Source organism: Lycorma delicatula, chromosome 5, assembly GCF_047948215.1.
Source record: "Lycorma delicatula isolate Av1 chromosome 5, ASM4794821v1, whole genome shotgun sequence".
NCBI classification, from domain to species: Eukaryota; Metazoa; Arthropoda; class Insecta; order Hemiptera; family Fulgoridae; genus Lycorma; species Lycorma delicatula.
The window spans coordinates 126,931,986-127,469,264 of record NC_134459.1 but is presented as its reverse complement, the minus strand read 5'-3'; the positions used below and the strand labels follow the sequence as shown (position 1 = coordinate 127,469,264).

The following is a 537,279-nucleotide window of genomic DNA, read 5'->3' as shown; positions in this document are numbered from 1 at the left end:
TCACTTTTGTCATGATGTATATGATGACAAAATAAATAAAAAACAAATAAACCATTTTACTTTTAGATTGTAATTTTTTATTTTCCCAGCAAAAACACTTATTTCATATTTATGTATTATTTATTAATTTTTATTTACTAATAATTAATATCATATGTGTATTATTTCCTTTTAACAGTAAATTACCTTATCATAAAACAACCATTTGTAATTCATCTATAATTTTATTGTGTGTGCCCTTCATCATAATAATACACAAAACTTATAATGACTTTATTATTATTTTATTGACATTTTAATGACTTTATTAATGATTATTCATTAATTCTAATTTAATTATTCTTAATTAATTTAAAGTCTTTTCAATAGTTTTATCATTCATATTCCATTATATTTTTATGTATAATTTATTAAAATCTTTTTTCATTATAATTTTTGATACGTCCTAGTATTTTCTGAACCCTGACAGCTTGTGCCATCTGACAGAATATACAAAGAAAAATGAAAGTTTCAATTTTTCTTGATAAGAAAAGAGTAAAACTTGTTATTGTAGCATGCACTATTTGACTAGCCCTCATAAACAAATGCATTATTCTTATAGATATAATATATAAACAAAAAAAATATTTTTTTTTTTTTCTTTAAAGGCTTGCTGTCATATGAATAAAAATGACGGATTCATTTTGCGTTATGAGAAATACTAAAAACATGTAAAACGTGCCAATTAGTGAAAATAGCTTTTATATAAAGAAAAATGCATAACAAAACAGTATTACCATGTTAGTGTATGTTTTTTTAGTGAAAAATAAGTTTCTACTTTCATTAGAAGCTGTACCGTTAACTGTGATTAACACTTGTTTGGCATTTTCTTTAGTTTTTCACTGTAGGTTTTTTTATGGAGATTCACTCTACTCCCAAACAACAGTCTTGTTACCGTGCTGTACATTCCGTAGAAAGACTGCTTTTAGTAATGCTTAACTTTTGTGATATGCTGAAACTGGTTTCTCAAGCCATATTGTTAAATTTATTTCATATATATTTATTTTCAAGATTCTCTTTCCTTAATTTACAGAGTTACTAAGAGACCTGTCAGTTTGTTAAGAGTTAGTATTTCTTAGGACCTGCAGTAGTTAATGTGCAACATTTACTTTAAAATAGAATTGATATTTTCATTTTAAAGCAATCTTACATTATGGTAAAATTGAATTTAAGCATTTGAATATTGTAAATATAAGAACTGTTGTTTTACATGTAAAAACACAAACTCCTAATTTTGTTGCTAGAAATGTTTTAATGATTCTTTTTCTGTTTTCCGATCTAAAATTGTCATTACAATGTTACATATTTAATTATGAAGATGTTTTGTTATCTATTCCATATTTATTTAACATTATTATTCGAATTGTAATTAATTGTAAACTCAAAATTTAATATTTTTCATCGTGTAAATTGTTATTCATTTTTCTTATAATTCACTGGTCTAATTATATTAAACTTTTCATTGATATATACAACAGCTTGTTCTGTTCCCTTTTGACTACTAATCTTTTTTATAACAGAATCTAATAATAACAATTTTATTTATGTATAAATATATAAAATTCAACCTTACCAACAATTCGTACGCATTCTCTTTTCTAGCACTTTCGGTCATTTGACCATCCTCAGGAAAACTTATTCTTCAATTTCAGATCATTAAAATTAAATTATGTAAAATGTAAATTTAAAAAAGTTAAAATGACAACAACTGGTCGTCATAGTATAAAGTTAGTCTCATCTGTTATGTAAGAAGGTTGCAGTTGTTATGAATATTAGTGGTCGAAGGGAGATAGTTTATGTATAATGATAATTACTAATTATTTGTTTGAATAAAACATCATCCTCGAATCTGGTCTGTTCATTGATTAATTTATTGTTATAATAGAAAAAACATTGAATTTTTCGAGGATACTGGTTTTATAAAAGCGTTCAAAATATCTAATATTTTAATAAAATTATCGAGATTGTAGTTGTGTTTATTTTGTAATATGTGTCTAGCACAATTTGATTTAGCCAAGTAGCCTATCGTTATATTGTTAATATGCTCTTTGACCCTAATAGAAAAAGAACAGTTGGTCATACCCATATATTCTAAATGGCAGTCTTCATCACATTTCAGACTATAGACACCTTGTTTATCTAAGATATTTATATTTTTGTAGTTTGCTATTTTAGTATGATCGTTATTGTTTATAAAATGTATGTTGGTGGTGTATGTTGTCTTTAGATTATAGGCTTTATATATTTTATCAAAATATTTATAAAATGGGTTAAATTCTATTTTTATATAAGATTTTTCTCAGTCATTATGTGAGAATTTTATGTTGTCTTTTATGTATATTTTATTTTTAATTTTTAAGTATAACTTATTGATCAGTTTTTCATTGTAACCGTTTAATACTGCTATATTCTTTATAATGTTTATTTCGGAATTTGGTTTTAAATTGTTGTGTCTGAGATATTTAATAGCTCTATAGATTAAATAATTAAAAACTGCAATTTTTTGGCTCCGTTGATGAGATGAATTAGCTTGTATTATAGTGTTATGTTGTGTTGGTTTTCTATATATATATATATATATATATCAATTTCTAAAGTATAATTATTAATTTCATGATTTATTGTGAAATTGATATTGTGATTTATTATATTAATTTTACTAATAAAAATTATATTTGTCATTTTCTGTATTTTGATTAAAAATAATTAAAATATCGGATTTGGTGATTTTTAAAAATGTTAGATAAAAATGTATGTTCAAAGATATCCATGTAAAAATTTGCCATGATGGCAAACATTCAGGATGTAAGAATAGACACGGTAATTATAATAATTTTAATATTTATAAAAATATAAAAACTAAATTAAAAAGTAACAATTCCTTCATAAAAAAATCTGAAAACAAATTCTTCTGTCATAATTCACAATAAGGTATATATTGAAAAAACAAATCAGTTCATAAATGATAATAATTTTAAAGAAATAAATACCCCATAAATTAAAAAAAGACATATCTAAAATTAGTATATGCAAATACATTTTTAGAGATACCCAAAATAAATCAAGATTTAACTTAATCAATACTCACCCCCCCCCCCTAATATTCAAAGCCTTACCCAAAATACATAAGGAAGGTTTCCCAATACGTTCACTCATAAATTTCATCAATATGCCCACATATCAACTGAGCAAATTTCTAGCTAAAACATTGAAGGAAAGCATTAATTTAAATAATAAATACAACCTAAAAAATAGTCATGAATTAATAAATATCATCAGTAAAATTAAAATAAACAGATATACTAGACTCATTACCCTGGACATAAAAGATATGTACACTAATATTAATACAAAAGAAACTATAAACATTATATATAACCGATTATCTAAATCAGATTTACATATTGAATGAAATAACTGATTTACTTAAACTATGTTCTAATTGTAACTATTTTAGATTCAACAATAAATACTACCAGCAAGAAAAAGGACTTATTATGGATCACCCCTTTCAGCCATCATGTCAGTTATTTACATGGATGATTTTGCAAATACATTTTTACCTTAAATTTTTAGAAATCACCAAATCCTTTTATATAAAAGATACATTGATGATATTTTAATTATTTTTAATCAAAATACAAATAATGACATAAATTATAACTTTTTATAAATTTACATTCTACATAATTTAATTTTAATGATCTGAAATTGAAGAATAAGTTTTCCTGAGGATGGTCAAATGCCTGAAAATGCTATAAAAGAGAACGCACACGAATTGTTGGTAAGGTTGAACTTCATATATTTACATATAAATAATATTATTTACCAACTGTGCCATGCTTAAAAAAACTAACTTAGAATAAAAAATTTACTGTATTTTTAATGACAGTACTGGTCAATGTTAGATAGAATCCATTGGAAAATATTACATCATTGATGTAATTTAAATTTATATAATGGATTTATGAGGAACTAATTAACAATTTTGCAAGTATTACTTAAAAATTAGTGCTTTTAATTATTAAAGTCTTTGTAAGTTTTCCCATGCTTTTTTTACTTGAAAAGGTATTTCCCTTTATAAATGGATTTTTTCATGCACCCATTATTGACTTCCTTATGTACGTCCAAGTTATTTAAATTTGATTAAAGAATTATTATTTTATAGAAACTTTAATAGTTTTTTTTTTCAAATAATTAGTCACATTTATACAAGTGTTTACATTTATATATTTAAGTACAAGTGTTCATAGTACATATATAACGTTTGTTTGGTCTATATGTGTGAATTATATTTTATACTATTTATTTTAATAATTGATCAAGTTTAGTTGTATTATTTGTAAAACAGAAATGGACATAGTTTTTAAATATTAGAGCTTTTAGCTGTTAAGAAAAAGGTACATCATCATGAGAATTACAATTTTTAATTGAAAATAATGAAATTACAAGGTCTGAAAAGTTCAGAATCATTTTTTAATATGGGAAAACCCATTGTGGTACTGGTTGTGAGACGGTAGTACTATCTTTTTTTGTTTAAAAGAAATGTGTAAAAAAAGAATAAATCTTTCTGTTCAGCTCGTGTAGGATCTGAAAAAAGCTTAAATTGTTTTTTTCATTTGGTACTGTTAGTGAAAATAAAATTGCAATATTGCAGGTTTTAGACAAAACAATGAAGCTGAGGAATATTATGAAAATGGAACTTGCATAAGATTCCACATTATCAGTCAATTAAACGTAGTACAAATACTCAGAGAAGTTGTTCAGTCAGCAGAAGACAGTAACAGAATGGATTTCCATTCATGGTCAAGTTTTATAATGATGTCAACATCAATGGAGCTGAGTATTTATGCTCTGATGGAAAAGGGTTATTTAACATCCAGATGTTTACTGAGTAGTTGAAGCTCAGCAAGACTGTCAACTTTCATAGTTGAAATTTTTCACGCCTTACTTCACCAAGACCCTTCCAGAGTCTTGTGTGAAGTGAGAAGATGGGAAATAAGTTGAAAATTAAAATGAAAATTTAGTTAAATCCAAAAACTTTCAGGAGCTTCCAGACAAATTATATAACTACAAAAGGTAATTGAGGAAAATTTTGTTATAAATGTGTGTCCAAATTTGAGCTTAAATTTTATCACTTATAATGTGAACTAGAACATTTTTAAATTTAAATATTAGATTATACAGTTGAATTATGTGTAATTCCAGTTATGACGTTTCAAGAACTTTTTCACAACTCAGTTGTTTGGAAATGGATGACAATGGAAAATATGAATTAACTTTTAATATTACAACATAGCAATAATAATTTTCTTTAAATATCAGTTTTTAACATTTCTTTATTGTAAATCAATCATTCCTTTCTAGTATTTTGACAAAAATCCTTTCTAGAATGTAGTGAGAATTTATTTTATTATATTTTAAGTGCATAGATTTTCCATATTAATATAATAACTAGTCTTTAGATCTAGTCAGTACAATTTTCGTACATTTATATTTTGTTACTGTAATCTGTATTTATCAAAACAATTTTGAGGTCAGAAAATTGACGCCAAAATGTTTAATTATTTAATTCTTCATAGGTTTCAATATTATTCTTTGTAATTATTATGTTAATTTTAGAGTTACTGTTTATCAACGTTTGTAAATTGTTTTTTGGCGTTTTGATGATTAAAGAGAAACTTTTTATATAAGTTGCTTACATCAGGTTCATTGCAGTAGACTAGCTAACTAGTTTGACCCATCCTATAAATAGAATCATTAAGCTTTCCTGAGTTATACTTATATTACCATATGTCTTCTAAACCAGTAGTATTATTAATTTTAATTAAATATTTTTTTAACAATGAATGCTGTATGAAATATGATTCCTTGTTTAACTCAAAAATAGCAGTAGGTATGTATGTACAATGCTATTAAAAGAATTGTTCAGGTTATACAGAAAATTTATGATATTAATTTTTAAACTTTGTAATTTAAAATGCCCTACGCAGTCAGGAAAAAACGAATATTGAGAACCACATACCCAACTGGATTCACAAAATTTGAGTAACTGGCTAATTATTAAAACAAGATAGTCACTTTTCAATTATGATACTCCTTTGAACTTTAATAGAATTTTGTAGCTCATTTCTCAGGATTTTAATAATACTATTTTTTAGTAGTAAATAATAATTACATGAGATATTTTATTAAACAGTTTGTTCTTTCACTTTTATATTTTTAACAAATATTACAGTACTTATAATTTATGTACTAATCTGGAAAAGTGAGGACAATTTAATTTAACCTTAGCAAATAAATAAAGATATTTTAATTTATTTTAGTTTAACTCAACTTAAACAATAGAATTTATTGTAATTGACTCAATATTACTTAAAATAATTCTGTTACATTTTAATGTGTGGTATGAAGTAGTGGAAAATTGGAGGTTTCCACTACTATGGGTTCTATTGCACAAAGATGCCTAGATATTAGTGCAAATTATCAAACCAAAAACGACAGGACTGACACTTTCAGGCAGCAGACTCAAGTTAATGATTAACATTTTACTGAATTATGGAAGAGAACAGATTCATAGTAATTGCTAGACCTGTAAACTGAATGAAATAGAATTCAATAGTGATAGAATATATTGATTTTATTTATATTTTGTAGTCATATTTTTGTGCATGCTGTAGATCATTTATCAGAGAAGGCAGAGGTTTTGAGAAATATGATTGATTTTTGATTATATTGTTAATGTTTGTGATCATATTAAGCTTATAGCAACACTAGTTCTTATAATTTAATGAAATTGCTGCTTATTTATTTCTGTTAAATAGTTTTAAATTTCAGATATTATACCATACATTAAATTTCTATATTATTTTAACATTTTTCATTATATTTTTAACAGAATAATAGTAATAATTACAATACAGTGACCAATCTTGTTCGTGTATAACCAATTTAGAGTTAATATATAATAAATTAAGAGTAGGTGTTTGAATCCCAATTAATGACATCAAAATTATTTTCTTCATTTGCCTGTTATTTGTAAGTGAACTAGCTGGTGAATTGTACAGTAGGTTTGTTATATTGGCTTGTATTTTTTCAGGAAAAAGTATAAAATTTGTTTGGGGGCCTTTATCTAATATTAAAAAATTAAATATCATGGCTTGATTATTTTTTTAATAAAAGAAATGTTAGTATTTGTTTATTGTACAAGTTACTGAAAAAATTTGTATATTTCATTGAAAAATAAGTTAGTTTTTATTTTCATAATACTGTAATTATTTTAACTGTATTATGTGTAAAAATTTATGGTAAACTGATTTATTCTTGTCTAGGAGAGGAATGATTGTTATAAATTATAGTTCAGGTTCATTCTGTTAATATTTTTAGTCATTATTTTACATAACCTTTCTTCTTGATCATTTTCTTTAAGGAAGAGGATGCTCAGGTTTTTTTTATTACAATTCTAATTGTTTAATAAAAACATTAGCCATATATACATATAATGCACAATTTTCATCTTTCTTTATAAAAAACTTAATAAATCCCAATTTATCATATTTCAGATAGATAGATGATTTTTTTTTATTATACACCATTTAAAAATATTTAGTTACTATTTTGTCAGTTAACAAGTAGCAGACAAGGAATTTGGAGAATATACTCCTCAGATTCCTTTTATGCATGGTATAATGTTTGTGTCACTACACCCAATGATCTGAAAACACTACATTCTGTAAGGACACAGAAAACAGTTTTAAAGTTTTGTTCCTTTTTTATAATCTTGGCAGTAAAATTTACTGCTGCATTTTGGAAAACAGGACATTTTAAATTTCAGGATAATGACCTCTTATTAGTACATTTAAGATAATTGTAAAATATGTCATACTATTTATGCAAACTTCATTTTGTATTGCTTCTTAAAAAAAAGCAAAGCAGTCAACCTTTCTTTATTATCTCAACGCATAATCATTTCATTTGACTGACTAATAATGCATAGGACTAATTATGGAGTTTGAGCACTGCAAATTGTTTGCTCTCTTTCTGGGTGAATCTCTTTCTGGGTGAATTTTTATTGTATTTTAATACCCTTTTTATTTATTTACATATATTTGATGGGGTAGTTTCAGTGGTTTCTATTTATTTTTTACCCAAGTTTTTACTATTCATTCAGTTAATCAGAGTTCAGAATGGAAAATATATGTGTTAAAATATCATTTATGTGGAAAGATTGACATAGTAGATAATGCATTGAACCATCATAAGTAACAGAATGTTTGCAACTGACACCACTGGGTCTCAGCCATGAAAAGAAACAATTTTCTGAACGTCTTTTCTTTTTTTGCTGCATTCTCATATCATGTGTATGGGGCGTGATTGCCATGCATAAAGAGACCTTACTATTGTGTTTATTAATGTCAAGGTTACAATTTAAATAAAATCTTTATTCAACATTTTCTGTGAATTTATGTTTACTATATAATATGAATTTTATAGTAATTCAAATGAAATATAGGATTTTGAATCACCATAAAATTTTTAATTTGAGATTTAGGTAGAGTCAGAGGGAGATTTTTTTTTATATTTACTAAATTGTGGTTTACTAACTGTAGTATTAATTCTAAAATGTCATTTAATGATGTTTTTCCAAAATGTTTAGTATGAAATTCTGAAAAAAGTTTCTAATTAAAAAAGATTCATAACAGTTCTCTAAAGTGATACTAATAAATAAGTACTACCATCACTGTAGTATTTTTTTACTTATTTTTAATAATTCAGTTTAAAAATATGTCTTTTTTGTAAACTACATATTTCACTCACCCTTATTTCTGGAATTTTATCAATTAAAACATTTTTTTTCTCTATTGTTACGATATGTAACTACCATGTAAGATGTAAGTAATTTTTTTATAGATATAATGTAAACTTCCCCCTTAAACTTTCTATAATTAGTTGTTAAATGTTATTTTGCTGTCAGTTCTCATATAACTCGGTAGTTAACAATACTTGAAAACTACAAAGTTATTAAATGTGTTACATAAAATTAGTAGAAAGTAATTAAGGTTAGTAACTATTAAATTAATAACTTGTCTAATTACTATTAAACAGTAATTAAGGTTAAAGACAACTTATGAACATGCATCATACTTTTATACAAATTTTGGTTAATTCTTCTATGTAGCCTCAATGAAATTTATTTTGTAAATCAAATTACTTTAGCAACTTTACAGTATCAATAAGATATAAAACATATATGTCTGATTCTTTATTTTATTTTAGTACTATTTTTGACATGTGTTACTTAGTAGTCATGATTTTATTTCTAATAATAAAGAGTAAATATAGTAAAACATTTTTAAAATGTAAAATGATTAATCTAAAGTATTATTTCTGATCATCTAGATAATTATGCTTAATATATTTAGCCTATTCTGGGATTAAGAACTCTTTCTAAGGATGTTCATATCAAATATAGAAGTTTTGAAACTGATTTCAGAAATACATTCCAAATATTTTTTATTGTATCAGATTTTGATTCCAAGAACTTAATTGTGTTATAAGAGAACTGACCTACATATACAAGGTATTAAAAGTGTTGTATCTACACCAAATAAGTTTGTATTTAATTTTTTTTTTATTATTGATAAGAAACTTAGTTAAAAAAAACAGGTAAAAGTCAAGAAGAATACCTTTTCTGTATTGAAATTGTTCAAAAGAGTTTGGTTAAAATAATTATATTGATGGTTCTCCGTCCTGTGAGTTATTTGAATGAATTGTCATGTTAAAATAATAAAATTTAGTTAAAAACTGTGAATTATGATGTAAAACTTTAATATATTTTTTTATGCACCTTCAGTTGCTAACCGTTATGAAAAAAGTGTTTGCTTAATACTTGAGGGATTTTTTATTTAAAATTTAATTTATTTTATTGTTTAATATTTTGTGAAAGTATGCATATATATATATATATATATATATATATATATATATATATATATATATATATACAGATGTTTCATGTATATATATATAATGTGAACTTACTACTTCTGTTACTGTTTAATGTGCAGTTTTTAATGTAGATATAAACATTGTTCCTTAAACTGATAATTATTTAAATAATGTAAATTATTGTATACTAAATATTAATTGTTTTTTTTTTGTTTTTGTAAATATTGTAATCACGTGAATAAAATAAAGTTTTAAAATTGTATAAACTTGTTTTTGTTATCCATAATGATATTAAGTAATAAATTTGGGAATAAATTATTGAGATTTATTTTCTAGAGAACTTTTTGAATTATTATACTGTTCCTACAACAGGCTCGGTTCTGCTGATCTGTACTTTTCCTGGTTCTATGTCCTGTACATGCTGAGCACTGCATTTTGTTAACAGGCAATGATATAATAAAAACATGTAATCAGCCTACATGACCATTCAAGAGCTGGGGAAGGTATTATCGTAATAAAAAAGCTTACAATATAACAACATGATTTGTACGTACTCTTTGAATAGAACAAAAATTGGTTGAAGATATTAACTTTTATTTAAACATAAGTTTTGTCTTTTCTTTTTCTTTTTTTTTTTTGAGAAAATAAGCAGTAACATTTTTTAAAGGAAAATACCTTTAGTAATTATTCAAAATTAAAGTTTTCATCCAATTAGCAATGCTAACAAAAATGTAATCTAAGAGTTGAATAGAAGAAAAGCTACCCTTTGAATGAATAGTTTGTCCAATTAAAAATATGTAAATTATTAAAAATTACCATCCACAGCAATGTAAATAAACTTGAATTAGTATAAAGCAAAAAAAAAAATTATTTTATTATTGCATTCTCATTCTATACAATATTAGTTTGTGTGTCATGTAAGGGTTAAACAGTAAATCTTGTTGACGATACCATATTCTTATACTAGTAAAAAAACAATTGTTGATGGTGATAAGATGTAATGCTACTTACAACCAGAAGAAGGACTGATTAGCATTTGTCAAGTCTGGCTGATTACCAAGGAAAAGTTCTTAAATCTTGAAAAAATTAAAAATTAATCTAGATAATTTATTTTACCAACTGTTTTTATTTATGTAATTATTTTTTTTTTTTAGTTAGCAAACATTGGTTGTGATTGTTACTTAATATTTAATCAAATTTTTTATTTTAAAATAAGTTTTTTGTAATAGTTTTAAGGTAATTATTTTTTGTATAAATGGTATTGAAGTTCCATTCTGTAAATGATTTTTTCCATTTATGATTTATTTCTTTAGTAATAATTAAAATAATTGTATTATTTCTATTTATCGTTTTACTGTAATGTAATTATGCATATTTTCTTTTTTACACGTCAAAAAATTCAGAGTAATTAATTATAATTTTAGTAATTATGTTAATTTTTTTTTTTATTATGCATAATTCTCATAAAACTTAAAAATATATGAAATGTTAACATTTTTAATTTATGTTTTATTTCATTTAACCTCTTATTATATATATACTTTTTTTTTTTTTAAGTAGAATGTTTGAAATATTTCAAACTTGTTATGAACATTAAAAAATTAACACCACTGTATATATTCAAGTTATTCATCAAATAAATACATTTTACAGAAATACACTAACATTTAGTACTAGCAGTTATATGGGCACCAATTCAAATTCTTTTGTTTTGAAAAATGTACTAGTATTTAACCCATCAAAAAAAAAATGTGATTACAGCCATTGCTAATCACTAGTTTTGTGATGGTGCAAGACTCAGATTTAAATTTACACACAAATATACTATTTACCACTTTTTATTATCGGCTAAACTGTGTTATCAAATGTTCTTTAGTTATAGTTAGTGATTCAAACCAGGACTGAGTTATTAAGTCTTTAGAAAGTAAAAATTCTTAAATACATCACATTTTCATCCCAGTAAATAATATCTATTATTTTAGGGCTTAACATTGAAACAAAAACTGTAACTTAAGTAGTCATAATTTTCTTACCTTAACAGCATTGTTTAGGTAATATAACCAAAACAGATATCAGGAAAACTGAATGACAATGGTAAACAAGTAAATGGATAGAAAATGAAAAGTATGTTAACAAACTTCACTTATTTCATTTGTAATTTTACAAACTTTCAAATAATTCAGTAAAGTGTTAATTTTGTTTAAATTTACTTGTTTTTAGAGTTAAGACTTAGTATACAATGATAGTTTTTACTATTGCAACCTTGACATATTTTTCATATATTTTAATGAAAGATGAAATCATAGGTGTAAAGAACGCCAGTTTCTTGCTGGGAATCAAGCTTAAAACTGTTTGATCTATAAGCCAGTCATTAAACCAATTAACTGGCCCAAGCAGCACTTTAATTGGAGTAATTTTAAAGGTGATTAAAGTGATCACAGTTCATGTAAATAAGATATATAATGTCCATATATTACACTGCATATTATTTTTATGATTTTCTTATTTTATTTGGTATGTTCAAACCGACATCATTTAAACTAATACCTTTAGCTATTTGCTGCTTAATGCCTTTATTTGATGCTGAGTGCAACTTATTAATGTATCAAGAATTTTTATCCCTTCGCTTTAAGTTGTTATAAGATAACAAAGACAAGACAAAAAAGTAATTTTGTGTAGATGATCAACATTTGGTAAAACTCACCCGCAAAAATAGAAGAAAAACAAGTAACCAACTGCTTACAAAAGCATTGAATACAATGAATTGTAGGATAGCTTGTAAACATGTATGTATAACCATAATAGTTGTAGGTAATGTGACATGAGGATTAAGTCACTCCTGAAAGTTATTTACCAATTTTTCAAGATTAACAAGCAACAATGCTTATTACAAAAAGTGAATCCAGTAGAATGCTTTGTCATTGTTTCTTCACAGAGCCAAATGTACAATTACATATGAATGAGAGCTCAGTGAAATGTAGGAGATATTTAGCCTTACAGGTAATACAGTCTGTTCATCACATAATCTGGTGTATTGAATATCATTACTCTCAAAGAAAGCAGCTCTTGACTAATGCCTCTTGTATTTTAATGCTTTATATGTTGCAAAACAACACATTTATCCTGCTTGAACTCAGCAGAGGAAAGTTATTTATTTTATTCAGAACTATTGAAAATGCACTTAGTTACTTTGTTTCACATTTCATTGTTACTATTCTGTCAATTAACAAGAATAAATAGGTGCATAAAAGCCTCAAACACCACAGTAATCATCAATATAATTATCTTGTTATGCAAGACTGGATACTTACTGTAGTTTTGTGTGTTTAATCATAAATTATTATGCATTATTTTTATTATACTTTGGAAATGTTAAAATATTCTATAGGTACTCCAGAGTTATTTATTTAGTAGTAAAATTAGTTAGGCATGATAACTAATAAACAGCTGCTCTATGGAAACAAAGCATATAAAATAGAAAAGAACTTTGTATTACAAGTAGGGTGGAAAGGTAAGCAAAGTAGGAAACTAAGTCACTAGGTTTGGGTTTAATGAATTAATTTAAAAAATTATGAAACAAAGAAAAATAATTATTATAGATTAGTGTTAAGAAAAGAATTAAGATAAGAATTTTTTCTGAATTTGAAGAGGTGTCCATATAATATTCAAAAATCTATTAGTATTCAAATTTCTATTAAATTTATTAGAAAAAAATTTTTCTTATTAAAACTTCTTAGACTATTTATTTGGAATTTTCTATTTTTTATTTTATTTAGTATATCAGTGTACCTGAATAAATAAATATTAATATTGCTTATAATCTCATTGTTTACAGAATGATACTGTAAGCTGCTGGTATATAAACACCAATCTGAAGTGGTATAAAATTTATTATAGATATATTGTTAGCTAATTCTACGAAAACGAATACATTTTTAGCTTTTTTTTTGTTTACACTGTCAGGTTTAGAAAAAGTGAAATATATAACAATTTAAAAAAAACTGTGATTTAATAGTAAGTTCTTTTAAAGCACAATATATACACACTTGAGAATTCAGTTGTAGTTCCATTCCAATACTGGTCACAAATTGTAAAATTAATTGAATTGTACACTACAGCTTATTTAATGCTTTTAGTTTGAAAGCATGTAAAAGAAGATTCTTCAATTTGGACTCTAAAAAATAAAGCAATGTAGTTTACCACTACAATTTCTTAATCACCACTGATAACTTGTCCCCAACTTTTTAAATCTTGATATTTAAAACTTATTTAAATAGTATTTACTTATTCCAACTTATTTAAATATTAATGTATTTACTTAAATTCTTTACAAAAATTGTAAAATTTAAAAAGCTTATCAACAGATCACACAGTCAAAATGGCTAGCTATGCAGTCTTAGCAGAAACCCAATTTTTTCCTGTACGAAAAATATCAGCACTAGTAGAATGTTTCAGGAGATGTTTAACAATATTTTATTCTACACAAACCATTTGACATATATCATCATAGTTAACTTTTTAGGTCTACTAGGTACAGAATTCAAAATTCTTAAAAAAAAACAGATAATTTAATGTTTTAGTATTTTACCCAGTATCAAATTAAAATAAAACAATATATTTTAGGAAATTAAATTTCAGGTTTAACATAAGTTAGAGAAGAGTAACCGCTTATTAACAAAAACCTAAAATTAGATTGTTCAAAATAATTTAGTAAAAAATTTGGGTCTATTTTTACTTTAGGTCTGAAATAAGTTCAATCCTAAGAATTCAAACTAAGAAAAGGAATTTCTGTAATTCCAGTTTTATAGAAAATTTATTATAATTGCATGAGAGGATAAATTTTCCAAAAACAATTCATTAAACATTTATATTTAGGAAAAATATTTTGGTTGTAGCATTTATTCAGTTTCTGTTCAAGTGCTCATTTCTGCTTATTTACTAGTTTAATTTCAGGGGAACTTATAAAAAGAGTTCTTTAATTAATTTTAACAGTTCTGTAATTAAATGATTGTTCTCACTGCTTTGAATATGATGTCTGTTTCTGCAAGTTTTATTGAAAACATTTTAGTGGAGGTTTTATATGAATACAGTTAACTTATTTAAGATCATTTTTAGTAGGTTGGCTGATGATAATTTTTAGAAATCTCTTTTCTATAGCTTTATTCATTAAATCAATAAAATGCATCATAGAGTAGCATTCTGTTAGATGAAAACACTTCTTAAATGCCTCTGTTTTATTATGTCATTAAATATGCTGTGTTCATATCTCTGAGGGTAATAAATTATGAACCCAATATATAATCTGAGGAATTAAAAGTAGAGGAGGCTTTTTCATTGCACAATTCCTCCCTTATCCTTAGATTACTGTACTTTGTTTTTTAGCTGCAGTTTTTAATTTTTTTAATTTCATTTTCTTGAAATCATTACATACTTGAAGATATTAATCAAATTTCATAAGACACTGCCTGCATTTTTTTCAACAGTAAAAGTTTTTATAAATTTACTATAAATATTATTAGAAACTGAATATAAAAGTAGAGAATTTAAGAAAAGAATGACAGCCCATAATTGCCTATCAAATCAGTAATTGTCGGATGGTGTGTTTCATTAAAATTTAATTTTACAAATATGTACATAATGTGATTGAATGATTATGATTGTACATGTCATAAAATATGGTGTCTATATCTGTATGTAATGAAACTATAAGATGATATCTAAATATTATCAATTAATTACTACCATATACAGATTATTGTAATTTATAACTACTTATTTTAAATTTTGTTGGTAATATTAATACACAGTCATAAACAAAAACTAAATGATTCATTTGCATATTTTATGGCTACTAATAGTAGTAATTAATCTGCTTCTTAGTTTTTAATGAATTAAAATTGTAGTATGTCATAAAATTCACGAAGTTAAATTATTTTAGAATTAGAGAAGTAGGATAGTCCAGTATATATAAGCAATAAGACAAGAATCTCTAGTTTTTGCTAATAATAAATAAAATTTCCCAAAAAAGATGATGAGAGTACAAGTAATTTCTTCAACTTAGCAGAAATTAAATTTAATTTGATATTACATATTTTCAGTATTAAAAGAAACACACTTAAGAAATATGATTTCTAGAACAAAATAACTTCCTTTTTAGAATTTAAAAAATTCTAAATTTTTCAATAAAATCATACTGTAACTTATTTATTCAGTTTCACATACATGTTTTATTCAAATAATCTTCTAAGTATTTTATTTCATTCATTCAAACGTTTCATTAGAGAAAGAACACTCTTTATAGTAAGTACAAAATAATAAAACAATTTAAAGTTCATTTATTACTAACAAATTAATTCTTTTTGTATACTAACAAATTTATCTATAAATGTTGTACAACAAACTTTGTTGGCAACATTAAACTGGCATTAGTTGTGGCAGTTAATAAAACAAATGATTCAATAGAATTGTAATATAACACAGAGTTACAACACACTGATTTAATTATTAATAGCATGTACTACTAATTAAACAGAGGATGCAGTCTAAAACTTTATTCACTTGTTTATGGGTGTGATATACTATTACAAAGATTTAATACAATTGTACTGAACAGTGCCTGCCTGAAGTTACTCAGCCAGGATATTACAGGCAGTTTATAAACATACCATAAAATTAAGTTGTATAAAAATAAAACTCCATTTTATTTGATCAGCATAGTTTTAGCCATACCAATCCCTCATAAACCAATTGCTCAAAAAAGTGTTAAATTACTTTCATCATCAATATATGTCTCTTATAAGGGGAAAAAAATTAAAGTATAAAATTTAAATTCATTTAATTAATAAATTATTTATGAGATTCTAGCTTAATGTTTATGTATCTGTAGTGATGGGCAATTAAAAAAATAAAAACCTATATTTATGTATGTATTAATAAACTTTCCTATCTATGTGCTTTTGAATTTAGATGTACAAGGTTGTGGGCTAACATGTAGCAATTTAGATAACAAAAATTACATAACATATTTATAGATACTTAGTTCAGATTTGCATTATCTCACTACAGCAATACTGCGTACAGTTTTTTCATGAATTTAAGGCACACTGTCTTCCAAAACCACTATATTGAAATTACAATAAATTTTAATTCCAGTAATATAATAATAATTAAATGTACAATTAGGTATTTCATCATTATTGTATTGTGTTAACAAATTTAGATTTTAATATTATAGTGTGCAGTGATTTATATTTTTATAAAAAAATTACTGGTTTGAAATATTAATGCTGTTAATTTGTTTTTCTTATGATTTACTTTAAATTTTGAGTGACCAGTTGTGCAATTATATCTAGGTGTAATTAGTTTATTAAGAATACCAATATTATGTTATTTTCTAGTACTCAAACACTGTAAAATCTGCTCGTAGTAGTTGAAGCATTTTTGTTTCTAATATGTAATATTTTATTTGTACAAATATTAAAAAATATTGATGCTTTTATTATTACAATTCTTTATTAACTAATGCTCTTTCATAACTTAAACTTATTTTAAATACTATTCAATCTTATTTCAAACAAAACACAATCTGGACTATTGCCTGAAATGATTTATTATAGTACAAGTTTAACAGATAGATTATTTGATGAGTTACAATGTAAAATTTATTTATACTTATACTCTTGTCTTTAAAAAAAAAGTATCAAACTTCAGTAACAAATGTTATTGACCTTTATTTTCTTATCAAATTTCAAATCAACACTAATAATAAAATAGTAAATTAAAAAAAAAATTGTTATTGAAAATAAAATTAGAGCATTTCTGGGCAGACTATCTATAATTCAGACAGAGCAGTCTCTAACTATTGCTACTCTATTTAACCTACTGGCCATAACAATTTTTTTTCTTTCTTGGAACATATTTTCTCATAGTAATGTTAAGCCGTGCAAAACTGGTTATAATACATCTTTCACCCAATTCAATTATATATCTGAAATTTAATGCCATAAGGCAGAAAGAATACAAATGAATATAGTAGGGATATCAATAGATTTTCTGATTGGTATCTGGAAATGTAGATTCAAAACAACAATTCCAGTTTACATTATATCCTCTAAAACCTTTTACTTAAATAAACTGCAAGAATTATGTTATAAATGCATTATTTTCAATTATGTACTGAAAGATAAAAATCCATCACTTCAACATTTGATTAATGGTCAAACCAAATTTTGAATGTTTTCATACTACAGTATATTGTTTCAAGACCTTTGCTTAACTCCAATGGTGCATTCAAATGAAACTTTCTTCACTTGTGGTAAACCAAAATTGCATAGCAGGCATGCATGTAGGTGAGCTCTTATCACCTACATAATATTCAAAAATATGGATTTAAAGTAATACAGAAAATACATCCATCCTAATGGTTAAGATCAGAAATTCTTTTACATATATTCATCTCAATAAATAAATCATCTCATTACAAAAATATTTTTATAGAACAAAAAATTTCTAAATAAATGGAGACCTATCAGATTTTTTGTTTGAAGTTAATGTGCTACATACATAGAAATTTTAACCGATAACACTGTACCAAAGTCCAATAAAAGTAGTGAGAAATAAGTTCAACAGCTATTAAATTATACCACAATAAAATAAATTGAAACTATCAAAAATTATGTAAATCAAATTTAGAATATAATTAACTTAGCCCACGATAAAAGGGACACAAATGGTTAAATGTTGAAAATTAGAATCTCATTTAACTGAAAGATTCAGTGAATATTTATTAATATAATTGGGGGCAGAAAAAAAATATAGGGCAACTAAACAAACTGGATAATGGATTATTATGGAAAACTGTGCCTACAGTATTAAAATTATATTGAGTCCATTTTTTAAGTAAATGATTTACACACAACCAACTTATGTTTAATTTTTTTAGATTAATGTTTATAATAGCTAGCCTTCATTAAGGTGTTCAAAAATTTTGTTAGACTTAAAATGATACAATACATACAGCCATCATAATGGTTATCAGAGATTCATTTATATAAATTCATCTCAATAGAAAAAATATTTTTATAGAAAAAAAATTCCTAAATAAATGGAAATGTATCAGAATTTCTTTTTTTTTTAAGTTATTGTGTTCTTTAATTGGTAATGTTGCTGTTCTTTACACTGGCCATTTTCTGATTAACATACCCTTTAGTATATTGTCAAATAGTACATATTTGATGTGTTGTATTTTATTCATTTAATATATTTTATTAGATTTAACAAAACAAAAAAATGATATTAAATGAACAAACACAATATAAATCTACTTTTATTTTAGATTATACTAAAAAGAATAGACCAGCAAGAAAGATGTTATATTTCAAAAATGCATATTTCCATATTAAAAGACAAGTTATTTCATATATATATATATATATATATATATATATATATACATTTTTTAATAATAAAAAATGAGCACTTATACCTTGTTTAAGTAAACCCTTTAACTGTTATTTTTCAGTGGATCCACCTGCTTTGAAACATATAAGATTATTATTATTCATACCATAATATAGAAAATAAATTTCAGAATAAGGAAATAAGAACAAAGTAGGCAGGCTCTATGAATAGAATAAATTTTATACCTGTACAATGAATTAAATTTCATTTTAAGTTATTCTTCTTCTAGGCACAATTTCTGTTATGAAAGTTGCCAATATCTACAGTCAATATATAAATCATAATAGCTACTTCTACTTTTGACACTGCCAATCTAAATTAACTGGAAATGGATAAAAGCCACTTCCTTTAGTTTCTCAACCAAGATATTCTTCTTCTCCCGACACTTCCCTAAAAATGAGTTGTCATACACAGTAATTCTCACAATATTTGGCCTAAATATTGTAGCTTTCATGCTTTTACCTCATTTATTATGTTTTTCCTATCATTTTCGAGCGTCTATTTGTGATTCTGTTTACCTGCAATATTCTCAGAAACCTTCAGTATATTCATAATTCAGTTTGTTTTTAGTGGCTTGACTCAAGTCAGGTTTCTTCACTGTACTAACACATTGAAAACATAACTTTTTCAAGCTATAAAGACATATAAGGCATATAGGCTATATAATTCAGCTTTTATTCTCTCTGAAACAAGTTTATGCCCAATTACAGTAAAATTACTTACTTGTTAATAGACAAATTTTACAGTGTATTAAAAATGCCAAGCCTGACCAAGATTCATACCCAGAATCTTCCAGATGAAACACAGAAATCCTACCAAATACTCATGAAGGTTAACTGTGTAGAATAAAATTAAATAACACATTTGAGAAAAATCACGGTTGTTGGAAAACGCAATCAAATAATGAATTGTTGGAATTATGAATCACAGATATAGGTTTATTACAAAATTGAATTGGTTACTGAAAATTGCAATAATTCAAACAAACTTGGTCCAATTTCAAATTTATTAAGTTAAGTTACATTTAAATTGAACAGATTAATTTAAAGATGACATCTTCATAAAGACTTGAATGTAAATGTCAAATAGTTTTACCGTAAAAAGTGGGATATTTATTTATTTTTAATTATTAGAAAACAAGTTATGCCTTGTTTTACATAAATTAGCTATTTAAATATTTACACAAATGAATAAAAAAAACCTCCATTACTTTTTTTTGTTTATTTTGATTGAAACTGAAAGAAGCATGCAATAAATAAGCTATAGCACTTCGACCATTTGGGCTTTGTTTCAGCAGAATTTTGTAGTCAAGCAAATGCACAGTTATTATTTTTTACATCCAGAATTTAAAAAAAAATTAGGGTGGAAGGCCCCTGAGAGATGAATTTTAATATTAGCCAATAAAACCTTTCGATTATTTTACTTTTTTAATACACAGTATCTACCAATTAGTAGTTATTGGAGTAACATTAGCTAATTATGTCTAATTTTATTTTCAAATTATTAACAGTTTGTTGAATTTAAGTAGAGGGTGACAATTTTTTTAATAAATAAAAATGAAGGCTAGTTTTATATAAGTAAAATAAAAAGTTTCAAATTTTAATATTCATGATGTACCTTGCTTTAAAAATACTCTTTTTTTTAATTAAGTTTATTTTAAGATAAAAATATAAAAACTTGAATGTGTTGGTGATAGCTTTTGCTCTTCAATAAGCTTTTTCAGACTCAAGTCTGAAAATAAGAGTAGCACCTTAAGTTAAAGTATACTGTAATCAATTTTTTTTAACTTATCAAAAAAGTAAAATATAAATTAGTGGAAATTTTTTTAAAGATGAGCATATATTTGTTAATTTAAGAAATAGTTTATTTGTTTATACTGACATCATTCTCATAGACATTGTAAAAAAATTTCAACATTTTTATCAATAATCTCATTCATGATTTTCTATTATATTTATTTTTATGTAACTTTTAATTAGCTAAGTCAATTACAGTTAATTGTAAATAATTTTTATATTTATTTTCTAAAAAAAAAGTATTATATTATTATACTTGAGTATTAAATCTTTTTGTAATTTAATACTATAATTACTGTTACTATTATTATCCACTACTTATGTAATGCTAATTTTTTTTTATGTAAACTGGTTTTAAATGTTTATTAAATTAATATATGGATAAAATATGAAAATAAGCACTATAAAATATTTTAAATTCATTACTAATATATTATTACTTTTTCTTATAAATAACATCTGTAGTAAGTTACACGTAATTGAAATGGTTCTATTAAAAAGATTTGTTGATGACAATAAAGAATGTAGGAATAGGTTTGAGGAATGCCAAAGCTTTAAATTCTGTTCAAGTTTTTAAATAATTATTACATATGTAAATAGATAATTATATACTAGAAGACTGTTTTTTTTTATATATATATATATATATATATATATTTTAAATGGGATTATAAATAATATATATATGAAAGCTATATAAGTTTTATAAAATTATTATTCTCATGATTATTACAGTTAAGTGCATGTTTTCAGTTAAATGCCAGCATGCACTTAACTACAAATAACAAAAGTATATATATATCATTTATTTATATATAAAGAAAATGGGGGAAAAATTGAAATAAAAAACACAAATACGTTATTGCATTTTTAATATAATAAATTATTTGTGTAACAAAACAAAAAAAGATATATATATTAAATGGATGTGTGTATATAATGAAATATTTTCTATGTTAGACTAGATAGTGCGTTATACCAATAAATTGAATTACTGAATAAATGTCAATACACACCGACACATTACTGATTAAAAAGTTTTAATCATTTATTTTTTCTTTTTTTAATTAAATATATTTCCCTGTGACCCAGTTATAGCTTTATTTTTAAAAACTAAATTTGTAAAACTTATTGTATTGTTTATCAAGAAGAATCTTTTTACAAGTATTTTATTGCTGCTTCATTATATAGTTAACTAGATAAGTTTATCATCTCTGCAGAAAGATGGTAATTATTTTATTTTGTAACAGACAGCAGAAATATTCATATTACATAATCATTCCCACAAAATGACTGACTTATCTTGCTGTGCTGTCAGGTGAGTAATAATACTTATTTTTCACTCTTTTAAATTTTAAGTCTAAATAAATGTATATTATTCAGTTTTTAATATAATCTGTAATGCCCTTCAATAACATTAACAGTTTTTTACCAGAGATTCATACAATGAACATTTTTCCCTGTTAAAATTTGATTCATATAGTTTTACTGTACAACAGCATGTTTAAAATTGACCCAAGGATTCCGCTATGCTCAATATGACAGCTGTATAATTTAGCATATAAGTGCTACAACTGATAATTTAACTATGTTTAAACATCTTTCAATCTTTTAAGTTAACGACTGAAATAATTTTGTTACCTGGTTTAATAATCTTTTATTCACAATCTTATTTTACCACTAATCTGTGTCACTATTTTACAACTGCTCTTTGTTTCTATACTTCTCAATTAATAAAAAAAATTCTATTCTATTTAAAGTAATGAGAGGCTAGTCTTTATTAATGAATTTTTCAATTTTTTTTTAACAGTGTATTGGAAATGGCATCCTCCTGCTAAGATTCATAATTCTAGATGCCATCCCCTACTAAGAAAAACATTCCTGAATTTTCCCTGTGACGTGTAACTTTTAGATGGGCTGTTTTTGTAGAACTTTGGTTTCAAGTGAACTCCAAAGTTAAAAATCTAGAATGATGGGGCCACAAATCTTTACTAATGGTTTTCTTGTATGTAAAAACATTATGTACATAGAGTTTGACCAGATATGTTGTAAAAAAAAATATGACAGATATGTTAATAAAAATGACATAATTCACCAATGCAGTACAGTATAATGCAATGATAATATAAATATAATTTCATATAGAGTGAGCAATTTAAATCTGAGCTGAGCTAGCTCAACTGCAGTAATTTGAGTGTAAAGTTTAATACTACCATCACTGCTGCTACTATTGGTTGTATATGTCAGCAACTCATCTAATGTTGTCAGTTGTAAACTATTCATGCTTCAGGGGAGAGTAAAATTTCATTCTTTGCAGTTGTTTTTTTTCTAAATGTCTTTGATCAAGGAAGCTTATGTAATATTCTGAATCCTTTCAAGAAACGCATCAAATATTGGTGGAAAAATTTCCAAATGCCTGTTCCCAAGTAAAAAGTAGCATTTGCAATTTCTGTAAATCTGTTTCTTGATTTTTAAGTAAATAGAGGACTTCGAGTAAATTGAATTGCAGGACAAAACTGTTGTTGCAATCAACAGTTTTGTTGGTATGAGAATAATGTTTCTGGTATTTAAAGACTTAAGTAATGATCTGAGTGCATAGTTTAACTAAAGTTGGGCATGGGAAGTTTTAATGTGAAACCTTTGGTGTTAGAGGAAGGCGCAGGTATCGCAGTTCCATGAATCAATTAATTTGATAGCTGATAGTTGTAAGTTACAGTAGGTGGTCGCGGATGAAAGAGGCCATATGAAGGTGATAATAAGTTGTGTAAATGCAGTGATGAAAGCGTCTGCTGAGGTACCTGCATCAGTGGCATCCTGACAATAGGCCAGATGACTGTGATATGTTATCAGGTTTAAAGGGTCTAATAAAAGATAACCTCCAGTAAAGCCCATCAGGGCTAGGAATGTTACCAGGTTTGATACAAGACAGTGTCAGGATGATACACAATTTAAAAAAATGGCATACTACTAAGTTGATTTTAACAAAATGAAGTAGGTAACCTTCCATTAGGGCTCAAGAGGTCAACCCACCAGGTTGGTCTAGTGATGAATGTGTCTTCCCAAATCAGCTGATTTGGAAGTCGAGAGTTCCAGAATTCAAGTCCTAGTAAAGGTAGTTACTTTTATGCAGATTTGAATACTAGATCGTGGATACTGGTGTTCTTTGGTGGTTGGGGTTCAATTAACCACACATATCAGGAATGGTTGAATTGAGATTGTACGAAACTACACATCATTTACACTCATACATATCATCCTCTGAAATAGTACCTGAACGGTAATTCCCAGAGGCTAAACAGGAAAAAGAAAGAAAGAAAGGGTTCAAGAGGTCATAGCCAATATTCAAAGAATTTTTGCAGAAAAAATCTATATGAAAGTTATCACAACAAAATGGTGTAAAATACATATCTTGCCCCATAAGATTCTTCACAATTTAAAATTGAAACCATATCAAGTAATAGATGTGCAACAACTTAAGATTGCAGACAAACTGAACTGTCTCATTGGGACTGGTTTCTCAAATACATTGTTGATGGGCAGATACACAAAATGTAGTATTTCATATCAGATAAAGCACGTTTTAATTTATCTGGACATTCTAATTAACTCAACATTAGAAATGGATGAATAAAATTCCTCACCATGTCTGAGTGTCCACTTCATAATGAGAAAATCTGTGTATGGTTTGTTGTTTCTGGTAATCATGTATATAATGGGCCAATATTTTTTGGCTGAACTATCAAAAAAAATTTTGACTACTACCGTCAGTTAACAGATTGTGAAAAAGAGTAAAGTTTCTTCCAAAAAACCAATCATGTGTCGCATATCAAATGATTCATTACCATGCCTTCATGTAGCTTTTACAATAAGAATTATCAGCAAAGGGCGGTGGCCTCTACATGCCCCAGATTTGTCAAATGTAATTTTTTCTTTTGGGGCTATTTGAAGAAAATAGTTTATGATTATAAATCACACATTATATATAATTTCACACTATCGATGAATTGAAGGTGAATATTATTTCCTCCAAGATTATAATAAATATATAAATTTATTTAATTTAGTCCAGTTACTAGAATTTTTGTTAAGCATTTATTAAATATAATATAAACAAAAAATCAACAGCATTGACAACAATGTGATTTGCGTCAGGTGGCTATCACAAAAGTGCATCACTGCTCAATACACTCGCTTTGAGCATGTTGTGTAAAAGTAGGGGAAATATTTAAACTTTTACAACTGAAAATACAGAATTTAATTTATGATTTCATTTATTCATAAAATGTTACATGTTGCAACTGTGTTTAATCTATAGTGGTCATTTGGTTTAATGTTGCTCACCTAATACAAGGTAAATTACCAAGATTGTTTTTAATTGATTATAGTAAGCTAAATTAAATAGCCACTAATCTTATGCAAACTTTAAATCTGTTCAAAAGTCCTTTAGTCAGTCACACTGAGTATTAAAGCTTTTGATTTAATTTTTTCAACTCTACCAAGAATGAATGTAATATATGACAGTCAAAGTGCCAAAGACTGGATACCTATGGTGATAAAGAAATTCTATTAAAAAGCTTATTTAGTAAATAAAAAAATGTATGAAACATTACAAAAAATTGGTTAATATATATTAACCAGTATGCAATAACACAAAGTTAACAGAGAAATTGTGTCCTTACTATAATTGTTTCACAGCAATTTTGCTATTAGTGAACACAATTTTTTTCAAAAATTATATATATATATTAATTTATCTAACTCCATTCAAAATAAGAATTTGTAACTATTAAACATTTCTAATAAATAAATTTATTTAATTTAGTCCAGTTACTAGAATTTTTTTTAAGCATTTATTAAATATAATATAAATATTAAATGCAGTGGTACTTTTCTGTAGTTAAGGTCTTAATTTATAATTCTTGTTAATTTATATAAATCAAATAGATATGATAAATTTTACTTGGGATCTACAAAAAAAAACAAATCTTGAGCTTGAATAACTACCCTGAATAAGCCAAAAAGTCATTCAGAATGCTACTTGTATTTTGAATTACATGTATCTAAAACACTATTTCTATTTTCACTTATTTAAATGAAATGTGCTTATTTTTCAACAAAATCCCTTCCTACTTCTTTGTGCTTAGTTAAACTTTTACAAGGTTTGAATTTCTTCCTGGAAGAAACATCTTGGTCTGGTGTATAGCCAGTTTTGCAATGCTTCCATGATCTCTTTATCAGAACATAAATTATTCTCTCACATCTCTTTTTGCAACAGACTAAAAAGATTAAACTCACTTAGTCAGGTTGAAACTGTATGGTGGATGGCCCAGCAGCTAAAACTGAGATTTGAAAGTTTTGTTTTGTTGGTAGATTATATGAGGTCGAGCATTACCCCGAATCAAAATCACATCTTTAGGAATTGACTTTTGCCTTAAGCGGCAAAATTCACTGTTTTACCTTTACGTGTAGTATATAAAAATACCAGACTTCCCACATCCCAGAATATTGTCATCATCTGTCTTTCCTACAATGTATTTTGATTTTTTTTGTCATACAAGATGAAGGATGTTTCCAGACTAAAATTTGCCAATTACTCTTGGATTGAAAATGGTGGACCTGGTCTCAACAACAGTTACTATCCACTTCAGAAATCCTACATATTTGTAACTTCAAAAACTTTTGGTAAATTTTTAAATTACTTTTTATTAATGACTATCAGTTGACAAGGAAACTAGTGAACACACTTTCTGAGTTAAAGAATCATGGATAATTGAAAATGTTGAGCTGCAGCTTTTATTCAATTCACTTGAATTTTATCAACTTTTAATTAGTTGAGTATTGTGGATAATTTATTTAAATTATTTTAATATAATTATTCTTTGAAGTGAAGGCCCTACATATTATACATCTTGCTTCCACTCAAACAACTCTCTTTGCACTGGCACTTCATTCTATGTATCACTGTTTCCATTTCTTCCTTGATGCAAACAAAGAATCCATTTTAAATAACCATGAACAGCTAACAATGAAAAAATACTTCATGATATGAGGTTATGATTTACAGCAGAAGTCATTGTTGTGAGACATATAATTGGGAAGGTAATAAAAATTTCCATTTATTTTTATCTTTCCCTCATACAAGAGTAGAACAACTAAATTCTTCAAGTTACATAACAAAGTTAAAAAGCACAATCTAATAGATATTATTTGTATCTCTTGTTATGAAAGAGAGATAGATATAATGGAGAAGTATCAATATATTCAAAAATTAAAATAGTATTTCTTTTTAATTAGGTGATAAGTAGCTAACATTTGATAATGAAATATGCAAGGTGGTAGAATTAATTTGATTTAAATAATAATACAGAGCATTCGGAGTCTTCCGAATTATGTAGTGCATTCTGTTCTTTTTGTGTTGGATTGGTTGCCCTGTGGGTTCATTGGGCATTGCTCATAATAAACCAAGATGTCAGTTGTTGAGTGTGATTGAATGTGCTTAATCTTGTTTTGTGTTGTTTAGTTTATTGGAATCAATAGTTGAGAGAAACGTAATGGTTCTTTTGTTAGAGGAACACATTTTTCTCTTTGAACATGTCTTTCATGAAGGTGATAAGTATACTGATTTAGTGAAGCACAAGTTTTCTGAAGTTTCCAAATACTCCTGTTTCTCACCACAATGAGTTTGAACTATTATTGAAAAGGTTTTGGGCAACAGGCTCTGTTGAAGACTCTGCTCGAAGTGGAAGCACCTAAACTAAACGAACAGAAGCTGCTTTATATTTCAGATGCTATGGCTGAAAATCCATCAAAGTCAATGCGTAAGTTAGCACAGCAACAAGATCTTGAACTTGCTACTGCATATAAAGCTGTAAGAAAATAACTGAAACTTTTACTCTATAAAGTAATGTGTGTTCAAGAACTGAAACCTACAGATCATAAGACTAAATTAATATCAAAGGTTTAAACGTTTTATTGATCAAAACGAAGTGTGGTTTCATCTGGAAGGATATATTAATTCACAAAAAAAATGACTATGGTCAACAACTAACCCACATTAATTACACGGAAAATCTTTACACAAACCGAAGATTGTAGTAAGGGTTGGTGTGAATAGAATGCGGATTGTGGGTCTAATTTTTTCTGAAAATACAGTAAATAGTGATCATTATTGTATGTTTTAACAAACTTCATTAGTTAGTTAACAGAAGTGGAAATCAGTCACGGCTGGTTCCAACACACTGGTGCTACAGTGCACACAGCTTTGACTTTTTATGAAATCTCTTTGGTGAATGAATCATTTCTAGGGGTTTGTGGCCTGCATGATTGCCGGATCTGACTCCCCCAGATTACTCTCTACGGGAACGGCAAAACAAGCAGTGTATCACAACAGCTCAAACATGATTGATGAACTAAAAACAGCAATAATGGCATATATACAAGACATTCCAGAACTTCAGCTGGTTAAAATATTTAAAACAAACTGAAATGTGTACAGTGTTATATTGATGTTAGAGGAGGTCATTTTCAACAGCTTTTGTAAATTATTGCAGTTAATATCAGGTTCTATAAAATAATAAAATAAAAATACAAAGTAATAATTAAGAAAATTTCCTGATTATAGTTCCATAATTCCAGTGCATAGCAACTTTCTGAACATACTGTATGTGAGTTGCAACAGATTTATTCAATACCTGTTCTGATGACAAGGAACAAGGTTAAATTTGACAACACAAAAAATTACACTTCATTAACTATTTGCTGATTTTTATTTGGCTAATGATGCAAATGAGGACTGACAAAGTATTTTAATACACTAAATGTTTTCAGAAATTATTTAACTATAAGAAATATAGTGAATTGAACTGTTTTTTGAAATTAATGTATGTATGGTTGTGAAACAATTTATGGCTGTTACATAGCAGAGAGAAGGAAAGATTTGAAAACAAACCATACTTAATAAAAAAAAATTATTTATTTGCAAAGTTAAAAAAGAAAATGTAAATTACTACTTTAAGTATATTACAAGAATATAATACTAAAAAGTCATTAAATTTAGCAAAATAGACAACTCAGTGTATTCTATAAAGAACTTTACGTTGTCTGCGGTGTTGCAATTCTCCCCTGCGTATCATCGTCAGTATCACTTTATAAATAGCTCGTTCTGGATATTTCTAAAATAAAAAAAAATCATAAAAGCATAAAATAAATCTTCCAACAGATCTTTACATTAAATAAGAAACATGCATAAATATTTCATATATGCAAACTTTAAATACAAATAATATGTTTTATTCATAAAAATAGTAAAAAATAAGATCTAAAGAATTGCACTCTACACTGCTCAATTTCAACGAACTACATTTTAAGTAGTTCGCTATAAGGCTAATGTTAAGTGGTGGCTATGTCAGGATTTAAATGTATTCTTATTCTATATGTTTCTAAAATGTCCTAAATAATCTTACTTCATGTACTGATAAAAATGCCAATGCTAACATATTTAATAAATTGGCTCTTACAGATCATTAAATTTAATAAACAATCAATACAATTTATCTTTTAAGAACTGCATGTAGTTGATATTTTAACGGCTCATGAATATATAAAAATTCATTCTACAATATAAAAAGAAATTTATCGTCTTAAAAGGGTTATAATATTCTAAAATGTAAACCAATGTCAGGAGTGACTTTATTGTCAGGTTGCCTACAACCTTTATGATTATGGCATGTAAATAAAACCCAATATAAAATGTATAATAACTCATTGCATATGATAAAACTAATTTTCTTTTATTTCTATGGTAAGAGTGCTAATCAAATTAGGTGATGCATCAACGATGGGATGATACAGTTTGAAACCTAACATTGTCAATTGTTTGTTGAAAATGATTTTGAATGTGTTTATCAAACACCTCTGATTCTTCAGAAGTCAAAAAGATAGCTACTGAAAATTATTTTTTTAATTATTCAATCTGGTATGCAGCTGGTGCTCAATTACAACTAACTTCACTTTATTAAGATGAGGGCAAAATTTTCTTGCTTGTGAAAAATATCAAGCCGACGTTCTAACCCAGAGCTTTCTGGATAAAAGGCAAAATAACATGCATTCCTCCACAGGGGTCATAATGTTAACCAATTTGACAGTTACAAGTAAAAAAAATGTTTATATCAATCTACAAATTTAAATGTGTTACTGTAATAATATTAAAGATGACACACCTGTCGTAAAAAGTCTTGAACGATATTGTGCTCAGCAACTTGTGACCCAATTGCAAATCTACGTTTTAGCTGTTTCTCAATCTGCATTAACATTTCATGATCTTCTTCAGAAGTAAAACCTTCTGCACCTATCATGAGAAAAAGAAATACTTTAATAATTTCATAATAAAAAGTCAACAACTTATCAAAAAAAGTAAACTCAAATATGCTATTAATTAATGTATCAGGCAATTGTAGAATTAAATTACACAAAAAAATATTAAATATTATTTATTAAGTAAATGTTATAAATACAAAATAGGTGATTAAAAAAAAGAAGTTTTAATTTCAGTTACTTTATAAGTGATGTTTATGTAGTTTTCATCTGAATTAAATGATTTTTTGTGTTAGATAAGTAAGGTTTTACAAAATATCATTTAGACTCTTACAGATTTTTAAAAATAAAGTTAATAATAACCTGACAATGTGCCAGATGTTGCTGCATCAAGAGTAGACACCTGAAACAGCCTTAAGGCCTCGTCTACATGCGATTCATTAGCAAATGGTAACAGCTGCATTTTTGCAAGAGATTCTGCAATTCGAATAATAGCCTCCAGTTGCCTGCAAATCATAACAATAATTAAAATACTTTCAACTAAATTTTACAAGAGAACTTTCAAATTATTTACTACTGTTTTACACATTCATAGCAGTGTTGAATTTTACTGCTGGTAAGTTTTCTTATAATACATATCAATAAAATATAACAATTAAAAATGGTTCTGGGTAAAAATTCCTGAAGAATTAGCATTTTCATACACTGCAAAATTCATCTCATCCCAAAAAACACAGGGCAGCTGCAATTGAGCATCAGTGTGTGTAAATTATGCAATCATGAATAAACAACACAATAATCTCAAAATGTAAAAATTACATATATGAAGTTAATTCTAGAAAAGTTGCAGAATAATGCAGTTTCTATAAATTAAAGGTTTATGATGAAATCTAAGAATTGGAAGACCTTTACAAATTGACAGCTGAATAAATTTGATTGTCTGAAGATTTCAATAATAATCTTTTATAATTAATAGCATATAATTTTACACTGTGTTAATCAACTACAAGTGTATATTAAGTGTGTCTGGCAGGGTAATTAAAAGACTTAATGCCTATATATAGAATGAAGATTTAATCTTTTCCCAAATTTAAGAAAGAAGCCATGCCTCATTCCCTACTATCAATAGGGAATGAAAATTTACAAAAAAAGTTAAGATATTTAAAACCTATTTGGAATGATATAACAATTAAAAATTATGCGAAATTACCTAATATTATTAAAAATTACCTAATATTATTAAAAATTACAACTAATAAACATTTCTAGAAATCTAGTAAAATAAAATATAACCCAGCAATTTACCTAACAGTAATTGGGATTGTCATTCTTTTTTCAGACTCAACTTCATGACTGTGAGCACCACTCCGCATCAGAACATACCTATTCTTTAGTTTCTCACCAGCTGTTTCTGATAGTCTTGGCCCACAGTTGCTATAAAATAAAGTGAAAAAAAAATCATTACAATAATGCCAACAAAAATACCTGTTTTATTCTATAGGTAAAGTAGTTCATACATTCTGTTTTGGCAAAATAAAACAGAAAATTTTGACTGGTCCATAAACAATATATTGTTCTAATAAAAAATGGGTATCACAAATCAATGATGATGAAATGTCCATTCAAATTAGTGTTTTATTACTTTTGGAGAAAGAAACTGACAACAATATTGAATACAAAGAGAAAATCAAAAAGGCAATACATTAAACAATTACAAAAGAGAAAAATGAGATTGTTTTTTGCCTAATTAAATAATTTTATATGCATGAACAAGACATTTCATACAAGCAAATTTATCCAATGACTAATATGACAATATGAGGAAGCAAAATACTAATAGAATGGAAAGCATCAAATAAATAGAAAGGGATTATACTGTCTTTCTAGCTCTACTATTGTAGTCGCTTTGCTTTATAAGTTTAACATGCAGAGCTAATGAAATTTGAGCACTGAGAAGTCAGCTGTCTTACTTGAATATAATTTACTAAGTATGACAACCTTTACCTGCAGGACCTGACTGTTCCTCTGTCATCTGAAAGAAGTCTACAACAAAGGCAAAGGCTGAGTCAAAACTCACTGATGTAAATGTCATATTAAGGAGGAGGCTATAATACTGAAAAAGGGTACGAGACAACATATGACAAAATAAGAAACAATCTGTTTCATATACTAGTGGCCTTTTTCTCTATAAATTTAAATCACAACATATTAAATTAAGGTTGCATAATTCAAAGACTGTAATTAATGAACTTACGTTCGACAGTAATTAATGAACTTTTTCATCAACTGTAATGAAAGTTCTCCATCAGCATTTTCAACTATAGGTTGATTAGCAGTCATATGAACATTCATTATATGTTTTGCTAGTGTCTAGAAAAAATAAAAGAAAAACATTATGAAGTTAAAAAATTCTTTTGATTTTTTAAGTTACAAAAAAAAAAAATATATATATATATATATATATAAACTGCAATATGTAATATAGCCCCCTTTCTGAAGAAATATTATAAGGTAGCCTCATCAATTTACTTGTCAATTTCTTGACAGAATTATTATTTTTTTTATGAGAATGAAATCAGAAAGATTTACCTTCTTTTTTTTTTAATTAAGCTAGTGGTAAATGCTTATAAAAATTTTATATATTGTAATAATCAGAATTATAATCATTTATTGCATAAATAAAATTGAGAAAATCTAAGAAAATTAAATGTTTTAAATTTTACTATTAAATTATTAAAAAAAAATAACGTAATAAAAATTTAAGAAAAAATATTTTTAGAAAACAATTTACAAAAATATATTTACCAAATTAGATGACATACAGTAAAAATTAGAAACATGATATCTTACACATAATGTTAACCACAATCAGGGCAGAAGTAATGTATTTTCCACTGTACCTTCTTTCCTCCTAATATTTTTTACAATTACAAATGTTACATGTATGTGTTGGATAAGTCTTTCCCTTGTTTGTGATAGAATGTCTGGGAAATGTTGATTCTTATAGGCTGAGAAAAGTATATTTTTCTTTCAATTTTTGACGATACCTATTTGAAATTCTAAGATATTTATTTACCTTTATTCATATATAACAGTTCTTGTCAAAAGGTTACGAATTCCCTTATATGCTGACCTTCCCCCCCCCCAAAAAAAATTGTTTCTATGATAGCTTCTTTCTCAAATACTGCTGTTCAGGCTTATTTTTTTTTAGTATCCCTGCAGAATAATCAAGCCAGGAAAAGTAACAATCTGCTGCTGAGTGGCTTATTGGTTTTCTTTCATCACTTATCCAAAAAAATATCATTAAAAATCTGATGTGGACACTATATAACTTCCTTGTACGCCTATTAAATTACATATACATTACAAGTACATAAAATTTTATTTCATTAATGATTTCTGATTTTAATTTTTTTTTATTGTTATTAAGTTATTATTTATTGTAATTTTTTTTTTACAATCACAAGTAATAATTATTAATAAATCAATATATTTAAATTTTAAAAAAAGTTAAAAAAAAAAAAGGAGAAGTCAGATTCGAACCAATGTGCCAAACCTTTGTAAGATCCAAATATTTCATTAATTAAAATTTTATTTGGCTATAACTTTGGAACCAACTTTGGAAAAGCTCTCAATGAGGGCTTATTACTGCAGTTAAGAAAATATCCAAAATCCAAGTTTTTTTTAGATTTTGGGCTTTTCTGGACATTTTGGTCCAATCAATTGCAATCAAAAGGAGAGGTGGAGAACTAGATGTTACAGCCAATCCTAAATCCAAAATTTCAACATCCTAATGTTATTAATGTTAATGTTGTACTGCTAAATGTTTTTGTTATGCGAGATACAAACGTATGTATGTACCTACAGACATCACACCTAATCTAGTCAAAATGGATTCAGGAAGGGTCAAGTCAAAATGAATATTTTCGTTGAAATTTGAAACAAAATTTTTCGGGATCAAAATACTCACTTCGTATAAAAAAGTAAAAATCAAATTAAAAAAAAAATAATAAATAAATATAATAAAACGTCCTCACTGTCCACAATTATTACAAAATTAATTTTTTGTTCACCTGTTAATAATAATCAGAAAAGTAAAGGTCACTGTAACTTCCACCAATTTCTCTCTGTATTTGTTTCAACTAGCACAGATTGCCAACATCCACAACAAATCACTTCCTCATGTTTACTAATAAACGTCTTCAATCTTCATCACTTCCTTATTAATAAAAGTTACTGCTACTAATACTAATGCCATCACTTATTGAAAAAAAACAAAATTTTATATAAAGTTTTTAGAACAAAGTTTAAGTATTGAACAGGAGGTTGAAGAAGTTTACGGTAATTTCTATGAAAATTCATATCAATAATTTATTCTCATACCAGAAATAATTATTTGTTTTTAGGGGATTTTAATTTAAGTGTAACTAGTTCTGAAGGTTTGAACAAAGGTTCAGTTAGTTTTCAGGTAAATAGTAAGTTAGTAATTATCAATAATTTTGTGATTGTTGAATTTGAAAATCACATAATAATATTATGAACAAGAACAGAAGTTTTAGAAGTTGAAGAGGAATTAAACCCTTTTGTTACAGTTGACTTCCACTATACAGATTACACTTAATGTCACACCCCTTTTAAAACATTCAATTATTACTACAAAAAAAAAATAAATAACTGCTCAACAATGATAAATACTGCGGTTTTAATAAAGGTAATATATAGTTGTTAAAATTTGATGTTAAATTTTGATTGGTATAAATTTCATAATAATGTTGAAATAATTACTTATTTTATGAGGATTTTATGATTATTAATTGTCAGGAAATGCAAACTAGCGAAAGAAGAGTGGATTAAAAAGTGTTCAGAAGTGGAAAGAGAAATGATCATTGGTAAAATAGACAGAGCATACAGGAAAGTTAAGGAAAATTTTGGGGTACTTAAATTAAAATTTAATTATGTGTTAAACAAAGATGGTACGCCATTTTAAAATATGAAAGGCAAAGTCGATAGATGGGTGGAATATATTGAAGTTATATGAAGACGGAATACCTGTAGAATTACTGCGCAATGCAGGTGAGGAAGAGATTGACTATACAAACTGGTGTGTAATATTTACGAAAAAGAGGAAGTTCTGTCAGATTTCAAAAAGTGTTATCATGATACCAAAAAAAGCAGGAACAGATAAATGTGAAGAATACAGAACCAATTAGCTTAACTAGCCATGCATAAAAAATAACTAGAATTCTGTAGAAAAGAATTGAGGAGAGTTGAAAAAGTGTTAGGAGAAGACCAAATTTGGTTTGAGGAAAAGTTTAGGGACAAGGGAAGCAATTTTAGGGCTCAGATTAATAGTAGAAGGAAGATTAAAGAAAACAACCCAACATACTTGGCATTTATAGACCTACAAAAGGCGTTCGTAGTCATATAAAATATAGACATATAAAAGGCATAATGTAGACTTGAATAAAATGTTCAGCATTTTAAAAAAATTACGGTTCAAATACAGAGATAGAAGAACCATTGCTAACGTTTACAGGAACTAAATAGCAACAGTAATAATTGAAGAACATAAGAAAAAAATTGTAATAAGAAAGGGAGTCTGACAAAGATGTTCCCTATCTCGATTACTTTTTAATCTTTACATAGAACTAGCAGTTAATGATGTTAAAGAACAATTTAGATCCAGAGTAATAGTACAAGGAGAAAAGATAAACATGCTAAGATTTGCTGATGATATAGTAATTCTAACCGAGTAAAAAAAATTTAGAAGGAACAATGAATGACATGGATGAAGTCCTACGCAAGAACTACCGCATGAAAATAAACAAGAACTAAACAAAAGTAATGAAATTTAGTAGAAATAACGAAGATGGATCACTGAATGTAAAAATAGGAAGACAAGATTATGGAGGTAGAAGAATTTTGTTATTTGGGAAGTAGAATTACTAAAAATGGACGAAGCAGGAGCAATATAAAATGTCGAATAGCACAGGCGAAACAAGCCTTCAGCAAGAAATATAATTTGTTTACATCAAAAATTAATTTAAACATCAGGAAAAGATTTTTGAAAGTATATGTTTGGAGTGTAGCTTTATGAGAATGTTAAAAATCAGATGGTAGGATAAAGTGACAAATGAAGAGATGTTGTGGCAAATTGATGAAGAAGCATTTAGAAAAATATAGTTAAAAGAAGAGACAGACTTATAGGCCACATATTAAGGCATCCTGGAATAGTTGCTTTAATATTTGAGTGAAAGGAAAAAATTGTGCTGACAGGCAACGTTTGGAATATGTAAAACAAATTGTTAGGGATGTAGGATGTAGGGGGTATACCTAAATGAAATGACTAGCACTAGATAGGGAAGCTTGGAGAACTGCATCAAACCAGTCAAATAACTGACAAAAAATAATAAAACAATAAAAGAGATTTTTGCTTGCTTTTTGACATATTCCTGTTAAACAATTAAAACATGAGGAAAAGTTTCATATATGGCTTACAAATAATATAAATAATGTAAAAGAAAAAAATAGGTCGGCTAGGAATAGGAAGAACATCTTTTTTGAATTCTATTTTTAGAGATTGGGCAGAACTTTGATACTGCAAAAATTGATGCAGCAGTGATATTCAGCATACACTGCTAACATAAATCGATGGTACCAATGAATGTAACATTTATTTTGTCTTATGCAGAATGTTTTAAATGTAGGGTTTTTAAATGAAATTTATTATCATAATGTTAAGTATGAGGGGAATGGTATTCCAGAAACCATTTGTTAATTTTTTTAAAGTAAAAAATAACCAAATGTTCATAAAGATGAAAATATAGAGTAGTAAATGTAGTGAAATGTTGTGCGCATTGTAACTTTAAGGGTCTAAATTAAGGTCAATGGTCTCAATGGTCAAAATTAGGATTGATTTTTAAAGGATTTAATTTTTAAAGTTTTATTAATGGTTAAAATTGGTATTAAATGTAAAAAAAAGTGAAGTAATAATAATTTCAAGGAACAAAAAGAAATTTTTTTATACAAAATTGTAGAGATTTAATTAAGAATATTGAGAAAGTAAGTTTTAACAAAATGACATTTTCAGAACACATAAGTGAAAATGTTAATCTATAATTTAAGGAAGTAGGATCGACCAAGTACTTTAGTTATACTGATTTTATAAAGACTTTATTTTATTATCAGTGGAGAAAGGCTTGAATACTGCTGGTGTCCATTGTGGTATCCTTATGCTAAAAATATGGTTTTTAGTATAAAATTATTTTTTTACATTTTACTTTAAAAAATGAAAATGATAAGCTATGTTAGGAATTTTCTGTAAGTTTATTGAGGTATTCACTTCAGAAGGATAATATGGATTTGAGAGGAAAGCTATTTATATGTTGTTTCCTATTTAAAAAGTACAATAATTTAGTTGATTGTCCTGTCTTATTAGAAAACTGTTTATATTGTTGTACTTCAATTTCATTGAGAGTTAATAAATTATTTTAGAAGTAGAAACTTAATATCTCCAGTTTTAAGAACTTTTCATTACTTGTAACATTACAAATATTTAGTAATAAAGCTTTCACATACTCGATATACGAGGTGTAATAAAAAAATACGGTGAATGAATTTTTATAGCGGCAACTGCCGACGCTACATCCATATGCTGTAATTTGTCCAACAGCGTGATCAACTGAGACAGGCAGGGACAAGTTGTAACACATTCGAGCTTGCCAATTAGCTGCCAGAGCCGCTAGAGTGAGGTTGTGTTTATTGTGTCTGTCGCGCAACATGGATTTTGAAAATTGTGTGTCAATTTGCACGGAGTTGAAGGGTCGTCTTCATGCAGATCCGGACTTCATGGCCAAAATTGTAACTGGATCTGAAAGTTGGGTCTATGGCTATGACCCTGAGACCAAAATGCAGAGTTCCCAATGGAAAACCAGTTCATCTCTTCGCCCTAAAAAGGCATGTCAGTCAAAATCCAACATCAAGGTCATGCTCGTTGTTTTTTCGATAGTGAGGGCATAGTGCGATCAGAGTTCGTTCCAAGGGGAACAACTGTAAACTCTGAATTTTATAAGGGTGTACTGCAACATTTGCGAAAAGACGTACAAAGAAAGCGACCAGAAAAATGGACCAATGGCTTCCTTCTTCACCACGACAATGCGCCATGTCACACCTCGCTTCTCATTCACGAGTTTTTGGCTGAAAAAAGTGTTCCTGTCTGTCCACATCCACCATACTCACCAGATTTACCACCATGCGACTTTTGGCTCTTCCCAAAAATTAAAACTCTGCTTAAAGGAAAACGTTTTGACACCATTGCTGATATTGAGAGGGCCACGACCGAGCAGCTGAAAGCCCTTCCGAAAGACGCCTTCCAGAAATGCCTCCAGTCATGGAGTCAACGTTGGGATAAGTGCATTGCTAGCCAAGGGCAGTACTTTGAAGGAGATTAAATCGAATTCTATGTAACCTTATTACGTTTTTTAATAAAAAATTATTCACCGTATTTTTTATCACACCTCGTATATGATGGTACCTTATAGTCTTATAGACTTTTTTTTTTTTCTTCAGTCATTTGACTGGTTTGATGCAGCTCTCCAAGATTCCCTATCTAGTGCTAGTCGTTTCATTTCAGTATACCCTCTACATCCTACATCCCCAACAATTTGTTTTACATACTCCAAACGTGGCCTGCCTACACAATTTTTCCCTTCTACCTGTCCTTCCAATATTAAAGCGACTATTCCAGGATGCCTTAGTATGTGGCCTATAAGTCTGTTTCTTCTTTTAACTATATTTTTCCAAATGCTACTTTCTTCATCTATTTGCCGCAATACCTCTTCATTTGACACTTTATCCACCCATCTGATTTTTAACATTCTCCTATAGCACCAAATTTCAAAAGCTTCTAATCTTTTCTTCTGAGATACTCCGATTGTCCAAGTTTCACTTCCATATAAAGCGACACTCCAAACATACACTTTCAAAAATCTTTTCCTGACATTTAAATTCATTTTTGATGTAAACAAATTATATTTCTTACTGAAGGCTCGTTTAGCTTGTGCTATTCGGCATTTTATATCGCTCCTGCTTCGTCCATCTTTAGTAATTTTACTTCCCAAATAACAAAATTCTTCTACCTCCATAATCTTTTCTCCTCCTATTTTCACATTCAGTGGTCCATCTTTGTTATTTCTACTACATTTCATTACTTTTGTTTTGTTCTTGTTTATTTTCATGCGATAGTTTTTGGGTAGGACTTCATCTATGCCGTTCATTGTTTCTTCTAAATCCTTTTTACTCTCGGCTAGAATTACTATATCATCAGCAAATCGTAGCATCTTTATCTTTTCACTTTGTACTGTTACTCCGAATCTAAATTGTTCTTTAACATCATTAACTGCTAGTTCCATGTAAAGATTAAAAAGTAACGGCGATAGGGAACATCCTTGTCGGACTCCCTTTCTTATTAGAGCTTCTTTCTTATGTTCTTCAATTGTTATTGTTGCTGTTTGGTTCCTGTACATGTTAGCAATTGTTCTTCTATCTCTGTATTTGAACCCTAATTTTTTTAAAATGCTGAACATTTTATTCCAGTCTACGTTATCGAAAGCCTTTTCTAGGTCTATAAACGCCAAGTATGTTGGTTTGTTTTTCTTTAATCTTCCTTCTACTATTAATCTGAGGCCTAAAATTGCTTCCCTTGTCCCTATACTTTTCCTGAAACCAAATTGGTCTTCTCCTAACACTTCTTCCACTCTCCTCTCAATTCTTCTGTATAAAATTCTAGTTAAGATTTTTGATGCATGACTAAGTAAACTAATTGTTCTGTATTCTTCACATTTATCTGCCCCTGCTTTCTTTGGTATCATAACTATAACACTTTTTTTGAAGTCTGATGGAAATTCCCCATTTTCATAAATATTACACACCAGTTTGTATAATCTATCAATCGCTTCCTCACCTGCACTGCGCAGTAATTCTACACGTATTCCGTCTATTCCAGGAGCCTTTCTGCCATTTAAATCTTTTAATGCTCTCTTAAATTCAGATCTCAGTATTGTTTCTCCCATTTCGTCCTCCTCAACTTCCTCTTCTTCCTCTATAACACCATTTTCTAATTCATTTCCTCCGTATAACTCTTCAATATATTCCACCCATCTATCGACTTTACCTTTCGTATTATATATTGGTGTACCATCTTTGTTTAACACATTATTACATTTTAATTTATGTACCCCAAAATTTTCCTTAACTTTCCTGTATGCTCCGTCTATTTTACCAATGTTCATTTCTCTTTCCACTTCTGAACACTTTTTTTTAATCTACTCTTCTTTAACCAGTTTGCACTTCCTGTTTATAGCATTTCTTAATTGCCGATAGTTCCTTTTACTTTCTTCATCACTAGCATTCTTATATTTTCTACGTTCATCCATCAGCTGCAATATATCGTCTGAAACCCAAGGTTTTCTACCAGTTCTCTTTATTCCGCCTAAGTTTGCTTCTGCTGATTTAAGAATTTCCTTTTTAACATTCTCCCATTCTTCTTCTACATTTTCTACCTTATCTTTTTTACTCAGACCTCTTGCGATGTCCTCCTCAAAAATCTTCTTTACCTCCTCTTCCTCAAGCTTCTCTAAATTCCACCGATTCATCTGACACCTTTTCTTCAGGTTTTTAAACCCCAATCTACATTTCATTATCACCAAATTATGGTCGCTATCAATGTCTGCTCCAGGGTAAGTTTTGCAGTCAACGAGTTGATTTCTAAATCTTTGCTTAACCATGATATAATCTATCTGATACCTTGCAGTATCGCCTGGCTTTTTCCAAGTGTATATTCTTCTATTATGATTTTTAAATTGGATGTTGGCAATTACTAAATTATACTTCGTGCAAAACTCTATAAGTCGGTCCCCTCTTTCATTCCTTTTGCCCAGCCCGTATTCACCCACTATATTTCCTTCCTTGCCTTTTCCAATGCTTGCATTCCAATCTCCAACTATTATTAAATTTTCATCTCCTTTTACGTGTTTAATTGCTTCATCAATCTCTTCGTATACACACTCTACCTCATCATCATCATGGGCGCTTGTAGGCATATAAACGTTAACAATCGTTGTCGGTTTAGGTTTAGGTTTAGGTTTATAGACTGTAAGAATGTATAAAAAATTAAAATCAAATATTTCAGTTATTAGTTGTTTGTATTTAATCTGAATTTTCTACCTATCTACTAGAACTGTTTCGATACAATTAGTTATGAAAGTTGTGAGATTTTTCTGTGGTTTTATTTAGTCAAAATGGTAGTATGTACAAAGGGGGCATTAGGAAAGTTTTACAATACAACTTATTTTTAATAATTTTTCAAAATAATCTCCACTACACATTATACACTTCATCATCTGATACCAGTCTTCAATGAAACCTTGCCATGTTTTGTCAGAGATCTAAGCACAGTCATTGTCCAAATTCCTTTGGAGGTCATCACCGTTTGTAAAATGCCTCCTTTTCAGTCTGTTCTTCACCAGGACTGTAAGAATGGTGTTCCAAAAGTTTTATTCCAGCGCTGGCCAAATACTCGGAGCAGTGTGATGGAGCATTATTGTAATGAAGAAACTATTGGTCATCCTTAAGTTTGGGAGCAGATTCTTGAGAGCTTCAACAACTTGATGCATACATTTTTCACTATATCACTTTCTGTAACAGTCTTTTTGAGTTACGAACACAATTTGTACTAATACTCCTCTACAATAAAATATACGGCCACCATTCTCGTCTTCAGTGATCTGAATTTTGAAACAGCCAAGCTTGTCTCCTCATCTTTGAACAACCACACTGTTCTGAGCCTTGGTCGGAACATCATAATAGTACAGCTAAGTTTGTTCACCTGTCACAATACTTTCACAAAGAGAATTTACTATTTGTAAACTCTTTCAGCATTTCATGGCACCATGAAACACGATGTGCCATCTGATCGTTGGTAAAATTAAGCAGCACCCAAAGCTTTCTAACTTGAAGGTGATCTCCCAGAATAGCATGAATTGCTGGCGCATTAATGCCCAAGGGTGCCTCTATTTGTTGGTAGATCACACGCCTGTCTGTTTCAAGCATTTTTCATAATGCAGCAATTTTTCCCTTAATCAAAGATGAAGACGGTCATCGATCTGACCTTGGAGCATGCTTAAGGGCAAAATTTTCTCTTTCAAACTCTTGGTACCGCCTAAATATTGTTGAACAACGAGGATAATCCTCTCCTAGCACAGTGTCATTTTCTCTAAACACTGATCAACATGTAACTCATGTGCGAAATAGCACAGTATTCAGTTTCCAGCCATGATAACATCCTACCTCTTTTCACTAACTCCGCTAAACAGCAAATGACAATGAGAGAGACAAGAGTGGCTGCAGTGCAGTTTGGGACCTGCCTAAACATGTGCTAACTTGTAACTGCATGTGATGGTCTATTCCGTTGTAATGCAAAACTTTCCTAGGCCGATTACACATATGATAGTAAGATATGCATTGTAAACATTAGTTGTCTATTAAAAAGTTAAAATGAATACTTTTAGAAAGTGCAATTGTGTAATACTGTAAAGCACATGCTTACTAAGAAACTTTTAACTACAGATAAAAAGAACTAGTGGATTGATAACTGAATGGAGACGGTGTCATTCAGCAAGAGGTTGGGTAAAGTGTTGCAACTAACACAGATAAAATAATTCTGTGTTCCTTTATTAAAAGGAAATTAAAAGTCTTGTCCTGGGCTTGGCAGCATGAATTAGCAGTATTATCTTTGACAAACTGAGTGTATCTGAGTAAATTCAGGATTACCAGTCAACGAGGCTCTGTAACATACAAATAACTGTAAGTTGAATTGATACTATTACTTTCAAGAACCATAATATAGAACTAGCTTATTTCTTTTCAAACTGTTTTGTCAAAATAATAATGCAATGAAATTTTTAATTTTTTAAATTACAGAATATTGGTCAACTGATTGGTATTTACTGTTATCAAACAATGATTCTGAATTACAGAGCCACAATATGTATTTAGGCAGAAATATACAGGTATGATAAATATTGAATACCTCTATATTTAATATAATACATAATTCTGAAACAACAGATTGTATAAATAGAATTATTATTATTTTTTTATTAGTTGCGTCAGTAGTTATATTTAAATATTGAAAATTAAAACTTACAGTATCTCGTGCTTCATCATGTTCATCTTTAACAATGAATATCATATCAAAACGAGACAAAATTGTAGGCATAAAATCTATATTTTCTTCTCCTTTAGTTTCATCCCAACGCCCAAATACAGAATTTGCAGCAGCAAGAACTGAACATCTTGAATTTAATGTAGTAGTGATTCCAGCCTGTAACATTAATTCAGATTTTTTTTATGGAAAAACATGTTAAGAGATTTAATTAATAAAAAAAAATCTATTTCTAATATAAATATCCACATATAAAAGATATAAAAGAAACAAAAACACCTCATATCAGTTTTTATATTAAAAAAATTATTTAATTAATAGCAGCAGTTTTACCTTGGCAATTGAGATTGTTTGCTGCTCCATTGCTTCATGAATAGCCACTCTATCATCTTCTCTCATTTTATCAAATTCATCAATACAGACAACACCTCCATCAGCCAAAACCATTGCTCCACCTTCCATTACATAGTTTCTCTGTTTAGAAAGAGATATCCATCTATTTAAACTCTCTCAAATAACCAAAAAAAAATGTAAATTTACAATAATCTAAACAGTAACACAACTAGTATGATGTACCCATAAAAATTATTGCTAGCTAAATTAATTAAACAATTTTTTCCCACAACTAAACACAAGCCATAATATTTTCAACACAATTTTTTCCAATTTTATATTAGAAATCATTCACAATTAAATACATAACTCAAAAATACAAGTTTTTCTATTTATAAAATATTTTGCTATTTTAAATTATTGTGGGATATAAAACTAAATACTGAATACAAAATAGATTAATAAAAAAAATTCAGTCATGGAGAGTTTGTTTGACAAATATCAAATATTATGAATCAAAAGTGATACAAGGTAGATAAGTAATCAAAACACATGAGGAATCAAAAGCTAACAAATAATTATTTAAGTACTCAATAAAAGAAAATAACATGCTGAAGATTACAAAAATAAAGAAAATTTCTATTTCCTTTCTAAATCACAATGAAATTTTTCATAATGTATCGTGAAGTATGGATATTATAAAAAGACTAGATGAGTTAAAAACGGTTTGGAAAGTCGAAAGTAGAAAGAATTAGAAAGAGAAAGGAGCAGACAGATTAACAGACACAATTTTGTGCCTGTTCTGCTATTAATAATGATGATGGTGGTGGCAGCGGCAGCGTCGACGACGACAACAACAATAATAATAGCAGAAATCATTAATTAATAATAATAATAGAAATCATTAATTCAATTAGTGAAGGAATAGACAAAAACAATCAGCAGGCTATATAATTTTTATGATCCACTTTTAAGTAGACTTCATAAGAAAGCTACCTATTGTAATGGGTACCATGATTCGACTACCAGAAAATTTCAACATATCTTCATGTTTCACATCCTCCAGACCCCAAAACCAGCTCTAAAGTTCATATATATATATATATATATATGAACTTATATATATATTTCACTTTCTTGTGGACACAATAACTGCTGTAATTTTGCGCCAATCATTTCCAAATTGTTCCTTAAAAATAACTCATCCCAAAATATCAGTCGAGTTTGTTAATAACCAAAATTGGACCATGGGGGTGGAAATGGGAGGGCTTTTTTGAAAAAAAACAAAATATTATAACTTCCTTAAGTAAAATATTGAAATCATTTAAAGTTCCTACTATTCAATGGATAAGGCCCTAAAAATTATCTAAGTAGATTTTTTTATATCACCAACCATTGGCCCAGGGGGTTGAAAAAATGGAGACAAAAAAAATCATAGCTCCCTTAACAGACACAGTATCAATTTGAAAGTGATCGTTAGTCCTCTAAACATTACCTCAAACTTTTGTCTGAAACAATTTTTGATATGACCAACTCTTACAGAAAGGGATGAATAAGATGTTGCTGGTTATAAGATAGAGCTTGTCACATGCAACCATTGTTGTATTGAGTAAATCTGAAGTTTTTCTTAACTTTAAGGTGGAAATTTTATTTGATAAAACAAATATTTATAGAGCTATTGACGATTAAAAAATTTAGATGGCTGCCATCATAATATTTTCAAAAAATAAAATTTTTAAACTTGTTTTGTGGATGTTGTTGGGTATATGTACATCAAATTTCATTAAAATATTTCAATCTGTTCTTAAGATAAAAATTTTTTATTGAAAAAAAAAAACTAAATAGCAAACTGAGGTTAAATGAAGCAAGATACTATTTGTCTTCATGAATTTGTCCTGAGTAAGATGCCCTTAAGTTTGTACAACCCCTCCCAGGACACCCTATGCATACGTGCACGCACATACATACACACATGTATATATACATACATACACACACATATTTATATATCGGACAAAAGTATAAAAACCGTTTACCATCAAAAGTACAAAAATTCTATGCTTCTTACCTTATGCTTATTTTTTTCTGATACCACTTTTGAGGTTTTCCCTCATCATCAGTTAAACTTTTTCTTCCATATCACACATTAAATTTAAATCATTAAAATTATAACATATAAAAATATGTAATCATAAAAAAATATAAAATTAAAAAAGTTTGAATAAAATTTCCGATTTTAGTATATTTTTTTTGGACTAGAGTTCTGATAAAATCAATAAATACAAATACCCAGGACGATTTTTTTATTTTACAGATAGCAATACTTTCATTATTAATGAAATACTATACAATACTTTCAGAAAAAAAATAACAGACACCACTTTCAAAATAGTAATAAAAACTTACAGTAACAGGATCCCGGTTAACAGCAGCTGTAAGACCAGCAGCAGAAGAACCTTTACCAGAAGTATACACTCCAACAGGTGAAACTTTTTCAACAAATTTTAGTAACTGAGATTTGGCTGTTCCAGGATCACCAAGGAGTAATGCATTAATATCACCACGTCTTGTCAAGCCATCAGGTAAACGTTTTCTAGAACCTGCATCAAAATATATAACTGAACTTGAAGTTTTATCATGATGTATTTTTAAAAACTAACAGTATATATGCAAACTTCCAAACAGAAATCACAATTACATGAATTCTAAAGTCAAACTATTTTTATAAATATTTTAGTAATAATGGTTTACATCTAAACAAGTGATAAAATTAAACATTTTTTGGATTAGTAAAACTAATCTAAAAACCTGCTCTGGAGTGATATCTACATGTAATGAAAAAAACACATCAAAATCGGCCAAGCTGTTTTAGAGAAACACAGCTACTGCAGTGCCACCCCCCCTCGCCACAATGGTGACCTATAACTGTACATGTCTAAGAACCTGCTCTGAAGCAATACCTATGTAATGTATAAAAACTGCACAGAAATCAGTCCAATAGTCTTTGAGGAAAATGGTAACACACACACACACACACAACCTCTAACCCCAAATGCACGCACATACCATTTTCGTTCCACACACACAACCTCTAACCCCAGACACGTAAATAATCTGTTCCATTGTGGGTAATAATACTGTTGCTCAATGAAAAACCATTATGTAGCTAATAAAAAATGTAGTACTAAAAGCTCAACTAACATACATTATAGGAAAATGTTTCAGTAAAAAACAACCATGAGTTAATGGATTTTCCCAGATAACAGAATTTATACCAACACCTCTTTCTAAAAAGTTTTAACAGAACTTTAAATTTAAAATGAAACACTTTAATAGTATTAAATAAGGAAAATGTTATTTTTATTGCATAATCCATATTTTCTTTTCAACTGACCACACAAGAGAGTGCAATGAAACATACTAGCTTCTAATCCAAAAGTTGCATTTTTTAAAGAGGTTAAGCTCGGCTAATATTTATAATTTAATGAATATTTCCCAGCCATTCTAAAAATACTGAGTACCTTCATGACCAAGAAAACTGCACTAGCCTTGAATACTTTGTTTAATAAAAATATTTTTCATCAATATCATCCCCTCAAATCTTAAAAAAAAGAAATCTTATATATTTCTCAATTACAACAAACAAAATATTGTAATATCTGCATCAATCTTTTATGTTAACTGTAATTTACACAAGTAGATAAAATATCAAATAAAAAAACACTCAAATTTATCTAATGTTAAGAAAAAGAAGTCATTGCTTCAAGCCATTTAAAAGTTATAAAATATGTATATACCAGTTTAAAGCAGTTTTAATGTCAATTTATGAAATTAATGGGCGAAATGTGATAAGGCAAGTTATGATTTCAATAATTAAAGCCTACTGCTGTATGTAAGCACTTCCTGCCAACATTTATTTGACTCATCAACTGATGTTCTGCCTGGTGGCAAGTCCCTTATCCCATAATACTTATACCAAGCCTTCTCTTTCATTCCCTTGTAGTTTCCAACTTTCACCATATCTATTAACTTAATCCATCTTCTTTCTCACTTCCTTTCTCCTTCTACTAACTCTTCCAAAAGCAGTTGTCAAGATTTCATTTCTTCAAAACACATGTCCTAACTAGTTTTCTTTTCTTTTGCATACTTCTCGCATAAATGCTTTCTTCGTTATTCCTATCGGTTACTTTCTTATTGCTCACTTTATCTATTCATCTTATTTTCTCCATGTCCCATCTCAAAAACCTCAATCCAGTCCCTCTCTCTCTCTTCCTCATCATCCATGTTTTCTCTCCCATACATAGCACTTGCTTAACTTCTTCCGTAACAATAAGTCCAGACTTTTACTACATAGTAATTCCCTCTTCTCAGTGCAAGACTTTCTCTGCTATCCTTCCTTTTATTCCCATTGCACTCTTCCAGTCCTCTGTCATCAAAGTACCCAAACATCTATAATTTGATTTTTTCTTCATTTGTCTTTAACTCTAAATCCTCTTGGTAATTTACATACTTACTTTAGTTTTTCATATATTTATTTTCATTGTTCCTCTAAGGTTGTTAACAATCTTTGAAATATACATGTAACAATAAAATTGAACAGAAAATATCTTGCTACTTCTTTACACATGCAATGTACACCTTCAGCATAAATGCCAAGCCATAAATATATATTCAGGTATTACTGGAACAAATGTGTAATGTTTCATACACTCATAAAAGCACAATTTGAAGCATAATTTTCCTTTTCATTATAAAAAAAAATTAAACATATTTTTTGAGACGAGATATACTAAATAAATGTTTTCATCAAACCATGGGTTAAAATGACAGTGTATGTAACAAAAAGTTGCATAACATCATTACATAACAATGAGGCATTATAGTTACTGTGCGAATTGACACCTCAAAAGAAATATGAGCCTATCATGCTGAATTTTGAAACTGCACACTACACTACAACATAGACTGTGAAGTGGTTGCTGAAGAAGTTCTCTTGGGTTATAGCCATCCCAGAAACCTAATGGTAATTCTGTTGATTAACACATCCAGAGAGGTGAAAATGTGCCATATCACTTGAAAGAAAAATGATGACATGATAGGCATTTTAGGGGTAGGAGTGAAACAGAAGGTCATCACAGAGAATTCTTATACTTCTACCAGAAACGCCTAGAGCAGCAGCATGTTTTGCTGCTGAATATCATGAGACTGCATTACAGCTAACCTACAGTATCAATTTTTTGATACTTTTTATTTTCTAGGTTAACAATTAGTGTAATTTTTACTGTTCATTTAAACCTACAAATAGCAGAGAATTTTCATTGTCTTGAAATTTTATCTTTTGTAGTAATACTGGAAGGAAACAAGGCAGTTAATTTTACAAATTTACTGAAAAATACTAAAATCACAAGTTATCAAATTAATAACTACCTCCAAAAAGCAGGCACGCAATTGCCTTTTTTATATCAACAGATCCATAAATACTAGGTGCAATAGACTTTGCTACTTTTTCATAAATATTTGGCGAAGCTGCAAGACGTCTAAATAAATCTTCATCAGTTGCAGTAATAAGCGATGATCCAGAATTTATACCACCAGCTTCAACTTTAACACCAACAACTCTAAGGTATGGTGCTCTAACACCAATAATTGATCTTTCTTTTCCTCTTCCTGAACTCTAAATAGAACAAATACAAATAATAAGAATACTGAAACCAATTCAGTTTAAAAAAAAGTAATAATAAAATATTAACATTATAATTAATAACTGTTAATTTAATATTTAGAAATATTGAAATATAGTAAAAAATTTAGTAGTGACTTAAATATTAAGAAAGTAGAACATAATATTCAAGTTGAAAAATTTTACTATTTAGGTATTAAGATTACAAAGAAAGGACAATGATCAAAATCATAATGTAGCACAAATCCAAGCTTTCATAAAAACATGCTCTAGTTATCACAAACAGTTTTAGGAATTAAACTAGTATCACCTATACATTGAAGCATAAGCATGCAGTTAATCTGGTATGAGGAAATAGTACACAAAAACTTATAAGGAAATACAAAGATTAGAATAGATGAAGCAGATAATTGAGGTTAACTGAACAAACCAATCAAGAACTGACTAATGATAAAAAAAATCTTACCTTTGACTTAGTAACCTTCTTTATACAATAAATTCCTATTATGATAACTCTATTTCCAGGAACAATACGATCACATAAATACCTAAAAATGAAATAATAATAATAATAATAATGAATAACAAAAAAATATGAACTAGCTGTACCAAATGAAAAATTTTGGCATTTTGAAGTCATCTTCTATCAACTATAAGGAAAATTTCTTACTAGAAGTATTTTAACATTAGAAGATAAATTCTTGACAAAATTTTTCATGAAAGAAAAAAATATTCATATAATTGTATTTATATATCAGATATTAAAATTTCAGTGAAAGTTCTAAACATCAGGCAGAATGTAGTTCTGGACAAATTTTAAGACAAATAAGGGTAATGGATTTGGCCCTATATTTTATCATAATCTTGTTCGTTTTCTGTTTTTTCTTCATAAATTTAATTTACCTTGAAATAGTCATTAATTCTTCAACATAATTTCAATTTGCATGTTCTTTATCAAATGTTAGTAGCTTATTATTAAAATGAGTTTTAATACTATATTCCCCTTTCTTTCTTTCTTTGTTTAGCCTCCGGTAATTAATTACCTTTCAGATAATACTTCAGAAGATGAATGAGGATATGTAGGAGTGTAAATGAAGTGTAGTCTTGTACAGTCTCAGTTCGACCATTCTTGAGATGTGTGGCTAATTGAAACCCAACCACCAAAGAACACCGGTATCCAAGATCTAGTATTCAAATCCGTGTAAAAATAACTGACTTTACTAGGACTTGAACGCTGGAACTCTCGACTTCCAAATCAGCTGAATTGGGAAGACACGTTCACCACTAGACCAAGCCGGTGGGTTAATACTATATTCCCCAGGAAGATCAAACCATACCATGATTAATCAAATCTACTATTCAAACTGTATAAAATGAACTCTGGAGTTAGATAACAAAATTTGTTTGTGCATAAGAGTACATTACACTTTAAATACATTTTGAAAAATGTTTTAACAAGCATTGTGAAATTGTTTAAATTAATCCTAGCAATGAATATTTGTTTTGTTCCTGCTAAAGTTAGCTACTCGAACTTTCTCTTAAAATATTAAACAAAACAAAACTATCTTTTATATGGAAAAAATTAGTCTAAAAAAAAAACATATCAGATTGGTACATAATTGAACACATGACGTTAGGAGAATGTCTATTGCTTCACAAAATGGGTGTGTCAAAAATTATTTATATATATGTGAAGCTACACTTTTGCCTGTGTGCTTGGATGAGTTAAATATAATACAAAACAACTTGATTTGAAATAGAAACTTTCTGAAAATTTAACTCCTTCCAACATTGATTCAAAAGTTAATTTCCAAACATTCAATGATTTATATTCTATTCAATGTTAATTATTACCATTACTAATAAACAAGGAGTAACTATCATTATCATATAATTTTACACAATTTATCCATAGTTTCATTTCCGTTCCACTATCCTCCTCCTTTTATAAACCTTTATACCTTCCTTGGATAAATATCACAGTAATTAAATAAGCTGCTTTCCTGCCTCTGTTTGTACACCTTCTAGAAGCACAGCAACATGTTTATTAGTGCACTGAAATCGTCTTGTTTTCAAATTGTAGTGTCTTGTTTTCCATCTCAGGTGTCATACAAACCAGTGATCAAGATGCTTATCAGGTAAAGTTAAGCCTCTGCAAACTTTCCAAAATCCAAATCTATTCACAGTTTGCCCCTTGTATTATTTTAAATATATATATATACACACACACATACAATTTTTTAGTGACTGATAATAATGTAACAAACTAAGTTATTTTAATATTCCTGTATCTAATGCTTACATTAAAACTGTAAACAATCTTTCAACAAAAGCTTTAAATTTAACATACTGATATTAAGAAAATAATTTTTACAAAAAATAAAATTTGCTTCAGAACTACATTTGTAATTGAAGAAAATATAGCTACAGTAAACTATACTTGTCATTTATGGCTTCCAAGGAAGACTTTTTAATTTTATTCAGCTTTATAGAGGCATAATTATCATTCTCAGATGCAGTTATTTACCGATCTATCATAGGCAAATTAATGTAGACCCACACAATCAGTTTTATAAACAAAACTATCTTACCGATCCATATAAAGTTGAACATGTCTAGGCATCTCCCCTTGAGGTACAGAATCTGTGAGTTCTTGTAGCTTTAAAAGTTGAAAATCAACACAGGAACATTTATCAGGTACTATGAAGTATGGATCCAAAGGACATTTTGGTCGACCAGCTTGCTCCCTAACGAAAATAAATATATTTATATATTTTTTAACATTTTATTGTACACACATATATATATATATATATATATACTAATTAAGTTATTTAAATTAAATTTTTTGTAGTCCATATCTCCTCTTTACGTAAAATCTAGTTAACTATATAATATAAAATTTATTCAGCTACTCCACAAAGTAAATTATTAAAGAACATTTTTACCTTACTTTTTTTTCACATTAAAGCGCTATCGGGCATAAGCCCACGTCTTCAGTAATGGGCTTTTTTTTAAATTAAAATTTTACTTTTTTACATTTACATATTAAATAACATAACATAAAATTTATAGAACAAATTTGTTCAGTCAATAAAAAAACAGTGTACAGTACTATATTAACATTTTGACCGCGTGTTAAAGAAGGTATAGTATTGTATTAATAGACAGCATGTTAAAGGAAATTTTATTATATAACGTTTTAAATTAAAAAAAAAAAAAAAATTTAATGACTGAACAAATTTGTTCTATAAATTTTAATGTATCATGTTATCTAATGTGTAAAATTTTAATAAAAAATAATAATAAACATTACTGAAGACGGGCTTATGCTGGAAAGCGCTTTAATGTGAAAAAAATGAAGGTAAGAATGCTCTTTAATTCTGTACTTTGTGGAGGCTGAATAAGTTTTGTATTATATTTTTTTTTTTTTTTTTTGTCTTCAGTCATTTGACTGGTTTGATGCAGCTCTCCAAGATCCCCTATCTAGTGCTAGTCGTTTCATTTCAGTATACTCTCTACATCCTACATCCCCAACAATTTGTTTTACATACTCCAAACGTGGCCTGCCTACACAATTTTTCCCTTCTACCTGTCCTTCCAATATTAAAGCGACTATTCCAGGATGCCTTAGTATGTGGCCTATAAGTCTGTCTCTTCTTTTAACTATATTTTTCCAAATGCTTCTTTCTTCATCTATTTGCCGCAATACCTCTTCATTTGTCACTTTATCCACCCATCTGATTTTTAACATTCTCCTATAGCACCACATTTCAAAAGCTTCTAATCTTTTCTTCTGAGATACTCCGATTGTCCAAGTTTCACTTCCATATAAAGCGACACTCCAAACATACACTTTCAAAAATCTTTTCCTGACATTTAAATTCATTTTTGATGTAAACAAATTATATTTCTTACTGAAGGCTCGTTTAGCTTGTGCTATTCGGCATTTTATATCGCTCCTGCTTCGTCCATCTTTAGTAATTTTACTTCCCAAATAACAAAATTCTTCTACCTCCATAATCTTTTCTCCTCCTATTTTCACATTCAGTGGTCCATCTTTGTTATTTCTACTACATTTCATTACTTTTGTTTTGTTCTTGTTTATTTTCATGCGATAGTTTTTGCGTAGGACTTCATCTATGCCGTTCATTGTTTCTTCTAAATCCTTTTTACTCTCGGCTAGAATTACTATATCATCAGCAAATCGTAGCATCTTTATCTTTTCACCTTGTACTGTTACTCCGAATCTAAATTGTTCTTTAACATCATTAACTGCTAGTTCCATGTAAAGATTAAAAAGTAACGGCGATAGGGAACATCCTTGTCGGACTCCCTTTCTTATTAGGGCTTCTTTCTTATGTTCTTCAATTGTTATTGTTGCTGTTTGGTTCCTGTACATGTTAGCAATTGTTCTTCTATCTCTGTATTTGAACCCTAATTTTTTTTAAATGCTGAACATTTTATTCCAGTCTACGTTATCGAAAGCCTTTTCTAGGTCTATAAACGCCAAGTATGTTGGTTTGTTTTTCTTTAATCTTCCTTCTACTATTAATCTGAGGCATAAAATTGCTTCCCTTGTCCCTATACTTTTCCTGAAACCAAATTGGTCTTCTCCTAACACTTCTTCCACTCTCCTCTCAATTCTTCTGTATAAAATTCTAGTTAAGATTTTTGATGCATGACTAGTTAAACTAATTGTTCTGTATTCTTCACATTTATCTGCCCCTGCTTTCTTTGGTATCATAACTATAACACTTTTTTTGAAGTCTGATGGAAATTCCCCATTTTCATAAATATTACACACCAGTTTGTATAATCTATCAATCGCTTCCTCACCTGCACTGCGCAGTAATTCTACAGGTATTCCGTCTATTCCAGGAGCCTTTCTGCCATTTAAATCTTTTAATGCTCTCTTAAATTCAGATCTCAGTATTGTTTCTCCCATTTCATCCTCCTCAACTTCCTCTTCTTCCTCTATAACACCATTTTCTAATTCATTTCCTCCGTATAACTCTTCAATATATTCCACCCATCTATCGACTTTACCTTTCGTATTATATATTGGTGTACCATCTTTGTTTAACACATTATTACATTTTAATTTATGTACCCCAAAATTTTCCTTAACTTTCCTGTATGCTCCGTCTATTTTACCAATGTTCATTTCTCTTTCCACTTCTGAACACTTTTCTTTAATCCACTCTTCTTTCGCCAGTTTGCACTTCCTGTTTATAGCATTTCTTAATTGCCGATAGTTCCTTTTACTTTCTTCATCACTAGCATTCTTATATTTTCTACGTTCATCCATCAGCTGCAATATATCGTCTGAAACCCAAGGTTTTCTACCAGTTCTCTTTATTCCGCCTAAGTTTGCTTCTGCTGATTTAAGAATTTCCTTTTTAACATTCTCCCATTCTTCTTCTACATTTTCTACCTTATCTTTTTTACTCAGACCTCTTGCGATGTCCTCCTCAAAAATCTTCTTTACCTCCTCTTCCTCAAGCTTCTCTAAATTCCACCGATTCATCTGACACCTTTTCTTCAGGTTTTTAAACCCCAATCTACATTTCATTATCACCAAATTATGGTAGCTATCAATGTCTGCTCCAGGGTAAGTTTTGCAGTCAACGAGTTGATTTCTAAATCTTTGCTTAACCATGATATAATCTATCTGATACCTTGCAGTATCGCCTGGCTTTTTCCAAGTGTATATTCTTCTATTATGATTTTTAAATTGGGTGTTGGCAATTACTAAATTATACTTCGTGCAAAACTCTATAAGTCGGTCCCCTCTTTCATTCCTTTTGCCCAGCCCGTATTCACCCACCATATTTCCTTCCTTGCCTTCTCCAATGCTTGCATTCCAATCTCCAACTATTATTAAATTTTCATCTCCTTTTACGTGTTTAATTGCATCATCAATCTCTTCGTATACACACTCTACCTCATCATCATCATGGGCGCTTGTAGGCATATAACAATCGTTGTCGGTTTAGGTTTTGATTTTATCCTTATTACAATGATTCTATCGCTATGCGTTTTGAAATACTCCACTCTCCTCCCTATCTTCTTGTTCATCACGAAACCTACTCCTGCCTGCCCATTATTTGACGCTGAGTTAATTACTCTAAAATCACCTGACCAAAAGTATTATATAATTAACTATAAATTAATATGAATACAAAATTATTCAGAATTACAATTATATAATCAAGTTGCTATTTTTAAAAAATCCACATCATGGAATCAAATATAATTTTTTTACAAATATAAAAACTTACGTGTTACATTTTCTTGGAAGAATGTAACCATCAAGTCCAGGTCGTACTGCAAGATCAGGAATTACTGTCCTACACGAACGACACTGAATTGCTATTTTTGTTGCTTTGGCTCTTACACCAGTTGCCGAAACTACAATGCCAGGTATTTTTATCAGGTGAGAAACTGTATCTGACTAAAAAAAAAAAAGGAATAACATGATTAGATATCTTCAAATCATAGTGTACCACATTTAGGCAATTGGAAGTTATGCCTTATTTACAGTAATATGTTTATAGATCAGTGGACATTAATAAATGAACAAATAATATTTGAAAAATGGTGGTTGATAAAAGAAAAAAATACATGAAATATGACTTAATATATGATAATTATACACAGATTTAACTTGGGACTGAAGAAAGAATTTCATCATTATCTCTCTACATTTAAGAAAAAAAAAAATCAATTAAACATGCATCTTCTCACCTAATTTTGCTACATACCACTGTGAAAATACTTAAAAAAAAGGGAGAAAAAATTATTTAAAATATTTTATTAATAATTAATCTATATATTCTTACTGCTTTACTTACTGTATTAATTACTATATCTGCTTCAATGCATTTAATTTTTTATTTTGTTTCAATTAATTATTTACAAGGGGCGTAAAAAGTTAGTAGTGTTTTTGTCCAGATTTTTTATTTTAAGAGGTATTTTGATGAATGTTACCATATTTCATCAGTTGTAATAATGCTTTACACATGGTACCAATGGTTAATTCCATTAGGTGTAAACATGTTTCATCAGTGCCAAGTAACATACAAATCAGAAGTCTACACAACTCATTTTCTATGGGCAAAATGCAACTATATTGAAATTCATTACCAGTTGAAAGATTAGTCACTATCTACAAATAAAGTGATTAATCCTAAATAACAGAAAAATAGATAAAAAAGATCAAGTTAAAAAAGATCTTAAAATTTTGACTATCTTAAACTAATTTTACATTTTTCAGGAGCATAGAAACATCCATAAAAACTCAGCGAAGAATTTTTATTTAAAGAGAAAACTACTAAATCATCCTAATAACAAGGGATACAGAAAAATGTTTGGTCATGCTGTTTGTATTTAATTGAACTAACTATATTGGGTAATGTTTATATTGTTGCCACATGGACATGCCAAGCTTGATATTGGCAAGTGCGATACTAGTCATTCAGATGTCAGTGGGAAAACAGTATACCAACATGCGCCTGCACAAGCATCATTACCCACCAAGCCAGCTAACCACACAACTCTCCAACCATTTGCAGGTGCCTATAAAGAGCCAAACGACACAGCAAGGATTATTTGTTCACAGCAACCATCATGTGGAGAAGTTAATAAAAGAATGAAGAAGTTCCCTAGCTGGCCCAACATGGGACCTCCTGGCAAATAACATCATTACAGCTGGAGCAGCAAGCCTGACCAACTCACAGAGGAAGCTGCTGGGCACAGACGCTACCTTCCCATCCCCCAGCTTCCCGGGCTTCAATACAATATATAAGCATGCATGCACACACAACTTGGTATACATATAAATAAATTTTACAACTTTCATCTATGATCAAGCAGATTTACAAGCTAGACTATATAATCTAACAGATTATACAATTAAATTTGTTCCACATACTAACATAAAAAGTACAAGTTACCAAGCTGCAACAAACATAAATGGTCAAATGGAGAATTCTTCCTCTGCAATTCAATTATAAAAATCTGATAATTAACTACAACTATCAACTGCATAACTGATATCTCAGTTTTAGTATAAAAAAAGTTTAGTGGCCCTACTGCTATTAATTTTTAAAAACATAAAGTAGATGAATAAACTACAAAATAAGGTAACTTATCAAACTACTTATGTGATGGTAATAAAATGAAAAGCTGGATTAGGAAAACATTTATTACCAAATAGTGGAGTAATGTCAGGATGTGTGCATACGCTACATTCCTCCCTTTAAAATATACTCTTAAATTTGAATGTAATTTATAAATTAATTCTCAATGTACAAAATAAATAAAATATCATATCACACATAAATTACATTAAAGGTCAAAATCTACTTAACATTCAGTAATTAGGCAACAGAATACACTGAATGCTGACTAAATACTGATTTACTATGATGTAATGATTTCAGTGCGCATGTGTGAGTGGCAAGCAGCTAGCTGATGCTATCTGCTGTTTAATTGTATGCTTGTCAAATCAGTTTATTTTTCTTTTTTTTGCCACAATAACCAGTTTCAGGCTGCATTTGTGAAGAGAAGAGCATCACTTTTCAGATTTTACTCAGGTACTATTATTATTTTTATAATTAATTAAAAATGCTTGCTTTTGCAGTAACAAATGACTGCAATATAACCCGAAAAAATTACCATATGAGATTTGCGTAATTTTTCATGAAGTTTCACAATGTAAAATTAAGTTGCTATTAAAAAAGTTATGCAATTTCAAAATTCACTTTAAAAAGAATCCTTTACAAGATATGTAAAGGTAATAATTAACAGAAGAGTTCATATGAAGGTTAATGCACTGGAACCAGTGTTCCTATTTTTAGGAATATTACATCACTGCTACTAAAGTAAATTCATAGAAAATTTATTTAAAAGTTACTCTAGCAGATTTATTTTAAAACTACTTGAGTCTGCGACAATTCAATCACATTACTTTTTCTTTTTCACTGAATCTATTTTTCAATGTAATTTTACAGAATCCATAATTTTTTTTCTGTCCTGAGCAGCATCCCCCCTTCATTTTTTTTGTTTGTAAGCATCCAGATCCTTCTACTTACTCTCAATTTTACCAACAAGATACTTTAGAGAGAACAATTTCTACATAGGGTAATTTCCCAACCAAAATGTTGGTTGGGAAAAATGATCATTTTATATAATTTATTCATAAAATTACAAAATTATTTTGTTCCTTCTTAATACTTATTTAATAAGTATAAAACACATGAAATTCTGTAGTAAAACACCTCATAGTACAATAGCCAAAATAGACAGTTACTACACACAATGAAGCAATAACAGTACGAAGTAGATGAGAACAAATGATGCAAACACAAAATATCAACACTTAATATGTTGTAAATGAATTAGTTTTAATTGATTATAATTAGAATAAATTATAGCACAGTTGTAGTTGTAAAAAGAAACTTAATCAGTATGCTTGACTGGATTATAATGACAATATAGTTTAACAGAAGACTGTCAGGAGATCTACTGAAAAATTATGACTGCACTACACATAAGAGAAGCAAACAAAATATTTTATCACTACAAATTAACATGTTATCACAGTTTAGTTAAAAATAATTACTGGAAGAACAAATGTAAAAAAAAAGTAATAACATGAAATACTGGATTGGAATAATAACACCACATATAATTGTGGATGTTTGATTGAACCTTAACACCCACAAGCTTTTTTGCATTCACTTTAATCTCCTACTAGAATAAACTACTCTCCTAAAGAATATACTGCAATAAACTTATTTTCTATTATAAGATATTTTAGTGCATAAAGATTGCTCCCTACTAGAACATACTAACTGAAAAATCTGTTAGATAAGTTAAAAGGAAAAAAATATCATGTTGAATACTTGTTATAAAAAAAAAATCACCATTAAAGTTACCTTCAAATCTCTTAGATTTGATGAAAATGAATCAGACGATAGTAACACTTGAATATCTTCAACATGATCCTCTCCCTCAGGTCTTGGTGCAGTCACTTCATCCGCTACATCTCTTGCTGCTTCCTCAAACTGCAATATTGTCAGATTATCAAGAATGCAAATAAATTTTTCAACAGATTCAGATTAAATGGTAAATTTTGGCTATTAAGGAGGGTAACATCAATTGCAATTTGAAGTAATAAATTAAATCAAAATATTTTTAGCAAGAAATTTATGATGTAAATAAACTATTATAATGTAAGAAGTTTATATCACTTGTATGCCGTACTGTAATTGAAATAGTAAAATCAATTACCTTATGTACCTACCATGGAACATGGTACACATAATAAAGGTCTTATTGTACTAAGGTAATTATGAACCTAATAAAATGTTTGGGCACAAACACTTTTTTTTAATTACTAAAAATTAGCAATCTGCTTTCGTATTACAAACTGGTCTTCCAGGGGCCTTTCAGAACTAATTATATAACTCCTTCACAGTGCATTTATTGGCACACAGTTGCTGAGGACAAATGATGTCAACTTTAATTTCCGTGTAATTTAAAAATGAATTTGTATTCGTTTATTACATTTTTGAGAATGAATATTATTACATTTTGACAAGTAGTTCAGCATAATGTTTTACTTTAAAACAACAGAATTCCTCGATAACTAAATTCTTTTAAGAAATAGTCAATTAGTCAATTTCTATTTTTTTGTATCTGTTAAAATTTCAAATAATAATAGCTAAGAGATTTTACAAGTAAAAGTAATATTTGTAAGGAAATCTTTTAATTATATAATAAATTTTCAAATAGAATACTGAAGAATACTAAGCAATAGAATTAAATGATAAAAGAATGTAATAATTACACTTACAACAGGAAGATGCTCAGAAGGCTGCTTATACAATTTGTCTGCTAATGTTTCATCAAAACTTGCTAAATCTTCAATACTGATCTGAATCCAATACTGTCCTAGATTATACTGACGCTTTAGCATATCCCTTAAAAAATAAATAAATAAAAAGCATGCCAATACATTACAGACTTTTGAAGTTATTATTGTATTTTTAATGAAATCATTTAAGTCCTAGATTAATAAGTTTTTAACAAATTCACAAATGTTTTGCACTTTATATCCACTACAACACTGAAACGATTTTCAAACAGATACCAAAAAATAAGAAAAAATGATATAATATCAATAAAATCCCTGAACTTTTTAAATAAAAAATGTTATTTAACAATAAAAAATCAACCACAGCTAAGAGCAGAAAAAATCTTGTTTGCTACAAAATTAACTAGAGCTAAGCTATTAACTAAAAACAAATGTATGGTTAAAAATTAATTTTAGTCCACTTCGACTGCACTATAGCTGGATTGATTTATGTTGTAAATGTACATGGCAAAAAAAGAAGATTTTATTGATCATGCCGAAAATTTAAACTGTAGGGTATAGTCCTGCCATAGTTCTTGATTTTGCTTGGACCATCCAGATTTTGAGGCACTGAGAAATGCTTCAAAATTTGTTTGAGGTAATTTGATTTTTCAGAGTTCAGAAATGTCCATGTGTTGTAAAAATTAAGTAAAAAAAACACAGATATTAATGAAAAATAATGTCTGGCCAGCTTACAAGTGTTGTTTGCAGTGACAACAAAACTACGTTTACTAATAACAGCTCTTTCAAAACGTGTTTTGCTGCCTCAACATTCATTTGGAGTGGAGAGGGGTTTGCAGTGGAAGCAAGTTTTAAGTGAGGGGGCATGGTGTTGTAACAACTTGCTGGCTTCCTGTGTTATCTCAATAAGTTGTTTAGTTTGTGAATTGCTGATGGAGAGGATTGTGTACTGTTATTCATTTGTTACAATTACTGCTGAAAGTGGATAATATTTGGTAAGAGAAATGTATAAATACCATAAACAATTTTAACACATAAGTAAGCTTAACATATTAATTTTACCATTAATGCCAACTGTGAATAATATTTAACTTGCTAAACTGAAAGTGCACATTTTCTGAGAAATTACAGACTGAATTCCCCTTCTTAAAGAGATTGCATTTCAAAATTCTGAGTGATCCTTGAAATTTACAATACACCTTTTTCTGAGAAAAATAAAGGCCATGGAGATGTGGAAGCCCATATTAAAACAGAAAAGAATAAAACCTGTGCATTTACCAAACAAACATCTACCACAGCAACGATTTTTTAGGAAACAGAGCCTGATTGTTCTGATTTGCAATGTGCAGCCAAGGAAGCCATGTTTTTCTTTCATTCTGTAATGCACGATTTGAGCTTTAATTTGACTGCTTGCCTAAATTAATTAAAAAGTTTACAAATTCTAAATTTCAAGTAAGATGCCTTAAAATGGAGGCAGTTACTGTTCACGTCATTGGACCCTTTGTTTTTAATCTGTATTGAAACAGCTGGGCAAAACCAATTTTGTGGCCATTATTTTTGTCGCATTTAATAGGAAAAACTTAAAATTAGTGCTCAGTTTTGCTCAATACTATGTAACAGCCCAAGGTATAAAACAAAAATGATTCACTTTTAAGAGGTTCCTGGTGAACATCGGAAATTATTAAAGAAATAACAGATTTGTTAAAAATGTGCCTGTCTGCAGACAATACGCACACAAATTTTGAGGGAGTTGAGAAATATGAGAAAAATAATGTGATTAGAAAAATTGGGGCAGAGCTAAATTGATAAGCCCACCGGGCTGGGTTAGTGGTTAACTTGACACCACAAATCAACTGATTTTGAAGTTGAGTGTTCTAAGATTCTAGATTCCTAGTAAAGGCAGTTACTTTTATATGGATTTGAATACTAGAACGTGGATACCGGTGTTGTGTTTCAATTAACCACATATCTCGGGAATGATCGGCTTGAAACTGTAAAACATTATACTTAATTTGCGTTCATACATATCATCCTCTTAGGTATTACCTTACGGTGGTTCTAGAGGCTAAACAGAAAAAAGAGAGAGACCTAAATTGATCACTCATTAGTATTGGATGTAATGCACATATCATGCACAATTCTGTACATCATTCCACTGACATATGCTGATTGATGCTGAGGCTGTGACTAAAAATTAAAAAAATATATATATATACACGGTTTGAAACACTAAGTTGAAAAATTTTTGTGAATGTCGATACAAAAAACTTATGCTACAAGGAAAAACTCGTTTTCCAAGCTTAGAACCCACCGTTCAGCAGATATTAGATATTTTCAAGAAGTTGCATCTATTCTTTAATAAGCAACCAAAATGTCCTGCAATAATACAAGATTTTTTTGATAACTCTTTGTTCAAAGTGTATTTGCTGTTTGTTCATGGTACTTTTAACAATATTTCAAGATGCTATACTTAAAATTAAATCCAATAAAAAGAGTGCCACTGAAGTAGCTATAATCTATGTGGGCATTACAACAAAACTAAAAAACGGACAATCCATGTTTTTACAATTTTTAAGCAAACAGGTACTACTAAAAGGGGGGGCTTAAAAATTGATGATACTGTAAATTAATTTTGACAAAAGTCTCAAGTTTTCACTTGATGGCATTACAATAATGTAACAAAATAACAATTGATTCTATCAAATTTAAATGGTTCCTCATCAACAACCAAATCACGTGATACAAATTAAAAGAGAGCCTTCTCATATACACAATTTTGCTATTGGAGCTGTAAATGTACACACTATATTTGATGAAATGGCATTAATTAATCAAATCAAATGATTAACGGTGTAAAATCAGGAGATTGGGATGAATGGGTCAAGATGCAAACGGACGAGAAATGGGTTCACATGTATGAAATATGCCAAAAAAACTGGTGTAAAAGTAGAAAATTTAATAAGTTGTCGAATTTGTAACATCCTAGGTCTTCAACAGTCATGGAATGGATGTTTTCTACAATGAAACATATGTGGAGACCTGAACATGATCTGAGAGTCCCTGTTGCTTAAACATAAAATTTAAATAAAAAAATATAAAGTTAAATATAAAAATTGGTACTTTTCAAGAAGATGCCCGCATTTAGTCAGACGACGATCTGCATTTAGTCAGTTAGTTGCTGTAGTTAGTCAGTTATTTTTTGGATGGCACCACTGAAAGGAGAAAATAAATAAATTAAAATTATAATCTAACTTTATATAATAAATTTATGAAGTAACTAAATATATATGTATATAAAAAGATTTATATTTAAATTAATTCTTTTGTTATTGTATTTGTCCATTTTCCCGTCAGTACTATTTATGTCAAACACAAAAGTATAAAACAGTTCACCACCAAGAATACAGAATTCAATAATGCTTCTTACCTTATGCTTATTGTTATTTCATAAAAGCGCTTTCGAGGGTTCCCTCATTATCAGTTAATAAAACTTTTTCTTTTTAAATAATCACACATTAAACTTAAAAACATTAAAGTTGTAAACATATAAAAATATGTAGTTGTAAAAATTAAAATAAGCTAGCCACAGTAATGTATGTGTGGCAAGTCACATAAAAACTTTTCTTAATTTTTATGACTACATATTTTTATATGTTTACAATTTTAACATTTTAAGTTTAATGTGTGACTTTTTTTTAAAAAGAAAACGTTTTCAACTGATGAGAGAAACCCTTAAAAGCACTTTTATGAAATAACAATAAGCTTAAGGTAAGAAGGATTACTAAATTCTGTACTCTTGGTGGTAAACTGTTTTATGCTTTTGTCTTCGATATATAGACTTATATAATAAATAAATCTAAAAGCATAAATATAATCTAACCAAACTTAACCTACACTTGCTAGTCAAGTTTAGCGAGCGAAGCAAGTGTAGATTAAGTTTGGTTAGATTATATTTATTTTTATATAAAGTTAGATTATAATTTTAATTTATTTTCTCCTTTCAGTGGCACCATCTATCTACTAACTACAAATCACCTTTCTTCTGCGGGCATCTTCTTGAAATGCACCTAAAAATTAACTTTGAATCCAATAGTAACTTTTTACGAAAACAAAAAAAAAATAACAAGCAATTTCTCACAAATGTTTTGTCGCCAGAAAGTATGAATGGTTTCAATGTATTAAAGAGAAGATCAAAGATGAAAGAAGAAGAAATCACTTAGATAAGTAGAGTAAAGATAATCATATTTTTTGATGTTAAAAAATATACGTAAACAGTATAATAAATGAAAATTAGTAACCACTAATAAACATAGTCTCAAAAATCACTTTTTTACCTTCATTTCCCCCTCTTGTCGTAAGGCATCCAAGTTTGGGGTAAAACTATGGCAAGCCTAGATATAGTACTAATAATACAATGCTAAAGTGTACAGAAATATTTCATTATTATGAGTGTTGTTGCAAACTTTAACTATGAGAATATATATTTAATTGTAATAGAAACAAAAAAAACCTATTTCACCAGAAATTTTTAATGCATTCATATCCATCTGCTTAAAACTAAATTTGGGTTTGATAAAACCACAAATCATGAAATATAAACATAAGATTTAAATTATATATACATTCACTTAATATATAAATGTTGTGAATTCTGCAATTTTCACGTTGGGATGAGTCTTTTATGGGAATGTGAAGAACACAAAGGTTGTAGTTAATACTGCTGGCATATTTGTGATTTGTTTCTACTTTATAATTGGCAAATGTTGACTAACAATGAACAAGTTACATACCACAACGTTACAATGATGTACTTACTACTAGTTCACTGTAAGTTAGACTGTATACCCAGTTTGTTCAAAACAGAAATTTGCATTTATTTTTTACTGTACTTCTTGACAAAAAGTTGGTTTAGTCACTACTCTATTGTCTGTATTATACGGAAAAAAAAATACCATTACTATAGAACAAATTTGGTTTGGTTAACCACAACAGATTAAGTTTTATATAATTTGGCAAGCATTGACAGCAATTAGATTGCTGGTCACCATCTTTTTTTTATAGATTTCAGATTTCACAATACATTTTCTCCACACATGGATAGTGAGATTAAAAAGAAAATATTGCGTTCAATGAACTGGTTTGCCAAGACAGTAGGACAGACCAGCAGCTTACTACGTGTACTGAATCAGTAAGTTTTTCCATTAAAAAATGTATTAACCCAAGTAAAAAATGATACAGACAATGCTTCAGTTTAGCAACTCAAAAAATTCATTATAAATAAAATTCTACTGTTTTATAATGAAGCAACTCTAGTCTATCTTTTTAACAATTATAAAATTTAAATGCCCTGAATAAAGTATACATTATTCTAAATCGAATCAGTAACCACTGTTATTACTTCCATAACGTTTCTTGGGAAATTCTATTGTTACAAATTGTCAAGAAATTAAAAATGATACAACACTAATTAATCACTCTTAACTTGTGTTTTAAATATTTAATTACTGCTAAACGTAATAAAGTGCACACAGATTACCTATACTTGTAATTGAAATTTCCTTCGTGAAATTGCCTGAGAAAATCTTTGAATTTCTTTTTTACACTCTGCAAATTAATATGTACATCGCTCTGACCATCATCTCCTCCGAAATTATCAGAAAAAAATATACCAGGATCATCAAAACCTTCCATAATTGAAATCTTCTTCGGCTAGAAGTGAAAGAATAGATCACAAAACACCAGTTATCAGCTTTTGGAGGGAAATAATTCCAGTGCCTCTGAGATGAGGTTGGTGTTAGCTAACTGCATATTTACTTTTTTGAATACGAAATATAGAATGAAATCACGTATTATATTGTAATGAAATTACTCTCATTTTCCTTTAGGAGGAAAATGTTCTGTTCGTAAATGTGATTATATGTAATCAAGAAAAATTCAATTATGGGAGAGACAATTTTTTCGTAAAAAAATACCATAGAAGTTTGTAGAAAAATTATTTTTCCAGTCATGAATAAACAAAAACAAAATAATAATTTTTATTTAAAACGGAATTTTTGAAATATTAGGAATTGTGCTTCCAAAATATCTTTTTAGGTTATCGTCAGTGGAAGTTAAAGGTCATTACTTTCAATGGCGTTCATTTTGATGTGTGGATTTGTTTGTCTTGTACTCTACTTGTATGCTATATTTGCGTTATGTTAGTTCTAACTTTTATTATATAAAGGTATAAGTATCTATAAAAAATGTCCTGATGATTTAAAAAATAAAGGAATAACTGTAGAAAAAACTTAGAACTTATATAAAAAAATAAATTAAAATACTACAAAGTAATTTGTGATTATTAATGTTTGGTTATCTGTAATTTTAAGTAGTTACTTAGTAAATAAATGTAATTAATTACTTTTTCTTTAAACATTTCTTTATCATATTTGTAGAGCAGTAACTACAGATGCTATCAGTGGTTTTCAATATTTTTTCTTTTTAGAAATACACAAAAATTGTAGCTGTAGGACTTAATTCATAAAAAAAAAAATCAACGTAGAGGTGAGTTTTTTTAGGTAATAAGGTTTTTGTTGGTTTCTATATTCCAACATTTATATTTCTTTGAATAAAAATAGACCAATGTCAGCTTAAAAAAAAATAACTTTGAATGTTTAATTAATGACATGGTTGGAGAATTAAACAACATTAATTTACAATATCCAATAGTTCAGCAGTCAACATTTTAGTTGAATTTTACTTACCCAGAGGTCTCTTTACATAATGATAATTCTATCACCACCACTTTAGCAAGCATGATGTAAAAGGCTGGTAGCCTTTTACATGCTTGTGGTTACATGCTACCACACAAGAATGCAACTTACGTAAAAATGTTAACAAATTTATTATAATTTTAAACTGATTATTTGTGCTGCCATTCCTAGAAATTTCATTTGCAGTACAATATAAAATTACATTAAAAATTGTATTTTATTGCATTTTGGTAATAAAAAATATATTTAGATTTGGAAAAAAGTCCAGAAAATATGTTTTATCTCAGCTTCTAGTTGATGTAGTACTATTACAGATACTCAGAGCCTAGGTGAAAAGCTTTCCAGCCCTAAAGCTATACTCAGTGTGCTGAAAATGCATTAAAAGTACAGTGTTAGAAAATTAATAAAATATCATTTTTTTACTTTAAATGTCAGCATTTTTGTAATTTCAAGCAGTCATTTTATTACAATAATATTTTCTATTTTAATTACAAACTAACTTTTGAAATTTAAGCTGGATTTTTTGAATTCATGATGTTATTGTACAGATTTGTTACATCATGAAACTCATTTGACCAAAATTTATATATATATATATATATATATATATATATATATAATGGGCTCCAACCCTGTATATGCTAAATAATTTTTATTTAATCCATTAAATAAAAAAAGTTTTGTTTTTTAAATATACTATTTATTAAATCCATTAGCAATTAAGTAAGCCAACTGTTGTATTATATTGTTGAAAAACAATAGGGATTTTTAATCAAACTGGTAGTACTTGTGGTAGAATTATCAAGTATTTTTTTACTGAAATATTGATTTATTTTAGGAAATTAATTTTTTTAAATGTTAGACATGACAGAATAAAAAAGGATAAATATAACAAATTGTGGGTAAGAGATCTACTGACTTATATAAAAAAAATTCCATTTAATGGAACTAACAAATGACATTTTATACTAAATAAAAATGTAAAAGGCAGAAGATAAAATTCAAATGAAATTAATATTTATTAAAAGAGGCCTCATTATAAAATTCCACTGTATCAATAATTCAAAATTTAAGATTTCTTTAAATATGGAAAAATGCTTTTTATTCCAATAATTAATAAAATGTTATTAATTAATTTCTTCAGCTCTCAAGTAGTGCTTATTTAAAACGTAAAATATATTCTCCATTTGGATCTAAAAGTTATATTCCAATAAAGCTTAACAAGAAGTAATTAAAGTAATAAATGGGTAAAGATCTGATAAATAAATGAAATATAATTATCCTATTGACCAATAATGTTACTGATAATGAATGGAAAAGAGTCTGTTTAAGAAATTTGATTCATTCTCTTTTCAATGCATCAGTTTCTGCTACTGATTTCATCTGCTACCAATCAAAAAATCTTGATTATGTCTTAACGAATAAAACAAGTATGAAAAATATTAAATTAAAAATGAACAGGAGGAAGTATGATTAGAAAGGAATGTGTAATTCCAAAGCTAATATGTTTTTGTTTGATGAAACAAAAGTAAGATTTAAAAACGTCTACATTAATAAGGCCATGAACACTTATATATGTTTTTTAATGAAGTGTTTACCATGTTGTTCTTTAATATTAGTGACACATTATTATTATCATTCATTATTACATTTAATGTGTTGGGTCACATTTGTTAGTCTGATCAAAGAAGAAAAGCAGATGTGTAGAAATTTGGAAAAAATATAAAAATTTGCAAAAGCGAAAATATTTCTTCCATTCTTCTAATGATTAATAATTATTATTCTTTAATTAAATTAACAAAAATTCACTCCAATTTAGTAAAAAAATTTAAGCAAGAGTGATAAAGAAAAACAATAAAAGATATAATACACTAATAACAAAAACAACCTAAAAATCTGCTGTAAATGACAGGATAAACCTACAATGGTTTAAGCAGTAAAACCTACACAGGCAGTGTAGGTATCTTTACCACTCACAGAGTTGATAAGAAAACTAGTAGGCGATGCTCAGTGGGGTGTGTGTCTTGGTAAATGTGTTAACTATTTTGTGTACTGCAGAACAACTGAATGTTGTGTCTACTTTATTATCAATTCCTTAATCGCTTCGGTCAAAACAACTGCATGTGTCAGTGGTCTAAAATTGAAGTATTAGTCTGAATTGAAATGTAAAAAACTGAAATAAAAATTTTAAAAGATTAAAAAATGTCCTTTAAAATCTTGTAATGTACAGAATTCTTTTAGAAATTTTTGTCTATAAGAAAAAGTGGATACAAGAGTGTAAGTATACATTACAGGTTTAATTCTGCTGCTAGGTTGCAATTTGTGATAAACTATTTATGAATATACATAAACATAAACAAGTTGAATTTTTGGTACATTTCAATTACCATTTAGTAGCAGTAATGTACTGGGTGGACCATATAAAACCAGTCTCAGCTGTCTGACACAGTATTAACAAGACACTGTTTGTCACATGCGTATTAGTTGAACATCATTGACTCACTCATAAGCTTTCAGTCTTCCCCTCCTGTTCAGTAAGTCTGTAGTGTTAGTGCATCATGATGTATTCAATAGAGCAATGCACTTTCATTGTGGAGGAATATGTTCACACACGTCAATAAGTTTGGTTCGTGAAAGGTTTCAAGGGATATATCCTAGAATTAATGTTCCGGCAAAATCAACAATTCAAGATTTAGTGAAAAAGTGGCAAACAACTGGCTCTGAACCAATACAAAGAGAGTGAAACAACCAACTGTTCAAACTCCGGTTTTCGCTGATATCATACTGGAAGGAGTCCTTACAAGTCAACACAACGATTAGCCCAACAAACAGGAGTTTCTCGAAACTCATGTTGGTGTGTACTTCAGGTTTACAAATGAAAGCCTACTGTGCGAGTGTTGTGCACGAATTAAAACAACATAAGGGTAAATGAGTAAATTATTATTAGTGGCCCTTACAGAATATTAGAGATGGATTGCTTGATCCTTTTCTCTTCATTTCAAGTGTGGTTCCATAAATCAGGCTATGTTAATTCTCAGAATCCACGGTACTGGGCTACACAAAACCCAAGTGAAATTCGTCAGAAACCACTCCATGATTTAAAAATTTGTGTTTATGGTGCAATTTCTGGAAGCCAAATCATCAGACCCATATTCTTTGAGGAGACTGTTAGTATCGATGTCTTTTTACAACTGTACGAAGAATTTACGCATAACTTGACTCCAGAAGAACTTTTTTCTTGATACTTCCAACAAGATGAAGCGACTTGCCACACTTCTGATCAGTGTATCACTTGAATCCACCAAGATTTCATGAAGGATAGAACAAACAGTCAGTAAGGAATTGTGGCCACTTGAATCTCTAGACTTATTCCTTTATTACAATTTTTATCTCAGGTTCTATCTGAAAGGGAAAGTCTACGAGAACAACCCACAGATGTTGGAAGAGTTAAATGTTTATTTCCTGGGGGCAGTTTTATTTGGCCCACTGTGTGTATTATGTAGAAAAGAATTCTTATTCAAAATTCCAAAACACATTTTAAATGAACACAAATTTATATTACCCTAATTCATGTTCCTAAATTTTTTTTCTGAAATTTATCTCAGGTGAGTAAATAAAATCTTCCCACAAAGTGGAGAAAAGTAATATCCAGTTTGAAATTTCAAAAACATTTCTATAAACATAATTTAAAATTTTCTTTTCTTTTTATTGATTAATTGTAATTTTTTTTTTTTGGTTAAATAAATTCTCAGTTAATAAATTGTTTTGTCTAAAAAAAGGTTAATTTCTATTGTTTTGTCTAAAAAAGACTTGAATTAAGAAATGCAAAACTGATTTAACTTTTTTTTAACTCTGCCTTAAAACTCATTACAATTTTTTACACAGCTTTACTAAATTAATGTTAAAATTATAATTAATATTATTAAAATATTAATATTTATTAAATATTCATAAAGTTAATAATATAATATTTATTAGTAAGTTAGTAATATATAATATTATTATATATTGGTGATAATTTTAATTTTCACTAAAATTATTATTGGAGTTGATGAAAATAGTGTTAAAGTTAGGTATGTCAAAAGGGTGAAAATTTCAAATATTGTAACAGTCAATTTTTTATTATTAATAAAACCAGCTTAGAAGAAATTTTATATGCTTTAAAAAAGATACCTTATTTAATTTGATCAAATTCTTATCCTTATACTTATGAAGATGTATAGAAAAATGCATTTCTTTTTCTTCTCCTCTAAAATTATTTGCTTATTCTAAAATAATTTGATTAAAAATTAAAGGGGATAAGATGGAACCTTGTCTAGTACATTTTTTTATCTTAAATCAGTCAGTGTCACCATATGGCATGCATTAAAGTTATAATATTGGTATCGTTTCATAATGAAGAAATAAAAAAAATGTGAAGTTCACTTGTTGAATTGATGCCAAATTGTATACATGAAGTGATTAAGAATAAACGAGGACATATTAATTATTAGATATTTACAAATTGCAAATATATGATTTTTTTCTAAATGAAGCTGCTTATTATTAAATAACAACTGCATTCTGATTAATTTGCAAACTGCTGTATAAGTTCAAATGAAAAACAAAACCAACCCTCCTAGTTGCCTAATATAGAATTAAATGTGCTGATAAGTTCAGGTTTTAATTGAATAGGCTGTTGTTCCTGCAGTGGTATTAAAACACACTTGACCTCAGGTGTATAGTCCATCTCACAGAATGGTGTCACAACCAGCTGTGGTGTATTTGCTGTATTAACATGTTAAACAGAAGTATCATCCTTAATGAGATTCATTAATCATGTGTCATCACATTGCATGGAAATTTATCATTGATATCTATCTACTACTTTTAAGTAGTTTTGTTTTTCTATAAATATACATACTTTGAAGTATACTTCAAATACTACTTGAAGTATAGTTTTTTTTAATAGTTGAAGCACAGATGATTAAACATTAGAAGACTTTAGACAGAATATGGAATGAAAATGATTGTGAAGAAAACAAAAGTACTAAGGTTAGGGGTCACAAGCCAATGAATTTATGAATGAATGGAGGAATAGTCAACTCAAAAATATTTAATGGAAAGGGTAGGACTAACTTATCATTATAAAGGACATTGAAACAAAAAACTTTGACAAAAATGGATACATTTTTGTGGCAACCCTAATTAAAATGGTCTGTGGCCATTTAATTTTTTACATGGATAATTTCAAAAGTAGTCCACAATATTTCTTAAATAACTGTTCAACAATGAAACAGTATAAAAATAAAAGTTAAGAAGTGCTTCTACCTCAAAACGATCTATTTTTTTGGTTACAAAACCATTACTTGGAGTATAATAATGACCACTTTTGACAATAGCTATGAAAAATATTAAATGATTGCTATTCTGGTTAGCCATAGCTAACCAGAATAGTAATCATGGTTTGTTAAAAAATTTTATTTTTCATTGCCTTTTCAAATAATTTGTTTTGAAAAGTTTTTTCTTGATAATATCTCAAGAAGTATTTTAATCAAAAAATTACATGGCTATGAAACTATCTATAAACATTTTGAATTATCATTTATAAAGTTATCATTACTTTTTTTTAGACTATTACAACTTGTAGCTTGAGTTTATGTTGATATTTAAACATTTTTCCCGTACAGTAGCGTGCAGATTAACCAAACACAGATGTTATATAATAAAGGGTAACTTTATTTAGAAAAAAATCATACCTGTGGAATTTGTGAATATCTAGTAATTAATATGTCCTCCTTTACTCTAAATCAATTCATGTACACAATTTGGTGTATTACAAATTTCTTTGATTTCTTCATCATGAAACCATACTGATATTATTGTTTTAATGAGGTCAATTTCTGTGATATAATTCATTTTTGACTAATGCCCAAAGAGTTTCAATTGAGTTTAAGTCTGGGGAGTTCAGTCCTGGCCACAGGAGCACATTAATGTTTCGTTTTTCAAACAATTTTTCTACTTTTTTTACCATATGGAGCACAGTCAAATCTTGTTGGAATACTCTGTTGCCTCGTGGGAATTTGTTTTGAAGTTGTGTCACAACCCTTTCCTTCAGAATCTTGATATATCTATCACTTTTCAACATATCATCTAAATGAAGTAATGAACAAAGGCCCTCAAATGTGAAACAACCACAAAACATTTTTTTCTGAAGTTGTTTAACTGATTGTTGGATATGAGTCTGATGTATTTTCATCTGATGCTTTTATAATGTATGGAATCCTTTGCCCCTGAACATAAAAATGTGACTCATCAGAAAATATAAAATTTTTCCTGTTTTCTTTGGTCCAGTTAACATGTGTGTTGGCCCTCAAGATTCTTTTTTTGCACATTCCTCATGTTAAAAGCTGCTTTTTAGCTGGCTGTCGAGCTTTTTGTCCAGCTGCAAGAAGTCAACATCTAACAATTGTCACAAGTAAATTCAGTATTTACAATATTTAATTAATCTAAACTATTCTGAATAACATCTAAATTGAGAAAAGAAACATTTCTCAGATTATGAATTTTTGTTAAGAAATAGCATTATACTTGTTAAAATAAAATGTAGAAATCGAGGTACAGTAATGAACACACATTAACTTTATAATTCTTTATTTATAAATTTTCCCCACAAACATTGTTTTAAATATTTTTATTATTATTAGTAGTAGTAGTAGTAGTAATTTTCTGTTAGAAATATTACATTTTATGTATTACTATTTCTTAATTCTGCATATTGAAATGTTTAGTTTTCATTAATATATGAAATATAAATTAATATATAATAAATCTTGGCAATAAATTAAGAATATACATTGGAATACTCAAATACATTCATCATTATCAGAATTCCCATAATATAAATGACTATACAAAAGATCTCTAAGACTAAAAAAATTAAGTTATATTATCTAAGCAAATAATATAAATTTAATTATTTAATTTTTTTGTGATTTAACAAAATTGAATTGCTCTTCATTGCCATACAGTATTTTAATTACGACAATCAATTTTCTCTCTCTTTAGAATTAGCTAACACTGAACAAGTATATTCTTCTGTAATTAATATTTTATGAACTGTTTACATTCATGATTACAATTTCTCATTTTTATTTATAACTTATTTTTTTAATTAACTAACAAAATGTTTTATTTTTAAAATAATGTTTGTTTATTGTATTTCATAAAATATTCCTAAAACTTTTAAGATAATTAGTGAAATTATTAAAAAAAATAAATAGTTTTTTACATAAGTGAAATATATGTGAAACAAATTTTCATATAATTTTACAATATTATTTTTTATAATAAACTTTATTTTCAGTATAAAAAATTAAAATGGATTGAAGTAACAGATACATAAGTAATGCATAAACTCCAAATCTATCATACTTTAATTAATCATTATGTTTATAATAATAATGTATAATTTAAAAAAGAAATTTAATAGTATTTTTTATTTATTTTTTACAAATAAAAGACAAATTTTACAAATAATATAAAGTATCTTTATATTATACAAAATATAATATTTGGAGATTATATTAATATTATTACATAAAAATCTAAACCAGAAAAATTATTTCCTGTCTGAAAAAAAAAACATTATTGATCCTATTTGTGCTCTTCAGGGCCTTATTTCTCATCTAACAGATGGAAGTTATTTGCAGTAACTGCAAAAATCATATCTGGTAGTGAGTATGTGTTATGTCATACACAACATACTCATTCTTCAAGTAAACTTTATTACGTTTAATATTTTATTTATCAGTTCAACCAGTAGCCTTATGGTGTACCTTTACAGGATTTAGCACAATGCTTTTGATGTTAACTTCATCATATGTTGGTGGATTTATTATGTTACTTGTACAGGTTACTGTAATAGAATCATATGATGGTGGAAGATCTTGTGATAGCAGATGACGACTTGAATTCACTGAATAAAAATCTCTTCTTTCATCCTGCATTAAATCAAAACAAAGGTTTTTTAAAGTACAAATTATCATTTTAAAAATAACATCATAACTTTTATGACTGTATAGTACATCTGAGAAGTCTCCCAATATCTCTCCCTGCAATTAAAATGTTACTGTTTTGATAATTGCATGATATTCAGTTCCTAAGAAATAACTAATTTACTGCGGCTAGTATTATGCTCTCAAGGTCACAGGAAACTCACTCTCCCTCTTGTTTTAATTACAAAGCCATAGCTAATGTGAGCAGAAGTAGTTACATTGTTGAGGTTGGTAATATGTGTTTGGGTTCATGAATGATGACAAAAACTGGGCAAACAAAGACACTAGGATGCATTTTGTAAATCCTTTAACAGGAATCCACCTTGTTAAGAAATAATGCTTGTTTGGAATAAACTTCGATTTGCAGTGTTAAAGACAGGTATTAATAAATGAAAGAATATAAGAATGCAAACATGTGAAGTCATTACTGTTCTGACTGAACAATCGCCAATTAAATCTATTCATAAACAAGTGGTCAAACCAAATAAGCCGCAGTCAACAATGTATAATCTTATTAAAAAAAGATTTAAATGTGTAACCATTTGAATAACTTTTGTGAATGCATTGTCAGATGGAGTCATGGAACAGCATGTTGGAGCCTGCCGTGCTTTATTAGTGCAATTTCCAAATGCAGAGTTCCTCACAAGAAAATTGCTTTCTGTGTAAAATAAAGTTCTACTTACCAACAATTTTAAAAATATATATCCGAGTACTTTGCGCACATCGGCTCTGAACTTGTTCTTCTCGGCTGCTGAATATTGTGTGCCAGTGTGGCTTAACATCCCTTATGTTCATAGAATTGATGCTCAACTTAATAATACTATGAGAATGATTGCTGGGGTTATCAGGTCTACTCCCGTGGAATGGTTCCTGGTATTGAGCCACATACTACCCCCAAAGCTGCACCATATGAACGCTCTTGTAAGAGAGTACAAGAACATTATGGACAATCGAAACCTGCGAATACATGAGGATATTGAGGACGCCAATTATGGTCGCCTTCGATCTAGAAAGCCACCTATCAAAACAGCAATTGCTGCCACAGAGGACGGATTTAACCTAACTGACGCCTGGCGTCAAGAATGGGTCACAAAACAGAATAACCAAATCCCATGTATTACTCAAAGGCCGCCAGGTTTTGACTTGCCACGTAAGACATGGTCAGCGCTAAACAGAATACAGGCTCAGCATGGTAGGTGCGCCTATTTCCTGTATAAATGGGGTAAAACACCTATGCCCCTTTGTGAATGTGGTGAAAATCAAACTATCAGACACATCACAGAAGTATGCCCTAGGACAGCTTACGAAGGGAATCCTGAAGATTTCCTAATGGCAACTCCAGAATCAGTAGCATATATTAGTTTGTTAAATCGTTGTTTGTAATTTTGACTGTAATTGGCGTTGTGTTTTGGTGCTATACGCTGAATAAATAAATAAAATATAAATTTATAAACACACCAATATGACAAAGTCATTTTCTGTGAACAAACTTAATGCAATTGAAGTATACTGCTATGCAACCATATTCTAAAGAGGTTTCTTAACAATTTTATAGTGGATGTAATTAACATCATCACTTAAGAAGGAATTAAATATTAACTAAAAAAAGATCTTGTAAAAGTAATATTCCACAAAGTTAAAAAATCATTTTTAATTTATTTTTAAAAAAAATTCCTTAAGTACTTATTAACATATCTATTTTTTTGAATGAGTTTACTGGCTTTTTTCTGAATGTCAAATTCACTCTTTAGTGCTCAGTTTTAATAAAATAATAATAATAATAAAAATATTAATAAGTACAAAGTAAATTATTTAAATCAGTTTTAAAATAATAAAATTACATTGATAAAAACTATACAGATATGAATTATATTGCCATCATACTTGCCAACTAGCTAATTTAACAAGAGTAACCTTTAATCTTTTACAGGTTTGATAACGTAATAAATGACCCAGCAAACAACTATTCATATAAATTGATATAAATAGTTTTAATTGAAGTATTTAATCAAAGGACATCATTTATTTGATAATTTGAGAGTGTAATGGAATTTTATCTTCTTTACAGTTCCAACTAAATTTGATCAAATATTTCAATAATTTAATGAATTGTTTGTTCTTAAGATTTAAATTCATTGGTTAAACTTGTTCTGGTGATTTTTTTTTGCAATATATTCAAGTGGTGAAAAAAAATTAGTTTAAATAAGATAAAGATTCTGAATCTTTCATTGTTTTATAATTTACTTACTTTCATGCAAAATAAGATCTTTTGAATTAAAAGATTAAAATGAGTTGCACTTTAATGTATATACTTAAAATCATTTTAGTTTTCTTCATATTTTATAACTTGAATTTTCAGTTAATCCAAAGGAATATTGTTAAAACAATCTCAACCAATTATTATTAAGATTGAAGGACTAGAAATTATCTTCTAATTTCCGAGTGACAGAATGATAGCATCTCAACTTTTTATCTGTAAGGTCCTGGGTTTAAATCCTGATAAAGCATGGCATTTTTCATACAATGAAAATTAAATATTAACTTAATTAATATAAAAAAATTAATATAAATATGTGAAATTTCCATTTCACATATCCCGACTCATAAGCTTCAAACATATTTGGTGATCATAAAACAAAGAAGAAAGTGAATCAAAACAATCTTACAGTAAGATTGTAAGTTATTTGGAATAATTTGAATGCAATTTGTTAAACTGTTTATTAACATGGTCTTAATTATACTGAATAGAATTAAACCATATTACACCATCAAGGTCCAACAAGGCTCTGAAATCTGTGGGTGAAGTGCAAGAAATAAAAAAACAATGCATAACAATAAAAATTCCTGCTGTACAACATGATACCTCATTTTGAGGCCTATTGAAGCATAAAACGTAAATCTGCATCTCATTTACTTAAAAAATTATAGATTTATAAACAGACCAATATGACAAAATAATTTTTAATGAACAAACACAATTAAGTATGCAGTGCAAAAGAAGTTTCTTAAACTTTTTAAGATTAGTATAACTAACAACCACACCACATCACTTAAGAAGGAACTAAATATTAGCTCAAAAAAATATTCTAAAAGCAATATTCCACAAGGTTAAAAAAGTCATTTTTAATTTATTAAAAAAAGATTCCTTACATACTTAACAACTTATAAATTTTTTGTAATAAAAATCCCTTATTATTTTTTTCAGTGCTGCTTTATTGAAAGTAAAAAAAGTTGTGGAATAATCCTACATTGCTTTTACCTGAAGTTCTCAAAAATGTTGCTACAAGTCTAAAGAAACAGATTTTGAAAAAAGATTGCACATAAATTTATTTATATGGCAGAAAATTCAGACGTATTTAATTTATATTTACAAGTAAGAAAAATCATAACCTTTATAAACTTACAAATAGAGTATCAAATTGATTGTTTGATCAGGTTGGTAGAATTGAGCTGATAAATAAGTTTATGATGGAAAGACATTCCTGCATAAATATCATTGTGAATTGAATTTTAATTTTAATTGATGAATAATGTACATGCAGCTGTTTTTAAAATTAATGTAGTATGTTGTTTCTGATTTTGTAATGAATTACAGATGTAGGAAAACCACAAAATCATTTCAAAACCTTTTGATAAAGACAGAAATTGTTCACAAAGATAGGAAAGTTATTCTCAAGACAGTTAGTTATCTTAAAGTAAAAAAATCTTAAAATTCAATAAATTATATTTTTTTAATGAATACTTGAACTAGTGAGTTCATTATCTTTTCATTTGATTCTTTTAGCTGTGCACATTATTAAGGCTATGACCTAGTGGAATAATCCATGTTACAGAAAGTTATCTAATTATTTATTGTTTGCAAACAATACAGGAATAATTCAAACATTCCATCATTATGATAAATAGTATTTCTTTAGATAAATTTATTATTTATGTGTTTTCAACTGCATAACATGAGAGAGTTCAGATTTCTTTACTAGAAAAAATTGTTTGTTTTTTATGTATACTGATTAATTTACAATCTGTTTATCATATTAATAAATGCTCACAATTCCAACACTTGTATGTTGTTTACTGAGAAATACATTTAATTAACTTAGCATTGTTTTATTTTATTTTTAGCATTATTATTATTTATTTTCTTAAGTATATTGACAACACACAGTTAGCTCTTTGGATCAACAGTACACTGTGAATCTGTACCAAATTTATCTAAGTGAATAACAGGAGCCAATTTACTTAACTTTTCTGAAGCCACTAATTTACCCAACAAAAACCTGAATACTACTACTTTTCATTTTTTCTATTTTTTTTTGTTACATTTTTATTACTATCTCTTCTTTTAAAATATAAATCTTTTTTTTTTTACTTAAAACATAATACTCACTGTTGAAAAATAATTTAGCAAAATTCATTCTAACATTATAATACAATGGTTTATTACCTATATACAGTACTTAGACAGAGATCTCTGCTTGATCAAAACTTTTTTTATTAAATAAAATTTAATTAAAATCATAATTTTAATTATTAAATTTATAGAAATGTATGTTTATAATCTCGATCATTGATATAAAATGCAGTATTATTTAAATATAGATTGTACCAATGAGACAATAAAAGTTTATCTACAGAGTTTTAATAGATTAAATTATGTTTATCTTTTTCAATTAAACTTTATAAAGTACATTCTGACAAAGCAGAAATATAAGAAAAAGTACTAAATATTGATGATAAACAAATGAAGTAAGTGAAAAAAAAAAAAAAAAAATAATGAATAATAAACAGAATATAATAAAAGTTTATTTAAAAAAAGTGGTAAGCCAACTTACCTCATAAACTTGCGGCCTGCAGATACGAACTCCTAATTTTTTACTCATATAACAACATAATAAGATATTGAAGAAGAAAACAACCATAGCAAATATTAATACTCGTGTTCTTGTTTCTGGGTCAGATGCCCAGTTTTCATCCATATTTATATAAAGTATAATGACAAGCACTATCATCATAACACAAGCACCTGAAAGCAATATTACCTCTGATATTGCACATGAATTATTATCTTCTGACATCTGAAAAAATATTTTCAACCACATTAATGTTTTTCATATTAAATGTCACAATACAAATTGTATTTTAAAAAAGTGGGGTTAAAATAATGTAGTGAAGAATAAATTACTAATCTGGACTACTAACATGGAAATAATAACAGACTAAGGAAATGAACATTATTAACTGTTGCAAGTGAAATAACAAGAAAATTAAAAAAAAAATGCCTTTTTTTTAAAAAAATACTACTGTAGTCAAAAAAAGATTATTGCTACTTTAAACTATGACGTGAATACATTTTACATATACTTAGATGCACATTAAAATTACTCTTTAAATACAGATTTCATCTGGTAGTAAAAAAATTTCTTAAATTATATACACTTTAATGCTTTTGATTTTATAGTAAATTTGTGAAATTCAGAGAATAAATACTGGCATAAGTAACATATAAGAAACTGAATGTGTGAACATACTATATTTTTAGGGGCTTGGCATATATATATATATAATAAGAATATCTTTGGTCCAGTGAAGAAGAAGCAAGAAACCACTTTCCTGCTCTCTTAATAAGTCTGGGATGGGATTTTTATATATTGCGAACACTCATACCAATTTTGGAAGTGACTTTTAATTCAAATCCTATTGCTTGCATCATCTTGGTTATGGCATATAATACACTACTCTAAATTAAAAAATATCAGAATGAATATTAATAGGGAGGGTATTAAGTATGATTATTACAATGATAATTATAATTAAATACAAAATGGATAAGATGGTCAAAAATTTGGAGGATATTTTTACAATGACGAGTTGTATTTTAGTGGTTCATTTATTATTTGTAATCATGAAAATAGCATGGATTCTAATTTTGTGCTGTTTCAAAAAATATTAAGTACTTATATTGTGTGTCACAGTAGTATATTTTTGTTTATCACAGTTCTTCATTAAAGATAAGATTTGAATAGAGTTAAAATGTTGATCAAGATAAAAAAGGGCGATGTTAAACAAAGTTAATTAAACTGATAAGTAAATAGTAAATATTAAGTGAATGAATATCATATTAAATGAATTTAACTTGTACACGCAATGAAATTGACATTATTAATAATTCATCGTAATTTTGAAGGAAATATGTTGGCATGAAAATAAGCATCTTCCTATTTAGAAAAATATGGAAAAATACTACCTGAATGTTGGATGTGTAGTAATATTACAGGATATATATCATTAATAAAATTAATGAAGATAATTTACTAAACAAGAGAACAACATATATATAACATAATATTTATGATTAATTAATTGTACAGTTGTTTTTGTAACAATTTATAAACTGTAACATAATAGACAGACAAATGTTATAAACAAGAGGTTTTGCTGCCAGATATCCATTTTTTTTTCAAGTCAGGAATAAATTTAATACAGTTTTATTCATTTTTAACTGCTAATAAGTTTAAGTGATAATAAAAATATTACTTTCTTTACAATACTGAAAAATAAAATTTTAAATTAAAAGAATGGTTTTGAATGGAATTGAAATTTTATATTTTGGAAAATAATAATGACAATTTGTGTCTAGTATTAATATTACTGTACTCTAAGAAATCTTAATCTGTAAAATAATGTTAATGAAAGAGATCAAGTTTCTTTAATGAAAATGAATTATACTCTCAGCTAAATGAAGTGAAAAATTAATGTAAATGAAATCCTTGAGGTAAAAATAGAAAATAAAGAGGTAGGTTTTTAATTACAGAAAAATTTGTACTCTGTCAAATGTATTTATAATTTTAGAGGATGTATTTGTTTATTCATGATACAAACGCACATAGGTTTGCTAATCAATATCAAAATCATTTTTATTCTTTTTTATTGAGAAGTACAACAGTAGATTGAATTATTTATTAATTGATATTATCTAAATTTATCAGCATTTAATACATTGCATTGTGTTTCCTCAGGAAATTTTTATACTAAATTTGCTTAATTTTTTAATCTATTGAACATGTTATCCGATTAAAAATATGTATAATACATACCTATAAAAAAAATTAACAAATTATCAGCTGCTGTAAAATTTTATATTTTTTATTCCTAAAATCTCTCATTCATAACTAAATTATAGTTTCATGAAAAAAAAACAAGTCATGAGCAAGTTTTAAGTAAATTATAAATAAATAAAAAAAAAATAAAGTATAAAATGATCATACAGTCATGTACTGGTTCCAGTGTGCAAGCTCAGTTACATTTTCCGCTTCTAATCAGTATTTTCATCTAATTTTTATTCCACTTCAAATGCTGAAGCCCGAAGACTTCTTTTACTTATCATCCACCATTTCTCCTCATTTTCTTCTTTATGATTCAGTCCAGTCCAGGATTTTGTTTTATAACCAAATAGAGAAGAGCTAAAGTAAAACCCAGAATTAGATTTACTAAATTTTATTCCCTCGATTATATTATTTATTTCTTTTAAATCTCATTGTTCAAGAATATGAATTGATATGACTTTTTTAAATTATATCTAACTATATTTATTTTCACTAATTGATGTTAATTTCATTTATTTAATCATGGAGGTGACTGATGATAGTATAAGAAGAAGTAGAGTGAAAAATCAAACTAAGTTATTTGTAGAGATCTTAAAAGAAATGGTTTGATTTCTATTTAAAAGAACAAGGAGTTCTGGCTTCTATGTAATTCTACAAACTGGAAATGTAAACCACTAATGCAGTATATCAACATCAATAATAAAATAATTTATCCAAAAAAAAGCTAGTCTCTTAATCTTTCCATTATAACTCAAACATGTGATGCCCTGTTAAAAAAAGCAGCAGTCTTATTGAAGATTGAAAACTCAGTACTGCTCAATAGTGATGGGAAGTTGAATTAACAAGCTGATAAATGCTTGGATGACTGTTTTTGATAAAACAATCACAGTTTTTTCACAACCTGATAGCATCTGATTATGTAATACGTCTCAGGAAGTTACAGCAATGAAAGGGTCATAAAGGATGAGTGAGAGAGAACATGGATAGAGTGGTTTATATGCTTTAAAAATATTTGTCCTATTAATTAACTAGGGTGCTATAGGTTAAGTCCTTGTAAACCTTAGATTAAAATAATTAAATGCAAACAAAATTAAAAGAGAGCAGGGCAGAATTTTTTCTGGCAAAGACACTAAACCATATAATTTAGAACTTGAAGGAAGGAAACAGACAGTTTGAATCAACGATGTGAAGCAAACAGTTTAAGGAACAGAAGAAGATTTTGATAAGTCAAAGTAAGGGTTTTGGGTTTTGACATAGAACAATGAGAATCCTTTGTTCAACCTCAACATCAGTGAAGTTAAGACATCAGATTTGGTAAGTTAACATCATCTGTATATAAGACTTCAAAAAGGATAAGAAGTTTGGGCACAAATTCATACTGAGTATATGCCCCAAAAAATGGACATCACTAAGCAACTCTGAAATTACTGAATTATGAATTGAAAATTGAGGAAGAACAATGATGAAATTATTAAAACAATATAGAAGGTGAGACTCCTGATGTCTGAAATTGAAATGTCATTATGGAGTAGGGAAAATGTTTCAGAACTGAATTTAGAGAATGGAACACTAGGACTGGACTAGGTGGAAGCAACTAATGATCTACAGATAGACCAATCCCAATTTCAGGACTGATTAAAGACTAAGCTTATGTTCAATATTATCATGTTTGTAAAAATGATTATCTTATAAGTAAGCTAACAATGAGAGATCAAGACAGCTTATACCTTGCCCAGGACAAACATAATAATTACTCAGTGTAATTCTTTGTTATTTAAAGCACCAACTGGTTTGCTGTAGTTTAAGAAATAAGCAAATTGCAAGAAATATTAGTATTACTTTTAATATTTAATAAATACAATATATTGATACAACTAATAAATTCCCTTTATTTTAGTCCTTAAACAGAATTAAACTTCTAACCACTGTTATAGAAGTTAGATGTGGCTTTAGCCATTGTTTTAATCAATTCAATCCAAATACTTTTAGAGATTAATAATAAAACATTTGGACTAATTAGACCAGTTGTTTTGTTTTTGTTCTTTAAATTACATTTTATTAAGGTTTTATTTAGTAAGTACGATTCACACTAAAAACCAGTACAAAATAAATCTTTTCATAGATATTAACACCTTCTCATGCATGTGTGCACACATACACACACACACACACACACACACACACACACACACACACACACACACACACACACACCACACACACACACACTCAAACAATCACATTTTTTCATATAAATGCAAATAAAACAAAAACATTCTACAAATAAAAAAAATATGTATATGTAAATTAATAAAGCAGCTTAAAGATTATATATATTTTACAAAAAAAAAAATTGTAAGGATGCCGTTTCTATCTACAGCAATTTTTGTTATATAACACCTGAGAAAGTAAGATTTTTTTATTAGTAACACTATTAACATATATTAGTAATAAAATATTTTGCTTATTTTTATATATAATGATTGATTTGGAAAGGAAACACAACAAAGTAGTTTTGGCACTAAAGTATGGTGAAAAAAATACAAATTTACATTATGACATTAAGTTATGGTCAGTTATAGTATTATTATTTGTTTAATAAATTAACCCAGTTTTATAAAATAGTAATAGGTACAATTAAGATTTTATATAAATTAATAGAGAATTGTAGTTCTTATACAATAATAACATAGCCTACTGCAGTATTTTTAATTATTTTATTAACGTGAATAGTCTTGAATTACTTAATTCATTCTGCTTTTCAATAACCACAAAATTACATGTAATTAAATTTTACATTACCTCTTATTTTATTTATGTTTCCAAAGTAGAAAAAGAAAACAGGAAGATTTTATTTAACACTGTAAAATGAAATCATTGTAACTTAAAGTAAAAATTGTTTAATGAAGTGTAGTCAATATTGATCAATTTGAGACTGATTGTTGTTTCTTAGTAATTCAGTTGATTTGAGTTATTTGACTGATTGTGTGTATTTTGAATTTATTTAATTGATAATATTGCATTTATAATTTTAGTAATTAGTGATAATGAAATTTGGTTGATTTATAAAATGACTTATTAAATTTTCTTCATATCTACTGAAGAAAAATATTAATAATGCTGTGATAAAAATTATTTAATAACTATTTTGCAATTATTCTGTTAAGATTTAACATAAAGTGTAATCTGTTTTCACTGATTGTCCTGAATTGGAATATCTACACCATAAAAATTATGAGAGTAACTCCCTCAGTTCTCAATCAACAATAAAGAAGGAAATCTTGCATCTTAAAATTTACTTGCTCTTAATTCCCATCAAATAAAGATGAGATATTTACCCTTTCGAACAAGATGAAATAGCTTATGGATTCAACTCTTTTTCAATTGAATTTGAACATTCTAAGTTATGAAGTCAGAGCCAGTTCAGCTGAATTTGAACAATCAGCTTTTAAGTCAGACAACCAGTGTTGACCACTGAGCTAATCTTAAACTCCAGATATTTCCTGTTAATAAACACATTGTTATTAGTAACAACAGTGCTGAGCTCTCCTGACAATACTCATAATTATTTTTTATTTGTAATGTGCAAATTTCTATAAATGTACATGAGTATAGAAAAATATTTTGCACTTTTCAAAATAGTTAATGGGTGAGGTGAGGAACAGAATTAGGATAAGACATAAAAAAGTACCATTCAAAAAGCAATGGTGTCCTCTATCCTCATCCATGTGAAAGGTTCACATCAATGTTTTGTTATTAATATCTATTACAAAATCTTTTAAATCTATTCTGTTATATTAGACATTCTAATAACCACAGAAAATAAAATAGATTGTAAAATTAATTTAAAAGCAAAATTACTCAACAAAAAATTCAAGTATTTTTTCCTAAAAATAAATTTATGAAGCTTACTATGAATAATTTAGTAAAAAACTTTCACTACACTATTTATGCTTCCTAAATATAATAGTTATTTATTGTGATAATAGTTATTTTATATTTCATATTATCAAGCACATTTTAAAATCCATTACATTAAAAAATCCTTACATTTTAAAATCCTAGTAAGAGTAAAAATTTAAGATTCTGAGGATTCCCTGACCTATCTTGTTTGACAGATAATCCTTTCTTATGACCCCTTTTTCCTTATCCTTGATCCCTTTTCCCTATTATTAGTTTTGTAGTTGAAGATCTGATCACATAATGTTTTCTAGGCTGAGAATGTCAAGACTGGAAGACCTAGTTGGATCCTTGGTACCTGGTAATGGTTCCTGCTTGAGAACCAACTCATAAGTCTCCTTTTTCTATTCAGTGGCTAAACAATAAGCCTAATGGCTGAAATTCCTTGCCTATCAGGTAAAGACAAGATTGATAGGCCAGGCATAACCTCAGTCTGATGATATCTTTATCATCAAGAAAGTAACTACTCCAGTAGTGATATAGCTGTACTAATTTAGCTTTAGTTACATAATGAATTTTCTCATTCAATAAACTGGTTAAAAATTAATTTGTTCTAGAAATCTTGTGTTTAGATTTCTTTTGTAATGTACCTCTACTATTCAGTTTGCTTATAGTATTTGTGTGTTATAAATGGAAAAACTTCAGAATTTCATTTTAAAATAATTCAAGAAAAGGTTGCAGAGTAAAGCCCAGAAAGAGCATGTTAATCAATTTTTAACATGAAGCAAAAAACAAAGTTTGGACATTTTTTTACACTTGTGCTGTAGAATTATTCTTACAGAATTCAAATTAACTGGAAAGCTGTAAACCTAATTTAATTAAAATATTGTTAAATTTATATTACTTTTACAAAAATAAACCGATAAAATTCAATAAAAAAACTATTAAAAAATAAAATTCATTCATTCAAATAGTTAAACAGTAGAATAAATGTACATAAATATTTTTTTGAATCTCAAATTTCAGATCACATTTTTAGAAAATGCTTGACTACCATCCAAGTAAATTTCAGATTACGTTATTTGTTTTCTATGTTTTTTTTAAAGATACTACTAAGTTTAATAACTGATCTGCAGAGTGGGAAAATCTTACTAAATATCTATTCAACCTCTGTTTGAACATTAGTGGTACTAACATCAGCTAACTGAAATATATTGTTGGTAAGAATTGAGTACTGGGTCAAATTATGGGATATGGACCAGTTCCTTTCTTACTATACAATTGACTAATTAGAGAAAGGTTTACATCATTTTTTTTAGTATATTTAAAATGTACAAAAACCTTTGCTTAATATCAAAAAAATATTACAAATACAATGATTCAATCCTGTAAAAGAATAATGAAATACTTAAAAAAATTCTTATTTCAACTACACTATTTCGTTTTTTTTCACAATTGTATGTTTTTCTGTATAGTTATTTAACAACAAATTTAAAACATCTTAACTGATTCTAATTAGACATCGCTAAATCTTTTTTTAAAGAAAGAAGAGGGTAATTTTGTTATGGAAACACTGGTCAGGATTTTGGCTAACCTATTGAAAAAATGGCAGCAATTCACTGATTTCAATGTTTTTATTTCTTAATTTCTTTATTACTAATTTTTCAATAAAAAAATTCATGAATATTGCAGATAACTAGATTCATTACAAAAATAATTATTTTTTTATGGCTGATAATAATCACCAAAAATGAATTGTTAAAAACTACTTTTACTATCACTGTTCATAGTCACTAAGTATAAAAATTATATATATTTTACAGTTTGCTTTGAATTATTCGTCTTCGTATCCAATATGTAAAAAAAACATAAATTTTTTTCAGATCTATATAACTGTAATGAAAATAGTTTTTAAGGAACAAATATAAAAAAATTCTTTAGACAATTAACACAAATAATACTAAAACAATTTGTAGTATTTTTTAAGAATATTTTAGTATTTTTAGTAAAGTACTTAGGAAATTAAAAATAGTTTACAAAAATATGTTTGTTAATTATTTTTAATAGTTTAGCATGTGCATTCATTAATTTTATGATAACTAATATAGATACGTTGATAATAAGACTGATAAATTAAAAGAAAAAATTGTACATTTTAAAAATATTTCTGTCTGAAAGAGGTAATCAGAACTTGAAATTTGAAACTTTTAATCAGAACTGAAATCCAGATCAGATTTTTTTCCAAGTTGTTAAAAAAATCAGATACATAATTTTCCTAAAATACTTCAGGAGCACATTTTACACAGAGCTTTATGTAGATAAATTTTGCCGATTCTTAGTTCTAAGGGTATAGTTTAGTTCCTAAAGATCTAAAAAATACCGTTAGAAAACATCTATCAAAATTTAAGAGAAAGTGAATAATTTTTGTTGGCAGTTACAAAAGCGCTATCGTCGTACTCTACGAACTGCGCCAAAAAGAACTAGTTTGATATTCATACGGATTCATCAGTTTGTACCTATCTGCCTACTCTACTTGTTTGATATATGACACTTTTTGAATGTTATGTTATTAAAAACATTTTCACGATCAGAATTAACTTTAAAACCATGTTTTTATTATTAAGATGTTTAACTCCGCAGTTTGTTATTAAGCTTTAAATTTTTATCAGTTTGTTTATTTATAATATTTTTTATTATTACGAGGTAACTAATTTATTTTGATGATAGTCCGTTCGTTTAATTCATTAGAACCTCAATAATTAAGATTACTGTTTTGTAGCAAAAGGAACGTCATGTTCTGGTTGTAACGTAATATCTGACATAAGTCATGGAATTTTACAAACCACGTGGACCAAGTAGATGTCCTCTCTCTTTTTTAACTGGCCAAAGCCGCTTGTAACTAATTCTTCAACATAATATGAACATAATGGTTCTATTTAAACGTCTGCATCCTTTGTTTGCAATAACGAGTTTTTATAGTTTATTTTAATGTATCGGTTATAATAAATTATAAATAAGAAATTTCTTGGCCAAATTGAAACTGTTTTTAAAAAAAGCGTGAATGTAATGTAACTGTTATGTGCCCCTTACTGTTAATTTTAAACGTAAGATAAATAATTACTTCTTAATATATTATTTGTAGCGATGAGGTTCATTGTGTTACACAGATATATTAAAAATTATTTTGGTTTAATTCCCGAGATTTATTGAGCTTTATTTATTAAACTACAGTAAGTGCTACTAATAGTTCTTAAAGTAGTTTTGTTTTGCAAAAATTAATTAGGAAAAGATAAATTGATCTTTGAACAGTTATTTGTTTTTAAAAATCAACTTTTTAAATTATTTCCGTAGCGGAGTACTTCCGTCTTGACCTCTCATCTCAAACGCCCCGGGTTCGAATCCCGGTCAGGCATGGCAAGATAGTTTCAGAAAATTGTTACTGGGCGTCAACCCGTTGTTGTTGTATTAATAAATAAGTTTATTTAAGGCCATAAAAATTGTTACTGTAATAATCATAAAATTTTTACAATTGTATTGAAAACAATCTAATTAAAGGCGCACTAAGTAGTGTTGGTACGTAATACAAAAACAAAAAAAAACTTTTATCTTAAGTTCGGGTAGACGAATCACATTATTATTTGGTAAGCGTCTTGGTATGAAGTTTTAAAATTAGAAAAAAATCAGAACTTAAATACCTTCTCAAATTACAAAATGGCGGCCATGTTTATTTTTCAATCCGTTATATCTTCATAAGTATAAGTTTTATAAAAATTTATGTATTTACTAAAACATTAAGCATTTTTATTTTTGAAAATCGGTTATTAAATAGTCGAGTTATGGCAGAAAATTGATATTGTAATTACGTGTCTGTTTTCATGTTCTCCACTTTAGGTTCAATTCGATGAAATATTAATTGTTTTTATTTACTGTTAATTCTAGTATTGTAAACTAGTATCAAATTAAGTAATAATTTTCTCACAAAAATAGACCTAACAATGACACTAAATAACAACATCAATTTTCTATCATATCTCGGCTACTTGTTAACCGATTTAAAAAAATAAAGTGGAATTTTTTTTCAAAATAAAGGCTTAATATTTTAGCAAATAACATACATTTTGATAAAAATAATACTTATGAAGATATAACGGATTGAAAAATAAACATGGCCGCCATTTTGTAATTTGTGAAGGTATTTAAGTCCGGAGATGAATTTAAGCGGAGATGTTCCCGTTGTCACGGCTGGACGCTGACTGAGGTGCCGGAATGGAATGGAATGCAAAGTTGGCAGGAGTTTATTAGATTCTCCCTACGGATCGCAGAACCTGGAAAGTGCCCTTGCTGCTGGATGATTCTATCGGGCGTGTTTTTAAAAGTTTATTTTAAGTGACGGGTATAATTTTTCAATTTTTGTCTTATTTAATATTTTGTATTTTTAAGGACGGATTTAATTGCATTCCAATCCGTTGTTAAACCAGCGTTATCAAACCCATTTTATGGGCCGACCGCGGAAGGCTAGGCGTATGAAACCTGTCCTCCCGACGTAATTCCCCTTCAGACCGTCCACTGAAGTCCTTAGAGGTGCCGAGCACGAGCACACCAAAATATACGCGATTGGCGTGCGCCTGGCGGCGTCAGGTGGAAACGTTCCTTACTTTCTGAATAGCCCTCGTGTATATATATATATATATATATATATATATATATAAAAGAAGAAAGTCTATTTGTGTATTTGTCTGTTTGTTTTGTAAATATCACGACATCGGCGCCACCATCGGGTATAGTTTTTGCAAAAATATTTCTTTTCACGTAACTAATATATATTCTGAATCAGCCAAATCGGACCGTAACTAGAATTTTTCGAAATATCTCGATCCCAGCGCCACCTAGCGGGTCCAAACTAATTCAGAAACCTTCGCGGGCGTGCGCACAACTCACCAAAGTTTCATTGCAATCGGATGAATGGTGTAGGAACGCATACGGGACAAACAAACAAACAAACAAAAATTCATTTTTATGTATATATATAAAGGATCCGCCACGGGAAACGGACGGTTTTTAAGTTGGTATTACACATCCGGTAGGAGTTGGAGAGGGGAGCCAAGGCCGGCGCGTCACTCGTCTGACCTTGCAGTTTATGCTTGTTCATTGTTTAGTTGCTATCATTCCTCTTTGGAATGTAGAGCACCGCGTTTTCGTGTATGACAGTTTTGTGCGGAGCGGCGAATCAGTTACGGAAGTTCAACGTCTCTTTCGTCGAAGACGAAAGAGACGTTCCTCGACATGGAGATATACCGAGCCGGAACACCATTTTGAGATGGGTTAATGCCCTTCATAGTGGAGGTAGTCTAATGAAAAAGCAGCCACCGGGACCACGTCGCACAGTTCGAACTCCGGAGAACGTGGAACGTGTAAGACAGGCTGTTTTAACTAGTACAAGACGTTCAGTTTGTAGGCATTCCGCAGCACTACGAATATCCAATAGTTCAGTGCGGCGAATTATACACCGAGATTTAGGTTTTCACCCTTATAAAATGTCAGTTGTGTACAAGTTAACAGAGGGCGACTACCCATAACGTGCAGCTTTTGCTGAAGCGATGCTCCAAATTTTGGAAGATGAACCCAATGCGATTTTGATAATGAGCGACGAGGCTCATTTTCATCTCAATGGTGTTGTGAATCGTCAAAACTTCCGATACTGGGCCTGTGAAAATCCACGCACTTTACATGAATTACCATTACACAGTCCCAAAGTTACGGTGTGGTGCGGCGTCGGGAAATTTGGTATCGTGGGGCCCTACTTTTTGAGAAAAACGGGAACACTGTAACCGTAACAGCTGATCGTTACGTAAATATGGTAAAAAAAATTCTTGAAAACTGAGCTGAGACGACGACGAATCAATCTGCCAGATGTTTATTTTCAACAGGATGGAGCTACGGCCCATACTGCCCGAGTGTCGATGGCTGCTGTTAGACAAATATTCCCTAATCGCGTTATCTCCAGATTCGGTGATCTGCATTGGCTCCCTCGCTCACCAGACCTTTCGATGTGTGATTTTTTCTTGTGGGGGTATTTAAAGTCTTTGGTGTATGAAACCAAACCTCGTACATTGGCTGAACTGCGACAAGCGATAGAGCAGAACATCGCTCAGATCGATCGTCAACTATTGGAGTGAGTGGACGCTAACTTCAGAGAGCGTCTCCACATTTGTCAGCGTGAAAATGGACACCATCTTAACGATATTATTTTTTGTACATAGGTAAGTCAAACTGCATATTCTCAGAAACTTATTTCTGGCAATAAATTATTTTTTAACCTTAAAATAGTGGAGTGTCGTTAATTTGTAAAACGTCGTTTTAATTTGTAAAAGGGTCCGCCACGGGAAACGTGGCGGACCCTTTATAAGATTACACTAAATTAGATGTAAAATAATTATTGAACAATTTTTTTTTGAACATTATTTGAATTTTTTTATTATTTAGAATTTCAAACCTTTTTTTGTATGATTGTTTTCATTGATTGTTCTACTATTATTATTAACACTTGTAATTTGCAAAAGTGGCAAATATGAACTAGGCAAATATGCCTAGTTCCTGTGCAAGTTCATCTTCTCTGTCTTCATCGGACAGTCACTTTCACGCCCACTGTCTAGATGTATGATAAATTTATTTGTCATTTCGTCGATTAGCGGTTCCATCTTCTTATACTCAAGTTTCATTTTTTTCATTTTCTCAGTATGGTTTCCAATCAATCTTATTATTTCATTAATTTTTCCTCAGTTAATTTTTTTTATATGTGACGTTAAAAATGTTGTATTATTAATACGTTTCTTTTGAGAACCGATATACCATTTCGATCGGATTTAAATCGGAATGTAAGGTTTGAAGTCGCCATTTTAATGGCAAAAAACATAGGCATCAGGTTGAACCTGATGTCTGCGCTTTTTTAATAATTCATTAAAATGATTCCTTTATTTTTTAATCAATTATTCATGCTACTTTTCCTTTCATCTGAATTCAGAAGTTTCTTTAGAAGTGAATTGTGGTATTGCGCATTATCGATAACAACCACTGGCTGGGGGAAAGACCAGGAATTAATTTTTCTGATGTCCACTTCATGAAATTTTTATTGCTGACGCTGTCGTGATAGTCACAGCTTTTTGAATTCGTTTTCCAAGTTAATATCGCGTTCGGAATGAACCCCATTTCTCGTTCAGCGTGGATTATGATTAACCGATCACCTTTATTCCTGCACCACTGTCATCCGACCACGATTTTGTCGTCGAATGGGACGTTAAAACATACGATTCAACCAAATAAACAATCGAAAAATTTTCTTTCCGGCAATTGGTCATTTTTCTTAAATATTCTATCCTCTTCCACCGGATATCTTCTTTCTCAATCAAGTTTTCTATTATCAGTGTACACCCCTTAAACCTTAACTTTAATTTAATGTAGGTAACTCCTTATGTTTTGCTTGAAACTCATTAACTGTTCGACTTTCAACGCCTTGATCGAAATTGTCTAATCCACTAACTGGTTTTGATTGTTGTTGATCCTTTTTTGGTGTGCTGAATAAGTTCGACAGCGATTTAGACTTAAGAAGATCCTGCCTTTCTTTGGAGAGTTTTTGAACTTGTGACCATAAAATCCCACAAGCTTCAGCCGGAGCGGTTTTTCTTCACATTTTTGAATGCGTTTTAACTGTTTGTCATCTTCAGGTTTTCCTAACTTTATAGCTTCTTTCTTCATAAAATCGAATATATTATTAACTATTTCACGAGCTTTGACTACGGAGTTTTTTATTCTCTTTATAAACAACGCGTACAATAAATGTTATCTTAAATTTGTTCAGGGCTTCCAACCACCATCCACCCAAAAAAAATACCACTTACTCTCCGCTAAATATTCCACTCATCCCAGCCCGCCATCCAAAAAATATACGAGTTCATTAATACACACAAAATATCAACTAACACGCCACACATTGCAGAAGGAAACAACTATACCATTCACATCAAGAATTGAACCAAGAATTGATTTGGGACACGCCAAGAACTGAACCAAATTAGTTTATTAAAAATGAAAAGTAAACATTAGTTGAAGCGAAATAAAATTACTTAGCTATTCTATGAATACGTATAAAATGGCTAAATCTCTCTATAAAATGGCTCCAATCTCTAGACTCACTCGATGGCAGCTCATTCAACAACGTCTACAGTCGTTCTGGAAGGCCTGGTCATCTAGCTATCTTCAGCAGCAGCAGTCCATCTCCAAGTGGCACCACCCCACTCACGATATCTCAGTTGGCTCCTTGGTTCTGCTCACAGATGAGCGGTTTCCCCTTCAAAATGGCCGCTTGCTCGTGTTCTTGCTCTTCACTCTGGGAAGGATGGGCTCACTCGAGTGGTTACACTTAAAAACCGCTATCTCTACTCTTACAAGACCTATCTCAAAGCTTGCTCTTCTGCCCATTTGCCCTCAACCCTGATAACACTAATAAGAATTCTATGTGCCGACCGAAAATCGTCAACAACTCCATTGCCGACTGTCGGAGGAGAATGTTCAGTTTTTGGTCTAGGTCGCAGACACAACGTTGTTAGAGAAACCACAGTTTTGCTGATTTCGCAATAACGGGCTAGGGTTTGTCAACAAATCAGTGAATGGTGTTATAAATAACATAACCCAAGGTTGTTTATTATTACAATTCTGACCTGTATGCGAATGACAATGTCAGCTGTTTTGTCGGTCAGTTCGACCGACAAAACAGGTGCCTTGGGTGTGTTATCTTCGGTGCTGTGTACATTGTTTTTTTGTTATTAAATTGTCGGGTCAAGCTCTTTACAAGATTTAAGTTATCTAAAGACTTTATTTAATTTTTACTTACTGCTCGCAGCTGTTTCTGTATTGTCGGATATAATATGTAAATACTAAAATTAGATTATTTTTTAAGTAAAATGTTGTGCTCGGTAAGACTGGTCGTGCTGTAAGTTAATTATGCGTTTGAATTACTGTTCTTTTTTTATTTTGTGAATGTAATGTTTATTCAATATTCTCAGTTGTCTTCTGTTCTTGTAGCATAAATGTTATTTACCGTATTGTTTTCCTTTATAATAGTTGATGCATAAACTCTTCTTGCGTTTCTGGTATAATTATAAATTTAACAAACTTTAAATAATGTTGATGTGCTATTTTATTTTTTTTCTCTCTTTCGTAATCACTACCCAATCCAGACCATCAAATCCTCTCAGAACAACTAGTAATTCAATTTCGTTGTAGTTACTAAATTTATTAAATCAGTATAACATGAGAAATATCTTCTTCATAGAATTTTTTTTCTTTTTTCCATCCTACCCCTTGGGCCGGATTCACAACAAAGAAAAGCACAGCCCAAGGGGTTGTCTACTCAAACGGGTCTCCCCATCCGCCGGCCATAAGTCTAGTCCGACAGGTCAGCTCGCCGGCTAGATCTTTTCATTGCCTGCCTCTAACCCTTAGTTTTCGAGGGGGGGGGGTATTCCAGCCCGACTTTGTCGTTCCTGGCCCCCACTCCAGAAGCCGATTAGTAATTCTTCGTAGAATTACTAATTATATAATACTAATCCTAAATACTTTGCAGACAAGGTCAGACAGGTCTCTTTTGTCACTTATCTTAGATCTCTCTTGTCATTTTTTTTTTTCATAATTTTAGACACATTTCCATGATACAGGCGAATATATATTTTATACTCTATATACCTTTTTATATTTTTTTTTATTTTCAAAAATTATTTTTCATAAACATAAGATTATTATGCTGAATTTTCTTTTATAAATACGAAAGTTTCGCGTTTACAAACGAAGAATTATCGATCTTTATTAATTCAATTTAAAATGTTCTTTGTTCATTAGACATGCGTGAAACACTTCTATGAGGTAGGAATAATGGATTTTAATATTGTATTTAGTTATTATAAATAATATTTCTAAAAATACATAATAAAATTATTTTATTTGTTTATGTTGATACTAGTAGTAAATAATAAGGAAATGAATATAATTTATAGAAGAAAGAATTAAAAAGTTCCCTGGGAAATTTATCAGTGACTGAACTATATGAAAATGTAACAACTTGTGTTAATATCCCGATAATAGAATCATGTAGAAACTGTTTAATTTACAATAAGTCTGTAATTCTTACGTATTTTCTGACGAATTCCATTCAACAAATATTATTATTTATATAAATTTTATTATTTTAAATTTTATTATTATTTATTATTTATATAAATATAATTAATAAAAAGTTTATGAGGCGAGATCATCAAGCAAAAAAATAAAAAATAAAAATAAGTATATTTGTTTTATTATCTATTTTTATTATTTCATTCTACGTAATTGTTTCTACATAATAAAATATCAGTATATTAAAAAAATGTATATATATATATATATATATATATATATATATATATATATATATATATATATATATATATATATATATATAGTGATTTATGTAAATATGTAATCTATCACTTCTAATCTAAACTTTTATAATTCAGTAAATATTATTTTAAATCTAAAACAATATATAATCTTTACGATTAACTTTAAAAGAAACTTACGTAAATGAAATGTGTAGTGAGAAATACAAATAAAATAAAATTGTTATCAGTTTTATTTTTTACCTTCTAGAAAAATACCCACTGTTTTTAAAAGATGGACTTTGAACAATTAAAGAGCACGACATAACCTATTTTATAAATAAGACTAAGATTTTAGTCTTTGTTTCCGTTGATTAAATATGTGTTCAGTATAGAGTAATGTACAAATAATTTGGTAACAACTCAATTTTAAGAAAGATTAAAAATCTGATGTAGACACTACGTGACTTCCTTGAACGCATATTAAATTACATATACACAATTTTGATGCGCTTCATTTAAACTTATTTCATTTGAAAGTGAGATACGATCCTCCCAATTCTTTAATAAAGTGGACAATTACACAACTGAATTGTGGTGGACACCACATTGCATCACATTTTTGTGGTGTCCGTATCAGCATTTTATATTAGTTTATGTATAAATTTTGTTACACGTCGCTGAAGTAATTATGTGGTGTAAGTGAGATACGGATCTATTACCATGGACGACACATCGATTCGAATCCGACTTCGTATACATTTTTTTTAACTTTTTTTTCTAATTTAAGTATGCTGATTTATTAATAATTATTAACCTCTGTAAAAATTTTTGAATTAAAATGAAAAGTACATCAAATTTTATTTCACTAATAACGTCTGATTTTTTTTTTATTTTTTATTGCTATTGAATTATTATTTATTGTACTTTTTTTACAATCAGAGGTTAATAATTATTAATAAATCAATATATTTAAATTTTAAAAAAATAAAAATAAAAAATATATCTGTATATGAATTCGGATTCGAACCGATGTGCCCTTTAAATATTTGTTAGGTCTAAAGATTTCATTAATTAAAATTTTATTTGGCTATAACTCTGGAACCAATGAAAATAAGTACTACTTATGATATATCGTTAAAAACCCTCAATGAGGGCTTATTAATGCAATTATAGAAAAATCGATGCTTGGTTTTAAAAATGAAATTTGTAAAATGATGATGAAAATAATTGTTTTTCTCAATAATTTTACGTATATGTATTTCTAATTTCCTTTAAATTTATTTATAATTTAATGTCAAGGATATAGAGTAGCATAATATTCATTTTTTGTATAGTTACGTATCTAGACAATATAATCGATTATCAACTTGTTATCTTTAATTAGAAGGGAAGGAACTGGTATTTCCATAAATCTTGGTCTGAAATAGTTCCCTAAGAAAAAGCCCAAATTCCAAATGTTTTGGATTTTACAACAGTCCTAAATCCAAAATTCAACATTCTACGGCTAACCGTTTTTGAGTTACGCGAGAGATACATACGTACGTACAGACGTCACGCCGAAACTAGTCAAAATGGATGCAGGGATGGTCAAAATGGATATTTCCGTTAAAATCTTAAAACCGACATTTTCGCGATCGCAATACTTCCTTTACTTCGTACAAAGAAGTAAAACTTACACTAATCGTACTCGTATTTTATAAAACATTAGAATTTATTCTCATATGTGAATGTTTAATAAAATTATTTTTATTCAAATGAGATAAATGAATTTTTCGCATAATGGTGCATTTTTTAATTATTTTTAGGGCGTAATTTCGTTACCTTTAATAAAATTACAATAATATTTAATTACACAATAGAAAATATCACAATATTAGACAAACAAATTTTTTAGCCACAAATCATGAAGTATCAATCTGTGTCATAAGTCATATTTTAATGGGAAAAATGTTATTAAATTTTAGTAGATATATATATAATTTGGTCATATACGATAAAGAAGTGATATCCATAAATAAATAATGGAGCTGCTAGCAGCTAAGGAGAAATATTTGAATTAATGGTTAAACATATAATAACCCCTATTTGAATTTTATTTTTTTTAATACTGTTTACTTCTCTGCAATTAAGGATGATGATGATTTTTATTGTAATTTCTTTTTCTTTTATATCTGTTATGAAAAATAGGTTTGTTATAATTATATGATTGTAAATAGTCATTGATTTATTCACCCAAGTTAATTTTTTTTCACACAATAATTAAATGGCTAAAATCTGTTCCCTCAGAATAATAAATTGTGTTGAATGTCTATAATTGACTTGAAGGAGAGAAATAGAAATTAACTCCTCTATATTCAGTTATATTCTATCTGGCAAGCTGTAACAACTGCCGAAGGATGATAATGAAATTGGTTTTTTCTAGTGTGTGAAAAAATGCCATGATGACCAGGACTCGAACCCAGAATCTCTGTAGGAAAGGCTAGAGTAACCATTTTATCACGGAGATCGGCAAGTTAATAATACATAAATCATTTTACTATTATTTAAATTATATTATTTTAAATAATTAGAGGAAAATCCCGAGTAGTTCTTACAGATTAAATCTAATATTAACCAAATTTAAAACTGTTCACTTTGGTCTCTTTGTACTTTATTTTTATTACTTTTCCTATTTCTATTTGTAATTTGTATCTCAGATTAGTCCAAATATTTGGGTTTTTTTTATAATACGTGATTAACGATGTGGATATTTTTTTTTACGTGTGAAAAATGATAAGCCTCAACGGGATTCAAACTTGTAATTATATTAGAATGGGATGTTACCATTTAGGTTACAACGAAAGACCCCAGAAGAGGACCTTCCGAATGAAAGGCCCAGTAGTTGGCTGAAACCATTTTAATATTTCAAAAATAAATAAATATTTGTAACCTTCTGTGAAATTGGTGTTAAAAAATAGCCGCTCTGTACATTTTACCGTTTTATTAGAACTCATGATCAAAAATAATAGAAGCTTCTAGAAAAATCGATGCTTGGTTTTAAAAATTAAATTTGTAAAATGATGATGAAAATAATTGTTTTTCTCAATTACGTATACGTATTTCTAATTTCCTTTAAATTTACTTATAATTTAATGTTAAGGATATACAGTAGCATAATACTCATTTTTGTACAGTTACGTATCTAGAAAATATAATCGATTATCAACTTGTTATCATTAATTAAAAGGGAAGGAACTGGTAATTTTCATAAATCTTGGTCTGAAAAAGTTCCCTAAGGCTCTTCATTGAATGACAGCCGATAGATAGTACTTGAGTTTACACAAGATTTTTGGTGGTAAATACATATTTTTTTATCCACGACGGAACGTAGACGGTATGTGCGTTTGGAGGTAAGAGGTTTTGTGTGTGCGCGCGCGAGTTAAATTTTTCTCAAAAACTACTAGACCGATTTCGATCCGGGTTTTTTGCATTACATAGGTATCAGGAGCAGGTTTTTAGACATTTTTTACGGTATAGACCACAAGGGGCGCTGCATAGATATGTTTCTTCAAAACGTTTTCGTGGATTTTTTAAATTTTATCACTTGTTTTTAAAACATCTCTTTTTAAAACGTGAAGGATAATATTATTAAATTTTAATAATATTTGCTAGTTATTAATGTAATTAATAATTAATAATAATTAATTAATAATTAATTTTAATATGTAAAGGCTTAAACTTTTACTCGGTGATGAATACGTGCGCGTGCTCACATAAACATGCATTTTATTTCTACTTTTACACAAATAAATATATACACATGTACAGAATGAGGTCAGGAATTGATTTCAATATATACTGTTAACTGTTGAAATATCTAATTAATTAATTTGAAATTTGGAATAAATTAACAATAAATGAAAAGATGAGGGAAAATCAAAATAATGCGTAAATTTAGAGATAGCTTAATAACCTAATTATATTTATTCTCTGTCAACCAACCAACCATTCACAGTTATCACATGACTTTATGTTACAAAAAATTGTGCCCAAGTACTCGTACATGATTTGGTATATAAAACTAAAGTTCATGTTATAATAGTCTATATACCACTGTTATTTTTAAATAACTCATGGAGACGGTCGACTAGATGATAAATTAGTGGTTTATACTGCAGGCGAGGCACAATACTAATATTATACGTGTTTCGTATACATTCATAATAGATACATTTTATTCAGGGAAAAGAGAATATATCCTTTTACCAATACTGTAGGAACACCGAAAAGATTTGTTGGTAAACTTACGACCATATTCAAATAATTTTCATTTACAAAGAAGATTTTTTAAGTTGAAAATTACACTATCCTTTTTATTTCATAGTACACTGAATATTTTTGAATTACTTTCCCTGTCGATAAAACTTAGTTAACTTACTACATTCAATGATTATTAAAAACTTTCGGATTGTTCCCTTCATTTTTTCTTCAAATATTGCGACGAATTAATAAAATTGTTACTCATATATATATATATATATATATATATATATATATATGAGCATATATATATATACAAGCATATATAAAGATACATAAAATTTGAAGCTATTCACAATTATTTGTAAGTAAAATATTTTTTGTCTGCTTTAAAAAGAATCATATAGTTTAATTTTATCTCTTCTTTTTTAAATCTCCAGCTAATTTATTTATTTATTTTTTCAATCCACTGGGTTGATCTAGTGGTAAATTCGTCGTCGTAAATCAGCTGATTTCAAAGTCGAAGTTCTCAGGTTCAAATCCTAACAAAGGTAATTACTTTTATTCGGATTTGAATACTAGATCGTGAATACCAATGTTCTTTGGTGATTGGGTTTCAACTACACATCTCAGGAGTCAGCGGCGGATCCAAGGGGGGGGGGGTGGCGACGGGGACGATCGCCCCCCTCTCAAACAACCCAACCATGATCTATTTTAAAATAAATTTTTAGATCCTTTTAAACCCTATAGTTTTGAAATTAGAAGAATAATATGGTTGAATATACCATTGATTCTTCAGAAAAGAAGCTTTGAGGGTATTGAAAATCTTTGAGACGCATAAAATCGTGGTTGAGGCAACTATGACCGAAGATCGATTAGTTGGTTTGGCTCTTATGAATATTCATCATAATGTAAAAATTAGCGTGGAATATGTAATTGACCGTTTCTCGAAAACTGGAAATCGACGCTTAGAATTTGAGTTGCAATTTTCTCTGTACTAAATATTTGTACGTATGCTGTATTTCTTTATATTCATTTAAAATTATATTTATACAATAATTATAATAATTTTATGTACTGTATTTATGAATAAATAGATTAGTTAACTTTATTAAAAATTGTTGTGTTCCTTGATATTAGACCATGTGTTTTTTTTAGTTTTAAATATAATCGCCCCCCCCCCCTTATGAAGCTTCTGGATCTGCCGCTGTTAGGAGTAGTTGACCTGAGTTTGTTCAAGAATAAAAATTTATCGGTACAGTTACATTCACTGATAAGTCATTAATGACTATATATATATATATATATATATATATATATATATATATATATTTTTTTTTTTTTTAAATCATAAAATTAACATTTTCTGGATAAAATTATAAAATATGACTTTCTTAATGTAACAAATTACAAAAAAAAATTTAGATGAATTAAAAGTACAAATAATTTTATGCATTGAAAAGTGCCAGAAGTTTTTATCATCTTATTACATTTTTATAATTAGAAACCTATGTATCATTTTTTTTAGACTGTTGTAATTTTTAAAGAAATAAATGCTACTTAAATCGTTTAAAAGTAGATTTTATTCTTAATAAGTTGTCACTAATTAAGAGTCCTCAGCTTATTTAAGGAAATTTTAACCGTAATTGGGTAAAACGTTACGTAACTATCATTCAATGATAAAATTTCAAGAAAATAGGAGATATAAAATTAAAAATTAATCTTACCGAAAAATTACTGTTGTTATATAATTAAATTAATTATTTAGTAATGATAATAAAATAATAATTACCGTTTGAATTGTTTCTTCATCGATAATCAATAAAGATTTAGATTTATTTTTATTGACCTTTTTCTCTAACATTTTTTTTTCCATGTAATGTTTCTAGTAAAAATGTAATATATTGCTTTAACGTATTATGATTGCGCTCACTAAGAACTCTAAGAACAGTCTTAACCAAGTTTCGCGTGTAACTGAGTACAGTAACCAATAATATGTATACACTGATTAAAAGTTGTACATCAAATAAATGATACGTAGATTAAATTCATATAATCGTGCGGTATACGGCGTCGCAGAGTCGTATTGTAATACGTCATTATATTGGTTCAGTGATACAACAGAACAACACTCCGCGGATGGTTACATTTGACCTCTAAGGAATAAAGCTGATCTTTAAAAAATAACAATAAAAATAATTTATAATTAATAGTTAAAAAATTAAATAAATTTTGTTTCGTGCGCAGTTTATAATTTAAGGAAAAAATTAAATAAAACTTTGTTTTATATTAAACACCGTAACACAGCATCCATTAGTTGTTATAGCCATTCATTTTACAGTCTAGACTTAATATATTTGAAATTGCATTTAACCAAAAAGTTATAGTACAGAAATAATCAACTTTTTCTTAAAATGTAACCACTTTTTTATTAAAAAAAAAAACCAAGAACGTTAACCTATCCAAACGTAAAATGACTTATGCTGCACACGGTCTTTAATAAAACCTATGTGAAAAAAGGCAGGAAAAATTGTGAATTTGTTAAGTAAAAAAATAATTTAAAACTGAAACTGGGACATGTATTTCAGAGATTCTTACAAAAGACCTGGAAAGCAACAATCATAGTATATTCGTAAATGGCTACGTGCTTAAAAAGAAAATTAAATTTATTTCTGTTTTCAATAAATAAAGAATAAGCCTAAGTTTCAGTTAATCTGTGTGATCTCACTAAGTAAATTTACTAGTTAAAAATTGTAATAATCTTAATATTGTAAACTATTTAATGTATTACTAGGGCGTTCTAATTTTTACATTGAAGAACCGTTTACATGGATAAACATACTAAATGAAAGTTTTGAAGTCATAATAATACTCAAGAAAACATCTCTGAGAGTATTGACCTGGCAGAACAGATCTTAATTTGATTGTATATTTCCACTGCCTACTAGTTCGAGGGTAGGCAAAGTTTTGCCTCAGATCCATCTACCTGTTGGAACGTGTACGTGTGACTGTTTGATTTAGGGAGGAAAATTAATAATTATTGCAGCTGGTATTTAAGCTTATCAGTGCAAAATCATGAAACAAAAATGTGTTTCCATATGGAAATAAATGATCCAACCCACTGCATTGTTGGGGTGGGTGACGGGTGCTATAGAGTTATGGAGGACCTTGAGTTTTATCTTGGTGGGGTAATTTTTCTATTCTGCAGTTTCGCTAAGATAGATCATAATTTCTCATCAATCATTCCTTTTCCTTAACCTTCATCCCTTCTTCCCTATTTTTGGTACTGTGAAGTCTAATTCTTCAATGATCAAGCTGAGGTTGCCGGTATTTGTAGTCAGTGCATCCTTGTGCGAACCGTTGAGGGGGCTGGTTGAAACCGTTGCATGGACTCCTATACGCTGACTAGAAAAATAAGCCTAATAGTTGAAGTGCCTGTTGGCCGAAGCCCAGCCTCCTAGTCTCTGCTACAAAGTATTCCAGGAATATAGGACAAAACTGATTGTTTATATTATTAATTCCAAATTTCATTACATCCTTGTGATTTCATTAATATATTTTTTACATTTTTCATTCTTTTTTTTAGAAATAAGAAGACCAAGAGGTAAAAAATAAAAAAAACTTTTGTAAAAAACCAGTATAAGATTAAATATTTAATAGTCCCAGATTTATTTTTCCTGGTCGCACGATGAGGTGTCGTTATCAGCGCCCGGACAGAAAATTACTATAGTATATGATTAAGGATTAACAATTAAAATTTATCTTAAAAAATAAAAGAATGTAAAAAGCCTATGTGGTATGCTAAGTTTGAAATAAAACCTTATTAAAAATCTAACATAAAACAACAAAATTGTCATACGTCAAAAGGCAAACATATTACAATTTTAATGAAATATTTGAATCCAGATTCACGGCTTTAAGAAATCGTAAGACATTAGATAACATCGATATATTTTTGCCTAAGATATTTTCGATGTTACCTCCTAGTTTAAACTTTTGACATTTAATAGACAGTCTACATAACAGACACAGTCCACAAGGATGTGGCGTACCGTTAGTTAACAGTCGCAGCGAACCCCAAAATCCAACGAGGTCCATGTAATATGTACCGATAACTAACAAATACCTCCAGAAAATTTTACTTAATAGGGGAAAACATCACTCTAAATTCCTTACCCGTCATCCCAACCATTCTGTCATTCATCCCAGTCATTCCGCCCATTCTGGGCGGAAAGGGTGAATGTCACGGAAGATAAACTCATTCGCGCATTGTACCGACGGATCTCTACTGTTAAAAACCTCCATTGGATCGGAACGCAGTCCAAATTTCACAAATGAATCAACGCCACTTTCTATTTATAACCCGTCAGCTCATTAGAATCATCCAGCAGCAAAGGACGCAAGTCCGTATACTGTGAGCACAGACGGGTGCATCGGTCTGATTCATGAAGTGTCCATGAGTAAGTTTAGTGTGCCCTATTCAGAAACGACAAATAATAAGCTCCTCTCGACGGTTATTCCCGCATGCAGACCTCCACAGTGACAAAGTGTTCTTAACTGGACGAAGTTTATTGTTGATGGTAGCATTCCATTCACTTTGCCACTCATCATGAACCATCCTCTTCAGAAAGCAGAAGAGATCGTTCGAAACAACGCGATTAGTGAAAGGAGGCTGCAACAAGCCTCTTTTGCCCCACGATCAATGCGCTCATTGCCTGAAACTCCAGTATGACTAGACATCCAGCTGAAGCTCACGGTTGTGTTACGCTGAATCATTTCAGAAATAACAAACTGTATATCACAGACAACAGGGTGTCTGGAGTACATGTCTCTAATCGCCTGCAAAGCACTCATGGAATCTGAACAGACAAATACGTGTCGGAATGTTGGGCTAGGTATATTAAAGCTTTGTTAATAACATACCGCTCCGCGGCGAAAATACTGACGATGCTGCGAAGGCCAAACGTGTATGCTTTATTGCCAACCGTAAAAGCACAATCAACAGAATTATCGTACCTAGACCTGTCTGTGTAAACTATGGCATCAGGATTCACGCTATTTACAATATTATAAATTTTCTCGTTAGATAACCGAATTCGTGTCCTTTTTTTATATCGACTAACGCAATAATTCACGAGAGAAGGCGGCCGCCAAGAAAGGTAATACCGATGAGTAAGAGAAACTAATGAAGGTAATTGAATGTAGAGATAAGAAAAACCGATGAGTTCTGGATAGTAGATTGAAACTAGATCTTGGCCGTTCCTCATATCGAATAATGCTGATTGGAGAACACCGCATCAAAGGTAGGATGGTTTGGTTGCGTTTTAATGGGAGCTGCACAGTAACAGATCATTTAGTTTCGTTTATACCAAAAGAGATGGCTCACCACTGTGAGTCACCACCGGGCTTGAACGAAACGCACCCGTAGCAAGATGGATAAATGAATGATGGACTACATCGAGCATCCTAAGAGCGGTGGCCGTTGCGGAAAAGTAAGCCACGGACCAACAAGCGTGAACGGACCAGAGCTCGGTACTCGAATAAGCGCAACACACATACTTGATCAGCTCCCCAGTTAGTATTAAATAGTACTCTTAACATATCCAACATTTTACCTTCAGCTCCTTAAAAAATGTTACCAAAGTTGTTGGTAAAACCACAATCCCAAAAATCTAACCTGCGTGCATAGTTCAACCTGGTTCAACTGGTTCACTATGTAAAAACAGTTGGTGGTCAACATGATCCTTCAAACGGGAAAAGCAACTGCATTTCGTTTTCTCCATTAAAGACATGAATCAACTCGTTTTACTCCACAATTCCAAACGGGTTATTGTGTTTTAGAGCAACCTCTCGCCAGCAGCCAAAGTTCAAGAAGCAACATAAATTAAAAAATCTTCTACGAATAACGAACACGTAATTTCCGCACGCAGTCTGTTATACTGTTTATGGTTTCAGCAAACAAGATAACCCTTAGGACACTTCCCTAGGTTATTCCGTTTTATAGTGTAACATTTTCCGATACCGTCGTTCCAACTCGAACTCGAAAGGACAGACTACTTAGGAAATCTCCTGATAAAGGCAAGGAAATTTCCTTGTATACCCCACTCATGTAGTGTATTTAATATTCCTCTCCTCCAAGCCGTGTCGTATACCTTTAGCATATCGAAAAATACAGAATTAAGACGTTGGCGAAGTAGGAAGGAGTTTTGAATGACAGACTCCAAGGGAACTACGTGATCGATAGACGGAACCGCATTGTTCGGAGGCAATTAGGGCGTTTCTCTCGAGGTACCAACTTATACGATGGTTTACCATTCGTTCTATCACCTTGCACAGAGTACTGATCAAGGATATAGGACGGTAACTTGAAGGGGTATGATTAATCTTTACCAGGATTCAGTATGTGGATTACTAATAGTAGTAGGAAAATAGAGCTCGTGAGTCAGAAGCCAGAATTTTTCACGTAACTTAATACCCGTTCCCCTGGCCCCACCACCAGGCCACGCCTGCAACCACGCCCCGAGCGGCGGCCATTTTGTGTCAGCCATCTTGTAGCGCAAAAATATTCCTGGGGAAAATCCAGGAAAGACATAATCGAAAAATTTCAAGGTCATCAAAAATGTTCCAAGAAAATAACGTTATCGGAAACGATTCAAGGTCATCCCAAAAAAATCCAGGAAAATGACATCTACGAAAAAAAATAAGGTCATTAAAAACAATTCACGAAAATGACGTCACTCAAAAAAAAATTCCCGTCCGCAAAAAAAAACACTTTATGCTAGTATTACCTCAACGGTTAAGTCAACCGACTAATATAAAAAGGCAACAAATTTTCCCCAGATTTCATACCATCATCTCGTTGAATATTCTACCAACGTAATTTCCGATTTATTATCTTGATTTACAATTAGTAGCCTGCCCACGCAAGTTTTTATCTGCTATATTAAATTCATTCAGGTGAGTTAAATTATATTTAAATAAAATTAATTTAATTTTTTTTTCGAAATTAAATTATTAATGAATGTTGTGGAATGTGATAAAAATGGTATGATGGTAAAAATGAAATAAAAAATATGGTCACCAAAATATTGTTTTTTGTATGATGAAAAATTCCGTCATCGATCATTAGATTGCATGAGTTCTTGTTTATTTGAAAGCTATTTTAATCATAAGGTCAATTTTCGTATAAAAATAGTCATATTGGTTACTTACACTTCATTAAACTGTACCAATTTATACCGATCAGAACGTTATTATTCAGGTGAGTGAATAACTATTTAATAATTGCAAATTTTTAATAATTAAATATTAAATGTAAATATAAATAATTATACACTCTAAATAATGTTGATATATTTTCTTATATTCTAGTTAAACTTTGATTGTGTCAGTTCTTGTTTATTTATAAACAAGAACTTGTTGATTGTATATAAATAACCGTTTAATAAATTCAAATTTTAAATAATTAAATATTAAATGTAAAAAAATTATACATTCTAAACAATATTGAAATATTTTCATGTTACAGTTACAATAAATATGTCATCATCACATGTTGCACGTGCAATCAACAATAATATCGTTCTCCTTAGATGGAAACTGGAGGACTTGGAATATCTTGTTGTATTAGCAGTCCTTCACCAATACGTCATCTGTGTTGAACTACCTAACTACCTGAATACGGAAGCTATGCGCTTTGATTGCAACGTTAAATGGTGGGTACATAAATATTATCAATTAAAATTTCTTTTTTTCAGCTATTAAAAAAGTATTAAAACGTATGTATTAATATAACCTTTGTTTTCGCAGCTATGTGTTGGTCAATGTGGAAGTGACGAAGACAGTGAGAACTGAAGAAGGGTTAGAGATCATGTCCTACAACAAATCTTATGGGAAAACAAAAATGGTGATTAATGTAAATACCAACAATGACCTAATTGATGACCAATGGTGGAAGTCTGTCGAAAAAATCAATGAGACTCTCACCCGCTTTATTTCGAACTTTATAAGCGTTACCTCTTTGATAATGTGATCACAACCAGTGACGCAAACTGCATAAGAAGCGACCATTATAAAATATCTACAGTTCATTTATTTAAAACTTTACCCTCACCTTATGATGACAAACGATTCATTCAAGAAAAAAACACAGATACACTACTATTTGGTCATTATAGTGTGAAACGAACAGAGGACGATTATGATGAAAATTCGATACTGAATATGAAACCGAAACTTGAATGGCTACCACACGAACATTATTATTTTATTGTTTTTTTTTTTAGGTTTTCAGGGGCATCGGCTACTTTGGTCATTAGCTCCTTCCCACATCAAAAGAAAAAAATAAGCATAAACGTGACATTTCACACAAAAATAATCTCTGTCACTTAAAACCTAATTTACACGGACAAAATAAAGAAAACGTTTACGAAAAAACTTGATTCTTTAACATACTGATTGATGTTATTTAGTTAATCTCCTAGGCTTTCCTTTCGGCCATTCTTTTTTGAGTTTTTTCTCCATTCTCCTTACAGCTTCTACTTCAGATGATAATGTGTCTGAAGCATCGGATATGGCATCATCCTCCCTTTCAGATATTCTACGGCTGACATCTGGTGATGACAATTTAGACGGAGCGGTCAGCATGGATTTACCGATTCCAAACTCGACTCTATCTCTAGTGACATACTTTACTTTATTATGAGTGCTGAACTCGTAATGTCCTTTGATGCCATCTGGGCTTATCGAGGTTCCGTAGGTGCCTGTTCAATAACTTCTACGTCTGGTACTCTCTCCATTGTTACCTGCACCTCCATCGGACTCCTTTCACGCTTTTTCTGTGCCCTTGCCACACCCTCCCTCGCCCTATGGCTGGTAGAAGGAGTGATGAATTTGGCTTTTTCTGATGTTACTTTATCCTTTTGCACATCAGTTGGTGGTCCCATGTCCACGGGTTTTGTTATTTCATTCGGTGGAGGGCGTTCCATCCCAACGTCCATCTGCGAATGTGTTTTCGAAGGTGTAATTATTTCCTTCCGCTGCCTAGATTCAATCTTTGTTTCAATGATTGTTTCTATCATGGTCGCAAGATTTAGTGCAAGCGTGGAAAACAACTGCTCCACGTTAACCTTGGATGACGGAGGGGCAGCAGCTACTTCTGCATATGTTGTTGTTGGTCGAGGAGTTCTACTACTAACGATTTTCCTCGCTTCAGGATAGCTTATTTTCTGCAGCGTCTTGACTTCCTGAATTTCCGTCTCCAATTTATATAAAGGGCAGTTTCTTTAACGACTGCCCTTTGCAGTTAATTCAAACAGGAGGATCTTTACACGGATCGCCGGAGTTTCAACTCCGCACACAAATATTTCTTGTCTTACACATCTGACTGCAGTGTGTCCGAAACGCTCACATTTGAAATATGGCGTAGGCTGTGAGATGATCTTTCTCGTAGACCTCTAACCGACACGGATTTATGGAAGTTTGCGTTAAATTTAGGTATCGTTAATTTAGAGATGTGTTTATGAGAGATGCGTTACCGGAAAAGATAAACTTAATAGAGCCATATGTTTTTAACTTAGACCCAAATTTAATTCTGGGACGCATTGGTTGTGTTACCGAAAAAACCGTAATAAAATCGAGTACTTTGACGGTATCGGAAACTTGAGACCGCCGTTGGGGCTGATCAAATATTTTAAGACTTCAAACAAAACACCTTTAAGTATCTTGTATAACTATGAATGCAAACAGAAATTAGATTCATTTAACTGCAGTCACTTGTGCTTAAAGTTTCTCTCAGAAAAATAATGTTTCATGTATCAGGAAAGACGTTGTCTTTAGCACCGACTTTTTTCCTCCCATCAAACTCAAAGATGGAGAATAGGAAATAGCATTGATCGATTCATTACGTACAGTAATATACGTAATGTTGAGAAAAACAAAAACAAAGTTTTATTAGAGCACCAAAAAAAGTATCAAATTACCTGAAGAATGTATGAGATTGAAGATATACAAGTGACACTGAAACATGAAATGATGTCAAATTTGTTTTGAAAAAGATGTGGATAATTCAGACACAAATAAAGTATTCATTCCTGAAGTGACAAAACTAAAAAATAAAAGAAGGCAGAAATCTGCTTCTAATGGAACAAATAAAATCTGTTCAGATCCGCCTATATTGAACATCCTGTACAATAAAAAAACTATGAGATGTACATTGTACTGTTCATTAAAAGTTGATTTTACTCCACTAAACAGAATCTGTATGATATTAAGCTTCAATTTGGTTGTTTTAGAATCAAATAAGTGTCACATGTCCACCAAATTGATTTGCATTAGTGCAATGAACTCCATATGTGTAAATTGTAACATGGTTAGAGGTTCATATACAGACAGTGAAGAAAGGCATGTGTTGCATTAATTTTTTCCTAATGTTGAACAAGGTTTTAAAATTATAGAAACTCCACACAACATAATTTACTTTCCCCTCAAAACCAAACGTATACACATCACTATTCACTATATGAGTTGAGGATCAGAACAGAGTAAGTTTAGTCAGTCTTAAAGGAAAAATAATTACTACTTGTCTTCATCTGAGAAAGGAAAATAAATTTTTAAAATAGGTTTCATTTTTATAGAGTAAGAAGGAGTGAGACAACAGTATAAGAAGGGGTGATAGTAACATTGAGTAGCAGTAGAGAAATAACTAAGGTGATTAACACCAGAAAACAAATATTTCTTCAGTTGTTGAGATTTAATGTTAGTATAAATAAAAACCTGAAAAAGTTTATTTTTAAAATACAGTACACGTCATGGATATAAAAAATGCCAGAGTTAAATAAATCTGGATTAAACATTTTTCAATATTATTCTATTTTAAATAAAGTATCATAAAATTAATGAGAAAAGGATGTTTCTAGTTTATTAGAACATAATTCTTTACATAATTTTTTCTAATTGTATTGTTTCCACTGCATCTAATCTTTGCTGGTCACTAAGGAAATAGATGATAAGCATATTTACTGTTAATTCTAAATGCTGATGGTCATAGGATAAAGAGTTATGTAATTAGTACTATAACAGTTATCTCTGCTGAAGTTATAAATAAATGTAAGGTCTTGACATTTAACGTAGTTCACTTTTAATAAACAAATAACCTTATTATATACATTTATAATAAGGCTATAAATAATATTTATAAACATTGGGCCTGATATTTTACTTGTATTTCCTTTGGAATTTTCTAGCACATCAATCTTGAAAAACATCAATAAAAACAAAGTGTATGAGAAAATAGTATACTTTGCACATTATACTTTCCACATAATAATAGAATTATATGGAAAAACAATGTAATCAATTTAGTTTACAAATTGACACCATCCTCTACATATATATATATACATGGGTACCTCTATCTATGATATGGGTATCATGTCTATGATGCATATTGGCATCATACCCATAATTAGGGGATATAATAAAAAATGGTATGGTGTAAATGGTATGGATAAATATGGATATCTGCTAGAAACAGGTGCACTATCATAACACTTTTTTCTACTTTTATTTTATTTACTGACAAAAAAAAAGTTAATGTTTTAGAATACTGTACTTTAAAAATCAATCTTGAAGAAATAGATTAAAAGAAGAATTCAGTATCATGTATTACATGATATTCCACATAACTGGTACTGGGATTATTTTGCAAATAACATTTTGTATATAATACTGGCTTAATGAACAAGATTTTGTTTTGTTTGTTTGTTTGCAATCTTTATTCTAAATAGATATTTATTTTAATTAAATCATCCATCATCAAATTAAGTTAAATTAATAGTTGAAAATTATTATAGACACAACTTAGTAAAATACCTAGTTCATGTTGATGTAATTTACCCTCACTTACAGATGTCTTACATGAAATGTAGAAAGAAATTAAAAAATATACAAGCTTTTCATATTTTAAATTTAATGCAAAATAACTTGAATAGAGTAGGTAATCTTTAATTGCTATTGGCCAAAAAGAACGTATTTACTTTATCATATTTTAAACTCCAAGAATTTTTTTCTGTGTTCAGAAAACACTGAGAAAAATAATAATAAACTAAAGACAAAAAAATAAAGCAGTCATCTATTTATAAAAAAAAGGTATTTAATAAGAAAATCTTAAGATATACAGAATTTACTATAACACAAATATTAATTTAAAGAATAATTATCATCTATTAAATGAAATACCTTTGTTGTTATAAACTTATTTTTTATGATTTGCATGTACGGATGTAAAACTCTAAAAATTGAGAAATAAAAGTGAGAGACAATTTCAGTTTTTACCTTTCTGGCAGATTGGTAGCATCTTAGTCTTTCATTTGGAAGGTCCGAAACCGTTCGGACCTTCCGGTTCGGTTTGAATCTTGGTCACACAAAATTTCTCATATACTATAAAATCTTCCATTCTATATTCCCATGAAAAAAGCTTTGAGCTTTTTGCATGCATGTGGTAAACACAGTCCTAGTCTTTGGCTGCCAATTGGCCGCATTTAACATGCCAATGTCGTGCAATTCGCATGTAGTGCCTGTGCCATGGACATCTCCATGTTTATCTCTACTGAGATCAACTGAGATATTGAAATGGTTTCCTGAAAGTAAAAACTGTTATAAACTCTAAAATAAAATTTGGAATGTTTCTGAAACATTACAGAATTAAACAATAATTCTGCCATCACTGGGTAATGATGAAACTCATCATGGCCATGTCAGAAAGTAGCTGAAAGTATGTTATTTTATTTGTACAGAATGATTCATGAAGGATGTAATAAAATTTCAGGATATGTCCTACTAGTGCAAATAAAGAAGAATTCATATAAACAAAAGTTCAGAAACACTTGATTAAGGAGTGTTGGCTGGTGAAAGATTTCGCTTTGATTTTTGTGCCTTCGGTAAAATTAAACTTGACTGTAATTCTTGGGACCCAAACTAAGCGATAAATTTTGCAGTTTCATATGAAATATGGCTTGAAAAATTGACCAAAATAGGTCACAGAACTGTATTTTTAGTAGTGAAATTTGAGGTAAAAAACAAAAGAGTGGGGTTGAAAAACGCACTGTTTAAGTTTGATGTAAAATAACTTTGTTAAAGGGGTAATAAACACATAAAAGTTTTAAACAAACCTTGTAGAGAATTTGATTCTGAGTAAAATAATATCAATAGAGGAGCCCTCAGAAACTAAATACAAACATAAGAACTTCAAGTTTATTAAAAACAAAACATACCAAAATGTGGCAGATTTAACAAGGTATTAAATGAAACAAAATTTACAATATTAAAAAACAATAGAATTAAATATTTAAAAAAAGTAACAAATACAAACAATAAAGTCACAACAATTAAATAAAATGCTGAAAATGACCTTGAAACTTCTCAAAATATGATTCTCCATTTTCACTGACTATTCATAATTTTTATACAAATTATATATTGAGCTTTTTGCATGCATGTGGTAAACACAGTCCTAGTCTTTGGCTGCCAATTGGCCGCATTTAACATGCCAATGTCGTGCAATTCGCATGTAGTGCCTGTGCCATGGACATCTCCATGTTGATCTCTACTGAGATCAACTGAGATATTGAACATTTAACTGACATATACCTCATTTAAGTTTATGTTTCCAAGAACTTCAAATAATTTTTTGTCATAGGGATATTAACAGGCCTTCTCTGAATTAATAAAAATTATGTGCACTGCCAAGTTCTTCTCTCTTCTTTTCTCAATCATCTGTCTCAAAGTAAAGATGTAACCCAGACATGAACCCCCTGCTCTAAAACTATTCTGCTCCTCCATTTCAACAATACTGTTTTCAATTCACTCTTTTAATATTCAGTCATACAACCTTGCCAAAGAATTAGTGACATTAATGCCTCTATAGTTATTACAGACATTCTGTTTCCTTTCTTGTATTCTGAACTAAAATAACCAACATTCCATTGTTTTGGTAAGTCATCCCCTTCTATTAAATACTTATTAAACATTTTACAAATTCATTATAATAATTCAGTAGTTCCATGATTCACCAATTCAATAGCAATGCCTCCCTGCCCAGGCGCCTTCCCATTTGGTACCCTTTGCAATTATTTCACCAGTTTATCCTTAGTAATCACATTTACACCTGGTATTACTTCTCCAAAATTAACTAGGTTATCCTCCTTTTCAATTTGGAAGGTAGAAGAAAGGTTTACTTTCTTCTATTTTCATTTAATAAAGCCTTGTAGTTCTCCCATTCCTTCAAACAGATTACACTCACTCACTTCTTACATTTTTCTGATCTATCTTTCCTCAAACCTTTAATAAGCTTTCAAGCCCCTGCTACCTTCCCGCCACCTGCATACTCCTTTCCATCTCTTTACATTTCTTCTCCCATGCCTACTCTTTAGCCCTTACAATTTTTTTCTTAACCTCTCTATTTATCCTTAAATAAGCATTTCTATCTTCAGTATCCCTTGACTGCATCCATTTCAAGTACAAATCCTTAAGCTTATCCTTGGTCTCTATATCCTTATTCCATCACCCAGGTTGAGATGTCCTCCGTTGTAAATCACCCAAAGCTTCCCTTGCAGGTTACAGTATTCTTTGTTTAATCTGTTGATAAATACATTCTGTACTTCCTTCTTTCACCTTCTTTACCTCTTTAGTTAGTCTGAGTTTGTACAAGAATTCCACTGACTCACCCTTCAAACTATCCAGATTGAATCTAACAACAGGTAACTTCTCATTCTTCAGATTACTCAGCCTCTGACTCCTCTGCTTTTTGTTATTAAACAACACTTTTACACCCAGAAAAAAGTGAACTGAACCACATTGCATCCTTATACCCTAATATTCATTACCTTTAAAGTGGAATTTTGATGCTGAATAACATAATCTATAATTGACCTAAGTTTGTTGGTCGAATTAATGTGAACTTTTGTATTTCCTAATGGGGGTAAAACCATTTAAAATTGTATTATCCTTTTGCTGATTTCCTCCTAGATTTTAACATATTTCTTTAATCTCTGATGAACACCCGTAGACACCCCTCTCTTTGCTCTTTCATCCCTGCTAACCCCACTGTAAAAACCCATCAAGTTGGTCTAGTGTTGAACTCGTCACTGCAAATCAGTTGATTTCAGGAATGGTTGAGCTGAGACTGTACTAGACTACACTTCATTTTCATTCATACATATCATCTTCACTCATCCTCTGAATTAATACCTTATGAGGCTACCTCATAATACGTAATACCTTAGAAGGCTAAAAAGAAAAAAAAACCCATTGTAAAAGTTAATATAGTTTCTAATTATTTCTTTCCCTTTCCCTTCTTCTTTGTCACCATGAGAACACAGACATCCACCAACATTATATCCAACTCCTGAAACACTTCTATTATTACTAATTCCTACTAATAAACACTAATATTTATTACTAATTCCTTGAACATTCTATGTTGCCATAAAAAGTGTATGTTTCCATTTTAGTTTATCTAATTTTTCCCTGTCTGTATTCCGAGGCTTCTGATTAAGACCTTTAATGGTAAAGAATATTTTCCAAATGTTGGGTTTCTGGCCCGATGCTTCAACCCCCAACCTGAAGGACCAGGTATTTTATTTACAAGTTTTCTTTCCCTAGCCTTTGAAGAGCCAATTCCAAAACTGCAAGTCAGCAATGCTAGTTTTGGTCCATCCTGTGTATTTTATTTCCTTAGTACTCTCCAACCATGGTTGGCAACCATATCCTATCTGATATGGGCAACACAACACACTGATGACTGAACTTTTAATTTTATAGATAAATCCTTCATTCTCTTTATGAAGTTCAAAGTGAAACATAATGACAGTTGATCAGCATAAATTTTTGTTTTATTCAAAAATAAATTCACTTTCTAAATAAATCTACCTTCTTTTATGAGCTGTTATATGCCTCCTTCACTCTTTAATAAAATAAATGAATTTAGAAATTAAATAACTATCTTATTTCTGTGTATTGTATATTATCATGAGTTTATTTTTCTGTAATAAAATGATGATGATTTTTTATTTTGGCTATTTACTATACTCAAACTGTTAACTGTACTTATGTTAACTGTTAACTTTCTCTGAATGATATTTGTCCTACAACTCTGAATAAATAGTTTTTTAATGTCATTCAGTAATTACAAGTAGAATTATCATATTAAGGTAAATAATATTATAGTATAACCAGCTCTGTTACAATATGATTTTTTTTAGGGACGCCATGTTAGCCATGATGTAAGCCTATAACCTACAAAGTGATTTTAGAGGAAAGGGAAAAGATTTGGGAACTGATTCTAGAGCTTAAAGTAAAGAAAAAAGTTCATATGAACATATGACCCAAAAAGGCTTTGTTATTGAGTATTGGGTAGAAAAAAAAATTTCATCTGGATTTCAGTTCACCTGGTGAAATGAGATCATAGTGAAATTTTTAACACATTATATATAAGGAGTAAACTTGATAGTTTCTGATGCCTTTTGAACTGAATAATTAAATAAAACAGGTCCCAGAAATGCATCTTTTACAGTTTTCATGATATCCTACTTAAAACAGAAAGATTTGGAAACGAATTACACATTTTTTTTTTGTTTTTTTTTTAGGTTTCAAGTATAATAACTTTGCTATACAGCAAATTAATGCATAGATTTTATTATCAGAATGTGCACAGAATTTAATTGTGAAGAAATTGATGTTATAAAGTTTATAAAAAAATAAAAAACAAATCACTTTTTATTATTAAAAACAAAACTTACTTATTCTTTTTTTTATTTCTAATGTCTATGTTGCAATTTGTCCAACTAGTGAACAATATAAGCGACCCCCCCCCCCACCCATGTTTCAATAATATGAGGATGATATGTATGACATGTAAATGAGGTGTAGTCTTCTAGAGATTCAGGCCCACCTTTTTCTGACATGTGTGGTTAGTTGAACCCCAGCCATCAAAGTACACTGGTGTCCACTGTCTAGCATTCAAATCTGTTTAAAAGCAACCAACTTTTCCCAAGATTTAAACCTCAGAACTTTTGACAAAGAAAATTAGCTGTTAAGTAACTGATTTGTAATTATATGTTTAACCCTAGATCAGCCCAGTGGGCTAACAAAACCTAGAAAAATGTTATAAGATTTAAAGAATACCGACGTAGTGTAGTTCTAAACTGTAATCATATGGTACATACCCAAACTGTTCGTAACCAAACCATACCATACTATTAGACGAGTACTTCCAAACCGTAAAACTTTAGATTCTAACCAGGAATTGAATCTTACTTTTATAGTAAATGGTACGTTTGTTTAAATAAACATAATAGTAATTAATAAGATACTATTCTATTTGATCCATTTTCTAAACTGCTTCCACAATACTAAGAATTTTCAAAAATTTATGTCAAGGGCTCATACAATGAACTAACAAAGGGATCCTTGTCTCCACCTTTAAACAACAACTTTACAATCTCCTTCTTCCAGCATACATCCCAACCCCGTAGGTGGAAGACATCCACCTTGTGACATTACTGGTCATCACACCACCCCCTCCGTTTCAAGCCCTGAGGGGCTTTACTGGAGGTCGTCTTCCGACCCTCTAACTGATTACATCGCACAGTCATCAGCCAGGCCCTGGTCGAGATGTCACTGATGTAAATACCTGCTGAGGCATTTACATCAGTAAAATACAAATCAAATTTCCCCTTGAAACGACATCTTCACATCCAACCTAACATGATTCCCTCAAACTAACTGAAACCTCGGAAACTGAAACCTCGCGCCTAGTACAGATTTGACAACATTGTTCGTGACTGTTAATGCCTCAGAAAACGAACGAGTTTAAAGTTAAATCAGTGCTACTCTCATACCAATCAAAATTATGTCTTATGCAATATAGAAATTCAGACCTACACCCAAATAAGTCGACCAATTTAGGTCACCCACCAAGGGGATCTTAATCTCATTCCGGTCCGCGCAGGAGCCGGGAACAAACCCCGCACCACCACCCGGTCTCATCGTGGTGTCTCGCGTGTCATTACCAAGTCGTGATCAGGACTGCCACCGGCGGAGGGAAGCCACGCTGCCGATCGCATGGGTTACCATACCCCGGCGGCGCGACCACCCCCACCAGCGGGAGCCCTAAAGCGAATCATAAACAATACCAATATAACCGTGGCACGATGCCAATGCGCCTTTCTCCAACCAAACCAATGCCTAAGCCGGAACCCTAGACCCGGGATCCTACCACGATCGAGTATCTCGATTAAACGCCCTCTGCAGACCTACACACCGCAAGGGTGCGAGCAAATCAGCCGCTATAGACCACTCCTCACGGATCATCCAGTTAATACGGAGATCCAGAAAGGAATGTATTCTCTGAAGTTCCCTAACAGCTCGTGAACCTTCGACCTCGTATCGGGGACAGACGTAGAGGACGTGGTTTACTGTATCATCAGTCCCACAATCCGGGCATTGACTCGAATCTACCAATGAAACCTAGCCAAACTCGCCCGAAAGGCACCATGCCTTCTGACGTCAATAGGTTATTTACCTCGGAAATGTAGCGTTCCAGATTCGTCGAGAAGCAGCCAATCGGCCCGTAAGCAATCTTCCAACATACAGAGAAGTATCCTCCAAACAACAATTTATTGAAAACTCGTGTGACCACTCTGACACTCACCCCAAACAAGCGAACAAAAATCTCCGCCCATTATTTCATCACAGCCTGAGGCCTTACCCCTACCTAAACTTCCTTTTTCCTGTTTAGCCTCCGGTAATTACCGTTCACGTAATACTTCAGAGAATGAATAAGGATTATATGTATGAGTGTAAATGAAGTGTAGTCTTGTATAGTCTCAGTTCGACCAATCCTGAAATGTGTGGTTAAATGAAACCCAACCACCAAAGAACACCGGTATCCACGATCTAGTATTCAAATCCGTGTAAAAATAACTGACTTTACTTGGACTTAAACGCTGGAACTCTCGACTTCCAAATCAGCGGATTTGGGAAGACGCGTTTACCACTAGACCAATCCGGTGGGTTAAAACTCGAAGCCTGGCCGAAAGGAAGTCAACAAATTTTCTCCAGTCCACATACCTGTACAGGAAACGACCTTGCTGAACCGGAATGTTACATCGGTAGTGCTCATTCAAGCCACCAACAAATTCATAGACATTCGATTGTCACTTGAGCAATCTTCAACCACTTTCCAGTTACAAACACTGGCAGGAATAATCCTACCAATAGTAACGTCGATGTTCGTTCCACCAAACACCCGACGCCCATCTACCATACCTAGGTAGGTGGGCAACTCACCAGGTACATTATATTCCTGTAGACCATATTGGGCTAAAAAGCCCAATATGGTCTACCGCCCAATATAGTGGTTTAACCGCCATCATCGGTGAAACCACTACGTCACAATAGTGACTTAGTGTTCACATCCGCACCAATAAGGATTGGTTTGAACTAATGCTAGAGAATTGCAGGATTTTATCCCACACTTCAAGATGACGATTAGTAGGATCTCTGTACTGAAAATATGAACTTGTAACATATAGATGCAAGTTCTGAACATCTAAACAGACCATAGTATGATAATTATCTGAGAGCTGCCGAATGAAGAGACAATCAAGTTCCCTTCTGCACACAACAGCGGACATACTGTCAGAGCCACAATAAAATCTCTTCCAACAAGAAAAACCTGGCAGTTCACCAGACACAACATATGGATGCTGCAAAAAAACAACATCCAACCCTTTGTGTAAAACAATTTCATCAAGCTCAATCTGAATAATATAAGCACCCTGTGCATTTAATTGCCCAATTTTAACAATCTAACAATGATGAAAATGATGAATGATGATTGTAATACATCTCAACAGCTCTCAAATCACAATCAGCAACAATCTTTACTATTCACAGAGTACTTGTGAGCCTGACATTTAAATAACAACCGACATTCAGCCTTAAAGGCCGCTTCTGTCATTTGAATATTTTGCTCTTTAATCACAGTTAGTAACTCCTCCTCTGACATAAACGTCAGATATCAAAAACTATGACATGTAACTCGTATGTCATAAACCATAACCCTGGTATGCCTTCTCATCTTACGGACAACTTTCAGTCTCTTTGTCTCAGTTTTTCCATTGATAACAAATAATCCCTTTTTCGTCTCCCTTATATAACGAATTTTCAGGTTCGTCCTCTTCTGACGTAAGATGACCTGGAATTTGTCTTTCATTTCTTTGCTTGTTTTCTCTGTTATTCTTTCCTTAAGATTTACAAAAACAATCTCCGGCTATTTTTGGGACAAACTGGCCTCCCGTTTGTCCTTCATTATTTAAGTAAACTATTTGTCTTTGCTATTACTCTATAGTATGGTGCCTTTTAGTACAGAAATAATTACGTTAATTTATGGGAATGCAGTGTATCCTCTCGATAGTTATTTGTGTGACACCGAGATCTTAGAAACAATACTTACGGCACTTGTAATATAATTATATTATTTTTGGCTCTGGCAAACCTCCCACAATCAATTAATATCAACAAATCCATTTTTTAAAATTTTATTAATTAAATTTCGTTGTACAGCTGAATTCATTAATTGAATACATAATAAGCGTGGGCTACATTTCTCAGAAATATTAGTGATTTTGAAATAATGATATAACATGGAAGTATGCTGAAACTATTGAATGAAGTTGGTGTGAATTACTAGTCATTAAAGTGACATCATTCAGGAATTTCTTCAAACCCAAAGAAACTGTGAAAAAAAATAATAAAGGTAAGACCATTTTCTAAAATAGGAAAGGCTTCTTACTCGTTGATTTCGTGTCAAGTTGGAGAATAATAAATACACAGGCTTGCTGTGAAGCAGGTTTGTATTGCACAACATAAAACAAACGACAAGGTTTTTTTTTAACAAAATGACATAATTTTGTTTCATAATATGTTAGCTCGCTTTCAGGTTAAAAAATTCGGTTCGAAAGTATTCAAGCACTCACCAAATGGCAGAGGGCTGATCTGCCCCCTGTTGATTTTCATTTACTTCCAAAATATAATTTTTCAACGATAGTGTTTTCTAGCTGAAGATGGTATCAAAATAATTGTCATTTGGTATCTGGCAAGATCAGCAGCAGTTATCTACACTGATGGAATTTTAATCTAACGAAACTATATGATAATTGTTTAAATTTAAACGGCAACCTCGAAAAAAGTAATTTCTTATTGTAAAGTCTTCATACTCGTAAGGATCTTCACGGATCAGCTTGATGAAATTATGATACATTTGTTCCAAAACAATGGAAATATTTTACAATCATATATTTAGTTATTTGCACTCATTAAAGCATATCCATGAGATCCTTTTTAGAATATGATCCATTTTTTTTAATATTATATTGATAACTGTAGGGATTAATAACGGATAAGTCTTTTTCATTTGCTGTGAAAATTGTTGTTCTATCAAACTTAAACGATTCATTATAGACCTTACAAATCTGAGCATTACGGTACAAGCTGTAAGTGGCAGTTGAGTTTTCTCAAAAAGTATTGTGACATTGTTTTAACAGTTTTAATAAACTGATTATTTAGCCATTTCTACTGCGTAAAACCAATCCAGCGACAGTGTGATAACCTGATCGGAGTGTAAAATTGATACTCTATTTTTAGCGTATTCCTTTTTCTTTAAAATATCTGTAGTGTACATACTGCGAAAGACTTTGACTGTGTTCATATGGAATATTTTAGATAAGGCATGATTTACTTGCTAGATTCTATTTATTTGGTAATTAGCGATTTTAGTTTATGTAAATATGTTAATAGTTTTGGTGTATTTTCTATTGTTACGGTAGTAATGATAAGTTCGTTTAGTTCTGTTTAGATGTGCCAAAATTGTATTTCTGTATTTATCTAGCAGTTGAAGTATTTCCTGTTAGATGAAAATATTATGTTTTATGACAAGTTTTTGGTTTGTTTTAAAGGTCATTTTTTTGAAAGTTTACTTTTGTCATCATCAATCCTGTTTCCTTGATGTTTGTATTTTTTAGTAGTGGACTGAAAGCTTATTGATTCTGTCTTATATTACAGTCTGCTAATACTTTATATAAGATAAGGTTGAACCCACACCACCAGGTAGATATAACTACCCTGGTTAATGAAAATCAAATATTTTCTAAAATGACATTGTCTGAAATAGAATTTATCCCTAAAATAAATGTTCATTCATGGTTGGCAGTATTTCAAATAAAATAATTAAATTATTAAAGGCTTATCTCTATCATGCTCGCCTACATTTTCAAACTATCAATTAGATTGGAAATTGTTATTTTTTATTTCTAAGGAGAATCCAGAATTGTTTAATTTTTAAAGAATCCACCGTTAAGAATGGTAGGTTTATGAACACAAATTTTTTTAACTTAATTCTTTTTCAAAAGTTATTGACTATTACCTAAAAATAAGGTTAATAATCCTTTAGGAATACATAAAATAATTGCAAAGAATCAATTTTGTTTCCAGAACTAGTAACCCTTTACTTAAGATATAATTATTATAGGTTTTGGATGAGACGCATTTCTGTTGACAAATTTCTTTGCATTAGGAAAGCTTGAGATTTTGTAAATGAATTTTAATCAATAAACTTGAAATATATGGTATCTGAGGTCTCTTTTTGAATCTGATTAGTCTTATTAGTCTAACAAGACACAGGCAATTGGAGTGAATGGTGTTAAGAGCACCTCAATGAGGATTCAATGTGATATTGTTCTTTGATACACGAACATAGTGTATCAAGAGGAAATTATGTTTTTAAAATTCATTATAAAATTTATGTCACTATTAGAAAGCTAAATTTGTGATTAGCATGATTCGAGCATCAGATGTTCTATGATGTTCATTGTAACATTTTATAATAACATGGTGTAAACAACTTCAGTTATCAAATATTGGAGAAGCTGGCTGTGAGAAAGGAGTTTCTCAAAGAGTTTGTAACTGATATAAAAAAATGACAACACAAGGCTCTGTCAAAACTGCTGCATCACATGTTATTGCCTTATCGTTTCTTATCAGTTCAAAATGCCAAAAGTAAAAACTCAGGAACATTTTGTGAAAAATGGAAATTATGATGATGCACATTTAGACTATTAAAAATTATCATCATTAATTATTAAGAAATTAATAATATATTTCATATGTTTAATGGAAAGCACTGGTTTTCTAAACTAGTTATTCAAATACAGTCTTGTAGCAATGCAGCTAGAGTAATCCTTTTAACATAGCTATGGTACTGGTTATTTATATCCTATATGAACGATTAAGGAGAAGGAGCATCTTCTTCGCTCCTCAATTTCCCTATAGGTGCAGTGTAGGTGTTAGTTGATAAAAAAAGTAAAATTTGTCGTCATTTTGGTGTGATATTGGACCTATAGTATTAATCTGTTGTAGCCTAAATAAAATAGACATTTGAACAGTTCATAACAAGAAAGTAATACAAATAGTTCTAACAATGACTAACTGATAAGTTCAGAATAGGTGAAAGCTTAAAAGATACAGTTGTCCTGTAATGTACTAATGGAAGTACAAAAACTGGACAATGGAGACTTGTAACACACAAAAAATGCATTTAAAAAATAGGACAAGCATCATTTTAAATAATTAATTTTTTTTAAGTATATTTTACCAAAAGTTTTTTTTTGTTGATAATTGACAATATAAAGAACATTGAACCTATATGTGGATAAACCTATGTTAACTTTACTGCATTCATTATAAAAATCGATTCTTATTACCATACATTTAAAGCTATGTATCATTCCATACATGTAAATTAATGTGTGAATTATACATATGAATCTTCATTATGTAATTTGTAAACATTTTTGTATATGGTTTTCAATCAGCAAAGAATGTTTACAGCTTTGTTAATGTATTACAATCTAAATAATACACTTTTTTGAAAATCAATGTTAGTAAACTTGGAAGTAATTTTCGTATTTAAAAAAAAATTTCTTAAAAAAAACAGTTATTATTTTTGCTTAGAATTTACTTAAACTAGTACTGTTGTTACTATAATGGTCTCATAATAAAAATGTAATAAATTGTATTGTGCTATTAGCAGTGTGTATGTTCAGTATTGCATGCCTTATGTTAATATAGTCTTTTTTATATTCCATGGAATTACTGAAAATTGTGGATCCAGTGGGGCGTGTGGTTCACTTAGTTACAATTGTGCATGCTCAGATCAGCTCTCTTAGCAGTTCACCCGTATACGTATAAAGTTACAAAACTGAAGAATAAAGTTAAAGAAATAGAAATTAACACAATTAAAAGGAAAATGATTCCAATTTTAACAGCCACTTCTCTAGAGTGAATAATAATGGATTAACAAGAAAATATTTTAATAATTAGCAATTAAAGAGTGGAACTAAAATGATTTTCAGAAACTTCTAAGATTTAAAAGAAAAACAAATAGCTGTAGAAAGTATTAAAAATGGGGAAAAATTTAGGAAAATGATCAAAACCATGAAGGGATTCCAGAACATATCCCCTTCAAAAAACAGGAGCAGCAAAATGGACACAAGAAAGAAGAGAAAAACACACAGAAATAATGAAAAAATTGGAGAAAAAAGAAAGCTAAATGACAGTTGCAGTGCAGTTCTTTTGATGGGCAATATAAATAAAAAAAACTAATTACCAAAACACCAACACTTATGAATCACTGACTAAAAACATTTTTTTATTTATAAAATAAAAAAAAAATAAATATATAAAAAAAATGTATTCAACTGAGCTGTGGACAGTGGACAGCCTAAGGTGAAAGAAAAAGGTTAGCAATAATATATACTGTATCACTCAACTCTCCATTGACAGATTTTTGTTTTTTTATCATTTATTCTATTGTTATTTATGGAGATACTAAATATGTATTAATTATAGTTGTCAAATGAAGTAAAATAGTTGTATTAAATAATATTTTCATATTTTTGTTCAACACTCATCTTACTACTTTTAATTTTTTTAATTTTTCCTTAGGCAGGAAATATTTGTTTTCTTTTAGTTATGTAGTAAAACTATTACCTACTGCTAGTATTGCAGCTACAGTGATGGTTAGAACTAATAATTTGGTAATACTTTTAAATATGATTTAAAATTAAATTTACAGTTTCTCTTATTCATTTATCACATGAAGTATGAAAAAAGTGATCTGACCTTTTGCTCATAAAAACAAAAATACTTAACCTGTTTAGTTTAATGACCTATCCTCTTCAAAGTAGGCCCCTTCTGATGTAACATAATTATCCCAGCAATGTTTCCATTGTTAGAAGCATTTTTCAAAGTCATTGTTAGTGACTACCATTAAGTCCTCTTGTCACATTTATTTTGATCTCTTCTGCCTTCAAATCTCTTTCCTTTACGCAGAATTTTAAACATAGGAAACAGCCAAAGATCACAGGAAGCCATGTCATGAGTATCGACCTCCTTAAATTGTTTGATCCTGTGTTTTGTCAAGAATCTCTAAATAAGTTGTGAAGCATGGGTTGGAGCATTGTCTGATGAATTTTCCAAGCATAAAATTCTTCTTAATTAAGTATTTTTGTTTTTATGAGCCAAGATCAGATACTTTTTGACCATACCTTGTATTTAATTGTTCATTTATCATATTTTTATTAATATTATTAATTTTTAATATCTGTAATTTTTCAAGAGTATGACATTTAAATTATTATTTACATCTAATTTTGTTATACCCTCCATTTTGGAAACACTGTGTTTATATTTTTTAATATGAAATACATAATTTAATTTTCCATACTTTTATGCTTCTAATAACATATTTTATAAACTTACTTTCATTAAGATACTTCTTCTATTTAACCTCTTAATTATTGTTACATCAGTTTCATAATTTGTTTTTCTTTTTTTCTAGTATCTGGATGAACATTAAGAATGGTAGATATCAAACAGGAATCAGAGTTGGACATTAAACAGGTTATAGTCTTAACTGATATTGTAATAAATCTGTTATATGTGATCTGTATTGATTTACCTCTTCAAATATGTTGATGTAATTTGTTTTAACGTGTTCTTTTTGTTATTGTTATATTTTTCATTTTACATTTATACATGAAAGGGAAATGTATTCTAAGATAAACAAATGTAAATATCAACTCACTTTCTAAATATCATTAAATATTCTGAACTGTGTGGAGTTATGTAGATTTTCAATTGATATGGTTAAAATGTGGTATTGTTGATGATACCTCTTTTGAAGTTGTCAAGATTAGGTCATCATCTTTTATGTAAGTAGCTTTGTAAATATCTTCTACAAGCAGATTTTGTAATGTATAAGACATGTTTTTTAAGTAGGAACCGTTTTGATATAAAAACAGAAATGAGTGATTTAGAAAAAATTATTGCATTAAAATAAATATATGTATTATTTTCCATATAATTCCTATTTACTCCAGCACATTTTCCATAATGTTTGATAGCTTTATTATTCAGCCTATGAATAATTTTCCTACCAGTGATTTAAATAAATACTTCATCTATAAGTCCCTCATCATTTTCAAACCTCTACAATGCAAGCAATTTCTTAAATGAAAAAATAAGTTAGTAGTCACTAAATTCTTGGTCATGGCTGTATGGTGGGTATTTGAAGAATTCCCAGCAGAATTGCTATAATAATTGAACTATTTTTGTTTCAGTGTGTGGTCAAGCATTTTCCTCCAGAAAAAATTCCCATGCAGAGCTAGCTTCCTATGTCTTTTATTCTGAATAGCATGTCAAAGTTTTTTTAACAGTTTTTCACCATACTTAATGACGTTTATGTCATTTCTTCATCATGAAGGAATGAAGTAAGCAATTTTCACAATGAAGAAACTCAGCAAGCAATTTGTGAACCTTTTCATTCACTTTTCCCCACAAATCTTTTGATTGCAGATGGGTGACCACTTAATTCTTCATAGTGAATATTTATCCTGCCTTCTAAAAATAAACACCATTTTCAAACTGTATCTTCACATGTAATGTTTAACAAATTTCTTTGTGGATTTTCAGCAGCAGACTTTTTTTGCCATTAAGAAGTGAATTACTGCTTCAGCCTCACACTTGGTGGGAATATTTAATTAATTATTCATTTCCATATGCATGCCAAAAAATATAAATACGACACCTAATTTGTCAAGAGATGACTGCAAGTAAAAATAAGTGTGCTGCACAAGCACTATGAGTTTCCAAATTATAAATCAGTAGCAAAGTTGATATAGACCTTTAAAAAATATGCTTTATAGTTAGGAAATTAATAGTTTTTTTTTATAGTTTTAACCTTATTTCATCTTACTGATCGATGAAATTGCCTCCTTCAAAAAAATATTTTAATCTTGTTAAAGAAAACATTAAAATACATTTTTTTTTTAATTTTGTAAAAAATTTTTGTTTTATCTTTTGGAATTTTTATTCCTTACTTTATGCAGCAAGTAATTCAAAATTAAATTTGAAGTCAGAATTAATTACCTTTTGTCAACCACTTTATAGAAATAAATCACACTTTCTTCAATGTTACTGAAAACCTGGATAATTTACATACACACACACATACACAGAAATATCTCTTCTGAACACACATTTAACATTATAAAATGTGCAAGTACAGAAACATTAAAAACTGATATATTTGATGTACATACTATACTTAATGATTAACACATTTTATGCTAATATCAAAATGCACATCTTTTGCTGTTTTAGAAAAAAAAATGCAATAAATTTCCCATAATTACTGTGCATAATAATTGCAGTGTCACTAATGACTGCTGTAAAATTAGTTGAAAATGTTTTAACATAGCAAAAAAAAAACCATCATTAAGTTTAAATTTTATAGGCGTTTCATTAAAAATTATATTTTTTGTAATTTTCACATTTAATAAAAATTAACCTTTGAGAATAAAAATAAAATGCTGCATTTTATTTTTAAGCAAAAATTAAAATTTAGTAAAATTACTTATTGATTGTGACAACTCTGTATATGACCATCTTTCTACAGATCTGTTGAACCTGACATTCCTCTTTTTCTAGCATTCAATTGCCTTTTGATTTTCTCTGTCATTCATATTATTTATTTATGAATCTAGAAAAATAGTTTGCTTTTTAGTAATCTATGACTGTACATGTTACTGCAGTTTCATTAGTTTGTTAAACATTTCAAAATTTATTAAGGAGGAGGCATTTACTGTCAGGATTCCCTTATATATGGTTGTTTGCTTTCAGAAGACCTTTTTGGGGCTGTTGTGCAGTTCCTTCATCAGAGCAGTAATTATTAGGTCTAATAAATAAATTAAAGATTTACTTATTTTTTATACTTTAAAAGAAGTAAGGTTAACAGAAAATTGTATTTACAGTTCCTTTCAGTTGTATTATTAAATCATAATAGTACTTTTCAATATTCATCTTTTGTATGGTTTGTTACCTTATTACAATTTATGGCATTACCATAGCAGCAATCAGCTGTGATGAAAACATAAGTAATGAAATTATTTAAAAGTAGGTTTTTTATGGATGATACCTAAGAATGATAAAAATTTCACTTTGTATCTGTATAATAAATACATAAATTTTTAATAATAAATAGCATAATGGAGCCCACATTGGGTTTAAGGTTAATTTCTTCAGTATATCAATTAATCACCAACATACCTTGTGGTTTGACCAATGATTGAACTGGTTAACATATTTAAAGGAGCTAAAGGTAGTATGTCTAAAAATACTAGACATGCTGAAAGTTCTAAAACCCATTGAGGAGCTGTTTAAGTATGCATTTTGTGCTTCTACCAAGCTCTGGTCCATTACAGCTTTGACTATGGCTTATTCGTCCATACGAGCCACTGTTCTTAGGATGCTCAATGTAATCTGTCACACATTTGTCCGTCTTGCTACAGGTGTGTTTCATTCAAGCCCTGTGGTAAGTCTAGTGGTGGACAGTGGTGAGCCATCTCTTTGGTATAAACGAAACCAAACAATTTAGGTTAAATTTTCATAACATGGCACCATTGGTATTTTATATATAAAATGTAAATAATGAGAGTTCAGCTTACAAGCAATTATAAAATGTTTAAATCTATTCAAGCACTTTCAGACCTTCGTCCATCTTCAGGAATATCCACATGGTTAATTATAAAAACGTTATATAACTATTCATTTAAAATGAGATAAACTAAAATTATATATCCATTATAATTGATTGTCATATTATTAAAAGTATAGTAATTTTAGTACTAAAAGTATGGTAACAGTCATATGTAAAAGTAAAAACATGTCGTGTCAGCAAAAGAATTTCAATCATTATCAATTGAGATTCTTATCTCAATTGACAACGATACATCTATGCTTTACTTTACATCTATGCTGTACTGTATGAGGAATATATTTCATTATTATATTACATGTAATGATACCAAAGAAATCAGGGGCAGATAAATGTGAAGAATACAGAACAATTAGTTTAACTAGTCATGCATCAAAAATCTTAACTAGAATTCTATACAGAAGAATTGAGAGGAGAGTGGAGGAAGTGTTAGGAGAAGACCAATTTGGTTTCAGGAAAAGTATAGGGACACGGGAAGCAATTTTAGGCCTCAGATTAATAGTAGAAGGAAGATTAAAGAAAAACAAACCAACATACTTGGCGTTTATAGACCTAGAAAAGGCATTCGATAACGTAGACTGGAATAAAATGTTCAGCATTTTAAAAAAATTAGGGTTCAAATACAGAGATAGAAGAACAATTGCTAACATGTACAGGAACCAAACAGCAACAGTAGCAATTGAAGAACATAAGAAAGAAGCCATAATAAGAAAGGGAGTCCGACAAGGATGTTCTCTATCTCCGTTACTTTTTAATCTTTACATGGAACTAGCAGTTAATGATGTTAAAGAACAATTTAGATTCGGAGTAACAGTACAAGGTGAAAAGATAAAGATGCTACGATTTGCTGATGATATAGTAATTCTAGCCGAGAATAAAAAGGATTTAGAAGAAACAATGAACGGCATAGATGAAGTCCTACGCAAGAACTATCGCATGAAAATAAACAAGAACAAAACAAAAGTAATGAAATGTAGTAGAAATAACAAAGATGGACCACTGAATGTGAAAATAGGAGGAGAAAAGATTATGGAGGTAGAAGAATTTTGTTATTTGGGAAGTAGAATTACTAAAGATGGACGAAGCAGGAGCGATATAAAATGCCGAATAGCACAAGCTAAACGAGCCTTCAGTAAGAAATATAAGTTGTTTACATCAAAAATTAATTTAAATGTCAGGAAAAGATTTTTGAAAGTGTATGTTTGGAGTGTCGCTTTATATGGAAGTGAAACTTGGACAATCGGAGTATCTGAGAAGAAAAGGTTAGAAGCTTTTGAAATGTGGTGCTATAGGAGAATGTTAAAAATCAGATGGGTGGATAAAGTGACAAATGAGGAGGTATTGCGCCAAATAGATGAAGAAAGAAGCATTTGGAAAAATATAGTTAAAAGAAGAGACAGACTTATAGGCCACATACTAAGGCATCCTGGAATAGTCGCTTTAATTTTGGAAGGGCAGGTAGAAGGGAAAAATTGTGTAGGCAGGCCACGTTTGGAATATGTAAAACAAATTGTTGGGGATGTAGGATGTAGAGGGTATACTGAAATTAAACGACTAGCACTAGATAGGGAATCTTGGAGAGCTGCATCAAACCAGTCAAGTGACTGAAGACAAAAAAAAAAATATTACATGTTTTAATTGTTGATTTTATTTGTTTCACATGAGTATTAGTTAATTTTTAGGTTTAGTGTTGTGTCTATGATAAATTGTGTCTAAGCGTGATAACACTTCGTTGTGCACCCAGGAAAAACAAAGAAGCTATTTACATCAAAATCTAATCTCTAATTTCTTATTAAAATTTATTTCATTGATGTACAAAATAAAATATGATATTTTTGGTAATTGCTTACTTTGAAAGCAAGTCATTTAAAATATATAATAAAGTTAATTATATCTAACTTTACTTCAGTTATTCAAGCTCCAATATTACCTTTTTTTTAATATAAAAAAATTTTCATGCTTTTTAAAATGTTTAACAGATTTTTATATAGATTATTAAAAACTTGCAAAAGATTCACTTCATATTTATAGAAGTTTTCTTCTAGGAGACCTTAGAAGGCTAATTTATGCAATTGCATTTTTCATGGAGTTTATCACAAACTATTTTTAATTGTACTCATCTTAAAAGTGTTATGAAACCCTTTAATGTGAAGCAAGTAATGTACTTTATTGGTTGTGTTTGTAAGTTTTACATTGTTCAAGTGTGTTGAGACTTGGGATTGTACGTACTGTTTTTAAAATTTACATGTTTTGGTTAATTCTTAGTGTGGTTCTTAGTGTGTGTGTGTATGTATATAAATATATATATATGTGTGTGTGTATGTGTGTTTACACACATTAATGGGGGATTAGTAGATTCTATTTTATTAGTTTGTTTCTATTTTGTGTGTAGGATAAATATGTGCCTAGTTTGTCTGATGATTTAGTATAATCATTGCAGTTTAACTGGTGTAATATATGTAATCAGGCAGGAGGAATGAACATTCATTCACAGATACAAAGAAAGCTTACTTGTATTATATACAAGAAAAAATCAACTTTTACATATCACTTTATAGAAGCAAGACACATACAGACATTAACTACTACAAGCAAATTTTATACACAGGATATAAATTCAAACACTTGAATTGTATGAAATTTATACAAACACACTAAATTTAAAAAAAAAATTAAATGAATAAGCACAACATAGATTGAATGTATTATTAAACCACATAATAAAATAATTTTCTACATTTTTTAATTTATGCCCTACAAAAAAGTCACTGTTAACTTGCCTGAAGAGAAACTGGATAATTACTGTGAGAAACAATTTTTATTTAATTTGGAAGTGACTAATCTAGAAGTTAGGTTTTAATAAAATGTAACTTTAAGATGGTTTGTTGTGTAATTTAATGAACTCGATAAAAAATGTTGAGATATTTTGTGCAACTTTTGAAACTTGGGTTTCTTTTGGAAAGGCAAACCATTTTAATTTGTAAAGTACAGTTATACAGTACATTAGTTATTATAATTAACATTAGTAGAACTAGTTGTGTATTATATATTGAAACATTAAAATTAATTTTGAATCTACTGTAATTTTTTATTTATTTTAGGAATTAAGCTGTTTTGAGGATAGTTCCAAAGAATGTCATACAGATACTCGCCAAACTGATTCAGATTCCAACATACTTAGAAATTATCTCATGAAGTATAACTCCGTAAGGAATATTCATATTTATTTTATGTTTAGCTGGTTGTAAGTTTTCCCTGATTTAAAGTATTTGAGAAAAAGATAATTTATATTTTTTAAAATCACTTTATAAAAAAGAATAGGTAAAATTCAGTTTTCTAAGATGTTCCAATCTAATCTATATAGTAAAAATTTTTCCAGTTTTAGTAGATTTTTTTTTGTAAGACAACATGGAAAATTCCTTTTTCTTCTCCCACCTCTGGACTTTATGCTGAATTGAAAAAGTTAAGACATATGTATTGAGAGTGATCTGTTGCTTGATAATGTTCAAGACCAGATCAGATTTGAAAAACTTATTGTATTTTATATCCTTATGGTGATGTAAAAGTTAAATCATTTGGATCAACATGGATTTTGTTGTTTTTTTGTTGTATAGTTTTGTAGTTTTGGAAATATTCTACTGTGGTGCTTAAACAGACTAAAATGGTGAGATCAGAATCAATAGTTTCCTTTTAGATAATACTTGTGGTAACCTAATAAAAATGATTAGGCATCATTTCATTTATTTTTCTTATTAATATTCTTAATAACTGGTCTGCATGGGCCTAAAATGTCAAACATCTGTGTTTCTGCGCAGGAACTACCTTTTTTTTAACCTCCAGGACCACTGTTAGGTATTGCTTCAGAGGATGAGATATGAATGATTTGTAGCATGTGAAAATGCAATGCCTGACCAGGATTTTAACTCAGGACTTCGGATGAAAGGCCAAGACGCTACCACTGATGTCACAGAGGCCGGCATACTTTTAAAAAGTTCACTAATCATGCAAAATAGATTGATTTATTTTGTTATACTAGTAGGAGTACTTCGCCAGTAAGATTAAAAAACTAATCAGATTTTTATTTTTTGTGGAAATGAGTTTTATCGGTATTTTGTGCAAATTAATTTCTGCTTGTTTGTAAACAACTTGGGACACAAATATGTATGGTTACTCAGATGTTTTCATGAAAATGATTGAAGTGAATAATTTAGTTATTAAGAAAAGTGTAAACCATTAAAAATAACTAACATAACAAAAAAAGTCTTTAATTAAAAACTGTCAACAAAAGTAACATAACTGTTAATTATATTCATAGGTACAATATATTCTGATCCAGTAAGTAAAAAACCCTTATAAATATTGATATGCACTTGTTTAAAATTAAACAGAAAGCTTCAGTATTGTTAAAAAACATACATTAAACAAAAATCTGTACATTAATTTAACTAAGTAATTTTTTTATTTGCATTTGCAACTTTTTTCCAGGCATATGGAAGAAATAATGGAAATAATTCAAATAATGGAAGTATATTAAACAAAATTACAAATGATGAAAGTAGTTCTGTTACCAATGATATAAGTTGCAGTGCAAACAAGGTTGAAGCGGTTTGTATGTTAACATTGTTTTTATAAAAAATATTGAACATAAGTATGAACTGAAAAAAACAAAGTTTTGATATCTAGTCAACGATTCATTGCTCTAGCTTCATAAGATCAGTATGGTTAGACAGTCAAATTGCAAAGTTATAATTGTAAAATAGAATTGATCCCTGTAACTTCTCAGCAGTTTTTTTTCTTTTACTAATGATTAAATATATGATGAGCATTCCTAAGAAGTCCAAATCAATTCTTTTTTTTTAATAAATTTATGACAAAAAATAGAAGAATTATTAGAGTTACAAACAAGTGCTTTGCAGCAGATATTCATGCTTTCAACAAAGAAACTTTTAAGTTCAGGATTGTTAAAAAGCAAATTGGTCATTAAACAACATTTCTAATTAATATAAAATTTTAAAAATCTTGGTCCTCCTTCATTCATTTTTATCTCTTGCCAAGATCTTTGTAGAATGGATTAGATAGGATTTCTTTGTCTCTCCAATAGCCCATCAGTTTCTCATTGTCATTGTTGTGTATGCTTATCTTGAATCATTTATTTGTTTTTTTAGATGTGTGTTTTAAATTTGTGATAAAAAACTTATTGAATTTTGAATTATGTAAATGATATTTTGCTGCTGTCTTGATTTTTAATGAGTTTTAGAAAAGTTATGATTAGTGCTTATATAAGAAGAATTTTTGGTATTTTTCTATTAAAGAGGGGTTTCCTGAATCCTTTTACTACAAATTGAAGTAATCTGTTTAATTTTATATCATAGTTATTTATTAAAGTTGAGTAGAATTGTTATTTGTATTTTTCTTTGTTATGTGAAGATAGGTTTTTCTGCTAAGTACTGTAGTGTTAAGTTTTTATAATTCCTGTGAAACATTATATCGTAAATGTTGATTACTGTAATTCTGTTTATTTGTTTATTTCTCTTGTTGCATCTGATAGTATTTCATAGCACAACTGTTTTTTAAGAAAATTAAATTGTGGGAGTTGCTATCTTCAGAGAAGCTGCTTTCTGGCTACATTACAGTATTCTCCTGTTTGATAGAATTTATCAGAACTAGCACAAGATGAAATTATATTCTGGTGAACACGAACAGTGAAGCTATAGCCGTGCTGCTTATAGAATAAAAATACATATACGAGTCGGGACTGTGCTCATAACTGCCTTTCAATTTGTATACTGTTGGAGTGAGAAATGACATTGGTTTTATGATTCCATCGCCAGTTCAATTCAGTCTGGAACAGTATTTGATTACAATACCTGTACACTTAAGGTTTTTGTCTTTAAGTTGACCGACTGCCCCTCTAAAAACATAGATTTCTGATGGCTTTATAGAAGAGTTGGATGAAAGTATGTTTATACAATGGAAAAACCATGAGGGGTAAATATCACCTCAAAAATGAATTTTCAGTGAATTTATGTTGTGAATCCCTCTATAAATCATGAGACCTTGCCATTGGTGAGGGGCTTGAGAGCTCAGTGATACAGAGTAGCTGAACCGAAGGTGCAACCATATCGGAGAGGTATCTGTTGAGAGCCAGACTAAGGAATGATTCCTGAAAGAGGGCAGCAGCTCTTTCAGTAGTTGTTAAGGGCGTAGATCAGGACACGACTTAAACGGCCATATCAACATCACTCAGTCCTCTGAGTACTGCTCACCTGAAAACAATGAAAAACTACAGCTGCTTTTTTTTTTCCAAGAAAATATAGCTGTCTGCATTTTCATATAGCAATGATGGAGAGGCGCCTCCTTGGTAAAATATTCTGGAGGTAAACTAGTCCCCCGTTCGGATCTCCGGGTGGGGACTACTAAGGAAGGGTTCACCAGAAAATTAAAAAATAGCATTCTACAAGTCAGAGTGTGGAATGTTAGAAGTTTAAAAAAGGTTGGTCGGTTAGAAAATTTAAAGAGGGAAATGGATAGGATAAATGTAGATGTAGTAGGAATTAGTGAGGTTCGGTGAGAAGAGGAAAACGACTTTTGGTCAGGTGATTTTAGAATAATTAACTCAGCCTTAAATAATGGGCAGGCAGGAATAGGTTTCATAATGAACAAGAAGATAGGGAAGAGAGTAGAGTATTTCAAAATACATAGCCATAGAATCATTGTAATAAGGATAGAATCAAAACCTAAACCGACAATGATTGTTAACGTCTATATGCTGACAAGCGGCCACGATGATGATGAGGTAGAGTGCGTATACGAAGAAATTGACGAAGCAATTAAATACATAAAAGGAGATGAAAATTTAATAATAGTTGGAGATTAGAAAAGGCAAGGAAGGAAATATAGTGGGTGAATATGGGCTGGGCAAAAGAAATGAAAGAGGGGGGGACCAACTTATAGAGTTTTGCACGAAGTATTATTTAGTAATTGCCAACATCCAGTTTAAAAATTATAATAGAAGAATATACACATGGAAAAGGCCAGGCAATACTGACATAATCAGATAGATTATATCATGGTTAAGCAAAGATTTAGAAATCAACTTGTTGACTGTAAAACTTACCCTGGAGCAGACATTGATAGCGACCATAATTTAGTGATAATGAAATGTAGATTGGGGTGTAAAAGCCTGAAGTAAAGGTGTCAGATGAATCGGTGGAATTTAGAGAAGCTTGAGGAAGAGGAGATGAAGAAGATTTTTGAGAAGAGCATCGCAAGAGGTCTGAGTAAAAAAGATAAGTAGAAAATGTAGAAGAAGAATGGGAAAATGTTCAAAAAGGAAATTCTTAAATCAGCAGAAGCGAACTTAGGCGGAACAAAGAGAACCAGTAAAAAACCTTGGATTTCAGACGATATATTGCAGCCGATGGATGAACATAGAAAATATAAGAATGCTAGTGATGAAGAAAGTAAAAGGAACAATCGACAATTAAGAAATACTATAAACAGGAAGTGCTAACTAGCGAAAGAAGAGTAGATTAAAGAAAATTGTTCAAAAGTGGAAAGACAAATGAACATTGGTAAAATAGACAGAGCATACAGGAAAGTTAAGGAAAATTTTGGGGTACATAAATTAAAATCCAATAATGTGTTAAACAAAGATGGTACACCGATTTATAATACGAAAGGTAAAGTCGATAGGGGGGTATAATACATTGAAGAGTTATATGGAGGAAATGAATTAGAAAATGGTCTTATAGAGGAAGAAGAGGGTGAAATGGGAGAAGGGAGAAACAATACTGAGATCTGAATTTAAGAGAGCATTAAAAGATTTGAATGGCAGAAAGGCTCCTGGAATAGGCGGAATACTTGTAGAATTACTGCAAAGTGTAGGTGAGAAAGCGATTGATAGATTATACACACTTGTGTGTAATATTTATGCAAAAGGGAAAGTTCCATCAGACTTCAAAAAAAGTGTTATAGTCATGATACCAAAGAAAGCAGGAGCAGATAAAGTGAAGAATACAGAACAATTAGCTTAACTCGTCATGCATCAAAAATCTTAACTAGAATTCTGTACAGAAGAATTGAGACGAGAGTGGAAGAAGTGTTAGGAGAAGACCAATTTGGTTTCAGGAAAAGTATAGGGACAAGGGAAGCAATTTTAGGCCTCAGATTAATAGTAGAAAGAAGATTAAGGAAAAACAAACCAACATACTTGGCATTTATAGACCTAGAAAAGGCATTCGATAACGTAGACTGGATTAAAATGTTCAGCATTTAAAAAAAATTAGGGTTCAAATACAGAGGTAGAAGAACAATTACTAACATTTACAGGAACCAAACAGCAACAGTAATAATTGAAGAACATAAGAAAGAAGCCGTAATAAGAAAGGGAGTCCGACAAGGATGTTCCCTATCCCGTTACTTTTTAATCTGTACATAGAACTAGCAGTTAATGATGTTAAAGAACAATTTAGATTCGGAGTAACAGTACAAGGTGAAAAGATAAAGAAGCTACAATTTGCTTATGATATAGTAATTCTAGCTGAGAGTAAAAAGGATTTAGAAGAAACAATGAATGGCATGGATGAAGTCCTACCGCATGAAAATAAACAAGAACAAAACGAAAGTAATGAAATGTAGTAGAAATAACAAAGATGGACCACTGAATGTGAAAATAGGAGGAGAAAAGTTTATGGAGGTAGAAGAATTTTGTTATTTGGGAAGTAGAATTACTAAAGATGGACGAAGCAGAAGGGACATAAAATGCCAAATATACAGGCGAAACGAGCCTTCAGTCAGAAATATAATTTGTTTACATCAAAAATTAATTTAAATGTCAGGAAAAGATTTTTGAAAGTATATGTTTGGAGTGTCGCTTTATATGGAAGTGAAACTTGGAAGATCGTAATATCTGAGAAGAAAAGATTAGAAGCTTTTGAAATGTGGTGCTGTAGGAGAATGTTAAAAATCAAATGGGTGGATAAAGTGACAAATGAAGAGGTGTTGCAGCAAATAGATGAAGAAAGAAGCATTTGAAAAAATATAGCTAAAAGAAGAGGCAGACTTATAGGCCACATATTAAGGCATCCTGGAATAGTCGCTTTAATATTGGAGGGACAGGTAGAAGGAAAAAATTGTGTAGGCAGGCAACGTTTGGAATATGTAAAACAAATTGTTAGGGATGTAGGATGTAGGGAGTATACCAAAATGAAATGACTAGCACTAGATAGGGAATCTTGTAGAGCTGCATCAAACCAGTCAAATGACTGAAGACAAAAAAAAAATGTTGTGAATCAAAACAAGTTTCTGCATGTAGTGCCAGATCGATCTATGCCAATGATCATGCCATTAGCAATATTAAGAATAGATTCCTGGCAGATGTTTCAGTGATGTCTGGGCACCGGTGCTTTAAATAATATTACCACTTTAATTTTGTGGATTCTAAAACCAGTGTACAAACACAAACAGTTGAATGGTAGTGTGGATGCACAAAATGGAGAAAGAAAATGGGTAGATGCATTGAACAAGATCACATCGAGTCCTTACTACAACTGGAATTGCTAAGTTCCAGAATAATCCCACTGGGATTGCTCTTTTTCTCACATTTTGCATATTAAGAATTTCTGACCTCCAAAAATTTGTCAGTAATGTAACTAGATTTTATTAAACACATATAATAATAAATAAATAAATATTTGTAAGAGAGAGGATACCCCTTCCTGTTAATAGAAAAATACCAAATTTTTTAATTATTTGTGATGAGTGATGTATTGCAGATCATTCAGAAATAGATATACACTTAGGATGTATTGTAAATTCATTGCACATGTAAAAGATAATACAACATTTCTGAAGAAAAAGAACTTATAGCATTCAGTAATTTAATTATTTTTCACTCTGTGAACCTAGAAAAATTTTTTTTTTTGTTACAGTAATGGTAAGTTATCAGGTTTATGTTGACAGTGTGACTCCAATTCAGTCTACTTTATATCCATTTAGCATTTTGTTAGTTTAATGGCAGCATGGCATCTGTTAAGAAAAAGCACAATGTGTCTTAAGGTCACCAAGTATAAATTAGTTAATGCCCAAGGTAAATTTAGACAAATGAACAGTAGAAGTGTACAGTAGCCATGATATGTCAGTTAAACTACATGGTTTCAAAAGTTTAAAAAAGTGGATAGTAAAGATATGGATGGCCATACTAGTGTAAGAGGTGTAAGAGATGTCAAATGTATTTAGCAGTTTTGATTAAAAACTTGAAGACCTCAGTCACATAGTTTGAAGCTTGAGTACTCCTAAATTCCTTGTACACAGTGTAATAGAATTACAAGACTACAAAGAAATTACAATTAGCAGCATACTTCAACTAAGTCACACAATCAAAGTAGATGATCACGTCACATTTTCAAATGTTATGCTAAGCAAGAAAATGGAAATTTGTTTAAATGTATTATCTTTACAGATAAGGAAACTTTCTATCTTAAGGGTTGTGAAACTAAGTGTTGAATTTGAGGATAGATCCAGGCAAATGATATGTATCTTAGTATTTGTCCAAGATTCTTCTACAAATTGATATTGATTCAGTGACATAATTACTATAGAGCTGTTATTCTTTACTAAAAAAAGGTGTTATGGCTTTCAATTGTGTAAACATGCTTTTGCTGTTTGCTTATTATTGAAGGATATAATTAGGTTGTATATTGAAATGTTAAAGCGCCGCCACATTTGGTGTTAAGAGACTAGAAATATACACAAAAGTTTCTTAATTGATTGATTTATAAAAGGGATCACAATTATCAAAGGATTCATAATCACTACCACAAAATCCAAATTTCATACAATTGAATTATTTTCTGGGGCTAAATTAAGAACATTGTTTATTCTGTGAAAGGTTATATGTAAACATTATTGTAAAAGAATAGCAGCAGCTGTTGTGTAGTCATATCAGAAGTGATCATGAATTTATAGGAAATAAACAATGTTTGATGCCTGTTGCACTATAAATGATGCCTATAAAAAACTTATTAACACAGGTGGTAAATTAATACATTTCATGAATATATTTTTAAAATAAATAAAAAAAGTATATTCTTAGTTTCATCAGATATGAAACTTTCATGTTGTGATATTTTATCATATGTTGATGTATAATCTTATATAAATCTTATAAGATATAATATAATTTATATAATCTTATATAAATGAATGTTTGTTTGTTTGTCTGTCCCATATGCGCTCCTATATATACCACTCATCCGATTGCGATGAAACTTTGTTGAGTTGTGCGCATGCCCATGAAGGTTTCTGAATTAGTTAGGATCCACTAGGTGGTTCTTGGGTCAAGATATTTTGAAAAATTGTATTTATGGTCTGATTTGGCTCATATTCAAAATATATTTTAGTTACGTGAAAAGATATATTTTTGCAAAAAATGGACCAGCTAGATAATACTAGAGTCTAATTTAGAAAAATTGTATTTATAATTCGATTTGGCTCATGTTCAGAATATTAGTTACTTATATAGAAAAAAATCCTCTGCAAAAAATGGATCTGCTAGATAGGGCTGGGGTTGAGATGTTTGGAAAAATCACCTTATAGTCTGATTTGGCTCATATTCAGAATATATATTAGTTACATGAAAAAAAAATTTTTGCAAAAACTATACCCACTAGGTGGCACCGGTTTGAGATCTTTACAAAACAAACAAATAAAAAAACAGACTTTCTTCTTCTATATATATAAAAGGCAATGTTCGTATGTTGTCCACTTTATACTAACAAACTAGTGGGCCAATTTACGTGCAGGGAAAAATGTAAAAGTATAAAAGGGAAAGGGGAAAAAGGGGCATGGGAAAAGGAAAAAGGTGAATAAGAGAAAAGGGTGACAGGGAAGGGGGAAATAGGGTAAAAGTGGAAGGTTACATTTTGTGAAGTTCTGTAATGTTCAGTTTTATCAAACTTTCAATTGTGTTAATTTATATAAATTTACTAGCTTGACCTGGCAATGCTTCACTATTGCTAGATTTGAAATCTAACAATAGCAAAGCATTGCCTGATCAGCTAGTATATTTATATAAATTCTACATAAACTATTATTTTAAAAGTAATTATGTTTATTGTATTATTATTATTATTATATTTACTTCTTTTTCAGACAAACGATTTTCCTAAAATTTTATTATATAAATTTACTAGCTTGACCTGGCAATGCTTCACTATTGCTAGATTTGAAATCTAACAATAGCAAAGCATTGCCTGATCAGCTAGTATATTTATATAAATTCTACATAAACTATTATTTTAAAAGTAATTATGTTTATTGTATTATTATTATTATTATATTTACTTCTTTTTCAGACAAACGATTTTCCTAAAATTTTATTGAATAACAAGTGTAGTTCTGTGATTACTGATTTGGTAGACGTTCCAAAAGAGTGCATATCACATGATGAAAAAGAAACTAATAACAATAACTTAAAATCACAAAATAGTACTGAAGATAAACCACAGCAGTTTCTTTGTAAATATTGTAATAAGTCATTTAATAATAAAAAAAAATTTAATATGCATTTATCAAAACACAGTAAACAAAAGGAGTTTTATTGTAATATATGCATGAAATCTTTTAAAAAAAAGGCAAGTCTTAAATATCATGAACAAATTCATTTTGATAAAAGAAAATATATATGTAATGTTTGTAATCAAGGGTTCACACAAAAAAGTAATTATATAATACATTTTAATCATCATACAAATGAGAGAAATTTTATTTGTCATTATTGTAATAAAGGTTTTTATGTTAAAAGTGGTTTAGCTCAACATATTAAAGTACACACAGGCCAAAGAGATTTTTTCTGTGAATATTGTAAGAAATCTTTTACTTCCAAATCAAGTCTTGTGTGGCATTTAAAAATTCATAATAATGAAAAAGATTTTGTGTGTACCATTTGCAATAAAGCTTTTGTTAAAAAGAGTAACCTTAATGTACATTTTAAATTACATTCTGATAAAAGAGACTTTGTTTGTTATTTATGTGGTAAGGGATTTGTTTTAAAAAGGACACTTGATAAACACTTAAAAATTCATGAATTCTAATTTCTGTTAAAAAAGAAGTGGTTAATGCCTTTGAAAAAGTTATTTGAATGTTAAATAAAATATTTTTTTAAATAAAATGTAGAGTATAAATTTATAAACCTCAACAAGAAGTAGCATAACTGAAATTCATTTAATGTTTGGTGAATGAACATAAAATTTTTGTTAATTTGAACATGCTGAATTGAAATACAGATGGAGCAGAAACAATTAGATGATTTAAAACTTGAAAATGAACACTTTAATTACAAATGAAATACTAACTAGGTACACCATTGTAAAAAGTTCAAGGATGCATTTTTCAACTCACATCAGCAAGTGACCACTATTAATGGTAAGGTACATCTCTGCACATTGTTTGATCTCATCCATGATTTTCCTCAGCTAATCCTGTAGAACTGCATGAATTTTGCTCAAATGAAATCTTTCAATTACTGTTTAGTGTGGAGTCAGTTGGCCCTATAGCTATTTCAAATGGCTCCATAGGAAAGAATTGCTTGCCTTTAAATTAAGTGAGCAGGGAGGTCATGTAAAATCTTGAAACAAGAGATGACATGGGGAAACACTTGCTGGATGACTGCCATTAAATTTCGTGCTGTAGAGCAAAATTTCATGCCATGGAATTTCAACAGGTAGCGCCATCCTGTTGGAATCACACCAGGTATGTATCTACATAATGCCGATTAGTTAATTACATAAGTTCATTATGGAGAAATGATGTTTGCAAGAACACCACATATCAATCTGATGTTACCATAATAGACTGACCATTAGCATTCTAAAAATGTACTGTCCAATCACTCCAAATGCACTAACAGCACACCAAACTTTACTTTTTTATTGTGCAGTGGCTTCTCATACAACAAGCATGGGTTATCTGTGGTCCAATATGTGAAGTTCTACTTCACATATGTTTAGATGAAAATGTGTTTCATCAGACATTAGGAGGTGATCCATCAATTGTGGAGTTTCTTCGATTAGTTGCAGCAATTGCTTACAGAAGCCACTCTGATGATTCAAATCACATGAATGGAGTTGTTCCATTGTATTTTGTAGGAATGGAACATTAAATCTTCATGTGAGGTGTGTCCAGTGGTTCTAGAGGTTAAGTGTAAGGCAGTAGAATGGCAATGAAGGGAATGTTAAGAATTAGGTTGAAATGTTTCAGCCACTCCATACATTTTCCAAAGTGACTAGGCAACTTCTTGTTGACAATGGATGCATTAGACCTAAATTGTCTGACAATTCAATAGTGTTTTTGATGTTTGGGAACCTATCCATTCTTTCCAATATCAAAATATCATTGAAAAGTTCACGTTACAGTAGCAGAACTGTTGTATTAGCAGAGTATTTCCACTGTAAAAGTGTGATGTTCTTCCGACCAACACTGCATCATGACTGAAGGCTTTTAATTGTTTTACTTAGCTATATGTTTGCCCAACCACCTATGCAGATGACACTGTGCAACTTTTATATCATTTAATTTTTTCTGCTCCACCCAGTACAAACTTTCACAACAGGAAATGATTTAACATAACTAGCATAATGCAAGTACAAAATACTAACTCCCTAACCCAACGTTCTTGTTGAGTTATAATGTAACTCAATGTATGCTTAAAATATTTAGATTCTTGTTTCTCTTCCTGCTGCATGGTAATCATTGTGATGTGATAGAAAAAGGGATAAATCAATTTTCTTGATTTTTTCCAAAATTATTCTTAAATGAGAAATATTATATAAGTATGTTCTTTTCTTACATAAAATTATTACAAATTTTAACCCTGTTTTTCAGTAGACAAGGTCAAGATCTTAATTAATAATAGCGGGAAATTATTTTATTTAATACACTCTCACACATTCTAGTTTAATCTTCCATCCATTCATCCCTTCCAGGCCTCCCATTTACTACACACTCAAAACTCGCTCTTTCTTAACCATTCCTTACATAAACCTACTTCACATCCACATTCTTTTCCTTCAAAATATGCTGAATGTTAACACAACATATCTAATACCTTAATATGTAACTGATGTATAAATGAAAAACAAATAAGAGGCAATCAATGTTAAGTTCTAAGTAAATAATATAATTAGAGGGAGAGATTCTTGTTAAAGATAACTTTTTACAAAAAGTTTCTATTCAGTTTCTTTTTCAACTACTTACATCACTACAGTGTCTGGGGTATTGCATATCAGTTCTCCACTCCTCTACTCCTTGCCAATCACTTCATCTTACTTAGATTATTTCCTCTTCTACACCCCAGTTCCTATCATTAATAGTTTTTATACTCTGATGTCCAAATTTCATTAACATGTTACTTTTTTAAAGTCCCCTTCCAACTCTTCCCAACAAAATCTACGAAAATAATTTTTCTATTGCATTTATAAAAGATATGCCTCTGTAATTTTTCATCTGCAACATATCCCTTTTAAAAAATAAGAAATATAACAGCATCTTTGAAATTCTGATACGGTCACATTTTGTAAGATTTTATTGAAGAGTTATATTTTAGTGATGTGACAGATTTTCTTCCACAATTGGAATTTTATTTTAAATGAAATCAGCTCAATTGGATGAGTTCAGGGTGATATGGTGGCAAACTAAATACTTTTTGACCAAAATACTTCAATATTTTATGGAAATTTTACTCTTCAAAGTGTAGTTAATGTATAGGTTAGTTTTTTAACATATCTGCAGAGCACAGAATATTTCTTTTTTGTTGCCTTCTGTCAAGGAGTAAGGAATAATAATATTTATATAAAATGCTCTTATATTTGTTTTATGTATTATTTATAATTTCTGTTTTTGCAAGATCCTATTTAATTTCATAGTCATTGATGTAACTGATAGTGTGTGATATTGTGAACGAGGCATATATATTTAGTTGTGAAGATTTTTTTTTGTGTGATCACAATAAACAGTTTTTTGTAACCGATCTCAGATTATTTTAGTGAGTTTCATCTGATACTTAACAGTTCTACAAAATATGAATTCGGTGCCTTGTGTAATTGTATATTAAGTGAGAACATTTTCAATTACCAAACTGAAAGAGATGTAAGGTTTTTGTTTCCAGCCATTTTTCATGGTACTTATCTGTTTGCGTGCGCGTTTCATTATGCCCCTTCCTTACATGTGATCAGATTTTAAAAAGTATCTGAAATTTTTCTGCAGTAATGCTTGCATGCTCATATAGCAACTTTGATATTCTGGATGTGGGATTTTGTATACATTAATATAAAGAATGATTCCAAATTGTACTGCAATTTCTCGGTAGATTATTCAATAACTAAAAACACGAAAAAAGAACAAACATAAGTCAGAAAACTGTTCGTTAGCGACTTTCGGCTCGCAAACATTTAACCCTACGTTCTGCTACCTCTGTGAAATTAAACCTTACCAAAATTCTTTGGGTACAAATCAAGGGGTAAATTTGGTGCTTACTAATTATTTTTTATATAAGAAATTGAATAAAAATGGTCCCAGATCTCTATATGACTTAGCTTTTTAAAAAACTGGGAAAACACGAAAAGGTTTTGTCGGAAAATGCACTTTTTTAATTTGGAATAAAATAACTTTGTTAATTTACAAATAAAAATCTGTAGTTAACTTTGTAGGCAATTTATTTCTGTGAAAATTTAGGTAAATAGCTTCTATTAAAATTAAATACAAATTTGAGAAGTTCAACTTTAATTAAAAACGAAATATACCAACTGGATCGGAAAAGTGACAAGATTTTAAACAGAACAATGTACAAACAAATGCTAAAAATTAAAAAAAAATAAATTTGAAAGACGATCTTTCTAAAACATATTAAAAATAAATTATTTTTTCATAGGTTGGCAATAATAGCTGATCAATTAGGTTTGTTATTGTTCGGTCAGTCATTCAAAATGGTATCGCCACAAATTTGCTTTCATTCGGAGACCTGACGGACACGTTAATTTATGGTATAGAATATAAAAATGTATTTTCTTCTTTTTTTTTTTTGTTTGTGGGCGAAAAACGCCTGGGCGTTATCATCGCCCGGTAGTTATTAGTAAAAGGGTAAAATAACTCCGAAATAATAAACTATACAAGGTGTAAACGTAATATCAAACGTGTAATAAAAATTAACTAAAACAAGCCAAGAAGGCAAAATAAAACTCAAAACTAATACCACAGACAAAGTTGATAAAATATAAAAGTTAAAATAATAGATCATAGAAAGTATATAAAACTTACCTAACTCCGATGGGTTGTGCAAAAACCCCTCCCCGGATAGTAAAATTAAATACATAGAACCAAAAAATAAAATTGAAAATAAAGGTTAAAATTATTAATAAAAACTGTCCTTACAGAAAAACATATATGAGTATATTAAATCCTTTGCAGTAACCCGGTACTATGCAAAAAGAGAAACATCCGTTCCAAAATCCCGCTATCGTCGCACAAGATATCACGGATATTTGCGGGTATATTAAACTGACGACGCAAAGCCGCATAACATATGTAGTCCACGAGAATTTGGTGCACAGTCATGCGGCAGTTGCATCGTGTGCACAGGGGTGGGTCTTCTCCTGACAGTAGGTATTGTGTGTGATCCTCGTATGTCCCAACCGTAACCGGCAGAGGACCACTTCCTCATGGCGAGAGTTTCTGCAAGAGGAGCCCCCATGGCAACACTGAATCCTTAATCCGTCGTAGTTTATTATCGACGGTAACCGTCCAGTCACGTTGCCACCTTGCTCGCAGTGATTGATAAAATCAAAGGTACTACTAACTCGGGTGGTGAAAGGAGGCTGAATACACGCTTCCTTGGCAGCAGAATCTTCTCTTTCGTTACCTAGAATTCCAACATGGCTAGGGATCCAGCAAAGACCTACCTCCCTGTTGCGTTTATCTAACTCAGCGATTTTATCATAAATGTCAATGACGACAGGATGTTTGGATTAAAGGTTTTCCAACGCCTGGAGAGCACTGTACGAGTCACTGCAAATAAGAATGCTCCTATATTTAGGGCCAACGATACTTAGAGCCCTATCCACAGCGAGTAGTTCCGCGGTGAACATACTCGTAACACCGGGTAGGCCAAACATATAGGTCTGTTCATTGATAACAAAAGTACAACCAACTTTACCGTCATGCTTCGACCCATCAGTATATATCACCACGCCTGGGTTCGACTTGGCGAGGAGAAACTGAAACATCTGCCGGAAAACATTACGTGGCGTGGAACGTTTGTCGTACGTTGTAAGATAAAACGTAAAATTTACATGGTTTATTCTCCACGGGGGGTTCGAGCACGGACATGATGGGAAGAACAAGGGAGAATCAACACTCATATGCTGCAGCAGACGTCGTGTACGGACACCCACAGGCAAAGTACAACGTGAACGGTCCTCATACTTCCTCAAATTAGGATTCTTAAGAACTGGGTCAAAAGCTGGGTGATTCGGCTGTCCGCTGAGACGGGCAAAATACAACAAAAGCTGGTCTCATCTATCCCAAAGTGATGGCTCGCCACTGTCTACAAGTAGACAGGGGTCTTGCGATAGGGCTCGATCTAAACGCACCTGTTGCAAGCCGAAGAAAAGCATGATGCACACCGTCCAGCATTTTAAGTACGGTTTGACTAGCTGAAGAATAGGCGACACAACCATAATCTAAACGGGAGCGAACAAAGGAATAGTAAAAACGTATCATACATGACCTATCGGCTCCCCAGTTGGTGTTAGTAAGGACTCGCATCATATCTAGAAGTTTGGAACATTTTGTTTTTAATTCTTTTATATGTTTGACCCAAGTAAGACGACTATCAAAAAATAAACCTAAAAACTTGACGTAAGTAGAGATAGTAATAATCTCCCGTTCAGAAAAACTTGCGGAATAGAAGGGTTCCGTAGCCGAGAAAAGACTACACATTTCGTCTTGTCGGGTGAAAATGTGAAACCAGTAGTTCAGTAGTTCTTGACCAAGCCTCAAGGCGAAATATAGTGTTCTGTACCAGTCTCTCCGCAGTGGGTGCAGAGCGGCTCGCAACGTAAATTACAAAATCATCAACGAAAAGAGAACAAGAGACAGAAGCCTGTACACAATTGGTAATGCTTTTATGGCTACAGAAAACAAGGTGGCACTTAATACACTACCTTGAGGTACACCATTTTCCGGGACGACACTGTCTGAAAGTGAATCGTCTACACGAACACGAAACGTTCGGTGATTTAAGAACCCCCGGATAAAAGCAAGCATATTGCCATTGATTCCACACCTCCTGAGGGTGTCAAGAATGCCACGTCGCCAGGCCGTGTCGTAGGCCTTTTTTTATATCGAAGAAGATAGAAGAAACAAGGTGTTGGCGGTTCAGGAAGGCGTTTTGTATGGCTGTCTCCATTGACACCAAATGGTCAAATCTCCCTCATCGGAAACCACATTGTTCCGAAGAAAGAAAGCCATGTTTCTCCAAGTACCATGCAAGCCTGCGGTTTACCATTCTCTCCATTACTTTACACAACACGCTTGTTAAAGAAATAGGGCGGTAGTTTGAGGGATCGGTTTTGTCTTTACCAGGCTTTAGTACTGGTATAACAAACGCTTCTGACCAGCCGAGCGGAAAGACTTGTTCGGAGAATAAACCATTGTAAATACTCAAAAGATGTTGCAGTGCTGAGTTAGGAAGGTGTGAAAGCATACAAAGGCGAACGTTGTCTGGTCCAGGGGAAGTGTCACGTGAGTTCTTAAGTGCGTGCAACAATTCTTTAAGTAAGAATTGGCTGCTGTTCGTGGATACCAGAAAAATTATATCCAGATCGAAGATTACCGGTTCGTATAACATTTGACGATTTGGAGAGCCGAGTTCGAGAAGGAGGTATGCTTAAACCACAACGATTCGATGCTGGTCGTGAATTTTTTATGAAAAATGCCAACGTTGAGGAAGCCATATGGAATGCTGTACAATTATCTGCTACTTCAAGCACCGCTTTCCACTACTTCACCGCTTTCATGTTTCCCAGTCAAGCTTGTTGCGGACGTACGGGGGCAACACATATCCATTCCATACATACAACACGTGTATAAAAGAGTTATTACTACCTAATTTTGATAAACGGATGAAATTCTGTCGACGGTTAATTAGCAAAAGAGAATATAATCCCGATTTCCTAAGTAACATTAAAATTACTGATGCATCTGTTTTACAAGAAATGGCATTGTAAATTATTGAAACACTCCCACTTGGGTAAAAGAAAATCCCCATAAGACTACTACATATCAATTCCAACCCACACTTTCATTTAACGTGTGCTGTAGTCGTCTTGGTAAGGCTTATAATCTCATAAGCCTTTTTTCTTACCGCCAAAGCTCAATGGAGAGCGGTACTTACATTTTTTGCAAACAAATCTAATGGAACTCTTGGAAAATATTACATTTGCAGAGAGTGTATGATAGTTTTTCAATAATGGCGCACCTGTAAAATGACCAGCGGACTTTTTCCTTTGGGGGCGGACGAAGTCGTTAGTTTATTCCAATCGTAATGGCATACAAGAAGAATTGAGACATCGTAAAATAGAAGCTGGAGCTACTATTAGGAGTAATAATGATGCTATTAGACTCATTTATTGGTAAATTAACAGTTATTTTATTCCAAACCTAAAAAAAAATATTTTTCAACAAAACCTTTTCGTTTTTACTCAGTTTTTCTTTAAACCAAGACAGAGTTATTGGACCAGTATTATTCAGTTTCTTAGATCAAAAACAATAAGTAAGCACCAGATTTACACCTCGATGTGTACCCAAAGAATTTTACTACAGTTTTATTTCACAGAGGGACCAGAAAGGAGGGTTAAATGTTTTGCGAGCGAAAGTCGCCAACGAACCATTTACTGACCTATGTTTATATGTACTTTTTCCTTTTTTGTCTGCAGAATCATCTCCCGAGTGATTTCCGTCCAATTTTTAATCACCTACATTCATCAATGTAATGTTTTTTTACGTGAATCGAGTGAATACGATGAGTGAATTATATGACTCGTAATAAAAAAAATTGGTTTAACTTCCCTTCTGAAAGTTTTTAATTGGTTTAAAAAGTTTATTTAATTGAAGCGTATATAGTGTTTTTCTGCGAATGATTCTTCCTAATATTTTCAGTTTTCTTCCATCTTAAAATCATGTGCCTCAAAATGTTTTGTAGTTTCATGCGTGCAATTTATCTACAGATCCCGGTATACTGTTTTAAAACTTATAAATTCTTTAATGCCATATGTGAAAACTGTCTATAAATCTTAACGCATATTTCTGAATACTATCAGTATTAACCTTCTCGTAATAAATTCTTTTCCAAGCGTACTGAAATTTTTATTTTTTTCCAGTTTTTTCGATTATGTTATAACTCCGCGCACTAAATCGGCCGTCATGCCGCCAAGATCACTGTGAGTTTGAATTTCTGAACGTAATAAATTTCTCTTCTGTTATTTTGTTGTAAAAACATTCATTATTATACACTTTCTTTGACTTTTTAAAGCCACTTTCTGGTGATAAGTAGAAAAAAATTATAGTCTATAGAATGTGTAAACGACGAGCGCAAAATTAACAACACGAGTACAACGAAGAAGTGACTTCTTGCTATCCACTATGTCCTGTTGCAGTATCTTGTTATGTCATAGTGCCATGTGCCATCATTACTACAGAATCCCAGTTATAATTATACCCATCTATTTTTTTACACTTTCCAAAGTTTGGTAATTAATACTTGTTACTATTAATGAAGGTTGTTTTAAGTAGTAATATAATTTTTCTTTCGAAATATTAGTTAAGCTGTCACAAACTTCGTCAATTGTTTTGAATTTTCTTCTTTTTTGCTGAATGAGTATGTTATTTATTTTTTAACTGTACATGTTATTTATAAAACTTGACAATTTTCACAATATGTTTCACAACATACATTTTTTTTAGTTTTTAAAACATGAAAATTATTATTAAAATAATAAAAATGGATCATCTAAATTGTATCGTCTATCATCGATTGTCGATGATAATGTAATATCGATTTTTAGCTCAATGTGTTTAGAAGTTGTTTGGGGTTATGTCATTTATGGATACACGTGTTGTAATCTATTATTTCGCGTAAATAAACTTGTGTTCATGTAAGATGACTATTTTTTTTTATTTCGCGTGATTAAAATTGTGTTCATTTAATATAAATATATTTTTTCAAGTGAATAGTTGTTAAAAAAATTGATAAAGATGGCCTGTGAAGATCCGAAGAACTTAGAATTTCATGAAATGGAACTGGATGATAGGATTCTTAAAGTAAGTTCTTATGCGTGTATTGAGCTTAAGTATGTCTTAACCTCTTGGGAATAAAATGTTTTAGGTGGCATTATATCTTTGAAACCATTTTTAAGCAACATAATGCACTTTTTGCTGATCTATAGGCACTAGTGCACTTAAGGTTGAATTTATTATGAAAGAAGATAAGTTGTAAAAATTTGATAAACTGTTTAATTCTGCTACGTTGAATATCATTCTGAATTTTATATTAATGTAGATGCATTTAAATGGTACTTTTTAAAAAAGTGATCCATGATTATTTTATGAAAATAAATATGGAAATAAAAAAATTTAACCATTTCAGTTAGGTGGTCATGCATATCTCATAATAGTTTTTGCAGAAAAAAAAATTATTTCTCATCCTATCAGCCCATCAAGTTCTTTCTTTTTAACTTTTAAAATGTTGGTGTAAAGAACAAAAATGTATTTAATCAATTACAGTAACAAAAGTAATAAATTAGTTTATAGATATTATGAAAACAGCCATTGAAGCATGTAATATTCATCTAGATTAAACCATACAGTCAGCTTTTAATTTTGCTTCCAAGTTAAAGATAGATCTTAGCAAAAAGAATAAACTAAACAAAATTTATAGTTTAATGTATTCACAATAGATAGCTAATTATTAAGACTGCTAAGTAAATAAATTAATCCTACATGCTCCATGAATGACTAGTTTAAAAATAATTATATAAATAATTTCTTCTTGTGAGTCGATCTAGTACAAACATACAACCCCTAGTGGTCTAATGGTAAGCTTTTCATTGCAAATCAGTTGATTTTGAAGTCTAGAATTCTAAGGTTCAAATCCTAGTAAAGGCAGTTACTTTTATACGGATTTTAACACTACATCGTGTATACCAGCATTCTTTGGTAGTTGGATTTCATATAACCACACATCTCAGGAGTGATTCAACCTGAGACTGTACAAGACTACGCTCCGTTTACATTCATATATAAACTCTGAAGTAATACCTTATGCTGGTTCCAGAGACTAACAGAAAAAAGAGAGTATAAACATACAGAGGAATGGCACTAAAGGTAAAAACTATAGTTTTATTGGTACTTGGTACTGCATATTAACGCCACCGCAGCTACAGCTTTGTTTAAAAACAAAGTAGTCAATCGGATTTCGGTGGAAAATGAACAGTCTCTTTATTAATTTTAATAAATGGTTATTTATATTTATTTATTTTATAAATATAATTTAACCAAACTTAACCTAAATAAATTCAGTAATTATTGCAATTATTTATTATTTAAATAATCAAAACATTCCTGTTGATTAGTCAAGGTTAGAGAGCGAAGCGAGCGTAGGTTAAGTTTCGTTAAATTAAATAAATATAAATAACCATTTATTAAAATTAATAAAGAGAGTGTTTTGAATGTTAAACTCTATATCGGCCCATTTTCCACCGAAATCCGATTGACTACTTTGTTTTTAAATAAAGCTGTAGCTGCAGTGGCGTTAATACATAAGTACCGTTTTATTTATTACCTTGCATTATCAGAGAGACAAGTTGCTAGATTCTTGTGCTAAATGAATAAGTCACTGTATTTGTAACATTTTGATGCCATATAAATTTGGCTGAGTACACATATAATGTGAAGTTCCGCTTTGTGTTTTATTATTTCACCTTGTTGAGCCTCCGCATTCATTCCATATGTTGCTAATGGGAAAAACTATTTATATTGAAATATAAATGTTGATTTATCTTTGCGTGATGAAAAACTTACGGCAGTTGAAATTTGTGTTCTTAGCATTCTGAAACACTTGTTAAACTGGGCTGTATTCTTTTTTTAATAAGCTGCATTAAATTCCTTGAAGATGATCCAAATACCTTGCACAAGACTCCATATAGTGCCTGCGTAATCCTGTAACTATCCAATGCAAGACAATTAACTCTGTTAGCATTGATTTTTTCATCTGTTAAATGTGATTTAGTTTATTGAACAATGTATTCCACACTAACAGTTTTACATCTTGATTGATTGAAGCAAAACCTCAATTCTTGTGCATATAATTGTTCAGTTAACAATTGCTTTAAATTCATTTCCAGTTGATGGTCACACCATCAACTGGAAATAAATGATGGATTCACACATCAGGATTTACGTATATTAAGATATATAAAAAAAGTTCAATATTAGGTACTTTTCAAGAAGATTTCCACAACCGATGTATAGTTAGTCAGTTGTAGTTGTTAGATGGCACCATGAGAAAGGGGAAAATAAATAAGTTAAATTTATAATCCTACTTTATATAATAAACTATTCTAACCAAACTTAACCTAGGCTTGCTTCACTCGCTAACCTTGACTAGCAAGTGAACTAAGCGTAGGTTAAGAGTTTGGTTCGATTATATTTATACTTTTAGATTTATTTATTATATAAATTTATATATATATATATATTTATACAAATTTATTATACAGTGCACCTTCTATTTATGCGGTAGTTACATTCCTGAAAATTTTTATGTATAATGAAATCGTGTGAATTGAGACTTGTATTATATGTAGAAATATAGGTTACGTTTTTGTTAAGTTATACAGTAAATTACTGTACTCAAAAAATACTGTACTTTATTTTACTATTTTATTATTACAGTATCATTGTTTATTTTAATGATATTACAGTACAATGTATGTATTTAAAAAGAAAAAAAATATGGACTATTTGTTTATTTTCTCTTTTCAGTAGCGCCTTCTTCAACTAACTACAGATCGGCTGCAGGCATCTTCTTGAAACATACCTAGTATTAATTGAAGCAAACAGCTGTCATAAGTAAAATCCTAAAACCTTCCTGCAGATTATGTAAACCCAGGGCAAATGCCCTTAACATTTCCAAAATTAGTTTTTATCAAAATACAATTTCATTTTATGGCTGTTAAAGCATTTACATGGTGTCTATAATGTTATGTGTTTGAAAGAATTATATGGCAGCATGTTTAGCAAGCAAATCCCAAATCTCAATTTTGAAAATTAGAATTTATGCACAAGTTGAATACATGCAGTAATGTAAACATTGGTATAAAAAGTAATAATACTTCTAATTATAAGTAACTAAAGCTAATTAGCCTGTACTTTTGTTTTCTGTCATTTTTACATGAATTAAACTATTCACGAACAAACTAGAGAATGTAAGCCAAACAGTAACCTGTTTTACCATTCAGCTAATACTTTTAACTTTAAAATCACTGAATTTTATGAAAATACTTATTCACCTGTAGTTAAAAGGAAAGTATTTGGAAGTAAGTCTGTGTATCATTGTTTTGACAACCATTAATCTAAATGCTTTTTTTAAAAATGAAAGCTTGTTTATAAATCATCATTTCAAAAGATTATAAATTTAATGTATGAATTGTTAATTTTAAATATCTTTTTAAGAAAAATTGTAAACTAAGGATCTTCCAGCAAATTATTTCAGTTAAATGGAGAAGTAAATAATAATTTTGTAAATTAATTTTTTAGGCAATTGCAAACTTAGGATGGTCACATCCAACATTAATTCAGGAACGTGCAATACCCTTACTTCTTGAGGGTAAGGATGTTTTAATGAGAGCTCGTACTGGAACTGGGAAGACAGGAGCATTTGCTATACCAGTCATACAGAAGATACTGTATAAGAAGCAGGTTTGTTTTATCTACAAAAAAACAATTTAAATTGAGTTTTTCATTATTGTAAATTTAGTAGTTTTGTTACATCAATTTATTTATTTACAGTGAAAAAGATTTTCTACTTTTACTGAGAGTTAATTAAGAAGTCTCTATAAAATTGCTGCCATTTCAAAACCAAACAGGTGACAAAAAACAACTTAAACATCAGGTAAAACTTTCTGTACCTAATTATATTTAAAGATAAACTTTTCTATCTCAACATAGGGTCATTGGAATATTACAGGTCATTGGAATTGCACTACTAGGATTAAACTGGGGTGATTCATTTTCTGTTTACTTAAATACATTACAACTCTGAAGTTCATAAAATATAATTCAGTTCAAATAAAATTCCTCAGTAAAATCTTTATTCATATAATACAATGTAATTTTAACTGTATTTTGCTTCACATCTGTTATTACTTCAACTGTCGCGCCATTTCTAACTCTTAGTTTAATTTTCCTCTGTTACTGCTATTGTAAAAATAAGTTATGCCAAAGCCTGGCTATACTGCTCTGGAACATGACTTGTTATAAACAGAATCTATTGTTTGTAGACTCTCTGTTTAATTCTTTACATTGCTATAGACTAATATAAATTTCAGGAAATTTTAATGTGTATTCATATTAAATGTTGGCAAAAGTATGTATTCCCTTTTATGAGTTTATTTTTGAGAATGTAATTTCATTTGAGTTTTGTGTTAAAATATTACACATACAGCAGTTCAGTTTAGAACTCTAAAGATACAGTTTTATTAAAATCTTGTCTGAAAGAAAACGTCACCTTTCTGTTATTTACTTCATTCATATAGGTTTTTTTTGAAAAGCTTGAAATAATTTCACGAAATTAAAAAAAAGTTACAAGATGTGTAAGTGTGAGGTTTGATAAAAAAATAAATGAAATTTTAGTTTTTTCTAAAATCTTTATTTATTATTCATCAATATTGATTTTGTCACCTTCTAAGTTCTCTTTCAGATGTAATACATTTATGCCAGTGATTTTTCCAATCTTTGAAGCACCTCTGGAACACAATTTTCAGTATGGCATTTAGCTCCTTCAGTGATTCTGTCTTTATCTCTTCAATGTTGGCAGAACGTCCTTTCATGGTTCTTTTCATTTTGGGGAATAGGAAGAACTCACAGGGGGCCATGTCCAGTGAATGTAATGGCTGAGGCATTATAATGGTATTGTTTTTGGCTAAAAATTTATGAACAAGCAGTGAAGTGTGAGTAGGTGCATTATTGTGGTGCAATTACCATCAATTGTGTCACCACAAATTCAGGTGTTTTCTTTGGATTTCAATGACATAGAACTTCCAGGTAATATTCCCTATTGACTGTATGACCTATTGGCTAGAACTTATAGTACATTAAGCTGTTGAAGTTGAAGAATACAGTGATCATAACCTTCACATTTGATCGAACTTGAGCTTTTTTCAGTCTTGGTCCTTCAGGAAGGTTTCATTGGATGATTGGGCCTTAGTTTTGACATCGTACCAATAACACACGTTTCATCACCAATTATGACATGTTTGAGCAGTTCTGGATCATTGTTCACTTCATTCAGCAACTCGTGAGCAATGTTTATTTGACATTGTTTATTAGAAATTCAACAGTCTTGGAACAAATTTTGCTGCCACATGTTTCATGTCCAAAACATCCAAAAAAATTGCTTGGCATAAGCCAAATGTTATGCCAACATTATCAGCAAGCAACTTCTCTGATAGTGATTTGGTGATTATCCATAAACATTTTCTTCACTTTTTTGTCATTGGTTGTTGATGTGCTGGGACATCCAGGGTGCTCATCATTTTCAGTGTCTTCACAGCCCTCTTGGACACATTTGTACCACTTTTAAACACTTATTTTATCTATAGAAGGATCACCAAAAGCAACATTCAACATCTCACTGCACTTTATTTCATTCATAAATTCTTGGTTCCACTTTCAAAAAAGTGGAACCTCTTTTTTGAAAGTTAAACAAGTTAAAAATCACTGACCATAAGAAAACACATGTATCCTTTTCGAAAGCCAACAATGAAGTAAGTATCCAATATGGCTACCGATATAAATATACATTAGGGACAAGTGTACCAACACAACAAAAAAAATTTAGCATGGAAAATTTAGGAACAAAATTTTCAGTATGGAAAATTAAAAAAATTGTGTATTTTTTATTACATCTCGTATTTATCAATTATTTTCTTTGGTTTTTAAAAATGGATTGACTTTATTAATTAGCAGTTAGTTGGATAGTTAGCAAAGAGGTGGGACATTCTGCCCTTTCTAATGTTCTGGAGATTAGCAGGATAACAACTGCAACATCTAATAATGATCTGTCATACATATACTATAAAAGGAAATAAAAAATAATTATTATCATTGTAATTTTTTAGAGAGGAGTAGAAACATTCTGTTTATCTGAATTTTCTAGTAAATATCTTTTTTAACAGACATTATCACACATTGTATTAAAAGGTCTATCTGTTAGTTTTGTATTATACATGAGTGCATATGTTTATGTGGATACGCATCCTTTATCCTGTTTCATTTTAACATTTATGAAACCATAATTTCCTACACACAATCAACTTATTGTTTTGTTTTTTTTTTAATTTTGAATGCAGTTTTTTCTTTTTTTCAAAGAATGATGAAGTTAATCACTGATTTGCTGGGTAAAATTGAGAACTAAACCTAATGATTTTTCAGCCATGTTTTTCAAAGCTGTTATTGTTTTGCAGTATTTAATTAAAGTAAAAGATGTATGAAGACTTTGATGAAGTTCATGTATGAAATTCATTCATGGGTATAGTTAGGAAGAATGGATATATACATATAATTTACCCTGAAATTATTCATTAAGTAAGATAACTAACAACATTACATTTTTGATTAAGTAAATTAATCAGCTTTTTCACAAAATTTGATAACTTTTCCATCATCCAGTCTGGTGTAGCAATGTTTTTTGGGTTAGAAGTCTGGTTTTTTACCCTTTAAAAAAGAATTCTGGAAAAGTTTTGAAGCTGCCTTATATTTATAAAATTTGTTTGTTTGAAGTTATGATTACAAATCAGTTGTATATTAATCTGTTAGTAACATACTTACTTTATATTATTAATGTCTAAATTTTTTTCTTTATTTTGTTTCAGTTTGCTCGAGAGCAAGAAGTTAAAGCATTAATATTAGCACCTAGTAAAGAACTTTGTTTCCAGATTCATAAAAATTTTTTACAACTTACATCAAAATGTTCTCGAGATGTTAGATGTGTAGATATATCACCTCAGGTAAAATAATATAATATAATATATTATTATAATAATATAATTCACCAGGTTGTTCTAGTGGTCAACTTGTCATCGTAAATCAGCTGATTTCAAAATCGAGAGTTCTAAGGTTGAAATCTTAGTAAAGGCAGTTCTTTTATACGGATTTGAATACTAGATCATGGATACCAGTGTTCTTTGGTGTTTGATTTCAATTAACCACACATCTCAGGAATGGTCAACCTGAGACTGTTCAAGACTACACTTCATTTACATTCATACATATCATCCTCATTTATCCTCTGAAGTAATACCTTACAGTTGTTCTGGAGGCAAAACAAAAAAAAAAGAAAGAGATAAAATAATATAATGTTAACTCTGTCGATTTTTTTGAAAATGTAATTTTTAAGTTCTGTTTATAATTAATTAATATTATCCTAACATCATTTTAAATAAATTGAAAAAAAAATAATGTAGAGAGATAAATATATCCTTATATTATTTGAGAAAAAGTTAATTTTGAATAACTTTAATTATTAAAAGTATAAATAATACATTATTTAACCTCGGTGATCTATTGAAACTTGTTTGTTAAACCTGGATTTTACTTTCACTGATTTTCCAGTAAGTCAATCTACAAGTCATTCCTGGCATTGGGATGCTTTCAGGTTGAAAGAGATGCAGTTATTGTTTTAATCTTGTCTTGGGCAAGGTGTTGTAGATGTTAACATTAATTAATTTTTTTTTGTATTAAGCTTTATAAAGTGATTATAATTTAAATCAGTTTATAATTTTTGTTTAAAAATTAGAACTTTAAGTATTACTTTAAATAAAAGAAATCCTCAAATTAAAAAAATAATTAAACAAAACTAATTTTTTGCTCTAGGCAAGCAGATAACCTACATCTTTTACAAGTTGATTATTCCACAACATGTGAAATGTTTCAGGAAGTAGGATCCTAGAAATTGAAGGGTGGGAATTAATGGTAAGTAGTTACTGTCTGAAGCCATCTTTAATTCACTGCTTCTACAGACTGCTGAAATTATTCAAAAATATAGGCACAGTTTCTTTCTATTGGGATTTATTAAGGTTAACAGAGTTTGTATTCTGTGCCATTTAAAATCTATAGATAAATAAAATCATGAAAATTTAGTTTATTAAACAGTAGATTTTTTTCTTTTTAGTAATTCTTGTGATTTAATTAATTAATTTTTTCTCATTTTCAGGTTGATTTATCTGTACAAAAAGCTGTTTTAGTTGAGCGACCAGATGTGGTTATATCAACTCCGGCTAGAGCATTAGCTCATCTTAAAGCTAATTCTTTAACTTTAAAAGATTCATTAGAAATACTGGTAATTGATGAGGCTGATCTTGTGTTTTCTTTTGGTTATGAAGATGATGTTAAAGAAGTGTTAAAGTGAGAACTCTTTTAATAGTAAAATAATACATTATTGTTACTTTATAATGTTAATTTTGTAGATTTTGTTGAAAATGTAATTTTTAAGTTCTGTTTATAATTAATTAATATGAGGGTTATTTTTTTTTCAAGGTCTGATCGGTCACGAAATTAAAACCACTGTGAAAATAAAAAACTTTTTATTTGTAACAAGCACTTATATAGTTACGCTATTTCTCTACATAGTCGCCGCTCTGATTTAGACTTTTGTCATAGCGTGGTACCAACTTTCCAATACCCTCGTCATAGAAAAGAGCCACCTGTGTTTTCAGCCATGTTTCTACACTGGTCTGCAACTCGATGTCTGTGCCAAAATGTTGTCCTCCTAGCCAGCGTTTCATGAGATCAAAGAGGTGAAAATCGGATGGAGCCAAGTCCGGGCTGTATGGTGGGTGATCAAATAGTTCCCAACGAAAACGCTGCAGGAGCTTCTTTGTTACAGCTGCAGTGTAGAAACATGGCTGAAAACACAGGCGGCTCTGTTCTATGACAAGTGTATTAGAAAGTTGGTACCACGCTACGACAAATGTCTAAATCTGAGTAGCGACTATGTAGAGAAATAGCGTAACTATGTAAGTACTTGTTACAAATAAAAATTTTTTTATTTTCACTGTGGTTTTAATTTTGTGACCGATCGGACATTGAAAAAAAAATAACCCTTGTATTATCCTATCTTCGTTTTAACTAAAAATTGAAAAAAAAAAGGATGTAGGGAGATATTTTATTTGAGAAAAAAATTAATTTTGAATAACTTTAATTATTGATGAAGTATAAATAATACATTATTTAACCTCAGTGATCTATGGGTTTGTAACTGATTCTATATGTACAATTTCCTCCCCTCTTCACTAATAAATAAGCACTGCCCTACCAGCTATTCTAAGGTACCAGCATGATGACACAGGTTGAACTACGGCAGCCAATTCCCATGATAATCATTCAAAAAAAAGGAGTAAAAGGTAAGGGAAGGGGAGGGATGAGATGGGATGATCAATTCCCAAAGGAGTTTCTTCTATAGGGGCAATTTAATGTCTTTACCAAGACCTTGTAGTAGGTTTCAAATATTTATTGTAAATTCTTGACATTTTGGCAGTTACAGTAGAGACTCTCTTAACAGTTGATGGGAGTTCCCTTGGTATAGGGGTAATTGATTCTGATATCAAAAAACTCAAATAATAGAGATCTTGATCTTGAATCACAATAATCTTTTGTGAAATCGGAATTCAGTAAATTAGTGGACGTAACATATACAGGAAATTTTTTTTTCTAATAGAATTATTACAAAATTCTATAATTAAAAGGTTTTAAATACTTCTGTAGTATTTGTAGGGTGAATATTCAAGAAAATACTCATAAACTTCACTGGAGTATTTCATTTCACTACATGATATACTATATTTCCATGATATATATAACAAAACTGTTTGTAATTTTGTCATACAATTTTATTTTTTGGAAAAATACACTTTTTTTTTAAGAAGTATGACTAAGTGATGATTAAATTCAGTACAAATACAACAATTTCTTGTTTAAATCAGCCAAAGAAATATCACTTTGCAATTCTTGCCAGTAAATGAACACATTTGTAAGATTTGCTGTTACTTTTTCAAGCAATACTTTCTTTTGTATTATTGATCTCTCTTTCTCTTTTTGCACTATTCTCCTTTTTTTCTTGATGTATGCTGTTATTTTTATATTTATGACAATTTCATAATGATTGAAAGTGCAAAAAGTATTTGTTTTTTATTAATCCATTCTTCAGTATTTTTTTCTGCTATATGTCCCCACCTTTTAATTATTGTTATTATTTTCTTATTGGAAGGTGCTTTTATGACTGTAGTTGTTTTTGGTCACATTTTACTAAAAGGTTTTTGTTTAAATATTTCTATTTTAACACTATACATTATAACTTAATTAAGGTAGCTTTTAGTTACAAGGAGCTTGATTAAGTCTCTACAAGTAATAATATTAAACTAAATTTCTTAATGACAGATATTTAATTAAACTTAAATAAATTTTTTTTTTTACTTGTCTTGAAGACAAATTTTATTAAAAAAAACCTAATATAAAACAAGTTAATAGAATTTTGTAATAATTCTATTAGAAAAAAAAATGTCCTGTATATGTTACGTCCACTAATTTACTGAATTCCGATTTCACAAAAGATTATTGTGATTCAAGATCAAGATCTCTATTATTTGAGTTTTTTGATATCAGAATCAATTACCCCTATACCAAGGGAACTCCCATCAACTGTTAAGAGAGTCTCTACTGTAACTGCCAAAATGTCAAGAATTTACAATAAATATTTGAAACCTACTACAAGGTCTTGGTAAAGAAAATTGCCCCTATAGAAGAAACTCCTTTGGGAATTGATCATCCCCTCTCATCACTCCCCTTCCCTTACCTTTTACTCCTATTTTTTGAATGATTATCATGGGAATTGGCTGCCGTAGTTCAACCTGTGTCATCATGCTGGTACCTTAGAATAGCTGGTAGGGCAGTGCTTATTTATTAGTGAAGAGGGGAGGAAAGATAATAAGATATAATTAAAATAAGGTATTTCCAACTTAGGTATCAAATAATTGTGTTAAATATTGGAAACATATGTAATAATTGTAACTTTTTCTTTCTTTATTCCTTTCTGCAAATATGTAGGAGTTCATATAAGTAATAAATAATCAAATTTTTAAATTATTCCAAACTGCAATTATAAAATATTATTAGTCATCAAAGATAAACTTAGTAAATCTTCAGTTTTGTAAGTAATTGGTTAATGCACATTGTTCATTTTATTTGGGTATTGGTGAGCGGTGGTGTGGGACTACATAGGATTGTAAACAGAATGAACCATTATGCAGTATAAAACAATATTCAGGTTTTAATCAACATGTGTGTTAATCTCTAATTGTTTGTGTTTGTGTTTTTATCTCCTGTCTGGCACTGCAACAGTACAGTTTTTTCACCCACTTAAAATACTCCTTCCAGCTTGTGTGAAAATTGTACTTACAAAACTCAGATTTCTGTACATGGTACACAGAATAGTATTAAAAAAAGTTAAATAATAAGTATATTTAAAATTAAAAGTTAAAACTAATCATTATGTAAATAAAAATATTCTTTTAACAAATGAACAGGATTAGATATATAATATTATTGCAGTATGCTTTTAAAATTTGTGTTCTTGAAATATTTTTTTATCAATGGACATTCCTTTATATATCTATATTGTTTACTTACAGTCTAGTCTTTGCACTACACTGCATAAAGATAATCGAATACACTTGTTTCAGCTTTGTTATTCTTTAACAATTATTTGAGGTTTACATATTGTAAAATAGTTCGGCCTTTATTCTTTGTTTTTGTGCATAATAATAATATCATAGTTTATCTTTAAAAAAAGCAGAATTGACATAAAAGGACAATCAATTGGCATTCAAAGTGGGAAGTTTATTACCAAACCTTTTTACAAGATGTATTCAACTGTATGTAGAAAAAAACCAAAACAAAAATAAAAATCTAATAGAATCCTGAACTTAATTTTCATTATGCATTAATTATCATTATACATATTGCATGTTCTTGCTGTGAGATTTTATTTGAAGAATAAACTCTGTACAAGCATATTCAACATTTTTGAATGAACAGTTTTGAAGAAAAAGAATGAATAAAACCAAAATAAATAAGTCTTTGTGTTTCTAAGCTACATGTAATGAAAATTCTTCTTAATGCATTTAAACCCAATGAAACTATTTAAAACATATGCACATAATGATCCCAACTGAAGTTTTTACGAATATTCATACCAAGAATTTTTTTTTTAATGGTTCTCATTCATTCTATCTAAACTATTCCTGTTATCTTATGTAAAATATTTTTTTATCTTTCATTCTTGAGTTTTATTTCATTACTCTTGTTTGGAATATATTAAGTAATTCTTACTATTATGGATTAATATCCAATTAAAAAGCAATAGTGCCTTTAATTGAAATTTGCAGCTGCTACTTTGCAAAACTACCATTAAATTTATTTTAAAAGATATGTGAGTATAGTCTACCCAGTATGCATAATGTAAAATTAAATTTTATTATTAATTTTTTCTAAAATAAATTAACATAGTTCTTATTATTTTTAGGTATATGCCAAAAATATATCAAGCAGCACTGGCTAGTGCTACTCTTTCAGATGAAGTAATAACTTTAAAGAAATTAGTGCTCCGAAATGCTGTTATATTAAAGCTGGAAGAACCTGACCTTGCTCCTGTTTCTCAGTTAGAACATTTTATACTTTATGCTGAAGATAATGATAAAGCAGCTATTTTATACACACTTTTAAAACTGCAACTTGTACGAGGCAAGACAATAATCTTTGTAAATACGGTAGATAAATGCTATAAGTAAGCAAAGTTTTTATTAATTTATTTGTATATGTACAATTTGTATATGTATATTAATGAATAAATACATATGAATTTTAAATATTGATAATTTGTAGGACTTTTACATAAATCAACTATGTGGATATTGAACAGGACAGAACAGTGTTACAGATTTAATATTAATATAAATTATTTATTTATGAATGTTATAAATATTGAATGCTTCTGAACTTGTAAGAGCACCCAATTCAGTGGTTGTAGCAGCCATAGTGTTGTGTACCATAATTGCAACTGCCACATATGTGTGACTTGTAATATTTTTAATTTTCTGTGATCTTTGGTGACTAACAGTATAATATTTTGTCCTAATTTTATTCTATACAATGCATAATAGTCTATGATTTTTGTTGTATTTTCAGGTTTAATCTATTATTTTTTTATGAATTTTAATAATCTGTAGTTGAAAACAAAATAAAATTAATCTGAAAGAAAATTAAGTTCATAATTAATAACTAAGTAAAATGATTAGCTGAACATTGTATAAATATTATTGTGATGCTAATAATTTTTAAACTGATGGTGAATATGATTTATGTAATTTAAAAAATAGAAACGACTGTTGAAAAACCGTAATTAAAATGTAGTACAATAAATTTAATTGTTTCAACTGCTGTGTCAAATAAAGTATTCCAGCATTCTAGACCCAACCCAGTTATAGAAGTAGATGTAACAGAAATTGCACCTAATGTGATAAAAACTCTAATTAGGATCATTTAAATAAATGCTGATCCATTTTTTTACTTGTAACAGAATATGAAATAAGTTTTAATCATAAAACTGAAATTTTTCAGTCTTAATGAAAAACTCCACTAAGGGAAAAGTAATGTTTCGTGAAAATAAAAATTCAAACTTTATTATTAAAAAATTCTCATTACTTCTGTAATGAGAATTTTATTCTCAGTTACATTAAGATTGATTTTATATGAAATTCTAAATACCGCCAAACATAGCATAATTAATATCAAGGATGCTTATCTAAAATTTATTTACTGTTCTTAGGACTACTGTGTATTGGGGAGAAATTTTTATTATTTTATTTAATCAGTAAGGTAAACCTTAGAACAATGAAAATATATACAAATCATTTATATTTATAGCAGCTTAGAAATGTTGTATCTGACCTTCAAAGAAATAGTGCTTATGAATCAGTGTTTATCATACCTTTGTTCTATACCAAAGGGTGATAGATTTTCATAGTCATTGTTAATTACTATGAAAGAAAAAATCTAGTTTTGATTTTAGTTTGAACTTAGTATGTTTAATAGTTAGAAAATAATTTTTTAATTTTTCTTTATTATTGTCTATTTCATAGATTGAAATTATTTCTTGAACAATTCAGAATTGCTACATGCATTCTAAACTCTGAGTTGCCTGCAAATATTCGTTGTCATGCTGTATCTCAGTTTAATCGTGGAACTTATGATATAATAATTGCTTCAGATGAAAAGGCCTTAGAAGATCCAGTTGTTGATTGCAGTCATCAACCAAAAAGGTATTCATTTAATTATTTATGGTATCTATTTTTCTTGTTATTCCATAATATAGATTAAATTTTACTATTATTATTTTTACATATTTGACATGTTTCTATTTCATTGTTTCTAAATATGTAAACCATTTGTTTATCATCTATTATGTACAGTTACATAAATGTGTTAATATTGTTGAGGAAATAAGTTTAGAAATATGCTTTATTTATAATGCCTTTTTCAGATATACTTACTTTAATATATGAATTATTTCTATTTATTTATTTATGATCAACTTGTTGTCTGTAACTAAAATCATTGTGCTAGCTATTTTATTTATGCATAATTTATCGTTAATTACAAGGTGCAGCTGGTAATGCACATTCACACTTATTGAGAGAACAAAATATTGTTTTGAGTGCCATATGCTGCCTCTTTTAGCTATATCCCCCCCCCCCCCACACTATGAGTATGCCAGGTTTCATTGAATTCCATTCTCATATTTTTTTGTCAATAGCTATTGCCATGGTATGGTGTCTGCTATACCCCCACACTTAAAACATGTAGTAACTGAATTTTTAAAGCTAAAACGTGAACCTTAATGACATTCATTGTTTAAATCCTGTTCATGATCATAAAACTGATGATCAAACTACTATGAATAGGAGAATAGTGAAATTTTGTGAGTTGTACATGGTAAAATGAAAAACAAAACTTTTTTATAGTATTTTGGGTTGCCAAAACATAAACATGACACTCCACCCTGAAGCTTGGATAACCATGAATTCTGTACAATATACAGGATTTTAAAACATTTGAGTAGACATGTAGATTCATTTTACTGTTCTCACTAAAAAAAATATTTTTTAGTGTGAACATCAATATATTGACCACTGTTCTGATTAAATTCAAAAATCAACTTTACTACCAGACACTGTAACAAAAAAACTTAAAAAACTAATAATAATTGACTTTTGCGGGATCCTGCAAAAATTAATTCTATAATTACATCAACAAATAAAATAAAATAAATAAAAAGTTTAAAATGTAGAAAACATAACTATTCTAACAACCAGAAAATTTATAACAGTACAGCTATAATTTTATTTTATTTGTACTGTCAGTACTGGAATGATGTAAATTTAAAACAACATATCTAAGTTTATAAACATTGTTGCCAACTGCTATAACTCACTATATTTTTAATTAAAACATCATCTTCAAATACAAACTGTTGGTTCATTATTTCATGCTTTTGTTTAAATGTATAAATATAATAGTTTTCAATTATTTTTTTATTGTTATTACAAAATTCCTAAATTATTTTTGCAATTAGTAATATTATGCTTACATTGCAACAAATGGTTGGCTACATCATCCTCTCTTTCTGTTTCTGTAAGCATTGTAATGTTCTATAAATCTTTTCTTTTTTTTTAAATATCTGTTAGTTTATCAATATAAATTTTATTACATTCATTACACTTAATTTTTTATTTATTCCCCTTGTCCTCTATCATTTTTATTGTTATTTCTTAAATATTTTATAATATGATTATTTGGTTATTTTCTTTTTAAAATCTATTTTTATTGTATACATTAGTCATTTTTTCTATTATTTTATTTTTATAATTGTATTGTAATAATAAACTGTTACTAATATTTGTGTTATTTTCTTGTAATTTTGTAAAACTATCATGGTACTTTATACTCTGTTTTTTAAATACTTTTCTATAATTTTACATTGAAACCATTAATTATTACTGCTATTTTTTTTTTTTTTTTTTCATCTACTTATTTTTTGTGTTATTTTCATTGTATTTTGTATAATGTATAGCTCTAAAATCAGGTTTTTATATATTTTTTATTTTTATGACCGTGGGTGATTAAAATTTATGTATATTGTTTATATTTATTTCAATTTCATTATAATTATTAAGTTTATTTAAAATGATCAAATGTTAATTATTTATAACTAGATTATGTATGACCAAATTATGATGTACATATTTTATCCATAATAGTACTTGGTGTGTACTCAATAGACCATGAACTATAATACTTTTACAATTTTTTGAATAAAATTTTCAGATGTAATTGTAGATATAGGTGTGTTGTCCTTCTGTTGACCATCCTTCTGTTTATGAATAACAGCAGTAGCTCTTATATTCAAAATAATTTTGAAGACAAATATTCCTTACAATGGTGATCAGTGTATTAGTACATTATGGGGTTTCCTTTAAGTTATTTTTTATTATTTCTATTGTTTTATCAACTGGTATATTAGGGTACATTTTCTTGATATCATAACTTAAAATTTTAGTGGTAGAGTAAGTAGCTTTAATAGAATTAGACCTTAATTAGGCTTTAATAGACTTCTTAACCATTTTTTATACTGTTTATATTCAAGATTCATTTTTATTCTAAGAATTTTAGCTATAAAATATACAAGTGCTATTTTAAATGTATTAATGATCTTATAGAACTATTTATGTAATGTTACTTCGGTAATCCAGTAAGTTTTGGGGGTTTGTTGTTGCAAATTTAATGGTTGTTAGAATGTTTGTTTTCTAAATTTTTAGTTTTTATTTCATTTTTGTTATTTGTTGATGTATTTATAGGTTTTCCTGTTACTGTGTTTGGTGGTTAAGTTGTTTTTTTTTTGTTTTTTTTTTAAATATTTAATTTTTTTGTTGAAAATTCAAATAATTCATTAACATATTGACCACTGTGCTAATAAAATTTAATATTAAATGAAATGTAAACCACCAAGATACAGTAAATAGATAAATCAAACTTATCATATTAATTCCAAGATATGATTTTCATGTGATCCTGCGCTTTCAGTTGTTATTAAATCAAAACATATTTATTTATAATTTGATTGATTTAATATTACATCATTCCAACACTGGACAGCAGAATTTGTATAATTCTGTTTAAAAATTATGTAATATTAATCATTCCAGTTCTGGACAGCAGAATTTGGTATTCATCCATAATAAATTTCAAAACAGTTTAGACAAATTATTAACAAATCAAATAAATACCTTTTCGTATAAGTACAGAATTTAATAACAACTGAAGATGCAAGATCCTACAAAAATGGATTCTTGAAATTAATATGTAAGTTTAACTTTTACCGCGTTTTTGGTGGTTTATATTTCATTTAACATTAAATTGTAATATAATACCTTTAATAAGTAGTTACAGTTAAGCAAATAAGAACACTTGATAAAACAGGTGTGCAGGATAATTATGTAGCAGGGAAAGTAATATAAAGTAATTAATGTATGTAGCAATAAAAATTATATTACATCTTGTAAATTAATTTATAATTTAACAAATTATTTAAATCACAATAAAATAACCCACAAGATAAATTAAGTAGTGGTATTTGTAGAATTAAATTTAATTATAATGAAACATGCATTAGTTAAACTAATTGGTCCTTTAAACTAAGATTTTTAGAACATTTAAGAGCATACAAATACATGATGAATTTTTCAAATGTTCCTGATCACCTCATTACATATTGACATATATACAGTATATAACACATATAGAAAACAACCTAAAAATAATAAAAATAGATAATTATAGTAATAAACTTTACGTTTGGGGAAATATTACATTTACATTCACTTACAAGTGAACAGGTAAATTTTGAAATATTTAAATTGACTTACCTCTTTTAATAGCTTTCTTTACAGAAGTGTGTATTCAGTTGTTCATACAACTATTAGATTTTGCTTGTAAAAACTATGCATTTATAATATTAAAAAAGTATTTTGTTATTGAGATGAATTCATGTAATCCAAAAGTTTATAAATCAGTAAGTTTATGTTAAATTTGCTGTTTTGGTGAATTCATAGATTGCTTTTGTTAATTATGTATAATTAATTTATCTTGTGGAGTACTGTAATCAAATATTAATAATTTGTATTAAAACAAATACTAACTTATATTTGTCTGTATATGTCCGATATCATACAATATAACAAAAAACATCAAAATATTCAGTAATTTTTTAAATATGCAAAGTTAGAAATAGGGAATCATACACAATAACTAAGCTAATTATATCTTAAAAAGCGCTCGTTTTGGTGAATGTTCAAATCTCTTCATACTGTGAGTGGTAGTTTAGTGTTAAATCTTTATTTTTTTTTTTTTTTTACGTAATTTTTTATTTTTACAGTTTATGAAATTACTTAATATGGAGAATTAGATATTAGTGATGTTTATTTTTAAATTGATTGCTTGTTTGGCAGCAACTATTTTATTTAAATTTACGTTTTGTTTAAATGTACTTTATATATTTTATTTCTTTGTTATTTTTCTAGCAAAAAAAGAAAAATAGATAAAGAGTCAGGTGTTGCAAGAGGCATTGATTTTCAATTTGTATCAAATGTAATTAATTTTGATTTCCCGTTAGATGCTGCATCATATATACACAGAGCAGGTCGTACTGCTAGAGGCACTAATAAGGTTTGTTCTAATTTTTTTTTGTAGAATTATATGCTTTTTAAATGATGCTAACTTAGTGTAATCTTGCATATTTATATTTACAAGGATCATACAGATCCCCTTTTTCCTTTTAGTATCTCTTTTTTTTAATAAAATAGCCAATAGAAAGTAAGTTTTGTTAAAATTAATTATTTGATGGTATTTCAGTCAATCTCTTATTTTAAGTTTTTTAAATCTAATATTTCTGTAATTCTTCTAATCTTATTATTTTAATTATAATTATTAACAATCTCAAGAAAATCAATAAAATCTAAAATAATTATCTATTTCTAAAGTACCATATATTTCAAAATGAATATCAGGGTTTTAAAATTATGTTAATACTTATTAAGGTTTAGCTACATTGATAAGTTATACATGAAATGAAAGAGCAACTTAACAGTTTTTCCTATAAGTGTTAAGTTGAGCAACGTTTGTCACATGGCACACATGCAGCTGATAGGAGAGTTCATCCCATACTTTATTCACAAAGTCTGGAGTAATTGATGCAACAGTTGCTTCAATCCTGTTTCTCAAGTCGAGTAGATCAGCTGGTAACAGTGACACATACACTTGATCCTTTATAAACCCCCCAAAGAAAAAAATCACTCCGGGTCAGATCAGATGAATGTGCAGGCTGCAGTAAACAAGCCCTGTTATCTGGTCCTCCGCAACTAATCCAGCAGTCTGGGAGAATTTCATTCAACCACTCACATACAGTGTTATGCCAGTGAGAAGGCACACCATCTTGTTGCCAAATAAAGTTGTGTGGTTCATATTGCAGTTGAGGAAAGAGTCATAGTTGTAGCATATCAAGATAGTTCATTCCAGACACGGTTGCTTCCATGAAAAAGAACGGCTCGTAAACTTGCCATCAGGATATGGCACAAAAAACATTCAGTTTTGGGAGTTTCATTTACAATGGAATATTTTGTGAGGATTTTCTGATCCCCAGATATGCACATTATGAGAGTTTACTTTTCCATTAACATAAAATATTGATTTCTCACTGAATATGACACTATAAAGAAAGTCTTCATCATCACAGTGCATCATTTCATTTGCAAAGTTAGGACGCAAACCATAATATATAGACTTTAGAGCTTGTAGCTCAGTTGTAAGCGTTTCCGTAAAACTCTCCTCACAGACGTCACTGGAATTGCTAATTCACGGCTAGCCTTCCTAATGGATTTCCTAGGACTAAGCACAAAAGACTTAACATTTTCTTCAGATACACTCACACTCAATCGTCCTTTACTCTTCCCTTTAAAATACAACCAGTAGTTTCAAATTATGTATACCATCTATGAATGTTATTAAACTCAGAGGATCACAGTTGAACTTCAACCAGAATGGACATTGAATGGTAATTACAGATTCATACTTTGCAAACTGCAAAACACAGAATACTTTCTGTTGGGGGATCGCCATCTTTGCTAGTAGCTGTTTCAAGCAGAAGGCACAGAAAACAGTTTATGAGCTTGCGCATAGCTAGAACTGTTTTGAGTTGCTCTTTCATTTTATGTATAACTTAATCACTGTATATGGAACTTGAGAATTATTACATAACTTTAAACCTCTGATATTCATTTTGAAATACTAGGTATTTTCTATAACTGTTTTGTGGTTTTTAAAAAATGACACATTAGATACTTAGGATTCCATTTTTCATAAGGCCTAATATTGTTTAGAGAGACATTTTAATGATTGATTTGTTTTATCACTGTTTTCTATCCCAGTTATCATCTTTATTTTTATATTCTACTTAGTTTATGTTTAACAATAGTAATCATTTCAGCAGTTACTTTTACATCTCATTAACATATATATTTCAAACGTTTTATTTTTCTTAACATTTATTGTTATTGTATTTTTCATATACATAGTTCAAATCTTATAAGGAAATATACAGCTTACAAATGAAACATTATGATTGAGTAATATATTTCAAGGAAAACCAAGTAATTTGAATTTTGATTTGTTCTTTTGAAAATTGTTATATGGATGTGAATTTTTTATATGCTGCAAAATCCTGAAATTGAAAGGGATGAAGTAAAGCAACATGATAACAGTCTAAGGCACATTTAATGACTGTTTCCTTTATATATTACTAAATTAATAATGTTGGGTACAATTTCTAATGTTATTTTATCCATTAAAAATTAAAATTAATACTTTTTGTCCTAATTGTAGTTGTAAGAAGTGACCACCATAGTTGTAAAAAATCACCATACTTAATTTATTAAATTTCACTATTTGCTTTTTTTTTTTGTTGTTGGTTCTTTTTTATTTCTTTTTACTATTTAATTTAAGTAATCAAATAGTAATGAAAGTAAACATTTTCTAGTTAAATTTTCTCAGATTGAAAACAAAATTGATTGAGTTTATACAATAAATTCCACAACTTTATAATTTGTACTATGAAATATCATCATTGAAAATTGTAAATGTATACATTTTATTTGAGTAAATAAATTAAATCTTGCTATTATAAAAATACTGAAATGTTTTCATTATAGAATTTTGAAGCGTAATTTTACCAAATAAATTAATGAATTAAATTTTTTTGTGAAATGTACATTACAAAGAATTTAAATTTTTTTAATTACAAAATTGTAAAATGTACATTGTTAAATTTTAACAGTATGAATTCATGAAACAAATATTAGATGTTCAGTTAATTGAATTATCATTGCTAGAAACTAAATTGTGCATATACAAAACAATCCAACAAGTGATTGAAAATTAAAAGTGATTAATGATAAGAAGGTGAAATTTTTACCTTGTTGAAATAAAATAAATAATAAATAAATAAATAATTTTTAAAAAATTATTAATTTTTTTATCACAAAATTTAAATTTACACGCCTGGTGTATGTGTTTCCCACATCATTATTCAATAGTAATTTAAAGTTTAGTTTTCAAGTTTGTTTATAGTCATTTTTGTTTCTTTTTGCCAATATGTAGCTAAATTTGGTTACATTATACTGATAGTAGTCAATCTATCAGTTGTAAATTAGATTGACAGGAGTTACTGAACAAAATAGTGATAAAAACCTGAATAAAATAATAATAAAAAATTTTAACTTTAGGAAAAGTTTGTAAAAGATAATTACAAAATTCTGTCCTTGATTATAAAAGCATAATGTTTCTGATCATTGATTATACAATAAAAAAATTTGGCTCCTATAAACTTGCAATATTTCTTTTTTTTTATTAAATGCAGAATATTATTAAATAATGTAATTATATTATTATATATATTATATTATTAAATATAATCTAAATTATTCTTTTACAATGCAAAAATGCCTATGTGATTCTACAGCATGAAAAAAAAACAGTTTCAGAATCCTAAAAAGCAGTTTGTGTATTCTCCATCAGTAGAGAAGATAAAATCTTGTTAACTTGAAGTTTAAAACAATTTGTTTAAAAATGTTAACTTACTGTAAGCTATAATCCAGTTTTTCATTGGTATTAAGCTGTAAAATTGTAAACTTCAAGTTAAAGACTGTTTTTAATTAACTTCTGCCAAAAGTTTAATAAAAATTAGTTTTTTGTATGTAATAAATAAAGGATGTGTTATGTTACTTGTGATATGTATGTATAATGTTTTATCGTGATTTCTTTCAGGGAACAGCATTATCATTTGTCAGTGTAAAAGAAGTAAAAATTAAAGATGAAGTTGAAAATCAATTGAAATCCAGCCTTTCAGAAAATAACCTTTTTAAGTAAGTTTGGGTATCTGTGGTGAAGTCTTCAAAATAATAAAATTGTTTTAACATCAAATGTTTTATAAATTAAGCAGTCAATTTATGTTCTGCAGGGTGTACTTCCTCCTTAGATAAGACTTAGAATTTTCAAAATGCTACTTATCAAGATCTTCATTATGTCAAGAAAGTTTATTAAAATATACATGCAAAGTCCTATTGTATTAGATTGGTAATACCTTATTTGTATTACAATGGTAGAATAGAATAATAGTTAACAAGCCATGATCATTAAATATTTGGAGACAACTCATAATTAAATTAAAAGTAACCTGCAATTTTTTCTTTCTGAGAATTTTTGTAGCCAAATCCCATTTTTACTTACAGTTGAGGTATCAAATCAAAGAATATGTATGTTAACTGATTGTCAATCAGTCAAAGTGTTTGTTGATTGATTGTAGTAGTAAGACATCTAGTTTTAATTAATAAGCATCTATTTTATCCTCTAGTTTAACTTTTTATGCAATTCATGAAAAAAGGACACTTATGAAAAGTGTTCTTAAAATAGCTAATAGGCAGAATTCCTTCTTGACCTTAAAATAAACAGATATCACACCGACTACCAGACGTTGGCAAATTGAATTGCATTGAATTATTGTAGCAGCTCAAGGAAGTGCAATTCCTTACTAAATGGAGGAGAGCGGAGGAAAGGTTATTCCTTTATCTCCACTATATATTCCGCTATTATAATATGTACATTGTCATGAAAAGGTATTAGAAATCAGACTATTTGTTTTTACACATGCACATTCACAAGAAGTATTTTTCAATACTATAGTTTATGTATCTCCTTATATTTGAATTTATAAAATGTTGTTACTTCTATATAGTCTCTATTTATTATATTAATATATTTATTCTATTTACACGCAACTGTAATAAAAATGTTATGTTTTTTATTTTTTTAAGGAAGTATAATTTTAAGATGGAATTAGTTGAAGGATTCAGATATAGAGCTAAAGATGCGTGGCGTGCAGTTACTAGAATAGCAGTAAGGGAAGCTCGTTTGAAAGAAATTAAACAGGAAATTATAAACAGTGAAAAACTAAAGGTAATTTATTTGTTATTTTTAGTCAGAAAGTAATTGCATAGATAAATTCAAAATAATAAAATATAAAAAAATATAAAATATTTATTAAGTACAAAAAGATGAAATATTCCAAAGTAACAAAATTTTCTATCAGCTGGCTGTTGCAATCAGTATTAATAACATAATGCAAACAGAAATACTTCCTTTAAAAGAAATTATTAAAAATTTGTTACACTGAATCTTTCCCTAGCATGGTAGTTTTAAATACTGATATGTGTATACAGCTGTATCACGAAGTTCTCCAGGACTTTCATAACCTATTTTACTCATGAAAATAATGGAAAAAATTTATATAAACATTTGTTCTAAAATGCTTTGTTTGCAAGTTATGGCAACTGAAAGATTTCGTTTGGATTGCAGCTACCCCAGTGAAATGAGGTCGTACTAAAATTCTTAGAATATTAATAAAGAGGCAAAATTAGTGATTTCTTATCACATGTAAAATCACATAAAATAGCTTCCAGACTCGTATCTGGTATAGTTTTTGAGGAATCGGGGGTGAGACCAATAAATATGGGTAAAAAAAACTGTTTTTTTTATTTTTGATGTACAAGCACTTTGTTAAATGGGTGATAAAAACATAAAACTTAAAACAAAAACTTTTTTTAACAAAATTTATATCAAACTTAATTGTGAATAAAATGGTGTAAGATAAGTTGAATAAAACAAAGAAAAGTTAGAAAAATTCAAATTTTATTTAGAAACAATATACTAAAGTGCATTTATTATATGTACCAGTTTATAATAAATGTTTAAAAATATGCCCACCATATTCAACATATTTCTTGGCATGCTTCTCTGCTATCTTTGTTGCACTTTTTAGTTTTTACGGCTGTCCTTAAGTTGCTCAGCCGCATCCATAATGCGAACAATTAATTCCTCACAAGAGCACATTTTTGTTTTGTACATAATATATTCCATCCATCTTCAGACGCAAAAATCTAAAAGTGTTTGTTAGATTAGGCAATTTTGGTGGCTAGGAATGTGGATCTCCACAACAATGCATTTCTCAGGGAAATGCTGATTTAAGTGAGTGGAAACAGCACAAAAGAAGTGAGGAGGTGCACCATCATGCTGGAAGAATACTTTGCATCTCAGTGTTAGAACATCTTCAAGTAGCTGTGGCAATTCTTCTTGAAAAATGTGCAAATAGATCTCAGCATTTAAGCAACCAGGTAATATGAACGGTCCAAACAACTGATTGTGAAGAAGGCCACACCGTACATTCACGCTAAATTGGTGTTGAGGATTGTTCACCATTTTATGAGGATTTACTTCATCCCATATATACTCATTGCATAAATTGTTGACACTATCTTGAATGAAAATTGCCTCCTGCTAAACAAAACATACATGTAAAATTGTCAGTTTGTATTCTACCAATTGCAGTACTCCAAGTGAAGCAGATCATCTCCTGGGTGTAGATGTTGAACTGGATGTTTATGATAAGGATAAAACTTGTTGTTTTGTTTAAGTGTCCTCCAAACCATCAAATGCTAAACTCCGATCCATTCAGAAAGATGTCATGTATGTGACAGCTATCGATGATAGCTGTCGTGTTGGACAGATCGTCCGTAGCTAGTAAAAATACTAGCGAACCTGTAGTAAACCTGTTTTCTGTAGATTGCCAAAAGTCGTGCTAATTGTTTTGAGATCTGGAATCTTATGATTTGGAAAATGCATTTCATATTCTACTGCAGCAGCTGTAGCGTTACCATTATACACACTTAGGAATACCATATCAGTGTATTCCTCTTTTGTTAATATACACTGGGGTAGCTGAAATCTGAGTAAAATCTTTCACTAGCACAAATAAAGCATTTTAGGACCATATGTTTATATGAACTTTTTCCATTATTTTCACGAGTAGAATAGGTTATAAAAATTAAAGGGAAAACTTTGTTATACACCTGAAAATTGGTGTTCATGCTTATAAAGTGATCAGGCCATTCTTCTTCACCAGGCTAACGATTTCTAATGCTAGTTATTTAGATATCTTACAGGAGTGTGCAGTATTACAAATTGAACATTGGCAACCCAACATTTACTTCCTATAAGATTGCCCACCATCACTCTAAAGCAAATACATGCATTTCAAACTATATACTCCCTGTTTATCTAAATTGAATTTATTATTATGTTTTAATGTTTCAGAAGGATCTTTTTTATTTATATAATTCATTTCTTTGTTATTCATTGTATATGCCGTTTTTAATTCGAATGATTTAAAGATTTTATTAAATTTCCTATAATTTATATTATACTCAATTTTAACGTATTCATTTCTGTTATAATTATTTGTTAGCTTTATTGTATCATGAAATGCGCTAAATGCAATTTAGAATACATTGGTATGACTAATCGATCTTTTTCGATTAGAATTAAAGAACACACCAACTGTATAAATAAAGGAAATAAAAAACGATCTAATTTTGCCAAAAATATCATGGAACACGGTCATGATTTTGATCCAATAATTTTATTAACATCCTTGAATGCTCAAATGACTTCTACAAAATGAATATCATAGAAAAATTACACATATACTAGAAAAACAAAAACTGATGAATGAACAAACATATTTTGAAAACGATATTTTATTAAAACAAATTTTAAACAATAATTATTGATTTTATGTTGGCCAAACTGTTATTATACCATATACATAACAATTGAGATACTTTTATCGACTAGACATACAAATGTATGACTTATTTTATAACTTGATGATCGATTGTTATATTTATGGAAATTTTATTTTATTTTTATTTTGATCTACATCAAATTAATATATGAAGTGAATACTTATATACAAGTTTATATTCATCCGATCAATCCAAGTACATAATTAATAAAATAGGATAACATCATCTACCTTATTCCAAAATCCAAGCACGAGTGCTTTTACAAGTAGTACCTTGCATCATCAGTTGCTCCATATAATTTTTAAAATCGTTCGTTGCAAATTACACATTAAAATTAAAATTAAAAAACCTGTACTATACATAAGATTTAAAATTGTTAAAAGATCTTTTTTCAATTTTAAATCTCATGTATAGTATAGGGGTTATAATTTTAATGTGTAATTTGCAAAGAACAATTTCAAAAATTATATAGAGCAACTGATGATGCGAGGTACTCGTGAAAGCGCTGTTGCTTAATTCTGGAATAAGGTAGGTGTCATCATATTTTATTTTATTATTTCTGTACTTGAGTTGATTAAATTAATGTAATTTGTATAGTGCAGAGGAATATGATTACTGAAAGATTGATTTTTTGAAAAATATACAAGTTTATCAGATGTTCCTGAAGGTGAAAAAATACTTCCAAAAGTGCTAGAACATAATAATTAATTACATTGGTTGGTAAGCAGAATTATTATTTATATATACTTATAATTTATTATTGCCCTGTATATCTGATAAAAAAGTAAATAAATTTTGCAGAGGTTGTTTTCAGCTATTTCAAAAATTGAAGATGTATTATATGCTAAGAGTTGCTCCAGAAAAAAAGTTAAAGGTCCCTGTATAAGAATCTAGACAGATAATTATAATAGTACAGACATATATATAATTAAAACAAAGCAATCATCCAAAAGTAAAAGATGGTTTTAACATTATTTATAATAACCTTAAATGTTGTTTAGTATTTTTACTAAAAAATCTAGTTTTTTTCAGTAAAAAATCTTATTGTAAATAAGAATAAACCGAAATCTGATTCTAGATACACTTTCCAGTACATCTACTTTGTTACGACTTATCTCAATTTATGAGAGTGACGGGCGATATGTATATAATTAAGAGCAAAATTAATTTAAAAAAATTACTATTAAATCCAAATTCAAATTTAATCAAATTAAAAAATCAAAAAACAAAAATCAATGTAACCCATAATAACCTTCTTATTACTGCATCTTGACCTAACATAAATCTTTAAAAAGAAAAAAAATTTTCATTACACTCAACGACAGAGATATACAAGAAAAAAAAGTACAAAAAATCGTGGAATATCATTTAAATTACGCGTTCCTCTAAAAAGATTTAAAAACCGCCAGATCTATTAAATTTCAATTATAAAAAATATACTACCTTAGAAAAAAAATTACTAATTAAGAATAACAGGGTATCTAATCCTGGTTTAAATTCAAATTTACATAGAAAAAAAAAAATTATTATATAAATTTCACCTAAATACAAAATATTAAAACCAAATAAGACTAAATTCTAAAAAAATTAACTTGAACCTGAGGAATAACCGCAAATGTTGGCACAACATTTTTTGGTTCTATATATACATTTTTTGGTACCATATATAAGTGATCTATACGGTTCAGTGGTTGTTTTCATTATTAATTAGAGGTAACTGTACGTATGACAAACTAGGCTATATTTATACGTAATTGAACTACTGTAGCTGTTGGCAGGTTGTACTGATTCTGTTCATAAGTATCTTAAGAGAGCAATCTTTTACGTATTTATTTATTATAAGCAGCCATCAGTTTTCAAATTAATGTGAATTCAATCAAATTATTAGTAGTATTTTAATTAAAATTATAAATTAATTGTTTAGCTTCTGGCATTTATAATTCTAGACTAAAAGCCTGATTTGACGTATCCACAGCATACCAGCTAATATGCTTTTTATATATTAGCTGATGTAAAAAACTTAGATACTGCTAATAGTTTAGGCCACACCTTTACTCTCAGAATCATACGTTACTGGTGTTAATTGTTTTCTTACATTCTTTTTTTATTTTGATATCTTTTTTATATGTTCTAAATCTTTTATAACATTCTAAATGAGTTAAAAGTTAGTCAAATAACAATATATATTACAGAATTAATATATAACTACTATATTCTGAATAGGTGTAAGGGTAAAGGAAGAGCTTCTGAATATGATTTGGCTTAAGAGTATTACAATATTGTAACTATAGACTTGTTGTCAGTGTTGTCTTGAAATAATATTTTGTTCTAAATGATATATTATTTATGTCAAACTGAACCAAGTTTACCTTCTTTTTTACTGATTTCAAAATATTTGCAGCTATGTTTGAAGACATCAGAGATAGCGTCACTAGTGACACTCAGCTGAAGTTAATGCTGTCAGGTTTTTAAGTCAGAGTGATTCAGCATTAGTTAATTTAGTGTATTGGTATTTTGTAGTTTAGGACATTTGAAATGTTTTATACTTGTGTTAAGATAAGATCTTTTTACAGTTTGAATGTAATGTTTGAGTACTTTTCAGTAATGGGAGGGGAATTGTGTTATTACAAATTTTTTTGTTATTAGTGTGTTTATCTAAATTTTTAAGTTTTTATTTTTTGTTATTTTTTTGATGTGATTAAGTTAGAATTTTATGTATGCGATTAGGTTAGAATTATGTACTGATTTATGGTGCAGGATCTGCGAAAGTAGACAATTGGTATTAGTTTTTTTTTAAGGTTTTTCTGTTACTGTGTTTTGGTGGTAAGTTTTTATTTTTTGAAAACTAATAATAGCAATGTTTTATTTTTATTTGATATATTGATAAACAGGCAAGAAAAATAACTGCAATTCAATCCTTTGGTGAAAGCACAGATTTAAATTACAGGTTCTCTTCTTGACTGGCATGTGAAAGCCACCCAAAATGTTCGGAGAGACTGATGGACAGTATTATTATTACAAATTTATTATTAATTAAAAATTACGTTAGTGGAATTACAAATTTTCATTATTTAATTTTTCAAAATTATATTTTTATACATTTAATTCTGGATTTACTATTATATATTTTTGTTTTTATAATTGTTATGAACTTACAAATAAATTCATGTTAGTGAATTTCTTAATGTGTACTATATAAAGAACACTGACAAATTGATAGATTTGTTTTAAAATTAACCTATACAACTTTCGAGTTTGATGAACAGATAATATTTGAGTTTATAGAAGGATTGTTTGTAGCTTGCACAACTTTCCCAAAATTTGAACCTACACACACCAAAGAAGTGAAGTACTTCACTAATTTGGTGTGTAAAATTTGGTATTTTGGTTCATTAAGGGTTAGTCATTTTGTATTCATGAATATTCACTGGCAGTGTGAATAATAAAATATATAGTAGCATGCAAATTAATCTGAACAGGGAATTTTTTTATTCGTATGTTGTGGCTGCACTGTTTGACCACACTCTTTCTTTAAGTTGTCTGTGTAATGTGAGGTTATATATTTTTTTTGTTATAAGTATTGTTCATGTTATAAGTGGTGTTTTATGAAAGTTTTATTTCATTTTTTACTATAAAATAATATTTTTGTATTTTTTGTTGTGTGTGTTTTGAATATACAATAATGGACATAACTCCAAGAAAGCATTCAAAAATTGTTTCCCTTACTGAGCATACCAATATGACAACAACAAATAATTTGTAAGTGGACTAGGGACAATGAATGTTATCTTAAAACAGTTTAAAGAAACTGGTTCCTTTAAATTTGAAAGAAAAGGCAAATGTGGCTGTAAAAGAAAAACTACTACAACACAAGATCAGTTATTAGTGAGAAAAGTAAACTTTATCCAAAATTAACTGCTCTTGACTTAAATTGAGAATCAGCAGCCAGTAGAACAAATTTACACTTGACAACTGTTAGACACAGACTTCTTATAGCTGTTGGTCAGCTAAAAAACAGCGTTTAACATCAACAATGTGGAAAAAAGGTTCTTGTGGACCAAAGAACATGCTAACTGGATCAAAGATGACTGGAAATATGTTATGTTTTCTAACGAGTCAAATTTTTATGTTCAGGAGCAAATGGTTTCATATATTAACTAAGCATTAGATGAAAGTACATCATAGGCTCATTCAACAATTGGTTAGCATCCGCAGAAAAAAATGAAGGCCCTTGTTCATAACTTCCAGTTGGTAGTATGTTGAAAAGTGATGAAAATATCAAGATACTGAAGGAAAGGGTTGTGACACAATTTCGAAAACCGATTCCCATGAGGCAATGGAGGAATGGTATTCTAACAAGATTTGGAGTTATGTCATGCTGCCAAAAAAGTGGAAAACGTTTTTGAATAACGAAACATTCAAGTGCTCCCGTGGCCAGGTAACTCCCCAGATTTAAATGTAATTGAAATTTTTTGGCAATAGTAAAATAATGACTCAAAAATGGATTGTACCACAAAAATTAACCTCATTAAAGCAATGATATTGGTTTTGTTTCTTGATTAAGAAATAAGAAAATGTGTAGTACACTTGTGGAATCGATGCCAAATTATATACATAAAGTGACTAAGAACAAAGGAAGATATATTAATTATAGATATATATATATATTATTTTATAGATATTCACAAATTATACAAGTATGATTTTTTTTTTTTCTGAATAGATTTTTTATTTAATAACATATGTATTAATTTGTATGCTACTGCATACATATTATTTATAACATTTTAATTTTTTAGGGATACTTTGAGGAGAATCCAAGAGATTTCATATCACTTAGACATGATAAAGCCTTGCATACAGTAAAATTACAATCACATTTGGCAGATGTTCCAAGTTATTTAGTGCCTGAACCTCTTAAAGAATTTGCTGAAAGTATTCCAAAGCCTAAGTTACAGCACCCTTACCAGCCGAAGAAGAATAAATTTAAAAGGAGACTAAATGTATGTATAAAATTTATGTTTGGTAAAATTGTTTTTTTATTTCATTTTCATCATTAATATTTTGTCTAAGTATGTATGTGTGTATATGTATATTTGTATATGTATATATAAAGTAAGCCATTGACAAGCTGTTTTATAATATACGTGCTCTTCCAATTAAATTGTGAAAATGAAGAATATTATGAAACTATTTTATCAACTATAGTTCATTCATAATATTAATAAAACGTATTTAGATCCTTGTAAAACTTAGTTGTTTCACTTTATTGCTATTTTAAATTGGTGAAAAAATCACATGTAGTTCTTTTAATGACAGGTTTTTGCTATACAGATCAAAGCACCTTCAGATAAATTAACAGAAGCTTATCAAAGCTTAATTATCAAATGTTATTGGTAGTATCAAAAATCAAAGGAACACAATACAATAAATATACTAAGTCCAACTAGTGTTTAATATACTAGTGTTTCTGTGCACATAACCTAACCTAACTTCTTTATTTCCATTTAGAACAAAAGGAACCTTCTGTAAAAAGAAGACAACTTGGATCATGTCCATCTACTGCTGTAAGATTGTTCTTATGCAATTCATTAGACATTTTACACTTCACCATTCTTATTTTCAACATTGCACAGAGAATGTGTTTATTTAAACATGTGTTTAAAACTGTTAAACATGGTTACAAGACAACAAAAAATTAGTCTATTAAGTTTTATTTAGTTTATAAATGTTCTGGTGATTTATTAGGAATTCAAATAATGGTAATTATGAGAACTGCATTCTTGATTATCAAACTGTTACCATGAGTTAATATTTTTCATATTCTGATGAAAAAAATTTAATTCTCCATTGACTTGGTTCATATAAAAGACTGTTTTGGCCTCAGTATTCAACAACCTTTGTAATACAGCGGTAGAGTATCTGTATAAATTATGCATTATAATGCGTATATCTGACGTAAACAAAATGTTTGAATGATGTCTTGATTTGATAAATACCAAGGGAGAAACAATTACACATATAAAAAGATGAAGTCTAATGATAACTGTTAGCAATGCTTCCTTAAGCCATAATAAACTGAAGAACCAATATGTACGTGAGGCCTCATAATATTCCAACAAAAATAAAAGGAAAAAATGAGGCAAACACTAAACATACCATTTTATCAGAGTATGACTAGAAATTAATAAAGAAATTAACACACAAATTGATAAAACACACAAAACTGCAGTTCATCATTTTATGAGTTGTATTACAATTTGTCATGGAAATTGTAATATTGAACTTTATGTTAATGGAATAGCATAAATTATTAGAAAAATCAGCAGAAAATAGTTAGAGTATTTTGAATACAGCATTTAAATTGCATTTTAGGAATAATGGTTGAAAAAGCTTTGTATGGATTGAAGTTTTTGTTTTGGTCAGTTTTATAAGAAATATAATTCCTTGCATGCTCAGGACTGTAATTTTTTACTTTTAATTTTGATTTTCACTTTATAATGTTTAATGGTTTGGATTAAAGTTATATTGTTATACATATATTTGTTTTCATGTTGTTGGAATGATGAAATTAGTTTTTCTTTTTTTTGTGTTCCAGGCTTTAAAAAATAACCCACTATTTAACTTGCAGTTTTCTGGCTTTGAGGAGAGTGAAGGTAGTGACAGTAAAAAAAATAAAAGTAAATGATACTGAGTAAATAAAAAACTGTTTTTTTTTCTTCTATTGCATTAACAATTTCCTATTCTTTATTAGAAATGTTTCCAAACTAAGTTAAGGTAATTGTTTTTATTTTGTCTTATAACATATTTTGTAGCTTCTACAATATAGCTGAATTTGAACTACGTGAACTAGAATTTTAGGGATGATAATTTAATCATACTGTATGTAGTTTCCACAACAAAATAGGAAAACATTTTTTCTGTAAATATTGATAGTAAAACTTTTAAAATTTCTTTTTAAAGTTAAAAAACATTTTTAACAAATTAATCCTACTGAGCTGAAAAAGTTTTGCTAAAATCCTTTGGAAAAGATGGAATGTAAATAGAAAGAAATGCATATGCAAGGATAAATTAGGCTTTTTTTTTAAGTCTTCAGTCATTTAACTGGTTTCATGCAGCTCTCCAAGATTCCCTATCTAGTGCTAGTCATTTTATTTCAGTATACCCTCTACATCCTACATCCCTAACAATTTGTTTTACATATTCCAAACGTGGCCTGCCTACACAATTTTTTCCATCTACCTGTCCTTCCAATATCAAAGTGACTATTCCAGGATGCCTTAGTATGTGGCCTATAAGTCTGTCTCTTCTTTTAACTATATTTTTCCAAATGCTTCTTTCTTCATCTATTTGCCGCAATACCTCTTCATTTGTCACTTTATCCACCCATCTGATTTTTAACATTCTCCTATAGCACCACATTTCAAAAGCTTCTAATCTTTTCTTCTCAGATACTCCGATTGTCCAAGTTTCACTTCCATATAAAGCGACACTCCAAACATACACTTTCAAAAATCTTTTCCTGACATTTAAATTAATTTTTGATGTAAACAAATTATATTTCTTACTGAAGGCTCGTTTAGCTTGTGCTATTCGGCATTTTATATCGCTCCTGCTTCGTCCATCTTTAGTAATTCTACTTCCCAAATAACAAAATTCTTCTACCTCCATAATCTTTTCTCCTCCTATTTTCACATTCAGTGGTCCATCTTTGTTATTTCTACTACATTTCATTACTTTTGTTTTGTTCTTGTTTATTTTCATGCGATAGTTCTTGCGTAGGACTTCATCTATGCCGTTCATTGTTTCTTCTAAATCCTTTTTACTCTCGGCTAGAATTACTACATCATCAGCAAATCGTAGCATCTTTATCTTTTCACCTTGTACTGTTACTCCGAATCTAAATTGTTCTTTAACATCATTAACTGCTAGATCCATGTAAGGATTAAAAAGTAACGGAGATAGGGAACATCCTTGTCGGACTCCCTTTCTTATTACGGCTTCTTTCTTATGTTCTTCAATTGTTACTGTTGCTGTTTGGTTCCTGTACATGTTAGGAATTGTTCTTCTATCTCTGTATTTGAACCCTAATTTTTTTAAAATCCTGAACATTTTATTCCAATCTACGTTATCGAATGCCTTTTCTAGGTCTATAAACGCCAAGTATGTTGGTTTGTTTTTCTTTAATCTTCCCTCTACTATTAATCTGAGGCCTAAAATTGCTTCTCTTGTCCCTATACTTTTCCTGAAACCAAATTGGTCTTCTCCTAACACTTCTTCCACTCTCCTCTCAATTCTTCTATGTAGAATTCTAGTTAAGATTTTTGATGCATGACTAGTTAAACTAATTGTTCTGTATTCTTCACATTTATCTGCCCCTGCTTTCTTTGGTATCATGACTATAACACTTTTTTTGAAGTCTGACGGAAATTCCCCTTTTTCATAAATATTACACACCAGTTTGTATAATCTATCAATCACTTCTAACACTTCTTCCACTCTCCTCTCAATTCTTCTGTGTAGAATTCTAGTTAAGATTTTTGATGCATGACTAGTTAAACTAATTGTTCTGTATTCTTCACATTTATCTGCCCCTGCTTTCTTTGGTATCATGACTATAACACTTTTTTGAAGTCTGACGGAAATTCCCCTTTTTCATAAATATTACACACCAGTTTGTATAATCTATCAATCGCTTCCTCACCTGCACTGCGCAGTAATTCTACAGGTATTCCGTCTATTCCAGGAGCCTTTCTGCCATTAATGCAGTACTCAGAGGACTGAGTGATGTTGATATGGCCGTTTAAGTCATTGTGACTCACGCCCCTAACAACTACTGAAAGAGCTGCTGCCCTCTTTTAGGAATCATTCCTTAGTCTGGCTCTCAACAGATACCTCTCCGATATGGTTGCACCTTCGGTCCAGCTACTCTGTATCCCTGAGCACTCAAGCCCCCTCACCAGCGGCAAGGTCTCATGATTCATAGAGGAGGAAAAATTAGGCTGTAATATTTATATTGTTATAGAATCTAAAATTTGAAGTTGTGATTTATACTTGAAACTATTACATTGTGGTGGGTATAAGGTCAGTCACTGCAGGTTTATTGTAGTTAAACTGTTACAGATTTTTTTATTTATTAAGAATTAAGGTATTGTTATACAGAAAAGTATGTTAAAAAAAAAGAATGCTTATGAAATATTTTTATTCATACAAATTATGTAATTTATGAAGAATTAGAATATTAATATAAAATTGACATTAAAATTCAGCCCTGACAGCAGAAAAAATCTTATTTGAACAAAGTGTAGGAGTACAAAAAAATACAGTAGTTTTTAGATCTTTGTTATTGGTATTAACAAATACTCAAAAAGAATTCAATATTAATTAAACTGAATATACCAGTTAAGATTATCACCTTTCAATTCTTAGGCCATCTTCAATCAATTTGTTAATTGTAGTTTCCATTTTTATTATTAATATTATGGTAGTATTTATTATTTTGCTATGATACTATTACTATGATAATAGTATGCTTGCTAACATACTGTAATACTACACTATCATAATACAATACTTAATGATAATCTATACTATTACATAAATAGGAAGAGGGTTTTTTGTTCGAGATAAACGAAAAAACTAACTGATCTATCGCTACTAAATTTTTACCCAGTTTCTTGGCACAACTGCGAAGGTTTTTGGATTTATTACATCTCAAAAAAAAAATTAATATATATGTAGTAGTGGTGGTTTGCTGGTTGAAGCAAAAACTTTAATGAATTGAATTAAAAAACTGTGAACAGGGTTTGAACTGAATGATTCAAAACAGTCAAATGAATAATATTACATAATAATAGAATTAAATTTACATTTAAACAAAGTAATTATATTATTATATAAAGAGGAAGAGGGTTTTTGTTTGTTCGGGATAAACAAAAAAATACCAGATGTTTCGCAACTACATTTTTAACCATGTTTCTTGGTATAACTGAGAAGGTTTTTGGATATATTTCATCTTAAAAAAAAATGTATTTGTGGAGATTTGCTGCTGGTTGAAGGATAAACTTTAAGAAGTGTGAACTGTGAGTGTCTTTATCACTGTGTGAGCTGGGTTTGACTGATTGATTATGAACTAGTAATGAGAAGAATCGTGAATGATTATGAACTAGTAATGGGAAGAATCGTGAATGAGTCGTTCCTTCGATTCAATTCTTTATACTGAACGAAAGAATCGAGAATCGGTTTGCAGGAGAAACCGATTCTTTTTACGATTCTTAACAATGAATTGGATAAGCGACAGGAAACCAAATCTTTCTCAATTACGATTCGATTCGATTCATAGTAATCTTTCTTGTGCATAGCTTGTAGTGGGGGTTCCTCCTACCACACCAAATTCTAGCTTGCGTTTGTTTTCTTATAGCCACACGTGACACATAACTTATTACATCACCATCACTAATGTTTATTGACATTCGGCAAATTTATTACTTCTGATTATAAAATGTTTTCATTAACTGTGCTATTTAACAGAGTTAATCTTAAACTATTAAATTTTATCCGTAAGCCCCATAAAACATTTTTTATTTATCATCAACTACAGCGAAATGAGAGACAAATATATTTTTTTCAACTCGTTAAAAGTATTTATAACTTTTTTCTTGTTTACCTTCGGAAGAACCGTCAGGAATTACTTCAGAAGGTGAATAAGGGTGATATGTATGAGTGTAAATGAATTGTAGCCATGTACAGTCTCAGGTTGACCAGTTCTGAAATGTGTGGTTAATTGAAACCCAACCACCAAAGTTCAACGGTATCCATGATCTAGTGTTCAAATCCGTATAAAAGTATCTGCCTTTACTAGGACTTGAACCTTAGAACTCTCGACTTCAAAATCAGCTGATTTGCTTAAATGCGTTCACCACTAGACCAACCCAGTGGGTAAAAGTATTTATATCTAGAAAATTTATCTTAAACTAATTTCTCTAAAGCTATAAATGACAAAATGGATAATTTAAAATAATATAGCTTGTACCGTACCTTATTTTTGAGCGAGTCATTGATTCAGTCTTTGTTTTGTTTTTTTTATCACATCGATGTTACGATTTTATAATTACTTTGACGTTTTTACTAATATGCGCACAGTTACTTACACAGACACACACAAACATTTTGTTTTTAAAAATTTTTGGTTCTATTATCACAAAAAAAATAATCAAAATTATTCAAAATTAATAATTAGTTAATAATACTTTTCAAATAAACTTTATAGTATTTTATATATTTACATGTAGAAATATAATTTTTTCGAAATTCTTTGATGCAAGTCTATTTCGCCTTTCTGTTATTAACTATCCCGCTTTTGAAAAAATTTGTTCACAGGGAACAGAGGTTGCAGGAATGCAAAGTCTAGTTTGCATTATTTTGAATAATCTTGGATAAATTAACCGCCTTTCTTTCCATCAAGAGAGAGGATTTTGTGTTCTTGAGATGAGCAGTTCATTTATATATTTATCTAGCTCTAAAATTCCTGCTACTGTTTGGTTTGAATTAGTTAAAATTGGCGTTACTTTTTTATCAAAATCTTCCCGTGCGGTTGAAATGGAGGGAATATGGTGTAGCTGACAATTGCAAATAGCAGCTTCTAAATTTGCTGCATTGTCACTAACAACTGCTCCTATTTTGTCAATAATAGCCCATTCATTAAATTTACCTTGTAATTCAATGGCAATGTTTTCAGCGGTATGTTGACAACAGATTTCGATACAAGTAAGTAATTGGGTTTTTAAATTCCAATCATGGTCAATGAAATGGATAGTTATGGCCATATAATTATTATTTGAAACTTATGTCCAACTGTCAGTGGTTATTGCGCAAGCTTCTATATTAATTATATGACTTACGAATCTCACAAGAAATTCTATCATATAATTGTGGAATTAAACTAGTTGTAATTGTTTTCAGACAATGAAGCGAATACCCAGGGTTTAATATGTGAACAAACTTCTTGAATTCTTCACCTCAACGAGTGAAATAGGTTGATATTCTTTAGTTATTAACCTAATTAATTGAATATCTATCGCTCGGCTTTTACTTTGAGGGACAGGTTTTGTAACAAAGTAAGTAAGGGACAACTTTTGTGTTTTTTTTTTTTTGAGGACAAAGATGTTGGATGCACAGAAGAAGGATTAGCCGATTCAACAAGGTTTGTTAATTTAAGGGCTAATTGCTGCGATACATTTGGTTCAGTTGCAATAGATGTAGTAGGATTTAAATTATAATGCGTTTCTGAAACATAATCAGAAGGCCTACTAAGAATAATTGTAAAATATATCTTGAGCATGATAGTATGCGCAAAAGAACGACATAAATTAACAATGTGCAACATAACTTCCCGCCCGAATGAAATTAAAAGAAAAAAGAATAATGATATCATATAGAATGTGTGCGTAACAGTTTAAAATTTCCCTTCTCTGTTTAGCAATGACGTTTGTTGATATAAGCTTGTTTTTGTAAAGGAATCGAGTAGGAGATGAAGTAAGGAGAATTGTTGGGTAGATGAAGGGAATAGAGCATGTGTAATGAAAGTGATAAGCTACTAAATATCGTATTAAACTGAGAAAAGAATCAGATGTTTACTTAAGAGTCGAATAAAGTTGAAAAGAGAAGAATCGAAGACATTTAGTAGGTATACATCAACTGAGTCGAACAGGAGTATGAAGAGAGATGAATCACTAAACATGGGTGAAGAAGAGAAAGAGAGCATGCGCATTAGAAGTGATAGGATTCTAAGTTTACTAAACATCTTATTGAACTGAAAACGAATCAGATATTTACTTAAGGAGTCGAATAAGAGTTGAAAAGAGAAGAATCTAAGGAGTTGAATAAGAGTTGAAAAGAAAAGAAAGACATTTTATGTATGCATCAGTTGAGTCGAACAGCAGTATGAAGAGATGAATCACTGACTTGGCTGAAGAAGAGAAAGAGAGCATGCGCATTAGAGTTTACAGCTCTGGTAGTGGTGGAAAGGAAAAGAATCATTGAATCGGACGAACGATTCTTTTTTACGAATCCTTTCTGAGAATCGAATCGAAAGAATCGATTCCTGAAAAAGAATCGTTTATCCCACCACTATTATGAACATCTAAAAATCAATTTCTAGATTTTTTCATTTTCATTCAGAGTTTCAAGGGTTAAAATTGTTTTTTGAATTTTGTTTGAAATTGTATATTTTTAATTTCTCAATAACAAATGAAAAAATCAATTTGATTTTTGGTGAGTGTTATTTTATCTTATTTTCAATAAACCAATTTCTAGATTTTTAAAATTTGATCTTGAAAGTGTACGAAGAAAGATAAAAAAATTTTTGAATGATTGTAAATTTTCCAATCCTGACTACAGTAACAAGATATTCAGTAGATTTGGGCTTGCAAATACTCTTTAGATAAATATTTAAAAACCATTTTTGATTTTTTTTAAGGGGTACAAAGGTGTATGGCACTATGGCCACCACAGCTGCTGCCACAGTTACTGTATGTGTAACTGGCTGTACCTGCCTCCGGTTACTTGACTAATAAACATGAAATAAAAAGATTGTCCCCGCTATTGGAAACACAAGAAACCATATAGCATGAGTGAAGCTGCGACAGGGAGCTAGTATTAATAATACTATGCTATGATAGTATTAATAATTTATTAAAATATGTATACTTTAAAAATAATTCTATTTAATTAGCCTTTTTATTTTCAATCTTTTGAAATCTGTGTCAAATTAAAAACATTTACTTACAACTTTATTAAAAATCTTTAATTTGCTGGCAGTTTAAGAATTTTAAATTAAAAATGATTTGAATTGAATATTATATTTATTTTAACACAATCTGAAGTTTTTTTATTTATTTATTTATCTTCAAGTTTTTTTTTTCATTTTAGCTACATTAGATTTTGTCTTTTCAAACAAATTTTTTTCACCTCTCCATTATTTACCAGCGTTTTTCTTTTCTGTTTTGTCCAGGTATTCTTCCTTAGTTTTTTCTTGGAAACCGCAATATTTGCTATGCCTTTCTCACTGATGAATATTTTTTGATTTCTTCATATATTATTTTCAATTCTTCAATATCTCTTCCAGTTAGTCAGATCCAGTTTTTATTGGTATATAGATTTTTAAAGTATGTGAAAATAATCTTTTAGGGTTTGTTCTTCATAGGTAATCATAAAAATCGATTCTTCTTTTTCTTATTATGCCTGGTATTTTCTCTGTGTTTATGTACAGTTCATTATTGTGTCTCCTTCTGTATTCTTCTATGTCTTTGATGAGCCCTAGGACTTTTCTGAGTATTCTTTGTTCTTTTGTTTGTACTTTTTCGATTAGAAGTTATATTTAAAATATTAAACATTCAGCTGGCTATAGAACTTCCAGATGAACGTCTGTAGCTTAATGTTTTAGTTTAGCATTCATTGATATTGATTTCTTGCTAAGTATTTTATATAATTGATATGCTTGATCAATTTTATTGATTCTTGACCAAATTGCCTTCTTTTCAGAAATGATTTCAATTGTTTTCCCTTGGTATTTGAATTTTTCAATTTTGGGAATTTTCCCACAAGCCATTATTATTTTTCTTAGGGCTGGTCTGATGTTTTGTCATGAATACTATTTTCTTAAAGGAGAGCTGTAGTTCTGTCTTTTATTATTTTATTTAAAATTTGGGTAGACCTAAAAAAAACTACACAAAATGAAACAGACTACAAACCTGTCATAATAAAAAAATGAAAATTCAGAGAAATATTGTATAATTATTTCTGAATGTTAAAGACTTTCTGAAATGTAGAGTATGATTTTCTTACTTCAAGCTTTTCAACTAATACACTTTCATTTTTACATGATAAATAAAGTTTAACTCTTTGCTCTATTGTCACATATTATTATTCCAATACAAAGTAACAGTGATGGTTGACAAATAAAAATTATTCCTGTTATCATGTTATCAATAAGAAACATACTATAGGACCGTCCAAGTAACTTCATCTACGTAATAAAAAATAATTATTGAAATTGGTTTATTTTTTAATGAATAATGTACAGAACAAGTCGTTTGTCAAATTTAAAACTTACTCCTTTTATAAATCTGTTAAAAAAAATTGTTGTATGTGACCAGGTTATTTTTTTATTAATTTTTTTGTTTTTACAAAATTTTATTACTGTAATAATAAAATATGCATAAATTATATTGATTAATATCAACAACTGGTGATTTCTGTGGTATAATTTACTTTAAATATTGATTTTTATATATATATAAAAAAAGCAAAATGCCTAATAATACTATTAACATTTTTTGTTAGATAAAAACAATACATTTATTATATAATTAGGGTTATAATAACACACAATATAATAGTATTCATTTGCTTTTTTTAAAGTTTTTATGTTCTTGGTATTTCAAGGTGATTCGTGAAATTTTTATAAATGAGTTGAAGGCAAGGCAGTTAAAATCACAACAGAACATTATTTATTAATATTGTACCAATATTCAGAAGAATATTGATGTTGTCTATTAATGTTTACTACTGAATCAATTGCTGCTTAATTTTTAACAAAATTACCCATTAATTTTCTTCAAGGAAAACTGTCACCTTCTTTCCATATAAGATTGGCTCTTGTGCTACATGCACTGAACATAAAGCAACTGAAAATTTCAGTCAGGCTTGGAATAATTCATTTGATAAAAGTGACAGTTCTCATCTGATCAGAAAGTAATTGTAATTTAGCATTATTCTGAGTGAATAAGCATAAGTAATAATAAGTAAAGAATTCTAATTAGAATCATCCTTCTTACCTTTTTAGCCTTTTTTTTTTGTATAAAATCAAATGTAATGAGATGTATCTCAGCATTTATATGAATAAGAGATGAAGTATGTAAAAGTTTAGTATGTAGGAAATAGATACTCTCTTTGTTATCTTATTAGTTCTATTTTTGATTTGAATTGTAATGCTTGTTATTATTTACTAAAAATATGTAGCAGAATATTGGTAAAATCCCAATATGAAGTATGTTTATGCTACTTACAAATATATTGTATTATTACCTATTGTGATTATTCATCTAGCTGTTTTTATTAACTGGATTTTGGTAGGTAGAGAGTAAGTGAAAATTGATTTTGGAATAAATCTATTATAATTTAATGACTTAAAATATTATTTACAGTGGTCTAAGAATCTTTTTAAAATACCCAATAATTGGCGTGACATATGTCTACACTTTTTACTCAGTTTTGCTGTTTAAAAATAAAATAAGCTATATCACAGAAAAATTCATACTAAGTATATTATCTAATTTAGCTTCTATTACATCTCCTGGTCTTATCGGCCCACTTCCAGATGGTGAACCAGTTAATATAACATCACACGGTTCAAGTGTCATAAACTGCGATGAAAAAGCAATGAGTTCTTCTATGCTGAAAATCATATCTGTTAGTTGAGATTCTTGTAATATCTTTCCATTTACACTGCACGATATATAGAGTGATGTTGGTTGTTTTATTGCATCATGTGGAATGAATTTACTTACAGGACATGCTGTGTCAAATCCTTTCCCAAATGTCCATGGTAATCCTTTTGATCTTACTTCTTTCTGCAACATCAGGGCATTTATTTTCCATCATGCAGGTTTATGTTATATTTGTATAATAATTGCAGTTTACCTATAGAATATACTTATATAAACACACTCAAACACAGATACCTGCCCTTGCCACCAACTTACAATTATTCATATTTACATATTATGCACAGTTCCCTACTTTAAATAAATTACAATCCAGCCTCTATATGAAATTTCTTTATAAAAGTCTTATTTGTCATGATTTTTTCTGTGCTTGGTGAAATTTTAATAATACATGTATAACTAATTGCATGCAACAAAACCGAGATGCCTGATTAAGAAATATCGGAGGAAAGGTTATTTAAAAGTCATATCTTAAATGGTTCACTATGTAACTAACTTCTAATATTAATATATACCTGTCTGTAAACAACACTAAAGTATTATAAAAGTTGAGGATAGATATTATTTAATAGAATTTAAATATAATTTAACAATACAGAGGAATAATATGAATCTTAAAAGATTTCAATAAAATAGTTACATAAATGTGTTAGTGAAATGTTTTTCATTAATACAGCTTTCTGTGCAATAAACAATTCCATACCATGTTATTTACCCCTCATTGATTTGGACCAAACAGTAGGCTACATACTCTAACCTGTTTCTTAGCTAAATTTTAACATTAATTTAGATTTTGTAAAATAAATGAATTAGCTACACATTCATTCTACCTAATTATCTCCTACTGCTTAAAAGTAACTAACACCAACATAACAAAGTGAACTGTTAAATGCACATTTTTTCCACTTACTAAATTTAAGTAACAATCAAATAAGCTTGAATACTAAGTTGATGCTATTGAGAATACTGCTGTTACCAAATATCCATATGATATTTTACACAGTGTTCCCAATGTTTAGTTTATGTTCCAGTATTCCAGTTTGTTAGATGAGGATGATCTTGAGCACATTTCAACACAATTTGGCAAGAATGGTAAATAATAATATTGATGACGATGTACTCTGATAATTTTTAAAAATATTTAAATAAATGTGAAACTTGAGTGCAAAAGATATTTAAAAAAATTTTTTAAATATATATATATATATATCACTTTTATTAATTTGCTTGTATTATAAATTAAACAGGAAATTATCTAATTGGAAAAAACAATTTATTTATTGAAATGAACAAATAATTTAAAAAATAGAGAGATCATATAAATTCTTAAGAGATTTTAAACTTTTTCTTGACCGCAGTTTACATCAGTTGTGTATTTATAAACATATCTTGAAAATAAAATTCTGGTTAAGAAATTATCATTTTTTGTTTAAACTATTCTCTTTATATATAATAAATCTAGTAGTGATCATTAATAAAATGACAATATTTTCATATAATATGTGAATTTTTAATGTGTAAGATTTAATGATTAATTCATTTCATCTAAACTTGTAGAATGTAGGATGCAAGAAATAATCATCATCTCCAATTAAAGAAATTCTTTCCTTAATAAATTTTTGGACTGGATATTCAGTTTCATTTCTTAAAGTTTAGTTTACTGAAGCAGTGGCAATGCTAATTATAAGTGGAGGGAAAAGTCTATCTTGACAGGATGTTATAAATAGCAAGAAACCAGTTGCCAGTCTAGCAGTCCCTTTCCATTCCCGCATCAATTGAACTTTTTAAACTTTGATGAGTATTACTTCATATTTTTCAGGACAATATTAGCAGGATCAACACACGTTTTACATTATGTATGGAGGTATGGAGGAGACCTTAGCTGTTATCAGTTTTATTATTGGTGCAATTTCATGAAAGTTATTTTACTTTATTGGCTGCTTCAATATAGTTCACATAATTTTGTTACTTTAATATAAAAACCAGAAGTTGATTTGTTAGTCAAGGTAGTTTTCACAGTATACTCAAAAGAGTTTACTTCATTAAGCCTTTTGTAATATGTGGTACTTGATCAATGTATTAGAATTACACAATTTTTATTTCTGATTGAATACTTTAAATGCATATTTTAAATTAATGTGTTTCTGAAAATAAGTTATTGCCTTTCAAATCATAGTTAAATTTTTCATTAAGATTTTTATTTTAGCTGCAACTTATCAGATAAGCTGATTCTTTCCTTTTCCTGTAAATCTTTCTTTTATAATAATGGATAATTACTCTTCATTTAACCAATATTACCCAGTTATATTTCATCAGAAAAGAATAATTGAATTGACGCTCATATAATGTACAAGCTGATTGATTGTGTTTTTAATATTTCTTTGTTATTAATGTTTTTCTCAAATTCTAGAAAAAGGTAAGTTTTTTATATGGATTTGAATACTAGATAGTGGGTACCAGTGTACTTTGATGTTGGGGTTCAATTAATCACACATCTCAAGAATATTTAGCCTTAGTCTATACAAGACTACACCTCATTTACATGTCATACATATCATCCTCATCATTTATTGTTTCAAGTTGAACAGATTGCAATGTATACTTTATGAATAGGAAAAAAAATTACTATTTAACTTACCATGTCATCAACAGCTGTTAAATCCAGAGCTAAGCAGTAACCACCAACATACTTCATTGCATCACTAGTTCTAATATTTTTACACCTTTGTCCAATTATTATTCCTAATTCTACTTCCTCATAGACATCAAATTGTTTTGGTACCTGAAAAACAAATACAATTTATTTTACTGCTTATTACTTATCTAGATTAAATTATTTTCTGATATAGCAGTTAACTACAGATCACTAACTGATATTTCCAATTTCAGAAAGTTTTGAAGTATAACTTTCTTAAAGTAAATTCTCTACAAAAAAAAAACGCAAATAGAAACTTAAAAAAAAAGATTTTTAATGCTAAAATTTTCAATTTTTTGAATTCTGTGTTGATCATTTCATAAATTTAATAACTTATGTAATATTGATAACTTACTTTTCACTTACAAAAACTTATGCTTGTTCTATATGAAATAATTATGATAAATTTCCTTCAAGTAAAATACCAAACAAATATTTACCAGAAATACAGAATTAATTTATCAGTTACTGTTTATGGAAAATGAAAACAAGAGTAGAAGTCACATTCGAAGTCTTGAAAACTTAATAGTATATTCAGTGCCTGTTTTTTAATTTAGACCACAGAAAAATCATTTCTATTTCTGAATCATTATAGACCATATATTTTCATTTTCTCTGTTTACCTTTTTTATGTTAGATTATAAACTATGTTCATTACATGAGCTTAAAAAGATCTATCAGCTCATCCAATTTGTGTCATAAAATCTAAATTTTACAAAACTGAATCTGATCCAAAATAAAAAATTATATAAAAGTTTTCTTTATCTGTTAGAAACTTTAAATATTTAGCAAGTATAATAATTATATTCCCTAAAATAGCTTTTTTAAATGAAAAAAAAAAACAATTTAAATGAAAGGAAACAGTAGAACTGGAGAAAGAGAAGGAAAATTGAGTCAGTCATATTAAAATGAATGGGCACTGTAGATATGTAATGCAATTTTATTCCAGTCTATCTCAACTTGTTTTCTATTGCCTTAAGTTAATTTAAATAAAATTAAATTAGGTTAGTTATAAAGCATTTGATAAAATACAACTGAAAATTTACACATATCAAAAATTAGTTTTGTCTTTTATGAAATAAATTCTTTAATGCAAACAAAATTTCTTGCACCAGCTGTGTGTTAAGATCTTTGATCTCAGTTCTGATGTTAAAAGCATAGAATTATGTAATAAATAATCTGTTGATGGTATAAACTTGCTGATTGTGTAGATATTTTCAACTAGATATTTCTGATGGTCTACATTTAGTTTTACATAATAAATGATTCCACCCAACTGGTGTTTGAATCAACATCATATCTCAAGTATTCCAATATTCATTGCAAAAATTAAATTAAATCCATGTTGGAATGCTACAAAGAAATTATAAAATTTCAATAGGTTCTGGTGACTACATGTAAATTATAATAAGTAATTTAAAAAGGTAGAACTAGCATTATGGTTTTAGCCCTTACTAGCAATGAAACATTGTCATATAAAACTACAGGGCATACCCTGCTGTTGCAGAATACAAGAGAAGTTGTATGATAACTGGTTTCTAGTCTAGTTGATGTAAAAAGTGACAGCAAAGTAGTATCAGATTTGAGTTATAAAATCAGTCACAAGACTGTATCTACCTTGTGTCTCCAAACGCAAGACCTTGGCTTCCTTCATGTAGAAAGTGGTTCCAAGCAGAACCAAGTCCTTGTTACTGTTTACTAATGTTTAGAGCATCTTTGCCTGGGCAGCAGCTGGAGAAAGTTTTTGAGTTCTTAGTTACTAAGTTAGGATTGCATTTTAGTTAGTTTGAGCTGGACTGCCTGAAATATATTATAGGTACTGGACCAGACCCATTTCAAATAAAAAGATTGGAATGCAAATTACTTTTTTCATATATGTAAAGAATAGTATTTTATTTGTGTATTGAGTGTTGTGTGATGAACTTATATTATTTTTCATTAAGTAATTTTTAAATTAATGGAATGAATATGCAGCATATTGTAAGATCCATTAAAGTTACATCAACAAATCAAAATCAATTAAAGCTATCCACAAAAAAGCATGAATCATATTTTGACATCTGTTGTTAATGATCTAAAATAATCAGAGAAATTTCATCAGCACTGTTTTTATTAAAGTAATGGTGAATCGTGATCAAGGGTTTTCAAAGTAAGTATGTCTGTGTTTCCAAAGTGTTACTCAGCAAAGATTGTGAAGATCTTGAATGTGAAGTAAACAGTAATAATGTGTAGTCTGAAGGAGGAACAAGCAAAAAATGTGTTTAAATTAGCGTTAATAGATTGACGATATATGTAGTGCCTGAAATAAAGGAGATTTACACAAACATCAAGTTGATGTCAAACATCAAGAGTCATGTAATTTGCTTCGAATTTTAAAATCTTTTTCATTGTGATTGGTTAACAAAACAGCAACATCATCTTTTCCCTGTCCTTATTGCTTCATATCATCGGGAGAATTTAGAAATCACCAGGATGGCAGTAACAACAAGAATAGCATTGCAGTAAGCAGTGTAGATGAGACTCATCCTGTTGACCACATGTTTAGGTTGAAAACCATTGGAGATTGAAACAAAATTATGAAAAGTTTTGTTTGTAGGGTAATAAAAAAAGTAGCTTGAATGCCTCAGTACAATTTTCAACAAAGTTTGCATCATCCAAAAGTGTATGATACTTGAACTGTATATTTTACAAGGCTACACGAACCATTTATTTTGGGATGGATTGGTTCATTTTATTGGTCGTGAAAAAGCCTTACATTGGCCTTACAAACTGAAGTTTGTACCCAAAAATTATGAAGGTGATATGTTTGAGAGTATCGTCTGCAGGAAGAAATTATTAACAGAGGCTGGGAAACGTTTTGATCCAGAAATCTTCTGAATTTCAAACAGACCTCTCTGTTTGATGCCATTCATTTCTACTTTAAAAAGCTATGGTCAAGGTTGTGAGTCATTACTTCATGACAAAAAAAAATAGACAGTGATGAATTGGATAAGTATATTGAAGAACTGCATAAATAAATTGTAGCTACAAAGTGTTTAAAATCTTATAAGTTCATGTTGTCTTGGAATATATAGTGTATTGTTTGCAGTTTTAGGATGGAGATGGATTAGGTCTTTGATCCAAGCAAGCGGGAGAGTCAATTCACAAAATATATTTTTTTAAATATTAGGAAAAATATAAAATAAATTAAATCAAAGATGAATCATATTCACAAGGACTGAAAAAGGCTGTGACAGAATTCTTGTCACAGCCCATATAAATTTATTTCAGTCATAATAGAATATGTGTAATATGTATTGTAATTATTAAAATGTATAATTATGCATTTTAACATGTTACACAATGTGCTGATTGATTCATCTTGTACTTACATGATGTAAAAACGTTTTAATACATTGTTGTACATTAAGTTATATAATTTATTTGTTATGCAATTAATAAATGATTTTAATTATATTATAGATACTTAGTGTATGGTTTAAAAATTATTTACATATTTGTAGTTAACTTGATTCTCCTTATGAAAATATATTTTAATTGCTATACCACCATTATTTACACATTATTTTATGTATAAATATTGTTCTTAAAACATATTTATATTCAAGTTTTAACAAGCAAAAAACAACTGTATTAAGTTAAACCTGGGTGTTCTGTTCAACTAAACATTATAAAAATAAAAAAATGTAAATAACAATTTCTCTAAAAAAGGTACTGTTACAATTTCATTTAAATGGTTTAAAACTGTGAATGGTGCCAAATGAAACCCTGCTTACAGGTTTTGGATTTAGTTTTGTTATACCTGTCATTGGTTCTAGAGCACCATGACTTGCTTGTTAACTTTCTCTCCTCTCCCTAAACAGCCTCCTATATGAACCTTTATTACACAATTTGGCCCCACTTTCCCAAATTTCACTTCCATTTTCCTGTAATTACGAGGGACGATCAGAAAGTAAGTTACACCACCTCTATGAAACAAATGCATATTTTTAAGACAATTTTTTTTAATAGGACAAAAACTATATATTTTTATCTATTTTTCGACAAAATCACAAAGTTTTTCTAAACACTTCATACCTTGTGACAATTTTTTAAATTCCATACTAATAAAAATTTCATCCAACTTCCTTCAACCATTTAAGGACCGCTTCCTTAAGTTCATCATCATTAGCAAAATGCTTCCCTCCCAGGTCTCACTTGAGGGGACCAATCAGGTAGTAGTTGCAGAATGCTAGGTCAGGGCTGTAAGGCGAATGAGACCACACTTACCACTTGAATTTTTGCAGTAACTCCTTTGTCACATGAGGCTGAATTAGGTGTAGCGTTGTCATGAAGAAAAACAACCCATTGCTCAATCTTCTGGGTCTTTGATCTTTAATGGCTTTACACAATTTTTTAAAGTCTCAGTAAGATTTGGCATTGATTGTTGATCCTCTGGGCATAAATTCACTACAAACAACTCCCTCACATTCAAAAAAGACTGTCAGCATAAGCTTTTGAACATGTGGAGATGTTTTCACTTCTTTTGGCTGTGGCGAATTTTTATGTTTCCATTCATGTGATGCTTGTTTAGTTTCAGGAGTGTAATGAAGCACCCAGCTCTCATCCCCTATGATGATTTGTTTCAAAAACTGTGGACTAGTCCTGGAATAATGTTGAAGAAAAGAAAGAGCAGACGCAAAACGTTGATGTTTGTGGTTGTTGGTGAATAGAGTGGCACACCACTCTTATGGTAATTAAGTTGATAGTGAATAATCGCAAACACACTATCATAACTCATGTTAAGTTCACATGCAATCTCTCTAATTCTAATGAGCTGGTTAATCAAGATCATTTCGTTCTTGTGTTCCACATTACCCGTCATGGTTGCAGTTGAAGGACACCCAGCACGCAGTTTGTCACATTTGTTCTTCTGTTTCTGAACTTTTGGCACCATTTTGTGATCATCAAGCGTGTTATTGCATTCTCACTGTATACCTCAACAATTTGGCAATAAATTTCACAAAAATTGTAATTTTGTGCTCACAAAAATCAAACTATTGAACGTACATCTACGCTCCATGAAACCTCTAGAGGACACGCCATATTGACAGTGATACTACACACATACTGAATTGCTGCTGGGAGAGTGTGAAGACAACAAAGCAACCAGTGCTGCCACCACAATACATTAATATATCCCTTTCAGTTCACGAACACAGCAAAGGTGTAACTTACGTTTTGATCCATCTCTCATATTTTCTTTTCTACATCATCTTTACTTCAACCAACCTTTCTTTGCTCTTGACTATATCAACTTATACTTCTGTATTATATTTTAAAACTAATTATGTACTAAACATCACTTTTATTAACTATGCAGATACCTCTATTGCTTGCCCTTCTTGGACATATGATGATGTAGGCTTTAAAAATATGATTGGTTTATCTGGTAATGCTACTTTCCTTTCCTTTGCAAGTGACCTGGAAAAAACTCCAAAAAATTATATTGTGTGTAATATGTCTTCTGTTAAACTGTTTCTGTTTTTGTAGTACCAGCTATATTAATACAACAGTGTGAATGTAGTCTACCCCTTTTTTTTTGTAATTTTTGTACAAGATCTTTATTCAACATCAGTAAAGTAAACATGTTTAGGTTTACTCTTTTAGAAGGAAAGTTTTTAATTTCTGCTAGGTAATATACTGATAAATTTAAAATATTTGATTTACTTATTTTACCATTAATTTTTTTATATCCTATAAATATGTGGTTTAACGCTACTTTTCTTTTCTTTACAAGTGTTTAAAAAACTCCAAAAATTTATATTCCGTGTAATTTATCACCTATTATTGAACTGTGTTGATTTTTGTTTTTATTTTTATTACTGTCCTTTTTTAACCACACCAGGTCAACCAGTAACTGCCTAAAAGACATTGCCTCGACTGACCTAATGTAACATGGCGAAGACTAACCGCCACCCATCAGTACTGTCCAGTGAGACATTCCCACTGGGGTCCCAACTGGTTCCTTGGGGCAACATGACTTTCGCTTCTGGTTGCTGTGAAGCGCCTCTCCCCAGATGGGATTTTAATACTAGTTACCATACTAACACAAATTTGAATTTGTTCTATCTTTTTTTATGTAATTTTTTGTACAAGATCTTTTATCAACTTCATTCAAGTTAAAAATCTTTGGGTTTATCTATTAGAAGAAAAATGTTTAATTACTGTCAAGTAATATAGTGATAAGTTGAAATGTTGATTTACTTATTGTACCATTAATTTTTTTCTCTTTCTTGCACAGTTTCTTTCTTAGTTTTATTTACTGATGGTCACTGTTAGATTTTTTCGGTGTTCTGCAGTTGTAATCTGTTTTTAAATGGTTGGGAAGGGCTATCCTATATATGCTCAGTGCTTGTTTAATGTTATATTTTTATTTATTATATTTATATAATAAAGTATAATATAATATTTATTTTATTATATTTAAACATTTGCTGTCATATTGGGTAAATTTATGCTTAAATTCATTTAAACTGAAGGAAAAGTTTTCTTTTGTAGGTTCTTACCTATAAGTCTAAAGTGCTCAAAATTAATTGCACTGTGATCATGAAGTCCCTTTATCATGTAAAGAAATAAACATGACTTGCTTATCATTAGTTTGTTTAATATTTTTACACATAAAACTTATTTTAAATGAAATTTGTTTGTATAGTGGGCGTATAGCTGTGCACATTTCATGCGAGAGAGACAGACTGATAGGACGGATGGAACAGTTAAATAGTCATTCCTTTACAAAAACATCTTGTATAGCTCTGTATGCTTACATAGTAAGCAGTACATTGTCAGAGTTGCTGGATAGTGCGGTAAACCAGCTGTCAGACATGTGCACAGCAATACTCCTCCATTGTCCACACAGTTTTATCAGTCACTAAATGCATTTAGACATTTTGTTTGGTTTTGAAGAACCAGACATAAAAACAGTCTCTGACTGCAGTTTTCACCTCATTAACATAGCTTAGTTGCCAGTGCGAGATTTTTTCTTTGATTATGCCTCAAAGGAAGTGTTCACAGGTTAAGGCTGGACTTCTAGATTACCATTGAATCTTGCAGCCCCCTACCAATGCACCACTTTTTATATGTTCATTTTAGAAGTATGATCCTGTCAGATATCGCTGCTCAGATTACTACATGTGATAGTTGGGTGGTTCCTCATAATGATGAGGATTTTCTTTTAGCAAAAATAGACATTCTGAGATTATTATTTTGGTAAATGGCACACTTGTTGAGAAGAAAACTGGTTCCATGATTTAACACAGGAAGAACGTCTTAAGAGGAGATTTGCAACAAGCTTCTCTTAAAGTCAATGACCCAGGCAGAATCTCATTAACATGACCAGGATTAAAGGGTTTAAACCCAAGATCTTTTTTCATTATTTTCTTAAGTGTTGATTGAGGAATATTTTAGCCCCACAAAACCTTTACCTGGTTGACCTTTAACAGGATTCCTCAACAATATATATAGTTGTTCAATTGTCTGGAAGGACCTAACTGAAAAGATTTATTTGTAAAAAAATCTCTTTATACTTAACGAACAATTTACAATCTAATCACACATATCACCAGTAATAAGAAGTCTATGAAACAGTTCAAATACTAACACCATAACATTGCGTGAAAACTGTTACCAAACTCAGAAGAATCTTTATTTATTGTTGAAGTTTACAAAAAATTGAGTAAAGTTTTTCTAACTTCAACTTAAATTAATGTGTACTGTATAGTCCACTGTAAATGTGTTTTATATTACTAATTTAAGTTAAGCCTGCTAAAAATCAGGTCAAAAGATTTAAACTATTTTACTAAAAATATTATTTTCAGATACATATTTTTTCAGTACTAGACTAAAATATTACTTCTGTTGGAAGTAATTGTAACTGTTCACATTCTAACGATTATCAGTACAAATTATATTTAAGTATTGGTATAATCTTACTTATTCATTGTGTTAACTAATAAAGTTTAGGAAGAAAATCAAACTTTTGAGCCTGGTTTTTCACAAAGTTTATGGCACATATTAACAGTGATGAGAATTAACTAAGGTACTTATCGGTTAGCGTCCCGCCAACTCTATAACACAACCTAACGCTCCTTAACATTATTTTTATTGAAAATATTATCTTTTTTTATTTTATAAATAAACTTTTCAGTTATTTTTTACGCTTTACGTATTATTGCAATAACGTGATTTTGAATACCTGAAAACTTGTATTTTTTTGTTTTTGGTATTAGGTTTGCTTCATGTTATATTACCGGCATTTAAGGTTAATTAGACGAGGTTAGCGAGCGTTTAGTTATGTTTTCGTGTTGGGTGGTACGCTTACAAAGTTTCTTAAAAAAACAAAGGTTACGTACACAAAAGACATTAATCCTGTTTATGTATTATTATTTATTTAAATCATTTTTCTGAAATCTATTGACAACCACAGATTAGTTTTGATTTCAATCACGTTAACATATTCCTCTTTAGTATTATTAGATCCAACTTCGAAGTCGAGAGTTCTATCGTTCAAATCGTGGTAAAGGCAGTTACTTTTATACAGATTTAAATAGTAGTTCGTGGATACCGGTGTTCTTTGGTGGTTGGATTTCAATTAACCACACATCTCAGGAATGGACGAACCGAGACTACAAGACTACACTCATCAACGAATCAAATTCACAGATTAACAAATAAATAGCGAAATCTGACTTTATTTATTATGATATTTAACTAGAAAAAACACAATTTTTTTAAAATTTGTCTAGTACTTCATAATGGACTTCTGTTCGAGCGATATATTGCTATTAAGTAAATACGCTTTTAAACTGATAACGCCGTGTTCAAATCCGGCTGCAGATTAGTAAATATTAATGTAATAAAAATGCAAATGGAAAATTAATGTTGGCAAAATAAAAAAACAAAACAGAATCTAACAATTCAAACACATTAGTTGTCAATTGCTAACTCTGCCTAGAGGAAATACAAATTTTAGGTTATGTCATACGTTTAATCAAAATAAACGATTTTAAAATTTATTAGAAAATCTTGTTTAACACTCTATTACAAACTTGCGTGATTACCGTACTTGTAATTTAAAGCAGCTCCCAAAATTTTACGTCCTAATGATACAAAATTTTGTAATTTCATTATAATGAAGAATCTGGTCAACAATCACTAATACAGAAGGCACAGGCTTAGAGTAACTATAGAATTTATTTGATTAAAATACGTAGTTTTACATCTCATAAATTTTAGTGAAAAATAATCATTTTGGCGTGCAGAATTTTTTGGTTAAAAATCTAGAGGATTTAGACATACTGAATATAAAGTTATGCTCCCAAGATGAATAGAGTTGTAAAGTACAATTTATATTCGTTTTATTGTTATTAAAATATCTTATAAAAATATTCATACAAAATTTAGAAAGTGTTATGGCTACATTAATTATTATCCGTAAGTCACCGTAGACAAACACACCAGTCGTTTTCAGATACACGGTGACCCTGCGTGACGTCATTAGTGGTATTGACTTCCTGTGTGTTATTGTCATTAATTATAGGTTTACATATAATTTTTATGTCGTTTTCAGTGAGATAATGATTAATATGGAAACAGAAAGGGTTTCAGATGATACAATAAGTAATACACAGGTAAGGAAACTCAAAACTTTGTATTTTTGCATTTTGACATATTGTTAATGATCAAAGTTAAGGCTAGGCTATCCACCATCTTTATGATGGTTAATTTTTATTCCTTTTCTTAGTGTATTTTATTTATTGCAAGAAGCATATATAATTAGCTGTAAAAATTAGTGATTTCTTCTAACATTAAAGTTTTAAATTTAATCAGTTGGATGAACAAATACTTCCTTGGTTAGAAAACATTTTTTTGTGTTATTTTAATTATTTTCTTAAATACCGGTAATTAACTATTAAAAAACGTCACTTTAGGAAGGTTTGCTAATAATCTGGGTGAATTTTCAATTTTGTAACGATAGCGGATAGACTAAAGTTAACATAACCTTATATCTGGAATTGCTTGTTAGTATTGTTTTACTTCCACCTAACTTCACTTCCCTAATTATTATTTTTTAATATTTTGAAGTAAACTGCGATTTAGATAGATTTTTTTAATGATCGTTTTATTGGTTTTAATAAAAATTTATTCTGTTCTTATTTTAGGAATAATCTTACATGAACTGATTTTTAGTGTACGTCAAAGTAATTGATATGTCTCCAATGTTGATTGTTTAATACTTAAAATATTCTTTGATTGCATTGTGAATTAATGTTAGTTCTTTTCTCTATTTTGAATATAGGGATTTATATATATACATTTTTTAAATATATATTGTGCTTTCTTTTGTAAATTAATGAGATTTAATTATTAATGATTTGCTGCAGCTTGTTTTTTTTTAAGAACCCAGGATTTTGATCTTTTATTCAATTTTATGTATTAACTTTTTACTTATGTTGTGCATTATTAGTTTTTAGATTCATTCAGTGGATGATTTTCAGTTGAATTGTATACATTAAATAAATTGAAATAGTTTTAAAACATTTTAGTGTTGCTATCTATTTTATGTTAATATAATAAATCTTTTAGGGTACTTTTCAAGACTATGCTTGTAGTAGATGTGTAGTTATTCAGTCGCTGTAGTTAGTCAGTTAGCTGTTAGATGGTGCCTCTGAAAAAAGAAAATTGATAAATAAAAATTATAATCCAACTATATAATAAATAAATATAATCTATCTAACCAAACTTAACCTATGCTTGCTTTGTTCACTAACTAACTTTGACAAGCATTATGTTATCATTTCTGTTGTTGCCATAATGTACCAATTTGTAATATTGTAGACATTAAATTTTTGGTATGAAGTTCTCACATTTGTGTTTTGATAGTTGAAATTTTCAGGGAGATTTTCTCTTATTTGTCAGTATTTCTGTTAGTACTAAATTGACATTGCAGTACTTCCTGATTAAAAGGATATCACTTTAATTTTTTTCCTTAAATATTAAATTAAAATTTGAATTACCAGAATTTCATGGGATCTAACGTTTATGTTATGAACTGGAGTCTGTTGAATTCAGAGATTGATCCATTATTGACTTTGGGATATTGTTTACTAACATATTTAAGTTTACAAATATATTTACAAATAATTAAAATAACTGTCAGGAAACCCACCCTTGTCATCATTAAAATAAGCTTAAGAAAGAAAGTAAAATGCATTGCTGTGTACAGTATTACATCCCAGGTATTGTATTTAATAATTCTGAATTCAGTTTTATAAATTAGAAGAAGATTTAAAAAAGCGTTATAAAAAAATTGATAATAATTTTAATACTTTAATCACAATTTCTTTTTTATTACATTAATCTTTGTAGAAAAATAAATAAAATTACCATCTGTATTTTTCTCTACTGTGGATAGGTAATTTACTAAATTTAAGTAATGAAAAAAGCAATAACGAAAAAGATCATTTTAATATTTACTGAATTTTTTTTTCAACTATTCTATTTTCAGCTTCATTCTAGCATTAAAAGACATTTGTGAATTATTGTCTTGTGTACAGTGTTTATGAATTATTGTGTGACTTGGAAGAATAAATCTAAATCCCGATCATTCTCACTGCAGAATTCATTTCTCATCTTACAAAAAGGCGTACTGTACTTTACAATTATTCTGAAGTGTCGAAGTACATAAAATAATACATAATTAGACATCAGTTTTTTGAGTTAAACAAATAGAATATGAAGGATTGAAAAACAAATTACTTGTTAATAACTTTGTACAATACAGTTTGTTTACAAATTTATATTGTGGGTAATGAAAATCAATGCATGAATTAATGGTAAATCAGTACATTTATTTGATGTACTTAAAAATTGCAAATTTTATGGATAGTAATATACAATTTATAAAAATATTTTTATTAATTTATGATTTTTTCTTTCTGTTTCCACACAAGGCTGGCTCCAATGTTATAGGGAAAGTTAACGTGAATGTTTAATGAATTTTAGTAACCAAAGAAATATTCTTTCATGACAGGATTCATGTAGACAGGTCTTGTTCAGTTATTTGTTTTTTTTCACACTTCTACATGCTTTCATAATTATGAATGTGTATTATCATATGTGAATATAGACCAGTTAATTTTCCTTAAGTATGTTTGCCAAGAAATTGTATATACAGGTTAGAACAAAATATAGTGTTGGATGATAGTGGGAAAGAGTATGGATTATTCATGTAGAATATTATAAATAATAGAGCTGCATTGCAGATAAAATTGTAATTTAATTTTTTTTTAAACCAGTTATTTTATTTTACTTTAAGGTGTTTATACTTTAGAAAGTAATATTATATGTATTTGATCACTATGTAATTGTAAAATAGTGGGTTTTTTGTGATTCAACAGCAGTAAATTTTCATTGAAATAAATCAAAATTTTATTTATGTTTATCAGTTTTCTCAATTTAATTTTTAAAAGAATTTATAGTTTTTATCAGATGGTTTATTAAATAGGTTACTGTTGAAGTCAATAATGAATTAGGAGGGTCATTTAATAATTAAACAGACATTTTAGTGAAGGAAATGCTTAATGCTGGCAATTGAAACTTTTGTAAGTGTTAGTTGGCAGCTTTGCAAAGAGTGTTGTCAGCTGTTCGATTAATATTTATGTGAACATAACCTCTAAAAGTCTTAGTTACCATGGTGTGTCTGCTCGAAGAAAGTACTTTTAAAGAACAGTGTTCTCTGATCCGATTTTAACTTTTGGAAAGTTACAACTGTCAGAAATATTCTCTCAGATGAACAAGCAATACAGCAGTAGTTGCATGAATCATGCAACTTTTTATGTGTGGGTGGGAAAGTTGAACAAATTGCTGAAAAATGTAGAGTAAATGTTGGCACAACTCTTTGTCATTCAAAACAAACTGAACTATTGTAAAAGACTTGTGCAGGGTGGGTTCCCAGAGAGCTTGCTGTTCATCACAGAGCCAAAAGATTTCACATTTGCACTGAACTCAAAAATCATAATGAAGGTGACACATTTTTTGACAGGATTTTAACCTGTGATGAAACTTGGATACATCATTTTGAGCCAGAGTACAAGTGTTAGAGAGTGCAATGGAAACACACTGAATCGCCTGTTCATAAGAAATTCAAAATGCAACCATCGGCTTGTAAGTTCATGTTAACCATCTTTTGGAGTGCCTATGGTATGATTATTTGGAGGAGCAACAGCCTATACTACTCAGCCATGATTGAGAAAAAAGTCAAGCCTGCTGTGAAGAGGAAATGTCCAGAATGGCAGAGGAAAGGCGTTATTTTTCTTCAAGACGTTCGACTTCATACGATACAACTGATGCTGGAAACTATTGGCTAAGTGAGTTGGGAGCTCCTACCTCAATCTCCTTACAGCTCTGACCTTGCCCTTTGGATTTTTTCTGTTTGGTCTGATGAAAGAAGCTTTCAAGGCATCAAGTTCAATGACAACGAAGAGGTAAGGAATAAAGTACAAAACTGGCTTTGGGATCAGGGTAAAGAATTCTTTGCTGATGGAAGACTCATAAAAAGATTGGTACAAATGCAGAGAAGTTATGGTGGGGAATACATGGAAAAGTAAACATAAATATTGCATTTATTTAATAAACCATTTTTGTTGCACAGCCATTTGTCTGTTTAATTATTGAATGACCCTTATAAAAAAAAAATTATTGGTTCCTTAAAGATTGTACTTTGTTGATTGGATGTCTCTTTTGTTCTTTTTTTGAAATGATAAGAAGGATGTAGCACAAACATGTATTTGTTTAATATCGATGAGGAAACATTTTTGTAGTGTGTAGTTGTAAACATATTTGTAAAAGACTGACTTAAGTAGTTGTTTGCTTCAACTGAGGAAAAGTAAACTATTAACCTTATTATAAGGCTTATCCTGTTGTGAAATAGATTTTAACAAAGTTCCTTTATCTTAAACAATTAGATGCTGTAATCATGTTTGTATTTGCAGTAATTTGTCATAACAATGCTGTAAATATAAATTTGTTATTGAAATTCTGTAATCAATGTTTTATATGTAAATGTATGATTATAATTTTCTATATTTATTTATTATCTACTACAATTACTATAAAAGTATTTCAAAATATATAATTTGAATGCTTTGTATCAGTACAGCAATTGGATAAAAAGAGGTTTCTCACAGGCTATCCTGATGAATGAAGTTTAAATAATAATAATTTTATTTCCAATTAAATAAAATATTATAAACTGATTAGTTATTCTGTCTTAAAAATTTGATTTATTTTTCTATTTTTCAATCAAATTAATTTAGATTTGTTAATAATATAGTTAATACAACATTCACAATTATTGGTAGTTAGATATCTCAAGAGTCAAACCTGTTTCAGAGATTACTAGCAGTATAATTAATATAATAAGAGCAAAAATAAAACATTCATGTAATACTAACTTAAAAGAGGTGGTAAGCAGTATTCCCCATAAATTTACAACATATTTCCCATTAAAGAAACATAGGATTCCACTTAATTAACATATTTACCCATATTACTGTAATCAGATTCGAATGATCATCCATTCTAATATAAAGACAAATATCATATTATCACAATTGATAACATCACATCATTTATATATCACATATACTGAACGACATGAAAAACCAGAGCGATTAACATATATTTGTCAAACTCAAGTAATTCTGTAATAAAGTAAAAAAACTGTCAAACCTCATTAGTATGGGAATTTGGTCATACAACAATGACAATTTGGGAAGAAACACTCTGGGGATCATCCATCTAAAATATTTTATTCAAAAGGGATCTTTTCTTGCAGAATGGGTTCCAGCTTCCCTGTTATCATCAGATATTAAGTTACAGATCGTAAGAGCCATATAATCATACAATCTTATGAAATGAATATTTCATGAGATTATATGGCTGTAAAACCTAATGGTTTTACAGATAAGGGAACAATAATCTTTCCCTTATTTCTAATAGACTGTCCAATATTATGATCTTCCATATGTCCTCTTCTTAAATAAAAATTATCCATTAACCTAAAGATGCACAATTTTCTTACAGGTAATAATCTTTAATTTCCTAAAAATATGTAATGATTAATTTAACTTAGACTCATTAGCAATCAACTTCTCAATATGTTCTTGGAATATAAGAAATGGCTCAATAACATATTTACATGTACCTCCCCAACATGTGATTGCATAATTGATTCTGGACTGCAGAAAAGAAAAGTAAATGTTTTCATTGTATAATTTGGGCTCCTGTTAAAGCCATGAGGGCTAGGAACGTGGGAGGGGCTGTGGCGACCGGAAGAGTCACAAGGCAGGTGTCTTCCCCTACGGGGTTGGGATGTATAATTTGGGATGTATAATTAGCCTGGGGTGTGAACAGAAAGTTTGTAGTTCTAGGACTAAATTTTGTTGTTGTGGACAACATTTTTGTTGGTATGTTGTTTTTAATTTGCCTCTAATCTACAAGACATTTACAAGAAAGTGGCTCACTAAAAGTAGAATTAGGTGCGGGGTTTGTGCTTCCGCAAACTTTGTAACTAGTTCAGAGAGAAACGATGTAGGACACTTAAAATGTTGGACGAGGCCTACAGCGAAGGCAAAAGCGAGTTAAGAATCACAGATGTAAATGTCTAGTGGGGCATTTACATTGGTGGCATCACAAGAGGCTTGGCTTATTACTGTGAGATGTAAAAAAAATAGAGGGCAAAAGACGACTCCCATGACAGCCCATCAGGGTTAGTAATGGGAGGGGGTGTGGCAACCTGGAAGCGTCACAAGGCTTCCCCTATGGGGTTGGGATGTATAATTTGGTTATATATTTTTAAGTAATAAAAAGTTCCTATACAAAACCCAACAATATTCTTTGGTATTCATTTGTTATTTTTCATAATAAAATTATAAATTTTAGATTGATTTGTTTATTTTATATCGCAATATTAGCCTTCATTTTGGTGTTGAAGTCGGTTTCATTTTTTTGTAATTATGTGGGTGCCAATGACCGGTTTTTAAACTTTTGCTATAATGTGTTTATTCTAGTGTTTACTGTAGTGTTTTTTTCGTTATTCTAATTCAACATGGAAGCATAGAAATGCTTTCTCCCTAGTAGAGTAGTGGTACTTGTAATAGTTGTTTCATAAAATTTCTTGTGCGACTTCATACTACATATTTTGCAGTAATTAATTTCATATTTTAACAAATATGTTAAGATAGCTCTATTCACTGCCTACACCAGTCCTCTGTACATTTTCTGCCCACATCATAAAGAGAATGTTCTGATAACTTAAAATGTTCCAAACATATTACCCGTTGACCCAAGTGAGACCAGCCAGCAGAGAATTAAGCAAATTTACAGTAAGGTCCAGAAATAGAGATATTACAAAATTATACCTGCTTATTTATACAGGTGATGATTCCAAATTGCACAAAAATATCTCAGGAGATGATTCTTTTGCCAAAAATAAGAAAAAAAGTTCATACAAAAATAGATTTCATACAGAAAACTGTTTGTTAGCGAGTTTCAGATCGCGAAATAATTCTTGAGGTACAAATTGAGGTGTAAATTTGGTGCTTTCTTATGGTTTTTGTTCTGAGAAATTGAATAAAAGTCTTCCCAGATGTCTATCTCACCTAGGTTTTAAGAAAAATGAAGTAAGTTTTAAGAGTAATGGAGTGCCATTTTGGGTTACAGATATTGTACAAACTTTTTATTAACACCATTTTTATTGTCACATTTTAAATTATGTATCATCAAAATGGTGTTACTATTAAAAATATTTTTAAAATACCTGGGTCATCCCCTTTCATGTCAAAAGGTAAAGTAGTTGACCATTACCTTATTCTGAAAGTTACAGTGTTCTATCTAGAACTTTAAATTTTATTTGCACATAGTCAGTGGAACATTTTTTCTAATAATTTTGTGTGCCACATAAAACAATCAGATGATCTTTTTCAGTCAAATGATTATCAAATTATATTTAATTTTTATGAAATTGCAGGGTGATTCTTCTATCTTATTGTAATTGAATTTAGCGCGTTATTCTTTTACTTGCAATCTAGAAGGTGAGTGCCCCATTCTCGTGAAAAATCATTACTTGTGTGTGAAACAGTAAAAACTAAAAGAATTTGTTTAAAGTATTTATTAAAATTTTGTGAATTTTTTATTGTCTTCTGAAAAAATTATTTTGTTGTTTTTCCCACTGAGTAAGCATTGTAGAACTAATTTTGAGTTACAGATTAAAGAGATTAAAGTTGTACAATTTTTTGGATTTAAAAAAAAATGTTTAATGAAGGTTAACATACCTGCTGATGCAAACACCATGAGAAGTTTTTCACCAGACAAAAAAGTGAAATAGAATTAAGTGCCTTTTTTTAAGTGTACCTACCTCACTTAGGAAACTGGGTTTTTAAGATTTGCTCAGTAGATGCTTTTTTCAAAAATTTAAAATTTAAAATTAAAGCAGTTAAAATTTAAGTGGCTGTTCATTCTTTCCCGTAAGTATATTAAAATTTAATTATTGGGAATGCATTTAAATATACAATTTCAGTGGGCACGAATAAATCAAATAAAAATTAAAACAATTTTCATAGAAACTTTTTGTTACATTGATTAAGCAGTTTTTTGTGGGTAATGAATATCAATAGATATCAAAAACCAAAAACTGGTTGAATACTGGGTAATTCAGCTAGCGTTTTCTTCATAGATTCAGAATTATTTAATTTCAAATTATGTAATATCCTAGAAAACATTGAAGTGAGTAAATAAATCACTACAAAAAATTAATTAATATTATTTGTGATAATCACAATAATCTGCATGTTCAATTATTCATAATTAGTTAAACATTATTAAAAAAAAATATATTTATATTGTCATGAATATAATGTTCTAAATTGTCACAGTTCAGTTTTAAGCGCTTCTAAAAATTAGTCTTAATATTAAATATGTTATAAAAAAATTTATTGCATAGTTTTTTAAGTTGTTCTATGCTGGAAAAATTAATTATTTAAAAATGATGTATCAGGTTTTCTGACAAAGATACGTAGGAAAAGAGAGTTATGAATTGCCAAGTGTCTCACTATTTCCTTTTATAGATCTGGGCAGTTTATCTCACGATATATCAAAAAAAGCCTTTGTATGTGTTTGGGTTCTGCAAAGTTAATATAAGGTTCTGTAAGTAATTTGGTGATGCACTGATAAGTGCCTTTAATAACAACATTACGATTCTCATTTGATCACATTCTCACCGATTGTGTATATTATGATTTATGTTAATGCATTGAATTGACGATATTCTGGCTAATAATGTGTCAAAATTAATGAACTGTTTAAATATCTTAAAGCTGTCAGACTTTGGTGAATTTTACATGTTTTTCATAATAATTGATAGTAGGTAGAAAGACTTTCTCCTCACCCCTTCTACTTCTGTAAATCTATATTTAGAGTTACAGTACAGTAAATTTGTATATATAGATGTGTGTATACTTTGATTTTTTTTCTTTATCCCTAACATTTTGTTTTAGATATTCCAAATGTTGCCTGCCTGCACAATTTTTCCCATTTACCTGTCTCTCCAACATCAAAGCGACTATTCCAGGATGTCTTAATATGTGGCCTATAAATCTGTCTCTTTTTTAATTATTTTTTCCAAATGCTTCTTTCTTCATCAGTTTGCCGCAACACCTCTTCATTTGTCACTTTATCTACCAATCTGATTTTTAACATTCTTCTATAGCACCACATTTCAAAAGCTTTTAATCTTTTCTTCTCAGATACTCTGATCGTCCAAGTTTCACTTCCAAATAAAGAAGCTACGCTCAAAACATATACTTATGTTTTCCTGACTTTTAAATGAATTTTTGATGTAAGCAAATAATATTTCTGACTGAAATTTGTTTTGCTTGTGCTATTCGGCATTTTAATCGCTCCTGCTTCGTCCATCTTTAGTAATCCTACTTCCAAATAACAACATTTTTTTACCTCTGTCTTTTTTCTTCTATTTTTATATTCAGGGGTCCATTTACATTATTTTCTTTTTGTTTTCATTACTTTTCATTTACTTTCTTGTTTTGTTCTTGTTTATTTTCATGCGGTAGTTTTTATGTAGGACTTCATCCATGCCATTCATTGTTTCTTCTAAATCTTTTTTACTCTCGGCTAGAATAACTGAATCATCAGCAAATCATACCATATTTATCTTTTTACCTTACACTGTTACTCTGGGTCTAAATTGTTCTTTAATATCATTTACATATACATCTATGTAAAGATTAAAAAGCAATGGGCATAGGATTTCCTTATCGGAATCCCTTATTGTAATCCCTTTTTACTTCCTTGTATGAAGTAAAGGAAGTATTGTAATCGTGAACAATTTCAGATTTCATTGGAAATATCCATTTTGACATCTGTTTGTAATGTATGTATAACTCAAAAACGATTAGCCGTAGAATGTTAAAATTTTGGATTTAGGACTGTTGTATCTTAATTGTGGACCTCCCCTTTTGATTGCAATCGACTTGACGAAAAATGTCCAAAAAATGCCCAAAATCCAAAAAATCTGAATTTTGGACCTTTTCTTAACTGCAGTAATTAGCTCTCGTTGAGAGATTTTCAACGATTTATCATAAGTGGTACTTACTTTCATTGGTTCCGGAGTTATAGTCAAATGAAATTTTAATTAATGAAATATTTGGATCTTATAGGGGAAGGCACATTGGTTCGAATCAGACTTCATATACTATTTTTTAACCTTTTTTTTGTTTAAGTATATTGATTTATTAATAATTATTAACCTCTGATGGTGAAAATGTTTTAAAATAAATAATTCAATAATAATAAAAAAAAATTGGAAGTTATTGTGAAACAAAATTATGTGCTTTTCGTTTTAATTTTAAAACTTTTACAGAGGTTAATATTATTAATAAATCAATATATTTGAAAATTAAAAAAAAAAAATATGCATATGAAGTCTGATTCGAACCAGCGTGTGCATGGTTACATATCAGACACGTTCTTACTTACACCACATAACTACTTGAGCAACGTAAAACAAAATTAATATATATATATATATTAATATAAAATGCTAATATGGACATCTCAAAGGTTTGATGCATTATGATGTCCACCATACTCGAATTTTGTAACTGTCCACTTTATTAAAGAATTGGAGGATTGTATCTCACTTTCAAATGAAATAAGGTTAAATGAAGTGCAGGAAGAAATGTGTAATGTAATATGGCTTCTTTCTTATGTTCTTCAATTATTACTGTTGCTGTTTGGTTCCTGTAAATATTAACAATTGTTCTTCTATCTATACGTGAATCCTAAATTTTTTAAAATACTGAACATTTTATTCCAGTTTACGTTATGAGATTCCTTTTCTAAGTCTATAAGTGCCATGTAAGTTGGTTTGTTTTTTTATTCTTCTTTCTACTATTAATCTGGAGCTCTAAACTTGCTTTCCTTGCCCCTATACTTTACCTGAAACCAAATTGGTCTTCTCCTAACACTTCTTTCACTCTCTTCTCAATTCTTCTGTACAGAATTCTAGTTAAGAATTGTGATGCATGAGTAGTTAAGCTAATTGTTTTGCATTCTTCACATTTATCTGCTACTCTTTCTTTGGTATCATGACAATAACACTCATTTTGAAGTCTGATGGAACTTCCCCGTATTCGTAAATATTATATATCAGTTTGTATAATCTGTCTATCGCTTCATCATCTGCACTGCACAGTAATTCTGCAGGTATCCTCTCTATCTCGGGAGCCTTTTTTGTCATTAAAATCTTTTAATGCTCTATTAAATTCTGATCTCAGTATTGTATCTCCCTTTGCATCCTCTTTGACTTCTTCCTCTATAATACCAGTTTCTAATTCATTTCCTCTGTATAACTCTTCAATATATTCTACCACTTATTAAACTTTCCTTTCATATTATAAATTGGTGTACCATTTCTGTTTAAACACATTATTAGATTTTAATTTATGTACCACAAAATTTTCCTTAACTTTACTGTATGCTTCTTCTATTTTACCAATGATCATTTCTCTCTCCACTTCTGAACACTTTTCTTTAATCCACTCTTCTTTTGCTAATTTGCACTTCCTGTTTATAGTATTTCTTAATTTTAGTTAGTCCCTTTTACTTTCTTCAACACTAGCATTCTTATATTTTCTACATTCATCCATCAGCTGCAATATATCCTCCAAAATCCAAGGTTTTCTACCAGTTCTCTATTCTGCCTAAATTCACTTCTGCTGATTTAAGAATTTCCTTTTTAACATTCTCCCATTCTTCTACATTTTCTACCTTATCTTTTTTAAATTAGTTTTTTTTTTGGTGATTGAGGTTAGTAAATTATGATGAAATTTTATTTTAATATTACTAAAACTTATTATTTAAATCTTTACTACTATTAAAAGTTTAAATAAGCCCAAAAAAACATTTGAAAATACTAAAAAAATGATATTTCTAAACTTTTGATTGCCACTTCCACCCTAAAAATTGCCCTCAAGTATTTTTTTGTCCTTAGCACTTCTACTATGCCTAGGAAGACAAGAAGAAATTTGGTTAAAAGTATGCAATAAATAAAAATATAGCTTTTTTCAATTTTTGGGTAAGTGGAAATTTTGAGGAAAATTTCTAAAAAAAATTTTGTTAAATATGTATACAGACATATACTGATTGTAGTATGAAATGTGGTTGTTTACAAAATTTTGAGAAAATGACCCCTGAATTACCCACCTATTTCTTGGACAAATGGCTCTCAAAGTTTTACCAAAAAATTGCCCATATACACCGGTTGCTGTGCAACATTTCATCAGTCAGTTTATCCAGTCAAAAGTTGATAAGCTTTTCAAACATGCCAAGCACACACATACATATGTACACATTAACCCTCATTTTTTTTGTTTTTGGGGTCCCTTGGCCATGAAATATTAAAAAATGCAAAATCCCATTTCACATTTTTTGACTGATTACTATACTTTTCTTATTGCAGCATAGCTCTAGAGCTATGCTGCAATTACAATTTTAGAGCTATGCTTAACATTTTTCTTTATATTTAAATTTGAAGTCTGCACCAAATTAACGGTCAGTAAACTATTGACAATTTTGTTTTCAATTAGTAGTTTACTTGTAAATTATGCTAAAATTTAAAAAGTAAAAAAAAATTAAAGAAAATGTTTTTTTAAAGATGTTATTCAAATATTATTATTTTAAGTTTACTTTATGAAGTATGCAATAATTTTTTTTTCCTTTCGAACCGTGTTATTGAGAATGTTTTTTAAACACCTATCTAGGCAATATATTTTAATCAGCTTCAATACAAAAGAGGAGTGTAACTTGTGTTTTAAGATTTCAGGTGATTAAGTTAACACTTAAAGTATGTGTTAATGTTAAAAATCAGATGGGTGGGTAAAGTGACAAATCAAGAAGTGTTGTGGCAAATTGATGAAGAAAGAAGCATTTGGAAAATATAGGTTAAAGAAGTGACAGACTTACAGGCCATATTTTAAGGGATCCTGGAATAGTCGCTTTGATATTGGAGGGACAGGTAAATGGGAAAAATTGTCCAGGCAGGCAAGGCTTGGAAAGCAAATTAGGGATATAAAAAGATGAATATTTCAGAAAAGAGAAATTTGTTGCTTTGAAAAACATCAGAGATTAGGTTTACAGAAATTTTTTATTAGTACTGTTTACTTTCTTTTGCTAGGGGTCATGACAGGTTTAGTTATCAGATCAGTTATGTTTTAATACTCTCAAGTTCTTTGATATTCTGTCTCCTGGTCACCGTTCTGTTGCTGGCTTATATTTAGCACATCCTGCTATCTAACCAGATGTATCTGCTGTGATGTTTACCTTTGTATCCTTAACAGCTAGAGATGTAGTTACCTGGAGACCTATTTAACAAAGTGGACTAGTCATCTGGACAGTAATACAATGAGTTTTACATGTAGCATTATTACTGTAATAAATAATGAATTCTGGATATCATGCAGTTTTTATTATTTTTTATTTTGAATAAAGATAGAAATGATCATAGATGGCAGTGTAAGTTTGTTGTTAATGCAGTGAAGATTCATTAACTTTCTGTATTCAAGGAATTTATAGTTTTTTCCATTAACAAAACTTGCTGAAGTTTTACCAGTAATATGAGTGTGTATCTTTTAGTCTGGAATTAAAATTTAAGACAAAATTGAATCTTTTAAATAAAAAGAATAAAAAAAAATGTTTGCTTCTGTTTTAATAGTATTTATCATTTTATTTTTACTTGTCCATATTAACTATCTACTTGTTTATTTCTTAACTATCTGATTAAATTACTATTTTCCTGATTTTTATTTATAAAGTGGATTCTTATAACACCACTGAATGATTATGATACTGGTAATAAACATTTTTTATTTTAGATATTATCGAGCATAATATAGCAGTTTTTAAACATTTCTCTTGTTTTATGCTGTATGTAGGTTCAACAATTTAGAAAAGTCAGTCTTGCATGCATGACTGAATAATGTGGATAATAATATGGATTTTAGTGATAATATTTTTTAAAACATTATTTTTAGCATTTTATAACGTAAATTTTATAAAATTTACTAAACGCTGTCCTCATCCTGTTTTAATATCTAATTGTGTTTTAATAACGTTAAATCTATTTTTACTTTGTATGTAGCAGCACTGAACCGTTTGATTGTAGTACAGCTTCTGATTTATGTTTGTTTATTTTTTAGAGGAATAATTATTTATCATTAAATCGACACAACAACCTGTAAATAACATTTGTTTTATTGTAATTATTTAAGACAGTATTATATTTTCATACAATTTTGTTTCCAGAGATCTCTGTGAATAGAACTGTAAAAGTCATGATGTTCGATACAGGTTTTTGTGGTTCCTTGCTATGAAAACTAGAAAATTGATCTTTGCCGATTCTGATTTATGTATTTAGGTCGGGCAGAAATCACTACAAATAATTGTTATTGAATGAGAACGTGACAATTAAACATTGGGGACTAACGCTTGTCTTTATTTTACATTAAAAAAATCATAATTCTGTGGGGAGTAAATAATAAAACTAAATTTTCCCCTAAACTAGACTGACATAAAAAAAATAATAAAAATAAAAAATAAAATTTCTGTCAGAGGGTCCTTTTTAAAATTGAAGATAAAGTAATAAAGAAACCCATTGTTTCTCATTTTTTTATTTATCAGTAGGGTGCTGTTGTACATACATTACACTTAGTGTTTTATTTTTACTAGTATATAACGTATAAAGTAATAAAACTAGTAGTGAAACTAAGTAATGAAACTAATAGTAGTATGAAGTAGTAAAACTTTCAAATATATAAAATAGATATTTTGTGGGTTATTTAGTAAATTTTGTTTGATATTGTTAAAGCAATCGTCTTTCTTTTTCTCTCTTTATTTTAGAATTAAAATTTAGGAACTAACTTGTCCTCACCGCTGATCCTAAAATTACGAATTACTGTTATTTGATCATTATTCATATTGATAGACAATTTTTTACATTATTTACGAGTTATGTTAAGTTTACTTGTTGTTAACTCGTCAACAGTTTGAGGAATGTTTTACGTCCTGATTCATCTTTGTCGAATAAATTTTTAATCGTGAATACAAGATGTCTTACTTCAATTAATTTTTGTTAGCGAACGTAGTTTTGTATGGACATGTTTAATGATATTACTGTCGGCTGAAATGTTCTAGAGAGCATACGCTTTACAAGTACTTGTAAACTTGTTTATTTGTGGACTAGTGTTATTCCGGTGCGCCCCACGGTGCGCTGTTTGGTTTGAGCTATTGATTTTGTTGACACGAAGTAGTGCGATCGGGGTGGAGTCTGTTCCAGGATCTGGGTTATACGCTCCCGGCACTGACATTCGGTAGATCTTAAATTGATATCGGGATAGACAGAGTAAAATATAGTTCGTTTATTAGTTGAGCCGCCTTGAACGAGTGTTAGAGGTGTATATTAGAAATATCTTCTCGCGTACTTTTCATCTTGTCGACTTATATCTAAATATTAAAATTCTGATGTAAACCTTCGAAGAAAATAGCTTATATTTTCTGCTGATTTTTGTAACAGACCGGTTGCGTCTTGTTTTATCCGGAATGTACCTTGTTCGAATCGCAATCGATCTGAAGCATTTTTTTTTGCACAATACAAATCTCACAATGCCTAGCTATGGGTTTTAAGATTTCCTGAAGTGAAACTATAAAAAAAATCCGATTCATTTTTAATGAATTGAAATTATTTGTTTATTATTAAACTATTCTTAATTGCAAGTTCTTTCAAAACGTTAATGTTTAATCCAAATATATGTTAATGATATTTTCTAAAGGTAATTCGATGTCTGAGAAATTCTTGGATTCCAACTTCACAAAGAATCATAACTAGAATCTGTCATATAAGCGAATGAAATATTCTGTATGTAAGTATGGCGGCCTGAACGTCTGTTTTACGGTCATAGTTGTAAAACTATGTATCAGCTCGTACTACAATTAAAGCTGTGAGATTTAAAATTGATTTTTATATTTTAACTAAGAACGAGAGTTTATCTCTAAAGTAAAAACAGTTAGTTTCATTGTAAAAAAAATTATTTTGAAAACTTTATAAATATATTTTATTTCTCTTAAACCCCATACCTTATACTACTTCTCTATATCGCCGCATGAATTAAGACATTTATCGTAGCGATACATCAGCTTCAATATACCCTCGTCGTATTCTTCTGCCGCCAGTCCATTTAGACACTGATTAACAGCATTTTTAAGTTCGTCACCCGCGAATTGCTTACCATTCAAAATTTCTTTCAATCTTCCAAACAAATGGTAATCAGAAGGAGCTAAGTGGGGACTATATGGTGGGTGATCGTAAATTCCCATCCAAATGTTCTCAATAAATCACGTGTCGGACCAGCAACATGATGACGTGGAATACCGTGCGTGCAGCAGGACGACGTCGTAGGTCAGCCGCCCACGTCGCCGATTTTTAATGGCGCGTTGTAACTTACGTAGAGTTTCGCAGTAGGCTTCTGCATTTATAAATGTTCCACGTGGCATGAAATCAATCAGCAGTGTGCCAAACCGATCCCAAAAGACTGTGGCTGTCAGTTTGTGTCCAAATGGCTGTGGCTTGATCTTTGTTGGTCTGGTTGGTGATTGAGGATGACGCCATTCACTTGACTGCCGTTTTCTCTCGCGTGTAATACAAAATCCATGTTTCATCGCCGGTAACAATTGAATTGAGAAACTTATCAAGTTTTTCTGTGCAACGTATCAAAAATTAAACAAACATCCCATCGGATTTTTTTTGTGAAGTTTCTTTAAGACGTGCGGCATCCAAAATGCATAAACCTTTTCGAAGCCTAAGCCTAAGTCACGAACAATGCGACCAATAAAAGCTCTTGAAACATCAGGAAAAAGAAAGGCCAGGTCGGAAATCGTTGAGTGACGATCTTTTCTGATTTCAAAAAGTCCTCTATGATTATCGAAGGCCTTCTCGAAAGTTCATCATGCACATTAATTATGTTATTTCTAAACCTTTCACATCATTTTCGGACGTTTCGTTCATGCATTACATTATCACCGTACACAGCAACCGTCTGTGAATTTCAACCGGCCTAACGTTTTGATGGTTTAAAAAACGGTAATGATTCCACGTATTTCACAGTCGGCGGCAACATCGATTTTCCTATTCACTTCATAACGTAATAACTCCCACGCAATCAAAGATACTACAACGCTACAACAGTTCAGTGTGTACATTACTAGCATGGCCATGAACGACAGGTTCGCCAGCCTTAAGAAGAGAAATTTCCCAGCGGTCATTACTTTAGAAATATCCCTCGTAAATCCTCAGTACATTTAGATGTAGGGTATGAATCTTCTAAATTAACTTCTTTCGATCTCTATTAACCGAGAACGATCGATTGCATAAAATGGCAAAATTAATACGTTAGTCTTTTTAAACTTTTTTTTTTTTTATGATTTATCAGCGCAAATATTAATTTTCATAAAATAATATTTTGTGAACAGTTTTTTAATACTTTATATTAATATTTATTTACGCATTTATTCTTGCGACTTAAGATTGGGATTTGTAGTTATAAAATAACTTTTTTATTATAACTGTAACGCTTCGTGGCTTTAATTTTTTTATTTTGAAAAGATTATAGTTGTATTTAAACAAAAGTTTGGTTGGAGGTACACATATTGAATGAAATGATCGGTTATTATTCCGTCACTTGTCTCTTGAGTTTGTATGAGCTGTAGATTACGTGTTTATTCTATTTTATTTCTATAAATGTTGTTATATTTGTGCTGTTTATATATATATATATATATATACAAGTTATTACTACTTTTGGAATCTATGAGTTTTACATGTTATGTTCATTTACCGTTCATAGTGATGGTACTGAAGGATATAACGTTTACATTATTCACGCATTCGTAGAAGTACAAGACAGGTTGCGACTACCGGTCGGATTGAGCCAAATTCATTACTGTACATTTCAACGCTAGAATAATGAGGTCGGTTTTGATAAAACCGTGATTTGTTGATATCAAACTTATTGATTTTTAGCACTTCATTTTGCTAAGAAATTGTAAACTGCACGTGGAATTGCTGTACTGCAAAAGTAGTTTTGTATGCAAAATGCACTAGAACAAAATGTTGAAGTTACACATGATTATGAATATTTTTAAAATCCTTCGCTTCACATCTGAATAATTTTGCCTTCCGTAATTCGTTTTTTTTATGAGTTAACTGTTAGCATATCTTTTACGAATCTGGGTGAATACGATGCACTGCGGTAAAATATTTTGGGTTTAATTTTACCAGAGATGAATGTAGGTATTTGTAAGGGAAGTCTGAATCTGTTCCTTTGTTTTTTGCTTCTGAAGTAAAATAAATTTGTTGCAAGGTATTTTTTTTACTGTTTAACGTACCTATCCGTTAGTATCTAAATTCTCTGAACTCCCCATGTGCGAGTCTGTTACTCGCTGGTTCAAGAGAGCCTTTGTAAGAGCGGATTCTTATTTTATTCCACGTCATAATCCTTCCGCTTGCTAGCTGATCTTTACCGTTACACCCCCACCCCCATTTTCTAAACCTGAAATCCTTTTTTCTTCTTAATTTGTACATCCCTGGGAATATTTGTTCCTCAGACTCTTAGAAGCGACTGTATCTTATTGCTTTAATCCATTACATTTTCTCTCTCTCTCTCTCTCTCTCTCTCTCTCTGTTTCATAAATTGTTTAAAAAAATAATGAGCGTAAAATTTATTATGTATGTTACCCTTAAAGGTTGATTAAATCTAAAATAAAGTAAAAGTAAAGTCTGCTCGCACGCGTAAGTAGGTAAAAGTTTTCATATTTGCGCGGTTGACGTAAATTCTAACAATTTGCTGCGCTTTATTTTCTTTTACTTTTATTTTTTTTTTAGAATGAATTAATTGTAGGTATAAGTGTAGTATAAATACAATTGTAGTTTTTTGTTAACTTTTGTGTGGTTTGTACGGTTTTTAACATTTCTAATGAGTTGCAGTCTGTTAGGGAAAAGTATGTGTTTCTTGTGGTGGTTTTAATACTTGGTGGTTTCTTTTTTTTTAATATTGCATAGTAATACAATAAAAAGGGTCACTGTTACAAAAAAACTTAGAGTCTACGACGCCTGTACGAGTAAATTGCAAGAATAAACAAGGTACGCTTATTTATAAATACTTCCTCATTAAACCACAACGTGCGCGAAACGACTGCTTGAATGAATCTAGTGCATTTAGAAAAAGAATATATTTTTATTAACAAGTTAAATTACTAGCGTTTTCTGTAGGTACTTCTTTTCTATTATTTGGAAGAGAACCCTCGACAGAATTTTGGGCCTCATTCTCTAAAATTCATTCCTGGTGAGTAAGCCACAAAAACTTCCAGAGGGGAAAAGAGAGATCCTGCTTGAAATTCGATCAGTATCATTATCCTTGAATGTATTTTTTTTGCCTTTAGATTTTTTCAAAAATACATCCTATTAAGAAAGAGCGTATTGTAAAAAATGATTCCTGGAAAACTTATTTAAAATTAAGATTTCCTAAAAATGTTTATCTGTTGAAATATTTTGTACAATTGCAACCTGAGCTTCAAATTTCTGCTGGAGAGGTTGAACTTCAATCCCCTTGTATGATTAAAAATGTTTCATATCAAATTTGATGCAAATTTTATGGCTTTTATTTTAGTTCGTTGATTTTTTTCATCTTTGTTAAGTGTAATAACAAAAAGAGTATTTTCGTGGTTAAGATGCAGGTGGGGATCTCTTCGCAAATGTTCTTTTGACATCGTGCTAAGATGTCTTAAAGTATTCCATTATTTCAGTACGGGTTATTAAATCATTCATTCTGCGAGTAGATTTAGGTCGAGGTTTCTTTCGTGATGCGGGAACCAGAAACATACCAAAATGGAGGTAATTGGCAAGTTTCTTTCAATACCGCGTAAAATTCTGTAATGTTATGAAATCGAGTATCATATTCTTAAGCAATGCAGGGAAGAAACTTCCCATCATTTTTTCTTATTGTTTATTTTATAGAAAAAAATAGTGTATCGTAAGTTTTCTCTTAGCGTCAAGTAAATTAGAATATTACCTGCGGATGTGTAAATAATGTACTATATTATAAGCCTTCACCGTTAATGTTTTTCTTTTTAATATTATTTAGTAATCGTGAGTGTTAGTAATGACCGGAAGGGTGGTCGCTGATGCATTGGACTTCTCGTTTACGCGCATATATAATGCGCATAGGTTGTCATGTGTTCTTTTGGTTCGTTCACCTTTATATTGCATCATTATTATTAGTAATCGCTCGGTTATATTTAATTGCCCGTTGACGACTTATTTTCGTGTCGCTAGAACTATTATTTATTTTTTACTGCAGTTCTTTTTGACATTATTGAATAGGTTTATTCATTTATCGGTCGAAGCGGTTGTCGGCCGCTTATTTATTTTTAACCTATTAAATTAAATCGTATGCGTTACTTAGGGAACGAAGAGCTGCTTTGTCTTCGTTCCATCCATCCTTTTTAAACGGCATACTTGCACCTGTTGAATTTCCAGGAGAGCTAGCTCTACTAAAAATATCCGCTGCCCTTCCCTTCTATTTAACTAGACGAACTAAGTTATCCTATTCATTCCTTTTACTGGATTTGCATCCTGTCGTTTAAATTAAAGGTTTCTAACTTTTGACTATACAGTGGCTTACTATAAAAAGTGACTTGCTATGTAACTGTGTGAAGTTCGCTTAATATAGTTTTCATATTAAAATAAAACGGGGTAATTACTCGCACATATACGACGCCTGCCCTATTTTCATTTAGTAAATCCAAAGAAAAGTAAAACATACGTAAATTGAGAAATGTAAATTTTAATTTTGCTTTTCCTATTCTTAAATACAAAAAAGGTGCTTGTGTGCGATTTATGATCTATCCTAATAGTATTACTTAAACAAAATGAGTAAAACAAATTGTTAGGGATGTAGGATGTAGAGGGTATACTGAAATGTAACGACTAGCACTAGATAGGGAATCTTGGAGAGCTGCATCAAACCAGCCAAATGACTGAAGACAAAAAAAAAATCAAAATGAACAGTAATTTTTGTTTGTTTCGTGTCCAAAAATGGATAAAGATTGTAAACTATTTACACAGTAAATCTTGAAGGTTACGGGAAAGGTTGCAAACCGTGCATATACATTTTTCAACTCTACTGTTAAGCGTTAAGCTTCACTTTCACAGGTTAAAATTTTCGTTCGAATCTATTTTTTCTACGTCTGTAATTTTGTAATTATATAAGTTATTTTGGTTTTATACTGTAAAAAACAATTTGTTGTGAGTAAATTATTTTACCGTGTTAATCTCTATGTTTAACTGATAAGATTTAACAAGATTTTCTACCATGGTAACCTTCATAGTACGAGTACTATTGAACTGTAGCCTAGGATGTAATATGTTCAATGTGGATGGATTCTGATGTTATTATATTAAACACAACCCCTTATTTACAATATTGGAAAAGTACTGCTGTTAGTTAAAAAAAATGTTGCCCGAATTTTATTTAAAAAAAAAAGAAAAAAAAGACGTGTTATATCTCCGTAGTATAAAACCTGAAATCCAATCTAAGTGATTGGATTTATCGAAAATGTTACGCTTTAATTTTTGATGTTGCATCATTAACATTATAATTTTTTCCTAAATAAACCATTATACTAGGATGGAAGGTTTTTTATATCTTGTCAGAGGGTGAAGGATTATAAATCTCGCTCCCGAAGAAATAAGAGTTCTAATATTTTTCCTACTTTTGAACCGTATTAACTTATTGGTTTGACATTTTTATTTATATATATATATATATATTTTTTTTTTTTTTTCATATGAAAGGTTGTAAATATCATTATCGTGTTAATTACTAATTAGTACTTTAGCGCAGGACTATATTTTTGCCAGTTTTAACGGTTATAGTAGTTTGTTATACTATTCTGAAAAAAATCGTTAAGAGTAAGAAATTGTTTTAACTTAACTTGATGGGGGAGGGTAAGGCCTGTGAAAATATTAGAAAAGTCAGTAATATATTGCTTTTTTAAAATTTGTATAAGATTAGCCGCAACATGAGGCTATATGAGAAAATCAAGTTTGACCCGAAAATACAGTGTACTAGACAACTTCCATGTTGAATTATTTTTTTAAGGCTTCGACTACTTTGGTCATTAGCCCCTTCCCAATTAAAAAAATTAAAAAGTCTTATCTTCCCTATAAAAGAACACTCGCGACATAGTCAGGGACGTGTTTTCGTAGGAGGAGGAGGAAAAAGCTCTGCCAGCCACCGTCCGCCCGCGCAGACGGTAGTGTCGGGCTCACACCGACTAAAAAACCTTCCTCTTATGTAGCAGCCCGGATACGTGCCTTACGGCATAACTCACAGGCTGCTGTATTCTTGCGGGATTACTTCGAATGATTTGGAGAGTCCTAGGCACCTCAACAACAGTGACGTCCCGTAGGGGCTCTCAATTAGCCCAGGCTATCCCTTCATCTGCAAACCTATCGCTGTTGCCTCTGTTCCGCCATTTTCTTCCGCAGAATATTCTCACACATCGCTGTTATTGCCTTCTGAGAGGTCTCATTGAACAGCAGTTGTTCCATCAGCGTACTTGCGTTTAACTGTTCTACTACAGCCTGACAATCCTGTTTCTCTGTGACCCACCTACCATACTCGAAGAAAGTGTGGTAGGTGGGTCCTAAAGTTCCACAATAGGAGCACGCCGAATCCGGCCTTCTCTTCCTTTTCGTTAAGTAGGCGTTAAATACGCCATGGTGTCAGTAGCTGGGTTAGCCAAAAGTTAACCTCCCCATGCTCCCGACAGACCCACCTTCTAACATTGGGGATGACGTGGAAGGGTCCACCTTCCTACTTCAGCATTCTTCTATCTCTTGCCACCTTGTTAATCTGTCGAAGGCTTCTTCCTTAGAATCAACGTTTAGTCTTTTCACCTGTTCGGCCACCTTGAGTTCGACCGGATCACGCCTGCAATGATAAACACTGCTTCTATGGACACTGTTCATAGAAGAGCCGTATTGCATTAGAATAGCCTTGCATTTTCGGTATTTTAAGGCACGTTGTCAAACTGGTGCCGCGTAGAGAATAATCGACAACACCGTCGTGGCAAGTAACCTTTTGGAGGACGGCGGGTCAGCCACTTTTATCATCAGCCTGGAGAGGGCCTGTGCTGTCCTTTCAGCTTAAGAGGCCACCTCGTCTTCGTGTGTGGTGAACTTGCGCTCGTAGTCCAACCATACACCCAGATATTTGGCTTGTTTTACAGGCTCCATCACCACTTCGCCTACCTTAATTCTTAAGGGTTATAGCCTCCTCCCTGCAAGGAACAACAGCTCTGTCTTTTTACCTGCAAGGTTCAACCCCCTGTTTTCAAGCCATTTCTTGGCCATGCTAATGGTAAGATTCGTCTTGACTCCAAGCTTCCGGGTGGCCTTGTCCACAGAGATCAAAGCTATGTCATCAGCGTAGCCAACCGCTTCCACATCTTTAGTCTAGGCCAAGTGAACCATCGTAAGCCAGGTTCTACAGAAGTGGCCCGAGTATAAACTCTTGAGGCACATCGCACTTCATGTAAAACTCAATTTTACTCTCTGCCGCAAAAGCCAAAATCATCCTGCGAGATAGGTATTCTAGAATAACTCTCTTAAGGAGCGGGATGTTCCTGCTGTCAAATTGGTCCATAATTGCAGCTTATTTAATACTGTTGAACGCATTCTTGACATCCGGGAAGACCAGTATCGGCACTTTGCTGGAATGTCTAGAAGTGCTAGCTGCAGCGTCCACCATGAAGCTGACCCATTGCAGAGTGTCAACAGTGGACCTCCCCGCTCTGAAACCATATTGGCGCTCCTAAAGTTTGTCACCTGTCTTGACATACTCAGGGACTAGACTTGTTAAAAATTACATCTAAAAATATACTTGTCAATGGTTATTGAAACCCCGAAAACAGGACATAACAAGGGTATAACGGCCCTTGTTATTTTAAAACCTTTCTAACAGTTTCTTACAAAATTTTGTCAAAAACTATTAAAAAACAGTTAACTGTGATAAAAATTAAAACATACATTGAAAAAATATTTAAACCCAAGATAACAAGGGTGAAAAGGATCACCCAGTTGAGTTTAATTGGCATTGTGACAAATATCCTCATCATTGACCACTTTGACCTCGAACATTGATGAGTTTTTGTGTGTGATCGCGAATTTCTTAATCGCACAGCAGTTATAATGAAAGGTGTTAAAAAAAACATCAAAACGCATGTTAAAACCATCATGTTATTAAAAAATTAAAAATACAACTTTTATTAATAGAAATTCGTCATAGAAGCATGAAACCAATCTCTTCTTAAATTCTAACGCCTTTGTTTTTCCCTTTAGGTCTTCCTTTTTTGCTTCTTTTTCCATCTTTCTAAAGACCTCGATGTGGAATTCCAAGATATCTGAGTCTTCAGATCCTCCGCCGTAAGTCTCGGAGAATCTCGTGCTGCCGGCATCGGATGGCACCGGCTTCGTTGGCGCTGTCAAAAGTACATCACAGTCGGGTCATTGATCTCACTCTGCCGCCCCCGACAAATTTAACCCGGGCCGGGGAGTCCGGTACTGCCTGACCCACGATATCGACGTCCCAGCGCATGTTCGTAGCTTTAAGGACTCCGATATCCTTACCCATGGGACAATCCTTGCCAAGGGCTGAAGTGACTTGACACACGCTGCGCGGCGTAAGACTTCGCCAGAGCAAGCTCACAGTAGCCCACCCTAAACCCGGCTCCACAACCGGGAAAAGGGATGAGCACTCTCTGTCTGTGCTCCGCCCAGCGTCGGCAAAAACAGATCGCGATCATGCCTCCTGCCATCGCTGTAAATAGCGAAACCGAAAAACACAACCACAACCAGATCGGACAGCCAATTTCGTACTCCACAAGGGTGCTCCTGAGCAAGACCGTTCTCCGTTGGCAGACATAATTGGAAATACCGAAGTACTATGTGGTTGCCCGTCCCGGACGTGTGTGTAGATGTTATTGTACGGACATGGGGTTGGATTTGTATTAGTAAAGCTGTCTCATAATGTCAATATTTTATCTACTAAACGGTGAGCTTTTTCGTGAACAGCTATAAATCGATTTATTAATTCGATCTACTTTTTTCCTTACTCGCTCTGCGTGTCTTGATAATAATTCTCATTTTTAACTCTTTAACTAATGAGAGCCTATGTCAAAACAAAACTGTAAAGATATAGAGACCAAAATCATGTTGCTGCCTTTCAAAGGTTAATAGACTTGCCTAAGACAGTGTATTATTATAAATAAAGTAATACGAGTATTTTGACATGTTAGTAACAAACCCACCGTTGCATGTAGTACGTAAATTTTAAATATTTTTTGTAAACCCAGCTTAATGTTATAAAGCAGATCAAATCGGACAAACAGCGGTGTTTTATTGTATAATCCAACTGTATACGGTACTACTGTCTTTAATTGTGAAGTCAGCGGTAATCACAGAGTAGATTGAATGATAAAAAATTTAGTTCTTTTCCGAGATAAGTTCTTGTGAATTTTTTGTTTCCTAAGACGAGTGATTAAAATATTTTTATTACGAACATAATGGCATATTGTATTTGCATAACTTGATCAAATCTCTGCCTTAGTTAACGTAATATTATTTTTTAAAAAAAGAACTATTTCGTTATATGTAGAATAATTAATTAATTATATGAGAAATTAGAAGTTGATTTAAATTAAAGTGTGTTGTAAAACAGTTTTAACTGTGCTTTTCGCTTAGTTGTATTTTTATAATATTTTTAATAAATTATTATACATTTTTACTTGTCATATGTAGTTCCTGTTACGTAAATTGTTTTATATCTCTTCAGCATAAGTATTATAAGAATTATTTTATGCCATTAATTTTATGATAATGAGCAAAGTGTGATGCCTGCCTGAATGTTTTCGTGAGAATTTAAACGTGTCGTATTTCTTGCGTAAAAGGGGAGTTTTACAATAGATACGGTCTCTCGTAATGTGGTACGGTTTTGTTACAATATTGAACAAACTGTTCTTTCTAGTTAACTTTTATATTTTGACATTATAAAACCACGTCTTAATTAATATATAAGTTTTGTTCTCGAATGTGAGATAATTTATATATTTTTTTTTGTAATAAAGTTGAAATGTTTAATCCATAAAAAACTATCCGGTTTATTAAACGTTCTCAAACAAAGGAGGTTCCTCTAGTCAACCAGTTTGTATTTCTTTTCTAACGTTCAAGCCTTACTCTTCACCAAATATTATTTATTTTTGTTTTTATTTTTAGAGGAATTTTCTTTTGTGGTACCATACTGTTTCTTTTAGCGAGAATTACTTCAGTGACATTTTTTTTTAACGAAAAAGTTAGGTCTTAGGTGATTGATTTCAGGGTACTTGTGCTATGTTTGTTTTTATCATTGTATGATATTTTGATTTTTACAACGTAAAGATCTTCAAATTATTTTCCTGCTATAACTCAGAAGAATTGATTAGAAAATCTGTGTTTGAATTAAAGTAACGTCCAAAGTACATATTTAATAATATTTGAAACGTATCTCTTAAACTTTGTACGTATATAAAGACACGAAAATTAAAAAACATACATCTCTTGAAAAAAACGCATTAAAATGTTTAAAAAAAAGTTATCTTCTCAATTCGGTTAATTTCAAAGTTTTGAAGTTGATGCCGAATTTAGTAACTTACTATTTTTTTTGTTTTAATTTGTCGTCGACTTCAAAACGTTAAAATCTAAAGAACTCAACAAGTATTAATTTTTACTTCAGTGCGTTTTTTAAAGACTACCATAGATTCTCTTTTACAGATTTTGTCGTAAGGACAGTTGCCGTAAGAAAGAAAAAATGTATTCAGACTCGGAAAAATTTAATTAATGTGAATTTTTATTTTAATGTATTTCGAAAACAATTTAACGAATAAAATTAGGTTTAACGCTGATGCAAAACGCATTAATAGAACTTATAATAATAAACAGTGTTTTTAATTTTATTTTTAACACTTCTTCGATTAAAGACAGAAAAAAATAGTTTTTATCAATAATCGCATTCCTTGCAGTTAAATTCTCTAGCCGATTATAAACAAACGGTCGTAAGCGTTGTTCCACTGTCCTTTTGCTTTGCAAGATAATGGAGTATTCTTCGACGACAGTTTTTTAAGGGCAGTCCACACCAATGACCAATTCTGTGTTGGTGCTGTTGCGTTTTCCATTTAGTAGATAGAAAAAGCAGTAGTACAGTAATGATCAAGGACAGCTTCCAGTCGCTTTCATTTTTACGTTTTTTTTTGTGCTGTGCCCACAGTTTGAGAACGTATTAAAATAGTTACATCCGAGTCTCGGTTATTCGGCACTGTACATTACGTACTTGTGTATTCCTTGTTCTGGATTTTGGGAAGAAAGTACATGTAAAGTTTATTTTTGGGCTTCGTAGAACTGAGTTGTATCTGAGCCACACGAGTTTACCGGACATTCTCTAATGTTATGAAGTGATTTCGTTGTATACCTTACTTTTTTTTTTATAAAATATCATTTTCTCTTGCGTTTTGTATCTGCAAAAAAATATTTTTGTGATAAAATCGCTGCTATTTCGACACTTATTGTTCTTACCACCCTGAACTATTGTTTCTGAATAACAAGTTTGTAATTCAAGGCTAATATAAGTAATTTCCGGCATTCTATGCTGTCGGATTTAGCGCAGTTTCCTGTGTTTCTAGACCTTCGAATTTTAACTCATTTATTATACCTTGAGCTAAGATCTAGTAGTAGTCAGTATATTTTTAAATACTTATGTTTAATTGAAACCGAATTCTTATATTTATTTTTTAGTATTTATAAAAAGGAACATTTTGTTAATTACATTTATTATTTTTGTTAGTACTGCAAAAGTCATCGTTCAATTGAAAATTTATCAGTATTCGATTGGTAGACTTATCAGTAAGAACGGATCTAACGTGATATGAATAAAATAACGTCGTACTAGAAACTCTACAAGAATTGAACTTTAAATTATGTAGTGTATTTTTCCGTCGAGTAGTATGTTATATAATTCGTAGTTCTTATTTAGTAATTTTTTTTACAAACATTTTAAAGTAAATATCTTATCACAGAACATTGGAAATAATTTATATGAATAAAATAAAGTCGTACTAGAATCTCTCCAAGAATTGAACCTTAAATTATGCAGTGTATTTTTCCGTCGAGTAGTATATTATATAACTCGTAGTTCTTATTTAGTAATTTTTTTTACAAACATTTTAAAGTAAATATCTTATCACAGAACATTGGAAATAATTTATATGAATAAAATAACGTCGTACTAGAATCTCTACAAGAATTGAACCTTAAATTATGTAGTGTATTTTTCCGTCGAGTAGTATGTTATATAACTTGTAGTTCTTATTAAGTAATTTTTTTTACAAACATTTTAAAGTAAATATCTTATCACAGAACATTGGAAATAACGATTTATCGTTTTTCTTTAAATAATTATACGATTTAGTGCTATGGTTAATAGATTGTGTAAATGTTCTGACCTGTTTATTAATAATTTGCATACATTTTATTAGTTAATTAGTGTATTTTGAGATACATTTTATTTAGATTGATTACTGGTAAGTTTACATTGCAATCGTGTTAATAATGCCGAGCTTGGCATTATTATTATTAGTTTTTAAGTACTAAAAACTTAACGGAGGAAAGGAACTACGTTCCTTTTGTGTAATTTTTAATGTTACTAAGTTTTCCTTTTTTTCTTCTGTTACAGGTACGTATTGGTGTGTCTTTATAAAGTTGTTTATAATATGGCTGATGTGTAAGTATACATTGATTGATGTTATTATTAATTAATATTGTAATAATTTTGTTACCGGTATAATATTATTTATGTCGAGTAAGGGTTATGCTGTTTTATGAAAATTACGATACGTACTAAGCTTTAATTAAAAAAGGAAACTATTTTAAACTTTAACTAAAAAGGTATTTGTTTATTTATTTTTTGCGTAGATTTGTAAAATGTCGAGTTCCTAGCTAATATTGTCAGATTTGTGTTCATTTTATAGTTAAAACATTTTATTCGACAACTTCTTATTTAGTTTCTATGTTGAGTATTGTAAGTTTTGACAATGGAGTGGTTCCGAAACGCGTCAACATGTGATAAAAGAATGAAGTTAAGAAAAGTAAACAATACTCAACATAGGAAATATAGTGATCCTAGGAGAAAAGATAATTATAATTATTATTTTACTTACTTTTTATCTGTGGAAAAAACTATGAAGGTAGTGAATGTTCGAATAGTATTAGCATTCTTAAAGATTAAATGTTGACCAATTGAATTGCTGGTATCTTTTTTATTCTTTTCCTAAACTAGCTAATATCGGAAGCAGAGTAATAATTTATGAAACATGTCTTCTTCTGTGCTTACTTATTTTTGTGATTGCAATGCTTTTGAAAATAGATAGTTAAAAAAGATTGCTTCCTTAATATAATTGGAAACGAATAACGGAATTCTGGAGAGGATACTTTAGATAAAATATGTAAGAAGTATAAGTAGTAGAATATTATTGTTCTTATTTCTTCTTATATATTTTATTAGTTTGATTATGTTTTGTTCTGTTTTATATTTTTTGTTTTCATTCTTTTGGATTTTGTTGTAATTGATTTTTTTCAGATTTATTTATTACTTTTTTGCAACATAAATTCAGAAAGAAACATATTGAAAATTATTTTTTTAAATTATTTTCAATTTTTTTCCTTTTCATTTTACGAAGTATTTTTTTTATTACGTTCAGATAAACTGAAAATAACTGTTTGATTAGATATTTTGTTGATATTTTGATAAGAGAATAATGTGAAAGTTTATAGTAATCAGATAAGTTATTTGACGTGAAACAAGACTGCATATTTTCTTTCATGTTTTCGAAAATGAAAGCTTGCACGATTTCTTTAAAAATGTTTAGCGTACTTATAAACATATCTTACTGTATACAGTACAAAAACGAATAGTTTATACTTGTATTAATAGATTATTATATTGCACTCCCTCCATCAAGTGAATCATAAAAGTGTAATGATCACTTTATACGAATATAAAGGTTATCAAAATATTCCATTTGAGTTTTATATATATATATATATATATATATATATATATATATATATATATATGCACTTGTAATAGAAATTAGTATTGTTGATAATGTACATAGCAATATATATCAGCATTAAATAACACGCCTATAGAGTTCACAAATAATAATAATCATTTATTTATAGCTTAGTCATTTTCAACGTATTCATAGACTAGTAATTTTTTATCGCTAACCAATTCAAAACTACTGTTTACTTTTCATTTTCAATAAACTTATTTGGTTCAATTCTTGGGATGTCCCGGTATGAATGGTATAGTTATTTCCTTATGTTATGTGTGACATGCTAGTTAATATTTTGTATGTATTAATGAATTCGTATGTTTTTTGGATGGCGGGCGGGGACGGTAGATACTGGACGGAGAGTAGGTGGTATTTTTTTGGGTGAATGGTGGTTGGAAGCCCTGAACAAATTTAAGATAACATTTATTGTACGCGTTGTTTATGAACATAATAAAAAGCTCCGTAATCAGAGCTTGTGAAATAGTTATAATGCATACGATTTTATGAAGAAATCAGCTGTAAAGTTAAGAAAATTTGAAGATTGACAAACGTTTAATACGCATTAAAAAAGTATTAACAACGTTCAAAACCAATTAGTGGATTAGACAGTTTCGATCAAAGCCATTTTAACACGAACAGTTAACGAGTTTCACGCAAAACATAAGGACTGCTTACATTAAATAAATTATGTGAAGAACTCCAAAAGAGTGTTCAACTTAAAGGTTCTAGAACTACACTAGCAGCTATCTTTAAAGAGTTAAGGTTTAAATGGTGTAAACAATAATAAAAGAGAACTTCTGATTGAGAAAGAAGACATCCGGTGGAAGAGATAGAATATTTAAGAAAAATGACCGATTGCCAAAAAAAATTTCTTGGATTATTTATTTAGTAGAATCTTATATTTTAACGTCCCATTCGATGACAAAATCGTGGTGGGGTGACAGTGGTGCAGGAATAAAAGTGCCGATTAATAAAGGTGATCGGTTAATCATAATCCACGCTGGAGGAGAAGTGAGATTCATTTCGAACGCACGTTAACGAGGAAAACGAATTCAAAAAGCGGTGACAATCTGGACATCTTTAATGATGTGAAGAGGTATCCACCATGGATATACCACTCGGCTGTCCACCACCCCTGCTGCTTCTAAGCCATAGGCTTTTGTTAGCAGTCCTAGTAACTGTCGCGACAGCGTCAACAACAATTTCATGAAGTGGGCATCTGAAAAATTAATTTCTGGCCTTCCCTCCAGTCTGTGATTGTTATCGATAATGCGCCATCCCACAATTCACTTGTAGAGTAGCCTCCGAATTCAAATGCGGAGAAGTGGGATGATTAATAAGTTAGAAAAGAACAATATTTCGTTTAATAAAGCAATGTTAAAACCCTCAATTGTATGACAATTAAATCGTATAGAAACTCAAAATTAAAGTACCATTTTGATGAACTATTAAAAAAACACGGCCTCAGGTTCCGCGACTTCCACCTTTCCATCCCGATTTAAATCCGATCGAGTTGGTACGGTCGACTTCTAAAAGATATCTTTGTATTAATAACAACGTTTTTAAATTAGGAAAAATGAACGAAAAATGAATAAGGCTGATTGGAAACCATACGGCTAACATGTAAAAAAAAGTTGAATCTGAGTATGAGAGGATAGGATCACCTCTAATCGACGAAATGACGCATAAATTTATCATACATATTTGATACTCGACTTTTTTCCAAACGAACTATTAAACAGTTTCATTTAACGTATAACTACAAAAAAAATTTGTTTAGCTTTATTCTTAATGCCGCATGCATGACAGTTTTTTCTCGCTGAAAAAACTTAATATGCTCATTAATTCACGTTAATAAACTTTGTCTGATCTAGTTTTTTTTTATTACGCCGTACAAGCTGGTTATATAAATTATCATTGTGTAATCATTTCTACATTTCCTGTTTTGCCGTTTGATGTTTTCTTTCGCAAAGGTTGGATGAAACACAGGCAGCTCCGTTCTATGACGAGGGTATTGGAAAGTTGGTACCATGCTACGACAAATGTCTAAATCGGAGTGGCTACTATATAGAGAAATAGGGTAACTATGTAAAGTGCTTGTTACAAATAAAAAATGTTTTATTTTCACTGTGGTTTTAATTTCGTGACCGATCGGACCTTAAAAAAAATAACCCTCGTATTATGGCTCCAAGCGCTATAAAATGATGGACAGGTACTTGCTGGCATTCAGCGACCTAGGCGTGGCAGCGAATTGCTGCCTAGATGAAATAAATTTTATTATGGATTCATATATATTTTTAGTAGTTGTCGGGGCGCGCCTACCCATTTTAGCAAATATATGACAAGTGAGCGGTTGGGACACGTAAGCCGATGGTGTATGACACCACGCTTAGTTCGCTCACGTTGTTAGGTAAGCTCTAGGAGCTATGTTAGCATACTAGTTAGCTATGTTAGCAACTGTTCGAGGCACAGTTGCCGTTTGTGGCACAGACATTCGGTCTTTATACTTTAGGGCGAACAAATGGGGTGGTGGCGGGAGAAATGCCAAGCAAACCATAATGTTTAGGCGTGGTGAATTGATTAATGAAAAATCGAGGTTTTAACTATTACGACTTTGCACAATAAAATAATGTAAAAAAAACATTTTTAACAAAAGATCATACAGGAATCTTGAACTACATCGCGGTTACTCGGCTTCGGTAGTAGAGTACATCCTCACTTGAACGATAGCTTCCTTGTAACTCGATAAATCTCGGGATCGTACGATCTCATGTTCTACTATGTTCTAGTTAAAGGTAGGAGTTTTTGCGTAGAGGTGCCAATTTTTCTCAGTTTACGTAAACAGTTAGCTACCACAGACCGTACGAGTGGTTTCCTGACTTCCAGAAGCATATTATCAGTTACGGATACAGACATCCTGGATGTTGCTCACCGTTCGTCCGAGAACAATAAGGCTCTTGGAATCCTTAGAAATGGTTTGCCGTCCCGTATTGGTGATAGGTTACCCGTTAGGCTGTCTGAAGCTCCCTTTCTACGTGGGAATATAGTGTTACCACGGCAGACCGGCTGCTAATATGCATGTCCAGTTTTGCTGGTTCTACTTCGATTATTTAAATGAAGTGGTAATGTGAAACTGAAGGATATAAAATGAGTAACTTGAGTATCACGGGACTTCCAATCCGGATAACAGAAATTAGTTTGTTCGGAAAATCCGAGTTCGCCACGCCCAGAATAATTTATAGACGATCACCCTGAAGTTTTTTATTTTTTAATATTCTTGAATATGCGATATACTTTATTATGATATTAGGGTTCATTGGAAGTGTTTGGTTGTGATATTTTTTGATAAGATTATTAAAGAGGAGAAAAAAAGCTCCACCAATTTTTGCCTTTATCGTTAATTGACAGCATGAGATATACATTTGAAAGTAACGTGACCAAAGAGAAGAATTTGTAATAAAAAATATTTACCGTGTAGCTGTATTTTAGCCCTTCCTTAGTTTTATTTAATCTAGTTACTCGCGGTAATTAGAAACCTTGTTTTATCAATATTTAAAGGAATTTATTTGTGTGTTTTTTTTTGTTTTGCCTGAGGAGTAGAAAATTTAAAAGTTTTGTGTCTCAGTTTTACGTTGATTTTTGTCTGTAATGTAAATAAGGTTAAATTTTGATATTTATTGTAGGTTTATTATTCGAGTCTATGTTTTTGTTGTGGGGTAATGAGGGAGAAGCAGATATAAAACAGTGTGTGAATTGGTGTGTGTGTGAGAACGCGCGCGTTTGTATGCAGTCGTTAGCAGACAGACTCCGTTTCAGACCTACTGCTGAACTTCTCTTTGTGTCTAACGTTGCAGTCGACCTCCTCTTAGAAAGAAGAGGGAAATGTCCTCGCAGCTCGCTGCTGCGAGGCAGTCTGTTGTAATACTGTAATATGAAATTAGAGCTCGGCTGTACTGCCAGATAAAGAAAGGCGTTTGAACTGTGTTGAATAGATACAAACTAGAATGATACATATGTTTCCGCTCGATCTCAGTTTTGTTGTTAACCCTGAAATAATATTAATTATTGTCCAGTTAATATTTTATAATTTACTACCAAATAGTGTTTCCTCTTACGGTTATTGAAGTAGATACTATAATGATAATAATATGTTATTACAAAGAAAATAATTGTACAGGTAGTACCCAACAAACTAAATAAATTACCAATAAACCAAAAGAAATTCGTAAGACGAGACGGAAAAAACCGATTGAAGGCTGTATTGTTCCGAGATATAGGATAATCGTGATTTCTACCTATAAATTATTTTTATCAACTTTTTTCAGGGAGGCTGTGCTATGCCAGTGTATTGCCACCAATGTAATTTGTTACCTAGTTTATATTCTGTTTGGACATAATCTCGAATAAATTGTGATTGCTGGTAGCAGGACTGAATTTTTATTTCATACAATATAACCGATCTACACTGTTGATTGATAAATGCAATGAAATGCGTCACGATGACCTGATCATCGGATGAAGGGCAATTAATAGTTTTTTCTCATCTCACTCCTTCCCGCTTGACTTCGAATAGTACTCCCACTTCCTCTACAAAATTCTCTCCCCGTACTTTTGACTAAAGGGTGTCGAAATAGATAATTTTAATCTACTAGTAGTTTACAATAAAACAATTTCTTAACCTCGTACTTCCTTGATTTCGCGTCTAATTTTATAATTTACGTATTATATATTATAAAGTTTATATATTATACTTTATAAATAAATAAATATCGATTTCTGGACATTTAAAAATTCTTTTTACGTCACTCAATATACAATCCCGTTTTATCGAAATCTAAAATTCTAGTTGAGAATGAAGGTCAAATTAGAATTTCTGTCTTACAGATATATCGGTGGTAATAAATCAAAAGAGTTCAGGTAGTACTTAAGATGTTATGTTTACAATTTAAGTAAAGGATGAATTAATTAAATTTCAAATTCGTCCATAAGGTTATATTTATATAGTGTTTGGCTTAGTGAAATATTCATTAACTTGTGAAATTGATATAAGGAAAACTACCATAGGTTTAAAAAATCGTGTAAAAGTATACCGTTTTATATTCGTCAAATTTGAGATATCAGTTTGTTAGAAAAACGTTTTTTTCAGTTTGTAAAAATCGAATTAATGATGAGTGTAAGTGGGTTTAGCCTGAAATATTTAGGGTAGTTGATTTGATTTTTTTTATTTTCATTATTCAGCTAAGAAAAATGACTTTATTAGTTATTTCTTCTTCACTAGCTTTGTGAGGCAATTTGATTATTTTTAAACATTTTTTACTGAAGTAGGGACGAATGTGATGCGGAAATGAGCATTGTTCTTGTATGTACTCCGAATAATGGAGCCATAAGCAGGTACTCTTATGGGGTTGGGCGGAGTTGCATGATTCATTTAACAATTTTCTCGGAACTATTATCATGTATAGCAAAAAAATGTAGGTATATAAATTTTGTTTGGGTGTATATTTATTTAGCTCTCCTGGATTTAAAATATTCGCTTTAATTCATTTCATTAATATGATTTTTTTTTAATAGTATGCTATTACGAAGAACCATTAATAAATTACACTTAATTTTAAGTAAATTAAGTTATTTTATCTTATAAGATTGTATTCCTTAAATGATTTGTAATGTTATGCTGGATTTAGTATTTTCTTTCGACATTATAAATTACTGTTAATAGTAGTGTAATTTAACGGGTGTGGAACTAGAATAATTATTTGGGCTGGTTTTAGAAAAATAAAAACTGTAAAAAAAGTAATTTATCGAAACCCATTGAACCAAGAGGAATAATAACAATAATTGACATATTCAACCGTTACAATTGTTTCGCAGTAAAGTTCGTTTAACATCATTTGACTTGAAATTGGTGTAATAGAAATGCCAAAATATTGAGATTAAGAAGCTAGTTTAGAAGTAAGCTGTTCCATTTCTTTAATGTTCCATTAAAGAACACTCGAGTAGATACATAAGGACAGAGTTATTACCTCAGCATAGGGTTTTCTTTTAGCTCATTTATGTTGACTAAATTTTTCAAAATTGAATATTGAAATTTTAATATTTGTAAATTTATTTATGGGGAGAAGATAAATTTTAAGTATAAATGCTAGTAAAGTTTTGAAACATCAGTACCAACTTTTACCCGCATAATGTTTAGTTAAAATAATATTTGATGCGTGAAGTGACGAAATCTAGATTTCTCTTTGTACCTTAGTTACCAAAAGCGGGAGCTCCAACAGTAAACTGAAAATGTTTACGTACAAGAGGTAAGATGATATACGATTATATGAAGACTAAACATTATTTACGAGGGTTGTCTGAAAAGTTTCTATCATAAGAAGACGTATCTTTTCTGTCAAATATAGTTTAATTTTTCAACAAATTTTACTTTCAAGTCGATACGTTTTTCCAGCGGGTTAACCTCTTTAACCCCTCCAAATAGTTGCTGGCGTCTTTTTCCGCAGAGTAGGCGTTTACGTATGCGATAACCTCCTCGTCCGATGAAAATCTCTTTCCTCCAAGCGAAACTTTAAGTTAGGAAACAAGAAAAAGTCGCTTGGGGCCAGATCTGGTGAATACGGTGAGTTGTCAACCAATTCAAAGTGCAGTTCGTGAATTTTAGCCATGGCAACCGTCGGAGTGTGAGCAGGCGCATTGTCCTGATGGAAAAGCACTTCCTTATTCTTCAAATGTGGTCGTTTTTTGCAATTTCTGTCTTTAGCTTGTCAAGTAATGATGCGTAATACTGTCCCGTTATTGTTTTACCTTTTTGAAGATAATCAATAAATAAAATTCCGTTACTATCCCGAAAAACAGTTGCCACCACCTTCCCGGCCGATGGAACAGTCTTTACATTTTTCGGATCAGTTTCACTTTTTACAGTCCACTGTTTCGACTGTTGTTTCTTAGGAGTGTAGCGATGGATCCACGTTTCATCTACAGTTATGAATCTATGCAATATATCTGACTCGTTTTGCTTAAACTGCTCCAGCAGGGCCTTTGAAATATTCATTCAAGTGCGTTTTTGGGCCGAAGTGAGCAAACGCGGCAACCAACGCGCGGATAGCTTACGCATATCCACTTCTTCTGTTAATATATGACACACACGTTCTTTTGATATGTCCATAGCCTCTGCTACTCCAACCTTAATTCGTCGGTCGTCCAGTACCATTCGGTGAGCTCTTTCGATGATATTGGTGGTGGTTGCAGATTTTGGCCGTCCCGAACGCTCATCATCAACCAAGCTGGTACGACAGTGTTTAAATTCAGCTGCCCATCTTTGCACGGTGGTAAATGATGAGACAGTTCCAATAAACAGCGTTCAACACAATTTGCGTTGGCGTATTGCCTTTCAAAGGTAAGTATTTAATCACGGCACGATATTCGATTTTTTACATTTTCACAAAAACACTCGCAATGACTTTGTCAAACGATTATCAAACAACTTAGCGGCTTAAATTTTAATGAGTACCTTTCAACGCATGCGCGAATACAACTTCCTAACTTTTGTTGACGTATGCTGCCATCTTCATGTTGAGGCCCAAAACTTTTCAGACAGTTTTCGTATATTACGTAAATGGTATCGCTGTACTACAGTATGGCTGTTGGCCGGAAGAAACGGTCCGAAAAATATATTCAGTTTTATAATATTTACTGTTTGTTACCGGTGAAGATAAAAGTGTTAAGTGTGAAGATAAAAGTCGCTCTGTGTATAAAATTTGTCCTGTAGAGTCGTATTAATTTTTAAGACTTCATTTTGAAATAATATTTCAATTTTCGAATTGCTGGTGGAGGAAGAACTTCCTAAGCTTGCAGTCTTAACAATATAGTTTATATTTGGAACTTTATATTTCCATCACGATGATTTATTTAATTTTGACTGATGTATGACATGCTGTTTTTCTGATGAAAGAAATAACTATAAACGTTTTTGTACATTAATTATCAATAACTATGTACATCTTTAAAAATACATTTTGTAAATAAAGTAATTTTATAATTTACTTTTCTTGAAAATTTTGTAAAGTGACTTGCTTTCTGTCTCCTTCCCCTGTGGTTTTCATATGTAAAAATGAAAACTGAAAATGGTTTTACCAAATGGGACTACATATATATATCAGTTACGACATATTTTTAATGAAACCGAGGACAGATTTAAAGGTCCATTTATAGATTTGTGCCAAAAATACTACTAATATAAGATGGAAAAGAAAACTGCACGAAATTGAACACAATGATATAATTTCAGAGCGTCATGACTTTCATACAGAAAGAAAGACGCAAATAAAGGGTATGATAGTAAAAGTCAAGAAAAGAGAATACCTAGTAATGATAATAAAATTATTATAGCCTTTGGATTACGCAGGTCTTCCCTTGCCCTTGCTTTCTACAAATATTCATAAAAAATACGCGGATTAATAGAGACGTCATCAACTGTTCTCTTTATCATATGAAAGATAAGAGGGCATGCTATACCTTGTAGACCAGGTCTTACTTGATCTGGAAGCCAATTGAAGAAACAACTTTTGTTAAAGAAGCATTTATGTTCAATGGTTTTACTAAAGTAACCATCGACAAATCAGCAAAAAAATTACAAGCAAAACAACTGCAGAATAGTATAGAAAAATGATTGGCAAAGTACGGAAAAAATTGCATATTGTTCTCAGTTTAGCAGCAAAATATAAAATAAATTTCAAAAATCAACTTTAACGTTATATAGTGTAAAAATTGGCCTTTGGCCTTGAAAACGCTGATGATAAATTTGACCCTCCAAAGAACGGGGAAATTGCAATTTAGGATATTAGGGAAAACTAAAAGAAACTTAAAATATAACAAGAGAGCATTTGACACTTCATAAATAAAAAATAAGACCTGAGATATCTGGGTTAATCCAACATAACCAAGAAAGTTGGTTAGTTTGTTAGAAAAGTTATTTTTAACGTGAAATGTCCACGTTAAACAGGAGTTTAATTATAAAAAAATTATTCCTTTATGACGCAGAAACTTCATTGTTGAATAACGATAGTGGATCAGTATATAGATAAATAGCTTTTTAGAATATTTAATAAATTGAACGATTTTAAATAGTTTTTTGTTTTAGTTTTGTAATAATACTGAATGGCTGTTAAATTTTGCTCACAGGAGGAGAAATCTTTCTTAATGGTTAACGGTTCATGCTATCTTTATTTAACTAAAAATAGATTATTTTATCTTATCCAGCCCATTGTTAGGAATATGCGTTAGGTCGTGGTGAGCAATTTTGAGTTGCAATTTTTAATGGTTAGGTTATTTTTAAGGTAACTTTACTTGCTTGGGGCTAACTTTGTTTAAAGTTTGCTTGGGATTGGTTAAACGATTTTTTGTAATTCTATAACCACTGTTGCAAAGGCTCTTGCATTCCATAAGGTTTTTATTGTTGGTCAAAATTGCCATTTATTTTTAACAAATATGTTTGTATACGATTTCTTCATTTCCATATTTTTCAGTTTAATGCTAGTCTTTTCTTTGTATTTAATTTTTTTCCGAATGAAAAAATAAATTTTTTAAAATTAGCAATTCTGATGCAAGAAGAGGTAATGGTATATTATAATATTAATTATGCAAGAACATGCACGATAGTTCTCAGACTGTTATTGTTAAGTTGATTACCTAAGAATAGCAGCCTCTATTCTGATGTTTTGTGTAGGATTGAAAGCATGAAGAAGATAAAAGAAAAACATGTTGAAATAGTTGGTGGCCGTGGAAATTTTCGTAATATCGCTTAGTTAATTAATCAATGGTAACCTTTTTATTTTTAGTTAAGAGAGATTATTGTTATTAGTGTGATATTTATAACCTTTTTTTTCTATTAATAGAAAAAAAAGATACAAGAAAGGATTTATAGAAATATGATTATCATTGAGAATTTTTTATTATATTATATGTGTACCCTGATTGAACCGTTAATAAAAAGTATGTTAATTCACGCACTATAGAATTATATCTACTAAAGATTTTTTTTGTAGTTTTGTAAATAACGATTCTTAATTCTTATCCATTTACATGTTATAATTCGTGTAATTTTTATTATAGTAAGTACTTTTCACCCTGGTTTTATTATGTAGAGTGTAAGAAGTTTGTTATAATTTTAGTCATCACATTCTGTATAATTCTAATGTTTATAAAGTGCAAAAATCGGTATATTAAACTGTGTAACAGCATCGTATAAATATGGAAATTTAAATAATGACCGGCATTATTTTAATTTTACGTAGCTGTTGTAAAGCAGTGTTAAATTACGCACAATTTAACATTGTATTATAGTTGTGTCGTATTACTTTGCGGTTACTATTTTAGTCGCGCGTAATTATCGTATAGCTTTCCCTTCTTATTGTGATAGCGTATATATCTAATGTTTTTATGTTTAGCTATAGGAGTACCATTTTAGCAGAAAATAATACTTCTTTATGTAGTTAATGTATTCACGTATTTTTTATGCAATTAAAGTTTTCGTAGAAGTTATTTATCGATATCTTTGATATAATAATTATAATTGCATAAATACTACTTTACACAGAACCTACTAGAGTTACGTGTGATAGAAAGCGCGTAGTCGTCGGGAAAATTGAAATCTGATCCACGCAGTCACCAGAGAGCTGTTATATCGTTTATGACAGTTTAAAAGCGTAACGCGGCCAATTTTGAGTTCGAATAATCCTATTGAATAAATATTAAAAGTATGAATTCACGCATAAACACTACATTTTTCGGGTCGTACAAGTTAAGGAACTTGTACAAAATGATCATATTGCTCTAACAACAAAAACGTAACGTAAATAGATTTCAAAATGTTAATATTCCAATGGAATTTATGGAGAAAAAAATGATGAGGGAATTTCTTACTAATTTGTTTGTACCTTTGGTATTAGATTGTGATGGTTAATTGTTTCTACTGATTACAGTTGACCTGACTTTTTATCGAAAAAAAAAGATTGTGTCTCAATATATTTTGGTTTGATTCCGGACTGGATTTGAACCCCCTCCTACCAGTTTGCTATAGGGTATCAATAAATTCCGTTGTAAGGGACCGTCTGCCCTTGTGAGTAGTAGTTGTTTGTTAAAACAGTTATTAAATGTTTCGAGATAATGTTTTTCTGTATTGCAGTAAATGTGTCTTGAAGTAAAAGTTATTTTCTACTTAATTGGAGGCGCTTTCTTTAAACGCTTTTTATAATGCAAGAAATATTTTTATCCTAATTTGTCCAAACCCATGTGATATTTTATTGATTTAGTAAAAACTAGCTTCTCCTGGCGTGGCTACTGCACGTCTCCGTAACCAGGCCCTCCGGACGGGTTGCTCTGGGGGGCGGCGACTCGGAATGGTATTATTAGGTGTCCAAAATTAATTACCTCTTCTGTAAAAATGTTTTTTTTTTTAACTATGAAAATTGACGAAGGAAAAGCAAAAAAATATCAGAAATATATTGCGAAATTAAAGAAGTTTAAACTAAAATAGTGTCACCTATTTTATTAAGAAGGAAAATCTGTTGTGTTTTGACACATTTGAAGGAAAGGCAGAGTATTCATATCTCTCTCTAATAATAATTGTTAAGTAATGGAAAACAAGTTCTCTCAGTACAAGGCTTTTTGTAGATTACAAATTTTTGGGACTGGTCATATCAACAGTTGGGCAAATTTTTATCTACTTTACTACATTTACTGGTTTACAAGATTTCTTTTTACTTTTATCATCATAGGTATAAAAGCCAAAAGATGATAAAGGAAAAAGAGAGATCTTGTAAACCAGTAAATGTAGTAAAGAAGGTAAAATAAATTTCCCACATTTAACCAAAAATAGAAGAAAAAGTAATTTTCAAAAAATGAGATTTTCTACATGTTGGAAAATTTTCTAGTAAAATAGTTTTTTCCTTATTATTTGAAGATTTCTTTAATTTTTATTACAACACTTAAGTCTTGTATTTTATTAGTCAAATATTTTTCATCATTAAAACATTATTTTATCAATTTTAATTAATTACATTTTAGATGAGATTTAAAAACCACCATTTTATCGAATAAGTACAGATTTAAGCTGTTTGAGATAACGAAGACACATTTTTCTTGATTCTAATTTGTCATATTACAAAAGAAAAGGACGGTGGTTTACAGAACAGTAAATAATTTTATGTGTTGAACAAAACTCGTAGTTTTGTCAATGGTAAATTAGTACTAAGCTTAATACTTACCGATGATTTTAAAGCTCAATAACAATTTTTTTTCATAAAAGAAAATATTTGAAAATTGTGTTTTCATTCTGACGCCATTTCTTAACTAAAATGTTTATTATATAAAAAAAAACAACTGAAAACTGATAAAAAACTTTTTACTGATTATTATACACAGTTCTAATTTTTTTATTCTCGGTTAGCGTAAAAATGTATTATCTTCATGCCAAGAACTACTAAATAATGGTAAAATACATTTTACTGGCTCCTTTAGGCCAGTGTGGACATTTTCTATCATCGATTTTCGGTTATTTGTAATTTTTCAAGCTTACTGCTTCTAGTTATTTTCGGAGATGATAATAAGAATTAGTATTTCTGATTTCATACACTTAGTTAAAAAAAAGTTTATTTCTTAAAAAAAAGAGGATATTTAACGTTATTAGAATATGAATTCCCTTAAAAGAAAAACTACAATTCAGTCTGTAATGGACTCTAAATAGAACTATAAAAATATGTTTAAAATTAGTAAAAATTCAATATTAAATAATAATAGAAAACATGAATTTATAAGGTGAATTAAGAATCGGTATTAATAATAAAAAAGTGTTAGCAGTTCCTTTTTCTAAATTAAAATGAATATTCGATGAATAATGAAGGTTAAAATTAAATGAAATTAAAAAAGGATGATAAGGATGGTCAGAAGAAATAGTTATCCAGTTGTAACATGGTTAATTTGAGTAATTACCTTTTGGTTATATTTCATTATTTAATGACGAAAAACAATCACATAAATAAAAAAAAATATTAATATATGTTTCGTATATATGTCGATTAAAGAAATAAATATATTATATTACAAGTAATAAATATATAACAAGCATACACCTGACCACACGAGACATGTACTAACGAATCGGGATTTTCCGCTAGTGATCCGTACATTTCGATGCCTGTTATTTGAGCACGTATTACTTATTGTTGTACGGAATGAAATCGCTCGGACTACTGGTGTTATGTGCTAAGCTAAACCACACACACACACACACACACACACACACGCACACACACACACACACACGCGCGCGCGCGCGCACACACACACGCACAAACACACGATGATTGAAAGTGCGGTATTGGTTATTATAAATTAGTTTGTGTAGTAATCGTTTGAATGAATTATACCAACAAATTGTTGAATTCTTAGCAATGTTAGTTTTAGCAGCTATTCCATTACTGTGTTTTGAAGATTAATCATCGGTGAACAGGTTTATATTTTAAGACTTATGAACATTTTGAATTACATGCCTTCTACTTTTGAGTAATACTGGTGTATGTTTGGATTCAGTTGTAACAATAAAAAATTATAATTAATTTGATGATACTTATTTTACAGGTGTGGTGTTTTTTATTAGATGTTTTGTGTGTACGTATACATAAAAAATTTTAGATGATTTTCAAAATAAAGCTTAAAATTATTCATCCCTTACCTAAAGAATTACAATGGATTCGATTTTCTTTGCGCTTATAAGTTAACCTACTACCGAATGAACAATGACCCCTTTTATGTGGCGTAAAGGCAGTTCAAAATATTTATTGAAGCCTGCTTCGGCATACTCCTTGAAAAATATTGCACTAAATACCGCTTGGTATCCTAGAAACATGGTTTTAGTTCTTCCGGAGTTTCGGAACGCCTTCACGCGTTCAATGCGTGCAGTCACATTTTAGATTAAGGGATACAGTTGCCAAAATCAACTCCCACATGTCTTTTCACTGGTGTCGCGTAATTTTTACTTTTCAGAAGTGGATGTGTTTAATTTTATTATTTATGAATACAAATACGAGCAATCCGGTTTTACTTTTTTCTTTGTGTTAAGGTATAACATTTTTATAAAAATGAATGAATTAACATATATCTCTTTGTTTATGCAATTTAGTGTAGTATATTCTACAGGGTCATTCACGGGAACCGGATGTTTTTGAAGTGGGTTGTACTCGGACGTTCGTGTTGGGAGGGGCACGTGGCTGGTGTCTGACGTTTCCTTTGTTCATAGCATTTACATTTTAGTCGTTGAGATGGAGCTGTGGACGCTAGACCAACGCCTATACGCGTATGACAGTTTTGTGCGAAATGACGAATCCGTAACTGCTGTTCAGCGAGATTTCCGCCGTCAGTTTAATATCCATCGTAATGCAAGTGTCCCTTCTCGTAACACAATATTGCGATGGGTAAACAACCTTCGAACAAGTGGTTCAATATTGAAGAAAAAACCACCGGGTCCCCGACGAAGTGCTAGCACTCCGAAGAACATCGAACGACTAAGGGAAGCCATTGTCAGAAGCCCACGTCGCTCTATTCAGAAGCATTCAGCAGCGCTTCAAATGAGCACAAGTACGGTAAGACGAATTCTGCATACAGACCTGCATTTCCATCCTTACAAGATAGCCGTCGTGCAGCAGTTAAACGAGCAAGATTCCACGCAGCGATTACAATTTTGTCGACAAATGCTTACCATTTTTGAAGAAAATGAAAATTTGTTATTGTTAATGAGTGACGAAGCCCATTTTCATCTGAATGGCTTCGTCAACAAACAGAATTGCCGGTATTGGGCAGAAAGAAACCCACATCAGCTTCACGAGAGACCACTTCATAGCCCAAAGGTGACTCTGGTGTGCAATAGGAGAGGTCGGTGTTATTGGACCATATTTTTTTGAAGAAAATGACGCTGCCGTAACTGTAACAGCTGATCGTTACATTGCGATGTTGAGTACGTTTTTCATCCCTGAGTTACGAAACCGGGGAATAGATTTTCAAAATGTGTTATTCCAGCAGGATGGAGCTACAGCGTGGGCAAACGATGGCTGTTCTCCGTAACTTGTTTCCGGGACGGATCGTTTCCAGATTCGGCGACATTCCTTGGCCCCCCCGGTCCCCCGACTTGAGTAGTTGTGAATTTTTTCTGTGGGGGTTTCTGAAATCGCGTGTGTACGGCAATATAAACCGCGTACATTGGAGGACCTAAAGATCGCAATTCGTCATCACGTCACCCAGATTGATGTAGACATGCTGCAAAGAATTGAGGCCAGTTACCGTGAAAGGCTACAACAATATATTGCCCAAAATGGACATCACTTGCCAGACATAATTTTTCGTTCATGAGTAAGTATCAAATGCTTTAATTTAACAAGTGTTTCAGTAGCAATAAAACTTTTTTAAAGTAAATATTCAATTTTTTATGATTATTTTAAAAACATCCGATTCCCGTGAATGACTCTGTATAACATGTAATCATTATGAAAAATAAACCTTAGCTTAAGTAACAGTTCAATTTTATTTTAAAGGCAATGTTCAACAATCTTCAGAAGTCCTCTGAAAAAATTCATTTCTAAAAAAAAAAACATTTTAGTTAGAGGATTTTCAATTACAAAGTGAACTGAATTTTTATTTTTTAATATATATATATATATATATATATATATAATATAACAGTTTAGTTATAATTTTTCCTTCGTATCTTTTTTTTTTTTTAAAAGAAGTGAATTAATCTATTTTTACATTTCAGAATCCTCTTTTTTTAATAAAAGTATTTAAATCCCTTATTTAAATATTAGTTATATAGAATGTTAAATAAAACCGTATTTTGCTTGCAAATTAGATATTTTAAATTCGAAAGTGCTTGTAGATATTTATTTGGTGGACTAGGAAGCATGACGGAATTACGCCATAACCAATTGTTTCGTTTCGTGCTGCTACAACATCGCATTCTTCTTCATCTATTGAAACTTTCAAGGTTCTTAAATCGGTGAAGATAACTTCACAGTATTCTTTGCACATCTTTATGTTTTGTTGAGTTTTTATGTAAAATTAAAATCTCCTTGCATTATTTTCCGAACGTTCCATTCTGGATGTAACTTTATTGAACGTTTTTCATCGTGCTTTCAGAATATGCATCGATCAAGAGAAATTCGTATCGGAAGTCTTCTTTTTTTTCTTTTTTTGCACGAGACAAATTTGTCTTTCAGAATTGAAATCTCATTAAATTAGTTATCTGCTTAAAATATAGTTGAGTGTTCTATAAGTTCTAGTAGTTTCGAAATAATAAAGATGAGCAGAAATCTAACATACCAGTCAAGAGGGAATTTTGTTTTCCTATCGTGTTATGATCTTTTACATTTGTTTAAGAACCTGTAAATGTTAGTATGAATAACCATGTTATGAGGCATTATTCAGTATTTTGTATTCTAAATATGGTAATAAGCGTTCTACCGAACGTTTTTTTTTAATAGGTATGCAATGGCACATTGACAAAAAAATAGAAACCGTTATAAAAATCGATTTGAGTTAAACGAACAAAAAAAGGAAACTAAGGTTCAATACACTTGAATCTAAGAATTAATCTGTTCTTTAATGCGGGAAAGAAGGATTTAAAATATAGTAGTATCTGTATATTAAACATTTTTGGAAATTTAAAGTTTGACGCTGCTGTTGCTGGCGATTTGTATTTGTTTTAGGTATGTTTAAATTGTAATTTTAAGTTAGCGGTTCAAAATTAAAATAAAGAAAAGATGGTAGATTTGAACGATACTAGCAATTATTTATCGTAAGAAGGATTGAACGATGAAATTGTTCGTCTTCCTAAGTTTTTCTTGATATTCTTTTAAATTGGTGAATTAAGTTGTATTAACTAACTACATGCTAATCCAGTTCGAATTTTTATTTCATTCAAAAAATCTGAAAGAGAATTTTAATTTTAGAAGCTCTAATGTTGAGGTTCCTTGTAAGAATAAAAGCATTTCAGTTTCATCTCTGAGACTAGTTTTTTCTGTTTACGTTTCGTTTCTTGCTGTAAAATTTAGAATGAGCTGTTTTTTCTGTCAGTATTACATCCTAGTTTTGTCAGTTACATGTTCCTCCCAGTTTTCAAATGGGTCTCATTTTTCGCCAGATGAAATTTCAGCGTTTCGGCAAAAAACTTAGCAATAAGTAAGGTAGAATTTCAGCGATTCGGCAAAAAAGCTTAGCAATACTTATTTGTAAATTACATAATTTAAAAAATAAGTATTGCTGAGTAATTCGCTAATAAGATTTCAAAGGCAGATGTTTATTGTTAAGGATTTACCGATAAAATTTCATCAATTTTTGTGTGTTAGATTATGTGATTGTTGTTGTTACTCATCGGAGGGTTTCATTGATAAGAGTATAAAATGTTAGTTAATCTGCTCGTTTCATTCTGCAGATGTTGATTTTCGTGCAGGTTACCGTGGATCCTTTTCCCCATTAATTCCATTCCGATTAAATGAAACTCGTGGTTCGATCGTTTTTATCTGACTGTGAATTCTGATTTTGTAGGAGCTCACCAACGCTACTGAAGTGCCTACGGTGCCTTGATACAACAAAGTTCTACAGAAAGTTGTAAAAATAAGGCAAGATTTTTCGTCTGCTTCTCATAATCATAGCTTTACTGAGATCGACTGCTGCCGGATCTTTTAAACCATATCTTAAATTTATTTCATAATGAAAAGGAAAGTGAAAAGTTGTGAAACTATGTTCTTGGCTTACAATTTTGTGAGTAAGAAAATAAGACTAATTCACAATTCATTTTATTAAAGTTTTTTTTATACTTAAATTAGTTTTTAAGTTATCCCGATAAATTTTTGTATTTTTTAATAAAGCAGATTATTCTTAAAAATTTACTGGTATTAAAAAAAATAATAATTTTAATTTTTTAGTTTTCCCACTTTTTATTTAACAAACGTAATAAAAGAGAGTAATACTAAATTTAAAGTCAACTTAGCTGTGTGAACAATACACATATTTTTTCTTAAAAGAATACTTATTAAAACCTATTAAGTTTTTGAGAAAGACGTTGTTGGAGTTTATTTATATAAAAAATGTAAGTTTTGTTTGTCCTGTTTAAACGCTTTCTCAGTTTTTGCTAAAATAAAAATATTGTAGCCTATTGTAGTGTGGTGTCTAACCTGATATTGCAAAGATGAAACAAGAAAGCGACCGAGGTTAAATCGGCCATGTCCGTCACGCTTTTAAAAATCCCAGCTCATCTTTTGTCAGTAGTCCTCTCATTTTTTTTTTTCATCAAGTTAAGCTTGATGATTATGTGTGTGTGTGTGTGTGTGTGTGTGTGTGTGCGCGCGTGTTCTCACACACACACACACACAATAAATTATTAAACATTGAAATGTTCAATTAATATTAATTTATTTAACATTAGTTATCGAATTAGTTATAGAATTAGTTATCGATAGGAATAATATATAAATATTTAGAACATTCTGTGTTTAATATTGTAGTAGATGGCATCTTTGTACACTTGTATTCAATGTTACTTAGCTGAACGTCAATCAACATCAATTTAATTGTAATTCTGCAGTTAGAATTAAAACTTCAGTCCCAATATGTAGCATTATATTGCTCGGGTTTTCTTTGCTGTATCGTAAAATGTAGCTTGTATTAATTTAATTTGGAAAAACACTATACTTTAAGATAGTATCAGACATTTAGAATAAAATTACGAGTAGCGACTGAAATTAAGAAGTCTTGATTTAACATCATCTGAATTCTGGAAATTAATTTGTGTAATGAGTGTCATGGAAGATGCATACAGAGTAGTGTTACATTTTAACTCGTACTACAGTAATTAGATTTTAAATCGGCGTGTAGATTTCCTTACGCTCTAACTTAATTTAATCTTATTAAATTTCCGTTCACTTCCAAGTTTTGGATTAAATAATACGATTTGTTTTCTTTTTTTTTGTAACTTGCGGTCAGAATAGGCTATTTTATCGACTGATATCCAACTCTTGTTCCAGAAAAACTTTTCTAGCCTATGCCAGTTTTTATTACATGTTGCTGTACTTAATAACCTTACGTAATATTCATAAATATCAATTTATTTATATTTGTCGTTGTCGTGTAAAGATTTATCTCTTATTATAAATGTCTTTTTGGTTTTAATAATGTATCAATCACGTTACAGCTATTTTGCTAAGTAAATATTCTGCGGTATTTAAGTAATTTTTATCATTTATTCACTTTTACCTTTTAAAAAAATGCAGGTCATGAAGTACTTTCTGGATTAATTGATCCCTAAATAGTTTGCTTTTGTTTTGCGATTGTTTGCAAACAGTCTACGTTGCAATTTTTTGACACCTTTTCTTTTCTTTCTCTTTATAAGGCTTCTTAATAGTCATCACTTTGTTAAAAAGTTTGACGATGTAACAATTACAACACGTTTTAAATTATAAAAAATAAATCGAAGAAGTTAACAGTGATTAGAGATTATCTTCCATGTAAGTGATTTGTTTTATGGAACCTCCTAATTTATTTAATATGAAAAAAAACTGTGTGTAACTAAAATCGTAGCGTTAAATAAATTTATTGAAGGTTCAAAATTCTAGCCGAGGTCAGATAACATTATTCATTCGTTTTAAGCTTATTAATTTCATTATAATCATTAAGAAGCCAAAAGTATATAGAATATCTAATACATTATAATAAATGTTCAGTGTAAATAATTAAAAAAGTAAATTATCAAGAACATTATCAGTTATCAAGTCCGGTCTTGATTAATCGTAATTCCGTTACCAAGTACAAATTTTTTTTCGGTCCGTTCGTTGAACATACAAAGAAAATCATTTTCTAAGACATTTATAATTCCCGCTAATTTTCTCGAAAAATGAATGTCGCAAAGATATTATCGTAAAGAAATCGTTTGTGATAATCTTTATGGTATTATATATAAAGGATCTACTATTATATATAAAGGATATACATTCGTTAGAATATTTTATATTATATCTTACTTTTTATCTTAGAAGAATACCTAAGTAAGAGGAGCTAGAAAATTTTTCTATATTAAATAAATCTACCCGCAGATCTACTGATCTCTTTTTCTTGGATGAATAATTAGTATTTTTCATATTTTCCTGAAACTTCACTTGACATAATTCTTTTAATCTTCTTTTCGGTTTCTTTGCGTACTTTTGGCTGTCATATAATTATATATCTATACATATTCAGTTTTACATTTATGTTTTCTATTATTATGTTTTTATTATTTTTAGTTATACACGCCAAATTAACTATTCTGTGTGTAGAACCAAAGGCTTTTACTATCCTTATTTGACCCTTCAATCTGTCTATTTCTAATTTTTATCTCTGACTCCTTCCTATTATTACAATCTTCAAGATCTTTATTTGTGTGGTCTGTGTGTGCATTTTGTTCGCATAAAAGTTTTTTGGCCGTTTTCCATTCATTTTTCGACCATCTATATTCATAGATTAAATTTAATAATGCACTTTGATTTGAATACCTTGTTCGTAGCGTTAGTAATAAGTTTTTTCAAATGTGTCATTTACAGCGTAGAAACAAACCTATTGCTAAATCACTTAATTTTCTTCGGCCCTTCTTGTAGGTATGCACTTTCCACCTTTCCATGGTGCTGCTATACATCAATACCACGATTTCTGCTTCCTTTTTCCGTTGCTAGAACCATCACCTATTTACTCATTCAGCCGCATTGCTTTTCTTGTCACCGCTGACCATTCGATCACAGACCTTTACTTTATCCTAACAATCTGTTATTAATGAAATATAGTGGAAAATTGTAGATTTTGAGCATTAAAGCTTTTTGTAGATTTTAATAATCTGTATAATCATCGATCCTCGTAATTTGATCATCATTGACAGTAATAGAATGATAATTTTAAATATGTTATCGGGTTAGAGCCGAAGTTCAGCGTATTATTAATTGGTTGGTTTCAGTAGACTTTAAAAATGAAACGTAGACTTGACCACCCGCTTACGGTAGTTACTGTTCTATAACAGTAAGTAGAATTTTGTTGTACATGCAAATAGTTCGTAATTGATTAGCGGATGTTTGCTTACTCAATGAAGCAAGTTAGTCTGTTTAGGTGCTGGGAGTATTCGAGTCTTATTGAGTTTCGTATAATGCTATACCAAATACTCTTAGTTTAAAGACCCGAGTTTCCGGGGCAATTAAGGATGTTGACCTGAGCCGATGTCAGAAGCCTCGCATAATTGAGACTGTGTTTTTGTAGTTACTCAATTATTATGATAAAAATTAATAATTTTCTAATTACGGTGTACATTTTAACTTTTCACCGAGTAGGAATTCTGAGGTGAAAAAAAGTTAATTTTATGATATATTTTATACGGTGCGGAGTCACATTAATTATATTGATATGTTATAATTAAAAAAAATTAAATGTAATAAAAGTTTAAACAAATATAAAATGTTTTCACTACGTTCAAACTATGCAAAACATTTATTTTTATATTTTTTATTTTACAAACGCAGTGATAACACTTATCCTATCTCTATATTAAACGCTTTGCATATGTAAGCCGCCGATTAAAATGCCTGTAGTAGGCTGCGGTTTCAGCATTCCACTTGAAGGAAGGAGCCCTGAGTGTCTGATCCTATTATACACTTAGGTCGGGATTGCTGGGATTTAGTGGGAATCATTTATCTTTTGATGTTAACTGTATTGTGTGTTCGACTCTGGGACTCCTAATGGCTGAAGTGACTATCAGATGTCGTGCTTCCTGATCCTTCCTTTAAGTATAAATTAAGATACATGATTTTATTTATTAAAATTTGTCTACTGTATTTTTCAGGACCTTTTCTTGTATACTCTATTTTTCTGTTCAGAGGACCTTTTTTATACTCTTTCCTTCCAAACGGAATTTTATCAGACGGTGTATAAGAGCGTTAGGCTGAATTCTTGGTTTTATACGCAACGATAATTTATTTTTTGCTGAAAGCAAGAAGCTCGCATTTATAAAAACTTCCGATAAAATTGCGTTGTACAAAAACACGGAAAAATTAGTTTGTCTAAACATGACGTAATTTTATTCTTTTACGTATTTATAGTGAAAGTTGTGATTAAAATGTAGCTGTTAAAATAATTGAAAATTTGTTGTAGTTAACAGATTTCCTGCGATGGCAAAGGGAAAAATTTATTTTTCTATAAAAATCCTTTTAAAGCATACACAGGCCGTAGAACTGTTATTGTACAAACTTAGTTTTTCAAGAATTAAATAAATCTTTTAAAATTAAAATATGCAGGTCGTGCATAGTTCATAATTAATAAAGTTTCAGTTATTACTTATTATTAACAAGCATTCATATGTACGCAATGAATAATTCATTTCCTTGTTACTAATTTCATCATATTTATGAAATTTGAAATGCCGCATGGTAACTGTACTTTTTTAAAGAACCATTTCAATTTTTCTATTAATTTCATGCTTAAAAAATCAGTTTTAGGGCAAGGACATATTAAGCAAATAATGATATTTTCCATTTTAGTTATTAAAACTAGAAAGTTTAAACGGGTAATTCTGTGTTCGTGCAGAACATTAGACAAACTCGATTCTAATTTTTCTTTTGTTATTCTCTTTTCCTTTTAAATGACCTTCATAAAAAATATTTATTGCAATTTAGATTGATTTTTATAACCTTAATTAAGAAATTTCTTTCATGATATATTGCATACATTCTTACGTCAAAATAGTTGTTTGCATATCCGTATATGTACGTGGGAATTATTCCACATTACGTCTTTGTTATTTCATACTTACTCAGTTAAACAACGATTTAGTGGGCCATTCTTCTTCACGTAATCATGGGGGATTTTATATCATAGATTTTCTTACACTTTCGTTAAACGTAGAAAGAAAATCATGTCCTTACTGTGTTAAATTGGAACATCATTGCCGCTTAATAATGAATTAATCGTGAAAGATTAATTAATAATTTAATAATGAAACGGAAACTGCTTTCACGCAGTACGGTCTATTGATTGATATTTTTAAAAACATACAGATTTAATTTTAAAACCTGATAAAAGATAATTACGATAATTAGTTAACAGGTGTTATATTAATATCATAATATAATATTTATCAATATATGTAGCCTAAAAAAAAGGAAGAAATAAATTAATTATTGTTTAGGCAATTGATTAACTCTGGCGACACGTCCCACACGTGGGACTAGAGACTAGATTATATGCAACATAAAACGCTTGAAATATGCATGAAAAGTGTCAGAATATGCAACTTTAAATAATAAAAAATAGTAATTTTTAGTTTTTTTACATTTCAAAATTATCATTCAATTAATAAGTACTGGAACAACAGATCGATAATTAACAATTATTTAACATTTTGTTACTTTTGTAAACGTAAACAATCAGGTACTGTACCAAATGTTCGGTAGTAAGATTGCGTCTTCGATCACTCAAAATATTTTATAAGTGGAAAGGGATCGTTCTACATCCACTGAGGTAACTGGGAAGTATTTGAATTTGGGTGCTATGTTAGTACTTATTGTTTCTGGCAAAAGTTCACCCGTCCCATTAATAAAACTATCAATTTTACATAAAGGTTCAAAGCCTGGGTTATTGTTCAAAATGTTTTCAAATTTTTTCTTTAAGTTTACACGGGAATACCTTTGGCAGTGCGGAGTTCATTTGGCGGATTTTATTCATTAACTGAATAGATTCAGTCAACGTCAAACCTTGAGTTTCAAGCTTTTTAATACTGGCAGGTGTGCGGGAAAAATGAGTACTAATCACAGCTGTTTTTTTTTAATACTAGAATCGTTGAAATGCTTCCTTGGACTGACAAACTGTCATAACTTCTGCACTATCAAAGTCGTTTACTACACCTTTGATGGCCTCGAAATGCTCGTTGTAGAACAGTACAGCTTCAATTCACGTTCCCCATCAAGTTAACATTGGTTTGGGAGGTAAAGGCAAATTTGGCAGTTTTTCTTTATAGGCCATATTGCGAGCAGGTGCCTTAAGAAACACTTTCTTTGTTGATGAAATCAGTTTATTTTCCCAAACGCGGATCGTACTTCTTGAGCGAATCTATGTACTTGGTGAGCAAAGCACATCAGATGAATCAAATTGGGGTAAAATACGTGGAGGGCTCCCTTGATCATATAGGGAGCAGCATCTAAGAGAAGATGCAGAAGATACAGGAAGTATTTTTTTAATACACTCATTCATAAATCTGGCGATTGTAGAATGATTTGTCTTTTCAAGGTCTTTGTAGGCCACCAGATAGAAAGAAGAAGGCTAGTTTAACGCACTGACAATTACATTCGCAATTTAACGGCCATAAGTGTCGGTAGTTTCGTCAGCTGAAATCCAAAAAATGCTATCCTTGAGTTCATTGCGTATTTCTTCCAGAACATGTCGGTAAATTGTTGGTATGTAATCTACGCAATGTTGATTCATTTGGTATATTTTGATTCAAGTTGTTTTCCCAGAAAATCTGAAGGTAGGATTTGTAAGTTTGTGAAGAGGAATATTGTAAGCAATGCTTCACATAAATCCATGCTAAAGTACTTTTTTTTTACCTTTGGAAGTGAAATCGCTGCTACTTGCTGCTTTTATAAGTTGTTCTCGTGGGCCTTTCTTTTGCAATCCTGCGATATGAAGACTTGTCTTGACATGCTGGTCTATTTGAAACTTTTTTGTGCACGAAATATTTTTCTCGCAAGCTCGACAATATAAAACATTTCCGTCGTATGTAAATGTACAAGGATAGTCAGCTATCTACGAAGAGGCACTTTTCATCGGGAGGCATGGTACACATTAAACCTTGCTCAAATTCAAAACTAACTAATATAATGAGCGCGTCAACAATAAATTGCGTAATTTAATTGCCTAGTGAGAGTAGTGCTGCAGTAGGCGTGCGCGACGCAGAACGGTATCGTCCGTCTTTGTCGCGTGAGTCTATGTTTTATTTGGCCTCATATTATTATTATCCTACCAAAACCTTAGACGCGCAGCTGCTAAGTGCGCTCTAAGAGTCGTGAGGCTGAGGTTTGGCCAGCTACAACGTAAGATTTCATTTATTCTCAAGGTACGTTACCGAAAAATATTTTTCTTTAAAAAGATTTTAAGGAAAATAATAACCGGTGAAAATGGGGTTAATATGCAAATGCATATAATCCGGTCTCTGTTCATCACATATTATAACAATCGATTTGACAACAGTGTTTATAGATAGATTTAAAGGTTGTTATTTGTTTTCAGCAAAAGGTGGCAATAATTAAAAATCGGCTGAATTGCTAGGAGCGCTGTTCTGAGCATGCACACTTGTTATATTTGTTCTCTGGTCCCGCCTGAATTATGATCTTCACTGTATTCCGTGTAATGTTATAAGTAGATTATTGAAACCTAAGTTAATAACATTACATTTCTCCATGCATACATGCAAGCATGTACTTACCATACAATAGTAACTTACATATTTATTTTTATTGAGTGGGGATTACAGTAATAGCATTAGAGTGCTTTATAAACAGAAAAGAATAACAGATAATTTTTATTGATACACTTTTATTTTAGATATAGAAATTACTTTGTGATAAGTTGTTCATTCTGCATTTTTCTATTCTCAGTATAGTAAAAATCCTTGTCGATAAAAATTATTTATAAAATAAACTATACGCTGTGTTACAAAACGGTGCAGCAGATGAATTCAGCGTGTATGATACAGTAGTTAAAGGCTTATTCATTCTGTCACCTCCACGTGGAAGTACAATTATTCTTGTATGCGTATAATTAGTGTGTTATCACTTGTCTGACGCCGTGGCTTACCGATAAAGCAATTAAAAATTTTGTTGAGTCTTTTTTATTGATTTAATAACTATAACATAATTTGTAATGCTTCACACCGGTATTCAGCTTGAAAAAAAGTATAAGTCTGTTATCGTGTTAACACCATGCGGTACGATATAGTTTTATAGTTCATTTTTATAACAGCTTTATTCAATGTAATTTTCATTCATTTTGATTTACTCTGCAATTTTTGTGCCAATCTGGTTTAACAATGAATGATTCTAGTTGTGATACATAAACTGAGAAAACTCTTAAGTAGTTCCAAATAAAAAAAAGCAACGTATATATATTCTTTAAAAAAATGACTCTGAAACTGCAGTCAGAGTATTTGCTCGGAAAGCAAGTAATGCAACGGGCGTTTGCGAAAAGAAGTTTTTAATTTAATAAAGAAACAAAGTTGATGGTAAACATGTTAGCTCAAAAAATACTCGAAAGCGTGTGTGAAAACGATTGAGAAAAGCCGTCCATCAGAAAAATGTTCATTCGTTCTATTTCAATAACGAGCTTCCCAACTCGAACAAAATATTAAATGCTGTGAATACAGATTCTGAACTGCCAAATTTTTCTAGAAGTACATTACATCGTGTTTTAAAATCAGTAAATCTTCGTTTCATGTCCAGTAAAAATAATTCTTTATTGATTGAAAGCGAAAATATTATTTCATGGCGTAGGGGATATTTAAAAGAAATTAAGAGATTTCGTGAAGAGTATTAGACAATTTATTATCCAGGTGAAACTTGGGTTAATGCGAGACATAAAGAGGAAAAGATTGGGTGAATAAACAGATAAAGAACTCAAAACACGCTTTTATGAAAGGTTTGGCAACTGGGGTCAAAACCCCGGTTGGAAAAGGTAATCGAATAATAGTAACGCTGTAAGATGTGAAAATGGGTTTTGAACTGTGGTTTATGATTATTTGAATCCAAATCTTCCCAAGAGTATCACGATGAAATGAATGGTGACAATTTTACGTAGTACTTTAAAAAATTGTCAAAATGCGAAGGATCCGTCATAGTAACGGATAATTCCTGAAAACTGCTGGCATACGCATAGTAATGCCTACCATTGCCTGAAAACTGAAAAAATTCATAACGTTTGTATTGGTCCTATGCCTTGTTTCAGCTGCAGAAGCGTGATTGTCGCGGAATGAGCTGAGTGTGTTTTATAGTATTTCAGCAATCGAGACGTTGTTCTTTGAAACGGCATCTCAGAAGTAGGAAAAACGATATCTAAAGGTTATCCCCAGAGCAGTGTTTTAGGATCTCTGCTCTGGGTGTTGAATTTGTTTCTTTGATGCGGTTGAGGTTACCCAGTGGATGCCGCGTTATCACGTATCCCGATGATGGGGTTTTGCTGGGAATGAGATCGTATTCAGGGTAACCCAGGCTTGCTAGATACTCCAGCTATGGAGTTTACAACATAAGATTGTGTTTAGCCCTGAGAAAAAAATGACAATGTTTCTCAAGGACAGACTAGCGACGAGCAGCTAGTCTGTCAAGTGTACGCGAAGACCTCCTGTATCAATGGCACTTTCAATATGCTGCCAAAAAGGCTTGTTCTCTTTTCTTCGGTGTTCGGAGAGCAGCTCATTGGGGGCTTAATTTCTGAACCATGCGTGTTTTATATAATGGTGTATGTGAAGCTATAATGCTGTATGCTGCACCTGTCTGGGCTCATCGAATGAGGTAAAAATGTTATAAGAATACTTTATTGAGAGCCTAGCATCTTATATTGTTACCTATGATTGGTGCAAGTAGAACCTTGTTATTTCTGCTATTAGGCCCATTATTATCCTTGCGACTGAGCACCAGTTACGTTTTAATGCTCTGGACGCGTAAAAGAAATAGACGACCAGGGTTTCCATTTATGGCAAGTCAGGCGGACTGAATCGCTCGATGGCCGTTACACGCATGGAACTTTTCCTGATGTGAGAAGTATGCAAATGGTAAGGTGGATTTTCTCTAAGCGGCATATTACACAGTTTCTTTCAGAACATGGTGCTTTTCGAGATAAATTGGCGAGATTTGGTTTGATTAATTCAGGCTTGTGTCCGGAACGTAGGACCACTGATGATGTATGCCATGTACACATATGACTGCCCCAGGTACAAAGCGGCCAGAAAGCTTACGGGATAAATTCTGGTTTGATCAGCAAGTTAATTGCAAAACTGAAAGGGAATGGAAAATATTTGTTGGCTTCCTTAGATTCTTAGCCCGGCAGAGGATCGCTGAGGGGGTCTGATGCTGTTATAGATATGCGGAGTAGCAACCCGGGTGGCTAAGGGCCCTTATGGGTGCTGACTTTGAGTAAATTGAACAGTAGGACAAAATTGTGTCGTTTTTACGACCAACACTTGTTGGTAGTAGGATAGTATTTTTGGTGTTTAACCAAAAACTCAGTCTAGTAATGATCTGAGTGCACAGTCTAATTAAAGTTAGATATAGGAAGTGTTTTTGTGTGAAACTTTCAGTGTTAGAGGAAGGCGTAGGGATCGCGCTTCCGCGAATCGGTTAATTTGAAAGATGACAGTTTTAAGTAAAAAAGAAAAAGAAAAAATAGATATAAAAAAAATTGACGTAAATCTTCAACTTATAACAGAAATAACCAAACAAATCTCAGAAAATAAATTCAATCTAGCTGGACAACTTATATTTATTACACAAAATAAAAATAAAAACAATAGCTATCTTCATTGATTTTAAATCTGTGTTTGATAGAGTATGGAGGGATAAACTATTGCATAAACTATTTTCCCTGGAAATCGATGGTAAATTAATGGAATGGATCAAATCATTCCTACCCCAACGCCATATTAATGTGAAATATAGGACAAGCCACCTCAAGATTCAAACAGGTTAAACAGGGACTCCCCCCAAGGGTCAGTAGTCAGTCCAATTCTCTTTAATGTTATGGTTTTTTTTGGGCGGGGGGGGGGTTAATACTGCTCTGCGTGGCATTTCTCCCTCCATTATCCCATTCGTTCGCCCTAAAGCATAAGACCGAATGTCTGTGCTACAAAAGGCTATTGATCCTCGAAACAGTTTAGCGACCAGTGTCCTAAATAGCTGCTAGAGCTTACCTAACAGTGTGAGCGGACTAAGCGCGGTGCCATACACCACCGGCTTAGGTGTTCCAACCGCTTACTTGTCTCATATTTACTAAAATAGGTAAGCGCACCCCGTCAACTACTAAAAATATATATGAAATTCATAAATCAAAATTTTTCTAGACAGCAATTCGCTGCCACGCCTAGGTCGCTGAATGCCAGCAAGTACCTGTCCACCATATTAAAGCGCTTGGAGCCTTAATCTGGTTGGTAGCCAGCCATATCTCTCCGTTAGTTTCCTATAGCAGCGCGGTAGGAGTCTTTTCCCTTAGGAAAACTACTGATGTTGGTTGAACAAAGCAACCGCATCTAGGAACTTCCACACGGTCCGACAATGCGGCTTTCTTCGCCACATTGACTCGCCGCTTGTGCGTGGCCAATTTTCCCCTTGACCTCTAAGTTCCAGGTGGAACTCTGGTGGTCTCTGGCCCCCCCACCAAGAACAGGGTAGGCAAACATCAGGTGTTCATTTGACTGGACCTCCCCGCAGACGCACAGCTCATCAGCTGCTAGGCGGAACTGAATCAGATATTGGTTCAAATTAACATGGTTGGTGAGCACCTAATGTTATGGTTAATGACATCGGTTCTCTGATGAAAAAAATCACCTGGTACAGAAACCTTACTTTATGTTGACTTTATAATCTTGGGGACCAGCAGCAAGATCGCAGGTCTTGAAAAGTGGACCAACGATACGTTAAAGGTGCTGAAGAGCTGGTCGGAAGAAAACGAAATGATCATCAACCCACAGAAGATGGTTTCCATTTGTTTTACAGCAAAATTGTCTCATTGAAAGTTTGATTCTTCTTGAAAACTATCTTAAGCTGTGTTTATATTACACTTGTATTACGTTCTGCGAGCTTTTAAGAAAACCACTGAGTAAAGCGTTTGAAGACCATTAATATAATGCGCTTTCTAATGGTACTAACGAATCACCCATTATTTATTGGGGATGGCCTTGGGAAGCCTGGCGACCAAGCCCAAAACCCGGCCACGAGTTTTGCTTATCCGATAAAGCTAGGCTTCCTCAATCTTCATGATTGTATCATGAGATTGAAGATCTCTGTGAACGTAGGTCACGAAATTAAATCGCTGCACCGTTCAAAGAAAAGATTAAAGGCCCTTTAAGACGTCGGGCAACCGCCCAAAACTCTTCTCGAGATCGGTTAATTGCAGTTCTGTTTGATCGGCTAAAAATCAGAATTCTGCGACAGAATTGTTTCCTTTAGACGTTGAATTGTTACCTGAGAACGGACAAAGCTGAAAGCGGACTGGTATACAGTCTATTTAATAACTTATTAAATTTATTTTGAATGTGCAAAATAATTGATTCCTAGTCGGTTTGTCTGATTATATTATATCTTAATGAATGTGGAAAGGTTTCAAATCGGCCAAATAACATCTGGATAAAGAAGTAATATATTTTATTTTAGTTTGAGATTATTTCGTTAATCTGTTTTCAGTATCCATTTAAAATTTCTGAATAAGATTTCGTATTTTATGATGTGACGTAGTTAAAACAGCTTCGTATTTTAATATTTATCATGTTATCCATGTACATGTGGTGTTAAACTATGTTAGTTTTAAATAGGAATAATACGTCCGTCCGGACGTTAGTATAATATTCTTGAGTTGTTTTGTGGAGGTTGTGTAATAGTAAAATATGCATTTTATTCGTGTAAGATGACTGTCAGCATGTAGAGGAGATAATACATAAATAAAATACATTGACTATTATTCATTCTTTACATACAAAATTCGGTTATAATTAAACTAAAAGAATTATCGTTATACTGCCCGTATTTTGAGAAGTAATCCCATTTCAGTAAGCCTTTTAATTGTAATTAGATCTATAAATTTTGTCTCAAATTTAGACTGGAGTGTTAGGTAAAGGTACGGCGTATCGTCCCTGTAGCTGTTTAACGTGTGTAGTATGTCTGTAAAATATTAATAACGCTAATAATAATGATTTATTTATAAAATATGTTGACAGATTTTTTTTCTCCAAAATCATATTATCAGCTGTAGTGATAACATTATGACGCTTCGTGTATCCCATCAGTTCTTAAACCCATTTTTAGTTTGATAGTTATGTTTTTCTTACCTAGAATTGATATTCCAGGTATATTTCATGTAATTGAATACGAGAGGCAAAGTTCGTCGGTAACGTTGACACTCAAAATTAATGTGATTATCGAGAAGTCGCACGCTTAAGTATTTAGATGTTTATTGAAATGGAATTATCGCTGAGAACAAAAAATGGTATTCGATTAGTTAACTATTACAACGGGAAATATCATTTATTTAAAAAAAATAGTAAAATTACATAACAATAATGAAGAAATATATTGAAAGTTGACGGTTAGGGTTCTGCTACAACTAACTGATGTAATCGAATTTTATTATTTTACTTTGACTTAATGCATGTAATCGTAAATTGTTGGAAAAAGGTGCTGTTGGCCGCGCAGCAGCTCTGTAATGAAGTAGGTTTGGGTGACATCGCCGTATTCGGATACTCGCCTTTCGACAGAACTGCTTATGATGTTAAAATAATCTACAAATGACAAACGGTAGCTGAAGTCGCATAGGTCATAAAATTTGTATTTTGGTGAACGACCTGTACAAATGAGTGTGCTAATAAATAATTTGTTTTATTCGAAGGTAGTCAGCTCGTTGACATAATCTGGATATGATGATCCTTCGAATCTTATTTTATCTACGCGATTATTTAAATTAAAGAAAAGATTTCGATACGAGTTCTATTTAATCGTTCTTAAAGATTTAAGATCGTAAAAGATATTGTTACATTCTACGATTTCATTATCTATCCGGTTCAGCTCGTTGAATATAACGCTATTTGTATATGTATACATTTATATTGGGTTACAGTGGTTGTACGGTAGACCCCGTTATTCTTGTCTTTGTAATCGTGTGGGGCGACCGGCGGTAAGCGATCGTGAACAATTCCAATTCATTCAGTCTGGTTGCAGACGTCAATCTATACAGTAGACGCTGTTCTTTTGCCTATAATAACAGTAAATACTACCCGACTAACATTTTGCTCTTTGTTACCCGCTTGCTGACTGTCTTGATTTAACCGTTATAATGTTGTAACCGATGTTTCTTTCTTTTGTTTATGTATACTATTTGAAAGACTAGCAAATGAGAAAGCATTGTTTACGTCTTACATCGTCGTGTCATTATAACAGTACGCATATTTTCTTTTTTTTTTCTTTATTTTTTCTTTTTTACTTAATGTTATTTTATACTGTAACTAAATTATTTAATTAATCTTTACAGTATATGGTGAACAAAACACAGTGCTGATGTGATGATGTATGTTGACCCCAAAAAAGTTAGTAAAATAAGAATACGTAATTATAAAAAAAAACAGTAAAAAAAATTGAACATTTATTTTGTAATCAAAATTTATTCTATGTATTTTCCCCTTATTCAATGCGTTTGGTGAAATACGTGTGAACCTGATTTACAAGCTTTATTAAGGTTTACTTCGGTATTATTAGTGTTGCTGAAAACTAACGCGATGTCATTTACTTACCAGTTGTGTAATAAGTTAAGCTATTGGATTTTGTGGACACTTCTCTGTCCGGTAGTGTTTGAGGATTTAACAATATATTAAAAGCATTACTTCCCCGGAATTAGGTTATCATTGAATAAATGATAACCCCGGTATTAGAATCATTGACTGACATAGAGTAATTATTTAACCGAACCGAAGGCATATTGTCGTTAAAATACATTAAACACATAATAATCCAATGGTTTTTTACGTGTTTAGCGTCGACGCTGAAAATTATTACAATAATTTATTGATTTTTAAAACCGGTTTAAGATAATTTACTTCAGATGATTTGGATAAAAATGCGGGAAGCTTAGTTTACTTAGAAAATTTTGAATTGATTATTGAGAATATATTTGTGAAAAACAGATTTTTCTGATATCTTTAATGCATTATGACTTTAGTCTTAATTGGTTGATGGAAATAAAGTGCTTACTGATAATTTTTTTCCCCGATTGATTAGTGAAATTTTATATTAAGTCTGTAAAAATACAGTTCAGTGCATTCTTTATATTTGTTTAATTTTATAGAAAATGATTCCACGTTTCTGTGGAGAATTATTATTTAGGTTAATAATAAAACTATTAATAATATTGTAGAGGTGAAATCATGACTGTTCAAAACTGATTCTATAAACTACACGTTTTCTATACTATTCACTTAGGGTATTTATTTTACCTTAAAATTATTTTTTATTGCAGAAATAAATTTATAAATTTGCGGAATCTACTTTAATTAGTTCACGATAATTAGTAGTGACCTATAATTCTGCTAAACAATATTAAAATATTAATGATTTACGCAAGGAAACTAATTCATCATCATCATTTTTTATTAGTTCCGTAATAACTGACCGAATAAGATTTAATTTAGAACTCCGAAGTTTTCGAACTAATCCTGAAGTAGTTAAAGGCATTATTGACCAAAGGCGGTCTGTGACAAAGTAGATTATTTAACCCGATCCCATCATTTCAGTTCAGTTCGTAGAGAAAATTTTAATGAGTATTTTTGCATACATTTTACTTAGATTTAACCTCACTTGAATTTTCTATTTATATATTGATATTTTTAAACGGAATACAATCATCTAATTCGAAATTGCGTTTAACACATATATTTAAAGATTTCTCGCTGCTTATAAATTTTAATAGCGTGTTCTATTGAGTGATTTCGTGGTTTGTGATTTTTTCCGTCTTATTCAGGTTGTTGATATCTGAGCAAAACTACTTCCTTTTTTCTTTTCAACTTGTACTAGTCTTGATGGTTTGTTATAATTGGCGGAAAACAATTTAGAACAGAATCGGGTGAGCGCGTCAGCCATCAGTTCACTCCAGTAGTTATGAAGAACACATCCGACGGTCGGTAGAAAATTTATAAATATTAATTATTATTAACTCGTCTGTTGTGAATTCAATGTAGGCCAGTTGTCGATGAATGTAAAAATGTTTTATATCTTTTGTTTACATTATTATCGTTTTATTTTAATGGTATTAGTATGCAGCAGGAATCCGCGTTTATAAAAACGAGCGTGATCAAGAATTTAACTTAACTTGTTAGTTCCTTTATCGCGCTGGTTTCGGATAATTAATAAAATTTAAAGAAAAAGTATTGTTTTGTGTACATATGAGCCTCTAAAGGTGATAAGTTATCTACGCTTCAACGCGTCCAACCAAAAACATTTAACAAAAGAATTTAAATCTAAGAGATTGAAAGTTTTGGAAAGTGGCACGAGAGAAATAGCTGTTTTGAATGGTGCGGTTGTTTGGAAACGGTTCTGTGAAGAATGCATTTTACTATTATATTTGCGAGTGTAGTCGATTGAATGGATTATAATACTCTTCTACAATTTTATTGAGAAGTAATTCTCAAACTTTTTTTGAAATTCTTGTTTTGTATATACAATTTTTTCTTTAAATCAGAAATTGTAGGCTTTAAAGAAAACTTATCAGTCTTTATTTATCCGTTGATCAATGGATATTAATGTAATAAATATGCCTAACGTATAGTGTGGCTTATGAAATCTAATATCTCGCTTTTAGTAATGTATTGACAGACCGTTTAAGTTTTGTAGTACTCTAAATTATTAACGCAGAATGAGTACAGTTTTCTTATAATATTATTTCGAAGGTTTTAACGTGCGTATAATTTTTGTGTGTATCTATTCGTCCATATGATTATTATTTGTTTTGTTGTTTATTATTATTTATTTGTCTGGATTCATTTCTGAACAAAGTCTTCTTTCTTGTTCCCTTGTAGTTCAATTTCTTTTGCTGCTTCTGTCGGAGGTCCGAATGAGAAGCTATTTTAACTCTAGAACATTTAACATAAATTATCATAGCGTAATGTAAGGAATTATCTCGTAACATCTTCAATATAATTGCTTTCCGTATTTTTCTGTATTCTAATACCGTTGATTTCATGCAGAAGTTCCTCCGCTTTTGGGCAATTTCCCATCCCGGAGTAATGGAGAGCCCTGACCCACCACTAATCATCCGTCTTCTGAGGAGGCCATAGGGGCTTGTAATAGAGGAGTTGCGAACTCTTTATATCAGTAATAATTCGATCCCTTCATTCGTTACCCGCTTGTACATACTAACAGTTAATATATACAATCTTGCCCACTTTCTATTACGCGTAGGTGAATATTTCGGGGCTAAAAAGCATTTCCTGAATTCTCTAGAGACGATAGTAGGTGTAGCCTAAAAATAATATTTTAGGAAATATTAACTTTCTTAAGAAAGGTGTGAATGTCATTCCAGGCCAGATTACGGCTCAATGGCGGGTGGTTAATTCTTCCCCGCAAAATTTTCGAAGTAATGCTGGATTTGACGAATGCCGGCGATCGTTACCGTACAAAAAAAAATCTGATGTGGGCCCCACAATATTTACTTGTACGCCTATTAAATTACATATACACATTTTTTTAAAATGAAAAGTGCATAAAATTTTATTTCATTAATAACCTCTGGTATTATTTTTAATTGTTATTGAATTATTATTTATCGTAAAAATTTATTTGTGAGAGGTTAAGAAAAAGGAGATGATATCTGATTTTAACCGATTTGTCTTCCCCTTATAAGATCCAAATATTCATTAATTAAAATTTCACTTTGCTATAACTCTGGAACCAATGAAAATAAGTACTACTTACATATCGTTGAAAAGCTCTCAATGAGGACTTATTAGTTAAGAAAAAGTCCAAAATCCAAATCTTTTAGGCTTTTTTGGACACTTTTGGTTTATTCGATTGCAATAAAAAGGGGAAGTGCACATCTAAATCGTTAACATCCTACGGCTAATAGTTTTTGAGTTATGCAAGATACGTACGTACTACTTGTACGTCACGCCGAAACTTGTCGAAATGGATATTTACGTTGAAGTCTGAAAACCTACATTTTTCGCGATTATACTTCCTTTACTTCGTCCAAGGAAGTAAAAGTGCTTCTTACAATATGTTGCGTCGTTTGTTTGATTCTATGAGACGGTGTCGCTTGAGCGATTCACAGCATGGTTATAAATTTTTTTTATTCCACAATCAGTAAATATGAAATCATCGAGTAAGTTGCCTAAACGGTAGCCATCATTTTCGTGTATTCAGAGTTTGCTTGACATTTTTTAAGAAGTTTCGGGATGATGGCCTCATTTCCCCATTTTGTTTGGCAATTCAATTATATCAAGTGCAACATAATTAAGACGATTTATCTATCGGTTTATCGCTTATGTGATCGGCAGAAATGTCGAAAGCTGCCCATTCGGTTTTACTTCGAGTTAAAACAGTTGTCGGGAATACCGTCAGCATAAATCTTCTTTTTTTTTACCCATGATATTCACCAGAAATTTCTTTTGTAGGAGATCTGGAAATCAGAAGAAATGCTTTGTGTTCTCCATCAGTAGTAAATCTTCTATCGTTACGAATAGTTCAAAGTTTTCCTTCAGTTCTTCAGTCACAATGGGGTTGTCCAGATATTGGTCTTCGTCGTGATATCTGGATTTTACTTTATTGGACACAATGGACACATTCTCACACTTGATTCATTTATAATCTCATCACCATTTTATCTTATAAATTTCATACATTTTCCTTGCGTATAAATATTTATGTGATGTACCTTTTCTGCATATAAAAACTATTCTCATTTGAAGGAGGTAATGTTTGAAAGGGTTATAACTCGGTCGATATCCAGTAGAAATTTACTTCAAAAACTGTTTTGTAGAGAATTTAATGTAGTTTTTTTTTATAGAAAGAATTATTGATTTTGTAGGATTTATACTTTTACCGATTTTTTAAAGAAAATTGCGGTATACATATTTATATATGCCTATGTATGAAATTTTATTGGTCGAAAATCTCAAAAACTGTTACATCAATTTCGTTGAAATTTAGATGTACTGTAGTAGGGTATCAGAAGTTGTGCAAGTTAATATTGATGAAGATTGGTCGAGTCGTTCTTGAATTGGTTTAGTTACACTCAATTTAAGGTCGAAAAAATTTGAGGTTATGTAGACTGTGTAGAGTTGTAGTTTATGAAAACTAAGCGCGTATGAACGCGTTTATGCAGCGAGTAACAGTGATGAGCGAGTTGAAATGTGATGCTTGTGGTTAATCGATCGTATGTTGTGCTTTGTACTTTGAAAATCAGTACATTTCTGACTGCAAAATAGTGAGGACGTCGGAAACGAAAAATCGGTATTGTTGATTTTTTAAATTTTTTACACGATACTTACTTTTGGATCTTTAAACATTAATTAAGCCTGCTTTATCTGGTACTCGGATGTCAATTTCATAAATTAAATGCCAAAGCAGATGTCTTCCCTTAAATTCATTTTGCCCTTAATCAATTTCTTGTTAAAAATCTCAGTATACTGTATTAAATAAAGAATCCGTATTTCATAAGATCTCAAGCCGAATCTAAACCCAGATTGCTTTTTTTCAATCTTATTCAGTTTTGTGTGATCTTACGTCCAAAAGAACTGGCCGCTCTTATTTCTGTGCGATTTCTGCAGTCATTTTTTTTTTTAATGTTTGTTTTCGTAGCTGTAAATGTGTGGGTTTGTGTGCGTGCGCGTATTCGTGTATATCTTTGTTTCAAACTGTTTTCATTAAGACTATTTCAAATAATAATATTTCAAATAATAATAAGACTATTTAAAATAAAACCTCATATAGAGGTTTTATTTTTCACCTCTTTAAGTAAGCAATTTTTATGATTTACTATTTTTATAAAGTACTTTTTAAAGTAAATGAAAATAAAAACCATTCCGTTGGATGATGGCGTTCTCTTCCGGGTAGTAGTTATAGCTTATATCCGGAGATTGTTAATGTGGATTCATCTAGCTGGTCGCGTTTATGCATCTAAATTGAATAATATACACAGGGTTTTAATTTAATAAAATAGACTTCTTTATCTATTTAACTTAATTTATTTATTCTTTATCTGGATTTGGAGATAATTATTCTCTCATTTACTTTTTTATAAATGTTATATGAAAATAATGTTTTTTATTTCCTTTTATTACAGGTGAGTGAAGGACGCAGCTTGTTTAATGAGGAAATATGTAAGGTAAATCGACGTTTTAAGTTTGCCACAACGTAAAAAAAATAAATAAAAATATGTTAATTAACTAATTAATGTGCTACTGGTTTTAATTTTGTTTTTATTATATCAATGGCGTTTATGTTACGGAAATTTTGATTGTTTCTTTTTCCGTGTACAAAAATGTTATACTTGTGTGCTACGCTGATGTTGAGTATTTGTTCATCGTTTGCTGAATATATTTGGTTTTTTAAAGCGTTTACCGTAATATTTGTTTTTAATGTGATTAACAGTGATAATTATTTGTCCTTAATCAATTTGAAAATCCTTAATCGAAATGAAATTAAATGCTTAATTTCATTTTAAGTGATTCTTTTTGTCACAAAAATATTACTGTATAACAAGCAGCGTTTCATGTATTAGGTACTAGTTCTTTTATGACATAGCGAAACGTGTGTTTGTTATATTGTTTACAGACTTTTTTCTTCAGTAGTTATGTACTGCCTTTAATAAAATTTAATTACAGATTTACTCTGCTGTTAGAGGTTAATGCACTTAATTATAGTTGATTGCTTCTGGTTACAAATTTTCCTCTGTCGTTTTATAAAATATATACGTACATTTTTAATGGTTTAACTTTAATGTTATGTTTATGCCGTTAATTTGACTTTCAGTTACAAAGATTTTTGAATCCCGTTCTACTTACTCTTTTCTTTGTCTAAAAGAAGTAAACTATAGAGTTATATTATTCTATGTTATTAATAAAAATAAGATGAGCATTTCGTCTTCATTTTATTTTCCCCTTATCATTGTAACCGGATCATTTTTTTTCAATTGTTTGTATCCCGGTCGTATTTTTCTTTTTTCAACTGTCATTTTACAGCGTAACATTTTCTTTTGTATTTTTACTTCATGAATATTTCTAGTTATATCATTTAGGGTTGCCGTGATTGTGTTTATAGAAAATTTTTGTTTTCCGGAAATTTTATTTGTTTAACATTGTTCAACATTTGAATATTCTGAATACTTATGAAATAAATTAAACATACAAATCTAATTTTTATGAAGATAAGAATTGTGTCATTTGTTTGTCCTTTAAATTAATATTTATACAAACAGTAGAAACCTGGCAACCATATTGGTGAACAATTTGTACAGCTTAAAATATAACCTTTTCCCCTGTGATATTACTGATAATTACTTTTGCCTTTTACAATATCTCTTGTTATTCAAATAATTTCCTTAAAGAAAAAATGTTTGTTTTCGACATTTTTTAGTAAATTTTTATAAATAGATTTCGTTTAGCTTCAGCGAAGCTCTATTGCTTTGTTTTAAGACATTTAACATATATGTCACTGTGAAAGACCGAAATTAAAGAATGTCATTTATTCTCCGGTGAATGTCGACGCATATCAAATACGTCGATGAAATATTTGCTTAATATTATTATTATTATTATACATTTAGATTTCGCCGATATATATTTCGGCAAACATAAATTTGCTGTGGTGGAGGTCGAATCGATAACTAAAAATTTTAAAAAATTCACCCAATACCAATCCCTAAGATAAGTATATTACGAGAAACCCTCGAAAAAGAAAGTTTAAATTTAAGCCAAACATAAGCTACGGGTTGCTTCACTCACTAACCTCGTCTAATTAACGTTAAATATACAAATTACATTTGTTATTCTCCAACATGGAGACGATTAATTCAATTCACCGCATCCATCATGCTGATGGTGAAAGTTGAATAAAAATCTTTATAAAAAAAAATTGAACAAAGAACAAACCTCTGACCATTTATTTGTCATCGTTCTTTCGTGCAGTTCTGCATATCTTGATTGGCCCTTCCAATTTATAAAAAGCTGAAAATTTGATTAAATTTTTTTATAAATACGATGAATTTGATTAATCTCCTCCAATGTTGGAGAATAACATAGATAATTTGTATATTTAACGTTAATTAGACGTGGTTAGCGAGAGTAGGTTATGTTTGGCTTAAATCTTTAATTAAACTTGCTTTTTTACGAGGATTTTTCGCGTAATCTATCTACCTTAGAGATTGTTTGTATTGGGTGATTTTTTTTTTTTCAATTTCTAATTATCGTTTCGATCCCCATCATAGCTTATCTGTGTTTTTCGACGTATACCGGCAAAGGTCCGAATAAGGAAATATTTCGGTTTTTCACCGACGTATTTGGTATATGTCGACATTCACCGGAGAATATCGACATTTGCCTGATTACTGGTTTTTCACGATAACATATACACTAATTGAAAATCTCCAAATTAAAATATTCTGAGTTATTACTACAACAAGTTAATCAAGTAATAATCTATATAGGTTTAAATTTTGCCCTGATTTATTTCAGAGAAAAAATGACAATTTTCAAGTTGAAAGGTTAAAGCATCTTAAAGTTATTAAACTCGACTGAATTCCTATTGTTAGCAGTTAAAATTGCATTTATACCTAATCAAATGCACGTTTCAAATTGGTTTTTAAAAAAATTATAAAGTCTATGTTTTTCTTTGAAAAAAGAATCTTGTATTTGATTTCCGGTTTTTAAAAAAAATAAATTAATTACTACTACCGGATAAATCTTTGTGAAGTTCATCCTCCCCTCTTTTGGGTACAACAGTCTTTAGATGCTATTTTTAAAAGTTTTAATGGAATCATTACCTCTGTTGCATTGTTTCTCGCGCCTATTTTCATGACTATAGTTGAATAGTCTCTGTAACGTAGTAGATAAACGAAATTTGTAAAATTATGAAATTTAGAAACGCTGTACAATGTTTATAAAGAGGTTCTTACTTGAAAGAGTTCTGTAATCAAGATTTTTTTGGGGTATATTTGGATTCAAGAGATCTCACAATTTTCCTTTCTCTTTCGTTTGTGTTTTCTAAAGTATTACCATTTATTGCCCAATGTATAAAAAATTTATTTAGTTGTACAAAATTTGTAAAAATATTTTTTACATAATTAATCGTTTTCGTTTCTTTTATCTGAAACATCTCTTGAATGGTAAACATCTTCATTTGATTTGCAAACAAATTTCGACTTATTAAGCTACGGCTCATAGCTAAACTCTACTATTGAATCGGTTTTCATAAAAAAATAGTTTATGATGCAACAAAACACCAAACCTATGCATTTTTAAGATTCAATTAAAATATTTATAAGAACCGAGTTAAAAGGATTGAAAAAATAATTGAAGATTTTTCATAATGTAAATCATGTTAGCTATGCTAGCGTCATAGATTCAAGGTATGGAAATCCCCTATTTTTTACCATTCTGTATAAATGGCGTTTCAATAAAATTTCTTGGATATTCAGCTCGTCGTATTTCGTAAAATTTGTTTATTACTTGTTCGTAGATACGTAGAATCTTTTAACTAGAAACAAATATCTTGATTTTCATTGATGATTTCAACATCATTAGAGTAATTAGGAGAGCAAAAATTAGTTTAAAAAGTAGTATGTGAACAGTTCAGCAAATAGCTGTGATTAGGTATCGCATAGAAGATAAACCCTAACAAAATTCCTTACTTTCAGTTTTTACAAATTAATTTTGTGACGAGTGTACTTTTTGTATTCGTTTAAATACCGTGTATGTTATATATAGAAATCCTAATAGACATATGCACATATCGTGTTATCGTATTACCAATATGTGTATAACTTTTGTATTGTATTGCTGTTATAAGTAATAGTAGTAGTCGTAGTAATTAGTAATAATAATGCTAGGAGCATTATTTTTTATACGGAACGAAGAATTTTACAGTTGAATATTGAAGTTATTACGTAGCGTGTGTTTGGGGTTGCGTGATAGGATCATTAAAAATGATTGATTTTTGTCGGTAACTTAATTTTAAAAATAAATTATCATATTTTTTTTTTAGGGGATGATACAGTTATTATTGTGTTTCCATTTGTGTACGGAAGTGACATCATTAGTGACGAAGGAATAGAGCACATCGATCGGTTGTGTTAAACAAGGAATTGGTCCCGTTTGGCATGTTCGTATAGATTCAATTTATATAAGCCTGATCATCGGCCGACCTGTATTACACCTATAATCCTTCCCACACGGTAACTTATATAATCCCCATTCATCCGATCCATAATGAACGCTATATTTGTTCTGTTCGATTACCCTTCGTAACTGGTACGGTACTGAATCATCATTGTGTATGTACAATTAATTGCACGACTTAATTATTGTCGCGTATTTCTTGTAACGTAAAAAGTCTTTTTATTTTCAACGTATTTAGCGTATTATTTTCCATAATAGATATGAACGAACTCGAAAACTGAATTTCAGAATTCGAAATTTGTTTTATTTCTTTCGAGTGACTTTCGCGGTTACCAGTCTGATTTTAGTGTCTTTATTTTTCAATGTACTATTGTTTCGGTGGTTTACAGAAAATGGAATGGGTCGTTATATTTGTGATTTTATCATCAATTCGCGTTCCGTCATTTTAAGTAAAAGTTTTTCTCTTAAATTCACTTTTGAAATAACGTGATAATTATAATTATGTAGGTTTTAATTACAAATATTTTATCCGTAAACTCAAGTTTATCGATTAATATATATTTAAACAAATCACTTCTTTTGTATTCTTAATCGACATGGAGATAGTCGTTTATATTTTAGCTATACTTCCTAGTTTTTGGCTTAAAAAAGTAAGTCTCGAATCCCCTAAAAATCAGATCCATATACATCTTATGCATTATGCAATGCATAATGTTATACATTTTTCCAACTATACGGAATACTTAACAAAAACATAGTTTAGTTATTTTCTGGGTTAACCCACCGGGTTGGTCTAGTGGTGAACGCGTCTTCCCAAATCAGCTGATTTGGAGGTCGAGAGTTCCAGCGTTCAAGTCCTAGTAAAGCCAGATATTTTTACATGGATTTGAATACTAGATCGTGGATACCGGTGTTCTTTGATGGTTGGGTTTCAATTAACTACACAACTTAGGAATGGTCTTAATGAGACTGTACAAGACTATACTTCATTTGCATTCATACGTATCATCCTCATTCATCCTCTGAAGTAATATCTGAACGGTAATTACCGGAGGCTAAACAGGAAAAAGAAAGAAAGTTATTTTCTGGGTTAGTTATTGTTTTCATGAAATGGTTCCTCCACCCTGATTCACATATTTCATGAAAACCCTTGAAGTAATAAAAAATAATTTACTATTTTCAGCAGACTTCCAAAGAATTTTGAAGTCGTTACTGCGTCTGCCTGGTTTATAACATATGTGTATGTATGTATGTAAACGATTTTACATACATACCAGACGCAAATCTTAAACCAATTTTGATGAAACTTGATGGGATGACTTAAACCTATTGGGAATAGAGTTCTATTGATTTTCAGGCGAATCAGTTCACAGGAACCGGCGTTAAAGGCAAAAAAGACAGATTTTTCTTTTTTTATTTGTTTCTTTATTCAATTTCTTTATTTCCAATTGCAAGAAATGTACGCCGCAGCACAGTCTTGTTGAAACCAATTCATTTGACGATAAAGTGTCTATAAAAGCGTCTATATGACGGACAAGAAACGTTTGAATTTGTTCTGAATTGATTTTTTTGCATTTCTTTTTTCATCTTCGAAGAAAAATGGGTTTATTATGGCAGCTGACAACGTAGCGAATCACACAGTATCTCTTTTGCTTAGAGCGATCGTCCCTGCAACTGGTCTGAATTGTCATTCGACCGGTATTGATAATTTTGTTTCATGAAACCACTTAACACGCCTTGAAGCTATGCCGAATTCTGCGCTAACAGCATAAATGATCTTTGGAATTTTTGAACTGTTTTCAGTCTGGTTCTTTTGAATGTGTTCGAAATACCTGCTGTTCCCTAATTGCCATTATTTTTACAAAATACTTTTAACAGCAAAACCTTGCTATGTACCCGTCCGTCCACTGCTCCATAATGACCGACCGGAAAACTTCGCATAAATAGTATATTTTGAACGTTATTTTTATAGATAGCAACACGTAACCTTTTTTGTGGTTGTGCACCACCATTTTGAAATTGCCAATTTCCCTGTTTAAGGAATTACTTAAACGACGTGACCCGTAAAAATGTTCCATAATATTAATGTCCTTTTTTCTCAGCTGCTATTAGAAATAAACTCTTACTTGTTTTACCATTTTATAGATAGATGCACATTTTTAGTGAACAGAATTAAATTTGGAAAACACACCAAAAAATGTATCGCACGTAACTCTTTTGATTCCCGGGGGAAAGGTACAAAGGTACTAAACATTTAATGAAATTTAGTTTTCGGAAAAATGCAAAAGGATGCTAAGAGATAAATATATTGTTATAATTTAATAATGTCCTACACTATATGAAGGATTTCAGGATCTTTATCTTTTAAAGGTTTATCTTCTAACTTCCTCTTAACTTGAGTGCTTCCTTCTCATATTCTTTTCTGTTTCTAAGATGCCTTCGCTACGATTGATTATTATGATATCTGGTTTCTTCATTCCTACAATTAAATTTCATCCGTGCAGAATTCTTATTTCTTCCATGATCTAAATTTGACAATACTTCTATTTTTAAATTGCTAACTGTTGATCGTAATCGTCAAAGGAAAGAGTTCCCATGAAAACAAAATTTTTTTTTTCTAATCGTGACCTCTTAACAACATTGTGAGGGAACATTAGGATTTTACCTTTTACACAACTTTCAACAAGGATTGTTGTGGTAAATCAACAAATACAGGCTTTATTATTTATGGTAAATGAAAGTGATCATTATGCTTGTACAAATATCTCTTTTGCAAATTCTTTTAGATGGTTGCATAATGGGGAATCACAAAACTGATTAAGTGCGCTACCATTAGGTAATCTCATTTGGTTAAATTTGGCCCGGATGACTTATCTCATTTCAATTACACTTTCGATATTTTTTTGATGGCTAAATCTAAATCGTTTATTAGACGGTTTTTACTCTGAAGACATTTACCATTTGATATTGTTCACGGGTCTTGACGATTTTTTTGTCCCATTTTTTCTTCGATGTGACCTATGCATTGAAGCTTTTTAATCTCATCTCATCTCCCACAAGGACATACTTTCTTAAGGTTTACTTTCATTTACTGTTTGAAACCCTGGAGGTTTCCTCTCAGCTACTGTATGTATCTGATCAATTAAATAGTAACAAATTTAGGAGATATCCTAATTGTACAGATGCACGAAAAATTATATTAAAACAATTGTACTAATTGCCGTACAAACAAAAATCGTTTTAAAGCGGAATTTTAAACTACGTATGCAACAGAAAATCGAAAATCGATAGATCTTTGATCAAAAAAAGCTTTAAGTTGATCGATTAACCAAAGCTTTTTTTTATTTGTCGTAGGGCAAACCCTTATTTCGAGCTGATAACTCATTCATAATTTTCCTTTTTGAATATTTGAGTTCTTTGTACTTTTTCCCAAATATATTTCTTGTTTTCTCATTCGGTCTGACTTGCAATCAATTACGAAAAAAATGCTCGAATTTGTTCTCATTAACGAAAAAAAACACTTTACGTCGAGGTAATTTTTTTTTAATAAATTTTCTATGTAGCTTACATTTTTCTATAGGAAATTTCTGTTATGAATATGAACACAGGTAGAAAAAAAAGAAGAATTTCCGTGGTTTTTTAAAAATTAAAACCAATATAAATTGCTTTGATATCATTAGATACTTCATCTTTTTTAGCGAAATCGATAAATTGTAACAGTAGTACTAAATTAATAGTATCCCGTTGACGTGGATAAAGGTTTTCAACTACCCCTTTCTATTAACCTCATTACACTTCTGTAACAGCTGTCGATAAAACGTGTGGGGTTGAAGACGCATCATCTGTTAGTCCTAGAAGTACCGGGTGATTCAAAATTGATTTAACAAATATAAAAGCATATAAAAAATTTTTGAAGTCGTTTACGTATTCGGTTGAGGTCGCTTTAATAGAAAAACACAAGTTTGTCACCAACATTCACTTTGGTTCGATATGGCTTCCGTTTATAATGCGACATATACATCCCACCTGAAGTCAATTTCATTTAAGATTGTAGCGAACAAGTCGGGTGTTACCTCTGCAACTGGATCATTAATTCGAAATCGTAGCTCAACATGATCGGCAGAGAAGGTGATACATAAACACGATTTTTAATGAAACCCCACAGAAAAAAATCTAGCCGAATCAAATCTGGGTAGCAAGGTGTCAACTGCCATATTTGGCAGTTTGGGTGTTCACCTTGCCACTGAAAAATTATAGTTTGTTGCTGTTAACTTTTAAACACCCGATTAATTGGGATTTGTTATCAATTAATTCTAACGGTGATAAAATTTATTTTACATATTGGTTCATTAATTGGTATTTATCAGTTTACATTTTTGTACAAAATTTGCAACAGTTGAACTTTGCAACAGTTTTTGTACTTTTTTCATTTATCTTGTCATTTCCCGCTGTAATTATTTGAGGAAGTTTTTGTGATGATTGGGTTTTATAACTTAGTTAATAGTTTTGGTCAACTCGGCTGATAACCTTACTTTTTCTAATGAATGAAATTCTTGTATAAGATGTGGTCGTGTAAGGAAGCTTGTTTATCTTTTAGTTTTTTTTATTGTCTTAAAACTTGTATTAAGTATTGCATTTGTGCCAGCAGATTAATATTTTTGTTATGTTCCGTCACGTATCTGAAAAGATGATTTAATTATCTCGTTTTCATAGTATTTAAATAATTATGTTCTGCAAACCGGAACGGAAGAGCTGACCATGAAGACATAATTGACTGCTATCTTTTGTCATAGTAACGTAAAAAATATTGATGTAGTACGATCTAAATATTGCTTGACAGCGTATTATCAACTTTTTTTTCCAAAAGATCGTTTCGTAATTATTACCAGATTTAAAAATTAAACGTAATTTTGTTTTTTTTTTAATTCTAGATTGAGGTTAAATAGTTTTCAATGTTATATTAGAAAATTATATGAGTGTATTATTGCGTGATGAAAATATTGTTTTTCTTTATTTTACATTTCATCGACTATTTAAATTGTAATACTTCATTCAATTGTCACAATTTTATTAGTTCAATGCGACTTACTTCATAAATGGTTCGATTCAACCATATGGAAGTAATAAAAAAATGTATCAAACAATTGTCGGCTACCAAACACTAAACGAGTTATTTTAATAACTATTTGTTTATAGCAAAATCCTTACCACTACGTTAAGGAATAATAAGTCCCATGTCTAGCCCGTTTCCTTTTTTACTGATCGAATATGTTGTTACACTTCAGTACACCAAACGACTGAAATTCAGCTGATGGTCATCCCTACGTGTGGCACCTTCACATTGTTCCGAACGGCGAACTTCGTGACTCGGAAAACTCAGTTTCGATTGGAGTCGACTAGTTTTCATTCGCCACATTCGTAGAAACAAATTGGGATTTATAATCTAAATTTGTTGTAAGCTACCTACATAATTCTTTTGCAGTGGAATTTAGTAGTTTTTCCACTATATAATCTGTAGTGGAAAAACTAATAATGCTGACTGATGTTTACGATTATTACCTGTCCCTTGAAAGCAATGCTGAAAATAACACTGCCATAATTATTCACTTGTTTTATCAAACTGGAATCGTGCGAATTCAGTTTTGAGTGAACTAAAGCACAAAGTTTCTTTGTAAAACTATGTTTAATAAACTGCGTTACCCTTCTGTCGTATATTTATATTTTTGGAGAAATTAGAAAACCCATCGTTACCTGACAGATAGATTCACCTATTAGACTTATTATGCAGCCATCTGACGGATAACAGTATTTCCAGCTCGACTCGCAGACGGGTTCACTCCCACCAGATCACGAAGAATGTCTTAGCTCTATAGTTCACGGCATTTACCGCATTATATAATAATGATTTTTTATGATCATCGGCAATGTTAGGCTACAGAAATTTGAAAGTCATCCGATAACAGTTGCGGGATTCTTAAAGGAATAACCCTCCCACAGCCATTATCAGAATTATATGGCATGTGGAAGTATCCAACTGTACTATAAACCTCCAATAAAATATCGACGAACTGTTATTTCACTATAATGGTTGGTCAGTACGCCTATACGTTAAGTTAATTCAATAATTACTGCCGCATATCTCATCAATTTTCTAAAAATTTTGGACGTTTCCAAGATAACCCGAATGTACGAGGAAGTTTTATATTCTTTAGTAAAATCTCGGTGGCTGGAATGACTGTATGCATCTAAATACTAGTTCAATACTGGCCCGTGCCATGCCCGATTGTTTTCTTTCTATTGTAGATTATTTATTTATTTTCCTTAAAAATGTTTATTAATTATTTCGTTTAATGAAATTAAGCACCATCACACTAAGGATTTTGAATTTTGTAATCATCAAATCTTTTTTTCCCCCGTAATAAGTGTTAACTGTTGTGGTGTAAATGTTAATTTTCGCCATTTGTGGTTATAGTAGAATATTCTGTACTTACAGCTTCAACCTTTTTTTATGTGGAAGATTCTCAATCTTCCTTTAATTTGTTGATATTCATTTTGTCGTAGATTCGTTTGATAGTTGCTTATCTTCAGCTTAGGTCTGATAAACACCATGTTCTTTTTGGTAAATAACAGTAGTGAATATTCTGTAAAGTTTGCAAAAATTAAAATTCATTGACAATTAAAGCAGAGGCTTTTCATGTGTTGATCCTTTATTTACAATATTCAATTTATTACGTTATATTGGGATTGAATCGTTTGCTTCGTAGCTATCGTGAATCCAAGTGTGTATAGTACATACAAATGTACGTATGTACTCGTATATTATATACATCATGTAATACTTTGAAAAGTAGATTAAGATGTTGAAGTGGATTCAGGGATGCTTAGGCGCATGACAAAAAAATCATTAAACACTATCATTAAAATCATCTTTATTAAATATCTTAATGGTTTACTTTGTAAGTAACTTTTACTGCTTCTTCTCGAATTCTTGTTTCAAGTTCATACGTGAAGAATTTAATAAGGTTTAACGAACGCACTGGGTGGATGTACGTTTTTATTGGTTTTTTTTGCTATAATTTCTTGGAAATGCATGTTAAATCAAAGGAAGTTGTTTGGAAATATAATATTAGTTTCTGCAATTAGTGCGATATTTTAAACTCGTACGCGGAGGAGTTGTAAACTGTCATAGAATCGTGTTTTATTGCGTTACATATCGTGCGTGTTTAAAATACATTATATTCGATGCGTTTTCTACGTGGAGAGAGATAGGTCTTTCTTCTATAAAAATATTTTATTACTCGATCGTAGGTGAATGATAATTTTCATTCAACTTATGTATTTAAGATTTTTTTTTTATTGTTTATTAATAACATAATTTATATGGTTATTCTATTTTTAGCTTCTGTACTCTTATTTATTCATCTTTATTCGTGCTTAGAAGTAATAGAAATTTAAATAATCGTTTATTATTAAACGCTGTGTCATGGAACCCACTCGGTTTGCTCGCTAGTTTATTAATATGTAGGATATACTCTCCTTCATCGTCCTCTCCATTTTTATATTAACTTGTTTTTTCAGCTGATTCTTCCTTTTTGTTATTCATTACCAACGAATCAAGCGATTTCAGTTAATCCATGTCTATTTTTATACCAGAAGTTGTAAAAAAAAAAAATTACTTAAAAGGCTTTTTTTATAATAATTTATTCACAGTTTATTTATTTGTCTCTGAACACTCGAGTCCAACCTTAGCCAATTAGACTAGAAACAATCTGGAAAAAATAAATCCAGTAATTCCTAATCAGAGAAATATTTTAAATCTTTTCTTTAACATTTTTCAGAGAAAAATCAATACGTTATAAATTAAAAAACGGAAAATGCTATACAAATTAATTACTTAGGAGAAACAAGAAAATTTTAGTATTTGGTACATACTATTAATAAGTACCCGTATATCGTGTGGGTGACGTACTTGGAATATTCTTGGGTGAATTCTTGGAATATCTTAATTAAATAAAGATACAATGAAGCGTTGTAAGATTTAAGGTAAGAATTTTAAAACACGAGAGACGAAAATTTATACAAAAATGAATCGAATCGATTGACGTAAGGACCGATAATACACACTAACTCATGGGAATGGCGCACTGTATGTTAACTAGAAGGCGGAATTAATTTTAAAACTACTACCAAGAAGCATAAAATTATTTATTAGGAGAAAAAAGTCTTCATATTCCGATGATAGAGGATCGAAATCGTGGAGTATGGACTAATTTACTCATTATTTTCCAAAAAATAGTTTATAAGTCCTGTTATAAAGATTTTTTTTTTAGTCTGATAGTGAATTTCATCCTTCACCGTGAAGGAATTAGTCGAATGATTATATTTTATTGTTAATTTCAGCCGGAAAAATTAATTACGAAGTAAAATTTTGATAATTCACCTTACCGAAACAAATGTTAACAAGTACATTTTTTAAGTTAAGTAATTAAACATAATTAGAAACTTACAATTTCTAAATTTACAATATTGTTAATTTTAAGAAATATAATTTCACTCAGTCCAGTACAAAAAAAAAACTAAACAGGTGTTTTTTTTAATTCGTATTTAATTAACCTGGTAGCTTAACCTGTTCCAAGTATGAGTATCATTTTCACAAACTGTATTTCTATTTTTTCTTTAGAGCTACCGTATTTAATGTTGTAATGTTTTTGTGGAATAACTTTTGTAAGAAGCGTTATGCGCTTATGTTGAGATTTTTCTGATGGTGTTCTTTTTTTATTATTGTAGATATATAGTTTTTTTTTATAACTTCAGTTTACAGTTTTCGGAAACTTTATCAGTTGCACACTTCAATAAAAACGGTTACAGTGTGCAATACATATTATATACGTACAACATTATAATAAAATTAAAATAAAAAGGAATTGATACAGAGATGGCTAATTAGTAGATGCTAGTTATAATATAGTTACAAATATTGAGTAAAATTAAACTATTTAATGTAATAAACGCAATAAAAGTGTATTATGGTAAATTTTTTTTGACTGGCCGAGAGAAATAATTGATGTAATTGTGTTATAAAGTGTTCGGTTTTCTGTAAATCTATCGTTCATAATTTTAACGAATTTTGTTTGGTGTGTATGTTTTGGCTAAAATAAAAATTAATTAAATAATTGCATTTCGATAAAGCATTTGAGGTTAGCATTCTTTTAGATACCGATTGAATCTGTTTTTATTTAAATTTTTAAATTGTGTCGCCTCACTTTTATAAAAAAAACTATTCAGATTTAAATTGCCATGCAGTTTCTGTTAGCACTGAGACCGTTTAAAATCGACGCGTTATTTATTAAACTGTTATTCTTTTTAGGTTTCAGATGAAATGTCTTTTATTTATTTGAAAACATAATATCATAAAAAATACAACATTGATGTTACATTTAGGGAAAAAGTTATTGTGATTGATATTATCATTATTTTTGAACGATTTCTAATTCTACAACTTAAGATATTTAATAATTTATTTAATTTTAATATTTCATTCTTCAGTATTTATGTTTGTTTATATTTTAATTAATAATTGATTATATAGTATTTAGCTAGCGTTTTTGTATAGACAAGTACAAATCATGCGCGCGCGCACGTTCTTTCTCTATCCCTCTCTCTCTTTCTCTCTCTACTATTATACCTTAAGTTGTTTTTCTCTATTATATAGCATGTAATATTATAGTGGTTGTTGCTCAGACAAAATCTGACGAGCTTGCTGCTTTATAGAGACAGAGGCTGTCTCTTTCTTTTCTCCACGTCGTGGCTGTTCTTCCGGTACGATGACTCCTTGCCGGCGACTACCAGTCTAACGGAAGATTTCACTTCAATATCTGATGTTGTAGTATATAAAATAAAAGGAAAGAAAACATAGTGCATTGCGTTGATTTTCATTGAATTGTGAATCTAATTTTATTCATTATTGTCCGTGGATTGTTGTAGAAATGCTGTATAGATATTTGAGAATACAGTCGATTTCGTATTAAGATTACCTATATTAGATGCTGTTGCCAGAGAATATTATCAGAAAGTTAAATTTCAGTAATTTTAAAGAGAATGTAAACTATATCTCGTTTTTGAGAGGATTTACATTCCGTTATTCCATATAATAAGATATAGAAATTATATAAATAGATAGTTATAAGTAACGATGTAATAGAACAAAATAAGCTGCCGACAGGAAAGCCTAAAGTCGGTTCGTTTACACTTAATCAAACTGGTAAATAATGTATGTGGAAGTTAATTTCATACAAAGTACTCAAAAACGCAAAATTAGATTTAAAATCAGAAATTTTTCTAATATTCTCGGAGGATGTCATATTTACAATTATTTCATTCTCTTGCTGTTAACTTCCACAAAGTATAGGAACCTCCATTGAATATTAAACTGCCGCACGGCTACTCAGCGATTACTTAGGTTGCTGGAACTCAGAAATATTCTGTTAAATATTCCTGACGTTCGGCCTTATTTTCAAGTACGCTAAGGAATTACTTTTAATGTCGTTTTTATAGTATTTTCTTAAAATTTAGCTCTGAAGAAAGATGTACTACAAATTCTTTCTCGTATTTTACATTTTTTCATCAAATTTTTATTATTACTTGTATTTAATTTTTAATTTATTTGTACTCAAGATTGTCGGTAAAATAAGTTCGGTAAAATAAAATAATATTGATTGAAGGTATTATCGTTCAGATTTGTGTAGGTCTATTGTCTTTTCTTTTCTTAAAGTCCATTTAATTGCTTTTATCGTTTATTTTCGAGAACAGTTTATAATAAAAATAATGAAAACAGTTAAAAAGGAATATTTTTATATAAATAAAGAAAATCGAAGGGAATTTCACAAACTGACGTTTTTATGAAATTTTATAAGCGGTTAAAGTGTACGGTATATAAGAAATGTACTCTTTACATAGAAGTAATAGATTAATACTAACTACTAAATAGAGATATTTTATTAAGAATAGACTATAAAGAATCGCATATATATAATATTTTAATCTTTGTGCAAAAAAATACACAAATATTTCTTTATTAGTATACAGAGTGTCCTTTAAAGATAGGCCAAACTCTAGGAAGTGATCTTAAATATCTTAGGAATTATTAGATCCATCAAATTGTGTTGTATTATAAAAATTATGAAGCATTTTTTTTTTTGTGAACAAAACGACAATTTTGTCGTAAAAATCCGACGACAAACAACAGAGTTATTGCAAGACGTAGGCCTAAACCGACATGGCGGCCATCTTGTTTTTTTATTATCGTAGTTTAGTATTCGTTATTATAGAGGAAAATTTGATTTAGTTAGAAAGTGAGTCACGATAATAAAAAAATATGGTGGCCGCCATATCGGTTGAGGCCTACTTTTAGTAATTACTAAGTTGTTGTGGTCGGATTTTACGACTAAGGGTATCGTTTTGCTTCATAAAAAAATTCTTGATAATTTGATAAAAAGAAGTTTCATAATTTTTGTAATGCAACAGAATTTGATAAATCCAATAATTCCTAGATATTTAAGATTGAAAAGTTGTGAAACGATCGCCATTTTGAAAATTTTCAACGTGGGTATCGTTATTTTTATCCTTATTAAAAACATTTTATTGCGTTATCTTCAACCGTTCTTGAAAAATTATTTTTTTCAGTAGACATTTTTTCTGCAGTATGTTAAGTAAAATCACTTCCTAGAGTTTGGCCTCACCTTTAAAGGACACTCTATATATTAAATGACAAACTAGTTCCCACTTAAGTAATGGTCGATTGATCGCTTCTTTGTTCACGTAAGCTATTCTCCGCCCACCTTTCGTTTGTAATAACCGATTGACTAAATAAACTTGCTCTTCTCTGTACTCATCAGTAAACCCAATTAATTCATTCATGATTGATTGGTTACTAGATGACTGATTTCAATCGAACGATTGATTGTCAGTGTGTGTATAAACAAATAGTATTTCATATTCTTTGACTAAGATAGATTTCATGTTTTATTATTTCAGTATTTATATTTGTATTTGATAGATTAAAAATCTTGTGAAACCGTATACTTATGTGAATCGCTATACAATTGTACGGTATACTAAAGCATGTTTATATATCTATCGATTTTTAAAATAAAGCACCAGTTATTTAAAGCAGTTCCTGCTCTCCGGATTTGATAAAAGCTATTAACATTATAACTAAATTTCGAAAAAGTAAACAAGTAAAATAAGAGATTCGATTTGTGTAAATAAGAAACTATAGTTTACGACATGCTACTCAGAACAACGGATCTAGTTTTTAAATGATTCCCGATCTTATTAAAACTACTGAAAACAGTTAATCTTTAACGGTTTATAAATTTACTTTATACATTTTTTACTAAATTTAGTTAAAAAGAAGTTGAACATTATTATATCTTTCGATTTAAGATGTATTATCTTAAATTTATTCACATTTATTAAAGCGTTTGTTATTTTGAAAAATTACATTTATTTATCCGACGATCGTTAAACGCTATTCCATTTATAAGTAGATTCTTTATGGGTTTCAATTATTTATATTCACATTACATAGTAGATTAGAGGGAAAGAACAATAATAATTTGAAGAGAATGAATTACAGATAAAACCAAAGCGAAATAAAACACTCGTTAATTATCATACGCTGAATTGTTCTGAAGAACATCATCTGTCAGGAAAACTTTAACTAGTGATTCGGTTTTTTACTACTGTTAATTCAATCGTACGTGCTTATACATTTCGGTAACGATGAAAAAACCAATTGCAATATTTATAGCTTCCTGTAAACACCTCTGTGGAGCCTCGTAAATGTTAGTTTTTTTTATAAGCATTCTATAGAGCTGTATGAAAAATAATTGTATCGTTTAATAAAGGTGATATTCGTTTAGTTCATACACACACATATTTTATTTCCGTTAAATTACATACAGGAAATAAGCTTTTATAACAATAGAATACGTGCTTTTATAATCTGTTTTTGATATAAGTTATAGTCACTGTAAACAGTTTTAAATAATTCCATCCTCTACCCTATTTATTAATATCATCACGGTAATGATTGTAACACTTTTAGTTCGATGTAATTAACGTCGTTAAATTTTCTTATAGTTAGAAGGCTTTAAAAATGGTCGTTTTAAAATCTAGGATACTCTTTAACGAAACCAGGATTATAGAAGGTTAGATCTGACGAAGGAGTCCAAAACATTACAATTTGACTTTAATTTGCTACTTTTGAGGTATTTTTACGAATTAAATTCCATATATATATTAGCATCCCCGACGCAGCTTCGCCCGCGCTTTGTCGTCACTTGGTGTTTCTCGTCGCGGTCAATATTTTTATTTTATTTTATGTTTTTTACTCAAGTAACCGGAGGCAGGTGAGCCAGTCGCGTCGCACGTACAGTAAACACGGTAACAGTGGCAGTGGTTGTATTTGTTAAGTCGCTGCGCTGTACCTTGTCGCGCTCCGTAAAAGATCGAAATTAAAAAAACCAGAAATCTTTTGTACGACTATATATATTTAGTACATCAGTCAGTATGAATAAGTTCTGATCAAGATTGCTGAAGTGGCAGCTGATAATATGAAGCGCATAAAAAATATTATTCCAATAATTTTCTCAATATTATTTGCTGGAGGTTATCTACGATATGATTTAGTATTCCGACAGCAGTTGAGCTATTTAAAATTTTACCAGTATTTTAGAACAGTTTTTTTTTTCATTGACAATGTTTCTGTAATATTTTTATGTGAATAATTAATTCTGTATTTTAAGGAAGACTTTTTATAATAGTAAGAGACCAGTGAAGCCAGTGTATAATTTAAACAATAGAAATCTTGGATTATAACAAAATACGACTTTTTTTTAAATCTTTATTTAACGTTTTATGTTTCGACACATCCAGAACTTCAGCTGAAAAATTTCGTGTTTCTTTAAAGAAAACATCATATTAATCCGTAAATTAATTTTATATTCCTTGAATAAAGGAAATTTATTTAATTCAAAAGTGCATATTCTTTTTGCTTATAGAGGCCCATAGCCCAGTGTTGTGTAAGTATTTTAATAAATTATTTACTTCGTCTGCCCTTTGCAGTTTAAATTTCAGCGATTCAGTTGTTTATCAAAACGTTTTATTATTTATTTCATGTACGTTCCAATGAATAATCGTGACGATTTTTTGATGTATTATATAGAAATGGATCAAAATAAATGATTTCTTTTTTCTTGTAATGTACTGTATTTAGGTAATTATATTAATTCTTATTAATGATTTATTACCGACCTTGAATAATTTTCAAATGTTATAAATCCTCTACATTGCCATTAGAATAAAAAGATTTACTTTTTAAAATTAATTATAAATATACGATTTTAATTAGAAATACACTACGTTCTTGTAGTAGTTATATTGACCAGCAATTTAAATTCTCAGTAATTAATTTTTTGAACCAATAAATTTTGTGATTTAGTTTTTTGATATAAACATTTTTGATTGTATCTTTGAAGATAGGTTCTACTGGATATTTGAGGTAGAGTGTTGTTTTATCATTGTAAAACCAATACGTATCATCGGAAAATCGGTGGTGTTAATTTTATTATTTTGCGGCCTTTTACAGCCATTACGGCCATTTCCCGTATCCTACTCTCCAAGCCTTCCTATCCTGGGTCGCTTCGTCCAACAAACCAGGCTCCTTCATACTCTTCACCGCATCATGACCCTCACATCATCCGTGGCCTTTCTCTCTTTCTGTTTGATGGCTGCCGTTCCTAAACTTGATGAGGCAATCTGTCTTGGCCCATCTTGCGCATTTGACCATACCATAGTGGCTGTCTTAACTGCCACATTCTCTATCAAAGATGATGTGATTTTCATAATTTCTCTTATTCTATTTATTCTGACTCTATCCATCAATGTAACTTGGCAATTTCTCCTCCAGTACATTATCTCTACGGCCGTCACTCTCTATTTCATAATTTCGTGTAGAGCCCATAGTTCACATCCATACGCCACACTGCTTTCATCTAAAGTTTTAAAAATATTATGTTTATTTTTTATTGAGATAGGTCCGTAAAATATGGTTTCCGTAAAACCGAAATGCAACCTTCTTACTGTTATCTTTCTCTTTATAATATTATTCATAATATCCGTAGTACATCTTCAAACAGATGTTAACGTTATCCCAAGATATTTAAATTCATCCAAATGATTCACAGTTCCTAACGACGTTTCTAAATCCTCTCCCTTTCCTCCGACCATCATCTATTGTGTCTTTTCTATATTAATTTCCAGTATTCAGTAATTAAGCTAAGCTGTCGTACACAAAATATCATCCTTATCCTCTACCAAAATAACCTGATCATCTGCAAACAATAAATTGTAAATACAGTTTTCCTCCATCAGAACTCCCATTTTACCACACTTACGAGTCCAATATTTCAGCGCCTTCTGCAGATAAATATTAAATAACGTTGGGGATATACAACACTTCTGCCGTAAACCCTAGTGACAACGAAGTCATCAGACAAATGTGCACCAACCTTTACTCCGATTTTAGAACCCTGATAAAAATTTATGACTGCATTTATATAAATTTCTTTAACGCCACAGTTTTTCGTAGCTGTCCAGTGATACTTTATAGGAATATTATCATAAGCTTTTGTCAAGTCAATAAATTATATGCAGCTCTCTATTACAGGTTAATCACTTTTCAAGAAGCTATTTTATGCAGAAAACATCTATACAAGAATGGCCAGGTCTAAAACCACTCTGCTGCTCCAATTCCTGCACCTGACTTTCAGTACGGTGATTTAATACCGGCCCGTATAGTCTGTCCACCGAACTTATCACACTGATACCTCTGTAATTTCTCCAGTTCAATTTATCACCTTTTTTAATATAGATGTTACATTTCCTAACTTCCACCCATGCGGAATGTCGTCACCGTTAAGACAAACAGTGAACAAATCGCCAATTAATTGCCTCCAGCACCAGTAGTGAAGCATTCTTCCGGCTCAGTGGGTATCTCTCCAGGGCCCGGTGACCAATTACTTTTTCATACCCCTCAAAGCATTCTTTACCACCACCACCGGCACACTAATAGAACTAGAATCCACCATTTTTGCGGCATAATCTATTTCTGTAAATTCATTTCTTTCCTCTAACAATAGCTATTGGCAATATGTTTTCAACTCTTTAATGTCAATAGGCTCTATCCTTAAATTCTGGCTTGACATTTATTTTCCTCAAATTCATCACCTTCCACACATCTGACAGAAAACTTCCAACTAAGCATTTATTTTAATTTTATTATATGTTCCTTCTAAAAACCATTTTTCACCCTTTTGTAACTGCCTTTTTAATGTTGTAGTTACAACTTTGCTCTCTGCGGATCTCGAGATCCGCAGAGAGCAACCACTTTTGATAAGCGCTCTTCTTTTGTTCCATCAAGCCTGCCAATTCTTCAGACCACAAATAATCATTTTTCTTCCTCTCACTTGAACTTTTTTCCCAATGCTTCCTTGGCGGCGCTATAAGTAAATTCCTTTTTATCTTTCCATACTGCTATTCTGGAAAGATTTCATATTCTTTACTAAGTAACTTGTACAAGAACACTAGGATCGTTACTCAAAGAATCCAGATTGTATTTAAAATCATCTTGCAAAATTTCCCTCCCAGCTGTGATTGCATCTTTTCTATTTACATATTTACTTCTAAATTTCATTGTTGATTTTACTAGAAATTGATATGATCCACATATAGCACCTCTAAAAAAGTCTGGCATCTTGTACATCCATTATTGAGTTCTGTTTCATCAAAACGTAATCTATTATAGATTTACCCACGAGGGTAAATCTATAATAGATTACGACAAACCCTCGTGGGCTGATGTCACGTGTATTTATGGATATTTTTGTATTCAAAGAAACCATTCTGTATTCTCAAGTCGAACTGTTCACAAACTTCAATCTACATCCATTATCATTTATTATACTGACCATTTACCTTATCACCAATATTTTTACCCACTCTTCCATTTAAATCCCCCCCCCATATGAGCAGCAATTTTCTCTCGTCCCAATCTGCATAATACCGTTGTCAGAATATCATAAAAACAGTCTTTTATATCTGCATTTGCATCGTCATTTGGTACATATAGACCTGTTATTAACATTTTATAACCCAATATTTCCAAATCCTAACCGTTAGGAGGCGTTCATTTATAGTTGTCCAGTTTTTAATAGAACTCTAAATTTTTTGAGAACAGCAAGCTCCACACCGGCTGTAGCTCGTTTATCTTTCAAAAAATTACTGTAGAAAAGCATGCAGTCACCCTGTATTTGGTTTCCCGAACCCTTATTCTTTGCCTCACTCAAACAGCTACATCAATATTAAACTCTTAGAAATTCAAAGATTTCATTACTTTTAGTTCTCAAACCCTGTATATTCCAGGATCCAATTTGCTTGTCAAATTTAGTGATATCGGAATTATTGCGAATGCTGATACATATTACGAAACTTAAAAAAAAATTAGAATTATAAAAAAACAAACAACGTAGGATGCTATCCTAGAAGAATTTAGTTTTGCATGACAATGCCAGCCACTCAGGGCAAATTTTCAGTCATTCATGCATACAGCCGTACTTACTCCCAGCGGTCTTCACCGTAAACAGTAGCTTCCATCACAAGGTTTGACAATGACGACGAATTGAAAAATGGTTTACTGTGGGGTTTTAGTCGCTGGCGGCGGAATTTCTTGAAGAGGGAATGAAAAAGCGGCTTTTAACGGTATGAAAAATTTGTTAAGTTGAAAGCAGCTACGTATTAAATAAATGCAGTTTTACATGCAAGTAATACAGTTAACCTTTAAAAACACTCTTCGTATACGTATTCGCTCCAAACCTGTGTTTTAAAATTCCGCGTCATCATCATTCATTCTTACGTTAAGTTTTGTTTCGTAGTTTTGACTTTCTAAATTCATTAATATCTTAAACAGTTTAAAAATTGTATGCCTTCAATGTGAAGAACCTATCATTTCCCCCGTGTTCAAACGTATATTGTGTGTTATCTGAAAGAATTTTCTCATGTTTCTTTAGCTATTTTTATTACTTTTGGAATCGCCTTGGTTTTGACTTCAGTGTAGTTCTTTATTTTTTAATTAAACATTAATATCGTATTTTATATAAAGTTTCATTTGTACCGTTAGTTTTTCTTTAATAGTGATTGCAGATTATTTCTTTTATTGTGATTAAGTTTACCTCTTATTCCGTTGTTAATTGCAGTACTAATAATATTTTTTTGGTAGGTGGCAGTCTTGTCTGTAATTTTTATAGTTTGGAGTCTAACTAAACAACGCATTTTGGTGGGAGGTAAAAATCAAATAGTGGGGATGGTACAACCGACCACCACGTCAGCTTGTTTTATTTCAGTATGATTCGGCGAGTCGTGCGTTGAAGTCGCGTGTTGTGTGTGGTGTGATGCGTTCTGTTATTACAACTTTCACTTTTAATTCATTGTAGTAATTAATTATTTTGCATAGTATTTATTAACAATCCTTTATTTTACAAATTTTTGTGCCTTGCATTTGTGTACGAAAACATTACACTTTTGTTATTAAAATACAAAGGAAGGTTATAAATAAATAAATAATTTTATTAATACGAGTGTACGTTTTTGTTTTAGTACAATTTAATTATTGTTGGTGTTCAGTATATTGCGATTATTTCTTCATTTTTGTTCATCTCAAGGTAAAGTAATTGTGTAAACGTATTACTTTTTTTTAAGTATAATTTCTTTTAAATTAGAAAAAAATTAAATTAGTATTTTTTTTCAAAAATGGCTTCTCTTCCTCCTTTTTTATATCAAAATATTTTGTGTTTTGTTTTTTAAATATAAAGAATTAATATTTTATACTTGTATTTTTTGTGTTGATGTGATAATAGAAATTCTGTTGTTAAAATATAAAAATTTGAACGATAAATCATTAAAAATAACTTGGATTTACATTAAAAGCCGTTACTTTTTCACGTTTACTCATTGCAAAATAAAGCGAATATTGAAAGCCTGACTAGTTTAATTTTATTATCGTAGAGAATTGTTGATAATGAGAGTATTTCAAGTGTAGTTTTTTAAAATATATAAAACCCTGCTTTCTCATTTCCCCGCGCATATCAATAAAGCAGTTTGTGTACTGAACATTAATTTCGGATGTAAATTAATGATTAAAGTAGTAGTAGTAGTAGTAGTAGTAGAAATTATTGTCACGAATAGCATCTAATTAAAGTCACGAGAAACTTTTGTTTTTAATTCTTCGGTTAATCTTGTAGATAATGGCAATCAAAGGAAATATATAATAATTTAATCATATTAAGAAATAATGTAAGTTTGGTTTTTAACATAATAATTTATTATTTTTAAATAGTTGGGGAGTTTATTTTAAATTCAGTGACCTGAACACTGTCTTAGTTTTTTCTTCAGGTTTTGCTTAAATATGATCTCTCATGTTTACAATATTACCGCGTCCTAGTGACTTAAATATATCTGCCAAAGTTCTTAATGAAAAACGAAATTTTAACAAACTGGCAACAGGCCAATAGATTCTTCTTTTTGAAGAAATGTTTATGAATTTGTTAGGTATGGTATTTAATGAATCGGCAGAATTAATGATTACATATGCTGTTAGCTAGAAAATTAATTTTTAAAATTTTTCATTTTTTCCTTCTATTACGGAATGTTAATATATTCTTTTCGTATACAAGCTTAAGTAAATAACAAATAGCATTATTATTATTGGTCAATTATACAAAAATAACTTATTGCTGGCTTTTGGAATTTTTTTTGTTTAGCCTGTTTTATTACGAAAGAAGTTGAATTAAGCTGAAGAAACTTGTTTCTTAAAACGTAAATTTACTCTTGCGTCGAAAAAATAAAGTGTATCGAAATCGCCAAATTTTCCTGTAAGATTACTGAATTGATTTCAGACTATATCGGAAGGATTTTTAGTAAAAAAAAGAAATCCAATAGCTTTTCTTAACCTCTTGTATTAAGATTTTGACTTGAAATAATCTCTAAGACACGTGAAAAATGAGAATATTGCTGACATAAATCCATTTCGTAAAAGAAAATTACAAAACTGTTATGCTTTTGGTAATAACCTTATTATGACCTGACGTAGTTATTGTATAATTCAAATATACGAACCAAAAATATTGCCTACAAGTGACCAAGTAGTATGTTCCTGTGAAATACAGATGATTTTGTCTTTTCCCAATCGTTTTTGTCCTCTTAATAGCTGATTAATGTTCAGGATCGGCTCCCCTTTTTATTATGCAGCATTACACGTAATATGCTTATACTTTTCTGCCGAAATATTGATAAAAGTAGAAGATACCCTTTGTTTTGGCTTGCGACTATTAAAATTGTGTGTACCTTGTGCTTCTAACTTTGGAATATCGTTATCCTGTCTGAATTGTCGGTCTTGGTTCTAATTGAATCGCGGAATCGATGCAGGAAATCGTTCTATGACTAAAGTTCTTGATTTCAAGGCAATATCAGAATCAACTTTTCGTTGTATTTCTTTTTTTATGTCTATTATATGTATTAGCGCAGTATCTTACGTAATAATAATAGTTTGATTAGCAATTAATTACCAGTGAACGTTTTTCCGATGGTTCTGGTTTTTATATTTATAAAAATAAAACAGTTGTTTAAGTAAAATACAGATTTAATTTAAAAAAAAAAAGAAAGAATACTCTTGTGATTAATTGTGAAATGACAATAGTGATAAAGAGGGGGAGAAACGAGTTTGCTGCTACGTCATAAGTTGTACTAGCCAGAACACAGGTTGAGGTTCAGTGCAGCTGAGTCTAGGGCAAACTGGTTTATAAGTCTCCTCGGTTCTTGTAACTACAGACTTTTTATATCTATATTTTTAATAAGCAAATATCAGCTTGCTATCGCGATCGGTAGCGGATGATCGATTTGCTTCTTTAGAGTGCAGAAGCGAATCTTTGTCATAAAGGGATTTTATAGAATTACCTAATTTTAAATAATTTCTATTTAATATTTCATCGCTTCGCAGTAAGAACGCGTTTAATTTATACTAACCGAACGATAGTATGATCTTATAATTGTAAGATACTGCGGGTTTCATTGTTGTATGTGGAAAACTTTGTAAGACCGTTATTAAAAACAGTTACTGAAGGATAATTTTTTTGAAGGGAGCCGTAGACCGGTTTCGTTAAATTCGTCAGAGTAGTTTAATGAAGACTATTTTATAAAACGAAGAAAAAACAGATGTTTAATACAAATATATGAACAAGCATTTATAAAGATTTTATTTAATAATTAAAAAATATGTGTAAAGGAGGACATGCTCCTCTACCATATTATTTTCGAAGTACATTTTTGTAATACGAGTATTACACGTCAGGATTACACCAGGTTAGATTTTCTCTAAAACGTCACATTCCTAACTAAATATTTTTATGACACAATCCTATTACTATTTATTATTTAATGAATAATATATGGGGAAAAAACATTAATTTTAAGTTGTACTTTAATGTATTAAGGTCACACGTAATGTCCCATTTAAAACACAGTTTCTCCGATTTTCACGTCATTCGTACTTTTTTTTGCCGTGGAAAATTGAACCTATTTTTGATTTGTTTTTAAGAAAGGTGTCATGTTATTTTGCTAACATATAATTATAATTTTGCTTGCGTAATTTCTTTATTTATTGAATAATAATGGACGTGTAAACTGATAACAGATTTTAAAAAACTCTTCCGCAATTCTGCGCAAGAAAACCGACTGCGGTTCCGACGCCCTCACTATTTCGCAGAGAAAAAGGCGCTGATTTTCAAGAGTGCAATACATTTGATTAATAGACCTAACACACGAGCTTCAAGCTTAAACTCATTCACCGCTGTGATTCGCTGCATAAGCGCGTATGAAAAATACACCGATGCAAAGTCAACATAATCACAAATTGAAGTTTTGTTGTCAACCTTAAATTGAGCATAAATGAAGAACGACTCGACCAATTTTCATAAGGTTTTCACATGCCCAACTTCAGATACAGTTCTACAGCGTAACTAAATTTCTATGAAATTGGTGGAGCAATTTTTGAGATTTTCGAACCACAAATTTTACACATAGGCCTATAAAAGAAAATTGACTACCTATTTAGCGAAAAGTAATTTTAAAAATCTATGAAAAATATGTACAAAACTTAATTTCTACATGAGGAGATTTTTTCAGAAGTTATTTCTGGTGTTATTTAATGTTATTCTTTGGAGATGTTAAAAGAAACTGTATATAAATAACATTTTCGTTTAAACAAAAAATGTCGAAATGAATTCGCGCTGGTAGATGTAAAGCTGAATAAAAATCAACGTAATGTATTCTTCTCACATGCTGAATTGTTTAATCAGACATAACTGATTTTTGGTTAAGGAGATTCAGCCCTCAATAAATTGAATAAAAGATTTCCGATTGTTGCATTTAATATAAATACTTATTTAAGCCTGCTGCAATGTACTGGCGTATAAAAAGCCTTTAAAATTATTTTTGTTTGGTGATTTTTATTTATTTGGATTTTATTTTTAATAGCGAAAGCTTATACGGTACAAAATACAATTTTCACTGAACCCATTCTCACTTAGTAGGTTTTCTTTCCTTTGTCGGCTTATAAGGTAAACTTGCAAATTATTTATTGCTTAGTGTATAATTGAACGTTAAATTATTGTTGTGCGTAATAACAACCCGATAAAATTCGATGGGAAAAAATCGTATTCATTAAAATAAGCCTAAATAAATAAAATGTTTAATTCCTATGCTTTACAAGGACCTAAATCCAGCAGTTAAGAACGTTTTGCTGGTGACTCAGGCTGTCATAAGAATTGCCTAACAAAAAAAAAAGAAATGAAATTAATAATATAATGGCAGAAAACACAAAATTGTTAAAATAGAACAAAATTATTCTGTTTACGAAGGATTGTCTTTATAGAAATCCCCGACCGTGTATACTGTACTTACTGATATGAATATGAGTTCTATTATACCACATCGTTTGACATTTTTATTGAAGATTAGGAGTTCAGGTGTTAGTTAAGAGAATGTAGTTTGGCGTCGGCTTAAGGGGAGGTATCTCAGTGCGGGGGAATTCCATTACACTGTGGAGTCATCATTCCTCAGAATAAGTGTAGTTTTTTTTGGAGTGGTTCCATCGTTACATGTGATCTAGATCTATGAACTCTCATCCTGAAATTGTGGTTTTTGTAAGTTTTAATATTTTAGTAAAAAACGGGCGAAAATATCTGTTGTCAGTTCATTTATTTGTCTTTCATTTATACGTATATTTTGTTAACCTTATTTTTTATGTCTCAAAATAAGCTTCTTGTATTATTATGAATTCGCTTATATTAACATTGGCATAGCAGACTCTGATTCGTCATTTTCCTATTTAAATATGCCTCGTCACCAAGTACAATTACTCGGTAGATCGATTTATAAATAACTTGATGATTCATTCAGTCTTCACACCGATTCGAATTCAGATGTTATATAAGCCTAACGCAGTAAAGTGATGCAATATTAAATTTATATACCTGATGTACGTATAAATTAAAAGTAATTAATTCAGTAAGAGTAGTATTCGTTTAGCGTAATTATATCCATTTCGCATTTCTGTCGCCGTGTATCTAATTTGAACACGAATGCGTGTGATATATTGTTTATCGCAACAATATAGTTAAATATATAAGAAAAAACCCGTTTTAAAGTATGAGGTTGCATAAATTAGTAATTATCACAAATTTTTACGTTTCATATTTTTCGCTTGAAGCTTTTAGAATAAATCTGATTGCCTGTATTTTCAATGTTGGTCAGCCTTCTGTTGTGCAGTTAAAATTGAGTAAAACGTTTGTAACATGAGAAGAGTAATAAAATCGTTGAAATATATTAACATATTACTACTGTACGTATACAAACCCATCTTGATTTGTAAAATTATTCGTTCAGCATGATTTTTCTATTTAATATTATTTGCTTAGTTAAAATTTTTAATTAATCCTTTCATCTTGACGATTTAAGGTTTCAGTTCCGTGCAGGCTTGTTTTTCATGTAGTAAAATTTCCATATTGTATTCTCTTACACAAATTTCGTGTATTAATCTTAAAAACTTACGACGTGCCTCGAGTTTCTGCGTTCGCGTTATGTCTTCACGATGTTTTCTGCGGCTAATGCTGTACCTCCTGTCGCATCTTACTGTTAAGTTTCGCTCAGCTGTTTGTTCTTCTTCTTCTTTTAACGTGTTACGGAAACCCTTAAGGAAAAAAAGGATTTTATTTTGTTTGTATTCGTGATCCTATGATTGTTATTGCATTTTTTTCTGTGAATCTTTAATCTGGCGTATGGTGACTTAGATTAATTATTTTGCTTGTTTTTCAAGCTTCCTGTTCTTTACACGTTTCGGATTCAAATATTTTAAAAATCAAATCAATATTTCATAAAACAAAATAATAACTTATTGAATCTTATTTATTTAACCGTGGATTTCAACTTCAAAATTCCTTCATTAGTAGTAAGTTTCCGTTTACAACTCCAAAGTTGTTTATTTTAAAGTGATTTATTTGCACTGCATAAGAATATTTTAATGATTAGTTTCACATTTTTTTGTACCTTTATAATATTTTGCTTTTCCTTTAGTAGTATTGACGGTTCTTCATTGTCTGCGTCATACTGTTATTTATGTTTATGTTCAGATAGTAGTAACTATCTCGTTGCTCGCCTTAATAGATGTAGTTTCCAGTCTTTTTTTACATCATTGCTCTCTTTTGTTCTTTGGACTTGCATAACATTCTGGTGACTCCGAACACTATGGTAGCCCGTGTCTTTTTCAAAAGTAATTTTAATTTGCATGCCGCCCTCCGTGGCGCAAGTGGTAGCGTCTCGGCCTTTTATTCGAAGATCCCGGGTGGGAATCCCGGTCAGGGATAGCATTTTCACACGCTACTTGTCACTCATCTCACCCTCTGAAGCGATACCTTACGGTGCTCCCGGAGTTTAAAAAAAGAAAAGAGAAAAGAATTAATTTGCTTTCAGTACGATAAGAAAGAGATTACTCTTTAACTATAGATTTTTAGTCAGGAATAAAGTAGGAAAGGAGTAGTGAAACAGTGAAAAATTAACTCTGGTAATACTTTCAAATTATCATTTATTATCAAAGCTGTTTAGGCCAGATTTTACTTACTTGTACACAAGAAAGTATTGTAATCGCGAAAAATTTCATATTTCAACGGAAATATCCATTTGACTAGTTTCGGCGTGACGTCTGTACGTACGTTCGGACGACGTATGTACGTATCTCGCATAACTAAAAAACGATTAGCCGTAGGATGTTGAAATTTTGGATTTTTTCTTAACGGCAGTAATAAGCCCTCATTGAGAGCTTTTCAACGATGTATCATAAGTGATACTTATTTTCATTGGTTCCAGAGTTATAGTTAAAAATTTTAATTGATGTAATATTTGAATCTTACAAGGGGAAGGCACATCGGTTCGAATCAGACTTCATCTCCTTTTTTTTTAGTTTAAATATATTGATTTATTAATAATTATTAACCCCTGATAGTAAAAAAATTACAATAAATAATAATTCCGTAAGTTAATAGTGAAATAAAATGTTATGTACTTTTCATTTTTTTTTAAATGTGGAGTGTAATTTAATTAACGTACAAGGAAGTCATGTGGTGTCCACATCAGATTTTTTATACTGATAATTGTGATTTTTTTTTGAACTAATATTAAGTTATTAAATATAATTGTTTTCAGTAATTATCCTTCTATTTTTCAATAGTAATAATCGAATGCGATTATATCGCTATTAAATATTATTTATTGTACTAAAAAATCTCATAGCTGACAGACTTATTTCTATTAAAAAAATCTATTTGTTAAGAGTTTTTAAGTTATTCCGTATTATTTGCCCGAATGCCACTTATAACGCAGTTAATGGTCCAAACTGTTTTAAATGTTTTTTTTTTTTTTTTTTAAATTGGTAGTGCTTTGCCAGAATAAGACAGCAATAGTAGAATTACCACAAACAACATAAGTTAATTTTGTTTCTCTTGCATTTATTACGTGTAGATTATTTTGTACTTTTATTTTCTATTACGAAATAATAAGGTATTGCACATATATATATATATATATATATATATATATATATATATATATATATATATGGAATAACATCATATGGTTTTTTAAATTACGTCACGTAATATGTTTAATCATAAAGAAAAATGTCAATTTAGTACGAAAAGAAATAATTATTAAAAAAAAAAAAAAAAAGTTAAATTTGATTAAAAAGAAGATTAGAGTTATAGATAACATTTTTTTTTGTAACATCACAGATTATATTTTATTACAAAAGATTTGCTGATATTAGTTAACATTAGTTGTTAGTTAGCTTCATTTGATTAGCCGCCAAGACACCACATTTTTATTATCTAAGAAAGAGGAGCTTAAAATAAATTTAAGGAATGTGTGTAATTAATATATTGTTAACTTAGTAGGAGAACTTATAAATATGTTTAAAAGTGTGACTCCATCTCAAATAGTTTGTCATTTTATCGTGTAATTTATTATTTACTGAATTTGGTTTAATTAAACATAAAACAATAAGTGATTATTTAGACTGTCTGCACAAGACAATAGTATATAGTAACGAAAGTAACGTTGAAAATAATTGAATAACCAGCGATGTCAATTTAAGAGTTCTTTGGGATTCGTTCGTTGTGTGAACCAACCTTCAGCAAGTACTGATGTATATTTCATCCAAAATATATTTGTATTTTTTAAATGATGAATCATCTTTATATTTCTGTGTTTCCTTATCTTGATCATCTATCATCGTTTACAGTTTTTTTATCACATGGAGTAGTATTAAAACATATGCATACGTTGTCTTGAACGTGCTTTAGAAGAATAAAACAATACCGTAATCTTCAATTTCCGATTAAAACGATACCGTTATTCCTCCTACTGAGTTGAAACCTGCATAACACGTTGTGTAATGACAAGATTGAGTTTATTAATTTGTTGCTTTGCACTATTTATAGCTTTCTTCTTTTTTTTTTTTTGTACTTAATGTACAAGAAACTTCGATAAGAATTTTTTCCTCTGATAGTAATGTTGATAAATGTATACTTAATTTCTATGATTAACGGAGTAGAGGTGTTACTTGTAGAGTTAAATAATAACTGCATTTAAGTGGGCTCGGCATGCTGAGTGTAGCGATAAAGAAGGTAACGAACGGGAAACCGGGTACTCTACACTTTCCCTAATAAGCTTGGTACGATACGTTTTTAATTCTTGAGAATGGTCAAACGCAAACCGCTAATAACCTTTCGCCTTTAACCGTTACCATATTGTTTAACATAGGCATATACATGTTATTCGTTCGGGCGGTTTTTTTTTGTAAGTTCAAAAAATATTTTTCCCTGGTATAGGTGTTTTTTTTTTTTGCAAACTCCTTATTTTTGTGTTTTATATAAAACACATGTTTTATATAATTAGAATTTTCAATTCTAATTATATAAAACAGAATTATGAAAAAGAATTTTCAATTCTAATTATATCTTTAAGTTAAAACCTTTTAAATAATTCTCCACTGAGTGAGTGATAGTGCCTAGAGAATGAAAATCAGCCGTATTGAAAATGTCTTTTGAACACTGTTCTAAACTTATTTTTCGTTATTGTAACAAGGACTAGTAACCTACCATCGACATGGTTATAAGTTGCCGTGTGGAGGACTGAAACGGTAGTATTTTGATCAGTAGATTTTATTTTTTATTGTGCAAATTTGAATGTGAGTTTTACGAAGCATTTAATGTAGTTAAAGTAATTTGTTTTTTATTTATTGCTGATGAATGTTTTAAAATAAAATTGTGAAAGTGAGGATGAAATGAAGTGTAAGAATTTCTCTTTTGATTCTTTTGCAATTTGATATTTGTACTGTTGCTGATAATTTAACAACGAATTTATTATTACTTAGGCGTTACGTTAATTGCATTTTTTTTATTATTGTCGTGTGTAGTTATTAGACCAAATCTTTTTATCATATGTTCTTTTGATTCATATGTGTTCTGATTATTTTTCTTCTGGTAAAGTTCGTTAAGGCTTGGAACAGAGAGGATGGTGTTACGAATGGAATCATCAAAAAATGGTTGTCTTTCCTTTGAAGTATCAGGATGATTGTAATCAGTTTCTGTTTTCAAATATGCCCTCACATGTTTTTTTTTCTATACTGGTAAAAAATTAAAACTGCATAGTCTTTACTGATTATGGTACTCTTAGCCGAATATTAGAATTCACTACAATCTTACGCCTCCATTATAGAAATTCGTGTTTCTCATTTTCTGATCTTCAGTTTTATTTCCTTTGGCCTAATTAATTCATTTACTACATAAACAAAAGTTGCCGTCCAATTTACAGTTTGATGTCAGGTGAATTTTACAACGTACGAAATACGCCTAACCTGTACGGGATTGAAACTTAGGTTTAAAATACGAGTTGAATCCGGGATTTTCTTTGCAGAGACGTTTCGAAGAAAACGTCATAAGAAGTGATACGAAATTTCTCTGTGTTCTATAGATTATTCTCATACCTGTTAAACGCAACTTTTTTGTTTAGATGGTAACCCCTTGCCCCAGCAACAATAAGCCGTGTATCATGTTTGAAACGCGGTTTAATGTATGAGAACGGCGTTTTTATTGCGACAGACAGTAATTCAATATATTTTTTAGCTCTTTTAAACCTTTTTTAATTTATCTAATGTTGTAGATATGTTAAGGTTGTTGTTAGGTGCTTTAATGTAGTAATGTTGCCGTTAAATAGTAAATTTATTTTTGGAATCGTTCAGTTTTGTGTTAAAATAAGTATTCTTTTGTTTGGATATTTTTTTCCTAAAGAAATGCCAATGAAATTGTAATTAATTCATTAATAAAAACAAAAATTCATTGTTTATGAATTATACTCAAAGATGATGTATCATTTTTGTAATTTGTATTCTTTTTTTTATGTTAAATTACTTTACTGATCCCGTAGATAGTAATCTTAATTTAACATTTAACTTTGTAATGTATGCTTTTATGTATTTGTTAGTAATTAGTTATTTAGATATCTATATGTTTTATGGAACCTACTGCAAAAATGTTAACCGTTTGCTTGCAGTAAATATATAATAATATACTTTACTACATACATTTTTACTGGTATGATTGCATGATAAATCTATACTAAATAATAATTCCGAATAAATTTCTTTGCGTGAAATAAAATTTACCCTAATATTTAAATTCTGTAACCTAGCTAGATTAGTTTTTTCACCTCACACTTCGACCTAAAATTAGGCTTCGGATCCATAATTCATTCGATTGCTGACCGTATTTTATTGGTCGTAGTGTCAAGGAATTTAGTATATTTTATGAGGACAAATTTTATTATTTTTTATGCATCGAAAAACAGGAACGTATGTTCGGTTCCAAATTATTTATATTAATAATTGTTGCAAAGTAACTTGTAAATCGTACTACGTAGGAAGATTAAATCAAAAACCGTTTTTGACGTGTGCAACACGAAATCTTTTCATCTATTGTCTTTGTAATATGATTACGCAGTTAGTTTTACGCATAAAAGAGTCAATTCTTTGTTAAAAATAATAGTCCAGGCAGTATATGTTTTAAAATGGGCATATTTAGATATTTTCTATTGATCGCTATTTTTTGCTTTAATGCCTCCGGAATATGATCAGAGATAATTATTTCGTTGTGTCAATTGAAAAAGGTGTGCTTAAATTATTTTATTAAACAAAACGTAAAATAATCGCAAATATTTTCCCAGATAACTTGATAACAGTTCGTTTTAGAGAAAAGATCGAGAAAAAAAGTTCTCTTATTAAATTTTACACACGAGATCACCGGTTGCAAATAGAAAAATACGTTATTGATGCAAAAATAGCAATAACTGTCAAAAAAATTAAGAGGAAAAAATTTTTGGAAATTTTTTTTGAATACTTGTACTATACATAGGTCCTTCAGTTTTATCCTCAAAGAACTTGATTTGATAAAGCAACACGCCAAATTTCAACAAAATCGGTCTGACAGTTTTTCACAATAATTTTGCCAAATCAGATTTTAAAAAAAATGCGATTTTTCCAAATTGTGTAGAGCCTGAAAAAGTCTAGATACTTGAAAATTTAATCACATATAAAAGAGTACTCAAACTTTCAAATCCATTTTGAAAAATTCAAATTTGTTACTTAGGAGAGCCTAGGGAATTTTTCAAACATACTTGCAATTGTTTTGCTTTTATACAAATTGAACACCTTAACGAATTTTTAATTAATTTTAAAAAGCACAGCTTAAAAAGTACTCGAAAGGACGGTTCTTTAAAAAAAAAAAAGGTTCGATTCATTAATTATCTCCGGAGATATAACCGATCATAGTAGACTGCCATTGGGCGACTTTTGGAATAAATTATTATCGATAAATTAATAGACCGATATTTAGCAATAGTTCGTATTTGCCAGTATGATATTTGAACTTTTTATCTTAAGACATCAATTTATAAAAAACAATAATTTTGTTTTTTTAAAAATTGATAGTGTTTGAAAACTTCCCTAGGATCTCCTAATTAACCGATTTGAATATTTCAAAATACATTTTCGGAGTGCTCTTTTGTATGTGATTAAATTTTCAAGTACCTGGAGACTTTATTTCAGGCTCTACACAATTTGGAAAAATCGCATTTTTAAAAAAATCTGGATTGCAAAATTAAAAAAAAATTAAATAATCATTTCTGAAGATATTCCGGAGACTTTAAACCAAAAATTAGCGATCGTATAGAGAAGTCAACCGAAAACAGATACCGCCTGAACTATAAGTGAGAATTGTTTTAAAAAATCGAAAAAATTCTCTTTAGCTTTTAAATGTGAATAAAAAGAGATCAGAGTTGTGGCGAGACAACTCATGATTTCCTGCACCGAATTTTTTCTTATTTCCGAAATTAAAATCTGGAATGAAAGGATGCCGTTTGAGACTAATGATGACATTAAAGCAAATTCGTCACGGATCTCAAAGGCCATTTCAAATGAAACTATCCAAGACTGCTTCGCGAAGTGGAAATACCACTGGGGAAAGTATGTGAATAGGGGAGGGGAATACTTTGAAGGGAACAAGGACCAATAATCTGTAAAATTAATAATAAAAATTAAAAAAATGGAGTTCGGTTATTTCTAAACAGATCTCGTATATGCTATTTGAGAACGTGAATATTTTATGAAAGTATAAGGTGTTTACTGTTTGTATATATTTTGTGATTGACTTGTTCACTTACCTGAAAATATTATAAAAGTCTTTGTCACGAGCTTGATATCGACTGTCATTTATTGTGTATTATTTTATTAAATTATTCATGATGTTAAATTTTAAAAAGGTATTAGTTGATTTTGTTTTTATGATATAATCTCTATTAATTTATCGTTTTTCTTATACTGTTAGTAAGTACATTTTTAGATTTCATCTACAGTAGGAATTTGGCTGAACTGTGTATGATAAATCTGTTGCTACCTCTTGCCGCATAACTCCATTGCTGGCGAGGAGGATTTGTTCCCTCAAGGAACCATGAACCTTCTTTCAATTTATCTTTAATTTTGCAATGAAGAACAATTTCTGTTGTGGTATAAAATTAATTCTGTTGTGCCGAAAAATTGTCAGTCAGTACTATCCCCACGCGAGAAATACTTACCTTCATCTTACGGAGTACTGTGGATGGGTCGGTCGCCCACTACCCCCTATCCAACTTTCCGGTGAGTAGGTTGTTTGCCCTTTCTGCAGCTAATTTGTGGTTATTTTTGTCTCCACACATCTTTCCTTAATCTGTTCTAAGCTATCGGAAATGTTTATCATAACCTTATTTCTTATTTATTTTTTAAAATAAAAAAAAGTATTCCATATCTTATTGGCACTAAAAAGATTTAAAAAGTAAATGATGAATTTCAAAAGTAATAATAATGATTTTGCATCCAAAACAAATTTAATCAAAATTTTTTAATTGTGTTAATCTTTATTTTTTGCATGTAAAATTCTTTATCGCTAGAAGTTATGTTTTCATCAGAAAATAACTGTCTCTGTATTATTATTAAATGTAACATCGCATTCTTATCCTGTTATACACAGATTATTCTACTTTAAAATTTAAAATTCATTCATAAATTAAAGAACAACAAAAGTTTATTTCTCGGCTTATTTTAAGTACCACTTAACTAACTAGTATAATTACGTAAGAAACAATTATGGATGTATATAAAATGTACTTATATATATAATAAGTACGTATAATGCATGTGCTTTATATATCTATAATTTTTTCTTGGTTAGTTAGTTAAGTAGGACTTAAAGAATGAGTTAAGGATTTCATTTCAAGAATACTTTGGGGGATAATCTCTAGACAGAAAAAGTTGAGCAACGCTGATAATCTTGAGTGAGTTTTAGCTGTTCTTGTGTGTAGGCTAATCTACAAAAGAATTGCCCCTGCTGGTAATTTGCAGCCCAGTAATCATAATGTAATTTTATGTACCGGTAATGCGTTTTCAAAGAAACACTAAATAAAAAAGTGCTAGTACAGAGAGGAAAGGAGAAGAAAACTGCCAGGAGACCTGCATTTATTCAAATGGGAGCACACCAAATCAATCCTACTTAGCAAAGTGAAAAGTTATCGTGGAGAAATTGGGAGAGCTATACATTGCTTTCCTCGCATCTCTTCCCCTTCCACAAATAGACCGAGAGGAGAAGGATGAAATCAGTTTAGCTTCGTTATTTTCGAACGCTTTACAATGTTATCCGGTGAACTTCCTCTACTTGTTAATAGATGAAGTTTTGCAACCTTTTAAATGACAACTAGTCTTGTCTTTCTTTCTCTTCTCGTCATCTACCTTTAATCTGCGTTATTTTTATTACGGTTAACTTTACTTATATGAAGAAACTAATATGAGTAAAAAGAAAGGAATTTGATTGCTACAGAAATTTTCAGTGCGTGTGAAAATTGAAATAAGAGCAATAAGCTGTTTTCCTTCAAAGTATACATATATTTTGTAAGCTGCAGCATGATATTTGAGTATACAATCTAAAAATAGATTCAGAAATACAGAAAATAACAAAGTAATGCAGACTGTGTCATAAGTACGACAGCATTCTACAAATTTTGTTAACGTTAGGGCATTATAGTAGTAAATTTGTGTTTCTTAACGTTTGTACCTACTTAAAGTTGTGCCCAAGCTATTTTTAAATGATTTATTACAGTTGTGAAGTATTCCTTATGATTTATCGTATCGCTGTGTAATTATATATAACTTTACAGAGATTTGTATTACAACATTTATGATTACTTTTTAAATACTATTATTTTCTTGGTTAACAGAGAACAAAGGGGGTAGTTCATAACTGATCATTTTTTTTAAGTATTGGCATTTATTGGTTTATTGTTTTAAGAAGTGAGTAATAGGTTTTAAATTTGATGTTCATTTTTTTTTTTCTTAACTCTTACAGTTTGTAAGATTTCAATTTTATGTAAATTAAGTGTTTTTTTTACATTAAATGTTAAGTCTTATTCATGTATGTATGAGTGTATATATATAATTTATTAATGTGTATTTACCAGCCATTTCAAATATTAAAAAAAAAGATTTCCCTATATTCAGGTGATAGTATCAGCCAACTATATTTATTTAGTTCAATATTTTTTTTGATAACTTTGTACTTCGGCAAAGTTAAATTCATGATTAAAAGAAGTTAAATCCATTTTTATTCACATTTGTTTTACTGTACATTTATTTATTTATATTACATGCAATTGGAAAGTATAAGATTCTCCAAGTCTAATCTGATCGGATTGGCAGTCTGTCCCTTTTTTATGTCAACAATGCGATACTCAGTTTGTATTAGGTATTTCTCTGAATGAGTAACTTTCTCTACAATGACTGATAAATAACTCTTTAAGTTTATGTATTGAAACTATAATGAAAAGTGTGGTGTAAATTGTATCCATTGATTTGTATTTGTTTTTTAAATGTATTTCTATTTCAAATTATGATGAGTACACTATGTTAATTTATTCATTCATTAAAATTGAAATCTTTAAATATATCATCATCAAGATAACCTTGAAAATTTTTCATTATTAGCCAAAGGAAAAAATCATGTGAATATATTCTTATGACTGAATCACTGAAAAGATCAAACAATTATACTTCGATAATTTTAGAAAAGTTTAACCTGATCTTAAACAGGTGTTCACCACTACAAAAATGAATTATAAAAAAAAAATAACAGTTGGATTTCCTTTACATTGATTCAAATTCTAAATTTTATGGAGCATTTCAGTTTATTTTTAGTAGAATAAAATTGAGTGTTTACTTTTAACCATTTTTTTAAGTTTAATTTCACAATTACTTTAATCATAATACTAAACTAGTTATGTACCTAAATATGTTTAAACAACTTCATATTAAAAGGAAACTAAAGAAAATTATTCTGTGGAAAAAATGCAACCTAAATATGATCATTCCTTGAAATTTTTGATTTCAACAAGTGAGGATTGTAAAATGTGCATGTGAAAAAATAATCTATTTAAATGTGGTTTTAAGGAGTGTATTTCTGTGCAATATTTTATTTTCAGTTAAGTGCTAGAACCAGCCAAAATTGACTAAATGATTTTGCCATTGGTATAAAGTAGAATTATGTTACACTCATATGTTTGTAGTGTGTTTGCCAAATCTAGAATTGTATCTTTAATATAAAAACAGTTTTCTTTATGATATACATATCACTGTCATAGCTGAGGACATAATTCTAGTAATGTGGGTGATAATTTCTTTTCTAATATCCTATTAGAAATTGGGTGATATTTCTTTTTCTAATATCTCCTTTTCTAATATTCAAATTTGTAAATTTTAGCAGATACTGTCTGTATGTGTAGTCAGCAAACAGAGATTAAGTTTCACTATTGTAATATATATAAAATTAGAAACAGTCTCAGGGGGACAAAATGTTTGTTATACACTACATGTTGAGTTGAACTATTGGATAATTAATTAATTATATCAATAGATAATGTACTGATAGATAAAAAAAAAAAACATTTTTTAAATGCTTCTCTAAGTTCGATACCATTTCTTAAATTGCTTTTTTGTGTACATTGCAGATCTGTAAATAAAATGTTTCTATCACCCTTAGTTTTAAATAAATTACCCTTCAAAAAAAATTAAGGGAATATGTAGTTAAAATCTGTAAAATTTATAATTTTTCATGGCCATACCTGTGTTCAGCTAGCATGTTAATATTCCATTTTCCGTTATTGCGGCTTACCATCACTGAAATGTCTTGTTGGAAACATTCACTGTGTTTGTCACATCTCCAAGATTGTCTGGGAAAATTCTGATGTGAGTGGAGGAAATGTATTTTCAAAGACATATTACATCCCATAGCCCTGTATGAAGTAAGAACTTGGTTTAACAGTATTGTGGTAATTGTCGGATTTTTGTTTGCCAAGAAAATTTTTGAAGATGTCTTTAAATGAAGCCCAAGTTGCACTTTCTGCATTGTTTAACTTTGAGTTAAATACATCATCTTTGACCAGCTCCCTTATTTGAGGACAAAAAAAATTCCTTTTCTCATTTTTCCTTCACTTACATTTGGAAATCTCTGCCTCATGTACAGAAATCCAGGACTATCCTTCTTCATTGCTTTTACAAAATTTTTCATTAGTATTTGCTTGATATGGAGAGTGAATAAAAATATTTTTTTGGGTTTATCTAGGGCTCATGAATAATATTTTTTCCATTTGGAGTTAAGTTGTCTCATTTCTTCCACCTTTGGTAACATAATGTTTATCCCTAGCTCGGCTGTCCTACTCGCAAAGAAAACACATGTACTTAGTATAGCCTAAACTGCATGCCTAACAAAATTGGTATAACTTTTAAATCACCACATATGTTTCAACTATGTTTTTTATAATATATTTTTTCAAGAACGTCTTTAATCACATCGTATGTCTCTTTCAAATTAATACCATAAGTGATTGGTATTGATGGATATTTTTTACCATTGTGTAGTAGAACTACTTTTAAACTACTTGGACAAATCTAAGAAAAGGCGCCAGTCCCAAGTTTATGAACTTGTCATGTGTAACAAAAGCTCATCAATATTTGTGCAATAATCCAAATTATTTTCATCAATAAAGTACTGAGAAAGTTTTTTTTGTCTGTTTTGAAAGCCCGAAATTTTTGTATTTTTTTGAAGTAAATTGCAGTCTTGATCCTAACAGTTCAGCTTGATTTTTTAATAAATTTAAATCCTTAACCAAGTCATTTAATTCACCTTGTGATATAAGATGTGGCTTCTTGGAAGATAATTCAAAATCAAAATCATTATTGTCTTCTTCAGTACTGTCTAATTCTTCATTGCTGCTTTTGAACTGGATTGGATTTTGAACTGATTTTTCAGGAACTGGAATAATTTCATTGTGAGGTGTAGGCCTGATTGCAGATTGCAATGAAGGATATTTTACAGTACGTTAAATTTTTTAGAAATTCCAGACACACTTGTTAAACAAAAGTAACAGTCGGTTACATGATCCTTTGGTTCATGCCAAACCATAGGTACACCAAATGGCAAAGCCTTCTGTGTACCTTTCAGCCATCCTCTTAAATACACAGAGCAAGTAGTGTATACTATATGAGGAGTCCACGTCTTATCCTGATCACCAATTTTACACTGCAAGTACAAATGGTATGCTTTTTTAATTAAAAGAGTAATGTTTTTTCTATTTGATTTTACGGTAAATTTACCACATACATAACAAAAAGCATCCACATCATTTACACAATTTCGAGGCATTACGGCACTGCACTAAAACTTAAGACAGCAATACGACTGAACAGAATTAATTCATTCCTAAATCCAGTGCTTAATACAAACAGCACAGCTGTGTTTTCAGCTACATGTTTTTGACCTGCACAGACATGATTAATCTTGTCCATGAAGGCTCACTCTTCAGTATTAGATATGATGTCATAATATGTGACTATGATATGATTTATTTCTTTGTCTAGTATTGTTTATTTATAGTTTACAAAAAGTTAAACAATAAAAAATGAGCTAACAAAGTACAATATACGAGTTTAAAATGCTAACTGTACATTGAAAAATGAAAAAAAATCTTTAATTAAAGTTCAAATTTTTTTCAAAAATGGTGGATGATAGAAAGATCCGAGTTCATATTCATTTTCAGCATCAAAATCGGATAAAAATCATTATCGCATGTTAGGAAACAAAAATTATGTTTATCAGTGTGTTTAATATTTATTACTAGATTTATTCATAAACAGGAACAGGACATGTCTGGTTATAATTCAAGTTCACCTTTTCATTATTTGCTAATTTTGAATTCACGCATTGTAAATGCACTCCTTTCACTTTTTTTTGTTGAAAAATATTGATTAATTTATGCATGTAATAATGGCAATAATCCTCCAAAATTTTATAGTTTTCCATGTAATAAATTAATTGTAGGATTAAGATGATTTGCCAAAATAATTCCTTAGACTTTCAAATTTAAATAATTGCTTGTCTATGACGTATGAAATTACACAAATAATAAAGGACAACTTTGATTCGGACTAAAAATATCTTTAGCACTAAGGAGAAGGGTTAATATTGTTGTTTTAATTAAAATTTTAAATCACAATATGGGTTTTTGAAGGCATATTTTGATTTATGGAGTTTCCTCATTAATAATAAAACCAGAGTTGCTTTTGTAATTTTTAATAGTTCTCCCTTTATTCATTCTTTCTCACTTTCTCATTATTTTTTTTTTTTTTTGCAGTTAAGTCCAATGACAATCCTTTATGATACAACACGCAAGAAAGATTCTGCACCGGCACCTCAGTTTGCATCAGAAAGAGAGACATGTCTGAAATATTTCGAAAGATGGAGCGAGCAGGACCAGATAGAATTTGTCGAACATTTACTATCGCGTATGTGTCATTACCAACATGGCCATATAAATACCTACCTCAAGCCCATGTTACAACGTGATTTTATTTCCTTATTACCAAGTAAGTGACATATCTAGTTATTTAATTTATGAGTAATATTTGTGTATTTAGTTATATTTTACCATTGCAAATTCTTTCATACTGTATTCTGCTTAATCAACAGTTCAATCCTTTCTTTTTTATTAAATTCATTTTAATTAAAAACTTCCTTATCAGGTATGGCTAAAAGCAGGTTTCTGCATTTTTTATTATCTACTTTTGTAAATTCTAATATTAATTTTTTGTTATATTCTTCACTAGTCACTTAAACCATAGGTAGAAGTTATGTTTTAAGTATATATAATTTTTACATTAAAGTTAAAATCGTAACTTGTGAGTAAAAAAATAGTTTGTAAGGTAACATTATCTACTTATTGTTTTTAATTTGTAAAGAAAGTATAACTATTGCTCCTTTTTTATAACAGTCATCATAGTATTAAGAACATTATATGTATTATGAACATTATATTATTATGTTAAAAAGTAAAACATTGAAAATTTAATGTTTTTCTATTCAGTTAAAATGCAAAAGTGTCATTAGTGCCACCAAACTGATCCTTCCACCTCTTCCTATGGCAACATGGCCAACACTTCATTATTCAAGGGAATCTCTTTCTTGCTAAATCCAGGACTCTGTACTCCCCCTGATCAGTTTCAATATGCTTTTTAAATTTACCTCTTCCCAAATATATTTGCTACATTTGTATTCCCACAGTGTATATCTTGCACTACTGAACAAAAATTTCATTCTTGCAGCATCTGCCCTTTAAGATTGAGAAAAGGTGAGCCTCTATATTTCAGAGTCTAGGATTATAGGCAGAGCCATTGTCTTAAGTTTTACAATTATTTTTCTTTCATTTCAAGACTCAAGTAATCTAACTTTTGAAACTTTGTCTTTTTGTCAACATTATTTGAATTATAGCATATCCAAAATAATTAAAATTCATTTACTTGCTCTACCTCTGCACTATCAAGCAATATTTTCGCATTACCTGAATGTTAGTCCACTCTTAAAGCTACAACTTTAATTTTATTTGAAGATGTATTAAAATTATAGTCCTTAGAAAAACTTTCAAGGAGTTTATTGCATGTTGCAAATTAACTCAGAACTTGCTAGTATAATTAGGTCATCTGCAAACAGCATTATATTCAATGGAAAGCCATGAATCGTATGCACATATTAAGTTATTTGTACAATTCATTAATGATATCGTCAATGTAAAAGTTAAAAAGTACAAGTGACAATGGAATTGCAGTCGGAATTGGTAAATCAACACCATGAAGTTACTAGTCTCATAGCTGAACGAACATTTGGGTATGCAGTACTACTTTTATTATTTGAATTGAAACCAATACCATTTGTTAAACAAAAATAGCAGTCATCATAATGGTTAGTAGGCTTTTGCCAAATCATAGGTATGCCAAAAGGCAATTGCTCTTTTTTTCCTTTTACCTCTGGGTTAGTTTAATGTAGCATTTGATGCATGCTACATGGGGAGTCCAGGATTTATCTTTGTCTCCCAAGGGACAGTCAAAATAAGGTTCATGGCGAATTCTCCACAATTGTAACAAAAAGCCTTTGAAAATTTTTACAAGCACGATTTTTATTCATTTTAAAATTCACAATGTTTTAATGAATGAAAGTAAACTGAAATATTGCAGAAGTACTTAACTTAATTATAAAAATAATTGAGTTTTAATTTATAAATACTAATTATTTAAAATACTTCATAAAATTGTTTCACCATGGAGTGCAATAAAACACAGTGTGAAAGACGCGCGCACACACACACACACACACACAATCACAACAAATCTAATCTTGATGTTCAATAAAATAATACCAAAATTTGTTCTGTCATAAAAATCTTCCACTAAATTTATGGCATCACTTAGAAAACAATTTTTATTATATGTGCACTATAAAACTACTACCACAAGTAAAGAACACAGTAAATCATACCAAGAGTGAACTCATACTAAAGAAAATTTCATCATGTTGAATTACTCATTACTTAACTCACTGACCTGTCTGTACATGTCTGGCTTGGCATGAAATGACGTCATTCAACTGTTATGTATCAAAAATATGTCTACAACATGCATCACAATATAAATCAGATGTGAATAAGTGAATGTGCTTACTTATTTTGTTAGTACAGATGTACTATTTGTAATGTTTGTTCCGCAAATGATGGAACAAATAAATTTAAGGAATTGTAACTTAAAAACATTACATGGTAGATTGTTTCGGAATTCATATTCAGAAGCAGAAAATAATGGTTAAAAAAATGATTAGAAAGAATGAATAAAAATAGAAATATATTAAGTAAATTAACATTTATTGGGAAGAAATTTATCCAATTAAACAGTTCTTTAGTAAATATAATATAAAAATGGCTATAAATACAAATAATACACCAAAAAATATTTTTAATAGTAGCATAGAATTAAAAGATATACATAACAGTAAAATGTAAATGCAATGCAACATACATTGGACAAACGGGAAGAAAATTAAAATTAAGATATAATGAACACATGAGATCTTTTAAAATAAAGAAAAAACTGATTCTAATTATGTGATGCATTTAATAAAAGAATGACAAAACCCAGTGAGAATGGAAGAATCAATGAAATTAATTCACAAACGTATTAAAGGAAGAAGAATGAACATTATAGAAAATCTAGAGATCTATAAAAGAAGTAACAATAAAACAATTATAAATGAGTTTATGAATAATCAAGTGGTTTTACCACAACCTCAATTTTTTGAAAACAGGAAATAAATAAAACCATTAATTACAAATAAACAAGAAGGCCAGTTAAGACATATGAGTCCAATCCATTTGAAGTGACCCAAAGGTGGTTGCTTGAGCAATTAAAAAAAAATTGAAACTTACCTACTTGTTTCCTAAATGTCTTAAGACCTTAAAATTATTTTTTTATTTTAGTGTTTACCTGTGACGGCCATTTTTGTTACTGTGTGCATACCTATTATTGTGATTGTAAGGGCTTATAGAAAAAAATCATAACTAAAAAACTATTTTTCCTGAAAAGATGAAACAAAAAGCAATTTGACAAGTAATACCACTTCAACCTCAACCAACTTACCTTGTTTTTTAAAATCATGTTAAATATATTAATATTACAGAAAATATTATTTCTCTTTTTTTCCTAGAAAAATTTTAATATCAATTTAAACATTGAAAAGTTATTTAGAAATTCTACAAAATTCTAAGTTTGATTAAAAAGCCTGATTTTTGTTGTGTTTAATAATGAACCAGATATCAAAAAGTGATAATATTTTTTATGTAGCATGTAGGATAGTGAAGTTAATAAATATGGATTTTTATTTATGAAGTAATAGAAGCTTATTATTTTTCATATTTTTGGTTTAATTAAAATATTTCTTTGTGAAAAAAATTGTTAGGATTAACTATACAAAAACAGATTTTATTTAATTTTCTGCAGAAAGTCCAAATTAACAGTTCAGATGCTTGACCAGGTTGTATGCATTAACATTTATTTCATACTTTATTAGAAGGGTGATTGACATAGTGGACACTTTATTGTCCACATCATATAAGGTTTTCTTTCTGTGTATGTTGTATAAATAATTTCATTTTATAATTTGAAGTTTAATTTTCAAGTTTATACACCTAAAACACCAAAATTAGAAAATGTTCTGGAACACTTTGGACTGTGACATGACTTTATTAGTAGGAAGTTATTTATTCATCCGATTTTAGTTGTTTACTTATCAGATTTTAATTTTTCTTTTTAAAAAATGAAGTTTTTGCTCAATATTAGGCTGCTACAGTTTTACCTGCAAATCATAGACTTTCCTAATTTTGGAAACTGTTGTGCAGAAAAATTATTATTTTTATCTCGTATTATGATCTTAAGTGTGCCAAGCACTTGCAGCTGACTACTTCTTGGTTAAGCAACCCATTCCTTATATGTGGATTTTGTTATTTATTAAAATAGATCTAACTAATCTTTATATTGTAATAAAACAGTTGTAACAGGCCTGACAAATGGATTCCTGCCAATTAAGAAGAATGTATTAGAAGATATAATAATGGGAGGAATCCAGAAAGGCTAAAGGAAACCCTTTAAATAAAGCTAACAGGCCGTTTATCCGAACCGGGGTAGGAATCTCATGGGAAAATGTGAGGGCGGACTATCGATCATTCTTAAATTTTGAGTTGGGTCCAGCCCTGCAGGTCAAGAGGATAGGAGTATAAATACTCTAGGGAAAAGACCAGTTGGCAGTCTTTCTGTGAGAGAGTTCTAAGTGAGGAGTGATTATGTGAGTTTGAGGTGAGAGTATCCTGCGAGGAGTTATGAGCAAATTTCTAGTGCGTACATGTTCGATGTGATTAAGGTGATGTCAGAAGCAATTTCAGTGTGAACAGTATATGAAAACAAGAAATGGTTCGTAGAGTTACTGTTAGAATATAAGTGAAAGAGATAATGAACTAAATTTCATTAATAAACTGATGGGTAGTTTTATTTGTGAACACTAAAGCTATTTGCTATGAAAGAATTTTTTACTTGTCTTATCTATTGTACTATTGTTGTTAATACAAGACTAGTGGTTTAAAGTTTTAAGATTAGCAGTCATGCTAATGTCTCTTGTCAACAAGACTGATTTCTGGTTTTCTATATTTACTACCTGTAAATAAATCTAGATGATTATATTAAATTCTGTTTTGTATGTAATCACTGTTTATTATTATATTTGTGGTTGTGATTACTATGATTGTTTATTATTGACATTTATTATTATTGTTTGCTGTTGTCATTATTATTCTGATCACTTGTCTTTTTTTATTATTACTATTATTGATTTGTTTTACTTTACTTGTGTTCTTAAACTATTAAATTGTAATTATATAAACATTTTCAGTTCTCAATCAGTCTCTCAGTATCCTGATCAAGCAATGAATATCTGACAATATGTTAGCATATAATCCATTTTTTTTTTTTAATTTACCTTCTTTTAGGAAGCCTCTGTGTAGCCTATGTACTAAAAGCCTGTGTAAAACCTATGTACTAAAACAATACATAGTAAGAATATAACTACCGAAATTATCTACCATGCCAAAATACATGTAACTTCTTTCTGTTGACAGAATAGTATTTCATTTTTTTTTTAAATGACAACATATTTATCCAGTGATATATATAGTAATTTTTTTTATCAAATACAAAAAATTTTATTTTTAATATCAGTTTGACACAGCGCACAGTAGTGTAAATAGTTTATTAAGTAGGATTATTGGTGTGATTTAGAAATTTAATAGATTGTATTATTTGGTGAGCAGAGAAAGGGCTAGACCATGTAGCAGAGAGCATATTATCATATTTAGATGCTGACTCGCTATGTTCAGCGGAAGTAGTCTGCAAAGAATGGTACAGAGTCATTTCTGAAGGCATGTTATGGAAAAAGCTTATTGAACGGAAAGTTAGGACAGATACGTTATGGAGAGGATTGGCTGAAAGAAGAGGATGGTAAGTAGTTCTTTTCTTTGATTAATTCACTACATAAGTTTGAAACTAGTATATGAGAATATGGGATGGAAATTTTTCTATACATGAAAAATACCATGTCTGACTGGAATTAGAACCAGAGACCTTCCAGATGAAAAACTGAGACTCTATCACTCTTGTCACAGAGGTCAGCAGATTTTTTCTTAATTTGCTTTAATAAAATTACTTATTTTTTATTTATTAGCTGTTTTAATAAAAGCATCATTAAATATTATGTTACCATGCTCTTATTAAATGTGATTTTTGTTGACTTAGCTTTGCATGTATGTATTAGTAAATTTATTTAGATGTATTATTAAATTAGCTGGTTACTGGTTCAATTTCTAGTTAGTCTGATATTTTTCATGTGTAATTTTATTTGTCATTCTTGTTTTAGTTGTGTTTAGGAAGATGTAGTGTATAAAATCAGTACCATGTAATGCTGAGTCACTAAAACAGGGAAATGATAAAAGTTCGCTTTTTATGTATACATTTATAAAATAACTTTTATTATAAATTGGCTATTTATTTAATAGTAGTGAACTATACCTTAAAAACATTTTAAAGTTAGGAGCTCAAATCAGTGTTGAGTTTTGATTTTTCCATTACATGGTATGGAATTAACCCACCAGGTTGGTCTAGTGGTTAAAACGCGTCTTCCCAAATCAGCTGATTTGGAAGTCGGGAGTTACAGCGTTCAAGTCCTAGTAAAGCCAGTTATTTTTACACGGATTTGAATGCTGGATCGTGGATTCCGGTGTTCTTTGGTGGTTGGGCTTCAATTAACCACACATCTCATGAATGGTCGACCTGAGACTGTACAAGACTACATTTCATTTACATCCATACATATCATCTTCATTCTTCCTCTGAAGTTAATACCTTACTGTGGTTCCGGAGGCTAAACAGAAACAGAAAGATGACTATATGGTATGACATATCCACAGGAATTGCTTTTATATTTTATTCCCATTATAACATAAAAATGTTACAAATTATGGTAATAGTAGGGGCAAAATTATTTATAGTCATTTTTTATGCAATAATTCCATTGCTTTGATTTTTTTTTAACGACTAGTTGCAGTATTTGATGTTCTTCATGTACTGAATTCATTTTAGACTTCATATCAGAAAATTTGAACAGTTAGTGAATTTGCAATAAGCAATCTGTTAAGAAATTAAAACTTCGCCTTATTTTTCTGGCTGAGGCAGAAATTGATCAGTAGTAAAATTACTAACCTAAATCAAGTTTTTAAAAAACTGTAAGTTTCAGTTAAAAATCCCTTATTCTGAACTAGTTCAAGAATTATGAGTTTTTTAATACGAGTATTTTCTAGATTTAATCTCATGTAGTATAATAAATATAAATGTAATATAAATATTCAATCAGTGTTTATTGCAATATAATTTTTTATTTGTGTATTTAAATATGTTAGAACTAATTTACATATCTCTGCCATAAAGAAGAGACTAGACTAACTATGCAATCATAACAGTATTCTGAAGAAAATAATAAATGAAAAAATGCCAAAAAATAATAGATTCAAAATATCAAAATTCTGTAAATTTTGCTGAGCAATCAATTACAATATTTTATTTAGGAACTAACACTTTATTTTATTCATTTATTTTCTTTTAGAGATTATTTTGTGACAGAAAATTAAAGATTTGCAGCACTATTGATAAAAATATGAGTGAGGCATTGTTAAAAGGAAATATTTCATCTCTGTGGAGGGTTATTTTATTACCATTATTTTCAAGAAATTGATTTTTTTAAAGAGTTTTACTAATTGACTGATATGATCAAGTTGTGGTACATTTTGTGTAAAGCTGATGCAGTCAAAGTTCTCATTTATACCTACAACCACATTTACTAAATAATACTTGTTGAAAACTGAATACTGTGATGAATATATTTGTTTTTAAACTTGTTTCTTGATAGAGTTACAGATTCATTTATAAAAAAGTTTCTTTTTGTTAAGACTGATTTATTTTCAGAACCTTAAAACTTAATTATTGTATTTTTTAAAAGTTAAATTTGCAGCATGAGGTTTACTAATTAGTAAATAGAAAAAAATAATTGTACCTTGCTGAATTTAAAATTTTAATAACTTGAATTTTGTGGCTATTTATGAGGCTCAGCTGATAAATTTTGCACATATATGTGTAGCACGGGAACGAAAAGAGATATTGGAATGAAATAAATAATGAATAAAAGTGCAATACCTTAGCTGAAAAATTCTGGCAGTCTTTCACGAATCCAAGTGGCCACAGCTTCCGTCACCTCATTTTGGTGGTGTAATGATTACCTTTGAGAACCCTCTTGCGAAGAGGGATGAAGTGGAAGTCACACAGAGCCAAATCCGGTAAGTGTGGCAGATGCAGAATAGGCGCTCAAACTTCAGCTTGCAGAGAGCCATCAGAGAATTTGCATGGTACTCATGCATAGATTTTATGGTAACCTATTTGCTTGAAAATTTGGCCTACTCATTCTTTAGATATGCCAACTGAATGAATAGCAATCCATTGCTGGGTGGTTCGACGATCACTTTGAAGCAAATCGCCCTCCTACTTTCGATGTTTCTCATCAGTCGCAGAAACTGGTCGTCCGCTACAAGGTGTGTCCTCAGTTGTTGCTTTACTGGCTTTACATTTGTGAAATTTCAACACCCACCTACTCACAGTATTCTGTCAATAGTTTCACTATTGTAAATTGTTTTTAAACTATGAAAAATATTTGTAGGATTCACATTTTTAGTGTTAAAAATTTGATCACTGTGCGCTGTTTTAACTGTGTTGACATCTTGGCCATACTCAACCCCATTTTAACTACGACTGAAAACAAACTGGTTAACGGATTTCAACACATTATCACAGGTTTGTAGAGAGGGGTTTTGGCTATCATGTGCTGCCAAAATTTATCAGGCGAGCCTTGTAATAACATTTTGCAAATAATTCCCAAATTCTGATAACTTGTAGAAGTTTATTACTGAATTATCAGTAGTTGATTACATTTTGTTATTGCTGTATTTTTAATGCTGGTAATTTTTTATTGTTTGTAATTGAATACTATAAGATAAATTCTTAGATTTAGATTTTAGTTGATGTAAGGTAAGGCTTGGCCATACCCAATAATCTTCAGGCACTAGTTTGTTGTTTCGACAACATGCTTTGGACAGAAAATGGTCCAAAAACTGTCTGAAAACAGAGGTCAGATAACTTAGGTCAGCTACACTAATTACTGAAAGGTGCCACCATTGCATCATTGATATTGTAGAGTAACAGCTAATGCATTCCTCATGTCCTGTTCAAGAAGCAACTACTTAAGGCTCTGATCAATGTAGTTTGTTGTCTCGCCCATTACCAGGATATGGTTGTAAAGAAACTTTTCGTTTGTGTTTATAAACGCAAAAACAATATCTGTTGCAGGTATTGGAACTAACTACCTGTGGGTACAGGGGACTACTATAAATAACAAAATGTATATCTCAGAGTATTTACAATTGTTTGAGAATGTAACTGAATCAGCTGTCCTCTAACAGCGTTGCTCTTAAGGGTCACTGTGGGTCTGTAACAATCAGTTTTTGACAATTTTTCATAACTTAAAAATAGAACAGAATTTTATGAAATATATCCATCGTTCTTCTAATTTTTGGTATTGCATTTTTGACAGTATTTTTAATTACATAATATATAAAACAATTTTGAGTGAAAAACTGATGAATTAATCAATAAACTGTAAGATTATTTATATGTATGTGAAATTAGGGATGATCTAATTAAAACAATTTGTATTACAAAAATTTTATTTGTTCTAAATACTTTTTTATTTTATGAAGTCTGTTTTCAGAAAATAACTGAACGTTTGTTATTACACACCATTCATTGGAGATATTCAGTGACGTGCGGTTGGCAGCATTTTGTTCTGCATAACCTCCTCTGTAACATGTTTTTGGATTGTTGATATCTTTAGTTTTTGTGTTATTGTCATTGTCATCAGTCAGTGGAAGATGATCCTCAACCAAGAAGGCCTTCAACTTCAACTGATGACACCCACATTCAGAAAATCAATGATCTGGTATGTGTAAATCACTGATTGACTGTCAGAGAACTTGCAGAAGAGGTTAGCATCTGAACTGGATCATGCCATGACATTTTGAGTGAAAAATTGAACATACGTTGAGTTGCAGCAAAGTTTGTTCCTTGAGTGGATGTTTCTTGACAACTTAAACAAGTAAATGTGCAAAGACATGTGTAAATAATGAGAGACAAAAGCTGAATTTATGGCTAAGACATTGAGACAAAAGTTCAGTCATCAAAAGATTGCATATTACTTACACTTAAAACATATTGCACTCAAATAGCAATAACATGAAAACTAAACGAGATATCAACAATTCAATGTCGACCTTCATGGCGCAAGAGGTGGTGTTCTCCACATTTCATCCTGAGGTCAATCCTTTCATGTTCAATCCAAGAATGTGTGGTTGGAGCAGAGGTTTGCGGAACACAATGTTGCCAACCACATGTCACATAAGTGTCTCTGTTTGCACATAATTAAAAATGTTTGATTATTTTTTTGAACAGACCTCGTATATTTGAATTGTTTTTTTGTTATTTTTTCATTTTACATTTTGTGACTGACTGTTAATTACAGCTTTTTTTTTTAATTTTTAGGTTATGTAATTATATATATTAATCTGAATTTTTTTATTTCTAAAATTTGCTATTATTTTTTGCCTTGTTTATTTGTTAATATATTTAGTATATGAATCCAATCAACCCAAGTACAGAATAAAATGAAATTTAATTTTAATTTTTGTTTTGATTTTATTTGGTAAAGGATCATTTCACAATTTTAAATTTTATGTATAGTATAGGATTTTAATTTTAATGTGTAATTTGGTACAAATGATTTGAAAAATTATTCAGAGCAACTGATGATGTGAGGGACTCGCGAAAGCGCTCTTGCTTGAATTATGGAATAAGGTAGGTGTCATCCTATTTTTTTTTATTATTCTGTACTTTGGTTGATCGGATTAATATAATTTGTATAGTGCAGAATAATATGATTCTTGAAAGGATCAATTTTAGAAAAATAATTAATAAATAAATAATAAAATAATATATATAAACTCGTAATCATTAGATTTTTCCAGTGAGATCTTATGTATGTTTCTTTTTTTTCCCAGGATAAAATTTTTATTTAAACCAAAACCTGGAAAACAACATCCTAACCATAAATTTTATAGAACTTTATTTCCTAAAATAATTCAGGATATAGAGGTTTGTATTTAAATACTTTATTTTATTTATTTATTTTTTAATATTATTTTTAAAATAAACATGATATTCACTTAATTTTTTTTTTATGTATATACTGATCTAGCAGAGGTTTTTATTCAGTAAGGTAGAAGTTCTAAATTTTGCTATACTGTTCCAATGGATGGAATGAATTTCTTTTACTTATTTTCATGAAATTTTCCATTCCAAAATGGTAACTGTTTATTATTTTTATTCAGTAGGAAGTGTGATTGAAGGGAACGTTCTGTTTTCAACACATTCTCCTTCATTTCTGACTTCGCATATCATTTATGGTCTGTCCCTCAGCAGCAGCTACACATATATTTCACTTTGTTAGTGACATTCAATTTCTAAGCTTAACAATCCTTGTCTGTGATACCACTATATTACTGTATGTGAAGTTTCTCTCATTAAATTATTAAATACTTAATCTTACATTGATTTTTCAATAATTTTATTTTTTTTACGATCTCCCCTGAGATATGCTGTATATGTTAAGAAAAAAAAAAATGGAGATCTAATATCCCTGTACCATAGTGGTTTGTTGGAAATACTCATTCAACAGTCATCTGTTAGTGATTGCTATAATTGTATAGTGATTGAATAATTTGTATGATATTCTTAATATAATAAGTACATTTTTTGCATTGATGAGACCTTCCATAATGAGTTATAACCACCAATTTTATTTTGTATTTTACTCTAATTTCCACTCTTAGTTCATTGTGAACTTAGTTTGTTGAATTATTAATTACAAAATGAGCAAGGTCTGCTGTTCACAAAATTACAAGTAAATATATGACAATTGTATTAATTGGGTTGTTGTCACATTTTAGAACCATTTGATTTACCTTTTAATTGGTTTAACTATTTAATAAAGATTGTTTATATTGTCAGAAATTTTGCTATGAAGTTTTTTTCAGTCCTCCCAATAAATCGCTTTTGTGTATTATTCTATCTTAAAACCTTAACTTCTGTCTAGAGGAGATTGGAGTTATACTAACACTTAATGTTAACAGCGTTTTTTGAGCTAACTCAACTAGTAAAAATAATGAAAACCATTTCATATAAACATTGGTTTGGATACGCTCTGTTAGTGAGTTACAACTAGCTGAAGATGTCCTGATTACTGGGAAAAGAGTGTAAAATCATACTCAAATTTAAGAGGTAAACTTGATGGATTCTTATGGATTTTGACCTGACAAATTGAATAAAATAGGTTTTAGAACTATATCTCCAGTAGTTTTCATAATATCCCACATGAAAATTTGTTGTCAAAAAACATTTTTTTACCTATGTAAACAAATATTTTCCTAAATGACCAATAAATGTGTAAAATTTATTATCAAAACTTGTACAGAATTTAATTTCAAGAAATTTGATTTTATTACTATTACTTATTGTATGTTAACTTCAATTATAGTTAACATACAATTGATACAATTTTAAAACAAATTAAAATGTAATTGATACATTAGTTAAAGTTTACAGTAAATTTTCAAAAATTTGTTTTCCTATTGCTGTTAGCAATTCTGAATTACTTCTTAATTTATGCAGCAGTATTTTTAATATGAGCTACCATTTCTTCATGCATATAAAATTTGGCACTTGTATCCAGTTTTTTCATCCAACCCCACACACAAAAATCTTAGCATGTTAGATTAGGTGATCTTGTTGGCTTGATGTTGCCAATCCATTGCTCTGGAAATTGCTCATTTAAGTAGCTGATTCAACACATGAAAAGTGGGTAAGCACCCCATATGCTGAAATTTCATACGTATTTAGAAACTAAGTGGCAATTGTTCCTTAAGGGATTCCAAGTAAATGTTGGAATTTAAACATCTTGGGAGAATTAATAGTCCAATTAACTGATTGTAAACTAAACCACACCAAGCATTGGCATTAAATCAGCGTTGAAGATTACATTCTACTGTCATATGTGAATTGATTTCTGCTCAAGTGTGTTTGTTGTGAAAGTAATTGATTCCTTCTTGAGTAAACTGAGCCTTGTCAGTAAATAAAATGAACCTGTGTGATCAGGGATTTATATTCAAGCAGTTGGAATATTGCAAATGAAGAGCAGGATCTTTTAGTTGAAGATTTTGTACTCTCTGATTATGGTAAGAATACGGCTTGTAATAAAGTGTCCTCCATACCATAAACTGAGAAATTCTGAACCACTCGGAAAGCAGTTGTATACTAACACCCTGCAGTAAGTAGCCACGATAATGGCTTCATCAATAATGGCATTATGATATGGGCAGAACGGTTGCAGTGAGTACTAATGTTGGGAAGAGTACCCATTTCTCATAGCATATGGAATGTTCTACTATTTGTTTCAGGATGTGAAACTCTGCGATTAGGAAATGTTTCAAAAAGTTTCTATCGCACATCCCAAGATAAGTAGTACCGTGTTGGCGTATTCTTCAGTTGTAAATAATAAAGGCATTGCTGCAGCATGACATCAATTAATACAAACACATACACACACACCTAAAGTACACAGTTCTGGCAACAATTCATAGTAGTAATGCAGAACATGCAATGCACTGATTACATTACATAAAATGCATTGTTAGCCAGCTGATTTCTGTTACCAAATAATATTTGGTAACAGCTATTGAATATTAGGTAACAAAACATATTTTCTCAAATTTTCAATTTTACAGTATATTTGAGTAAGATATATAAACTTGATAGTCTGACTAACATTAGTACTAGTTTATTAATTTTTTAATGTTATTTTTATATCTGATACAACACTTTTTTGTTTCATTGCACTTTGTAGGAAAGTAAACATGCTTTGTATGTGTAATCCCTTCACTTTCTGTGAATAAAATCAATTTTATTCACGTTAGTAATTTTATCATGTTAGTAATAAAATCAAATTTCTTGAACTTGTATTTATGATTTATTGAACTATTTTATATAAATTTTCTCAAAATTAAATTCTCTACAAGTTTTGATAATAAACTTTTGGCATTTATTGGTCATTTAACAAAAGTTTTCTATTTTATGTGAAATATTATGAAAAAAACTGGAGATACTGTTCTGAAACCTATTTTATTCAATTTGTCAGGTCAACATCCATAAGAAACCATCAAGTTTACAGCTTAAATTTGGGTACCTAGAATTTCAGTAAGGTTTTATTTCACTATGCCCAAGAATCAAGGGAAAATGTTTCACCAACTGTAACTCCCTAATGGAATTTTTCTGGGCCCATGTTTATTGGAACCTTTTTCATTAATTCAGGGTGTTCAACTTAAAAGGGGTCTGTCACTCGCTAGTTACACTAAGTGCTTATTTTTGTTAACATGCATATATTGGTGTGAGATGATTAGTAAAATAATGTGGGAAATGTTTGTATGACTATAGCTGGAGTGAGGAGAACTGTTTATTGCTTGCCCATTTCGGTATTGCCAGTTTGTGTCAAGCACTGGCAAGAACAAGGTTGTGTAATCATGTGATGTTTGTTAAAATGCAGTTTTGAAAAATGTGTATTCGTGATGGAAACATTTAGAGACAGAATCTCATGTTGTGTTTCAGTGAAAGTTTAGGGAGAAATTTGAAAAGGAATCACTAGTAAAATGTGTTATTCGGAGGTTAGTTAAAAGATTTCTTGAAACAGGTTTGGTGTTAGATCTGAATGTTCCCAACACAGGCTAGTTTTAACGATGCAGGTCGTACAGGAAATGAAGTGACAGTTATAAAAATCTCATAAAAATTTGCAGAGACTAAGCTGGGAAAGGAGATATCACTAGGCTCAGCCCACATTGCAGTGAGGATATAGCTGAAATGAAATTTTATCCGTATTGGTTGCTAAAAGGTTCATTACTGTCAGTGGTTCAAGAACTTCATTAGAGTTAACATTGGCATTTTAGATCAAATGTTTTTCACAGATGAAGTGTGTTTCACCTTGGTGGGTATATTAATAGTCGGAAATACCAGGCTTGGGGTACTGAAAACCCGCACATTTTCTTTGAATCTCCCCTCCACCCACAAAAAATAGGTAAATGGTGTGTAGATCCAAGGTGACAAATAATAGAACCCTTGTTTTTTTTTTTTTTTAAAAATGATGCTGCCGTCTACCAAGAAATTTTCCAACAGTTCATTACCTTACTGCAAGAGGATGAGTGTGACTGCTAGTAGCAACAGGACAGCGCCACTTGCCATACAGCTTGCTTTACTATGGAGATGCCTTAGGATTTTTTCAGTAGAAGAATCTTTTCTAAAGGATTATGGCCACCAAGATCCCCTGATCTGACTAGGTCACACTTCTTTTTGTGGGATTACTTGAAAGAAATTGTTTATAAGAGTAATCCACACACCCTGCAAGAATCGGAAGACAACCATTATCAGTGCTATCCAGGAAATAAAATACAGCTAATAACAGTAGCCAGGAATATGGTTAAACATGTTGGCAAGTGCATAGATGTGGATGGATATCATTTTCAACACTTTCTGTAAATTTATATGTAAGTGTTTGCCAATAAATTATTATTTATGGACTAAACTAAGTGATGGGACTTTTTTAAGTTGACACTCTGTACAATGAGCTTAGAAAGCTGCTAGTAACACTATGTAAATCATTCTATATATATATATATATATATATATATATATATATATATGAGAACACTTAGATTTAATCTTTATTTCTTTTTGCTTGTTATTACCTTTTGTTTTATTACAAAGCATACCACTTACTTGATTTAACAAATTATAGTTTCTATTTTGGTTTTGAGTTAATACTTTTTACTGTACTACTTTGATATATTGTTATGATTTCAGTGGTATAAACTCGATAAAATAAAGGGATAGACTCGATTTCAGATGTGAACATTTTGGATAATATTTGAATACCCATTTTTTGTGGTAGAAAGTATAAAATTGATATAAAAAATAAAATTCTGTAATTAAAAAACAAATGTAAAAATTTTTTTAAATACTGTAAAAATATGACTACATTGAACATTAAAAACATATATAAAATCAATAAAGGCAATAAATAAATATGTTTCTTCACTAATTTTTGTTTGAAATTTTTTCTTTGTTTTTCTACAAGTTTTTTTCATTGTTCAACAAAACATTTAAAATAAACTTAAGTTTGTAACTCATGTAAAAAGAAAATAAGTTTTCTTGCATATCATTGATGTTCTTACCTGGGTTGTTGACTTGGTTTCTATATGAATTGCCATCTAATTGGTGAAGTTCCAAGTTCATCCATCCATTTGTCATTTTCATCTATGTTTCACAGTGTGGATTTTTTCTGGAAGTTTCAAATTTTCTCCAACCACGGAACATTAATGTAAATTACATCATTATATAAATTGTATCACCCCCTTTTAAAAATGTTTTATTTTGCTAGGAGTAGACGCTATTTATTTTTTTGTAGAATTTCTTGAAAGCTTCAATTCATTGCATTTTAAGAAGAAAATTCTAAGGGTGGTCCCCTCTCTCTCTCTCTCTCTCTCTCTCTCTCTCTCTCTCTCTCTTTTGTTCATCGGTTACACCAAATTAATTAGATTGGGAACACAATTTTTTTATGCCACTTTTTTCTTGTATCATAAGGGGTACATACATTATATATTATGGATTCTCTGTTATAAATGTTGCTTTATAGGGCAAATTTTGTTCAGAAAATATTTATCTGGGAACAAATTTGTTTAAATTGTCTGTTCAAACCAGATGATATCCAAGTAAGGTTATTTTTTATATATATAATAAACTGGAAAGGCATTAGCTGGGATATTTTGATAAAGGCTAAATTACAAATTCTAATGTATATTAGAAAAACACGACAATGATGAAAGATTGATGTATTTTTTTCTGTGCATTTATGAAGAATAGCATCTCTAAAGACAGGAATACTGATATACATTTTACTGTCCTATTTTATACAGAAGTGACCAGAACAGCTAACTGTATTTGCCTCAGTATAATTTTAAAATCCGTTGTTCCAGAAATCTAATTTTAAAAAATTCTGATTTAATAAAATAATTATTTTATTCTTAATTTTCTTTATCACTGTTGTAAGTTCTGAAAACAAGTTAATTTGGTGGGTGAGTTGGAGATTTTGTATCACTGCAAAGCAGTAGTTCAAAGAGTTCCTTTTTCCAGCTAGAAATGTTTTTATTTTATTCCATTTAAAATTTGGTCTTGATGATATTTGTAAACTTGTATGTGGTTTCATTTTTTATCAGATTTTTAATAAGAATATATCCAGTTATTTTTTTATATCTATATGGTTTTTTTTTTAATTAGAAGTACTTTTGGATATTGTAGTTTGGCTCTGCGTGGTCCTTTATCAGCATACTGTTTAACATAATCTTTACATTTTAGCACATTAAAATTTGCATTAATTATGTTTATTTACATCTCATAGCAATGGCTTATAACACAACTCATAGTAGTTGTTACTTGAATGTGTAATTATACAAACATCATTTTTTAATGCTAGTGTTATTTATTTATTTATAAAAATGATAATAAGTTTTATCCATTATGGCTGACACTTTTGAGTTGTAATTAGGAGGTAATAAGTTTCATTCAGTGTTTGAAATTTACCAGATAGGTTCCATAATTCATTAACATAATTACAAAAAAACTATCTATCGTATAAAATTTTGGGATGAGAAAACTGACAAATTAAAAGATTGATGAGTGACCATTTTAGAATTTTATCCCAACTGTTAAAAGTATTTTTTTGTTTTTTTAATTAGGGTTTTATTCATTTGACTGCTAAATCTTCATTATTTTATTTAAAAAATTTTTAAGAATGCTTTTACAAATTTCTTACCATTTAAAAATCATTTTTTACTGAATATTAATAACATTTTCAATTTGTTTGTTAGATATTCATAACCTTGTTGAAGTAAGTTTTGTTCTATAGTCTCATTATTCCTATCTTCTTTTGTGTCTTTATAGCCATCTGCTTAAAAAATAAACTTTTTTTGTATATTAAGAAAGCATCAAATAATAAAAAATTATTTTTTCATTGTTTTCATCAAGATGTAACAACAAATTAATTGATTTTTCATATTTCTGTCATGGGTGTAAATCATTAGATTGCATGTTAACTCCTGTTATTGTTTTTTTAATCTTATCATTATTTGTTTTATTTATAGAGTATAGAAAATAATTGGAGAATGGGAAGTCATAATTTACAACGCATAAATTGCCGATCTGAAAATTCTAAAGGTGTTTATTGTTTGCAATATGATGACCATAAAATTGTTTCCGGCCTACGTGATAATACAATAAAAATATGGGATAGAAATACATTACAATGTGTTAAGGTATGATTATTTGATTCTCATATAGGTGTAAGTAATAGATTAAAAATATAACAATAAGTTTTACATGAGGCAGTAATGTTTATTATTTATTTTGGATATTTATTTAAGAATCAGCTGAATAATTTTTGATGACTTTTCTATATATTTCAATTCATCCATTCTCTCATTTTACTATGTTTATGATACTCTGTAAATATATATATATATTTTACTTTACTGAAATTAATCATTTATATTATACCTTTGTACTGTTAAATTATATAAACCACCAAATTCAGAATATTGAGGTAAGGCATACCTTAATTTTTCATGGAACTTCTTTTGTGGGATCCTGAATCCTCAGTCATGATTGAAATAATTCCATTATTGCATACTAAAAATATAACAATAAAAATGCTAAAATATTGATAATTGTGAATTGATTTATACAAGTGTTGCTATCTGTTGCAGTTTTTATAAACTGTCTGATGGTTTATCAAATAGAAATTTTATTTGTAATTATATATATAAAATTTTCTAATGTATTTAATTTTATATCATCCTTATTAATTTCTAATATTTCTAAATCTGTGTTAATATCAGAATAGAATGTTTATTGTTAGATGATTTTCCGTATTAGAAAAACCCTAATCTATTATTTTTGTAATGTCTGTAATGTTAAAGAAATTTAGCTTTAAAGAACCTATTTGTTTTTCCAAAATAAATACCATCACAATCATTACATTTAAACTTATAAATTCCACACAGATTATTTCTTTTATTATTGTTTTTTAAATATTTTATTATGTGGATATCAGGTTTTACGCTGGTTTAAATATTTCTCTATTGTAAGTTTTAGTAATGTTTTAAATGATGTTGTTAGTATATAAATACTTTTAAGATATGTTTCCACTTTTGTGTGTTATTATTTATTGGTTATAAGGTTATTTTATTATTGTGTTTTGATGTTTATTTTTATAAATATTATCAATTAAAGTAATATCATATCCACTTTCAACTGCTATATATTTTGTGATGTTTATAAACTTATTTAACATTTCTTTCTTATTATGTATGTTAAATAATGATGATGCTCTACTGATCATATTTATGTAAGTGTTAATTTTATGAGACCAAGGGTGATTTGATTTTTTATGTAATGTTATATTATTAGAAGTAGATTTTCTGTATACTGATATATATTATCATCTGTTATTCTCTGTGGGTTTTTTAATTGTATATACATATCATCAGTTCCTCATCGTCAGTTTATTATAAAATTAAAAAAACTCAAATTACACATTAAATAAAATGTCAAGAAATTAAAAATTATTGCTTATATAGTGTAACATATATGTAGTCGACAATTAAAATAAAAATTAAACATTCTTAATAATATAACAATCTTTTTTTTTAATCTTTAAATCTCTTAAATATGCTTGTGGGTAGCCACCAAATACAGTGGGGTACTAATATTTTATGAAATTTACTTAAAATTTACAAAAGTGCTGCTATCTACAGCAATTTTGATAAAATGAATATCAAACTATCTGCAGATTAATTCTTCTGAGATCACTGAGGTGGAAGTGCGTCATGTGATCTGCAGTATGGCAAGGCCCCCGCATATGATAGTATTACAGTGGAGCTCCTCGTCTGAGCGCTTCCAGTAGTCCTTGGTCCTCTAACTAGAATATATAATAGGTTGCTCTTTGCCCACCACTTTCCGCTGTGTTGGAAGCGTGTAGACTTGGTGTTGTTGTTCAAAGGTGGCGACAAAGATCCTACTGTTAGTTCTTCTTACCGTCCACTAACACTCTTGCCCATGATTGGCAAGGTTTTTGAGAAGGTCCAATATTTTTGTATTAATGTTAGATTGGTTACTGATCATTTGCTAATGGACAACCAGTGTGGTTTCCGACCAGGCAAGAGCACTGAGGATGCCATACTAAAGGTGATGGATATAACCTCCGCTAGTTCATGAAAATATGTATTAGGGATTTTTCTGGACATATCTGGAGCATTTAATAATTTATGGTGGCCCTCTGCCCTGTTTCAGATGCAGAAGCGTAAATGTACACAAAATAAAATAAATTAGAAGTGCTTTCAAGATTTCAGCTATAGGGCTGTTTCCCTGTGTGATGGCAGCTTGGAGGTTCATAAGACCTTAACTAAATGATGCCCTCAGGGCAGTGTTCTAAGTCCCCTTCTTTGGATTATAGAATTCGATTCCACCTTGATTTTGAGATTGCCATGTGGTTGTCGTGTCATCGCTTATGCTGATGACGCGCTGTTGCCGATTGAAGGGGATTCGCGTAACGAGGTAGAATTCCAGGCTGCTCGTGATTGTGAGACACTCCAACATAGATGATTTTCAGCCCAGAGAAAACCATAATGATGTAGCTTAAGGGCTGATTGGCTACTTCCGGACAAATGCAGGTTTGGATAACTGGTTTCCCCATTCGGTATGTTACGATTGAAAAATACCTGGGTGTTATCCTTGATGAGAAATTTCGATTCAAGGAACATCTACAGTATGTAACAAAAAAGGCTGCTGATGCTTTTTATGGAGTCCGTAGAGTCATTCATCCCAATTGGGGGTTGAATTATACCGTTCTCTACAAAAGTGTCAGCGAAGCTATTATCCTATATGCTGCGCCTGTCTGGGCTCACTGCATGGCTTTTAGGTATTGCACGGATATTTTGCTGTAGTCCCAGCAACTTCTCTTGCTGGCTGTTACAGGACAGTCTCGTGCGAGGCAGTCATGTTATAGCCAGATTCAAACCAAAAGATATCTTGGCTAATGAGCATAAGGAATGCTACATTTCCAAGGTAAATAACCTATTGACGTCAGAATGAAAGCAGGAGATTGAAGACCGGGGCGTTGTGTCTTTGCAGTTCAGGTGGGATGAATTCCCCACAGGTCGCTACATGCATGGTGTATTTCTTATAGTGTATAATTTAGGTGCGATTAAATGGGTCTCCCCCAATCTGTATATCACACAGTTTCTTTCGGGTGAGTTTGGCTAGGTTTTGTTTGGTGGATTCGAATCAATGCGCAGATTGCGGAACTGATGATACAATGGACCACATCCTCTACATCTGTCCTCAATATGAGGTCAAACATTCACGAGCTGTGAGGGAACTTGAGAGAATACATTCCTTTCTGGATCTCTGTATTAACTGGATGATCCATGAGGAGTAGTCTATAGTGGCTGGTTTTTTTCCGTGCTCTTGTGATGTGTAGGTCTGCAGAGGGAGTTTAATCGAGGTACTCAACCGTTCTAGGATCCCAGGTGGCTAGGGTTCTGGCTTAGTCATTTGATTGGTTGGAGGTAGACACATTGGCATCGTGCCATGGTTATATTGGTATTGTTTGTTATTTGATTTGGGGCTCCTGCTGGTGTGCTGCGTCGCCAGGGTATGTCAACCCATGTGACCGGGAGTGTGGGGTTGTGGCTTCCCTCCTCCCACTGGTGGGAGTCCTGATTGTGACTGTAATGTCATACGAGACCATGATGGGACCTGAATGAGGTTGCATTCCCCTTGTTTTTGTTGACATACATTGGTCGACTTATTTGGGTGTAGGTCTGAATTTCTATGTTGCATAAGACATAATTTTGATTGGTATGAGTATAGCACTGATTAAACTTTAAAGTCTTTTGTTTTCTGACACATTCAGTCACAAACGGTACTGTCAAATCTGGACTAGGTGCAGGGTTCGCGCTTCTGTGGTTTCGGTCAATTAGTTTGAGGGAATCGTGTTAGGTTGGATGTGAAGATGTCCATTTGAGACCTATGTGAAGGCGACATTGGATATATATATTTACTGATGCAAATGTCTTCCAAGGCATTTACATTGGGTGCATCTCGACTGAGGCCTAGCTGATGACTGTGAGATGTAATCAGTTACAGGGTCTAAAGACGACCTGCGGTAAAGCCTCTCAGGGCTTGGAATGGAGGAGGTGGTGTGGCGACCGGTAACGTCACAAGGTGGGTGTCTTCCCCCTACGGGGTTTGGGATGTCTGCAGATTAATCAAGCTGAACTATTTTCTATATTTGTTCGCATATATAATATTTTTTCAAAATGTCCAATTTTTTATCATGATTATCATATTATTTTACAATCTCAGTTATTTCCAAATATGTTTCTAAATCGGTAATGAAATGTTTGTTAACTATTAAATTGTCGTCAATATTAGAAAATCCTAACTTATTGTTTTTATAATGTCTAAATGTGCTGACCCTTTAATAAACAAACATTCCATTACTGATTTGGAAACAAATTTGGGAATAATTGAAATTGTAAAGAATATGATAATAATGATAAAAATTTGGCCATTTTGGAAATATATATATATATATATATACAGTTATTTAATTTCTCAAAAAAAAAAAAAAAGAGTATAAACAATATTGAACACTTGGAAGCATTAATCATAAATGGTTGTGTGCTAACATACTTGTCATATGTTGTAAGAACTACAGTTTAATTTAAATATCTGCATGTCAACAAACAGATTAAATTAAATTCATATAGGATTACAAAAAGATATTTGTGAATTTCTTTTTTCATTTATATGAAATTTTAAGTTTGGTTATAATGCAGTACTAGGTTGAATAGAAACAGAAGTAGGAGATTAAGATTTATATAGTTCTGCAGGCACTCAGTGAACTCCACTAAACTTCAGAAAGAAGTGACTGTTCTGTCAGCTACCTGAAAGTGTCATAGATAGAATTAAAGCAACTGATCCATCTCCCATGCACCATCTCAGGAAGGAATGTGTGGAAGAGGAAGGACTCGGTCAACTCACAAATGGACTTGTTTAGACTGGAGTTGAACAGGAAAGTTTATTATCTTCCCAAAACCAACTTCATGAATTTTTGGGTACCACTGTTCATTGCAACAAATCATTGTCAAAACTGTATGCTTAATTATCATCTATTTATGCATCTCAGTTTAATACTATTAACTATTATATTATTACTATTATTTGGTTTTTATATGATGAAAAGATTTCTTGAAAACGAGGAATATTTCTTTAATATCATATCATGATCCCCTTTTGATTGAAGTACTCATACTTCTTATGATAACTTGTGGATTATTGTTGGTTTTTTTACATCTCAGTATTCTCTGCAGATCAACTTTGGTGGTACTCATTTGTTCTACAATTTAACAAAAAAAAATCCACATCATTCATTTAATTTCATTGTAGATTTCAGAGTGACAAATTAGGTTAACCAAAATATCTAAACCATAAATCTCAGCTTATGAGATTTTATTTCTTAAATAAACTTTTAACTTGCCCGCAAATGCAAATCATCGGTTATTAGTTTTTTATATTTATAATTTAGAACGTTAAATAATTATGCCTTATATTTTATCTTCATTATAGCATTCCTAGTTGTTGAATTATTTGTGAATAGACTGGAAGCAAATTAAAAAAAAAGATTAATTTAGGGTTTTTTTTTATTTAGGTATTGACAGGTCATACTGGCAGTGTATTATGTCTTCAGTATGATGATAAAGTGATTATAAGTGGTTCAAGTGATAGTACTGTAAGAGTATGGGATGTTACATCAGGAGAAATGGTTAATACACTAATTCACCATTGTGAAGCTGTTTTACATTTACGTTTTAGCAATGGAATGATGGTTACCTGCTCTAAGGTATTTCTAGTTGATATTTGTTGTAAATTTAAAGTAGTCAATAAATTAGTTTGATATTTATTTGATATTATGTTAGAATTAATGAGCTTTCATTTAATTTTAATTGCATTCTAAATATGTTTTAAACAGCCATATTCATTCAACTTAGTAATTTCAAGTACAAAAGCACTGATTGCCTCTCTTTACAATGTATTACATTTTTACTTTTAGTATTTTATGTTGCCTTTCATCATAAAAATGGCAGTGTATTCTTGTATCTGGGAACAGTATTACATCTAACACTAGTTGGATGGACTGAACCTTCATCCTTAGGAATAAACACCAAAATTGACTGGTTTTGATAAGTTTCAGAAGCATTGATAAAAGAAAGAATTGTGCAAAAGAAATTTTTTAGGGGGTTTATTTTTAGTATTATTATACATTATGATTTGTAAATTTTGTAAACTGTGTTAAAAGTAAAAAAAATAACAGTTAGACCTGCTCTGACAACCAAGAATGATGTATAATTATAATTTAAATAACACTCCAGTGCTGAACCAAAGGATGTAAAAAAAGCAGTAATTTACTTGACAATAAACTTAGAATATTACCTCTGAAATATTGCTTATTTTCTTAATTGAAGTAATTTATCTTTAACTAATTCTCAAAGCTGATTTTATTTCTTTTCTCAATTTTTTTTCAAGGATCGTTCAATAGCCGTATGGGATATGTCGTCACAGACAGAAATTACACTAAGAAGAGTTCTGGTAGGTCATAGAGCAGCTGTTAATGTTGTTGATTTTGATGAAAAATATATAGTATCAGCAAGTGGTGATCGAACAATTAAAGTATGGAATACATCAAATTGTGAATTTGTACGCACATTAAATGGTCATAAAAGAGGAATTGCATGTCTTCAGTACAGAGATAGATTGGTCGTCAGTGGTAGCTCTGATAATACAATTAGGTTTGTTATTTATTTAGCTGTTTTATGATCTGGAATTAAGAATAATCACTTTTAGATGATGGTTATGGTCAACTTTTACCACTAATTTTTTTATTCTGGTAAACTACTAACAGAAAATATTGTTAGTAAATAATATTATCTAACTAAATTCTTTTTTAAAATTGAAGCAATAATTATATAACAGGTAATTGTCTGTAAAGTGAAATATTTATGACTTTAAAACATTTATATATTTTACTTAACAGCAAATTATTCCCAAAATAATGCAGTAGAAAGCTTAAATAGAAGTTATTTACTTACTTATATAATTAAATAAATAATACTGGCAACGTTTTTCTGGTCATCCCCAATCAGTTTTTAACTAACTCATTTACCACTACTGTTTCAGATATATGGATGAGCTAAGATTTAAAGTGTTGCTGTTTTCATCAACTGTAGGGTTAGCCACATAGAAATGCTTTATTGTTGTATAACTTTCAGAACCACAATATATATATATATATATATATATATATATATATATATATTGTGAATTTTTTTCAAATTTTTTTATTTATAATTTTAAAATATTTTAAATATTAGTTTATATTTGCCAATTATTATGTTAATAGTTAATTTTTTCAAAATTTTCTTGGAAATTTTAGCTAACACTTCATAGTTTTCTCCTTAGTATTTTCATTTATTCATTCATAGTGTTCTTCTGTTAGGGCAGGTAAGCAGCCGTGACCTTGTTCTATCCTTTGCTAATCCCTTTGTTTCAACATATTTTCCCTTTTCCATAATCCCATCCATCATTTGAAATCCCTTCCTTTCCTTCCATTCACCAAGCCTTCTATTGCATCCACTAATAAACAAACATACAATGCCCTAGTCTGTTCCTTTTCCTGTATTCAATCAATTTTCTATCACAAGACAAATCCAGACACAGTAGTATATACAAATGGGTCAAAGCAGAATGATACAGTAGGATGCACTTTTATTGTAAATGGCAGAACTTATGTATTTAGTCTACCTGGTATTACAAGTGTCTATAATACTGAACTGTACGGCATCAAAATGGCCTTGAATATCATTAGATGAAAATATTGTTACATCCTTGCCTGTAGCAAAGAAGGTGGCAAGATTACTGGACTGCTACAGTAGATAATAAACTCATAAAAAAAATGGTGTTACCATTCATCATGACTCTTCATGCAGAAAAATTCGCTGTGAGGAAATAGTCCTGTGTTGATTGCGATTAGGACATACCAAAGCCACTCATGGACACCTGATGTCAGCGGAGAGCGCACCATTGTGAGTCCAATGCAACTGCCACTTAACTGTGCATCACATCCTTGTACTCCACAAGGATATCATATGCACTCCACATATGATATGCAGCCTTGCATTGCAAATTTAAATTGCAGAGAGACATACAGCGTGTCCAAGGAACTGACAAGAATATACTAGACCGGGTATTTATTACTTTTAAAAAGAATTAATATACTTAAGATTTAACCTGTCAAAATTTGATATTATTTTGTTATTTATGTTTCATGTATGTCCTAATTGTTGTTTTTCTTTTACTGTTTCAGTTTTATCCCTATTATTATCTTAGTTTTCATCATAGTTTTGACTATATTTTGGTAATATTTTAATATTCTAGAAGAAGCCTCTTATTATTATTTTAACCCAGGTGATTACGCGAAAGCGTTTTCTCTCCCCCACCGCAAAAAAAAAAAATGTTCAATCACGTGTAGCTCTTTCGTGTTCTCTCCAATTCTCCTTAATTCTTTTTCATTACATGATCATGCTATATGACATTCTGTGCCACACCCACATCTGAAAAGCCTCTATTTGTTTTCCTGTCTTCCTTTCTCATTGTCCATATTTCAGCTCTATAAAGCTACACTCTCCAAATAAAACATTCAATTAATCTCTTCCATAATGCTAAGTTTAACTTTCCACATAGCAGTCTGCCCTTAATAAATGCCTGCTTATTTCTTCATATTGTTTTAATTTATACTGTGCAAGTAAGGTTGTCAGTTAGTTATAAAGTATCCTAAATACTGAAATTTCTTAATATGCTTTTCATTTCCTATTTTTATTTTATCCTCGTGTGCTGATTTTCACAAGTTTCATTTAAGTCAAGCATTTCAATTAGTTTACTTGGGCTTTGTCGGTACCTCCATATCATCAGCAAAATTTAGACATTCTATTCTTCTCCCTCTGATCTTTATTCCTCTTCTCCCATTCAGACAGTATTTGATTATTTCTTCCAGGTGTATACTAAACAGTGTTTGTGATATGCAGCTTCCCTACCTCACTCCCCTTCCATTCCTTATTCTTTCTGTCATGTCATCGCATTAGGTGAATGTTAACATTTCACATCTGTATATTGTTTCTTGCGTACGTTATTTTTAATCCACTGGCAAAAATCCAAAACAGCTGCAGTTTTTCTATAATAGGAAAGGAAATTAGAGCTAAAAGGCTAGAGCAACAAATTATTAGTGTGGGTTCAGGTTGTTTAACATTTGACACCAACGGTAATGGCTGGTTGCATACATGAGGCTCAGTGAAGCTCAGTGAATTTATTCATATATTAATCATGATGGTTTTTTGTTGTTGTAATTTAAAGATTTATTTTAAAAGAGTTATTATTTTTAGGTTAAATAAATTATATCCCAGATTTAATCATTTATCCCAACATTTTAATAAATTATTACCAAAATTATAGTCTGTATAATTATAAAATGGGTCTTATGACTAAATATGATAAAATATAAATAATGAGAATTCAGCTTACCAACAATTAAGTTTTTGTAATTGTTGGTTAGCTTTTCATTATTTTTATTTTATATATAAAATACCAACAGTGACATGTTATAAAAATTTACTTAAATATGATAAGCCATAAATCTTATGAACTGTAATGAAATTGTAAAAGGAGAAAATTAAAACAGTCATTTATTATGTTAATACAATGGAACTTGCGAATAACGAGCTTGCTTGTAATGAGAACTTGGTTGTAACAAGCAAAATTCTGGGATGTGTTTGGTTTTCTATTTCAGTAATGATAAAATTAACTTGCTTTTAGTGAGGTATTGACGTATCATAAACTTGGTTATTATGAGCATTTTAATTTTTTTAAATACTGTAATTGAAAAAAAGTTAAATAACTAAATAATCTCAATGAAAGGGAAATTCCATTTCTTCATCTACAAAATATACATTTACTATTTATTTAGATGTGACATTTTATCTTAGGCGTGTTTAGTTTAGGTCTGAAAATCCACTGGGTTGGTCTAGTGGTGAACATGTCTTCCCAAATCAGCTTATTTGGAAGTTGAGGGTTCCAGTGTTCAAGTCCTAGTAAAGTCAGGTATTTTTACATGGATTTGAATACTAGATCATGGATACCGGTGTTCTTTGGTGGTTGAGTTTCAATTAGCCCACACATCTCAGGAGTGGCTGAGACCGTACAAGACTACACTTAATTTACACTCATACATATCTCCCTTATTCATCCTCTGATAATTAAAGTTACCAGAGGCTAAGCAGGAAAAAGAAAAGGTCAGGTCTGAAGGGTGAACAAAAGGTTTGTAGCAGGACGTTGTACAGTATGTACAATACAAATTCCATTTGGCATTACAAAGGCCGGTAGTTATTTTAATTACTCAGGTTTTTCTGTTTGCAAAATTACAGGAAAGACAAGCCAAACAATGATTGTCAAAACCGCCCAAACAGGTTCATCGAACTCTTACAACACATTTTAAACGATTTAAGTGAAAGTTTGAAGAGGGGCATAGTTAAAGATAAAATCTACCTGTCCTACCCTGACTGGTAAATTAATTAATCACAATTTTCAGTTTAAAAATACAGGACTGAACCATTAAATCAGTTAAACAGTATTGCGTTAAAAGTGATCGAACGGATACCCAATACCCAAATACAGTACAGTAACATTGTAGTCGCATCAATGAATGTGTTTTCATTTTGGTGTTTGTTGCTAAAAAATATGGCACGCCATATTTCAACAGAAGATTACCTTGAAGACAGTATACCACTCTCAAATCTACAAAAAAAAATCAGCCGTTCAAGAGTACTCAATGGATGACTACGCATCAGCCAATCACGACGTACATACTAAAAAAATTCTGTGCGATTAAGATATTATTACGGCAGTAACTCATAGTTGTGCAGATGATAATGAAGCTGAAACTGAAAACAAAGATGATTCTACTCTCCCAGTTGTATAAGTGATTGACGCCAAAGAATGTTTTAAAAAATTAACAGCGTTTAGCAAGACTAATAATGTAAGTGATGAGTTTATGAAGTACTTGAATAAACTACAAAACTGTTTTGATAATTACTGGTGTAAGATTATTAAACATACAAAAATAAAAGATTATTGTAAGGCTAATTACTCTATATGCACAATTAAGTTTTGAATTATTCTGTTAGAATGAAGAAGAAATAATTAGAATGATTTTTTAGATGTAATAAATACAGTTTGTACATAAAAATATGTGATATAGAAATTTTTGTGTCGTATTCATTTGTTACTTTCCTCAATGATTTTGATAAGTTCTACGGCACTCTTTACCATTTTTTTGCTAATTCATTGAACACTAACAGTTTTGGTTAAAAGCAAAACATAATACCATCTAAAAACTGTATTACATGTAAATTTCATTTGTTAGTCTATAATACAAAACATCAATGCTTTATTTTAAAACTGCGTCTTCTTAGGTGTACAGTATATTTTTTGTATTATAATAGATAATGACGGCATAAAAATTTACGATTACAAGGTGGCAACTTGGAAGTACTGATCATTTGGCTGTAATGAACATATTTGATCGACCCCTAGAATCTTGTTATAACCAACTTTTACTGTATAACATGAACATCTGCGACTGCACTAACTCTATTGTTAGAAATTTTCTTTCCTCCAAGCCATTTTTCAGATTAGGAAACAAGTGATAGTTGCTGGGAGCCAGATCAGGTGAATATGGAGGGAGGGTGCTAGAGCAATTTAAACCATAGTTTGTTGATTTTTGCCAATGCAGTGGCTGAAGTGTGAGCTAGAGCATTGTCAGCTCTTTTTTGTTTGCAAATGTGGCTGTTTTTAATTTCATTGCTGAGATGCCGCAATAGGGTCGCATAATATTTGCAATTTCTTGTTTCACCAATTTTAAGATAATTAATGAAAATTATTCCACATGCATCCTAAAAAAAGAGATGCCATAACTTAACACTCACAAAAAGTTATCACTTTTTTTTTTGAGCAGGTTTACCTATTTCAACCTGCTGCCAATTCATTTTATTGTTGTTTTATCTTTGGAGCATAGTGATGAATCCAAGTCTCATCAGCTGTCACAAATTGATAAAAATTTTTCTTGAAATTGTTTTTTGGCACTGTTTTTGGTTAGGTGTATGCAAACTCAGCATACACATTGGTTGGCTCGCAGCTTGTGCATGACCAAATATTGCACATGCGTTCTTTTGACACCGCTACAGACTCAGCTAACTTGTTTTTAACTCGTAAATCTGCCAAAATGATTTTATGCACTTTTTCTATCATTTCTGGCCTAGTCACTTCAGAAGGGCATCCACTGTGTGGTTCATCGCTACTCCATGTTAAACCCATTTTAAACTCTGCGACCTAGCATTTAACTGTTGTATTTGATGTAGAAAAGTTTCCCATTGTTGTAACAGGCTCTTCTTTAGTTTGCTTCTGCACTTAAGACTTTCATAAAAAAAGTATTTAATCACAGCATGAATTCCCAGTTTTCCATTTTCCAAAAAATGCTCTATTGTCCACTTGACAGACTGTAAATATTGTCAGGGTGGATCAGTAAGTACCTGTGTTTGAAGACAGGTGGCGTTGATGAGGAAAGTTGAGTATCATCTATCAAACACCATACAATATTTCAGACAGATTCATAAGTTATTTTATATTTGACAGCCATTTTTATTAAATGTATTTGTTGTTTTTTGATACAATTGAAAAAGCAATATCAATCTATAATTCACTTTTTATTTTTGGATGGAAAAACTTGCGAAGAAATAAAAGCAAAGTTGGATTCTGTCTGTAGGTATTCTTCACTATCTATGACAACTGTGAGATGGTTTAATGAATTTAAACGTGTTGTACATCTGTTTTTGATGAGCATCCAGATCACCAAGCAGGCTTGGTTACTGAGGAAATCGTTGATAAGGTCCACAACATGATTCTTGCTAATGACTGAACAAAAATGCATGAATTAGCAGAGGCCGTAGGTGTGTCATACAGAATGGCAATAAACATTTTACATGATAAGTTAAGAATGATAAAGCTGTTGGCCCAATAGGCGCTGCGATTGCTCACTTCAGACAACAAGCAGGTACGGCTGTCAACTTCGAAGCAGTGTTATTTTTTAAGCGAAATCCGCAGCAGTTTTTATGTTAAGTCATCACCATTGATGAAACTTTGATCCATTACTATATGCCAGAGACCAAACGACAATCAAAACAATGGGTCTTAACAGGCGAATCTACTTCAAAGAAGGCCAATACAGTCCTGTCGGCCGGAAAGGTGTCATGGCTATGATTTTTTGGGATATGCAGGGAATAATCCTCATAGATTTTCTAAAAAAAGGAAGCAGATTCATGGAACAGTATTACAGTGAATTATTGGACTGATTCAGTAAGAAATTGAAATGGACCCACTTGGCAAAGAAAATCAGTGCTGTTTTATTACAATAACGCGCACCTTCACTCATCTGGAATCTTTGGCGTCAGATTGCATGACCTGCACTGTGAATTGCTGCTGCATCACATCCAGTGTACTCGCCTGACTTGGTTCCGTGTGACTTCTTTCTGTTCTCCAAAATGAAAACCTGGCTCGTGGGAAAAAAATTTGGCTCAAACGAAGAGGTCATCATTGAGAAAGATACCTATTTTGAAGAGTTTGATAATTTGTATTTTTTAGAGGGTTTAAAAAATGACAGGGAGATTGGGAAAAGTGTATCCTCCTTAAAGGAGATATGTTGAAAAATTAAAAAAACGTTTTTCTGAGAAACGTGCATTAAGTAATAACAATTTTTTAGTAATTGCTTCTTAGGCAGAGGGGAAAATTTTTTAAGTTTTATATGAATTTTACAGTATTACATGAGCAAGTGCCACTGTACCTGCCAGCCACTGTAAATCCTTGTTTGTGCAGACTGTAATATCTTCTAAAATTTTTTATGCAATTTAGATTTGACAGATAAATATAGCAGCTTGCTTTATTTATCAGAATATTTATTAAGTTTGGTTTTGAATTTGTATACATAGGCCACCATTCAGAATAATGAAATTTTACTTGTTCAGAATCTCTGTTATGAGGCCATTCTTTAAAAAAAAATGTTCATTACAGTGGGAAGTATTAAATTCATAGGATATTTTGCTAAATACAGAATAATTGAGTTTAGTTTGGGTTGTTGACTTGTTGCTTCTATGCTTTTATTTATTAAATCTCCTGCATAGTAAACAGTTATAAAAGCGATAACCATTGACCATATTGCAGAAGTTTCATTAGCTATTAAATTACCCCAGTTTTATAATTAAAATTAACAGTTAATAACTTATTATGAAATAAAATGATGGGTTAAACAAATTGGTTCAGTTACATATATATTTTTCCTTCATTGTTTTTGTAGACATCATAATTCCTGGAAAATCACAAAATTTTGTATAAACTGCTCATGATCTTGTAAAGGAGTTCAAAGTACACAATATGTTGAAAGAATATATTTCTTGATTGAATCTTAAATTTTATCCTACTTCACCTTATTGTTTAGTGTTTCATTAAATATTTACTAATATAACTTAAATGAACAGTCATATTTTGTATTTATTGTAACACCCATTATTAAAAATATTTGACACTAAAATATTATATGAACATATAAAATGAACATACTCGTATTATTATTATTATTATTATCTTTTATGACTGCATAGGATCACTTTAGTTAGTCCATTATTCAAGTCTCTTTGAAAGGGACTGTTTGGGCCTTGCAGACCTTACAGTATTTTTTCATACATTCCGATCTTTGTGCCCTTTCTAGTGTTGAAAGTGTTCATGTTGTGAGTGTGAAGCAAGTGTCTATTCTTGATTTTCTTATGTAATTTTATCTTATCACGCGTGCTTTCTACTGTAAGGCCAATTTTCTTCAGATCCTCTCTTGTTTCTCTGATCCATCTGCAATCCTGTCTCTGTGTTTTTGAGTTGAGATTGTACTATACTAGCTGTTTCAGAAGTCTTGAATCTTGTACCCTCATGATATGTCCAAAGAATCCTAGTCTCCTCTTATGCGTGGTATCAGTGATGGGTTCTAACTCTTTGTACATGACTGCCCGTCATTCTGGTACTTTTTATTGATGTAGGTTCTTTCAATACTTTTGATTTTCTGGAGTTTGTCTTAGTTGTTTGTTTAGTCGGAAGAATTTTTCTGCTTTTGGTGTTTGTGCTTTATGTTTCTGAATGGCTTCTGGTTTTATAATTATGTTGTAGTATCTTATTTTTGCATTTATTGATAGGCATTTTTTTATTGTAAGTGTAGCATTTTAATTTTTGAGCTTTAGCTAATTTGTTTCTTCTTATTTGGATTGAGGTTCTTTTTGTTTAGGTTTGTTGTTATTTCTCTGTGGTATTAAGATAGGGTTATACCATTTGATTTTATTACCTCTTCTATTTACTTCTCTTAATCATAAGTAAAAATCGTGTAAGTTTACTTGTCTTAGTAGTGTTAGTTTTTGGGGCATAATCTGTCTTTTTGAATGATATTTTGAGGCCAGTTTTATTCGCAATCTTTTGAAGTTTTGATATCTGTGATTTAGCTTAGTCAGTGTTATTTGCTAGCAGTACCAAGTCGTCGGCAAAATCAAGACAGTTTGTTTTTGATTTGTCGGCCTATTTTTACTTTAGGAAACATTTTTTGAGCCATTCCCTAATTACCATTTCTGGATGTCGGTGCTGACTTTAGGAGTTCTGTTGGTTCTTCAGAGTTTAAGAGTTATTGAAATATTTAGCTAGGATTTCTGCATTGTCTTTATTGTTATGGGCCAGTTTACCATTTTCATTCTTTATTAGTAAGGTGGTGGGGTTCATATTTTTTGAGCAGATTTTGTAAGGTTTTGTAGTCTCCTGTGTTTTATTGAATTTTTCTGTTTCAGACTTCAGTGTGTCTTTATGGTGTTGTCTTTTTATTCTCCTTAGGGTTTGGATAGTTCTTTTCTTTGTTTTACTAGATTTTAGATTGATGTTTCTGATTTTTGGGATAGGTGAAATATCCATGCTTGTTGTTTTTTCCACAGTTTTGTCACATTCGCTGTTCCACCATTGATGTTTTTTATGGGATTTTATTGGGGCCAATTCTTCTGCGATTTGTTTATGTTGTTGATTAGATCTTTGAGTTTATCTGTGATAGATATTTTTTCGGTTGCTTTTTGGTAATTTTCATTCTTGATTAGTTTGGTAAGGTCCATTTTTCTTTTAGTTTTAGTGGCTTGGTTTGGTTCTTTCTTTGGGGAGAACATTTAATTTTAATTACATAGTGATCTGACCCTGTTTCTATTCCTCAGAGGACTTTTACCATGTAGATCTCCTTGTGGTGGTGTTTGTCCATGAAGACGTGGTCTAGTTGCCAGTCTCCTTTGGTGTAGTCGAGGTGTTTCCAAGTTTTGAGTTTTGTTGTTATCTCTTGAAATATGTGGATTTTGAGATTAGGTTGTGGTTTCTGCAGAGATCAACAAGTCTGTCTATCTTTGTTTGTTTTCTTTTGGGCGGGCCATTTTCTGATGATGTCACAGTATCTTCTTTCGCTGTATAGTTGAACACTGACATCTGCGATTAATTGTTTAATATGGTGTTTGTGGATGTTATTTTCAGTCAGGTCAAGTAGATCCCAGAACTTTTCTGTTTCTTTACAGTCTTCGGAATGTTATTTTTATTATTAGTGGGTGCATGGGTGCTTATAGTGTAGATTTTATTAAATGCTTTTAGGCTGAGTGTTGAGATTCAAGGGGATTGTGACCTGAATTCTTGTGTGAATTTTATTATTTTGTGGCTGACTGAAAAGCCTATTCCAAACTATGAGACATTTTTCATCACTCTTCCCAGGTATACCTTTGTAGTGCTTATATCCTTGAGATTCTATGGTGTTTTCGGTGTTTCTTATTTCCTACAGACCCTTGAACATATACAATTAAAATTATAAATAATAGCATTCACTTGCAACCAGGTGCAACGACTTTCAAGTCTGATGTTCTTGGGAATGTAGACTGTAATACCTGCAATATAGTTACATTCTCACAAAGTAATTTTTAACTTACTTGAAATCTTGGTAAATTATCCTGTTGAAAGTAAAACAATGTTTTCTAGTGATGTATTTTTCATTACTTTGTTATATACTTTATTAGGATTAGTAGGTATTTCATCAGAATTTTTTTCCAAATTTATATTACAAATTATATAATTTTTATAAATATATTTTATTGGTGATTTGGCCAGAAAATTTTGATCTTTTGTTAAATGTCTATTATTGCTTTTACAGATTAGAATTCATTTGATGACATACATATTTTACAATGCAAATTCAGTTCTTTTAAACATGAGGATATGTTGTAGTAAAATATTTCAGGACTAACAATTAAAGAATTAAATTTGAAATTATTTTCATGCAAAACATATTTTGGGGTTTTGCCTAAGGGTTCCCTTGTAGTATAATAAGATCTGATATCCAGAGATTATACATGATAATTTGGCTTGTAGCTTATATAATGAGGAAAAAGATGTAAATATATACAGGTTGCCTGCAAGATTGTGCTGAAATTTTTTTTACATTTATTCTCTTTTCCCATTTGGTGCTTTCAGTAAACATTACTTCATTCTATACATTCCATTCATATATAATGAAAGTAATTTTTCACAAGAAAAGATTGAATGTGCTTACTATAGTAGTATATTAACTCTGATCATCCTCTTTCTTTCATATATTTTTGTGACATGTTTTTTGTATCAGTAATATCATGTTTATGATATTGGTACAGCAAATGGTTTTAACAGAAATGATTAATGATAGTCACTTTTCATGTTTAAAAGTTTATGTTGTAATAATCAATCTAAGTTGTACAAAATTGAGAATGTTTGGTAAATGTCTGCACTTTTTGTGATTTTTATTTAATTTATAAATAAATTACAAATTAGTTATTTAATTTTATTTCTGTTACAGGTTATGGGATATTGAATGTGGTGCATGTTTGAGAGTTTTAGAAGGACATGAAGAATTAGTTCGTTGTATTCGTTTTGATAGTAAACGAATTGTCTCAGGAGCATATGATGGGTAATTGATGATTACATTCTTTAAAACATTTACTTGAACAAGTAACATGTTTAAATTCAGTTGCATTTTATTTCAATAATTAGATAGTGGCAATCTCAATTAGATAGTTACTCACCACTCTTTTACCTGGAATTACAATACCTGATAAGAGACTATTAGCCTAATATTAATAATATGTATGAAGTTTATAGAAAGATCGCCTATTCATCTTCAGTGAAAAAAGTGTAAAAAAAATTAATACACAAAATCTCTGTCTTTGTTAAATTAAAATGATGCAATAAAGGTATAATGAGAGGACAGGTCACCCTTGTACTGTTGCATCAGCACTGGAGCCAAAGCCAATATTTTAGCTATCAGTATAGTCTTAAACCTAGAATCCCAAATAGAATCTCTAAAATTAATTATGTACAAGTAGTGATAAAAAATGAGAATTTTTTAATCTTGCACGCTATGTCTTCTCAACTGAGTTTTTTCCATGTGATGGTAGCACTGTTTATAATGCATATCAAATTTTTTCATTCATTTTAGTCACATAGTTCAATTTTTTTTGTTGAAAATGACAATAATGGTTTATGGGTAGTAAGGTGGTTGGACTTTCTAACACTTATAAACCAATTAAAATAATGACAAAATATAGGACATTTATAGTAATTCTACAATATATACTACTATTTATAGTAATTCTGTAATCGCTATTAAAAAAGTTACTAAAGAGGTGGGAATCTCTTATGACTAATGTGAAAAAATTTTGATTGGCATTTTGGATATGAAACAAGTAGCAGAGCTTTAATTTAAATTAATAAAAAATGCTTTTAACAAATATTTTGAGGATTATAAGAATTGGCATAAGTATGTCTCATCTCTGGGGAACTCCTTTGAAGTAGACAATTATCAATTTACTTGTAGAAAAATAAGTAAAAAAATAATTTTGATAATTTTATCACACCTCATTTTTGTAAATTAGGTGTAAAATTTATTTCTGAATTTAGGTTTTGAGCAAATTTATAGGGTTTTTATATAGCCATAGATTTTTAGATATCAGGATGAATTAAATTAATCTACATGACTTGTTAATGATTTTGTGACATTGGCCATAGTTTTATTTAGTTATCACAGTTTGATTAATTTGATAGCTACATGAAGGATTGGTGAAATTAGAAAATATCAGCTAGCTTTTTGTTACTCAAACATGTACTCTGTACCTGGGAGATTAGTTGGGAATGAACTAACCACTCATTCCATGATAGTTGACATTCCCAGTTTGCAAAATGATGATTATGAGAGGATGGAGTAGCCACTTGGAGACAGTATAGTCCACTGTTGCATATGAAAAATTATATGTGCAGTGTGATTTTGCATTGCTTATGATTCACGTAACGTATGCATCTGTTTTTGAAGGTGTGGTGGGATGTGTTGGAACTAATGAACTTTAATGGAGAGACAGTTATGTTTATCTTTTGCAAGAGCATTGGGATAACTTTGTATAATAACAGGTGGTTCAAAAAGGACTTAACAAATTTAAAAGCATATAAAAGTTTATTGAGATGACTTACAGATTCGCTCAGGTCTCATTTTATAGCAAAACTCATCAAGTTTTTCTCACATAGAACACCAGTATCGAATGTGGTAATCCTATCCCCGTATGGGGAAGACACCCACCTTGTGATGTTACTGGTCGCCACCCTACCCCACCCATATTCCAAGCCCCGAGGAGCTTTACCAGAGGTTGTCTTTAGACCAGGCGATCTGACCAGTGAGATTACATCTCACAGCCATCAGCCAGGCCTTGGTCAGGATGCCACCGATGTAAATGCCTTGATAGATATTTGCATCAGTAAAATACAAATTAAATTTTGCCTTCTCATAGGCCTCAAATGGGCAACTTAACATCCAATTTAGCATGATTCCTTCAAACTAATTAACCGCGGAAGCGCAGACCCCATGCCTAGTCCAAATTTGACACAGTTCATGACTATGAATGCCTCAGAAAACGAACAAGTTAAACGTTAAATCAGTCATAATTTTGATTGGTATGAATGTAGTCATGCCAATCAAAATTATGTTTTATGCAACAGAAGTTCAGGCCTACACCCAAATAAGTCAAGCAAATTAGGTCACCTAACAAGGGAAACGTAATTTCATTCCAGTCCACGCAGGAGCCAGGTGCAAACCCCACACTCCCACTCAATCCGATCATAGAGTCTTGCACAGCATTACAAAGTCACAATCAGGGACTGCTATCTGCGGATGACACGACAACCACATGGCAATCTCAAACCCAAGGTGGAATCGAATTCTATAATCCAAAGAAGGGGGACTTAGAACACTGCCCTGAGGGCATCATTTAGTTAAGGTCTTATGAACCTCCAAGCTGCCATCACACAGGGAAACAGTCCGATAGCTGAAATAATTTGAAAGCACTTCTAATTTATTTTGTGTACATTTACACTTCTGCAACTGAAACAGGGCAGAGGGCCACCATAAATTATTAAATGCTCCAGATATATCCAGAAAAATCCCTAATACATATTTGCATGAACTAGCGGAGACTATATCCATCACCTTTAGACATCCTAGTGCTCTTGCCCTGTCAGAAACCATACTGGTTGTCCATTAGCAAATGATCAGTAACCAATCTAACATTAATATGAAAATATTGGACCTTCTCAAAAACCTTACCAATAACAGGCAAGAACTAACAGTAGGATTACCACCTTTGAACAATAATACCAAATCTCCACGCTTCCAATACGCCAGAAAGTGGCTGGTAAAGAGCCTATTATAAATTCTAGTTAGAGGACCATGAACTAATGGAAGCGCTCGGACAAGGAGCTGCACTGTGATACAATCATATTTGGGGGCCTTGTTCCATGCCATACTGCAGATCACCTGATACACCTTTACCTCAGTGGTCTCGGAAGATTGTAAGTCGGTCTTGAAAACTGCGACTTCCCATCTGACACACTGGTATGAAACCTTACCCACCTGGTGTCTGATGGGAGCTGACATGGGATCTGGGAGCAAATCATTCAGCAATTTTTAAGGATACGGTCCTTATCAATTACCACACTTTCGCGAGTCGACAAACCTGACAAGAGGATATCTTTCCTTTGCTTATGCCCAAGGACTCTGTGTACAACTCCCCAAGGATCTCTATTCCCTTGCTCCTGAACAAAAGAATGCCAGGAATTACACTTGGAGGACCTATTGCTATCAAAGCACCTAGGCCTCCTTCTGTGGTAATCCGCACAGAATAGCAGACATACAGGTATGCCCTACACAAAGCTTTTTCCAGCTATTAAAGCCTGGCAGATCACCCCTAATTACATATAGGTGCTGCAGAAGGACAACATCAAGGCTCCGTCTCTACAACCGCACCTAACTCAACCTGGACTACATGAGCACCCTGGGCATTAAGTTGACTGAACCTAGCCATCTAAGGAATTAAAGTACAGCTCAATGACCCTTACGTAACAGCGACACTCCTTACTAACAACTGGGCGCTCATGATTCTTGTGCAGTCTTTTACAGTTAGCATAGCCCGGAGCCTCAGACCTATGCAAACAATCATCATTCTTGTGCTCTCCTCACCACGATGCGCACACCAAGGCAAACTTACAAAATTTAGCCCAGTGACCATATCTGCAGCACTTGAAACATCTTTGGACGTCCACGGTACTCTGTTACTCAGCAGGACCCAAAACCAATAAACAGTCTGCCTGCAGACATAAATTTTTGAAAGAGATCAGAACTTACCTCAAAGACTCTGTGATATTTCTGGGTATCATATCTAGCCGTTTTGAAGACCTCCCTGCAGTCCTGCCAAAAGGCAGCTTCATCCAAATCAATGTTCTGCTCCCTAATGAGGGACAAGACATCCTCATCGATAAGGCTATAGTCAATGTCATAGACTATAATCCAGGGCCTATGCATTCTCTTTGGGTCTACTTTTACATTCAATCGCTTAACCACAGTGGAATCTCTAATGTGAAGATTTTCTTGATACTCTATTCCCAAAATTTTGGCATGTTCTTGTTTGCTCAGATTCCATGAGTCCCTTACAGGCAATTAGACACCAGACACCCTTACATATACTTCAGACACCACCCTGTTTGTGAGATTCAGTGTGTTATTTTGTAAATGACTAGACGTAATACAACAGTGAGCTTCTGGATCCCCAGCCATATAGGAATTGGCAATGAGTGTGCAGACAGTTCGGCAAAAGAGGCTTTCAGCCTTCTTTTTTACCAGTTGTGTTGCTTCTAATGATCTTGTCTGTTTTCCTGAAGAGTTCATGATGAGTGCCAAAGTGAATGGGATGCCACCATGAACAATAAACTTTGCCCAGTTAAGACCACTGTCTCACTGTGGAGCTGCTCATGCAGAAGTAACTGTCAAGAGAAGGTCATTTGCGAATAGGGCACACTAGGCTCACTCTGGGATATCTGATCATGCAAACAGATGTACTCTTTTGTGCTCGTTGTGACTGCCAACTAACAGTGCACCACATCCTTGTGGATTATATCTGTTAATACGGCATTGCGTCACAAATTTAAGAAGGGCTAACATGCGAACTATTCTAGGGGTAATGAAACGAAGTTATCTCATGTTTTATGATTCCTGAGGCTTATCCATTTATATTCAAATATTTTAATTACTGTGTTTCAGCTATTTATGCCATTAGTCATAAAGCAGTGTTAATTTTAATATCTTTAGCATACGCTATGGGTTTTTTCATTTTAAGATTGATTTTAATTGTTTTTAAAGGTGTTTTAGTTATTAATCAATTTTTAATTATGAATTTTTAACACATCGTTTTTTAAAACAAATACTTCGTGTCTGGGCATTATGAACAGGAAAGTTTTTTCACCCTGAAAAAAAATTGATTTCCAGGGTTGCTCATGATGGTCCAATTGCATGCCCACCTCACTCCCCAGATCTTCCTTTCTCAAAAAAGTTATTTTTGCTCGCTGGATTTTTCTGTGGGGTTTCATTAAATATCAGGTTTATGCCTGCTGATTTTGTTGAGCTAAGACTTTGAATTAACATTGCAGCTGCAGAGGTAACGCCCAACTTGCTGGAATGCTGTCTTGCTGTCTGGAATGAAATTGACTTTCTGATGGGATGCATGTCGCCTTACAAATGCAACGTGCATCCATATCAGACCAAAGTGAATGTTGAGTGACAAAGTTGTCACTCTTGTTGAATGACACTCACTCAACACTCTTGTCACTTGTTGAGTGTCAAAGAATGTTGAGTGTTGTGTTTTTCTATGAAATGAGACCTCAACTGAATCTAAGTTATCTCAATAAATTTTTATATGCTTTAAATTTGTGAAGTTATTTTTGAATTGCCCAGCAACACATTTCCAAGTTAGAGTATTATATTTTGTTGAATTGGATTAAACTTTGTGATAAAGATATTAAAAATCCAACAGTGATATAGATTGGATGAATCTGAAGAAATAAATAAGTGTGTCAGAAGTATAGGACGAAGTGAAAAGAATGGTTGTGCTTTACTTTAGTGGTTATATTTCCTAATTCTGAATTTGACATTTTGTACAAACATTTTTTATTGCGTGGTAGACATGATGATTGATTGCAAGTCACATTGTGTTTCCAAAATGTATGTAGAAAATTCTAGAATGCAAAATGGTTTTAAATCATTGACATCTTTCATGGCAATAAGTTCCAGTAGTGAGATCTTTAATATTAATGCAGAAATATTTATTAATTGTATAGTTGAACATAACCTTCCCATTTTCTGCATGGACCAAGCAAATCCTCTGTTTGACATTATAGACCCTGATGCATTGCTTTTTATCTTTCAGTAATTTAGTACTGATGGATCATCCTAAAGGATTGCGATCTGTGTCATTATAACTCCATCTTCAGATTTCAGCATCATTTATAATTGTATTATTTATAATCTGTTCCAGATTATAAATAATACAATTTACCCTGAGCTTATTTTTCCTTCTGCAATATGTTTATGTCCATAGTTAAAAGGTTAATTAATTAGGCCTCCACAGAGTGGTATCTATGTGTTAATGTTGTTTTTATGTACAACTCCTGTTATTTTCCTCCTATTCAAGTAATTTTATTTCTCATCAGCAAAGTTCACCATTTGAACGACATTATCTTTTTAATTTATAGTTTTATAAAAACATGTCAATGAATGTAAATTTGTAAACTTTTATGAACATTAATACTGTTCATTTAATAATTTAATATTGATTTTTATTCTTTAAATCCTGATGTAAGACCCAGATATTTTCTTTCAAAAATAATATAAGCCTCCTGGCATCATCAGTTCTTTATTTCTTAGTTCTTTGTATAAAATTTAAAAATTACTTGTTACACATGTAGTTTTATAATTTTCAAATAATGTGTCCAATAAAGTGAATTTAAGATGCATTAACAATTTCTTTATGCTAACAGAAGTGAGAACTGTATAATTTGGGTATTTTTGTATGACTTTATTTCCATCTTATTTCTTCAGTGAAGTTGTAATGGCATTTGAGTCAATCTATTGGACAAGACTATAAAGCATTATATTGTGGAAAGAGGTAAAGTTCAATGCAGTAATATATCCATGTAGCTTCAGACTGCTGATAATGGGAAGATTTGTCCAGAAGTTTTTTCTGCATGAATGAATTTGAAATCAACTCGGGAAGATAAAAAATCAAAAATCTATTTTTTTTTTTTTTTAAATATACAAAGAGCAGTTGTGTATGGCTTAAGAAGAGGTGAATTATCAATGGTCAAGATGTTTAAAATTGGTTTATCTTATGATATTAAGCAGTGATAAGTATAAGTATTAACACAGTTATATATATAATACACATCCTTATAGATTGTAAGTTATTAGTATAAAAGAATTTTTAATTAAAATTTATTCATTAATAACTTGTAATATAATTTTAATTACAAAATATAATTTTTATTACATATAATTTTAAAAGGAGTTTTATATAATGTTTGCATTTTCTCTGCTTATAGCAAAATAAAAGTATGGAATCTAGTCGCCGCGTTAGACCCAAGATCTCCTGCCAGTACATTATGTTTACGCACCCTTGTGGTAATTACTTTTTTTATATTTTGTAAAAATTTTCTTATTTATTAGTATTGCGCCTAACAGAACTGTTTAAAATATTAAAGAAAATACAAAAGTGCCATCTGTTTAATAATTGTTAAAATTAATATTTTGTTAAAACTCATTATTTGTTATTTACAAATATTTTATACGATATAGAATTAAATTAAAATTAAAAATTCATTATTTGATACTTTCTCTTAATTTTGCTTATTAACATGATTCTCATGTACTATGTTAATGAGCCAATACGAGAATTCCTGATTAATGCAAGAATTTAACAATAGTAGTAAGAGTGCCAAAGTAACTAAAAAATACATTTGGCAAGTGTCCTGTTAAAAATTGATAAATGGAGTTGAATTTGTCATGAATTTGATAACTTGTTTTACAGTTATGGAATATGAATGAATTTTGTAAATTTTAAAATCATTGATGGAAAGAATCTTTCCATTTGGTCAGGAAAAAGGAAATGAAATTTTCAAACTTAAGAGATTATTTTTTCTGTTTTGTGATATGATAATAGCATAGACAAACTTTCTAATTCATTTTGAAGTTTTACTTTACATTAAAAAAAAAAATTGAAACGTTTAGGAAAGGTTTTCTAATAGTAATTTATGTAGTTTGAATTTGAATGTTACATTTAATTTTTGAGTGATTATATGGTAATTAAGTGGATCTTATGATCTCGGCTAGGAGCACACTGGACGCGTATTCCGCCTGCAGTTTGACGAGTTCCAGATTGTGAGTTCGTCACATGATGATACTATACTTATATGGGATTTTCTTGATTGTTCTTCACCAGACTGCACTGATCCTCAGCGTATGATAGGTAATTAAATTACATGCCTTAAATAAAAAGTAATGTTTTTATAATGATGTATAATTTTTTTGTACAAGTTTGCATTAACAATGAGTTTTTTGACTTTTCAGAAAATATCCAAATTTTGTTTGTGTGAATTAATTATATAATAATTAATATTCTTATGTAAAAGTAATTTAATGTTAACAGTGGGTTTTTTGTCTTAGAAAAAATACTCAAATTGTGTTTATGTATATTAATTATATAATAATTTTTATTACCTTAAACAAATCTGCTCTTTAATTTTTTTTCTCGTCTGAAAAAAATAAATGATTAATATCTATTACAGGGTAGTAGCTCCTCGATCTTACATAACCCATTCGTTCTATGGCTTGATTGTCAAGAAAACATAAAACTATCAGAATTTAATTAATAGCCATTCTGTGAAATTGTGAAGTTTCAATTACTAGCCTTTAAACTAACAATAACTAGGTTATTGTTAGTAATTGGATAATTTTTAGGTAGATTTCTTAAACTACCTAGTAATGGGTACCATGATTCAACTTCTGGAAAATTTTATCATATCTTCGTGCTTTCTCAACATATCTTTGCATTTCACATCCCCCAAAACCACCGTCAGCTCAAAAGTTTTTATATACATTTATATATATATATATTTTTTTTTTTGTGGACATGATAACTGCCATGATTTTGCACCAATCACTTTCAGATAGTTATCTAAAAATAACTCGACCCAAAATCTTGGTCAAGTTCGTTAACCGCCAAAATTGGACCATGTGGGTGGAAATGGGATTGGTTTTTCTATAAGTAAAATATTGAATTCATTTATTTGGATAAGGGCTTAAAACTTAGGTAAGTAAAGTTTTTTATATTCCCAACCATTGGCCCAGGGGGTGGAAAAAATGGGGTTTTGAAGACAAAAAAAAATACCTCCCTTAATAGGAATAGTATTGGATCGGTATAAATTGGTTGTTAGTCTTCCAAACATTACCTGAAACAATTTTTGATATGCCAACCCTTATGGCAGGGAGGGACCAAAACAAAAAAACAAAAATCGCTATAAATTTCTTAAGTAAAATATCAATTTTGTTTAAAATTCCTACTATTCTTTGGATAAGGTCCTAAAACTTATCTATATAAAGTTTTTTTGATATCACCAACCACTGGCCCAGGGGGAGGGACAAATGGGGTTTTAAAGAAAAAAAATCATACCTTCCTTAATAGGCGCAGTATTGAGTGGTTTAAAGGGGTTGTTAGTTCTCTAAACATTACCTAAAACTTTTGTCTAAAACAATTTTTGATAAGACCAACCCTTACAACAAGGGATGACCAAAATGTTGCTGGAATTGTAAGATGGGCTTGTTTGCTGATCATGTGAAACTTTTTTCACATGCAACCATTGTCATATTGAGTAAATTTGAGGTTTTTTTTAACTTTAAGATGGAAATTTTTTTATCTCCTACTTAGCACTGGTGAAATCTACCTCCGCCTGCTGAAAGGAATTTTTTTAGTTTCTTTTTTCTTTACTCCACATGCTTTCTGTAAACTTGATTTGTTGTTTATGCTTAATCCTAAATTTTTAAATATTCAACCCGACAGAGTATTTTTTTTTTTTTTAAAGCTAACAAAAGGTGTTTTATTATACCCACCAAAATAAAAGGGCTGATATATGGGAGGCTGATTTTACATCAGTGCAAGCATTTATCCTGGAAGTAAGCATTTTCTAGTGACTAATAACAGTCCATGTTACAGCCAGTTATACATAAAATTTGGTTAGTCTTTATTTTTAACAAAAATATTTCTGTTCATACATTTTTGTAGAAATGACATTAAGTTAAATTTGGATTTTTATGAAGATGAACTAGAATATTGGTTTCATCAAGTAGTGAACACCTGTGATGCTACTAATGAAATATATTTGCAATGCAATAACTTTTTGGAAATCATATGTGCTCAAAGACTTGCAACCATCAAAATTTCCAGATCATAATCCACCAGCTATATTCCTACTGGGATATTTAAAAATTATATTTTTCAAAACAGCACTAATAAGACTTGAAAAACTGAAAACTAACATTGAAAGTGAAATCTCAAATATGAGTAGAGACCACAAATGCCATGAAACGTGTAAGAATTTACATCCTGATTAGAGGAAATCATTTGCAACATCTGTTATGAAATCAAAGAAATATGCTATTTGAATATTTTTGTAATTTGAATCGTTTGTTGTGAAAAAATTGTTCAAATAAATATAAATTTATCAAATACAAGTTGCATCTTTCTTAAAATATCCTTTAATATCTGTTCAGCTGTTTAGATTACTTAAAGTTATGTGTTTTTTCATGTCATTTACATTTGATCCCACGGGATTTAGAAAACAGGTTTTTACTGCAATGATAAAAAAAATGTAATAACTGTTTTCAGCTAATTTCATTTTCTTACTAAGTTACTTGAGAGATTCTTTTTTACTATAATAATTATTTTTGTTTGTTTCAGCATGTGATTGAACCGAATAAGTGAATCTTCACAGGCCACAGATTGCATAGTCCCATAAGGAGGAAATATACTTGACATTCAAATGGTAACTAACTGTAAGGAGCGTTATAAGGATGTGGTTTATTTGTATTATTGTTATTACAACCGTCTGAAACTAAAAATTAGCCCTACAAGACTGCATGAACAGCCTCTTTGACCACCAGATAATTATTAGCTGGATAGAAAATGAAACTTATAATTAATAATAATAATAATTAGCATATTATTATTTCTTCCTTGCCTTGTTTATAGGTAACTTCATTACCAAGTGTATGTTTATGGTTATTTATTGTAATTTTACAATCTAGTTTAAATAATGTATTATAATGGTATTAACTTTTTTGTGCTTCGTGCTCAGAATCTGAGCTTGATTGAAACAGTGTTATTTATTAAAAAAGGAAAAAGAATATTTAACAGTTTTGCTTATTTTTAATTTTTTTTTATAATCATATCTAACAGTTAATTAAAATTTCAATTATTTATGATAATTCTCAAAATATGTCAAGTCCATGTCAATCAAACACCAAGAAATTATTTTTTAAATGTTTTGTGTATATGTATTATACATATTACAGCGATAAATTTTAACATTCTATTTTTAATTGTGTATATTAAATTAATATTGCATAAATAGGTAAAGTTATTATTATTAGTAGTAATTTACTAGTTTATTGTATTTTTCTCATTATAATTCAGGTAGATGCGTAATAAGTATTTAAAATTAAATATTACAATGATAATGTAATTTAGTATTGTACTATTGTTTCTATTCTTTTTATATATTTCAAAAGTAATTTATGGAAGAATTATTAAATTATTATTTTTACACTAAGCGTAACTGTTAATTAAATAGTACTGAAATTAACAATTTTCATTTTGTAATATATATGTAAATTATTTATTAATTTATATGTAGTATAAATTATGTGTTACATTTAATTATTTAATGTGTGCATATGCATATATAGTGCGTAGTTGAAATTTAGTAGGTTGTGAAATGAACAAAATATGTGCATCAGCTAATATTTTAGTTAATATACTTGTAATTATCTAAAATTGTTACTTCTCTCTTTCTCTTGAAACTCTTTGAACAAATTTAATTTTTACTTCTTAATTACATATTATTTTAGATACATGTAAATAATTAACTATTTTGTATATATTTGCATGTATATTGTACATTCATTTAAGAATTACCATATTAGGTGAGTTTCATTAATAAATAAAAAAAATTAAAAAAATTATGTTTATTAATACAGTAAAACCATATTTATTTTATTAAACAGATCTAAGTAAGTTCATCAGAATAAATGAAAGATAATCCAAACAAAGAAATCTATGTAATAGGGAGTATCATGTATATTTAAATTTTCTTGAAATTAAAATGTTTCAACAGCAAAAGAAAAGATCACTTAGAATTCATACCACATGTTGCTGCTCTGCCTCATTTTGCTTATGTTACTCTTGGACAATCATAGAGCAACAGATAATTGTACTCTCTGTTGTTGCATTGAATTGTTTTTGTAGGTAATAACTTTAGTGATGTATGTTTTTCCTGGCTAGAACAGAATAGGACACACTCATATTAGGATATTAACAATATTTTACCTTTAAACTGCACAACAGTTTTTTTTTTTTTTTACTGTAACAAATATTGTATTTTTTGTTTCAAAAATTAAGATGCTGTATAAATCTTGGTGAATAAATGTAATCTTGACAGATAAATGATTTAAGTATGCGTAGTTAATGTATTTTTTAATAATAGATTTAATGTTGCTTTTGCTTATAACATATTATTTGTAAGCCTAATTATTGTTTCAGTTTTTAATTATAAATTGTATGGGTTTGGTTTCTTTACACCAAACTTTATCATTATGTAATGTAATTTTGTTTGTTATGAAAAAATGTAACTATTGTAGTTAAAAAAGAAGAGTAATCCAAAAAGAAAGATAATTAATACTGATAACTCTGAGATCTAGATAACAAAATTCTTATAAATTGGATTTTAATGAACATAATACATTTCTGCTTTTTCTGTTATGTTTAATACCAATAATTGTAACAGATTTTTAGTTTGATAAGATTTCTGTTACAATTTTATTGAGAGATGCAATACCATTTTATTGATTATTTATTAAGATTAGAAATAATTTTTCTTTTCAATAAGTGAACTCACTTAGAGCCGTTTATGTCATCAGATCCATTCTGTTATTTTTTCATGTAAATATGTGTAATTTTGTCTGTTGAGATTATCAGTTATAGACTGAACAACCTTTTGAATGAAACTCAGAAAGGTTTTATTTTTATTCCATTATTCCTATAACGTGTTTCAATTTATTATAAACTCTCGCATTGTATTTTAGGAGGAATTAGATACCAGTTTTTACCTGATAAAACAGTTGAGCCATTAGGCATATTCTTCAGACACTAAACAAAAATTAGAGTCCCTGGTCTTGTTCATCCCAGACATCCAGCAACAGATGACACCAAGAATGGATGATGATACTTGTTTAAACAGTATCATAAACTTGTGCTTTCAGCCTTGTCAACATTCGTTAACCAGGAAAGAAGAGACAAAGATTGAACAAAAGATCTGAATGGTGAGTAAAGTGATTGGTCCATAGAGGAATCACAGTGTGAGTTAAACCTCAACTAAATAATAACTTCAAAATTCTTTCTAGGAAATAAGTACATAACCTCCAACTGATTGAGAGAACAGAGCATTTTTTCACTGGATGGGGATAGAATATTATAGGTCAACAATTTTACATGGACAATTTTTTAAGTATATACTCCAACAAAAAATGTGTGTTACCTTCAGATTTTTATTAAGACTTTCAAAGGACAAGCAAACCATTCATGTAACTGTAATGGAAGTATTCAGCTGAACAGTAAATCAATTATCAGATCTATGATGAAAGTGAAGTAATATGCATTATATGGGCTCTTACTTGAGTTTTAGTGTTAGATGTCAGCTTCAATTTTATATTCTGCACTCTTGTATACAGTTTCATTTGTAGACGACAGTTCTTGTCATGAATTAGTGTATCTTACAATTACATTATTTACCACATCAGTTGCTTTTCTCTTTATTTGTGCCATCTGGAAAATTTTTCTGAGGATGCCGATGATTATGAAGGGTTGATAAAATTCTTAGATTTGCTGATGTTTCTTACATGTAAAGATTATTATTTTACATAAGTATTATTATATGTCGTATGAATATTTTTAGTGACAATAAAGAAACTTCAGCATCTTTTGTATTTTATTATATTGTAAAATTAAAATGTCTTACAAAAAAAATTATTTTGTGATCATTTATGTATGTTTAGTGATTTAATTATTTATTTACAAAAAGAAGTTTCATGTGAAGATTTAAAATAAAGATTGGTTTTTCTTATATTTTAAAAAAAGTTATAATTTTGTTTAATGCACCACAACAGGATTAAGGATTATTCAAATAAGATATGCTATTATTGGCTTTTATTCAGTTTATTTTTATTTGTTTGTAATAGGACATATGATTTCCTCTCATTGTTTATGCTAACTTAGTTTAACCTACATTTTGCTTTATTATAAGTATGTAAAGCATACTTCTAGTTAAATTTATGTAAAATTGCACCAAATTTACAAAAGGACACTGGTATTCAAATCCTGTTGTAAGTAATTATACTTTAAAAACCTTTGAATCTAAACCATTTAAGGATCGCATACTGCTTTTCAAAAATACTCTACATTGTAGGCGCGTGCTTCTTATAAGTTTTATGAAAAAAAACCCATTAAATGTAACCTCTCCATATTGCCTAATTTCATCAATTTTTTTTTTTTTTTTTTTTTTTTTTTTTTTTTTTTTTTAGGTTATTCACTTTTCTGGTCTTTATTAATATTAAATTGTTTTCTTTCTTTTTTTAGTAAGATACACTCAAACAGTTTGCTCTGTAAAAGTGAATGTAAAATTTTTGGATTTTAAAGTTTGCAAAATCAGGGAGACTGCAAATCATGTGAAAATAAATATCAAAAATATATATTTTACCTTAATTGTTGGAAGTTTAATTATATTAGAGATTTAGCTATGTAGACGTATTATCATCATGCACTTTCGATTTTAATCCACCCTTTTTCCTTACTGTGATTACTAAGTTAATAGATACTTCATCACACAGTGTAGGTTGATGCATCTTTGAAGGCAATGTCTTACATTAGAAGTAATGTTAATATCTGTCAAATTTTATATATCTCTTACTGAACCAGTATTTTTGTTATTGTCAACAGTAAAGGCAACTTGAAATATTATTCATTAATTACAGTAAAACTTAAAGAATGGATATGTGAACAGTTAAGAAAAACATCTCGCTGAACATAATACTAGCTCACAGATTTAATAAGTTTTAATTTTCAAATTTGATCAGATTTTACTAAAATAAAAATAACTTGTAGAAACCTTTTACATTAGATCAACTGATTAATGATTTAAGGGAGGGAGAGAAGTAACGTTCAAAATCAGTGAGCCCTGTTCAGTTTGTACTTTAAATAACATGTATTTTAAATACTTTCAGTACATAGTTTACTAATTTGTTATTAATAGTTTTTTATTACATAATTTTATGATTCTACATTCATTTAGATATTGCTTAATGAAGCAAATTGTTTGATTAAATTTTTTAATGGTACATAAATTTTGTTTCTTTATATTTAAGGATTATTTAGCATGTATATTATCAATAATGTTCAGTCTGAGACTTTACAAGACCAGCTGCCAAACTGTGATTGAGTTTACTCTGCCTGTTGTGAAGTGGTGTAACCTTGAAATAATATTTTTTTTTATGGATTTATTTTTTACTAAATGATCTAAATTAAATTTTTAATACTGTAATTAATTGTTCCTAGTGTGTTTGTTGATGGATTTTTATATAATCTTGTACAACATTATTAATGTGCGAAAATGTCATTGCCTGGTAGTTATTTCCAGCATATACACTCTGTAATTGCTATTTGAGGTGGTGGTCGTTTTTGCCACAGTGCTCTTTAAAGTCTCATTTAAGCATTACCTCACAAACATTATAGTTGGATATGTGTTTCACTGAGATCAAGAATATTATATTTCTGATTATCTTCAAACTGGGCAAATCCATCTACTTATAATATTGTGGTGTAGAATTACTGTTCCTTCTGTATTATTTATTTTGACTGTATTGAGATCTAATAGGATCAGGATGAGGATGAATTCTTTTGTATTATAAAAAATGTCACTAAATACCTACTTTATGTGAACACACAACATGCTACTCATGAATTTGCTATGATTATTTTTCAAAGTTTTAATCTTCCTATCTTATTTTTATTGTAGGCAGCTAGTTATTGCATAATGTATATAATGACTTATTTTTTATTCCAGTTAACAGTGGTGAAATTATAATTTTTGACAAAATATTTCTTAAATTTCTTAGTTTTATGAAAAAAAATTTTATTTCTAGGGTTATGTGGAAAATTTGAGCTCAATTGCCTATGAATATGTATACTTAATTTAGACATATTAAACTTCACCACCAAAGTATGCATCAGTAATAGATTTTTTTTATAAATCCTGGTTTTAGTTAAAAAAAAAATCATGCTTGTTCATGTAAAGGCGTAAATTGTTGAATAATCTTATAACAACTAATTAGTTAATTAATTTTTCCTGTTATTCTTTTCTTTTGTTTTTACATCTTGTTTTCATAATTGTATTATAGAATTTTGAACATAGATACTTGTCCATCAAAATTTTATTTATTTATTTTCACTGTTTAACGATAGACAATGTAATTTTACCTCTTCTTGTAAAACTCTATTAAATATAAAGTGTCTGTATGAGTATTTTAATACAGAAAAAATATTATTTTATTTAGAAAGAACGTTAAAGTAAGCTGTTTTAAATTAATTGTAATGTTTAAAACATGATCCTTAGCAATTATTAATGTTTTTCAGTTTTTTATTAACTCATTTTAAGTTGGAAGTACATTTCACTGTTAGTATATTGTTGTTATTGCAACATTTTATTATCCTAATATGCTCTAGAGATTATTGTTATAAGTATAATTTAACCATTTATTTCATAGTGTATGGTGTCATCTTTTTTTATTCATGTAAGTCATTACAATATTTCTGTTAGCGTGATAAATAAAAATATAATGTTTGTTTTTTTTGTATAGTTCATTGTAAATATACTCAATTGCTTGATAACTTTCTTTTTATTTATTTTAATGTAAGGTGCTGGTGGCAACTAGCATTTGAAATTAGTTTTTTTATGATTTGGAGTTATTTTCAATTATTATTTTGTGATGTGCGTACTGTGGTTTGTTTATGTACTAAATCGTATTAATTTCTTTTTATAATGACATGATGTGGGTATATATTTTTAAATTTACTTGTGTGCATGTGTATGTATGTATCTAAGCAAAACCATGTTGATGTAAGTAATTTAATCTGCTTGATTAAATATATTATATGCATAATTTAAGTACTATTTGTTGAGTTTAAATATTGAAAGTAACGCTAAATAAAGAATTAAATAAATCTTCATAGATTTTATGAGTCAGTTCTGTTTTCAGTTTATTTTTTTATTATTGGCTAGGGTGGCTTTGAATGAAAGAAAAAAACAAGTACTGAAAGGAGATATTTTTAAACAGTGCATTTCCTCAGATTTAAAATCTTTTTAAAAAAATCATAAACTTGTGAATCATGTTGTGATTATTATTCCACATTGTAATTGAATACAGTTTTATTCTAATTCACCTCATCATTAAAAGATAACTTTTTTTTTAGATATGTTTAAAGCTAATTCTGGTGTAGAAAAAAAGATTAAATAAACTTAAATATTTATTAGTTTAACGTCAATATCATTCTTAAAAAAATTGGACATTTTAATCCAAAAAAATTAATTTGAAGCCAAAGCATCTAAAATTAAACGAAAATGTTATGCACAGTATTCTTCCCATTACAATACCTCTACAACATTTGAATATAATTTTCTTTTAACTCAGCCACATGAGTTTCTTTTTGTTTAACAAACATTCCTTTTTTAACATACAGTATTTTCTAATGTAAAAGTTACAACATGAAAAAACTTACTGCTTAAGTTATACAGGGAATTCAGTATTTGTTATAGATTATAATAAATGAAATAATACCATTTTTATAATAATTGAGGCCACAGTTAAGGCATTTTGATTAAAAATATTGCTTATTAAATGTAAAATAAGAGTTTTTGATGGTTATTTGGTAAATAGAAGATATGTTAAGTACACTTCTCCAGTGTAATTCATAACAGTATAATCTTATTTATGTCCATTTATTTAAATCTGAATATAAACATAACTGGTAAAATGATTATTTCTTTTTTTAAATGTAAAATTTAAAAAAAAGCATTAATTGAAAATAGCATTCTTGTATACTTCTACTAAGCATTTGGATTTTTATTTATTTATTTATATTATTTGTAGAGTTTATTCTATTTTTGTAACTTAATTAAATTTATAGTTTGTTTTTTTTTTACATTAGGTTAAATAGGTTAGATACTTCATTAGACCCATAAATTACTGTTATTCTAGTTTTGTTGGTAGTTGTGTGATGTTGATATTGATATTACTTTAATAATTCTACTTATAATTTTATATTTTATGTGTTCATTTATTGTTTTGTATATAAGTATCTTTATGTTTATTATTTAGTATAGTTCTTGACGTCTGTAACTGTATTTCCTTTATTTAATTAGATATTATTTTTAAAAATAGCTTCTGTTAATGATACATCACATAATTACATTCACCTTTATTTTAATACCAGTTTTGTATTACACTTCTTATATTAAATATTACTAATATTTCAGATCAATATTTGAAATTAAACTAAGAATTAAATTTAGTTTTATTATTTTTTTATTATAAAAAAAAATAAAATATTCAAAAATATGTATCTGCACAAGTTAAACGTCTAGGAATACTTTTCTGCTAGTGTATGTAACTTAAATAAGCTTATTTTCTGTAAAGTCATTTTCTTTTTTGATATCTATTAAGATTTTCTTGTTTGGTTTTTTTATACTGTTTTAATGAATGCAGTATTACTCTATCTTGTTTTTTTTATCTGAAAAAAAAGATCCATTTGAAACTTAACTTTTATGTAATTTAATGTAACATTTCAATATTAAATTATGAAAATATTAAATAGTTAAAAAAACTTATACAAGTTGTAGAAGATAAAAAATACATTTAATTTTCTTTTGGTACACTCCAGTAATGATAAAAAAATATGGTTTTAAATAAGGAGTATTTCTAAAACCCAAATTCATCTCAAGGTGTAATTACAGTTCTGTTTTACCATCAAATTAAATTTAACCCTTTGGAGACCAAGCTATCAAAAACGTATGTTACTTCGGAGCTATGTGTATTGCAAGCAAACCAAAACTGACCAGTAGTAAAATTAACCATTTCATTAGCATTAATAATAACTGTTATAAACTGATTTTCATAGTTTTACCATTACAATTTTACTTAAAGCAGCTGCATATTAATAAAATACATCCATTTTAACAAAAATATATGTTTTCTCATTTACAAAAAATCAGTTAGGTAATTTACTTTTAAACTAAAAATAATTTATAAATAGGAAACCTTATTATTTAATAGAGAATTTCATTTTGTACCAAATTTCATTTCATTTAATTGATGACTGAAAAAAAATGCATTTTTTTATATTACTGTTGTTTATTATATGCATAGGCCTACTGTAATTTTACCAACATGCAAAATTATGTAATTTTCAAAAGTAGTGTGTGCTCTTACTTGCTGCTACCAATAAATCCTTATTGTTCCAAAACACGTATTTGCTACTAATTTATAAGTTTTTAAGTAATAATCTAATGAACATATTTACAAAGAAACTATTTACACTTATTTACAAATGTTCTTGCTAATACAAATTGCATGACACCCTTCTTTACATCTACAACACACCTATAAATCTCTTTCTACCCTTTGTATAGTTTGTTCCTCTTACAGAACACACCCAACAAGTTTTTTCATCTTTCCCCGGCAGCTTTTCCAAATCAGGAGAGCAACATTCATTACCTTGACATTCCATGACAGTTTGTTTTTGTTTAAACCAATCTTGTGCACCTGTATCAACAATGATGTTTATAAATTGATTGTTTTAGCAGTTTTCCTTATATATGACAGGAATTTAAAACCATCCTAGCAAAAAGATTAAAATATACTTTTTTCCAGCATTTTATTGTTCTTTCATTCAAGCATCATATCAAATGAATCTACGAATTTACACCTCTCAAGTGCTTGTTGTAATTCATTACCATGCTTGGTTTTGTCTTGAGTAACATCCCTACGGTATCTTTTTTTTGTTTGGGTTACATCTTTGATTTGCGAATCAGATGAAATTAGTGTGGCAGGTTGCTCCTGTGATTTTTTTTTTTGCCTATAGGCCATAGTAAAGTAGCTATTATTTTAACAGTATACAGTTTTACTTCCTGTAACTGGGCTTTGACTTAATTTGGAAGTCCTTTATGGTTTGCCAGTCGTAAAGGTTTCTTTATTATATAACATTTTCATTAGAGAAACGCCTACCTGTAAAAAAATTACCAGTAAAAACGTGATCCCTTTTCTAAAATAATTACAAATTGATAATAATTTTTCAACAACTATATATGCCACACTGTTATTTATTATCTGTTCTTTATCATTGTCATTGTTAGCACCCCTGTAACAAAAAAAATTCAAACCGTATTTGGAAACTGAATCACGCAATGCCCCATCGATGATTGTGCTTGTGGGAATGTATTGTATAAAACTTGTGAGATTCTTTGTACCAATAAGGCTCTCATCATCAGATAATTGAAAAATGTAGCAAAATTGAAAAAGTTTATTGCAACGGTCCACTAAAGGTTGGAATTTTTGGCAAGGGTCATAAATAGGCTGATTACTACTTGTCGGTTACTGTTGTCTACCATGTTAAACAAACTAAGTCAGACTCAAATGTATTCCTTTTGAACATTTTTGGAAACCTAAGTGTACTTTGAGAGAACCTAAATTCATACACCAATAGGATTTAATACATAAACTAACTGTTTATGTATCAGTTCCATGGTTAGCAAAACAACAATGAAAGCCAACATTTCATTGATAGTAACAGGTACCCATGAACGAAGGTAAGTATGAGGCAAGATTGTTAGGCCCTTTTAATGCAATTATCTGTTGAGCATATCTATTTTTCTTTCACAAGAATATCTAATAACATACCTGTAAAAAATAATTGAAATAATCCACATATTTTGATATTTGAGAAGGACATTGTTTTGGCCCAGTAATGTCTAAATATTCAAAATTATGAATTAGCTGATCTAAACTTATATTTACTGATCTAACTTATGTTTGTAACCCTATCTTAATTTATATTATCATTTTAATTATCTGTTTCATCAGAACTAATAAATAACCTGTCTATTGACAAAAGCAGACCTAATGTCGGTCACTTTCAAATGATTATGAAGTGAATAAGTTGACAGAGTTCATCAGGGCAAAAAGAAGGGTCCCCATGGCATTATCACCACCAAATATATCAAATTCATCATCACTTGATGAGAAAATAAAATCATCTTCACCTTCACTTTCATTCAGCTGGTGATCCAACTTGCTGTTTGAAATTCTGTTTCGTGAAATTATAGTAAAAAAAAAAACAAAATACACAGACACAGTACAATAAACAAGTCGCATAAATACTATAGTATAGCAGACAAGATTGATGCATGCTACAGTCTGTAACAGCTGACATGACATATTTGCTGTATCTCATAACATTACATCGTATCTAGACAGAAATATTATTAGCTAAATAAACTTTAACAACAATTAGTTTCTTAATTACAAATATCCTCTAGTCCAAAATATATAAATAAAAATTATTTTTTCTACCAAACAATATGAATTAGACCCGCTCGACAATATATCAACGGCTGGTCTTTTTACCATATTTTACTATCGTCAATGTGTACTTTTGCATATATTGCAGATCAACAATATATCATTGACTGGTCTCCAAAGGGTTTAATCATGCTTCTACGGTCTCTATATTATGCTGGTATGTAAACATCTTCTTGGTTAGGTGCCTACCATGATCAGTAACGATTCCAGATAAGCAGACATTAGTCACAAGTTTCTACTGAACATAGTGTAGCTATTTTCAATAATAATTACCCATACATATTAGTCTTGCTGAGGAAAGTGATGAGTAAAATAATTTCCTGGCCTTCACCAAGCCTTCAGTATTGCTGCACAGCTGCATGCAATACCCACCAAAATGTGATAATATTCAATCCTGCAAGTAATCCCAAGTAATACTGCCACTCATTTATCATCGGGACTGACTTTATTGGACCGATGACTCAGATGTACACCTCAACACCTCAAATACTTCCACAACCACAAAAAGTTACTAGACTTTTTTGTTGTGAAATAATACTGCCTTATAAACAGGCAATACATATATCTACATACATATTGCCTTTATATTAATCAGGGAGAAATATTAAAAATAGTTTGTGTTTAAAATGTAGAAAATGAATTTTTTTGCTGCAACCTGTACTCCCATTTGTGTTTCAATAAGAATCTTCTCTTTTAAGTCATTATTTTCTTTGTGGTTTTTTAAATACCATAATCCTTTTTATTGTCATATCTGAACTTTTTCCTTGATATTGATCTTCATTATCACCTTATTCTTTGGATATCAGTTGTGTTTTATTCCATTAGAGTTCATAAATCTAGTTCTCTTGTAAAAGTATCTAACTATTAAATTTTTTAGGAATTCTATTTTGTCAGTATTAGATTTATCAGTATTAAAAGGTTCTTATAAAAGTTATCCCATTTTCAATAAATGTCATATAAAAAGTATGAACAATTGAAAGTTACATTTTTTTCATTATTAAATACAATGTAGAAATTTATATATTTAGAAAAATTCTTTTGTGTCTTGATAAAGACTCCATAAAATTCTACTTTAAATTGTTTACCAAGAAGCTTGTCTATAATATTTGAAATACTTCTAGCAGAGAAAAAATGTTGTAACTTATAACTTATACATTTTTTCATCATCAAATAAACATTGTAAGTTTTTACATTAGATTAATTAAAATGTTAACATTTCCTTACATAGAATTATTTCCTTTATTTATCTTTTTCACTTCCATGTAGCACTCCTTTATTTCCATCCTTTTCACCCCACTTAGCTTTGTGTCTTACTGTGCATGTGTCTACATCATTAATCACAAGAGCAATACTCAAACTATATGTTGGTTGTTGTGAAAGAACAGAAAACATTTATTAAATTTTGTTTTAAACTATAGAAACCATGTCAAAAATCCAAAATATTTAATTTAGCATTAGATTATACCAGGTGTCCCAAATTTTCCTGTGGAATTTCAAAAGCCAATAACTTTTTTAAGAATTTTAATTTACAAAAATGTTTTTACAAGAAGTTTTGGCCCAGGAATTTCGTTGCATAATTTATGGATTTTTTAAAATTAATTTTGAAAGATGACATTCTGCATTTTGAACATCGCATATTTTTGCTCTTTCTAAGATGTTTTCATTAACAGATGTTAAAATATCTTCATATAAAAACCTGATTTCAGCTCAGATGTAGTTCTCTTTTAGCTGTTCATGGGTTTTGAATCTATTGGTATAAACCCTTTCCTTGAGGTAATGCCACAGGAAAAAGTCAGGAGCTGTCTTATCAGGCAACTGTGGCAGATATGGAATTTCTGAACCTTCAGATATCTCTGTTGAGAACTCCATTGTTAGCCTGGCCATGTGAGATGTGTCTCCATCCTGGTGGAACCATATTTCTGCCATATTTTGAAATATAGGACACAGAAGATTTTTTAGTATGGCTCTATACTGTTCACCAGTAATGGCTACAGGATTTCCATCTTCATCTTTGAAAAAATATGGTCCAGTGATACCTTGAGCAGTTATTCTACATCTTGGATGATTCCAATGACTGTTGAATTTTCTGTTCCCCAGAACCTACAATTCTGTTTATTTACAAATCCATTCAGATGGAAGTGAGTCTCATTACTCATTAATCGGATGAGAAAATTGTTTCCTTCTTGATAAAATTGTTGAAAATGAACAGCATACTGAAGCCATTGTTGGTAATCTAAAATTGCTTGTATTGGACAACCTGAATTTTACAGGCAAACATGTAAATGCTTGAGAATAAGGTAAAGATTTAACTGGGGCAACCTTAGCTGAGCAGAACTCTGTCTGATGTTCATACATCTTCTTCACTGGCCTGTTCATGTCAAATATTCTGCACTGAAGTGGCACAATATGGTCTACCTGTTCGAGGCAAGTCTATTTGAGACCCATGTTATTTACAACATGTAATCAGATTGCATAAGTTATTTCAGAGGGCATGTGTATTACATTGAAACATCTAAATTTCAAGATACTCTTTGAATAGGAATAATTGTTTGTTGGTTTTCAAAGTAAAGTTCCATAATAGTGACTGTTTAACACTGAATACTTCATTTCCAAGTTTCTAGTTTTCAAGTCTGAAAAAAGCAGAAAAACATCTAAAAAATTATTGTTAAAATTACCTAGGATCTTTTGAGACACTGTATATATGTTTTTCTTTAACCATATTGATTGAGGTTGAGAGGTAATTTGTGAGCACATTACTGTTGGAGCCAGATAATTCATGCTTGATTCATATTTTAGGAGGTTTAGGAAATTTTACCAGACATAACCTCTACCACCAGTGTGGCTTTTTATGCGACTCCACGTGAGAAATAGATTCCCTGGATGGTGCAATACAATTGCCATGCTACTGAATCCTCCTAAAGAAGTAGCACTAGAAAGTCTCAGGTTGGTGGCTGATGCAGTGCCCATGATGAAAGTTAAAGAAAAATGAATGTAGAGGGTCATCGAACCATGAAGGATTATTTTTTAGTTAGTTTGCTATCTTCTACATTTAAGTTTAGAAACGGTTGCTGGTAATTCAAGTCTAAAATTTCTAAGTAACATTACTGAGTATTCCAGTCCAAGCTTTCCTAGAACAATTTTGGTCTAAAAAACTGGTAGTTTTCATGTTCTCATTATTTTTAGGTGTGTATAACTAATTCTGATTATCTAACTCATAAAAAATTAAGTAGAAACAACGTCAAGTTTTTTGAACAGCCAGAATTTTTAGAAGCATTTAACTTAACGTTTCTTTGTTCATTTAAAGATTGGCGAGGCCAGTGTTAGTGGTATGTCACCTAAGAAGATTACATTTAAGATTTCAGTGATGAACAGAACTTTAGATAAGCCTGGGTTTTTAAAATAGAAGATTTTTCGTAAATGATGGTTAAAAACACAAAAAATATTTTGTTAGTTTTGATTAACTCCTTGGGTGGTAGCCATAATTTTTGTAAAGCATTGACGTTGTATTAAAATAATTAAGAGAAGCATTTGATTATATTAGACCAGATTCAATAATAATCACAAATTAGTTTGGAACACTAATCTTCATTACTGTTAAAAAAATAAAAAGGATTGCAATTTTCACTAGTTTAATTTCTAGTTTGCTTTCTAAATAATCACTTACAACAAAAAAAGTTGTGCAAATTAACAATTGTGTTTTTTAAATCATAAATATTTATTGTAATTTAGTGTTCTGAGTATATTTTTAGTAAGTACATTTTTTCTGAATATGTATCCACACATACACATAACCTTATAAGTTTGTATATGTGTATTTATGCGTGTGTGTGTGTGTATTAAATTTTACCCAAAGCAGATATATGTCAACAAATAATTTTTTACTGTTAGACTATGTAAATTGGTACAATTTATGTATTAAGGAGGTAAAAAAAGAATTAATGATATTTGACCACATAATTTATTGCTTAGAGTTGTTCAAATATTTCTCTGTAATTCTAGAAGAATTACATACTTTCTAAGAAGAAAATACTTATGAATATTCTTATCCAGTATATTTTATCATTGGAGAAAATAAACAATAACATTTTATAAGTTGGTTAAACTGCTGATTTAGCTTGTTGTGTTAAGGCTTTGTCAATTTTATATAACAAAATGGTACCAACTTTTCTTTTTTTTATATATTTTCACTTAGTATTGCTATGTAAGGTAATAACCGAGCTCAATAATAAATTCAAAATAATAAAATTCAGTAATAAAATCGTACAGCTAAGCAGTCATTGTTATCTGTACGTAAAGGATAATTACCATCATTAATTCAGTATTATGTGTTTATTATCTTTCACTATAGATCACATCCTTTTTTTAGTTATCAAAAGAAATTTTATTATTTCATCATTATTTGTTTAATATTTTCATTTTTACTCTTTGTACATTTTAAATACAAAATATTTTGTATAAAAAACTTAAGAGATAATTAATGCTAATTAGGAAGATAAAAATGTTAAATATTTTTTTTGCCTCAACTGCTTTGTTTTAAAACGTAAGAAAATTTTATTTTAATTTTTTTTCAAGTTTTTTTAAATTGTTAACTTCATTTTTTATATTTCTGTTTATATTTACTTAAAAAAAAGTATCAGCATACAAATATAAACATTACTGCCCTTTTTTCAGTTGTGAATTTCCTATATTAAGGAGGGTGACTAAATCTAAAAATTCAATTTTTTCCATGTCTAGAAAGTATGCCAAATAAGATTTTTTTAGACGTAGACTATACTGACAGCTTTGAAGTTTGACTTGGATTAGAGCTCGTATATATATTTTTTCTATGCTTGCAATTTTCTTTTCAAAATCTTACCAGAGGTTGAATTTGTCATCCTTTTTTGTTGTATTTCAGTGTAAAATTATAATTCATGTTTCTATACTATTTTTACATTGCCTTTGTGTTATTATTTTAAAAACAGTTAATTTAGTCATTTAGAAATAAAAATTATTTGTTGAAGCAGTAAAAAGAATATTGAAAATTTTTCTACGGTATATTTTTTGAGATAGGCAATTTTATTTTATGTCATGTATATCATTTTAAATTATGTATAGTAATAGATTGTAGATTTGAAATTTTGAATCTGTTATATTTTAGTACATAACATCATTTCATATATACATATGTTTTATTTTTATGGTTTTTCTTGATGAATGTGAATAATATCTCCATAAATATTTAATATTATAATATTTGGTGTATTGGTTACTTGGACTATAATCATATATTATTTAGTATTCTACATAATTTCCTTGAATGATGTTATGTATTTGTCAGTGATTTTTCTTTTTTTTCAATTCAGAATGTGTTAACGGTATTTGGAATTGTACTATTTCAGTGAATTTTATTTGTGTGAATTATGTGTGTATTAGTAATAAATTGCTGCAGACACGGAAGTGATAAATTTTTATTATAATATTATTGATCTCAATTTTAAGAAGGTTGCTTTTATGTGTGTGGTGAAAATGATTTACTGATGTAATAGTGTGTATATTTATGTATATGTATATATATATTGCCTTTTTCTACTCTTAATAACTGATGAATTATTTTTCATATTAATTCATTCTCTTCATACTATATATAAATCCTTGTTAAAGTTATCTGATTTGTTTTTTTTTTTTTTTTTTTTTTTAATGTATTGTAATAATATTATTTGTAATATTAGTTATTTTAACAGAGAAAACATAAAAAAAAATTACCCTCCCCCAGTTAACTGTGATCAAGAATATTAGGCAATAGTATTGGAAGAAAACGGTTATTTAATTAAATAATTAAATTATGGTTTTGCTTCAAAAATTAATAAAAAGCATTGTTAAAACTTACATTTTAACATTGTTATTTTATTTAATTATAATTATTATAAGCTTGTAAAAATTTTTTAGAGACAATAAAATGATTATAAGTACTTATATTTTTATTTTTTTTAATAATTTTCTTCTTTGACACATCAGTTTTTATTGATTGATTTTTTAGGATATACATTCATTTAGTTCTTGTGCATTTTTGCTGTTATTCATTTTGCTGTACTTTTTCTCAGTGGGTAAAAAAAGATACTTAATGTGTTAAAACATCCATTCTTTCTATTGCCATTCTTACATTGCCAGTAATCCGATTAATAATTTAACTTTCGTAGAACATGATATGCAATTTAATAAAATATATGCTTTAATTTTTTCTTCTTTTCTGTCTACAGTTTCATATTTTAGTAGCAGATTGAATAATTTGATTGATTTCTATCTAAAACAAATTTATTAAGTCAGATAACAAAAAAAATCTCTTTATTATTGTCACCTAGAAATTTAAAAAGTGGCATGCACTTATATTTTAATAAAAATTATTTTATGAAAGGTTGATGAATAAATAAATAACTTTTCCAATTTAGATCTACCTTAATTAAACTGGCAAAAATCAGCTCTTGTGAGTAAATAATGAGCAAATTCGGCATTGTTGTTAAAGATTTTTAAAACCTTTACATATTTTGAATTGCTTTTAGAGATAGGTAAAAGATGAAATTTTCATAAAGTTTTAGTTAGAATTAATTGTGTAATACTTTATTAAAAAAAGGAGAATTAGTTTTAATAAAATGTTAGCCTTACCCAAACTTAACCTTAGTTACCTTATGAACCCAAAAATATGTCAATCTTAAGTCATCATGAAACTTATTTTTATCCAGAATTATTATACTAGAGAAAATTAAACATCAGAAAAAACGTGTCATCAAATGTTATCTACCACGATGGACCATTTACTCTAGCACATTTATCATAATTTTTATTATCATTCTTAACTATTCGTTTATTTACTTTAGTGATGAACCAAAAAAAAGTTTTTTAAATGTAAATTCCATATCATGAAGAAAAGTTGTTTTACATATAAATTAACTAAAATATTTTGAAAAAAGTACAGAGAGAACTGAATGTAACACAGTTTAATGTAATTTTAATCATTATAATCTGTAAGCTGCAGTATTTTAACAAAGTTTTAATAAAACTGGATTAGATGCAGATTTATTTCTAGTGACAATTAATGCCATATTAATTAGAAATGGGTGAATATATGTATGTTATTATCTGTTTGTTATATAAGAATTTATTGCTAATTTAAATGTAAATAATAATTGTTTTTCAGTATTAAAATGAAGTGAATGCTGATCTTAGTTACTTTAAAACAACAGGATTCTTGGTAAATATTGCAATTGTTAGTCCTGAAAACATGTTAACTTTTGTAGTTGTATGGTATAAATCATTCATATGTGTAACAATGTATAAAAAAAATTATTTTGTTACTTAATAAGAGGAATTGCCTCTTTAAAACATCTGAATACAAGAAATATGTATTTGCCATCTTTGATGTACTCATTTCTCCATTAAATGTAAGTTTCTGTAGTTAAATTTATGTTGACACTTCACTCTGTTTTTGGAATCGAAGATTTTCTTTTAAAATTCATAAGGCTTCTCTCTTCCAAATTATTTCCTTTGAACTTTTCTCATCCTGGGTTTTAGAAAAGAGTTAGAAAATAATTTTTGATGTTTTTTATACAGTGTCTGTTAGTCACCTTAAACAGTTGCAGGCAACATTATGAGATGCATTGTCTTCTTCACTGACACAGAAATGCTCTTGTCATTTTTAACCTAATAAACAAATTTGCTGACATTGAGAACAAATTTATCACAGTTGCAGAAAACACTGGAACATGTACATCATAAAGAAAGATGTTAATTTACAGTATACTAAAAGCTCATGTAAATTTAATGGAGTTAAAACTGTTTCATTTAAACCAAACTTTAATAATGTGCAATTTTTCTGTGTGTCTCTGTCATAATAGGTAGTGAATGCTGCTACATAACCCATCTGTGGTGAGAGTTTCATGTACCTAATTGATCACTATATTTCTGTTAGATTAAAAACAACATACTAAGGGTAAAATGTGAATTTTTTTGCTAAAGCTGTATAAGAAAATACCAGAATCAGAATGGTATCGATATATTAATTTGAACATATAAAATCTGTTTCACTGAGTGATTTTATGTTAATACGCCATATAAAATTGAAAATATGTTAAGTGGTATAATAACACTGAAATTTATAGCTGATGTAGTTTTGGAACAAGCTTATTAATGATTAAAAAAATAAATAAAACTTAAATAAATAAAACTTTATTAAAATAAATAATACTTCAGAGGATGATATGTATGAGGGTAAATGAAGTTTAGTCTTGTACAGTCTCAGTTCGACCATTACTGAGACGTGTGGTTAATTGAAACCCAACCACCAAAGAACACCAGTAGCCACGATCTGTGTTAAAATAACTGACTTTATTAGGACTTGAACGCTGGAACTCTCGACTTCCAAATCAGGTGATTTGGGAAGACGCGTTCACCACTAGATCAACCTGGTGGGTTATCACTTACTTGACTATTGCCAGTTATCACTTTAAGAAATTCTTTTATTATGGTGATAAACAGATTTCACCATTTCTTTATATTAAGTGACTAAAATATAAAAAGTAATATCCTATAATCAGTCTAGACTTTCATCCATATCAATGCAAAAACTAGTTCAACTTTTTGGCAAATTTATGATTACATTCCAGAAGTAAGGATAAAATTTACCACAACGCAGATGCAGCACACAACATTCTAAACAAGACATGTCAAGCTGTCCGGACTGAAGCACAATGACATTTTATGATTACAGTGGTTGGTGTGGTGTATCTCAAGTAACAGACATACAATAGACACTAAAAATAATACCATTGTTACCCGACCCTTGTAAACAAGTTATTTACTTTTATTTGCAATTTTGACGAATGTAATTATCAAAATTGCATTCATCAATTTAATATAGTTGAATTACATTAAACTTACCACCTTATGTTGTATTATTGCATGAAATATTTTCAGTATGTCAATAAGTATTTATTCAGATTAAACAGTTTTACAAAAAACTGTTACTTTTATTAAAATGTTTTAAGATAACTGAGTTTTTTATCATTTGTGGTAAAAAATTCATTACATACTGCCTAATTAGAAGTAAGCTAAGCATTTAATATGGAATATTGATGACAACCATGGTAGTAAAAGAAAAAAGTGATATTTCACACACCATACTTATAATATTTTTTTTTTACAACTACAATAAAATAAATAAATTCTCTTTCTAAACTTATGATGGAACTGTGTTTTTAGAATATTTTCGAAGTTATAAGGTTCTTGTTCTATTGAATAAGCAGCAAAAGCAAAATGTCATACAGTTTGTGAATTGTTTTTAATTTCTGTAATATGTATATATATATATATATATATATATATATATATATATTAATCTGATCAATCCAAGTACAGAATTAATAAAATAGGAAGACACCTACTTTATTCCATAATCCAAGCAAGAGTGCTTTCATGAGTAGCATCATCAGTTGCTACATAATTTTTCAAATCTTTCGTTGCAAATTACACATCCAAATTAAAATTGTTCATTGCAAATTGCACACTAAAATTTAAATTTAAAATTGTTAAAAGATACTTTTACAGTTAAATCAAAACAGAAATAAAACTAATGTTTTTTTTTAACTCAAAAATTTTAAATTAAAATTAAAAACTTCATATACGAGGTGCTACCCAAAAGTTCGGGGAATTTGAATTCGCACGCGAACCACTGCTGGTACGACCTGCTGCTGCTAGATGTGGCTAACAGTACTCTTTGTGAATCTGTGTTGACTTTCGTGCGGTTTTGTGCCGTTGTGTTTTACTGCTTCGGCAAAGTTCTAAATGGCAGATTTTAAAGAGCCAAGAACCTGCATCAAATTTTGCTTCATTGCTTAACAAAACTGGTACAGAAACCCATCGCATGCTTGTGGAAGCATTTGGTGACAATGTTATGAGTAAAAGGTTTTTGTGGTACAAACTATTCAAAGATGGACGAACGACAGTCGATGACGATGACCATTCAGGAAGATCATCAACAAGCGCGGAAAACATCGCGAAAGTGCGAGAGGCTATTGTTGCAGATCGTAGAAAAAACATTCCATAATGTTTGTGCAATGATACAATTGTCATTTGGGTTCGTGCAACAAATCTTCTCGGACAATTTGAACATGAGACGCTGATCAAACCCCCGTATATTTTGAAATGCCATTTGACAAAACCGTAAACAAAAAAGGTGAAAAAAGTGTTACGATTCGCACTGGTGGTAATGAAAAACCAAGGTGTAGTGTTATACTTTGAATTACTTCTGATGGATCAAAATTATCTCCGTACATTGTTTTAAAAGAAAAACTCTTCCTACCGTACAGGTAAATTGAGTTATCAGAGCACAGGAATCAGGTTGGATGGACGAAACCTTAATTTTAGATTGGATCAGGTGTGTATGGCAAAAGCGATCAGGAGATTTACTTAATAAAAAAAATACCGGTATGCTAGTAATGGATAGTTATCGGGGGCATACGACTGAAAGTGAAAGACATTTTAATAAAGGGTATGACAGACCAAGTAATAATTCCAGGCGGATTGACATCTCTATTGCAACCACTAGATGTCTGCATTAATAAACCGTTCAAATCTGCATTAAAATAACCGTGCAGTAAATGGATGACTGATGAAAATTTCTTTCTCACGCCTACAGCAAGAATCAAACGCCCAGATTTTAACCATGTTTGTGTTTGGATAAAAGATGGTTGGGAAGGTATTTCCACGGAATTAGTAAGGAAAAGTTTTAAAACATGCGGAATATCTAATGAACTTGATGGTAGTGAAGACCTTTGGCAGAGCGAGTGGAGACTACCAGGAACTCTTCTGCAGACATAGACAGTGTCTGTGATTAATTAAAAATGAAATCCCATATTAAAAAGTGTATTGAAATGATGTTTTCTTTTCGTTTTACTGGCCTACTGATTCTGAACTTAACTAGTACTTACGGTAATTAATTAATTATTAATATTGTAATTTAAATGAACGAATTAAATGCTTTACTTTCTGAATATTTACGTATTTTTTTATCATATCTGTTGCACTTCAAAATACCGGTATATACTCGATTTTTGTTTTTTAGATTTTCAGTCCAGAAAATCGAGATGCGGGGCTTATTCGGTGGCGGGGGTACTCGAATAAATACGTAATATCTCAAAATGAAACTTGTTTGCATTAAAAAATCACTCAAAATCTGTTAGATTTTATTTATATTCCTGTAAGTACCTTTGGTGTTTTATCTGTTGTAAGTGCAGTAAGTTAAAGCCACGCACTTCAAAATTTGAAAGAAAAAATTCAACCATGTAATTATGATGATTACTATAATAGTACAAAATATTTAAAAAAATAAAATCATTTTCAAAATTATTAACTATTTCAATCAAAAAAAGTCTCCCGTACATTTGTTCAGTTTTCACAAACTGTGTCAGACATATAAATAGCCATTATTTTTTTTAAATTTGGATAAAAATGATTTTTCAATCTAATTAATTTATCAAATTACTTCTCCCAGTCTGCTTTGCTGGATGGAATTTCTGTTATCTTTGCAATCTCAAGTGGTTTATGAATGAGAAATAAGAATGTTATGGTAGTGTAGTAAAAATCTTCAATTATACTAAGATCTATGGTTGTTTTGATATAAGTAAAAAAAATTACTGACTAGTGAGTGTTGTGCTCACTCTTCCGTTTCTTCTTATTACTTTTACTCTATGATTGTTACAACTGTGTGTTAAAGTAACTTTTTTACTATAATGTAAACAGATGAATCATCACAATTATTTCTTCAAAGTTGGAAGCTATTTACAATATATTTAGAACTCTTATTCACTCAAATACAAATCAATTCAATTCAGTTTTTTGCAGGTGAGTTTCACGCTCAGTTGTTAGTTGTGTTTCAGTATTTACTACTTATAGCATTTTTTATTTTCACCAATACCTAATTTTTTTTTAAACAAGTTTACGTTTTATTTTAAAAAAATGATTGCTGTATTTTTATGAAACCAGAAAGCAATAATTTCAAGAAAACCCCCTTTTTTATCGTGAACTAATACATTTCTTGAGAAAATAATTATTTAATTTTTAAACTGTTATTTAGCTAAATTCATCAGCAGTTTGGTTACTGGTTACAGCTTAAAACTGGATAAAGGCAAAGGATCACTGTAACGCTCACTAACCAATAATGGTACTGCAGTTAGTGCAACTATTAATGTCTGGTTAAGTTTAAATTTGCTTCAGTCTACCATAAAAAAAATGACAAAATTCGTATAATTTCCACATGTGACTGATATGGGATCTATCGTGAATTTTCTCTTGAAAACGTTTGTTATAATAATTCTTACCAAAGGAAAGACTAGAAGATAATATATTTTCAAATTACAAGCAGTAGTGACTTTCCAGATTGGCAGTAAATGCATCGCATACACGATCTACTATCTCATCACTAATTTAAACGTTTGGATAATTTCCAGTATATGAACCAAGCTTCCAGTTTCTCTTTCAAGTCGTATCCCATTGACGAATAGACTATATATTCTATTCAGTTCGTACATGCATAACTGACTGAAACTCCACTAATCAAAGCGGATATTTAACCTTCTGTGTTGGGTCCTCATCTCGACTGACTACAAATGCATGCGAGTCAACTTGCTTGCGCATGCGTATTCCACTGAGCTTGAAGCAGAACAAATCTTGGAGATATTTCCTGTCGATTGAGCTTTTGATTAAGATATTGTGATAACTGATTTTCTACGTAGGCCATTACTTCTGGAAACCTTAAGCTCAGGCATCCGTATTCTAAAAATATGATGCCAAAGAAAAACAAGGAATTGGAAAATTAAATATTCATTTATATTCTCCTTCAGTTTTCTAAATCCACTTTCATGAAACTGTTAGCTGATTTTCATCTACAGTGTTTGTCTAATTAAAAAACTTTCACACAGCTATATGAGAAAAATCTAAGAGCACTACTTACTTGTACTGATATTGGTGGATCCTACATACTGCCGAAGGTCCTAGATAATTATTTATTACCTGGTGATGCAGGCTGGCAGTAGTTACTTCATCAGTGGTTTTTCATCATTAGAAATGAATATTTTAGTAAGTGAAAATTACAAAATTAATCAGGATTTAAATCAGAAAATTCTTGATGAATGACAGAGATTTTGGTTAGAATAGGCTCAAAATCTAAGCCAAATGTTGCAGATATAACATTCAAAAAAAAAATTATTTTGTTGCCAAATACATGACGAGCTTCATATTGGCGAACGCAATGCTAGCCGTTCAGATTTCAGCGTGAGTACATTACACCTACACGCCTGCACAGACGCCACTCCACACCAAGTTACCTGACCGCGCTACTCTCCATCACAGCGGCGCTGCGGTCCCACCACTCGCAGGTGCTTGTAAAAGAGCGAACGACAGAACGAGTTTTTATTTTAATTAACTTCTAAAGATTATTTAATTACTAGTTCTTGCAAATTTAATTCGATTATAGTTTAGTTTCAAAAACTATGGCGACATTACCTTTTTGTTCTCTCTCTCTCTCTCTACGGAGTCTTCGGAGGAGAGGAGTTGTGGGAGAAGCGGTTACTGGCGTGGGGGCTCAAAAACGGGCAAAACGATAGTCGGTGGCAGCTGTACCTGTTGGACTTACGGAGCCCTTCCCTCCCCGAGGACCGTCCGGAAACGGCATCCGCCACCATGGAGGTTGGCGAGGGAACTCCCTCAATACGGTCACGCCATGTGAGAAAATCCCGCCGTCTGCATTCAAAGGGAATCGCTTTCCACACATAACAGCTTCTTAAAGTTAGGGAGCTGAAGCTCAGAGTCAGGGGTATCCCCTCTGGGGTTACTTGCGACGAATTGAGAGAAGAGCTCTCTCACTAGGATAAGAAGTGGCGTCGGTCAAGAAATTGACCACCCCAAAAAAGGTAGGCTACCCAGTAGTGCTAAAGTAGGCAGCCTGCGCCAACAGTCAATCCGACTTGGTCACATGGCGCAGGCCCCGCCCTTCCGCCATCTTGGAATTCCCCTTTTTACCAGTGGGAATTTTATTTTTTCCTTGTCCTCTTGCACCGGGAAATTTGAAATTCTAGATTGCCAACGTAATTATTTTGTACACTTTAAATAATAATTATTTTGTTAATATTTCAAAGGTTGGTAGTACTAACGTACAGCTGTTGTCGTCTGTTAGGATAAACCGTCACAGGTGACTGGTAGAATTAAATAAATTGATAAAATTTAAAGCGCAAAAAAGTAACTCTTGTTACTTTTTTGAGACTCACATTTTGAGATTGAGTCTCCCCTTCCATACATGACCAGAACTTAGTAGATAATTATTTCAACATTATCCCCACCACATATTTATTGCTTGCACATATCCGGTCACGTACACACAATTAACTGCTACGCGCATTTAATTTACCTTGATCAGGAAATGCCCATGGTTTCTACGAATTGTTTCTACAACGTTATCTCCCAACGCGCATCCGGTCGATTTCGAACGTATTTATCAACCACGTTGGCACATTCGGTAGTAAATTGCACTAAACACAATTGCTTTATAATCATCAAATAAAATATAAATAATACTAAAAACGAACATCAGATGAATATAAAACAGCTAAAACTCCATGAAATGAAGATAATGATGGTTTTGCCATTACCCTTAGTCTGTATGAACTTTGCTTTAATGTTTCAAAAACTTTCTTCACCATTCATAACATAATTTAACGGTGGACGGATCCAATATCAGATAATGTTACAAGCCTTGGAACCTTTTCATCCGGCAGTGCAAAAAACTATTATTATTATTATTATTATCATCAAACAATAGTCGTACGTTACTGTTGGGAGTTTAAAGTGTTTTTGTTTTGTGATTACGAGTTAAAGTTTGTGTTGTTCGTTTTATAATGTTGTAGTCCTTAAAAGGACCATTTATTTGATTTAGAGCTTAATTGTTCAATACAACGACATAACTTGAGTATCCTTCAACTACATAATCTAAAGTAAGCCACATTGAATTGTTGATGATGTATTTGAACATACATCATCTTCAGTGATCGGTTTCGGCCAAACACATACGACATTAAATCTTCGCGGTACCAGTACACTGGTACACTGGTACGTTAACATTTTTACATTCCGTGTTAAAAATTGATACGTTTGATCTTTCTTTATATTTCTTTTATTCGGATTATAATGCGTTGCAATACTATGCGTTACAATAGCATTAAGAATAGTTTGCAAACTAAATGCTTCTAAAGACTGAACAAAAAACACATATTTCCCTACGTTTTTCTTGTTACATATGACAAACGCTAGTAGTGAATGCCTTTAGGTTTGACAAGCGAATGATTAAAACAAATATCCATTAGTATATACCCTTCTGATATTTTACATCTTCAAAATATTAATGTTAAATCTGCAGCGGCGAAACCGTATGGTTTTACATGTTCGAAATAGTTCATGTACATTATAAAATAAAGATATGCGATCGGAAGTTCCCTTTCATATTGATCACTTTCATGATAATTGATATTTGAATTTTGACCCGTGTCGTAGCGACAAGCAGTGGTTGTGTATCACAATCAGAAACGTAGTCGGTCTCATAACAAGCTCTCCATCCACCGGTTGCAACACGAGTGTTTGCGAATTTCTTTCTTTTGTGATATATACATTTATAGCGCGTACATTATTTTTTTAGACAAGACGTAGTAAATCTGGTTAGTTACCGCGTTCAACGTCATATTCGACAAAACGTTTAAAGGCCTTCACTTTTTCATCTAACCACTTGCGTATACCCTGTTAGGAAAATTTTCTCCACATCATTATTTTCAGCGTTCGGTTAAAGCGTTCCATAATCGAAGCTTTTTTATTTGAATGTGTAGAATAATGATTTATATTGTACGAATTTAACAAATTCTTAACTGACAGATTGTAAACTCTTTGCTCGAATTAGTTTTAAAATGTTGCATCGGATGTTTATGCAGTATAAGTTTGAGAGCTTTAGCGATTTTGGTTTTTGTTTACCGGTTTTGTTTCTTACCGCAACATCAAAAGGCAGTTTAAAAAACGTATAATCATCGTCAATATGTACCGATAACCTTTATTAAATCTAGCATATGGAATCATCTCCACAAGATCGGCTTGATACAAATCGTTTATACTTTCAGCTTTACGTGTAGGGTAATTGCGACGAGCTTGTCGGTGACGTTCCTTAGATATTGCCGCATTGTCACATTCTACACTGATTACAATTTGTGAGGATTGGAATAGGAAAGTGATATGAGAAGAATTGCTAACAAAAAAGGGCTACAACCTAATTCGTTTTTTGTATTACTTATAATATATTTTTCAAAATAAAGAATAAATAAAAATAAAATAGTAAAAAACAATTCAAAAAAATAATAAAAATAGTATAAACCTGATCAAGGTCAAGCGAATGTGCTTAGCAGTTATTTGTGTACATGTGACTGGATGTGTGTAGGCGATAAATATGTGGTGGTGATAATGTAGAAATAATTATCTAAAAGGTTCTGGTCGTATGAAAGGCTCACATCTCAAGATGTGAGTCTCCCCTTCCACTAAAATGTAACAAGAGTTATTTTCATGCGTTTTTAATTATATTAATTTATTTAATTCCACCAGTCACCTGTGACGTCATATCCTAGCAGACAACAGCTGTACGTCAGTACTACCAACCTTTGAAATATTAACTAAATAATTATTATTTAAAGCGCGTTGGTGCGCATGCGCTTTTTCAAGAGCGGTGATTACTTGGAAGAACGTGGTAGGAAGGTCAGTCGCGCGTCAGAACTCTCACCGTTGCATTAACATAGCGTCCATAGCGAGATACCAATCCAAAATTGAGGTTAGGATACACATAAAATATATAATAATTTATTTAAACTATATATTACTTACACTATGTGTGTGTGGCCCTACTAGCGATAGAGATTGGTACTAACTAATGTAATATCACAACTTGCATAGAACAAATTTAGCATAGTCGATCCGGAACCGGTGTGGCCAAGCGAGCTAAAGCACCAATATCCCGCCTTAACGGAGATCCAGTTCGAAATCTAGCCAGACGGGTTACTTTTCTACGCTTTAAATATTATTAATTTATTTAATTCTACCGCTTACATGTGATATCACATCCTAGCAGATGACAACAACTGTACGTCAATGCTACAAACCTTTGAAATATTAACTAAATAATTATTATTTAAAGTGTAAAACATAAATACGTTGGCAACACTATACAATTTCAAATTTCCAGCTCCAAGAGGATGAGGAAAAAGAGAAATTCCCATATCAACCCGTAAGGGGAAGACACCTACCTTGTGACGTTACCGGTCGCCACACCACCTCCGTTCAAAGCCCTGAGACTTTACCGGAGGTCGTCTCTAGTTCCTCTTACTGATTACATCTCAAAGTCGTCAGCCAACCCTCAATCGGGATGCCACCGATGTAAATGTTTCGGAAGATATTTGAATCAGTAAAATACATATCAAATTTTGCCTTTACGTAGGCTTCAGACATCTTAACATCCAACCAAACATGATAGCACAAGCCGGAGCCTCGGACCTATGCTAACAATCGTTACGCTTGTAGCTCTCCTCGCCACAATGGGAACACACCAAAGAAAATATACAATATTTAGTCCTGTGACCGTATCTGCAGCACTTGAAACATCTTTGGACATCCATGTACTCTTTTACTCGGTAGGACCTTAAATCGAAATCTACATGCAGACGTAAATTTTTGATAGAGACCAGAACTAAACTCAAAGACTCCGTGATATTTCTGGGTATCATGTCTAGGCGTTTTAAAGACCAGCCTGCAGTCCTGCCAGAAGGCGGCTTCATCCAAATCAGTGTTCTGCTCCCTAATGAAGAACAAGACATCTTCTCAGGTCAATATCATAGACTATAATACGGGGCCTACGCGTTCTCTTCGGGTCTATTATCACATTCAATCGCTTAATCGCCGTGGAATCTCTAATTGCCTGAATGGTCTCCGTATCATCCGCTACCACAACTAATTCCTTGACGGTCTCTTTAATGTTTAATTTTAAGACCTCTCCGGTCACCCAGAAGAGCAACATGGACGTCTTTCTTCAGCAGACTGCTGGACACAGTTGAGCCCTCCGTTCTATTAACAAACGCAACCTCAGGTTTCTTAGAAGACTAGCTGGTTCCATGTCTGCCCCTGACCACCTCAGCATACCCACGCGATTGCATCGGAGCCGGGGCCGGTTTCTGAGCTACAGTTATTTCTTTAAGCTTTGAGGCAAGATTTTCGAAACCCTCGACGGGAGCTGTGAAAGCTTCTCGTATGAATTCGAGTCGATGCAATAATCTCCTCTTGGTAACAGCACTAGTTCACTTGGAGTTTGCTAAATAGGAAGACAAGCCACCCAGTTCCGCCAAAACATCACGGGCCAAAGGAGGAGAGCTGCCAGACCTACCTCCGCCTTACAAAAACTCTTCAATAAGTGGGTTCAACCCTCCCTGGTTGTCACCCCTATATCTTCTTCTGAATTTTCGTTGTCAGGACTAGTGTTCGAGGAGGTCGAAGAATAAAGCTCCGGCTTCCTCCTCCGGCTAGGCTTCTTACCTACCTCACTAACATCTGTCATGGTGAGAGATGCCCTAACAGTATACGAACAAAATGCTCGCTGTATTCCTTCTATTTAGAGATATTTGACACAAGCACACAAGCATGACGAGTCACGGGTAGCTGGAGAACTTCTATATTCTCCTGTCCCTCTTTGCACCTCTTCGCCGCTACTGGATCAAATGTGTGAAATTAAAGATCAACACACAGTTCCAGATTACGGCCCCTGCTCTAAAAGGGCGCCAGCAGGCGTAAGGGAAAACAGGGACTTACGACCAGAAGTCGATGGTACTCTTTTCTCTGTGATGAGGCGGTTGATTCAACAAATCATGCAAAAATAACACTGAAAAAGACTTTATGCAACGGAAACCTCTGCTCGTGTAAAGAGACCAGAGGTAAAAAGGGAAATTCCAAGATGGCGGAGAGGCGGGATCTGCTTCACGTGATCAAAATCCTGCAACGGGATTGGCTGTTGGCGCAGGATGCCTACTTTAGCACTACTGAAACCCCTACGTCAGCCACCAGGAAAAGGTATGAAAAGCCCTGAGAAGGTCGCTAGTCACCAGGGGCGTTTATTACCTGCACAGCATCTTTTACTGCAGGGTAAAAGTATCTTAATTTGTGCTACGATGTCACAAATGGGGATTTGTGACATCTTCATTTGTAATAGCTGTCACAGATGTGACACCTCATGTCCCATCTGTAACATTTGCGGGCGATAGCCGCCAGAGTTTCCCAGAGGGGTGATTTTGCCATTTTTATATACGACATATACGAACGATATGCCGCGTTCGGAATGGGTGGGCACGGCTTTATACGCCGATGATATGGCTTTTTACTTCAATCCCGAAACGTTAATTATGCGGTAAAAAGACTTTATCGGCTGCTGAATTTAATGGAGCCTTTCCTCGATATGTTGTGAATCAGGGTCAAGGGAGGAATGTTCGTGGTCGTGTTATTCACATACAAGCGACGTCCTCCGGCCAGACAATTGGAAATCTCAGGGGAGAAAATCCTTTTTGGGACGTAAGTCAAGTATCTAGGAGGGTTCTGGATAAATGGTTTACCTTAGTAGTGGTTTACATGTACAACATGTGACCCGGAGGGCAAAGGCCGCCAGAATCTCCCTATACCCATTACTTAACCGCACCAGCTCCATTCCATCGGCGACTAAAATACTCATATATCGGCTTTACGTCTTGCTGATTCTGATCTACGCCTACCCGGCGTCTCATGAAGAGCATTGTTGTGCACCTCACTCCAGAAAAAGCTGGAGGCCGTCCAAAACATCGCGTTGCGGACGATATTTGAAGCACCGTGGTTTGTCAGAAATGCCACACTTCCATATGATGCAGGCATAACAACGTATTGGAACTGCGTGTAGCACAGACGCGCAGACACTTTGGGAGGGCCGCAGTGTCTGAGCACCGGCATCTCAGAGACATCTGCAGGTAGGATCCTACACCACAGAGTGAAAGGAAAAGGCCTCATGCTGTGTTAGACGAACCATCGTGAATGGGGGGAAGCAGAGTCGAGTAATGATAAACCAGACCGGGAGCCTCTACATTGGATAATCCTCAGAGCTAGCCGTAGCCACGAAAAAAACATTTTCTATTAAAAGTAACGTTTTATACTTTTTATTTAAAAAATTTTTTTTTAAATTCTAGCCCTTTATACAAGTATGGGCATTCTTATTAATGTTGAAAAACTAGCGTAAAGAAGAAAAAAAGCCGAAGGGCGAAAAATACTAAGGTAAGTTCGTAATCGGTGTCCCAATTTCTTCTCTCGATTCGAATTTTATGTCGGTTAACCTAAACATTTGCCGTGGCCCTGTAAAACTTTCAAAATATACCGTTTGAAACATTTCAAAATAATTTTTATTCTATTTCTTCTTTTCGAATTGTATACGGGCGAATTGATACCACTGGGAACCGCAAATAATTGGTTCGTTTTACATCCGAAGAGTGTTTTAAATAGCTTTTAACTTTTAACCTGAGCTACAGTTATGTCACCGCTAGCACATGCGACTTCTTCCGGCGAAGGAAGTGCATGGCATCCCTCCAACAGCAGGGGCCACCAGGAGGCGTATTCCTGCTGGGCTGGAAGGCTTTAGCACCGAAAGGACTTCAAGGGAGGAACTGAAGGAGAATCTCACCGAGAGAACGAAGCGCACACACGGCTTGCCTTCCTAGGTCAGCCCCGGTGATTACTCAACCGGTCTATAGGATCAGAATGCAATAGTTTATTCCTTACATAAATAACACAAAACAAATATAACCTATAAATAATTACCTACCCGATAAAAGAAAGACACAGCAGCAAGGGACTTTTGTCCAGGTTCTGCGATTAGTAGGGAGATACTTAAATTTCCCATTATCCTTGCGTTCCTTTCCGAATTTTTAATTCATCGTCGACCGCCGCCTGAAGAAAAAGGAGAAGTTCCCTGTCCGGCCCAATGTAGGACCTCCCGGCGGATGCCAACATTCCAACCGGAGCAGCAGGCCTTGTCAGCCCGCTGAGGGGACTGCTGGGCGCCGACGTCACCTTCCCGCGCCAAATTGTCGGGATTCAAGCGCCCTGGCTGGCGGGCCCATCAGCAGGACTCGGCCCAGTGTGGGGTCGCTCGGGGAGAACCGCGCCGGCGGAAGACGACCCTAACGCTGACCCGACATTGCGGAGTCTGGGGACCAACATAGTCACATTGTTCTGGGGTTCCAGCTGCCGCTGAGGGGAAGCTCGGTCCGATTCCAACGGACGAACCGCAACTCTCCGACTACAGCTGAGCCGAAATTGCCAGAGATCAGCTTCCGTACCCTATAGTCCTTCTCATTACTACCTCAAGGTGAACCAGTGAACCGTGTGTACTATTATGATATTTTACAATGGTTACATGAAAAAATCTGCAACAGGAGACCAGAAATGTGGTGAGACAACAAATGGTTCCTTCATGACGACAGTGTGACCGCACACTCAGCTTTGTCAGTTCTTCAGTTTTGTACCAAAAATCAAATGTCTGTTCTCCCTCATTCCCTCTACTTGCCAGACCTGGCTTCTTGCGATTTTTTTTCTTATTTCAAAAATTAAAATCAGTGATGAAAGGACGTCGTTTTGAGACTATGATGACAGTAAAGCAAATTCATCACTGACCTTAAAGGCCATTTCAAATAAAGCTATCCAGGACTGCTTTATGAAGTGGAAACACCACTAGGGAAAGTGTGTGAATAGAGGAGGGGATTACTTTGAAGAGGACAAGGACCAATAACCAGTAAAATTAATAATAAAGATTAAAAAAATGAAGTTTGGTTATTTTATGAACAAACCTCATAAATCATGGAATTTTATAAAGGGAAGAGGAATGGGTGATTATTACATGAAATAAAATTATCTTTATTTTTATACTTGCATGGCTTTTGTAAGCTTAAACCTGGATATTTATTTTACATTCTACATTAAAATAATTTCTTAAAGAGATTCTTCAATTTCTTCATGAATCCCCATCTTCAGTTCATTAATGCTATGAGAATGATTAGAGAACATTCAACTTTTTAAAAATTATATTGAAAAAATTTGGTAACCTAACCTGTTGAAATCTTGAAGGCTCCATTCTGTCAAAATTATATGGATCATTCACACTTTTTAAAAAAAAACAGTTTGTTCTCAGAAACATTTGAATCGTGTACATGTTTTTGATTAGAATGGAACTTTACTGTTCTGATGTTACAGTAACTATGTGCTTGCTGTCATTTAACAAGAACAATATCCCTTGAGCAAGGAAGAGAAGAGTCATTCTCTCAGTGGTCCAGTTGGTTGTACTGTATGCAGTTTTGGTTTGGCAGGAGACACTGCAGGTCAAGCGGAATGCACAGCACTTGGCCTCCTTGCGACACCGAACAAACATCAGAATCACAGCAGCATACTGTACGATTTCAGAGAAAGCCGTGGGAGTCCCCCAATACATCTGAGAGTGAAGGAGCTCATATGAGGGTATGTCTAAAGAGGAGGCAAGGAGGCTGCGCCTAGAGGAGTGGAAAATCGAATGGGATATGTCCCAGACTGGAGAGTGGACCAGAAGATTAATTCCAAACATCGGGTTGTGGGTCCAAATGGGATTTTGGGAAGTGAATCATCATTTCACCCAACTCCTCTTTGGACATGCATCTTGCTCGGTTTGGAATAAGAGACAAAGTGACATGTCTGTACTGCGCAGAGAAGGACTCACCAGAGTACATGTTTTTACAGTGCCATCGGTGTACAGGGGTCAGTAGACTGCTAGGACTCAGCCACCTGACCCCTGAAACTCTGGTGGGTCATATGCTAAGAGGCAAAAAGCAGTGGGAAATGATTGTCATGCTGGCTAGAAGGATTTTGGAAGCAAAGGAAAGAGAAGCCCAGCTTTGGTTGCGGGGGGGGGGACTGACACCGACACGAAGAACGGTTAAGACAGTTCCATCAGGACTCTTTGACGATGCGACTATTTAATTCATAAGCTTATTTAATTCCATGTTTGGTATATATTTTTTCTTTGTTCAATGTTTCACATGTAAGTTAAATGATTTTTTGTTGTATTTTCTTGGTTTTCAACATGGTTTATGACTCATTCTGGAACATGGTGGTATATACATAGCAGTGATATGAAATAATATCCAAGTACTAAATCAGCATGATGTTTATTTCATCATGTATGTATGTGCCCAATTCATTATTTTGTGTTTATTTCCTTTTTTTCCTTGTGTTATATGATGTTCCTTGTTAATTAAATTTCTTTAGTTGGAAAGTTTATCCTGGAAGGTAGACAGAGAATATGTCAAAGTAGAAATGGCGACAAGCATCTAAGGATAAGGTAGAGGTGTATATCATAATAATGCGTATTTTTAAGTATGTATAAATTCATGTGATATGTCTAATTAGTATTATTTCACAAGTCTATATAAGATCATGTGTGCAGTAATGAATATTGTTTCAAGGGCTAAATATATGTTATATTTTGCAGTATAAAACATGGATGTTTCTTAATTGGAAGTGTAGGAGAAAAGTGTGAATGAGTATGTTACGGGAAAGAGCAGGATTTTCCTGTTAACAGAATCATGGGAAACCAGGTACATGATGTCATACAAAAAAAAAAGAGAAGGGAGAAGGTGCCAAAGTGTCAGGGCAGGCAAGGCATCAGTTAGCAAGAATAATAACAAAAGAAGGAACTGGCTAAAAAGATTCTGTAGCCAGAAGGGGTTGAACTGCAGAACTGTGCAGGGCCAGGGTAGCCATTTTGCTGAGGATGTCCTGGCTAGGTCACACACAAGAGTGACCAAGTCGAGATGCTCTAATGACACATTAAGGACCCTCGGGGTTTGAGGGGTGGCATGCGAGGGTCAGGGGCGTATGCATGGGGAGCATACTTGGACCTCGACTAGGAGTAGGAAAGTGAAAGGTAGCCCTTCCGAGGAGGGGCATCATGGCATCCAGAAGCAGAGGTTGTGCTGCTTCGGTGAACCGGAAGGGACCTCAATGGGACATTCGATTGGGTAGGACAAGATACAGGGATGGTTGCTAGTCAGCGCCACATCACTTAGGGCCAATCGAGGTAATGTCTTTTAGGCAGTTACCAGCTGCCCCGAATGATTAAAAAATGGTACGAATAAAAAACAAGAACAATATGACTTACAGCTTTGACTGCTTTGACAGTTTCTGGCATTCAGAAATTTTTTACTAGGCCTAAATGCTGTTTATACAGTTCTAAATCAGTAGTTAAAAAATCTCCAACTTACATGATTGCAGCACATATGCAACTATAACACATTATGCAAAAATATTGATTATCACATTACAAGATCATTTTGAAAATATCATGTCCCAAAACAGTAAAATAAATTTGTCTGTTAGGTTACCAGATTTTTTCAGTATGATGTTTTAAAAAGTTGAGTGTTCTCTAATCATCCTCATAGCATTATTGAACTGAAGACGATAATTTATGAAGAGATAGAAGTAATCTGTTTAAGAAATGATTTTTATGTAGAATGTAAAATAAATACCCAGGCTTAAGTTTACGATAGCCATGCAAGTATGAAAATAAAAATAATTTTATTTCATGTTTTAAATCAGCCATTACTGTTCCTTGTAACTATTCCATAATATACATCAGAGACAAGAGTTATTGTATTTTGTTTTAATGAGTTAAATTTGATTGTAATTTGCTTTAATGAGCGCACCCACATTGGAGCGCTCCAGTAATAATCCGCTGCATTAGTTGGAGGCTGCCAACATATATTTAGACCTCGCTAGTGAACTAATACAATCAGGTTTAATATTGTTATTTGATTTAACTGAGTAACCTGATCATGATGCCAAAATTCTTGGCTTGTAGCTTCATAATAATCATTGTTTTTATGAAATTCTTGTACTGCAAACACACAATGCAATCAACGTTCCATTAAAAGTGACATTGACTATGCAAAAAAATGACCTATAACTTTCCTGACAATTTAAACCGTGGGCTATTGATTGTTACAATTGCCAATTCCTATGCAGCATTCTGTGAATTCATTTCCTAATAGCCTAAAAGAAATTAACAACAAATTTTTTGAAAAGTTCCATGAAATTTTTTTCTAGAAAATGTTTTTCACACTATCAATAAATATAAACAATTACTGATCTTTTTCTGTAGAATTAGTACCATTAAAAATAATTTGTACAATAAAATAATTAATTTATATTACCATACAAACTGCATTTATTATAGTTATAATTACACAGTTAAAGAAAAACTTGTATGGATGAACAGATTGAGTGAATGTTTGCTTGTGTGTGTACAAGCACATACATATGTGAAATGTTGAAGAACAGGTAGACATCCATGGTGTTCCCCAGTTACTTAATTTGTTAATGAGTACTTTTAATAATGACTAACAAAAATTGATTAAATATTGCCCACTAAATAATTAAATTACTACTACAAATTATGATAGAAAAGTGATGAATTTGCAGTACTTTTTAATGTTCAATGATCAGCATAAAAACTGACACTTATGCGAAGTAAAATTGCTTGGTACTAGATAAAGAAAGATAATTTATAGGTTTTTTCTTGAAATGAAGAAAAAAATGGTATGTAAGACAATTCTAGCAGGAGGAAATAGATTGTGTCATGATAAACTAGAAATTATGTGAATGTACTCAGTTTTAAAAAATTGTAAAGTAATAGATATATCTTGACAGTTAAACATAGACAACAGAAAACCCAATGTTTTTTTCATATTAATTTTAGGTATTACATTAACCTGCCTATTTTTTCTTATAAAAATCTTCAACTTTTCTAATTATCTACTGATACTCGAACTAAACAAAATCGCATGATTGATATTGTAATCAAATTGCGCGCTCTGCAGGTACAACAAATCCTTCACCAGTATATATCATATTTGAGTGCAAGTCATTTAGTATCTACCACTTGAAAAAATTCAATGTACGTTAATTTCATTATAGATTATTAATAACAGCTATTTTATTGATTTTAAATTTGTTACAATGTTTATTACTTTCATTATATGTAAGGAAGGAATGAACATTATTCCCTGTGCCGAGTTGGTTTCGTTATGCGAAGTTAGCCGTAATGGCTGACTCAGATATTCAGTCTGGTTTAAAATCATTAAAAAATTCCAAAATATTAGTTAATGTGGATGAAGTTCTGCAAGATATATTAGTCGTTACTTACGCTTTTGAAAGTAAATTATTTCAGGGAGTTTTGTTGGATTCTACGAAACGGTAAGGTCTCCATATTTTAGGAACTGAGGGCAACCTCTTTCTTTGTAGGTTCATGTGTAGACCGTTCACCAAGTAGAATTTATTTAGATTTTTTCTTTAAATTTATTGTTTACAACTTTCGATTTTGAATAATCTTTGTTGATTAATGTATAATATGAATTGATCTTTAATCTAAAAAGCAATTAAAATTGAATGTGACACCTTCCTTCAGTAACCCTAATGCATGTTTGTGGGTTTTATCAGTTCAAAAGTAGCTAGCTGTCGAATAAATGTTTACATTATGTGATAATATGGTAGGCTACTAAAGTAGGAAAATGCTATTAAATAATTTCTTTGCTATTCAATACAACCAAAAGTTTATTGTACACCGTTCACTGTAGTGTAAGCACTGATAATTTTCCTGAAATTGTGTCTCTGTGCATAAGTATTCATTTATAAACAAAATAACAGTGTAATTTTTTAATAGTGGTTGCATTTGCCCATTTCTTAGGAGGGTTTCTGTAAATAGATGAAAATTTTTTTAAGAAATGTGACTATGGGTAGCCCAAATAGTTGTTCGTTTACTTTATCTGCGTTTAGTTAAAGCATTAATACCCTCTTTTGTTGCAGACCTATTTAAGTTTGAAGTTTTTGTAATACTATATATTTCCAAACTATTATTGCATTAATGACTGAAATTTGTGTGTGAAGTTGCATTAATTACGTAGAGAAATTATTTAGTTGTGCATTTTGAATTTTGATTGTCCACTAAATTTCTATCTTTTAAAATTATTTTGTAATCGAATGTTTTTAGAAAGACAGTACTGAAACACTGTTGAGGTATGTGTTCTTTTAAGCAGTTGTGTTTGGTTGATGATTATTAGCATCAAAATGATTGTATTTTTTTGTTATCTTTTCTCCAAAGTTGTGATTGGGTGTCTCATTTGTACTGGTAAACTAGTAAAAAAAAATATATATATATTCCTTGATTACTATAATGAGTGAAAAAGAAAGTATTTTTAAAACCTTCCTGATCTTTCCTTATATTCTACATCTCCTTTCAAGTAATCAGTTAATTAGTAAATAGCATATGTGCTAAATAATAATTGTCAAAACAAATTTAGAGAGCATACATTCATAAATAATAGAATAAAGGACAAACACAAAAGGATTTCTTTTACTCAGAAGTTCAGTAAAACACAATAACATAGTTAAAATTTGACTAAATGTTGCAACCTATAAATTTCAAGAATGAATACCTATCTTAGCCATATAAAATATGTAATCTACATCATTTGAAGTTTTCACTAATAGATAATTGGAAATTTTTGATTTGTAAAGTAGTTATGGGAATTAGTTTTGCTGTCTTATTAAAAATAATAATTTCGATTTTATTTGGTGGTGTAACCAGGGTAAGATAACAGACATGTTTGCTTAAGCATCAAGACTGTTAACTCGACCCCCATTAAAGAAAAAAAAAACAGGAATATACGTATAAATTTTCTTACGTTATGCTATTGCGTGCCGAGAAGTAAAGTTTCACCAATGAACTGTATGATCCTTTTAAAATATATTATCTATGGAATGTTCAGTGTGAAACATTCTGCTAGGTAAAATTTAATATGGCATCACAGGAGATAACAGAAGGAAATATGCTAATTGTGTATAGTCTGCATAATTAGAATGTTATCTTCTCATATAAATAATCTATGAATGTAAACTGGTTTCTTGGGTGTTCAGTTAATAGTTATGGTGCCTTAGGTAAAATGATTATCTTGACTTACTCCCTCCAATGTATATAATTTAAACAATATAATTTATTGGGATATTATCTGTTCATTTTTGTGTTCTATTTAAAAAAATGTGATGTTTTTGTAAGTGCTGAAATTGATGAAAACTATTTTTAAGAAAAGAGAAAGATTGAACTAATTGAAAAGTGGTTCTTTTCATTTATTTGAAATGAACCACTTTGTCACACTAGCTCACAAAGCCAGTTCGTCAAACATTCTGATTCCTGAAAGAAAAAAGACATATATGGTGGCCACTCAATACTGGTATAAAATTTATATTGACTAGTTTTTTTTTTTATCTGTAAGTACTATCCTTCCTAGTAGGCCTTTTTCTTTGAGAACTCGTTTTACTTTAATTACTCTAGATTAATAATAGTAGTTGACTTAAAATGAAGTAACAAAATAAATTTGAGTTGTTAGATCAAAATTTAACTTTTGTAAAAAAAAAAAATACTTTGGTTAATATTTATAGTTATGGATTCACCCTTGATTTTGATTACATTTGAAATATACCGTATTCAGGACCTAAATTACGATTGAAATTATTTGTAGGAAACATCTTTCATTTGAATTATGTCCTACATAAATTGTACAGTACCTGCAACCCAGATTTCGTTATGTGGCACTACACACCTTTAATATACCTTAAGTTGATATCTTGAATTGTGAAATAATCAGATAAATGACTATAAGTTTCATCAAATTTATAATTTACTTATAAACCAACTTGACTTTAATCTCGGCCTAGACCTAACTAAACACAATTAAATATCACTTCAACCAAGTTATTTACTCCTTAAATAATGTATGTTGCACATTTACCAAAACCTACACCTTAAGCTTAACCCAACTTTTAGTCTTAGTGAAGTATAATCTCATTCTTAACTTAATTTCACTGAAACCAAATTGTTTAGTCCAAAAATACATTTGTACAGTGTTGAATTACAAAATTTTTGGTAAGGATACTGTGTAACTTATAAGGAATGCCTTTTAGGTGAAAAGTGTTAATGCCAAATACTTTTTACATCCTGTGTAATTTCTCTATTAAAATTTCTGTGAAGTGATTGTTTCATAGTGGAGATAAAAATCCATCTGAAAATTGTCACAAATTTTCTGCAATAATTTGCTTCTTGATCCATTTTTAGAGATATGGTGTTATTTTGTTTACAATTATAGGTGTAAGATTTTATCTAATAAGTTGTATTTTGATAAAACCAAAATTGTCAAGATATAAATGTTAAAAGAGTAAAAATATTTAAATTGTGTTATCACAATTTTGAAATTTGTGAGCGTGTATGCAGGATAAGGTACTTACGTATTAACGCCACCGCAGCTACAGCTTTATTTAACAACAAAATAGTCTGTCGGATTTTGGTGGAAAATGAACAATCTTTTTATTAATTTTAATAAATGGTTATTTATTTTATAAATATAATTTAATCAAACTTAACCTACGCTGGCTTCGCTCGCTAACCTTGATTAATTAACACCTTAATTTTTTGAGTATTTATTTAATAAATTCAGTAATTATTGCAATTATTTATTATTTAAATAATCAAAACACTCCTGTTAATTAGTCAAGGCTAGCAAGCGAAGCGAGGTTAAGTTTGGTTAAATTAAATAAATATAAATAACCATTTATTAAAATTAATAAAGAGACTGTTGCATCTATGTTAAACTCTATATTGGCCCATTTTCCACCGAAATCCGATTGACTACTTTGTTTTTAAATAAAGCTGTAGCTGTGTTTGCGTTAAGTACCCAGGATAATATGGTAAAATTTTACTATATGCCCGTAAATCTTTAAATATTTTCTGTATATTTATATTGATGTAAGTGTGTGTTACAATTTTAAAGGAATTAGTAGTCAATAAATTTTTTTTTGTACTGATAGCGAACCAACATTATATAATCACACTGTTGTGATAGGTATACTGATCGATTCATGCACAGACTAATTTTGGGTCAGTTCATTACCTGTTTTGAGTTAAAGTCTTTAACTCAAAACAGGTTTCATTGTTAGTGAAAGCTGTGGAGATTTTGGTAATATTTTCAATTTGAACTTCTTGTGTAAAGCTATAGAATGATATATTTCTTTCTTTAAAATGTCAAATATTTTGTTAAAGGAGAAAACTTGTAGTAATAGGCTCAGTATGATATTGTAAAACTGAAAGTCAAGAAAGGTAGTATTACAATAAAACTGAGTGTAGGCAATATGTTTGTTCAATAAGGGCCTAATTTCTGGTTAGATCACTCAAGCTTATCTTATGCAATAGTACTGTTGAATCTATGAGATTGTGAATATTAAGTTTAGAGAGTTTAAACTATGAATAAACCATAACACAGGTATTGATTATCCACATATCCACAGGGTAGAGGAAAGGGGAAAATGGGGGAAAGGGAATGTGGTAAAAAGGAAAATGGGTAAAGGGAAAAGAAAGAAAGGGTAAAAGGGAAAGGTTAAAATTTTTGAAGTTCTGTAATGTTCATTTTGTTAATGTTTTATCAAACTTTCAATTGTGTTCATTTAATCTATATATATACTCAAATCTATCAATAACGAAACATTACCAGGTCTGCGTTATAAATATAATATTTAGGTTGATTTAAGTGTGTAGAAATTGCTTATAAGTTTATGAGCTTATAACTGAGTTTAACAGATAATTTTTTATTTCTTAGAGAAGGTTGGTGCAAACAAACGTACCAAATACTTGTATTATAATGATGCCTCAATCCATCCTTCAGATAGAATATGAAGGAGAAATTGTCTTTTTTTTTAGAATATAAAAATCAATACCTAGGTTACTTTTTGTTGCACTTGTTGAGATATGTGCTGATATATAACCTTGCAACTGGTACGTCATTTAAAAATATGTTTATTGTAATGCTCTGTTTTGTATTTTTTTTTTTTTTTTTACAAGAAAGAGAAATATTTTGTTTACTGAACTGATTTGTGCTTGTTTATTAGTATTGTAATATGATTGCAGATTACATTGTTCACAGTGTCATGTCATTAACATCTGTTATCTGCTGTTTTCACAGAGTTATCAGAGTAATTATAGAATATTTGAAACTAATTAAAAAAACAAAAGTCTTATGTTCATATTATGTGAATTAAATATTTGCATTAAATTCCTGTCATTGCTCACTTAATCTGTTATACACATTTTTTGTTAATTTTTTTTTTGTTGGAGTTTATTAAAATAGTGTGAGTTACAGTTGCATTATAAGGTTTTTTTATGTTCTTGCTTAGATTTTGTTTCTCCCTTATTATCTCTGAAAGTCGTATGATTGAAATAAAGCATTCCATATAGTAAACTTGTGGGCAAAATTTTTCAAGACAAACCTTTTACTGAATTTCACCTAATAGCAAATTTTTTCTTCATGGGCTGAAATTTCAGAAAAAAATTATACATTTTTGTCCACAGAATGTTTTGTACATGAATTGAGACTTACAAAAAAGTGAGAAATTCTTACCTTAATCATCTAATACTTATGGAGTTATTGAATACTGTATAAATAAAATTTTAACAGGGTTGAGGCACATCCTGAACAGGTTGTTGTTTAATATTTATATCTCAAAAAAAAAAGAAAGTAAATTAAATATTATTAAGATTGCTAAATTTCCTTAAGCCAGTGTTTCCAAAACTGGCCCAAAAGGCAACTAGTTCTCTTTTGGCAGTTAGTTGCATGGGCCCTCTATTTTATATTTATATATATTTAAGAATTAATTTTTAAATTCCTAATTGTATACACAAATCTAAACCGCATTGAATGCTAGTATTAAACTGAATGAAGGTAGTTCATTAATTATGATTTATATTTGCAATGTCTAAATGTTTTGGAAAATTGAAGGTAAGCAATCAGAATACTTAATTACCTATACATTTTTGTTTATACTTGACCTGTTAGATATATAGGTATGGTTCACATATATCAGTTTATATGTGTGCTGATGGGTTTTTATAATCATAAAAAAAGGAAAAAAGTTATGATTATTAAAAGATGTTCAAAAAATTAAAAGAAAACTAAGAAAAATATTTATTCTGAATTATTTTTTATATAACTTGGCTTTATGCCTATATCAAATGTATAAAACAATTTGAAACTTACTTTGTATGATTATCCTTATCCTAGTTGTTTTTGGACTAATCGTTTTATGGTTGAGGACAATTTTTTTAATTACTAACTTTCAGATGGGAATGATTAATTCTCAAAAATTAAAAAAACAATGTTGTATTTGTTTTAATGAACTGAGTCAGGAAATGTTTGCAGTAACTACAAGTATAAATCTGTTATTTTTTATATAGTTAATTAAAGTATAATTTTACAATATTACAAGTACAGTCAGTGATACAAATAATCAAAACATAAGAAATGCTGATCTTTGAACAGACTGTATATAATTGTGAAAAGATGCGATGCATTTAGTCAATACATTTTTAATAAAATAATGGTTAATTTAAATGGCTGTGGCACTTATGTTTCACAGCAGCAAAAATCAGCCTCTAATTGTGAAAAAAAATTTTCCCGTAAATTTTTTTTGTAAAATTTGTATCATATCTACAATTTAGATATGATACAAATGATTGAATTGTAGTTTTCAATTATTTTTTGTAGTGCTATATAATATACACTTAAAGAAACAAAAAGTTTAAATATAATTTCAATGTAGTTATTTTGTTGATAATTACATATAATAAGGAAGTTCATTAATTTCTTCATCACTTTCAAAGAGGTAAATACAATTTAGATACAACCATTCATTTCTATAAAATTTAAATTGTAAAGAATAAAAATTTTACTAGTTGATTTTCTTATTCACCATCTATCATTTCCCATTATATTGAAAAATGTCCATGATAAAAAAAAAATCTTCATTTGTATATAAGCGTGCACATACATGTTTAATGCCCAGTTAAATGTTAATTTTGTCTGCAAACTTAATTGATTGATATAGTTATAATTATACAGTTATATAATTCCTTGTTTTTATAAGTAATATACTGTGATTATTTCTTCTACATGAAAATGTTGTTTGCTGTTACTTTCTATAGCCCGTACAATAAAAGATAAATTCTAGTTTTAGAAATATAGACTAGATTTAAAAATGTATCTATCGCTCTTTTAGTTTGTTCTTTATTGAATTTATTCATATACATTAAGCTTGATGATATTTATTTAGAAATTAGAGTTGTTAATGAAGGATACATTTTTGATATACAGAGTGACAGTCAGTTTACTTTTTATAGGTATTAAAAAAAAACATACAAAAATATATTTTTTTATTGCAACAAATGTTGAGGGCATAAAAGAAAATTAATATACAATCAAAAAAAATTTCACTTTTTGAATATCACTCCAGGAAGATGACCATCATTTTATACATATTGTCTGAGTTTCATACGGAAATCATACTCATACGAAATCATAATCATATGGAAAAATTTTATTTATCACAGTAAGAATGGAATAACAGTTGTTTTTTAAACTTAGAATTGTTGAACCCCATCTTTAGAAGGCTAAAATTTTGCTGATATGCTCAAGAAATGTGTGAGATTGTCTTCTATTACAACAATTTTTTATATTGAAAAGGCATTCTTAAAAAAAATTGGTAAAATTCACAAAAAATTGTTTTTTTTCATTATTATAACTGCTATAAATTTATGAGACAAATTTTATCAAGTGTTTTGAACATGATAAAATACAGATAAAACATGACAAGTTGTGTAAAAATGTTATGTGCATTTGCAGTGATTATTTACGTAGTTATAAAGCCAGGCCTTGGCTTTATTTTCGTTTATTGTGGGATAAAGAATTACTGTTCACTAAAAGAAAGGGATCTATAACCTTTATGATTTTCCACTTTCAAGTCACCTTCTGTGTGTTTTTAATATTTTTCTAAATAGAGCTGTTTGAAAATCTTTATTTTAAAATTGTAATGTTTGTTTAAAGCCATTAATCCAGTTTAACAAATTGTATGAGTATTTTCTGAAATATTAACTTTATTTTCTCTTTAGAAAGGTGTTTTTAGAGTTGGGTTTTGTGATTTAATAATCTAACACACATTATCCAAGTAAAAAATAAATATTTATACTCTTTTGTTACTCATGTCTAATAATATTTGGTTTTTGAAAACAAGAAATATTTGCTGTCATTAGAAAAATACTATTATGTTGTTACATACTGCTATACATTGCAATGTACATGTTTATTTGAAGACCAATATTTTGAAACTGATTTAGATACTTTTAAAATATAGGTCTTATTATTGTTATCAACCTCTGAAATAGATGAAAATGTTTAAAACCTGTTCAGTATATGAAGTATTTACATTAAGGTATTTATAATTAATTATTTATTAATTAATTATCCAGCTAAATAATTAACTCTGGGAAAAGAAACCTTTTTTTCATCAATTCAGTTATTCTAACAAATTTTTATATATTACAGTTGATAGTGGTTATTTTATATTTTGTTTTTGCCTGTATGGTTGTAAGCTTGCAATAAAATTTCTTCTGCCCTTCTTGGCATCCTCAGTCATCATTAATGTGAAAATGATACCTTTTGAGGAACAGTCAAGTCCAAATTTTGTTTTTATCATGGTTTTTCATCTTCTATTGGAAGTGTGATCAATAATTATTTTACTGATGTTGAAATTAGTAATAGGCTAAATATAATACAGACAGTATAAATTTTTTCTGCATTTCTATAGAAAAGTGACTTGCAGTGATACACTTATTGTAGTTTAATATGCTGCCTAGATGAAATGAAATGAACATGCTTAATCTTTTTCGTCCTACAGAATATTTTACTGACAGTTATTTTGATATGGTGTTTATTTTTGAATGGATTAGTTATTATCTACTTATGAATTCTATTTGTAAATTTTTTATTTTATAAATTATTGTATTCAGGTTATAGTAACCTGTAGTACACTTTTCTCATAGAAAACATTTCTTTGCCTAATAAAAAGTGATTGATTTAATTGAATATATACATTTTATTTAATGTAAAGCAAAAAGATGCTGTCAGAGTAATAAAATAAAATTATTAGTTAAGATTGTCAACTAAATTAGTTAAACTAATTAGTAAAAGTTGTTCAGTATATAAAAATTATCAGATTGATAAGCAAGTCGACAAGGAAAATTTCATATTCATGGAGGACTGTGCAGCACTGTTGTTTTGCTTGGCTATAGACAAAGATTGAGATATAGGACAAGTATAGTCTGGACTTACTCCTAATGAACAGATTGACATGCTTGTCAATCCATTCTAAACAAGAAATGTTGTCCATTTAAAGTAGGTTACTGTATTTTTTGGAACCTACAATTCTTTCTGATTACAGTAATAACAATTAAAAATATTAATTTACATAATTGTATTCATAAATGAAATAAATTTAACCTGCAATTAATTACAATAATTTAAGTAAATGTTTTCATTAAAACTGTACCACAGTTCACAGCATTATATTCAAAGCTGATAGTAATAATTTCAACATATAGGCCTACAGAATTTCAACAAGTTGGATATAACTGCGGAATAAAAAATAAAACAATATTTTTTTGTTTATTTACTAGATAGTTAAATGATCAATACTACTTACTACAGTTCTTAATCAGTTTTGTGTGCAGTTTCTGTAGAACTATATCTTCTGTGATAGGCTAAAAACTCTCGAGATTTCTGAGCTTGATTCAGTTGCACTTCCACCAAAATTAATTCTTCACTACCTGATCTCTCATCATCGTCCATCCGTATATTTATAATTATGTGTTCAATGGCATTTTCCATTAACGCATCTGTTTTACAGTAAGAATCCATTATCTCCTGAACTTCCAACTCTAATTTTTTCTTGTCTTTTACAGAAATTGATGAAATTGCATCTCATGTAAGTGCTCTCAGTTTTGTTAATGACATATGGAACATTGCGGTCTCAAATTTTTTTTAACTAGATTCCAAATAAATTCAGTTGGGTTAATATCTGGGTGGTAAGGTGGTAATCTAAGCTCTGTAATTTTTTTGTTATTTAGTATTTCATCTAAATTCATATGTGGTTCTGGGTGGTGTAATTTGACAATTTCTAATAGTTCTTGTTTTGTTAGATCTAGGTCATAGTTAATTTTATTTTTTTGGAGCCATTCTTGAATTTCCTTTACCAATGAATTGGTTGACAGAGGTTTATTTTTTTGTTTATTATTATAAGGTGCATTATTTATGAGTAAAATACATTTTGTCGGTAGCCCTGGGATAACTTGCTTTTCAGTACTTTTCATTATTCATCTCTTTATGATAATCTTCTTTTTTATTCTTGGAATAGTAATTAAAAAACCACCATCAATGAATCATTTAGCCACTGATTAATAGCATTTTTAAGTTCGTCTCCTGTAAATTGCATACCGCTCAATGATTCTTTCAATATCCCAAACAAATGGTAATCAGAAGAAGCCAAGTGTGGACTATATGGTGGGTGATGGTAAATTTTCCAACCAAATGTTCTCAGGAAATCATGTGTCAGACCGGCAACATGTAGATGTGCATTATTGTGCAGCAGGATGATGCCATCAGTCAGCTGCCCACATCACCGATTTTGAATGGCGTGCTATAACTTATGTAGAGTTTCACAGTAGGTTTCTGCATTTATAGTCGTTCTACATGGTATGAAATCAATCAGCAGTGTGCCAAACCGATGCCAAAAGAATGTGGACATCAGTTTGCGTCCAAATGACTATGGTTGACCTTTGTTGGTCTGATTGGAGATTGAGGATGACGCCATTCACTTGATTACTGTTTTCTCTCTGGTGTGTTATATGAAATCCATGTTTCATCACTGGTAACAATTGAATTAAGGAACTCATCACCTTTTTCTGTGTAGTCGAAATTCCAAAGCAGATCCCATTTGGATTTTTTTGTGACGTTCTTTACTTTCATTTCTCTAAAGTAAAGACGCTGTCTTTACTTTATAAGTAAAGACGCTGTCTTTACTTTATAAAGTAAAGACGGTGTCTTTACTTTAGAGATATCCCTTGTAGAATTTGAAATATTTAAGAAATTTTTTTGTAATAACACACTTATTGAAATCCTGTATTTCATATTTATTATGAGGAGTATATTTCTTTTTTTTTGGTGTTGAGAATCACTAGCCTCTGCTTCGTATCCGATTTTCCTGATGTCAGTTACTGTAGGATTAGCCTGAAGTTTAGTGTTCTAAAAGCATGTTTTGTCACTTTGACAGTAGGCACCAATAATCCATTTTTTCTTTGCCTATGAATTTAATGTTACACGAGATGATGTGCTTCACTGTGAAGAGGTCTTTCACATTCACTTGACATCTTAATTCGACTACTTTTAAGTAACAATTGTTGCAATTTCTAATGCAAAGAAGAGAGAATATTTTTTTGTATTAGTAATAAAATGTCTACAAATTACATAATGCTTATAACTACTCGACTATTTTAAACTTTTAATCCATAATTATTACTTGTGCGTCTGTTTATTCCAGAACAGTTGATGTAAGAGATTGATACTTTATTGACTTATATATGCTTTTTTTTTTAGTACAAGTACTTTTTTTCATCTTGCTTGTGTTTTAAAGTACATTGACCAAGAAAACAATTGTTGTTACTATAAAATATCAAGGCAAAAGCTGAAATTTATTATTTGTACAAAAATAGTCACAGTTAAGCACAAGAAAAACTGATGTTTTTCTTGATGTTTTCAATGTTATTAAACATTGAAATTAAAATGACATCAGTTAATTCATTAATATGAAATTAATATAAATAAAGCCCTATAAATAATGTAATGTTATGTAACTCTTAACTTGATATGCATCTGCATTCATACATACAGACAATAATGTTTAAAACAGCAATCTAATGTTATGATAGAAGACACAATTACTTTACTAGTATCACTGAAACATGACTTTACACAGCAGTAGTAAACTCTCCAAATATGCACCTCGTCTTGTTGACTAATACATGGTAAAAATTTCCCTTCTTCTAGTTGAATGAACTCTGACACTAGAAAAAGAAATGACAGTAGGTAGAAAGTACTATACCTACTCTACAATTCTCTACAAATAAATACAAAGAAATACTACAATAACTACTCTACAAAGAAATACTCTACAATTCTGTAGAGTATTTTTTTTTTCTTTTAAGAGAAAAACTTTCTGTTTACTGTGATAGCTGTTATAATCTTGTGAGTTTTATAAATATTTGATGGCTTTTAAAATGAAATTTCAGAGTCCAAATAAATTTGTTGCTGTATAAGACTTTGCTTACTTATTTCTCCTCACTGTTAGGAAAGTGTGAAGAATTTTTACATTGAATGACTCAGATGACTACCTATTTGTGAGTAGGTTTTTGATTTCTGAAAATGTCTTGGAGTTTAAATTTCCTCATGGATGATGTGAGTTTTAGCAGAATCAGATTCTTAATGCTTTACATTTTGAATATGTAGATATTTGCTTGATCTTTATAAAAAACATTTCTTCTGTATGAAACAATCTATCTTGCTTTCTTCTATGTGAATGTGTCTCTTGTTGATGGATTTCGGCCCAACCATTTTGATAAAAACATTTGAATCCATTAAGATTAAGCCCATGGGTTTAGAAACAGGGTTTTTATTTCAGGTGTGTGCGTAGAGAAGGTTGTAAATATTCACTTTTTTCTGCTTCATATCGTGGATATTTGTGTTAGCCAACTCTTAGATCATGCATTTTTTATTCCTCTCAAAGGTTTCTATGTATTTTTCAATTTTTTAACTGCTTTAGAAAGGTAAAAACATTTATTTTATGTAGAAAGTTTTGTCAGTTATATGTCAGATGGTATAAAGATGTTGATATGTCAGATGGTATAAAGATGTTGTTCAATGCTGTCTTTACAGTTCCTCAGCACATGGGTGTGAGAAGTTTTGTAGAATATCTTCCATTAGCACAGTCTGTTTGTTGAGGTTGTGTGGAGATGCCAGGGTTAAGAGAGTTAATTTTTTTTTATGTAGATTTGGCTGTTAACAGCACAAGCTGCTGATAGATGCTAGCAGTATACAATTAACTGTACCCTTTACTTTTTTACTTTGATGGTGTACAGGAACTAGTTTATAGCTACAGCCATTACTACATACAGTTACATTCTTACCTCACACCCCTCTCAGTTTCTGTGATTCTGTTCATTGAAATTCTAGTTTGCAAAATTATTTTAGGTTATAAGAGGTGAAGGTTCTCAATAAAACAAAAAAAAAATTAAGTCTCAGTCACTTTACATGATATAATGCCGCTTAACAAATTGGAAACCTTTCTGCTGCAGAGACCAAAAGCATTTATTCTTTTTTTTATCATTTTTAAATAAGAAAATAAATTTAAAAAAGTTTACCATAGATTTATTTACAATGGCCTGATTGAAGGAAATGTATGTTATCTTAATCCATTCTTTGCCTTGCTGTACACAATTTGACTATATGGCATATTATTTTTTTTGTTTAGTAATACAGGATCCTATAATTAGGCATACTTAATATAAATATGCTATTTCTGGCATTTAGTTGTATATATTGATTTTTTGAAAAGATAGTTAAATTTCCTGGAAATAGATAATGCATCATATATTCCTCCTGTAATGATTAAGATCATTAGTTAATGATGTTCATCATTAACTAATAATGATGAACATCATTATTATCATTATTAATACGCTGTTCATCTTTGTGAAGATGAACAGCATATTAGCGATTTTAACGTATTATGTAGTTTTGTGTTGTGCTGTTTTGAGTATTTTTAAAGTAATTAGAACATATACTCTAGAATACTAGATTGTGGATACTGGTGTTCTTTTGTGGTTGAGTTTAAATTAACCACACATCTCGGAATTGGTTGACCTGAGACTGTACTTCACTTACATTCATTCATATCATCCTCATTCATCCTCTGAAGTAATACTTGATGGTGATTCCTGGAGGTTAAACAGAAAAGAAAATACTCTATATAAAAATATTATACTAAACTTTATCATTAGTATTTGTAAATATTCCTCATGATAAAACAAAATAAATATTAACTGATAAAACAAAATTAAAATATAAAAATTAAAAAATATGAAAAATTGATTTTTTTTCTTAATATCATGTTTGAATTCTGTTAAATTATTTCATTTTTTTTATCATTTATGCTAAAATTCCTGGAAGTAACTATAAAACTACTGTCAATAGAAAAGCAACAGTCAAGGATTATACCTGTAAAAACACAGCATAGTAAAAAGTAAAGAAATAATCTGTAAATGGTGAACAGAAAGGTGGGACTAAGCTCATAAGTGTACAAGTGAAAGGAATGCACATTTATAAAACTATGCAAGATCAGGTTGTATAAGTGACAAGAGTGCTGGTAAAAAATGAATTTAAAATATTGAATGCTCTTAAGCTAAACTAGCTTGAGTGCTTCTAAAAATGATACATTTGGGATTAAGTGTACATGAGCCAGTGATAGTGACAAAATGGAAGGGAAATTATTTTCAGTTTTTAAAATTACTTAGTATAAAGTGGTGATAAAAATAGTTTATATTTTAAATTGTTGCTATTGATTAAAAAGGCTTTTAAAAAGGAATTTTTTTTTGTCAGTAGTTTCTGTTTTTGAAATGTTTTGATATTCTTTTAGATGTTTAGTCATACATATAATTTTTTTATCAGAAATTTGTTTTACTTTTTTTATTAATATTTTCTTATTTGTATTTGTTACAGTCAGCTGCCATGTGGAATTATTGGACCTCCAAATTTTTTAAACCAAATGGTTAGTCCAAAGACTGATAATAATGATGATGATAAATTATACAGTGTCAGTCAGAGGTTCACTTATTTCCAAGAAAAGAATCAAGTAGGTAGTGGTAAAGGGGGTTTGCTCAATCATTTCCATGTAAGGCGTGCCATTAAACCCCCTGCTCGTTTTAAAGGGGCTCGTATGACAGTTAGATTAAGACCGCGTCAAGTTTTGTGTTCAAAATGTCGTAGTATATGTAACGAAAATTCTGAAAATGTAGATCATTCATCAGGACGTAAAAAGACTCCACCGTTTTCTGAAAATCAGTGTAGTAATCTTGACTCTCGTGATAACCGTCCTTCAGAACATGGTCCTTCATTAATTCCAAAAATATCCCGATTAAGACCTAATGAAATTAATAATGCGATTAATGGTAAAGTTCCGGTTTCAGTTGTTAATAAATCACCTTTAGATTTGAATTACTGGATACATTCCAATAATTCACCTACATCAAACATTAGTGACGGTGTGCATGTTGAAGAAGATAGTGAGGGTAAAATGGTTTTAAGAAAAAAACGTAGTGTGGGGTCTATGGAAGATTTGTGGGATGAAAGTGTTTTTGAAGAAAAGCGAGCACGAACCACACCAGTGATAAAGATATCTTTTGGGAGCCAAGGGGAAGGTGAAGTGCTAAAAATTCCTTCAAAATTAAAGAACTGTAGTGAAAGTGAAGCTGAAGATAAACAGAAAGCTGCATCGGTTAAAGCAGCAAAACGTGCTTTAAAAAAAGCTAAGAAAGAAGCCAGAAGAAAAATGAGCGGTCCTTCTACTCCGGGTGCTTCTCCAGTTTATGAAGCTCTTCATTATCGAAGGCATCGCCATAAAGTGAAGCATAAAAAAAAACATAAAGAAGAACGTGCTAAAGATGATGTTGATATAAAAGAACAGTGCTTAAAACAAAAACTTTCAATAAGTTTAAGGAGATTAAATGCAACAGCATATGCTAGAAGGGAGGAATCTGGTTCCAGTCCTGCAACCAGCCACAGTTCTGAAGAAGCTCTTCCAGATTTTCCGCCATCTCCAACACCTTTAGATCCTCTCAATATGGACTCTAAAGTCACTTCGATACATACCAGTGAAGGGCGTCTTTTAGCTGTTGGCGATATTGTTTGGGGCAAAATTCATGGATTTCCTTGGTGGCCAGGAAAGGTAAGAGATGTTATGAAATTGTACCTGACCTAGTGTTAATTTATATTAAGTAGAAATTGTATTGTGATATATATTTTATATATTTCAAAAGCATATTTTATGACATGAAGAATATAAGATGTAAAATTTAAGTAAAGTCTGTTTTTAAATAAACTTCACTTATGGATATTTAGAATTCTCAATATTTTTGATAACTTTTGCTTGAACAAGATACAACACAATATGTTAATCAGTAATAATAATTATTGTAATATTAGTTGATAAAGTATTCATTTAAAAAAAAAAAAAAATGGTTGTGTAATTATAACATTATAATTATAATATTCATAAAAGCCATATTTTGTTATCAAATGTAATAAAGCTCTGATTTTATTAAGATTGTGTTTGACTACAGATTGGCTATTAAAGTTTGTGTTTTTATGAGGAAAAATGTTTTTGTAGGTAATAACTTCAAAATTGAAGATTTTGGTGCAATTTCTTTGAAGTGTACCAAGGGGAGATGTTATACCTGGATTTGTACACTGTAAATGTCAAACTTGTTTTACTTTGATTCCTGTTTTTGAGAGAATTTTCATTTTTATGCTACTTATTAATTAATAAATTTTTAATTAATTCTTTAAAGTGATAACCGTGAAATGCATTAATAAATTGATAAAAAATGAAATAGTAAAATTTTTAGATTATTAACAATTCTAGGAAGCCTCAATGTTTAAGAAATGTGAAAATGTGTCTCTCATACTAAATGAAATGCCGATACAAAGGAATAGATGATTTTAAATGATTTGGAAAATGAGTTGTATGATAATTGAATTTTAATAGTGTTAAAAGATAAAAATTTTAACATATATCTTTTTCATTTTGACTGCAATAGTGCCATTTTAGTGAAAGTTACTTGAATGTAGAACTAATATTTTGTCTGCTTAATGAAGACATTATTCAGCTCATACATTATGGTTTCATTAAAAATATAATAGTTAATTGTAGAAATCACATTATGTAAAATTCCTTCATGTTTACATTAGTTACTTTATTTGTACAGGAGGTAATAAATAACTTGCTGATTTGTATATGAATTACAGATCCTGATTGGGTCAGGATATGTTTATTACTTATTACATGTGTACATAGGGTATCAAGTTCATTACAGGCAGTAGCAAAGTTGTATTAGTTATGAATTTAGCTTTCTGATTACATATTAAAAGTTGGGTATTAATGCGCTGTGATTAACCTCCAATGACAGTGATGGAATTTTCAGTGAAATGGCAGATATTTTGCTTTTTTACGATTCTATAAATTTCCACTAAATGCAACTAAATATTTTTTATATCAACTCCTAATTTCATTAGGGCTCTCTAAGCGATTATGCCATACTTTTTTTGTTTTTTTATATTTTTGCTAGGTGAATCAAACATTACTTCACGTATTTTCTATCCATAAAATAATTTAATTCTGAACAATTTACTATAAATAATCTTATGTCAGAATATGTAACAAATTATATTTTATAATATAATCAAATAAAAATTTACAGATATTACATAAACATTTATTATGATCAATTAGAGAATTAAAAAATTTTGGTGTAAGTGAAGAAATTATTAATTTCTTCACTAAAAATTACTAAATTCTGAAACAAAATATTTGGGTACATAATATAATAGATTTATGTTAAATAATTAGCAATGTGTCTGTAGCTATATATATGGTAGGATTGGTGACAAACTGACAGCAGTAAAAGAACAAACTACAGATAAAATAATAATTCTTTTGAAAATAACTGAAAGCTTTATAACAAACTGTAGAAGAAATGTATTATCAGCCATATATAAGACATTTTTAGATAAATGATAAACATTTTTTGAATTGAACATTTACCCTTTGTAATTGTTGTATGTGAGAATTGCTGTAGTCGTCAACTTTTAATACAGATATGGTTGTCAAATATTGTGGCCATATATGGTGAATCTTCCAAAAGTTTGTTCCAGAACATTAATAAAATTTCTAATGACAATAATGAGATCTTTTACTTTCAACATAAATTTTTTTGTGTTTAGGCAAACCTAAACATAGCATTTGGATATTTAGTTATTTAAGGTCACAGCAAAAACACAAAGTTTCACATTCAAATTTAGGAATTTTAGTAGATAGAAGAATGTTTTGCATTACTGCATACTTCATGCCTACCACATAGTTTTAGTTGGAAAACAATCTTCTTTCCCAAAACTTTAAGGTCTGGTGAATTGGCTCTTTTAAGGGTCGTCTTATAAATTGGTTGGATTTTGTTAAATATTGCATTTATTTTTTGATTACTATAAAATCTGTCTTATTTAATTGTAAGATTATAATGTCCTAGTACCTTTACCTTCTGCAGAGTACACTTAAGCGCGTGGTACTGTGGTGCTGCATTTACATGTGCTGTAATATCTGTAATTTAATGCGTTGTCAGTCTGAAATTGTGAATTCTTTAAGTTTCATTGTAATGTTGTTCATTGTTTGTTCTTTAAATTGTTGTAATGTATTTTGTCATAAACAGATATTTAATGATTTTTATGTTTCTATTTTTGGTCTATTTTATTCATTAGAAATTAGAAGTTGCAAAATTTCATTCATATTTCTAATTTAAGCTAAATAAATGGTGCTTAACATCATTATTAATGTAGGAAATTTTACATTACAGGAATTGGAATATTTTTGCTCTATTATTAAGTAGCATCTGAATGGGTAAAACATCATGATACTTTTCTAGCGAGTAATTTAAACTTATGCAGCCATCCAAGTTTTATCTTTGTGGTTGTGAAAATAAACTTTATTTCTATATCCTTTCCATTTTATTACATTCTACTTCAAATTTGTTACTACATGATATGAAAATTAAAAATTTATATTTTCTAATGTAAGAGTTGTCTACTTAATTATGAGAGGGACATAATGATGACGTTCTAGTCTCACTACTGGCTGTAAGCACAAACTTTTCACTGTAATCTTGCCTTATTTTCAATTAAATTTTTACCAGTTTCCAGATCTTGTAAATACAGTATTTTTTCCTCAATCAAATAATTTTTGTTAGATGAATAATATTTTATTACCTATTTCTATAATGATAAAAGGGTTGTGTGTACTGCTGTAAGTTCTAATTTTTTCATTATAATAAAATTGATAAAAAAATAAATTTTATTTTTGTAATATTTAAAGGATTTCATTTTTTATAGTGATAAATATTGTGATATTGTAATAATTTATAAATTAATATCGTGATATCAGTTTTATGTACCTAAATAATCTTTCTGTAAAATCTTATTTTTAATATTCTTATGCCGTTTTTTTTCACTGTAAAATTCATCAACATTATTGGTGATTGCTTGATAAAAACCTCACAAATAACATGAAACAGTTTTGCATCCCTTAGAATCTATAGAAAGCATTATTCAAGCCACTATTGCCAAATATTAACAATTTTATCCTTTTATATCAATTACTGTCTTGTCATCATTCCATGGTGGAATTTAATCACCTAGTGTCCATTCTTCAGATTTGGTCTGCCCATGTGTTTTCAGCTACTCTATGTTATATTTGTGTCATTCATCAATTTGTTATTGTGTCTTCATATAACTGTTGTTTTTTCTGAGATACTGTTGATGTCTGACTTTTTCCGAATAATTTTTGCCTATAAGAAAGAGATACAGCAAGCAATTTCTTGTTAGGTCACTGAAGATTTATATGTGAAGATCTGTTTCAGTGTTTGGGATTAATTTACAGTTTGTAATTAAGCAGTGTTCAGTGCCCAACTTATAACATAAATTGCTTAGTATCCTTCAGTAATAATGGAATATAAATTTTTGTCCTTTACATGTATTAAATTATTATTTAATATATTTATTAAATACTGTTTTTTGATTATGTATTTGATTTTGCAGGTATTAAGCATATCAGTTAAAGAGGAAGGTAGAGGAACCCAGGCTCATGTTGCTTGGTATGGCTCTTCTACTTCTTCATTAATGCCCTGTGATCAACTTAGCCCATTTTTAGAAACTTTTAAGGTTTGTTATTAATGTATTATTATGCTATTGTTTTATAACCAGTATGAGTTTTATGTACTTAAAAAATCAAAATACCACTCCACTATATTCTCATACAGTATCTTCCAAATAACTGATATGAGGAAATGAAAAATAATAAGTAGAATATGAGTAGAATAAGATATTTTATAAAATTCAACTCCTAAAAGGTATTAAGGTTTGAACTAATGGACTGCATAGTATTAATTCGCTAATTTTCTAAACATCAACACTTTAATTGAAGTTTGATTATATGTTTTTTTTTTGTACTTGCAGAATTTTATAATGATTTGTACTTGCAGAATTTTATAATGAATCGTAGAGTTAAAAAATGTTCAACTTCACAAAATAAATATCTGTACCTACAGTTTAATTATATTATACCTTTACATTCATACATATCATCCACATTCATCCTCTGAAGTAATACCTGAATGGTAATTCCTGGAGGCTAAACAGGAAAAAGAAAAGAAAAAAGTTTATATTATACCTAAATCATTTTTTTTTCAGTTGTTGCAATGGATGTCCTTCAGTATTGGTTTTATTCTTTTGCTTTAAAAATAAATTTGTAATGTAATAAAAACTTGTAGCTGAGAATTAACTTGTAATGAGCTGTTACTTATTAAAGTTAGGAGTAGGAGTATCTTGTTTCTCACAGTTGATCATTGTACTACCAGTAACAAGTCATTTGAACAGTAAATATAACCTCAAATAAAATTTTATAGGTCAAATAAGTTTTAAATTACTTTTATTTATAAGTGAAGGGTTACTTCCTGTAAAACTGTTTCAAATTTTAAGACTATATGATTTTGTTGGTTTGATGTTTGTTTGAAAAATGCTAATGTATTCAAAAATTTAATTTTATGTTGATTTTGTTATAAATATTAATTTTTGCCTTACGAAGTTTTGTGTTAATTATGTAACCACTAATGATTTATTGGTTGATTGTGACAAAAATCAGTCATTGTAGTTACAATTTTAATGTACAGATTTATAGGAAATTGAGCTATAATCCAAGAAACAAGAAAATATTAGAAATTTTATAACCCACAGTTTTTTGTTTTGTAGTATACTTTTTCTTGGAATGTTTAACAAAATTGTTGTATTATTTAGAACTGAAATTTCTTTTTGACTATTGTCTTATTATCTAGTGAATAAAAAAAAAACGTTTTTACCAAACTTTTCCCACTTGTTATTACCATATTTCATTCTGTGCTATAATATAAAAGGGAAAATAATATTCATTTGTTCTTAATTCAAATTTTTATTTACCAAATTGAGTGATTACAAATTTTCTAAACTTCCACAGTTTGCTAAAATTAACATTCACTGAATTTTTGTATATATTTATTCATTTTGTACCTGTTTTTGTTTGTTATATTATTTATAAAGTTGTTTATTAAAATGTTTGAATATGCTTATGAATTTAAAATAATTTTTTTTTAATATTGTTTTTAAAATTAGAAAGAATTATTTACACCGATGTAGTACAGTTTATTTTTCACTAAAATTAATTTGAGTATTTATTTGTTTACCTTAATCAGTCAAGATTTAATAAAAAGAAAAAATCTGGACAGTATAAAGAAGCTATAAGACAAGCCACTACTGAAGCATCTGATTTACAGTCTCAGTCTGCACCAGTTCCTCCTTCGGAACCATTACCTGCCTTACCACTTATCACTGCTTCCCCAACACAGGTTCATGTTGTGTCATAGGTATGTTATAGATTTTATTTCTGTAATTATTTTTGTATAGTTTTCTACTTGTTCATTACACTAAATTTTTCTCTATTACTGATTAATGTAACTTAAATCTTTTTAGATGTTTGTTAAAATATTTGAAATTTAAGAATTGATGAATTGGTTTTTAAACAGTCATACCCATACTTAATATAACATCAATATTTTCAGTTGATAAGGTGGCTGATAACCACCTGGTACTGTTTACTAAAGTGGTTCCCAAACTTTTCTGAGTCACGGTGTCCTTTTTCAATTAAAATTTTTCCATGGCACCCTACCCTAAGTAAAAGTATGACTACTCCATAAGTAAGAGATAAAAATAAATAAAACTCATGTATCTTCATTATTTTTTTTACTTTATTAACATTAAATTAATAATTATAAATGTCTTGGCTCAATTAATTATGAAGCTTTTACAATATTTCATGGTGCTGTTGTGAAGAGGTCGTGGCACACAGTTTGGGAATCACTGGTTTAGGACATCGGGATGGTCTTTCCTATTTTCTTTATTTTACAGTAGCATTTGGCGGTAATCAATGCTGCTGTGCAGGGTGATAAATTTATGCTGTATGATTTTGTTGGTCTATTTATTTTTAAGTACGATAATGCATATGAAAATCTAAATGGGTCCCCATACCTTGGTGTTTTCTTAACATGTACAAATCACATCTTTGGTTGGAGAATTTTTTGAAGATTACTTGTACCTATTTTCTTATTAGTTAAGCTGGTAGGAACTAATTCTAGTATATGAAGTCAGGAGTAAAGTATTTCTTTGTAGAAAGTTTTCATAGTTTGTTTGCTTGGATTCATCAATCTTAGACTTCCTGTTAAATATAGTATTTCTTTTTTATTTTGTTTTACTCTTTTGCATCACAAAAAATTGTATTTTATAACAGCTCAATTATTTTGTTTTATAATAAATAATAATCTTATTGATTGTAATAATTCAAGTTGGTAGCATTACTCGGTTCATACTGAAATCATAGTGCTGCTCAAGTTTGGCAAGGTTAAATTATTATTTTATATTTGATAGTAAATTTGATTTTAAAAATGTGAACTGTATATCAACTTAATGCAAAAATAAAAAAATTAAGGAAAGTTACTAGTGAGAATAAATTACTGAATAATGGAAATTTAATTAATGATAAAAGAATTTCCTAGGTGATTTTATAGATTAAGTTAAGCATAGCGATAATATGATTTACTTTTCAAATTTCTGGAAAACTTTTATACTATTCAGTGTATTATTAAAAGTAACATTTAAATTCCTTTTTTTTTATCTGGCTTAAATTTTTATAATTTATATTGTCGATGTTAAAAAGAAAAATTGTAAATAATATCCTGATTTTTACTTTTTTGACTGCTTCATTGTCATAAAACTTCTTGCCATGTAAAAAGTGTTTGAGTGAGTCGGATGGGTGAGGTCTGGGATGTAAGGAGGATGTAGCAACACCTCCCAACTCAATTTCTCAAGTGTTTCTCCCATTTTCTGAGTGACATGGGGCACGCATTGTCATGGAAGAGAGAGCGCCCTGATGTTTTCACCTTATCGCAGGTCTCACTTTCTGTTGGAGCATGTTAGAATAGTATGTTGTTCATGGTACGTTGTTCTTCTAAATAGTCATTAAAAATTAGGCCTTTGCAGTTTCGGAAGACTGTCAACATCACTTTACCGGCTGATGTGTGAGTTTTGAAATTTTTTTTGTGGGTGAATCCAGATGTTTTCACTCAAGACTGTACTGTTTGGATTCGGGCCCAAAATGGTGTATCCATGTTTCATCACAGGTTATTATACAATCTAGAAAGTCATACCTTCTGCTTCCAACCGTTCTTTGAGTTAAAAACAAATGCAAATTCAGCTATCTTTATGGGTTTGAGTCAACTGTCTTGGAAACCATCTCGAAGATGTTTTGTGATAATTCAGCATGTAATGAATGATGGAATGTGTGGTTCCAACACTAATATTATGCATATTAGTAATTTGGGAAATTTTGATTTGCCTGTCTTAGCAAATAAGATCATTTATGTGATTTTGCAGCATGGTAGTTGAAACTTCAACTGGTTTTCCAGAGCGATGGAGATCAGTCATAGTTGTTATGCCCGAATTAAACTGTTCCACCCACTTATACAAGTTACTGTAGTTTAATCACTTTTCATCAAATTGTTTTAATATTCTTGAGTAAATTTCCAGCATACATGTTTCAAGTATAAGTAGTATAACAGTATAAGTAGTAAGATTCAAGTATAAGTAGAAATTTTCTGAAATCAACGAAAGGGTTATGTTTAGATTAATTATGATTGAACGGCTGATTAAATGTGTTCCCAAGGTTGCCAACTTGACCCTCAAAATGTTTCATTATCATTGAATGAACAGTTTTTTCTCTACATCAGTTTGTCTTGTTAATTATTGAATGTCCCTTGTAGCATCAATATAAAAACTATAACTATACCATCAGTTATAATAATTAGAATTTTTTTAAAATTTCATTTAAGTAAATTTATTATATTAAATTTTAATGTAATTTTAATTAATTAAAAAAATAATTTTCTGCAGGGGAGTTGTTTAGTCATGATTTCAGATTAATTTTAATGTGGAACTTTTTAAGCTCAACATTCAAATTGCCTTGCAAAAATTATTGGCTGAAACTAAAAGTGTAAATGTAACAGCTAGTTTGGTGTGAAACACTTTTTAGACTTTAGAATCAAGCTAAACAGGAAAAAGAAAGAACAGCATAAAAGTGAAGACTTTAATGGAAATGATGGAGAAATTTTTTATAAATTAAATTTTTTTAAACTCTCATATTTAGGAGAGAGAAATATGTTACTGAGAAATTCACCATTTTGAGTTATTGTTTTCATTTGAAATAAAGTAATTACTGTAAATAGATATTTTTGTTTGGTTCTTTTGATGACTAAAGCATTGCTTTTTATTTAATCGTACATTGAATAAAAAATTATACTACATGCTGGTACATATTAACTGTGATTGCTTTTGTAGTAAAAAGTACTATCCTGTATAGAGGATGTGTTCAGTAGCATCAAACCTTACAATTTTCATCCAATAAATTTTAAACATTTATAAAAGTTTGGTATTAGTATGTGCAAAAGAATTAGTGAAAGCGACAAAGTTTTTTAACTGAAAGCAGCTAACAGAAATTTTAAAATAAATCTGTTTATCAAGTATTACATACTTACTTTCTTACCTTATATCATATTGTACACTTAATAATATTGTATCTCTATGAATTATTTTAAAAAGTTTTGTTTCTAATGTCGGTTATGAATTGCAATTATTTTATTTATTATTACCTGTTAGGTTGTTTTTTTAATTTTAATTGTTTATATGTCATACAACTGCCTATTTATAGTAATGTTTTTTTACTTAAATCATTAATTATAACAATACAATTTTACATGCATTGCATAAGGATGATTAAGTAATAAGTAAACAAACACTGTTAAATGAAATAGAATAAATCTGGGAAAGAAGTACAACATTGAAAAAAAATATATATAGATTAATAAATACTGAAGCATGTCTATTATAGACAACGCATTTAAAAATTATGAGATAATGCTCAAACTTATATTGATCATTTTAAGAGGCTGACACATCCATGTACCAGGTGGTTCAGAAGGTTAAACATACCTCTTTAATTACAATTCTACATAAGTTATGCATGCTCTACATTGAAACTTAGTTATCCCACAGTAGTGGTATTAATAGTTTTTTTTGCAAAATTTGCGAAGTGATATTGAAAATTTAACTTTAGTATGTTGATGTTGCAGGTTGGTGTGAGGATTTTACCAAGATGTAAATACATCTGAATTGTATTCAAAACAATAAAACATTTTTACAGTATTTTATATATTTTTATTAATATAAACAAACAGTGGTATGTTACAAAGTTTGAATTTTGTTTTACATTAATTTATTTTTCTACATGGTCTTGTATGCAGATTTAAAACAGTTTTATAACTTTTAGCCTTATCCAGATTAATATATAATCAAGAATTATGCTGATGAATTGTAAGATTACCAGTACTGATTTTTATTTTTTACAGGTCTGTAAAATGTTTGTGTGGTTTAAAACAGTTGTTAATTAGCCATAAGGTAAACTATTTTGGTACCATCTTATCTTTGTTAGTTATTTGTGCTTGTAACTTTTTATAGTTTTGGAATGTATGTCCCTAAGTATTTAATTTGAAGAATAGTTGAGTTCTCATAGTTAAAAATTAAAAGTTGATTTTAGAATTAAAAGAATTTTTATTTTTTTATTTTTATATGAGTAGTGAAAGTTCATTTAATGGGAGTTTCTAGTAACTGTAAAAACTTACTACATGTAGTAACCCATTTAGATTAAGTTTTGTTCAGCTGATTATGGATAGTGTGAATATTATCTTTGAAGTCTTATTGTTGCATGTTTTTGTAGCTAAAAATAATTAATTTTTGTGATTAATAATTAATTTTTTGGCAGTAATTATATAATTTATTTTATTTTTTGGAATTTTTTTTGCAATTAACTATTATTCTGGTATAATAATATTTTTATAATTATTATATGTCTACATAAATCTGGGCAATTAATGTATCAATGAAAAATAGTATATTTTCTAGAAAAAATCAAGACATTTACACAGTTGATGAATCTACTTTTTGTAATGGAAGAATTTTATTAACAGGAAGGTGAAAAGGTATCAGTAAAGTTTCTTACTTAAAACTTTATTAAAATCAGATAATGTTAAAAATTAACATTTCTTTATTCATTGTAATTAATCTATTTTTCTTTTAATATTCTGTTATTTTCATCACAATTCCTAACAACAAAGAAAAAATCTGTTTAAATTTTATACAAAAGGTCAGTTGTGATTGTGCTGTTAAATGAAAAATAGCACTATCAAATAGGAAAGATATTCAGAACAATGAATGTATTTATATTTTTACATTTGCATTTATTTTTACATTTATAACATAATATTAAAATATGCTACCATAAACATTACCATCACACAGTGGTTACATACTTGCTCAAGATCAGTGACACTAAAGCTATTATGATGATAGAGATTATTAACAGAAAAGTGCGTAAATGATCACTCTGTTGCTTTTAGATGCATGTAAAGCAAACATATGAAGTCATTTTTATGCAATTGATCTAGATGTATCTGGCATCCTTTTCTTCTTTTTTGTCTTCAGAATGCAACAAACTGACTTTCTAGTGTTTTCTAATTATCTTATTTACTCTAATCTGCTGTAGTAATGGAATATTGCATCCCATAGTTTTTTGGTCTTGAATAAAAAAATTAAATATAATTTTTAATAGGAGAAGATAGTGAATGTCCAAATAATATTGAGTAAAGCATGGAAAATAATCTTTTGTATATTAAAATAAAATATTATAAGTAATATCAAGAATACAGTAGCAGTACATATTAATATTAGTTAGTTAACATGTAATTTCATATTGTTATAAAAAAAAAACTATCTGTAGAAATAAGCTTGTCCACCTAATTACATTATTAAAATGTGATGTAAAAAAGAAGTTACATAGAGAAAAGATATTTTCTTTTTGTTAAGATTCAGAGGAATCATGAACAGAGTACATCTTGGTCAGTCTCATTAGTTTCACCATCATTTGTCTTTGCTAACACCTAAGATAAATGAGTGAAGAGTTTTGAATGATTTTCCTGTCAGTTTTACAAGGATGCATTTCCAAGCTAGGGAAACTGTTTTGTACAATGTATTACAATTTTTAATGCTGCATACTGTATTTGCAAGTGCTATCTCTGAATCACATCAGTTTGTACTGTGACTGAACTTCAGTCTTGAAGAATCTCTTCCTGTACACATCCAAAGTTTGTAAAACAGAAGTCATATTTCCTTGAATAACAGCTAGTTTTCTGTTAAGATATTTAAATTTTTTCTTTGTCTATAGTTTGTTTTTCTTTTTTTTTCTCATTATTTGAAGGAAATTTTTGACATGATAAATATGAGCTTTAAGATAGGCCTGTTCACCTCTTAATAACAATGTGCTTAATTCAACATGTTTCTTACTATTTTTTTAATGATCAACAGCTATTTCAGAAGCCTTCTTCCTCAATTTGTCACTAATGATGGACAATCATTCTTTCAACTATAATCCTACACCTTATGTGAGCTTCACAGGTGCAGTGCTTGTTGGGAATCAGTTAATTTTTTTTAGTAAATAAACATAAGTAATTATACTGTCATCATAATAGTTGGCAGAGTTGAACATTGATTTGAATACTAGCTGTGGATACCCCTGTGTTCTTTGGTGGTTAGGTTTCAATTAACCACACATCTCAGGAACGGTCGACCTGAGACTTTACAAGATTACACTTCATTTATATTTATACATATCATCCTCATTCATCCTCTGAGGGAATGCCTTTAGGTTCCAGAGGCTAAACAAAAAAGAAAGAGTTGTACATTGGACTGTGTGCTTTGTAGTCAGATTTGTTGACTTAGAATACAATGTAAACATGGGTTAAGAACCAAACCAAATATTTTGTATTTGATCTCAAATTGTTGTTTGCGAATACTGCTACACTTGTAAAAAATTTGTTAAACAGTGTAACTGGCAGTTATTAATGCACCAACTGATAATATTGAAGGATTTTTATTCTTTTTTCAAATAAAAGATTCATTGACTATACATTAATTGATGTAAAGTTTATTTTAAAGTATAGAAGAATAGCCATTTTTCTTCATTCACAAATTAACTGATTTTAAGACCAATGCGGATTTAAACTCTTGTCAGTTGTTCTGTAAAAAATTAACCGAGATTAGTCACATGCTTCTTCCAAATCATGGAATAAATTGCCTGTTATTTGCCTACTGGTAACTAAATTAGTGTCTTCTTGATAACTATTCATTAAAATAGTTCTTTGATTTCAAGTTTTATATATGTAGATTCCTTTGTTTTATTTTCCTCATTCGTTTTATGTGGATTAGAAGATATAAATTTTCTGCCTATTTGTTAATGTATTTTACAAACGATCAAGCAGTTGGTGAGTGATCTAAAATATGAAGGTTAAATAGATAGATTCAAGTTTTGAACTAGAGAGGACACGTTCATTCTTGTCCTCTTAGCAGAAGTTAATTCTTATTAGTTTTTGTTCTTAGTAAACAAGGCTGATGCAATTACTAAACTTAGATAAAAATATGAGAAAAAAATTTGTAGTCTAGATCTAGTATTCAGGGCTAGAGCATTTGGCATGGACCTAATGATAATAATAATAATAATTTAAAAAAAAAATAGTGTAAATTTAAAATAAATGTATATACAACTAATAAATACCACCCATAACACAGTAAATTAACTGCAAGGTTACCAATTTTAATAAAAAGAGCTTTTTTAATTCATTAATTCATCATCAGTTATTCAAATACTTTCTTGGGCAATGCATCACCATTTTCATGTGTTAATACTTATAGATGTCATGACCAACTAAATTAAAACTGGTTGCAAGTTTACGATTTTAAACATTTCTCAATTTTCAAAATTGTGTGTAATTTATGTTGTTTATTTTTTTTAATGATATGATAAATGCCAGATATGTTGGGAATTGATCCTGAACACAAAATGAATAAGAAGCAGCATGCTGACTAAGCCATCAATATTAACCTTTTACATTTTAATTTCTATGAAGCTTCTTTCTTTAAATGAGTTGAGAAAAGTAATGATACTTGATAGGTTTTTATATTGTGCTAATTTATTTTGAACAGTTCAGCATGAAACATATCATGCTGAATTGCTTGTTTGTTTATAATGTCTATTTTAGGTTCTTAAGTTGTGAATTGTCATATATGTACTGAAAACTATTGGAAATATGTTTATATAATTATATAGGTTTTCATTTTAATCTCCTCCCCCAGGCGATTTTCTTGTAAATTATACACAATACGAAAAAATGACTTAATCAAAAGTTACTTGGACTGCAGGGGGAACACCTCATAGTGATCTTGATTGTTATTTCAAGGTTAACATAATTTTTTTAAATGGAATTACAAATTTTTGTCCCACCAATGACAAGAACATTAAGTTTTACATTGGAATATGTGGTCACTATATGTCACACATATCAACATTTTTTGATGGTTGTAAGGCTAACCATCAAAGGTACTTTTTTTATACAGGGGCTGGATTCTTTTTGCAGATATTTACACTCGCTGGTTTCTAAGTAGCACCAGATTACTATCTGGTACTGTATTTGAAATTCAGTAAATTGTGGTTATCTGTTATCATATGTGATTAACTTCTAAATGATGAACTTTAAGAAACTGAAAAAAATAAAACAATCCTAAAACATCATGACTAAATTCAATTATGTCGATGTGACATTTTTTTGTTCTTTTCACTAGCGCTATTGTAATAGGTAATTCCATTTGAAAAAAACATCATTGACCATGGAACAACCTCCAAAGGGGACCTCAAGGTCATCATCAGATATCCCCCCCTCCTATCCACATAACTTCTGTAAAGTCTTTTTTATGCACTTTCCTATAGTTTGCGAGATAAATGGAATGTAATATAAGTATTATGTTGTGTTGTGACCTTCAAAAAATATAAATGTTACTTATGTGAACCTGTATAACACTATCTCTGATGGTTAGCTATATGACCTTAAAAAAAGTTCCAGGGTCGTGTGTGACCATATATTCTAATGTAAAATTTTCAGCTCTTATCATTAGTGGTGTCAAAAATGGTCGTTCTATTTGAAAAAATTGTGTTAACCTTGAAGTAACAGTCAAGGTCACCATGAAGTGTCCCCCCTCTAGTCTAAGTAATTTTTGTTTAAGTCATTTTTCGTATTGTGCGTAGTTTACAAGAAAATCGCTTGGGGGGGATTAAAATGAAATGCCCGGAATATATATATTTATTGCTGAAAATTATTGGAAATATTTATAAATAAAAGGAAGAAAATCAATATAAGGATAACTTCACATTATTTTATGCATTTGTTGATGCAATATATTTTACTGGAAGGCTAAAAGTATTCATTTGTTGTAATTCTTAGTTTATCTTTTATTTTTTTTTTTAGTCAATATTTTTAGTTAAAGTAAAATTTTATTGTAATCTATATATGTAAACTGTTATATGAATTAATCTTATTTTGTATTTATGTGATACACCTAACGGTTTATAATAAACAGAAATATTTTTACAATATTGATAAAAAAAAGTGTTGTAAAAAACAAATTATAATTTATTAGTGTTATCTAATTATTGTATCGCCAAAGACAAATAATGTAATAAAAAAGTGATCATCATAAAAATGATAGAAGACTGAATTTTATAATAATAAGAATGATTGTGTGTGATAAAGTACTGCATTTTAATTATTAAATCAGATAAGTATTTGTACATTTTATTTTTGTTTTGTTTGTTTTTTTTTTAACTTGATAATTGAGCTGTTAGTTTATTGAAAGGAATGTTTTAAAGTTAATTTTTCAATGAGACACAAATAAGTTCTCTGTTTTCTTGATATAGTAATGTATTCACTTTTGCTATCTTATCACCGGTTTGTCATGAATGTATTGTTGCTACAGATGTAGAATGTACTTTAATGTATTTTCATTTGTTTAAAACATATTGTAAACTTAAGATAAAATAAGAACAAACTAAATTAATTACAAACTAAGCCGTTAATATTACACCACAATAAAAGAAAGAAAAAACAAATAAGGATGTTATCCTGTGCTGTATGCTTAATGTACATTTAAACAATGATGAGTGTAGATTTTTGTGGTCTTTATGATTTATTTTCTAAATAAATTTTATACGTTGCCCAATTCAACACACCATTATAACTATGAGTCTCATTTCAGTGTTTGTATGTGTGTACATGCATCATAGCCCTTTTTTTACATTGCCCTTTTTATTGCTGCAGGTGATCACAGTGTTATCAAACATGGATTGTTTTTCAACTTGTTATACTTGCATTTTTTTTATTTGTTATTTTTTTCTACGCTTGCTTTCAAACTGTCGATTGGTAGCAAAAAATAGTTATTTTTTGAGGATTTGAATGAATCCGAATAAAATTTTCATTTATTTCACGATTTGATTTTTCACTTTATCTTAGCAGATGTATTATTTATATGCGAATAAAAAGTAATTAACTAACCCTAGTCACTCTAGCAGTGTTATACATCTACTCCACTCTTTTTGTTGATCCCTTCTTACTTAGTTACTGTGGGATTCACTTCTTCAGAAAAATCTGTTTATTACTAGGCAACTATTTCCATATGTAGAGACACTACCTGTGGTTTTATATGGGATAGGTTTCCTGTCTGAAGGTTGACCAGAAACCAAATTAAAGCAATTAGGTAAAGTCAGATCTTTTACTTTTCTATAATCTAATCTAAAATGAGAAAATAGAAAAATAATATTATACTGTCTGTATTTAATATGAAGACTACTTTTAGAATTGTCTTGATGTTACAGACCTTTGATGTAGAAAAAATAGTAAAAGTTTTTTCCTTTCAGCTACCATAAAAATTATTTTATGTTCACATTTAGATAAATTAAAGCAAACCCATTCATAAATCTGTTATAATTAGTTAATCCTTCTTCATTAATCTTGTTTTAATGGCACTGACCTGAATAAAATGTTTTATTCATCTGCCATATTATAGTTATTCAATTTGGTATTATGCAACTGTAAAATTTATTACGGATTTGTGTTTTATGAGATATCTGTAAAGATTTTAGAACTAATAAAAATTATTGAAACATGTTTTGAATAGAATTTCATTATATCATGTGTAAAGCTTATTTTAAAATTAAAAACGTGCATATGAGTTAAAAATGTTATGGGATGTTAACCTTTCTCCTGAGAACAAAAAATTGAAATATTTTCAATCTTAAATATATAATTGTGTTTATAAACATTGTTAATTAAAGAAAATTTACAGTTAATTTGTGAAAATGGTGAGTATCCTTTAGAAAGACCATTGAAAATATTTATAAAAATTTTAAATAAATTTACTAATCAAAATTCTGAACAAAAAATTCTAAATATTTATTATCAAAACACATTAATGGACTTTGTAATAAAATATGTGAACAAAAGTAGTAATTTTATTTTAAAGATTTAACATTCCAACCTGTGTTCTACAGTTAAGTAATTAAAAAGATCATTTTGAAACTAAATTTTAAAAAAATATATGATTTGTTACAATGTGATAAATTGTTCATGAACATCTGAAACAACAAACTGTCAAAACACAGATTAACAGGATTTAATAACCAGGAGGGCACACCTCTTTCCTTGTATGCTGTATTGCAAAGGATAATTCCTCGATTATTTTTTTTTTGTTTCAGCCATTTCTTCCAGCTTGCTGCCAGATCTGGGTGTGTGTGTGTACAGGGAACAACAAATTCTTTAATACCAATAATAATTTGGTGATTGCATTTTTTCCTTTTGTCTCTTTTACTTTTTTTACAGTTTCACTATTAATTTTACTCTTTTAACTTTGTCAGTGAGATAAAGTGTTAATTAAAACTCAGGAAAATACATGCTACTAAATGTTAAAGAAGTTAATTTCATAGTATGCTGTTTTAAAGTTTTTTAGGAGATATTAAGTACAATTTGTCCAACTCAAATGCTTACTCTCTTTTCTGAATGCAAAGATTATGGTTTTAGGTCTTACAATGACAGGTGTGATGAAATTGATCTTTTTCAGAAAATAGATGGAATTAGATGTGTTTATAGATGTTTTACTTGTTATGAAATTGATATTTTGTTATGAATGAGCAAAAATATTTAATGCAGATTAAAGAAAAATCAGTGTGTTTTAATATTTTTTTTTTATACTTGTAATTCCTGTTTTTCACCTGTGGTTTTTTTCTTGAAATGCCTTTATTTTCAATATGTAGAAGGTACTCATTTTGACTCAGGTATATTTTTTTATATGGTTATTAAATCATTAATTTTTATCAAATGTGTAGAATTTTATGATTATTTCTTAAAAATCTTTTTGGGAAAGTTCCTTTTAAAATGATAAAATTAAGTGGCCTACGTAGGCACTTTTTTTAATCTATTTAACTTTATTGCTTAGTGTGTTAAGATTGTTGAAGCTTAATGATATCATTCTGATAATCATTATATAAAGAGAAATTTGAAGGTAATACTTGAAAAATGTGTGCTAATACTCCCTAAACTCCCTAAATATAAGTTAAGTTTGAAAACTGGTTGTTTTTATTTATATGAACATATGTATGAGACTTTGAAAAATAATTTATATTCCTGCATTCCATGAAGCCTTATCTCATGCATAACTGAAATGTCTTACAAGAAATTTCATTTCTTGCACTTATTTTTATTAAAAGCTTAGGATTTAGATGTGTTAGCTTCTTACAAGCTTTTTCTTTATCTTGCTGTTAATTTTAATTTAAGCCTTTCTGTAATGTATAGGTAAATTAAAAAAAAAATCTAAATATAATAAGTAAAAAACTGCAATATTTTTAGAGTGTTTTTATCTTAAAATAAAAAAAGGAACTTAGAATTTCAGTTGCAGTTAGTTGGATCTACAGCATAGATAGCTACAAATCAGTGTTCCATTGAAAACATACCTCTCTTCTGAGTTTGATTTGTACTTAACTTCACACTTATTTGTTACATGCTTCACAGTACTTATCCAAGTTTTATTTACATATGTGAAGAATGCCTTTTTTCAGTAATGGTGAACCGTTTCAAAAATATCTGGAATCACACTTCGATATATATTTATAACTATTGCAGTAACTTTTTCACTTGCATATTATTTTAATCTAACTTTCATGGTACACATTACTAAAGAACTGAGTACACATAATGAAGAAAAACTTGTCAAAAATATTTGAGATTTTTGCTTAATCCTATCTCATAACTCCACATTAAATGATTATTTTTTTTTAAGGGCTAGATCATTTTGAAAAAAACTATTGTTGTAGAAAATTGGATTTAATCTTTCAGGACTTGTTTATTATTTGTAAAAGCCTTTTATTTTAAAAACCTTAATTAACCTATTAATTTTATATTTATTCAGTTCTCATTTATATTTATTTTATTTATTTTATTCACCTTCAAAGAACTTGGTTGGTTGAATCAAAAAATATTTAGTCACTCAGAACAGTTTCATACAGTTAAGTCATTCAAATTTCTTTGTATTCCAGTTACTGTTTTTGAGTAGAATTAAAATATTTCTTTTCAGTTAATTGTTTTGTTATATTAAAAGTTTGATGAAAAGCACTTACTTTTTTGTAACAAATTTTATTTCCTTAATGTATAAAAAGAGTATTTTAAAAATAAAAAAATAAAAAAAATCTAAAACATGTGTAAATCATTTTTTGACAGAAGCAATTATCTTCAACATTAAGAATATTACTTAACGTACAGAATAATCATAACAGAGAGGCAAGGTAAGATTATATACATATTAAATATTGTTTTTCTGTATCTCCTCTGTAGCATTAAAGAATTTTTGTTAATAGTAGGAGAGTTTTTTATAATTTTAAATTGTTTGTTGTAAAAAATAAAGCTCCATTTTCAAATATAGTATTTAATAGTTGTGGACAACTTTGGATTTCACTTTCAGATTACTATTATTATTGCTGATTGAGTGAGGTTCATTGGCTTATTTGCTGCAATCTACACAAAATACTTTTTCATTGATTACAGAATATCTTATGGACATATAGATTGTTTTATAATATAAATCAATATATGATTGGTCATTATATAAATTCAGTTTCTTCATAGTAGTTATATGTATTTATGGGATCTGAGATGTAAAAACCTCAAGAAATACAATAATTTGAGGGTTTGTGATTTGAATTTTGGAAGCAGGGTATCAAAAAACAAAATTACACCAAATTAAGTTTGTGTTGACTTTTATATAACAGTATGTTCAATTTGCAAGAAATGTTCATTTATGTTACTCAAATATATATTAAAATAGGGACTTTATATTTTTCAAATTTCAGGTATGCTTATCAATGGTTCATTGTAATTAACATCAAAATGAAGTAAGTTGATTTTGAACAACTTAATTACCAATATGAATAAAACATCATTTCTGAAAAGTAATAACACTGATAAACATAATTTTTATTTCCTAAGATGCGATACGTGAGTTTAATCTGTTTTTTTATGATGAAAAAGAATCTGAACTCAGAATCTCTATCACCCACCATTTTTGAAAAACTTTTAAATTTTAATTAAAGGATTTTTTCCATTTTTCAACGTATAGTAAGCATTTTAATTCCTATATTGTATTTTGTTAGCTCATTTTTTATTGTTTAACTTTAACATAATTTGTAAGCTATAAATAAACAATACTAGACAAAGAATTAAATCACATCATAGTCACATTTTATGACATCATATCTAATACTGAAAACAGCCTTCATGACAAGATTAATCATGTGTGCAGGTCAAAACATGTAGCTGAAAACAGCTGTGTTGTTTGTTTTAAGTTCTGCATTTAGGATGAATTAATTTTGTTCAGTCTTATTGCTGTCTTACAGTGCAGTGTCATAATGCCTTCAAATTGTGTAAATGATTATGCAAATCATTTACACAACAGGCATGCAGCCTTTTGTTATTTATGTGGGTAAGTTTACCATAAAATCAAATAGAAAAAAACGTTACATCTTTAATTGTTTAATTGTTTCAAACCATAGGTACATTTGGTGTACCTATGGTTTGGCATGAACCAAAGGATCGTGTAATTGATTGTTACTTCTGTTTAACAAGTGTGTCTGGAATTTCTAAAAAATCTAAACATCTGTAAAATATTCAGGATTGTACCTCACAGTGAAATTATTCCAGTTTTTGAGCCATCTGTAAATGTATATTTCAAAAGCAGCGATGAAGAATCGGGCAGTACTGAAGAAGACAACAATGATTTGGATATTGAATTTTCTTCTAGCTAGGAGATTTAAATTAGGGATTAAAATTTATCAAAACAGCAAGCTGAACTGTTAGAATCAAGGCTGCAATGTTGGAATTTATTTCAAAAAATTCAAAATTCATATTGAACTTTCGAAGCTGACAAAAAGAACTTTCTCAGTACTTTATTGATGAAAGTAATTTGGTTTATTGCAGAAATATTTATAAGCTTATGTTGCATTTAAGACAAGTTCATAAACTTGAGGACTGGCGCTTTTTCATATATTTCTCCAAGTCTAGTTTAAAAGTGGTTCTACTTCACAACTGTAACAAATATCCTACACTCGCTTAAGGTATTAATTTGAATAAGGCATACGATGTGATGAAAGACATTCTTGAAAAAATAAATTATAAAAAACATATGTGGAAAGTTATAGCAATTTTTCTTAGGCATGCAGTTAGGCTATACTAAGTACATATTTTTTCTTTGCGAATGGGACAGCTGAGCTAGGGATAAACATTATGTCACCAAAGAGTGGAAGAAACAATACAACTTCACTCCAAATGGGAAAAATATTCATGAGCCCTTAGTTGAACCCAAAAAAATATTTTTACCCTCTCTAAATAGCAAGCTTGGATTAATGAAAGATTTTGTAAAAGCAGTGAGGAACAATAGTTTTGGATTTTTGTACATCAGGCAGAAATTTCTGATTATAATGAAGGAAAAATTAAAGAAGGAATATTTATTAGTTCTCAGCTAAGAGAGATGGTCAAAGATGATGTATTTAACTAAATTTTAAATAATGTAAAAAGTTCAGCTTGGGCTTCATTTAAACACATTTACAAAAACTTTCTTGACAAACAAAAATTCAACAATTACCAGGATATTGTTAATAAACTTCTTACTTCATACAGAGTTATGGGATGTAATATGTCTTCGAAAATACATCTCCTTCACTCGCATCTGGTTTTTCCCGGACAACCTCGGAAATGTAAGTGACACACACAGTGAAGGTTTTCACAAAGACATAACAGTGATGGATAGCTGCTATAAAGGGAAATGGAATACTAACATGCTAGTCGGTTACTGTTTGATATTGATTCGGGATGTGCCTGAGACTATTAATAAAAGAAAAGCATCAGCGAAATCATTCTAAGACAGGTATGGCCATGCAAAAATTATAAATTTTTCAGATTTTAACTATATTTTCCCCTAATTTTTGAAGCATAATTTATTTTCAACTAAGCGTAATAGAAAAATTGTATTTACAGATCTGTAATTTACGCAAAAATACAATTCAAGAAATGGTGTCACATTTAGACCAACATTAAAAAATTTGTTTTTTCTATCAGTGAAATTAAACCAATGACTACACAAATTCACAGTTAAATATTGTGAATTACACTTAACATGACCGATTTGAAAGATTACTTCAGTAACTGTCCTTCAAAATAAGAAAGGCGGAAAAATTAATGACACACAATTGCCCATAAATAATGTAAATTACACTTAACATTGACTGCCTCCAAAGATTACTTCAGTAACTACCCAACAAGAATAAAAAATAAAAATTGAACCCAAGACCAACATACCTTCACTCTTCAATATTAAAAACTAAACTTAACATTGACCGCTCTCAATGATTTAAGTAACTACTTAATCAGAAGAGGAAAGAAGATAAAATTTGTAAGAATGAAAACACAAATTCACTCTACAATACCGCAAATTACTCTTACCATTGACAATCTCAAAGAATACTTAAGTAACTACACAATCAGAAAAGGAAAACGAATAAAAAATGAACAAATTACCATCTATTTCACTCTTCAATATCACAAATTACACTTAACATTGACTGCCATCAAAGAATATTTCAGTAACTGCTCCATCAGAAGAAGAAATTCAATAAATATTGAACCAATGACAACACAGATTCTCTTTTCATTGTCACAAATTTACTTAATATTGATCACCCTCAAAGATTACTTCAGTAACTACCCACTATGAAGAGGAAAGCCGATACCAATGACCACACACAATCGCCATTATGATTACTGCAGTAACTACCCAATCAGAATAAGAAAGCTGATTAAAATTAGACTAATGTCAACAAACACTCAACCTTCAATATTGCAAATTACACAACAATGACCGCCCTAAAGATTACTTCAGTAACTACTCAATCAGAAGAGAAAAGCTGATAAAAATTGAAGAAATGATCACACATATTCACCTTTCATTATCACAAATTACACTTAATATTGATTGCCTTCAAACATTACCTCAGTAAAACTACCCAAACAGAAGAGGAAAGGCGATAAAATTCGAACCAAGGACCACACACATTCACTCTTCAATATCCCAAATTACACTTTCAGGTAGATGCTCTCAAAAATTACGTTAGTAACTACGCAATCAGAAGAGGAAAGGCGATAAAAATTAGACTAATGACAACAATATTCACTTATCAATATCGCAGAATACATTTGACATTGACTGCCTACAAAGATTACTTAAGTAACTACCCAATCAGAAGAGGAAAATCTATATAAATTTCCAAAGTAATTGAAGGAAAGATTAAAGAAGGAATATTTGTTGCTCCTCAAGTAATAGAGTTGATCAAAGATAATGCATTTAACTAAATTTTATATAATGTAGAAAGTTCAGCTTGGGCTTCATTTAAAGACGTTTGCTAAATTTTTCTTGGCAAACGAAGTCAGACGATATTGTTAATCAAATTCTTACTTCATACAGAGCTATGGCATGTAATATGTGTTTAAAAATACATTTCCATTACTCACATCTGGCTTTTTACCTGGACAACCTCGGAGACGTAAGTTACAAACGCTGTGAACCTTTTCACAATATATATGAATACTTCAGGAACTACACAATCAGAAAAGAAAAACCAATAAAAGATGAACAAATTACCATCTTTCTATTTCATTCTTCAATATCACAAATTACCCTTAACATTGACTGGCATCAAAGAATATTTCAGTAACTGAAATATTCAGTTACCCAATATTCAGGCCCCATCAGAAGAAGAAATCTGATAAAAATTAAACCAATGACAACTCGCATTCACCCTTCTATATTGCAAATTACACTTACCATTGACCACTCTCAAAGACTACTTCAGTAACTACCCAGTCAGAAAAGGAAAGCCAATAAATTTGAACCATGACCACACACATTCACCCTTCAATATCGCAAATTACACTTAACATTCACTACCATCTTTGATTACTTCACTAACTACCTAATCTGTATAGGAAATTCAATAAAAATTAAATCAATGACAACAAACATTAAATATATCGCAGATAGCAATTAACATTCACTGTCCAAACACATTACTTCAATAACTCTCTATAATCAGTGTAGGAACGCCGATAAACATTAAACAAATGATAACAGGCATTCACCTTTCCATTTCGCTGAATACACATAGTATTCATCATCCTATGAAATTACTTCAGTAAACTATCTATTCAGAATAGGAAACCGATAAAAATTAAACCAATGACAACACACTCACCCTTCAAACTCCCAGATTACACTTAACATTCACCAAACTAACAGATTATTTCAGTAATTCCAATCAGTATAGGAAAACTATGATTTATTAATGGATTGTATTCTAATATTTATATAAATTTATTGTAGGATTTAATATATTTTAGGTTTTCGTAATATTTGCTTTAATAATTATTTTTTATTTAAATATTTATTATCTAAAAATATTTGGCTTATTCCATACTATATTAACATTTTAAATTTTCTTTCAATTTTAATTATAGACATATATCTTTTCTGCTTCACTGCTGGTTGATGCTGCAGGATTTGTCCAATTCCCAGAGAGATATTGCAATTACATATATATAATAATAATTATACAAACATAATATAATGTTCATTGAGAAGCAAGTGATGTTCATCTTTATAATAGTGTAATAAATACTGTTAAATTACATTGAACTGTTGAAAACATTGAATAAGTAAGTAACGAGGTTATTAACTTTTGCTTTTGTTTTTTTGTCTTCAGTCATTTGACTGGTTTGATGCAGCTCTCCAAGATTCCCTATCTAGTGCTAGTCGTTTCATTTCAGTATACCCCTACATCCTACATCCCTAACAATTTGTTTTACATATTCCAAACGTGGCCTGCCTACACAATTTTTCCCTTCTACCTGTCCTTCCAATATTAAAGCGACTATTCCAGGATGCCTTAGTATGTGGCCTATAAGTCTGTCTCTTCTTTTAACTATATTTTTCCAAATGCTTCTTTCTTCATCTATTTACCGCAATACCTCTTCATTTGTCACTTTATCCACCCATCTGATTTTTAACATTCTCCTATAGCACCACATTTCAAAAGCTTCTAATCTTTTCTTCTCAGATACTCCGATTGTCCAAGCTTCACTTCCATATAAAGCGACACTCCAAACATATACTTTCAAAAATTTTTTCCTGACATTTAAATTAATTTTTGATTTTAACAAATTATATTTCTGACTGATGGCTCGTTTCGCTTGTGCTATTCGGTATTTTATGTAGCTCCTGCTTCGTCCATCTTTAGTAATTCTACTTCCCAAATAACAAAATTCTTCTACCTCCATAATCTTTTCTCTTCCTATTTTCACATTCATAGGTCCATCTTTGTTATTTCTAATACATTTCATTACTTTTGTTTTGTATTTGTTTATTTTCATGCGATAGTTCTTGCGTAGGACTTCATCTATGCCATTCATTGTTTTTTCTAAATCCTTTTTACTCTCGGCTAGAATTACTATATCATCAGCAAATCGTAGCATCTTTATCTTTTTACCTTGTACTGTTACTCCGAATCTAAATTGTTCTTTAACATCATTAACTGCTAGTTCCATGTAAAAATTAAAAAGTAACGGGGATAGGGAACATCCTTGTCGGACTCCCTTTCTTATTACGGCTTCTTTCATATGTTCTTCGATTATTACTGTTGCTGTTTGGTTCCTGTAAACGTTAGCAATTGTTCTTCTACCTCTGTATTTGAACCCTAATTTTTTTTAAATGTTGAATATTTTATTCTAGTCTACGTTATCGAATGCTTTTTCTGGGTCTATAAATGCCAAGTATGTTGGTTTGTTTTTCTTTAATCTTCCTTCTACTATTAATCTGAGGCCTAAAATTGCTTCCCTTGTCCCTATACTTTTCCTGAAACCAAATTGGTCTTCTCCTAACACTTCTTCCACTCTTCTCTCAATTCTTCTGTGTAGAATTCTAGTTAAGATTTTTGATGCATGACTAGTTAATGTGATTGTTCTGTATTCTTCACATTTATCTGCCCCTGCTTTCTTTGGTATCATGACTATATCACTTTTTTTGAAGTCTGACGGAACTTCCCCTTTTTCATAAATATTACACACCAGCTTGTATAATCTATCAATCGCTTCCTCACTTGCACTGCGCAGTAATTCTACAGGTATTCTGTCTATTCCAGGAGCCTTTCTGCCATTTAAATCTTTTAATGCTCTCTTAAATTCAGATCTCAGTATTGTTTCTCCCATTTCATCCTCCTCAACTTCCTCTTCTTCCTTTATAACACCATTTTCTAATTCATTTCCTCCATATAACTCTTCAATATATTCCACCCATCTATCGACTTTACCTTTCGTATTACATATTGGTGTACCATCTTTGTTTAACACATTATTAGATTTTAATTTATGTACCCCAAAATTTTCCTTAACTTTCTTGTATGCTCCGTCTATTTTACCAATGTTCATTTCTCTTTCCACTTCTGAACACTTTTCTTTAATCCACTCTTCTTTTGCTAGTTTGCACTTCCTGTTTTTAGCATTTCTTAATTGTCAGTAGTTCCTTTTACTTTCTTCATCACTAGCATTCTTATATTTTCTACGTTCATCCATCAGCTGCAATATATAGTCTGAAACCCAAGGTTTTCTACCAGTTCTCTTTGTTCCACCAAGTTCGCTTCTGCTGATTTAATAATTTCCTTTTTAACATTCTCCCATTCATCTTATACATTTTCTACCTTATCTTTTTTACTCAGACCTCTTGCAATGTCCTCCTCAAAAAATCTTCTTTACCTCCTCTTCCTCAAGCTTCTCTAAATTCCACCGATTCATCTGACACCTTTTCTTCAGGTTTTTAAATCCAATTTACATTTCATTATCACCAAATTATGGTCGCTATCAATGTCTGCTCCAGGGTAAGTTTTACAGTCAACGAGTTGATTCCTAAATCTTTGCTTAACCATGATATAATCTATCTGATACCTTGCAGTATCGCCTGGCTTTTTCCAAGTGTATATTCTTCTATTATGATTTTTAAATTGGGTGTTGGCAATTACTAAATTATACTTTGTGCAAAACTCAGTGATGTCAAATGTAGATTTGAGTTGTGCATTTTACATTGTTGACATCTAGATAATTTTATCTGTGAATAATAAAATTTTTACAAGGATCATTTACTTACCAAGTTATGAAAGGCAGGCAAACAAACATTTTAATTCATATGAGGATAAGTGTAAAAAAAATGTAAAAACTGCTTGGTTTTTATCATGCAGGTAATACTTCTTTTCTGTTTAGCCTTCCGGGAATCACCGTCCGGTATTACTTTCAGAGGATAATGTGTATGAGAGTAAGTGAAGTGTGTAGTCTTGTACAGCCTCAGATCGACCATTTCTGTGTTATTTGGATAATTGAAACCCATCCACCAAAGAACACGATCTAATATTCAAATCCATATAAAAGTAACTGCCTTTACTAGGATTTGAACGTTGAAACTCTCGACTTCAAAATCGGCCGATTTGCGAAGACGCGTTCACCACTAGACCAACCCCGGTGGGTTGGGTAATATCTTTTAGATGTTTGTAAAGAAATCTTCCTTTCCTTCCCCCAAAAAATTATTGTCCTATGGTATAACCCTACTGTTCCTAATAAGTTAGTAAAACAAAAAGTAGATGGCCTGCAATTATTTTTTTATTACATGTTTTTGGTCTTTCTAATTACACTAAAAGTGGTTGCTTCATTTATGAAGTCCCTCCTTGCTCTTTCGTGTAGAGAGATTCTCAATATTTAACTGAATGAGCTACCATAGACATGATCTCATAAAAAGAGATTCAACTCCTACTATATCAAAAAAACCAACAATAAAATTTTTGATCTTATTTTAATTATAAATTATTTAAAACACACTAGTGTATTAATTTCACTCTGGGAAAAAATTAAAAGTGGAATACTAATAAAATAAAAAAAGTACTACAATATTTATTAATTAAACCCCCAAGCTGGTTTGCTAACGTCGTAAATGAATTAGCAGCTGATTTTTAAAGGTGAAGGTTCTGAGTTTCAAATCCTAGTAAAAATTATAATATAAAGGAGTTTGTACGGAGTGAATGCTAGCCAGTGGATACCGGTATAATTTGGTGGTTGGGGTTCAATTAACCACACGTCTCAGAAATGTCGGGCTGAGCCTGTAGAAAAACTACACTTCATTTACAGGTCACACATATCATCGAAGATTGCAGGACGAGCTAAGGTATCGCCGTAGGGTTTCACGTAATTTAAATCGTAGACTTACAACAGAATTGCTCTGCGCCTTTCGCATGCGAGAGCTGTTTGCCGTCGAGTGTTACAGTGTGCTAACGGTAAACATGGTTGAATTATGTGAATTAATCGGACAACTCGATCATCGGTTTTGTGGAGAAAAGTAAGGGCCATATGTATATCGGTACAATCTCCGCTGCCGATTGGACTGAAGAGCAACGCCAACCTCGTCACCGCGCCAATTAAAATGGTGAAAATGTTTAAGTCCGTCTGATTTACATCGTTATACTGTCGTGAATATATGAGGTATAGGTTGCAGGTAGAAAATATCCCGTTTGTTATCGAAACGAATTAAACATTCTCATTTCTTTTGATGAGCTAAGGTGTGCCGTGAAAAAATTCCTTGACGCTTATCTCGAAAATGATAATATCTGGCTCGGTATGTTATCTGACCTCCCGGATACTGCATTACAAAATCTTTTGTCTATATATAATAAAATACACTGTCCAGATTTTTCCAGTTTTCAGCACTGGTAATTCCCATACTGAAACCTGGTAAAGATAAATTGTGACCTTTCAAGTCATCGTCCTATCTCCTTAACCAGTTACGTGCGAGTTGACAGGAACGAAGGTAAACCGTCGTCTAATATTGTACCTTGAGAGAAATGCCCTAATTGTCCCCGAATAATGCGGTCTTTGCCAAGGTAGATCACCTATCGATAATGTAGTTGCTTTTTACGCCAAAGGGAATATGTTGACCCTCAATTCTTTGTACTTGGTGACCAGTTGAATCATGCACGCGAGTTAAATTTCTGGGATTGTGGTGTGACAGTTGGCTAACATGTGTAACACATTTAAAATGTGTTGTCTGAAGGTAAAATGTCTAAAAGTGCTAGACATGCTGAGAGTTCTATTTAATACTCGTTGGGAAACTGATCGAGCACGCATGTTGCGTTTCTACTAAGTTCTGGTTCGTTCTCGCTTAGATCATGGCTGCGTGGCTTATTTGTTCGCAGGAGCTACCGCTCTAGAGATCTTCGATGCAATCCATTATTCAGTTACTCTTGCTACAGGTGCGTTTCGTTTAAGCCCCGTTGGTAAGTCTAATAGTGGACAGTGGTAAGCCATCTCTTTGGAATAGACGAAACTAAATGATCTGCTCCCATGTAGCCCGCATTAAAGCTCAACAAAATCATTCTACCTTTGATGCGGTGTACTCTAACCAGCATCTTAATCGATATATCAGGAACAGCCGAGATCTACTGCACCGCTAGGTATAAAAAAACCAGCGCTTTTTTTAGCTTTAAGTAAAATTAACTCCAGTTCTTCCTGTTACTCATTGTTATTACCCCCCTCGTCAACCTTTCACGTATATCATTGCTTTAGTTTTTAGATATCATAAAAACTGCACGTATCCGATTATCTTGCAAGAAAGATTTTTAATATTATTAATTGCATGAATATTGATGCTATAGTTTATACAGACGGCTCTAAGCACGATAATTCTGTGGATTGTGCTTTTGTGGTTAGCAGTAGAACATTACATGTTTGGAATTCCCTACATCGTCAGTGTATTTCTCGCGGATCTGCGGTGCTACTATTAGGGCTTAAATATAATTAGTCGAACATATCGATAGGTATTTGTCTATCAGATTTTATGAGTGCCTTGAAGGTGACTAATGACATATAGTCCAGACATCCTGTTGTAGTGTGAGCTTCTGCTGGATCCCAAACTATATTGGAATTTCAGGCAATGAGTGCGCTGATCGTGCGGCAATAAAGGCTTGTCTGCAACCTCCTTTCACTAATTGTGTTGTTTCTGATGACTTTATCTATTTTCATAAGAGAGTGGTCTGTGATGAGCGACAGAGTAAATGGAATGCTACCATCAACAATAAATTTCGTTCAGTTAAGAACTACTAGTTACTGTGTCACCGTGGAGCTACTTAAAGCAGCGTGTAACCGCTACGAGGAGGTCATTATTTGCCGTTTGCTAATAGGGTGCTCTAAACTTACTCATGGATCAAACCGATGCACCCTGTGCATTCGCTGCGACTGCAAACTAACGATACACCACATCCTTGTGTACTTTTTTTTGTTTAACTTCCGGGTCCGCAGTTAAGCATTACTGCAGAGGATGAGATGAATGATTTGTAGCATGTATGAATTATGCCATGCCTGACCGGAATTCGAACCCGGGACCTCCGGGTGAAAGGCCGAGACGCTACCACTTGCGCCACGGAGGCCGGTACATCCTTGTGTTCTGTGTCTGTTATGTGGCATTACGTTTGGTATTAAGTTTAAACTAGGAGCTAACATCCGAAATATCCAACAATGTATCCATTTTATCGAATATCTTACGATTTCTTAGAGCCGTGCATCTGAATTCAAATATTTGATTAAATCTGTAACGTGTGTTTACTTTTTGACGTATGAAAATTTTATTATTTTATATTAGATTTTTAATACTTTTATGTTTGCTTTATGTACTATTTTAGCAGAGGTTTTTCGCATAGGCGTTTTACATCTGTTTAATTTTTTGGTAAATTAAACCGATTAATTTTACTCAGATAAATGTAAATTTTGGTTCTTTAGAACCTCTTAGACATTTATGGTAATTTTCTTGATGTAGATATTTCATTACATGTTTTTTATAATAATTTCAGCGTTATAAAATAACAATGTCTTTTCTTTTTTTTTAAGCTAACAATATGTTGTTCAAATTATTTGTGTTGTTTAAAAACTAATAAAATTTATTGTAGTAAATGATTCATCTAAAAATTTGTTTTACATGTTATATGCTTATCATATTTCTACATAGAAATAAGTAGAATAACTATTATATGTATCTTGTATTACATATTACATAGATGAAGTATTGTAAGCTGTTCTGACCAAGATTCGTCACAGTTTACCTTGGCCCATAAGAGCGAAATCTGTAAGTTGATATTGGTTTCCGTCGAATTTTATTTTCCTTTCCTATATTTAAAAAATTTCAAATAAATATTATTTGATGTTACATCTGACCATGAATTATTTTCTACATCTTGACTTCTGCAGGGCTCCAATCTTGGTCTGCTGCTGTTTCTATTATTCATCAATAACATTTCTGAAGTCATCTTAATCCGGTTATCCCTATATGCTGATGCTCTCAAAATGTTTCACCCAATCTCCTCATTGTAGGATCATGTTTTAATACAGAGTAATATCAACTTCGTTCTGACATTGTCTCAGGTTAATCATATTCCCTTTAATTTTGAAAAAATCCAGCTAATTTCTTTTTCGAGGAAGAAATCCTCATTTTGAACTCAATGAAGTTGAGTTCAACACGCAACTTCATTGAAATAAACGAAAACAAAACTAATGGCATGTAAAAACGTTAATAAATCAGAAAACAAAACAACAAAAACTTCGATCCTAAAACAAATATAAAGCACCGTAAACCCTAGACCCCTTCCGCAATCCTCTCCTATGCCAAGTAGACAATAAAGTTTTCCACAATTGCCCACCCGGCCTTCCTTTTTCCTGTTATGCTCCGGGAATTACTGTCAGGTATTACTTAAGAGAATGAATGAGGATTATATGTATGAGTGTAAATGAAGTATAGTCTTGTAAGGTCTAAGGTCGATCATTTCTGAGATATGTGGTTAATTGAATACCAACCACCAAAGAACATCGGTATCCACGATCTAGTATTCAGATCCGTATAAAAGTAACTGCCTTTACTAGGACTTGAACGCTGGAACTCTCGACTTCCAAATCAGCACATTCGGCCTGATTCCTTCAATTCGCAAGCAGATTCAACGTCCATCAGATAATATCGAGCCAACAAATAGTCTCCTTGCGCATTTACTCGTATTTTTCACAATCATAATAGCATACGGAAAGCGTCATCCAATTGTCCACACTGTAGGCACATACCAAAATCTACCAGACCGAATCGCTGCAGTCTCTCCCTGAAGGCACCATACCCAGAAACAAACTGTGTCACATACTTATTCGGGTTCACCCAAGAAGAGTCCGTAAACTGACAACATCTGACTTCACACAAACCCCAAGGGAGCGAACAGGGAGCTCAACTCCTCTATCATCAAAGCCAGGGCCTTACTCCTACCCAATCGACAGATTGCCCGACGCACTTCAGCCTCGGTAATCTCAGAGGAAACTACATCCTTGCGAAACAGCAACCTCACGTCGGACCCGCAGATGATATGCGGTATCCCCAGTTTCGTTGTCAGGTAGCAAGTAATTTAATAGTCCTTGTAAAATACTCATCTGAAATTGCTGGGTCGAGAAAGCGGACAGAAAAACGTCCTTTTTCGTTTATGTCCCAAAACCCCATACATTACTCCCCACGGGTCCTTGTTCCCCTGCTCGTTCATAAAGGAACGCCAAGAATCCCTCTTTGCAGTGCATACTTCATGAAAATGGTAGATCCTTGTACTTTACAACGAGCACCGCCCGCCGTTCAGGATCATCCTCAAGTTGAGACACGGCTGAAAGTCTGTTTCAGATCGGACAATTCCCTATTCCACCATAGGGGAAGCCTCTCTCGACCAGAACTTTGCGGGATGTAACTCTCAGCGGCATTAATAAAATCCGCCTACAAACTCTCTGCCAGGTTATTTAAATTCAGGATCTCTAAACTGTGACTTAAAAATCGGAGCCTAGCGGGCAGAAAATCAAGAAACGTTTTCCAATTCGCATGCCTGTACAGAAATCGACCTTGCAGAACAGGAACATTACATTTGTAGAGCTCACTCAAGACACCAACAATCTCATACACAATTAATCTCTTGAGCAATCCTCGACCACCTTCCAATCACAAACATTGCTAGGAATAAACCTACCAACGGTGCATCGGTGTTTGTTCCCCCAAAGATCTGACGCCCATCAACCATACCTACGTATGTGGGCATCTCACCAGACACATGGAAAATCTCCAATCCATGCTGGGTTAAGAAGCCCGCATTAACTCCTGCCATCGTCTGTAAGACCATTATGCCACATTGGAGACTTGGCGTTAATGTTCGCACTAATTATGATGGGATCTGACCAGAGAACCTCAGGATCTTGTCCCAGACCTCAAGATGACGATCAGCGGGATCTCAATACTGAAAATGTGAACTTGCAACACATAGATGCCAGTTCTGAACATCCATCATAACTAAAACAAGATGATAATTCAAGAGCTACCAAATGAAAACACAATCTAGTTCTCTTCTGCACAAGACAGCAAACGTACTACCAGAACCACGAAGAGTTTCCAATGGGCAAAAACCGGCAGGTCCCCACAACACAATATATGGATGCTGAGCAACACAACATCCAGTCCTCGTTGCAGGGCAACCTCACTAATTCAATGTAACCTATTTAAGCATTCTGTGCATTCAACTGTCCGAATCTAAGCATGTATTACAAACCAATAAGAAAGTATATCTAATGATGTATTATAAAATCGACAATATGATGTATTATAAAATCTGATAACATCCACAATCCTTTCTACTAACATAGTGTTTGTGGTCCTTGTGCAAACGTTTACAGTTTACACGTATAGGACCCTCATTTTTCTTAGGGCAGTCCTTGTGCTTGTGTTCATCAAAACCACAATGCGCACAAGTGGCCGTTGTTCGATTACAAAACCTTGCTCTGTGACCATACCGGCAACACTTGAAGCATCGCTGCTTGTCAATATACTCCCTTACCCTACAAGATGAAAAATCAAGAAATAATCTACCCTCAGCAACAAAGCTCTTTAAAGAGCTCAATGTACATAAAGGGTTCAACATACTGCTCTCCCTATCCATTTTGAATAGCCGTCGACACTCTGACTTAAAGGTCTCCTTGTCTATCTGAGTGCTTTTCTCTCATAAGAGAGTCAAAACCTCAGATAGGTGTTGATCTATATTGTAAACAATAACCCTCAGTCGTCTCTGGTGTTTAGGGTTGACTCACATGTTGGGTTTATCAACTTTCAATGATTCAGTTATCATCTTGATAATATCTTTGTTGTCAGCAATGACTACTAACCCCGTTACTAGTTTCTGTCCAACTTCTTATTTCGAAGGGCAACCTGAAACTCGTCCTTCATTTTTTTTTTGATTTTGTTGCAGTCCCCTCCTTCATATTAATGAAATCCACCTCAGGCTGCTTACGGGGCAGCCCGTTTTTCTTTGACCACTTCGGCATACCTTCTCTGCTGCTGTGGCTGAGCCATCTGAGAAGTAAGGGACAAAAACAGTATCCTTGACCAGCACTTCTCTGATCGTGGTTTCCATTTACAGATTACGATATAGAGCCTCCTAAGCCTGGTTTGTCATTTTTCGACGACCGTACATCCTGTTCACGGTGGTTCATCTAATACGGCATTAGGCCGTTTTCTTATACCCTGTGGAGTAGGTTCCTCTCGGCAGATGTCCAGGAGATAGTCGTGTTTGGACGCGTCTGCTCTCCCGAACAGTCTGCGTGCCTGCGCCACTCCACCTTGAGTATGGTGTGTAGTCCCGCATCGTGGCGTTTCTGATGAACCACGGTGCTCCAAATATCATCCGCAACGCTATGTTTTGGACGGCTTCTAATTTCTTTTGTAGCGGGGAGTTCAAAAAAGCTCCCCATACTGGATAAGCACCTGTTAGAATCGGAAAGGACATATAGACGAAAAATGAGCAGTTTGGTCGCCAGTGGATACGGGTTGGCACTGTTCAGTAAGGGTATAGTGAGGCCCTGACGGCCTTTGCCTTTTGGGTCACATATTTAACATGCTCCTAAATTATTAGCAAATAATGAATTAAGAGCTACTTATGTCTTTAGCAAAGGTGATTACATAATCCTATATAATGAAATTAAATTTGCTGATTGGAGTAATGTTTTGTTGTGTGAAACGTTAACTTGGTTATGGAAATATTTCAGTTAAGTACTTATATGCTATGAATAACAACATTCCTCTAGTGAGATATAAATCAAGTTCAGGTAAGTTTCCTCAATAGTTTTCTAATGATTTAAAAAAATATATTAAGAAAAAAGTCACTGCACCTGCGCTTCAAAGGGTCGTCAAGCTTACTGCCTTATTCGTAACTACCTAACTTATTACAATCCCATTTACTAAATCAAGAATTTAGCTGCCAATAAGAGATGCAAATTTAATAACTTTATAGCAGTAATAAAGCTGAAGTCTCCAGCCTGGCTAACAATAACATTTCTTTTTGGTTTTAATAATTCAACTTTGAAATGGTACACATCAACTTTGCAAGAGTTGTGGTAGGCTAGTATGTTACCATAGGAATATCAGTTAGTAGTGGGCCACATGTCCAGTGGTCAGGGTAGGAGATTAAGCTATTGCATATTCAGGGTATTTCATAGGACCTTACCAAAGGCAATTGTCTATTTGACCCTCTAGGACAAAAAGAAGGGTTTAGGATATGGGAGTTTGACACACTGAAAACCCCATCAGATTGGGTCTAGTGGGTTTCAATTAACCACACATTTCAGGAATGGTCGAACTGAGACTGTACAAGACTATACTTCATTTACACTCATATATATCATCCTCTGAAGTATTGAATGGTAATTACTGGAGGCTAAACAGGACAAATAAAGAGAAAAGACACACTGAAAAGAATGTAGAAGCTACTGAGTTCAATTTGTGAACTAGGTTGCTGCACATAAAGCAATGACACCAGATCAGCATCAAATTGCTAAAATGCCATAAGCACAATGCTACATTCATGTAGAAATCATCCTCCCCATGCATACAACACTTGTGGCACCTCTGCAGCTGACAAATCACGGCCTTCCTCTAAACATAAGGCTTTGCACTGAATTTTAAAGTCACTACTAAACATCCATTGAGATAACTGACATAATGCACTACAGCAACTTATGCATTTTACAGTCTGATGTTAAGCACTGCAAATTTGAGAGACTAGTCACCCAGTAACAACTATTCTGAATCCATAATAACTGTCATTTCATTTTGTCAGTGTTGTTGAAGGCTTTTATCAGCAGCACTGGAGAGTACAGTCTCCCTCCACAGGGCAGTGCATCAACACGTGTTTCGATAAGGTTCACAAACTTCCACAAGAATCGGAAAGATGAAGATCTATGTTGCAAAGCCGTGATTGAAGGAACAGCAACAACACTAGGTCATGGCTGCCCAGCAGACACTCACATACACCAGTCTGGAATCTGATCATTGGAAGAGAGTTGTAATTACTCCCGCTGAAAAACATGCAAGACTAATTCTAGTACATTATCATTTACTCAAGCCTAATAATACTTTGAATGAATTCTGCACTCATGAGCTGGAGGCAAATGTGGATAAAAATGGAAACAAAGGAGATTTAATATTAAATGAAATTAACAAAATACATAAAATTTGAAGTTTAAAATGGAAAGTGAAGTAAACAGTATAAGCTTTTTAGATTTTCAAATCTAAATCATGTGTCAACTACAATTATTAGTGATAATGCTAAGAAGCACAAAAAAATAATACTCAAATTAAGTCTCAGATCAGTTTACTTTTTTGTCCAGTATAAACCATTCTCTTACTTGTTACATTACCAAATTATTAGTAGATTTATCCTTAAATAAAACTTACATCCAATTTAGAAAACTATAATTAAATTTTCAAGAGAAATTAAATACAGATAAATTATATATCAATTTTATTGCAAAATACAGAAGGATGTAGTGCTCAAAATAAAATAATCATAAATTAAAATTTTTATCATACCTTCATACATATTTGATTCTGGAGTCAATCAAGATACTTTTTAAAACTGACAGTCTTTTTTTCACAGATAACAAATTCATCTCTGATTTCTTTATGTAATGTGGAAGTCAGAGGTGTTGTGCTATTCATCCTCTATATATGTTCTTTCCAGAATCTTCAATACATTTCAATTATTCAAAATACTGATTGAAAATTTCCTCGCTGAGCATTAATCAAAATATGTCCAAGGATTTTTTTATATGAAACCCCAAAAAATAGGACTGGGTAGCTAGCAACCTATAGCTTTAACTAATTTTTAAAATAATGTTTTGTGTATAGTCATAAATCATCCAAATCTGGTTTGACAGAAAACTAAATTTCTAATGACTGTACTTGTATTAGCAGATAAATGTGTACACTAAAGAATTAACACACACACACACACACACATATATATATATATATATGTGTGTGTGTGTGTGTGTGTCTAAAATTTTATTACTGAAGGATGTAAAACAGATTATAAAAATGCATGTCTTTTTTAAAAAAAATTATGTCTTATGAATTAAAAGGTGGATAGAATAAACTTTCATATCAAATTAAAACTTTGTTTATATTTTGTATCATTCTTGAAATTCTCAATTTATTTGAAGAAAATCTATGAGAATAAAATCCTGAAAATTATGCATAAAAAGTGCTCTGTAGTTACAATAATGCAATTTCAATATCCCAAAACTATTTCAATTTTTGGTAGCGTTAAGGAATATTTGTGTTTTAACAATACTTTTAAGACATGTACATAATTTCAATTAACAGTAGAATGAAAGTATAAAGAAAACATAAAACTGCTGACAATCTCAACTCTCAGATAAAAGAATACAGTAATTTCACAGTACACCACAGTGAAACATTATACAGTTTTCAATAAAATATCTTCAAAATATTCCACATATATAGAAGTGATTGCACTCCTTAATAGACAGTGCAGGTTCCTGGCACTCTTAAAGGAAATTCTTCTCTCCTTTATTGCTGATCTTCCATCCTGTAGTTAACAAAAATTATGCACAAATTACAAAAGTATTCTTAAAACATAAATCACTAAAAAAAAGTCGTATCTCTGTAGAAAGAGGAAACAGCCAGCTTAAACATTACCACCATAATGAAACAGATTGAAGAGTTTTACATTTTTAAACAACAGATATAACTAACTAAATTCTTAAATATATTTTTACACACTAATTTTTTTTCATTATAAATAAATTGAAGTTCTTCAAAATAATGCAGAACAGAACATGGTTTATTAAGGTATCAACTAAATTTTTTCCTTCATGTGGTTCATAAGATATAACTCTTCAAAAATGACTTTTTCTTACATGAAAAATACTATAAAAACTTATATTATAAGTAAATGTATTTTTGTTGTAACCAAAACTGAACAAAAAATTAGTTCAATTGGTACATTATTTTCAGTCAATTCTATATAGTAGCTAATGTTGTATTATAGATGATCTAATCTTAAAATTTTCTGAAAGAACTTTTTTCTAAAGTGAGGTAAGCTGATAAAATGAAAACAAATTTACAGCAAAAGATCTTGATAGGATGAAAAACATCAAGTGGCAGACTTCATCAATGACTCATCAATGGCAGACTAATAACTTCAGATTTATCATTAAAATATATAAGCAGACTGGTTAAAAATAAATATATGATTTATAAGAACAAATTTCCTTAAAAATGTTACTATTTGAAAATCGAATGTAAAGAACTCACAACTCTGTATTATTTCATGATTGCATCATTCCTTTTTCAGTTGCCTTCAAACTTTTATAACTGTCAACAATCTACAGAATTATAAAAATTTAAAGACAAGCATTTATTATATTGTTTAAAAAATAATTAAAATATTACGTCCTTTTACTATATACGAACCTAATACCATTTACGTACGGTACGACGTGTTTGGCTTGCCAAAGGTTCTGCAAGATGTAATTAAGTGCATATTTGTGCCTGCGCCCTACTGACTAAACCTCCACCCCTGTTTTCCTTCCCTTCCTGGTACTGCTCTTGTAGCATTTCATCAGGAAAGGGAGGCACACCCCATCAGGTACAGAAGAGTGAAGTGCCCCTAGCCTCATCTCACCCAGGCAAACCCCCCCCTCACATGCTTGGGAAGTCCCCTAGGTGCTCAGACGAGAATCTGTCCATCCCTGAACTCTCCAGCGCCAAGCAAAACTCCTCCCATGATCTGAGGTCTTTCATCACAGTTCTTGTGTAGCGGCCTCTGCCTTCCAGTATTCCTCATTTTCTAGCATAATATCCTGGAGATCTTCCGACTGGAACATATTTTCCCTTCCAATGTTATTTAATTTTTTTGTTACTTACCTCGTGCAGAAGAAAAACCCAGTCTCCTCTCCTCTACTTCGCAGATTGGACAGTTATCCGAGCTATGTCAAAATTACAAAGGTAGGCCTCCAATCCCCATAACTGGCCAGAAATTGAATAAGGTCATAATCCAACGAGCCATGGGGTTTCCCGCCAGCACCTAACATCCTTCACAAGGCAGAGTGTCCACCTTCTCTTGACTCCCCTGTTCCACTACTCCTGCCACTTACAATTCATTGGAAATGTTTTTTGCCACTGACCAAATCACAAAGTCTATTGGGAGAAATCCCGCAAAAACCTCGGCTGTCTCTTTAGACACAGTTAGTTAAACGGATGCAGTACTTCCTGTGGAGCGCTTCTAGCATGCCCCTATACTTACCATACATAGTGACTCTGTCCCAGACCTCCGTACCCATATAACATCATGGAATGCACCATGCTTATAAGAACCCTTCTCCTCCAGTTTGGTAGGAGGGCAGCAACCAGTCTCATTGTTTTCTCCATCTTTGTACATGCGAACTGAAGTGGAGCTGAGCATCTACCCAGACATCTGATCGCTGGTCAGGATACAATTCTTTGTCATTCGAGATACAGTGACAATGTGGGCCTCCTCTTGGCTCTGGAGATCACCATCGCTTGCCATGTCAGGCGCCATATGCAGCCCCACTCCATTCATCCAGCTGTTAATAATGTGATAGGTGGTTATCCTTTCCACTGCCTCTCTCTTATTTGTCGCTTTGACCACCTGAGCCACCAATATCAGCGCAGCCAATAAGTGTGATCTTTGGGGACAGCGCAAGTCTGAAGACACCATTGTGGGCTATGGCCCACAGAGTCAGTCCGAGCACTGACCCCTGTGGAACAACCTTCTCGACCACCCTTTAGATTACTCCACTATCAACCTCACAAGGTAGCCTACGTCCTGTCAGATGTGACGCAATAATCCTTTGTAGATTCCATGGGATCCCGTATGTCAACAATGCCCGGATAATAACAGCAAGTGAGATGCTGTTAAAAGTGTTCCTCACATCTAATGCTATGAGAACGCATAGACTGGCTCTGGCCCGAATTCCGCCACCTCTAATGATGCTCCTCGCCTTATCACATATGGCAGCTACCGTGTCAATGGTTCTCCTTGCGAAAGCCATATTGGCTCCCAGAGAGGCAAACACACTATCGCATCTTCCAATTTCTTCTGCAGCATACGCTCCAGCAGTTCAGCCGAAGCGTCCACCATGAGGACAGTTGCTCTGGGTCCTTCTTTGATTTTTGTATTAATACCAGTCTTTGCATTTTCCATTTTTTCAGGAATTTATAATGCCACCTCCGGTCCAGCCCGGGCTGCCATTTTTACTACTACATTCAGTGGGAGGTCTGGGCTGGGAGGACATCCGCTGGCATGCATGTAGCCATGGCAGCCAGCTCGCTGTTAGTGAGCAGCGGTGGAGGCTTCGCTTCTTCCTCAATGTCTATCCGCAGCAACTCCCTGTTGGGGAAGAGGCCCTCGATGATATACCTGACCTCGTGCTCTTCCCACAGGGCTGGGGTTCTAAATTCTATACCTTTTTAACAAGAAGACTGTAAGGTCTCCCCCATGGGTTATTGTCTACTTCTGCTATCAGCCGTCTCCAGCAATCACATTTTGAATCCTGGATGAGTGTATTCAATTCTCTCGTTAGTTTTCTTGCAGAGAGCCTCGTAGAGTGCTCTCGATGAAAGATAGTAAGCCATCATCAATAGCCTCCTTAATTTATGACACTCAATTCTTTTAGTGCTGATCTGCATCCACCAGTATGTGGGAGGGTGGCCTTTTCCCTTCATATCTTCTGGGTAATAGCCTTGCACAGATCATTCACCACTATAGCTTTGCTAACGCTCCAGAAATTAATTGCCTTGGCGAAAGCTTCCTTATTCAGTCTTCTAACTCTCTAACCCTGCATCCTGCTCAATCCACTCCTTCTTTGTTTGTTGTTGCATATTGTCATTAGTACTGCTTGGTGGTTAATCCTGCCATACTCACCATCCACTGATCCTGACTGCCAGATCCGGAGAGGCCAAGGATACATCCACCACCAACCCAGTGTCTCCCCTCCTGAATGTATTTCCAGTGTTCAGGCATACAAGGTCATGCGTTGCAGCCATGTCTAACAGTATGCCACCTCTGGCATCCATCCTGGCCGAACCCCAAGCAGTCAACCAGGTGTTGAAATCCCCGGCAACAAGAACCAACTGCTGGCCAGTAAGATCTCGCATAATCAAGGCCATCATTTCTTTATATCTTTCAAGGGTCGTATTGGGCGAGAGAGAGCATGAATATATGTAGACCCCGTCCACTCTTGCCCTCACGAAACCAATGCCCCTATGAGCCTCATGTATAGGGATGGATGTGCATAATCACAATGCTGCCCTGCCATCCACTGAGAGAACCCACCCCTTGCAAGCGTGCGGATATCCACTCCCATCTCCGACAAATATCTGTCCAGCAAATCCTGTGCCAGGGCCAAATGATTAGTTTACCTGCACTATTTCCATTAATGGGTGGAGGTCAGCCCGGGTTGCTCCGTCACTCTCCATTCTGGCCTCTTTAGGACATGAGGCACTCCCAGTTCTGTGCCCCTCCACATTACATGAGAGACATTTTGATGCCCACTTTACATTCAGCTGCTGGTGTCCCACTACTCCACAGTTAAAGCAGGCCCCTGCTCTATCCTCTCCTTGGCAATTTCTTGCAGTGTGCCTGACCGCCAGATATCGAAAGCACCTCTGGAGGAGCTCAATAACATCTGCTCTGCAGGAAACTAGTCCTATTCTCGCCCTTCCTTTCTGTACAATAAGAGCGGTAAGCGGTGCTGGAAGTCGACAGGTAGCGACCTCCATTTCTCCATATCCCGGCTGTTTAGTCACCTTCAAGTTGTCTGGCAGTATCGTCCAGCTGGATCCCATTCTCCAGGTTGCATATCCATAGAACGGCCATCCTGGTCTTTGTGTGTACGGGGTACCTTCATCCAGCACATTTGTGATGTGGGGGTAAAATGTATCCCTTAAATCCAGGGTCGAATTTGGGGGGGGTAAAAGTTGGGAGTCGGGGGGTTTGTAAAGATGTAGAAAGGTTAGGCTGGTAATGAATGATAAAGAAGTTACAGTAAAAGGAAGTTACCCTTATATAATAAGGCTAGCACTTAGAAAACATTTGCTAACTCACCTTTACATATTGCAGAAAAACTTTCTAAGCTGTGTTGTTTATTCCAAGTCGATCATGTATACTAAGTCATGTATTCTAAGTCAATGTATTCATGTATTCTAAGTCAATTGTCCTGCACTGGCAAGTGCAGGACAATTGACTTAGATATTTCACTTATAATAATGGGTTATGAAGTACATACTGTATGGAAAAACCAGCACAACATGAAACTCAAAATAAAAAAATGAAACTGTTATCCAATAATCATAAAACCTTGTATACACTTCCACCGATGTTCCATCAAAAGTTTCCGTATGTCCAGTCCAATTAAATTGCCAAAAAACCAGCTAGAATGCGGAGCAAAGAGACACACGTGTACACCATAGAGAATCTTCTACTCGACTCTACATCCTTGTCTTAACCACATTATCAAAACATTGATTACTTTCATAATGTAATCATAAAAATTACAGCTAAAAGTAATTAATTATAAAGATGATGATTAATGCAGTCTAACCTTATTCTTGAGCAAAATAGTAAATCACTAATGCTACTAATCAGGTTAGTTTATCACACAGACACTGATTATATGAATAAATAAATAAATGAATAATTTCACAATTTATTTTTCTTAAAGGCACAATGTTAGTATATTTTGATATTCATTTTTTACTTAATGAGATGTTTCATAGCTGTAAAAATAAAGATTCTATTTTACACTTTATGACACTTTATTCCAGTTGATTGTACAGAGCTCCTATATGGTTAACACTTTCTTGAGCTCTAACTCAGCTGTTTTAATTACTTAATTCAAAGAAGCTATGCGATTCATTTAAAAAGTCATTATGCCACTTTCTTTTATGTTCTTTTATGATGATTGGGAAAATGACGTGGCAAAAGAGAATAACTTTTTGTTTTGCTGGATAAAAAGGCCAAAACAGGTTTGAGATATCAAGTAAATTCAAGCTTTTTAATAAAACACTTATTTTTATAACTAAGCAGCGAGACCAGCATGGAGTTTTACAAGTTCAATAGACAAGTAGGATAGAAATCATGAGAAAAATTTTACATAAATGTAAAAAAATTTATGAAGGAACAGATCAATTAGAAGATGAATTACTAATACCCTGAGTACGAAAAAGATTCTATTAGAACAAGATAAATTAACTTTATGTTGATTACTTCTATATTAATATAAACAGATCAAAATGTGTGATTGATTTTAAACAAGTTCTAAATTCTACAACAAAGCTTCTTATATTTTCTACTATGTCATTATCAGTGTCATATGGCACAAAATTTCGCTTAAATTCACTGTACTTGATTTCCAAAAAGCCAACTGAAACAGTAGCAAAAGCAATGGGAATTACTACTCACAATGAGAAGATTGTATAATAGTTGAATTATCAAATTGTCTAAACAAACCTAAATTAACCTTGGATGTTCAAGACAATTTCAAGTATGTGTTGTTTTTTAAAAGCATTTTTTTGCAAGAAAGAATATTCATGACAAAAATTTTATTGTTTATAACTGCATAGACATTTGCATTATTTTAAATATAATCTGAGTAATTTTTCAACTAAGTAGTGTCAACTAAGTAGTATCAATGCCACAAATGGCATTTGCATTGGTGGCATCTTGACTGAAGCCAGGACTGCAAGATGTCTTGAGGCTTCACACCACCACCGTAGCCCTAACAGGGTGGTATGGCGACTGGATCCATCACGTGGTGGGTGTCTGACCCTTTGAGGTCAAGATGTTTTTTTATAGTTATACTTTGTTAAATTACAATAACATCTTTTTTGTTTTTTAGTGATACATTTATCCTAGGTATAATTTCAACACCATAAAGTCTGGATGCATTGTAAAATAATAAATACCATCAGTTATTGTATTTCAAAACAAATATCTATATTTTTTATGTATTTAAAAACATATATCTATATTTTTTATGTATTTAAAAACATATATATCTATATTTTTTATATAAAAATATAATACATGAATATATTATTACCACTTAAAACATTTCTATTTTTTATTTTCTGTTTTTGTAAATTACATTTTTATATCTTATCTTTGGATACATAAACAATAAATAAATCAAAACTAAAAACTGATTACACGTACCCTAGGAGATAACTCTTGGTTTAGGCAGTATAATGTAACACTGAACCATGAAAAAAGTCTAATGTAATTTATAACATAAGTATATTTCTTTACAAACAACTTATTTATATGAAAAAAATAAAATATTTGTTTCAACATTCTATTTTCTAGCCAGAGGGTTTAAAAATGTAATAAATAAACTCAAAGTAAACATTTTGCAAATTTCCTCTAAGTTATCCTAAGAATGTTATGAAAGATATCTTAAGAATGTTTATTTTTAGCAAAAATAGTTTGAATGTTTTATACCTGTGTTCATATGTGATAACAACATTTAACAGACAAAAAATAATGGATTTCATAATTAAGATATAGACTATAGAATTTAAAACAAAATAATTTTTGCACGGTCAGTTTGTTTTTTAATTTTTAAAACATTGTACTGGGAAAGATATAAGTAAAATATAAAAAACTGTTCATAACCTATCTAAGTGAATTTTATAATTTTATTTTATTAATGTTTTATAACAATCTGTTCAGTTCATTAAGTTTTAAAACTGGAATGTTTAACAACTTTTTTGAAAATCATTTTCAAAATAAAAAAAAAGCTACTTGGTTTCCATTCTAGATCTTGGGTTTATTCAGAAACATTATCAACTACTAATAACCAATAAGACAATTGTTTTCTGTTACACCTAATCACATATATAATTAAGCTATAAAACATTGTGCTACTATCCTGATCACAAAATTGAGATTTTGAAAATTTATACGATCCCTATATCACAATCTGAAAAAACACTGTCATGGTTGTAGCAAACAAAAATCTAAAAACATTTAATGGATTTAGAACAGTTAATCACAATTTTCTTAGATTTTATAATTGACTAGCTTTACTTAAATACAGTATGATTTGACTTAATGATGGAATTCTTCATCACTATGAACTAATAATAATAGTCATTGGTATAGTAGGCAGTAAGATCTATTAAAAAAGCTATCACAATACAATTGGCTGCAATCAGTCGTGTAGATGTTATAAAACTATTTTGAAATTCAAAATCACTTCCAATTAACCCGTTTTAGCTTTCTTATCTTCTTCCTGGAAAAAATAAAAGTAATTTTACTTCAAAATGAGTACATAAAGCAAACTACTTGCATTACAAAATTTGTTAAAGGTAACCAAATCCACTTAACTAACTATTACATATTAATGATATTAAAATACCTTACTCAATATGAAAAGAAAATACAAAATTACTATCAAGTTACACATTTGAAAATTCAGTGGGATGCAGAAAATTTAGTTTTTAAAATTTTTCTTAAAAGGAAATCTTTTCATTTTATTTAAAATAAATTAGCAGAAATATTTATTATAATAGGATTTATTTAGTAATTTATAATTTATTTAGTAACAAAGAACTCTTTTTCATAAGCACAAGTATTGTGTTAAGGTACATAAAAACACAATTACATATTGTCAAGTTTGATAGAGGTGGATATTGTTTTTAAGAATTAGCAACTGTTCTTTTTAGAGAATACTGCACATTCATAAATTTATACAAGTGAATAAGTTAACAATTTTACTTTACTAAATATTAGTCTATATAGTTCATATTTATGAGAGCCAAACAATGATGTGACAACCCAACAATGCTACTGTTACTTTTTAGAGGCTGGAAGTTATGTGTAATACTGCAATGTATAGGTTCTTGGATCTTGATAAGAAAAAATATCAGGATAGGGAAAATAAAATAACACTATAATCAATATTAGCACCAGAAGACATTAAATTTGTCAAACTTGAACAATACTAAATCAATCAGTATAAAGATAGTAGAAATTGTTAATTCACCTGATTATTACTAGCTTGTTTGCTTAATAGTTTCTCTCAGGATAGATAAAACTCAGTTAACTATAAACATTTCACTAGTTAAGATTATTAACTTTTCACAAATGCTTATTAATGCACAAACTGATATAATCAAAACTGTTGACTAATATCAATAAACACAATGCAGTTTACTAGCCAACTGAAAACTATCTAGTGATGATAATCTACAGAGCAATTTAAAGTATGGAAATGACTTCATATTTCAAAACTGAGGGATATAAGTTGGTAGAAACAAAAGTGGATCTGTTTACGTAAAGTCGTTTTATTCCAATGAATTCAAGGTTATGGTCGAGTCTTGTAGTTTACAGGCTTGGTAATTTTATTTTGCATTTTTGTAAGGCTTATCTATGTGTATTTTTAAATAGGTTGTTGGGTTTGTCTTCGATATCAATTTCTCTCAGTCTGCAGTTTGACTTACTGATAGCATCATCATATTGGTGTTAGCTTATTTCATACCTCGCATTTTTTATTGCTGTTTGGTCTTAATGTATATATTTTTTCTTAAGTGTTTTTTATTCTCAACCAATTTCAATATTGTCATAGTTCCTAAAAGTCTATTTTTCTTTGTCTGCCCTGATGTCATTTCTTCAACTTGCGTATTCAGAAATTTATTTTATCAGCCTTACGTAATTCTTTAGTGGTCTGCTTGCTTGTAAATTATTTTTGTTATGTCTTCGTTCCCAAATTCTACACGTTCTCTCTAATCGTTCTCATACTAACACTTAGACACTACTCTTGTTGTCAACACACATACACACACACACTCTTCTGTCCATTGCTTTGTTCGCTTCCCCTACTTCTCACCACGCCAGCTTTGTTCATTCTAGACCTGACTTTCACGCTGTGCGGATCCTGGTCCTCCAGACTTGGAGGACCAGGCTTTGATGTTCTCTTTCGCTTGTATAATGTTAATACTTTCTTCGTCTTCATAAACGTTGCGGTATTTCTCTGTCAAACTATTCTCTAGTTCTACTCGTCAGTTTTTCGTGATTTCACAGTTTTCTATGTTCGTCCAGCCTCGTTTCTTTGTTAAGTTATTCTTCAAATTCACTATATTACGTCTCTGTCGAAAGTGTTTCAATTTACTACAAACTGCCAATTCTATCGACGTCAAATCTTCACTAGCTGCTGATTATATTTTCATCGATGCAGAATCTCCAAACTCGTTGTTACATATCTGAGATGCTACGTATTATTCTACCTCTAAATCACTTCTCACTCCTCTATTCCTGATATACCACTGCAGACTACGCCCAGGATTACTGTAGATATTCATTTACCTTCATTCACGAGTTCGTCTCTTGCTAATATTTGTGTGCTACAGGCAAGTTCAATTTTCATTATTTATTACGTTAAACATTTATTTTATCATTAAAATTTGTGGAACATTCAGTTAATCGTACATTATCTCTTCTCTTAAATTAATCTAAAGAAAATTACTCCTGATGTGAAGTTATGTTTTAGGACTTCTTTGTAATTTTATATTTTCAAGAAACCTTACTACTAAAATGAACTCTATTTATATGTTTACTTATTTCTATTTGATTATTGTAATTAATTCCTTTTGTACTAGAATATTATTGTGGCCTTTTTTCTATACTAAACTAGAATTACATGTTTTAATTATTTAATGATAAGTTTGTTGTTCATAAATCAGGAAAGGCCAGTGCCAATAATTAAGATTTACTGTAATTTATTTTTCTAAGCTAATGACATTTGTTCATTGTTAATTTTTCAATATTACAGCATATGTCAGTAATTCAACAGTTTTCCAGTCATACTATGTTTATTGATGTTATGTTTTTCTAAGTATATAATTGTAAATAAGGTGTTTTATGTTCTCTTGTTTTCATGCTTTGTTAAATTGTATATTTTCAAAATGTGTATTTAAAAAATGTATATTCATATATTTTCTCATATTTTCATATGTTGATTCAGCTGATATTTCTTATATAGACTTAAGTTATGTTAATTTCATAATTTCTTTTTATTTTTTAAGGTTATGATTTAACTTAAGTTCATTTGTTTTCTTTCCAATAAAAGTCCAATTTCTTTTGGCAAATACGAGCTATGTGTTCTTTTATTTTTGTTAACTTTCCATCTTGGATCCATCACGTTGTATTAAACTTTTATTTTTTTTTTAAATAGGAAGGTTGACATCTTGGCGGAAATTGTTTCTCAATAAATGCCTTTGTTTTCGAGTTACAAACAATCAAAGTTTAGTTTTATTCTGTACTACTTTCAGGAATTACATCCAACAACAAGCTGTAAATACTTAATGTTGGAATTAATGGCCCAAACACTAATAACAGCTTCACAATAATAATACACAATAATTAATCATTTGCAAAACACAAATTGGCTAAGTCAACTAATATTATTTACTTTAATTATCACAATATTTAACTTTAAAATTTAGTTAAATCTTTTCAGTTCTAAATTACTTAATATAATACATTTTGAAAACATATACCAATCTCAAAGAAATGTTCAAAATGCTTTCAGAAATCTTCTTGAAACTCAACTTCTGAAAGTTCTTGCACAAAGTGTAGCTTACCTGGTAAAAATTATTGTTTTTAAAAACTTTGTCAACTGAAAAATAATTAATGTCATGTTGGATGATCATCATGTCAAGTTTTGTAAAAATAAAATTGAAAAAATAGACTCTATGCAAATTTTTCTACTTCATTAATATTTACAGATAAAGCTATGTATGTCTGCATTCAATATAAACTTTGATTCCAACTATACTTTAAACTATCTATACTTACTCATAAACAGTTTGAAAATATCGCTGTTTGTATGTGCGTTATTAATGTAAAATCAGTTTACATCATTAAAAGAACCTTAAAATGAGATAAAAATGATAAAATAACTTACAAACATATAAATACAGTTGAGCAAACAGTCTTCTAATGTATAGGGTACTAAGTTAAAAGGTTGGAATTTATTAATATAAGGGCTGTTTTTTTTCAAGCTCCGATGGACTATAAAAAAGATACATTGACATAACAAAATGATTTTTATTACTAAAAGTTGAGTAGTATTTAACTTATGTTTCTACATATCAGGTGTGTAAATATGAAACTGGAATTTGCCTGTAGATGGCCCTAGCTGTCAATGTAGTTACCATCAAACCACATCATTGGCGCCATTTTCTTTCTTTGACAACTGACAAAAATTTTCAACTCACAACAATACAAGTTTCATACAACAGCATATTTTTAATTAGCGTTGAATATGTCAAGTTTTGTACCTACTAATTATGATTTGCAGACAGCGTTGATTTTCTGTTACCATTTAAAGAAAACTGCTACAGAATCGCATCGAATGCTTGTCGAAACTTACAGTGAGCATGCTCTAGGTAAATCACAGTGCTTTGAGTAGTTTAAAAAAAAATTCAGAAGTGGCAATTTTGGCGTGAGAAACTAAGAATTGGAAGACCACCAAAAAAGTTTGAAGACAGCAAATTACAAGCACTGTATGGGGATGATGCTCAAATGCAACAACTCACGGATCAATTAAACATAACACAAGAAGCCATCTTCATACGTTTAAAAGCCATGGGAAAGATCCAGAAGATGGGAAAATGGGTTCCACATGAACTGAATGAAAGACAGCAAGAAAACCAAAAAACCACTTGTGAAATGCTACTCGCTAGGTACTAAAGAAAGTCATTTCTCCATCAAATTGTGACAGGTGATGAAAACTGGATATATTTCAAGAATCCTAAGCGTAAAAGATCATGGGTAACTCCAGGTGAACCATCCACATCAATTTCAAGGCCAAATCACTATGGAAAGAAGACAATGCTCTGTGTTTGGTGGGATCAGAAGGGTGTGATCTATTATGAGCTGCTAAAACCTGGCAAAACTGTTAATACTGAACGCTACTGACAACAAATGATCGATTTGAATCAAACATTGTATGAAAAACGACCAGAAACCAGAATATCAAAAAAGGCAACACAAAGTGATTTTGCTTCATGATAATGCACCATCACACACAGCAAAACCATTGAAGGAAACGACTGAGGCATTCAGTTGGGAAATACTTTTGCATGCAGCTTACTCACCAGACTTGGCTCCGTCCGACTACTATTTATTTGCATCGAAGGAAAACACACTTGCTGAGCAGCACTTCACTTCTCATGGAAATGTACGAAAATGGCTCAATGACTGGTCTGCCTCAAAAAGCAACAATTTTTTTGGCGTGGCATTTATAAATTGTCAGCAAGATAGGAAATATGTATAGCTAGCGATGGACAATATTTTGAATAAAATATTTTTTATCATTTTCATATAATAAAAGTGTATTTTCTATACAAAAATTCTGGTTTCATATTTACACACCTGGTAATTGCCAAAACAATTGAGTCATTTGTCATAGCATGACACCAGATGCCCTTTCCGATGCCCTCTTCAAAGAAGTTTGCTACCAATGAGGTATGTCTTGACAGTCTCCTGAAGTTCTACGTTGGTGGAGAAGGTCTTGCACCACGTTGGCACAGTGTGGTCATGCATTGTCGTAGATCAAAACCATGCCGGTTAAGAGCATGGCTCTTCATTTGGTCTGGATTGTTAAACGGAGGCGACGAAAAGATTCGCAATAAACTTCCTTTGTTATTGCTGTCCTCTGCTCCATAAAGTAGATGCATGATCGGAGGTTGAAAAAAAACAGCCCTTGTATATTTGTGTGATGTAATAATTACTACAAAAGTGCTTGTAACCATACATAGAAGATTTGAAAAACAGGAATTGAGATTTCATAAGAAGTAATAATTTTGATATATTTTATTGTATGAAGTAATTATACATAGAGCACTTTTAAATATTAACCCTTTGTGGGCGGAAACCCATATATGGGCTACCTGTACTAACGCTGGAAACCCATATACGAGTTTCTGAATGTGATGACTGGCTGTTTGTCTTCAAATAGTTACATATAAATTCCAAGAGATGGCAGGAGATGTTCTTTCAATAATTTTGAGACTGGAATTCCTGACACAAAGTGATTGGGAACCATTTTACTTAAGTAATAAGATGAGTTCAATGACTGTGTGTATGTCAAGATGCATGCATTTTTTTGTGTTTTTCGCTCATTTTTAAGTAATTTGTTTACAATCTGTTCTCTCTAAAACTTCATTTTTAGCTTGCTTTGTTTGAATTCAAACAAAATTTTCGAGAAAAAAATTCAGAAAGAAATGAATAAAAATATTTATATTATTATTATTATTATTATTATTATTATAAAACCATATTATACTATTCCCTGCCTAGGTGCACAACTTCTTCAAAATTGCTGTTTTTATATAACTATCAACATTACTACTGTAATTTTATTATTATTATTATTATTATTCAGTGTCTTGTGCCGTTTTTGCATAAGCTTTTTCTTGCAAGATAATTAAACAGTGTTCCTTAGCCAGACTGGTTGCAGAATTCAGCAAAAACACAATGTATATGTTGTTTTTATGCATGAATGCATGTTTTAAGTTACTTTAAATAGTTTTTGCATAAAATTTTTTTTTGAAAATATCTTCCACCTACAGCCATAAAACATTGCTGCCTGCAAAGGGTTAATCTCATTTTCACAGATGTATAGTGTTACTTACACATATTTTGTAGTTAGATTAAATAAAATTATTAGGTAGCCTAACATAGATGGGTATAATATAATCCTACATGTACATTATATAACATTGTCATTTAATACATATGACAATGAAACTGTCATATGATCAACATACGGCAATGTACAAAACAAAATTTAAATTTAAAAATTTTAACACAGAAGAAAAGTGATTTAAATAAATAAATAAAATAATCCATAATAAATAAAATACCTTTGTTTTTTTGTAAGAATCAGATGTTTCACCTATTTCATCTCTCTCTTTTTTATCTTTTATCTCTCTCCAATAATTTTTGAACTGTTTTAGTCTTGTAATCAATTTATTATAAGAAACATCCAGACTATGCTGTGAAAGAATGTTGCCAATTTTATTTTTAAATATAAAACTGTTACATAAAAAAGAACATGATATTTTTTGACTTTTTTAAAAAGTAATTAACTAATTAATATAAAAATATAGTTATATAGTTATATAATATGTTATGGACTTTACTAAACATCTTATAATACTAATGATTTTTTATTTCTTTATTCTTTGAACATTTGTTGCAAGTATAAATCATGTATAAAAATAATACTTGAATAGTACTAAATAACCTGATACAAAGATATCATTATGGAACGCTCACTGGACTCACTCAGGCTAAAAATCTGCATAATTAACTTATTTTCTCAAACACCATTGGTTTACTCGTATTTATAAATAAAACCCACAGGAATGGTAACACTATTTTTAATATCATCTCAGATAAAAAAAATTCTTGCCTTTAACTCAATAACTGTTCATGTTCATTTTTAGAAATTAAAATTTACTTAATACAAAATTATGCTTTAGTATTTATTTTTAAATTTACTATTAGTATAGCATATATAACGCATAAAACAAGCTGAATTAAACAGGTTTTGACAATGGTTCAGTTAAATGAAAAATCTGAATTAGAAGAAAATCCTCTTTAAAAGTTTTAACTTTTACACTTCTCTCTTATTTTGAATAAAACATTCCTCCTCCATATTCTGCCCCTCTTTTTCTCCATACAGTCCTGGAAGCATTTTCCTAATCAGTTTTTCTTGCTTTTCTGACCAATAATAATTTTCATATTTATTCGATTTGATGCTGGTTGCTCATTAATATTTTTTTATTAATGATGAGGCACTGCTATCAGAACTTTTCCAAATTACTCCAAACATCACATTTCTTAATCAAATAATGTATTCTATCCAATGAATGAAACAAATCAATGGGAGGTCTACAAACAGATTCACCTGCTTTTTGTTTTATCTAAACTACATATGGTGGGATACACTGACCCCACTGGAGAATCAACTATGCTGAAGAACTAATACAATAAAACATCTAGCACAGGTTAATCGTTCTGCCACAGTTACTACATAGAAAACAGAATAAAATAAAAAGTACACCTAGTTACAACAAATTCATAACAAGAAAGTTGCCAACATTTTCAGGAAGGAAGTTACCATGTTGATTTCAAAATCTAACATATAAGATCACGCACAAAACTGACGAACATATAGATTTAACCATACTGATCGCACTGAACACTGCAATGAAGAGATTGAATGCACATTTACTCAAAGATTCAAACAACACATTAACAATAGGTGCTGATTAAAAACATAGTCAACTTTGTAAATCACCTGATAGAAACACGACAAAATACCTAGTAATAACTAAATCATGCAAATTTTAGACACATCTCATAAATACAGTGTTCAACTTAAACGAGGCTTCATAACTCAGTAATTTATACTTAATTCATATTATTGTTAAAATGCATATATTGGTGGAAGATGTTGGTATGAATGGAGTTGGAGTGGGGAGGACTGTTTATTGCCTGCACATTTATTTGCCAGTCTGTGTTTGAGCACTGGTTTCTGAACAAATCAGGTTGTGTAAGTTCAGGTTGTGCAAGCATGTGTTGTTTGTTAAAATGCAGTTAACTGTTGAAGAACATGTATTAAGATAGAAACTTATTTAGAAATAAAGTCTCATCTTGTGTGTCAGCAAAAACTCTGGGAAAATTTTGAAAAGGGTACACTAGTAAGAACTGTTATTCAGAAGTTAGTTTAAACATTTCGTGAAACAGGATTGGTGTTAGAGCAAAAATGTGCCTGACAGGTCAGTTTTAATAATGCAGGTAGTACAGGATACTAAAGTGGCAGTTACAAGATCTCCTCATAAATCTTTGCAGAGACTAAGCTATCCTATTAAATGAAGGTTTTCTATGAGCTTAGTAACCAAGATTTGGATACCTGCTAAGTATGTAATTATATAATATATTCAAACTTTGTGTTTTTTCACTTTAAATGTTGTTTTTGTCAAATTTTGTGTTAATTTATATTGTTCAAGTTTGTTAAGATTTTAGTACAGTGTTCCAACATAAAAGAGTTTCCAACAGAGAGTCCAACATCACTAAGTTTAGTTTATAAAAAATAAAAACAACACAGATTGAATGTATTATTTAATTACATACTTACTGGGTATCCAAATCTTGTTAAGACAAATATTATTAACTGACAATGAAGCTGTAATTTGCTCTGGAAACTCCTTTGGAAGAAAACAAATTTCAATAATTTAAAAGCAAGCCATTTGTTTAATAATTTTGAAGTGTTGTCACACTTTGTCATACTGATCAAAGAAGGTTTTTTTTTAATTTATCAATTTATAGTTCATTAGTCTTTTTATAACTGTCATGTTTGCTATCCTCAATTCACTTGCACTTCATATTTATTTACTAAATTTCTCAAACTCGTGCTTAAATATTTTTTAAAAGATTCTTACTTTTCTAACAAATATTCCTTTCATAACATGTCTGTGTAAAGTGAAAGTTCAAAAGAAGATTTAAAGCATAATACAAATAAACACATAATTTCATGCTTTTTTTTACATTATTACCATCATCACAATCATGAACTTTGGTGAGAAAGCCACTAATTGTATCTGTCCTTAAGGAAAATAAATAATTCACAATTGTAAAATTGCAGTCATCCCTGAACTAAAAGCTCTACCCCCACCAAGAAACACAGTTCATAAATATGTTTCAACATTACACCACAAAAAAATAAAAATTACAAAGTATCACAAGTATTTTAATAAATACTCAATAATATTAAAGCAAAGAAATCATAGTTTCTTTACATTATAAAAAAATAAAAAACAAAAACTATTACACATGCATTATCTACAAGGATTTTTATATTATTCTATGAAATATCAAAGGCGGTGGGACACTAAATAATATAATTTTGTTTTATTTTCCTGAATGAATTTATATTTTAATATGCTCCATCCCCTTTCTTTTCCTGTTTAGCCCCTGGAACCACCGTAAGGCATAATTTCAGAGGATGATATGTATAAATGTGAATGAAGTGTAGTCTTGTACAGTCTCAGGTTGACCACTCCTAAGAAGTATTGTTAATTGAAACTCAACTACCAAAAACACCGGTATCCACGATCTAGTATTCAAATCTATATAAAAGTAACTACATTTACTAGGATTTGAACCTTAGAACTCTTAACTTCAAAATCAGCTGATTTGCGATGACAAGTTAACCATTAGGCCACCCCAGTGGGCAGACTGACCTTACCCAAAGTATTTAAAGTTAACTAATCTACGGGTAAATAACAGAATAAGTGTTCTACAAACAAGAGTTCTTTTATTTTATACCTTTGTCCAAAACAGCTGATTTGAAGATGATAAAAAATAAACTTCTATTTACCTGCATGACATGCAATCCTCCTAGAGTCAAAACAATAAGTTCTTTAACACCATCACCTGTTACATCAACGTACTGTAAACAATGAATAGGATGCTCTAAACTTCGCTGTGAATGCAATGACCACTTATCATCATTATATTTAAACATAAGCAGCTCCTACAAAAAGTATTAAGAAAAATTAAACTGATATCAGTATAATAAAAAATAATATTACTTTATTACTGTCCTACTTTCAGGAAATTAATTTTTTGTTATCATTTCAATGATTGCTACTCATCAATCATTGCAAAAATTGATGCTACTATTCACTCCTTTCTTTGTTTGTTAATCTTATAATCTCAACAAAATTACTGAAGTCTATATCTTCAGTTATCTGTTTTTATATATTTCAATCTAAAGTATTGTACAGCTTCCATTTTAAAATCTTTGTTACAATAACCTATCATATGCAGTAATATTAACATCACTCTCCTTGAAGATAAGCTATTATCTAAAGCTCAGAGAAGAACTGCACCAGTTTTCTATATGCAGCAAAACCTTTATGAGTGAATCTAGCATAGTATTTTTGAAGTGTAATATCTTAATTCTTTCTTGTGTTTAAGTTGCTGGGTGTTCATATAATGCCATAAAACAAAAAAACTACCATTAATAAAAATGATCAAGGAAATTCAGTCAAGTTTGACCAGGAGTACTGATAAATTGGTAATAAAATATAATCATCTAACCAGATGATAGGAGAACAATTTAAATAACTAAGCCATAAAAGTTTATTACAATTGATAATGTAACTAAGGTATAACTTCACAAAAATGTAAATCTAAAATCAAATAAACTCTTTTAAAAAAGAAAGGCATTCAATTCTTTTGAAGAATTTTCATCATATAAATTTTGTACATAAAGGCCATAAAATGTAGTGCACCTTTAGTTGTGAATTATGCATCTTTGAAAATTAGTTAATAAAAAGTGCAAGATTCTAAAAAAAATTATAGTAAAGTAAAAATGGTTAGTCAACATGTACAACAAGAAAACTGCTGACATTTTCTTTTCTCCCTAATGTGTACATTACAATCTGTTCAACTAGTGAACAACTAGAGCAACCTCCCCGCATGGACCAATCAGATGAGGATGATATGAATGAAATGTAAATGAGGTGTAATCTTGTACAGACTCAGGCCGACCATTCGTGAGACATGAGGTTAATTGAACCATAACCAACATAACCGGTATCCACTGTCTAGTATTCAAATCCATATAAAAGGTACTAAGATTTGAACTTCAGAACCTTCAACTTTGACAATCAGCTGTTAAACAATAACAGCTGATTTGTGATGACAAATTAATTCTAGACCAGTGCAGTTGACTTTTGTTTAAATAATTTAAAATAGTTCGTTGTTTAAATTACACGAAAAAGTTAAATATTAATAAAAAATATCATATTACTTGAGCATAAGTTCCAAGAATTATTTCTTTTTGACCATCCATATCAATATCAGCAGCACATACACAAAGTGAAACATCATACTTTTCACTCTCCTCCAAATTATATCTACAATTTAATCCTGCTTCAATCACATCCCTAAATAGAAAAAAAATTATCCATAGTTTCTAAATTTATACATGAATAATCAAAAACAAAAAATCAATGTAACTTAAGGAAAAAAAATAAAAAAGTAATTAAAGTACATTACAACTTTAACAATTAATCTGTACATAATGACACATTTATATATAAAAGGGTAAATCAAATATAAATGGGATTTTTTTTTAAATTTATTTTAAAAAAAATAAAAGGTAAATATAATTTGTTTTTCTACATAGTTTCCTGCTTTAGAAATACATTTTTACCAGCAAGAAGGAATGTTTTTTATCACAGCATCTTAGAATGAAGCTGGTTGCATCAGGAGCCAATTGCGCATGAATTCCTCCACACCTTCATCATCTTCAAATTGTTGCCCTCCTAGAGCTTCTTTAAGCGGCCCAAACAAATTCAAATCACAGGGCGATAGATCCAGGCTGTAGGAGGATGATCAAGTTGAGTCAGTACATTTCTTCTAGTTTTGAGACTGTTACAGCTGCAGTATGGGGCCTGGCGTTGTGGAGCAGAATGGTCTCTCGAATCGGTTGGTCTCGTCTTTTGTGGTGATATGCAGCCCTTCAACAGCTTGCAGTTGTAAGCAGCATTGATTGTGCATCGCTCATGCAAAAAATCAATCAGAAAAATACCTCACCAGTTGAAAAAAGGGTTGAAAGAACCTTGCCAGCTGACAGTCGAGTCTTGGCTTTCACTGGGGCTGGCTCCCTTTTCCTCTGCCACTGTATACTGATTTGTTTTGATTGGGGAGTGTAGTGGTGAACCCACATTTCGTTGCAGGTGATGATCCGACTTAAAAATATATCACATTCTTTCACAAACCTTGTTGTAAGCCTCTGACTGACCTCCAAACATCTCAACTTCTGATCTACAGTCAAAAGGCGAGGGACCCGTCTGGTACATACTTTAAAGAACTGTAGGTTGCTTGTGATGATAGCTTGAAGCTCCAATTACTTATTCCGACCTGTTCTGCAATTTCAGATACTCTCATCCGTCGAATGCCTTCAAGAATGTCTCTGATCATGCAAATGTTTTCGTCTGTAATACTGGCCCAAGGATGGTGATCGTGTTCCTGATTTTCACTTGTTCTCGACCTTCCTTGAACTCTTTATGCCAGACAATGTTTGGTCTCCGAACTGTGCAGTCAATCTACAGAAAATTTCCGTCACTTGAACTCCTTCAAGAGCAAGAAATTTTTTAATTATGCGTTGCGCAGTGGAGGGATACACTTGTTGCTCTGACATTGTAAGCGTTACTGACAAATTGGCTGGGAGTATGGCCAGCTCTCCCCAGTCCTAATGACTCCACCCAAGCATACTAGAAGCACGAGCCCAGTTCTACCAACTGTAGACACTCAGGAACAAAAATCCCGTTTATATTTGATTTACCCTTGTATATTAAAAACATATCTAAAACAAGTTGGAGTCAATGATTTTATTAAATAGATATAATTTTAAACATTCATACTAATCAAATATGACTAACATACTCTTTAGGAAATCCTAAAACAAAATTTATGTTATTCGTTGAATAACGTTAGTGAGATATACAATTTCAGAGCAAGTACTTGACAGCTGAACATTATGATTAATTAAAAGATGAACAATTCTGAATACTGTGAGCGACAATTAGCTTTATATTAATTTTCTAATAATAAATTTAAAATAAAATGCAACAATCTTTGTAAATCATACTCTTTTCATAATTTATGAAGGTTAATATGTCACAACTAGAATGTGTTACTTTGTATATACTAATCACTGTCCCTACATTTAACTAGGTTATGTGGCAGTGTAACCCAAACAGTCACAGTCAAGATGACCACAATTTATTAAAAACTAGTATTTAATCAACTTTAGCACTAATATTTTTGAGTATACCTGGGAAGATATTCTGCAAAGATGATTGTGACTACCTTACTAAATTAGCAGCTACGTAAAGCTACTAACTTTATGTTACAAGGTAGAATAAACATAAATATCCATCCAACCACCTCTACTGAAGTCACTGTGCATATTTATCATTCCACTAATTGTTCAGCACCAACAAAACATTGACAATTACTACCACGTTAGCATAGATGTCCCAATATTTCAACTAAATAGCAAAACTAATATAAAATTTAGCAGAAATTACATGTTTGTAATAGCAGAATTAATATGCAAAATTTACATGTTTGAATGTGTAACAAAAATAATGGTTGTAGGCTATCTAATATCAGCCATACATCACTTCTGAAACAACACAGACACTTTCAAGAATAATAAGCACTCACTAAGGAAAGTAAAATAATGACGTAGTCTTCTGTTGCCTTCTTCACTGAACCAAACATACTGCTGTATATCAGCTTGCCAAACCTACTGATATACAGGTGGTATTCAGACTTACAGCAGCACCTTCAGTCTGCTCATGCAGCGATTGACTGCATAATAAACATCATTATTCTCACAGAAAGCAACTCTGGCAGTGTCTCTTGTAACAAAGATGCTTTATAAAAGTTATAGCCATAAGAAAATTTTTGACAGCATAATAAAAAATAAATTTACCCCTTTTGTCATTAAACAATTCTTTATGTCATAGCCATATGCTGCAATTCAGTATTTCATGAAGTGAAATTTTTAACCATGCTGTGATTCAATCATTTAAAAAAAAAATAGAGTATTTATTTAGAAATACTAAACACTTTGGGAAGAGTCAACAATGAGGTTGACAGGTGGCATATTACAGCCAATATTCAATCGAAATTCACTATTTCACTAAGTGTCAAGGTGATCTTAGACACATGTTATATAGAGAAATTTTTACATGCATCCAGCCTATTTTAGACATCTAAAAAAAAATTGTAATAAAAAAACACAAGTACAATTGTTATAGGATCAACTAAAAAAATGCAAAAAACATTGGCTACAGTACAAATACAATGACTTCAAAATATCCAGAAAAATACAATGATGTTACAACTGAAGAAAAGAAAGTTATTGTATTTTATATAATATAAAAGAACAATAACATGAAGAACATAATTTAATGAAGAGAATTTTCATCAACATGAAGACAAAATAATTTTCATTTTTATATTTTGATAAAATCTACTGTAAAACTGAACATAGATATATTACCAGAAAAATCACAGTACTTAAAATTGAACAGCTCTCTAGTCAAAACTATACATGATAACTGCTCTACGATGATTCTGTGTTAATTGATAATGTGTGCAGAAAATTGATAAGACCTAAATTTTTTTAGACTTTTTGTTTGAGGTTATAGTGATATCTTTTTCTTGTCATCAATAACTTCCCTCCCTTTTAATTCTCTCCATTTGTTCCCTCATGAGGATTTTTAATGGGGTTTTCAACATACTATGCATCTAGTTTCTTATAAAATTCATACTTTCTCTGTAAACACTGGTAATAGGGAATTACTATAACATCTCATTTATACTTTTGCTCATTTAACAAATATTTTTGTTAAACAGATATTCACAAAAAAAAATTATTAAAATATTTAACAGAAGTTCTATAAGAACTGTAGAAGTTCTGAAGCGAAAAAACCAAAAATGCAAACTTTGTCACAATCTGATCAAAAACCATTTGTGCAGGCATGGCAGCATGCATGTTTCGTCTTATACAGCTTCTGCAACATGTGTCTAACATTATCCTGGCACTTTGCAAAGCATTTAATTTTGATTTGACAGATTCTGTAATACACCATGTATCAACTTCGTTGCTAACACTTTGTGAAGTGTCCAATATTTCTGGATAGATACTGTAATACTGTAATTTTCAATTAAATGATCAAATTACATTATGTGGGTATGATGAATAAACAATTTCACTTGGTAAAAGAAGAGGAACTACTTTTAAAATGATTAGCTCATAATTTCTGAAAAGTAAAAAATCCTGATGTAGTACAGCATGACAAAACTTTTGATACCTACAAAATGTTAAATTACTAAAAACAATTAAAATTGATCTAATTAAAATATTTAAATACAATTAGTCAAAATCAGTTTAGTCACATCAACTCTATTGTTGTAGATCATCAATTACCAATTTGTGCCAACTTATTCAGTTAAAAACAAAGGTAAATTTATTTATCACATCAAGCAAACAACTAAGTCTACTATAACAATTTTTGAAACAATTGATTGGTTAGTTAACTACAGTGACTCAATTCAAGGGTCTGAATTTTTTACTAGTTTTAGCTACGATTTTGGGTATTGATACTATTGATGTAATCATCTTTTTACCATAATAAAATACAAAATATATTTTGTAAATGCTTGGTTTATCTCACTTTTATCTCGGTAAGACACTTTTTTATGAACTAAATAAAGTAATTGTGATTTTAGTTAGTTTTTTAGTTAGAAAGTGTGTCCTTACATTACAAACATGTATAGTGAAACATTATCTATTTCAATACAATAAAATTATGCAACAAAAGTTACTTCAATGTTACTGTTAAGAATAAACAGTCACGTGGACAAATTCTAGATTTTTTTTGCTTAGTGTTTAAAGGATTACTTAGTGGAAATATTTCACAACTGATCAACCAATTCAACAATCAAACCAAGATTGGAATTACAATATGTAGTAAGACTGTATAATATAAAACTACAAATAAAAACACTTTGTACCCATTCTACCACTTCTAAAAATCTTCAAGGCCAGACTGCTTCTGATTTGAATCATTAAAATTACATTCACTCTGCTACAATGTAATATATTTTTCAGTTGCAGATATATTATATAATATAAATCAGCACTTACATATAAACGACGGACATCTGAAGAGTACTGACTACAACAAGATGTACAGGTTCTGATGTTCTGCTCTCTTTGTCGTTATCCATTTCTTCTACAGCAGATTTCTCTACACATGAATGAAATTAATTAAAATCTAAAATAACTGATACTGAAATACATTATGGGGCGTTTTGAGGAAGAATGATAAATTCTATGAAAATCTATGCTGAGAAAATTTAAACACAAACTATAGTAAAATACTGGGAGGGGAGAGGAAAATAGCATGAAAAAGAAGATCTAGAAGTATCATAAAGTTATATTACTAGCTATAAATAAAAATAGCAAGGATATCTTCTAAATTATTCTTTTTCAAGTTAAATCTAATTTGATTTCCTCAAATTACTATAAAAAAAATACTCTTTCTAGCCTACTTACGTGCTTGATGACATCATTATTTATTTATCTATTCTCTCAGGAAGCTATAATTACAAAAGCATCCTTGTAATACAGATTACTAGCTAAAGCACAACTACAGCTACACCCCTTATTTTTACTTTCCCATGTATATAGCAGCTATAGCTATATAGAAGAGAAAGTTTGGTGATCGGTCAAAATTAGGTATATCTTTTTTTACTGAATCTTGACGAACTGACTCCTAAGGACCCCAGAAAACCAAAAAATGGCATTAAAATTTCTGCGACAAGATGTCGCACGAATGTGTGTACGTTGCATGTAAATCGCCTTATATCTCCAGAACTACTTAACCGATATTCATCAAACTTGGCTATAATATTTCTATAGTAGGGGCATTGCTGCTATTAGATTTTGAATTCAAAAGGTCAGGGGCTGGGGTACAACGGGAAAAAATGAAATTGTCTCCAGATTTTGCATAATAGTTTTTTTTTTTTTTTTTTTTGTAATTTTCTGAATATAAACAACTTCTGTAAAAAAAATGTTTGCTAAATTTCAACCTCACCCCTAAGAATGGTTTTAATTTTGAAGAGTTATAGAAGACAGCACAAAGAATGATTTTCATTGCATTCTTTAAAAATATTTTTGTTAATAAAAATAATAATAATTTTGAAACTTTGTAGAAGGCAGTACAGCGAGTCTTTTTCGTTGCAGTTTTTTCTATTAACATCTTGTTGGAGCCACAAATTTGTTCCCCATCAAAGTGGGGTCTTAACCCAGCCAACGTTCCCTTACACACCCCCACATCCCAGTTAGTGGGGTCGGACTATTGCTGTAGTCATCTGCTACGTTGTGATGTCACAGGTGAGAGTAGAATTAAAAAAAATGAATAATATTTAAAGTGGCCGCTAGTACCGCCACACCTGTGTGAATGAAATACAGTATGCACGTACGCTTTACTTACAATCATTGAATTAAATAAACAAAAAATAATGTATTTAAATAAAATGATAAATATTTTAAATTAAGTTGTGTGTGTAAGCTGGGCATCAGAAAAAACCCACATGACTGGAAAGTTCTACAACTGTGTTGTCAGCTTTTTTTTATGATGATAAATGAAATTGTATGAGAAAATTGCCAAGTCTGGATTGGAACCCTGAAATTATCAGATGGAAGGCAGACATCCTGCAATTGTGCAACTGTGGTCAACAGAGTGCCATACACAACACTGCAGCATATACAAAAATAAGGTTGCATACCTACATGTAAATACGAAAGAAAACAATGGTGACTGCACATTTTGATGCCAAAAGTACCATCATTCATCACGATTTGTGTCGGAAAATCAGAATGGTCAATTTTATACTGAAGTGATGATAAAATAAACTATTGAAATCATCGCAATTAAGTCTGAATTTGCTGAAAACAAATTCTATAATTGCTTGCTTCTGCACTTTCTTTGATCCTGTGCTGTTTTCTTGTTTTGGTAAAACAATGAATATCGGTGTTATCATCCACCTTACTTGCCAGATTTATCAGTAGCCAATTTTTTTTTTTATTTCTTAAAATTAAAACAGCAATGAAAGGGACACATTCAAGGAAGCCTCATCAATCAGTGATACTAACAACTGAACTGAAGGCAATTACAAAGGAATTGTTTTCTCAGGTATTCAATTCATTGTATGAACAATGTAACTACTGTGGAGAAGCAGGGAATGTAACGAAAGAAGATGATAAGTATTTTCTATATATTGGATGCTTTCATTTCAATGGCCTCAGACCAAAATTTAATAGTCATACTGAAAATTGAACAGAACCAATCAGTTATTCTTTAGACTACTAAATTTGACTAAATAAAAACAAAGCCTTCCATCTAAAATTCATAAATTATGCAGTTATAAGATCGCATATAGTTAAGTTATGTGACTGAAAGGCCCATTAATAAGCGAGATGGAAAAAAGCTGGATATAATAAAAAAGCCTATTAATAATCAAGATTAAAACAAACGACACAACAGAAATGAGAATATTAAGGTAGATGTTTATGTGACCATTTTTTATTCATTATAAATAAAATAAATAAAAGGTAAAATCAAAGAAATGGAAAAAAGAGTGATATTAATATAATCTGAAGTAATCCAAAAAGAATACAGAAAACTAATTATGTAAAAAGTAGTAGCAAAATTCAGCAGTAAAGAAGTTTATGACTGGAATGAGTGGATATGACTAATATGGAATAATAACACCTTATGACAACAGTAAAAGCTACCAGAAAAGGAAACAACTTAATGATTTCTTTTTTTAGTTTTTTCCTGGGCGAAAAGTTCTTCCACATTATCATCGCCTGGACACAATATATTTTTTGTAGTAAACACAGATACACATTACACATCTCAAAGTAATACAAAAACAAACTGCTTTACAGCAATTGACATGAACAACTAAACCTCACTATAGTAATTTATATACTTGAATGTAAACAAAACAGTCCTAAGAAACTGTAATACTAAAGATAGAAACATTTCATTATTCTCTAAAATGGTTTGTATGTTAGGCCGTAGGTTAAACTTGCGACACAATGCTGCATAACAGATACAATCCACAAGGATGTAGTGCAATATTAGTTGGCAGTCACAGCGAGCATAAACAGGTGCATCAATTTGCAACATCAGATATCCATGAATAAGCCTAGTGTGCCCTATTTATAAACGGCAGATAATAATCTCCTCTCGCTGGTTATTTCTGCATGAGCAGCTCCACAGTGATGTAGTGCTCTTAATTGGACAAAGTTTATTGTTCATGGTAGCATTCCAATCATTTTGCCACTCATCATGAACCAGCCTCTTCAGCAAATACACATGATCATTTGAAGTGATGCAATCGGTGAAAGGAGGCTGAAAACAAGCCTTCTTTGCCACACTATCAGTGTGCTCATTGTCTGAAATCCTAATATGGCTGGGGATCCAGTAGAAGCTTACTGTTGTGTTACATCTGGTCATTTGTGAAATAGCAGACCAAATCTCACATATAACAGGGTGTCTGGAGTATACATTACTAACTGACTATAAGGCACTCATGGAATCCGAGCAGACAAATACATGTCGAAATGTTGGACTAATTATACTTAAGGCTTTATTAATAGCAAGTATCTCTGCAATGTAAATGCTGTTAATGCTGGGGAGGTCAAACATATATTGTCTATTGTGAGCTCTGATGCCTAGTGGGGCAGTAAATCTCAGCTGCTCCTGGTATCAATTAAGATGGTGGCTAGAGAATATTGCATCAAAGGTTGGATGAGTTGGTTGCACTTTAATCCGAGCCACATAGGAGCACATAATCTGCTTCCACCTATTCCAAAGAGATGGCTTACCACTGTCCATCAGCAAACTTACCGCGGAGCTTGAGTGAAATGCATCCCTGGCAAGAGAGAAGAATGAATGATGGACTGTATCGAGCATTCTTAGCATGGTGACCCATGTCAATAAATAAGCTACGCAGTCTAAACGGTAACAAACCAGAGCTCAGTAGAAACACAACATGCATATATGATTGGCTCTTCAACAGGTATTTGATAGAACCCTCAGCATGTCTAACATTTTACCTTCAGCTCCTTCAAATATGTTACCCACATTAGACATTAATCACACAACATTCCTAGAAATCTAACCTGCATGCATGCCTCAACTAGTTCACCATGTAAATACAGTTGAGGATCAACATGTTCCCTCAACCGGGAAAAGTAAATGCATTTTGTTCCTTCCAGGAAAAAAGTGAATCCAGTAGATTTACCAGTACATTTTAAGTGAATCTCAGCGGGTTATTGTGTTTTGAAACAGCCTCTCACCTGTAGCTAACGTTATACATACTACATAAACAGAAAAATCATCTACAAATAAAGAACACTTAACAGGTTTTTGCATGCAGTTTGTTATACTATTTATGGCTAGGGCAAACAAAGTAACACTTACGAGACTCCTCTGAGGTACTCTGTTTTCTAGTGTTAACCTTTCCAATACCATCAATGCAATTCGAACTTGGAAGAAGTGACACTGACGAAACCCCTGATAAATGCAAGGAGATCACCTTGTATACCCTGTTCATGTATTTAGGATTCCTTTCCTCCATGCCATGTCATACGCCTTTTGCATATCGATAAATATGGCAACCAGACGTTGGTAAAATAAAAAGGCATTTTGTATAGCAACTTCCAGGGCAACTACATGATCAATAGTCAAATCTACCCTGGTAGAAACTGCATTGTTCTGGGACAATCAGGGTGTTTCTCTCAAGGTACCACACCAGACAATAGTTCACCATTTATTCCATTACCTTGCACAGAGTACTGGTCAAGGAGACAGGAAGATAACTTGTCAGACATGATTTGATTTATCTTTACCAGGTTTCAGTACGGGGATTGGATTACTAGTGCCTCTGACCAAGAATCTTAAAATGCCTGATCACGAATATCTTATTATAGAATACAAAAGATGTCAGTGCACCATCTGAGAGGTGTGATAACATACTGTGCTGATATCATTTCTGAGGGAAGTGTCACAAGAATTACTCAAGGCATATCTTAGCTCAATGTAAGAAAATGGAATGTTTAATTCATTCTGCGAGACCAAAATCACCGACAGGATATTTTCTACCAGCAACCTATATCTCATAAACTCAGGGCAGCATGATGATGTAAGTGAAACTGCCCTGAACGACTTCAAAATATGGTCACTACATCAACTGTCATGGTAACACAGTCTCTGCCGCTTTGCAGTCCAATCGGCTGCGGTGAATGTACCGATCATGGTTTCTTTCATACACACCTTTCTTCATACAACAGATGATGGTGTTGTATGAAAAATGGATTCGACATAATCCAATCAAGACTTTTGTTTAGCACATCAAAAAACTCAACGACAAACAGACCTCGCATTGCAGAAGGCGCACAGCAATTCAGTCGTCAGTCTTTGACTGAAATTACATACAGTCCCTATTCCAATTCTCTTAGTGCATGCCTGCAGTCTTCATCCCACCAAGGAACTGCAGGCTGCCTTGGCTTTCCCAATGTTAAAGGAATGAATTCACTCACTCTATCAAGAATCTGGTGTGTAAAGTTGGCATGTTGGTGGATCGCACTACCACCCTTGCCATACTGTCAAAAGAATCCTTGTACCTGATTCAATTCACTTTCTGAACTACCCATCTGCGTGGTTGACTCTGAGGCAAATCACAATTACCAACTTAGATTACAAATGGTCTATGATCACTTCCAAAGAAGTTTTTGGAAATGCACCAGGTAAGACATGGGAGTAAGTTTGCTGAACACAATGCATGTAAATGTACTAGAGGATTTTCTTCCTTTATTAATATTTCAATATCCTCACAGCAAGAACGAAGATCGCAAACATTTCAATGAATAATATTTGTAGCCATAAATACTCTTTTCCTGAAATATACAAAAAAAAAACTATATGCAGATTATTTGTCAAACATTACTCAGTTTTTCTTTTTGCTGTTAATAATTTTTAGGGAGTGCGATGCTTCTTCAGACACTTCATCCATCTCCATATTCTCAAAGCGACCTTAAATGGTGATGGTGATTAAGAAGCCTGGGAGGTCGGAGATACCGTACCAGGACATCATTTTTTTGTAGATCCCTTTAGTAAGAACTTAGTCGTTTGCTGCATGGTTGGTGCAGAGGAAATTTTATTGGCTGGTATAGCAACTGAAGCAGTTTTCGGTGAACCAATCCCAGCTTTTCCACCAAAAATCTCTTTTTTCTTGCATACACTACTCAATTTTGAAATAGCAGAAGTGACGACTTTTAACTGGTCTGACAAAGCTTGGACTAACTTGGTCAGTTTCTTACACAATGTGCACTCATTTTCTTTCTGTACTTTATTGGAGAGAGCTTGTATAGAACTAACAGCCGGTTGTACTGGATGCCTCATGCTGAGGGATTGTTACATTCCTGACGAGTCACAAAAAGGATACTTTTTGCTTGTTCCTCCTGATAAACAGCAGATTCTTGAGATCTCATCAAATGTGAGCCTTTACAGTTGATACACTTTTCAGTTTTTGTGCATGTGCTATCATCATGTTCTGTACAGCTACAATGCGCACAAACTTGCTCCTTAGTGTAACCAATTTTGTTGTGACCAAAACCTTGACACTGAAAACAGTGTCTCGGGTTAGGTAAATATGGTCGCACATGGACAGACAGGTAGCCAATTCTTATTCTTTCAGGAACAGTTGGAGCTGAGAAGATAAGGATAAGTGAGGACGTGGACACATCAACACTACTTTCCTTCTTCATGATCCTCTGCATAGAAGTGACAGACTGCAGAGATAGCTCTTCTGAGATCTCTGATAGTTCAATATATGCTAAATCTGCAAAAGATCATTCCCTTTATGGAATTTAGAGAGCTATGCGACTACATTATATTTCGTCCTTCCCTATAGACTTAAGGTCCAAGAGCTTCCAACTCGGTTCATTGTTACTACTTCTATTAAGAAGGCACCACTCCTAGGTTTTTAATGGACTTTGGAGAACTTGTTTATAAGCAATGATGAAACCTTCGCCAAGGATTTAACTTCTTGGTTACATTTCACTACAAGGAAATGGACATTACATAACTTGGCACGTTGTTACATCTCTCGTTTCCTTATCGCTCAATACATCTTCAGCTGACAACGTCGGTCGAAATCTTTTTATATTTCCTGGTCTTCTGTTGGTTTTTCAAGAGGACCAACAACCACTGTAGAATTTAAAATTGGGATTGACATAAGATTCCCACGAATACCGGTGATAAAAAGGATCACTCCAGCAGAGTGCATGTGTACTGGAACTAGAACTAAATACAACTGGGTTCGCCCAGGTGCCTAGAAAACATCATTCAAGACTCGGTACATAGAGCCATCCACCTATCGGCATGATAATTTTCACCTTGTGTTTCATAAGGTGTCAACAACATCGAGTGTAAGTGTAAGAAGAGATATTGTAAGATGTGTAGTTGTGTAAGGGTATACGTGTATTGTGTAAAGTGTTCTACAGCTCTGTTTGTAATGGTAAAAAAAGGCCAGAGATTAGGCCCATGGGGATGCCAACCTTCAAAGTCTTACAGAGTAAGTAAACTTGTTGGGGCAATAACTTAATAAGGTAGGATAAAACAAACAAGGAATGAATGCATAATTACTTCACATATAAATATTTTTTGGAACTTTTAAATACAGAATGTACAACTTTAAAGAGGCGCCATAACTTAGTTTTTTCAATAAATAATAGTTTATTAACAAATATTTACATAATAATTTACAGAATGTGTTGAAAATGATGTTCATCCACTTCTATGTACTTATCAACATGTTTGACCATGTTTCTGACTGCTCTTGATAGCTGCACCATGTTTATTTCCTGGATGACAATGGGAATATTTGTTTTCGATTTCTGCAGTGTGTGGACTGCTCCGATAAGCAATTTCTTTTAAGTAATCCCACAGAAAAAAGTCTGGACGAGTTAGATTAGGAGATCTTGGTGACTACAATCCTTTAGAAATGATTCTTCCACTGAAAAAATTCTGTAACATCTCCATAATAGATCAAGCAATATGGCAAGTGGGGCTGTCCTGTTGCAATCAACGGTCACGCTCATCCTCTTGCAGTAACTGTGTGAATGTTGGATAATTTGTTGATATACATCAGCATCCACAGTTTTTAAAAAAAAACAAGGGTCCTATTATTATTTCCCTTGAAACTGCACACCTTACACGCACAGCATATTTTTTGTGGGTGCAGAGAAGATTCAAAGAAAATGTGTGGGTTTTCAGTACCTCAGGTCCAGTAGTTCTGACTTAAAAAGCCCACAAAGGTGAAACACGCTTCATCTGTGAAAAAAACTTGATCTAAAATTCCAATCTTGCCTCTATGAAGTTCTTGAAACATTTACAGTAATGACTCCTTTAAGCATAATCAGCATTAATTAGCTGACTGAAAACCTGCATTCAATATGGATAAATTTTAGCATTCTCATTGTGGGTTGAACCTATAAAATGTTCTTTTCCCACCTTAGTCTCCAAAAATATTTATGAGTATATCTTGTAACTGCCACTTTAATGTCCTGTACAACCTACATCATTAAAATGGACCGGTGTTTGGCATGTTTCTGGTCTAAATTTAGTTCCTAAAAAAATGTTTCACTGATCATTTTTCAATTTTTATAAATAATAATTTCTGAATTACAATTCTTTTCATGATGAATAGACAATAATTTTTTTTGATACTTGTAACCAAAATTTTAGTTTGGCACTTATAAAACGCAGAAGATTTGTTCAGATCCTGCCATGTAGCAGTCAGTGTCAAGCTGTCAAGATGAATATAAACTAATTTTGAAACAATATCATCAGTCAGTGTCCAGCTGTCAAGATGAATATAAAAAAATAATTTTGAAACAATATTACCAACACAAGTATATAAGATAAATTAACATACCTACAATTTGGTTAAGTAAACAGGGATACTTGACATGGTGATTTAAATAGAATAATCTCACTTGTGATATAGATCCTTCAAACTGATTGTAATGTATTGATAAAATATTACTTGTTAATGTATCAATAACAGCAAACGTCATCATGCCACACTCACAACCAAATGCTGTAATTCTCCTTAAAAAAAAAAATATAATGTTAGAAGTCCCATGATATAGTAGGCAATACAATGTAACAATGATTTGTAAAGAACATTTATATAATGACAGAGGAAATTGCTGAAGGCAAATAGTTAATTTCAAAAATATCTCATCAATCAAAATTGTACAATTACACTAGTCCACACAAATTTGTATTTAACATGTTACACAACTTTTCTCACTGTAATTTCGATGCTGACCTCAAATATGCTATTGAAATTGTGTTACCACACAACACTTTTAGTATATCGTAAATTTACAAATTTCTTTATAAAAAACTCATTTTGATCAACTTCTGGTTAAAATTAAGAACAGTTTCTCTATTTTTACTTTTAAATGATATACATACATTCTTAATAAAGAAAAATAAATAAATGTATATACTGTGTTTTGTATTTCACAGAGTTATTAGTGTTTTGCTATATTTTCATCAATTCTTTATAATACAAAAGTGATTTTTCTCATTTTTATTTGATGCAGCAGACTTCTGCAAAAGTTTGTGAATGATCAAACCATCCAGACAATTTTTATTATGTCCGTGGTAAATGTCAGCCTAAATCTCAAAGAAACACTATTTCTGGATTGATAAAAACAGCTTATAAATTTTATTTTGATTGTGCAGTCGGGATCAAGATAAAAATCAGGTGCCTTATGTTATTTACATATTGTATTCACTAATTGAAACTGAATGATTGAAGGGAAAACTATGAGCCATTTGCTGTACCAATAGTTTGCCATGAACCTAAAGACCAACTGCTACTTTTGTATGAAAAATAAATTTTCTATTTTCATTAAAAAATAGAAAGTTAATAAAATATGCAGATGCATCCCCAGCTCTAAAGCTCGTACCACAAGGAGAGGAGTTGTATATACCTGTACCATCATCTAATCTGACATTGCTAAAAGAACAATCTGCAAATGAAGCGGATGATGTGAGGATGTTGAAGAATTTCTTCCTGTATCTGATGAGAAATCTCCTCCTTTAATTCACCAACATCAACTTAATGATTTAGTATGCAATTTAAAGTTGTCAAAGCAGCAAGCTCAACTTTTGAGGTCTTTACTGCAACAATAGAATCTTTTAGCAGAAAAAACAAAAGTTATTACATCTAGAACACACAATAAAACTCTTTTGACTTATTTTACTTTGAAAAATTCATTGTGTGTTTGTACTAATGTCGATGGCCTGATGAAAGCGCTTGGAATTCAGCTTATTCCTGAAGAATAGCGTCTTTTTATTGACACTACTAAAGTTAGCATGAAAGCAGTTTAATTGCATAACGGTAACAGCTATACATTCCATTAGCTCATGCAGTTGACATGAAAAAACTATGGCATCAATATTAGAAGCAATAAAATACAAAAAGTATATGTGGCAAGTCTGCAGTGATTTGAAAGTTGTTTCATAACGTCTTGGTGTAAAGGTGGGCTTATGAAATATTGTTTTCTTTGTTTCTGGGATAGTCGTGATACAAAAAGTCATTACCATGTAAAGAACTGGCCATTGCAGCAGAACTTTGTGGCTGGTGAAAAAATTATAAAGCATTTATCATTAATTGAGAGTGGTAAAATCATACTGTCATCACTTCACATAAAACTCGGGCTCATGAAAACTTTTGTAAAGGCACTAGACAAAAATGGACCAGGATTTAATCATTTAAAAATGTTTTCCTAAATTGAGTGATCGTAAGCTGAAGGAGGGTATATTTATCAGTCTGCAAATCAAGAAACTACTTAAGGACTCAACTTTTGACGATAAACTTAGCGAATGTGAACTAGCTGCATGGAAGTCCCTCAAAGACATTGTTGGTGGTTTTTTAGGCAACAGAAATGATGAAAACTATGTTTTTTTGGTTAATATGCTTTAGGAAACTACAAACGTTTAGGATGCAGGATATCATTAAAAATTAATTTCCTACACTCCCACCTAGACTATTTTTCCTAAAAATTTGGGCTCTGTCAGCGATGAGCAAGAAGAGCGTTTCCATCAGGATATTCTGACCATGGTGCATCAGCACTCAGGAAGATGGGATCCTGGAATGATGGGTGGCTGACAACTGTTGGCTTTAGTTTAGGGAAATTGATCAAACATCATACAAGTGAAAAAGTTTGTCAACATATTTTAAAAATTACAGAAATGACAATTCTAATGATTTAAAATTTTAAAAACTGTTATTTTAAAGACATTTCCAATGATTTAGAACTTTATAAACTGTTATTTTAAAATTGTATTAATGTATTTCAATTTATTTGTGTTGAATAAATAAAAATTTAGTTGATTTATACAATTTTTAAATGAATATATATACATAATATTTTTTTAAATTACTGATTTCACAGTGATTATGCATTTATTGGTAAATAAATTATATGTATCTAAAAAATGTTTCATATTACACAAATTTTGATAACAGTTTTGAATTCAGCACCCCAAAATTAGTTAAAATCATCAAGTTTGATTCCAGATACACAAAAAAAAAATTGATTGACTAGTATTATCAAAATATTCAATTTCTTTTTTTTTTGACTGTAAATGTATGAGTATGTTTATGTTACAAAGTTAGATCACGTCACTATAGCTGCTAACATGTGTGCAGCGCACATGTCAGTAGTTGTTTTGTTTTATTTACACTCAGTAATAAGCTGCCCGTTATTTAATGTGGAATATGGTATACAATTTTTAAACAAATTGGTAATAATTTTTAAGTTAACTGGGCAGAAATCTATTTCAAAAGAGAAATACTAAAAACCACATTTTAGTGTTGCTGTTAATACATATATATATATATATATATATATATATATATATATATAGCTATAATAAAGTATTATCTGTACACTAAAGCAAACTTATATCAAACCTTTGATAATTGCAAGTGTGAAGAATGTCCAGCCATAATATGATACTTGAAGGTGATGCTAACTCAGGAAAGCATTTTTCTATGTCAATTTCACTATATGAATGATTTGCTTTATCCTCTCTAAAAACATGAACTTTAACATCACTACCAGACAGCAACCAAACTGGCTTCAACAAACAAATAAATAATAGTATTTAATACAGTGTCAAATCAGAATTTATATCTAATGTTTACAATGAATTGACTTCCAAATGTTAAAATAGAAATGACAGACCTTCCCAAATTTGTTCCCTTGCTAATTTTTTCAAAAAAAAAAAAAAAAAAATTATAAAATGACCAATAAAAAAAAGTTGATATAACATTTTTTCAATCAAACACTAAATTGATTTACATGAATAAAATACTAATTGTACCAAATTCACTGACAGTGATATTGGATGCATGCCAATTTTGAAAAAAAGAAAATAATTGGACCATGTACAGGTACACCTTATTAAGATGTTTGATAGATCTTCTTTCTAGACCTTCTTCACCAATTGTTGACTTGTCAACAATGCTACCCATACATTAATTATACAGACACTCCCAGTCATGCACAGCATTACTTTTTTCCTTCTAATGTATGGCAACATTTTTTAATTAAATTCTTTTAATAAATATTTTTTAAATTAAATTTTGATGGATAGTTAAAAAATTTTAAAAATTAATATTGATAAATACCGAGAGAATTTCTTAAAACATGATTCAAATTTTTTAAAAGAATTAAAGGCTCTCTTTCACTCCGATGCTTATAAAAGTTAAACTATTTGTTAGTAATTATATTAATTGTTCAGAATTCTCTGAATATTTCAATGAACTCTGAATATCATAAAAATATACAGAAAATCAGTTTTTTCTACTCTCTACTTAAGGAATTACATAAATGTGTGTAAGGTTAATCTTATAAAACCAACTCTGAACCAAGAAAGAGCAGCTCAAAAAAGAGAATACCATAATTAAGATATATATGACTGGTTTTCCAGAAAGTAAATTCCAAATGGCTACTAAAAAAAATATATTGATATGAAATTTTTATTGTCTTTGAAGTAGAAATCTTACTCTATTTTCTACATTTTCTTACCATTATTGAGGCATTTGTAATATCAGGGTTCTAGAAGTTAAAACCAATCATCAAAGAATGATACCATCTGTGATGTAAGCTACATGTTAACAACTTCTTTGACCTCATTGTCATGGAACTGTTGGTCAGCAAGGAAGATTTTAAGGGACAGAAACAGGTGATATCACTTAGTGGGAAGTCTAGGAGGTACGGGAGCTAACTGAACAGTTCCCAGTCAAAAGTTGTGAGTGAAAGTTGCCAACACAACATCTCCAGTAAGCAAATGTTGTTCTGGATTGAACTATGCAATTTTTTCAACATTTTACAATAGATAATCACTATAAACTGTCCAGTTTCAGGGTGAAATTTTACAACCAAAACTCCTTTTTTGACCCCCAACAATATGCACATAATCTTCTGAGTGGAAAAGATCAGTTTGCATTTTATCTTTCTGAGCAATACAATGTTTCACCACTGTTATTTTGTTTCAGGCATTATGTGACAACCATCCACAGTGACTCTAAGGTTTAAGAAGTCATCACCTTGTTTTCCATACAGAATTAAAAATTCCAACATGCTGCCTAACAATTTAATTTTATGATTTTCCATAAGTTTTATCTTAGCACCCAGTATGCACACAATTTCCAATGATTGAATTTCATCAGAAGCAAACATGGAATTTTGGGAAAATGCAAGGCAAGAGATGTGATGGTGGTGAATCATCTGTTCTCATTAATCTTGTCATCAACTTCATGCATCAAATCACTGATAATCAAAGATGGTCATCTGATAATCACTGTGCACATTATCATGGTATTCAATAAATAATCAAACCCATCTTCCTTTTTCACACGAGGTAAGTGTCTTGATTTTCTTAAACATAAATACACATTAAGAGGTATACAGACTAGGCAACTGAACAAGAATGGCATCAGTATCTTTCTTATATATATATATATATATTTAAAATTATTTTCAGAAATCACCTAAGAACACACCAAAACGAAGTGTTCTTAATACAAACTTACCAATTTATGTAAAACCCTTTTCAAATTATGGATTCATTATCAGTTATAAAATACTAAACAAATAATGAATTATCACCATTATATGCAAAAGGCATACGTGTCATGACACCCTTGTGTGATGAAGGTAACTTCCTGATATAGTAATAATAATTGAGAACAAATGATGAAATCAATGGATTTGAAAAGCTTTTATACAATTGTAGTTTACACTAAACTTGGTGCTTTGGGGTGCTCACAGTGATTTTTATAGATAATTACTAATTGAAATGCACTATGTTTACATAATACTTTATACTTTTATATTAACAGATTTAAAGGCCCCAAATAACATTAATAAAACATATTTATTAATGTTATTTTTAAATGTTAAAAAGTACAAGATTAGAATGAAACCACACATTAGATTTAAAAAAAAAAGTACAATGATGAGCTAAATCATTCTAAACATAAAGTTTATCTTTTAATGCCTGAAACACAGTCTCTCATACCTATATACATATTAAAGTAATTAATTAAACATTTAAATCATAATAACAGAAAAGCAAAATGTGTTACGTGATTTTCATAGAAAATTTAAATTTAAATATCTATTAATTTTAAATTTGTTATTAAAATTTAAATATTTTTTTTTCTTTTGTTATGATGAATTTTCATCAAGTAACGCCTTTATCCATCGATGTACTTTATGTACTCCTCCTGTGATGTACTTTTTTATGTTTAATGTTGTATTTTTAAGCACTTTTTTAATTTTGCCATTTTGTTTCAAGATTTTAGTCACAAATTATTCAAACATGGTTACTACATTCTTCATCAAGCTACAACTATAAAAAATTACATAAAATTTAATTCTTAAGGTGAAAATAATCAGATTTTAAATATAATGGAAGATATTTTCGCATATAAAAATGTTTAGATATACCTTTTTATTAGTAATATGGCATAGTTGTAATAACGGATTACTGAAAAAGTTAATGCTGGCATATTTTTTTTTAAATTGGGCAATCATGATTCAGCTTCAAACAAAGATACAACAAACGTAACATCCCAAAATTATATGATTTGTCATTCATCAACCACCTCTTAGAAACAAATCAAAATACAATAATATTAAGAACGTTAAACCTTTTTTTACACACAAAGATCTGCAATTTAAAATGTTTGAGAAAAATGAAGCATCATCCACATTAGATGAGTAGACTCATAGCCCAGATATAATGCATCTTTTTTATCACATCCTTAACACATATTTTTTCAATAAAAAAAAGTCAGGTGATTTCATAACTAAAACAATCTGACTCTGAATAATCAGTCAATCTGATTGAATAATAAAAGACTCTGATGAAACTTAGCAGTGAAGATTTTAACATTTCAAAATTCTGAAGCACGTAAAAAAAATAATTATTTTTCCAAATTTTTATACTAAAGTGGTATGTATAAAGGGCTTGCCAAAAACTCTAGTTTTTATTAATAAGCAGCAATTTAAGAAAAATCACACATTTGTTATTTACTTATCAATTTAAATACTTTTTTTTTTAATTTGTTAAAACCAATGAAAGATCAACTAGAGTATTAATGGCAGCAGTCTTATTGACTTTGCTGCTATTTCTTCAACCAACATTGGTAAAGTATTAAAACAAAGAATTAAAATTTACTAGATCTTAGTATATAAAAAGAAATTGCTATGAACATATAACAAGCTTTTATGTTAGTAGTTAATTAAAATGGTAAGTTTTAATATAAGTATTTTTTTAACATGATATCGTAAGCTAAGTTAAAATGTAGTATGGTCTAACATATATTACCTCTTTCCTCAGTTCATTATCATCTGACTGATGTATTAATTCACTATGATACAACTGATATGGTATAAAGCTTAAATCAATTGATAAACAATTCTGTGCTATACTTTCCATATTAAGAACTGCATTTGACTCCAAATCTTGTTCAGAATATATATTGAGGTATGTTTCATGACTATTATCTGAATTTGACTGTGAAACAGAATAACATATGATTAAAGGTAAAAGTGCAAGTTCATATGATATAATACAAAATAACAAGAAAAGTAATATATAATAAATTTAATGGTCTATCATTAAAGTCCACTTATCTGAACTTAAAACAACCTGGAATTTATAATATTTCAAACACTTTGTAGAAACAACTTTTAAACTTCACCACAAGCCTGGTGGTTTAGCAACACTGAACTCAAAATAAATCCAATCTATAAAACTGTTTCAGTAAAGTTGTTATAAAACAACACTTAAAACTATTTTATTAAATTAATTGCTAAATAAGTTAATGATTAATTTAATTTCTGTTCATTAGTTACATTTTTTCTTAAGTTTTTAGATCATTGTGATATAAAAAATAAATAAACTTGGTTTACTAGTCTTTAACTGACAGTCTATAAGTGTTAAAATTGAAGTTTTCTGTGGCAAGTTGTTAAAAGCTACTTTCACAGACCCCTTAGCGCACACTTTCTAAAAAAAATAATAATTTACATAGAACAAATAAAACTTTTATTAATGAAAAATCATGAAGTAAGAAATGTTTAACATTAGGATTCTGAGATTCTGGAGATCTACCAAACACTTGAGAGTTTCTGAAAAAGCCTTTGGGAGTAAAAGACTGAATATGGCATTAAAAGAAATGAATCTAAAAGACAGATTAAAATGCAGATTAGAGTAATTTTTAATATTTAACTACAATTTAAAATGTTGTCTGCCAAAATTCAAATAAGTTTAAAAATCTATTAACCAGTTGGCACATTGATTAGCATTTTGGTGTTGACTGTTGTAAGTTGGATAACCATAATATCTGTAAGTAATCTGATATGACACAAGGTTAAATGGCAAAACTAAAGAACATGAAATATTCTTATTCTTACTAAGAAAAAAGGTATGTAGCAATTTCCTGCTGCCTTCTTTACCAGACGTATACATGCTGTTGATATCAGCAGGCCAAACTCAATGAAATGCAAGTGATTTCCAGCCTTACAAGTGACACCTACATTCTGTTCATCACTTAATCACTTGTATTATATATAAATATCCTATTTAAACTTCTCTATATCCATGCTAATAATTATTGAAAAAACTGTCTAATATAATTAACAATGCATGATGACAATCATTGATTTCAAGCAGGCATCTGATTCACTTTCAAGAGAAAAAACTTATGGTCAATTTTACAACACAATGATGTCCAGGATAAGAACATATGACTGATTAAAAACCTATACAATGGATTAAGCAGGGAAAGTGAGAATATGAACTGAAAATACAGAAACATTTGAAATAACATGTGTTACACAAGGATGCACATTGTCACCAGTACTTTTTAACACAGTCATAAACTTTTTGGTAAAGCAAATAAACAATGCACACATTGGAGGTGTAGAATTAGATCGAATATCAGTAAAAAGACTGTAATATGCAGTTGTCATTTTTGCAAAATATGAACTGTGTATATGGCAGTGAAAAGATCAAATAAAATATTGCCCGACATAAATTACAATGTAAAAACGGAAGTTACTCAATAAAAAGAGTACAACATTTTATCTATCAAGCTTTCAAGATATAACAAATGATGCTTCTTGTGACAAAGACATAAATAAATGTATAAGGCTAGTAGCAGCATCATTTGAAAACTTAAGAAAACAGTATGAAACAACAATCATGTTCTTCAGAAAAAGTATTCAAATCAGTCATTCTAACAAACCTACTGTATGGATCAGAAACCTGGATTCTCAAAAAAACAAGAAAAAAGAAAGCTCAATAGTTTTGGCATCTGGCGCTGATGAGAATAAAATGGTGGTAATACTATAGGAAGGATGTGTGGATGGAAGCCAGTGTAAGTGCCATCTACTGTACTGACTCTCTGTAGCCATCTTCGCTGGTTCAGTCATATCTCAAGAATGGATAATAAGAGAATTGTTGGGCAAGTATAGAAGAGCGTTGGCATTGGGGAGAGATCAAGAGGGCAACAACGGAAATAGTGATCAGACAATATCCAATAAGACATAAAATACACACACAATACAATTTAACACAAACTGCAAACCTCTGCCAAAACAGAACCAGTGGGATTAATTATCTGAGATGCAGCAACATCTTATGTCATCAACCTGCAACAAGGATATGCCACCAAATGGGAATGGAATAATCATGCTACAAAGCCATTTTTATTTATTTATTTATCTTTTTTTTTTGAGTGGCACCACATGTCTGCTGAAAAGTACCTTGCGATGTTTAAAAATTAAAACTTTTTACACACCAATCTATAAGAAAGATATTTTTATGAACTCAGAATGCTCTTTCTAAATATGAAATGGTAAAAGTTGTTGACAAGGCTTACTTTTTTGCTGACTTTTTAAAGTGGATCAGAAATATTTTGATTTTATTACCACATACAGAGAGTTTATCTTAAGACTTTTTTCCTGTAAGTGATCTACTGATGTAAGGGATTTACTGTTTAACTTAATAAATTATTTGTTGGATAAATTAGAATCATAATGTAACGGGTATTGTGACATTTTTCATCATTATTTTGTTAATTACTATTGCCAATCTTAAGAGATTAGTTGTTCTGACATATTAAAAATATTATAATAAATACATATTAAATAAAATATCCTTAATTGCCAAGTAATGAATATTAATATACACAAATAAAAAAATTGCAATCACAAAATCCTACTACATGAATACAAAAATTTTCATAAAAAACCAGTATTCTTTAAACTGCTTGATGTAATTTTCTTTTTGAATTATTTTTATTTATTAAAATTATTTTGTTGCCTCATAACACCTCTTTAATATGTCACAGATCTCAGTAGGATAGCAACATGAAATAAATATAACATTTCACAAACTGAAAAATAACAAAGTGAATTTATAAATGCAATCATTTCTTTGATGCTTCAAACATGTGGGTATTTTCAAAGATGTTGAAAAGACACTTAATTTTCATTTTTTATATATTAACAATAAAAAAGCTTAATGTATTTTAAATCACACATACAGTTACAATAAAATGTAGAATATAAAATGCAATAGTACAATTGTCCAACTACAGAAATTATGTATTAAAATTCATATATAGATATTTACAGCAGAAAAAATTAAAGTCAATCTGAATACCATCCTCCCTTAATACATTCGATGTCTGATATATTTATAAACACATAGTATATTTAAATGCTTAAAACTAAGCCTACATGGCTGACTGCACTTTAAAGAATCATCAGTATAAATAACTTTTTTTTTAAACAAAAATCCTATCACGACTACTTAATTATCAACAAAATAAACCAATATGTTTTTTAATGAATATTTTGGGTTAAAACCACAAGGCAGCCTCTATTTAATATCTTTCATAGCTTAATTTTCTTACTTCCATGTAAATGTTTCATCCAAAGTAAGGCCCAAAAAGATAACTGCTGGCAAATCCATTAAACTTAGACCATTATTATGGTGTAGTAAAAGTTAATTGTGTCAACTTAATTATTATAATTAATATTAAGCCAAACTATATAATCATGATGTCAAAAGCACTGCTTAAAAACAAAGATAGTTCCATATTAGATAACAATTCCAAATGTGGCCATAACAGTTCCAAAATAAAGATCGTTCCATATGTAGCAGAGATAATTATATCATCAACAAAAATCACCAACTTTGACAATTTTTAAATAAAGGAAATCAAAAATGGCTATTAGAAGTAATGAAATTTACTAAATCAGTTGTACTCAATTTTTTTATATGTAAAATGGGATATTATAGTTATACTAACTTGGGAATAAATAAAAAAATAATTGGGTCATAAATTGTTCATTGAATTACGGGAAAAATAATACTGTTGAAGTTGTTAACTGCATTAAATTTGAATCAATATCAATACAAGATATAAAACTAGAAATATTTATAGAAATTACTAAATTAAAACAAAGCAATACCAGTCTCACCAGGCAGGAGAAGTAAGTATCAGTAATATTTTAGTTTTTCAAAGTTATTTTTAAATTTTCTTATCTATAGATGGTCAACAAATGTAGAACCACAAATATTACTTTACTGTTTCCATCAATATTATTCTATTATCAATTCAATGATAAGGCTTTCTTAATTTAATTTTACATAAATTAAACTTAATTAATTTAATTATTAGAAAAATTTTAATTTATCCAAGTTTTATCTATTTTCATAATTAATCCTGAATTATTATGACAAATCTTAAAAATATTCTTCACCAAAATAACTACTACAGAATGAATATACAAATATTAAATTGTATTAATGGAGAAAATGCTAACCAAAAATAAAATTTCAGTTATATTAATTTTTCAAAAGTATTTCTAGTTCCAAAAATTAAGATACTGTTTAAAATTTTTTAACTAAAATAAAAAAAATCTGATGTGGTACCACATGACTTCCTTGTACGCCTTTTTTTTTCTTTTTCCTGTTTAGCCTCCGGTAACTACCGTTTAGGTAATACTTCAGAGGATGATATGTATGAGTGTAAATGAAGTGTAGTCTTGTACAATCTCAGTTCAACCAATCCTGAGATGTGTGGTTAATTGAAACCCAACCTCCAAAGAACACCGGTATCCACGATCTAGCATTCAAATCCATGTAAAAATAACTGGCTTTACTAGGACTTGAACGCTGGAACTCTCGGCTTCCAAATCTGCTGATTTGGGAAGACGCGTTCACCACTAGACCAACCCGGTGGGTTTTCCTTATACGCCTATTAAATTACATGTACACACTTTTTTAAAATGAAAAGTACATAAAATTTTATTTCATTAATAACTTCTGATATTCTTTCATATTTTTTTTTATGGTTATTATTGAATTATTATTTATCATAAAAAAAAGAATAGAATCAGAGGTTAGTAATTATTATTAATAAATCAATATTCTTAAATTAAAAAAAAAAGTTAACAAAAAAAAAATAAGATCGAAGTCTGATTTTAACCAATGTGCCTTCCCATTGACCCAAATATTTCATTAATTAAAATTTGATTTGGCTATAACTCTGGAACCAATGAAAATAAGTACCACTTATGATATATTACTGAAAAGCTCTCAACAAGAGCTTATTAGTACAGTTAAGAAAAAGTCCAAAATCTTAAATTTTTTTGGATTTTGGGTTTTTTTTGGAAACTTTAGGTTTAGTAAATTGCAATCAAAAGGGGAGGTGCAAAACTAGATGTTACAGCAGTCCTAAATCCAAAATTTCAACATCCTACGGCTAATTGTTTTTGAGTTATGTGAGATTCATACATACATATATATGTATATACATACATGTACGTACAGACATCATGCTGAAACTAGTCAAAATGGATTCAGGGATGGTCAAAATGGTTATTTCCATTGAAATCTGAAAACCAAAATTTTTCGCCATCACAATGTTTCCTTTACTTCGTACAAGGCAGCAAAAATATTAAAAATAAAAAATATGTTAACATATAAGATATCTACTTCATAATCTTTTGACCAGCTATGGTCATACAAATTTTTTTTATTTCTATAGCAATACCTGTACAGCATGGGTGAGATAATGAACTGTAAAAAATTAGGATTATAGCAACTAGATGCAAAGGCTAAATTATTTAATCTGATACAAAGATGATGCATCAATATTAAACTTATGTATGCAATTAGACATGTAAGGTTAATGTAAAAGGAAAACAAACTGAAGAAGAAAGAGATCATTTTAAAGCATAACAATTTTTTACTGATAATGGTCATATAATTTTAATTAATACTATTTTCTTTATCTGTAGTCTCATTTCTCTTAAATATAAAATAACTTTTGTACGACTTTTAATGATAGTTTTCAAAGAATAGAAGTGTTTAGTTCCATACTAAGTTTTCTCAGTTTTTCTATGTTAATAGAAAATTAAACATTTAGTTAAGAAACAAAAATCATTTAAACATTGATCAGGTGATTATATAAATGGTAATCTATATTTATCTACACAATCCCCTCACCAATTGTAAAGGAATGACTCAATTGTTATGTATAAATAAAATAAGGAAAATTAGACTCAATTTTTAACTAGAAAAACAGCCAGTCAGATAAAAACAGATAGAAAAACAGCCAGTCATGCTGTATGAAATTAAACCTAGAACAACCTGCTTATTTGGAGCAGTGGAAAGCTGTAACATTCCTAATGAATTTTTACTAAAATAAATTATTTTCCTTTCCACCATTAATTTGATTTGTGAAGTTTGGATGTATATGAATAAAGGAAACACAGTACTAGCACAATATTATGTGGATGTTAAAAATCTGTAAAATACAGAAATCTATAACTATATAGATAGCTTTAAAAAAAAATCAAGATTTTACAAGATTTAAATAATAAAATAGACTTATACAATTTCTAAGTTTCAGAGTTCAACATAAGTTAATAGGGAAATCAAAACCACCTTTTTGTGTACTGGTATGGTATTAGCTTACACGTCTAATTCTGCAATTGTAAATTGAAGTGGCCTTCAACTGTATTTATCAAGAATTCATATTAAACAAGCAATTATAAAATACATACCTAATTAAAAATAATTTAATAACAACTTTATTCCTTTTTATCAATGAAATATTTTTTATATTATCATTCAGTATTATGACCTTGGATATAATTAACACATATTAAAAAATACAATTAACAATTTTTATGAGAACTATTTCAAACAGAAAAAATAATAATAATGTGTTAATAATAATTCTATTATAGCAAAACCTGATAATAATTTACATACTAGAGTATGTGTAGTATAATTTCAAAATCAAATCAATCAAGCTTTGTACAATTTTTTTTCTAGAGTAGTTTAGAACAAATGTTTATCCCCCATTTATTTATTTCTCTTATACACTAACAGTTTTTATTTAAAGAAATTCTTTCTTAAATATCAAATATAAACATTTTCCTATCAGTAAAGAACTAAATACAAGTTTATAATAAACTAGCTGACCCGGCAATGCATCACTATTGCTAGATCTGAGTATATATATATATATATATATATAGATTAAATGAACACAATTGAAAGTTAGATAAAAAATTAAAAACTGAACATTACAGAACTTGCACAAAATTTAACCATTCACTTTACAAAAATCAGAATGTAAATAAATCCAACTGGCAAAACAACAGCACTACCAATCGGATTTAATCTAAACCATTCTCTAAACACTGTACTCGGTGGAAAATAACTTTTTAATGAAAATAGATATGGCTGCAAAATCATCACAATTAATACTGAACATTAAGAAACTTACAAAACATTACCAAACTTCACAAAATTTAATCTTTCACTTTATAAAAGTCAGAATTTAAATAAATCCAATTGTGAAAACAGCACTAACTATCGGATTTAATTCAAACTATTCTCTAAACATAGTAGTCGGTTCAAAGTAGCCTTAACTTTCTTTCTAGTGGTCAGATTGAGGATTTCAATATTTTTAAACCTTCTCTGGACAATCCGGACCATTTTGCAAAACCCCACATGTAAATCGGTCCAGAAGTTTTATAGTCTATAGCGGACACACATACAAACATTGCCTTATATATATTTGCATTATATATAAGAAGTGCCTAAACACAAGGTGTGTTTAATTTTTATAAGATAAAACAAAGTTCATTTTTAAACTTACCTTAATTATTGTAATACCAATAAAAAAATCATCACAAACAGTTGACCTGTTATAGGCATCCAGTGAAATTATTTCTGCTCCGTCTAAACAAATATAAATTGAATATTAATTTGGAAAAATGAATTTATCAAATTTAAATTTACATTAAAAAAAGGATTTTTCAAATAAGGGATAATTACGAATATACAATAACAGTAAAAATAAAGTAATGCTTAACCAGTTTTACTTTTGCAACATTTAAAATTATTTACAATTTTTAACTAACTAATGAATATAATACAATAATAATTGAAGGGGTAAATAGAAGAATGATAGCAGTCATAAAAAGCCGACCTCTGCGGTGCGAGTGGTAGTGTCTCGGCCTTTCATCTGGAGGTCCTGGGTTCGAATCCCAGTCAGGCATGGCATTTTTACACGCTACTTGTCATTCATCTCATCCTCTGAAACAATACCTAACAGTGATCCCGGAGATTAAAAAAAAAACACAAACTTTACAGAAAAATTTAAAAGTTTTTAGTTCTATAACTTTCTATGCAAGTTAAACATATTCCCATTTCTGTTATTTAATTAAATATAACTACTTAGAGATTCCAATAATTTTATTCTATATTTTGTAATACCACTGTTATAAATTAAAAACCAAAATTTATGAAGATACAATAATCATGATTAAAATTTCACATTTGTAAAGTAAAATGAGTTTTTTTAATACTGATAAATTCAAAACCAAATAAAGTATAAGTTTACTTTAACCCAACTGAAGTAGAAAATATTATGACATTAAAATTTCAGCCGAAAAAGATGTTCCATAATTTAAGTTAATATTCCTTCAAGATCCAACTTGTAAAACATTAATATATTTAAAAAATATAAAGTTTTGTAAAAGAAAACCTGAATGAACTAAAAAATAACTCTATCACTTGCTAGCCCCAATTGAAGGCTCTCTGTTTTTCATCTAGAATGTTCTGGTCTCAAACAAGGTTAGCCTTGACAAATTAATTTGACACAAAATTAATTTCCATCATAAACAACAATAAATAAAGTAGAATTATCTATTAATTCCATAAATTAATAGTGTCTCTTTAGTTTCTAAATATATAGCATCTAACTAAACATGTAGAAACTAACTAAAACATGAAGGCATGTTGAAGTCATTGGCATTTGTTATTCAGTGATGTTATATTTTATCTGCGTACACCTTAATTGATATCCAAGTGATGAACAAACAAGGAGTGTGATGTTATCTATACCTCCATTTTTATTTTTTTTGAAAATTCTTCCCGTTTACTCTTCAAATACTTTCTTAATGATAACAAGCAATATATACAATGCCTATTACTGTTCCATATTAGAAAGGTATACATCAACTTACAAAGTTAAAAAGATCTCATTAGCTGTCTTAGTAATGATATTGAAGACTGTAACAATACAAAGCTCCTGTGATATAAAGGACTATATTCATCAGAAGCTTTCAATTATGTTAATTGCACAAGCAGCTTGTTATTGTTAGTTTCCTTAACAGTAACATCTAGTGATATATTCAAGACATTTTATTCATTCTACCCAGCTTGACATGAATGCACCACTATTAATAAAAGATCATTTTTGTAATTAAGTTTATAATTAAACTTTTCATCAATTTTCCATAAAGAAAAAGAAAAAATGTTAAGTTTCTTTACGATTTATTGTTTGAGTAACAATGTGTTCTAGTTCCATAGCTCAATATTTCATAGTTCCAATAGTTCATATTCAATCTAAGGATTGAATATGAACTATTTAAAGTAAATGCCCATTTTTATTTGCAAGTCAGAAATGCAGTTATTATTTTCGAAATCTCCCCTTGTAATAATATTATATAAAAAAAATTATTTTGGCTAAGATTCTTATGATTAATTTCAAATCATCCTGAAAGAAATACTGAAAAATGCTGGAAAGTAAGATGATTTTGATTGAAAGTTTGACTCAAAGTTGACTTCTACAATGAAATCCGTAAGATTTAAATAATTTAATTAACACAAATTAGCAATCCTTTGTACAATCTTAATCATTTTAATAGTTTTTAAAAGAGAAATAGTAATAACAACTACTGGTAAAGCTATAAAACTTGTAAAAATCTAATTTTGTCTCTTTTGGGAATGTTATGCTAATAAATGGTTAATAAGTCACAACAGAAAGGAATGGAGAATAAGATAAAAAAAATAACAAATTATATAAATAAATTAAAACTTAATTCATGACAATAACAATAATGATAGCACAATTATCTAGAAACAGGGACATAACTCTTAGTTTAGTAATTGTTGACAATAAGCTTTCAACAAAATTAAATAAATTATTATCTTCTTCAGCTAATAAATTACTAAGATAACAAAAATTTTCTGCTTTATTAAAATTTTCTGAAGCTTGTTTTGAATAAACAAGAAAAATCATTCATATTTCAATCAACAGAAAACTACTAACATTTTATTTGCACATTCAAAAATATACCACATACATAAATCTTCATGAAATTCATAAGATTATTAACAATTAAAACAGACAGAATTCAAATCAAAATTATGACAGCATTACTTAAGTTTTCCTTGAGTGCTAGAATAAAAATGATAATTAATATCTCAGATTAATTGTGTATGGGGATGAGAGTCATGGGTGAAGTTAATAAATGTTGCATCATTTATTAAGAAACTGATACACATTATCTACCAAGCCATAAGTATATTCATTTTGAACAATTAATTTATTCTGGCAGAGTTTATGAAATCTGAACTGTAACTATCAGAAGTTTATTATGAAATTCTAAAGAAGTCTTAGTATTGAAGGTTAATCCAAAAAAACAGTGTCAGTAAACTAAAGAAGGGTGGTATTATTCTTCTGTACAATTATGAGGAAACCCACTTTGCAGGTTAGCAAAGGGCTTTGCTAGAATGCAGCTTGCGTGGAAAATTTTCAACTGTTCCCCATGGGCTAAATATGGTGCATACCATAAAAATTTGCATAAGCTGACACTATTATTTAATTTAGTCCTTTCTATTTTTTTATATTTTTTAATGATTATTATAAAACATTTAAAAAGTATATAACATTAACTGGAAAGCTATGAAATGTCAAAAAATCTAATTTGATTTGCTCACAAATTCAGATTTATTATGTTAAGCTAATATGGCAGATTTTTCATTAGTCTGTTTTATGCCTCGTAAGAAACTGAAAACTGTTTTCTATTCCAATGTATACCTTGTAATATGCATATTTCGCATATATCATGTAATACTGATGAGATTTTCTACTGTTTCTTTTCCCTAAACAGAACAAGTTTTTAGAAAGAATATTTCATTTTCTTCCCTTTAACATTGTGAATTGGTGGTCTTTTGCTATCATGAAATTAAAAATAAAATACTAAAATCTGGAGAAGGTGGAATTCGTATATTAATAAAATAAGTACATGTACAATAAAATCTTTTTTACAATTTAAATTATAAATAAAAATTGCCTAACTGGGTAATGATAAATAAGCAGGCATAATTCATTATTAAAAAAATTTCATTTGGCTAATAATTTCTTTGAACAAATATTTCTTATCTGATAGAGACTGAACTTATGTAGAACAATCTTTAATTAAAATTACATAACAGTATAAATACATTGCAATCATTGGTGTGATGTATTTGTCATGCCTGATACAAACCTAAAAAATTTTTTTTTTGCTTTGACAAAACAGCACGTGGTGTGAAATTGGACGATAACTTTAGTAATCTACGAGAACCAAATTATTTTACATCAAATTTTGACATTGCAACCTTTCTGTATAACATTCAATTCTGGAGACAATATTTTCAGAGATGATTCAGAAAATGCAGAACCATCAAATTTGAAGGGTAATGCAGTTTAATGACCTTTCATATAATTAATCAAAACGAAAATTATATTTCTTTCTGAATGTATTCAGGCAGTAAGTTTATATTAAACTATTATTAACTGCTTTTCATGCTTCAGAATCATACTAGCACATTACAGAATACATTATATAATTAAAAATAAAAAGAGGTTATACGATGTATATAAAATTACAACTTACTAGGAATGTAAGTAAATAAAATCTCTCTAACAGCTGGTTTTAAACACCCATCTACGTTATCATTATAATCAAGCATATAGATTTTCCTTCGCAAAGACGCAAATAAAACCTTATTCACACCATTGGTTTGGCAAATCTTCGTTAAACAATACACATTACCTTGTGAAGGCAACAAAAAATAATGTGCATCACGAATTGTGTCCATTTCAAACACAAATTGCAAAATTATATGATGGTGTAAACTGATGCTACAGAGTTCATGAAAGCGAAAAATTTTTATTACTTAACATAACCGAAATTAAAAATAAAATCAATAGTCCTAATAATGGATTGACAAACTATGACAACAGGTGCAATAACAACGCAATTCTGCTTTTGAACAAAACTGATATGTGACATAACCTGCAGCCCATCGTTACAGCATGCGATTCGAGATATAATATATCGATTAAAAATTCGTTTTAGATATCGATTACAAAAACATCTTCGATGTGTTTCGATTCTCAACATATCGGTACTACTCAATAATTACAGAGTATCGACGATGTTGAAAAGGAATACTTTGAATATAACAAAGTTTCTGTTTTAATAAATATATATTTTTTTGGTTAGGGTATTCGCAATGTAATTATTTTCAAGGTCTTAATGTTGGTGCAATTAGTGAAGTGAAAGTGTGTTTTACACACCTGGTAATCTGCGTTATCTGGTGGATATAGACGAAGTTATTAGAGGCGTTTATCGGTAATTAAACCGCTTAGATTACAGATAAATTAAAATTTTCAGCATCGGTAAGTAACGATCATATATTTATTTATTTATGACAGTAAAACATGCTTATTCCGTTTTAGAGTGTACGAGTAAAAGCTTCATTAACTTTTCTGCATTTTAATGATTTATTTAGTGTTATTAGTTAATAAAAATCGCCGTTCGCTTTGTAATGTATGTCATTATTATTTGTATATTTTTTAATGTGTTTTGCCCATGAGGAGAAAATTATTTTAAAACATACAAAAACGAAAGCAAATGTTATTTTAATGATTTTCTCCAAAACGATTAGTCGGGCTTGCGAAACGATTATGGAGTTTCAAAAATTGTTATAATGCTTGTATACGCGCGCACACACACACACACACACACACACACACATACACATACAACAAATAATTACATCATTTAGTTGGGTGATGTAAAGTTGCTTTACTATTCACTTGTATAATTGAATGCTATTTATGATTTTCATTTCCACAAATATTTTGATTTGTATACTTAATATTTTATTCATTTCAGATAAATAATGGCACAAAGTGCTCCTCTACTAATTCGCCTAGTAGCTTCATCCATAATAGCAGCAAACAGAGCTGGTAAAATTGTTCTTGATGTAATGAGCAAAGGCGATTTGGGAATTGTTGAAAAGGTAATTTTTATTTTGTAAAAATTGATACTGCTTGGGTTGTACATGTATAACATTTGTATTTTGATTGCTGTCTAATTCCTCCATAACTTCTCAGAGAGTATGGTTTTAGTTAATGGTTGTACTTGTGCAGTGTGGATCATACTGATTCTGTGCTTATCCTTGCAAATTTTACAAAAACCAATCTTGAAAAGGGATTAAAACAATCAGAAATCATTATATATATATCAAAGTGATTTTGTGAATTTTGAGTTTGTACAAAAATAGACAACCTATCTTTGATTGTTAAATTACAAAGTAAAATAATTGAGAAGAATTTTCCTGTTTTCTCATTTAAAAAAGTTGGAAAATATAAATTTAAGGTAAAGGATGCTGTTGTAAGCTTTACTTAATGTAAAAAAAAAGTATTGAACATTTCAAGTGGCATTCTGCTAACGTAAGATATATCCATTCTTTATGGTAAAAGTGAAACACTGTAAAAAAAAACCTAATTATAAAAAAATCAACTTGTAAAATTTGTTAAATACTATTATTGTTGTAATTACATGAATGAGTACTAATTTTCATTTGTTTTCAGGGAAAGAATGACTTGCAGACAGAAGCAGACAGAGCAGCTCAGCGCTGCATTATTGCTTCATTATCTAAGCAGTATCCAGGAGTAACTATTATTGGTGAAGAAGGCCAGTCCTCTTGTAATGTACCACCTGAGTGGATTGTTACTGATAGTGACGAACAAGTATTAAAGCTAAACTGCCCTGAAGAATTACAGTCTGTAAATGAGAGTGATGTAAGGCCTTGTCTAATGTACACAGTACTAATAATATTGTTTAATTAAAATGGTATAGGATTTAATTGTTAGATAATTATAGATTTAATGGTTCTGATACTTATATATTAATTGATTGATCCTTGTTTTTCTTCTAACTTTAAATGAATGTATTTATGCTTTTTAGTATGATTGTAAAATTTAGTTCAAAATTACATCAATACCTTCTCTTGTCAAATTAAATATATACTCTCCATGAAGTAGTTCTCTGTGTTATAGTACATCTTTCAGCTATTATATATAAGTTATCAAAACCTTTTAGGAAATAAACCTAAGGAATTTCTCGAGTATCGATTTTGAAAATATCTTTCACATTGTTTATGGACACCAAGCTTTTTTATATTATTTTAATTTTGATTTGGATACCAGGTGTGAGATTAACCCTTCATGGGCAGAAACTCATATATGGGCTACCTGCACTTATGCTGGAGGGTGGAAACCCATATATGAGTCTCTGAATGTGACTAGCTATATGTCTTTATGTAGTTACATATAAATTTCAAGAGATGGCAGGAGATATTCTTTCAGTCATTTTGAAACAGGAATTCCTGATGCAACATGATTAGGAACCATTTTATTTCAGTTATCAGATGAATTCAATGACCGTGCATGTGTAACAAGATGTGTGCATTATTTTTTTCGTGTTTTTTGCTCATTTTTAAGTAATTTGTTTACAAACTGTTTCGTCTAAAACTCCATTTTTGGCTTGCTTCGTTTGAATTCAAACAAAATTTTCATGACAAAAATTCAGAAGGAAATCAATAAAAATATTTATATTGTTATAATAAAACCATATTATACCATTCCCTGCCTAGGTGCACTACTTCTTCAAAATTGCTATTGTTATTATATTATCAATGTTATTATTGTTACATATTATTATTCAGTGTCTTTTACATAAAAAGAACTCAATGTAAAACATAACCAAAATCATTACCTATAGTTTGCAAATTCTAGTGCGCTCAGTGAGACTTGTGCCATTTTTGCATAAGCTTTTGCTTTTGAGATAATTTAACAGTGTTCCTTAACCAGATTAGTGGTAGAATTCAGCAAAAACATAAGGTTTATGTTGTTTTTATACATGAATGCATGCTTTAACTTACTTTAAATGGTTTTTGCATGAACTTTTTTTTTGAAAATGTTTTCCGCCCATAGCCATAAAACATCGTTGCCCACGAAGGGTTAAAGATCTATTTTTTATTTTTATATTTCCAGAACAACTAACAATCTATGCCAAATAACTTGCTTATACGTCAAATATTAATCTGCAATTCTTTTAATCTAACATAAATTATGGTTTCATTCATTACCGTTTATTTAAGATTAATGAGAAAAAAGTTGCTAGTGGCAGTCTGTTTTAGAACTTTTTTTACATACAACATTCTCCATGCATATGAAAATTATAAATTTGAAATAAAGCAACGGATATGTTAGATAATGGTGAGTGTCCAGAATACATAACAAGTAAATTTAAAGTAAATAAATTCAAATTTATAATTTAAAATAAGCTCTACTTCTTGTCACCTGTAAACCAGTAATTTGTAAGAAATCTTTATACAGTACTAAACTTTAGCATATGGATTTCTTTTACTTATTCTGTTCCAACAGTAGTTTTAATAATGTAAATATTACAATAATAATAGATATTAATTTGTAATTTCAGCTAATATTTTTATTTTTCAGGTGGTTGTTTGGGTCGACCCATTGGATGGCACTGCTGAATATACACAAGGTATAAACTTAAGCTTGGTGATGTATTATGCTAATTTATTTATGGGTTAGATTAAAGTTGTTACTAGTTAAAATCTTTTTTTAATTGAAACATTGAAACACACTTCATATGCAAATTTTAATAAAGATATTTGAAAAATGTGATAATGAGAACTTGAATCTGACACCATTTGATGTAGAATTTTCAGCTGATGTTTGTTTTTGTCGCTTTTCTGTCCATCATCAACCTCTCTCTCTCTGTAACATTTCTGTGATTAAGAGTATTTCAGTACCACTAAACATTTTCATTGTTATTATTGTTAACCTTCTTTATTTGTTATTTACTGGTAATTATTCATTTTTGTTTCTTTTAATGTTTGAAGAGATACTTAAAATTTGAAATTTTCTCTTATTGAAAATAAAATAATAGTCTTCAATAATGAAAGTAATTTGCATTTCTTCTGGAATCATTCTTTCTGGAATTAATTCTTTCCCAGCTTTTTTCGAGGAATATTTTATTCAGTAAGGTTATTAAAAGAAGGTTTTTACAATGAATTTAACACTTATTTGAATGTGAATGTATATTTCTAACCATACTGGTGCGTAAATTTGAAAAGATTGTAGTTGTTTCATTTGGCCATTTTTAGATTTCCCAAAAATCATTTGTTTCTTTTTTTCATATTTAACATTGTAATATTTATAAAATGATTTCTGCTATTGAATGCATGTATGTTTAAGAAAAACAATTGTTTCACATTATAGTTAATACAAATATATCAAAATATTCCTTCATGGATCATAGAATGAACAAATATCAGACTTAATAAATTGGATGAAAGAAGATGATACTGATGCTGCATACAGCATTTTTAATTATCATCAATAAAATTTGTTTCGATTTTAAATAAAGAAACTAAAGAAGAGTGCGATTTTTGACTAGGAAGATGTTACAGAGGTCGCTGAAAAATTAAGAAAGTGCATTAATACAGTTAATAGTTTTATATGATTCATCAGTTTATCATAAAAACATGAAAAGAACTCTTTTGAGTAAAGAAAAATAGACATCTTCAAAAAATAAAAAGGAATAAATTACAAAAAGAAGAAACAAAAGCAGATGTAATTAAGTTTATGAGTAAGTGTTTTTCTTACAAGAGATTATACTAGTTTTATTGAAAAAGGAATAAAGAAAACAGAAATAAATTCAATTGGTAAACTCGAATTTAACTATAAAAATCGAGGGTTACACTTGCAAAGTATTAAGTGCAATATTACATCACAGATTTTCAATTTGTAAAGGTCATTATACTAATTTTATTAAAAAAGGAAAATATAGTATGAAGTGAATGATGTGACTATCAGCAAAAAAATTGGCTGTGAAATTCAGTTTGTTTGTTCTAATGCAATAAATTTTAATAATAAATCCGTAAGATAACAATCAGAAATTTAAAAAAAAAATAAAAGAATAATCTAACAAAACACAGTGATACCAAAAAAAAATTACAATGAAATTGTAAACCGTATGGTAAGAGTCTCGCAGATATCATTTTCTTCTGCTCAAAAAATAAAAATTTCTGTAATATAAATAAAAAACAGTTTTATTTATTAGTATTATTTTGTTAAAAACAAATAATACTAATAACAAAAAAGGTAAACACTACATTTTTATTATCAAAATCTGTTATTAATTTAGAATGTTTTTTAAAAAATACATGTTAAATATATGTAATAGACAACAGATATACAATAATAGATAATAAACAATGTTTAATCGTCCCATATAATAAGAAAAAAAAAGAAAAATTTGTTACAAAACTCTTACCAGCTCGATTTCATTTATTAAACAATGAATAATCATAAGAATTGTATTATTTCTGTAAATGTGATGTGTATTACATATAAATGAAATTGAGCTGGTAAGAGTTTTGTAACAAATTTTTCTTTTTTTTGCTTATTATATGGAATGCTTAAACATTGTTTATTATCTATTATTGTACATCTGTTGTTTGTTATATGTTTTTTTTTAAAAGAAAATTCTAAATTAATAACTGATTTTTATAATAGAAATGTAGTGTCACCTTTTTTTGATATCAATATCTTTTAAGTTGTAGAGCGAGTATGGACTGTATTTTGAAATGATGGTTGAGATGATGAAATAAGCTAAAACATATTCTTCTTGAATAATTAAATTTAATCTGTCACATTAGACATTTTTGAATATTGAAAAATACAAGTCACATTAGACTAATGAATAAATGACACAGTCAGAATAATACCATTGAACATTATCAATAAAAACTATAAGCCACATTAGACTTTAAACTTCTAAATAAGACTGATCACATTAGACTAGAATGAAATGTTACATTAAACAAATCATGACCGCACTGAGTGGGATCTGGCTCTCGAATAGTCGTACAAGACTAACTCACCGGCCAGCACTAGTAGGTGCTAGAGTGCAGCACCAACCAGCTCAACATGGAATGGAACACATCATTCTGTTAAAAACAGTTTTATTTATATTACAGAAATTTTTGCTTTTTGAACGGAAGAAATGATATCTGTGAGACTTACCGTATGATTTACAATTTCATTGTAATTTTTTTTGATAATTTCTTGCAGTTGCATTTTGTATAAAATCAAAAGCTCTTTTGTGTCAAATTAAGCATAGTGAATTCAATTTGGAAATTAATCACTGATATATGGTAAAGTGTGAATGATTTTTCCTCATGTTATTAATCAGGGTTCCTGAATTACTGTCGTAATGAATAATTACAGTAATTATCAATTCTTTTATAACTACATGTGATATTTCTCTAGGAGTTATTTCATATTTTACCATTTCTCATTAGTTGGAATTATGTGTATAAGCCTTTTTCTATGTTACAATTTATATCATGATTATCTGTAACTTTTTAAATTTCATTTTGTTTTTTTAGGTCTTGTTGAGCATGTAACTGTACTAATTGGGGTTGCTGTTAAGGAAAGAGCAGTTGCTGGAGTAATACATCAACCTTTTTACAATCATAAAGGTGATAAAGTTGGTCGTACTTTGTGGGGTATAATTGGTATTGGAGTTGGTGGTTTTAGCCCAAAACCACCTCCAGAAGGAAAATGTATTGTAACAACAACACGGTCACATGCTACCCCTGTTGTTCAAGCTGCACTTGATTCTTTAAATCCAGATGAAGTAATCAGAGTTGGAGGTGCTGGCCATAAAGTAAGTTTATACTGTATGAATTATGATCCTACAGAAATAAAATTAAGACCGTTTCAAATATTATGATGATTTTATTAAAAATAAATAATAATACAGTGTCCATAAAATAATAGTGGTGTTTTAAATGGTTATAGCTTTGAAACAAAGCATTGTAGAGAGCTGAACTTTACTTTTAATGAAAGAGAAACACTCCAAGTTTATGTGTGCAAAAAGAAGTTCATGTAGATTCTTTCTAGTAAATGCAAGCAGCACAAGCGCATTAGTTATTATGTTTGCAGTGCAGAGGAAGGTTCAACATGTGTTGTGGCTTGCTATGTTTGAGTCAGTTACGTGTGTTATGCATGAATACCATCGTGTGTACATGTGTACAATGAAGACGCCTTACATGAAAGTAACATTTGGTGATTTAATCAAAGAAACAGGCAGCCTACTGAAGCAAACACATCCAGGATGACCATCAGTGTCTGATGAAACAATTAAAGCAGTGCAAACTGCTTTTCTTGCATAGCCTGAAGAAATCCATGTAGAAGCGTTCTAGACAGTTGAGTATTCCTAACACAACTGTTCACAATTTTTTAAAAAGACGTTTCACTGTGTACAATATTCAGGCATTACAACAACTTTATCTATAGGACAAAGTGTAACAATTAGATTTTACTGTAGACATTCTGGATAGGTTAGAGGAGAATGATTTCATTTTCAGTGATGAAGCAACATTTCATGTTTCTGGACAAGTACATTGGCATGTACTTGTCACATCAGTGAAAAAGTGACAGTGTTAGTGTTATTGACAGTGAAAAAGTGAATGTGTGTTGAGCTATTGGTCAAGACAGAGTTATTGGCCCCTTCTTCTTTGCTTAATAAACAGTAATGGGGAACATCTTCCTGGATATATTAGAAGGGTATGAAGGCCCCAAATACCGGAGAATTCCACTTTCCAGTTAGATGGAGCTCTTCCACATTTTGCCACAATTGTGCAGGACTTTCTTAATAAAACATTTCCTCAACTATGGATCGGACGAGAAATGTTTCCGGACCTTACCCCCATGTGTTCTTGTTTTTATGGTTATGTAAAAACACAAGTTTGCTCCATTCAGGTTCAGAATCTGGACCGTTCAAAAAAAAGGATTACTGAACCTGTTTCTTCTATTATGTCGAATGTTTTCTGCCATGTATGTCAAGAGACTGAATATCATCTTGATGTCTGCAGGGCAACTAAGGAAGCATAAATCAAAATCTACTGAACAGGTTAGAAATTTGATTGTTCTCTTTCATTTAGCGTATAGTTCATCTCTACAATGCTTTGATCCGAAGCTATAACCATTTAGAACCCCACTATTATTTTATGGATACACTGTATTAATAAACTTGAACCCTTGAAAAATATTGTATTAACAAATTTGAACATAATGAATTTTGAATTTTTCACAGAAAATTTTGAGTTTGATGAACTAACTAAATTAGTACACTTATTTTAATAGTTAACAATTACACTATTCACTATTTAATTCAGTTGATCATACAGCTATCAAATCTACTTGTCAGTGATGGTTACAATGCATTATCTATATTGTAACTGTTGATTAATCCTTGGATTTGAGAAACTTTTCTTATAAATAAGTTTTATATTAAGTTTGTTATTTTGGTGTTTATTTTGATTAATTATTAATTCCAGCACACTATTTTATTGTTTATTGAACAAAATTAAGTTTAATTCTTATAGTTTATTCTATCCGGAATATTGTGTCTAAACTAAGATGTAGTTTTCAAATCTTTTTAGGACATTGGTCAGTACACTTTTGTGATTCAATACATAAATTTCCCAAAAATTTAGAATTAATATTTCTGTGCTGTCTTGAAAAAATAATTGTTAATCAATGATTTTGCTTTTATTTATTATAATCGTGCATTTCATCCAATAAGCACCTCAACTAGAAAGAATCTCTTTTTTCATGTAACTAATTTGCTGAAATATTTTCTTACTTGTAATTCTATATGCAGCAAAAACTATTGAAGAGGATTAGGTAAAACTAACACAGGATTAGGTATGTTAACAATGTTATGTGCATATTATTAGGTACTGTTAAAATATAATCCTCATTTGGTGATTTTAATGTGCGTGTGTATGTGTGTGTGTGTGTGTTCTTTAACTTAGCACATAACACCAGTAGTCCGAGTGATTTCATTCCATACAACAATAAGTAATATGTGCTCAAATAACAGGCATCGGAATGTACGGATCACTAGTGGAAAATCCTGATTCGTTAGTACATGTCTCGTGTGGTCAGGTGTATGCTTGTTATATATTTATTACTTGTAATATATATAATATAATATATTTATTTCTTTAATATAATAATTTATATAATAATTTAATATATTTATTTCTTTCTTTGCGTGTGTGCATGTTGTACACATTAAAGACTAAAGGTAAACTCAGCAATTCACCACAGCACAGAATCTAATAATATTTCTTAACATATTATTAACTTCTTCATTTTTACATCAATAGGAAACATTTACATCAGTTTGAAAATAGGTTGACAGGTGCCAAATAAAATTGTTTGATTGAAGGCCAATGGTTTCATATATTAGCTTGCCCAATCACCAGACTGTACTCCACTAGATTTCTTTCTCTGAATGAGAGATAGAGAGCATAATGGTTTGGGAAACCAGAAACGTTGGGAGAGTTAGTCGAAAGAATTTATATAGCTTTGAACAGTCTAAAACAGAAATGGAGATTGAGCACATCAATTGGCAGGAATCTATATGGTGTTGTCAGGTATGTATCTAGGCCAGTGGAGACCAGTTTGAAAATGTAATTTAAACAATTGTTGGCCTACATGGTAAATTCAAATTTTTCACCATATGTATGAAAGAAAGTTATAGTGTATCTAAAACCTAAATAATAAACTATTAATACATTTTTTTATTTGTACTGATTTTTAATAAATTTATTACTTTGTTTATTGATGTTTTTGGGCAAAGATTATTATTACTTTTCTTTGAATTGTTAAATAACAATTACTTTCGTAAAAGCTATTATTACTTATTTTTAATTCAGTTAGTGAAGGAAGTGAAAACAGCAACAAAATTGTCAGCTATATAATTATTTTGATAAAAATTATAATTATTTATTTGATAACAATTTCAGCCATATCTCAGCCAATTATCAACTGATTTGAACAAAATAGATGTAATTTTAGGCTCAACATTTTATTTAAGCATAATTCATTAAAACTAATATTATTATCAATAATAAACATTGTAACACTTACTGCTTTTAATATTTTTATTTTTTGTATGAGTTCTTCATCAGATATTTCAAATAAAAAACTTTTTATGTTAAAAATTAAATATACACACATAATATAACTAGATTTTACACTATTTATTTTTGTTACTAATAGTTAAAATTTTCAAAAGGCTAACAAAGGGATCCATGGAAGAGAAAAATCAGAAATTGGAGTAGATAAAGGCACTACTTATAATCTGAATTAAATTTATCCACCATACAGCTTCAGTTAATCAGGGAAAGGAATTCAAACCTAAATAAATAAAAAAATATTTGAAAAATTTTACCCTGGGGGAGTATAAAGCTCACTTGAGAAAACAAAATTAGTTTTGGAGAAGTTCTGATTCCTGTTGTTAGTCTTATAAAATTACTAATGTTTAATAGTTGTTTATTTTATCTGCATTACACTTAGAGTAAATACATTCTTGAATGCTACGAGGGTAGTTTGAAAAGTCGAAGAGTTGACACCACTGGTGCATATCGAGGGGCTTTTCAATTAGCACACACAGAGTTTTAACCTGATCTTTTAATCTCTCTTTGTTTGGTGTCCATTTGAATCAAGAAAGTTGATCAATTCTAAAAAATGGATGAAACAGAGTTTTACATGTTGATTAAACATTATGAAGGGCAAATCTCCTCAGGAAAGAAAAACTTGATAAATATTATGGTGAATCTGTACCTTCAATTAGAACAGTTTATAAGTGTTTTCAAAATTTTCTAAGAGGTCATTTCAGCACAAGTGACTGAATTTTCTGGACACCCTGTTGAGGTCACTACTCCAGAAATTATCATGTGTGAAATTGCCATGTCATGTGTCAAATTGTGTGAAATTGCTAGTGCTGGGCATCTGAATAGGTGAATAATATTTTGCATCAACACTTCAACATGAAAAATTTATTTGCAAGATGGATGCCGTGATTGCTCACAGTCGACCAAAGAAATTATGTGAGATAATCTGTGGGCAGTTTACGGCTGTTTAAGCAAAACCCACAGGATTTTAAGTGTTATTTCATCACTTTAGATGATACATGGATACACCACTACACACTTGAGACCAAGGAATGATCCAAACGATGGGTTACCAACAGGAACTCTGTACCAAAGAAGGTGAAGGCTCTTCCTTCAGCTGGGAAGGTATGGCGAATGTCTTTTGGGATTCACAAGAGGTAATCCTCATTGATTGTTTAGAAAAAGGTTCAACGATTACAGGAAAATGCTATGCATCATTGAAAATTGAGTCGCAAGAAAAACATCCAGATTGGCCTACAATCCTTTTCCATTATGATAATGCACCTGCTCACTCCGTTGCAGTTGTGGCACAAAATTGATAAGAGTTAGAATTTAAACTTATTCGGCATGTCGCCTGTTCTCCTAATTTGGCTCCTTTGAACTACTATTTATTCCCCAACATGACACGAAGGAGATTTTATTAAAACAAAGAGGTGATTGTAGGAAAAAATTCCCATTTTACTTAGTTGGAACAATCCTATTATTTGGAAGGGATCAACAAACTGGAACAATCCTATGTTGTTCCAGTTTGTTGATTGAAATGAGCTTAAAAGGAGACTATGTTGAGAAATAAAAAAGATTTATCTCAAAAAATTAAGTGGTTTTTATGTTTGCACAGATTTTTCAAACCATCATTATAGTTGAATTTATGCTGCAGCTCCTTATAATGTACATAATCTCAGTAGGTAATAAAAAAACTATCTGTGAACCAAAATAAAAATTTTAGTTATAAGAGCTTTGCAGATTGGTGGATCACCATCAGTATTGGGAGATGAATGCATTGCCATCATTATTAGTAGCATGTGCTAAAACATTTATGCCAATTTAAACAGTTCATAATGTTCAAAATTTACCCTTTCTCCTCATTCATTCATTCACTGTGTATTTACATTTATAATTATTATTTTTTCTCACTGTTAAAGTCTAATATTATATTGTTTATTTCTAATACTTGTAAATTATTGTATATCTATCTTTAATGAGATCAACCATTTGAAAAATTCTTCTATTTTTTTCAATTCATTGCAGTTATATTTCTTATTGTAATCCTGTTTAATTAATTTATGTCATCTGTATTTTCAGATTTTCTTTAAATTAAATTTTTATTTTTCCATTAAATTTTTAATTGACGTTTGTCTGTAGGGTAAATATTATAATGAAATACAATAATCACTATTAATATCTGTCAACAAGACAACAGAAATATCTGCTCAACAAAATCAAGATATAGTCAACTGTAACATCACAGTTACCTATAGAGAAGATACTGGAGCATCCTCATACATTATGATATTCAAATCCAATCTTACTATTTGAAACATAATCAACAAGTGAAAAATTCTTACAGCAATTATCTCACTCTGATAATATATATGGTAATTATTACCTTTAATATTTTGTTATATGTTGTCGGCAAAGGTTGATACACATTTTGTTTTGCTGCTTCAAGCAACATTTTACTAAGTATTTCATTCAGAACAGATTTCGTAGTTAACAAATCCTGGCTGAGTACAAGCTTCTTTGCCTTGTTTATTGTACCTTTGAAACCTATTGGCTAGGAGCACAGAAAAATTGATATTCTGTTTTTTAGGTCAGTGCATTGCAATTTTTGTTTTGTTTTTGTGTTATCTATGTTGTAATTTTCTGTATTTGTGCCAGTAACTAATAAATTTAAGGTCAGTTGTTTCTTGCCTTCTTAAATAAATGTTTAAAGTAAATTTATCAAAAAAAAAACCTAATCAATTTAAAAATGCAAATAAACAACCTGTGCGATTTTTGTGATGATTGTTAAATTTATATATTCTAATTGTTTTAGGTACTCTTACTTATGGAAGGTAAGGCACATGCCTATGTCTTTGCGAGTAAAGGCTGTAAAAGATGGGATACCTGTGCTCCAGAAGCAGTGTTAGCAGCAATGGGTGGTAAATTAACTGATCTACATGGTAATTTTTATGATTACTCAAAAGATACACCGCATGAAAATACTGCTGGAGTTCTTGCTACTGCTAAAGCATCTGAACATGACACATATTTACGTAAAATACCTAGTGATATAAGACAATCTCTATGATTCAGTAATTATTCAAAGAATGAAAATTATTAATATTCTTAAATGTGATTACTCTTATTCCATTTTATGTATTTAAAAAAAATGTTGTATTCTTTATTGTTGAAAAATATACATTTTTATATATTTAAAAGTAATTTATTTTCAGATACTAAAGAAACTCATGGAACTATTAATTGCTATTGATTCATTTTTTGCAGACTGTAGGACAGTTCATTCACAAATCTCTTATTGTATATTCTATCAAGATATAGTTGGTTCTTCTCTGCTATGATTAATTTGAACTGTATGTGGCTCATGTTTCATTGTATACTTAGAATAAAGATGTAGGTATGTGGTTCAACAAATGGTATGATAAGACTCGACTTCTGAATAAGTGATTTTACAAAATTAAAAAACTTTGAATTTTTATGAATAAAAAATCAAACTTTATCCTTGTCCTAAACGATACAAATTAACACCTGGTAATTATAAGAAATATGTAATGTTTTTAAAAATTTCAATACATAATATTTATAAAGGCCATCATTTCCAGACTTAGGCATCAAAAACCATCTGGTTTATTTTTCCCCTCTATTATACCTGTATAATAAAAATAATCTACTATTAAGATAATAATTTGTATTAATTTTAACATTGTTTAAATTTTATAAAATCAGTATTCAAATCTTATTTAATGTTACATACTCTTCCACTTTTTTTAATATCAATTTTGAATTATTTCTACTAAAGCATGTCCAATAATTCAGTAGATCTCTTTTTTCTATTTAGCCTCTGGAACCACCATAAGGTATTACTTCAGAGGATGATATGTATCAATGTAAATAAGGTGTAGTTTTGTACAGTCACAGGTCGACCAATCCTGAGACATGTGGTTAATGATTTAGTAGGCTAATGAATTTTAAATTACCTGTCATATTTTCGTAGTGATTGATTTATTAAGTGATCTTCTATTTTATTTTTATTATTCCTATATTCTCATGAATAGTAAATTCTATATTTAAAAAAAATATCTTTCGTGTATATTTTTTGTAACCATATATTTCACTTTTAACAAATCTTACATATATAATAATATGTAATGTATATAAAGTCTGGTTACAAAAAGTAACCAGACTTTTGTTATATAAATATTTAGGGTTTACCTTGGAACTTTGATTCTTTTCTCTATTACTTTTTTTATCCCAACAGTGTTTTAACAACAAGTAGCAATTATAAAAAGCTCCAATTGGAACTGCAATCGGTAAAATTTCTGAATTTCTTCAATGGTATCAAATTTTCAGCTTAATTATTAATGCTTATTTGAATTTAAGAAAAAATCTCTCAGGTCCAGGTTGGCGAAGTTCTGTGATATGATATTCAATAGTTACATAAAATTTAGCAATAAATAACACTGAATGTGTAATAAATTGTTGTGAAGTGTAAGCTTTATCACAACTCACATCATGGATTGTCATCATTATTAAAAATTATTTAAATTTTTAGCTAAGTGTTTTTTTATTCAAGCTAAAAATTCTGAATTCCAAATAAAAATGATGATGTCTGATGGGTTTTTAATTTATGGTAACTTTTTTAGAACAAAATATAGCTAAACTTTTGGAAAATAATGTATACATTACATATGAAAATAACAAAAATATTATTAATGACAAAAAATAACCATAATAGCTTAATAATGTTATGTTGTTTTTTGTTTCTTGGGCATAAAACCAATTATTTATTTAGTAAATAAATAAATGTTAAATAAAATTCAAAACTAAAACCCAGTAATATAAAAACACAGCATAAATGGAAAACGCCTATGACATATGCTAAAAACGAAAAAAAATTATAATGAAATATTACATTAATAATCTAAATTAAAACAATAAAATTACCATCTCCCATATGCCAAATGACATAAATAGCTGAAACATACTATAGCTAAAATCAAATATTTGAATATAAACAGATGGCCTTAAGAAATTGTGAAACATTTGATAACATCATCTCATTGTTTCCTAAGATAGTTCGTTAGTTAGCCTTTAGTTTAAACCTCTGATGCAGTGCCACATAAGACACAATCCACAAGGATGTGGTGTACAGTTAGTTGGCAGTTGCAGCGAACACAAATTGGTGCATGTGTCTGAGTAGTGAGATATGCAAGAGTGAGCCTAGTGTGTCCTATTCACAAACGGCAAATAGTAACCTCCTCTCGAAGATTATTCCTTAATGAATCTCCACAGTGATACAGTGCTCTTAACAGGACAAAGTTTATTGTTGATGGTAGCATTCCATTCACTTTGCCACTCATCACAGACCACTTTCTTCAGAAAACAGACAAGATCATCAGAAACAGCATGATTAATGAAAGGAGGCTAGAAACAAGCCTTTTTGCTGCACTGTCAGCTCCCTCATTGCCTGAAATTCCAATATTGGGGATCCAGTGGAAATTCATAGTTGTGTTACTTTGAGCCATTTGAGAGATAACACACTAATCTGACAGACAACAGGGTCTCTGGAGTATGTTACTAATCACCTGTAAGGCATTGTAGAATGTGAACAGACAAGTATGTGTCGAAATGTTAGGCTATTTAAATTTAAGGCTTATTCGTAGCAGACAGCTCCACAACAAAAATTACTGATGATGCTGGTAAGTCCTAACGTGAATGTTCTACTGCCAACCACAACTAACAGAATTAATGTTTTTAGGGCCATCTGTATAAACTATAGCATTAGGATTCATGCTATTTATAACATTATAAAATTTTTCTTGTTATATAACTGGATTTGTATGAATGATAACAGGGAGCAATAGTAAGAACTGGAAGTAATTGAATACAAGTATTTAGAGCTAAGAAAAGGCACTGTGCTCTGATGCCTAGCAGAGCTGTAGATCTCTACTGTTCCTGATATTGATTAAGATGCAGGTTAGAGTACACCACATCAAAGGTTGGATGATTTGGTTGCGCTTTAATGCAAGCTGCATATGAATAGAATATTTGGTTTCATCCATTCCAAAGGGATGGCTCATCACTGTCCACCAGTAGAATTACCATAGGGATTGAACGAGACACACCTGTAGCAAGAAGATGAGTGAATAATGGACTGCACTGAACATTCTAAGAGCGGAGGATGCAAATAAGCCACACAGCCGTAGTCTGTAAGTGGGAGCAGACCAAAACTCAGTGGAAGTGCACCATGCATACTTGATCAGCTCCCTGAGTACTAAATAAAATTTCAGCATGTCTAGCATTTTTAAACATTTTACTCTCAGCTTCTTTAAATATGTTATCCATGTCAGTTGTTGATCAAACCATAATGCAAGAAATCTAATCCATGTGCATGGTGCAACTGGTTCACTGTGTAAAAAATTTGAAGGTCAGCATGTTCCTCAAGTGTGAAAAGCAAATGCATTTTGCCTTCTCAGTAGAAAACATGAATTCAGTAATTTTACACCACATCTCTAAAAGGTTTGTAGTGTTTTGTAACAACAACTTGCTAGTAGCTAAAATTCTCAATGCAACATAAATTAAAAAATCATCCACAAATAAAGACAATGGGTTTTTGCATGGAATTTGTTGTACTACTTAAGGCTACGGCAAATAAGGTAATACTTATCTGAGGTATTTTGTTTTCTAGTGTAAAATTTATGGATGTCATTGTTCAAACTCGAACTTGAAAGGACTGACTACTTAGGAAACCCCTGATAAATACAAGATTTCCTGGTATACCCCATTCATACATACAGTTCATTTAGGATTCCTCTCTTCCAAGCCATTTCATATCCTTTTAACACATTGAAAAATACAGCAATGAGGTGTTAACGAAGTAGGAAGGTATTTTGAATGTTAGATTCAGGAGTAACTACATGATTGATAGATGATCTACCTTAGTGGAAACCACACTGTTCAGGAGCAGAGAAGGAGATAGTTTGATAACTTGAGGGGCATGATTTATCTTTACCAGGTTTCAGTACGGGAATCACCAATGCTTCTGACCAAGGATCAGGAAAAACCTGATCAGAAAATATTCTATTATAGATACACAAAAGATGTCATAATGCAGTATGCAGGAGGTGTGATAACATATTGAATCAGATATCATTTCCCGGGGAAGTGTCGTGGGAATTATTCAAGGCATACCTTAGCTCATCAAAAGAAAAAGGAATGTTTATTAATTCATTTTGTGAGTCACCAGCCAAAAATAGGACACTTTCTAAGTGTAATTTATACCTCATAAACTTAGGATAGTAGACTGATGTAAGTGAAACAACTTATTCACCATGTCAATTGGCATGGTGACACAAGGATGCCATTGCTTTCCAGTCCAATCAGTGATGCGATTGTTCTGATCCACACATGGTCAAAACAAGGACACTTTCTGTTAAATACAAATCCTTAGTACAGCCTGTTCCTCCTTATTAACAGGGAATTCTTGTAATGTTACTGAATGAGAACCCTTACAGTTATTATACCTTCAGCTTCAGTGCATGTGCTATCATGATGTTTTATACAGTTACAACATGCACAAACTTGCTCCTTTCTGCAAACCAATTTTGTTGTGACCAAAACCCTGACACTGAAAGATCTGTCTTGGTTTGGGTAAATATGGTTGCACACAGACAGAGAGGTATTCAATTCTTATTCTCTCAGGAACAGTTGGAGCAGAAAAGGATAGCATAAGTGAGTATTAGCAGATAAACACCATTCTCCTTCCTCATGATTTTTGCACAGAAGTGACAGCTCTTCTTAGATCTCTTATAGTTCAATATCAGCCAAGTTATGGCAAAAGATCATTCCCTTGCTGGAATTTACCATTTTATGGGGCTCCACAATTACTCTGTCCTTCCCTATGTACCTAAGGGCCAAGAGTTTCAACTCTGTTCATCACTACTTAATTCGATTAACAGGACACCACTAATAAGTTCTTTAATAGACTTTGGAGAACCACAAGCTGCTATAACACATTTGTTTAGGAATGGAGAAACTTTCTTGATTACACTTCACTATAAGAAAACTAAAATTAAATAACTTAGCACTTTCTGTTATATCTCTCATTTCATTATTGCTTGATACATCTTTGGCTGACAACGTTGGTCGAAGTCGTTTCAAACTTCTGGGTTTTTTCAAATGGACCGACAACCACTAAAGGATTATTAATTGGGATTGAAAAACGATTCCCATGAGTACCAGCAATAAAACAGACCACTCCAGAAAAGTGTGCACATTCTGGAACTAAGAGTGCATACAACTGGGTTCACCCTGGTGCCCAGAGGACATCATTTGAGACTCACTACATACACCCATCCACCTATCAGTACAATACTTTCCACCTTTGGTTCAGTTGCGTTTCATAAGGTGTTGCAACACTACAGAGTATAAAATGTTGTGTAGGGGATATTGTAATTTGTGGAGTGGTGTATTTGTATAAAGTAAAAGGTTCAGCAGCTCAGTGTGTAGTAAGGAAGATGGGAACACCAACCAGATGGTCGGTTACATTTTTTAATGTTTTCTATTGTTCTAAAATGGTGTCCTTTGAGGTATTTTTTTAAAGTCGGGAACAGGAAAAAGGCGCAGGGACTAAACAGGTGAATAAGGTGATTGAGGAAATACAGGAATGTTTTTCTTTGCCAAAAACTAATTAACTGAGATGCAGTATGACAAGGTGCATTGTCATGACTGTGAGACCAGCCATCTTTGATGGCTGGTCTCACACAGGCAACCCTTTTCCGCAGTCTTTCAAGAATTTCTTAGTAAACATATTGATTTACAGTCTGTCCTATAAGCAAAAACAACTTATGGACAATGCCATTACTATCGAAGAAAAAAATTAGCATGGTTTTGATCTGCTCATTTTTGCTTTTTTGGGATATGGTGAGTTTGAAGTGTGGCACTCCTTGCTCTGGCGGTTTGTTTTTGGGTCGTACTCAAATTTTCAAGATTCATCACCAGTAATAACATTTTTTTAGAAAATCAGGATCAGTTTTAATTCACCCTAGAAGAGTGTGGCACATTTCCACCCTGTTGTTTTTCTGTTCAACAATTAGGTTTTTTGGGACCAACTGCACAAACTTTTTTCTTGTTCAATTTGTTGGACTGTGGTATTGTTCAAATTCAATTGTTCTGCAATCATTCTGAAGTTAATTGCCGATCGTACCATATCAAGTCTCTGATTTACTCAACACTGTCGTCAGTTTTTGATGTTAACAGTCTTCCAGAGTGTGGATCATCTGTAACTGATTCCCGGCCCTCTGAAAATGCTTTAAACCACCTAAAAACTTGGGCTCGTGACAGTGTCATCGCAATACACCTTTTTTAATTTTGAAAAAGTTTCAGTAGCATTCTCACAGAGTTTAACACAAATTGATTGCACAATGTTGCTCATAATTAGTCTTGCTCATTTTTATAACACAACAAAAACTCGTTTTACGAAAAGTTTGTTTGTCTCACGTGTCGACGATAGACTAAAAATATTAATACCTTATATAAATCAGCTGTTCATATAACTATATGTTTACTAGTAACTTTACAGTGTTGCCACTCTGGCTGCCAAGAAAACTAGACTCATTACTTTATTTACAGATCTCGTATATGGAAATTTATTTATGTAACAATATTATATGGAATAACAATATTATTTTACTGTAAAAAAAGAATGATCAGCATAACATATTAACTTAAATCAAAATATTCCCTGAATATGATAGTAGGCCACTGAATGCATCAATTGTTGGATCAGAAAAATCACTTTGACATAAGTGCTGAATGAATTTTTATAATTTTTAATTCTGATGCATATAATTGAGTTTCTATTTTCAACCATTCTTATTTGATACAATACTTGAGTGGGATATCAAAAAATTATTTATAGAAAAGTGACAAATTTTTTTTCAAATTTCATAAAATTGTGGCTATAATTTTTTCCTCATTTCAGCTTGTAGCCACATGTGGATTTAAGAATAATTATATAGAATTCAACATATTACTAGATTTTTGAAATGTTCAATGATATAGGCTTCAAACGTGAGGTAAAAATATTCATCTACTGTTCTGTTGAGTTGTTTGATAATCATCCTCACCTCATAGGGGAAGACACCCTCCATGTGGCAGTTTGTCACCATGTCATCCCCTCTGTACCTAGCACTTATGGTTTTACCAGAGGTCATCTTCAGCACCCCGGAAAAAGGCATCTCTCAGCCTTGTTCTTGCTTTAGTCAGGATGCCACCATTGCGAATACCACATGTGATATTCCCATAGGTGTACTACTAGGAAATGAACTAGTTAAAACAAAACACATCTATGTCAAGTCTTTAAGAAGACTGAATGACATGAAGGAACTGAAATTAAAAACACAACTACCTACCCAATAGGTTAGAAGTTTAGTTCAGCAATCCATTCTCTCACCAGGTAGCCGATGAATGTTCAACAATTACCCGTTCGACCTGGTTTTCCGATTCACACAGAGATTAATGTTGACTAACAGTTTCCGTGCACAAAAGTTGATATTCTGTAAATTACATGGTATGAGTCGCCTTGTTATCACAATCTGGACATACACCTGAATCCACCAGGCCAAATCACTGGAGTGTGTCTTGTAAGACACATGAACAGAAAGAAATTGCATCACATACTTGTTAGTATGACCCAAGGGGCACCCCGCAAACCAACATCTGGAAATAAATCATGTGCATAACGCCCACTCGTTGCCTCATCCCATCTGACCTGCCATAATGTTTGATAATCACTAAACACTTGGTATAGTCATCTTTCACCAAGAAACAATTGCATGGTTAGATATATCAGATTACACAATTAAGTTTTAAAAAGTAACCATTAAATATAAAGTGAATTTCTTTCTGTCTAAACCATCATCCTCTTCTTCAAATTCTTTAATCTAAAATTTTATATACTGCCAAACACATTAATCCAAAACTTTATAAATCTGTTTTAATAATTTTACTAATACATTATCATAAACAAATTTGCACATGAATTACATCCAAGGCGTGTTTTTAAAGTAAGGTCTATTTTGAGATAAAAACAGGACTGAAAAATAGGAACAAATTTTATATTCTTCAACCATTAGAAACTACATTTATTCACTACTTTCAACTTCAACATATTTTTCATTGTGTTTACAAGATTCTTCATTCCCTCAAGAAATTCTGCCACCAGTAACTTAAATCACACAGTAACACCAATTTTAAATTCGTTATCATCAAACCTTTGTGATGCAAGCCATTGTTTAAGATGGAAAGTAGAAAATAATCACTGGGAGCTAAGTCACAGTTATAGAGTAGATAATGGAAATAACTTAGCTACACAAGTGCCATCTGCTTACATTGTAGTAAATTCAAAAACATCCCTACCTTACAAACACACCTCATATGTCTGAATAAATATCACATCTCTTATACATTCAACAGGGTAACAATTATAAAGGGAGAAATAATTGTCTATGATTATTTTTTTAGAGCACTTAGTTATAATTTTAATATGGAACACATTTACAGTAAAAATAAAAGGAAAGAAGATAGTTCCTTTCCATTTTACTCCCTTTCAAGATTTAAAGATTCCAGTAAATGGATTTGATGAAATACATACATCCATTTATAAAATATAAAAAAAAATCATGTATCTGATTTCTTCAATACTGAGAAATCTAACAGATCTTTTGAGTTTAATAAACCCAATTCATTTGATTAATACTATAAACCAAATTTATAGTAAATTGATTAGTACCATAACTAAACTTATAATCAACTAATTAATACCATAAATTATTTACAATTTTTTATATCTTGATTATATTTTATTTTATATTATATTTTTTATAAGTGAATGTAGGAACCATTCATTATAAAAAAAAAAAATAACCACAATTATGTACTTTAATAGTTTAATAACTTAATATAATAATAATAATAATTAACAATCAATAAATTTTTTAAAGTATTAACAATATGAATAACACAATATGGCAGCAATAGTCCCTGCTTTAGTGCCCAATAAATAATATTTTATTACTTAAATAAAATAATTTAATAACAGAATTATCATTATATATAATAATATAATTAAAACAACTATTTTAGGATCTAACTTAAATAAACCTCTTTAAAACATAACACAACGTACTTCCACCATTGGCATTTTATCAACTAATAATGATTATAACAATAAAATAAAATGAGATGATTATGATAGAAGTTTATTTGTGTATGTATATATATATATATATTTTTTAGAGTACTCATTTTAGATCTAGAACAAAATATATGATGTTTTAAATAGTAATAAAAAAAGAGATTTGGTTTAAAATATAACTAAAAAGAAAACATTTACTTCATGTGTAACCACTGTTTGTTTCAACTGTAACAACATATTAAAATTTTTATTTTAGCATATATCATGGAAGAAATTCATAAAATTTCAATCACAAATATATAACAGTTAAATTTAAATGGTAAAAAAATACTGTGTTTCAAGATAATTTGGTAACTATTGGCAAGTCCATAAAATATATATATATATATATATATGTATATACACAAACACATTTCATACACAAGGATAAAAACAATCATATAATTAATAAATAAAAACTAATTCTAAAAGGTAATGTTTATACTGATAAAACAGGCCACACAATAAAATACAGTGTGATTTATTAGCAGCATGTATATGTTCTAGTTACTGCTACATTTAGTTCTTTTATTAGTTGGAATTTTATATATAAAAAAAAAAATGCATACACATGAGCTTTGTGTGTATGAGAGTATAATGCATGCACAAAAATCATACTGACCTATTATTTATGCATTATGAAGAGAAAAAAATTAGATTAATTAATAAAAATCATCTATATACACACAAAATTTTACTGAGTTTATAAAAACTTACAGTTTTTACATAAAACAATTGTAATGCATTATTTGATATACTTTACAACTGATGTCAATCTGTGGTGTTCAGAAAGCTTATAAAATTGCATTCAAATTGCTAAGTTTAACTGCTAATTAGTAATGTTCATAGGTCGTTTGTATTATTAATTACAGCACAATAAACATGTTCAACAAATGTAAGTGAATATAAATACATGAGTAAATATGCACTACCCAATACAAAAGGCAGCACAGCAACAATTTATCAGCATTTTTTAAAACTTTTCTTGTGAAATGCAGTGTTTTCAATAATAAAGTATAGATGGCTATTCAATAACATCCACCTATAATTTATGAGGATAATTTTTTGTACACTTTGATTCTACTTCTAGATATGTGTAGTCAAATTCCTTGAATCCTTCTCAGTGCCACCACTAGTTCTATAAATTTCATCCTTCGCAGATGAATAAATTTAGAATGTAAAAGGACTGCTTATAAATATATAATATAAAAATATATATATATTTTGGGCCACAATTAATTATAGATAAATTAAAAGTGAAACTAAATTAAAAGAATATTTAATTTTAAATGTATACAAAAACAATAAATGGCAAAAATATTGCTGACTTTCTAGGGATTTGAATAAAGAGTAATCTTTAATCCTTCTCCGAGTGATAAATTTGTAAATTAATGCTAATCTTTGGAACTTGTTTTTTAGTAAGTATAATTTTTTATTTAAACTCCCTTCTTCTTTCGTTAGATCCACTAGGGGAGGGGTTGTGCCCATCCATCTCCAACAAAAGTTAAATAAATTAAAGGCCCTAAATTCCTAAACATTTATATATCTTTATTTTTTTATTTGAGCAGAGTTTTAATTTTAGAGGTAGCAAAAAGATAAAGGAAATTTTAATTTATTTCTTAAGTAAATACAGTCTATAAAAAACTGTCCCTTAAAATGTTTTACCAAATAACATCCAGTACACCTGAGCAACATATATATCTACTTAAAAATGGGTTTTGCATTTGGCAAATCCCAAAGGGTACACTTTACCCTTTTATCTGATTTTTTTAGATAATGTTTCAATTTTCTTTTCTGGGCAGAGCAGTTTGCACTAATATTAATAATCTTTACGAGTTCCCCAACAAAATTTTCACAAAAGTGATCTACCTTGAGATAGATAGTCAATAGTAGTCGTGGAATAAAGGGAAACTACCCAGCCTGTAGTATGAATTTCATAAAAAATTAAAAGCCACATACTTGAGTCAGCAAAACAAATGTCATAGTTATACATTAATTGAAGTAGACAGGAAAAAACAACACATCCATTCATCCTGAATTGCTACCTAATTATTTGAATTTCTGGGCTCAGGGCACCTCAAAATGTTTAACAATTGGATGCCTTTCTTTTTTTTTCCTGTTTAGCCTCCGGTAATTACCTTTCAGGTAATACTTCAAAGGGTGAATTAGGATGAGCTATGAGTGTAAATGAACTGTAGTCTTGTAGAGTCTCAGTTCGACCATTACTAAGATGTGTGGTTAATTGAAACCCAACCACCAAAGAATCCACCAAGGTATCCATAATCTAGTATTCAAATCCATGTAAAAATAACTGACTTTACTAGGACTTGGAACGCTGGAACTCTTGACTTCCAAATCAGCAGATTTGGGAAGACACGTTCACCACTAGACCAACCCGGTGGGTTAACAATTGGATACCTAAATTTTTGAATCATTACAAGACCTCCCCCCATTTTAATATTCTGCATTAACCAAAAAAAGTAATTATTGTATAAATCATTTTCTTGGAAACAAGATTAATTGGTTAAACAATTAATAGGTAAATTTATTAATTTTCAGTAGTTTACTACTACTACTGTTAAACACAAGCATAGAAAAATACTGAATAGGGAAAGATATTTGAGTGATTACAGCCAGCCCCATTAAATTGTTTTCTCCATTTATTAAAAATTTAAAGGAATTGAATTTTTATATAACAGCTATTCTTTTGAAAATATAATCAAAAGAGAACCCACCAAAAAGTAATTTTTTAAATTATAACATACAATAAAATCTCAGTCATAGAACTGCATAAAGATATATCAAAGTAAAAAAAATCCCTTATGAACTAAGAGCAGAATAGAGGGAACATAAAAAAAAATACAAAGTGGCCCTGTATAAGACTGATCAGGTTTTAGTTCAGCAGTGTCTGAAAAAATTTATAATAAACAATATTAATAATTTTGATGACATTTGTTTGCTTTTTTACTACAGAACAAAAGAAAAGGCTCATAATATTTAATTATTTTATACATTAATTAATTAAAGCAATGATTGAGTACAATTTAGCTAAATTAGCTAAATGCTATTTGGTATTGGTAATACAAGAATATTAAATTGTAAATAATAAATGTTAATCTACTTATTTTAACTACTTTACCTAGAAAACTAAAAAATCATTAGGTTTTCCTTTTTTTACATGCATGTAAAAAAACTAAAATACAATAACATCATTGTAGAACATGCTGTAAGTGTTCTGTGCTACCAAATATTCTGAACTACAAAAAAAAAATTAACAATCCTGGTGAAAAAATAAAACAACACTTCAATTTTATAATGACAATAAAATTAAAAATTAATATTATAAAAAGCTTGTCTTTTATAAAATTTATGCACATAATAATATTAAACTAAATTACTATAAATAAGTATTAACTTAAAAAAAAAAAGTTAACAATGAAATAAGATATAGGTATAATCATAAACTCTACCATTACATCATTTCTGGAACATAACACAATTACACATTAAATCTAAAAAATACAGTAAGATATTGATTGTCTGTAAGAAACTTAAAATTAAATTTTATGACCACTACTACTGAATCCTTATGTCAATATTTATTTAAATAATTCATGTTTTCCTACATATATTCATGAAAGATGTAAAAAAGTTTGTAAAATAAAATTTAGTAAAAACTGCTAAAAATGATATGTAACTAAAATCAATTATTACTTTTCACAAGGCACTTACTGAAAGTGTATTTATAATTTGTATAAATCTTTAATAAACACTATATAGTATATTTTTATTTTTTTAATTCATTATAACTATTTGTATAATAAAATTATAATCATAAAGTGAAGTTTAAACAACATAAGAATTCACGAATTCTTTTTGTCTTGAAGAGTCACAAATATTCTTTCCCTATCAGTACTACAATATATATACATACAATACTGACATTTTCAAAACACATATTTCAGATTTGTATAAACATCAAAGAAAATATACTTTTAATTTTATTATATATACATCCATCTTACAGTTTATTGCAAAACAAATTTTTTTATTAATGTTCTTTTATGAAGCTTCTCCTAAATATATATATATAAATAAATGTTTGTTTTGAAAGAAGATAAATATTAAACATGTTTTTGCGAAATTAAAAAAAATCCAATTAAACACCAGTATAACATCATACACCAAACACCCTGAAGCGGGCGGGGTGTACCTCCATCTTATGGTTTGGAATAGATATTTTAAATCATTATAACCCGAAAGTCCCTTTAGAACTGAAAAATTTCATGAAGTATTATCCGTATGATAAAAGGATAGCATTATGAGAAAAACATCAATGGTTTAACCAAGTTTTATTAAGACCACTAAAATTACAATTTATTTATTACTGATATAACAACAAATAAAATTAATTTAATTTTTTTTTTGAGAGATCTGGATCTGTACAAACTTATTATTCTATTAAAAAATATATGTACTTAAATAACATAAATACAGATATCAAACTTCACTAAAAGCACAAATGTATTTAGTACAAAATACTTTTCCCTAATACCGTCAAAAATGAAATGTGAAGTAAATTAAAATTAACAGATATTGTAGTTATATCACTGCTACAGAGAATATTAACTCAGATTTTACATTAAATATCACACTATTTGCATAACATAGAAATATAGAGAAAGGAGAATGCTTCCTCAACTTTTCTGAAAATATGTACATTTAAAAACGTAAATTAAACAAAAGCACGATAAATAAAAACTCTTTGTAATTTATCATTTGCAAAGATTTGAAGAGGAGAGCAGAAGCCCCAAATCTTTCTCAAATATACCAAGTACATGTGCTAAATCTTGAAAAACCAATTTTTTACACAATCACAGTACTTTTTCTTTTATCTAGTTCTTACATAAGAAGAAAAAAAATCATACTAATAATAATGTATTTACTTACTACTTTATAAAACTAATACCCAATAACTAAATAGGTTAATATTATGGGTAATTCTGTACAGTGACTTTTATGCAAACATATGCAACAATCAGGTTTTTAAGTCATAAAATTATTATATTTATTAATGATAAATTAAATTCAAAAGAAAACAATTTAATTTCATCCAATAAATTTCAAAATTCTAATACCAAAATTATAGATATAATTTTATATTTTACATAAATAAATGAAAAACTACATATTTTAAAAATGTTCTTTGGTAATATTACTTATGAATTAGGATTTGAAAATACCCCTTATATAATATGAACAGCATTTATAAATAAAGGTTTGTCTGCATTGTTAGTAGAAACTGATAACATATATATTTCTTTTCTAAAAAAAGAAACTACACAATTAATGATTATATGAAAAAAGGAACAATAACTGATATCACAATCTTATTATATAATCATCTAAATATTTATGAATAATGTAAACAGATTAAAATTTTATTAACTTTATAAGATATTAAATTGCTGAGATGTTTTATCTTTGGCAATAAATAAAATTACTTTTATCATTGGTTTTGAAATCATATTTTTTAAGACACCGATAAAAAAAAATTACACAAAAATTAGTTTCATGTAACATTTATAATTAGTAAATAATTATAATAGATATTAGAACTGGTAACTATTATTTACAATTAAATAGATTTATAGGCCAATTGATACAGTCTTTCAGTTACCCTTTAAACAACTAGTATCTTGGTTTTTTCAATATGAAAATAAACCATTCATTACTTAATCAAAAAAAAAAAAAATCATTGCCCTAGGTATACTGATTTAATTACAGAAATAATGTTTTTCTTTGTAAACTGTAGTCAATTTTTTTTTAACTACATGAATACAAATAAAAAATCAACTACACAAATTTTATTTCTTTTATATACGTAGCATTAAATAATCCAATTAAACATCAAACAAAAAAATTACACAAATCTTGTCAATAATTAATCATAATTTTTCATTTACAATTCATTAAGAAACTGATTTAAATCTTACAAATTTTATTTCAATTGTATAACTCTGCATTGTATATCTGCATTCAACAGATATTAAACTTATATTTTCCAACATATATGTGAAATTCAATGACAAAATCAAAGAGAAGATGAATGATAATTTAGTCTATAAATTGTTCAGTTAATGCTTATCACTAAATAATCCATTGACGAAGTGGATATTGATTGAGGAAGGCATAGGGGAAACAATAAACACGTAATAAAATATATGCGTGGAAAATTACTATAAGATTTCATATACAACATTTATGACACTGATACCTAAACAGGAAATCACAAAAAAGAGTGAGAAGTTTAAAAGATAACTCTGCAACTGCTGAAGCTGTCAAAGTATTGTTAAGAATTCTACAACTGATGTAAATGTAGAAGATAAATTTATTTTCAAAAAAGGAAAAGATCTAAAGAAATCATTATTTAATAAGAATGATAGGTAATATATATAAAGAAAGAGAAAAAGGAATGGGCCTTTATTTCACTGATATAGACA

At 30.4% G+C, this 537,279-nt stretch overlaps 9 protein-coding genes and 1 long non-coding RNA gene across 31 annotated transcripts; 6 read left to right on the top strand and 4 right to left on the bottom strand.

Annotated features, from left to right (window-relative positions):
• Positions 1-29,194: 29,194 nt before the first annotated feature.
• Mcm5 (Minichromosome maintenance 5) lies at positions 29,195-66,426 on the bottom strand. Its single transcript, XM_075367063.1, has 15 exons — positions 66,211-66,426; positions 60,654-60,780; positions 59,734-59,862; positions 56,074-56,246; positions 52,381-52,536; positions 50,256-50,337; positions 49,537-49,783; positions 46,516-46,709; positions 44,110-44,250; positions 43,759-43,935; positions 32,809-32,924; positions 31,860-31,988; positions 30,918-31,060; positions 30,461-30,588; positions 29,195-29,413 (listed from the first exon to the last, which is right to left on the bottom strand). Exons 1-15 carry the CDS (start codon positions 66,363-66,365, stop codon positions 29,312-29,314), a joined length of 2,199 nt encoding a protein of 732 aa, XP_075223178.1. The 5' UTR covers positions 66,366-66,426; the 3' UTR covers positions 29,195-29,311.
• A 363-nt stretch (positions 66,427-66,789) lies between these two features.
• Positions 66,790-87,493, top strand: LOC142325369 (uncharacterized). Of its 2 annotated transcripts, none has more exons than XR_012756518.1 (3): positions 66,790-66,897; positions 78,668-78,835; positions 86,780-87,493. It is a non-coding gene; the product is annotated as an uncharacterized LOC142325369 (long non-coding RNA). The 2 variants fall into 2 exon arrangements; XR_012756519.1 differs by lacking the exon at positions 66,790-66,897 and adding an exon at positions 75,320-75,429.
• Positions 74,080-103,207, bottom strand: LOC142325368 (uncharacterized). Of its 3 annotated transcripts, XM_075367061.1 has the most exons (4): positions 102,906-103,207; positions 82,728-82,922; positions 80,295-80,537; positions 74,080-75,408 (listed from the first exon to the last, which is right to left on the bottom strand). In XM_075367061.1, the coding sequence occupies exons 2-4, from the start codon at positions 82,731-82,733 to the stop codon at positions 75,220-75,222; spliced, it is 438 nt and encodes a 145-aa protein (XP_075223176.1). In that variant the 5' UTR covers positions 82,734-82,922; positions 102,906-103,207; the 3' UTR covers positions 74,080-75,219. The 3 variants fall into 3 exon arrangements, with proteins under 3 accessions (XP_075223176.1, XP_075223175.1, XP_075223177.1); XM_075367060.1 differs by lacking the exon at positions 82,728-82,922; XM_075367062.1 differs by lacking the exons at positions 82,728-82,922; positions 102,906-103,207 and adding an exon at positions 85,368-85,493.
• Positions 103,208-122,636: 19,429 nt separating this feature from the next.
• LOC142325366 (uncharacterized) lies at positions 122,637-143,457 on the top strand. Of its 10 annotated transcripts, none has more exons than XM_075367052.1 (5): positions 122,637-122,933; positions 127,071-127,132; positions 133,388-133,492; positions 134,772-134,882; positions 142,643-143,457. In XM_075367052.1, exons 2-5 carry the CDS (start codon positions 127,091-127,093, stop codon positions 143,378-143,380), a joined length of 996 nt encoding a protein of 331 aa, XP_075223167.1. In that variant the 5' UTR covers positions 122,637-122,933; positions 127,071-127,090; the 3' UTR covers positions 143,381-143,457. The 10 variants fall into 10 exon arrangements, with proteins under 10 accessions (XP_075223167.1, XP_075223164.1, XP_075223172.1 ...); XM_075367049.1 differs by having other exon boundaries at positions 134,772-134,891; XM_075367057.1 differs by having other exon boundaries at positions 134,772-134,895; positions 142,643-142,808.
• Positions 143,458-152,425: 8,968 nt separating this feature from the next.
• On the top strand, positions 152,426-185,681 carry Ddx56 (putative ATP-dependent RNA helicase DDX56). The gene is made up of 11 exons (XM_075367046.1): positions 152,426-152,660; positions 156,156-156,317; positions 159,491-159,625; positions 160,831-161,021; positions 165,196-165,456; positions 166,811-166,990; positions 171,308-171,452; positions 175,104-175,201; positions 176,150-176,291; positions 183,775-183,978; positions 185,574-185,681. The coding sequence occupies exons 1-11, from the start codon at positions 152,595-152,597 to the stop codon at positions 185,661-185,663; spliced, it is 1,674 nt and encodes a 557-aa protein (XP_075223161.1). The 5' UTR covers positions 152,426-152,594; the 3' UTR covers positions 185,664-185,681.
• Positions 185,682-194,903: 9,222 nt separating this feature from the next.
• On the bottom strand, positions 194,904-207,397 carry LOC142325364 (oxaloacetate decarboxylase, mitochondrial). Of its 2 annotated transcripts, none has more exons than XM_075367048.1 (4): positions 206,566-207,245; positions 203,542-203,638; positions 198,119-198,262; positions 194,904-195,606 (listed from the first exon to the last, which is right to left on the bottom strand). In XM_075367048.1, exons 1-4 carry the CDS (start codon positions 206,574-206,576, stop codon positions 195,271-195,273), a joined length of 588 nt encoding a protein of 195 aa, XP_075223163.1. In that variant the 5' UTR covers positions 206,577-207,245; the 3' UTR covers positions 194,904-195,270. The 2 variants fall into 2 exon arrangements, with proteins under 2 accessions (XP_075223163.1, XP_075223162.1); XM_075367047.1 differs by lacking the exon at positions 206,566-207,245 and adding an exon at positions 207,279-207,397 and having other exon boundaries at positions 194,910-195,606.
• A 313-nt stretch (positions 207,398-207,710) lies between these two features.
• On the top strand, positions 207,711-371,526 carry slmb (beta-transducin repeat containing E3 ubiquitin protein ligase slmb). Of its 8 annotated transcripts, none has more exons than XM_075367040.1 (12): positions 207,720-207,843; positions 276,170-276,211; positions 318,204-318,435; positions 323,745-323,934; positions 329,145-329,238; positions 336,384-336,554; positions 342,014-342,205; positions 342,889-343,151; positions 354,392-354,502; positions 361,504-361,582; positions 362,294-362,426; positions 364,914-371,526. In XM_075367040.1, the coding sequence occupies exons 1-12, from the start codon at positions 207,790-207,792 to the stop codon at positions 364,922-364,924; spliced, it is 1,572 nt and encodes a 523-aa protein (XP_075223155.1). In that variant the 5' UTR covers positions 207,720-207,789; the 3' UTR covers positions 364,925-371,526. The 8 variants fall into 8 exon arrangements, with proteins under 8 accessions (XP_075223156.1, XP_075223160.1, XP_075223155.1 ...); XM_075367038.1 differs by having other exon boundaries at positions 207,723-207,843; positions 362,291-362,426; XM_075367039.1 differs by having other exon boundaries at positions 207,725-207,843; positions 323,748-323,934; positions 362,291-362,426.
• Positions 371,527-402,136: 30,610 nt separating this feature from the next.
• LOC142325361 (uncharacterized) lies at positions 402,137-435,644 on the top strand. Of its 2 annotated transcripts, XR_012756517.1 has the most exons (6): positions 402,137-402,298; positions 416,803-418,027; positions 421,942-422,064; positions 423,627-423,797; positions 427,611-427,717; positions 435,170-435,644. XR_012756517.1 is itself a non-coding variant. In XM_075367037.1 (5 exons), exons 1-4 carry the CDS (start codon positions 402,147-402,149, stop codon positions 423,795-423,797), a joined length of 1,671 nt encoding a protein of 556 aa, XP_075223152.1. In that variant the 5' UTR covers positions 402,137-402,146; the 3' UTR covers positions 427,611-435,644. The 2 variants fall into 2 exon arrangements, 1 of the variants encoding a protein (XP_075223152.1); XM_075367037.1 differs by having other exon boundaries at positions 427,611-435,644.
• A 26,891-nt stretch (positions 435,645-462,535) lies between these two features.
• Positions 462,536-508,484, bottom strand: LOC142325359 (KICSTOR complex protein kaptin-like). Its single transcript, XM_075367035.1, has 10 exons — positions 508,074-508,484; positions 504,002-504,084; positions 496,138-496,326; positions 492,209-492,375; positions 489,149-489,324; positions 480,279-480,381; positions 475,359-475,494; positions 473,919-474,074; positions 470,395-470,526; positions 462,536-463,757 (listed from the first exon to the last, which is right to left on the bottom strand). Exons 1-10 carry the CDS (start codon positions 508,276-508,278, stop codon positions 463,728-463,730), a joined length of 1,377 nt encoding a protein of 458 aa, XP_075223150.1. The 5' UTR covers positions 508,279-508,484; the 3' UTR covers positions 462,536-463,727.
• Positions 508,485-508,643: 159 nt separating this feature from the next.
• On the top strand, positions 508,644-521,741 carry LOC142325360 (3'(2'),5'-bisphosphate nucleotidase 1). The gene is made up of 6 exons (XM_075367036.1): positions 508,644-508,861; positions 509,361-509,487; positions 510,062-510,271; positions 511,994-512,042; positions 514,957-515,237; positions 521,357-521,741. The coding sequence occupies exons 2-6, from the start codon at positions 509,368-509,370 to the stop codon at positions 521,609-521,611; spliced, it is 915 nt and encodes a 304-aa protein (XP_075223151.1). The 5' UTR covers positions 508,644-508,861; positions 509,361-509,367; the 3' UTR covers positions 521,612-521,741.
• The last annotated feature ends 15,538 nt before the right edge of the window (positions 521,742-537,279 follow it).

Bases quoted from the DNA above. Each gene is read 5' to 3' on its own strand.
- LOC142325359 (XM_075367035.1), bottom strand. From the start codon at position 508,278: ATGGACACAATTCGTGATGCACATTATTTTTTGTTGCCTTCACAAGGT. The intron at 496,327-504,001 runs GTAAGTTTAAAA...TCTGTTTCACAG, and splicing joins TTGGTATTACAATAATTAAG to TCAAATTCAGATAATAGTCA. The intron at 480,382-489,148 runs GTATGTTAATTT...ATTCATGTGTAG, and splicing joins TTTACTTAACCAAATTGTAG to AGAAATCTGCTGTAGAAGAA.
- slmb (XM_075367038.1), top strand. From the start codon at position 207,790: ATGATTAATATGGAAACAGAAAGGGTTTCAGATGATACAATAAGTAAT. The intron at 329,239-336,383 runs GTTTGTATTTAA...TTTTATTTATAG, and splicing joins AAATAATTCAGGATATAGAG to AGTATAGAAAATAATTGGAG. The intron at 342,206-342,888 runs GTATTTCTAGTT...TTTTTTTTCAAG, and splicing joins TGATGGTTACCTGCTCTAAG to GATCGTTCAATAGCCGTATG.
- LOC142325366 (XM_075367049.1), top strand. From the start codon at position 127,091: ATGGTAGATATCAAACAGGAATCAGAGTTGGACATTAAACAG. The intron at 127,133-133,387 runs GTTATAGTCTTA...TATTTATTTTAG, and splicing joins CAGAGTTGGACATTAAACAG to GAATTAAGCTGTTTTGAGGA. The intron at 133,493-134,771 runs GTAAGGAATATT...ACTTTTTTCCAG, and splicing joins ATCTCATGAAGTATAACTCC to GCATATGGAAGAAATAATGG.
- LOC142325360 (XM_075367036.1), top strand. From the start codon at position 509,368: ATGGCACAAAGTGCTCCTCTACTAATTCGCCTAGTAGCTTCATCCATA. The intron at 509,488-510,061 runs GTAATTTTTATT...ATTTGTTTTCAG, and splicing joins ATTTGGGAATTGTTGAAAAG to GGAAAGAATGACTTGCAGAC. The intron at 510,272-511,993 runs GTAAGGCCTTGT...TTTATTTTTCAG, and splicing joins AGTCTGTAAATGAGAGTGAT to GTGGTTGTTTGGGTCGACCC.
- LOC142325364 (XM_075367047.1), bottom strand. From the start codon at position 207,340: ATGAAATTACAAAATTTTGTATCATTAGGACGTAAAATTTTGGGAGCT. The intron at 203,639-207,278 runs GTACGGTAATCA...AGTTTTTTCCAG, and splicing joins GGAGCTGCTTTAAATTACAA to GTCACTTGCAAAGGAAAGGA. The intron at 198,263-203,541 runs GTATCTGCATAG...TTTGTTTTTCAG, and splicing joins AAGAAGGGCAAGCAATAGAG to GTACCAAAACAATTTGATGT.
- Ddx56 (XM_075367046.1), top strand. From the start codon at position 152,595: ATGGCCTGTGAAGATCCGAAGAACTTAGAATTTCATGAAATGGAACTG. The intron at 152,661-156,155 runs GTAAGTTCTTAT...TTAATTTTTTAG, and splicing joins TGGATGATAGGATTCTTAAA to GCAATTGCAAACTTAGGATG. The intron at 176,292-183,774 runs GTAATTTATTTG...TTAATTTTTTAG, and splicing joins TAAACAGTGAAAAACTAAAG to GGATACTTTGAGGAGAATCC.
- LOC142325361 (XM_075367037.1), top strand. From the start codon at position 402,147: ATGGCTGACTCAGATATTCAGTCTGGTTTAAAATCATTAAAAAATTCC. The intron at 402,299-416,802 runs GTAAGGTCTCCA...TATTTGTTACAG, and splicing joins TTGTTGGATTCTACGAAACG to TCAGCTGCCATGTGGAATTA. The intron at 422,065-423,626 runs GTTTGTTATTAA...TACCTTAATCAG, and splicing joins CATTTTTAGAAACTTTTAAG to TCAAGATTTAATAAAAAGAA.
- Mcm5 (XM_075367063.1), bottom strand. From the start codon at position 66,365: ATGGAAGGTTTTGATGATCCTGGTATATTTTTTTCTGATAATTTCGGA. The intron at 59,863-60,653 runs GTAAGTGTAATT...ACAATATTGCAG, and splicing joins CTTCTGAGCATCTTCCTGTT to TTTGAGGAAGCAGCAAGAGA. The intron at 29,414-30,460 runs GTGTGTCATCTT...TTTTTATTTTAG, and splicing joins TTCAAGACTTTTTACGACAG to AAATATCCAGAACGAGCTAT.
- LOC142325368 (XM_075367060.1), bottom strand. From the start codon at position 102,989: ATGGAAAAAAAAATGTTAGAGAAAAAGGTCAATAAAAATAAATCTAAA. The intron at 80,538-102,905 runs GTAATTATTATT...ATATTTTTTCAG, and splicing joins ATGAAGAAACAATTCAAACG to ATGTCAGAAGATAATAATTC. The intron at 75,409-80,294 runs GTAAGTTGGCTT...GATTTAATGCAG, and splicing joins GCAGGCCGCAAGTTTATGAG to GATGAAAGAAGAGATTTTTA.